Source organism: Hesperophylax consimilis, chromosome 6, assembly GCF_061612785.1.
Source record: "Hesperophylax consimilis isolate HC1 chromosome 6, BYU_Hcon_1.0, whole genome shotgun sequence".
Taxonomy (NCBI): Eukaryota; Metazoa; Arthropoda; class Insecta; order Trichoptera; family Limnephilidae; genus Hesperophylax; species Hesperophylax consimilis.
In genome coordinates, this window is record NC_142841.1 from 41,026,157 (window position 1) to 41,602,872 (window position 576,716).

General features: G+C 34.5%; 3 protein-coding genes across 6 annotated transcripts; 2 read left to right on the forward strand and 1 right to left on the reverse strand.

Annotated features, from left to right (window-relative positions):
- Positions 1-372: 372 nt before the first annotated feature.
- LOC149423379 (uncharacterized) lies at positions 373-7,409 on the forward strand. Its single transcript, XM_089632735.1, has 5 exons — positions 373-782; positions 2,280-2,688; positions 4,956-5,153; positions 5,789-5,950; positions 6,054-7,409. The coding sequence occupies exons 1-5, from the start codon at positions 373-375 to the stop codon at positions 7,020-7,022; spliced, it is 2,148 nt and encodes a 715-aa protein (XP_089488861.1). The 3' UTR covers positions 7,023-7,409.
- Positions 7,410-14,360: 6,951 nt separating this feature from the next.
- LOC149423380 (methionine aminopeptidase 1) lies at positions 14,361-37,844 on the reverse strand. 2 transcript variants are annotated; one of them, XM_089632988.1, is made up of 6 exons: positions 37,711-37,844; positions 25,873-26,143; positions 23,505-23,676; positions 20,142-20,314; positions 18,121-18,379; positions 14,361-16,049 (listed from the first exon to the last, which is right to left on the reverse strand). In XM_089632988.1, exons 1-6 carry the CDS (start codon positions 37,817-37,819, stop codon positions 15,951-15,953), a joined length of 1,083 nt encoding a protein of 360 aa, XP_089489114.1. In that variant the 5' UTR covers positions 37,820-37,844; the 3' UTR covers positions 14,361-15,950. The 2 variants fall into 2 exon arrangements, with proteins under 2 accessions (XP_089489114.1, XP_089489113.1); XM_089632987.1 differs by lacking the exon at positions 37,711-37,844 and adding an exon at positions 26,377-26,567.
- A 29,451-nt stretch (positions 37,845-67,295) lies between these two features.
- On the forward strand, positions 67,296-361,618 carry tok (tolloid-like protein 1 tolkin). Of its 3 annotated transcripts, none has more exons than XM_089632705.1 (20): positions 67,296-67,631; positions 162,687-163,114; positions 317,416-317,657; positions 318,305-318,894; positions 324,716-325,283; positions 328,152-328,369; positions 328,580-328,758; positions 345,308-345,553; positions 346,850-346,990; positions 347,580-347,786; positions 348,312-348,433; positions 349,190-349,329; positions 349,854-350,059; positions 350,669-350,841; positions 352,358-352,541; positions 353,531-353,702; positions 354,568-354,682; positions 355,800-355,980; positions 356,202-356,455; positions 358,920-361,618. In XM_089632705.1, the coding sequence occupies exons 2-20, from the start codon at positions 162,796-162,798 to the stop codon at positions 359,217-359,219; spliced, it is 4,557 nt and encodes a 1,518-aa protein (XP_089488831.1). In that variant the 5' UTR covers positions 67,296-67,631; positions 162,687-162,795; the 3' UTR covers positions 359,220-361,618. The 3 variants fall into 3 exon arrangements, with proteins under 3 accessions (XP_089488831.1, XP_089488828.1, XP_089488830.1); XM_089632702.1 differs by having other exon boundaries at positions 67,297-67,631; positions 328,149-328,369; XM_089632704.1 differs by having other exon boundaries at positions 67,297-67,627; positions 328,149-328,369.
- Positions 361,619-576,716: the final 215,098 nt, after the last annotated feature.

Below are 576,716 nucleotides of genomic sequence, written 5' to 3' on the forward strand. Positions count from 1 at the left end.
AAATCACAAATTATCCAAGAATCGTTAAGAATTATTTCCTTGTAAATACAATGTAGCAAACTACCACCTCTAATAATTATTTGCGCTTTTTTATTATAAAAAAATATTTTTATTATAAAAAAGCTAATGGGGAACGATTTGATGTTTCAAACCTAATATTTTTCTAAAAGCAATCCGAAGGCGTTTATTTTATCTTTCCAAACTATAACAAATTTATATTTTGATCGGTAAACTTGATTACTAAAAAATGTTAAAAAAAATGCATGATGCCCCCTATTTAAAATTCACTCTGCAGTAGGTAGCTAAATACAAACGAGAACGAATTTATGTTTTTCTTTGCAGTGGAAGACGTCAATGTTAATCCTGTGCTCCATGGCACACTACACCCTTCAAATCACATCACAACAAACGTATAGCCAACTGATGAATAAGCAGCAAATCTATGGGCAATTCACCGGTAAACAGCCACTGTTGGCACAATACAGCAATCACCTCCCAGTACTGGCACAGTATGGTAATCAACAACCATCGATATCGCAGTTCGGTCAAACCCCGTCAATCAATTCGTTCAGCAATCAGCAAGGATCAGTGGCACAGTTTAGCAATTTGCAGCCGACAGTAGCGCAGTTTAGCGGGCAAAAACAGATGCAACAACACAAACAACAACAGCAAATGATGCATTTGCAACAGCAGCAAATGTTAGGAGGCAGATTGAGGACAAGATGGGCGGGACCGTACAAACCTTACTATTCGCAAATCAAAGGACAGCCTCAACTATACAGGTGAGTTCAGAAATCATACTATAAAACCTATTTATTTCTAATGTTGGAACCATGACGACCCCGAATTATCTGGTGTTAATTTGTCAACTACAAATCTCAGCGAAAGAGAGATTCTGGGTATGTCGAATTACTTATCAATCCCACAATTAAACACTATCACTAATATAAATAGTCGTCTTCTTGATCTAGTGTTTTGCAGTGAGCCCACTGCTACCGTATGTAAATCCTTGGATGAACTATTGCCTGTAGACCTCTACCATCCTCCTCTTGATATAACTATTCCATTTATTAACAACACTTATCTTAAAAATGTTAAGTCGCATTATAATTTTTATAAAGCAAATTTTCCTAAAATTTCTGATTTCTTAAATTCAACAGACTGGTCTTTTCTGGAAAACACAGATATTAACAATAATGTCAATACATTTTATTCTATTCTTAATGATGACAGATTTAATAGTACTACATAAAATACTTCATTACAAAATTGACTGTCCTGAGTTACTCCAATTAATCAGCATCCACATACCCAAAAGATCTTGCCGAAATTTACTACCCTTTTATTTTTACAACACCAGGACACTGTCTTATCAAAATTCCCCAATTCCAAGACTTCACAGTCTTGGAAATAAATACTCTGATCTGGGAGATATATTTCATCTTAAAAATAATCAATATAAATATTGTTTATTTCAATTCTTTTATAGATCGAGACACAAATAGACATCTATAATTTCCGCAATATATATATTTTTATTTTTATTTTGAATATATATTTATGTGAGACTTCTTATCATTTTTACTAATGTATCTTATTTTATTATATGCTTTTGTTGTAACATTTAATGTTTTTTCTTTTTTCGTTGTATTATGTTTCCTTTATTGTTTTAATTTTGTAGAATCTATAATAACTGTGATACTCTACTATTAAACTTTGTAGTGTGTAAATGCCCATTAGGGCGTGTCATAATAATAATAAATAATGTCTGTCTAACACAAAAGATCAAGGTTGGGGTAGTTCAAACGTATCACATTTGATTGACGATCAGCGCTATTTGGAATTTTTATCGATTTTCAATGGTCCGCGTCGCTGATTTTCTTGCTTTTCAGATTTTAAACAAATCGTGATAAGCTTTCAAGTACAGGGGTCTGCTTGTCGGCTAATCTCAATTTGATTAAAACTCAACATGGCGATGCGAAAAAGTCTGAAAAATTCTGACTTAATTGTTTGCAATTGTCATGTTATTTAAAGTTATCCTAGAGAGAGGTCGTATATAGATATCATCCTATTCCTTCTTTTGTCTTGTATGAAACCTTCTTGACTGAAATACTCAGTATTGGGAGCTATAGGAAGTATTAAACCCTTGACTGTGTATAACACTCTATTATGAAACACACAACAAAAGTTTAAACCTGAAATTTTAAATTAATACCGGTATGCTTGTATACCTAGGTACTTATTTAATTTTTAATTAAATATAATTTTCTTATTTTCAGGCAACAAAAACCATACGTAACCGTACCCAATGCATACGGACCATCATACGCGTACAAGGCTCCCAAGATTCAAAACCCAAAGTTCCGTCCAACCGGAGTGAAGTCTTCAGAGCCATTAATGGCTAATCCAGCTGCCTACGCGTATTACGCCCCCAACTCACCAAAAGCAATCGCCCAAATGCAGCAGACTTCCAAGTTACAACCATCGCAGCCTTACAAGTTTGCGTCATCACCACAAATCAAGAGCATTGCAGTTTCGGCCGTTGCCCCGACAAACAGTTTTTTGAATATCCAACAGGCTCAAACTACTCTGACCAGCACTAATCCTCCTAAGATCTTGGCCAGTGCCGCTTTCCCCTTATCAAGCAATAATTACTTTGAACAGTACAAACAGAATTATGACGGTGAGGTGAAATCACAAAGCTATGAACAAGGGGGATCTGTTTCTCAGAACAATCAATATTTGTCTGCAGCACTGCCTGTCAGAACAACTGTGGTTTACCCAGTTAGAGGAGATAGCGATAGAGGTTCTTAAATATATAATCATTACAATATTCCTAAGGGAGCATTTACTATTTACCATCTCTGAGTAAAGTGTCTATTAGTGCTACTCGTCGAGTAGCGTATATTATTTTAATCACTACCAAGTAAATGCCTGTTTTTACTGCCATTTTTATCCTATGATTAAAGTTACTTGACGAGGAGTGAGTAACCAGTTTACTCAGATGTAATGAAATACCCCCTAAATGTACCTAACAGAACGTAAATATTTTTATCAATAACTATTTTTTTAATCATTTAAAAGTTAAAAGTATTTAAACAAATAAAAAAATACAGTGTGTGGCAAGCCTACACACGACGGAAGTGAAACTTTTAGTATTCTTCTCTCTCTCTTTTCATTTCATTCTCTCTTTTTTTCTGTCTATTGACATATTTATAAGTAGCATGTGATAAAAAAAATTAAAAATTTGAACCCGGGTCCTGCATAACGAGTGTCGAACGCTCTGCTTCTAGACCGCGAGGAGAGGTATCTCGCGCGACGAGAACCGCGTATACAAAGTGTACTCCTCAATTGACTTGACAAATTTTCGTTTTCAAACACGGCAAATGAATAATATCACATAACGTCTCGTTAACGCTTTATATATGGTTGAATCGAAGATATATCAGCAGTGTGAAGTCATATCTGTCATTTTTCAAAATATTTCCGTATATTTGTCCGTTTTGGAAAAGATCTATCATGTTTTAACAGTCTCATACCCGTATGGAGTCTGAATTTGAAAAACATTTCTAAATTTTGAAAAACTCACTTACGGCTGTGTTTTTTACTAAAAAAACTTGTCACGCACGTCTGCTAGGGTAATTAGTCGCGTTATCGGCCTTGATTAGTAATTTTAATGATTCAAAATAAAAATAAGTAATCAAAATACCGAGCGACTCTACCGGCTCGATTTGTAAGCTATATTTCGACCAAAATATCATATAGTCAAAATATCTAAAAGTCGCAGCACGAGAGCATTTTATCACTTTTCCTCGTATTAAAAAAATCACAAAAAGATAAAAAAAATTAGTTAAAGCGGGGATTGAACCTCGGTTCTTCACGACGATAGTCGGGCGCTCTGCCTCTAGACCGCGAAGCTGAGTTTGGAGAGTGACCTAAACTAGGTATATAATATTAGCTAAGCTCCTATAGAGAAATGATCACGGTTTTTCGTGACGGTCATGAGTCGGTTTTACTCCGGTCCTCGAAAATGCATAACGCGCGTAAAGAAGTTTCACTTCAATAATTCAGGTACCGGCAGGGCCGGTCCTATGCGGGGGCAATTGGAGCAGTCCGCTCCGAGCGCCGAATTGTTAAGGCGCCAAGGCGGTGATAATACCTAATACCTAACGGTACTAACACATCGCCTTTGATATTATAGTTCACAAAAACGGCGTTACGCAAATCATCCGAGTATTATTAATTACAGTGATCACCTGCCCAAGCGTCTACCAGTTTTGAAATGGAACCTCAAAATTTTACTTGCGCCAAGCGCCGTTTCGCTTAGGGCCGGCCCCGTGTACAAGAAAAATATGGTGGATTGCCGTAATTGCTCAGTGGTGGAGCAAAGAACCCGAGGATCGAATCCCGGTCGCGGAAAGAACTTATTTCTCATGTGTTATTTCATTGCATTATTTCTAAAATGGTTCAATGATTATTAAAATAAGATTTAAAAGAATATAAGCTAACATTGTCCTGTAAAATTAGAAGTAAAATTTTGTTTTACAATTTATTTGTTTGATATTAGAGGAAAACTTATTATTTTCAGGACCGATTCATACAATCCCAGCTCCTAACCTAAGTTTGGCAGATAAACCGATAGTTGTACCAGATGGAAATGGCTATGGGGAATCACAACAATCGTATTTCAACAATCAGGTAAAAGAATAGGCACCAAGATAAATATTATACTTACTCAATAATCAAAATGTTGTAATACATTAATGTTCATGATAGTACAGCTAGACTGCAAGCAAAAGAAGGTGCGCAGATGCACATCTCTTGCCAAGCGCAGAAAGGGCGTGATTTATTAGTAGTTCGCTAGCATTCGTTGGTGGCTCGCTTCATTCAGGACGACACTACGGATCAATCTTTTGTTTTCGGTGGTACTATAACAAGACGCTTTATTATTTCAGTACGCAAGAACACACACATATGAGGTGACAGAGGATACCAAAGACAAGGTTTATAAGAATCCATACAGCGGAGAAAGCAAGTTGTATGCTCCGGATCCTCAGACCTCCCTGCAAAACAAGCCATCGGCTTCAAACTACTTCACCAACGTCCTGAAGCAACCTTACCCTACGCCACAGGACACCGCTTTCAAAGTCCAGGTATAATGTAGCATCATTATTTGATTTTCCTGGTGTTTTCGACCGAGCTGTTTGCGTGACTAAATTAACAAGGTATATTAATTATCTAAACTCTGCAATAAATCTGAAAGGCTCAAGCTTGTATCTAAGAAAATCACGAACGGTGAGCTCCAGTGTCATGAAATTTGCACAGCCTTTTCTAAGTCAACACAACTATTTTGAGCTGTCAGCAATATTTCCATTGTGAACTGTGCTAGGTAGGTACATTGAAATAAAACATACTAACTTCAGTTGTCTGTATTGTGAGTTAAGTTACGAGTAGTCCTGAGCGAAAACTGGTTCAATGAACTCAAATTTCCTTTGAATTTAACTATCATTTTCAAAATTGGAACTGGTTGTTTGAAGAATTCAGATAGGCGATAAAGTACCTACCAAGAATTCAGACTATCCGTGGTTTTTCACACGTCTTCTCGCCAGTGCAATTGTAAGTGTAAAAAGATAAACCAATATGGTTAAGATAAATCTCGTATTTTAAAATTGTATGCATAAAAAAAAAGTATTTTATACTATATAAGGTACACATTAACTACTACAGAATAATATTGTTGTAGTAGATTCAAAAGTATATTTGAATAACACTTTATTTCCCTTTATAGTCTGTCACTCCATCACTGTCTTCCCAAGAGCTTTTCCGACTTCTAAATGGATCCCCATCCCAACAGCAGCTGGCTGATACTTACAACTTCCCTTTGCTTCAACAACCTCAACTTTCACAGCATTTCTTACAGCAAACTTTGGATTCAAGCGCTCCCCTTCAGGTAAGACGATAAAATGTTCAACACTGAAACATTTTGAGGTGTTCGCAAAACATCAGTTAGCGTATAGGATAACATTTTTACTTTAGCTTGATATTTGTTTCAGCCATTCAAAGCAATAGTCCAACCTACGCATGGTGATAACCCCAATGTACTTTTCAAACCGGATCCCAAATACGTACAAAAGATACAAGAGCAATACTACAAACAATCTTCAGACTTCCAACCCAATTACCACACATTCAACTACGAAGAATCAAATGCTTTAAAAGGAGTAGAAGCATTACAAAAAGAACTGATGAAAACAAATGTAGAAAAGATCATTGAAGAAGACACAGCGAATGGTCATCATACAAACTATATAAGAAACACACAGGAAGGTTCGGCTTCAAATAATAACAATGTTATAACAGACAGCAATAACAAGACAAAAAACAAAACAGAAAATGGCTCAGGAGGATTTTACAATCACCAACCTGGCACCAGTTTTATTCCGTCAATTTCACCAGGGTCAGAATCAAAGGAATTCTCAGAAAGCAACCCTTTAACAGCTTCGTACTTTACTCAAGTCAGCGATCCCAATAGTGGTTCGGTTTCAACCAATTATTACTCTTCTCTCTCAGATAGAAATGTTGCCAACACTTTGCTGGCGGTGCAGTCAGCTAATCATTTGATAAATGTTGGAAATTCTAATGCGGAGGCAAAAGAAAAATCAGGCAAAGACCATTCAGAAGAAAATCAATACTTCAATTCCAATGCGAGGAATGGAGAATATACCATTGAATCCATTGAATCTGACAGTAATTCAGGTTTTACTCCCATTAAGAGCTCTCCACTTACTGTCAGTCAAGAAGATAATAAAGCCTACGATCAAACGCCTATGAGAATCTATGTGTCTGATCAGTATGATGATATCGAAACACATCCTTCGCAGAATATTCACGTCTCGGCATCATTGAATGCCAATCAAAACGATTTTAGGATTTATAATGCAGATGATAGGTCCAATGATGGCAGTCAACAAGACTATGAGGATTATACACAGGTTAGTTCCTATTTAAAGATCCCACAGTAGGTATGTATGTTTTTAGAAATAATATGCCCAACAATAAAACATCTAAAGATTCAGAAGTTGCGGATTTTCACCAATGTATGTACTCCAGGGGTAAAACTATTTTTTGTTTCGCAAATGTATATGCAACATAACAGGTTTCAATGGATACTATTATTGCTTGTATTAATTTTTGAAGTAGAACTACTAATTTAAAGCGGTAAAAAAAGCAAGTTTCAGAAAGCTGGGAAAAAACCTTATTTCACCTTACTCCGCACATTTGGGGGAAGTACCACTTAAATGCGCCTGGCCTCTAGCTCAGGAAAACCCCCTATCAACATATTATCGGCGTCGATTTTTGTGTTTCGCACTGTGAACTTCTGTTCACTTTTTTAACTGCAATTTTGTAATTCCATGTAAATAAAATTTGTCCAAAGTTTTTCTGATAAACATTGTTTCATGTTACGAAACTTTCTAATTAGTTTATATCAAAATCAAATTGAGTTGTAAAGCAGTTATGCCCCTTGACCCTTCATTATGTATATCCTGTTGACTTACTCAGTGTAACCAATGACTAAAGAAAATGGTGTAACCAGCTCAGGCACGTCTCTTGAAACCAAAGTTAAGTTAGCCTCTCAGAAACTGGGGATACTGATAACAACAAGTGTTACAGCAAAAATCGCAATACGGAACTCCAGTCCTTTTTTACTATCAATAATGACCTCACTTAAATACCAGTATATTTTTATTAATTGTTATTTAAATTTATTTTAAGATTAAAAATGTTGGCGTCGAAATCGGTTCAAATTGCACCAAATCTGTCACAAAAAAGCCTATGTTTTATTTCAACAGGCACGGTATTTTGTATGGCGGCGTCGATAGTCGAGAAGTTTTTTTAACTATTTTTAGTTAAGTTTAACCGCTGTTATTATTCAAGAACAGTAGGTAAAATGTCAGCTTTTGTTCACCACTGTTATTTTATTCTACCAAAATGCAAAAATAAACCCATGACAACACCTAATAAACAATTTTTCAATGTTCGAGAACCTGCATTACTACATACAAAGAAAATGGTGTGACGCCATTAAACTAATCAATAAGAAAAATGCTCCTTTATCACTTAGGTTAAGGCGGCTTAACCAGCGGACGAGAATTCAAATTTCGTTAAAAGACGGTCTTATTGATTGGACGTTTTTTTAGACCGAGAGAGAAATACCGAATTCATTCCGCTGCGAGCCGTAGAAACGCGCGGCTGACGAAAACTACAGCATGGTTCCGATGAAATAACAATTATTGTTGAATTCTCGGTTGTAGCTTTCTTCCTAATAAGTAGTTACATACATATTTGTAAATTATACGTCGGAGTGCGTAAACATAAATAAATACAAATGCAGTTTGTTGACATGGTAGATATAAAATATGTAGGTATATGAATATACATTTAAAAAAAAATTTAATATTTGTTTAGTTGGTTTTTTTTAAAATATTTTACATGAGTTTTCCAAAGGTGAGTAAAAATCTTTTGTTTTACTTATTTACTCGTTAAGAATATATTTTTATAATATATTTTACTTATTAATCCGAAAGGTATTATCGGTAAGTTTTATTTCTAATACTTATCATTAAAGTATTACTTGATTTGATATGTATGACATTGAAAAGAGGGTTTATTCCTTACAACTGAAGTAGTATATACATTAAAACTAGGTTTTATTTCCAACTAATTTCTACGGTACCTACCTAAATATGTAGTTATGCGATTGCATAATATTGTATCGCTTTCATGTATTTGTTTTCATAGTTAATGGAGCGACCTTACCTGACGCGTCTAATTTTCGAAATGTTATTAAATTCACCAGGTAAATTTCGATTGAAAAATCATAGGTTAGTATGTCAAAAATAACCTCATCTTTTTTCCTAAAACAAGAAACTCAATTCACAATATGACATTATGAAACTGACAAAAAGTAACAGAAAAAATATTAAATAATATGTTGAATTATACCAATGTAATAGTGAATTGGACAATAAAATAGAAATTATGAACAATAAAATGATTTGAATCGCACATCACGAATCAAAATTCATTTGGTTCGTGGCACTTTTTGACCACCAATCACAAACAGTTTCACGTACTTTGGCATACGTTTTAACATTTATACATGAAACATCGATGACAGACATAAACTCCTGATAGTCCATAGTTGATTCTTTTCCCGGGAAATTAAACAACACAAAATTATCACCAAATTTTATAAAAAATATGTGCTTATTCTGACTGATTCTTTCGAACGACCCTGTAGCATTTAAATACGTACAATGTACACAGATAATTAAATATCACTAACTTTTGTTTTTTTGAAAATATATCTCCCACGTACGTTTTTGATGTCGTAATTTGTGTTTTCTAATAAAACTTTTGTTCCAAGGTTATTTTCCTCCCCATTTTGTGAGGAATTTCTTTAAAATGTTATTAACTAGACCGGTGTGGACTACACATCCGCATGCCGCCCGGTCGCGGCGGAGAATGACAATATTATGTCTTGTGCCGAGTTAATAAAAATGCACAAACGCGAATCGAAATTAATTACTACTAGCAGTTAAAAACCCGCTCCGCGGGTTTTTTTCTGCTAGGCCCTGCGGGCGGCTCTTGCTTGGGCTTCGCCCATTTTAAGTGATATTAACAACAGTTACATTTAATAGATAGATATTAGAACATTCACAGAGAGAGGGTGAGTATATATATTGTTAAAAAAGGGAACAGGAAGGAGTTAATTAATAATAACATTCTAAATTTACGCATAATAAGAATGACAGTTGTTTGAATAAATGAAATTTTACGTATTTGTGATGGATTATTTCAAATGAAACACTATTATTGACTACATGTCTACAACTGATATTAACTGTTATCGTACCTAATATAATTAGCTCATAGGAGACTTGCAGTGCTTGAATATGTGTTACAACCGTCAATGTCTATAAGTTGAATCAATATCGTTTAGTTTGTCACAATTAAAGATAGTTTTAACAAAGTTGACTTAAATAATAGATTATTACATATTGATTAATTGTACCCGTGTTCATGAATAAAAGGAGGGTAATTGTGCGATGACATTAGCAGTCGGTTTAATTAAAAGGTGTTAATTTTACTCCAACTGGTGGTAATTCTTTACCTACAACTGTTACTGTATCTAATAAAGTTTAAAGCTAGATTATATATACACCTTCATCAGAAGAGTAAAAATCTATATATAAAGGTAAATTATTACAATATAGCGCCCCTGAGGTGATATCTCACAAAAGCGGCGCTATGCAAATTGTCCAATAAATAAATAAATATAATGTTTACATTTTATTGTGTATACACCGAAGTCAAAAATTAAATATAGATTGCAATTGGGAAAGAAGAAGTGGAAGGAGGGGGGAGGAGTAAGAGTAGGCTGGGTTTATAATAATTAGGAATTACAATATCGTTAGACGGGAAAGACCAGTTGAGTGGGAAAATATTTAAAAGAGAGTTTATAAAAAAATTCTTGTTAATTATATCTGCTTTTATATTAATATGTTTCCTCATTTCTAAAATTTCAAAATTATTTATAGTGAAGTATTTTAAGACCTGAAAAAAACAAATAGCATATAAGCATAAAACAATATATTCATAAGACAAATAGCATTTAATAACGGTTATTCTAATAAATTGATAGTTGAAATACTAAATAAAAAAATTAAACACATTCTCTTCAAACGGTCTTTCTAAAGATAGAAATAAACAATGGCGTAGAATTCTGTTTGTGGATAACGATACTTCTAAAATTATATATATAAACAATCCTGGTACCATTCAACTGGCGTTTTACACTAATAACAATGAAGAAATATATTCTTAATAATAATGATAGCAAAATTCAAACAAAAAAAAACAGGAGTTTAAAAACTCAATTGAGATGATTGTAATTTCTTTTACAAAGGTAGAACCAATAGAAACTTTGAAGTCAGAACTAAAGAATATCGCAGGGCTATAAATGGAAATAGTGAATCTGAGTTTGCAAATAATCTTTTAAATAATGATCACACTTTCGATAAAAATTCAGGTCTTAAAATACTTCACTCAGGATATAAAGCATCGCAAATAAATAATTTTGAAATTTTAGAAATTAGAAAACATGCCAATATAAAATCAGATATAATTAATAAGAAAAAAAATATATAAAAAATAATGATAAATGCCATTACAAAGTGATAAGCTTCCAGAAGAAATCTTCTTATAAAACGCTCGTTAATGGTAAGTAGTCAAGTATTGTTAGCTGCATATTTAAATATTCGCGCCAGGCATTTGGTTCGTTTTTAAACCGCCAGAGGTGCGCTCTGTCGGCCATCTTGAAGAAACGCGTGAATTTTTATAAACGTCAAACATAATCACGTAACTGTGGAGAATTTTCATTGTAATGTAATTAATCCAATGGATTATGAACTTTCTAAAACATATTTTCTTCGATATTATCCAAAAATTATATGAGCAGAAACGATGCTTATGAAGAAATCTCGTATTATTATGAGGCGATCCTATTTTAGTATGGAATCGTGTCTTAATATTCAAGTTACCCGAAACAGACAATTTAAATTTGACCAATCAGAGGGCCTACACCGTCCAGACGCTGGGACAATAATACTATCAGATTATATACTTTAAGAATATATTTATTGATCTTAAATTATTTCTAATGTTTCAATAATGTCTTGGTAAATTATTTTTGTAAAAAAATCTAAACTATACCAATTTGTAAGACCATAAATAAATAGTCAAATTGAGGGATTTTCGTCACAAAACGCGTGTTCGGATTTATTTATTAGAAATTTTATTTGAAATAAAAACAAAATTCTTATACATACTTATGATAGATAATTTATTGATTGTTTATACTGTATTATTATATGATTTGAAATATTTGTTGAATAATACAAATTCATCTTTGAAAATGCAACAAATCTGCGCAACGTCCAACGGTAACACTCTATTATGATATGAAAATAATATTATTTTTCAAAATTTAACATCTTACTTTACTAGATAAAATAACGATCTTTCTAAATCAATTTGTGTTTTTTTCTAGAAAAGTGTCCATACGTCTTAAACTGGCCACAAAAATTCAGGTCAAGTCTACCTATTTCGCCTTAACTGCATTTTGTTGCAGGGTTCATTATGATGAAAATACAATAGTTTTATTTAGCTGATCTAATAAACGTTTGCTTCAAATTTAAGCTATATTGTATTCAAAGTTCGACGAGTCAAATGCAAATTTTCTTTTTAAATTACCTACAAAACAGTCTATAGAATTTTTCCTTTATGGTATTATTATAATAAACAATGATAATATCAAGTACATAAAATGTAATCAGATTACCATATAAATATTATTGTGTTACAATACCACTACACTACTTTGACACTAACCTCAAAATTGCGTTATAAAATAATACACCAATAACTACTATTAATTTCCTAAAATATAAATTCTTATAGGTGCCTAAATGAAGTATTAATTCCATCAACATTGTGAAACAACCATGAAATCTTAAATATGTACATTCAAATTCAAAATAGAAAACGAGGATGACATGTCATTCGTGACATCAGAATCAACAGATTCAGTCTTGCCAACCAAAGAGGAGATTTTAACGTGATAGTGTTTTATTCATTTTTAAATTCTACACATAATATATAATAAAACTTACATATTCAGAATCACATTTGTTGATTTTATGAATATATTTTTTCCAATTTTTCACATTCACTGGAGTTCCTTATTGTGCCCCATTGTTCAGTTTGGATGTTGTTCATTATTTGATGGAAAATCTTTGCAGTCTGGTGCATTTTACCGACATTTCAATAGAAAATATGCGGAGAAATCAACATTATTGACCCTCTCAGCCCTATTGCACTTGGGAAACACTCCAAATGCATGTTCAGCATTCCAAGACGGTTGATATTTACAGCAGGGGGTTTGTACAACTCGTTAGGTGCAATAACTTTTCTGTGGAACAATGTGCCAGCTTTGATGTTTGATTCTGCGTGCAACTATCTACAAGAATCACTTCTCCGTTCCTTTAAAAACACTTTCTGAACACCGTCACCAAATATGCATAGATCATACAAATTTTTATAAACTGTATAACAATTAATTTAAACTTACTGATGTTGCGAGAGCTATGGATAAATATACAATAAATTTAATGCTTACTCTTTTTGTTTCAATAGGGTTCATTTGATTTTCAGATACACAAAACTAGAAACAATGCCACAAGTTCGGAAACCGAGACAGTGGATTCAGATCATCTGATGGACTCCCAATCTAACTCCAATAACGATGTTGTAGTCACGTTACAGAAGAATGAAAGTAATCCCTCCCTTGATATATTAACTAAAGACTGGAAAACAAGCATCATCATCAAACCCACAGAGAAAAACACTTCAGCGGGACCCAATTTGATATCAGAATACGGGACCAGAACACGACCAAAGAGAGACTAATGAAAACAAATTAATTTATTAAAATATTAATAATATAGTACTTTATAGCTTCAAGTATTTTTTTAGCTGTAATAATTTTATACCTTTATTTTAGTCCATGTGTAATATACTTATAATTTTGTAAATATTTCGTGGTTGTATATTGACTGGCTTAAAATATATGATTTTAACTACTTTATTATTATGCATGCTTTGACTTAATTTTTTATTTATATAAACCTTATAAACCATTGAAGAGATAAAACAATAGAATTTTCATCGATACGGATTTGTAAACGAATTGGACCGTGTCAGCCGTGAACCAAATGGTTTCTTTCGAAAGAAAAACATAACACCTTCTCATATATTCTTTCTTTGTAACAGTGAGGGCCCAGTTTTCAAATGTTCACAGAAAGGGCCCAATCACAAATCAAGAAATAATCACAATGTTTTAGTAAATAAACAAAATTTTGTTGATAAAATCTTGAAGATGTCTCTAGCACAACGAAATAAAGAAATTTTGACTTTACCAACATTGAAATATAAGATTATCAGCAGTTGTGACAGGCCACATGATTTACTCGACAACGTAAAAAAAAAAAATATTTTACAGAAAAACAATTTTGAAAATGAAGATTATTATTAATGTATAAAATACACAAAAATAAATGGAATTCTCCCTTCATTTTCCTGCTTAAAAATGTGTGGCTTCACTATCAGGTAAAATTTATTTTTTTCACATTGGAGGTATTACGAGCCCAGTGACAATATGGTTTGGCATATGTCGTAACAACTGAAAAAGGTTAAAATAAAAATGGTTTGAGCACATGTAAATTAAATAATAATTGAAATAAAGTGGTAAATGTTAATTTATTACAAACTTTGTATTTTTGTTGTACAAAAATTCATTAAAGAAACATAACAACAACTCCACAACACAACGTATGGTTCAGTAGAAAGATGTGGGTAACAATAATTAGCGGTAATCATTCCATTGTTATGGAATCAAAATTCCCCTTTTTAAAAAAAATTGCATTTTTTGTAACATAAAAAAAGAATGATAAAATCACAGTTTGGTTTATTGAAATTACTCAAGACAATGTTGTATCAAAAATGTTGATATTTCTAAAGGCCAAAAAAAACTCATTAAAGTTTCACACATTAAAATAAAGTCTAATTTCCTTTACAAATAATGTACACATTATATTACATATTCTAAAAGATCAGTTGTAATATGAATTATGAAAAAATGCTTAGATAAAATATTGTTCAGCAAGGTACATAAACACTATGAGATTTGCACCTACATAGTTCATCAAGATATAATTTATTATCGTTCACACAAAACACTTTAACAGGTGTTGGTAAAAAAACAAAAACACATTCATTATCAAATATATATATTGCTAAGATTAGCAATGTGTTGTTGGGCTGAACCCTCAGACTGTGGGAAGTGACTTAATCTTATATATGCGGCCGTTGCATATATGATCCATCGGCGGCTATCCTCGTATATATGATCCATGAAGTTTAAACACACCCATTGTGTCAAAATGTGCAGCTTGATGAGATTGTGATAACGGCCAGCATTATAAAAGTTGTGTCAAGACGATGTGAGATATATATAAAAATAACAACAATGACATTTGTCCGCCATAAAACAGGGTTATCCCTAGCATAATGGGTGAAAAATACACCTATTAAAACATTTATTATATAACGTTAGTTAAAAATTGACACAGATCTGACCGGACGATCATTTCACGCTTGAAAAACTTAAGGATCACATCAAATGTTTTGAAATTTTATAACACATATTTAACATGATCTACCCAGCGGTCGCATTTATGACCCATTGACAGCTGTCTCCATAAGCGGATGTCCCATATACGATTCACAAAGTACATGCAGTAGATTAATGTTGAAAAGGTTAATTATTGCAGGCTGAGGATTAAGAGCAAATAAAAACAAAAATAATCGTGTTGTTTTACAATTTGTAACAAGTATACAATTCTAATGGCAGGTATTTTTTTAATTTAGAATATTATTTACGACAGTATTTAACTGTCCTGCAACCTAGCAGACAATACAGAAAGCTAGGAGTTATTATTATTTAAACATGTTTTTAAACACGATCGAGTAAAGCTACATTGTTCATATTTGGTTCAGATCCGATGTTAAAGGGAAAAATATATTTTTCTCAGATCAGATAACTATAAAACTAAACCTTGAAAAAATGTTAAAACCTTTACTAAATATAGCACAACTGTGTGAATAAAACATAATAACATCGGATCAATGAAGATTATTCGATAAAAAAATATTCAAACATATTAATTATTGGCCCTGGATTAAAATTGTACGGGTTGGATTGGGTGGCAGAGATTTAATAGGGTTTATAAAGGCAAAGTTGGGTCCTTCCGAGATAGGAGTTCCATCGACTACTTCATGTGGTCGAGGAAGTGCGGGGTTCCAGCATCGGTTCGACGGCGCGTCAGGATATCACAGCCGAGTTCAGTGACCAGCAGGGTTTGTTCAAACTGAAAAAAAATCATGGCGAATCTATAATGGCTCTTGTCGGAATGAGGTGGTCCAAACCCCATGAAGACAGGCTATTAACTAATTATGGATAAAATAAAGTCACTGAGGGAGTTGGTAGGACTATTAATAGGACTATTAACTACGACCTCAGGAAACACATGCAGCTGTTGGGAGTCAGAAGCACCAATAGTTATAAGAAATATAAAGAAGATAAACAATCCTTGATGTAAAGAAGGCTCAGATAAAGAATTATTAACGATTTTTACATTAACTGCATTTCCAGTTCGCTCAGATGACAGCAGAATTGGGCTTAAACTTAAAATTAATGTCTTTTTTGTTAACTGAGGTTTCATTTCTCTCGGATGACAGTGAAAAGTGGTTAATTTTAAGGTCAAGGTCAAGGACAATACTTTATCTTTTTTTTTTTTTATTTTTTTTTTTTTTTTTATTAAAAGTATACAATACAGAATATAGTATATTATATAAAGCATCGTACTCCCAGGAGTTAATAAACTCATTGCGGGAATGATACGCATTACATGAAACATATAGTTGTATGTATTAAATGGACATATGATGGGACATACACAACATTATTATTTCAGATAGTCATTAATAAGTTGAAGTTTGAGCATGTTAGTTTGGATCTTTTTACATTGACTTGCACATTTGATCTCGTTGGGTAGTTGATTATATTTTGTGTGAGCTATGTATTCTAGGGATCTTAGTCCATATTTTGTTGATTTGATTTTTGGTATATGAAGTTTGTTGTGATTTCTTGTGTTGTGTTGGTGTACGTCGCAATTGTAATAGAGTGTAGTGTTGGAATGTGCCGAGTGTTGAATTACTTGTAATATAGTTTTCGTTATTTCAAAAGTGGGAATGGTATTAAAAGGAAGTATTTGGGTGTACCCCTCCAGCGTTAGAGGGTCTATATTCATGCGGAAATTCTTAATTTTTTTGACATTAGAAAGAGAAATAATAATTCTTTCCAGTTTGCCTCGAATATTTATACTGGAATCCATTAATAAAATCCTAAATAGCCAAAACGAATAATTCATATTTCGCGCCGCTATCGTAATAATCGGTTCAACTTTAAAAATTATTTTTTATAATATGAACGAGATAAAAGTGAAGGTACAGTTTTCTTACAAATTTCAGTTAGCGTTTTTGAAGACATTTTTCCCATATGATATTAAAATTTTATTATTTGGAAATAGTAATGTTTATTTTAAATGCAAACACCGAAAAGATGTGTGTAGCGCATTTGAAATACACAGAAAACATTGCAAACTGTACAAAAGTGATGAAAGTACTGAAGGCTTAAGTAAAACCGGAATCGCTCCTCTGGAGACATCTCCAACACCCAATGATGACCCAGGGGAAACTTCATTATTTATAGGTGTGACCTACTGTTAAAGGAATAAACAATTAAACATTTGGAGAATAATAGAATAGTTACCTAAGTAGTAAATAAAATAGTACCACCCAATAATAAAAGTGAAATTATGGCATAAAGAGAAAGTTGCTGGACTGAAATGGATAATAACAATATAGATTGTCAATTGAAGATATGATTAAAGGCATCATGTTGATTAACTTTGTTAGAATTTAACAGGGTGACAGAATAAGACTCAACCCTTCGTGATATCCAGCTGAGAATGGTTGTTTCAAAACTGTTCACAGAAAACCACATTCAAATATTAAATACAAACAATGGCAACACGGTACCACGTCTAAACAAATAAACAAACTTCTCTGTACACTTATGCCATCTGCCCTAATGATTGCATAGCAAGGCTGTAAAAAAACTTCAGCTTAAGAAAGAGGAAGGTTAATCATGGCTTATTCCTAAAAATCAATAAACATATAGATAATAATATCGAGTGCTATTCCAGAGGGAGCATGTGCAGTGGGCCGCCCCAGATGCAGTTGTGAGAAACAACTACAGAGGCTGGGTCTGCTTTGGATGGAGGTTACTGAAGCAGCGCATGAAAGGACATCTGGAGGTGTCTCATCTTTGCGATGGGTCCGCGACTCTAATACGGACAGGGATGACAGAATATTTACCTGGGCAGACCACGATCCATCAGACGTCACCGCTGTCCACTTATCGGGCCACTGGTCGTCCCTCCACCCGCCGCTGTTGATCATAGGCTCGATGGTGAAGCAGTGCCCGGCCTGCATGACGCCCACGGCCTTGTTGCGCGCGTAGTGGGGCACGCTCGGGGCTGTGTGGAATAGGCGGTGGATGCCGTGGCCGCAGTAAGAACGGACCACACTGAGGCCGTTGGCCTGCGCGTGCTTTTGAATTATATTTCCTATCTCCCTGGAAAATTAAAACGAACAGTAAATTGTTGTAATTCTTGCCTTGATTGGTCTGGTAAAGCATTCACAAGTATGGAGTAGCGTATTTGTTATAGAAAAGCAACACTGCATAAAAATCCCAAAGCCATTGGGTGGCTATTGCATGGCATGGCATTCCCTAATGCAATATATTATGAGGCTAACAGGAATGAAGAGGGGAAGGAGATGGGGAAGAGAAGTATTGGGAAGTACCAAACATATCTAATGCCAGGAGGCCTTTCACCAGGGAGATACTAAAAATATCTACCACTTGAATAAAATAAAATTTTTGCTTTTGAATGAGTGGTGAAAGATATTTATAGAACAAAGGATTTAGATAAATTGACTAAGATATCAAATTGCAAAGCGCACTTAGGATGAAATATGGTTAAAAAAATTACGCTACAGAAATAAATATACAATGGAACCTCTCTTTTTGGAAAGCGAGAACAAGGTATGAGCGTGGCTGATCTAGGGAGCACATTCAATCGGTCTACATCAATGAATTGCACTATCCTCAAGAACAAGGATAAAATTAAGAAGATAGATGCAACACTATTCCATTACTCCAGCCTGCGGACCAGCAGGTTATTTCGAACTTTAAGAAACCACTTCCACTAAAACAAACTTCCAGCGTTGTTTTGAGGTGACTGAAGGGACAAGTCTCACTCTCAGAGAGTTTTGGAATGATCACTTTCACATCGTTACTTGCCTCAAGATAATTGACAAGCCGTTGGAAAGGGTTACCAAGAGAACCCTCACTTCTGCTAGGAAGAAGCTTTGGCCAAAGAGCGTTGTCGAATGTGATTTTAAGGGGTTTGAAACAGTACCCGTGGAGTCTACAGTCAACGAGATTGTGTCTGTGGCCAATACCATGGGGCTGGAGGAGAAATAACAACTATATTGATGGGCTTGTGGAAGAGCACAGTCAAGAACTGACCACCGAAGAGCTTATAGAGTTGCATTCTGTTTCACAGCAAGAAGTTATGGAGGACAGTTTGTTAGTGGATGAGGAGGAAGTAGCAAAGCAACACTCTTCTGGCGCAATAAGAGAAATGCTGAAAGCATGGTAAACTGTTGCATCGTACATTGAGAAGCATCACCCTAATAAGAGGTGGCTATGCGTTCTACAAATTTATTCAATTATAATGCTGTGTCACATTTTCACCAAATTTGGAAGCGTCGGCAAAAAAAAAATGTCTTTATAGTAAAAAAAATTATTAATTATTTGTCATAAATTCGTAAATAATAAACTAGTTTTTTCGATTATATTAAAATTTTTCAGCAAATCGAAATTGCATTCCAGGTTGTTATGCTCCTTAACAATTTATAAGTATGTAGTTTTATTGAATAAACATTTAAAAAAAATAAAAAAATATTGAGTATTTTTTTGGCATGGAACGCAATATAGTATTTTACATGGATTTATAAGGGAAAAATTGTTTCGCTTAGCGAGTGTTTCACATAACAAGTAAGATTCTGGAACAAATTAAACTCGTTATGAGAGGTTCCTCTGTATGTATTGTATTTTTGTTATAAAGAGTTTTTGCAGGTAGAATTTAATTCCTGTCGGGATATTTTCAAAAGAAAAAATAATCCCTTTTTAAGACACTATCATTAGGAAGCATTTTAAAATAATGTAGGTACATACTGCATTTGTCTGACAATTAAAAAATATTCAAGACAGAGATGCATAGAAAGGAAAGCAGCGAAATATTAGACGCGGAAGTTTTTAAATTAATTACCTGTATTTTTCACCGGGCTTCACAGCCTCAATTGCTTTAGAAAGGCACTCGTATGTCACCTTCACCAGTTTCTTGTGTTCCTCGGAAACGTTACCCACGAAAAAAGTCTCATTTAGGTCTCCGTGGAAGCCGCGGTGATACACGGTTACATCAACGTTACACAAATCTCCATCCTGCAAAAAAACACCACTAAATTAAACACAAACATACTAAATGTAACATGTAGTTATTTTACTGATTTTTTGGACTAAGATCATTTTGTGTGAATAAGATCATACACTTAAGGACAGGTTTCTCATTTAGAGGCAACCCCTTTAATATAACAGCCCTGATACATTAAAAAAGGCATTTTTAATAAAGTAAAAATAACACATTGAAAATAGATTATACAGAATCTAATTCAATAAGTTAAGACATTGCTATTTTCTAATTGAGCATGACACCATCATAAGATGGACTGGACATGTTGAAAGAATGCCAGATGACAGGACACCGTTTTGAGCAAGTACCCCTTGGTCTGGAAATGAAAATAATATGCTTAGTTCCTACCGGGATGTGATTTATCCAGTTCCTACCTCTCTGTAACCATCAACTTGCTGGAAAATTATTTGAATTATGGAACATAATCAATTGCAACAAAATAGTGCAAATTCGAATGCGATTGTTTTGAAAACAGAATGATTGGGATTATATTGCAAGTATTTAGTCGTTGGCAGGGGGTATAACTCTGATCAAAATTGGAACTGCATAAAAGGTCATATTGTTTCCTAACTAGGTATATCCACCAATGAAAAACTCTGAATGTCTGAAAACTGTTGACAGCTGAGTATTGTCTGAGTGGCACATCTATGGTTGTTTGATATTTTGATCTCAAACTACGCAGTTATTGTGTAGTTTTGGCGGATTTTAATATATTGTTTATCCAATATTAGCGAGATGTTCGTCCGTTCGTGGCTCTCATTTCTTAATCGGAAGCAAAAGGCCGAGTGATTCGTTATGAAATTACGCATTGCCATTAATCTTGGCATCTCAAACACAAAATAGAACACATGTTTGTAACCAAAAACCAGGTGAGAATCTTTCTTCATGTTCCTGATTTGCTAATTTGTAATAGCCTTAATTTAACTTCACCGCACAAATGAATCTATTTTCTTTTTCAGGCAGTATCCTTGTTCCTGCCAGGAATGTGCGTATTGTGAAGCCGTACTGGATCGTGATTATATCATGCTAGGTGGAATTCAATCGTTCTACCTTTTTCATTAAATTTAATAATTTATCATCTTGCTGAAAAAAAGATGCTAAACATGTAACTGAGTTTTTCATTTTCCTGTTGAGAGGTAATATTTCGACATTTCGAAAATTTTTATTTTAAAAATATTTTAGGCTAATAAGTATGCTCCGAATGACAATTATACTGTCTACGGTTGTGCCTTTTTTGAGTTTCCTCTATCCTTGTCGATGGTGTGGGACGTAGTATTGTCGCACACATAAATTTTGTCTAAATATTTATGGTTAGTTAGAGGTCCAGTTTGTTTCATACAAAAAGCCCCAAGATATCGATCTAGTAAGTGGATTATTAATGGTCGTTGGTGTTTTTCTTGTGAAATTCTCTCATTTTAAAAAGAAGCAGGATTCGAACTATTGTTGAAGCAAGTTTTTGGTGTACATCTTGTTGAAAAAGAAGGAAGTTATCTATCTTGGAAGTATGTAGATAACATCGTTTTAAGTAATCATTCATTTTGTTGTGGCGATAATTGCCTCGCGGTATTGGGGTGTAACTCACTATATTGTGATTGTGTTATATGCTCCTTCGTAGTGCTACAGTGATAAGTGATTGGTCATCCTATTTTCCTTCCATTCATTGTTCTTTCCTAGAAATACTATCACCCATATTCCAGCAAACCCCATTTCATTTAGTTTCGTAGTATTTACAGTTCATTTGAAGCGAATCTGAAGCTGTAATTAGTAATTCGAAGCGACTCAAAGGCAGACTGAGGAAGAGGTAGATAGACGAGTGGAAGAGGATTGGAGCAAGACAGGAAGGACAAAGTTGTATCTCGGTAACCAGCTTCAAGTCTCACAGGAGAGTTTTTGTTATAGCACTCCTAGAATATTAATAATAACTCCAACAAAATATTGGCAGTATTTACTTGAATTGGCTACAAACTCTGGCCGCTAGTCTAGCATGTTGCATTCCTTCCCGACAATGGCGGCAAATAATTGGCAGTATTTACTTGAATTGGCTACAAACTCTGGCCGCTAGTCTAGCATGTTGCATTCCTTCCCGACAATGGCGGCAAATAATTGGCAGTATTTACTTGAATCGGCTGCAAACTCTGGCCGCTAGTCTAGCATGTTGCATTCCTTCCCGACAATGGCGGCAAATAATTGGCAGTATTTACTTGAATTGGCTGCAAACTCTGGCCGCTAGTCTAGCATGTTGCATTCCTTCCCGACAATGGTGGCAAATAATTGGCAGTATTTACTTGAATTGGCTACAAACTCTGGCCGCTAGTCTAGCATGTTGCATTCCTTCCCGACAATGGCGGCAAATAATTGGCAGTATTTACTTGAATTGGCTGTAAACTCTGGCCGCTAGTCTAGCATGTTGCATTCCTTCCCGACAATGGCGGCAAATAATTGGCAGTATTTACTTGAATTGGCTACAAACTCTGGCCGCTAGTCTAGCATGTTGCATTCCTTCCCGACAATGGCGGCAAATAATTGGCAGTATTTACTTGAATTGGCTGTAAACTCTGGCCGCTAGTCTAGCATGTTGCATTCCTTCCCGACAATGGCGGCAAATAATTGGCAGTATTTACTTGAATTGGCTACAAACTCTGGCCGCTAGTCTAGCATGTTGCATTCCTTCCCGACAATGGCGGCAAATAATTGGCAGTATTTACTTGAATTGGCTGTAAACTCTGGCCGCTAGTCTAGCATGTTGCATTCCTTCCCGACAATGGCGGCAAATAATTGGCAGTATTTACTTGAATTGGCTACAAACTCTGGCCGCTAGTCTAGCATGTTGCATTCCTTCCCGACAATGGCGGCAAATAATTGAATTTATCTAGTACTTGGTGGCGGTGGTAGGCTTACAACTGTTAATACAACATTAATAGCATCTATAATATTTTTTTACGCATGAGCAAAAAAGCAGTAAGGTCGTATGTAGGTTACCTAATGTTTATTTTTTAAATTTTCCATTTGCATCATTTAATAACTTAAAATAAGGGAATAATTTAAAATAAAATCCATTTGAATATATGAAAGAAAACCAAGCTGCATAACTCGCGCAGCTAGGAGGCGGTAGTGTAGCAGACTGCCATCAGTTTTCAAAATAAAAATGGTGTTTTTGCTCACCTCCAAAGGCCTCTGATCAGGAATTCCATGGCAAATGACCTCGTTAACAGAAGTACAGCAAGAAGCTGGGAATTCATAATAGTTCAATGGACTGGGATAGCAGTCCCTCTCGATGCAAGCCTCATGAACTATCCTGTCTATCTCATCCGTTGTCACACCAACCCCGCAAACTCTATAATACAAATAGCAATATTTTAATACATATTTAGTAGCGGAACAGAATGTAAGAGGGAACAAGCATAAATCACCACATTGGAAGTGACAAATAGTGCTTCTTCGAGAGATCGACAGTGTTTGAATGTGTCACTCTCCTTTTCACACTTTATAAATAACTGCTTGTAGTACACGTTCGCCCAATGCATTATTCAGTATAACATATTCAGGATGACTTGGCGGTTGCATGTGTTGGCCGGTCAACCCGATTATTATCAGTTCACACATTGGCTCGGCCTTACTTATGCAATACGCATTCAGCGGAGACGGTCATGTCGTTTATTGCGTGAATGATCATTTACATTTACGAATTACAATGATTAATAACGTGCTGTACAAATAAATTGATGCGGCTGCGATAATTTCCACGTCCGTCTAGATTTGACAGCCTCCGTGATGGAAGGGTAAGGCTCTCGCCTAGCAATTTGAAGGTTGCAGGTTCAAATCACGGCATGCGCAAGTAAATTATATTTGATGAATTAGTATTTCACAATTCATTAATTTAAAGGCGGCGATACACATGCCTGTAAAATGGAACAGTAGCTTGCATGCATGTTAATGGCATGTACAAGTTACTGGCGCAATGAGAATACACATGCAAGTTAAACTTGCATGCAAGTTGCGTCCTTGCATGCCTGTATTTGCAAGACGTATACACATGCCAGTCACTAGACAGTACGTATCTCAAATCACTCTGAGACTGAGTAGTCTCAAGCTTTTTGGCAATGGAAAACATTCAAAGTGAATTAAATATCATCGTATTGCAATTGGCAGTACAATGTGTGGCTAATTTAATGAGAGACTGAGCTACTGGCATGCCCGTACCTGTCACGACGTTCACACATGCCGGTTTCATAGCCCCCCTCGTCCCCTCCCTCAACTTGCATGCCAGTAAATCAAATGTTGTGCAATCTACTTGCAAGGCAGGTACAGGCATGCAAGTTAGCGTATACACATGATAGTAGCTGGCATGTGCAAGGAGCTTGCATGCAAGTGTGCCAGCTACAGGCATGTGTATTCCCGGCTTATAGGTAACATATAGTATAGGTACTAGCGTCACGTTCTAGAGTGGAAAATACTCTCAGTATCGCCAGGGTATAAGACCACCATTCAGAATTGAAACGTTGCTTGAAATGGCTTTAGCCGTGTTTTGTGACAAGATGTAGCCAGGAACTCCCCCACCTTCCTCTTCCTAATCTCCTTCCCTTCTCCACTACCTTCAGCCTTACAACATACCCCAATTGGGGATGCTGTAGTCTTACTGGCTCCAGACAGTTGGGAGTCTTGTGCAGAATTCATATAAAAAAATATCAAATGGGCAAGGCAGAATAGGGTGTTTTCATTGTTTTTTTATTCCTGAAAAAAGTTATGATAAAGAAGGTATATTTAATTATTGAAGACAATATTAGCGATTTCTAAACCAAAATTTTTCTGAAACAGAAAAATCAGAAAAGGATACGGTCACATCTAGGACTCGAACCCAGCCGGGGCACCGCTCTACCACTGAGCTAATGGGACGCTAATATTGTCTTCAATAATTAAATATTACAATTTGAGGTATTACTCAATAAAGTTATTCCAAAATTTAAAAGGCATATTTAGTTTATTTTTCGTTGATTTTGTTGATGAATTTTCTATACCGATTTATAATGTGCCATTTTCGATTTGCCGCCTAAACGACATGACCATTTTTAACCGGCCAACGTCAGACAGCTGTCGCATATAAGCACAAATATAACATAATAAAGTGATTTTTTTTTTAATTTGCAGAAGAAATACAATATGTTTATATATTTATATAGAAACACAATATGTTTATATATTTATATAGAAATACAATATGTATATATATTTATATAGAAATACTAAATATATATATTTTTTTTTTTGGTCAAACAAGAAATGTTTACAAGTTTTAATGAAAATAGGAAAGTGTGTACTTGTTAAATCGGAAACTTTTACAGACATGTACATAGCAAGGGCGTGAAAACGTCTTTTGTGATTTTTTGTGAGTGAATTAGTTGTCTGACCCAAACGGTAGTTATGTGCACAAGGATATAACCAATTCGCACACAAACCATTTTAAAAACTGGTTGGTGCGTGAACAGACTTTATTATTGCCAGAGTTAAATTTAAAAAAATAAATAAAACCAACCTAGCAGCTTCATCCAAGACTTCTCTTCCCAGTTTGCAGGAAACTCTCATAGCTTCAATCTCTTCATCGTCCAAAACTTTAATTTGGGAAGTTCCTTTCAGAGCCTGTTCCGAGATCGGAAAACCGGATGGATGGTCAGCGTAATCTGGCCTTCCAATAGTCAAAGGAACTGTCCTTTTGGGGGTCTGAGGACAAGGCCTCAACTTCCCCGTGTACATATAGTTCGGCCATGGATCAAATCCATTTTTCTTACCTTCCGCGCCTTCACCCTCTAAAAAAAACAAGGTTAGTTTTATGCACCGAATACAGGTTATTAAAAGACAAAAAATCATGGCTATTTTTTAAGTTGCTGAGTTAAGACGTTGGCAAGGTCTAACCTCGCGCCCTTTTTCGAGTTTGCATTTTGACAAATTAGTCACAAATAATGAGATATGATAACAGTGATAATAATTAATCACGACAGGCGGGTAATCGGCTCGACATAACCTAAAAGTAAACACTTACTGGCCAGAGAGTGAATTATCTTATGTTCCTTCCAATATCCCTTGAAACATTCTTGAGAACAAAAAAAGGAGCCCTGAATGCCTAGTTTGACGCATGTGGGGCATTGTAATTTCGCCTTCTCGTTACAATCAGGAGTTTCACAAACTCCCAGAGCCGCCATTTTTTTCTTCTGTCATAGACTAAAATAAATGTGATAAAATTGCTACCAACATGGCACAGATCAATGAGAAAATTAACGCCAGTGGTGAGTGGTTTATTTATGCGCCAGTGTATACTACGGATTACGGGATGGGTGCTTTTCAGTTTCAATGGTATAATTTTTTTTTATTCTTGAAAAACAGCAACAACGGAATTTGACTTAGATGAATTAAAAGAAAATATAGGTTACTGATACAACGCGCGTGGTTTCACTAAGTTAGGTCCAGAGGACATATTTATGATTTAGTGCGTTTAATATCGCACATACGTTTCTTGGCCAGACAAGCCGTCACCAGCTGCCAGGAACACGTCGCTCTTTTTTGTAAAAAAATGCCTTCCTGTGCTTTTGCAAGAGGTGAAATGTGCACGTATCATTGTCGAGCAAAAACCAAATCTGATGGAGTTTCTTTCCATTCGTATGTGCCAAAAAATCACTTATTATTTCAATAAATATTACTTCAATAAACAATTATTCTCAGAATTTTGTTACATGCTCGCCCGTCAGTGGGACGCCGCATGCAGAAACGACGGGCGTTCATAATAATACAGCTGTTTAACACGTACACACATATTCTTTGAATGACTATCCCTTTCTAATGCGTTCTGTTGTATGCTAGGCAAGCTGTTATATGTAAATGTTTCATCTATCAACGCGTCGTTATTGGCTACCTTTTTCTTATGCGTTTCGTTATTTCGGTTTGCATCTAGAAACTGGAAGGTGCCATATTTTTTTCGATTAGTATGAATTATTGCCTCTTTGGATTTATGCATAATGTTATTCTATTTTCCTTATAATTAGTGTAACTCGCTCACCAAGCACAAGAACCAGTTTATTCATTGGTGAGATTGCGAATATAAATATATTTTGTAACCATATGTACTTATATAACATCACTGTACCCACTTATATATAAAAAAAATGTCAAAAAGAATTTGATTACTTCATGCTAACCAATAAATTTTAAAGGTGAATGTTACAAACACTACTTTGTAGTTGTCCCCAAATAAATACACCTTTATCTGCATGCAGTTGTTAATGTAGTTATGCAAACTGCTCAATAATACCAATAAATTAAAATTAGGTATTGCTAATAATGTGTTAAAAAATTATCGATAATACAAAATATTACGTCTTTTTATCTTCTTTTATGAGTAACGCAAATAATAAATAATAATGATACTCATAATAAAAATAATAATTTTCCCACTTGATCTCTGGTGAGTTGACGTGTTGTCTTGTATTGTTTTGTATTTATTTTGCTTATATAATGCACTTGCATAATGTTGATTGACTAGATGATCATTTGTGGAAAAGTGTGTAGAAGATTTTTCCCACGGGGAAGATTTAACCCGGACATAAAATCGGAAATTTTATATAGCGCCGTTTTCGTGAGAAAATCACCTCAAGGGCGCTTAACAACTTAATGTATGATCACTTAGACTTATAACTAATTACATTATAATTATATATATAACTGAGTTTTATAGATAGAGACTTATAGTGGCTTATAACTAAAATTAAGACTTTTAACTAATGACAATGACTTAAACTATACATATTTGCAACCAAAACATTCCGTAACGAAACAAGGTTTCTTTCATTACCCGTAATATTTATGGTAATTAACCAAAACATTGTTCAAAGTTGTAATAAAATCTGAGTGACACTGTCAATGTTACGTCAATGCCTAGTTTTTTATGTAAGATTATTTGCGCAGTAGATATTATAATATTATTATGCATGCTTACAAAATATTGATATTATACCCACCTAATAAAATTGTGCCGTGATTTCGATTTTCCAGAACAATAAGTTTGTAGTAAATAATCTTTTAACAGAAACAAAGATATTTCGTAAAACCAAGTTTAAAAAAAAAATTATCATCAATAATTTTACTGACATTTTTTTTACGATGAGCAAACGTTATTACTACCATTAACATTCCCGTAATATGTTATTCTTACACTCATTTCTTCGTTCCTTTCCAGGCAACAATTTAGGTACCTAAGTAATTCTATATTCATTTTGCAAGATATAAAAGCAAATTGCGGAGAGCCTGTTTATCAATATTCTGAAGATTACTACAAACAACAAACGTGTTCATACCTACTTGAAAAATAATGTAACCTACCCAAATCGAGGGGTGAACTACTCTATTTAGTCATGTTTAAAACCAAACTTAAAAATAAGGTACTAATTTTTTAAATATTAATAGGAACGACGGGGCTAAGGTAAATAGTTTTTAGTATCCAGTACTTAACGGTAACACCAAAACTAAACGCCGAAAACCACATTGATTTCACTATAATATTGTACTGAAATACCGGCACCATAAGGTTGGAACGCGCAATACGGTATTACTTCTACAAGCGTAAACACACGCTTCACCACGACCTACACATTTGCCCTGATAATGGACACTGTAAGGGTGTCCGAAATGATGGCTAAAGAAGAAGGAAGCGCAACACGGCATAGTAACTCAAAATCAATATTAAGGTGAAGCTTAATGCTAAATCACTATTTTGATTAATCTTTATAACGAATTTGTGTACATTATGAATTCCAAAAAATATGCTTCATATAAATTGAAGGTTTCCTATCGTTTCGCTTGAGTAAAATACAAATAAAATAACAAATTACTCAATAAAAAATATAAATGTGAACTACTAAAAAAAAACTTTTTTCAATAGAAATGTATGAACGTGTAAAGGAAACAACTTTTTAAAAATATATTATTACCTATAGCTAAGATTATCTCTGACAGTTTCACTTGATTAACTTTTTTGCTTTCTTATAAAATTATTTACAAAATAAATAAAAACCAGTTTGGTGCTTGAAATCGAACGAATCTAGACTCCGTTTGCCAAGCGGTTTTAATGCCTATTACCTACAATATAAGGTATACCAAGAATATACACATTTTTGGCTTGTAGCTTCCTCTTAGTAGTAGTTCTGCGAAAAGTAGACCTCGCGTCCAAAAAAGCATTCTAATTTTCATTAATAAATCAAAACCCAAACTTCCTCTAAAATCATACGATTTGTAAGTAGGTACTTATATACCTACGTACTTGATCATAAGCAATATACTTTATGTAAAAAAAAAAATTTTCAATTCCTGAATTATAATACAATTTGTTCAAAGGCGAAAAAACCGTCAATATCTCAATGCCGATTTTTTTCAAACTTTCTTTCAACAGGTAGGTACCATAATATCAAAGAACTGCGAATAAGAAAGTTTAAATAGGTATACCGATATTTAATTTTTTAAATTTGAACGGTTCCCGTCTTTGTGAACAGCCGACCGTTATGCTTGACGGCCGATAAAAAATTTATCAAAAGCTGAAACGGTCCAAGAATCCGCGTTTAACGGGAACAGTTCAAATGAAGAAAAAAAACAAAATAGCTCTGATCGTCAATCAAATGTGACAGAGCTTTAAACCTCCCAACCTGACCCGACCCAATTTCATAGATAATAAAAACCACTGAGATGGACCTTAAACTATTTTTAATGTGAAACCGCATGACCAAAAGTGTCGCCAACATCGTACAGCGGTGACCCGCCATTTCTACCTACATACCAAACGCATAACTTTCATTGGCTCCGTCGATAGTGGATAATCGGTTTAGCCCATTTACGCCCAAGACTAAAGTAATCGTAGAAAAAAGAATAAATAAATTTTATGTAGTAGGAAATAGAGTTTTTTAACAAAAAAAAAAAAAAAATTTAATTTTTTTTTATTTACTAGAAAAAAAAGTGCCGTGCTCAAATGGGGACACTGGGCACATTCAGTATGGTATTTCTCGAAGGATGGTTTTTCAATACACAAAGTTTTTTTGCATTTTTTGCACTCCTAACGTGCCTTACTATGGCAAATAGTGCATCGCAACTGTTTTGTCAACTTCTCCGGAAAGTGGCCAAAACCATCAAACTGTAAATTGAGCACTACAAAGGCTGATGGGTGAAATTGTAGCTGGTTCATCTTCACGTCGTTACTAAGTATGTGTAGATCGAACATGTATGTAAATAACACCCACCACCACTTCTTGCCTCGTATTGAAGTTCGATACGTTGAAATCGACTGATCGGCTTGATCGACACCGTCCATGCCTCTGTTGTAATTCATAGATACTTGAGGAATATTTTCATCGATTTTCTTCTTTTCGATTGAGCTCGGAAGAAAATTATCGTAGTTTGTTCCCATTGTACAAACGCTGTTATCCAGCCAGCGAACAAACAATATTTTATTGACCGTGTTGAACCGGTAGTCAAAGTCAGCACGACTTTTCTTTTTCATCTCCTTGACGGGTGTGAGAGGAAATTTGCAGGTCCTACCCTCACGTAAAGTTCCTGTAGCCAGATTCCCATAAATCCCGCAGCAATGCATAGCTAGTGAAAAAATTATCGAAGAACACAACATGGTCTCTAGGATCTGTGTTTAGCTTGTTCAACAGGTTTTTCACAACTCGTGTACTCAACGGCTCATTGGTGGGTATTTGTGACTTGCCGCAATAAATATCAAAATTGTAGCAGTAGCCATCAGCACTAGCGAGCATCCAATTTTTATAACCGAAGAGTACAGGCTTACCTCGAATAAATTGTTTCGATGGATGACGTCCAAAATATTTCACTATGGATTCATCTATTGACAGATTTGTGTGAAACACTCCCCATTGCATAAATTTCTTCATGAGAACCTCAGCAAGGGTTCGCATCTTGAACATTTTATCTGATGTTTCAGCAGCTATAGTATTATCACAAAAATGTTGGTACTTTTTGATATCTAAAAATCTGTTTCTCGTCATTGCCTTAGAAACAACAGGTACATTACAGTCCTCGTCTAAAGACCAAAATAGACGTTCGCGAGGAAAAATGTGATAACCAGATAGAGATAGAATGCCCAAAAATGTTTTCAACTCACCAACGGTAATATTGATATCATGTTTATTGTTTTGTGATGCATACAAATCAGAATATTGAAGAATCATATCGATTACTTCCTGATCAAAAATCTTCTCAAAAATTGAAACAGGATTTTTACCTTTGAGATCAGTAATTAGGTTTTTGCATCGTTGTTGTACATTATTCTCATCAAAAGGCATGTGATCGTAGCTAGGCTCGCATTTACGCCAACGGGGCCCAACATTGCATCGTTGCCTTCTAGCGGAATTCGACAAAGGCTCCTCATCAGAACTGTCCCAATCTTCTTCGTTTCTGTTTACAAAAACTTCAATATTTCCAAGAATATCTCTTGGCATGTCATTGGTAATAATATTGTCTTCATCGCCTTCTTCTTAGTCAGTGAGGATACTTGTTTCTGGGGGAAGAGCAACGATATCAAATTCAACATCTGAGTCCTCTTCTGCCATAATAGCATCAAGGGCCTCCTGGAGTCCATGATAGTTATCGCTTACTTCAAATTGCCGTTGTGACATATATAATATATATGTGCAGTCAAAACTCTGTAAAAAAAGGAATATTTTACTCTTTATGTGCCCACTGTCCCTATTTGGGGACACCAACAAAAAAAAGTAGTTCACAGTTCAGTAAATTATATATTTTACCTTATCAAATTTTTATTCCAAAGTAAACAAAGTTTTCAATAAGATTATGTAGAAAAATTAAAAATTTACGAACGTAAACATATAAAAAAAATACTTACATTTGGTAATCACCGCGACTCTGAGATTCACTTTATTTATGACACTAAAATACTTTTTATAAATGGTGTTATCCAAAATGTTTGATATAAAATGTAAGACACATCAATTAACTCGACAATAATGCACTGTTAGCAAAACTTACCACATTAATAACAAAATGGTGGGTAGATTTGAAGGCGTCCTCGTTTGGGCACGGCAGGCGTAAATGGGTTAGTTTGGTCGTAGTTCAGCGACAGTTGGCACTCTTAGATATCATCTCTCGCGTTGTTTCTATTATTCCTAATTTGATTGCCAGTACGCCTCTGATAAGAATTTCCGACGATCAAAAATAATTTTAGAATTTTTTGGCACTTGCAAGTGAATTTGGCATTCAACGTTGATTTCATTTCTGATATTACTGGAGAAGTGTTTTAAATTTAGACTCAGATCAACGCACCTACTTCGGGAAGGTTATTATGAAGCGTACCTGTTGTATGAAAATATCTAAAAGCTTATCTTTGTACGGTCGGGGGAGTCGCTACTGTAAATATTGTGGATAAAAAAAACTCGTTCATTAGTTAATATTTTGGAATCTTTTTTTAAATGTTTGGTTTTGCCCAAGAGTTCCAACTGCCAGAAGTCAATGGGACTATGGCATTCTTAATTATTAGAGTATGTTGTAAGGCCAAAGGAAGTGGTTTGGTGAAGGAGGTGAGGAAAAATAAGTAAGTCACTAAACACGACTAAAGTGACACCATTGAGAATTAAGCAACGCCAACGTTTCGATTCTTAATGCTGGTCTTTTGACAGGGCGATACTGAGAGTATCCACCACTGCATATTCCGTCAAACGTGTACCTTTCCTATCTACGTTAATATTACATAATGTTGAATCATTATTAATTTAATTTAAAAATGTATATTTTTTATGTTGATACAATAATAATATGTATTTTCATACATTATATGATAATGCGGGCCCCACCGGGTACTTAAGGCGATGCACTACGTAAAAAAGCAAAATCATGTGTTTTTGGTTTGAAAATCGTCTGGAAATATTTCAGATGCTTTAATTAAATACTGCGAGTAGAATACATCTTGGCCGTTGAAATAATCGAGTCTTTTTATAAGCCCAGAAAAAAATAATGTATAAGGCCTATGAAAACTGCTTTAAAGTTCAAAATCTCCTACTTACGAACCCATTTTCGGTTGTCATTTTATTGTATAATGTGGAAAATTAAGTTATTTATAAAATGATCGGAAAAAAATTAAATATTTATGCCTGAACATCCACAAAATAAAATAAAAGGCACTTTTTGGCCATGTTTTTTTCTTGCATAAATCAAAACAGGCGGAAGGTGTTAAGCGGGAATTTAAACCTTATCGCCATCTACGTAAGGGGTGTTATGGATAACGGCTCGATTTAAAATATTACACGACGTAGTGCATCTCCTTAACTCACGCTAAAGCCCCCATTTCACAAATTAATAAAAATATAACATGTTAAACTAACTAACTAAAAAAGTGTGGAGTGTGTGCCAAGACCGAGTTGTTTGGCGGTCCGTCCTCTCTGCCTACCCCTGCGGGGAAACGGCGTGATGGTTAGTTAGTTAGTTAGTTATAACATGTTAAAATAAAATAAAATGAAAAACAACAATAAAGGTAGCGACAATAAAAAAATGAATAGACAAAGCAATTCTTTTTTCAAAATATCTTCAGGCAGGAAGGTAAAGCGGAAAATACTTTCAGTTTCACCCTGGTGTAAGACCATAATTCAAATTGGTGTAAGCTTTGGTTGTGTTTGGTGACCAGATATGAGTAGCCAGGTATTTCCCCACCAACCCCATCCTTCCCCATCTCCTTCCCCTCGCCACTATCTGCATCCTCACAACACACCCAATTGGGGATGCCATAGTCTCACTGGCTCCATATGGTTGGAAGCAGTTGGAACTCTTGAACGGTTTTCCCTAAAAAAGGTACCATAGTATTGAAAAATGCGACTAATAAAGTCCAAATAACAGTACGACGATTTCCCAATTGAAAAAATATTTTTTACTGAACCATTATAACGGCCAGAATCTTGAACCGGAAACGGCACGTACAAACAAATTTCCATCAAGTAAAATAGACATTCTAGTATTTTTTTCCTACAGAATCAAAAATAACACTTTCGTACCTATATAGAACAATCCTAATTACATTATTCGCGCTTTCCTACAACTGTTATTTTTATTTAGATACCTTCCTGTTCCTACTACCACCTACTTAATAGTTAGTAGTTAGTTAGTTAATAGTGACTTATATTTATTTGTAATCAAATCAACTAATCTGCAATTAGACTCAAAAGTTTGTACCTATATTTATTTTAAACAAAAAACTGGCAAAAAGTCCAATATATTAAATGGCGCGAAATTGCCACCTGTGTTTTCCTCTCCGAAGCAATTCAATCTATTATAATAATAATTATTAAGAGATCCAAATAAATTTAAAACCCTAAGGGCGGGTTGTTTAAGAGAATTTGAACAATTCTTCAAATTTCAAAGTTAATTTTTAAGTTCTGTGAAGGAATTTTTCAAGTTCTTTTATTATTTCAATTTTGTCAAGGAACTAGCCTAACGTGATATTATTACAGAACTTGAACAGGACTTTTGCAGAAATCGAAAAAGAACGTTTAAATTTGATGAATTTTTCAAATTCTGTGAAAAAACCTATCCTAAGTGAAATCTGTTACGGGGAGGAATGTACAGAATACATCTGTTCCAAGGCATTCGATTAATTGGCTTCCAGTCTAGCTGGTTTTCCACAACTGCGCCACTCAGTATTCATCCGATGGCAGCCAAATAAATACCTATTTGCCCATCTGTAAAATGTGGGAGAAATTAATAATTAATTAGGTATTTGTAATAAATTTGTCTTACATTCAAGTGAATTAAGGCTGGGTTGTATCATCCACGATTAAACGACGACTCTTGGCTTGTTTCAGGGTTTGAACAATTTTCAATCAGTTGTCAAGCATAATAGTCGTTGGTCATGCTGTTTTGCTTGACGGTTGATAAAATATTTATATTACACTGAAATTGGTGTTTAACGGTATCCGTCCAAGTAATATATTTTTTTAAATGGTGCTGATCGTCGAATTGATCTTCAATTAAAAGAACGTGAGCCGAGCCACGAATTTTGGGAAAGGAACGAAGCAACCGCAAACGCAATCGCATCGGCGTTTCGCGCCGTTTACGGTTGCTTCGTTCCTTACCCATAATAAGTGGTCCGGCTCGCGATTCGGTTCGCAAATGTATACGCAGCATTACAATCTAGCCAGACGGCCTAACACCCACTTTTGTTTACTTTGTATCATAATATTCTAGTATCTATTAGTAGATTCAAGTGTTGATCAACCTATGAACTTTGATGTAAGAATACAAGAACCTAGCTTTGTACCGACCGCTTCCCTAGGCAAATTTGACAAAGGAAGTTGGTAGGTACATGCTCAATAATTGCAAATTCATTTAAATTAAATCAATTGAAACTTCCACAGTTCAATGGAAGGAAGTGTCAATTTCCCTCGAATAGTAATTAATTTGTTACAGATGTTCGAATAGTAACCTTTTGGCTTCGTTCTAATAACAGTACTAATTAGTTAATTAGTTAGAACATAATTAATTAGTATAGAATCATTTATATTCCTCCTATGAAAAACTGGCTTCGAGTTAAACATGGTTAACGTGCTTTCTAGGTAAACTTGAGAGGAAAGATAAGGTAGTAATGTGTCAATTCGTATATGAATCGTTTGAAATTCGAATTAATTAGATATAATTTAGCCTTCGCACTTACGATTCTTTTGTTTAAATTAATATTTTAAAAGTATTTTCATAAATATGAACTGTTTTTTTTTTTAATTAAAAAAAAAAATACTTCGTCGAGAGTGTTTAATTTCATACATTAAGTCCCCACATACCCAATTTTTACCGATTTATAGCATGTTTCTCTTTAAATCTTTAAGTTTCTAAATTCCTAAAAAAATTTTGTAGTTTTTGAAGCTAATATCTATAAAAAAATTAAACATTATGTTTTTTCATTAAGGTCCCGTAGTAAGCGTTCAAAGATGGTTTGAAAGGGAGATATGTAAATACGAATGTTAGAAAGAACGCGCTTATATTAAAAAAACGATAATAAATAAGCGAAAATGGAAAAATTTAATAAAACACGACTCGTTTGAAAAAGAGAAAAAAATCTCTCTATAAATGATTGAGTTTCATTTAAAGATACACTCTGAATTTTTTCATGCCTATAACATATTAACTAAAATAACCAAAAGTGTTTTTAATAATTTTCGGAGCATACTTTGCGATTTTTTTCTATCGAGGGAATTTCATATAGTTAACGTTTCGGTATAACAAATGTATAGATATTATCTTAAAAAAAATACATATTGTTTTTGGAACTTAAAGAGTTAACGAGAAACTTGTTATAAATCGATAGAAGTTGGGTATGTGGGGGCTTAATAAGTTTTGTTTTTTTATTCACCTAACTTTAAAAAAATATGTCAATAACGCTGGACACTTCAGCTAGTTTTAAATAAAATAAGAATATACTCGTAGTTTAAAAGTTGTCTGTGAAATAAATGAAATTATGTATTTTGTATATCCCGTACGCGTTTCTTTACAATTCATCCGATTGCAATGAAAATTTCAAAGTTTTTTTCTTATTAGTGCCAGGACTGTTTAGAGAGTGGTTTGAAGGATAAAAGAAGTCGGGGACGCTCGAGAAAGGCGAGGAAGACGTGGCACGATTTTTGTTACAATACAATCATATTATTTCCGTCTTAGCAAAGTACAAGATTTAGATAAACTAGAATTCACAACCTCAAAACTTTACTCCCGACCATGTATAAGTCGGGTGCACATCAGCTAGTATTAAAATAAATTTGACACAAAGATATTTCAAGGTCTATTTCATATTTGCGTATGCTGCATGGACGATTTTTTAAGGATAGGAAAGATGGAATGAAAGATGGAATGAGCAGAAGGTCTTGAGGAAACCCATCCATGTACTTATGAAAAAACATAAAAGCCGCTAAATCATTCACGTATTCAACCAGTTTAATGACGCACAAATTTTAGGCACTATATTGGTTGGGATCCCAATGAAGCTAGTTTATGAGATAATCTTATTATCAAACTTAATAATCCCGTCAGAAGGCGAAAACCTGTCACGCGTAATAATCATTACACAGCAGAACATGTTTATAAATACACTGTTTAAAAAAAAAATTAAAATAATATAATTGAATTTATAAAAGAAAAAAAAAGAGTTCTGCAATAAATAGAAAAATATTTTCAGTAAAGTGTCCCCAAGAGCTCAAAATAAATAATAGATTGAATGAAAATTATTCAGCCCATGTTGTTTTTAAATATTCATGAACAATGATAATTGTAACACGGTGTTGATATTCAGAAAAGTATAATGGAAACACCCCTACGCGTTCCAACAACTTACCTTTGAGAAGGAAATCTCTTCCACATTGGTTTCCGTAAACAGTTCTGAAAATCCAGTTGCGCGTTAAATACCAGCACGTATTTAATGTCTGCATAATTTCCTCGCCCATATTGCAACTCACGTCTCAAAACAACCATGACAAATAAAAGCGCACGTGCATTTGTTTTGTTTTTAAAAAATATCAAAATCAAAGCGCTTCCGATCGCACGAGAGGATCGGTCTTACTGGCGGCCATTTTCCCCGCTCCAGAAAATTGAGCCAATGAAAAACACTTGTAACATAAACGTTAAATTATTTGTGGAACGCCTGTTTTGAATTTGATTCACAAACGAGCAGGAGTGCGTAGGCATCAATGTACATCAATGAAATATTATTTTTATTGTAATCTATGGAGCAATCAGACTGATTGCTGGTGGATTTTGTAACCATGCTTTCTGAGGAACAAAAAGGTTTAGGAAGATGAATTTTACGAACGTAAAATGAAACGTTGTATTATTGAGATTCAGGAAATCTGAATTAAAAACAGGTAGGTACATTTAATTAGCGCTTTGGCAGGTCCTTTGATGAAACATTGAATTTGTGAATCGATTTGTAGAATTCGAAAAGGCGTTCGTTCCTAAAATCCCCAACGGAAAGTGTTCGCCTCATGTTTAATGATTATGATTCGGGTGTGCCTATATTGCTACTACTTACAAGTATATACGTACAATCTCACATTTAGTACGTCATGTTGTTAAAGTAAAAACACATGTTTTAATGTTATCTATTAGGTACTAATCAAAAGTGTGTATTCAAAAGGAAATTGAAGACATGAGGAAAAAAATCCCTCAGGGCCTATTTCATTTTTGGGGATGCTGTGTGGGGAGTATTTTTTAGGGAAAGGAAGGAGAGAAAGTTCTGGGAAGGAAAGAGGTATGGGGGGGTAGGAATCTGGGGAGTCAATCATCCCTCCCAATACGGTGGAAGGCGATGGATCGAGAGAGTCCGGCTGGAGAGGTCAAAAGGTCTCTCTCAAGCAGTTTCTCCGATCCCCCGCGCAGTAGGTGGATAAACACATCTGCCGCCAAGACCTAGACAAACCTCACCCCATGAACCCGGTACCCCTGTTAAGTCACCAAAGGTAGTGAAGTAATTGGGGTGACCTATGGTGGGGTGTTGGTAATCCAATAAATGGTTCGATGATATTGAAATACAGGAAAGAGGAAGAAGAAAGAGATAAAACGATTACAGGGGAAGGAAAGAGGAATAATAATACTAAATGCGAGAATAATCACTAAAATGTTTAATCCATTCCTCGATCACTGTCTACAAAATTATACAAATCTATATCGGCTCGTGCTACCATCGAAGAAAAATCTCCCGTAATTATAACAGTGTTGCTATCAGTATTAGTATTTTGGCTGATTAAATCCCATTTTCTTCCCATCCTCGGAGCCTGTGTTACCATTTCCCTAAAAGTGAATGAAAAGGTCCCACCACGACTGGAGTACTCCTGACAACAGTGATACAACCGTATCGTCACTACTAAAAAACATGCAAGAAAAATGTCAGGTCTCTGACGAAAGGTTGGTCATACTATCAACCTTGGCAAAGCTTAGTTAGTATGACAAATGTAAAGCGGTCGTAAACGTATGTATATAACATTCGCCCACCAGGTTTCACGCATTTTAACTGCCGTGCGAACGTCTATATACCCTATATTATAGGCTTAATACTAACTATTACGGCAAGAGTGAGCCCGCTACTTTATTTCATGTAAGCGAATATCTTACTGTAGGTAATAACTTTTATTCCTTTAATAAAAGACAGCGATAAGCGTGAAAGCTTGGAGTAACTGTTGGGAAAGCTCCGTGGGACTGCGTTGTTGAAACCGGCACTTTTTACCTTGTTATTACCTTATTATTTGCTGCTATCCTGGCGCCGAGAAAGCTTTCTCATTTCACGTGCCTATGATTCATTCATATAAACAGTCTTTCAGCGCGATACAAATTTCACAATACGGGTTTTGTACGGAAACTGAAGGAGCCTGCACACGGGAGTCCCCAAGATTGGCACTAAAAACTCTAGAGACTGTATTTAGCCACTGAAGTATGATCTGTAGCTACTGATTTGAAGGAAAACTTTTGTCGCCAATGTAAGTAAGACCTTTCAACTCCTAGGCACCGGATAGCCGATGAATTTGATTATCCGTTTTGGAAAGGACGAGAAATTGAGCTTATTTAGAGTTCACAGACACGCCCATAGTACACTTCAATCGGTGTATCTCTTCAGAGTTATGAAGGCCAAATTGAGAGTGCACTTGAATAGCGAACGGGTGCCGGCGGGTCTTACATTTTTTTTTAAATTTTACGTTAGAAGAAATATAAACATTTCACTTTCTTAACTTAAAAGTACACATTAAAAAACTTAAAACTTACGCATATTAAAAAAATTTAAAGGTACCTACACATTAACGCCGATTATTTCGCTCGCATCTGAAAAGGGCTTAAAGCGAAGCTTAGTGCTAAGTAACTATCTAAATTAATCTTTCCTACGAATAAGTTTACACAATAAATACCAAGAATGGGATTTGGATAAATTCAAGCTTTTCTTATCGTTATCATTTGAGTAGAATTAAAATAAAATAATTAATAACTCTAGAAAAATACAAGCGTAAACTACTAAAAACTGTACTGTTTCAATAGAGTAGTGGGTGCATGGAATGAACTTCCTCACACGTCATCGATATTACTAATATAAACCAATTTAAAGCTCGATTGGATTCTTATTTGGAGAGAAGAAATGATTAACATATTTTAAAGTTAAAAAAACTCTAAACTTATTGTGAAATGAGATATGAGGGCATATCCAGAATGCTGCCAGGTCATTTAATAATAATAATAATAGAAATTTATAAACGCAAATAAAAAATAACTTATCTGTGACAGTTTTCATTGATTAACTTTGATCTTTCTTATAAAATTATTCACAAAATAAATAAAAACCACATTTGCGCTTGAAATCAAGCGTCTCCGTTTGCCAAGGGATTTTTATGTCTCTTATGTATCTATATTTGTGGCGATATAAGGCACACTAAAAATATGCACATTTTTGGCGCCTTAACTCTTACTATGAAAATATAATAGTACAAATATATATTAGTACAAATTATATCTGCAATTAAATATCGTAAATATGGTCGTTTTTGTTCAGGTATTTAATTACACTCACTTTAATGTAGTTTTATGACTGTACCTGTATGTATTTGCAAACCTAATTCACCAAAATTATATTATTTATTCGTATTATTATTAATTGCAAGCGGTGCTTTTCCAAGAATCGTTGTCATTTAAAATGGACGTTTTGTAATCTCTAAGTTTTTTGAAATTCTCACTGTGTTTTTAATATAAATTTTTATTTTCTCAAAAGTTTGTTTATAATTCGCTAGCTTAAATCAGAGTAGGTAAAATTTTGCTGAAAACACTAGGAAAAAAAATGGTTGAAACCCACATAAATACCGATCATTTAAAAATGTGATAAATTCCTAAGCGGAAAACATAAAAATACTCTAGTACCCATAGTCTGTACATGTCTATGACAAATAGACAAAGTAGACAAAGTCACGTCGAGTGTGCAATATTTCACTGAGAAGAGTTGAAAAAAGGGGACTGAGGTGGTTTTTGAAATCTCACGTAGACAGTGACCTTTCTCTTGTTTTGAAGTATGCAACATTTCTGAAAAAATGTACATTTGTATAAACAAAGCCAAACCATCGACTATCCTCTCTATTTATATAAGAAGATTACAATAAACTTGAATGTTTTGTTTATGGAGGTTAAAGTTTGAATGAAGATCTGAATGTTTGCAAATTTGTTGGTGTTGATACGTTATGCAAGCAGCACTACTATTAATTTATGTTTAAAGACCGTTTGCATGAGATAATTCAATATGTTTCAAAATAATCAAGCTTGTAGAGTAAGTTTTTAGATTCTGGTAAGTTTTTAGATTCTCACGGCCAAAAGCATTTTTGTTGTTTGTTTTTGGGGTGTTATGCCGTGTTGCGCTAACTCCTTCTTTAACCGACGTTTCGGACAGCGTTGCAGTGTCCATCATCAGGGCAGATCCGGTAGATCCGAAGATGTGTAAATTTTAGTTGTCGAGTTTGTGCTTATTTGTTTGTGGCCTGGGCCTGTCCAAGTGCGAACAGCTTGTAGACATAAAATGATTACACATTTTATAGTTCATTCACACCCAATTAATATTACCTTCAATTAATTTCTCGTTTGATCGTCGTTTGAAATCGTTAATAATTAAAACGCTCTTAGGCCCGGTATATCAGTTGGTCCGTATCCTAGCTATGTACCACATTCCACACTCAAATTTAAGCGGACTAAATCGACCGCTTAAGCCTTGCTAAGATGCAGAATAGTTCCTATTTTAGACGACGATGTGCTGGCAGTAACAGATGTCAAATACGACGTTTACGTCATTAATTACGTACTTCAACCTCACCAAAATATACTTAAATTTCCTGATATTATCAGAATGAACTATTATATTCATCGAGCGGTGTAGAATGTTGATGTTATTAATTATTCCATCTAAAATAGACAAATAGTCTGGTAAGGTATTTTATAAGAGAGATTTTTCAACGACAGAACAGTGTTTTCGGAGGTTTGTTCGTCATAATTTCATAAATAGTTTTTTTGATTCCAGCAAAACAAAAACTATTTAAAACTCAGCACCATGCCGATTAAAGTGGGGAACTTTATAAAAAAATAAACTAGCAAATTAAACCCGCCTAAAACATTTAACATTTTGAAAACTCTCTATCTCTCAATGTCAGTAGTGAGCGGAGATATACTACTCGCGTAGACAGTAATTTGGTTTTGCATAGAAAAATGAAGCACATTTATCTATTAAAATCAAAGAAAATACGTGTTATATTACTGATATCTAGGCTTCCGACTTTTCTACGGATTATATTCCAAGCTGCGCTAAGCTCGACATTCCAACCGAGCCGAGCTTTAAAGCAACCGATATACCTGGCCTAAGGTTAGGTACCTACTTATTCCACACAGCAGAGGCGGCTAATGACGCCCGGTGAAAACTTTGCCGCTAAAAGGTTGTGAAAATTTAATTTCCACCCCTGGCTTTCGACTTTCTACCCCTTTCACCGAATGTTTTCATTTCGGGCGAACCTTTTATCAAAATAATTCCGCACTTATGTAGAAAAAAACTCAACGGTTCCGCTTATTGAGAAAATATTTTGCGGAATAATTAAGACCTTTTTGTACGCGAGTCACTGCAAGGAAAATAGAGGGAAAGCTTCTAACGTCTTACACCAAGTGTTAGATCTTTGACACTAATGATTTTACGAGGAGCAAGGTACGTTCTAGTTTTATTACATTTTAGGGTCATCAACGTCTCTCCTCGAAGTAGGACGAGACAGGCGCCTTCTTTTCTCATCACTCCTCACCAGTTGCCTTCTTTTCTCATCAATCCAAACCAGGCACCTTTTTACCTGCCCCGTGCATGAGAAAAGAAATTCATTACACCTAAAGGATTTATTGCGTTAAGCTGATGGTTTTAGCAAAGATTTGGTTAAACTTGTGTGTGGTTTTATTAAACCCTAGCTTATTAAAAGGCTTTCTCCTGATGGATGGAAGAACCTTTGTAAATATTATAAGAGCACCAAGTAGCAACCCATCTACCTGTATTAATGTGGGTAATGCACACACGTATAACGTAAGTACAGAAGTGTTGGTTCGTTTTAAAATAGGTGTGGGTACGATGTACATTGTTCGAAGCCTATTTTAAAGTCACGTTTCAATCGACGATCAATTGACGTAATTTCAGTTAACAATACTACTGTTGGCCACCCCTACAAATAAAAAAAATAATTTTGATTTTCTAAGACATTAATTGAAAAAATTATATTTAAACATCGGTTGGTCATGTGCCAAGTGGACCAATGCGACGGGTTCTCACCCTATCGTCGCGTCACTTCAATCCTACTCTTCATTGGACGCATAAGCAACGTTTTTCACTGATAATGTGATGGAATTGGAAGGAATTAAAATATTGTCAGATTTTATGAGACCCAGTAACGTGTAGAAGAAAGGATAATCCTTCAAACTCAAATATGCTTTGCGTCGTGAAATTTGCAATTTGCCTAACATTTCCGCGGAACTATTTTCAGTTCGTAACATAATTTTCAACAATTTTATTTATTTACTGATGTACCATGTCGAATTACAACACATTACATATTACACAAACTTAAAAAATATTATGCAAATCTTAATCTTTATAAAACTTAGCATTTTTCCCGTAGTTATGCAATAAATTTTCTAGAATATTTTCAACAAATCAATAAGATAAAATTGTTTTAATTTAAGAAAAAAAGTATAATGTTTGCTCCCTAAAAGTTACAAATTTGCATAATACTTTGCATGAGGTGACCCAATATATTATGCATAGTTAAAGGTTACAGTATGTTTGTTAAGTAGGGTTTGACCCAGGGTACAAATAATAATAATTGTATAAACTTTGTTCGGTAGAACGCGCCAATCTAGGTTAGAATTAATCATCTAGAATGTTTATACTCAATAATCTCAGGTGTGAAAGTTCGCAACCAAGGTCGCGTGTCAGCATCATGATAGTTTCTTTTGTTTTAGGATGGTATCTCAATGTACATAAATAAAAGGCGGTGCATGGATAGATATTACATGTATTAGAAACCTTTTGGACATTTTGCTGATGAGCCCTAGCTCAACAGGTTAACAAAATTATATAATTTTGACTTACCCCAAAGACCGACCAGTTTTCAGCTATCTGTATCTAAACTATGGGAGAAGCGACGGAACGTCCCGCACACCCATTCGGCGGCGGACGTAACTCCGTAGAAGCGTGATCCGTCTTCTGGAAAGGTGGATATACTCCTCCTGTCCACATCCATGAACTCCAGCTATCTATAAGCGCGTAGCCGTTCCTGGGGATGCTGCAACCCATACATAGGGCTCTTTCTCGGCCCGTCGAACACGTGCGATGTCGGGATTCAAACTCCAGAAATCAAAAAGAACGAAGTTCCCGATTGACAGCCATGCATGGCACAAAATATAAATCGCGTATAATCCAATCCTACACAGGATTGACCGTTACTTTACGGATTCCCGTTCAATCGTATACGGCGGTCGCGTGGTCCGTTCGTAACAACTTCCGTCCAGCGAGATCACTATTACCCACTTCGGGAATGGTTATTTTACGGTCACAAAAACGTTTACCGCCGTGCCCGTAAGCAAGATCGCACTCATCGGCGACAAAAAATAAGGAATTACATTCCGTACAATTAATTATTCAAAAACGAAAAGCACTGCGATCATCGTCTGTACAGTCCACGAACCCACGCGTTGACTGTCTAGCCAAGAAGTGTTTTGTTTTTCTGTTTCCGCCCGGTACAGATTTTAAATTTTAAATTATCATTCTAAATTTTACCAAAACCAATACCAGCGACAATCGCCCAGTTCCTAACTAGGTTAGAGAATCGGCGAGGATAAATGTGATGATGCAGAATAAATTAATGAATAAAATATTAAAACAAAAGGAGTCTAGCCCTGCATCATAACATTACCCCCCTCGCCACCAAATGTTTGCCCTCAAACATAAAAAATTGTCGAAATAACCTAACCCTATTCTTTCCAGGTCGGTCCAAGGGTCTACTACAACAGAAGAACAAAGTTAACAATAAATATCAACAGTAGATAATAATCATCAATAGGAAGTATTCAAAGAACAAAAATTAAACCAAAGTGAGAATAGCGAATGGGCGTGCCGCAACTCCGGTCGCACTTCATCGAACGTAAGGCAGGATGAACAGGTTTGCGGTGCAGCCATTCTTACTTAAATAACTATAATATTGTAGGAACTAAACTTAAAAACTTAATCTAAACATAACAACCAATGTTACGTGAACGGGATCCGCCAACACCCACAGCTTGAATATGCTGGGTGAAGACTAATTGACTTAGCGTCATGGACAACCGTTGACGTTACATTTATAACTAACTTAATACCTTAGTTTCTATCACATTCATTTTACACAACCAAATGCAAAAATGCATCACTGTCCCGAAATAGGGTTATAAGCCCGTCAGGCAACACTTTTTAGGGAGCATAGCAACCCTCACTTATCACTGACTCTACTTCTCCATAGGAGATAAGAAAACACTTTGTCGATGTTTCTACCTAATCTACCTAACTAGGTCGTATGGGGGTGCACACAAAAGAACAGAGCAGTTAATGAAAATACACAATCTTATTTCAACAAAGAGTGTTAAGCAGTCAACAACCATCGCATAAGAATGGAGCCAAAGTAATAGAGTATACAGCCATCAATATAGAAGGTGCAATCGTGTTAAGTGATATGCAACTATTATTAGTGCAGTGATCTAGGTATACGTCCAACAGTAACGAAGGCGTAATCGATATTGTTATGAAACAACTTATGGTTTTCTCTGTAAACCGTTGTTCAACAAAGTTGATAATAGTAATTCTCGCAGGACAATACCAACAAGTGTGTAATACAAACTTATAATATTCATAATATGAATTCTATAACAATAGGAAAGGAACATCCCAGGTTACTTACATGATAGCAAGATTTAATACAAAAAAAAACAAAAATTCATAAATTGAAACATTAATTGTAACAAGTAACACCAGTGTATTTACAGACATAACTGATGAGAAGTAAATGGATCAACAATAAATAAAATTAACGTTTATCGAGAAAAATTTGACTCAGAACATAAGGAAAGGTTTCAGTACATCTCCCCATGTTCTGGTCTTAAGGTTAAATATAAGAAAATATGATTCAAGGATCAACATATCAACGAAGTGGCTTAAAATGTGGAAGGATCGGTGGTGGGATATCGTTCCACATTATAAGTCAGAACCGTACTTATAAAGGAAAACAAGTAAGTTATGTCTCGTTTCATCAGCAATAAAGCGAACAGCTCCATTTTATCACTAGGAGATTAAATGTTCAGTGCACCGCTTGGTCTTTAATATATTTTCAGGACCCATCAAGACATTTACTGTAAAACAATGACAAAAATATCCGTTTACATATTAATGATGAAACGAGAACAATCAGTGTTCAAGCACGTAATTTGTAGACAATGCTTCTTTGTTTTCACCATCATGAAACGAAAGAGACAGTTGGAATGTAACTCCTTACATTTCAAGATGTTATATCCTAACACATACTACATGATAAGGTATATTAGCCAATTTCATTATACAAAATTCATAATATTTTTAAATGAGTGTTCATTTGTTCACTTGGAGTCTGTTGTGTACTTAAGTTTAAGTAAATAAATAAATACTGCATTAATTATTACTTATTCCAATAAGGTTTATTTCTAGTCCATTCAATTCGAGCATTCATACCGGAGTTGATGGTTAATTGTTTTAAGCAAGTAGCCTATAATTAACAATAACAGATATATAAAAAAAACGCCCTCGCGAGGTATTTAAACATTTCTTCTGAAATGAAATTATGACAGGACCAAAGTCTGTCAGATGGCATGGGAATTCTTCAACTCGGTTGATCAGGCCGGTGAAGTTTTCCGTGCTTAGAAATTCTAATAAGGAACCGAAGTTCTTAATTATTAATAATATCAATCCTCACGAAAGTTGGCCAGACCTTCGGAGGCACTGATGTTCGAAAAGAATTTATACCGGAACATTGTCCGTCTTGACGATATCCTTTACATGGAAATCGCCAGATACTTTTCCTGTAAGGTCTGCCAGGGTATACACTAAATCCGATTTCTTCTTTATTATAACATTTTGCACGAAGCGTGGGGACAATTTTTGAGAGAAGTAATTTAATGCGTTTGACTGAACAAAGTTTCGTCTCCACACGACGTCCCCTACTTGAAATGTGACGTTTCTTCTGCGTAAGTTATAACGATTCGCTCCCGTCTTGTAGGCTTTGAACAAAGCGTCTGAAACCTGTTTGTATATGTTTGCTAGACCCTGTAGCCTTTGAGCATAAGCGGAGGGCGAAGCTCCTCTTTCCGAGTTAATTTCCCCATTATCTATAGGTATACGGTGCAAATCTCCGTCGAGAATTTGCTCCCTGCCGTGCATAAGGAAGTAAGGTGTATAATTTGTCGCGCAATTAACAGTGTTGTTCATTGCGGACTGAACCTGTGGCAGAAATTTAGCCCAGTTACGGTGGTCTGATTCCACCAGGATTGACAACGCGGTTCCAAGAGTTTGGTTGTATCTTTCGACGACATTATTCTGAGGAGTATAATACGAGTTATAAAATGGGGGTGGAACATTATAACTCTTAAGGAGGTCCTTAAATTCTTTTGAGATGAATTGGGGCCCGTTGTCACAAATAATAGTTTTCGGTACACCGTGTACTAGGAAAATATTTTCCTCTAAATTCTTTACTATACTTCCCGCGGTACCTTTGTGCAGCGGAAATAACCACGTGAATTTAGAGAAAACATCAACGCAAGTTAAAATTACCGATGTCCTGAATAACTACGAGGCAAAGGTCCTACCAAATCTAAAGATAGCATCTGCATAGGCCTTGTTACTTTTTTCGGGTTAGAAGATAAACCGTTCGGTGGTGCCGTGCTGATTTTATGCGCTTTGCAAACAGCACAATGACTAATAAATTCTTTGACATCTTTGTACATGTTAGGCCAAAAATAGCGAAGTTGTAACTTTTTATATGTTTTAAAAACTCCTGGATGACATGAACGAGTCGACTCGTGGGAGTCTGAAATAATAGCTTTCCTATTTTCCTGAGGAATCACCTTCTTCCAAGCAGTGTCCTCCCGTAAGGCTAATTGAGTTTTCGTATGGCGATACAATTCGTTATCTTTAATTTGGAAGTTAGAAAATCTTTGAGGAAAATCCTGGCAACCTTGCCATGCATTTTGGTACCATTTGTCCGACGTAGGTTGAGAGTCAAGACCCGAAATTAGCGCGAGATCCATGCGAGAAAGTACGTCTGGTACAATATGCTGCGTACCTTTACGATGGATGACGTCAAAGGAAAACTGACAAAGACGAGTGCTCCAACGCGCCAGACGACCACTTGGGTTTGACAAGGATCCAAGCCATTTCAGGCTCGAATGGTCTGTAATTACCGTGAAATGAGCCCCTTCTATGTAGGGTCTAAAATGGGTGACAGAATCTAATACCGCTAAAAGCTCTCTTTCCGTGATGCCATAGTTACGTTCGTGGGTATTAAGACAACGTGAATAGTACGCGATCGGGTGTTCGGCACCGTCTATATTTTGAATTAGAACACCACCAATTCCAACGGAGCTTGCATCGCAATGAATCGCGAACGGTTCAGAAAAATTTGGGCAGCTTAGAACTGTAGCACTAATAAGAGCTTGTTTTAGATCATTAAACGCTTTATCAGCTTCTGGAGTCCACTTAAATTTACTAACTCCATTCTTTGATCCAGTAAGCTTTGTTAACGGAGCGGCTATACTGGAGAAGCCTTTGATAAAACGTCTAAAATACCCTGAAAGGCCAATAAAAGCTCGAATTCCTTTCGCGTTTTTTGGAATAGGGAAATCCTTAATGCTTTCAATTTTTACCGGGTCCGTGCGAAGCCCCTGTGAATCTACTATGTACCCCAAGTACTTAAGCTCCGATTTACAGAACTCTGATTTTTTTGATTTATTGTGAGACCCGCGTCTCTCAGTCTTTCGAAAACTTTATTAAGTAGTCTCATATGTGAATTAAAATCTTCCGAGATTAAAATTAGATCGTCCAGATAACAGAAAGCGTTATCATCAAATTCAGGTCCAAAAAGAGCGTCAGCCAGTCTTTGGAGTTCAGAGGGTGCATTTTTTAACCCAAACGGCATACGAGTAAACTCGAAGAGTCCCCGACCTGGGACGACGAATGCCGTTTTCTCGCAAGAGTCTTTATCCAGCGCTACCTGCCAAAAGGCCTTACTCAAGTCTATCGAAGACACATATCTTGCGCCACCAAGTTTGTCCAAGATACGTGCGATATGAGGTAGTGGATAACTATCTCTGACCGTGACATTATTAATCTTCCTGGAATCCAGGCAAAATCTCCCTGTCACATCCTTCTTCTGTACAATAACAACTGGGCTAGACCACGGTGAACGAGAGGGACGGATTACTCCCAAATTTAGCATTTCGTCCACTTCCGCGTCAAGTTGCCTTTGTCTTGCCGGAGACAGAGGATAGTAGCGCTGCTTAATCGGCGGACCATTGGTAACGATTTTATGTTTTACTAAATGAGTTAAACCCAGACCTTTCCTTTCGTAAGAAATAGATTCGAATTTATTAATCATTTTTGAAAGAGCTTTACTCTCAGAAACAGATAATGAAGAAGCCGGCCGTATTGCTCTTAATTCATTAAGGTGACCTTCATGGTCAGGTTCGTGAACTTCTGGAAACAGTTCCGGTGCGATTCGAAACTGCCTCCAAAAGTTGACTCCTAAGATAAAATCAGGTGATAATGATGGAATGACGTAAAAGACAACCTCCTTCGTGATTGTCCTGTACGTCACCGGCAAGGTTAAAGTACCCAGAACAGACTGACTCGAACCGTCAGCTGTTTTAACTTTAAAATCAACTTTTTCTAATTCTACGCCTAAATCTACAAATTGCTTAAAACTATCTCCCCCTAAACAAGAGACTGTTGCTCCACTGTCTAAGAGAGCAGAAAACTTATTATCTAATATATATATATTAACGAATGGACGATTATCTCCCACAACCTCCGGCTTCTGTGGTAGCGGGCCCACCACCCCAGAAGACGGTGTTGACAAAAACTGACGAACCAGTCGGAGCCAACTCTGCCACTCCCGTTCCCTTTGCGCACAGGGAGGGGCGTGTCCAGATTGACTCCAAGCTAGTTTTTTTGAGTGTGATTCTTGGTACCAGTATGTACGGTACCAACGTTAGCATTTTTAGAATTGGAGGCTTTCTTCCAGCATTCCGTTACCTTATGCCCACTTTTCTTACAAAAGTCACAAATAATCTTACTATTTTGAAGAGAAGACGTCTTACGCGTGAAAACATCATTCTTGTACGTATTCTGATGACTTTGTTGTTTTTGATGAAAAGTCGAAGTGTTGTGGCTATTATTGAAACTAGCCTTGTTATTGAAAGACGAATACTTTCTAAAGTTACTATATTTTTCTGGTAGTTCAACCACTTTTTGATTAGAAGAAGAAGACGTTGAAGCTTCAGTTAGTGATTCTAATTTTGTTGCTGCCTTAGAGAGATCTTCAAAAGAGATAAAATCTCTTGCTGCTAGTAAGTTTGCATATGATGGTAGCAGTGCCTTCATTGCTAATTGCAACAGTTCTGCCTCTGGCAGTTTGGCATCAAGTTTATTATTGAAGGCCTTCATTCTCAAAGTAAACTCAAAAACAGACATACCCTTAGGCTGTTTCAAATTAAAAAGTTCTGTTTTCAATTCAATCTGTTTACCCTCTCCCTCGAACTGGTTGATTAATAGCTTGGATAGGTCATCCCACTTTAAATCTGGGGTGTTAATAGACCTATACCACAGTAAGGCAAGACCATCTAGAATTTCATTAAAAGATTTCACTATTTCTTTGTGCGTAATGCCCCGTGATCTGCAACGTTCCTCTAACAAACTCAAAAAGTCCCGCACACAGGTTTTACCATCGAACTTGTAATCCCAGTTACCAAGCCCACGCGACGAAGATTCCTTATAAATTATTTTGGTTTCTTTAATTAGGGTAACCTTCCCCTTAACTTCAATATTTATTTCCCCGTCCGAATTATTACCCGTCGTTTCAACTTCGGAGTCACAATCTGAATCATTAATCTCTGAATCCGCATTAGAAATTTGTTTTTGTTTTTTATTAAAAGCGCGCGCTTGTGCGCGTAACGCTTGGAATGTATTATCTGGTTTGATTGACCGCGCCGTTAGTTCCTTTATTAGCTCCTCCTTGGAAGCGTTGTTCACATTCGGAATTGGAGTAGACATGATGACGTCAGAAGTTATACTTGATATAAAATAGAAAAAGAAGATGACCGTTAGTTTCTAAAATCCGAAAGAATTTGTCTATAACATATTATGACAATACTAGAAAGCAAAAACTCAAAAGAATTATATTAAGTAGAAACACATCAGTATAGTGCGTACCTTTTTCCAATTAAAAATTAATAAAAATAAATTTCGCAACCCTGAAAAATATTTGTGGCAACCTTGATAAATAAGGTAAAAAAAAAATTTTTGTGGCAACCTTGAAAAAATTTGTGGCAACCTTGATAAAATATATGTGGCAACCTTGATAAAATATTTATTTCTTTTGCCAGCCCTGGTTTTTCCGTACTATTATTATATTTATATTATTATATTTTTCCGTAGAATATTATTTATTCTCGTATTAAATCCACACGAGAATAAAAAAAAAAGAATCACTTTTCAAAATGAAAACAATTACCTAATTAGAATATACATTTTTTATTTGAAATTATTTGCGAAGACGCAACCCATGCTATGAACTAATGGCAATGAACCGACTCCCGTTACTTCGATATGCGTTGTTATTTGTGTATAATAATATTCAGTTGTCAACTGCATTAATAAATAAACATGTTTCAATTTATTATTTAACGGTACCATAAAGGAGGAATGATCCCTAACATTCACACAATACCTTAAAACAACGCACATAAGAAATTCATACAATCATGCGATAACAATTTCACTGCTGTCACTTTTACAGTTATCGGGTTAACATTTAACAAACAAGGTTAACATTTTAGGTTATGTATCAGAGCTCCAAGAGAACAAAATAACCCTAAACCATCAACAAAAAAAAACATAATCCTGACACACGACTTACGCCATTTTTTTATTAAAAACGCGGGCAGCCAATTGTTAAGTAGGGTTTGACCCAGGGTACAAATAATAATAATTGTATAAACTTTGTTCGGTAGAACGCGCCAATCTAGGTTAGAATTAATCATCTAGAATGTTTATACTCAATAATCTCAGGTGTGAAAGTTCGCAACCAAGGTCGCGTGTCAGCATCATGATAGTTTCTTTTGTTTTAGGATGGTATCTCAATGTACATAAATAAAAGGCGGTGCATGGATAGATATTACATGTATTAGAAACCTTTTGGACATTTTGCTGATGAGCCCTAGCTCAACAGGTTAACAAAATTATATAATTTTGACTTACCCCAAAGACCGACCAGTTTTTAGCTATCTGTATCTAAACTATGGGAGAAGCGACGGAACGTCCCGCACACCCATTCGGCGGCGGACGTAACTCCGTAGAAGCGTGATCCGTCTTCTGGAAAGGTGGATATACTCCTCCTGTCCACATCCATGAACTCCAGCTGTCTATAAGCGCGTAGCCGTTCCTAGGGATGCTGCAACCCATACATAGGGCTCTTTCTCGGCCCGTCGAACACGTGCGATGTCGGGATTCAAACTCCAGAAATCAAAAAGGACGAAGTTCCCGATTGACAGCCATGCATGGCACAAAATATAAATCGCGTATAATCCAATCCTACACAGGATTGACCGTTACTTTACGGATTCCCGTTCAATCGTATACGGCGGTCGCGTGGTCCGTTCGTAACAACTTCCGTCCAGCGAGATCACTATTACCCACTTCGGGAATGGTTATTTTACGGTCACAAAAACGTTTACCGCCGTGCCCGTAAGCAAGATCGCACTCATCGGCGACAAAAAATAAGGAATTACATTCCGTACAATTAATTATTCAAAAACGAAAAGCACTGCGACCATCGTCTGTACAGTCCACGAACCCACGCGTTGACTGTCTAGCCAAGAAGTGTTTTGTTTTTCTGTTTCCGCCCGGTACAGATTTTAAATTTTAAATTATCATTCTAAATTTTACCAAAACCAATACCAGCGACAATCGCCCAGTTCCTAACTAGGTTAGAGAATCGGCGAGGATAAATGTGATGATGCAGAATAAATTAATGAATAAAATATTAAAACAAAAGGAGTCTAGCCCTGCATCATAACATTTTCTCGAAGTAAATATACGTAAATAATACAAGATCATTATTCATCTGATGAATAAATGCTTACAGAAGTTGACAGTTGCAAGTATTCTAGATCTTGGGATCTGACAAGGGTCAGATAAGTCAAAAAGGTACCGGTACTCTTTTAACACGTTATTAGGATAGCATCATTATTATTTTGTAGCCATCTACCGTATACCTACAACAAAGATTTGCCCTATGCAAATATATCTGAAAACCCCATGTACGGGAATAGTACCTATATTGTACTCACCTGCATAAATGCTATTTTGCTGATGTAGGGGATATAAAAGGTGTTTGAGGATGTTTGCAGGTTTTTTAAAAGTAAACTGGGTATTGTAGAGAAGAAACAAAAAATCGACAGTTTATTCAACAGCCTAGCCGTTGTGAGCAAGAAAACCCGTTTACAACCCTCTACAATTAAATAGTCTACAAATAGGTACTAGAGACCTAAAATTGAAATAATGATATTAAAATAATTTATTCCAGAAGGTGTGCAGGATTAATGCAATGCAATACCTTCAATGAATTCACAGTGAAGAAAAACAATACGTAAAATAAAATCAGTAAAGAAGTGACGAAATAATATTATTATTCAGAAATTAAGTTAAAGTCATTTATGGACAAATAAAGATACAATACAACAATGTTTGTTTATGGAGGATATTTGACCGTCTTTTGTCAGGCTATCTGGGAAACTTTGTGATGATGGTATTCTTGAATTGGCTTAGTGTGCGCTATAAGCTTCCCATGCTGAGGAGAAGTGTGCAAGGAGTCTAGTTCCAGGATTCTTTTCTGTAGCGCTACAGTATTTTAGTAGGCGGATTAGTTAGCGATAGCATTATTGTAGAAGACTTTTATAATACATGCCATTGGGATGCAGCGTAATTTACCCACAGTTCTCACGTATACAGTGATATGCAAAATGGCATTGAAATTTTTTTATTGACATTTGTACTGCAAAAGTGTAAACGCCTTGACAGCATACCTGTTCTAACGGATAGCGCTCTTCTTCGTCTTTTCATATACTCGATGTCCTTCATCAATTCATCTGTAATAATACGACCAACATCTGTTTTCCTTCCGTCCAGCCAACTTGTAAAGGCATTACGCTGTCTATGATTCAGTAGAAGATCAATTCGAAGCTGTAGTAAATGGTAAAAAATAGGAAAATTTTCACTGCTGTCTAAATTACATTGTTCTATCGATTTACATACTAATTTCTAATTTTGTTTTTTAAATACTTACATGATGCCGTTAAAGTGTTTAATTTTCATGCAGAAAATGTCACACCTGTTTGTTGTACGCATAGTTTATTCATATGATTCATGGATGCTGAATGAACCAATGACGCAAAATAAATAAGACTGTTCTCTGAGACACCAAAAATAACTAATATTCAGTTTCAAGTGAGAGCGCGCTTTATGGGTGATTCCGCGTTTGTGTGGTGCAAAAAGTTTTAGTACATACATTGGCGGGCAGCTGGTACAAAGTTATGATCTGGTGGTAAACTTCAGAGATTCTTAAATAGATGGACTCAATGAAAACCCTAATCTTATAAATCCCACCGATCGCACTGCGCGTCGGTAGTAAAATAGCCATCTTAGTAAATATCACGGTAACTTTTTGTCTCTTATGTAAGTATTTGCGGAAAAAACAACCCGCAATACCAAAGTTACTCTGAATTTCAATTCTGTGGTCATATTATTGCCTACCGAATATCGAATATCCGAGCCACTGTTAAACAAGTTTGCAATAAAGGTTTTATGTTGCTTAAGTACAGGGAAGGTTTTGTAAGAAATTATAAATGGGTCACTTTCTTTTTAAAACAAACGATTCAGTTGCTGAAAAATTGAATATATATACGTTCATCCTAGATTATCTAATATATCTGAGATAATGTATCTGAAGTGGCTCCTAAAATATATTTTATAATGTTATTGTTTCTTAACAGAACCTTCTTATTTCGATAAAAATATTTATTTCATGTAGGTTAGGTACTTACTGTACTAATGTTCAAATTACACAAAATACATTTCCACAACGTGTAACCTTTACTTTCAACTAATGTGCCACCCTTTTCTAACCCACCGCTTTCCCACCAATTATTGTGCTGTGTTTTCCCGCCAATAATCTGCCTGTCACAACCAACTCTTTTGCTTTGGTTAGTAACCTTTTAAAAATGTAACACATTCAAATTCAAAAGGCAGATTTAAAGGACGATCCCAAAATCGAGCAAGTCTAAAGATAGATGTTAGTATCCCAGAAAAAAATTATGCTTGTCTACTTAATATAAAAAATAAATAATTTTTTTATACCTCATGCGAAGCAACACATAGATAGCTTTAACATTTGGATTTCATATTTTTAAAAGGAAAAATACAGACCATAAATAAACTGAAAATATTTGATCTGCTACCGTCATTGTATTGTGAAAATGTTGTATGTGCAATGAGGTAGGACTTAGAGCTAGAGGATTGAACCCGCAACACTTGGGTGGGAACCCGACGCTTTGCATCACTCGGCCACTAACACTAAGGACACCATGTTCGCTATGTAGAATGATTGTTATGTGACAAATAATCTACTGTAAATCTTCCTAACAATAAAGCAGAAGAAATATGAAGATTATTAAATTTTAGCATATTTTATTTTATTCTCTCTGGAAAATTTTAAGTCAACGCAACTATTTTTAGCTTTCAAATTTATTTAAGCTGTGAACGGTTTAGCTTTGAAATATCATTTTTTTGTGGAAAACATAAAGTCGTTGTATTATTTTCAAGATATTTCATTAATAATAGTTGAAACTATCAAGGATTCTAATTTAGCTTGTCGATCTTGTCTGTGAGTGACTGTAACTACGTTTCAGTGAACTCGTATTTGTTTTGAATTTTTCGAACTGATTGTGTCAAGAATTCAGACAAGCGCTAAATAACATACTCATAAAATTTTACTATTTAAACAGAAAATAATTTTATTTGTCATTTTCAAAATTGGAACTCGTGTGTCAAGAATCCAGACAAGCGATAATGTACCAACATATAATATAATATTTTTTTATCATAAAATTACTTAAATTCCATATTTGAAATTTTGTATTTCATACGATAAAATTTTCTTTCGTTCTTGACAAGTAAAGTCAGATTTGATTTCCAAGGGTGTGCGCTTTTTCATTTTCAAGAAAACGTTATTCACTAACTAAATAGACTACTAACATAATTGTTTGATAATGATTTAGTTTTGTCATTATTCTATATCTCAATGTCTTATTAAAATTGTCATTTCCTTTTGTTCCATTCCTAAAATGTTTACTTGGGAAGAAAACAAGAATTGAAAAAAGAAGACAGTGTTATTCGTTTGTTATTAACACCCACAAGTTATTTGTTTTATGGATTCGAATTTTCGTCGTAGTTGAGAGTGCATGTTATTTCGTTAATAAAGTTTAATATAGTCGTGTTGTGAAAATCCAAAATTAATGGTGATTGTAAAAAGCGTATACCCACAAATTATAAGTGATCCACGGAAACTTCAAAAAATCAGCAGGACTCCAACATTATCACCAGGTAAAGGCTTCATTTCCCCTCTCTTTTCGATAATAACACGATCAATTGATCTTCTCTTAATCCTTCAGTACTTTCATTATATTTGTTGTGTGTGTCGAATGTGCTGAAAATCTTATTTTAACAAATCTTAACAAATACTGTTTTAGAAACAAGATAAAATTATCTTTACGGTGTATACATTACTATTTCAAAATAATAAAATTTTAATATTAAACGTGAAAAATGTTGTCAAAAACGCTAACCACATTTTACTTCAATCATTGAAAAACTCGAAAGAATTTTTTTTAAATAACTCGATATTTCGAGAGCACGTTGGTTTTGTTTGGGGAATTTTTAAGAAAACTGTACCTTCACTTTTATCTCGTTCATATAATAAAAAAATTAAAGTTTAACCGATTGTTACGATGGCGGCGCAAAATATGAATTAGTCATATTGGTTATTTTTAGGATTTTACGAATGGATTCTTGTATTAATATTTGAGGCAAACAGAAAAAAAATATTATTTTTCTTTCTAACATCGAAAAAATTATGTATTTCCGCATGATAGAAAAAAAGGTAAAATGCTTTTATAAAATATGAACGCCCGGTCATATTTTATGGTAAAAATAATTCAAAAATTTAAATAATTGTCGTGAATTTCAGAATTTTCGAAGTTTGGTATTTTAAAAATAATCTATTTTCTTGACTAGCTACGTCTTATTTTTAGAAGGGTCTAGGATAAACTTTTATCTCCCACAACACAATGTGAGAGCTTGATAGGGATACAATCAAGTCGATTATTTCATAAAATTGTTACAGCCCTTGGGCCAGGGATGGGGAACCTTTTAGCCGTCGGGGGCCATTTTGATGTTTGTACTATTACCCGTGGGCCGCACTTTGATTTTGTTGGTGGGAGGGGGGGTGGGGGGGGAGTTCTGTTGGAATCCTCCACATATTATTATTACTTCATTTTACCAAGTACAAACTGATTTTATTTTATTTTAATAGTGACAATAGTTTTCCTCCGAATTTTGCGGCATATGTTGTAAAACTAAAATTTGAACCCCACTCAGTAAAAACGAACGAAAACTACAAAAATCACATGAAAATGGTTTACTCAGATTTTTGCAGCACGCAGACAGTTCTTACATTTTATAACTGCACTTAGACTACGATAATGTTTTCCATCAAAGTGCGTCAGCAGATGAACCCAAAACTGGATTTCTATCGTTGCATAACACAAACCTGGTTTTACAGTTTATCCTATAGTTAATAGTTTCTTCTGCAACGAGAATTTGAAAACCACCTTCAAGACGAGAATGGTTTCCTTTGAAATGCATCTATAAATGGATTCCCAACTGTAATTTTATTTTTACATTTTTCAACATGAAACCTGTTTTAATTTAAAAGTGAATCCTTGCGCAAGTCCCCAACTTAAATTAAAACTTTACTTAGTAAATGAAAATGGTTTGCTTAGATTTTTGCAGCACATAGTCTGCTACTAAAATTTTAAAAATGCACTTCAAACACGAATATAATTTTCTTCTTACAAGCTTCTGCAGATGAATCCACAACTGTAATTTTATCTGTAAGCAAGTCCACAGTTTAATTAGCAATACACTAATAATTTCTTATGATTAAAATAATACGAAATTTAAATTTAATTGAAACGAGGCCTAGGATCGCTTATATATTTAACAGGTTTCTAGAAATGTCGGTGATTAAGTAAATACCTGTCATCTATATTATACCTTTCTCTGGGCTATATAATAATGTCAAAAATATATCTGAAAAACCGTGAAAGAAAAACGAAAGTAATTTCTTTTCATAATTTTTTTTTTGTGGTCAGCAAGCCACAAATAAAGTGTTCGCACCAAAAAGCCTCGCGGGTCGCAGGTTCCCCACCACTGCCGTAAGCCATTTGACGTTGAGCCTTTTATGTTCTTTGCTATACATTTTATACCTTCGTTACGCCTATACTTATATATGGTTTTATCTATACCGGCACATGATCCTTACTTCATCCACAATTCTACACTTTTTTATGATATATTCTAGCATATTTTTCCGACCCCTCAGTTTTCAGAAAAACTTGATAGTGCCATGTCTTCCTGAAACATTTTCAGTTTCGTTGTTGATATAGGCGGTGTATAGATGTCTCAGAACATAAACAAAGAATTTCGTATGGATGTTTTTACAAAAAATGTCGTCAAAAATTTCATTTGACGTCGTTTTAGATTGAAAAATATTTTGAGAAAAGCCCTCGTGAACGCATTGAAACGCTGCTTAAAATGGATTAAGCTAAGTAATTTAATATTATTATTATGTTTTTTTATTAGGTGTTTTAAGAAACTAAGGATAAAGACAAGGAGGAAATGATTTGTTTCGGGATACGTGGCGGAGTAAGAGTATTCTTAATTAAGCTCAATTTGAATATCATTTTCTTGTTTAACAATAAGTAGGTATATGTTTTATTTTTTAAAATTTATAACAAATCAAAATGTCGATTCAATTTTAAGAGGCGTTGTAAATAATATTTTCATCGTTATAGTCAAATACTAAATAATTATTTTTAATGATTAACTAATGTTTAAGAGACAATGTTTTTTATGCATAGCACAAATAATAACGTATTATTTTTAAGCAATAATTATTAGCCTGAAACACTTAAATAAATTGTAAAAATCTTCCGAAAAAAATACATGACGCCGACAGGAATTAAACACGCAGCCTTCTGATTTCCACCTGATTTGTTCATTTTAAATAGGTGTTTCAGGCTGATAATTATTGCTTAAAAATAATACATTTTGGTGGAAGTAAACAAGGTAAATCACTTCTTTCGAAATTCCATTGTGTATTTTCTAATACAAAAATATTTTACAATAGAAGAATATTAGTTTTTCCATGCAAACATTTCAAGTGTTTCATTTTCTTTTTTATTTCGAAAGCAGTAATTTATGTTAGAAACTCGCATTATCACGTAGAATTACCTCCCGAAGTTTTTGCTCCCATGCGTTTGTGCGTGGCGTGCCGGAACGAGGGAGGCTGGTTTGGGGAGACCCTTTGATCTCCCCAACTGGTCTCTCTGGAACCATAGCCTTGGGAAGGACAGCTTATACGTCCGTCACTCCTGGACGCACAGATCCCTAGATTCCTACCCACCCCTCATACTTTTTTCCTTCCCAGAACTTCCTCTCCTTTTGTTCATAAAAAATACTCGCCACGCAGCATCCCCAAAGATGACATAGGTCCAGAGGGATTTTTTTTCCTCAGGACCTCCAGTGTGGATTTAATGTAAAAAAGAATTTAACCGTTTGGTGTCCAGCTCTGAATAGCCGTCTCCTTACCCTTTTCACTGCATCTCAACATACCCTTGTATGAATAGCCAGGTACTCCTCCAGCTTCCCTTCCCCAACTATTTCCCCACCCCAATACCTTCAGCCTCACAATGTACCCCAATTGGGGTTGCCATAGTCTCACTAGCTCCACAGAGGGTTATGAGCAGTAGGGACTCTTGTGCGGTACTCGCATAAAAAAATCCATGACAAAAATGTGTGGCAATCTATCCTCTCTACCAACGGCATAATGGTTAGAGAGTTAGCTAGTTTTACGCCTATGTTTTTATAGTAATTACTTACAATTCGGTAATAGTAATGTAGATATATTTATATAATTATTTGTTAATCATTTTGGAAAATATATTATGATCTCTAATGGAACTTGTGCAATGAAATAAAATGAAAAAGCTTCTATGATTTGGTCGTCTTGCGATCGGAAAGAGATAATTTAAGCCAGGGCGCGAGCAAAGCTTCGCACGTAAAATGGTTATCTCTGCAAAACAGGGGTATTATTTTACCGTCAATATACAAAAATAACCTCACCCTCAGGCAACAGGTTTATACTCGCATTTCAGCGAGGTATGAATTTCTATCAACAAAAAAATGTAATAAAATGTTAAAGTAAAATACGCCGCTGGGAAGTAATTGTTGGAAAATAATGAGAAAAACACTATAATATTATATTTTCTAAGAATACTATTGTTGAATTACTTTCAATCTTATTCAATCATTTTGTTACTATTTTTTGCTTATTTCATTATTTTATTTTGTCATTTCATTATATTTTCACAAATTATTCACCTAAGTAGGTTAAGCATTACATAATATTTATAAATTTAAACACAGTGATATTTTATGAGAGTATGTATATATTGTATATTGTTAAAGAGTAAGAGGTAAGAGTCATACTCTTGGTAAGAGTCATATCCCGTAAAAATACGGGATTTGACTCTTACCAAGATGAAAATTAAGACATTTCGGTTCTAAAGAAAAAAAAATAGTTACGAATTTTGATTTTTTAACAAAAATAATCGTAAAGTTATAATTTTATTGCAGGTACTATGAATTTAAATAACACAATTTTGAAAATGTTCCAGTCATACGTTACGTACAAATAAAGTATATTATATTGAAAATCACAGAAATGGCCATATAGCACAATCAAAGCACAAGATCAAACGTTTGGTCGCAAAGGTCGAAAATAATAAATTTACTTTGCCAGAGCTCACTGTTAGAGAGTTTCTGTTGCTTCAGAAAATGATATTGGTAAGTGAGTACATTTACTTAGCCAGAGCTCACTGTTAGAGAGTATCTGTTGCTTCAGAAAATGATATTGGTAAGTGAGTACATTTACTTAGCCAGAGCTCACTGTTAGAGAGTATCTGTTCCTTCAGAAAATTATATTGGTAAGTGAGTACATTTACTTAGCCAGAGCTCACTGTTAGAGAGTATCTGTTGCTTCAGAAAATGATATTGGTAAGTGAGTACATTTACTTTGCCAGAGCTCACTGTTAGAGAGTTTCTGTTGCTTCAGAAAATGATATTGGTAAGTGAGTACATTTACTTAGCCAGAGCTCACTGTTAGAGAGTATCTGTTGCTTCAGAAAATTATATTGGTAAGTGAGTACATTTACTTTGCCAGAGCTCACTGTTAGAGAGTTTCTGTTGCTTCAGAAAATGATATTGGTAAGTGAGTACATTTACTTAGCCAGAGCTCACTGTTAGAGAGTATCTGTTGCTTCAGAAAATTATATTGGTAAGTGAGTACATTTACTTTGCCAGAGCTCACTGTTAGAGAGTTTCTGTTGCTTCAGAAAATGATATTGGTAAGTGAGTACATTTACTTAGCCAGAGCTCACTGTTAGAGAGTATCTGTTGCTTCAGAAAATTATATTGGTAAGTGAGTACATTTACTTTGCCAGAGCTCACTGTTAGAGAGTTTCTGTTGCTTCAGAAAATGATATTGGTAAGTGAGTACATTTACTTAGCCAGAGCTCACTGTTAGAGAGTATCTGTTGCTTCAGAAAATTATATTGGTAAGTGAGTACATTTACTTTGCCAGAGCTCACTGTTAGAGAGTTTCTGTTGCTTCAGAAAATGATATTGGTAAGTGAGTACATTTACTTAGCCAGAGCTCACTGTTAGAGAGTATCTGTTGCTTCAGAAAATTATATTGGTAAGTGAGTACATTTACTTTGCCAGAGCTCACTGTTAGAGAGTTTCTGTTGCTTCAGAAAATGATATTGGTAAGTGAGTACATTTACTTAGCCAGAGCTCACTGTTAGAGAGTATCTGTTGCTTCAGAAAATTATATTGGTAAGTGAGTACATTTACTTTGCCAGAGCTCACTGTTAGAGAGTTTCTGTTGCTTCAGAAAATGATATTGGTAAGTGAGTACATTTACTTAGCCAGAGCTCACTGTTAGAGAGTATCTGTTGCTTCAGAAAATTATATTGGTAAGTGAGTACATTTACTTTGCCAGAGCTCACTGTTAGAGAGTTTCTGTTGCTTCAGAAAATGATATTGGTAAGTGAGTACATTTACTTAGCCAGAGCTCACTGTTAGAGAATTTTTGTTGCTTCAGAAAAAAAATGTTTTACCAAATTAGGTATAATAACAATAGAAATGAAAAATTAAATTATTTCTCGCGGTTCAATTTATCAACATCTTTTGGGTAATTTATGGCCCAGAATAACTGGCCTAAAATGATAAAAGTTTTTTAAATGCCCGTATTTTTAGCCACAGCACAAAAGAAAAACACGGAATTTGTTGGGAGTTTTTAAACCTTGATTAAAGGTTTATTTAGGGCGGAGGTTCCCAACATTTTTAGGCAAAGCTCCCATTTTACGTGTAGATATTTCTGCAGCGTCCCTCCACAAAACTCACTAGACCCAATAAATATTTTTCTTAATTTTACCGTTCTGAAAGTTAGAACTAAATATAATTTTTACTCTGACATCTTTTGGAATTTAACGATATTTTATTAGACCTTTCAATTGCTAAACTGTATCAAACGTAGGTATCAAAAAAGGGCTGAATTATCAACTGTGTTTAAATCTAATAAAATAAATGCACAAATCAAACAAACAGATTATATAAAATTGCCGTCCAAACCACTATAACTCTTGATCCTACACTAGCGGGCAATATAACCCATGTTGGAAATCACTGATTTACTTTCAAGGGTGTTTTTAGACATTAATTTATCACCCTATATTTCCAATTCAGTGCCTTTTATTTATTTGGTTCAGATTATCTGAAAGTCTTAGATTAATATTACAGATCTTATGTTTTTTCACAATATAGTTGTTATCATATTATATATCTCTTCGATTCCTAATACAAAAAATAATATTAATTAATAATTAATTAATCGCGATGTCCACTTCAAATCTGGTTGTATATTACAACAATCGAAACCTTTCATAATTAATTGAATGAAATTATTCTACCGGTTTATTTTATAACCGGATAATATTTTGTTTTAAAGGTTCAAAGACCGGCACTGTTTTGTTTGTTGTTTTCGTTTTCTGATTAATTACGGCACAAGGAGACGAAAACTTACGTAAATACATGACATCTTTCAAATCGGAATAGATCACACTAGTGGGGATTATCTATTCAGTGAGGTTAACCCCTCAAACCTCGGAAGGACATTACTAGCCGCAAACATCGTATTCCATTAGAGCTTCTGAACAGTTTACAGGACAGATCTGACCAGGGCCTGCATATATTTATCTTTTTATATAAAATGTGAGTACATGTGATTTATTCGTAATTGGAAAGGGAAATAATTATTCTTCCCAGTTTGTGTCAAATATCTATACTTGATTCCAACAATAAAATTATCAAAACGTATTATTATAAATTGGCGAAATTTTTTGTTAGAGAGTTAAAAGTAAAACATATATTTATTGTATAAACGGCATAAATAGTGATAATTACTTACTAATTCCCTACACAAAAGTTATATTTTTCTAAACATTAATTCTTTCAAAATTATGGATGTTTCGGTTAGTTTTTTGTTAACATTTTTATTGATATTAAAATATTATTATTGATTATTTTAAATACAAGCTTCTCAAAAATATTTTTTATAATTTCTTCAAAAATAAGAAATATGTAACACATTTAAAATACCCCGGAAACATTTCGAAATTTCATAAATTTTCCTGTGTTGTTGGGACTTGTAGGTAAAAATATTTTAAAGTCTGAAGGGTTCTACAGGAGATTTACAGAACCTAAGCCGTACTTGACGGTGGAATGTCACAAAATTGTAATTTTATTATTATTAAAAAAATGATGATTATATTACACCTCACTAGAGCACCTTACACCTCCTAAGACAGGGGAACAATATTGCCACCCGGTTGGGCAGGGTTGAAGCGGGTTAAGGTAGGAAGTAGGAAGGAATTTATTACTGTGGGTCTTCAAGAGGCCCAGATTATAATACAGAAGAAGAAAAACAGATACTCGTTCCACACAAATCGACTTAAAAAAAACATAATTTTTCATGAAATCAACATCAATAGTGAACGGGTGTTCCGTTGGTGTCCGTAATATTTCCTGAAAATTTTCATACAAAAATCCGAATTTTCATACAAAAATTCGAATTTTCAAAAAAAAGAAGGTGGGGGTAGGAGACTTTCAAATATTGTCACGTTATTCGTTATCTGAGAATATTTGTATTTCTTTTAAAAAAAGTATACAAAAACATATAAAATTAAGTGATTCCTTTGAAATTAGAAAAGGAACGAAATAACTGATTTATTTCGTTTTTATTCTGAAAAACTTAAAAATTTTTTAGAAAATCTTAACAAATCTCGGTTTTTACCAGAATTTATGTCAACCACCTTTGAAATACGATAAAAGTGACCTTTGGGGTCTGACTTTGCCTCAGCATGAGCTGACCTCTAGTGGCATTAAAAACATTTGGAATCTTTTGAGTTTGTCACGAAATGATATCAAGAAATTTATTTTCATTTCTAAAAACCTGACTGTGAATGGAACAGCAATAGTTATGAGGTACTTGCATTAAATCCCATATTTTCAATGAATTATGTTTTAATAATTTTCTCTGCTTACCTATACATGGTGAATATGAAATATGAAAACGATATAATAACAAAAAAGGCCTCCTTTTTAAATTTCATTACATAAAACCCTAAACTTCTTATTCAACGCTTTTCTTAATCGAACTCGAATCATTATACATGTCAAATACTAATGTACTTACTTCTTCTATTTGTTATTGCTAATACTAGGTTACAGACAGTTTTTGACAATTACTTATTTAAAGTACTTTATCTTTATGTATTCTACAACTGGAATTTCTGTAATATATTTCACTACAACTACTGTTTTATTGGGACCTGTATAAGCGCCTGACATGCAAAATAAATATTGTAATATTATATCAATTATTAAAAAATATCATTGTTAAAAATGGCAGTATGAAAAGTGGGTTCGGCAGCACAGCGGAATTAATTAGTTATTTTTTTACATTAACCCCTCTAGGAGGTCCTGAGAAAAATAATTTCCCTCCGGGCCTATGTCATCTTTAGGGGTGCTGTGTGGTATTTTTAAGGAAAGGAAGGAGAGGAAGTTCTGGGAAGGAAAGAGGTATGAGGAGTCGGTAGGAATGTAGAGATCAGTGTGTCCAGAAGTGACGGACGAATGGTCTAATCCTCCCGCTGGGTTGAAAGAGAGTCCGGTTGGAGAGGTTAAAAGGTCTCCCTCAACCAATATCTCCCGATCCGCCACAAAAGCCTAGACAAACCCGGACACCCCTGCTAAGTCACTAAACGTAGCGAACCACTTAGGGTGACCTATGGCATCTATCGTATGAGTAGGCACTTAAAAGTGTGAACGTAATCATATTTGTCTTGAATTTAAACGTTGCTTGAAATGGCTTCAACTATGTTCAGTGACCAGATATGAATAGGTTAGAAGCTATTTCCTCACCTTCCTCATCTAATCTCTTTCCTTTGTATTAAAAAAATATAAATGGTAGTATAGACAGCTCTGATTTACTTAACTGAGTATGAATCAAACACTCGTTTGTACCGAGTTTACACGAAGTTAGTAATAGATACGCAAAAGTGGCGGATCAATTTAAGTTCATGGAAGGTAGGTACAAGAAGGCTATACTACCATATATTTTCAATCAATATTAATTTAAGCTAAGTCCACTTATACGTTTGTTGTACTTGTTTAATTTTACATCCTTTAAGAGCTTCTACCAATTTTATACTTTATGTGATCGAACGCCACATTCAATTGTAATTTAAAAAAAATATGTGTTTAGTAGTCGGAACCCTTGTGCGGTACCTACTTACGAATGGAAAAAAAAACAAAGTTATTTATCTCCTTGCTGTTTTTATTATTGACAAATATGTTTCTTATCCGCCAATTATCACCACCGACGTCCGCATAAATAAAATAAATCAAACCTGTTGACGTATCGCGGAGTCCCTTCAGCCTTCATTCTCCTACTACTCCTATCTAGTACTGGTATAATATTATGATTATCATTCTAACGCAGTGATAAGTTCCAAGTCCCATATAATACGAAAGCACCTCGCGTACAATTTACTACATAGAATACACTGTACAGTGTACAGTAGGCAGTAGGCAGGCAGGCGTATCTACAGAGTGAAGAGAACGATTCCTCAGTAGCTACGCTCTACGTCCCGATAATGTCCATGTTTCCAGTCGGTATTCTCATTCGGTGACTCCGCGCGGGCCCGAACGGTCGTCTCATCGACTGTGACTGGCTATACGATACCATCCTTGCTGTTTACGATGCACTCGGCTCGAGTTGCGGAACTAAATATCGTCTTCCTTCCTCCCCTCAAAACTTTTCGGTTTTATTAATTTCTGTTTCCGCCCTACGCCGACTTCATGACCGTGCCGTAACTAATTTACAAAGTTTTGGATTTTCGGAAGTTGGGCCCCCGCAAGAAAAAACGTTGGTAAGTTTTCTTGATACTTGTTTTGAAATGTTATTAATATTTGTGGAATGATTTCCTTTTATGTATTAATTCGACATCGGTATGAAAATATGTAGATTTTACTTCTTTTAGTTAATTCAATACGCTTTTAATGTATATTATTCCCTAAATAACGATTCTATTAAAGTCATTGATTTTGTTGGTTTGGGAAAGATTTTGGATTACTTCTTTTAATTCGTACCATTCTTGTGCTAGTTGACTTTTTTATTTCTCGTTTGTGTACTTACCAACTTGTTTCAACTCATTTATTATATTTTTTGTGTGCTTATGGTACAAGCTACAATATATTTGATTAGCAAGTAGTTTTTCCGTCTTTAACATTATTATATTAGAGTGAAAAACAAGGCTAAGACGTATCGGAAAAGTCTAAGTAAAAAACAATTACATAATATTAGATCTTTAAAGTTTAAAGTAAATGAAATTTTATTATAGTATTATATCGCTGCAAGTATCTTAGTTTTTATTTGTGAAGGCTGTTTCGGCCTTCGAGGCTATTATCAAACGCCGAAACAGTTGAATGAAAAAATGCTCGCAGACCTTAATAATAACATTATTCAATTTAATTTATTTTTCCTACTTTTGATATAATATCTCAGGCGAAATTACGTAATGACATTTTATGGACATACGTAATAGGTACTACAACTATGTAATAACTAAAAAATTTCTAACTGTATCTTATTGTACTGTGTATGTCTTAACAAATAAATAAATAAATAAATAAATAAAAATAAAATTGAATTTCTGCGAACGAAACAATCAAAATAATAATGTTATTGTTTTGGGTAAACATTTCTATTGAAGTATCTAGGTAAATAACCACTCACGAACTTACCTAGATAACTCAATAACATTACACAGATATATCAGTATTTCTATTGAATTATCGAGGTAAGTATCGACTCGCGAACTTACCTAGATAATTCAATAATATTCCTCAGATATTTCGGTGTTTCTATTGAATTATCTAGGTAAGTATCAACTCACGAACTTACCTAGATAATTCAAAACATTCCACAGATATATCAGTATTTCTATTGAATTATCTAGGTAAGTATCAACTCACGAACTTACCTAGATGATTCAAAACATTCCACAGATATATCAGTATTTCTATTGAATTATCTATGTAAGTATCAACTCACGAACTTACCTAGATGATTCAAAACATTCCACAGATATATCAGTATTTCTATTGAATTATCTATGTAAGTATCAACTCACGAACTTACCTAGATGATTCAAAACATTCCACAGATATATCAGTATTTCTATTGAATTATCTAGGTAATTATCAACTCACGAACTTACCTAGATGATTCAAAACATTCCACAGTTATATCAGTATTTCTATTGAATTATCTAGGTAAGTATCGACTCACCTATCACAATAACTTGAACATTCCACAGATATATCAGTTTTCAGAATATTTAATTATCAGTACAATCTATTTCAATATTTTACTGGATAATTGTATGTAAGTAACTAACATACTCGTAATATAACATTAAAGCTAGATTGCTAGTTCATCCTTACAATAACACAAATAACTGCACTAATTTTATTTTAAACAACTAACATTCAATAATAATTCAAAAAAGTCTTAGTTGGTAATTTATTTAGTTATTTACACCCTAGGGCGCTTTTACATGAAATGATAGTGATTTGTATAATTAAGTCAACTATAAATCCACATACCTGGATCATAATAACTATTTTATATAAGAAACCAGTGTGTTTACAAACATATGTAACCAAACAATCTTAAGATACAATAAGAATACATTATCTAATAATATTATGTCATGGGTTTATAATCAATTTTGTCAGTTTCGTGATTTTAGAAATATTTTCAGTTATTCTAACATTTGTATAAACATTAAATATCTAAGTTTATTGAACTTTGTTAATCGTCAAACGTATTCCGTATTCGATTCCTGAGAATTACAGTCATTCTATGTTTAGTATACGTATGTTCTCTATTTCAAAAAATGCGTGGACTTAACGATAGATAATTATTTAGCATGCTTGTGGTTTCCCTTATCTACAAATACATTACATGCACACAGACATAAAACCCTTGGATAATGTATCCACGAAATGTGCTAAGCATTCTTCAGCAAGATGGTAATTTCGTGTTAACATATTAAAGAGATAAAACGTAGATTAAGAAGTTCGCTCTTGTTTGGTTTTAGGCCACACTCATCCATATCTCAGCCAAACTGCCCATTAAATGTACATTATAGGAACTGCAAGACATTGTCGTATATACCCTTTTGCTTGTAGCCATCAAACCAGATTGTCACTTTTATAAAAGGTGAAAAGAAAACCGAATTTTTGGAGAAATAAGTTTGTCAGTAATAGAAACCACTGTCAAAGTTTATAAAATGTTTGCAAATCCACGGGAACGGCATAACCGCTTTTATTACAGGGTCATTGCGATGTTGTGATGTAATTTATTTAAAAAAAAAAACTTAAATTATTGCATATAATCGTCGCCGCGAAGTTTCGCGGAATGAGTCTACTCCAGGTTTGAAGGAAATAATTAAAGATCAACAAGAAGATAGCAGCTTTGTTCGTCCCCCTCTTAATAATATGGTTAATTTCTAATAGGTTCCTACAAACCAAATGAAAGCGACATGATAACATCATTGCGATATCTTCTTCCTTTCATTGGCTCCTTCGCTCTTCTTCTCCTAACATTACTTTGACAGCCTTAATACGAAAGGAAAAGAAATATAGTGTCTTCCTGAAAAGAAAATACCTGCTTAGGTAAGCTGAATATAGATGTCTATTTTCAATAGCAACCAGTGGTTTCCTTATTTCCCTTTTTTTGCTGAAACAGAAGAAAAGATTACGTTTATTCCTGGAGCTCGTCGCAATTTCCGTTAAGCTTCCGTTGCCATTTGAAAACATCGAGTATTTACGGAGAAAATAATTTTTCAAATTTGAAAATCTGACGCCAGTTTGAAATATTCAGAGAGGAGAAAAAACATAGCGGAAGCTGACTTTTTTCTGGTTAGTCAACTTCAAACTACCTTAGAATTTGTAATCTAACTTACTTACGGGTACAGAATAAGTTTATTATTTATTTTACTCTACACGGCAGAAACGACTGAACTAGAAGTTACTACCTCATTGAGCTCGAGTTTTTATACTTTATGAAAACTTTTAACTTATTGAACAATTTAAAAGTATGGTATCTTATCTTATTTCCACGTAGTTTTAATAAGTTCTTTCATTTAAAAAATACGATAGTAAATTCATTTTGACGTGGTCGATTCGATGATGGTTAAAAGTTATATATAATACACATTTTAATGTTTTACAGCTGATACCTGAAATGTCACTGTGAATGTAAAATAGATGAGTCAAGCAGCATTATGAATTAATATAAATATAAAAATGATGAGGTTACTGATCACTTTATTTTTATTTTATTTTTTTTATAGTGAATGCCTCACAAGAGTCCCAACTGCTCCCGTCTGGAGCCAGTGAGACTATGGCATCCCCAATTGGGGGATGTTGTGAGGCGGAAGGTAAGTGGGGAAGGGAAAGAGGAAGGTGGGGAAGTACCTGGCTATTCAGATCTAGTCACTAAACACGGCTAAAGCCATTTGGAGCAACGTTTCAATTCTGAATGGTGGTCTTACACCAGGGCGATACTGGTAGTATCTTCCACTCTGGAACGTGCCGCAAATATACTATATATTATTTTAATTAATTAATTGTGAAATAACACAAATTAATCAAATAAAATTTATTTGCGCACGCCGGGTTCGAACCCGCGACCTTCGGAATGGCAGTACAATGCGTTACCACTGGACTATGCCGGCCGTCAAATTTTTTAAATTTTAGACTTTCTTCGATCACTGATCGAAGAAAGTCAACGGTGCTTCAGATAAAGAGTAATTTAAAATATTGTTTTATATTATTGAAGCAAGTATGTTATATTGTATCCAACATGTTCTATACAGCTTATATATATATTGTAAGCAGGCTGCTTGTGGCGATTCTACATTGACCGAGCTCCGATTACACAGCAAATCTTATAAAATTTTTGAATGATGTAAAATGTTAACGGTATAGTTATATAGTGAATTTAAATAACTTTCATAGGACACGTGAAGGTTAGGTTGATTTGGCTTTAAACCACAGCAAGTTGTTTCATATGTTTCCATATTAATATTTTGAGGAATAGCATTAATTAAATGATACGATAAATGCGGTAACCGGATCACAATCATCATAATGATAATTCATCACATCTTTAAAAAGTTATATAAAGTCATGGAAAGTGATGAAACAAAAACTTTTTTAACTATGTTATGTAGGTTAGATTAGGTTAGGTTAGGTTAGATTAAAAAAAAAAAAATTTCATCGTTTCTAATGACTTTATATCACTTTTTAAAAGTGTGTTGAATTGTCACTGTGTTGAGTTATCATGGAACCGATAAATGCATATATATTTCTCGACTGGTTAAAGAAAGAATTTCTTAATTTAGCACATTGATAGGTTACATTTTTTTCTTGAAAAAGACAAAAATTCCCGGGTTACGAATAACCTGACAATATTTCAAAATCTTCTACTACCAACACAGTAAGCGGACATTTTTGCTTGTGTCGTGATCGAGGACTTGACGAGCAGCCAGTCGAAGAATTGAATTCACGACGCTTGGGTGGGACCCAGACGCGATGCAAACTCAGCAATTGACCGGTCGTACCGTAATATAAAAACCAGATGCTTACGAACAAACATTAAGGCTTAAAATATAATTTTGCTACGTTTGCAAATTTCAAGCCCGGGACAGAACTCCATAAGTGGGGGATTCTCGCAGCTTTGTCTGACCAAGCCCCTCGAAGGTTTTGAGGACTAGCCACATAGCGGGAATGGGGCGGGTACCCTTATCTTTGTGCTTTAGTTGGTGCAGGGGCACCCAACCAAAATCATAAGCCTTTTCGTTTACTGCCGAGTATTATTATAAAGCAAGGATTAATCCCTTTGAGATACGAGTGAGTATTATGATACAAAATAAACGGTTAGTACATTTAAATTTATTGTGAAAAGCTATTGCTATTCCTCCAAATATTTATTGTGAAAAGTCCCAATTTTCAAAAGGGAGTGTGCTGCATTAGTTTTGCTTTAAATAGAATCAAAAGGTGAGAAGAATTAAAAAAAATATATATTAAAAAATATATAATTTTTATAAAGCACTGCTGTTCAGTTTTGACTTTTCACCGGATCCGGAACATAAATCGCAGAGACATCACTGCGTAATATTCACGGTTGAACATTATTCGCCGATCTTTGGAAGTGTTAACTTAGTTGGCATTTTTTTTTGTTTATCTTGTTACTATTAATGCAATAAAATCAGTCCTAAACACTTTTCAAATATTTTATCTTATCTACAGATATTCCCTTGGAACTTGTTAGTTTTCAACGCTTTGCAAGCGAAATAGTTTTGTTTCAAATTTACATGATAAAGCAATTTTATGTTAAATTAAAATTCTTTGGAAGAGAAGCGCTCTTAAATCAAAATAAAAACGTTAAAAAATAAGTTATGTAGTTTTTCCTGTGAAATACCAAACTGTCGAATTTGGAACTGGTAATGCAAGTTAACTGCCAAATTTGGAACTGGCGTTACTTCAACTTTATAATTTTTCTTTATTTTGTGTGATTTGCCTTTTTTCCAAAGAAATAGGCTTTTGTTTTGAGTGAATGAATTTTTAAATTATTGATGACGTTCATTAAATTTGAAACAGAAAAATCAGAAAATATATGGTCGAATCTAGGAATTGAACCAATTTCCTTAGGTCATATTTAACTGTTTCATACTTTGACTTAGAACTAACAACATTATCTTCATTTTCTTAACGCACATTTTTATTGGCTGCTGTCTTAATGTATAGTACCAAGATTATTCTCGAACTAAATGCAATCTAGATAGTTCCTTGGAAAAATATATTAGTTTTTTTAAATCTATTGTCTTTTCTACATGTCTAAGATGTATCTTTTTGTTAACTTTTGGAATAACTTAATTAGTAAAACCCCAAATTGTAATATTTAATCATTGACGACAGTATTAGCGATTCTCAAACGAAAATTTGGAACAGAATAATCGGGAAAAGAAATATCTTTTTATTGTTTCACATTTTCGTTTAAAAGTTGCTAATATGTCTTCCATAATTAAATATTACAACTTGAGATTTTACTTATAAGTTAACTATTCAAAATTTTAAATGTAAATATGTAGTTTTTTCATTTATTTTTTAATTTAATAATAATACAGTTTTAAAAATAAGGTTGCCCAACAATGTTCGATTTTATAATAATGTGAATTGAGATAACGCAAGTGATAATCGCAAAAGGCCTTTAATGGACTTTCTCCACATTTGCGAAGTGACGAAGGGAACCATAATATATGAGCTTTATCAAGAGGAAGACGGACAGCCAGGTGTTCACATACCGTTTCCGATTTGGGTCCAACAAGCAGTCCCTTCCGTTTCGCACTCATATCATTCGGCAATTAGTTTGTTAGACTGATTTTGTCTTTTTATGGAACCATTTGCACAAGTTCATGGACTATGTTAAACAAAACACTTTTCCATGACAACTATCACAGAAAAGAGCAGAACAAGATAAGATCGAAGATAAAAACAACAAAGCTAGCAAAACAATAGCAATGGATTAAAGCCCCGTAGTAAGCGTTCAAAAAGAAGAAGAAGATGCTTTGAAAGGGAGATGTGTAGTATGTTAGAGGGAGCGCGCTGATAAAAAAACGATTATTTGAGTGAAAATATTTAATAAAGCACGACTTATTCAATATAGAGCAAAAATCTCAACAACAAGAATTTTTTTTTCGTACCAATAACCTGTGAAATACCTGAACCAGATCTGTATTTTTATAATTTTCAAGATTTTGTTCAAATTGTACTAGTCTGAAGATGCCCGTCATGAGGTGAAACCGGTCCGGTCATCAATATAGCGTCTAAGAAAGTTATAGGTGTTCTGAATCATAAAATTTGACGGCCTCAGTGGTCGAGGGGTAAGGCTCTCAACTAGTAAGCTGGTTTTCGTAGGTTCAAATTCCGGCGTGCGCAAATAAATTTGATTTGATTAATATGTGTTATTTCACAAGTTACTCATTCAAAATAATAAATACTATATTTGCGGCACGTTCCAGAGTAGAAGATACTCTCAGTATCGCCTTGGTGTAAGACCACCTATTAGGATTGAAACGTTCCTTGAAATGTCTTTGGCCGTGTTTGATGACCGAATCTCAACGGCCATGTTTTTCATAACCTTTCTCTTTCCCATATTCTTACCCTCCCCACTGCCTTCAGCCTCACAACATACCCTAATTAAGGATTCCATATTCTTACTGGCTCTAGACGGTTGAGAGTAATTGGGACTCTTGTGCGGTTTCACAATAATAATAATAACAATAATAAAAAATAATTTAAAAAGTATTTAAATATAATTCCATCAACAAGGTTCCAAATTTAGAATAATATAAGTTATATAACAGAGGCGTGCATTCCGTTTAGACAGGCTGCGCGTGCGCTTTACCATATTATTATAATAAGTGTCAAAAGCAGGAACTAAGTATGCAATACTACGCACATGTCATATTCAAATGTTGAATATGTTCTACATAAAATGAACATATGTATATTCTACATAAAACAAGGGAACACTTATTTGTGCCTGTCTCGTAAAAGGCCGTGTATTTCGGTACAAATCGCAAATGTTAGCAATCAATGCCATCTGTTGATACTTCTATTAATTAGTATAACTTTACTAACGAAATTGTTACATATAACTAACTAAGGAAATTTTTAAATTTGATATATATCCAGAAATTATTGTATTATCTATGGATTTATTTGCATAATAGATGTGACTGTTATACCAACAAAGCCATTCTTAGCGAAAATCTACCAATTCTGTGGTAATTTTTGAAATATCAATTAGTTCCTCATTTTTTCTACTGCATACTGTAATTAAAAACTCATCAATGCACAGTGGGTGAAAATACCAGTTTCCATTGGCTCTGCTTCTGAATACGAGATCCTCTCAAATATTATGCTGCTTTTCTTGTACTGGTGTGTCTGTTCTCAATATAACAAAAATTTTCGACTGTTTTTTTTAACTCGAGTATATTTTCTTATTTTGTTGTGCTGCTATTTTAAAGCTGTTGTTATTGTATAACATTGTAGAATCAAGTTCCTGCTGACTCTTGAAGTTACTTGCAATCGTGTAGCAGATGTCACATCAATAATATTAATTGGATAAAGGGCAAGATAGTTGAGCTAATTGCCAGTATTTTAAAAAATGTAATAAAAAGATTTAAAAAAATGGATTTGGTCTGCAACAATGCTACTAAAAGCAAATATGATACTATTTAATTATTTTCATCAATACTTAGTTATTCGTAATAATTTGCAAGATTTTCATATTAAGCCTCCAACGTAGAAATTCAAGAAGTTTTCTCGGAATTAGGGTGGTAAAATAAAATCATTTAATATCTAATGAAAACGGAGTTAGGAAAAAGGAAAGAATTAAAACGTATTTCTTTTTTGGATATTTACACATACTCACGTACAATAAGTTGGACCATTTGAAAAAGAAAACATTTTAATGTTGGCATATTTGTTTTTCTTTCTGTCAATATATTCCTTTTTCTAGGAATTCCTTCCCGAACACGGAATGGTGGACACTTCATTTTCAATACTGAATTCCGCTGAAGATTCAGGAATATTTAATACGGAAAAAAATTGACGTACCAACTGTGGGTTTGAAATATATTTATGGTGTTAAATGCATTGCACTGTTATTTGCTGCAGACCAGAATGCATTAAACCGCACTACAATCATAAATATATACTTAAGTAGAAAAAAAATATTTTTCTACAGGCATATATTTTTTTCCTCTTTTAAATTTTATTATATATATTTAATATGAAACCGCATGAAAGTCCCAACTGCTCTCAACCGTCTGAAGCCAGTGAGACTATGACATCCCCAATTGGGGTTTGTTGTGTTGTGAGGCTGAATGTAGTGAGGAAGGAGAGGAGATGAGAAGGAGGAAGGTGGGGAAGAGGAAGGTGGGGAAGTACCTGGCTATTCAAATCTGGTCACCAAACACGGAAAAAGCCATTTCAAGCAACTAATTTTAACAACTTTCAATTCTGAATGATGGTGTAAGACCAGGGCGATATTGAGAGTATCTTTCACTCTGAAGTATACAGCAAAATTAAAAAAAAAAACAACAACAACAACACATTATAGGTATTTACACACAGAGCAAGTATTAAGGATACATTATATGTATAATATTTTCATCCTTGAAGTAAGATATTCATTATTCGTATAGGTGGGTTCCGTTTTATTATATTTGCAATACCAAATAAATTAGATTTATCTATATCGAAATAAGAACCATGCCACCATTTCTCTATTCATATTCTATCAACAAAAGGGCAAATACACGAAATAAATATCACTTCCCTTTTCACTTTATGCGCGCCTATATTGCCATTTACTTTTTACATGGCTCACCTTGATTCAATCAGGAGAAAAGGGTATTTTATTGCTTGCTTCATACATAAATGCACCAGCACATTACTCCGCCGTCAGACATTTCAGTCCTCTCTACGTACAAAAAAGATGTTTCTATTGTTCGTTCGTATCCAAGGGTCCAAAATAACCATCCATCTTCTGGACTTAGAACTGTCGCGAGATCACTCAGTGTCCCGAGGTTTGTTTCTGAAATATATTTACCTTTATTATAGTGTATTATTTGTCGCAAAATATTCAGAATTGCTCTGAATTTCGCCCTTTTACAACGGACGTTACATCTACGCACAAAAGCGTACAAACAAATGTTGGTAAAAGGAGCGTTTTATTGTGAAAATAAATGTGTTTTGAAATATGACGAATACGTGCGACTTCTAACTTCTAACTCAGCTTTATAAAGACGGTTGACTTGTGCGGGCTTTTGGAAGAAACGCATCCAACATGGTGTCAAAATTTAAAAAATATCTGCGTCCTTATGAATAGTCACATAGTTTTTTGAAGGAAGAATATTCTACCGTATTATAGATGTCCTGATAATAAACAGAATGCGGCAAAACAGACAGTATTGTATTATATTTTATTTTGTACCGTTTCATACCATTTTAAGCATCAAGTCCTGAAGATGAAATCAGAAATATGATGGCCCCCAGTAGCGATAAATTAATGAAGGCGATTTCTGAAGTTTTCGGCAGCATTTTGGCACATCTCGATGGGTATAGCGGCGATTTCCTCCCGAATTTGATCCTTGAGTTCTTCCAAGGTGTGAAGCCGATGTTTAAAAATATTTTTCTGCAGGTAGCCTCAGTGGAAGAGTCGCAAATTGCAGCTGGAAGGCCCGCAGGGTGGCGAGGAAATAATGGCCATTTTCAAGACACACGCGGACCGCAAAGCCGCGGTGTTGTCCGAACTGAATCACGTTGAATCTTTATTGGTCAAATTTAAAAAAAAAGGTGACTTAGGGTTGATATAATCTGTTTAATGTCTTTTAAAAGGCGCCAAATCGTTGACCCTTGACCAATTTTTTAAAAAACTTTTAGCTATCGAAAAAAGCAGCTGCAAAAAAATAAAAAATATATTTTGTATTGCTAAGATTTGCATCTCTGAAAATATTAAATTGTTTTGGAAAACCATTACGTTCAGCATACCTCTATACTAGATTTGAAAGCTTTAAACGTAATTCCAGGAAAGTAGAAAGTACCCTTGTAGCAATAAATTGACGGTACTAAAACAGTATCTCGCGCCGAGCAGTATTTAAAGTTTGTTTCATTGAACTGGAAACTGGGATTTCAGAGGGGTAATCTTGTCTCGGACGCTAAGAAAAACGACGGTTAACGGTAGCTCGCCGGGCTAGTGTTTGATTTTCTTCTTAACGGGTGTTTATTGCCACTTACGAATAGAAGTAGCTAAGTAGCTAACACGAAGTTGAAGATAAGATAAAATGAAAATTATACCAAAAGAATTAAAACATATTAGTGGCGATGGATTGTTGAAAACCTTATTCAGTTTCTACTGGAAACCGCTTATAGTGGAGGTCGGTAATCTTTAACCTGCGAGTAAATTTTGATATATTTTTAACGTAATCAAACACAAACTGCCGAAAATTTAATTACTTTTCTATGGGAAACACGAGAACGCCTATAGATTATGGAAATTTGATACTATGTTTGCGCCGATAAAGATGACAACTCGGTGAATTGCCTTTTGTTTTGATCAAGGATCGGGATTTTTGCTATGGCAATGAATTGTTCTTCGGTTCCAGTATTACCATTTTCTCTTTCAACCTTCAGATTGTAATCGGTCGAAGTGTAATGAAGTCTATGCAGTACCTATCCATAGAAACGCATATAATTACACCGTACCATTACAGAATTAATTATTATTTACGTAGTAAAATCTTAGTAAACAAGTGAAACAACACCGCAGGAAGATCCATCTAACCTTTACCTACCGTAAGCACCATCCTTACATTTATTGTCAGTATTATGACCGATCTCCGAGCGTAATTTGAAGCATTTTTTTGCCATATAAAAACCTCACCAAAACATACTCATTACAGATAAAACCATTTAACCCCTACAACAATCATAAAATCGATACTGACGCCTAATGGTGGTCCTGCCAAAAATTAAGTCAGTTCATTTTATGAACTACTAATGGGCCCAGGCAGACCTTGTCCTGCTACAGACCGCCTTCTATGTAGACCGCATTTTATATAGACCTCATTTTATGTAGACCGCCTTTTATCTGGTGGAGCTGTTGTCAGATATGTTATACATTTGACATACATAGAATACATTTGCAAATCACATGCATCGTATATATTGTTTTGACTTTTCATTTGAAATCAATCATTTCAGCAGATTGTGATTATTGTTAAGTACGATAGAAAATAAGTAAAAATGCGACCAGCACCGTTCTATACTCTTTAAATTGCCTTGAAGTATATGGCTTTGACAATGTGACAGATCCCCGTACGAATACTATCCATAGAAAACACTTACGGTATACACTTTTTATTTAATTTTTTATTCATCTCATATTCTAGTGTACTAAATAAAAATAAAATTCCTAAATGATAGTGGATAAAAATTAAATGTTATAAATGATGGAAATAAAGGTTGATTATTAAGTCTAAACAATTTTGTTGTTTTATATTATAGTAGGTAATGAATACCAATTTAATGTAGTGCGATTTGGTAAACAATATTATTTTATCAATCTATCTTTTGCCGATATGAATAGATATAGCTTACACCACTTAAAAATGAATTACGAGCCTTTTTTATTATTAAAAGTCCTGATCGTATTAAAAAATATTAAGGGTTCTAGAGAAGTTACATTTTTTGGTTGTATGTAATTTTGGATGATAAAGCTGAAAAAAATTGCAGTCGACAATGCCACCTATCGGGTCCAAAACTATCCTACGTTTCAAGCTGGAACCAACCATACATTCAAATATAATTTCATTAAAATGGGTTGGGCGGTTTTGTAGATTAGCGTTTACGAACACAGTGACACGTGCTTTTTATATATTAAGATTTAGAATGAAACGTACAATCGAAAAGATTTTCCATTAATTCTTTCACCTTTTACACCAAAAATATGTGTTAAATTTAGCGTTTTATTCGGCATGCAGTATTACTCGCGTGGAATTGTAAACGCACACTGCACACTGCACACGAGCATTCGGTGTAGAATCGGTATGGAATGCCCGAAGCATCGACTATGAAACGTTGCACAATGGAAAAATTATAATGAATACTGAAAAAACGCAACAAAGAGCCTTCGTTACGAACATATTCGTTAGTTCAAAAATGGGCGCAACATAGAGTCATAAAAATTCGTGACCGAAATACGGTTACCATGGATATGCAGGGCTGGATTTTTATACAGTTAGAGTAGAAAATAGAGTTTATGAAATTCAAGTGTAAAAGCTCATTTTTTTTAAAGTATACTTTATTCAGCTATAAAATTTCATTATTATTTTTTTAACAATTGTAACAATTGTTACCCTTTGTGCTATGCATAAAAAACCTTGTCTTAAAACATAAGTTTACCAAAAACAATTTGTCTCGACGCCATCTAGTGAGAGAGTTAGCACTTACAATGCCTTTCTCATATAAAATAAAGTTGGTTGTTTTCAGGTGAAAAATGTAACAAGCAGTAATTTGAATGAAACACTAGTATATATTGAATAATTTCGCAGGTAAGAGATAAGCCGCCATAGCTCAGTGGTCAGAGCTGTCGACCGGAAATCAAAGGGACACGGGTTCGAGTCCCGTTGGCGTCATGTATCTTTTATCAGGAGATTTTTCAATGTGGATGAGTGTTTCAGGCGAATAATTATTGCTTGTAAAATAATAAAATTTCATATTTAACATTTATTCTAAAACAACTATAATAAGCATTGTTTTGTTGTTTCCGATAAATTTGTCTCGGGAAATTGTTAAAGCTTCTAGTAGGATAGATAGCTAAGGAAACATTTTATTTTTTAACTTAATCAACAATAATAATTGGATAATTTGTAGAGCGCCGTTTTTGTGAAAAATCACCTCAAGGGCGCTGTATTATAGACAAGGTTGCCAAACACTCAAAATATTGAGTAAGCGTTGCGTTGTTTTTATCCTAGTATATCTGCTACAGCACAGAATAGACCTCATGCAGAATTATTTCCAATATTTTCCTTCATTACATTAATCACATTTGTTCAGTTCGCAATATTTTCTGTGCATTTCAAATGCGCTACATACATCTTATTTATTAATTTTCCGAAGAAACAAATACTGTTTTAGAAAATAGATAAAATTATTAAAAAACATTATAATATCAAACGTGAAAAATTTTGTCAAACACGCTTAACATAACATTTTTATTTAAGTTTCTTTACTCCGAGTTACTCCAAGCATAGAAACATTGAGAGAACTCGATATTTCCAAAAACACATTCGTTTTGTTTGGGGAATTTGTAAGAAAACTTTATAATAAAAAAAATATATTTTTGAAGTTAAACCGATTGTTACGATAGCGTCGCGAAATATGAATTATTGATTTTGACTATTTTTAGATTTTTATTAATGCTTTCCAGTATATATAGATTTGAGGCAAACTGGAAAGAATTATTATTTATCTTTCTGACGCAAAAATAATATGTATTTTCGCATGATATATACTAACCTAACCTATAATAACCCAACCTAACCTAACCTAATCTAGCACAACCCAACGTAACCTAACCTATCATATCCCAACATAACCTATCATAAACTAACATATCCTAATCTATAATAACCATCCCTTTTTTTAATTTTTCTTTATTTATAAAACATACCTTAATATCTAAATATTTTTGGAGTTTGGTCAAAATAGTATCTACCTAGTATTTGCATAGAGTAAATGGTTAAAATTCTAGCCACTCATATCAGGAATACCAACAAAAAAATGTCATCAATATAAGTCATTGCAGCTGTCATTCCATACAGTGAAAGTGAATTTTCGATTTACGTAATTAAAAATTAAAATGCTAAAATTAAAAATATCCCAAATGCTGTCAGATTACCTATACAGTAATTAAGGTAAATCAGAAGGTTTTATTATAAAATATTTCGTATATTCTGTGTCCAGCGATTCTGAATAATTACCAAAATAATTTTAATTGTTAAAATGTTATATTATAGTTAGGTACTTTATAGCTTGTCTGAATTATTCACTCAATCAGTTCGGATTTTGAAAATGATAATTCGTATTCAAGAGTCATTTAACCAGAGTTCACATGCGCAACCAAAATGACTATTGTTAAAGTGTAGAAAAAAGGTTATCATTCGTTTAATTAAATCATTCGAATGTTATTCCACCTCGAAATATTCTTCCTACGATGATAATTGTCTAATGTTTTAGAGAAACCATATGTTTTTTATGTGTAACCTTTATTTATAAAACTAATGCCTATAAGCTTAGACACTGGATGAATATCGAGAAAGAAAGTTATTTTTACAATGCGATCATTGATTTCCAGGAAGAATAATCGTTTCATAAACTTCCGTCGTTTTATATGGGTATTCACTGCAATCGTAACATTGTCAACTTCACAACACAACTGCTATACTAAGAATTTGTAATGTAATAATTAAGTTATCCGTGAAAATGGCCAGAATGACCATATAAAGATTGTTTAATATTCGAGGTATCACGTCATCGGAGTCATAAATAAACCACCCACACCACAGCGAACGACTGCCTTATTGAATTTATTTTCAATATTTTAAAAATAAAAACCTTTATGATAAAATTTAAGATTTTTCGAAACGAAAATAATTGTGCATGGGCACTTTATTGTTTTATGATTGAACGTTCCCAATGGCTAAACAAAGTTGACACCTATTACTATTTACCCTACCTAAACCTTTATACGAACACATTCACGGTTAATACAGAGTTATCTGTATGTACGTAAACATTATATTATTTATGCTAAAGTTGAAAGCATTTCCACCGCGTTCATTTCGGTACAATTCATAAATAATTTTCTTGTTTAATTTTATATTGGGTTTTAGAATCCCTCATACACAGTTTTGTGTTTACACGTGAAGCCAAAGGCCAAGGTATAATATAGACTCGGTTAGAAAATAAGACGGTACAAAAGTGTCTTGATTTATCTATATATCTATTTAAATATAAATCTCCGAAAGTTCCTCATTGATTGCTTTCAATTTTTGACACAACGTTGCATTCAAAAAATTCTGTGTTTTCATATCCCTAAAACAAGCAATTTTTGAAAACCGGCGCCATCTGTTGGACGTAAATGGAACACGCGCTATTATTTCTCTATCTGCTCAGACAGACCAAGCCACAGCAACGCGTGCGGGGTACAGCTAGTTTATTTATTTATTTATTAAACGCCATAAAAGGCTTTTACAGTAATGTGAAACATTGGATTATAAGTACACAGTTCAGGGCTGTCAGAGACTTGACAATTAGAAATAGCATTTTTCATTAAAATAATACATCCACAAGCAGTTTTTATTGATGCTATACATATACATTTCACATATATATATGTATATATGTGGAATGTATATGTATAGAACACCATATATATGTTACACATAAAGAAGAACACAACAGTCAGTATGATGCAGTACAAACAGACATTTAACATTTCACAAACATATCAGTTACATTCACAACCAAGTATTTTTGCCTTGATGCAAGACGGTGAGGTTTTGAAAATATCAAAAAGGTCTGTATACGTGTTGGCAGTGCGGTGAAAACGCGCCAACGGTGAATGATACAAATAGTTAGTGCTATGATTGTCACTGTGGAAAAGATGGTGGAGTCGAGTTGATTTAACAGGGACACGAAAATTTATAACACTTAACATTTGAGGGCAGTCTATGAGATTGTTCAGTAATTTAAAAAGTATAAGAATGTCATTAATAGTTCGCCGGGTAGAAAGAAGTGGTAGATTTAGACCAGACATTAATGTATTATAGCAGATATCAATTACAGGCTGTCTCAATTTGAATTGAACGTATCGAAGAAATTTTCTTTGTACTTTCTCCAAGCGGTGTAAGTTACAGGTATAAATCAGAGACCAAACAGGAGATGCATATTCTAGGTGCGATCTCACAAGAGAGCAGTAGAGTAATTTAATTGACTCAATGTTTTGAAAAGTCCTTGTGTTAAGCATTACAAAACCTAGAATTTGCATGGCCTTATTGGAAATTGTTTCACAGTGACGATCAAAGGTAAGTTTTCTGTCAAAAATAACACCAAGGTCTTTGATAAATGGTACTAATGCAATTTCATTATTGTTTATTGAATACGATATGGTTATTGGAGTCCGTGATAGTTTATATTATTTATATTATATTTATTTAGTTTATATATATATAATTCAAACTCTTCGGGTATTTTGAAAATTGCCGATAAGTCACTGTCAGATTCATGATTTATTTTAATCCCAGTTGACATTAATTTAAAAATAAATTCGCAGTGTTTGGTAGCATCCAACAATGAAGTACTGTTTGAAAACGGGTTTTACCATTAGAACAACTCAAATAAAAAATATTAAAATTTTGATTTAAAAAATGCAGTAATTTTTTAATTAAGATTAAGATTTTGCTTACCGATTGATTTTTTCTTGTAAACTGTAAAAATACCCCTTCGTACGAAACTAGAAAACATTTTTAATTACTTACATATTTTAAAAGTTATTTTTTCACAAATCTTTCTCAATTCTCAAACATGCAAATGATGGCAGTCGATAACTTTTTTCGAATATGTTACAAATATTTGGATGTGTCTGTTGTAAACTTTTAAATGCAAATACAAAGCCTCTTTCTAACACTGGTTAAATCAAGTATCGCACTTTCTCAGTTTGTGACTTGAGCTTGTTTACTGTGTACTGAAAGGCACTGAAATACCCGAGGGTTTTGTGGCTTACTGGTGGAATGTATCGTGCTGAAGCACCGCGTCGTGGGTTCAGTTGTTTCTAGCTAAGTGCTTAATGATTGCATAATACACAAGCAATATATTCTTCATAATAATGTCGACGGTAGTAGGAGTTTTTCATTATTGTCAAGATATTCGTGAATGTTTATCTTTCTTATTGCACAATAAAATCAATGAGTTATTTTAATGAAACATTTATTTGAATACAAAAATGGAAACTCAATCACCAATTCTCATATTACTACCGGATTAAAAAATAAAACCTCTAATGTCTAGGTAGTAAGTAATAATGTTTATATATGTGTCTCTCAAATATATGTTATTTTATTTTCATGTTTCTGGCTATCACTCTTGAAGGGTGTTCTAAGCCATCACTTCTAATTACGGAGACAGTGAAGATGAATTTAAACATTAATTTTTTTTAAATTGGAAAATTTCAAAATTGTGTGCAAGATTGGAGACTTAAAAGAGATGAGATGTTGGATGGAGGGGAAACAATTTTAGATAAGCCTTGATAGAAGAGAGGATATTTGTTTAGAGGGACCAAAAAATATGTGATATAAAGTTCCCATTTCTATACCATCGAAATGATGGAAAATAATCACCACCTACGAGTTTCTGCTTAAGTAAATTTGAGTAAAAAATTAACGCAAAACATACCAATTTTGGTTGTCTGTGATGTGTGTTAATTATTCTGGTATAAATCTGGTTCGATGAACTCAAATTTGCTTCAAAATTAAGTATCATTACAATTGGAACTGAAGTGTGAATAATTCAGGCAAGCGATAAAGCACCTATTAATATAATGTATTTCTTATTGCCATTTTCAAAATAAGAACTGCTTTGTCGGGAATTCAGACTAACCCGTGATTTTCACATGTATTTACTACTATTTCAATTTAAATTAGCTAATATAATGCAAGAACGCTTCATTGGTTTAAAAACAGTCGCTATTTTTTATTTGTGTAACGACCGACGAAAAATAGTGGGTGCCAAAATGTTCATAATTTTTCGAGCTTGACAGCTTTTGAATATACAGATTGAATTTAACGATCGGTTTTTCCATTTGATACCAGTTCCCCCCTGTCTATTTTATTAGTTTTATTCTCATTTCCCCCCCAGCCTTTGGGATTGGGGAACGTTGGGAACATCATATTTTTTATTCAACAGTGTTCCAAGCTAAAAGCAAAATAAATGCAGAGGATGCAGACTTACGATAAAAGTTAGCTGCAAAAAACAAAAGTTTTTTCTAGCGAGTATCTATGTTGTCGTCGAAAATTGTATGGGAATTAGCTTGTTGTGGACTGTTATCAATATTTTTAACGTTTCAGATTGACACAACTAACTGGAATAGCTGGTTAATAGTTAATTATAATTGGGAAGGAATTTTAATTTACTCCTGGTCTTCAGAAAAACTTGTCTCTTTGCGAATCGATATTCTGGCCCTGCTGGACTGAGTCACTGCACAAGTGACAGAAATAGATTCGATATTATACTATCTGAGAGAACATGTTTACGCATTTTCTTAACAGACTGATCTAGTGTAAATAAATTCTTGAAAATGTCATTGATGTAGGTATTCCACACTGTCACATAGGGACAGGTAATTGGGTAAAAGGTTAGGTGGGGGAATGCAGGAACACACTTTAGAGGGAGATGCATGTAGTTGCGTCAACATTATTTTCTATTCAAGTAATATTTATCTCTGTAATGTACTATGTAAGTATATTAAAACAAAACTCTATATTTCTTTGCTCAGCGCTCTCGCATCACACTTGCGCGGCCTAATTTGTGCGGAGGACTAGACATAAATTATTACAACGCTTTGCACGCGATCTCACCGTAAATATACGGGTAGCTACAGTCGTGGTCATTAGTGGCTGAACATTTGCTCAAATCCCCCAAAAATAAAAACTACTGGCGGTCTAGCGCATAAAAAGTAAAAATTAACTTAATTATTATTACTGGTCTCCCTAAATGACTAGGTTCTATTTTTTAAGCCCTTTAAGCATTGTAATGGATGTAAGATTAAATGCAATATCGCTGCACGAAGGTAATACATACCATTTTATTAAACGCATCTCATACATAACTGTAAGCAGATTCATTCGCCAAAATATCCAAATATATCTACACCATAAAGTTTTGTGATTTGAAACAATGACCAGTGAGCAACCACGTCATGAAATTTGTACACCGTTTTACATCACTGCATATATGGAGCTTTGTAATATGCATTTAATTCTCCAAAAAACACGACATGTCATTCGTTGTTCAAACTCTTAGTAAACAAACACGGGTGAAATGATCCCGAATAAAAGTAACCTCGTTAATATCAAAAGTACGTTTTTATATAATATTATATTCACTTATAAAATAATCAGTAATTTATGTACAGAGTAAGGTAAGTAACAAAAGGTGCAAAAAAGGTTCAAAACTAATTATGCTAAAAAAATGTTTAAAAAATTGGGTTATTAAAAAGTAAACACCTTTTTATGCGAATCCCGCACAAGAGCTACAAGCTGTCTGAAGACTGTGAGACTATGGCATCCCAATTAGCTGAAAGTAATGGGGAGGGGAAGGAGATCGGGTAGAGGAAGATAAGAAAATTCCTGGCTTATCAGATCTGGTTGTCCAATACGGCTAAAGCCAATGCAAGCAACGTTTCAAACCTGAATGGTGATCTTTCGTAAGGGCGATACTTGAAGTATCTTAGTATTGTAATGCGTCGCAAATATATTATTACGTAAATATATTATTTAATGAGTCCATAAAGTGTGAAAATTAAATAAAGTTAATTTATTACGCGAGCTCAGTTAATTAACACAGCTTAAATAATTGTTTAATAGTTTTTAAACAACATCTCTTTCGTTTTTATTTTAAATTTATTGAGAAGAATAAGTGATTTTTCACCCACTAGTTACCTATATCGCTTTATTATAATACAGTCTTATCCTCCACGAATTTTAAAGTTGGTAAAACTGTTCATTGCGGTTTTACGCTAAAAATAATATTTAGTATCTGTCTTTGTTAGTTTTTGTGGTTGTACAAAACTGTAAACGTTGTTTCACTGTGTGTGTCTAACTAAATTGATAATATAAATATATCATTTAACCAATTCACCAATTTATGTGAAACCATAGATGAGCATGACTTTAGTATTGTTTCGATAAAATACATTCTGTTGCTAGCAATTTCGCGTAAATGAAATGTATCTATGAGGCACATTTTTCTAATATTAAGCATACTCATATCTATCTGTAGTAAATGTAATGTATCGACGAAGCATTCTTTTCTAATCTTATCCATACTCATATCTATCTGTAGTAAATGTAATGTATCTACGAGGCACCTTTTTCTAATCTTATGCATACTCATATCTATCTCTAGTAAATATTAATTGTGGTTTATGATATATTTTCAATATATATATATCCCTTGAATGAAATATTAGTAATTTAATCGATGTTCAGCCATAAATATAAATGACTGTACCTACCCGGTCACAAGTGGTGCAAAGGGAGGCAAAATTTAAATAATTCTTGACCCAATTATAGAGTGAATTAATCACCTAATTAAATTTATCAAGTTCTTTACGTTTAGGTTTAAAATGGATAACGTTCGACCTTTTGACGCATATTTGAATAACTCGCAGAATTGCTGAAAATTCTTTATTTATTAGTGTTATCAAGAAAGACATTTTCGCAAAAGAAAGTGACAAATCATTTATATGGTAAACGTATCATACCCAGAAGGGGTGGAGATGTTGTGAGGTTGAAGAAGGTAGGGAGGGGATTGAGATAGGAAGAAGGAAGGTGTAGAATTACCTCGCTATTCAGATATGGTCAACAAACACACCTAAAACCATTTCAAAACTGAATAAGGTAATACTAAAGACGGGTTGTTTCAGGGATTTGAAAAATTCTTCAAATTTCAAAGATAGGTACTTTTCAAGTTCTGTAAAAGTTCTTTTCAATTTTTTGTTATTACTTGAGATTTGTCAAGTGATTGGCCTAGAATGATATAATACCAGAACTTCAATAGGACTTGAACTGAACCCAAAAATGAACGTTGAAATTTGATGAATAGTTCAAACTCTATGAAACAATCCATCCTAAGAAAGTCTTTCAATCCGAAACGTCTCAAATACAAATGCTATTCATAATTTTTAATTACATAATTATTGTGAATGTTCGCAAATTAACAAAATAAAATTTACTTGCGCATGCCGAGAGCCTTACCCCTCGACCCTGGATGCCGTCAGTATATTTTATTTTCTCATTAAAAATGTGGGAAAAAAGTAGTATAAATAAATATACTGACTATATAATAATGTTTTGAACTGCTTCAGACCCCTTTGTACTTGCTTTGATGCCATTTTGGAAAAGCAACTACTTGCTTATGTTCAGCAAATTCAGCGAAATGTTCATATCTAGGTCTTCCACTTCAATTCTTTTAAACTGCCTCGGGAATATAATACATACTTAAGAATCATATCAAGCACAGCCACGCCGCGCCGGTAAAAGTATATCCTCTCAGATAAATTATTATCATATTATTTTATAATGTAGATATAGTCTCTGGGTACAATTTGCTAAGCTTCTATCAAAATGATTTTAAAGAAGGTGGGCTTACGAAATAAATCTTCTTCCACGTTTCAATAAATATTTATGAATCAAAATTATACAGAAAATTAAGTATAACAGATAACCTAGTTTTCCTGTATGTGGTGCCTTCTTTTTAAAATGTATGCAAATTAGATACTTAGAGATGCTCTGAATTCATTGGCGGCTGATGACTTGCTTATATTGTTATAAGGAGGAAATATAGTGGAAAGCGGCTTTTTTAAATTGCGCTCTTTTCAATATAACCTCAAGGATGCGGGGCTGCGCAAGCATAGAAAGTTACTTCAATCTGAAACCGTATTGAAATAATAATAATACTAATCCAGTGGTTTTCAAAATTATGGATATTTCCGATAAGATTGTTAAAAAAGTTTATATTATCTGAAATTCCTAGGAATAAACTACTTTTCGAATGGTCGCCGTCACCCTAAGTCAAACCAAGGTTGCTGGACAACAAAAAGTGCTTAAACTGGCTTCAACTATGTTTGGTGACCAGTTTTGAATAGCCAGGTAGGTTCTTTCCAAATTCCCCCCCCCACTCTAAAGTTACTGACGGCGCGATCTCCAAAAGTAAAAAATGAAGTGGCTCACAGTTTGCAGAAAAAATGCCAGACTTAAAGTTGGATTTTTGTTATGGTGCGAGTATATGAATTATACATTCCCACTTAATATGATAACTATTTGCATGAAAATCCGAAGACGTCAAGAAAAAAGAAGAGGTGACAAAAGCAAAGAACATATCAATTAATGCCATTTCTGGTGTGTATTATTCAGAGGTAGGTATGTATTTAAGTTAAGTTAAAGTTTGCTCCGAGCGGTTCTGCAGCATTGTGTGAGTCAGAAGCCTCGAGCGGTTCTGCAGCATTGTGTGAGTCAGAAGCCTCGAGTGGTTTCTGCAGCATTATCTGAGTCAGAGGCCTCGATTGGTTCTGCAGCATTCAGTGTGAGTCCGAAGCCTCGAGAAATTGTGTGAATAAGAAGCCTCGACAGTAAAAATGATCAAAAAAAACATTATATTCCATTGCGCCGTTTTTTGGTCAGGCGTTTCATAGTGACAAGTGGTGGCTCAATTACAAATCTACCGTTCAGCAAAAATTACGTCTAGATACAAAGAGAACGGAAATTGTGATTTTAGGTTAAATTTTAACCTTTGCTTTATTAGCGAACAATTTTTATATATTTTTTATATAACATTAAATGATTGTCAGACCTTATAAGAGTTACAGCAATAAAACTTTTTAGCACCCTTGAGGTGATTTTACGAAAACGGCGCCATTCCATTTCTACTATTATTATTATTAGTATACAACGGTTCTAGAATCTTTCATAAGAGGCAATTAACATAAAAATGATATAGAGAAATGGATTTACGGGGAATATAAATGAATAGAGTTCGTATGAAAATCTGTTCGAAAACTTCAACACTTATTCTATTCCTCCAAAAATAACTTTCTGGGATTTAATTTGAGTTCCGCCCTGTGCCCAATTTTTAAAGTTAGTCTAATACAATAAGTATAAGACAACTTTTCAAATATTGGAGTTGTTAAAGATTCGAGAATCAAATTTAATAAGACCACTGTTTTTCTTTCCACAGAATGAAAATCTTTTATCAAAATATTGATACTTAAATTATGAACTAAGTTTTAATAAAATTTCACATTTTTCATCGCTTTTGCCAAAAGAATGTATTTTAAAGGATAATGATGAATTTTTTAGAAGTCTATTATTTCCTAGAGAGGTCAAAAGTAAAAAATACAAATTTTTATTATTGAATATACTATTAACAACTCTCCACTCAACAAAAAATTCGGTTTGATTCCTAGTAATTTCCTGATTTTTTTCTGATGTCATACTATAAAAAAATACTACCCATAACGAATTTTAAGTGGACTTATTTGAACTGAATTTAGCTAATAAATAATACCAGGTTAATAAATAGGAACTACAGATAAAAAATAAACATTTAACGATTTGCAATTTTTTGGAGGATTAATGTTTTAGTATTATTCAATTTTTTCATACTTGAGTATCCTATAAGAATATATGTACTTCACCTATTCAGGGATTTTCAGAAGGAATGGTAGATATTATGATGTCTGATTTCTTAAAAAAAGTAAATAAGCTTATTAGCGGAACGATTGTCAAAGGGTTCTGAGAAACTCGCTACTTGAAACTGGTGCTCAAAACAATTAAGTGAGTTACCATAAAGGTGCATAAAGGAAGACAAACTACCAAATACTACTAAAAACTTTTTAAACAATTCAGTTATAAGTATATATCGTTTTTAAGTTTTTTTGAGTTTTTCATTATAACGAAAAGGTCGAAGCCTATTTGTCACCCAAGAAATGTTTGTAGTTTCCATAAATAAATAACTTGTTAGTTGATTTAAAAATAGAAAAAATAAAATCAAAAACAAGAGGTTAATTTTTTGTAAATCTCAGAAAAAACACAATGAATTTATTTATTGTTACTAAGTTTAATTTGTAGAACTCCATTTTAATTTTTTTATATATTCAATAATATTGTTATTGGGTTTATAAAAACAGTTTATTTTTAAACAAGTTCTGCTGTGTAATTATTATTACGCGTGACAGCTGTTTCGCCCTCTGAAGGCATTATCAAACTGTCCGATAATGACCCTGTAACATTCCTCCAATTGGGGGTATCATAGTTCAACTGGAATCCAACAGATGAGATATTTATTAGTGCGGTGATAACTTGAAATTGAAAAAACTTACCAATATATTATAACCATTCAAAAACCACCTGAATACAACACAATCTATTTTTGGATCTGATCTGATAAAACATTATTTGAGCTGTATATAAATATATCTCCGAATCTAGAAACAATTTCTCCGCCAGAGCGCTATCCCATCTCATCGCTGAAAAACCATCTCAAAACTATGAAGGTATAAAATCACTTTTCTCGTGGATAGCAATATCATTTATGGACCGTTACCTTTTTATTTGTCAGTGGAAAGCACTCCACTTTAGTGGATAGTTTCTCTTCTCAGATGATTAACTATCTTACATCTACAAAATATCATTTTTCGGTGATCTTTAATGTATCATCATGGAAGCGGCAGTATATTTATTTAATGTAACTAGTAAAGTGATTGCATTATATTTGAATTTTAAAGTTCTTTAAACTGACCTCAAATTATTCGTAAATTAATTAACCGTAACCCTTCAAGGGTAAAAATTCGTCTTCTAGCTGCGCAACTGAATTTAATTTACATTGAAATTAAATATTTAAACGTTTACGTTCTTGCGGAGCGAATAATATGATGGTAATAATATTGAAATAATGTCACGCAAAAATTTGATCCAAAAGTGAACGGTAGAATAAAATGGGGACCCCAGGAAAGATATGGAAAGATCAATGGAATCTAATTCTATAATCGCGTCGTGGCTAGATTCAGAATGACTGAAGAGTTGTGTATGAGACGAGGCTCATTTGACGCGAAAGTGAACGGTAGAAGAAATCGGAGACGCCCGAAGAAGGCACGATCAAATTAAACAAAAACTTGAGTCGTGCGGCGTCAAGGATCAGAATAACAAAAGAGGATGTACGAGACGAAGTGTGCATCGAATGAAGAGATACCTAAGTGTGCGCCAAGGGAGAGTTGTACGGCGCACGGCCTACTATATTTTCTTACCCCTGCGGAGAAACGAATGGTTATTGGTTACTTTAAAAAAAAATGATAATTCTTTCTTCCCTTAAAATAATTAGTAAGGTCTTACCTTTTTATACTAAGTGCGATTTTTTTCAGTAAAACGTTTTTAGTCAATTATTTTTTCAAATCATTAAAAAAAAAAGTTCATGCATAATATACCCCGCTTTATGGTCAACCCTTAATAGGGAGCTCAATGGGAGCCACAATGGACCCACTCACCTAGAAGAGGGTTCGATTTAGTACTCTACTAATAATTAATCATACACATTAAAATTAAATGCTCATATGATTTGGGTTTCTATAGGGCCATTTACGAATATCAGCATCGATATTTTTGGGATCCCCTCATATTAGGAGTACCCATAATAAAGTTTTTCTTACGAATTAACGACAAACCCAATGAATAAATATATAAAAATTAATGTATTAGGTTAATTGAGTCGTAATAACATTCAAATATAAAATCACAAATCATAATCAAAACGCTGCTTTAAATAGTAATAAGCGAGTCTGATAACCAGATCTGAATAGCCAGGTACTTTCCCACCTCCGTCTCTCTCATCTCCTTCTCCTTCCCAACTTGCAGAGAAAACTTCCTGATAAAAAATATTTCTCATTTATTAAAAATCTCTTAAAATTTTTCGATTTCCTGTTAAAAACGTGACTGTAGGCCATTAAAAAATGAATTTATAGATGTCCTGATAAACTTTAAGCAAAACACCATTTTTTATCACGATGTCCGAACACGTATTCACAAGTAGCATAACTTTTTTGAAGGTGGATGAACACGTGTTCCAATATTACTATAAATTTTCTAACACTTTGTAAGGAAGTGGCTTGCAGTCCTGGTTTCAACAGGATTAATTAATAATTTGAAGAGATGTTTAATAGATCAGCATTATTCATTTTTCTCCGTGTACCATCAGCCTCACAATAAACCTCAATTGGGGATGCCTTGGTCCCACTGGCTCTAGACGGCTTGAGGCAGTTGGGACTCTTGTGCCGTGCAATGGCTAAAAAACACACGAAAAAAAAATTCAGCAAGCTTTTTTTCCACGTATTTTAATTTTATTTGTCTTTATGCCCAGCCGGGCTTTCACATGGATTTAAAGAACAGAATATTCCAGGTGAGCTATCGAAAATAATATTTTTAAAGCATGATATAACAGTAAACTGATAAACTTAATATGAAAAAATGCTAGTGATACATCTACAGTAGCATAAAATAATATAGAAAATTAAGTATTAAAATAACTGTATTTAAAATTTATTAAAATTAGATATTATAGTGTTTTTACGTAGTGTGTTTACGTGACAGGCGCTGTCTTTAGATGCTGCGCTTCCCTTTTAAATTCAAAAATATTGATTACATTTTATATATTCGAAATAAATTAAAAAAACTTTTTCTAGCCATTCGTAAACAACACTAATGTAATTTAATGACTCCGAACCACATTCTCATTCCTCAAATATCGTAAACACACGAATTGTAGCAATGTGGATTCTTATTTCCGAATCCATGGTGTACAAAAATATTTGACTTTCGCATATGCTTATTTAGTCCCGCCTGCCAGTCTTCGAATGTTGTAAACACATTTGTCGACAGCACAAAAAAAACGTCTGTAATACTTATCGGTATAATGCACAAAATAGCACATCTACACAGTATTATGAATCGACTGTTTTTTTAAGTTGGTACGATTAGGAATTTGTTTATTAGACTCTTTATTAGAAATATTGAATATTCATCGATTACCTATTGAATTAAATAAATTAAATATTGATATTGTGGAGGATTTATAGAGTTTATTTAACAATATTTTTGTTAATAATTACGTCTCGTTCGTGGGTTAGTACTCGCATATAGATTTGTATATTTTTAGCAGTAGTTATAAACTTATTATTCATCCCTTCTACAAATAGTCACCGGCCGCCAGTGTAAGGTACCTTTTTCGTTTTATTTGAAACCGCACAGCCAGGAGCCAGTAAGGCTATGGCATCCTCAATTGAGGCATGCTGTGAAGCTGGAGGTAGCGAAGAAGGGAAGGAGATGGGAAGAGGAAGGTGGGGAAGTAGCTAGCTATTCAGATCTGGTGATTTAACATGGCCAAATCCATTTAGGGCAATATTTCGATTCCGAATGGTTGTTTTACACCAGGGCGATACTTCTACTCTGGGACGTGCCTCAAATATAATATATATTATTTAAAATGAGTAAATTGTGAAATAACACAAATTGATCAAATAAACTTGACTTGCTCACGCCGGGATTAGAACCCGCGACCTCCAGCTTGCTTGAGAGCCTTACCCCTCGATCACAGAGACCGGTCAAACCTATCTAAATCGATACCATCCGCAATTAAGAAAACATGTTGACAACTGAAACACGAAAACGAATCAGTAATTTTAACGTCGTTTACTTAGTAAAATGTTTATAAAATGTCTTTCATCACTTTTATCAAAGACGAGACAATGTGCTTTCATGAAATCTGCCCGACATCGACAGTGGAACGTGACATTTCTTCCTTTCCAGAATTCACCCTTCCGTTCAATTCGTAAACTGTCAGTTTTCTGCTATCGATGTATTTAATACCTCTCAGCTAGCAAAATTTGAACACAGAAACTTTGATAACCATTCAAATTGACAGGGACAAGAAACGGCGTGATTGATTAACTCTGTTACTTGGGTTTTCCGGTTACGTTTTGACTTGTATCCGGGCTTTGAGGTGAGCGTTTACCCACAAAATATCTTTGTTAATTTATAGTCTATAAATAAACAACACGTGGGTCTGCAACAGCCTTTTCATAGTCTACTGTTTGTACTGCCCGGCTTTGCCTAATTTTCAACAAACTTTACTCGTAGAGTAAAACAGTCAATATGTATATAATAAAACTATTGTTTCTTTGTTTGTCCCGTAGGCGTTCCTATAACATTCATCCTCCGTGGACGAGGGGTAAGGCTCTCAGAGTTTTATTTGATTAATTTGTTTTATTTCACAATTTGTTCATTAAAAAATAATACGCAGTATATAGTACATACATACAGTATATGTTAAATGTTATGTTAAATTATTATTTACACGCGTTTTCTCCGCCTTTTCAACACGAGCATTTGCTCTAAAAAAGGTGTATCAAGATGTACTAAAAAGAAAACAAACTCAATGTAATGTAAAAAAAAAAAGTATATCGTTCCATAGTGGAAAATACACTAAGTATCGCCCTGGTGTAAGATCACCATTTAGAATTGAAATGTTGCTTCAAATGGCTTTAGCCGTATTTGATGACCTAATCTAAATAGCCAGGTACTCACCCACCTTCCTCTTCTTCATCACTTTCCCCTCGCCACTACCTTCAGCCTGCACAACATTCAGCGTACTTCCCCACCTTCCTCCTCCAATCTCCAAACCCACCTCTCTCCCTTCAACCTCACTGTACCTATACCCCAATTCGGGACGCCATAGTCTCACTGGCTCCAGACGTTTGGGAGCAGTTGAGACTCTTGTGCGGTTTTCACAAAAAAATCCGATTGTGATTAAAATTTCATAAAGTATTCTTATTAGTGCCAGGAGTGTTTGAAGAGTGGAGTTGAATGGTAGAAGAAGTCGGGGGCGCTCGAGAAAGACTTAACTTAACATAAAGTATTCTTATTAGTGCCAGGAGTGTTTGAAGAGTGGAGTTGAATGGTAGAAGAAGTCGGGGGCGCTCGAGAAAGACTTAACTTAACATAAAGTATTCTTATTAGTGCCAGGAGTGTTTGAAGAGTGGAGTTGAATGGTAGAAGAAGTCGGGGGCGCTCGAGAAAGACTTAACTTAACATAAAGTATTCTTATTAGTGCCAGGAGTGTTTGAAGAGTGGAGTTCAATGGTAGAAGAAGTCGGGGGCGCTCGAGAAAGACTTAACTTAACATAAAGTATTCTTATTAGTGCCAGGAGTGTTTGAAGAGTGGAGTTGAATGGTAGAAGAAGTCGGGGGCGCTCGAGAAAGACTTAACTTAACATAAAGTATTCTTATTAGTGCCAGGAGTGTTTGAAGAGTGGAGTTGAATGGTAGAAGAAGTCGGGGGCGCTCGAGAAAGACTTAACTTAACATAAAGTATTCTTATTAGTGCCAGGAGTGTTTGAAGAGTGGAGTTGAATGGTAGAAGAAGTCGGGGGCGCTCGAGAAAGACTTAACTTAACATAAAGTATTCTTATTAGTGCCAGGAGTGTTTGAAGAGTAGAGTTGAATGGTAGAAGAAGTCGGGGGCGCTCGAGAAAGACTTAACTTAACATAAAGTATTCTTATTAGTGCCAGGAGTGTTTGAAGAGTGGAGTTCAATGGTAGAAGAAGTCGGGGGCGCTCGAGAAAGACTTAACTTAACATAAAGTATTCTTATTAGTGCCAGGAGTGTTTGAAGAGTGGAGTTGAATGGTAGAAGAAGTCGGGGGCGCTCGAGAAAGACTTAACTTAACATAAAGTATTCTTATTAGTGCCAGGAGTGTTTGAAGAGTGGAGTTGAATGGTAGAAGAAGTCGGGGGCGCTCGAGAAAGACTTAACTTAACATAAAGTATTCTTATTAGTGCCAGGAGTGTTTGAAGAGTGGAGTTGAATGGTAGAAGAAGTCGGGGGCGCTCGAGAAAGACTTAACTTAACATAAAGTATTCTTATTAGTGCCAGGAGTGTTTGAAGAGTGGAGTTGAATGGTAGAAGAAGTCGGGGGCGCTCGAGAAAGACTTAACGCATTGCACTGGAATGAGATACGGAGTCGAATTAAAATCAACGTAATGTAGTTTTTTAACAGTAACAATTTAAATTTCTTGATACTGCATTAAGTACATGGTAAAAAAAGTCGGAGATGCCCGAGGAAGACACGAATGAAATAATTGTTTGTGGTTAAATGAGACGTAAGTGATGAGCGAAGAAAAAATATAAGGAGAATGTATGGCTTGGAAGTGATTAGTTGAAGAGATCGAGGACGCCCGAGAAAGACACGGCACGATCAAGTAAAACAAAAACTAATAACAATAAAATAATATTATTTCCACTTTAAAATTTTTCCGTGTCAGGTACTCACATTGAGAAGAGAATAATAATTTACAACCTCGAAAATTTACCACAAACCATTTAAAAGTCCCCGAGCAAAGCTGGGTATACGTCAGCTAGTTATTTACCACAAACTATTTATATGTCCCCGAGCAAAGTTGGGTAAACGTCAGCTAGTTATTTACCACAAACTATTTATATGTCCCCGTGCAAAGCTGGGTATATCTAAGCTAGTTATTTACCACAAACTATTTATATGTCCCCGAGCAAAGCTGGGTATACGTCAGCTAGTTATATACCACAAACTATTTATATGTCCCCGAGCAAAGCTAGGTATACGTCAGCTAGTTATTTACCACAAACTATTTATATGTCCCCGAGCAAAGCTAGGTATACGTCAGCTAGTTATTTACCACAAACTATTTATATGTCCCCGAGCGAAGCTAGGTATACGTCAGCTAGTTATTTACCACAAATTATTTATATGTCCCCGAGCGAAGCTAGGTATACGTCAGCTAGTTATTTACCACAAACTATTTATATGTCCCCGAGCAAAGCTAGGTATACGTCAGCTAGTTATTTACCACAAACTATTTATATGTCCCCGAGCAAAGCTAGGTATACGTCAGCTAGTTATTTACCACAAACTATTTATATGTCCCCGAGCAAAGCTAGGTATACGTCAGCTAGTTATTTACCACAAACTATTTATATGTCCCCGAGCAAAGCTGGGTATACGTCAGCTAGTTATTTACAACAAACTATTTATATGTTCCCGAGCAAAGCTGGGTAAACGTCAGCTAGTTATTTACCATAAACCATTTATATGTCCCCGAGCAAAGCTGGGTATACGTCAGCTAGTTATTTACCACAAACTATTTATATGTCCCCGAGCAAAGCTGGGTATACGTCAGCTAGTTATTTACAACAAACTATTTATATGTCCCCGAGCAAAGCTGGGTATACGTCAGCTAGTTATTTACAACAAACTATTTATATGTCCCCGAGCAAAGCTGGGTATACGTCAGCTAGTTATTTACCATAAACCATTTATATGTCCCCGAGCAAAGCTGGGTATACGTCAGCTAGTTATTTACAACAAACTATTTATATGTCCCCGAGCAAAGCTGGGTATACGTCAGCTAGTTATTTACCATAAACCATTTATATGTCCCCGAGCAAAGCTGGGTATACGTCAGCTAGTTATTTACAACAAACTATTTATATGTCCCCGAGCAAAGCTGGGTATACGTCAGCTAGTTATTTACCATAAACCATTTATATGTCCCCGAGCAAAGCTGGGTATACGTCAGCTAGTTATTTACAACAAACTATTTATATGTCCCCGAGCAAAGCTGGGTATACGACAGCTAGCTATTTACCATAAACCATTTATATGTCCCTACATTACAAATTAAGTTAAATATATGACGTATCAAGTTTAAATAAAAATGCACCATTAAATTAAATGAATTTTGAAAGCAGAACCTACACAGAGTGAACTTATTTGGAGTAACATAATTTTGATCTCCATCGATCTTCTGTATTTATTTACTTCATCTAAAAAAATTTGTATTGGACAGTTGGTGTTGGGGATGAGGGGGGACACGTTAAAGATTTTTTTATGAATTTAAATATTTTTAAAAAACCTTCACCAAAAAAAAAAATCACAAGTCGAAATGCCCTCCACATTTTCTACCCTTAGAAAAAATCAAAAATCGTTGGTTATAGTTCTTCGGGTATATTCTGGTACACCATGTAAAAGGTAACTATCCATTTTTTTGCGTTTATCATAGAAAATTCTCGTTTTAGGTTCAATCTTATATGATCACTTTGTATTTTGCTAATGACAGTTTCGGGGAGTTCGTCGTGGAATTGTGTTTCTCATTTTTTATTGTTAATAAAGCAGTCGATTAGTGGCACATAGTTGAGAATTTAGAGAATGTCTAGCGTAAAACAGATCCCGTAAAACACTATCGTCGCCTAACATAGAATTAGGTCGAAAGAAAGTATTTAAGGTATTCAGGAGTCATTTATGATGATATAGTATTCAATTCATTCATAAAAATTATCAATTATCAAACTAACTAACCATCACGCTGTAACGTCAAAGAATTGTGCAAGTTTGGATTGCCACGGTAGTGCCTGATTACTGTTTTGTTGAGAGTTTTTCGGGTGGCTGCCCTGCGATCGGTTTGACGGGCGAGCAAAAATTACGCGGGTAGGTAGATTGGGGAACAATACGCGGGAGGACGATTCCGCGGTGCGCGTGGCGTTAGGCGAGAAAAAAATGGAGATTGAAATTTTGAGAAAAAGATCGCGCGGATACCTTGAACTTATCCTTTGGAGACTTTCCGTTTAAATTTACAAAACACATAACCAACGTTTCGACTCCTGTGTGAGATCGGCCTGTGCTTGTTCGAGTGTTGTGGCTTGAAGAGATGAAAATATACAATCGGTTATTTGGATTAAAAAATGGTTTTATTTGTGAAGCGTAATTCCTTGGAGACTACACTGGATTACCAAGCATGCTGTCGAGGTGACACAAAGATGAATCATCATTGTTCCGTTAAACGTTCAATGGATGCTGTTTAATTGAGGATGGCCTCGCGCACTCCATCCGACGAATCTCTACCCGGCGCAACCTGCTCACCGCTGGCGGACTCTCAAAACACCTTCAGACGTGACAACATGATCAAGGTTCTTCAATGTTTTTACACATTATGTCTTCTTGCCTTAGCCCCATAACAGCCCTGGTGATTGACAAGGGTCCATGCTCATCAGACGCTCATCAGACGGGACGTCAGACGTGACAACGCCGCTTCCAGTAGGCAGAGGGAACGGATCGCCAAATTAAATAATGTTTTTAAAAAATGAAATAATGCATGTAGAAACATTGTCATTGTTAACAGGAATATAAAAGAGCAAAACAAAAACTATATTACATTCCGGTCATTGGCGCATCACTTATTTTATGGCTTTAGACTTTTTAGGTAAGCGGATTGTCATAATAATTGTAGTCCATTTTATATAATATTATAATTTGTAGATTTTAGATGTTTCTAAACATATAGAAAATAAAATGAAAGATATGACAGAATTCGTCTAAAGAGTCCAAAGCCATGAACATAAGTTTTGTCTCACCACCAAAACGTACCGCACAAAGATTAACTTACCATGCAGTATACCTACGTCCATCTTCGCATAAGATAATGATTGAATTTTTTATTTTTTATTATATTTTTATACACTTTACAAATATAAGGCAAAAAGTCCCGATAAACTGCTTTTTAGCTTCTAGCTTTTTGCTTTTAGCGATGATTGTGAGTTTATGCGGTCTAAATGAAAACACAAAGTTTTAAAAAGTTCAAGAGATAACCCTAGAGATAATAAATTGATATATTATTTTACATTTACCCTTTTAAATATGTCTTTCCTTGCGGCTAAGGAAATAAATGGAATATTTTATCTATTAAGTCGATACAATGCCATAAAATAAGTAAGTGAAGCAGTCATGCACAAAAAAGCGACGCGCGGCCCTGGCGCATTGGACAGACCTGCGGTTGAATTTGCCCTATGTAATCTCTAAAATAAAGTGGGTTTCTTAACGACATAAGTGATAAAGTCGTGTGAAAACACGACGTAATGGACGGACCTATGGTCGGCAGGCATAGAAAATCGATCTTTCCGTTTGGTTTATTTTATTTATTTCTGATGAACGTTTTACTAAAATGTGAAATTTGTATGTGAAGAGATCACTCGGGAAGTTACTAATTTATCGAATTTAAAAATATGGTGTTTACAGCTAATTTTATATTCAAACCGTTTAAAGGGCCTGTTTTTATCAATCTTAAATATAAATAACGTACATCCTTAGGGATCCCTCTAGAAACAATGATTTTAGTAATGCGTTCATCGCAAATAATTAAACTGTGGGCGTCGGGCAAACCCCCATTATTAGTCTTATGTCGCCTTAATTACAAAGATCCATCTTCCTTAACAAACACAAAAAGTATCACACTGTACGAGGGGAGGAAATGGAAGAGCTATTAAAAGTAGATACATCGATTATCAATTAACGATAAAACGTTGACATAATGGTAATACCGATATTTTGCTTTAGCGGATGGTTTTGACAACAGAATTGTCTTATAGATTAGTATACTGTATTGTTACTGATTGATGACAACCGTTCCAAAAGGGGTAAAAGTATTAACTCTTTATTTTAACGTGAATACCGTACAAGAGTCGCAACTGCTCCCAACCGTCTGGAGCCAGTGAGATTATAGCATCCCTAATTGGGGTATAGGTACAGTGAGGTTGAAGGGAGAGAGGTGGGTTTGGAGATTGGAGGAGGAAGGTGGGGAAGTACCTGGCTATTCAAATCGTCTTTCACCAGGGTGATACTTAAAGCATCTTCCGATCTGAAACGTGTCGTATATATAACATATATTATTTTCAATTCATTTAAGCGGAACAACACAAAGTAAACAAATAAAATTTGTTTGAGCACGCCGGGATTTGAACCAGTGACTTACGGATTCGTTGTCGAGAGACTTACCCCTCCACCACAAAGGCCGTCGAGACTCTATTCCCAACAGACTAAAGAGATGGATTTAAAAAGTGCCTATCTATCTAAAATGTCGGTCTGGAAATGATGATTATCATGTACGTAAAGCAAATACGGAAGCTTGCACAAAAACATTCTAATTTAAGAACTGGATTTAAGTATGCACACATTTTGAACAAATATTTTACTTATTTCTTCCTGACTGGTACGAGTGCAGAAACGTTACGATGCATGCGGCCGCAGCCTGATGTTAGTTAGCGTCTGATAGGAGAGATAGGAGAGACCACCTGAAGAAGAACCTTTCTTTTAGGAAACCCCCTTGGAATGATAGAATAAGTCTACTTCGTTAAAAATACTGTTCTTCGAATACGAAGATTCGTGGTGGACTTTTAGAAAGGAGCATCTTGTCGTGGGCCCAAATATTAAACTGTCAAGTTACGCTCGCTCCTTCCCTAACCAACATTTCGGACAGCGTCACACTGCCCATCATCAAGGTAGATGCGTAGATGCTCTTATCCTTTTAAGGCCGGAGTTTTCAGTATTATTCATTCAATTGTGATGCTTTCCGACATTTACTTTTGGTGTAGCCATAATGATTGTCAGGGTTACGTTTAACCCGGGATGCGTGAACTTTGTTCCACATCTGGCGCAGTCACAGCCGCTTTAGGTATTTGATGCACAAATGAGTTTTGCAATATGTTAATGTCAACAAGTGCAAATTACAAAATTAATTATCAAAGCATGTACACTGCACTAGTTTCTCGCGACACATCTGTGCTGCCCGATGCGATGCAAAATGCGATAACAGATTTTTGCTGAATATGTCAGACAGAAAAGCTGTACAAATTTCACGCTGCCAGACAAAACCAAGTGTTTGCATCTTTATTTGCATGAAAAATCTTAATCTCAATATAATATATAAAAAAAATCAGACTGCGTATGTTTGCGCTCGCAAAACTAGAAAAGTAGTCGACTGATATCGCTGAAAACTTCTAAGTTTGTTCTTATAAATACCAGAAGTGTTTAGAGAGTGGTTTGAATGGAATAATAAGTCGGAGACGCCCGAGGAATACTTAATACAATATTTCTGCACTAGTATGAGATACGGAGTCGAATAAAATACGGTGTAATGTAGTTTGTTAATAGTATCATTGTGGTAGTCATTAATAAACGGTGGAAGAAGCATTGCGGGGTTACTAGTGTGATATTGTGAGAAAACGACATTCAATAATTTTTGGTTGATTTTATACTCAAACTAAGTCGCTAGTCCCCAACTCACAAGGCCACGTTTATAGGTACCAACGTATTTAATGAGTTGCGATCGGCTTTTGACCATGCAGTGCTGATTTTATACTATAGCTAAGTCACTAGTCCCCAACTCACTAGGCCACGTTTATACCAACGTATTCAATGAGCTGCGATCGGCTTCTGACCATGCAGTGCTGATTTTATACTATAGCTAAGTCACTAGTCCCCAAATCACTAGGCCACGTTTATAGGTACCAACGTATTCAATGAGCTGCGATCGGCTTTTGACCATGCAGTGCTGATTTTATACTATAGCTAAGTCACTAGTCCACAAATCACTAGGCCACGTTTATACCAACGTATTCAATGAGCTGCGATCGGCTTCTGACCATGCAGTGCTGATTTTATACTATAGCTAAGTCACTAGTCCCCAACTCACTAGGCCACGTTTATACCAACGTATTCAATGAGCTGCGATCGGCTTCTGACCATGCAGTGCTGATTTTATACTATAGCTAAGTCACTAGTCCCCAAATCACTAGGCCACGTTTATACCAACGTATTCAATAAGCTGCGATCGGCTTCTGACCATGCAGTGCTGATTTTATACTAAAGCTAAGTCGCTAGTCCCCAACTCGCAAGGCCACGTTTATAGGTACCAACGTATTTAATGAGCTGCGATCGGCTTCTGACCATGCAGTGCTGATTTTATACTATAGCTAAGTCGCTAGTCCCCAACTCACTAGGCCACGTTTTTAGGTACTATCGTATTAATTAATTATATAATGGAAGTGGAAAAAACTATAAATCATGATGTAAAACATTTCTGGAAACACGTAAAGTCTATGAAAAAAAATGAAGTCGGGATCCCCGGAACTATGAATCATAAACAAAGGAGTTCTAGTAACATAAAAGAAATTGTTGACATGTTTGCCGATTTCTTTAAAGATGCGTTTGAACCTGACATTTCAGATGAACAAATTCCGGAATTTAATTCTGATATAAACTTGCAATTATCAAATATTAATATTAACATCACCGACATTACAAATTACCTTAAAACACTTGAACCAAAATTAAGTTCCGGGCCAGATCAAATTCCACCCATCTTGATTAAAAACTGTGCAGACAGCTTATCCATTCCGTTGTTCATATTATTTAATAAGTCTCTGTCAACGGGAATTTTCCCAAAACTTTGGAAAAAAAGTTACTTGACTCCAATATTTAAATGCGGAGATAAATCTGCAATTGAAAATTATCGTCCAATTTGTATCCAATCATCAATACCCAAGATTTTTGAAAAATTAATTCTTCTAGAGATAAACCCCAGCGTGAAATCCATCATTACAACTTGCCAACATGGTTTTGTTTCAAACAGATCAACCTTAAACAATCTATCCCCGTACGAAAATTATATAACAAATGCACTTGCTAATAGACAACAAGTCGATTCTATATATACTGATTTCAGCAAAGCGTTTGATAAGGTTTGCCATAAAATTCTTGTTAGCAAGCTGGCGAAAATTGGCATAACCGGTAACGTACTATCCTGGTTTAAGAATTATCTGTCTAATCGAGAGCTTACTGTCTGCATTAAAGGTCAACTGTCCTACACTTTTACAGCTACAAGCGGCGTGCCCCAGGGATCACATCTAGGACCCATTCTTTTCAACATATTTATAAATGACGTTACAAATGTATTTAAACATGTCTTTATTTTGATGTTCGCAGATGATATGAAAATTTACCGAATTATTGAAAATATTAATGACTGCTTATTATTACAATCAAATCTCATTAGCTTTTCTGATTGGTGTATCCTAAATAAATTAACCCTTAATTTAAAAAAGTGTCAAGTCATGAAATTTTATAGGAAGAAAAACCCATTGATTTTCACATACTGTATGAATAATCAAGTCTTAGTATCTGTACCCGAAATAAAAGACCTGGGGATAATATTTGACACCAAATTAACATTTATCTCCCACATTAACAATATAACCACTAAAGCGATGCAAATGTTGGGTTTCATATTAAGAACTTCAAAAGATTTCAAAAATTTAAAAACTTTAAAAATATTGTATTCATCCATTGTCAGAAGCCATTTAGAATTCAACTCAACCATTTGGAATCCATTTTACAATATTCATGAAAAATCCATGGAGCGAATCCAACATAAATTTTTACGAAACATAAATTAAAGATTAGGTATTCCTATTGAAAACATTAACTACACCTCACTGTTGAAAGTCATGGGCCTTGCCACATTAAAAGAAAGAAGAATATGTTCTGATCTCTTTTTTCTTTATAAAATTGTTAATAACATGTTTGACTCCCCTGAACTCCTTAGGTTGATCGACTTTCATGTGCCTAGTAGAACGGTTCGTCAGAAGGTACCTTACCATTGTAACATTGCAGGTACCAAAGCAGAAATAAATTCAGTAATGAACCGACTACACAGTGCTGGGAATAAATATTGCGTGAACACTAACGGTACTGAATGTCTATCAGCCTATAAACACATTATTATTAAATCTGTATGTCAAATATGAACTTGGCAAACATTAAATGGAGTATGTGCGAACTATTTCTACTACTCTGCAAACTATTTTTATACTTTCCTTTAATCATTATCATTGATTTGGAGGATTTTGGCAGATTCTCTATTTTTCATCTCAATTATTTGTGGCTATATTTTGTTAACTCGTATATTTTTTTTATATAACCTATATTTATCATATAAAATATAAGATCTGTATAATTTATTATCTGTAAAAGCCCTATGGGCGTTTAAATAAATAAATAAATTTAATGAGCTACGATCGGCTTTTGACCGTATATATACTGACTTCAGCAAGGCGTTCGATAAAGTTTGTCATAAAATATTGATAAATAAATTAAGGAGTATGGGTATAACCGGGAACTTTCTTAAATGGGTAGAGAGTTATTTAACAAATAGGCAACTGTTTGTAAAGTTAAATGATGTAATATCGGATGCCTTTTCTGCCACTAGTGGTGTGCCACAGGGCTCCCATTTAGGACCAATACTGTTTATTTTATTTATTAATGACATTGTAGAAATTTTTTCCGATGTTGATATCCTGTTATTTGCTGATGATTTAAAATTATATAAAAAAATTAAAATATTTCTGATTGCATAATTTTACAAAAAAATTTAAACAACTTGTTTAATTGGTGTATATGCATTAAACTGGCACTTAACATTAGTAAATGTCAAATAATAAGATTTTATAAAATAAAGAAACCGACAATTTATGAATACAATCTTGACAAAATTATATTAAACTTAGTAGAAACAATAAATGATCTAGGTTTTATTTTTAATTCAAAACTTACATTTATTAGCCATATAACTAATATTATTAATAGAGCAATGAAGATTTTAGGATTTATTAAAAGAATAACCAAACAATTTTGTAATATTGATACTATTCGCATTTTATACAAAACGCTAGTGAGAAGCATTTTGGAATATAACTCTACGATTTGGGCTCCACATTACAATATCCATTTTCAAGCGATTGAAAAAGTCCCGCATAGATTCCTTAGGTATATTAATTTTAAATTAGGTATTCCAAGAGAATCCGTGAACTATAATTTGTTATTAAACTTGGACTAATCTCGTAAACTTATGAGATCACAGAAAAATCTGTGATCTATTAATATTATATAAAATAATTCACTCAGTCCTGGATACCCCTGATTTAATAGAACTAATACGATTTCATTGCCCTGGTCGCGCTAACAATAGACTGACTCTACCGTTTTACTATAATAACACACACACATTATCACATTATTACTCACCAATCAGTCGATTACACATTTTGGGAAAAGAAATGCTAACATCGGTGACATTTATTTCTTAAAACTAGCGCAATATAAACATGCACTCAAAAATTATTTTTCCATAATGTAACTTTATATATGCAATATGGACATGTTGAAATGAAATGATGATATTTCTCATTGTTTTTTTTGTTGTTGTTAATTTTGGCTGTGATACACAAAATAATTGTATGTTATTTTAAAGTTTAAAACTACTATTATGTAATGATATTATTTTTCTTACTTTTATACTCTATTATATGTTTATTTATAAAAGGCAGTATAGCCGTTTATGTATTTAAAATAAAAAAATAAAATTAAAAAAATGCAGTGCTGATTTTATACTATAGCTAAGTCACTAGTCCCCAAATCACTAGGCCACGTTTATAGGTACCAACGTATTCAATGAGCTGCGATCGGTTTCTGACCATGCGGTGCTGATTTTATACTATAGCTAAGTCACTAGTCTCCAAATCACTAGACCACATTTATACCAACGTATTCAATGAGCTGCGATCGGCTTCTGACCATGCAGTGCTGATTTTATACTATAGCTAAGTCACTAGTCTCCATACACTAGGCCACGTTTATAGGTACCAACGTATTCAATGAGCTGCGATCGGCTTTTGACCATGCAGTGCTGATTTTATACTATAGCTAAGTCACTAGTCCCCAAATCACTAGGCCAAGTTTATACCAACGTATTCAATGAGCTGCGATCGGCTTCTGACCATGCAGTGCTGATTTTATACTATAGCTAAGTCACTAGTCCCCAAATCACTAGGCCACGTTTATACCAACGTATTCAATGAGCTGCGGTCGGCTTGGCTTCTGACCATGCGGTGCTGATTTGATACTATAGCTAAGTCACTAGTCCCCAAATCACTAGGCCACGTTTATAGGTACCAACGTATTCAATGAGCTGCGATCGGCTTCTGACCATGCAGTAATGATTTGATACTATAGCTAAGTCACTAGTCCCCAAATCACTAGGCCACGTTTATAGGTACCAACGTATTCAATGAGCTGCGATCGGCTTTTGACCATGCAGTGCTGATTTTATACTATAGATAAGTCACTAGTCCCCAAATCACTAGGCCACGTTTATAGGTACCAACGTATTCAATGAGCTGCGATCGGCTTTTGACCATGCAGTGCTGATTTTATACTATAGCTAAGTCACTAGTCCCCAAATCACTAGGCCACGTTTATACCAACGTATTCAATGAGCTGCGGTCGGCTTCTGACCATGCGGTGCTGATTTGATACTATAGCTAAGTCACTAGTCCCCAAATCACTAGGCCACGTTTATAGGTACCAACGTATTCAATGAGCTGCGATCGGCTTTTGACCATGCAGTGCTGATTTGATACTATAGCTAAATCACTAGTCCCCAATTCACTAGGCCACGTTTATAGGTACCAACGTATTCAATGAGCTGCGATCGGCTTTTGACCATGCAGTGCTGATTTTATACTATAGCTAAGTCACTAGTTCCCAAATCACTAGGCCACGTTTATACCAACGTATTCAATGAGCTGCGGTCGGCTTCTGACCATGCAGTGCTGATTTTATACTATAGCTAAGTCACTAGTCCCCAAATCACTAGGCCACGTTTATACCTACGTATTCAATGAGCTGCGGTCGGCTTCTGACCATGCAGTGCTGATTTTATACTATAGCTAAGTCATTAGTCCCCAAATCACTAGGCCACGTTTATACCAACGTATTCAATGAGCTGCGGTCGGCTTCTGACCATGCGGTGCTGATTTGATACTATAGCTAAGTCACTAGTCCCCAATTCACTAGGCCACGTTTATAGGTACCAACGTATTCAATGAGCTGCGATCGGCTTTTGACCATGCAGTGCTGATTTTATACTATAGCTAAGTCACTAGTTCCCAAATCACTAGGCCACGTTTATACCAACGTATTCAATGAGCTGCGGTCGGCTTCTGACCATGCAGTGCTGATTTTATACTATAGCTAAGTCACTAGTCCCCAAATCACTAGGCCACGTTTATACCTACGTATTCAATGAGCTGCGGTCGGCTTCTGACCATGCAGTGCTGATTTTATACTATAGCTAAGTCATTAGTCCCCAAATCACTAGGCCACGTTTATACCAACGTATTCAATGAGCTGCGGTCGGCTTCTGACCATGCGGTGCTGATTTGATACTATAGCTAAGTCACTAGTCCCCAAATCACTAGGCCACGTTTATAGGTATCAACGTATTCAATTATTATTTCTTCATGTGATTACCGCACAAGAGTCCCAACTAGTCTCACTTCTTTGGAGCCAATGAGACTATGGCATCCCCAATCGGGGTGTGCTATGAGGCTGAAGGTAGTGGGGAAAGAAAAGAGGTGGGAAAGTTCCTGGCTCGTCAGATCTGGTCACCAAATATGCCTTTCAAGTTACATTTCGAATCTAAATGGTGGTCTTTCACATTCAAATAATAGAAAAAAAAATTACTTGCGCATGCCGGAATTTTAGCTCGCGACCTCCGGATTCGTAACCAAGGATCGTAACCACTTAAAACCACGGAGGCGGTCGATAGTTTTATGAAGGATTCTTCTTGAAACAAAATTAGTCTACCAAATTGCGATGATGATTTGTCGGGAATGTATTTGCATTAAAAAATATATGTTTAAGACCATAAATTAGTTTTTTAGCTTGTGCGTTGTCCGATCCTATTAGAACGCTGATAAATCGCAGCATCCTTATATAACCAGAAACAACCCCCAACCGTGCTGAGAAGAATGACCGAAATAGAATATTAAAGTCCCATTAATCAAAAGCTTGTATCACCGATCGTAGTCTATGGAACTGAAACATTACAACGAACGCTCGAGAGTGACACCAGCTATTAAAGTCAAACCATGACCTGTATTATTATTATAAGTCTGTATCTATTGACAGCGCACACTATATACAGCTTATTAAGTATGAGTATTTCATTTTACAGGAAGGTAGTTACAATACGGTTTTCGAAAATCAACACAATTCTTTTTAAATACATCTACTTACTGGAATTTCACTTTTTTTTTCAATAATGGAATGATTGAAAATCTTGAACGCAGACATTAAATCACTTCCCGATATCCGATCGATCTGAAACTCGGCAGATGGAAAGAAAGATTCAATTCTGATTCAAACCGTGTTTTTTCAAGTTTTAAAAGACACATTAAATATATGAATCATAGCAAAAATACTTTTTTTACCGATTGATATTTATTTGATTGAATAAATAAAATCTATAATCATGTTTCAAAGGTCGTGGCTTGAAAATGTTTAGCGTGGAGTAATTTGTCAAAGATTTTTTGTCAAAACTTCTAAGAGTAATATTTATATTGTTACTCTAAGTTTAGCTCCAATCCGTAGACATACAGTTATTTATGTTTTATTTCTATTTGCTGTTACTCAGTCGTCTGTTTGTGCCGATAGAGAAACAATAGCGTGTTTGGATTTTAAGTCTAACGCGTTTGTCCAACAGATTACGCTGTTTTGTTTAAGTATGTTTTTACCTGTGACAGGTGACATCTATATAATATAGGTACATAAAACACACCCGTATTTGAATGCAAAGTTGTGTTAAAATTTCAAAGCAATCGTTGAAAATCTTTCAGAGATACAAGATTTTGAAAAAACGAACATTTACATTTTTATTTAAGTATATTTATTTATAAACAGGGTGCGGCAGAGAGGACGGACGTTTTTGAGATGGGTAGTACCCTCCCCCTCCGTCTACGAGAGAGGTGGGGAGGGTGCCTCTTGACTCGTTAGTTCCTAGCATTGTTTTACCAGTTGTCGTCATGGAGCCGTGGACGGTGGAGCACCGCGTTTTCGCCTATGATTGTTTCGTCCGAAATAATGAGTCAGTCACCGTCTTACAGCGTGAGTTTCGTCGCCACTTCAACATTCATCGGAATAGAGCTGTTCCCTCTCCAAACACCATCCTTCGTTGGGTTGAATCACAAGCCTTTCTTCGCAGTCCGACTCGATCTGCCCGGAAACATGCTGCTGCACTTCGCCTCAGCGATCGTTCGGTAAGGCGAATTTTGCATATGGATCTCCGTTTTCACCCCTATGATATAGAGCGATGTTGGAGAGAGTCTACGCGAACTTCCAAGAACGCCACCAGCACTGCATCAACGATTTCGGCCACCACATACCTGATGTGATTTTCCACACTTGATTGTCGCAAATGCTATTTCTTCGCAAACCTGATTCCATGAATAAATTTGTTTTTGAGTAAAAATTTACTATTTTATGTTTTTTTTTAAACCGTCCGTCCTCTCTGCCGCACCCTGTATATATGTACACAAAACATAAATTAAAAGCTTGAGAATATTGGTTTACCAAACATTCCCCTGCAAATAAACAGGATAACGTAACTATTATTTCAATTGGTTTTTACATTGGTTTTTACACGGTTTAGAAGAAAAACCAAATGATATTGTGTATTTTTTATGTTTTTTAAGCTCTTATGTAAAAACTTAATAAATAAAACATTCATTTAAACACGTTTTAAAATTCTCCATTTGTTGGTTTGCCTTTAATACGATTTATTTCCTCGTTAGGATTAGCGATTCCGATTTGTAAGCTTTAAAATATTAACCCTTAACCCCCTGATACTACCATAATATAAATGTACTGCTAAATAATAACCAACACGGTCGTGATTTTAATTTCGTCTGTGTTTATTCGCATTATAAATGGAAATCATTTACTTCGTAAAACATTGTGAGTTGGCTTTAAACGCGTTCATTTTACAATGACGAGACCTAGAAAGATTACATTTTTGGGGAAAAGACTAATACTGTAAATGTTATGATAAACAGACATTTTCAATACAAATTTCAATATTGCACCAAATAAGTACAATTTTGTAACTGACATACATAATTCAAGCGTTTATATAATTAACGATATTCGGAGACAAGAATTTTGGAATGAGCGCGGTCGAATCCAAAATCGAACTCCCGGATTTCTCTACCGTTTTTTTAATACAACTATTTTAATTTCACTTTTATTTTCGATAGTGAATAAATCCAAATCTTGGAAGTGGAAATTTACCTACTTCCCGACATCTGATCAAGCTGAAACTCGACCGATAGACTCGTTGTCAATGACAATGCATTATATCAACTTTTGTTGTCAATCACGTACACACACGCGGACATATACGCATTTCTCTGAAATCGGACGATATGACTGCAGTAAATATACGAAATAAATGTTGGTCCTACACGATCAGAATTTGGCAAGGTCGGTAGTGCGGTAGACTCTGAACCCTGAGAAGGCAAGAACAATCTTCAGACAAACCATGTTTTAAAAGACATTTTAACAAAGATGTATTATAGTTAAATAAATATTTTTCACGGATTGATTTTTAAAAAATACTATCGATCGAGTGGTTCATGACTTCTATGTCTACGCACAACTGGAACAAAATTAATTTACGATTTGTTAAATTATCTATCTAATCTGATCTTATTTTATTCCATTAATTTCAGAAAATTACTGGACGTAATAATTCAATATTACTTTAAACTAACTTAAAATGTTTTAATTAAGGCCAAAAGTTGGGCCCACCCTAAGCCCTAAGGCTTTAAGGATTATAACAAAACCAATCAATTTTTGAACCTTGGCTCAATCATGTTATACTGTGTCCCTTAATTTGTGTTTTTTGTTTATATTTAGAATATTTATTTTCTTGAAAGTTTATAAAAATAATGAACTGATCAAAAGAAATGGTTAAAGATTTTAATTTCCAAATAATTATTTTGGGCACCGTTTTTTGCATTGGAAAAACTAAAAGTATTATTTACATTTCACTGGTAGCAATCATTTTGGGTTGGACGTAATTGTAATTTTGATTTTAAATACTTTGTTTAAAACCACTTTATTGAGTACATTATAAACAAAGATAAAACACCAACCGGTTTCGGCTTTGCCTGAATCTTGTATGTATAGATATATGTTTGTACATTGATTTGAGGTTTTCACGGCCAAAAGTATTAGTGTGATTAATTTTTGAGGTATTACGCCATGTCGCGCTTCCTCCTTCTTTGGCTAACGTTTCGGACAGCGTCACAGTGTCCATTAACAGTAATGCAGGACTGGCTAAATAACGAGAAAGCGCTACATGTCAATAATATTCCCCAAAAATTAATCACGATAGAACTTTCTTAATACAGCACTGAAGAAAGTTCAGGCTGAACCGAAGCCGGTCGGCGTTTTATATTTATTTATGTACTCGAAAATGGTTTTAAAACAAAGATTTTCTTAAGGAAATTTAAACAAATTGTTAGTTTTCTAAGATCGTTTGATACCCATCGGGAATAGTACTGTCGGGAAGTTCGCGATATTCGCCGTTTCTCTGTCCATTTCAGTTTTAAGATCAAATTGTATCAATAAACAAGCAAAACAGTCACATTTTATGTTGTCCGCTGAGGAAATCAAGACCACTGTTTATTTTATACATCAATTTACCTACATTCATATGAATGCATCTGGTTTAGGCCATATGAATACCGAGATTACGTTTTTCCTCTTAGGACAAAACGATGCTAATAAATAATCATTCAAATTTTAGTAATTATTAATATCAATCAATTCATTTGACGATCATTGTCTACAAGTTCTTGGTAGAGCTCAGAATCACATTTGTTTATTGCCAGTAATAAACAGTCGAATCAGTTTTAGCGGGAACTGTTCATCATTGTGGAAATCATACCGCAACCATGAATGGAATTACACGCAACGGAATATACGAAATTGAAGAAAATATACCAATAAACTAGTTTCAACTTCTACGTATTATTATATACTAGCGTAAACCCGTGAAACATCACATGATTGGCGAATTCTTAAAAAATCGGTTAATGACATTTAAATTCAAAGAAAATTTTATTTCGTTGAACCAGAATTACTCACAGACGCACAGACAGCCGAAATTAATATTTTTGATAATGTATTACAATTATCATGGTTTTGACTATTTGCAAAGTGCATGAGAATAATACTTAATTAAATAATAGAGTTAAATTTAAAACTAAACAATATTAAATTGATATACAATTGGACCTTTGTAGTACCTTGAGTTACAATAAAGCGGCTGTTAACCTATTTGTAACCTGGAAATACTAAAAATTGCTACAGGGTAACCGGACACAATCTCTATAAAGTTATGAAGAGTAAACAAAAATAATGTTACATACTCGTAGGTTAGGTTTATATATTATTTTTTGATCACTTTTTATTACTTTATATCACTTTTTGAAGGTGTATTGTCATTGCGTTGAGTTATCGTGAAATCATACAATAGATATACCTATTACCTATGTTATTCTATACCTGTAGATATTTTTTCTTTCTTTCTTTTTTTCATTTTGTATCTTTCTTTCCTCCATAATTGGGTATGAAGGAAATAAGGTTATGTGAAACTTCTAGAATATCCAAACATGAAAATTCGTGCACATTTCCCGACGCCATTAGCTTGCTGCATTAGTGAAGGAGATTATTGCAAAAAATATATTTTCAACGTTTTTCTAATGCTAAATGGTTTTAAGTAATTACACCTCTCTTCTTTATTTTGTTATATCATCCGACGGTGTTCTTCTTTTTTCCAGTAAATTCCATCAATATATTTTCAATGGGAGGCCGTTAACAATGGGCCGTTAGCCGGTTAGTAGTTGGTCTATCATACAATATCAGGATACGTTTGATCATCAATTCTAGAGCAATTCAATCAACAGTAGTTAGCTCATACAGGCCTGTCCAATCCAATCCACATTATGTGATGACCTCTCAATCTTTTCATCTCATAAGGAATTAGAATTAAGATAAAATATTATTTTTAAGCAATAATTATTAGCCTGAAACACCTATGTAAATTGAAAAAATCTTCATACAATAAATACACAACCGCCGACGGGAATTGAACCAGCAGTTTATTAATTGCCGATTGAAACATTTGCTAAACATTATTTTATCATTAAAAATAAAAAAAAGTAGTTTATTATCTTTTATGTAACAAATGGATATAATGATATCCTCACTGGGATCTCCCGTGCTTAGGATTTCAGATATTTACAATACAATACATAGAATACAGATATTTTCTAATGTAATTATGATCTCTTTTAGATACGAAGATTTATGTTAATTAGGTGGACTTTTTCATGTAGTTTTTTGAGGGGCACGTACAATCACTTGCGTGGTCGAGGGGTAAGGCTCAACCAGCATTCCGAAAGTCGCGGTTTCAAATCCCGTAAGTAAACTTTAATTTGTGTTATTTCACTATTTATTTATTTAAAATAATATACCTATAGTATACTTGCGGCACTTTCCAGAGTGGAAGATAATATACCTTTAGTATACTTGCGGCACGTTCCAGAGTGGAAGATAATATACCTACAGTATACTTGCGGCACGTTCCAGAGTGGAAGATAATATACCTATAGTATACTTGCGGCATGTTCCAGAGTGGAAGATAATATACCTATAGTATACTTGCGGCACGTTCCAGAGTGGAAGATAATATATCTATAGTATACTTGCGGCACGTTCCAGAGTGGGAGATAATATACCTATAATATACTTGCGGCACGTTCCAGAGTGGTTAGAGTATTATATAATAGGAAGGTACCTACTTTACTGCTTGTCTAAATTATTCATCACAAAATCAGTTCCAATGTCAAAAATAACACTTATTACTAGAAAGATAATTATAATAAGCAACTGTCTTGTAGAATCGCATAATTTCCCTTTGAAAGCACAGCTTTAAGTATAACATAGTGGGACTACATTTGTACGGTACGCTTGGCAAAGCCCTTCGTCCGCACAATGTCCGGCTGAGGCCCTAACTCAATATCCGGATACAAATTATATCATTGCACTGCCAAGGGCGACAAGGAAGTACCTAACTGCCTTTCTACATACCCACGCCTTATCTACTTCCGGTCATCTCTTATTGTTATATCCTGGGATTTAGTGAAGGAACAAACAATTTACTCTAAATTCGAACCACTGCACTGATGAAATAAATCTAAAGAAGTGACTATTATGTTGATTTTATGGAAAACTGATTCTCATAAGACTCTCTGGACCCAGTCAGGCCAATGGAATTGATTATTTGTTCGAGAAAGAGATTCGATGTTTCAAAAGGTTTGATCAATTTCACCCAAAGTTTCAGTAAAAGTGACCTTACTTCTAGAGTGAACAGACTACATCAATACTTAAAATAATATATTATAACAATTAAAGTTTTTTTGTCTAACGAAAGGACAAACACCCAAGGTAGGGAATGGTATTTGAAAAAAATTATAAATCAAGAATACTAATATAAGCTGTGTATCTGTAACTCTGGTTCAACGATCTTTAGAACTTGAATTTGCTGGAAATATGTAGGATCTACGTATTATAAAAAAATTATTTTCATGGTCTTATTCAAAATTTGAATTATAATATCCCGTGATTTTTCACAGGTTTCCGCTAGGTATTAAATAAATAAAATAAGCATCAAAACCTGTCGACAGAAACAAAATTGAATTTTTCACGGGTCTCCGCTAGGTATTTTATAAATAAAAACATCAAAACCCGCAGACAGGAACAAAATAACAGGAGCACAGAAATGTCATAGGGTAATTAATGCTAATTTCCGCAGCGGCGCTAATGTAACAATTATAGATAAAAAATATTCGAAATATTATAAACGTCAAAACATAAACCTGTCGACAAGAATAAAAGACCTGGTGCAAATAAATGTGATTGAGTTTTTCCAGTTGGTTAGCTCTAAATAGTATAAAATATAGTCGCTATCCGCGTCTCTTCTTTGTGCGTTTTGTTATTCTAAACTACGCAACGGATTTTGATAGGGTTTTCACTATCATTTATGGAATTTCTCCCGGAAGGTTTATATTTATAGAAGATAGAGAAAAGTCGATGTTTTGTAATCAAGTCGTAAAAATTTTTTTTGAGCGCTTACATTGATAAGGCTGGCTAAACCTTATGAGATGAATCAAAATAACTAACTACAGAATTGTACAGCTTAAAAAGACGTATAGAATAATCCCCTCGGCGCTATTATGTCTATATTTATCATGAGGATATCTCCCAGAAATGCCGCGTACACGTCAGCCAGTTATTATTATAAAAATTGGTTTTTATGTGACAAATAGTTGTCAAAGATCACGTAACGAGGAAACCATTTATAGGAATTAATTACAATATGTAAAAAAAATAATTATTTAATCAGAATAGCAAAAGAGTAGGTACATTTAATATGAGAGTCACATCGATAAATCGTCCCATATTATATTCTCTTTTGTTCTTTTACGCACTTGATTTTCTTGTTAATGCCATTTCTCCTTTACTTCTGTAATTTCCATCAATAATATTGTGTGTCACGTCATATTCTCCTAATATTCATTTGTCCATTCATCTGCGGTTTTTAGATATTGATCCAACCTATAATATTATTTTGTAACAGATATTTTGTTAATAATAATTTTCTAGCGCCGTGATTCTCCAACACCTGAAGTGCCAAGGGCACTTGCTTTACAATGAACAAAATAACCAAAAAGAGAAAATAAACAATTTGTAGCGTCTCTCAAACGTACACACTTTATAAATCCTCATTTCGGTGTAAAACAACAAATCGTTGCGGTAAAGGGTTAAGCCCGCATCAAGTACTGAACATCAAAGGGCTCCATAAATTTCATTACGTCGATCAACAAAACGACGCGTTTCATGATTCGGTTTTTTTAGTACACTCCTTAATGACCCCGAATCTTAGTGAATATGCCATGAACAATTTAATTTTTAAGAATATAGTATTACCCTATCTCAGAAATTTTGACTTAGTCAATCCTGTAGAAGGCTGACATCACGGCACGAGCGAAGATAAAAAACTTACGCGAAGAGAATACTTTTATGTATTTAGGTACTTTTTTTAAACTACGCACTCTTTAAGTTTAATAAAACCTTGCTGTGAACCCAATTAAAATTGCCAGAGTTCTCTCTCCCTCGCAGACGTAAAACTTACTAAACTAAAAGTCAACATTTATCTACACTGTTCGTAATACAATTTAATTACTTGTACGTTTACTCTGAATTGTGATAAAAGTTTTCCATACATTTAAACCTATTTCACACCCTTCGACCATTGAAAGTAGGTCCTCTTTCCTCCTTGGTGGATACTGCTAACAGAGCGGAGATGTTTACACTGTAATAGGCGGAAGGTAAATGACGCCATCGGGATCAAATTTCATGACCGCATTCGTATCAATTCTAAGTACGCATGCACAGAAGGCAGTAAGACAACCTTGAAAGTGTGTTATGGCGAAAGTGTAGATACTTTTCGACTCGCCCTAACACATCTGGTACATCAATACATATGCACTTAAAGCATTATGAATAGTGTGAAGCTGGACATCTTCAAACTATGGAACACACCATAGTAGAATGACCCTTTCATCATATAACCGGAGGCACATCAGAGCTATGCTGAACTATGTTACTCCCGATTCATATTCCTTTCTCACAAATTTAAATAACTTATTCCATATTATGTTTTCTCAGTTAAAATCACAAGGAGGAAATCCATAATTGGTTTTATTTTACTATATAATACTTATGTACAAACGGATTAAATGTAAACTGTCAATTTCCCGAAAATGAATAAATAAATAAATGGATAGAGTCAGCTGGCTGGATCTGGATAACTCAGCATCCCGTTTTGAGCTCCATCAACTTTCCTCTACCATGCGAATGGAAGTTTTAAAAACATTCATAAAATCATTCGTAGATGGAATGTATTGCATCATTAATGTATGATTATTATATCTGTAGCCCAGAACAACTCTACAAATCTATACTCTTTGGAGGCAAGAATTTTTTACTCTGCCACGTCTTAGTCTATTTTTTACGTGTTTACGTTTTTACTATATTTTTTACACGTGTTCACGTGTTCCAGCGTGTGTTCACGTGTGTTCATGTGGTGTTCCAAACAAGAGTCCCAACTACTTGCAGCAAAGCTATGCTTTGATAATATATTATGTTAAACTGACCTGCTGACAAACTGCTTGAGCAGTTTAGCGGGTATAATTAATAAAAAAAAAATAAAATAAAAAATAAAAAAGGTCGATTATGATATCCCCAAATTGGGATTGTGAGACTCAAGAGAGTGGAGAGGGGAAGAAGATAAAAGAATAAGGTTGGGAAGTATCTGGCTATTCAGATTTGGTCACCAAACACGGCTATAGCCAATTTAAGTAACGTTTCAATTCTGAAAGGTGGTCTTTACAACGCCGATAATGAGAGTTTCTTCCGCTCATTGAATGTAGAATAAAAGATTGCCCCAAAGTACAGAGAGAGAAAAAAGTACTTATCAGCATCGCATAGTTGCACTTTTCTTGCCATCGCGCGTCCCTTGTTAGGCAGAGACTAGACTATTTACATTGCATACGTTATTTTTTAAAAACTACATTGTTTTCCAATCGTTTGTCCAGTATTAAGTGCGACGCCATTGTTGATAGTACAATTCTTTTGAACCGTCATATTAGTGGGCTGATTATAAAATATTAGCTTAAAAACAATGTTGCGTATTTTTTAACAAGAAAATAAGAATGGACAGTCGTGTTTATCACAAGGAAAACTAGGAGTGGGAAGGAGGCCTTTATCTTGTGAATGTTTTTGCTTCTATTGGAAGTTCTGATGTTGGTCTTATATGTTCTGTGGGTACTATAGTTTATAGATGTACATCTAATATTGTTTCACCATATAAACGGTTTTTTAATCTCTCTTCATAATATACAATATTTATTGTATGTATATGTATGATGATTGGAACTGATAATTTACACTGTTTTCCGATAATTATTACGAAGGGGCGTCAGATATTCAACGATATACAAAAACGTAAATAAAGTCAATTAAAACAAAAGACACTTGCCCTTTTGCTTTCTATTTTTTAAATTTTCTTGCTCTTTTTTCTTACCTTTAGGGAATTAAATTTAAAAAAAAACATCATATATAAAGTGTTTCAATAGTAAAAACAAAGTTTAGTAAATACAAATTTAAGATGACGCGTAATTGCTTAGTCTACGAGTGTGAAAGTGTTTCGAATAAAAAAAGGATAGAAAATCATTTTACTAGTAAGTGAAAGTTTAGGAAACCATCATTCAGATATGTTTTAGCGTACTATATTTAAGTACGTTGTTAGTTAATATTGTATTCATCTAGGAACTTATTATTTATGACAATAAGCCCGGCCAAATTTTATATTTCATCATTTAAGTTAATAGCGTTCTAACAAATATTAGTAAGGTACAATAAAACACAGAGGATCAGCTAAAATGCGGGGCGGTCCGGGACTAATATATTTTGGTTTCACAATAATTTATTTTTAATTATATCAACGATAATATTTATTATATCACCTTGATATTTATATTCATAAATATATTAACTAAGCACCATTCAATGATTTATCATATATCTGCAGGTATATGATAAATCATTTAATTTAAGACCGTTGTGGAAAACGTAAATTTTGAAAAAGAAAATTATTTTATTTCCTTTCTTACACAATAAGAATGGAATATTATTAGGAAATCACTAACCCAACTGTTGTTTAAAGCTCCTACCCAAGAAGCGTTACCATAATAAATTTATACCTTTTATTTTCATAGTTATATGCAGCGAAAAAATGGTGCTCCAAATCTATGAGTTCTGAGGGTTGAAAGTCAAACACGAATTCTTTCCATGTTCAAAACATGTTGAAGAACGTTTCGTCAACAGAAAATTGAATGTAATTCGACGGATGAAGCATTGCCCATAACATATTTATTTTTTTATTAGTTGCAATTACAAAGTTTTGTACATGATGTGGGTATAAAGTATAATATAAGTATAAAATAATATTTTTTTTCACAGTCCTCCTCAAGTGGGTTTCCTTTTTGATGCGGCCTGTAGTATTTAAACTTTTGTAATTAGTTTCAAGTTGTCTTTACATCGTCTTCATAACAACATTATATGTTTATTAGGTAAAGGAGTTGATAAATCAATAAAAATATTTGTTATTTGTTCAAATTTTGAAAATTGAATACTATTTCTACGATATTTACTACAGTTTCTAGACCTGCTTAAAGTCAGCATTGTAAGAATAAGAATATATTTTATTTATTTTTGACGCCAAATGTTAGTAAATAATAAAAGTGGAGACGGTCCAGCGTTGCCGCCATCTTGGCAGCCATTTTTGGACTAGTGTTTGGACAGAATGTTTTATTGGTATGCTAATTGCTCTCTTGGGTATTTTATTTAAGCATTGCTTCCACTCTGGATTATTGGGTAAACTTGTATATTTCATTACTTTACGACTTTTTGCCGACATTTTGGTGTTTTCTTCTTTTTAAAACTAGTAGGTAGGTACATAAAGAAACTCACGTTATTCATTTGTATTTGAATTTCCTACAAACTTGTAGATGGCATTAACAAGTTGCGAAAAAAATGAATACTTTAAATATGATGATAGATACTGGGAAGAAGAACATAATAATATTGCGTAGTATATTATTGCAAAAATCTAGTCCTAGAATACTAACTCTTAGATGGTTCGGTGACAAAATGTTCAAAGAGTACCTAATAAGAGATAGAAGATAACTACTACAAAAAGTAGCTATTAGTGAATTATCAACAGAGGAAACAAAAATAGAAAGACCAAACTGCTTTTTGATTCCTTTTTTAACTCACGTCGTTTTGTTAAACTAATGTAATTTACATTTGCCTTTCGTATTTATTCGGAAGAAATTCAATGAAAGCTAAGACCTTAAGAAGCTTATAATATTATTTGAATAATACCAAGGGATTATTTGCAGCAGCACGCTGCAGGGGATTGGGGCCGTTCGTTCGCAATTAATATTCTAGCCAAAACTATTTTGGTTTTTGGGAACTTTGTGATGAATCATTTTGAATTCAACCATTTCTTTGAACATCAATTTTAAGAAAAAAATGTTAAAAGATATAATTAATTTTATCTCATTTTTATTAATATATTTTTTCATGTGAATACCGACCAAGAGTCTCAACTGCTATGGCACCCCTAATGGGGGTATGTTGTAAGAGTGAATGTGGAGAGAAGGGGAAGGAGATGGGAAAGAGGAAAGTGGGTAAGTACTTGGCTATTCAGATCTAGCCACTAAACACGGCTAAAGCCAAGCAAAGTTTCAATTCTAAATGGTGGTCTTCCACAAGGGCGATACTAAGAGTATCTTCCAGGACAGGTACCGCCCCCGTTGGGTATGACTGTATATTTGTTTTCATATGATTTTTCATGGCATTTGATCATAATAAAGGATTTGATAAAAATATTTTTCAAATAATTCATTTTATTATAAAAGAACTTTAGGGCCAGTTGTCTGGCAGAATTTGATAAATTTCAAAATAAAATTTCTACTTCTGTGAAAGTTATTTCTGTTATTATTTAATAATGGGCCAGCTGTTTCATAGAACTCATATAATCATAGAACTTTCACAGAACCTGAATATTAACTTGAATTGTGAAAAAAACTGGCCTCTTATCTGATATTATTTGCTACGGCAAACCAAATAATGTATCTTTTAATAAAATATCTAAAATTAAAAATGGAACTTTTTTCAAGATTCGACATTTTTTGTGGCATTTAATATTGTGTTCCAACCTCCTACGCACTTAGATAATCCACCCGTTTCCAAAAATCCTCCATGTTATTTTCATTATGATCTGCAAACATTCGGAGAATATTTGACAAGGAGTTCAAAGGGTCTGTAAGAATAGGTTTATGCATCATATTAAATTCTCTTTCAAAAATATTCTTCAATAATACCACCCGAATTGAACCTCAGTTTTCAATAAGCCGAAAATTGGAAAAAGGAAAAATATAAGAATGAAATATTTTACTTTTTCCTGGTTTTCTTATTTTATTCCTTCCATATAAATATACAACTTTCAGCTGTGTTTCTGCGTATTATTTAATGCGTAGTGTTGGATATTTACCACACGGTGTTTAATTTATCCATAAACTAATGTTTCTTTCAATAAGTAGGTAGAAGAAAGCAAAACAATACATACTCACAATATCTTCACTATAGAACAGGAAAACTTTTTGCTGAAGGAGTAAAAAGTCTCGGACTGTGTATCCAGAAATATACAATGCTCTTGGAGTTTATTGGTAACGCTAAGATTTTTGGCTTTTTTGTCATTTTCATAATAACCTATGGAGCTGTCAAAAACATCATAAGACGATATATTGTTCGTTATAAATTCTTCAATGTTGCTTGGTACGGTAATAGATTTATGAATAAAAAAACTGTTAGAATCCACAACAATGATAACTAAATACTAATAATAAAATAATTCCTGACATACAATTTATTACATTAAATTCTCACATTGATTTTTGTATCAGTAGGTACCTACTAAATAATAGTTATATGTCATCGTGATTTAATTTTTATGAAGGGATTTAAAAATAACTACTATTTTTATCAACTGTTGATAAATACGCCGTTATTCGTTCACAAAGTGTAGGTACTTCCATACTACGATAAATATTCTCACTCCTCACGTGTACGTTTTAGAGAGTCTAGCTTAAGGTGGGCGAGATATTTTAATTCTTATCTCCGGGCAAATATATTAAACATGTTTAGGTTAATAATACGCACAATATGAAATAAAACACAGTAGTTGCCTGCTAGCATATTTGAAGTACGTTTGAGAGCGGTTTTCAAATTTTATGAATTAACTCCAAACAAGGAGGAGGAGGACCTGGGAAAATCAATTTCCCTCACCAACTTCACCCAGGACCTCAGCCTTGCCGGGGCTTTGCTTTACTCAGAGCAAAGCCTCGACAAGGCTTAGGTTCTGGGCTCAACTCCTTGATTCGACTCGATCTTTTTAAGATTTTTCTCTTTCACATTTTCGTTTGAGAGTTGTTAATGTTACTTCAATAGTTAGTTGTTACAATTGTTTGATGTTTTACTTAGAAAGTTATTGCAATGCAAATATATGGAATATAAATTTATTTATAAATGTGCCCTTGGCTAAAAAATATGACGATTACATAGTATAAAAAAACTCAAGTTTCTTCTGTAAAAACCAAGTGGATTCCCTTGAGAAGAAATGCTTTTTCGGTATATAATAATAATAAACATTGAAAGTCTTGTTGAGATAGAACCGATTTATAAACATTTTTCATCTCGCTGTGGAAAACGTGGCTCTCGATTGGAAAAAAAGCGATTTAAAATTTAGCGCTCTTCCAATCAGAGCGGGTATTTTCTTGACGTGGGGATATGATGGAACACCACACGTGGGAAATTAAACCTGCGCAGGGGAAGGGAGGTATGAGCCTACGTATACACGTGTGTTACTCCCTCTGCGAACCAATGCCATTGAAATATACAGAATAACAAAGCAATGTTTCTACCTTCAGCGGCTGCCTCGTTTTAAAAATCGTTTTGCTTTGTGATGGCTTTAGGTACTCTGGATGGAGGTACAGGGAGTAGCGTATAAATCAAGAAACACAATCTTCTGATTACATTCTTCATTTTACAGAAAACTGACATGATAAGTAATGTAAACTTATAGATATTTACTTACCGTAAATTTTTAAAACATTCTATGAGAAAATCTTCAGGTATGATGTGTGAGTTAGCTCAAGATGTTGATTTAAAGAAAATCTGTGATGAAAACTTTGGGTTTGATGTGCGAGTTAGCTCCTGTAACGGAAGTTGTTGGCCATATTTTTCCATTTTCAAAAAATATGTTAACTTTTATAAAATGAGCCAACTCCACGCCTTTGGCAAATTCCTCACTCACCGCCACTGCTCAGTCATAGCCCGTTTCAGCCAAAATTGCCCGAAATTTCTGACTCTGAAAAGTATCGATACCGCATCGCGTACTTACCTCGGCCGAGCGGTACGATGTTCAGTTTTTGAGTTAGCTTCCAATGTTGATTTAAAGAACATTATTGTTATTAATAGTTCCCGTGAGCAAGAAAGCCATGGGCTCATTGTGCTATCTTCCATTTCACCCATTACGTCAATGATTCTCCCAATTCTTTTAACGTTAACCTGATCCCTTTGACAAAGTTTACCAGGGTTGTTATTGAATATTCGGATATGTCTCCTTGATTTACCATGTGGATTCTTTATTTTAAGCCGAGAGGGCTTTTACATACATGGGAAGTATAATTTAACACGAGCAATAATTTTTACACAAAAATAAAAAAAATACATAGATACATTAAATAAAAAAAAAAAAATTAAAAAAAAGGTTTTAGAATACGGTTGGAATAGGTTTTTATTATGATCAACGAGTAAACATTAAAGTTAACATCAACTGAGTATTGATTTCATAGTGTAAAACCGCTGAATCAGGGAATGAGTAATCGTGTGGTTATTTGTGGGTATGTGTAGGTTTATAAGTTGCAGTAGTTCGGAAAAGTCTAATTTTGAGTGAGGTGTTTTTAAAATTAAATGATTTATTTGACCAATATCACCTAATGAATTGGAGTATTTAATAGGATAGATTTATTTACGTGTTCTAGCGGGATATTTAATTTAAAATGCATAAAATATTATTTTTTTCGTAATTGCTCAGTGATATCAATATGATTTTTGAAAGAAGGATTCCCAAAATACCGAGTTTTCAATTAATCTTTGTCTTTCCAAGTACCTGCTTATAATATGAGCCTTGTTCTTGTAATCAGGGTGAAACATTGGCACAATAGGTGAATAAAATTGGCGTACATTTGTCCTTTTCGTATTTCCTGCATATTTTGGTAATATTGGTATTTCCCACTCCCAACAGCTCCCAACAGTCTCCCGAGGTGGCGGTCTCCCGTCAGTAGTCCTACTCCTAGCAGTTTCCTCAGTGAGTTTCTGTCCATATTGGGTAGTTGCCCGGTTGGCCTAGGATTTGAGGTCTGGTCCGTTGATTAGAACTTTGGATTGCCTGCCCGCATGGCAGCAGAGCATTCTGGTGCCTTGCGGGCTCAATAGGTCGGAATTTTTGCAAACCCAGTTTGCCACCTCTTACCAGACCTGACGGCTCACTAGCAAACACCGCCACCGAAAAGGCTAACTTATTAGGGAAAATTTTTGCGGAAAACTCGACCCTCGATGACGGAGGTGCTGTTCCGCCGTCGGTTCCTCACTGCGGCTTCTATATGAAAAAACTGAGGATCCGGCATCGGGATGTACTCCACGTTATACGGAGGCTCGATGTTAACAAAGCTAGTGGACCTGATGGAATACCTGCCCTGGTATTGCAGAGTTGTGCTGCGGAAATAGTTCCAGTTTTGACAAAGCTCTTCAAAATGTCCCTGAAGTGTGGCACTGTGCCCTCTGGTTGGAAAAAAGCGGTCATTCACCCTATTCCCAAGAAAGGTGACCGCTCTAACCCGGCCAACTACCACCCCATAGCGATCACATCAGTTCTGTCCAAAGTGATGGAACGTGTGATCAACGACAAACTGCTCACATACCTCGAGAAGAACAAAATTATCAACGACCGGATACAGATTCCAGCGGAACCGCTCGTGCGGTGATCTTCTCGCGTATGTGTCGCATGTTTGGGGGCGGTGCCTGGAACGTCACGGTGAGACCCAAACGGTCGCACTAGACATATCCAAGGCCTTTGACCGGGTCTGGCACCGAGGACTTGTCAACAAATTGCCTTTTTACGGACTTCCCGCATCTTTGTGTACGTGGATTGCTGACTTTTTAAGGGATAGGTCGATTCAGGCAGTTGCTGACGGTTTCACCTCATCCTCACACTCTATAAATGCTGGCGTCCCACAGGGATCGGTTCTGTCTCTGACTTTGTTTTTGTTGCACATCAATGACCTTTTGACATGTGCACCGATTCATTGTTACGCGGATGACAGTACAGTTCATGAAAGCTTTTTGTTTGACAAGCCCACAAACTCCAACGGCTCGGAGGGCTTTGAAGCAGAGAATGGACGGTTATCTCGAGAGTATTTCCTACTGGGGTAAAAATAATCTCGTCGAATTTAATGTTTCCCAAATAAAGACCCAATCCTGTCTGATTACGTCTAAAAGGGATCTAAATGATAATCTAGTCTCCTTCAACGGAAGCAATCTTCCGAACAGGTCTTCCATTGATATGCTTGGCGTAACTATAAGTGACCAGCTCAGGTATGGGGGCTCCATCGAAGCCAGAGTAAAGCTGGCCTCTCAGAAGCTGGGCGTACTGTACAGGGCCCGCAGATACTTTAATAGTACACAACTGCTGACCCTGTACAAATCGCAAGTGCGCCCTACTGTCGAATTTGGCAGCCATCTCTAGTCCGGAGCCCCTAAATACCTGAAAAAAGCCCTTGACTCTGTGCAAAAACGGGCGGTCCGTTTGATAGATTCCCCAATCTTAACAAATGGACTGCAATCTTTAGAGCATAGGCGTCAGGTAGGTATGCTGTCCTTGTTCTATCGGTATTAGAATGGAAGATGCTCTGAGGAACTAGCGTCATTGATCCCTTTGGCACCGGTGCGTAGTCAGGATACACGCCAAACCCGCACCCAACATTTGTACACGGTTGACATTTGTCACATGAGAACGGGTCGCTTCTACGATTCGTTCTTAAGTTCAACAGCTCGGCTGTGGAACGAACTGCCGGCCTCTGTGTTTCCTCCCTCCTACAACATGGGATTCTTCAAGACCCATGTTCACTCCTTCCTCTCCACAAAAAGACCCTCCACACAGCATCCCCAAAGATGACATAGGCCCTGAGGGAAATTATTTTCTTCAGGGCCTCCTGTGTGGAGTTAATATAAAAAAAAATAAAAAAAATCCGGGTGCTTTCTCACTTTTCTTTCTTTGCTGGGAGAGTGCTTTAACTTTTTTTTCAAGTCATGAAGTTCATATTCAAAGTACAGTTTTTAGAGCATCATCCCGACAGTACGAAGGTCCTGCGCCCATATTTTTTTCTGTTTTTCTGTGTTAATTTTTTTTTTGAAAGTTTATATGTGGTCATTTGGGATATCTTATTCTGCTAATAAGCACTAAGACAATTTAATTCTATGTTTTTTTAATATATCAACTATCGGTTTGAAAAATATTACAGTCGAAATATCACCAATCACTCTGTAGCTGATCTTAAAAGTACCAGTTAAAGGCATTTCGATTTAGCGTACATTTTGCGAACACACATTCTCAGTCGTGCATATGCGAACGTTTCCAACTTAACGGGTGAACACATTCGAGACTCTGCAGCTCCACAGTAACCGCAGTACAAATCCCTGTGAGAAAAAACTCCTCTTATACCATTGAGGCATCGGCATATTAAATACCCGCTCACGGGCCAAAGAAAAAATAATTCATTTAATTTTGCGAATTCTTTGCGTAATCTCTCTTATATAGGATACGAATTATTTAAAGGGATTATTGTATTGTATTTTACGAGGAATTTAAAAACGTTTGAATAAAGTCAAGATAATTTATAATTTTTTTCCCATTTTCTGCGGCACCTGTGGCACCATTTATACAAGAAATCGCCCATATAAATATGAAAGAAACTACAGGACTTAAATAAATATAGCTTTTGGATAAAATAAGCGTAACGTAATAATAATAATAATGGGATAGTTTAAATAGCGCCGTTTTTGTGAAAAATCGCCTCAAAACAAACATACAAAAAATTTGCGATTTTCAAATGAAGATTTGAAATAGTAAAATCAGAAAAAGTTTCGGTCGCATCTAGGAATTGAGCACAAAAAATCAACCTTCCTAAGCATGACTCTACCACTGAGCTAATATGACCATATCCCGTTCGATCATATTTAACTGTATCATATTCGTCTAAGAACTACCAACATCATCTTCATTTTCTTTGGGGATATTTTTATTGGCTGATATCCTTATGTCCGATTGAAAGATTCGTTCCGAACTAAATACAATCTAGATAGTGTATTTTACAAATATATTCACTTTTATAGAAAATTCAATGGATGTCGCACTTTAAAATATTTTTTGTAACCACAATATCTATAGTAGCCACACACAGTTTACAGGGTTTGTAGATGTGTGTGATAAATGTTAATTATTTTAACTACTGAATACCGAATGCCGAATTTAGTAAAAAAATACTAAATTTAAAAAAATAAAAACTCTTTTAAAACGGTTTGCTCGAACACGTCTTTCCTTTGATTACAATAATGAATTTCAATCTTAAACGAAGCATGAATATATAATTTGAATGGTTAAGCAGCATATTTTAATTACATGAATTACGCTTACAACTTTTTCACACGTTTGAAATGCTTAGTTGAAAATGATCGCCCAAAATTTGAAGCCAGAAATGAATTTTAAAAACCCTTCTCAACTGCCAACTGCCATATGCGGGCAGGTACTCGCTTTCAAGAAAAGTGTTTAATTTTATAGCCACGAGTTTAGTATTTGCTATCCGTGAAGTTTATTATTCATTAGAGCTTTTGTCACTACTTAGAGCGTTTTCTTCATAAAATGACAAATTACGAGTATTTTCAACATATTTAAAAATATCAATTTGAATAAAAATTACTAACAAAATCAGAGCACAACCGCTTTGTATGAGGGCACGCTAACAAACAGCGTATAAAATCATCTGACATAGTTGACCTCCAAACGTTGCGCGCCGGCCATTTGGTCATTTGCTAACATTATCGCGTAAATAAGTGTTTTTTTGTAAATATGTCTATTTTCAGGTTTTTGACAAAAAAATAATTAAAAATTAATCAAATTTACCGCATTACGTTATTTATAGATAGCTAAAAAAACAATCTTGAAATGCTCCGTAACCTCTTGGTCGGATTAAGCCTCTCATGGTGCAAAAAATCATAGTTTTCATCTATTTTAAGGTGGCTATAGACATCGCCATGAAGCTAATAAGGTCAGCAAATATTGAATACCTATGAAATTTTTTATTAATTTTCTAATACCTGTTTCTTAAATCTTGTTATCATTACTTTAAAATTTATTTTTTTATCTGAAAGTTTGTTGCCTGTTTGACACTGAGGAAGCGGTGTTGATTTCTAACAGTATTGAAGATACTGCACTTTTGCACTGTTGTGAATTATAAATACTTGGAGCAGGTGTTCACAGAAGATTGGAAGGTTGATGATAGAAATTTTAAAGAAGGGTCGATGCAGGTAACTCCATAAATGAGGAACTGAACGCGCTAATAAAAGAGCAGTCCTCAATGGAGTGCTGGTACCGACCCTAATTTATGGCTCTGAGGCATAGAAATTATAGAGGAGGGATGAAAGTAGAATGAAGGCTGTAGAAATGAGAACCCTGAGACCTACGTGTGGTAAAACCATATATGATCGATTGAGTAATGTAAAGATCCGCAAATAATGAAAGGCTGATGTAAGCGCATGTTTGGGCAAATAGAGCGAATGCACGAAGAAAGGAGTGAAAGGAAAATGTGACGCAAACGTGAATGCCAGAAGAAATTGGGTATTCCCGAGGAAGATATAACTAGATTCTTGAATTGGGCCATGTCAAGAGTCGGAATAATAGAACAGTATGTATGAGACGATGTATGAATGTGAATGAGGCAAGAAGTGTGTGCATGGAAACGGCGTGATGGTTAGTTAGTTAGTTAAGATCTACAAGGCGAGGTTATGTTTACACGTAAAATAGTTATTACTCCCTTGATAAACTGCATAAACAAAAAGGTTTTTTGATTATTAAATTCATGATATCTAAACCTTTCATAAAGTAATCTAAAGAGGTTGCTCACTGCATTTTGTAAGTAACCACCAACCATGAAGTGAGAATAATGAGTTCGCACATTTGACATTAATGTCTAGACAATGTTGTGCACTTCTCGGAAATAACTTTTTGTCTGGAGCTATATCTGGAATCGGAGCTTTTAGATCTTTGGTTTAACCACATAACTCATACATCACGTTTTTCAATGATGGTCTCTCTTGTCAGGGCTCTTTCTTAAAATGAAGCTTTTCTGCGATTTTTAATTTGCGACTTAAGTTTTTACCCTTTTACACTTTTCACTAATGCGAGAATAAAAGTAGGTAATTTGAAACCAAAAATTGTCACATCACATAAAACGCTTTTGTTAATTTAATGTTGGTACTTAAAATATCTTTTTTTGTTTAAGTTTCTTTATTCATTGAATTGTTTGTTACATGCATTGAGGATTTTTCGACCACCATGCTAGGCACATGCCCGTGTTATGGTGGTCGATTTTTATAAGTACATTATTGGTAATCAACAAACAAGAACAATTAATATATTGGTAATAGAAAAACAAGAACCATACACATATTGAAAATGCAATAGTGTCCATGATAAGCAATACTACATAGGGATCTGTAAGTCAGGGTTGGATGAACTCCAAGTTAGTTCTGTAATTCAGTACAGTAGTTGTTCTATGAACAATAGACTTCATGTCCAAAAAAGTATGTTTCTAACATTCTTTTATATAATAAATCAAAACAAACATTTCATCTGACAGGATAAGATTTGTAAGTAGGTATTTAAATACCTACTTTTGAATTAAAAACAATGTAATATTTCTTTTAATTATTTTAAATAAAAAATATTTTTCAATTTGTCCAAAGAAACGTCACAATGCAATGTGGTAGGTAGGTAGGTACCATAATATCGAAAAGCTCAGTCAAAGTTAGCCATCTAGTCAAAGTGAGATGTGCTTCAATAATAATGTGGATGTAGCATGGGAAACGCATATCAGTCAATATCTGGTCAAAGTTAGTCAACTAGTCAAAGTAAGGCTTTCTTAAATAATAAAGTGTATGCAGGAGATTTTAGAAACCGGAAACGGCACGTAAAAAAATATGACATGCCAAACGGCCAAATCAAAACCGGACTTCGCTGCGCTAAAAACTTTTGTGAAGTATTTATATTTATGAAGTTAATATGTACCTACATAAATATTTAAAAAATATTTTGAATCCAAGTAAGATATAGAAAGTGTATTGTACCAACAAACAATTCACCTTTTTTTTTACAAAAGTAGGTAAATTAAAACCAAATATGTTTTTAACTATCTCCTTATTTTATTTTAAAAATTTGAAGAAAAATGTACAATAAATAAAATATGAATCAAACGACAGTTTAATAAATCGACCCTGACAACAGAATGCCTCGCACTGTGGAGTAGTTAACAAAAAAACTTAGTGGAACACATTCCAGACGAAGTGTCTTTGCTCCCTGCGCCCCGAGGGTGAAGGAAGGTTACTGGTATTTTAGGAAATCTTCCTTATCTCAAACATTGTCGAACATACTACAGAGGACACACTTCTTGCTTCATTCACATTCACAGATACCATTATATTATTATTACTCGATATTATTAGACATGATCTGACTCAATTTCTTGTATTAAACTTTAAAAAAAAAAATGGTTCAGTTGATTATTTTAACAAGTATTTTACACTTGTCTGATAAAAGTTATCATTGTTCGGTTGGATTGTAAGAAATCTCTCATTTTAACACATTTATTTGTTTACGTTATAGGTTTTATCGGTTATTTATGTTTCTAAATAAATACTTAACATTAAATTAAATTTTCAAGTTTCACATGTAGCAAACCACTTTGTGGGCAAACATAATTATAATTAGAATAAATATTTTTTATGGATGTAATGTAAAAAAAAACGACCAGTTTCAGTGCCACCTGAACTTTCCACAAGACTTCGTAAAAAAATACCGTGAATTTAATAAATACTCTCAGTTTTATGGAACCCCGAGGTATCAAGTAGAACTGAAAGCGATTGGTTCGTATATTAAATTATATCTCTAAATAGTATAAAACAAAGTCAATGTCCGCGTCTGTCTGTTTATGCTCTTAGTTCTTCTAAACTACGGAGCTGAGTTGGATGGGGTTTTCACTATAATTTAGAGAATTTCTTCCGGAAGGTTTATATATGTATAATATCTGGATATTATATTTAGTTAGGTAGAGAGAAGTCGAGCGACGCCTGGTACATGTCAGTTAGTAATCAATAAAATGGTATCCATTAGTTATTTAATTGTAATTATATGTTTTTTTTCGAGGTACGATTATATGTTTTTTTTTTAATAAATACCATGAAAATGCTGTACTTTGCGTATGTACGCAGTTCTCTGGAGTACGCCTCTCAAGTCTGGAATCCCACGTATAAGTCACACATAGAAAGGATTGAGAAAGTGCAATATCGTTTTCTACGATACGTTGATTTTCGGGCCTATCGTCCTCATCTGAGTCACGAGGAGTCAGCAGCGTTTTTCAGGATTTCGTCACCGGAAAGTCGTAGAAACTCCGCTGACGTACTATTTTTACAAAAAATTGCCACCTCTGTGATAGATTGCCCGGAATTACTAGAAAGAATTCAATTAAGAGTACCCATCAGAAAAACCAGACAAAATCACACATTAAACATCCCTTAATGTAACATGAACTCAAAACAAAATGCTTTTATTCACCGTGCTTCGTACAATTTTAATAATTCATACAGTGAATTAGACTTATTTAACTCAGCACCCCACAATTTCAAACCTAAAATCAATAAATTATGATATTATCATTATTATTTTTTATTAATACACATACGTACATGCTACACATTACACAGACTAGATCCATCCCATACCCCTCCCTTCCGCCATCCCATCCCTATAGGCTAATGTAACTTTTTTTCTTACATAATTATTATATATATTCACTAAATAATTAAAATACCTAAGTGAAAACCTATTATTGGTTAAATAATTAACACTTACTACAACATACCTTGTAATAATTATAACTGTTGGTTTTCAATAAAAATAAAAATAAAATAAAAAATATTGAAATTAGGTTTTATTTCTGACAATTATTTGTAACGGTATCTTGCTATGCATTTTGCTTAATATAAACACATAGGTATTTGTTTTCATGTTTTACGGGGGCATAATGACCTGATTTTTGTTTTTATTTTCGAAATAGAATTCTCTATTCTATGTTTTCAATTAACGCATTAAACATTTAATTAAACTTGATCGTGCGATGTCTTTATCGGGCCTCTACGACTCTTCTGATGAATTCGATTCTGAGAATCAGTGTGATAAAGAGATTTATAGGAAAGTGTTGCACACAGCCAAACATTTTAAAAGTCTCTTGGGGTAAACTGAAAGATAAGGCGAATGTTATCTCATTAGAATTAAGTAACCACCTTTTAATTTTGTATTGAGTATTTTCAATTTGCGTTACACTTTTCGATTTAAGAAAAAATGTTAAACTAAGCCACAGACTCGTAAATTTATTTCGTTGCTTTAATTTGTAATAAAAAACATAATACTTATTTGGATATACCAGAGAAAAGTAAAAAGCTTTTAAAAAATGCATTAGTGCTGAAATGCTTTAAAAATCTCAGCATTTTATGAAAGGTGGACACTTTGCTAGCCGCTCTGTTGTAGCATTTTATCTATACTCATACTTTAACATCAATTAACTTTTCGCGGTACTTTGCCGGTTAATAAACACAAAACAGTTTTGAATAACAATATAAAGTATTTCGACGGCCTCCGTGGTTGAGTGGCTTCGATCCTTGGCTACGAATCCGGAGGTTGGTGATTTTTTAAATAGTGTTAATAAACAATATTAAAAAAAATTGTACAGTAGATACATTTTTAGTTTCATTTCACCCGCCATTCTAGGGATGTTATGGCGAGAGAAGTTTACAAATTGAAAATCTTCATAATATGCTTATAATAATTATTTGTAAATTATTCAAGTCAGAATAAAAAATATATTTTTATATTTATAATAATTTCTACATTTAATTAAAATCAAAGATATTAGAAGAACGAGATATGCTATGTTGGCCGCCGGACCGTAGGCGGAGTACTACCTAATTAGGGTACTTTGAACGGTATCGGGACGTGTACGCACAGAAATCTGTTCTATGTATTAGTGCGGATACCTTAGCGATGCCTTAGCGTAAGCGAAGGTGTGCAGTAGTATTGGTGAACAAAACCGGCGACACTCGGCAAAACAATTCCACTCAGTACGAACTGCGCATAGCACATCTCGTTCTTTTAATATCTTTGGTGTAAATACATAATCTTTAACTAAACAATATTGTACTACCGACTTCAGAATAGGTGGGTACAGGCAAATTAATTACATACATTGGCGTTTTTATAATATTCATTAGCAATATGTATTACCATTTCATATTACATATAATTTTCGATTCTCCTTCCACTTCTGAACCCCTGGAGCCGCCTCTCGATGCCATAGTCTCACAGGCTTCAGACGTTTGGGAGCAGTTGGAACTTTTGTGTGGTATTCACATAAATATATCCGTTTTTTAAATTGGCTGTTTTGTGACACTAAATGAAAAATAAGATTTATAAAATTTATATGGCTTTAGAAAGATTGTAAGATCTTGAAAAGATGAAGATTAATTAACCATCGTGTTGTATCGCCTCAGGGGTAGGCAGATATTATAGACCGCCACAGCAACCAACCTGCAAACATCTCTTGCTACTTCCTTTCTGAGTTTCTGAACCATCAAATACCAACTTTCTTGATCTTGTTTGTTAGGATCGCATTATTTTTGGACGAGACCTCATTATAACTGCAGTCAGAATACTATCGTTCTTCATCTGCCAGTTCTATTCCTCGGCGTCACATAAAGGATGTTATCAGAACATCCTTTGACAACAGTTTCATATTAACTACGAGACTCGTAGTTCTTCATCAAATCGATTTCCTGCATTTACTCTTCCACGAACATTTTCAATGTGGATTTTACTCCAAAGACCAACACAAACGTCTTCGCGATAGGAAATTACTTCCCTAAGGCTATTACTGACCACTGGCCATTCTAGGAAGAATGATCTGTCCTATCTTAACTCTCAGTCCACTGACCAGGAATCCAGGTTACTATTAGCCTAATCATTTTCTCAACATCTGACATACGATTAGATCCCAAGAAATTGAACAATTTAAATTATTACTATTTTTTAGGTATAGGTAAGACGCGACGTATCGATATTTCAATAGAACTAAGAATGTACGTAAATCACTAAATATTATTTGCGTTTGCAATCTAGCTTTAAAAAAGCGAACCGTGCAAGATGCACGTTTCGAGGTGATCAAACTTAAATTAGGACAATATTTTCCTTACGGACACGTGTAGCTACTAATTAGGCCTAACTGGTAAGCCACCCAGTGAGGCCAACATTACTGGATTGTACTATGAATTGTAAAATATTGTACAAAAAAAAATTTAGCAAACAGATAATATATTATTGCTATTGGTTTTAAATTGCATTCTTAATTGATGGAATTTAAATTGCAACGAAAAATAGAACGAACGTTTTAAAAATCTACGGTGTTTTGTTTTGTTGCTAATTGCAAAGATAAATAGAACCAAAGTTTAAATAATTCACGGTGTTTTGTTTTGTTGCTGATTGCAACAGTAAATAGAAAGAATTTTTAAATAATCTTTTATGTTTTGTTGCTAATTGCAACTCTAAATAGAACGAAAGTTTAAATAATCTATTATGTTTTGTTGCTAATTACAACGATAAATAGAACGAACTTTTAAATAATCTATGGTGTTTTGTTTTGTTGCTAATTACAACGATAAATAGAACGAATGTTTAAAAAATCTATGGTGTTTTATTTTGTTGCTACTTGCAACGATAAATAGAACGAACGCCTAAAGTTTATGTAATCTATGATTAACCCTAAAAATTGATATATTATACATTTCCGTTGCCATTTTGAATACAGAATAAGCGATTCTAAGCAACTTCTAAAGTTTACACCCTTGTTATAATATGTTCCATCTGCACCTATACTTGTAGATTTGACGCTCAGAATATCATCCTACGAAAATTGATTCTAACTTCAAATTTATATTTAGACGTAGCTACATGTATGTACATCACTCATGATAGACATAAATCATCTGCAAAAAATACTATACGCCGGAACTTTAGATCTATTTAAGGTTATGCTATTGGGTAACAATTAATCTAGTTTAATTAATATTCCGTTCGCCTCTCTAAGCCCCCAACTGTCACGCTGCGACTCTGATAAATATGTTCGCAATAATTATCACAGAGACATTTCAGACATAATAACCTACGAGTACTGAGATATACAGGATGTCCTCAAAAAAATAATATATTATGTAACTCAGTGTGGCACCAATATCTGTGTTATTTAACTAACTCTGAATAACTACATAGAACTAACCCAAGCTTCCCTTATTCTTAAACTTTTCCTCTTCTACTTCACTCAGACTCATGATATTACATATATTGGACATAAATACGCATTTCAAAGTGTTAAAAGTGGTAAATAATTGATTAAAATTAAAAATTTCTTCGTTAATAAGAACCAATATTTGAATTATTTAATTCTCTACAAACGACCGGCTACGATTAGTACAAGCATAATAAAAGAACCAAAAACATAATGTTTCGATAGCTCTTGAAAAAACTTAAGCGTCTGTGTCGGGTGCAATTGATCGATATACGGGAACGGGAATAGGAAGTTGAGGATGCCACCAGAATTAAGAGAAAGTCCTACCTTGTACTGGTATCTCCTTACAGCTTCCGTGATAGCACCAATCTCACACAGTATTAATCTATTTCCGTCACTAGGTATCGACCACGAAAGAAATGTCCATTGAAATGTGACCCGAGACGCGTATCCGTAGGTGGTAGAAATTGTACTAGCGTGCGCCGGTCAGACAAATCCCTATATCCCGATGGCAAGGTGGGAACAATAGGATGTAGGTAATAACATAATTATAATTTCTTTGCGTTATGCCCGAACATATACCGCCCGCCAAAATTAACAATTTTTCAATACCCATCGAAACTGGTCGAACCCGAAAAAAAAAATAAAAACAAATAAGCTACATGAAAACAGTAGGTATATGAAAAGAAACTTAATCCTAACAGTTAGTCTATTACTTACAAACTAGATGCACGCGAAACTAAAAATACACGTACAAAATACAAAAAAAAGTATATACGAACGTTACTATTTAGTCTATGGGTAAAAGGCAAAGCTTTGTCACAGGCCGTAGATATACCCCGTCGTTGGTTTGAACTGAGGCTACTCTAACGACCCCGTCCGAACCCGGTTTCACCTCCTTTATCTTGCCGAGCGGCCATTTTAAAGGAGGACTCCTGGTATCCCTAATGACTACCAGGTCATTTACCTGGAGGTTACGTGTAGCCTTGTACCATTTAACGCGATTTTGTAACTCTTGTAAGTACTCGGTATTCCAGCGCTGCCAAAAATGTTGCGTGATTTTCTGCAAGTGTTCCCAGCGATTGAGTCGGTTGGTCTTAACCTCGGAATAATTATATTCGGGAATTGAAATTAGCGGTTCACCTATTAAGAAATGACCTGGAGTGAGAGCTTGAATGTCTTCAGGGTCTGATGATAAGGAACACAGCGGTCGCGAGTTTAGTATGGCCTCAATCTTGGTTAAAATAGTAGTAAACTCCTCGTACGTTAACGAACTATCTCCTAATACCCTCTTTAAATGATTCTTTACCACTCTTATGTTACCTTCCCATAGTCCCCCGAAGTGGGGACTGGAAGGAGGATTAAAATTCCATACTATTCCCCTTTCCGAACATGTGCGCATTATAAGTTCATCATCACGACATTTATTTAAGAATTTTTGTGCTCCAATCAAATGGCGTTTAGCCCCAACGAAATTTGTACCACAATCAGAATAAATGGCTTGAAAGATACCCCGTCTTGAAACGAATCTATTAAGTGTAGCGATAAAGGCCTCAGACGAAAGATCCGAGAGTACCTCGAGATGTATCGCCTTCGTTGACATGCAAACAAAAATCGCAAAGTAAGCCTTGTATGTTTTAGCACCTCTGCGTTTTCCTTCCTTTATGCTATATGGGCCCGCTAAATCCACCCCTACACAACTGAATACGCGACTCGGTGTGACACGAGCTTCTGGCAGACTGGCCATGAGAGGAGTTGCTGGTAAGGCTCGCAATCGTGCGCATCTCACACATTTTGAGACTAAATTCTTTATTTTATTGCGGGCAAATATAATCCAGTAATTTTGCTGAATCAGGAACTGCAAGGTTCGTGATCCGGCATGCAAATATATATTATGGTAATATAATATAAGAAGCTCAGTTATTTTATTATTCTTCGCAAGGATTATTGGAAACTTAGTATTGTACTTTAAACGAGAATTGCAGAGCCGCCCGCCAACGCGAAGTAAATTCTCGTTGTCAATGAAAACATTTAATTTTTGAAAAGCCACTGTGGTCACCCCATCTCCTTTGAGCTTTCGGAATTCAGCAGGAAAATGAAACTGCTGATCGCATTTTAACAAGACCATAGTCGCGTGGTTTATTTCTGAGCAGGTTAGAATTCCACGCTTACAACCGCTCTTGCTCTGTTGCCTAGCATTGTTTATGAATCTGAGGGACCAAGCAACCACATTCACGAGACGTGTCCAAGATGAAAACCGGAAAAATCCTAGGCCCTTAAAATAGTCATGCGGCTCATAAACCGTTGAGACGTGAGACTTTACCTCTGGCAATTGTTCAACCTTTAATGTTTCCGGTAAAGCTAACGGCCACTTCTGTAACGACTGAACTAGCCACGGAGGGCCTTGAAACCATAATTCATTATCTATTATTTGAGGCGGATATAAACCGCGAGAAGCTAAATCTGCTGGATTCTCCTTTGAAACAACGTGATACCACTTTGCGTCCTCGACTTGATCGAGTATTTTAATTACGCGGTTCGCGACAAATGTTTTTAAGGTATGAGGAGGTGCCTTAATCCATGATAAAACAATTGTAGAATCCGAAAATAATATTATATCTGTAATTGGTATAAGAGTTTCAATCGACGATTTCGTCATTTTTATCAGTTTCGAAAGCAGATGAGCTCCCAGGAGCTCAAGGCGCGGTATTGACAATGTCTTCAGTGGCGCAACTTTAGATTTACTAGTAAGCAATGTCACTTTAGGGTGTGCTTCCTTCGTAACCAAATATACACAAGCAGCATAACCCAACTCACTAGCATCTGAAAATCCTACTAAAATACAGTTTGACTGTTTAATTGTATTGCAATGTCTAGGTATTTGTAAAAAACGTAACGATGGTAATCCATTTAAGAAATTTTGCCACAAAATGACAATATTTTCAGGGAGCGAGTCATCCCAACCTATCTTGATTTTCCATATTTCTTGCAAAAGGCATTTTACTTTGAAAACCACAGGGGTTATTAATCCAATAGGATCGAATATGCGAGCAACACAGCTTAGTATTGCACGCTTTGAAAATACCGTTAATTTTTCTTCCACGGAGTATGAAAAGGTATCCTTTTCTGGATCCCAAATTAAGCCTAAAATTTTTAACGAACCAGATGTTTCATCATTAAATACAACCTGACCACTTGAGTGGATCCGATGTTCACTCGGGATGTCCTTTAATACCGGCAGCGAATTACTCATCCATTTTCTTAATTGAAAGCCTCCTTTCGCAAGTAGCTCTTTCAGCTCCCTCTGAAGCTGAAAGGCGCTGTCTGGCTCCCAATCACCAGTAACAATATCGTCTACGTATGTATCCGACAATAGTGCCTTGGAAGCTTTTGGGAATTGTGCACCCTCATCCTGCACTAGCTGATGTAAAGTTCTGATTGCCAAATAGGGCGAAGAAGTCACACCAAACGCGACTGTGCTAAGTGTGTATTGCCCTACCGGCTGCAAAGGAGAAAAACGCCAAAGAATTCTTTGATAGCTAGTGTCTTCTTCTCTTATTCGAATTTGCAAAAACATTTTTTGAATATCCGTAGTAAATACTACCGGGTATATACGAAACTTTAATAAAATTTGTCCTATCTCATTTTGTAATTTGGGACCTGAATATAAACAATCGTTTAAAGAAATTTGTCGGTCTGATTTACAGGAAGCGTCAAAAACCACTCGAATTTTAATATCATTACTAATTTTTTGCACGACCGGATGATGGGGAATGTAATTGGTATTCCGTATCTCAGTCGATTGGGTAACTCTTGACATGAAGCCTTGCTCTATAAAATCCTTCATATATTTACGATAATGTTCCGCTAAGGTTGGATTTAACGACAAACGTTTTTCCAAATTATATAATCTCTTAAGAGCGATATCATATGTACTTCCTAAATTTACTTCCGATTTATTTTTAAAAGGTAGCGCTACTACATATCTGCCACAAATATCCCGTTTAACCGTTGCCTTAAATATCTTTTCGCATTCACTATCATCTTTATTATGAATAATTTCGTTAGAAATCTCTTCGACTTCCCAGAAACGTCTTACCGCGTAATTTAAGTCGTTGTTTTCGACTGCAGTTAAAGCTGACGTCACAAAAGCCTGTGTGTCATCTTTCATTTGTGCTACACATGATCCCATGACTACGTATCCGAATATTGTATTCACGGCCAGCAAATTACATTTACGGCTTGAAATACATCCTGGTCTCCATATTTTTGATATCAAGTCAGTTCCCACTAAGAAGTCGATATCGCCTGGAAATTGAAAATCTGGATCCGCCAGCTTCAACTGTTTGAATTCTTCAAACGGTTCATGCATATTAACGGGCGGAAGCTTGGACGTAATATTTGAAATAACTATCGCTTGTCCTGACACAAAAGAATGATTCTGAATGGGATATATTTTACAAGTAACTAAACCTTGCACATTGTTGACTATTGCATTATTGACCCCAGTGACAGTACCTAACCATTTCTTCGATTTTAATCCCAAAGCATTATATAATTTTTCAGACATGAACGAAATTTCACTGCCCGAGTCAATTAATATCCTGGCGCGTTTTCTGCGTCCTGAAATGTCAAGGAATTCTGCCAGCGCGGTAGGTAAAATAGAGCGTTTTGTCACTGTGTACGCAGCATTACAGTTTGCTAAATTATTGTTTTCAGAATCGCGGTTCGGTGAAGGTGACCTTTCGTCACTATGTAAAAGGGTATTGTGTGACTTGTTACAACTTCGGCCTAGCGCGCACCACGATTATATTTTTTGCGACACGATTTTAAAATCGTGCTACAATAAATCGCAAAAATAATACTGCGCGCATCGCGATTTAAAATTGCGATAATTGTTCATTCTCAACATGGATTTCGAACAAATTGCTTGTATTGTTTTGCTTCTTCGGAAGAGGAGGAATAAAAGAAAACATAAATACTGGACTCATCCTTTTACAGCAGAAAGATATGTTAAAGGTTTCTTTTATCTGAAATACAATGATCTTCGACAGTATCCAAAAAAATTCTTTGGCTATTATAGAATGACGATTCAGACATTTGACAAACTATTAAGAATTGTTGGACCTCAAATTGCATACAATAATACTAGATGGCGGAATGCAATCTCAGCTGAAGAAAGGTTGTCAGGTAGCGATTTTAAATCGCAGTGCGCGCGTGTCCATATAACTTCAAATGCTATAATTTTATTTTGCGACAATCGCGTCGCGCGCTGTCGCGGAAAAATGTGACAAATCACAATTTTAAAATCGCAACTATTTATTTGTCGTATATGCGCGCACATACTTACTAACTCATACGTTGCATTTCTGCGACAAAATTATCGTGAGACAGAAAATCGTGGTGCGCGCAAGGCCTTCTACATCGAAATTTAGATCGGCAATTTTTAATTAGATGTGGATTTAAACAATTGAAACATAATCTTTCTCTTTTGACGAAGTCCCTCCTACTGTCTACTTGTAATCCAAGAAATATTTTACATTTTGTAATGTGGTGATCGGCTTTGCAATGATTGCAAATAATTTTCTTCGTGTAATCATTTTTAACAAATAGAACCCGTTTAGACTTACGATTTTCTTTTAAATCTGAAAGCATATTTACGCGGTTTTGCGTTGCCAAGAAATCAATTAATTTTTCGACATTCGGAATTTCATCCTTATCAATCCTAGATTCAAAGGATCGCCGCGTATTCAAATCTATTTTTTGTAAAACAAAATGGCAAATAAATTCCTCGAATAATTTGTGTCGTTTTAGTTCGTATAGACCGGAAAGATTTTCACGTAAACCATTTAATATCTCCACATTGCTAGTGAAATCGCAATTTAAAATAGAGTTTGCATAGTGTATAAATAATGCTCTCGACTCCGAAAATTGATTTAATAATGTTTCCCAGGCTAATTCATAGTTTTCTCGTATTATTGGAATTGTTTTAACCAGGGATAATGCTGTGCCCTTCAAAGAACTTAGTAGGTAGTGAAATTTTTCAATATTAGTGAGAACTGTATTTTCGTGAACGAGACTCCTAAATAAATTAAAAAACGGAGGCCAATCTCTAATGTGGCCACTGAACGATGGTATTTTTATTTCTGGTGCCAGAAAACTTCGACCCGGGCGCTGCAATTCCTCGCCTGATGAGTCATTATGACCATTCTTATTCGCCTCGAGAGTGTCACGCGCCGACGTGACCTCGAAGTACAATTCATCAAAAACACGGGAAACTTCCAAAATATCATTTTTTGACTCAAATTCGGGAAGTGAAACCAAGTCCGCCAGTTCGCATTGTATGCTTTGAAATTCCTCATATGTCGACTCGATTTTTTCCATTCTAGCCTTAAATTGACATAACTTTGCATTTATACTTAAATCTTTAATAAGATCATATGCGGCTTGTATACGCCCAAATAATCTTTGCCTTTTTAACTTTAAAGAAGCAATCTTAGTTTCATTCTTGTCCATTTTGAAAAATGTACTGAAATTACTACCCACCTATGAAATACAACCGCGGCGCGCGGTAAGAAATAATAACTACTTGAAATAATCTTTTAATCGTACGATTATTGAACCATTTACTATTTGAATACAATTTCTACGCATTTAGTATATCATAATAATCTTATCCGGCTGAAGACCAATGTTTCGATAGCTCTTAAAAAAAAACTTAAGCGTCTGTGTCGGGTGCAATTGATCGATATACGGGAACGGGAATAGGAAGTTGAGGATGCCACCAGAATTAAGAGAAAGTCCTACCTTGTACTGGTATCTCCTTACAGCTTCCGTGATAGCACCAATCTCACACAGTATTAATCTATTTCCGTCACTAGGTATCGACCACGAAAGAAATGTCCATTGAAATGTGACCCGAGACGCGTATCCGTAGGTGGTAGAAATTGTACTAGCGTGCGCCGGTCAGACAAATCCCTATATCCCGATGGCAAGGTGGGAACAATAGGATGTAGGTAATAACATAATTATAATTTCTTTGCGTTATGCCCGAACACATAATATATAAAACTTTTGCATTCATAACTAATTTATGAACTGCACTTTGTTGAGTGGGACTTACTCGACGACAAAGTTAGAAACCTAGTTTCTGAGAAAGCATTTAACAAACTTAATAAAATTATTTTGATAACTTCATATTTTGTGTTCCTTAAACATTATAATAATAACGAGATCCTTATCGGTGAACACATTTTTTGAGCATGTACAGAATCTGTCAACTGTACAATTTCTACCAGAGGAGGTGTCAGGTGACCCTATTATAAAGTGTTTAAAATATAACCTAAAATATACTGATAAAAACTTAAATGGTTTTATACCCTGAAGATGCTTATACTAAGCGAAACCAGTCGGTTATAGAGAATTAGAAATATAATAAACCGTGGTTATAAACAGAGAATTTTTTTCATCAATATTTCGGGATCTGGTAGTGATAAAATGAAAGATAGTGGTTATTGTGTGACAGCATTTCTTTAATTTCGTAGAGTTGCGCAGTTGTGAGACGTCTTCAGACCGATGACGACGATACCAAACGTAAGCGGCGACGACGGCGCGGCGATGGAGTGGTTAAGGCGGTAGTCAGAGTCAACACCGCATTGGTGGAGATCGGACTCGTGGATTTGTTCAGCAATGGTGAAGACGTGGAGTCTTCCGGGTACTCCAGTGCGAACAAGGTAGCCGATAGTGCGATGTACGTGGTCGGCAGATGCAGGCCGGCGACGATGCCGCGGGGCCGAGGCGCAGACTGGTGAAGGTGTCGCAGGGTCTAGGCGCGTAAGAAGCCCATGCCAGGGATGATAGCCGAGGCCAGGGCGCTGATGTGATCCCGAGGAGTCCATAATAATTTGTAATCCGTGCACAGCCAAGTGTAGGTAAATAAGGTCCTGTAGCGGCGAGGTGAAGCAACGGCGGGGCGCGACGCTGGGGAACCGGCAAGTCGGTGGCCGGCCGCTTCGGTAGGCAGCGAGCAGTCGTAGGGCTGGCAGGTTGCTCACTGGTAAAACTGCTAAATATCTCAAACCACAAAGTTACAGCTAAATACCGAAATAAATAAAATATAGTAGTTAATTATCGTGAGTAGTGTATTATTACAAATCGAGTGTAGTACCCACAATATAGCTGAGACAGCTATTGATAATGGCTTTGAAGGCCGAAACGGCAGTCTTGCAATGAGCATAACAACGATATGACACTCGGCGTTTATTGAAGTATTGTTATTACAATTTTATACATTAAAAACAAGAGGATAAATAGGGACATAACCCTTACTAATTTTAGGTATAACCTGTTCTGTGGTAGGTGACAGGAATGTAAAATAAAAATATTCCATTTGAATGTTATTGACAGAAAGGTAGTTTTAGACGAAATTTAATTTAATCAATTTTAAATTAGAATAATACATTTATAGTTTTTTGCTATTTTTTTAAAAGATACATTAATCCACTCAGTCATCAAAAAACTTAATTGCAACGATTGTCCGGCAATCTATATAGGTAAAACTGCGCCTAATGTAAATATTTGAATAAAAAGATACATCAGGTTTTTGACAAGCATGCGCTTTTCAGAATTTGCCGAATACTTAATAGATCCCAACCATATATTTAATAAAAATTCTGGAGTCGAAATAATTCATAAAAATAAAATAGGAATACGTCTTAATAATTTACAAGCATTAGATATATCTAAAACCGAATTCCTTGAAAACCATTCTTTTATAACGTTCCGGCACCTACCATGGCAATTGACCTTACCTTACCGGTTCATATTTAAAAGGTATAACCTTGAGAGAAAAAATTCACACTAAAATAATTTTCAAGGTCAAATATTATTTAACTGATTTTATTTTTGAAGTGAAACTTCTTTACGCGCGTCATGCAATTTCGAGGACCGGAGTAAAACCGACTCATGACCGAAACGAAAATGCGGGTACCCCCACCACCGATTAAAGTTCATTTGATCTAGTCAAAGTTTTGAAGTAACATATAAATGCTTCTTAGCTCATCCCGACAACTGGCGTTGGTGGTGTAATGGTCAGCATAGTTGCCTTCCAAGCAGTTGATCCGAGTTCGATTCTCGGCCATCGCACATTATTTTTTTGTTTTTAACGCCTTTTTCATTCAATATCTTATTTTTTAGTAGGTCAGAACATTTTTTAAAAGAAAATAATATTGCAAAATAATAAAAACACTTATCTCACTGTGATAAAACATTACTCCGCTAGAGCGCGCTTTGCGTTATTGTGTTGGATTAAAATTATTATCTAATCCGTATATTATGATAATTGTATTACATTTATTTAATTAATTTATTTATTTTGATAATATGTAATAATTTACAGAAAAAAAATTAAAACTATCTCCCTCTGATAAAATATCCGTTCGCTAGAGCGCACTACGCGATCTTGTGTGGGATTCTATTTCTGTACATTGTACATTATTTTTAAAAATATATTATATTTTGGGTGTGATGTAGGTAACATTATAAAACATAACAAGCTCTCATATTTTCAGAACCTACATAATATAATCAATTTATGCGGCTTTGCTTACAGTTGGTGCTCAGCGTGGTTGGCTTTCAATCAGTTAAGCGAGGTTCGATTCTCGGCTGTGGCATTTTTGAAGTGAAACCTTGTTGAGGTGGGGGAGCCGCTCACGAACGTTCTCTCTCTTCTCTTCTTTCCTCTCTCTCAGACACCAGCGAACTGCGCCACGCCAAGCATCAGCTGAAACTAGAAGTTTCACTTCTGTCTTGCGTAGGCTTGACACACCCACTTTTTTTTTTACATTACCTACCTCAAATTTATTTACATTATTTAAAAAAATATATGTGTAACGCCGTCGTGTCGTCTTAGGAGTGTAAACAAGTATTACTAACTTGGTAAAGGAAGGCATAATAAGTGAATACGTAATTATGAGCAGCCTGTAGCAAACGAAACACGTAACAAGATGTCTCAAACAATGGGAACCGTCACAAAGTATGCTCCGAAGCTGTCTCGGCGATGTCACAGGAACTAAGATCCCCGACAGGGAAACATCGAGCCTGAGTACATTCCGCACTCGTATATTCCAATACTGAGAGGCTGTGTTTCTCAATGAACAGCTGTTATTGAATCGAGGAAATGTTGCTACATGTAGAAAATTGTCGGGTTTGACGTTATACATAGATCATCGTAATATTCAGGTTGGATAGAAAATAAATTGCTTGGTGACGCACATCACATTAATTTGATCAAAGATTTGAATTGTTGACGTTATAACACTCAGCACATCGCTATATACGTATCTACGTCAGAACTGTGGATAGATTACACTGCAACCCAGAGGCATAAGCTAAAATCACCTACAATGATGCATATCATCAACTATTCCGCCTACCGAGATACTGCAGCGCTACAGAAATGCAGTCTTTCAGAGGACTTACTATACCAATTAAACAATAATAATATTTTTATGATTTGTTTAGCGCCGTTTTTGTGATCAATCGCCTCAAATAAAATATATATTTTTACAGCTCTTTATCTTATTACTAACTGTAGACTTGACCAGATTCTTATCAGATTGCACCCTCCGGTTCGAAGATCACTAATACAAAATTATATGTACAATGCATTTGGCCAATGGACGTGATGCTGCGTTAGAATGTACATACATTATTATTTATTTATATTCTGTACAGGCAGATAATATACACAACCATTCTTAATTGAGAGATAAGATCAGATTAACACTGTTTATTCTTTATTAAATAAATTTAGATACAGTTCGCTCGCAGAGGACATAATTGGAACACACGCAGTTGGAAATACCACCATCATTGCCATGGCTGCCTAGTTAAAGTTCACCTGATCGCCCTCTGTAGTCTGGTTTTAACGACTATTCGCGAAATTTATAATTAATATTTAACACTTATTTCCGTTTTTTTATTATGTGAATTATTATTTTGTTTAATTCTGAATTGTGGAATGTATTGCGTTGCACTAGCCACTCTAGAATACATAATAATAATTATAGCGATCCCCGTTACTGGCCGATTTTCGACCAGTTTGATCAATGTTGCCAGTCATCAACATAAAGCGCAAGATCCACCTCGAACAAAGCTAAGCTAGTACTAACTTAGTTGAGTCGTTTTCATACTTTAGTTTCCAAAAGTATACAAAAAGCTTGTTACGAAGCGAGCTAAGCTAAATTTAGTTAGTACTAGCTTAGCTTCGTTCGCAGTGGATACTGCACTTAAAGGTCGTGCCTTGAGTTAGACGGCTGATCAATATATTACGCCGTAGTAGGAGGGATATATTCATTTGTCCGTCACCCCTGGACATGCTGATCCCTAGATTCCTACCTAACCCTCATATACTTTACCTTCTCAGAACTTCCATTCCTTTATTTACTTAAACAAGACCCTCCACACAGCATCCCAAATGATGACATAGGCCCTGACTGAAATTATTTTCCTCAGGTCTTAATGTGAAAAAAATCTATTAAAATATATATTTACCAGATCGCTTTTTCCACTGATTTCTACTACGAGAGAGGTAGATAATAGATATATCCTTACTAATTGTTTGTGGTTAGTTCGTAGAACTCTATTTAATTTCAATTAGTATTGTTATTATTATCTCAGTGGTAGAGCAAAGCCCCGGCAAGGCTGGACTCTTGGGTTCAATTGCTACACGCGACCGAATCTTTTCTGTCTCAAGTTTTCGTTTAAGAGTCGCCAATATTGTCTTCAATTATTATTATTATTTTTAAATTTTATATTAAAAAAAGAATTTGTCCTTGTTACTATTTTGTTCTGGATTACTGCTGAATCCTTCCGTGCAAGGTGGAAAATAGAAATAAAAGAATATTTCAATAGCGTATCAAAAAAAACGAACAAAAATTAGTTTCATCAATGAAAGCAAATTTGTAAAATACCAGTTTTGATACCAAATTACATAATTTTATAAATTTTTAAAATAAAAAAGTGTGTTGATAGTAAATTACATATTATTATTTATTTATTTAATATCAACGGTATAAATATACCATAAACAATGATAACATGTCACAGTTAAATCGTAGAAATATTTTAAAAAAAAATTACAAATATATGTGGCATTTGATTGTGAAATGACATTGGAGAGTAAGTAAGTAAGTAAACAAGAGATACAAGTACATAAGTTTCTATAGTGCAAATAAGGTAGAGTTAGATTAAATTAATATTGATTGAAAAGATTTGATAGCATAGCCCTCTTGTACCTACCTTGCGTGCAGTTAAATAGATCTGCCACATCTGCGTATCTATTACTAACTTCATGCAACCTAGGTACAAGTGAGTGTTTGGAATACTCAGTCCTGATATTGTTGCATTTAAACAAAATTTTAGAACGAGTAGCTCTCGTGGGTATATGAAATTCAATGAGGTTAATTAAATGAGGACTGTCTATACTACCATTTACAATTTTGAACATAAATATTAAGTCGGATATAATTCTTCGATCTGAGAGTTTTAATGAATTAAAATATAAACTATAATTACCTTATTAATTTATTTTCTCATTAAAACCCGCTTAGATACCCGGTTAGGTCAAAAATTCCGAGACATTCTGATTTTTGTTGTTGTTTAGTTGGGATTTAAAAAAAAAGTGAATACCGAAGAGTCTCAACTGCTCTCAACCGTATGGAGCCAGTGAAACTATGGTATCTCTAATTAAGGCATGTTGTTCGCCAATTGAACAAATTGCGAAATAACACAAGTTTAGTGTATCAAATAAAATGTAATTGCGCACGCTGGTATTTGAACCCGCGATCTTCGGCTTGCTAGTCGAGAGCCTTGCCCCTCGACCACGGAGTTCATTGGCAATTTTTTGAAAATTCTTATTGATCATTATAATGTTCAACGTCATTTACATAAATATTTTACTTATTCCTAATATTTTACAATAAAATCAGCTTATTAATTAAAATTAAAATGAATAAAAAACCAGGGCGTTGGCAAGAGAAGATAGCCCAACACGGCGTAATACCCCAAAAATAAATCACTCTAATACCTTTGGCCGTGAAAACATTAAATCCCAACAAAAAGATAAGGTTTATCAACAATGTGAAACATGTAAACAAGTGAGAAAGTTCACATTTTTGTGAACTTTCTCACTTAACTCAAGGTTCCTTCAGTGAGTAGTTGCCTAGTTCGTCGAGGGTCTGGTCCGTTTAGGATTAAAATAAAATAGTTGACTAAATATTCAATTTTAAGCATCATTTGGCATAATTATAATAACTATTATTAATTACGTCAATGAATTTACGCAAAAAGATACAAACTTTTGTACGATTTCAATAAAGTTTCAGCTTGAACCCATTGCATTAATTATTAATTCATATTGATACCGAGGTGAAGTAGTTTAGACCCATATCCCGCAGAGCAAGTCCTTGGGGACGCTGTCAGGAGATTACTTCCCATTAGCATTTGAGGACAAGGAAGACAGGTGCATGAAGTTCTCAGATGTCGCTGTGATAATCCCATCCCCGGTACAGCGAAAGCGTAAATACGAGTTGGTATATACATGTAGGATAAAGTAGACGGGTTAGTAATGTCGTATTCGTAAAAAGCATTTATATTAATAAAAACCAATTTCGTTTGTCTATCTGTGATTGTAACCCTGGTTCAATGAACTCTGATTTGTTTTGAATTTAAGTGTTGGTGATGATCTGGTTTGTAAGATCGCACAGACCACCAGGAAAATTCAATTCCCTATATAAAAAGGTCGATTGAAAAATTCACTCTGTACAGGGGGTGTGAACAAATATTAATCCGAAAAAATCGACCAAAAAGTGGACTAGCAGTGCCACCTCTTGTCAAACAACATCATCCAAAATAAATCCTACTGCTTAAATGGATTTCATAAACACGTCCATGTAACAGAGTTGAATCATTTATCAACTATTTGTAATTTTTAATTTTAAATATTATTATACAAAAAATAAATAAATAAAATATCATCCTAACTACAAAAAGTCCACAGCGCTTCTCCGTGTGTCATTTTTAAAAATGGAACTTTCCTTTTAGGAATTCAGACAATCGATAAAGTACCTACAAATAATGTAATATATTATCACAAAATTATTTTAACTGTCATTTGGTTGTCATCATGAAATTGATTTTGTTTTTAAATGTGAATAAGATTCCCAAATGTTCCCAAACATTTGGAGTCAATGAGACCTTGGCATTCCCAATCAGGGTATGTTTTGAGGCTGAAGGTAATGGGGAGGGAAAGGAGATGGCAAAGAGGAAGGTGGGGAAGTACCTGACTATTCAAGTCTGTTCACTAAACACGGCTAAAACCATTTCAAGCAACGTTTTAATTCTTAAATTCAATTTGTCGTTCAAATCGTTTATATGGTGGTCTTACTAAGAATATGTGGCGATACTAAAAGTATTTTCCACATGGGACGTGCCGCAAGTATACCATATATTATTGTATATTAATAAATTCTGAAATAACACCAATGACCCCCCGACCCCCGACCCCCGACCCCCGACCTCCAGACCCCTCGACTACGGATGCGTCCACAATCCAGACTGTTGCATGACTTTTCACGTGTTTGCGATAGTTATAATAGAAGCACTTAAATTTTTTTAAGGCCGTGTTATTTGAACATATTGCTCTACCTGTTTCAGAAGTACCCTTTCTTCAAACGGACAGTATTTAAAGTGTTAGTTATTTAAATGTTTGTAGAGCAATGTGAAAATAAAGTAACAAATTTGTGTTTCAGTTCAGTTTTCAGTTTCAGTGCCGACAACCCGGGCGTTTATTTAATTTCATGGTTGTTTACATTGTTTTCTTTTCTTTTACCCGCCTCACTAGACAAAGTCTGTTCCGAGGCGGGTAAATCACATATTATATTTGTTCCAAAAGAATCAATGTTTGTATCGTCGTAATTTAATTATAGAACATCCAAATAAATAATATAAATGCACGTCACAATATCGTTTTTATAGACTGTTTCAGATGCAATCTGGCACTTAGATATATATATAAAAAAACATATTTTCCTTGTGACAAATAGTGGCGTATAAAAATATTGGTTTGTTATTTCAACAGTGATTGGCTCAAAAACAAGTGGAATTTTCAGAAATTGTTCACTCCATGGTGACCCCTTCCTATCCTCAAAAATACCCCTTGACACAGCATCCCAAAAGATAACAGAGGCCTTGAAAGAAATTATTTTTCTCAGAGCCTCCTAGTTTGAGTTAACGTGGAAAAAATACTAGTAAAATATATTTGAATACCAATGACAAGTACAAGAATGATATTTTTACTCTGTCACCTAGGGTTGCCAGATGTCCGGTTTTGTACGGGACAGTTAGTCCAGTCAAGTTAAACATGAAAAGGGGGTTGTGCTTGCAAAAGGTCCAGTCATTCTGAATTTTTTATATGTTGTTAGGACCTAAACCAGTATTAAAAAAAAAATTTGCAACTTCGAAAGTGCTGTGCGAGCGGCGGTGGACCTAAAAAACCAGGAAATTTTCGGATTTTTTTCAGTTTTTTCTCAATATCTCAGTAAAGGAAGGGTCTGACTGGTGTAGTTAGTATGAATACTCTTAAAGAAGACTAAATTTGCTACAATTTGAGACTAAAGCAAGCTATATAAATCCATTGGTTTTCAAGATACAGTTCTTCAAAAATAGGCAATTTTTTACAAAAAGTGAAATTTTTTCGAAATGGTCACTTATTTTGTAAAATAATTTCTAAAATACGCATCCCACGTCAAATATTATAGGAAATAAAGTTGTTGTAAATTTAATAAGCTTTCATTTGAAACTAGATTAATATCTGTAGACTTAACGGTTCTCTCAAAAATGGCAGATAACCAAAAACAGTCATAAGTGGATTTTGGGTGAAATGCAAATAAACTGTTCTCACGTCTTCTTATGGTTTTATTTATCAAACAGTTAACACATTTTTGATGAAAAAAAGAAAAGATATTACATCTATCGGGAATAACGTCATCTTCAAACATTCTTTTATATACCTACATACTAAAATGCTTGTACCAACATCATGGTACCTACTATAAGGACAAATTACATGTACACAAAAAATAAAACTAATATAAATCATGTGGGTATTGTGTCTTGGTTGCCAAATCATGTCTTTCTTTTTATCTTAGCTGGGAGAGGCGCCCAGTCTGTAGTCGGGTCATCTTCATCGTCCGAGCATTTCAGCTCCACTTCCGGGACGTTAATGCAAAATTTGCCACCACATGATTGACAGAGGACTGAGCAGTGGAGCCCAGCCTTTCTACACGAGCAGCTCCCAGAGCATCCTTTCTTGCATTTACATGAAATTTTTCGCAAAAGGGCAGGAGGTGCGGGATCCATCGTGGTGGGGATGGGGGTGAGTCCTTGAGAAGACAGCTTCCACCCCCATTCAGTGGGATTCAAGTTGAGGGCGAGGTTTATGTTTGTTGAAGTGACAAACGTCTTATACCTCAGAAAATCCAAAGTATCCCTCGCGATGTCACCCCCATATAGAGCCACGAAGCACTTGATGCCTGCTTCACTCACGGCTTGTGGGGTAGAGTCTGGCCGAAGGAAGACCTCCACTTGCTCAGCAAGTGGTTCACTCTTGCTCAGAAGTGTGCTGATTTTGGTCGTTCCTTGGCCAAACGGTGCTGCGGTGGTATCGCGCACGGCAAACGCGTGGGTAAATAGTATCGTTCCTGGTAATTGTCGGGAGTCCTGGTTGTTGTAGGAGGTCGTAGAGTAGTGACAGCAACCAGCTTCACCCTTCGTGCTCTTCTGAAGATAGAAGTTTGTCTCTTCAGCGCCTAAACCATTGAGAAGAACGAGCAGGTCGACATCTTCTCCCACTATGACGACCCGATCGGCATCTGCTCTTTTTGATAACGCCATCATGACGATCTCTCGATCAGCATCTTCTTCGGCAACAGCCACTTCTACTCCCTCCTTTTGAAAGGCGTCACAGAGAAGAGTTATAAGGCGTCTCTTATTGTTTCCATTGCCCAATACATGCTCTTGAGCAATTTGAATTACTGTGGATTCATCGAACGTCAATTCGTAGCTGGAATGAGCTGCGTAGCGCAGGAGTCGTTCCGCTGTTTTGATGTTTTTTTTGGTAGCATCTTAGGGGTAGCCGTCAAAAACGATGGAGACGTTCTTCCTAAAGTGGTTTCGGACGTAGGTGGTATAACACGCCAAAAGTGCTCGAACCGTGCTCTTCCGCTGCCACACGACCTTGTGCAAGAGGTAGCCACCATCCAAAATGACGTGAGTGCTGGCATCTATCGGCGTGTGGCTGGAAAGAGGAGTGAAGGCAGAGTACAGAGTAGATTTTGTGCCCTTGCGCATCCCTTGTTCATTGAACAGAGACATCGGGAACGGGGCCAACTCATACTTGAAGTGATCCTGTAAATCCTGTTCAGATTTTTTTGCAATACACACTCGCTGAAAAATTGTGAGCGGATCTACAGCCACTCTTCTGTTTTTGTCCGGCAGTTTAACGGTTGAGGTGATCGATGCCAGCGTGGTAACGTTATTTAACCGTTTTATTACTACCTTGTCGTTAATTTTCCCCACAATTTTCATCACTCCTTCCGTTACAACTCTCTGGGCTGTGTGGAAATTAATTTCAGAATCTGTCAGTAAACCACTACTGATAGAAATTAAACTGTCAGTTTTGGGAAATGGAGGGTGAAGAGCAAACCAGTTTTTTATTTTTTCCACATCACTATTATCTCGGATGATTCGAGAAGGTCTCATGTCTACATGCTGCTCTCCAGTAGGACATGATAAGCTGCAAAAACTTTCCAGTTCTTCACAAATGTTCAACATAAACAGCATTCCTGTTGTCCACCTTGCCAGAACACTTTCGGAGATTCCCCTTCCTTGGGTCAACCCACCGTAGGTTTTCATGGATCGCATCAGCTTCTGCTCAATTGTTAGGTCTGACCACAACCCAGACCAAAACTTGTCAGACCGGGGAATGGTGAAGGATCCTTTTGTGAACACGTCGTATTCACTTTTATCCATCCGATCTTGTAGAGCCATCATATCCTGAAGGTAGAGGTGCGCGCTCTTAGCATACAAAAAATGTCCAGCTGCGTGGAAAAAAGGGAGCATCTTGTGGACAGTGTACAAATGAAGGTTCCATCACCAGCACTCTCTGCCTGGATGAATAGTTTTATCAAAGTGGTCATACGAAAGTATTGGACCCACAGCTGTGATGTTGGACCATTTGCTTCAATTTTCTCCAAGGCACTTTTAAATTTTGCCTTTAGTATTTGGTAGGTATCAATTTCTTCTGCTGATATAGTGAGAGACCGTAAATAGTCGTAATTATATTATAACCCTAGAATAAACCCACGATGATTAATGGATTTACTTCACAGCACAATAAAACCATAAAAAGACGCGAGAACAGTTTATTTGCATTTCACCCAAAACCCACTTATGACTGTTTTTGGTTATCTACCTTTTTTGAGAGAACCGTTTAGTCTACAGATATCAATCTAGTCTCAAATAAAAGCATATTAAATTTACAACAACTTTATTGCCTATAATATTTGACGTGGGATGCGTATTTTAGAAATTATTTTACAAAATAAGTGACCATTTCGAAAAAAATTCACTTTTTGGAAAAAATTGCCTATTTTTGAAGAACTGTATCTTGAAAACCAATGGATTTATATAGCTTGCTTTGGTCTCAAATTATAGCAAATTTAGTTTACTTTAAAAGTACGCATACCAACTACACCAGTCAGATCCTTCCTTTACTGAGATATTGAGCAAAAACTGAAAAAAATCCTAAAATTTCCTGGTATTTTAGGTCCACCGCCGCTCGCACAGCACTTTCGAAGTTGCAAAATTTTTTTTTTAATACTGGTTTAGGTCCTAACAACATATAAAAAATTCAGAATGACTGGACCTTTTGCAAGCACGGATGTACATCTTGACTGGACTAAGTGCGGTTTTTGAACGGCTGTCCGGTCTAGAAAGTTTTGGAAAACCAAGACAATAGAATGTCCGTTTTTTTTTTTAAATACGCGACATATATACCTCACTCGCGAGATAATTTACAGATCCAAAGCCGTGAGCGATTCTGGTGGTAGCAATACTTGCCTAACTCGGTTTTGAAAATGGTACAATAAGTGTGCAGACGGGAATTGAATGCCTTCGTAGAAAGAGTTTTAGTGTAAAGGGTAATGTATGGACTGACGAAAGAAATCCACTAGGTGTGAATGCCGTTAAAAAGGGAATTATGTGTTTTCTTTAATTTAAATGTCAATTGCTCTGAATTTAAAGATACAGTTTCAGGCAATAAACGATTATTTAAAGCAGTAGCATCTACTGCCAAATATGTTAAAAAGTGATTTTTGGTAACTTTTTCTGTTTGTTTTGGCCAAAATCAAAGGGGTTTATGATTATCAAAGGACCATTTGATTTTGTACAAATTAAAAAATGATAAAAATTTCGTTTATTTATCTGAACCATGTGGCAACACTACTGTCACCCCAAGTGGTTCTCTACGTTTGGAGATTTAGCAGGGGCGCCCGAGTTCATCGGATGGGGTATGTTCAGCATGTGCCTGCCCACCAGCTGCGTGAGTGCCAGATCGGGGGAGGCTGGTTTGTGGAGACCCTCTGACCTCATCAACTGGTCTCACGATCCATCGCCTTGCGCTGCAGTGGGAAGGATATATTCATATGATCCCTAGATTCCTACCTAGCGCCCATACCCTTTACCTTCTCAGAACATCCTCTCCTTCCCTTTATTAAAAAAGACTTCCACACAGCATCCCAAAAGATGACATAGACCCTGAGGAAAATTATTTTCCTCAAAGCCTTCTGTGTGGGGTTAATGTAAAAAAAAAATAAAAAATTGACATATTTTAATAAACTCTTAATATACAGGGTGTATCGGCACGTACCCAACAAACTTTAACCAGCTATTCCTAAGCATATTTGGAGTAAAAAATCTTTTGTGCACTTTGCTGTCCAGTAACGTTTTTTTTTAATAAAAAATTTACTATTCATATTTTCACCACATGTCACCACTGTTTTATCCTTTGTCTAAGTTTGAAAACCCATCTGGCAAATATTTTATTCGAATTCCGTTGAATAATGCACGTGTGTACCTATATTGGCGCACTTTTACAATCACAACGAAATGGCACGGCACCATTCGTCTCATTTTTAACTATTATTATTTAGTGTGTGCGAAAGAGCGAAGACGCTTTTTGACATACATGCTTATAACAGCTGTTGAACACGAAACGCAATGCCAATGACAGTGATGTAGTGTGGAAATTTTAATTTTTTTTGTTTTTAATTGAAAAAAAAAATGCTACCGGACAGCAAAGTGAGCATAACATTTTTTACTCCAAATGTGCTAAGGAATAGCTGGTTAAAGTTTGTCGGGTTAGTGCCGATACACCCTGTATACATCTTAATATTAATAATGGACGACGATCTCTGTAAATACCATTTAGATATTTTTAAACTTAATGGTGTATGAAAAGTAAGTTTCTTATTTTTCTTACTGGATCAATAAACGTTTCTTGTAAAGTGAAATGATAACTTAATATGCTACGAATAAACTTTAATTAAATTTTGCCCGTTTGCTAGTTTAAGTTGAATTATTTCTTTATAGCGGATTCAGTAGTCGTATTTTGTTGATGATGGCATTATAATTAATTATACCCGTTTTAAGCAAATAAATACATATTACCTAAGTAGATTTATTACCAAAATGTTTTCTATTAATTGCCTCACTTGCGCGATGGCTGGAGCAACATTGTTCAAAATGAGTTTTTAATAAAGTAATTGCTCATTTTTTAATATCTTAATGGCTGGAATGATGGGATGTGATGCTGTGCTCTGCGGATAGTAATTTATCTCCCATTTCAGCGCAGAAAGCTCGCAGAGATGAATATGCAACTTTCGGGAATTAAAACTTGGCTAAGTTTTCCTGTAAAAAAACAGAAAAACGCAAAAATTTAAGAAGCTCTTGTTGGGACTTCGAAGATTACTAAATTACTTTATTAAAATACAAAAAAAGTTATTGAGTTTCTTGCGAAACACCGCAGGCCTTAGAGTTTATTATAAATATTATTTTTTTTTTTTTTTTTTTTTTTTTTTTTTTTTTTTTTTTTTTTTTTTTTTTTTTTTCGTAGGAAGCAATCACTTTGTGGTTAGACATATTATATTAAATCAAATAAAACACTTTGTTTATTAACCACGACTTTATTATTATTACATCATGATGTAATAATAATAAAGTCGTGGTTAATAAACAAAGTGTTTTATTTGATTTAATATAATATTATTTGGTTTCACCGTTGCCTGTTTAATCAATAATCATTCCGATGATATATTACAAAGTTTAAAATCAGAAAAAATATTAAATATAAATTTTGTCGTGGAGTTTTCTTAAACCACGGGTAAGAAAACTCCACGACAAATACTCGTGTGTTACAATAATAAATGTAATAACATAAAATAAATATTATATTTCTTTTGGAACATCTTTTGTTTAACTTTTGAAGGTTGAATGGTAGGTCTTTTTGATGGAGAATATAATACGAAAAAATCTAAACGACATGAAACATAACAAGACAATAGAAAATAAAAAGATAACTGTCACAACTAGGAATCGAACACAGGATCTCTTGTCTTACAGGGACAGCGTCTTTACCCATTCGACCATTGGGGCCTAATATATTTTATGTAAAATTATAATAAATTTTATGTAAAATTATAATAAATTTTATGTAAAATTATAATATATTTTTTGTAAACTTATAATAAATTTTATGTAAAATTATAGTGAATTTTATATACAAAGTACATAAGTTTTATTAAAATAGTGTTTTATAAAGATAATTAATGCCACAAAGTCAATTTAAAATAATGATTGAACAATCGTATGTAGGTATATGTTTTTATAACACGAACCTGTTGGTTGATAGATGAAATAAGAAGTAATAAATATTTATTTAACCTTAGTTACTTTTATAATGTATTGCAAATATATATTTTATAGTCAGATTGATTGAAGCCCATGAGTTAATTTAAATACGATTTGCAGTTTCGAATTTGAATATATCTACTAATTTTAAATATTAGTATTCTTTAATACGGTGAATTCTTGTACGTTTATAATAATATTAATGATTCAGTACTGTATATTATAAAGTAACTGAAGTGTATAATGCCTACGACACACTACTCCATACGCATCAACAATTTTTTGGGCGTCGTCTATACAGATTATAAGTTGAGGTATCACACTACGCTATCTTTCTCTCCCTGGGGGAGGAGAGGGGGTCACATCGATTGGGGAACTGCCGAGTAATATCATTTCTTTGTACGGTATCTGTCACATTGACAGCTGACAGCAGCGTGATCACGCCAGCTCCGTAAATTGATCTGACCCACGGCAGGATATGGAGTCGTATCATTTTCAAATGTCGCTTGGCTACCAGATCACAGTATATCATCATCGCCACGCCCATTTTTATAACACATCATCTGTCAGATGTGACAGGTCTGTATGGCAAGCGATGTGGTGTTATAAAAAATGCTTCTAATGTATCGCCACCCCGAGCGTCGTGATTTTAGGTCACGACGTATCGCTATGCACGAGAAATAAAGTATTAAGTAATTCGGTATTGCTGGCCAGGCTTAATACTATTTTTTTGTTAATAAAACCTTTTGATACACCTTAATTACTATATAAGGACACCATCTGCATTTGGAAAATCTTAAATTTTAGCATTCTAATTTTTAATTACGTAAAATAAACATTAGCTTTCATTTAAGGTAAGTTTTTAGATTCTCACGGCCAAAAGCATTTTTGTTGTTTGTTTTTGGGGTGTTATGCCGTGTTGCGCTAACTCCTTCTTTAGCCGACGTTTCGGACAGCGTTGCAGTGTCCATCATCAGGGCAGATCCGGTAGATCCGAAGATGAAGACGAAGAACATCTTCGGATCTACCGGATCTGCCCTGATGATGGACACTGCAACGCTGTCCGAAACGTCGGCTAAAGAAGGACTTAGCGCAACACGGCATAACACCCCAAAAACAAGCAACAAAAATTAGCTTTCATTATATGTGAAGACAGCCATTTAAAATAAGCTGTTAATGTAATGTAAATAAAAATGTTAAAAACACTTCTCTTAATACCCTTATTTAATTTCCAGTGCTACGCCAAAATAGTGCCTACCTAATATGCAAGAATTAAAGGGTAATAACGTTACCTCTAGCCTGCGTGAAGTGTCGGGAATACCAACATATGAAAATATCGTTGACAGAAATTATTGAAAATGGTTGTCATCCCATACAATTTTCATTTTAGGTAATTAAAAATTAGAATGTTTAAAACAAAAATTTCCCAAATGCAGATAGTTGCCTTTTATAGTAATTAAAGTGAATCCAAAAATTTTATTTAAAAAAAAATCATATTGAGCTTGGCCAGCGATCCCGAATATTTACCAATTATTGCGTATATTTTGTGCAAATCCTGTCAAGTATATCATTTAAAATATTGGTAAGGCCACCCACCTATTATTTTTAAATCAACAACATCATCTATGTAAAGATTCTTTTGATCTATATAAAATCTACAGATATCGTATTTTTTGTAAAGATTTTAACACTTTAATAAATTCCTAACTTTCTGGAATTCTTTTTGTAGCTTGCCCTTTAAAAATAATCAAATTTTATTAATGTACTAACTTTACTACCCGATATAAGGTTGGAAACATTTGAATTTAGGAAACATTGCTGAGTTGAAAGTTCTTGTTGGAAATGTTTTCGTTAGCTGAGTATGGTTGCAATTATTTAGATTAGGTAGATTCAGATTACTGATTTAACATAAATATACAATTAAACGTAAACCTACAATTTTAATTATAACTTGGTACTTATTCTACTTCAAATGAACGAGGTCGTAAGTGAATAGCGTAAATAATTTATGTTCGTGTATTCACTTACACGATCGACACTATCAGACTTAACCAATATCATTCTGGATATATACTATTGACTTTCAAAAATATTTATTCTGACCCGTAATCGAAGTTTGTATTGTGACCTCAAAGTTAAGTACCCTGAACTGTGGTGTTTATCTCAAAATTATTTTATTCTTATTTCAGTTCACTCAAGACGTCTGAACGGGGGACATGTACTGCCACTAATGTTCTCCTGATAAGTGTGAAGTAATATTCATGATTTACTTCTTCGGGTGGCCATTTTTAAATCGGAATGCCAGCTTACAGTGACGTGGTGATAAATAATAAGTACTTGTGGACGCATTCCAAAATGGTTTGTTTCAAAATCATCACTATTTTCGTATGCTTCGCGTGGGTGAGTGTCGTCAATTGTGTTGAAGATGGTGCGAGGATTGAAGTGGATGGAGATGTGAATGTGGATAAGGTGTTATCGCACAAGGAAGATGAAGATGGAGATACCAAGACGCTACCGAGATACGCGAGAACAACCAAATTTACGATCGAAGAGCTGCAGTCCACAAATTTTCCGTTGAAGTATTCGGGAGACCTGGACTTGGATCCTTGCAAAGCGGGTAAGTTTTTAAATCATCTTTTACTTCAGTTGCTCACGAAAAAATTATGCTTAAATTTTATATTATTTTTAAGTTAACGGTGATGAGTTGCAGTCCACAAATCATTCCTTGCGGTATTTCAGAGATCTCAACATGGATCTTTGTAAGGCTGGAAAGATTTTATTACAGGTTTTTCAGTTCCAATTTACTTTTCCAGAAATAATATTAGTTCGATTTCCTCTGGTGTTGTAAAGTTGGTGGTATGTATTTCTTTGTATGGCCACGTGATAAAATATGGAGACTTAATTGATTTTAGAACGAGAATTTTGTTGAATAATATTTTGTCTCACATTTTTGAATGTATAGATATATTCTGAATGAATAATTTTTTATTGGGAAATATATCAGTATCTTGATAGAAAAGCCGTTCTTATTTTTCTCCATGGAGGCTGAATGGAGTAGTGAAGGGAGCAGATTGCTAGGAAGAAGGTTGAAAGGTGCCTGGCTGTTCAGATCTGGTCACGAAAAACGGTTCAGCCACATCAATCAACTTATTTTGCCTATTTGTACAACTTTACAAAATATTACAAAACTGTTGTGTAATTTTATCTATGAAAAATCATTGTATTATTATGATTATTATTTTTACATCTCTTTTAAAATCAGATTAACGATAAAAAATAAATAATAACATATTATCAAGGTTCCCCGGTACGTATAATTGTTAACAATATACTACGATTTCAGGCTACAATTCTGTTATAAATAGATTACACGCCATTGGTAACTCTTATGCTATGTTAACTGATGTTTTTAATATGCCTCTATTGACGTATAAAACTGCACTAATTAAACATTTTAACAGTGCATATATTAACGAGGTCACTGCATAACAGGTTTTTGTTTCATATTCATTTCTTTCACTAACTTTGTGATAATGTATATTATTTTGTCTTGTTTACTTATACTATCTAATATTTTTTCTTTTCTTTTTTCTTTTAACATTGCACTATGAATATAAATAGCTATCATGTATGGAATTGGCACTTGTGCCGTTCATTCTAAATAAATATTATAACTGAATATAAAGCTAAACATGTACAAGTACTGATGTTATGTTCCCATGTATTACATGTACCAATTTGTTTATCTATCTGCATCCGGCACTAGGTAGTTATCCACGAGCAAACAAATTAATCATCTATTTACCGAACCTTTCTTAGAAGTGTTTACTATAGAAAACCCTAGCCGTTTTTAGATACATAAATTAATTTTACGTTATCGAAGTTTGAGTTAACTTTATAATAAATAATAATATCAATTCAATGAGATGTATGCTGATACCCTTTTACATTTTATTTCCTAATGGAAAAAGTTTATTATGTGAAAAAAATCTTATCGCCAGTTTGGCAGTTAGGTACGAATACGTAATCTATAGATCTTTCAAAGCTTTTTAGTTAAGACGAGAAAATACTCTAAAATAAAGCCACAATCTCAACGACGCACAGTGGGCTAAAAATCGCCTTTCATAGACATAGAGACATGAATGTTGTTTGTTTTTGGGGTGTTATGCCGTGTTGCGCTAACTCCTTCTTTAGCCTAAAGAAGGAGTTAGCGCAACACGGCATAACACCCCAAAAACAAACAACAAAAATGCTTTTGGCCGTGAGAATCTAAAAACTTACCATAGAGACATGAATTTTCAAGGGTATTTTTTTGGCTAGAAATGGATTCTGCTGATCATTAATATGCTATAAAATTTCGTACGAAGCAATTGCGTGTACAAATGAAGGAGTTATCATTTTTTTAAGAAAAATTTGTATGGCACTGACATTAAAAATGAGGCTATCTCTGGAATCATAAGATTGGCCGTTCTATCCTTACACACAGATATATTACTATTTATTTGTAATTTTTTGACATACTTCGTATTGTGGCGCAACTTGCGATTTTTTTTTTAAATCCTCAAAGTTGAAAAAAAAGCCTTTTTAATGTTGATGATTCATTTTAATGCTTAAATGCTTTTAGGCTTGCAGTGTAAATAAAATATTGTAAACAAGACAAAGCATACTCATATGCAAAGCATTTAAGCATTAAAATGAATCATAAACATAAAATGTTTTTTTTTCAACTTGAGGATTTAAAAAAAAAAAAATCACAAGTTGCGCCACAATACGAAGTATGTCAAAAAAATAAAAATAAATAGTAGTATAACTGTGTGTTAGGATATAATAGTCAACCTTATGATTCCAGAGATAGCTTCATTTTTAATGTCAGTTCCATACAAATTTTTCTTAAAAAAATGATGTCTCCTTCATTTGTACACGCAATTGCTTCATACAAAATTTTATAGCATATTTATGATCAGCAGAATACATTTCTAGCCAAAAAAAATACCCTTGAAAATTCAAGTCTCTATATCTATGAAAGTCGATTTTCAGCCCACTGTGCCCAGTGTTTTGGCTTGCAGTGTAAATAAAATATTGTAAACAAGACAAAGCATACTCATATGTAAAGAATTTAAGCATTAAAATGAATCATAAACATAAAAAAGTTTTTTTTTCAACTTGAGGATTTAAAAAAAAAAATCGCAAGTTGCGCCACAATACGAAGTATGTCAAAAAATTACAAATACATAGTAGTATATCTGTGTGTAACGATAGAACGGCCAACCTTATGATTCCAGAGATAGCCTCATTTTTAATGTCAGTGCCATAAAAATTTTTCTTAAAAAAATGATAACCCCTTCATTTGTACACGCAATTGCTTCGTACGAAATTTTATAGCATAGTAATGATCAGCAGAATCCATTTCTAGCCAAAAAAATACCCTTGAAAATTCAAGTCTCTATGTCTATGAAAGGCGATTTTAAGCCCATTGTGCGACGTAAGTGAAGCAGCCGTGCACAGAAATAAGCGACGCGCGGCCATGGTGTATTGGACAGACCTGCGGTTGAATTTTCCCTATCAAATCCCTTAAATAAAGTGGAAATCTTAACAACATAAGTGATAAATTTATGTTCAAATAATATTCTGGGCGCGGCCCGGCGTAATGGACGAACCTACGGTCTACTTTGCCCTAGCAGGCATAGAAAATCAATCTTTCCGTGGGGTTTATTTTAATTATTTCAGATGAACGTATTGATAAAATCTCAAATGTTTCTAGAGGCATACCTCGGAATGTTACTAATTCATCGCTTAGAAAAATAAAATATGGTACTTACTGTCTCTTTTGTGCATGAAAAACGTTTTATAAAATTTCAAATCAATTTAAAATATTTTTATGTTTAGGTCCTGTATTTATTAATCATAAATATAAATAGCTAACATCCGTAGGGATCCCTCTAGAAATATTTGAGTTTTTAGTAATACGTTATTAGAGTCTTATGTCGATGGGAAAGTCGTTGAACAGGAAATAAATTACTAATTTAGGATGTATCTGCTGTGCTTAACTACCGTGTAAAATGGTTCAATGAACTCAAATTTGATTCTCATTTAATAGTCATTTTCGAAATTTGAACGGTTTGTGGGAAGAATTCAGACAGGCGATAACGTAGGTACCTATCTATCAGACACTAATTTTGGTTGTGCTTCTGTCGGTAACTGCGGTTTGATGAACCTTACAACTTAATTCGAATTTGAGTGTCATATTCAAAATTGGAAATGTTTGTTTTTTAAGAATTTAGATAAGAGTTTAAGTTCCCACCATACATATTCAAATTTGTAGACTAGCCAATCAGGGAAAGCGGATAAAAACAGGTTGCGAGGAGCACGGGAGGTGGCGTGACCTTCTCCTTTTCTATGATTTGTCCAGAATTTAATTTTACAGTAAACGGGCAGTTGCCATTTTTAAAATTGAACTTTAACTGATTTGTCAGACTATCTGGGATTTTTCGCGTGTCTGAGCTAGTAATATAATATTTTTACAAATACATTTTTAAAAATGGCACTAATGTCAAGAATTCGGATCAATCCCGTGGTTTTTAGCAGGTCTGTGCTAGCATAATACAATGATAATATCTAACATTGCTTTTATTTTGGAACCACCGCCGTAAACTTTACGTAAGCAAAAAAAAAACGTCCGTCAATTTGACCCACTCTCAAATTATTCATAAAAAAATTTCCACATTATTTTGTAGCGCGTTTTAGAATGTGTCCCTAGACGCTAAAACATAATATCGTCCCGTTCTGATTATACTAACATGTAACACATTGCTTTTATTTAAACTGCTCGGAGAACAAACCAGTTTTCGCACACAACAAGAGTAATTGAGTGCTACCATCGTGAGATAGATGAGCTTTTTTGGTAGACGCCTCATGTTGTTTTTTCCAGAAAGCGTGAGCTTCTTTCGGAAAAAATTAAACAAAAAGGCTTTTTCTCGAGTCTTAGGCTGGGATATGAAAGATCTCCACAACAAACAGAAGCCTCATTGTCTTAGTTTGCGCCAGACTTTGATGTCTGCGGATTTTAATTACAAAGCACTACTGTTGCCTGTCGGTACAATGGGACTCATTTACCAGCTGGAGACGGAGCATGGTGGCATCTTGATGAAAGCTCCTTCGAAACTTTGATGCGTCAAGCTCTCTTAAAAACCTTTCGTTAACAGTGTCGGTTCGCGGCCTTTTAAATTGGGGTTCAGAACTTCAAGAGAATATATATTTATTCAAAATGTACTTACTATTGGAGTCACTGTATACTGGAGAAAGCTCAACACGATATTACATAACTAGCGACATAGACAATACGGCATATGCCGAAACTTTCATAAAAGTAGCTCAGGCATACTACGTCTTATCTAAAAGAGGGTTTATTTTTAAATACGAAAACGTAAGTATTGAATAATTAAAATCTGTTCATTTTACTAGTAGATTTACAGATGCCATTAAGCAAACAGTTGGAGAGATACAGGTACAAGAAAATAACGTTGAACAAAAAATTACTAACTACTATGGACTGCACTAACTATAGAATATACTAACTACTATAGAATGCTAAATGTGTACCAAAACATAACATAATAAATAAAATTTAACTTGCATCCTTATTGTGCGCAAAGACCGACCAGCCGCGCCATCCGCCAATCTCTGCAAGTCACGTGGTATCAAACATCATACTTCGCGGCGCCACAGTATAGTGTTCATTTGGCATAAGTTTGATATAACACCGTCAGGACGATTGTGATGTTTTGATTTTGTGTACGAAGCATTTTGTGCTGATTCTATAATGCAAAAATGGGAATACCTGGGTCACGTGAATTTCATAGGCGGAATTTAAATGGCGCACTGTTGTGCTGAAAAATGTGCTTAAATTATTATAATGTAATGTTTTTTGGAATCTCATCGCATACACGCAATTTAGAGAAAACCGCCACTGTTCCTTAATGTCTGTAGAAAGGATGTTCACGATGGGAGGATCGAATTGAATAATCGGGGGTAGTAACAATAACAATTGAAATCGAATTGTGGGAATTTAAGTCACTTTTGAACGGCCAACGTAATATATTATAATATCTTTTGATAATATTGATATTGTGTAAACCATTTCAATCTACATTTCAAAGTAAATATTTATTACAAAAACAATTACAACCAATAAAAACTCAACGAGGTGATTTAATCACTAAATGGCGCTATTTTGACAGCTCTGTGGTTGAGTGGTTGCGATCCTTGGCTAAAAATCCGGAAGTCGCGGATTCAAATTCTATTTGATTATATCTTATTTTATTTAGCTGATTTGTGATTTCTAACTTAAAATAATAAACGGTATATTTGCGACACGTCCCGAAGTGGTATATCGAAACGTTGCTTAAAATGGCTTCAGCCGTATTTGGTGACCAGATCGGAATAGCCAGATATTACCCCACCTTCCTCTTATCCATTTCGTTCTCTTCTGCACTACTTTAAGCCTCACAATATAGCCCATTGGGGATGCCGTAGTGTCAATGACAATCATTAGCTCCAGATAGATTCTGACATTATTTTTTTTTCACTTTTCCAAGTCATTCGGATAGGCAAGATTTTAGACCCTAAGGTTAGGGGTTCAAAAGCTTGACGGATTAAATTGATATGCCATTTTAACACATTCTAATTTAATTTTCGAGGAACTCGGGGTTTATAATATCTACTAGTTAAAAGAAATATTTTCTTATAAAGAATCGTTTTACGATTTCAATAAACTAAAGCCCTTTTAATCTACTTCACAGATATCAGATTTCCATTTCTCTCCGTCTCCAACGAAATTTCTTTGGAAGTAAGTTCTTTGGTTTAAGCCACTAAACCACAATCCCAAGAAAATCTATTAGCATCCTCCAACAAGGATATTTAAATGAACTCGAGTACCATTCATCCCACTGCACCATCCTTTAAATTTCTAGAGGGCGCAGACCAGTCATGAAACGGGTAAACTTAAACATTCAACGACTCTGATTCATTGAATTCTAGATTGTTATGAATTTAAGTGGCATAATTTTCAAAATTGGATATGTTTGATTTTAGATTTCAGACAAGCGATAAAGTTCCAACCTAAATAGTTTTTTAGAATTGCCTTTTCAAAATTGGAACATATTTGTCAAAAATTCACGGGATTGTAAAAAAATTGAAGAAAAATTGGTACAAAATAATCAATTTAATTTATTTTATTTGGTACAATATTTTTTACATTTTTGCAGAAATGTAGGCCTCACTGGGTGGCTTATTATATATATTACAAATCTACATATTTCTATCCGATTTTTTGTTACTTTGTTTTTTTGTTTCGTCTTCGCTGATTTCATTAATTTTTTTATTTATTTAATTTTATTATAATATATTTCTTATTTCCATTTTGTACTACTGACTCTCATCTCAAAAATGTACGTAAATAAATAAAAATATTTTTTATAAAGGAGAGTGTATGTGACCTATGGCGGCCGGGCGGCCTTATTCGAGGGAATAACGATTCAAACCGTAGATGACGGCTCTTGATCTCCATACTAAATCAATGCCGGGTGCAACAAGGATCTGTGCTGTCACCGAACCTATTTTTATTAAAGATTCTCAATGAATCGACTGTCCATGCACAACATAAAAAATATACCCATGGATTGCTTCTGAAAGGGCCAGTGTCAGCTTTTCTTATGTTTTATAAATTAATCACTTTTTCATTAACCCCACACAGGAGGCCATGAGGAAAATAATTGCTCTCAGGGCCTATGTCATCTTTTGGGGTGCAGTTAGGATGCTGTATGGAGGGTCTTTTTTAAGGAAAGGAAGGAAAGGAGGTTCTGCTAAGGTAAAGGGTAGGAGGGTTGGGTAGGAATCTAGGGATCAGTGTTTCCAGGAGTGACGGACATGTGCATATATCCCTCCCACTGCAGCGCAAGGCGATGGGGCGAGAGAGTGCAGTTGGAGAGGTAAAAAGATCTCCCTTATCTTGTCTCTCCAAACCCGTCCCACCACACGGTAGCGGGCAGACGCATCTGCCGCCAAGATCTAGACAATTCAGTCGAAAGATCAGTTGGTACCTAACCAGCATCTCCCGATCTGGCGCGCCATGCACCCAGAGTTATCTGCTGAATTTTAAAAGAACCTTTCATTTTTGAGAAAGATTTATTCATTTTTTGGGCCCAATGTTACACTAGAAATGGCTTTTCTTAAAATTAAAACATGATTAAAAGATTAAATTCTTAAAATTTGAAAAATTTGAAAAATTGACGTTTTGGCCCTTTTAGAAACAAGTCTCAGATATACTATGAGTGTTCCTCACCCAGAACTCCGTTCTTGAGGCTGGTTAAAAGAGAATTAGTTTAGTAGTTCGTTCATCATAGCATTTCCTAACGCAGTAAGTAGGTACTAGGTCTAGGTAGATGGTAGGTAGGTCCCACTGGCAGTCGTGTCCCGCCGCCCAGAGCACCGCTGGCTTGGGTGGATTTTCTTATCCGCTGCAGTATGCGGGAAGGCAGTAAATTTATCCATAGGCGGGGTTGGGGTTGACCGTACTACGGAACAGTCATTACTTAATTAAATTCCTTCGAATGCACCGTTTGGATGATTTTTTGCTTTTGACTAAATGTTTTATGATAATATTTAAATTTAATTTGACATTAATGTGCATTTATTTCTTTGCAAACTAACTGCTTTCAGAATGCATTTCGGTTTTTTGAAAGACGTAGTCCCCTTGATATTTTTTAAAATTTATGTTACTGTGTAGTTACAATTTAGTATTTACCTATAATTGGCATTAAAAATTCCATAGTTAAAAAAATATCACTGGAAATGAAGAAACTTGGAGAAAATGAAAGCACGTTAACACGCGTTCAATGAAATGTGATTATTTCAGATTCAGATCAGATCATCATCATCTAGGTTTCTATAATAAACAATAAACAGTGTTAATCTCAAGTAACCTACCAGGTATGTATGGTACTGTATATTATGTGCCTGTATAAAATGTAAATAAATAATAATAATAACATATGTACATTCTAGCATCGCGTTCAATCAATCAATCAAATGCATTGTACATATGACTTTGTATTGGTGATCGACAAGCTGGATGCAATCTGTTAGCCATAAATTGATAATAATTTGACTAGTCTTCATTAAGTAATAATATAGATAATTGTAAAAATGTATCATATATTTTTACAGCTCCTTTGACGTGAATTTGCATAAAAATGGCGCTATGCAAATATTATATTATTTCAAGCCCATCTCATCTATCTGTGGCCTATCATTTAACTCAAGAATCACATCCGAAGCTCGTATAATTTTTTTTAATGTTCACAATCTGACATCCCTGACACTTAGTCACCCCTAAAAGGTTAAGGTGCATAGTAGAGTTACATGAGGCTGTCGGGGTGACAATGCTGGCCCCTTGCCAACTCCCAGCAGCCTAGAACCTAGAAGCCAGGCACCCCCTCGCCTCCGGCGCTCGAGCTTCGCGGGGGGTCGGGGGTGATCTTTATCTTTGTTATCCGAATAATTGAATTGCCATCCACTAGTAATTTCAAATCACTACCCGTCAAGCTTGTCGATGGCAGGTACTTAGTGATGAACACATGCAATTGATGGATAATTGTGTAACTGGATAAATTAAAACAAAGATTCTTAAGTTACGTCTCCGCACGTTTTTAATAAATTTAAATCCCACGATACCGCTCATTGGATTAAAAAATAACTGATATTCGTTTTGTAGCAGATCTCCGCAAGCATATTAAGCCTAGCAGAATAATAGTAATACTAATTATTACATTATCTAACAGGAAGATTTTAGAGAAACACGGTGGGTACTAAAGTGTAATAGTTAGATCAGTTTCGTCCCGAGAGCGTTAGGTCCCTAGTCCAAGTCCCGGTCACGGCAACAAAAGTATTTTACTTGTCACTTCTTCTAACTCAGCAAACTTATTTTATTTGATCAAAAACCCTGAAGAAGTGAGCGTTGCTCATGAAACATGTTGGTAATAAACAATAAAAGTGGTTAAAACGAAGTATTTTATTAATTTTTAATTTTTATTTTACTTGTATTTAATTAATACCAACTCAAGATCTGATAATAATATACATCTCTTATAAAAGTGAATACTGAATAGGGATCCCAACTGCCTGGAATCAGTGTGACAATGACGTCCTCAAAAAGGATTTGTTTTGAAGCTGATGAGAGTGAGAGGGGGAAGGTAATAATGGGATGTGGAAGATTTGTATTGAAGGAAAATAAGGGTTTCAAATTTAGATGCAGGCAGTAGTTTTCCTCTTATATTTAAAACGTCATGTATGCAAAATTTCAACAACAAGTATCCACATTCGGCTTTAAGAGGTGGAAGAGAATAGGGGCAGTTAAAGAAAATTGGTTGGTTTTTCTAAATATCACGTAAACAGTAAAGGTCGAATTTGCAAAATTTCATCCATCTATGAAATGAAATTCGGAAGAGTCTGCAGAACTAGTATATAACTATATATAACTGCTGACTCTATAAAAATCACAAGTGTGCCACACTGTCGTATTTGGCAGCCACCTCTAGTCCGCAAGCCATAGACATGTGAAACTGGCCTGTATATACTTGAACATAAAATAAATGTTCGTCATGTTAAAATGGATAGATTCCTTCAACTTAATGACAAAAATCGAAATTGTACAGGCAGCAGGCCAAAACGATGTGAAATTTTACTAGTTGAATGTGCTTTAAAGAAATAATGCAAAATATCCATTGGTTAGGAGACACGTCAAATCCGTGCCCAACACAGGTAGGTACTCATTTTCCGTATAACAACGTTTTTTCAACACGCAGACACAAATGCTCCCCTCCCAAGGTATCAGGTTTCGAGGGAGTTTCCCGGGTTACCTTTTAATTAAAAACTATATTTTCAAACTCATTTTGTGATTCTACGTTCCAGACAAGAATTTATTTTACCCCTTATCTGCCCTCATAAAACTTCTGAAGTAAACAAAACAATAAATTATACTAATAATCGAATTTCAACTTTCAAGGACGGCTCTCAGGCTTTTAAAAAAGCTATTAATATTTCTTTATCCATTAATAATATTACTTTCAAAAGATTGTACGTCATTAAGGATTTTTAAATTCAAACAGTGATTAGATCTTAGAAAGTTACATAAATCTCGTAAATGCTATAACCTTTAAGACCTTAAAAGCACCATAGTACGATTAAAATAACGAAACTTAATTTTTTACTGTTAAATTGTTAGTTTGAAAGGAACCTAATTAAAAATCTAAATAAAAATATTTTTTCGCGATCACTTTCTTCGAAATTTTTTGCTATTTTTTTTTAAGTTTTTCTAAATTGTTTTTTAGAGGTGTCTTATGTTAGTTATTTAAATTGTCCGAATATAAATAATAAAATATGAAAAATTAAATTTCTAGAACAATTCTTCAAAAAACCATCGTCTTTTGACAAAATGGATAAAATTGGGTTAATAATGAAAAAAAAACAAACCGATCATATAGCTATGGAAGAGAACGGTAAAAATACGTTGTTTTCAATCAATGGAAACAAATACCCATTTATTGTGTAATGTTATTTTTGCCATCGATATGGGAAACTCACCATCACTATTAATAATAAATCCCAGTAAATATTTTTTTATAAAATAGGAATTTAATATTACTAAATATATGGGGATGATACTTATTGAGTTGAAATTAGCAAAAAATATTTGGTGGATTGTTTGAAAGTTGGTAACTGCGGGTAGGGGTGGGTAGTGGGTAGGTAGGTGGGTTGTGGGCGTACGAGCTACCCCTTGTGCAGTAACCGTCTGCTGATAAATGGCAGAGAAGTGTGGTCCCTCGCAATACTCCGGGAGGCTTAAACTTCCTCTTCTGCATTGAACTGCTAACCGTCTGCTTTTGAGAGGTTTATTCGCCCATTGCAGCACATTTTAATCCTCGGCACTTTTCAAAGTGGGGGTGAAAACTAGTGCACCCTCAAATGTGAAATTAAATTGTTATATTTTAGTTTTTAATATATGCTCTTGAGCATTTGAATAACAAACACTTATATTTTCATAATTCTAGGGGTTCGTCATGTTCATCATGTGAAGAAACCAGAAAGTATTAAAACACATCCTTAATTTGATTTTTATCTAATTTGCTCCACACAAGAGGCCATGACAAAAACAATTTCCCTCATGAACTGTGTTGTCTTAAGGGATGCTGGTGGAGGGTTCTTTTAAGGAAATGAAGGAGACAAAGTTCTGGAAAGGAAATAGGTATGAGGGGTGGGTTGGAAGTGTGGGTCAGTGTGTCCAGTGGTGGAAGTATGAATCCATCCCTCGGTTGATAGAATTCTGTTAGAGAGGTCAAAGAGTCTCCCTCAATCAGTATCTCGCGATCCTGCTTAAATGTAGTAGATAATCTGGCTATCCGCCGCCAGGACCTAAATAAACCTCACCCCATGAACCCGAGCACCCCCAACTTAGGAAACCACTTCGGGGGGTGACATATAGCAGAGGTTTTGATTATTCAATAAATGGTTTCAAAAAACGGGACGGTGTTACCCATGCCCGCCTTTCAAATAAAATGCTATGAATACTTATGTCAGCTGTTTTAAATTAATTAAGATGTGGCCCATAAGCCTTTTTCACGCTATACAATCTACATTCCACAATAATTCACAAAATCAACTCAGGCACTTTTAGGCCCATGTAATTAAGGGATAATATAATGTAATCAGTTGGTAACCCTCGAGGGTCAAATCAAAATATGTTCTTTTATACCAAAAAAAAACCCAGCACTAAGTATTCCAACATTTTGTGTATTCTCTGCGTTACATTTTTGTACTAAGTTAAGTAAATATATTAGATAAAATTACTTGGTGGATCATAAATTTTCTATAACTATAATTATAAAAGTCTTAATATACATGTTTAGTGGACTTTTTAGTCCGACCGAGTCATACAAGTAAATACGGTAAGAAAAAGTACAAATAAGAAAGTTCGAATATATTTTATTTCCTCCAAAGGCTTCCGTAAAGCTCTCGATTAGCAAAAAGAAAGTCGCGGGTTCGGAAAGGCGCAAGTCAATTTTATTTGATTAATATTTGTTTTTTCACAATTTACTCATATAAAATAATATAAATCCCATCTTTAACCGACGTAAAAGCTTGGCAACGCTTTAAGCTTTAGCAACGTGCTTCCTTATTTTATGTATTTTACATACTTTTGTCTACCATGCATTGTAGGCCAAAAAGAGTATTCAAATTTACTTTGTTGTATTTGATTTTAATTTGAATCTAAAACTTTAACATTTTCTAGAAAGAGATAATAGTTTATACTTTATAATCTAGCAGCCGTAAGAAAAAAACAATTTTTAACAAGATATTCCTGACCTGCTTACGAAGAAGTTTATAGAGTTCTACGAATATTATATTTTAGCCTGGTTACCGATTAAAAAAATAACTTCATATCCCTTCCCTATGATTCACTAAATCCTCTGCTTTGGAATTAGATACTTTTTGGAACTAATTAATGAAGTGTAAATAGATTTCAGTGAAGGATTATGTTCTGATTTACCGGTAGTAATTACCTATACTAAACTAACTAACTATTACGCCATTTCTGCAGGGGTAGGCAGAGAGGACGGACCGCCAAACAACTCGGTCTTGGCACACACTTCTTGCCTCATTCACATTTATACATCGTATACAAAAATTAGTATTAATTATACCAGTTACATCTCGCAACCCGGCATCACCAGAGATTGAACAATCTTTTTCAAATACATCTATTTAAATTAGACTTTTGTTTTTGGTAATAACTTAATCTTAATATTGGAAGTGGAAATTAGCGCACTTTATGACTTTTGATCGAGCAGAAACTGAAACTCGGTTGTCGATGATTTAGCATTCTATCAAGTTTTAGTGTCAATCACGTACACAAACGCATTTCTCTGAAATCGGATGGCATTACAACAGGTTAATATACGAAATAATTTTAGATCATGCCCGATCGGTATTTGGCGAGGTCGGTATAGTTGTCGACTGCAGTTTCTGTCAATACAATACATTTTTTTAAACTTTTAAAGACATTTTAAAATAGAAGTAGAATAGTAAATAAACTTGGTTTTTTAACTCTAGACTGGAGCATATAAAATTAAAATATTAGTTAAATCTAAAGTTCTATTAGCCCAAAGGATGCTGATTTTGTTTTTCATACATTTTTCGAAGAATTACTGTCAAAATCTCATCAGAAATCATTCTAAAAGGATAACATTAGAGTGCTCGCATATTCTACAGAAGCCCATCAGCGTTCTACTGGTTAAGGGTTGATTGTTTTCTTACTAAAAAATTTAAAAATGTAAAACCTGCAATCTGTCATATAATGTTTACGGTTTTAACATCTTTAAGATCAATAACTCCCGATGAAAATGGTATAATGAATTAAAAATAATTTGCGTGGGTTAAAAACCTCAGATTTTTATAATGAACTCTTGCGCTTTTGACGACAATAAATAACATTAATAAGTTGTCTTCATCTTTTGTCCTCCCTTGAACACTTTTGTTATTTTTACAGAGGTCTATATGTAATGAATTATTTTAAGCATTGAGGGGTTGTGATGGGTGCGGTAGTCAAGGAGTGATAATTTAGACACTAATGGCAACGAAGACGCCTTTAGCATCTAGATTTTCTACCATTTTTCTATTAAAAATTGAATGTATCTACTAATTTTCCGTGTTTTTGTGTTCATAGATATAAATTAAAATATGTAAATTTAAAATGAATATAACTTAAATTTATGAATATTTGTGTATTATTTTTGTTGTCAATTCATACGCAAGAGTAATGATTATACAAAAATATTAATAAAAAAAAATTATGGCACTACCACATACTCGACAGAAAATTAATTCGTGTTTTTCCTTCATTCCGTCCACTGTGCGGCGAACGCTCCCTTATTGAAAGATCTTAAATTTAACTCCCGCAAAAATCGGTACGTCTGGAAACGCTTGGAGTTGTAGGTGTGTAATAATAATATGTTCAATGTTCATATTGTTTTAAAACTACGAGCACAGAGCCTTTGAGGTGAATTTTTCTCAAATAATCCAGTTATTATTAATAATACAACGAATATTTTTTCTTCCTTTCTTCTATTTCAGCAAGCATGCGTGTAAACAACTTAAAATTCATTTAGTTCTTAAATATTGCATTTCAAAAAGTTGAGGTTGAGGAAACTAATCTTCAATTTCTCCCCGCTAATTAAATTCCTACATTCCTCGCTAGTTGGTTGGCCCGAGAATGCAATTTTAATTTATCATAACCATAAACGAGCGTGTTTTAATTGTAAAATTTGTAAAGCAGCTTAGGAAGTGGGTCACGTGTGATTAAAATTCTTTATGATGCAAACTAGAGGTAATAATGACTTTCAGTTGCAAATTTTCTGAAGTTTTGAAAGGTTTCTGGGGTTTACGGTTTAGTTACCATCATTTAAAGGGTTATTATTATTCCTATCAAAAGGCGCAAGTAAGCATTTATCTCGAATACTAAATTATTAATGATTATTCTGCATACTCGATAAATAAGTTCCAATTTTGAAAATGAAATCTTAAAAATAAATGTTTAAAATATTGTTTTATTGGTAGGTACTTAGCAGACAAACACGTCCAATTATTAAAATGCACCCGACTTACAGACAGACAAACAACCAAAAAATATGTTTTTGATTCTAAATTTCTTTTAAAAAGTATTTTTCATTTAAGTTGCAGTTGTAAAGTGTGCTCACTTGGGGGGGGGGGGGGATTCTACATGATTTTAGAAGTAAAAAAGACAACAATAAAAGATTTTATGGTAGTTTTTAGGTAAAAGTGATTAATTGTATAAATGTAGACAAAAGTTATTTATTTTTTTACTCCTACGATCATGTAAAATCACCTCCCAAAGCTAGCGCACTTTACCCCCGGACACTGTATGCATATTTTTTTTAATTTCAACACAAAATGTTTGTATGTACAATAGAATAATGCATAATGTCATCTACGCGGAGTTCATTTAAATGAATAATGTTATAAGTATAAACAATAAACATATTACAGCAATTTTAACAAATTCCAACAAAAATAAAATTCACGTTATGAAATAATGTGAAAAAAAACATATACAATTACAAGGATTTTAACCAGTGACACATATTAATATGTTTTTTGTATTCTGCAAGTGTACATGTTTTGAATTATGTAGGAAGAGATTTGTAAAACATAATGGTCTGGTATGTAGAGCGTTTTTGAGCATTGTGTGTTTTTCTATAAGGTGGGTATTTGTATTACATTCATTATGGTTATAATGTAAACTATTAGGTACCTATTACTTACGCTGTACTTCTGTAGGTATATTAATTTACCTACTGATACCCTTTCACTTAATCGACTGTCCTAAACAACTGAGCAATCGAGGCATCAATTATTAGACCCACAGAGTTTCCATACTCCAATTTACTAAATTTTCCAATAAACTGATGATAAAAATCAAACTTTTTCAATTGATGAAAATAAACAACTTTATATTTATAATAAAAAAAAACTAAAATAAATTTGTTTTCAACACCACTTTATTGTACATATTTTTAAAATACCAAAGCCACCCAGTTTCGGTTCACCTTGAATAATCATCGGGGTTATATAAAAACATATTGTAATAACAAAATTAATTAGTTCTGAAATCTTGGAATACGTGGCAATATATTAGCTTGGTTTGAAAGCTGTCTTCTGGAAGACAACAAATTGTTAAAATAAAATCATCCTTGTCGGAAAAAAATAATGTAGCAAGTGGAGTTCCACAGGATTCACACCTTGGCCCAATCTTATTTATCTTGTTTATAAATGATCTTATAAAAAAAATTCATGATGTATCTATCTTATTTTTTGCTGACGACCTCAAAATTTATAGAACTATTCAAAATATTTACCATTGCAAAATTCTTCAAGATAATATCAACAAATTATTAATTTTGGTGTAATGAAAATAGACTTAACTTAAATATCTCAAAATTTCAAATAGTTAGATTTTCTCGAATAAAAAATCTAGTGATTTTTGATTAGAACTTTGAAAACAATGCTTTTGACAACACAAATCAAAGACTTCAAATAAATTTTTAATCAAATCTTTCATTTGTTAACCACATAACAGAAATCTCTAATAATGGCTTAAAAATGTTGGGATTTATAACTAGGCTAAACAGAAATTTTAACAATATAAAATGTCTTAAATTGTTATATTTTGCCTACGTAAGTAATCAACTTGAGTACGATTCTCCTGTCTGGAACCCACATTATAATATGCATGTACAAGCTGTTGAAAGAATACAAAATAAATCCTTATGTTTTATAAATTAAAATGGGTATTCTAGCAATCATTTTGAACTACAACACTCTGTTAAATTATATGAACGTGCTCAAATTTGCAGACAGAAGAATTGTCACTGACTTGGTTTTTCTATATAAAATTCTAATTGATTTATTTGATAATCCAGTATTGCTAGAATTAAGAAGCTTCTAGATTCCACAACGTAATACTAGAAGTAAGGATTTATTTCAGTGTTGAAATTCTGGGACTGACTTCAATATGTATTCCTTTTTGCCCTTAATACAAATGGGGGGAAACAATATACCAAGTCAGTTGACGTCTTCAATTTATATTTAAACAAATATAAAATGTTGTTAATGAATAAATTCAGTTATGCACAATAAATAATGTATTTTTCTTAATATTCATATGTAGAAGCCAAGGAAAGGGGCTTTAATCAATAAAGAAATAACAATATGTTTTCCATTTCATGATGTATATGAATTTATAGTTTAAGCTTGATGATCTAATATTATAATAAATGTAATTACACCGTTTAAATATCATCACGTTATGTTATTCTATACATTACACAAACTTTTCCAAATACGTTTAATGTTTATGCACGAAAAATAAATGTAACCTAATTACGTTGCCACCAGCAGCATATATTTTTAACGTTTGAAGTTTTTTTCAATTAATATTGAAACAAATTTTCTTATAACTTTTGAAAGTTATACCCCATCAATACAATAAATAACTTAATAACTAGATATAATAATAATAATATAATATAAACAAATCTAAGCGAAACATGAAAAAGAACAAGACACGGAAAATACAAAGATGACCGTCTCAACCGGGAAACGAACTCAGGATCTCTGTCTTATCGGGACAATGTAATTATCCACTCGACTAATGTTTGTTAAAATTTGTTCCAATAAAAAATGAATACTCATTTAGACTTTTAGAAAAATTCAATAGGAATCCCAAAAATCTGTATCCGAAGCACTATCTAGTTAACAAACCAATTCGTTAGAACTTTGTGATCATTCAAAAAGATAGCTGCCAACAATATGGAAAAAAAATAATTCTGATTGTTAAATATGAAATTGACAAATATGATGTGTGATAATTAGGTCTCAATGGTTGAGTAGATAGAGACGTTGTCTCGGTAAGACAGGGATCCTGGATTCGATTCCCAGTTTAGACTGTTATCTTTTTTATTTTCTTTGTCTTGTTCATTTTCATGTTTCGTTTAGATTTGTTTATATTATATTATTATTTAAAGTTTCTGTTTTCAATTTTATTAAAAAAACTTAATTATTGAAGACAATTTTAGCGATTCTTAAACGAACATTTGAAACAGAAAAACTAGAAAAAGAAACGGTCGCGTCTAGGACTTGAACCCAGTACCCTCGCGTTGTCGGGGCGCAGTTTTACCAACTGAGCTAATGGGATCCTATATCCTTTGGTTATTTTAACTGAATCATAAGATGAATTAGAACCGCCAACATTATCTTCATTTTCTCACCGCACATTTTAATTGGCTGCTATCTTTATGTAATTCTTTTCTGTTTTAAATTATCGTTTAAGAATCGCTAACATTGTATTTAATAATTAAATATTACATTTTGAGTTTTATCAATATGTTGTTAAAAAAAAAACACTCTTTATAAAACCTTCAAAGTTAACTTGATCACACCTGAACCAACTTGACTAATAATTACTAAATAATTTCATAACACATTCTGCACGTTAAAGTTAGCAAGTCTGTCTTACAAGGCTACTACGTATAGACCGCGATGATGCTCTGGATAGTTAGTTCTCTCCGCAGGCCGCCCCATGCTATGATTGACTTCACTCCCTTATTCTCTGTCCAACCCTTAACGAGCGGTCAGAGTAACTTATGAAGAAGTGTGTACCTATGTTTGTATGCTTACTAAGGGTTGTTATAGGATCTGACCAACTACGTAGAAAACGTTTGAAACATAAACTATATTATTTCTTACGGTATACGGAAGGATTTAATTTTTTGAAAATAAGACTTGATGTGTTTTCATCAAGACATACATAAGTTAATCTGAATGTGAAAACAAAAATATTTCAAGTTAATTTGGATAAGAATGTAATTTGTAAGGATTTTTTTTTGAAAAAACACGCAACGAGTAATTCCTAATAACCTGTTAAAGTTGTCTTAATGTAATATTATAATGTGTTATTTCAGAACAAGTACAAAAGTTCGCCAAAATCCACAAACGTAACCATAATAATAGTGGTACTTTGGCTGTTTATTTAGAATAGTAAGAAATCTATGAAAGAAAATCTTTTCTTGTCTTTGCTCGAGTTTGGCGTGTTTTTTGTTTTAAAAAAATAAAAAAGTATTTTTCTTTTATATATTCAATAATATCAATTATAAGAAAACAGTTTGTTTATAAACAAGTTCGGCTGTTTTATGGACAGCTGGATAATTCCTTTAGAAAGTGAAACAACTGTCACGCATTATAATATTCCCAGCAAAACTCTTTTATAAATAAGTTATTTTTATAAATTGCATAGAAATATTGTTTATAATAATTTACTTCTACAAATAAGTTGATAAGAATAAATAAATTAAAAAGTAACTCACATTTGTTTACTGTCAAATGGGAATTTAAAAGCTCTTTCCAAAAACGTTTTGTAGACCTGTAATTCCCAGCGATAACAGCTAGGTACTCAAATTTCCTAACGCCAGAGCTTAGTGTTTGATTCCAATACTCTTAAAATACTTTGATTTATGGTAAGCTAAGATAGTAACACTCTAGTCTTAGTTCTACATACTCGTAAACCGAATACTGCAAGACCCTGCCCAGAAAATTTCAAAGATCATTGAATAACTTTTGGGGATTTTAGATTTTGAACAAACGATCTTTTACATTTTTTTATACTGATAGATATAGGATAATCAAAGTTTATTAGGCAAACATTACTGTAAAAACTATTATGCTCTTAGTTTATACGAACAACTATGCTCAAGACGTACATTAGACCGTCTTTAAGAGCTTTATGGACGCAAAATTGGCTTAAACTTGCTTTTCTAGATTTAGCAAATAAAGTGAGAAGTATAAGTAAGATATTAAAACGTCTTAATATTCTATGAAGGATATTTTTACGCTGTTCAAGGAGTAATAACCTTAACCCTTCTGGCCTCTGGCATATTGATCGATATATATATTGACGGCCGGCATAGTCCAGTGGTAACGCATTGGACTGCCATTCCGAAGGTCGCGGGTTCGAACCCGGCGTGCGCAAATAAATTTTATGTGATTAATTTGTGTTATTTCACAATTAATTAATTAAAATAATATATAGTATTTTTGTTGTTTGTTTTTGGGGTGTTATGCCGTGTTGCGCTAACTCCTTCTTTAGCCGAAGTTTCGGACAGCGTTGCAGTGTCCATCATCAGGGCAGATCCGGTAGATCCGAAGATCTTCACACATCTTCGGATCTACCGGATCTGCCCTGATGATGGACACTGCAACGCTGTCCGAAACGTCGGCTAAAGAAGGAGTTAGCGCAACACGGCATAACACCCCAAAAACAAACAACAAAAATGCTTTTGGCCGTGAGAATCTAAAAACTTACCCAATATATAGTATATTTGCGGCACGTTCCAGAGTGGAAGATACTACCAGTATCGCCCTGGTGTAAGACCACCATTCAGAATTGAAACGTTGCTCCAAATGGCTTTAGCCGTGTTTAGTGACTAGATCTGAATAGCCAGGTACTTCCCCACCTTCCTCTTTCCCTTCCCCACTAACCTTCAGCCTCACAACATCCCCCAATTGGAGATGCCATAGTCTCACTGGCTCCAGACGGGAGCAGTTGGGACTCTTGTGAGGTATTCACTAAAAAAATATATATATATATATATATATCCTAACGATGCTGTCAGAAAGTCGGAGAATTTGTGTGAAGGAGAAACAGATAACGTTGGCGCTATTTGCGAAGGGAACTATTTCGACAAAAAAGTTTCCAAGGTAGATGGGATATCTTGTGCGCGATATGACCAAATGGCTCCTTGAAACACGCACATCCATTACGGATATGCCTTTGCTTTAAGCATTAGTATGTTTTGCTTTGTGGAATATTACATGGGGGAAGAAGGTGGCATCTTAATTTTGTTATTTAATATATTTTGTATTTTTGTTTCACTACAATTTTTAATATTATTGTTTCCTCTTCTGGAAATAAAGTGTCTTTTTTCAATAAATGGTATTTTTTATTTGAGGTTAGAGCCATTAAAAGATCTCCAGTCACCGAGCTAAGCCTAAATTAGTTATCTCCCCCCGGCTTACCTCATTGAAGTTATTATGCTATTTATTTTAAATTCTTTCTCATTACAAAATACGTAAATATAAACGCACTGCCACACAACCTGAAGCAACCTTCGATATCAATTTCAGACCCTCGTTTGTTAGATTGAGAATATGAACTATAGTATTGTTATCGAAGCAAAATTTCTTTACTCAGAAAGGAAGGTGTTAAAAAAAGGATTGGAAATATTTTTCCCGCTCCCCCCCGCAAAGGGCGTATCGCTCGTAGGGCGATAAATCAAACACGTGTTACCTTCGCAAATAATATGGAATGACAGTCAAGATTCGCAGTAAGCAGGGCGTACCATTAGGAGATAAAAGGGTTCTTGTAGCAAAAATAGCGGGAATTTATTTATAATTCAGTGCAATCATCTGTTCTCGTTTCTATCTCCCACCCAAAGATACATCAGAGCCACGGGCGCTGTATTAGAAGGGCGTTAAAACAGGCAGAAATAATGGAATAGTTATTCCGTTATACGTACTTACTCTAGTTTTAACTTTTACTACAAGAATCTATAATGATAGCCAGTTAAAACATATTTTAAGGGCTTCGCGAGTTTTAACAATGAAACATGATTATGACCGTACAAAAAAACTGCTAGCAAAAAATTTGATTCCACATCTTCAAAATAATTATTTGTGACTAAAAATGATACCTTATATTTGTTAAAAAATATAATTCGGTATACATGGCTACCCCACAGGAAACTGAACATTTTAATATTCCAAAAAAAAAATTGTCGGGAACCCAAAATAATCTCTATTTTAATGGATTTTCAGTGAACTACCGACAGATGTTAAAGAAGCTAAAAGCATTGCTGCTTTTCGTGGGTTATGCCTAAATGCTACAAAGAATAAGTTTTAGATGAGGTGTGCCTAAATGTCATACACATAAGTTGTTAGTAGTTAGTAAAGGTTTATACTAGATATCAGCGACCTTGAGGTGATTTCTCGCGAAAATGGCGCTATATAAATTAGCCAAATATTATTATTATTAAATATTATCAAAATGTAATTAAACTAGATATAAAAATTCATTTTAATATCTAGTTTAAACCTTTACTATAGATAAATGTAATTTTTATATCGAGTATAAATCTAAACTAGAAATAAAAATGTATTTTTTATAACTAAATAAAAATTTACAAAAAAATAAATATATATGTGTGACATAATTTGAGATTTTCACTGCCAAAAGTATTATAGTGATTTGTTTTTGGGGTATTATGCCGTGTTGCGCTACCTCCTTTTTAGCCAACGTTTTGGACAGTATTGCAGTGTCCATCATCAGGGCAGATGTGTAAATTACACATATATGTAAAGAAAAATATAATTTTCTTCAATTCAAGGCAATGCCGAGCTTGTCTCGTCATTGTGGCTGTGTGTGTCGTGGACTGTCACTGGCTGGATGTGCGCCACAGTACCTACACAGTCAACTCGATATTTCGTAATCTATGGTTTAAGACAAAGTAAAAATAATCTATGGGTTGTGACAAGGCAGATTGATGGGAATAATATCAATAATTGGTAATTGCTATCGTGATTGTGATTCAGGAATTGACATAACAATTAATAACATTAAATGTCGTTTCTTTCCTTACAGGTAATGTTTTGTTACTGAATGCTTTTCTTTATGTAAATCTTTTGAGATTAACAAAATAAACCACTTCTTTCCTTACAGAGAAACTCAATTGTGTTTTAATTGACTGTGTCGTTCAAATCACAAGGAAAATATCATTATATATATAGAAATTTTAAAATTGTAGGTAGTAAAATCTCAGAGATGCCAAACAAAATGCGGTTCTCGAAAAAGCATTTGAATTTTTAAAACTTGAACAATTCATCAAATTTCGAAGTTAATTCTGTGAATGTTCTATTTAAGTTCTGCTATGTTTAAGTACCTACTGTGGAACAAGTGGCTCATAATGGAATAATAAATTGAACATTAAATTAGATGGAATTTTTCAAGATCTGTAAAACATTACATTTTTTTACGAAAGCATGATCAATAGTGATATGGTTATAATCTCATAATATGATTCTGACTTTCAAGGAAATTATATTTACTATCTGGGGTGTATATGTCATCTGCTATTTCATCTTTGTAGCATTTAGAATGACAATATAAGTGGTAGGTACCTACCGTATTTCTAAAAATAAACAAAAACGTATTGTAGTATTTTTGTCTAGACTTATTTTAATATGAATGCCTTTGAAAATGGGCACCAAAAGCGACAGAATACCTTTTCCGGCTCTGCTTCATCCACTACTTCTTAATAAAATATACTGCTTCGAAAGACCTCCCTTTTCTAAGAACACTTTATTTCAATTTGATTGTATGTTCACATTTACCGCACCCTTTTTTCCAGACAATTTAATGCGTCCTTTCTTTACTTATCAATTTGCACGGCTTTTCGGAATATGAATTCAGTATTCGGTGCAACAAGGTCCAATTGAATTTGGATATTGAGGAAATCAAATCCAACAAATCGGAGGCCATGAATGAACAATGAGGGTCGTCAAGATTATTCGCGGGAACAAATTGTTGCATAGTAGAATTATGCGTTTCCGTACCTTTGAGCAGATTGAAGAAGAAAAATCAATCAAGAATAAATCTAAAAGAACGTGAAATTGACCAAGACACAGAAAAATGAAAAGATAACGGTCTCAACTGGGAATCTAACCCAGGATCTCTGTCTTACCGCGACAAAATCTTTAATAACTCGACCATTGTGTCCTAATTATTATACTTCATATTCGATATCAGTTATATCAGAATTATAACGTTAAATAATAAAACATATATTTGTAATACACAACACTATTACAATACAAACATCATTGTATATATGTACAATAGTACCTCATAGAAGGTACTATAATCTATAATTACAGATTTATAAAATTATTTTGTAATTTATTTATTAAAAACGATTTTGTCGCCTTTATTATTGCATTTTGTAATTTTTCATCTCAGTATTATTTTATTTTATTTCAATTTATTATTTTTTATTATCTCTTTATTGAATATTATTTAAAATGGAGACCTCAGCACGGGTAAAGGGGTTATCAAATAATATTTTTAAACATATATTTATTTATTGTTTCTTTACATTGTATCTTTTTTTACGTTAGAATTTTTAACCTCACTAGGACAAGCCTGTGTTGAGGTTAATAATTTTAAAAAATAATAAAAATGAAAAATAGCACAAAGATTATATATTGAGAGTGAGTACATATTAATCTTAATCCAGCCAATTCATTACAGTATAAGGTGGTATACACGTAGGGTGACCATGATATACATTGATATATAATTGTAAGAAAAAATATGATAAACTATTATTTTAAAAAGGAGAAGAGAAAGACAGAGAAAAAAAATACATCTTAAAAAGAAAAGGATGAAAAAATATACATATACAAAATATTATGCCACAATTTAAAAGGACAAAGATGAAAGATTTTTGTATTAGATGTGCATTAAATACAAAAAAAACAGTAATAGTAAGTATCTGTCATCTTCAAAATGGTTGGGAACCCTTGATTTACGATATATACCTATCATTCTTACCCACACTCCCAAAATTTAAATACTAGGTTTTTTTTATGATGTTCGCATATAACAGTAAATTTCATAGAAATTAATTAATTAAATTGTTAGATTTATTTAAATTGTGGACATGGTGGACTGGACAGTAGGGTGTATCGATTTTTAACTTTTTTTTTGTTTTTAAATTCCAAGTTGAAAAAAAGTTGCTACTAGGTACCACAACTTACCACAAAAAGTTTTGGATTTTTTAAAAAATGTTTAGGTCTCCCGCACAAGGCCCAAAGTTTTAATTTTTTTCAAAAAAAAATCAAATTTTTTTTTAATTTAAAAAAATAAAATCGGAACTTTTGTGTTTATTCCAAGTTAAAAAATAGTAATATTAGGGAATAAAAATAAATCGGTAGTTTAAACTTTTAAAAAAACATGGTTTTTATATGTACACAAAATTACAAAATTTCATAAAAATTAACAAACTTTAGGGCTTGTGCGGGAGACCTAAAATCCATTTTTTTATAAAAAAATCGTTTCTTACTTATTTTTATGCCCTAATATTACTGTTTTTTAACTTGGAATAAACACAAAAGTTACGATTTTATTTTTTTAAATTAAAAAAAATTGATATTTTTTGAAAAAAATTAAAACTTTAGGCCTTGTGCGGGAGACCTAAACATTTTTTTAAAAATCGAAAACTTTTTGTGGTAAGTTGTGGTACCTAGTAGCAAATTTTTTTCAACTTGGAATTTGAAAACAAAGAAAAAGTTAAAAATCGATACACCCTACTGGACAGGGTATTACATCTACTGCTTTGACCTTTGTAAAATAGGACATACATTTTCTAAAGCTTGATAAATAAAAATTTATTGCCATAAACTTTCATGGATCAAAATATAATACCAAGACAGTAAAGTTTCTATTCATTTTTACTAAGGAAGAGAGGTGAGTTCGGAAGTTTCCAAAGTATAATGTCTGATTTACTTTTGACAAACGGTTCTCGCGTCTCATATTTTATCTTGGGGAAAAGTCGTATTTCTGATGTACATACGTAGGTGTCAATTTACCTGATCGGAAAATGGATGAACATTCCTTACGGTCTCCGTGGTCCAATAAATGCGATCCATAGTTATTACTGGATGTCGCGGGTTCAAATCAATAAGCAATTTAAATTCGATATATCTGTGTTATTTCACAATTTATTCATTTTAAATGCTGTAAAGTATGCTTTTTGCACGTTCGAGGGTTGTAGATACTTTCAGTATCTCCCTGGTAAAAGATCACCACTCAGAATCGATACGTCACTTGAAATATTTTTGTAGGTAGGTAATTAGGTATACAAGTATCTACATAATTTCAATTCTTTGAACTTTATGACCGCTAAACATTAGTTTCGCCATTATAAATCATTGGCTAGTAAAAGTAGGCCACAAGCAAACGCATCTAGACATTCAAATAAAAATGATGATCTGGAAAAATCTTTCTATTTTCTCATCTAATAGTATCGATCATCAACTATGTGGGTATTTCTGATGGTGCGAAAAACATAATTTTTGGGAGATAAAATTCAAGTGTTTTTGAGGTTGCCCTCTTTTTAACATGTAACGTTAATAAATCATTTTTTTACCCGTCATTGTTGACGAGTTCGTAACTTTGTACCATTATCATAGCTTTCTTTATAGTTCTTAACTGTGTACCAAAATTATATCTTGCTTTATAGTTATTGAAACTATAGACCATTATCACAGCTTGCTTTATAGATCTAAATTGTGTACCACTATCACAGCTTGTCTTACAGTTATTATCTGTGTACCATTATCACAGCTTTCTTTATAGTTCTTATTTATGTACCATAATTATAGCTTGCTTTATAGTTCTTAACTGTGTACCATTATCACAGCTTGCTTTATAGTTATTATCTGAGTACCATTATTACAGCTTATTTGATAATTTAAGTGTTCACCAGAAATTACGATAGTGTAAACCATGACTTAAAACCTACCTATCTTCAAAAAATCATCCTCCGCAAAAAAACTCTAAATGCGGGTAATACAATTTACACTTATAATGATTATTAAGAATTTATTTCACTAGTATGCCAAAAGTTAACATAATTAAATAGGTTTGTTTTATTTACGCAGTAATTTAAAAATAAAATAAAATAGTTCGTCTCATGCGTCTCACAGAGATAAAAACAAGGCCAAACAACTAAATCTCCGAGGGAACACACTATAACCAACAACATGTATAGCTTAAACTGAGTCTAATTGAACACAATATTATATGTTAATCATTTTCTTTACACTGCAGATAAACTCGCTATTATAGGTCATTTACACTACGTAGACTATCTTTATTTGGTTCACAGAATGCAATCACTTTCTTACAGTTAGAATTGTGCTCAAACAGTATTCATTCTCAGTAAATCAATCAAACAATGATGATAATATATTATTTATGTTTGTCTGTCTCCAAAATCCATTGAATCGTTAACTGTGGGCTCAATAATTTACGTAACGTTTTCTCTGTGGAGCTTCAAGGTTGATGTTACTGTTTCAAGCTCATTACTCAATTCTCATCAGGAGCTATTGAGCTCTGGATGATGGATGTCACTGACAAAAAATAAGACAAGGGATTATTTTTATGTTGCATTTTTGGGTGCTTTTAGGTTTGTTTTTCAGTGGTTAGTCGACTCTTGATCCCGCAGTTGATCTCCTGACAGTTGATCCCTCGACATCTGATCCCCGGACACATGATTCCAAAACGATTTTTTCTGTTCTATTTCCTTCCTTGTAACGTATGTAGAGACGACTGAGCATATAAGTCATATTTTGATGTTCGGCGGTATGTCATAGCTGTATTCTCCTTCGGGTACATGGTATAATTGTTAGAAAAAATATTATTTGTATGCTGGATTTATACGCAAGACGACTGCAGATAAAATGTATCGACTTTTATCATACGGCCGAATATATTCACGGCATAAGTTACCGGGGGTAATGTACAAGAGAAATAATCATTTGAAGATTAAGTGTCCGAGGGATCAAAAATTTGGGGATCAAATGTCCGAAAAATCAACTGTAAGGGGAACAATAGTCATAAAATTGTTTCAGCATGCAATCCGTTATTTCCGTCAATATAATCGATTTCAGTTCTTACTCATAGCTGTATGATTACTATTAAGTTGAAGTCTTTTGTTATTACGCTTGCTTCCTTATTGAAATTAAAGCTCCGATTTCATCTAATTTTCCACAACTATAGTTACACTTTAACAAATGTTTTCGGATTGAGACATGTGAACACCGAATTAAATGTGGTATTTTCCATATTAATTATTGCGATAAACCGATAAGGACGTGACCATTTTAATAAAATTGAAAGTAAGATAAGAATTCTGACCTGAATAAGTATTTTCATTATTTTTGTAGTGCAATAATTTCCGCGAAAATTCGTTTTGTGCTATTTAATAATTGAATATAATATTAACGACTCTCAAATGGAAGACGTGAAAAAGAAAAAGCCAGAAAAATTACTGAATATTTTTCTGGCTTTTCTGATTCCCATCTTTCCTTTGAGAGTCATTAAAATTGTCTTCAATAAATATGAAAAAAATTAAATAAGTAGTTAACTTCACTTTAATATAATTATTTTATAAACTGATGTAAACTAAGTTATGTGTCTACTGGGCTATGATAACCGGTTAGAAGAAACTTTCTTTGAAAAATTAAATATATTTTTTTATTATTATTTATAAGCTGAAGACATCACAAGCTTCATTGGAACTAATGGCATGCGTAACCAGGAAGAATGTACAACAGAAAGAATCCTTTGGGGATTAAGTATCCGAGGGATCAAGTGCCCGAAGACCATCCCCATTTGGGGTACGTTGTGATCCTGAAGTGGGAGTAGGAAGACAATGAGACGGGGGTGAGGGTGAGAAGTACCTCTCTATTCAGATCTGGTCACCAATATAAACAACGTTTCATTTCTTCCGGCCGCCTGCAAACGCAGCATTGTCAAGTTGTACTGTCGTGAAGCTATTAGTATTAGCTTCTTTGCTACTTCGTCACATAGAATGCTCACTTAAACTCATTGCCAGCGAATCGAGTCACTTCTAACAGCGAAGTTATGGCCCGGAAACAAACTCCTCTGCTTTGGGTATAAAACCGACAGACAATCTGTCGCGCACTTAAGTCGGCCGTTCATTCACGTTTCTAAGCCCAGTGTATCGTTTGTAGCTGACCTTTGTCTTTTAACCCTAATTATTATTTAGGCAAGATAAAATTAAAGTGTTACCATTTATTTTCATTTCGTTTAACAAAATAATCTTGTCCGTATTGGCTTATTAGAAAAATACGAGAAATTATTTACTTCATTGGTTTTACATCTTCCAAACCACCACAAGTCAACGATGTACAAAACTTTAACACACGGTGGCTTGCAAGAAGTAAACTATTATTACTTACTGTTTTGGGGTAATATTAAGAGGTTTTGTATTAGTTTTTAGGTAATATGAATTGGTTCTATATTAGTTTTTGGCAATTTTAAATGAAATATTATAGGAAAGAAGATATTGAATTATAACAACAACAAAAAAACAGTTTTTAATTTGTCCTTATCTAGATAATGTCTGAGATCTTTAAAAAATATATATAAAAGCCTCCTAAAATATTAACATTATATGGGCACTTTTAATTTAGTTCATTAAAGTGTATATTATTGGTTCTTTTGACCTCTGATCTCCAAGTATCAGAAGTTACCAATCGTTAACTTTATCCTTTGTATTACTACCTACCTACCTACTTATACTGGTGAGTGGGTTGGTTACTATAATAGTCTTATAAAAAACGGTGGCCGCCAATATGTTCACGATCATGCTATTAAGTTTTGGGTTTGCGAATGGGTGGTATGGGTTATTTGGAAAAACTCACAGAAACTAGCTTTATGTATGTGCCTGGAAAATTAATAATTTTTTCTTAATATTCTAGTGAATACCACCTTAGATAAATTGGGATTTATTTCAAAGCAACCTCATTGAAAACATATTTTTTTAACTTCACGATTAAAACCTCAAATTATAAATAATTTAAAAAAAATTATAATTTTATATTCAATATTTAAGCATACATTGAAAGTAAAATAATGATTTTGTAATCCCATTCAGTACTCATGTTCTTAAGAATTACTCCTACGGAGCTCATTACACAGATGATAAAATAAAATGACCGTATTTACGGTAAGTATGTTCAACGCAATAAGAAGATAACAAATTAGTAACAGAATAGGAAGATATTAAAAATAAAAATAAAATATGAAAATATATCTAGATTTGTTTATGTTCAGCAACAAGAAAATAAAGAACATATATTAAAAGTCGGTTTACGTTCAGCAATAGGAACATAAAGAAAATATATCAAGAGTGGGTTTATGTTCAGCAACAAGAACATAAAGGAAATACATCAAGAGTCGGTTTATGTTCAGCAACAAGAAAATAAAGAACATATATATATCTAAAGTCAGTTTATGTTCAGCAATAAGAACATAATAAAAATATATCAAGAGTCGTTTTATGTTCGGCAACAAGAACGTAAAGAAAATATTTGAAAAGTCGGTTTATGTTCAACAACAAGAACATTATGAAAAATATTTTTTCCAAACAAGAATATTTATTTTTCTATACTAATAAATCAACGTTTTTTTACCCGAAAAATACCTTAAAACGTTTGAAGTTTAAAAAATATTTTTTTTACTTGTACTATTATGTTGAATCACCTCCTAAAAATAGTTCACTTTACCCCGGACACCTTGTATATGAAAAGTACTACAAGGAAGAAGCCGAAACCAAACAATTACAAGAGACTTGTCAGATAAGATTATAAAATTATAAGATTATAAAATGAATAGAAGTTTAAATAACGATTATTATAATCATTTTCATTCTAAGATATGTTATCTAGGAAAACAAAAACACCACGGACATGTATGCAATAAAATGGTGGCTATTCTTCCAATCAAAACGACAAATCGAAGTTGTCGTTGAAATACCCATCTACACTCTTTTCACCTTTTTAAGAACGCCTACTATTGTAAATATGAGAGATAAGAGTATATACAAAAAAATAAAACCCAAAGGTTTGTACGAAGATGTACCTCCATTATTATACTATTAATTAGCTTGGAACCCTTGTAAAAGATACAGTTACTTTATTGTACCGTAGAGATAATAGAATTTAATCACATAACATGTAACATTACTCATAGAAGAAAAAACAAATGTAGGGTAGGCAAATTTGCCTGATAAAACTTAACAATACTTTCCAAAAGTGTGATGTGGCAGATAAAGCTAACAAATAAATGTTTTTTTTTCTTACATAAACTTTGAATTAAAATTCCGCTCAGCCACCGCTTTTATACAACAAAGGAGCGCTTTAATTGTGTATTTACGTCTAAATAGAAGATTACACAGAATTTAAAATCATTTAGGTATATGTATTTGCTTTTCTTTGCATTTAAAAAGAATTACAAATAAAGCGTTTGTTTAAAATTAGAGGCCCGTTTTAATCGCTTAAAAAAGTTTCGGGGGCATTACGCACCGCTTTCAGTTTTATTATTTGTCTTATCTTTATTCAGGTTTTCTCTTTTGAACACATCCATTGACTGTGTACATTGGAAGGTTGTCTCAAACATTTAATTCAATACTTAGTCTACTGCTGTAATGGAGATTACAAAGGCTCTTATACAATTCCAGCTTAATGTCGGTTTTCAGTCTTTATAATTATTTCCCTGTGAATAGGCAAACATTGATATATGTGGGTACAGTGTAGCACTTGAACACTGAAAAACATGTGAATGGTTCGAAATAGGAGGTATTTTCATTTAATTTCTTCAGTTCTAAAATCGGTCCTAAAATGAATGGTTAAAAAATACACTAGTTATAAAATGACTTACATACAATAAAGATACATAGTATAAAAGTAGGTAGTACAGTACAGCCGTATAATAGAACAGTTCTCCTCAGCACTGGGGATTCCTGTTCCGAGGCGGAGACGTAGAATGTAGTTTGGGTTAGAGTTACTTTATAATAATGCAATCGTCTTCCTCACTAGGGATTTCTGTTCCGAGGCGGAGACTTAGACTGTGGTTTGGGTAAGAGTTACTTTATAACAGTACAATCTTCCTCCTCACTAGGGATTCCCGTTCCGAGGCGGAGACGTAGAATGTAGTTTGGGTTAGAGTTACTTTATAATAATGCAATCGTCTTCCTCACTAGGGATTTCTGTTCCGAGGCGGAGACTTAGACTGTGGTTTGGGTAAGAGTTACTTTATAACAGTACAATCTTCCTCCTCACTAGGGATTCCCGTTCCGAGGCGGAGACGTAGAATGTAGTTTGGGTTAGAGTTACTTTATAATAATGCAATCGTCTTCCTCACTAGGGATTTCTGTTCCGAGGCGGAGACTTAGACTGTGGTTTGGGTAAGAGTTACTTTATAACAGTACAATCTTCCTCCTCACTAGGGATTCCCGTTCCGAGGCGGAGACGTAGAATGTAGTTTGGGTTAGAGTTACTTTATAATAATGCAATCGTCTTCCTCACTAGGGATTTCTGTTCCGAGGCGGAGACTTAGACTGTGGTTTGGGTAAGAGTTACTTTATAACAGTACAATCTTCCTCCTCACTAGGGATTCCCGTTCCGAGGCGGAGACGTAGAATGTAGTTTGGGTTAGAGTTACTTTATAATAATGCAATCGTCTTCCTCACTAGGGATTTCTGTTCCGAGGCGGAGACTTAGACTGTGGTTTGGGTAAGAGTTACTTTATAACAGTACAATCTTCCTCCTCACTAGGGATTCCCGTTCCGAGGCGGAGACGTAGAATGTAGTTTGGGTTAGAGTTACTTTATAATAATGCAATCGTCTTCCTCACTAGGGATTTCTGTTCCGAGGCGGAGACTTAGACTGTGGTTTGGGTAAGAGTTACTTTATAACAGTACAATCTTCCTCCTCACTAGGGATTCCCGTTCCGAGGCGGAGACGTAGAATGTAGTTTGGGTTAGAGTTACTTTATAATAATGCAATCGTCTTCCTCACTAGGGATTTCTGTTCCGAGGCGGAGACTTAGACTGTGGTTTGGGTAAGAGTTACTTTATAACAGTACAATCTTCCTCCTCACTAGGGATTCCCGTTCCGAGGCGGAGACGTAGAATGTAGTTTGGGTTAGAGTTACTTTATAATAATGCAATCGTCTTCCTCACTAGGGATTTCTGTTCCGAGGCGGAGACTTAGACTGTGGTTTGGGTAAGAGTTACTTTATAACAGTACAATCTTCCTCCTCACTAGGGATTCCCGTTCCGAGGCGGAGACGTAGAATGTAGTTTGGGTTAGAGTTACTTTATAATAATGCAATCGTCTTCCTCACTAGGGATTTCTGTTCCGAGGCGGAGACTTAGACTGTGGTTTGGGTAAGAGTTACTTTATAACAGTACAATCTTCCTCCTCACTAGGGATTCCCGTTCCGAGGCGGAGACGTAGAATGTAGTTTGGGTTAGAGTTACTTTATAATAATGCAATCGTCTTCCTCACTAGGGATTTCTGTTCCGAGGCGGAGACTTAGACTGTGGTTTGGGTAAGAGTTACTTTATAACAGTACAATCTTCCTCCTCACTAGGGATTCCCGTTCCGAGGCGGAGACGTAGAATGTAGTTTGGGTTAGAGTTACTTTATAATAATGCAATTGTCTTCCTCACTAGGGATTTCTGTTCCGAGGCGGAGACTTAGACTGTGGTTTGGGTAAGAGTTACTTTATAACAGTACAATCTTCCTCCTCACTAGGGATTCCCGTTCCGAGGCGGAGACGTAGAATGTAGTTTGGGTTAGAGTTACTTTATAATAATGCAATCGTCTTCCTCACTAGGGATTTCTGTTCCGAGGCGGAGACTTAGACTGTGGTTTGGGTAAGAGTTACTTTATAACAGTACAATCTTCCTCCTCACTAGGGATTCCGTTCCAAGGCGAAGACTTAGACTGTGTTTTGGGTTAGAGTTAATTTATAATAGTACAATCGTCCTCCTCACTAGGGATTCCGTTCCGAGGCGGATAGATAGACTGTAATTTTGGTTAGAGTTACTTTACAATTTTAATTATTTCCTCATCACCATGTATGTAGACTTCATCTTAATCAAAAATTCCGAAATCTTGAAATGTGGGATAATTAAACAAAATATTCAAAATCCGGAATAAATTTAAATGATCGCAAAAATTCCCGATTAAATAAGATGTAACGTTAACGTTAACAACTTAAAGTAATCCGATATATCCTAACAGTGTTGAAATGTAGAGTTATATCGAAACGTTTTCATAAATTTGATGATATTTTTGTTAGAAAACTAAAGCTTTAGAAGACAAGCATCAGTTTTTCTACAAATATTATATTCAATTCCACTAGAATGAAAATGTTTTGAGCAGTTTAAAAGCCTTTAGACGCTGAAAACTATACGAATAAAATAACAATAAAAAAGTATTACAATTCAATAACGATGTCTGATAAAATAAGTTTAGTATTTTTATATCCGAAACTGATTATATTGAACAAGTAGTTACAACCCAGCCATGCCCGAGCTAAATTTGTTTTTATCTTCCGAACCTTCATTTGCCTTCCCTTCCCCACTCGCTTACTCCTCATAGCATACTCCATTTGGGTGCCATTGTCTCACTGGCTCCGGACAGTTTAGGATTATGTCCGGTATTACACAAGAAAGGTTTATACCTCTGAACAATAATTAATACACGTGAATTAAACGAAATTTCGTCTCATTATTTTTAACAGAAATATCAACGCCTTAAGAATATCACATTGAAAGCTAAAAATGTACTAAATATCAAGACAATATTGTCTTATAGGTCATTTTTATATTATATTAGTATATTGCCAATCAAAATAAAACATGTATCAAAATAAAACATGTAATAAATATTATATATAATACGAACATCATTTTTAGTGGGATATTCAAACAGATATTTGACTCTAACGTCATATCGCGTCTTTAGGTCCTTTTTACTTACAAAAGTATTCGAATCTAACGTCATATCGCGTCAGTAGGTACTATGTACTAACAAAAGTATTTTTTTTTAAATTCGTTTAAATTAAATCGATCAATACAAAGTATCGAATGAATTCCATAGTTTAAAAAAAGTAATGGACCTTAAAGACAAGCTGTTTAGTACGAATCCAATTTCTTAATGGAAATTTTTTTGACTAACCCATTTGAAGTGCCAATAATTTTAAATGGTTTTGAATTGAACCAAAAAATATCACTCTCCTTCAACTGCAATTCAAATATTAACTTTTTTATGTTAATGAATATATTTTATAAATGATATTTTATTATATTCAAAAGCAACATGTCCAATAATTGTTTTTAAAACATAGTATTTCATAATTGACTGAGCACAGCGTCAGTGCTGTTTTATTTAAACCGTTTGGCATTTCGTTGTCTGTAAATTTGTTTGTCTGTTTAGTTTCTTACTTTGGATATGATTCGAGATTAGTGTTATGGTATATATACCTCCTTCTTTAGTCAACGTTTTGGACAGCATAACAATACACACTATCAGGGCAGATGTGTAAAACATTTTACAATGTTTATAAAACTCGTTGGGGTGAAAAAATTATTGATGAAATTTTGGTTTTGATTTTTCAAATATGTGAAAGTTAACAAAAAATCTCTTTGGACGCTAAGTCTACTGTTCACAAAACTACTAGTTACAAGATATTTAGACTTGCAGTATAAAATTACGAAATAATAAGTAAGTGCACTCACAATAAAGCAAACTATAAAATTGAAAGAAATACGAGATCAAATCAAGGAGGTTTTTTTTCGCCTGTTTTAAGTTAAATGGCAAATAAAAGTTTATTTTCACTTGCAACATGCAATTAGCAAACAGTCTTAAAGTTTCAAACTTTTAACAAGATTGCTTTTACGGGAACAAAGAGTCCGTGCAAAGTAGAAAATTCTTTAGTAACGATACGGCTAGCCACTCTAGCTACTAGCTACAGATAAAAGATAAAACAAATGAGTTATTGTAGAGATGTCGCCCGTTTTCTTACATACACACAGCAAACTTACCAGAGAGGAGACGACCCCAAAAGCTGTTGGCAAAGTGTACTTCACTGATTAAATTAAATCACCTATGTTAATTGTTTTTCTAATTTGAATTTTTGTAATTTTTGAATTATAAGTACGCAAGGTAGGAAGAAAGGTGATGCATGGTGGGATGATGAGATTAAAGCACTGGTCACAGAGAAGAAGAAAGCATGGTTATGTCTGATTGCGGCTTGCAGTGCTTCCAGCGAAGAGAAGGATCGAGCGAAAGAAGTATATAAGGAATGGAAGAAAAAAGTAAGAGTTGGAGTGAAAGAACGAAGCCATGAGAACCACTCCAATACTAGCCATGGGAGTGCTGCTGAACCTACCCCCACTAAACATAGAAATAGAGGAGGCGGCGATGGCGGCAGCCTACAGGTTACATTGCAATGGCCAATGGAGAGGAGAGTTGCCCAGAAACAGTCACACGGAGATAGGAATAAGACTGAGGGCAATTAGTCCGACGGCTGGGATGAAGCAGGACGGCAAACAAGCCGAATACTTCTTCGGACAGCTGTTTAAAGTGACGTACCCCACAAGGGAGGAATGGGACACGGTCCCAGGTCCAAACTCCAAACAGGAACTAATCTGGTTCACAGACGGGTCCAAGATGGAGGAAGGAACAGGGGCCGGGGTCTGTCTACAGGGATCTAAGAGGGAACTCAGTATACCTCTAGGAATGCACTGCACTGTGTTTCAAGCTGAGATGAAAGCCATCTTAGCCTGCGCACAGGAGAATATGAGTATCGGGTACAGAAATAAGAACATAAACATATGTTCGGATAGCCAGGCGGCCTTAATGGCACTGGAAAGTAACCGATGCGACTCCAGACTGGTGATGGAATGCAGGACTATCCTAATAGAACTGGCGACCATCAATAAAGTAACCCTGCTCTGGGTACCAGGACATAAAGGTATTGAGGGCAACGAGCGGGCTGACGAACTAGCAAGGAAAGGGGCGAAAGCACCACTTGTGGTATCTGAGCCGGCTGTAGGAGTAGCAGCTTGCCACACCAAACTACATATCAAGAGGTGGGTCAAATCCCAACACTGGAAGGAATGGAAGAAGGCACCCGGAATGAGGCAATCTAAAGTAGTCATAAACGGACCGGACCCTAACCGAACCAGGCAACTACTCGATATGGACAGAAACTCACTGAGGGAACTGGTAGGACTATTAACGGGACACTGCCATCTCAGGAGACACATGCAACTGTTGGGAGTGGAAAACACCAACATCTGTAGGAAATGTGAAGAGGAGGAAGAGACTCCAATTCACCTATGGTGCCAATGTCCCGCTCTGCTGGGAATAAGGCTCAGATACCTGGGAAGACACAGTGTGGAACCAGAAGACATCGCCACATATCCAATGACAGCCCTGGTGAACTTCATAAAAGGGACCGGGTTACTGGCAAGGGAATGAGGTAAAATGGGAGATAGTACAATGGGCCTATGGCCTAAGTGCTCGCGGGGAACGTAAGCAAACCGCCTCCGACTATAAAAAAAAAAAAAAAGAAAGAACGAAAGAAACGCCTGGAAGAGGAAGAAGGAATGAAAATGACAAACTATTTCCAAGAAAACATTAAGTTGTTTTGGAAGGAAGTCAAAAGGTCCCGGTGTGGCCCTGAAACCGGAAGCATGAAAGTGATAAAATCGAAAGATGGAAAAATGTTGACGAATGAGGAAAAAATAAAAGAGAGATGGATGGAGTATTTCGAGGAAGTCTTTGAGAGTGAAGTGAGTGACAGTGATTCTAGTGGCGAATCAGATATGAATGATGATGGACTGAATGTTACCGAAATTAGCATGGATGAGATAGAAAGATCAATTAAGTGTATGAAGAATGATAAGGCTGTCGGTTTCGACAATATTGCTGCTGAATATTTTAAAGGAGGTAGCCGTATAATTCTCACATGGTTGTGCAATCTTTTTAACCAATGTTTAAAGGAAGGTTACACGCCTTTAGATTGGAGAAGGGCAGTGATCATGCCATTATACAAAGGTAAAGGGTCACGTATGGAATGTGGGAATCATAGGGCTATTAGCCTGCTAAGTTCAGTTGATAAGCTGTATGGTAGAATTTTGATTGAAAGGGTAAGAAAGGAAACAAAGGATAAAATATGGGATGTGCAAGGTGCTTTTATGAGTAGAAGGGGGTGCATGGACCAGATCTTCTCATCGCGTATGCTCACCGAGAAGTTTCTGGCAAAAAACCAGAAACTTTTCTGTGCCTTTGTAGATCTACAAAAAGCATACGACCGAGTCGACAGGAAAAAGCTATGGAAGGTGTTGTCCAAGTATGGAGTGAATGCGAATCTGACTCAGGCAATTGCGTCTCTATATGAGGGAAGCGTTGCATGTGTTAGGGTGAACGGTGGTTTTACGGGGTGGTTTGATATCACAAAAGGTGTTAAACAAGGCTGCGTAATGTCACCGTGGTTATTCAATCTATACATGGATGCAAGAATTGAAAGAGGTGGGATTGGGCGCGAATTTCAGTAATCTGAAAGTATGTTGCCTGCTGTATGCTGATGATGCGGTGCTGATTGCTAATAGTATGGATGATCTGCAGTCTCTCGTGTCTAGGATGAACGAAGTATGCGTGAATAATGAGTTAATGATGAATGTAAGTCAGTCTAAAGTAATGGTGTTTGAAAGAGAAAGTACGAAAACAGTGTGCAATATAGCTGTGAATGAGGAATACTTGGAGCAGGTGGATGAATTTGTGTATTTAGGAAGCATGTTTACGAGAGATGGGAAGGCTGACAGAGATATTGAAAGAAGAGTAAATGCAGGTAACTCCATTAATAGAGGACTGAACGCAGTTGGCGCTAACAAAAAAAAGTTTGCAGTCCACAATGGAGTGCTGGTACCTACCCTGATGTATGGAAGTGAGGCATGGAACTGGCAAAGAAAGGATGAAAGTAGATTGAATGCTGTTGAAATGAGATCCCTGAGGCGTATGTGTGGTAAAAACATGTATGATCGTGTGAGGAATTTGGATATCCGCAAAGAGTGCAAGGCTGATGTAAGCGTAATGAGTAAGATCAAGAAAGGGACCCTTAGATGGTTTGGGCATGTAGAGCGAATGAGCGAAGATAGGAGTGTAAGGAGGACATATAATGCAAATGTGAATGGTAGCAGAAGTCGGGGACGCCCGAGGAAGACATGGCACGATCAAGTGAATCAGATACTAGAGTCGGGCCATGTCAAGAGTCAGAATAATAGAAGAGTATGTATGAGACGATGTATGAATGTGAATGAGGCAAGGAGTGTGTGCCAAGACCGAGTTGTTTGGCGGTCCGTCCTCTCTGCCTACCCCTGCTGGGAAACGGCGTGATGGTTAGTTAGTTAGTTAGTTAGTTAGTTCTAAACTTACATATGTTATTATTATAGTTAATAATGTAGCATCTGGAAGTTTTATTAACGCTTGTTTTAAGTGTTTAATTTTTTACTTTAAGTGCATTATATTTAATGATGTTATTATTAAGCCTTGAAAAATATTTTATTTTGTATTATTCTGACATTTGTTTCGGCGTTCATGGGCAGTATATATGTCACATTGAAACGACTTATTTATTTGATTTTATTCACGCCACCCCTATTTCTATTTGTATGACGTAAGAGATTTATTTATACTTTCGGTAAAAACCGATTTACTTGGAAAATCAGTAACTATGTAAGATAGGTATATACCGATAATTTTATTTTATTTATTATTTACAATGGTCTTAACGCCGAAACAGCAGTAACAATAATAAAAAAGTAGTTACTTGTCTTTTGCCATTTGTGGATTTTAGATATCGCAGCATTTATTTTTCTAAAAATTTGACAAAAATCGTTTGAATTATGCTAAGCCATAAACTCTCAGACCGACCAACCAAATTTATTTTCCATCGAGGAAAAATTTTCGATACATTTATTTCCACCAGAAGTAAGGAAAAAATTACCTTACTTCGGGCTCAAAGACATGTCCACAACATCTTTCTATTGGTTTTTCTCACCACTGAAATAAATTTATTATCACATAAAATTCAGACTTCAGGTCAAAGTCTTAATTCTCAGTAGTCAAATCAAGCTTTTAATTCGCAGTCTATAGTTAAAATAATTGAATTCAATCCATGGGCCAAATAATCGCGCCGTTTGAGTCGCACGACGCCGCGTGTGCGACTACTATTAGTCGCGCGGTGGTACGGGGATTTATTAGCGAATTAAACGACCTACCGCATGCAAATTGCAGAGGAAACGGTCCTCCGCTTGCTTTTCCCACTGATTAAAGAAGAGTGGAGATTTTAGTTAGGCTAATGAGAAAGATAAGACTTTGTCGTAATAGTTTATATGGTTTAGAAGAAGAATTTGACAGTCATTAAAATATAACATTGTTATTATTAATAGTTTATCAAACATATAAACTAGAAAAATGGTCCGTGAACCATTGACATTAACATACTACAGCAAAACGCATTCACGTAAAGCGACCGTCGGTTTCTACCTTTCATTGGCTTCGCCGCTTTAGTCCGTGTAGTTTTATATTTTTATAACTTTAAGAAAGACAAATATTAAAATGATTTGAATTATTATTTAAAAGACTCCTACTATCATGGAAGACTTCATCGAGGAATCGAACTCACGACGCACGACGATTGGGCGGGAACCCTAAGCACTTGCCAACTCAATCGCTGACGGGTTAGTTTGGTTGTGGATCGGCCACCGTCAGCACGCTTCCATGCCATATCTTGCGTTGTTTTGTTTCTGATTATATTTTAAGAAAATACCACTAGAAGTAACGGAGCAAGAAGAAAATACCACAGGATGTAACGGAGCAAGAAGAAATACCACAGGAAGTAACGGAAAATAAGAAAATACTACTGGAAGTAACGGAACAAGAAAAAACACCGTAGGAAGTAACGGAGCGAGAAGAAAATACCACATTAAGTAACGGAGCAAGAAGAAATGCCACAGGAAGTAATGGACAATAAGAAAATACTACTGGAAGTAACGGAACAAGAAAAAACACCACAAGAAGTAACGGAGCAAGACGAAAATACCACAGGAAGTAACGGAGCAAGAAGAAATACCACAGGAAATAACGGACAATTAGAAAATACTACTGGAAGTAACGGAACAAGAAAAAACACCACATGGAGTAACGGAGCAAGAAGAAATACCACAGGAAGTAACGGACATTAAGAAAATACTACTGGAAGTAACGGAACAAGAAAAAACACCACAGGAAGTAACGGAGCAAGAAAAAAATACCACAGGAAGTAACGGAGCAAGTAGAAAATACCACAGGAAGTGGTATTTTCTTTTAAGAAAATTTTTACAAAACTTTAAATACCTATAAAAGTAGAATTAAATTGTTGCAAACTTATTCGTACCATTGTTCTTATTTTTTAAAACGAATTGATTACAATTGACGGAAGTAGGCTCTCGACTATGAATCCGGAGGTTGCGGGCTCAAATCACGGGGTAAAATTACTATGTGATTAATGTGTTGTGTTTTAAAATTAATTTATAAAAAATATACGTATTTAATATGCACGTTTTTTTAAGTAAAGCAAACGGGTTATGAATAACCTAATAACAATTTGAAAATCTCCTACTACCACCATAGCAAGCGGAATATATTGCATGTGTTGTGATAGAGGACTTTGAACTCCAACAGCCAGCCGAGGAATTGAACTCACGGTACAGTACATACTGGTGAAAGACCACAATGCAGAATTGGAAGGTTTCTTCAAATGGTTTCAGCAGTGTTACTAGACCAGATCTGAATAGCCAGGTACTACCCCACCATCCTCTTTCCCGTCTTTTTCCCCTCCCCACTACCTTCAGCCTCACAACATACCCCGAATGGGATTCTATCATCTTTCTGGCTCTAGACGGGAGCAGTTGGGACTTTTATGCGTATTCATATAAAAAATAAAAGTACATACAAAACATACATATTTCTAATCCCATATATATATATATATATTGGATTAGAAAAGTATTTTATTTTTGCACTAAAGATTGTTAACAGTATGTGCTGACCTCTAACGTCAAAGTAAATTCCTATAGTATAAATTTTTGGTGATGGCTTTCTTTGTAAAAAAGGATGCAAGATTTTTTCTGCCACTTGATGACAATAAGCACGTAATTATGAAATATTTCTCCCCGGGAATTCAAAGCCTGACGCGTAGTTAGTTAGGGGCGTTTGAGGTAGAGCTATGAGGGATAAGGGCCGCAGCATCTCCTGTCTGTAGTGGCGACATATAAAGGGTAGATCTGAAAGCTGTTGTCAAGAGTCTTGTAAACACGATTGCCTGACCATAACAGGTGTAGTGGATAGACGAAGTACTTCCTACGGTAATGGGATATAACATATGAAACCCGATCAAAATATAATAATATATCATCTGAGATCTGAGAGGTATTGGTTATTGGCAGAAGTTGATAGGTACTCGATATTGCTGAAATATTGTATTGTGTTTTGCTTGATTCATTATTACCTTTGTAGAGTAATAATAATAAGTTCTGTATACTTTTGAACAATAAACACAGCATTGACAATATATACAACATAATATATTTATCGGGCGCCTCCGACTTCTTCCGCCATTCACTACTGGATACTACAATGTTACTGTTAAAAAACTAAAACACATCAATTTTAATTCGACTTCGTATCTCATTCTAATGCAGAGATATTGCGTTAAGTATTCCTCGGGCTTCCCCGTTTTCTTATACCATTTAAACCACTTTCTAAACACTCCTGGCACTAATAAGAACAAACTTCAAAATTTTCAGCAATATATGTATATTAAATAAAAATGTTGCAGAACCATTTTGGAAATAAAACCTAATGGAGAGACAAATGTTATTTTTGTAATTTTATTGATTAAGTCGTAATTTTTCAAGTTTACTAACATTCTTGGTAAACTTCTTCTTTTGAAAAGCAATACTTTCGGCTTCAACAATCATATTATCACGTTATTTTTGCTAGTGTGTAGGAAAATAATGAAATGTACAGATTGTAAATCTCCGTTGGCAAAAAATTACAAAAATGTTTTTGATCCAATTCTAAGAAACACTTTTTGCAAATAGAGTAGTGAAAGCGTGACAATAACTTCCACCAGATGTCAACGACGCTACAAATATAAATCAATTTTAAGCTCTATTAGATACTTATTTAGCGAGAAGAAAGGATTAACTTTTTTTTTAAATTAATCGATTCAATTATTTAAAAACCTATAGTGAAATGAGATATGTGCGCATCAGCAGAATGCTGCTTTCTCATTCAATAATAATATAATAAAACTGGAAAAAAGGAAAAAATGTTTCAAGATAGTAATTTATAACAAAGTTTTAATGTTTATACCGTTAATTAATTAATTCAACTCAGATTCGTAAATGAACTCAAGTAATACAAATATTTTCAATACGTACGCTGACTTAAAGTAGGTAATAATTTCACTGCCTTACAGTTTACGGAGAATACATTATTTGACGATACTTCTGAGATCTCAATAAAAAAATAATAATAACCGGCTCATTTTGTGCTTTTGCTCAACCCGCAACTTGCAAGCATTTCAAAAAACGCATTCTACAAAAAGAGAAAAATGCACGAAAATGGTATTAAATTTAATCGTTCGAGAAATTCTTTCTTTAAGAGAAATATTTTCCATGTTCAATTAAACGAATCTCCACGACTCGACGAGGAAATATTTTTTAAATAAACATTATTTATTATCTTTCCACTTGAAAGGATGTATTTTTTTGTGTAATGTGTCTAGTGAAAATATAAATATTTTTAAAATCAATAAGCAACCAATCATTATTTAGATACAATAATACTTCTTGTACAAATTGTTCGCACACATGTTTGTTTATCCTACGCTATTTCACGTCTTATGAGCAAGTTTCTAATATCAAAGAGTTTCGTAAAACCCATCTCCTTTGTTCCGATATATTACTGTTAATTAAATACTTAATCCCCGATCTCTGGATTCGGATCTACGATTTGAACAAGAATCGTAAAAAAACATCCATTAAATCGTTTACTTAATGTGAGTAGAATTATTTAGCAATTTTTAATGGCAAGAAGTTTTTTCATTGGCGAATCGAAAATGCCATTGCTTTCGATAAGTGAATATACTTATTATATTCTTTTTTTATGACAAGACAGGGTTTTTTATGCATAGCACAAAGGATAAAAAATTATTACAAGCAATAATTAGTCACCCGAAATATCCATACAAACAGAAAATATCTCTCGAGTAAAAATAAATGCCGCACCTTCTGATGTCCCGTCAGGTGCTCTGGAACACTATTTTTACATATACTTTACTACTGCTCAATATATTTTATTTCACCTGTAAAGAACTAACTTTATAATCCGACGTAGATAAAAATTCCTGATCCAAAAGAAAAGTTCAGTAATTCAGGGCCGTCACTTGAAAATTTGATTTTGATTTCAAAGAATATCAAAGTAAGAAGTGAGTTTTAACAATGTAAAAAAGAAAGAAAATGAGTAACTGACCAAAAGTTAAGACTGTCTTTAAAAAGGCCACAGCACTAACAGATGGCTGCACTTTTAGAGAAACAATTTTTTATGTGAATACCGTACAACAGTTCCAACTGCTCCCAACCGTACAAAGCCAGTGAGACTACAGCATCCCCAGTTTGTGTAGGTTATGAGACTGAAGGCAGTGGTAAAGGGAAATAGGTGGCGAGTAGGAGGAAGGAGAAGTACCTGGCTAATCGTATCTGGTTGCCAAACACGGCCAAAGCCATTTCAAGCAACGTTTCAATTAAAAAAGCGAACTAGAAGAGATTGTTCTTTCTGTTACATTACAGCACAGGTACAACCCATAAAAAATATTTTTTTTCTTCTAGAAGTGATGAATCATGGTCTTCGATGAAATCTGGAAGTAGTGTTTTTTTTCTAGAAATGCAATTATTTTTATTTATATCCTATTACTGAAATTTTTATTTAAAAAATAGAGGGCTCGAGCGAAACAAGACCAGATCATGTATGTAATTGAATGCATATTTGAATACTTGTAGACAGTCAAGAACATGCCTCTGTAATTCGTGAATCTTGGCCACGGTGGAGGGGTAATGATTTAATACACGTAAAGATTGCGGTGGAAGAAATAAGAAACAATATCTACCTAAACTTATTTAGTTTTAAATTAAAATTTCGTACGGCAGTCATCATTCAACCACAGTACAAGCTTTTATTTTTAAATAATTATTATGGAATTACTGCATTATCAATTTTTTTATTTATTTCGTAAAAAGCTGTGATATTCCTGCTGTATTTTATTGACGCCCCATCAATATTTTATTATATTATATGTCGTCATTCCAGGAAAATATATTTCCAAAGCCTCTACAATATAATATGCTTTTTAATTTTTTTTAATAAATAAGAAATTATGTAATGTGATTTTTTTATAAGAAAAGTACTTACCTATAATAGGGGATGGAAATTGTTAATGTTTTTAGAAGAAAGAGAAACCAACCACGTAAAAATGAATATGTTTACGCATTCTAAAAAAGTAATCAATTACGCATTGCTCTTAAGGAATTATATTTTGAGAGAAATTAAGTTTACACACTCGTTTCAAGAAAAACATTACTTAATTGGTCTAAATCTAGTTAGATACAGTAAAATGACACACTTGTCGAATAAGATAAAGATACTTTCTTGATTTCGACCTCGCAAACGACTTATCTTTATCTACATCGGGGTGACTCTAGTAATCTTGTGACCTTGCAAAATATCATTTTACTGGCAATGAAAATATATACAGGAACATTTATTTTATTTAATCGATCTATCGCAAAGCGATAAATGAACTCAATAAATTAAATTTTCGTAAACATTTTACCTTAACCCGAATAAGATTGATAGTATATTTATTTCTTTCAAGGGAAGGCTTACTTTTCAAAGGTTATCAAGTCATTTAGATATTTAATTTACCATGCTGTTACACTGACGATATCGTTTCAAATATTTACAGAATATTATTCGTTTTCTATGTATTATCAACGATCAAATATACATACCTTTTTGTATTAGAAAGGAAAACAGTCCAAAGATACGAACAATCTATTAATGTTTGAATTACTTCCATTAACATTATAATAAGTGAAAATTTTTGTTTGAGGATTGATATTGATATGCTACATTTTAAGATCTATTCTTAACTTAAAAACATTAAAATGTTTATATAAAAAATATTCAGAATTGGCTATTGGTAAAGGGAAGGAACTATTGCAATTATGTCTCGTGTCACAAAATTAAATTAACTACTCTTTTATTCCATTCTATTTATATGTTTTCTTCTTATTTTTATTTTATATCTTTATTTCTTCTCTCTCTTATTTATGTATATCCTAACATCTTAACATTGTAATCTAAAGAAATATGGCTACCATAATATGGGCATGTTCCTAGTATGGTGGCTGTAGAAACAAAAAAACTGTAATCATTAAATTTTTATGAATAAAGAAACACAAAAAAAAATACATATATATATATATATACCTATATTTTTTATTTATTTTATTTCTATACATACATTACAGTGTCTACCAAATATTTACATTTGTATATAATACATAAATTTAGAACTGTTGTTAATTTGGTGTTTTATGCTGGGTGTGAGGTAGGTTTGAGTAGGTGACACTGTGGTGGGTAATGTTATATGTTTCGTGAACACCTCACTAGGAGAACCTGTGCTGAGGTGTTTGCGTGGTTTTGATTTAATGGTACATGTATTTATGTGTATTGGTTAAATTTTCTTATATAAGTGTAAGTTGAGATTTTAAATTATTATTTTTTTTAAATGGTTATTGTACATTGTTATTTAAAGAAAAAAGGAAAAAAAATATATTTATACGCACATATATATATACACCCATGTATACATACATAAATATATATGCATGCATACACACATATAGTAAACACATGCATACATAGATAAATACAAATTCATCAATGATTATGTTTGGTTTGGTGTTATAATGTTTTGTATAAAATGGATATCTTGTTTTTTGATCCAGGCTGTGATAAGTTTTTTGTGAATGTTTGTGTATGTATTTCCCATTAGTAGTAGTTTCAGAGTGGTGGGCATACAATTAAAAAGTTTTGTAGCGTAATACTGGAAGTGTCTTTGTCCGTGTGTGGTGTATGTTATCGGTATGTTCAGGGTATTGTTTGTTGTCGACCTTGTTTTTATTGTTGTTTGAGTTGGCATTGGAATGTGTAGTTTCTGTTGTAGGAAATTTAGTAGTGCAGATTTGGCATAAAGTTGTCTTATTGACATGACGTCTAATGTTTTGAAAATTTCGCTTGAATTTGTGTAGAATGGTACTTGTAAGATGATTTTAATTATTGCCTTTTGAATTTTTTGTATTGGGTCGATTGCAGTGTTTGTAGCGCTTCCCCAAGCCAGAATGCCATATGTAACAATCGATTGACAAAGTGCGAAATATATAGATCTAAGTATTGAATGTGGGAAAATGTTTTTGATTGACTTTATTAGGTGCATGACTCTTTTTAGTTTATTAGTAATGAAAGTTATGTGGTCAGTCCAGCGTAAGTGTGAATCAATAATGACCCCTAGGTATTTTGTTTGGTTTACCCTTTCTATACGCTTGCACTGGCAATTGGGTGAAGTTTGTTCACAGTCATGTAGAAACAGGTCTATGTTAGGTGGAGGTTGACCTCTTTGTGTAATACTATGTGTGATGTATTTTGTTTTTATTGTATTAACGGTAAGAGTATTCAAGTTTAGCCATTTTTTGACAACTGATAGACTTTTTTCGGCAATTATAAATACATCTTTCCATGTGGCTGCTTGACAGAGAAGTACTGTGTCGTCAGCGAAGGTCACGATTTTACCTTCAATTTCTATGTCACATAGTTCGTTTATGTAGATGAGGAACAATAAAGGGCCGAGTACACTCCCTTGTGGGACTCCGTACGTGATCAAAAGTGGATGACTTGTCTTGCTGTCAATTTTTACTTGTTGCGTTCTGTCAGACATGAAGCTTTTAATTAGATCGAATTCTATTCCATTAATGCCCATGCTTTTTAGCTTTTTGAATAGTTTTTCGTGTGAAATTGTGTCGAAGGCTTTACAAAGATCTAAGTAAATAGATACAACTTTTTTCTTTGTGTCTAGATTTTTTGTAATGAAGTCCGTTACAGTAGCTATTGCATGTTCTGTGCTTATGTTTTTCCTGAAACCATGTTGGTTGATCGAGAGTATGTGATTTGATTCTAGATAGTGTTGAAGCTGTATTTTAATAGTTTTTTCAAGAATTTTCGAAATGGTATTTAGTAGCGTTATGGGTCTGTAGTTGTTTACATTATTTTTTGGTCCTAATTTGTAAATTGGAATAATAAGACCTTTTTTTAGTAAGCTAGGGAAGATTCCTTCTTTTAGACTAAGATTAATTAGGTATGTGAGTGGTTTTAGTAGTTGTTGACTTAGTGTTATGATAGTTTTAGAGTCAACACCATCCGGTCCTGTAGTTGTGTTATTCTTTAATGATTGAATTATTTTATTAGTATCTTCTAGCGTAACGTTATGTAATTTGAAATCTCTGTTGTAATTATCATTACTGATGTTTGTTGTATTGTTTTGAGGTTCCTGGATATCTCTGAGAGGAAACGTAGTTTTTATATTTTCAGCTAGGCTTACACCAATATTAGTGTAGTGTTTGTTTATAAAATTGAGGATACGTGTAGAATTCTCGTGGAAGTGGAGTTCTTCATCATCAATTAGTAATTTTTTTATGGTATCGTCTTTGTTATTCTGTGAATGCGTACTTTCCCTCAATATTGACCATACGGTTTTAGGGTCATAATTAGCTGTTATCAGTTTTTTTCGGTAGTATAATTCTTTGGCTTTACGTATTGTAAGGGAACAAATATTTCTGTACCTTTTATAGAAGAAATAAAGTGAGGTATCATAAGGATTCAGTTTGACTTGTTTGTGTAATTTGTCCCTTTTTTTAATGCTGTTTATGATGCTTTGAGTAATCCATTTTTTTAGTCTAACTTTGCGGTGTGGAATAGATGTGGATGTTTTTATGGTATTTTGTATAATGAGAGTTTGTAGATATGTTAAAAAATAATTCCAGGCTTCTTCAGTTGAGTTAATTTTTGTAAGATGTTCCCATGTCTGTATTTCTAAACATTGTTTTAGGTTTTCGTAGTTAATTATTTATATATATATATATATAGGTATTGGTGTATTTTAGTTTGTCAAATTTAACGTTTACATCTCTAGGTATACAAACAGTACCATTAATATGGCGTTTATTAAGGTAAATGTTGAGAAGTTGCACAGAAACCAAAATTCTTCTTAATTTACCAAACGATTCCAATATATGAGAGTAAGAAAAAAATGTTATCCAAGTAGGTTCCTCACATAATACTATCAAACTCGTGTGTCAAATAACTTACCCTTTCATGTCGCGAAAAAAATCCTCAATATTATTGGCTTTTTGAAATAATTTTTCCAGTCTTATAGTAGCAATGTGAATTCAGCAATCCCTAGAAGTTTATTAAGTTACCTGTTGGTAATATTGCAAACCAAAAATACAACTTGATCAATAATGTGTTATCCGTTTTCAAAGAAATCTTATATCATCTCTAGAACGGGCGTCTAAAGCGACATCAGATCTCTTTTGAAGAATTTCTCCTGAGGGATGTTTTTAAAGGATGTTCCTTCCCTTCAATTTATATGGAAGAGGGTTGGTGTCGTAACAATCCCCGTAAACATTCGCAACTAATGAAAACTGTCATTTGTATCGTTGGAATACAAGGTTTTCTCTTTCCTAGTGCTTGTCAGCTCTTTGCTTGGAAGTATTCCCCGAGCAGAAATACGGAACCCAAATTAATTTATTTCCTTGAACTGGTTCAAGGTTGACAAAAGATGGTGTGTTTATAGAATATTCACTAACTAAATTTACAGGTTGCAGGTACAATAAATACACAGGGTGCTAAGGGAAGTCCTTGACTTACTTTAATCAGTGATTCCTGACATTATTTGGAGTACCACTTGATCAATAATGTATTATTCGTCTAAGGCAAGCACGTTCATTTACACCGACGTGTAATATTATTTCTTCTAATTTTGAAACCTTTAAGTCGTGGTGAAATTCCATGTTAATAAGACTTTATGGATTAAAACACTTTTTTTACTTTCTTCCCCCTTTGTATTAATAGCCTGACCGGTTTTGCCATAATTACAACGGAATCTTACTGAAAAGGTATAATTTCGGAATATTGTTATGAAATATGGGGTTCACCTTTATTAAAGTCTAAACGAATGCATAACAGGAATTTATGGATGTGGGTATTAATTACAATAGAAAAACGAGTAGGAATGCTGAGGAGTGAAAAAAATAAGAGGTTATTTAAAAGGTAATGATAATAGAGTACATGAATTTATTCTTACTATAAATGGTACTCAATTGTATTTATTTCTTGCGCAAAATTTAATTTAATTAATATCGTGATCGTTTTTAAAATTCAGGTAAAGCGAATTAATGTATTTAATTAATATGTTGAAATTACGAAACAGCTGTCACGCGTAGTATAAATTACACAGCATAATTTATTCATAAATAAACTTTCATTAAATTTTAGTAATATTATCGAACACATAAAAGAAAAACGAAAAAGTGAATTCATTTCGCAAAGAGGGAAAATGTTTATTGTGTGTTTTCACTTATTGGTTGAATTATGAAAAAAATGTAAATCGAATTTTACGATATAGCGGGGTTGGTTATCCCTTAATCAAAAGCTCGAGACGACTCTTGAAGGACTGTAAAGGTAAAGGCATTGTAAAATGTCAAAAAGTTGGTTAATTTTATCAAGTGTTTGAAGTTGCAGAATCGTTATCGAGAGCTTTAATAAAATTGAAATTCCAGATGTGTCCCAACTTCGTCAAAATGCCTGATTTGAAATAGTTTAAATAAATGTTCATTTTTGAAATAATAATTTAAAGTATATATCGTAATTTAAAAATATATATATGATGTGCTTTTGTTTTATTGTTTTCCTTTGATAACTAAGCAGATGGATTTAAACATTTATTTCATTTAACTTTTCTCGTGGCGCTATAAATTAGAACACATTCTGAAGTGTAATAGTTTGTGGAATCTGTGTATATCTGTACCTATAGATAAATGTAGAAAGGAAATCACATTTACTGTTTTGCCCACTAAATAGATGGTTCGATTATCGTACGGTACTCTAACGAAGGCTTTGAACTCTACTATGCAAAGATGATGTAGACTTTTTGTTTTTCGTATTTTCAACATTGGCACTAATCTTCTCGATTCACGTCTTCATAAACTTGAAATTTTTAATTTCAAGAGTCAACCGGTTCACGCCTGTAATTATCCCACTGATTATCCTGTGTAAGAAGGAACAATCATTTCAGACCTGGGATTATACAGCCAAAAGAAACAGCAAAACAGTGAATCAACCTATTTAGAATATTTTTTTTTTTTATTATCATATTAAAACAATTTCATAATAAACAGACGATAGATATTGAACATTGACAATTCTTTTATTTCCAAGATGTTGACAAATTGCTTGATATGGGCGCTCAGACAAAAAGAAATTAATAATTACTCGTAGATAGATATTATTTTAACATTTCCCTGGAAATTAGATCAAGGTTATCGTTCTTTCCAAGTAAATATTAGTTTTGGATTCTGTTTGATTTCTGAAATCTTCGTCTTATGGTGGTAATTCGGTCCAGTGACCTCGATGACCGCTGAAGTGCGAAGATAATGCTTAGTAAAAACTTGGAGAATACGGACACAATCCCTGGCAATACCCAACTAAGTTTCTTCTGGGTATGCTCAGATTTCATACCTTGCAGCTCAGAAGAGAGAGTTTTGCCGCCAGCCGATTATTCTGCTTATGGCTGTTGCGAGGCTATATATCAAGAGCTATTTTGGAGCGCGTGAGTCTTTATGTTCTCCTGATGACTATTTCAGATAGCGTCATCATAGATTAGTCTATCTTCCCAACTGTGAGACCAACCAGCCAATTGATATATTTTTTGTCAGCGAAGATAGATTTAAAAGGAAATTCCTATTGATCCTTCAAATAATCTCTCCCCTCATTAACTCGATCTTCACCAATGCATAAAATGTTTTTGGAAATTTCTTATTTCTTTAATATTCGTGAAACCCATTTTTGTTTGTCGATACTATACTATTTAATTTCTTATCAGTATTAAATCTATAAATTGAAATGTAAAAAAAAAATAGTAAAATAAATGTTATTGTTGATATCAACTACGTGCAGAATCGAAATGTAAGAAATATGTTCGTAAGTGAGTATAAGCAGTTAAATAAGACCATATTCGTAGCAAGCTTGGCTTTTTGTCCGCTTTCCTACACCAATTCCTTAAACACAAAAATCATAATACAGAAATAATGAAAATCATCTAATGAACCAGTTTTACATAGGAAGCTAAATACATCAGGAATCACAAGTGTACCGGCATAACTCTCCATTACGCAATTGTAATTTATTTTAGCTCCAACAATACCTGCGAGTCACAGGCTGTGACTCTTGTAGAACTAATCAAAAACCCTTCTTTCATCACGGGAACAACCATCCTTATCATCAGCCATAAAAGCAGACATAACATTTATTTTTGACGCTTAAAGCTTTCCCACGAAGGGAACATAAAGTTAAGCGTACCCTGTAATTAAACACGCTTAGCTTTATTATATTTTTAACTTAGGTGAAAGCTCGTAAATAGATCTAATAATGAATCTACTTTCCCTAAATTAGATTTTGAAATTATACCGTTTCCGTCATCAAATTATTTAACGTCAGATATCAAATCTCTTAATTGAGGTAACTAATGAAAGAAAAGAAAAACATTTTTAAAGAAAAGACAAGTATTCTTTGGTTACGTACCTATAACCTAGCTAGTGACTTACGACTAATAACTTAGCTAAGGAAAAATTTAATCAATGACGCGACGCGACGGCGGGAATCCGACTCTGCTCACTCATTTTGGGTAGCCGGTTTAATTGAGTACCTTATCTATGTACCATTATTTGAAAATGATTTTTTTCAAAATTTTAAAATATTTGATATCTATAATATTATATTTTACTGCCGCAGTAAAAAAACACGGGATATTATGTTGATGAATCTGGTTCGTTAGTAAATAACATGTTACTGAAAATGTTAAAAAATTACACATTTCAAAAATTGAAATAAAATAATTTTCCGGCTTGTAAATAACTTAATCGCTCTCAGTTCCAATTTTTAAAATGACGACCAAAATATAAATATGTTAATTTTGGAAATATTTTTATAACCACTCACAGACAGACTCTCAACCGAAATTAGTATTTTGGTGATAAACCATTTTATCTTTAGAATGTTCAAAAATATTTTAGTTCCGTGAATTTGGCACTTTCCAAGTTATTCTAAATTTATCATTATGTGTTCGAAGTCCTCGACAAAAACATTTCAACTATTACTGAAAAGCTGATTGAATAAAAAGTTAAACTAACAACTCAATGTTTTCATTCATTTTTCACTTTGCAAAGTTTTTTCTCAGAGTCTAGAAGTTTACTGTCTTTAAATTGATTTAATAAATTCTCGGAGCTCCTCGAGTACTTTTTCAAAAGTCTTTCCAGACAATTATTTTTTGAAAGCACTTTTAATTCCCCGCAGAATTTTAATCTGGATTGCACAATGTCTGTCTTTGTCCAATAGCCGATTATTTAATTCAAAATATAAGGTTATGAGTTTTTTGAACATTTGTCGACTCAAACATTCTGTGACAAATTAACCGGAGGTTAATGAATATAAAAGTAATTTGGGGAAAGTGTTTTTAAAAAATTTCAATGTAATAAATTGAAAACATATTTTGAGTGAAAAATTAAACAAAATTACAAAAAGACCCACCACTTGGGTTTACTCAAAACTTAGACAGTCGTACTAAAATAAATATAAATAATATTTAACATAAATGCAACCTCTAGTTTTACTACCCAAGTTGCACTTGATTTGCATTATTGTGTAAATATATGATATAAAAATACACTGTATATATATATATATATAACCACCAACGTTGTCTTCATTTTTTCACCGCACATTTTTATTGTATGATACAGTTAAAAGTGACCGATGAGGATAGGGTCCCATTAGCGCAGTTGGTAGAGCACTGTCCCGGAAAGACAAGGGTCCTGGGTTCGAGTCCCAGATGTGACCGTTTCCTTTTCTGATTTTTCTGTTTCAGATTTGCGTTTAAGAATCACTAATATTGTCTTCAATATTTAAATATTTAAAAAACGTTTAGTAAAGGTAAAAGATAGCTTATTAGTTAATTCAGTAATATCCGTGAATATTCATGTCGTGTAATGGACTTTAAATGCAAATTGTGTCCCATAGACTAAATTGTAGGTGTAATAAATTAACAAAAGCTTTCATTAAGGACACGGGCCGCACATTTACGGCAATGAATATTTAAAATACGCACCCATATGCTGTGAGCTAATGTCTTAAGTACAGTGGCCGTAAAACGAAGGGGAAATTAATAGAAAACTCGTGTACCTTATTACGCCGGGGCAGGGATATAATAAGCCGGTTTTCTTGCCATTATGTTTTTTAAATATTTTAACATTGTGAGTACTAATATTTTGAGGATAATTTGCTTGGAGTGGAAAAAATTATCACCATTGTATGTTTTGGTTTCATACCAGATTATTTGTATTATGATTCGAGAATATGAGTCAGCCTAGAAGACATTTCACTATTAACCAACTAACTAACCATCACGACATTTCTCCGCAGGGGATGCGGACAGGAAGAACCCCCAAACAACTCGGTCTTGTCACACATTCCTTGCTTCATTCACATTCACACATCGTCTGATACATACCCTTATGTTAGGTATCTGTTTGATTTGATCGTGCCATATCTTCTTCGGGCGTCCCTTACTTCTTCGACCAAATCATATGTTGAACAGTAACTGTCGTAATTCGAGTCGGACGTGTCGGACTGTGCTCTGCATCGCAACTATCTGATATGGCGACCAGATCATCCCAAGCTTGGGAAACAATTACCACGGCCCTAAAGGACCTCGCGGAACAAATAGGAGGACTTAAAAGTCATATAAAGGAGCTCAACATCAAAATTGGTGAGCAATCCAATATTATTGTCACTCAAAATTCTACCTTCGCCCATCTATCGGCGAAGATAGTAGCACTAGAGGCGGCATACCGTACGGAGGGGCGCGCAACCAGCGATCCGGGTGCCCCACCCGCCCCGCCCGCCCTACCTGCGGACAATATCCCGACACCATCGAAAATTCCGGAGGTTGTCGAAATATTTCACAACGGTGAAGATAAACCTGAAGAAACGGAAAAACCGAAGAAAAACAGAAAACCGAGAAAGAGGAAAGTGGTGCCTGCTGCGCAACATCAAGAAGAACCAAACCGTCCTTCTCTCGACCCGGAAGACCAAGGAGACTGGAAAACACAAGCCCGCAAACCTCGGACACGCACGCGACCAATAACGGGTACTAGGAAAGACACCTCTTTACGCGCCGTCGAACGTAAATTCTACATTCACGCTTGGCGTTTTAGCCCGAACACCGAAATCGCGCATATAAATACCTTTCTTAGGTCTATAGAAGCAAACATAGATTTTGACATTGTCAAATTGAATGCGAAAGGGAACTACAGTTCCTTTAAAATTGGCGTTCCTCAAGACAAAGAAGACACATTCTTAAACGCAGCAAATTGGCCGGCAGGAATTTCAATTTCAAAATATAAATTCCTAGGAAAAAGCGTGCCGACTTAATGGCGATACTAGAATTAAAATATCAAAATGTTCGTGGCCTAAACACGAAAATAGATGAATTTTCAAGAAACGTTATCTCACAAAATTCAGAAGTAATTGCTTTGACAGAAACATGGTTGCAAACCTCTGTTTTTGACAAGGAACTGTTTACCGATCAGTATACAGTACATCGGCGGGATCGAGACGGGCAGCGAGGGGGAGGGGTACTTCTTGCTGTCCGCAAACCACTTGCATCGATGCGCTTAAAGGAACTAGAAACAGACGGCGAGCATCTATGGGTAAAGGTAGTTAAATCTAACTTTACCGTAGTCATATGTGTTACGTATTTTTATTGCTCAGACGATACTGAAATTAGACGCAACTTCTATGAGCATCTAGATACTAAATCCAATTTATTATTGAATAAAAATATTATTATACTGGGTGATTTTAACCTACATAATAAACCTGAGGACGTGTTAAACGACTTTAAATATTTTTGTGGTTCAAATGGATTAACTCAGCACAGTGAAGTATTAAACCGTTATGACAATATCCTGGACCTCGTCCTAAGTAACTTGTCCCTGTGTGAAGTGACTAGAAGCGAAGAGCCGCTAGTCAAGGAAGACCATCATCATCCAACACTGGCCGTCGCGGCGCGTCTAACGCGAGCCGCACCATCACATAGCAACGGCCACAAACATCACCGCGCCCGCACCCGCCCCGCCTCGTCTACACACAATATCAACTGCTACTCGCAATATAACTTTAAACGTGCTAATATAGAACTGTGTCAAAACATTCTGTCACATTTTGACTGGAAATTTCTTAAAAGTATACATTCTGTTGATGTTGCGGTAGAGTATTTTTATAATGTTTTAAAAAGTGTTTTTGATTTATGTGTTCCAATTAAGAAGTCAATAAATGTGAGTGCAACCTACCCGGTATGGTTCACAAAATCAATTATTGACAAAATAAAAATCAAGGAAGCGCATCGCAGAAAATATAGAGTACACAAAAAGCAATCAGACTACTTATTTTTGTTATTTGTTTTTGGGGTATTATGCCGTGTTGCGCTAACTCCTTCTTTAGCCAACGTTTCGGACAGCATTGCAGTGTCCATCATCAGGGCAGATGTCTTATTTGAGGTTGTGTTAAAATGTGAGCTTAAGTATGAGCTTCATACTTAAGCTCACATTTTAACACAACCTCAAATAAGACATCTGCCCTGATGATGGACACTGCAATGCTGTCCGAAACGTTGGCTAAAGAAGGAGTTAGCGCAACACGGCATAATACCCCAAAAACAAATAACAAAAATACTTTTGGCCGTGAAAATCTTAAATCATATTAGACTACTTATTGTTTTCTGCGATGCGATCCGAGCTCAAAAAAGATATTGTCATAACTAAACGACAATATTTAAACAGAATTCAGGACGGGATTAAAGACAATGTCAAATGCTTCTGGGATTTTATAAAATCACAGAAAGCTAACTCCAGGTCACATAACGGCCTGAATAGTGGAGACAAATTTATAACGGACTCAGAATCTATCTGTCAGAAATTTGCAGACTACTTTCAATCTGTGTATGATAGTGAAACCCCTAATCTTAGTACAGATTTTACGCGAACAGAGGTCCCATGGAACGTAGGTAACATTTCCCTAAGATTAACGAGCCCGACAGAGGTAGAAGCTTATATCCGTAAACTGAAGACTGACAAGGCTACAGGGCCGGATGGAATCCCTTCCAGTACTATCATTAGCATAGCGCCAATGATAAGTGAAGCTCTTTGTCATATATTTAATACCAGTATTTTGACTTCTACTTTCCCCCAGATATGGAAACTGACCCGAGTAAGTCCCATTTTCAAGGTGACAAGACAGACGTCAAAAACTACAGACCGGTAGCCGTATTATCAGTGCTACCAAAACTATTTGAAAAAATGATTTGTGACAAATTAAGTCTCCAGATTATGCCATTCATTGGAGAAAATCAACACGGTTTCCTTCCAAAGAAATCAACAGTCACAAATCTGCTTACTTTCTCGAGATTGGTAGCCACCGGTTTAGACTCAAGGCACCAAACAGATGTAGTTTACACCGACTTTGCCAAAGCATTTGACCGTGTTAACCATGATATCTTACTGAGGAAAATGTTTAAACTAGGCTTCGACCTACCAACACTAAACTTTTTCTCATCATATTTAAAATCCAGAAAACAATTTGTTTCGGTAAATGGACATAATTCAAAAAAATTCTCAGCGAAATCTGGAATTCCTCAAGGGTCTAACCTCGGACCGCTGTTGTTTCTAATACTAATAAATGACATCCAAAACTATGTTAAGAATAGTAAATGTCTACTGTTTGCAGATGACCTTAAAATTCTAATGGAAATAAGCTCCCAACAAGACTGTCTTAAAATGCAAGCTGATCTGGATGCACTATCTGAATGGTCGTTGATAAACAAATTAGATTTCAATACAAAAAAATGTGTCACTATGTCTTACACTCGCTCTTTAAACACTATACTTTACGATTATAAGATAAAGGGCGAAACACTATCACGTGTAAATTCCGTAAAGGATCTCGGTGTCGTCTTTGATCCCGAACTGAAATTCTCTGGCCATATATCGCAGCTCACTCAGTCTTGCTACAAACTTCTTGGGTTCGTCATTAGGACATGCAAGCAGTTCAATAACCAAGATTCTATGTTAGCATTGTTCGATGGCATACTGAGAAGCAAGCTGGAGTATGCGAGCGATGTTTGGGCACCGTATCACCAGAAGTACATTGAAATGATAGAGCAAATCCAGAAGAAATTCCTCAGGTATGTCTATATGCGGACGCATGGAACCTATCCCAGATTCATGCACCATATCGACTTACTTGAGGAAACCAATTCTGTGAGTCTTGAAACTAGGCGGAAAGCAAGCCTAGCCACTATATCTTTCAAAATTTGGAACAATTTTATTGATAGCCCATTCCTCTTGGGATGCTATGATTTATATGTACCAGACCACTACAGCCGAAGTCGATACCATGACTTATTTAGAGTACCAAAAGGCAAAACCGACGTCCTGGCAAAGCATAGCATGACGAGGGGAGTGGTGCTGTTGAACGAACTAGCAAAGAATTTGGATGTAAATGACTGTTCTTTAAACGACCTAAAACAATTATTGAAGAGTCACTTACCCAAATGCTGATATGATGTAAAATTATACTGTTTGTAAAATTGTACTGTAACTGGAACGAATGTTCTGTTGTACAATTTAAACAAAAAAAAAAAAAAAAAAAAAAAAATGTTCTTCTTACACTACTTTCTTCATTCATTCACTCTACATGCCCAAATTGCAGATTATTATTTATTACATTTACTATTAGGAATGCGATTTACTAACGACCAAATTCACTCTTAAATCTTTTGCGAAATCTATGATTCAATCATAGATCTACAATTAGAGGCGCTACTGTGTACTTATACATATCTATTCTAAACTTGTTCCACTATTAAAACGAGACTATTGATTCGGTTAGTTAGTGCGTTAGGAGAATGGGAGGTTATGTAGCTACAGAAAAAAAATACGTAAAGAGTGTCAACAAGATAACATACTTGTGACATACTATTAAGCTATTGAAAAATAGAGATGCCAAGTAAAATAGCAGAGAGCACGAGATTTGACGAGCCAACCTCGGAGAAATCAACCTTGGAGCATTTCATATGAAACTATCTTTTTTAAAAGCCCTGGGAAATGACATAGATTCGTGTGGAATCGAATATGTTTTTGCAGAAAGTAGTGTTTTAGCCGCGAGATGAGAAACACTGAAATATTTTTAAACGATTCAAGATTAAAAGTTGAAGAAATCGGTGAGCACTACTTTATACAACTTTATTAGTACAGATTTATACTATAATACACCGTGGTCGTGTTCGTATGTTGGTTAGCATCGAAAGGCTCGCCTGTCTGATCGGAACCCTCGGAACATAAGAAGGCAATATAAGATCTTAAAACTATAATTATAAAAGTCCTCCACAACACAGGTGAAGTCCTAGCGTGGAGGACAATATACTATACCTTTGTAATACAAATATATTTAAGAATAAATAAATAAAAAAAATAGTAACAAAATAATTCAAAAAGATAAATAAATAGAAAAATCGTACACAAAAAAACTCCCAAACTGCTGGTTGGCAGACCAAGATTTTCTTCAATGAAAGCTACACGTATATTGAACTGACGGGGTTCGGAAGTTTCTGCCGTGTATCGGTCTAACGCAGATCTTACGACTAAACAAAACTTACGACTAAACAAAACTTACGACTAAATAAACTATTAGGCGATCTTACGAGGACTATTATGATAATATATTTATATGATAATATAGGCACGCGATAGCGGTGAGGTGCACCGCGGCCGGGTTCGTAAGTAAGTTCGCGTCGATATTCTCGCCCGTATCTCGAATTATGATTTGCTTTTTTTTTATTTAGCAATCTATGTTTTAAAACTCGCGTTGAAATAAAGGTAATAATAAAGATAATGAAAATTAATAAAAAAAACAGGCTGCTGGTCGGCAGGTCAAAAAATTCTTCAGTGGGACGATCTAGACTACAGTTATTCGTTGGTTAAAATTAACAATTTTTTTCCAACTTCAAATCTGGCTGCTAGCGAATGCTCCAGGCTGCCGGTTGACAAACCTGTTTTTTCTCATCCACTAATCGATCCATATCTCAAGAAACCATTCCCGTTCATGTACCTTATGACGTTATTATTACGAAAAAATCGTTTACTATTTCCTTGACTGCGCGGAACCCTTCAAGATGCGCACCGGCAGGCCAACTTTCTAAGGCTTACTAAATGTCTATTATCATTATGTTTCATCTGTGTACTCGATGATGTAGGATCTGTTGCATCAGGATCGATCCCAGGCTTCTAGCAATTTTAAATACCAATTTAACTAATATCTGAATTCTGAATTCCAAAAGTTTACAATATTACCTACAATTATGCAGATACAACCAATGATAAGGAGTGAAAACACAAGACCTTTTCATTTGATTTTGAGCCCACCCCCTCCCCCCTGCTTAACTCGTGATGACAGGAGTATTAAGGAGGTTATTGAATATTAATATGTACATAATCTATTAATAATAGTTCGTGTATTTGCAGTGCTATTATTGATTTTGGCACTGAAATCCAATAATATAGAATGTTCAGTCTCGTGGAACTTTATCAGAAGCAGCATTAGTAAGATACGAATATGATAATTTAAAAAAAAAAAAATATATATATATATATGTGGGAAGCATAGAATGAGGACAGTTTTTCGAGCGCGCCCATACTTCGGGGACATTTGTATAGTTTGGGGACAGGCCCAAAGTATCTGTCCCCAAACTAACACTTTGCATTATATACGCAACGCATAGATTGAAGCCAATTTTAAAATTATGCAGAAGGCATGCTTTGAGCCATACATTACTAAAATATCCATAGATGCCACTATCGTATCGTTCTCAGATTTTTGAAATTTTCTATTGTGAATTTTCGAATTAGCAAAGGCTCGGTACCTATTTACCTAATTTATGTTTGTATTCTTTTTCGCTTGCTTTTGTCAGAGAATGTCGTATTTTTAAACCCGGTGTCCGCAAATATTTTTTTTATTTAATTGTTAGTATTATTTTTTCTTATTAGATAGTAATAAAATTAACATGCTTAAAATATATGCTCGTACATAATATGATGGTGTATTAAAAACTGATTTTAAAATAATCTAATAAAATAATTACACGTATAACGTTTGTGTAAACATTACAAAAAAATACTTTCATAATTTTTAATCATATTACAGATACATGTATTTTCAAAATAAATTTATTTTCATACTTTGACAATGTGGGCTTCACTACCCATACTGAGTTTTATACTTTTTATTTTTATGGTTTTTTTTCTTGTTACCTATTCAAAAGTATAAATGTATGTAAAATAATAATGAGAAGTACATACTTCCTACTCTCATGTAACGTGAATAATGCAATAATAATATAACTATAAAAAAAGAATTCAGAAATCGCGGGTTCAAATTACGGTGTGCAATTTGCATAATTTCACAATATTTATTTGTTTAAATAATACGTTAGTGCCTATATGGTATATTTGCGGCAAGTTCAAGAATGGTAGATAGGTACTTTCAGTATCGCCATGTTACGTGAATAATGCAATATTTTAAATAACTACAAAATAGTTGTTCATTGTTTCGCCGTTGAGATTGAGATTACGATCCTTGGCTACGAATTCGGAGGTCGCGGGTTCAAATTAGGGCGTGCGCAAGTAAATTTTATTTGATAAATTTCTATAATTTCACAATATTTATTAGTTTTGAATAATTCGTTAGTACCTACCTATATGGTATATTTGCGGCAAGTTCAAGAATGGTAGATAGGTACTTTCAGTATCGCCATGTTACGTGAAAAATGCAATATTTTAAATCACTTTTTTCGCCGCTGAGATTGAGATTACGATCCTTGACTACGAATTAGGAGGTCGCGGGTTCAAATTAGGGCGTGCGCAAGTAAATTTTATTAGATAAATTTCTATAATTTCACAATATTTATTAGTTTTAAATAATTCGTTAGTACCTATATGGTATATTTGCGGCACGTTCATGAATGGTAGATAGGTACTTTCAGTATCATAATGTTACGTGAATAATGCAATATTTTAAATAACTACAAAATAGTTGTTAATTTTTTCGCCGTTGAGATTGAGATTACGATCCTTGGCTACGAATTCGGAGGTCGCGGGTTCAAATTACTGCGTGCGCAAGTAAATTTTATTTGATAAATTTGTACAATTTCGCAATACTTATTAGTTTTAAATAATTCCTTCGTACCTATATGGTATATTTGTGGCAAGTTCAAGAATGGTAGATAGGTACTTTCAGTATCGCCATGTTACGTGAATAATGCAATATTTTAAAAAACTACAAAATAATTGTTCATTGTTTCGCCGTTGAGATTGAGATTACGATCCTTGGCTACGAATTCGGAGGTCGCGGGTTCAAATTACGGCGTGCGCAAGAAAAAAATATTTGGTAAATAGGTGTAATTAACAGTTTATTAAGTTGACTTAATACGTTGGTACATATACTATAGTATATTTCCGGCACTTTCACTTTGCACAGGCTCTTTCGGAACATTTGTAAATGTGTACTTTCAGTGTCGCCAGGCGGTTAGGAGCAGACTCTTGAGTGATTTTTTTGAATACCGCCTATCTTTCACAAAAACAGCGCAATATAAATAAAATGATCCATATTTTATTACTATGATGCGCTCCGCTCAGACTTGTTTTTAACATTAATATCACATAGGAGGCCCCGAGGAAAATATTTTCTCTCATGGTTTATGACATCTTTGGGGATACTGTATGAAGGGTCTTTTGGATGAGAGGAAGGATTGAACAAGGCACTGGAAGAGACCCATGTTGTAGGAGGGAGGAAACACAGAGGCCGGCAAATCGTCCCACAGCCGAGCTGTTGAACTCAAGAACCAGTCGTAGGTACCGAAGAGATCAATGATGCTGGTTCTTCAGAGCATCTTTCATTGTAATACCGGTAGATCAATAAGAGCACACATACTTCACGGCTGTTCTCTAAAGATAGTTTTCTGCACAGGGAAAAAGGTCTTTTCAATTATTTTAAGGCTCTTGGCTATTTGGCTAGCGATTTGTACAACAGTGGGGCCCACGTAATATTTTTTTAAACAGAGACAAACATACCCAGGTGACCAATAACCTGACAATCTTTAAATATATCCCACTACTATCACAGTAAGCGGAAAATGTTGCTTGTGTCATGATGGAGGACTTAGCCAGCCGAGGAATTGAATTCACTAAGCCTGGGTGGGACTCAGACCTAAAGGGTAATTATTACATATTATATAGATAGATCTATTTTAATAAGAAGCAGATACTTTGTGTTTTGACATTATAATTAAAAATATAATAGTGCTAGATCTGAATAGTCAGGTACTTCTTTACCTTCCTCTTTCTCATCCCCTTCCCCTCCCCGTACCAGGTACTAGTAAACGTTTGTAACATAACTACATTCCTACAAATTGTCGTAAAATATATAATCTAAATCATGAAACCATCGGACCATGAGATAATATGCACCTATCAATAGGCTATCAATACTTTGTGTTTTGACATTATAATTAAAAATATAATAGTGCTAGATCTGAATAGTCAGGTACTTCTTTACCTTCCTCTTTCTCATCCCCTTCCCCTCCCCGTACCAGGTACTAGTAAACGTTTGTAACATAACTACATTCCTACAAATTGTCGTAAAATATATAATCTAAATCATGAAACCATCGGACCATGAGATAATATGCACCTATGGTAATGTAATATAATATTATCATTTCTATAATTTGGTAAAAATGTCCGTTCCCGAATTTGTTTAGCATGAACTTGTAACTACATGTCTCAACCAAATATGAAGGTACATGTAGATAGGTACTTACAGCCAGCCGTAGCGATCACGCGCCGAAGACGTGATAATTTTTTTGTGAAACCAACTGACACGCAAAATACGCGTGATTATTTTTTGCTACAGAATGCGCTCACGGGCGCACAGTGATTTTATTTTGAAAATTACTGGCCTATACTTTCATGTCTTCATTTTTATGGTTAGTATTATTATTGTTAACACGCAAATAAAATAAAATAAAAATGATTTGACAGACAAGAAAATAATTTTTATCTCATTTTAAATAAATAAAAAATATCAAATTTTGTATAAGTAGGTTTACAAAGAGTAATTAATGAAAATATTTAAATAGGAAGCAGATACTTTGTGATGTGACATCATAATTCAAAATATAACACTACAAACTCATTATTTAGTGGTAATTTTTACAATTCGCCAGTGAATACAGAGCCGCTCTGTGATTCAATCACCTCAATGGCACTTACAGTATTATTTATTGGTAGCCTCTTCTAGTACTTTTATTATCTTTTTCAAACCAGATGGCTTCTGAACTTTCCAGAGTGGAAAATACTCTCAGTATCACCCTTGTGTAAGACCACCAGTCTTGAAACGTGGCTTGAAATGGCTTTAACTGTGTTTGGTTACCCTCCCCACTATTATCAGCTTCGCAACATACCCCAATTGGGGATTTCATAGTCTCACTGGCTACAGATGGTTTGGAGCAGTTGGGGCTCTTATGCGGGTTAATATTAACATAAATAAAAAATATTTTAAATGGCAGGTCATTTCAAGAATTTGAAAAACGTTAAAAATTAATGAAAAAATTATTTAAATTACACCAATAAAAAATGTTTCGATCTGCAGTTTACAGAAGTAAGTGGTAATTACTGCAAAAGATAAATTTAAAAAAATGCTTGGAAGCTAATGCTGCTGCAACAGAAATCAGTTTGTGTGGTAAAACCATGAATACTCGTGTGAGAAATGTGGAGATCCGCAAATAGTGTAAAGCTGATGTAAGTGTAATGAGTAAAATCAAGAAATGGACGCTTAGATGGTTTGGGCATTAGAGCGAATGAGCGAAGATAGGAGTGTAAGGAGAATATATGATACAAATGTGAATGGTAGCAGAAGTCGGGGACGCCGGAGGAAGATGTGGCACGATCGAGTGAATCAGATACTAGAGTCGGGCCATGTAAAGATTCAGAATAATAGAAGAGTATGTGTGAATGTGAATGAGGCAAGAAGTGTGTGCCAAGACCGAGTTGTTTTGCGGTCCGTCCTCTCTGCCTACCCCTGCGGTGAAACGGCGAGATGGTTGGTAAGTTAGTTTAGCAATAGAAAAGCAAAACATCAAAATATAAATACTAAACATTTTATACATTGCTTATATGTTTCCAAGCAAGGTGCTTTTCGGTTCTGGAAAGTATAGTTGATTCTTCAAAAAATTGCCTGGAATGGACGCTAAAAATATTTTCGTTCTTACCTCTTCCGTATTTTTTTGATATAGTGACATACGAGCTTCTGTTTCCATGCGTATGGTTTGTCTAGTCTGCGCGGGGCAAGTCATTTTAAAATAATGGAGTACTCATCTGCAATAAGTAAAAAGCGCCAGGCGGGATCTCCCGTCGAACACTAACTGAAACTAACTCTTTTTAATAGGTGGACTTTTTAACTACCGGTGGTTTTTGACAACTCGCGGTCGAGAACGCGTCTACTTTTAACTGCCGATAATTCTCCAACTTTAAGGATTACTGATTAATATTTTTTTTTTTATAAAATTAAATTTTTGTAATTTATTTTAATACGGAAAACCAACATTTATTATATTTTACAATGTATAGTAAAAGGGTGCGTATAAACAGGCAAAGTTTTATCGAGTCGAACCACGAATTAGGGAAAGGAACGAAAATACCGCAATTGGCATCAATCTTATAATAGCTCTTTTTTATCTTATCTTCGGATATATATTATGTTTTCTAAATTTTTGAAATAATCTCTTATCTTTTTGAACTATCCAACGGTTACAATTTTATTTATTTATGTTTAATTTAAAAGAAAGACGAACACCAAATACGAATAACCTGACAATGTTTTATATTCTCCCACTACCCCCGTAGTAAGCAACAATAATTCAAAATCAACCCGTAAAAAGTTCGTCTACTAAATATATGAAACATCTGTATTTATCAAAAGATGTATTTGAAAATATATTTTTTGGTTTGATTAAGGATTGAATCTTCCTCTCCAAGGACTGGAATCAACCGCGCCAACTAAATGAACTAAATCCCGATTTGGTATGACCGGCATTTATTTTTTATATTAACTGCTGTAATGTCATTCAATTTCAGAGAAATGCAAATATGTCCGCGTGTATTCACGTGATTGCCGCCAGTTCATTGTAATCAACAACGAGTCTATCTGCCAAATTTCAGCTTTATTGGATGTTGGAAAATGGGTGAATATCCACTTCATTCATACATTCATTTAAGAAAACGCATGTGAAATTCAAGAAGGCGTATTTAAAAGTATAAAAAAATAATATTTAAAAAAAACACACGAACATATCTTCACAGTTTGAGAACTAATAATAATTGTATACAAAAAATGTCAACAACGAAAAAAACAGTAAAAAAAACATCTGCACATCCGGTCGTCGCGCATCGGCCCATGTAGTGCCCAGCCAGCCTCATATACCTACTATCATATTATTATTCAAAAAGTAATATTTACAATAATTATCTAATTTGGGTTTCTTTTGCGGCAATTTTTTGAAACAAATGTCTATTATTAAAGCCCGAACGAAACAGAAAATACAAAAATGACTGTTACCAGTTTCTCCTTTGAGATTGAGATAACAATCCTTGGCTATGAATTCGGAGGTCGCGGGTTCAAATTACGGCGTGCGAATGTGAATTTTAATTGATAAATTTGTATAATTTCACAATATTTATTAGTTTAAAATAATACGTTAATAACTATATCGTATATTTGCGGCATGTTGAAGAATGAAAATAGGTACTTTCAGTATCGCCATGTTAAATTAATAATGCAATATTTTAAAAACTACAAAATAGTTGTTAATAGTATGAGGTTGAGATTACGATCCTTGGCTACGCATTTTGAGGTCGCGGATTCGAATTCCGGCGTGCGCAAGTAAATTTGATTTGATAAAATCGTTCCACAGCCGAGCTGTTGAACTCAAGAACCAGTGTTAAAAACGAAACGACAAGGTGCCGAAGGGATCAATGATGCTGGTTCCTCAGCGCATCTTTATAAGAAAGACAAAAAGTTAATTTTTGTCACAGATAATCTTAGCCATAATTCTGTGTGTTTTTAAGTACCTAGTTACTCATGTGCGTTCTTATGATAAAATACAGTTTTTAGTATTTTACAATTATATTTTAAAATTATACAATGATACAAAGTAATTGAACAAATATATGTTAATTCCACTCAAGCAAAAGGATGGGAAAAACTTTATCAAAAGCATATTTATTGGTGTTCACCTTGTAAACCGAGTCGAATAATAGAGATACTTACATAAATGATTCGTAGTAAAGATACATTTACAGATGGTCGCTATGGTAGAACGATGGTATAATAGTAATTTATGTGAATACATCACAAGAGTCCCGAGTGCTCCCAACCGCATGGAGCCAGTGAGATTGCAGTGAGGGCATCCCAAATAATTGGGGTATGTTTTTATATACATTTATGTAACACCTCACAAGAGCGTCCCTGCCTGTGCAGTGTACAGACAGGGGAACTATGTCACCACCCGGTTGGGCGGCGTTGTGAGGCGGAATAAGGTAGGGGCTGCAGGAAGGGATTTGTTATTGCGGGCCTTGAAGAGGCTCGGATTATAGGATGGAGGAAAAACAGATGCCGGTAGCTCGAAATTGCTTGTTGATAAGCTAAAAGTATTGGAGAGAGGAAGGAGATGTGGAAGAGAAAGGTGGGGAAGTACCTGGTCACCAAACACGGCTAAAACCATTTCAATCAAATTTTCAATTCTGAATAATGGTATTACACCAGGGCAATACTGAGAGTACCCTCCAATCTGGAACGTATCGCAAATATACCTTATATTATTTTTAAAGATAAATTGTGAAAAAATACAATGCCATATCTGCTTTGTTTTTTTTTTTTTTTTTTTTTATATTAACTCCACACAGGAGGCCCAGAAGAAAATAATTTCCCTCGGGGCCTATGTCATCTTTGGGGATGCTGTGTGGAGGGTCTTTTTTTGGAGAGGAAGGAGTGAACATGGGTCTTGAAGAGTCCCATGTTGTAGGAGGGAGGAAACACAGAGGCCGGCAGTTCGTTCCACAGCCGAGCTGTTGAACTTAAGAACGAATCGTAGAAGCGACCCGTTCTCATTACATTACATTACATGTTACTTTTATCTATGGGTAAAACCATCTAGGTGCCTACCTAACACAAAAGTTAAATTGTGTAACGGAACAAGGAAGATAGGCCATTAATCGTTGTTAGTTTGTGTGTAGTGTCGCCAACATCATATAACCTAACAATGCCCTGCATCTACACTCCTACATAGTCACCAAACGTACAACCCGTGCAGTATGGTCTAAGCTCGATGACAGTTGGCAAACTTCCATGCCATATCCGCTTTGTTTCTATTATCTATGGATAAAACCATCTAGGTGCCTACCTAACACAAAAGTTAAAATGTGTAACGGAACAAGGAAGATAGGCCATTGATTGTTGTTAGTTTGTGTGTAGTGTCGCCAACATCATATAACCTAACAATGCCCTGCATCTACACTCCTACATATTCACCAAACGTACAACCCGTGCAGTATGGTCTAAGCTCGATGACAGTTGGCAAACTTCCATGCCATACCCGCTTTGTTTCTATTATCTATGGATAAAACCATCTAGGTGCCTACCTAACACAAAAGTTAAAATGTGTAACGGAACAAGGAAGATAGGCCATTAATCGTTGTTAGTTTGTGTGTAGTGTCGCCAACATCATATAACCTGACAATGCCCTGCATCTACACTCCTACATAGTTACCAAACGTACAACCCGTGCAGTATGGTCTAAGCTCGATGAAAGTTGGCAAGCTTCCACGCCATATCTGCTTTGTTTCTATTATCTATGGATAAAACCATCTAGGTGCCTACCTAACACAAAAGTTAAAATGTGTAACGGAACAAGGAAGATAGGCCATTGATTGTTGTTAGTTTGTGTGTAGTGTCGCCAACATCATATAACCTAACAATGCCCTGCATCTACACTCCTACATATTCACCAAACGTACAACCCGTGCAGTATGGTCTAAGCTCGATGACAGTTGGCAAACTTCCATGCCATACCCGCTTTGTTTCTATTATCTATGGATAAAACCATCTAGGTGCCTACCTAACACAAAAGTTAAAATGTGTAACGGAACAAGGAAGATAGGCCATTAATCGTTGTTAGTTTGTGTGTAGTGTCGCCAACATCATATAACCTAACAATGCCCTGCATCTACACTCCTACATAGTCACCAAACGTACAACCCGTGCAGTATGGTCTAAGCTCGATGAAAGTTGGCAAGCTTCCATGCCATATCCGCTTTGTTTCTATTATCTATGGATAAAACCATCTAGGTGCCTACCTAACACAAAAGTTAAAATGTGTAACGGAACAAGGAAGATAGGCCATTAATCGTTGTTAGTTTGTGTGTAGTGTCGCCAACATCATATAACTTAACAATACCCTGCATCTAAACTCCTACATAGTCACCAAACGTACAACCCGTGCAGTATGGTCTAAGCTCGATGACAGTTGGCAAGCTTCCATGCCATATCTGCTTTGTTTCTATTATCTATGGGTAAAGCCATTTAGGTACCTACCTAACAGATAAGTCAAAATTTGTAACGGAACAGGGAAGATAGGCCATTAATCGTTGATAGTTTGTGTGTAGTGTCGCCAACATCATATAACTTAACAATACCCTGCATCTACACTCCTACATAGTCACCAAACGTACAACCCGTGCAGTATGGTCTAAGCTCGATGACAGTTGGCACGCTTCCATGCCATATTCGCTTTGTTTCTATTATCTATGGGTAAAAGTTTGTTGGTACCCATAAAAAAGCTAAAATTAACAATAAGTATTGAAAATTATTTTTTTCGAGATGGATGAAATTTTTCACTCTTTTATCTTTCGAAAAACTCAGCGAATAAGTTTCATAAAGGATTTGACTTGAAGACGAAACATTACTTTATCATAATGTACCAAATTCATAGCGCGTAAATATCTACATATTTGATATTATTATTTGTGCCATCTGGCGTCAAGAATATTAATAATTACACATTATTCCAATGGAAGTTTCCTACTTACCATAGGTCGAAAGTATGCTATATGTACACGAAACACCTCTCTGTGAAAAGCATTGTTTGAGACCACGACGGGAAATTATATATAACGCATACATTGAGGACTGTCTTCAAACTATCGTCTGTACAGAATAAAAATATGTCTTCAAAGTATGCTCTAGATGTATGTATCGATATATATTTTAAACGGTACATCATAGACGTATATAGCTGTGAGGGGGTAGTTTTTAAGGGTTGATTAAACAAAATGGCATTAAAAAAAGTGTATATAATGTGGCTCAAAGTATGCTTTATACAAATATATATATATATATATATATATATGTTTAAGAGATGTAATAAGATGGAGACAGTATATTTCGACTAAATTGTCGACCGGCTGGATAACCTAAGCATTCCAGAAACCCAAGAAAAGAAGAAGTTTGAAAAACGTGTCGTCGGAGTACCTACTGAGGTTTGGTAAAAATATGTAAATATTCCAAATTGGATAGAGGTAGTGCATGTAGGGTTTATTATTAATTTAACAGGCAACTCAGGGCAGGCATTGAAGAATTAAATGTATTAATTAATTTAATCTAATCTATTTTAATTTGTAGAACTTCTTTATTTCACGATATTATTATTTAATTTATAATAAAAATATATTTGCAAATAAGTTCGGCAGTGTAAAAATTTAGCAAACTTGTTTGAATAAAACGATTTTTATTAATTAGATAGCAATATTATTAAACCTAGCCAAAAAAGTGGTACAACTGTTTGTTTTTTTAAAATCGTCTAATCGTACTTTGTAGCAAATTAATAATTCATGAAAATTGATGATTTTTATGTAAAATATGGAAACTGTGAGATTCGTCGAGAAACTGGGTCCTGTTTACCAAAATACGGTCTTCCTCGAACGAATAATGATGTTTTGTCGAACTCATTATTTATAATATCAGTTTCCACCGAATTATTCCGCCACTTTGACGCGGCTTTTTTGAAAATTCTGCAAAAATAATACGTCCACTGCCTGGCTGAAGAAATTACTTTAAACTTAAGCATATCCTTAAATATTATTTATCAGAAATTAATATTTATAAGAAAGAAATTATATAATTTAGGTAACTACCTCCACTTAGTATAGTGCTTCTTGGAATCACTTCGTTGCACCATTTTAACATAAATACAAACTAAACACTTTTCTAACTTAATAAAATAAAATACTTTTTTGTTTTAAAACCACGATATTTATTAATTTAAGATATTATATTATTAATTTAAGATATTCTTAAATTAATAAATATCGTGGTTTTAAAACAAAAAAGTATTTTATTTTATTAAATATGTCAAACCACAAAGTGATTGCTTTCTACAATAATAACTTTTCTAACAGATACTTCCTTCCCCTCACCTCTCTCTCCTCCCCGATACTTTCAGCCTTGCAACATACCGCAATCGAGGATGCCATAGTCAAGATTTTTATCAAGTCATACACAAGATTTTTTTGTCCAAATGGACACAAATTTATAATCGAAACAAATATAATTTTATGCAAATTGGTATTAGTATCACTAAGTTTTACCTTTAATTGAAAAAACTACAATGTTTCACATTTTCAAATGATGATTACTATCTTTTGAAAATGTGATACCTCACTAAGTTTTTCCTTTAATTAACAATACTTTATTTTTTTCCATAATATTATTGTATATATACAGATGCGCCCATTATGAAGTTTGTTTTCTCCATATGTAATTTATTCATATGTAGCTTGTTCACAAATGCATCCTATTGTAACAAATTTTAATTTTTTTTTGTAATATTAATATTCTCTACTTACAATCCGATTTGCTGTCAAACTTGCTGTACAGCATATTGACATCCAATCAACAGACGGAATAACAATAAAATTATTGTTATTCCGTCTGCTCGACAGAGGAAATAATAATATTTCGGCTGGCGGTTGTCACTAACAATCCAATTTTAAAACCACAGTTTGCTGTGTAGCAAGCTATACAGCAAATCGGATCGTTAGTAGAGAGTATTACGCAACACCTTTAAAATTCAAAAGAATCGTCTAGTTCTGTTTACTACTACGATAAAGATTATAATGCAAATGATTTTTTTCAGAATTATTTCACCTTAAATACTGAACTAATTTTTCAATTGAAGCCTAGTAAATAAATCTTCTCTTAAACTCGTACATCATTTGTCATCTAATCTCACTCAGGCGACCTCGTAAAACATAGGTATATCTCATTTCTCATCTCAGTTATGGAAAGAGAAAGGTTGGGAAGTTTCTGGTTATTCAGCTCTATTCAGCAAGCCTCCCCAAAGCCATTTCTTTCACCAGGAAGATAAGAGTACTACTCAAGGTACTCGGAGAAAAATAAAATACATTGAATATTGATAATTTATTAAGAATTTTTAAAAATTATTTGTAATCTGATTTGAAACGCGATTGCAAGCTCTTAACGAATGTTTTGATAGATTTCCCAAAAAAAATTTAGTAAAGTGTGGATGTATTATTACGATGTCGGAACACATGTTCATAAAAATCCTAATATTTCCACATTTCGTCAATGTAATATACATACATCAAGCCAAATTAACAGGTGTTGTGAAGTTTTTTGAAATGGGAATTTTCTAAAAGTTTAAAAGGGGGGGGGGGTAATATATTTCTATATACTGATATATTCATTTAGGATAATATGACACGAAAAAAAAGCACAAGATGTAAAGCCAAAACCAATTAAAATATTTACTTTATAAGGGAGCTGTTCCGTGAAAAAGAAATTAATACAAGTATAATTTAAGTTCGGTTGAAAAAAACCTCTCCTGTCCTGAGCACAAAGTGAAGGTAGGTAAAAGTCCTCCAGTAAAAAAGCACATTAACAGCTTAATGCAATTTGCTGCCGACAGTTTTCAGTGGGTACCTAGTGTACCTACCTCCGTCGTTATAGCCGAGACATTAACCCGTTTATCCCACTTTCCCACCAGAAGTGGAAGATTTCAATTAAACAAAACAGAATTTAAAAAATTAATAATGAAACAACTTGTTTTTGTGTTTTTCTTTTTTTATTTCGACAGTAAAAAATAGCATCCACTTATTCCTTATTTAGATTGTAAACTTTCGCACAGTTGGTTAGTGGATTTATATAACAGCCTTAATGGAATTGTCTTCAACCCTTAAGCAATACAATTATAAACAGCATTTTTTCTCGACAGGGTTAGGCATATGATGGATCGCCACACAATGCTGTGTTAGTAGTCTAAGATACCTTAAAGAACGACCGTCACCGAGATGTTTATTTGATGAAACGTATTTTATATTTAATTTAATATGTCAATAAATATATTGCACATCGGTTGCCTAGCAAATTTTAGTCCAGGGTATGATTAATTAATAATTAAAAAGTCCAATGTTTAGGTCATCCTACTTTTGTCTTTTTGGAACCTAAATAGGAGTAGGTACTAAATATTATGTTATGGATTCTATTGTTTTGTAAGGAAATATCTAATTTAATTTATTTTTTAATTTATTTATTTGGGAAAATCAACAGATTATTTACATATATAAGAATAAACTAAATAATAAAGATAAAATCCAATAACAGATTTTCACTTAAAATTATAATAATAATAAAAAATATTAAAACAAGAAACTAAGGGTTCTGTACCCGTGGCCTGAGAAATTTACAAAAAATACAAAATTGTAAATAATAAATAAAAAAATAATAACAGATCTAGGAACACAAATAATATACTAATAACCAGCTAAATTTCAAAAATTTAAATTTAACTGATATACTAATAACCAACTAAAATTCAAAACAAAATGTATTGTAAAATTTCAACACAGCAGCAATCAATAACACTACACAATAGCAATAATAACAATATAATAAATGTATACCTACAACTAAATTGAACACATGAGTATAAATTGGAAGGTAAGTAACTGGAAAGGATTCAAAGCAATAACATGATAACTTCAAGTAGAATATTTAAAATTATTTAATGTTAGTTATTACATATCTTTTAAAGGTTCCTAAATTACTTGAGAATATGTCCATATCATTAAAATTCTTATTAAATATACTACAGGCTCTGAATATAAACGCATTTTGTCTTATATTAGTAGAACATTTATGGAGATGAAAAAGTGATTTTTCTCTAGTTCTAACGCTCGGAACTCTAAAATTAATTTCAGACAGAAGGGGAGAACAATCAATAAAGCCATTGATAATTTTATGGAGATATGTTATATCTGCGGAGTCTCTTCTAGTTTTTAATGGCTTAAGTCCATAAAGGTCCATCGAGCTGTTTACGTCAAGGTTTGAATTTAGTTTGAAATTTAAATGATGGACAAATTTTCTTTGGATGGCTTCAATGCGATTTATGTAAATATTATATTGAGGATTCCATATGGGAGAAGCGAATTCAAGATGACTGCGAACATAAGAAAAATACAATATTTTAAGTGTTATGATATTATTAAATTCTTTTCCAATACGGAATAAGAATCCTAGCATTCTAAGGGCTTTCTTAACAATCATATCAATATGAGCCTCAAATGTAAGTTTACTGTCAAGTATAACACCTAGATCACGAATTTGTGTAACTTTTTTGAGTAGTTGGCCAGCTATATGATAATTATGGTCAAACTTAATTTTATTTCTAGTGAAGGTAATTACATAACATTTAGAAGTGTTCATGTTGAGACGATTGCGGATACAATAATCATTAAGCCTATACAGATCTTCTTGTAGTTTAAAGCAGTCAATTATAGAATTAATAGGCAGGAATATTTTCATATCATCAGCGAAAAGTAGAAAATTTGCATAATTAAAGCATTTTATAATGTCGTTGATGAAAATTGTAAACAGTAACGGTCCCAGGTGAGATCCTTGGGGCACACCTGAGGGTATATTTACAATCTCAGAGATGAAGCCATTTATTGTTACTCCCTGAGTGCGCCCATTAAGATAGGAGACTAACCATCTATATAAATCCCCATGAATTCCCAAAGCTAGTAATTTGGACAAAAGAAGACTGTGGTCAATTTTATCAAACGCTTTTGAGAAGTCTGTATAGATTACGTCAACTTGGATTTGATCATCCATTGATTTAGTAATATTTTCAATGAAAATGGCAAGATTAGATACAACCGATCTTTTTTTCATAAAGCCATGTTGGTTCACGAGTATTACAGACTCGATGCAGTTATATAGTTGTTCATGAACAATTTTTTCAAAAATTTTACTAAAGATTGGTAATTTAGATATCGGTCGATAGTTCTGGACATCATTTTTAGCCCCAGACTTAAAAACAGGTGTGATGAGAGCACTCTTCCAACGATCAGCAAAGATACCTTCTTTCAATGAGGATTGAAAGAGCAATAATAGGGGCTTCGAGATTACCTTGCTACACATTTTGATAAAGAAAGCCGGAATTTTATCACTACCCGCACCCAGTGAGCTAGAAATAGTATCGATTATTTTTTCTATTTTTTGTTTTGAAACTGATACCGAGGAGATATTAACTTGATTGTCAAAATGATAGTTGGTAGAGTGTACATCGGAAATAGTGTTGTAATTAAAGGTGGAGACGAAATGCTGTGAGAACAGGTTACATATTGCGAAAGGATTTTCAGCAGTCACTTCGCCCAGTTTCATAACATGAGGCAAACCAGAATTATTTCTTTTTCCTTTAACATAAGACCAAAAGTTTTTAGGGTCACGAGATATATTAAGTTCAGCGTTTGTTATAAATTGTTTAAGACATTCTCTAGACAATTTCTTTTGCCTTGATCTAAGGATACAGAATTCATGGTAGTCTAAAGGATTGGACCACCTTTTCCACATTTTAAACACTTTATATTTTTCCTTAGTCAGTTTTATTAGGGCTGGACTAAACCAATAGGGATAAGAATTATTAATATGAACTTCCTTTGACGGGACGTTTAATCGAATGATTTCATATAAAATTGTATAAAAGCGGTCAATAGCAGTATTGGTTGATAGGTTTAAAAATTCTGCATCCCAATCAATACTACTAAGGACGTTATTTATTGTTTCATAGTTAGCTTTCCTAAAAAGATTGATTGTTCGTTTGTTGTCCACCATAGGAGTTTCCAGAGATATGTTAATGTCAACAAGAATGCTTTTATGATGTTTACATTCAGGGATGAGATACTGGTCAGTATTTGATACAATTACAGGGATCGAGCTAAAAACAAGGTCTAGGTATGTATGATTATTATTTGGAAAGGTGCAGTACTGTGATAGATCAGTAAATGAAAGGGTGTCAGATAGTTTGGAAATAATTTCAGATTTAGAGCCATTCGTAATTTGCATACTATTACCATTACTTAAAGACCAGTTAATTTGAGGTAAGTTGAAATCACCTGATATGACAAAATGATCATCGTGATGTAGTCCTCGAAGTTCACATAATTTATCCATGAATTCATTTATATTTTGTGAGTGATTGACTCCTGGAGGTATGTAAACACAGCATAAATGAATTTTTATGAAATTATTAATCGTAACAGTCACCCAGATGTCTTCAGCATTCGTGTTAAAATCCTTACGTTCATGAGCTATGAGGTGCTTCTTCAACGCAATCATTACTCCACCTCCTCTTTTTTGCTCATTGCGATCGCGCCTAAATACCAGGTAACGGTTGTCAAATAGCTCTTCACTAGCAATACTGTCTACAAGCCAAGTTTCAGTTATCATAATAATATCATAGTTGTTATTGGTAACATTAAAATAAAATCTATCAGTCTTAGAACGCAGTCCAGTCACATTTTGATAATATACATTCAACATTTTAGTACATTTAGTTGATAAAATATATAAAATATAAGATTGATAAAATAGTTGTAAGCATGTTCTAGTAAATTAAAAATATTAGAGTGGTGTTGTAGTAACGCAAGCAGAGTAATTGTAGGATAAATTGGATTAAAGTTGGTAGTATTAAAAGAGTTAGTTGTTAATATTATACAAATAAAGAAAAACCAGTACAAAGGATGATATTTTAAAGTAGGAAAAAAGATAAGGTAGATAGGAAAAATAAATTGATAATAGCTTATAGTCACACGAGACGATGCTAAATCTAAGAAGATTATCAGCAAAAAACCTGAGTCACGTCAGATTCCAATGTCACCTGAATAATGGGACTAGTTTCATTTTTGCGTATAAATATTTTTCCGTATTTGATCCATCTGAATTTAAAGTTTTTATCCTTGCTTAAGTCTCTCACTGTCTTGAAGAGCGCACGGGTTGCAGCAGTCAGATGCTCGTTGACATAAATTTTGGAGTCCCCGGGAAGCTTCAAATCACTTGAGTTGAGACTGCCTTTCTTCCTTATAGCAGCAAGAAAGTTATCTCTACTGCGGCTGGCTGTGAACTTTACTACAATTGGACGAGTAAATTTAGGATTTTCTCTGGGTAATTCCTTGACCCTTGTACGAGAGATTCCTTCAATATCATTTGGGAGAACATCAACACCTGCCTTGGCTCCTAGCAATTTTATGATATCTATTAAATTTTCATTTCTTTTTTCCGGTATGCCAATAATTTCCACGTTATTTTTTAATGAGGTTTGCTCAAGACGGTTTAATTTGGACAATACCAGATTATAATTAGTTTGAAGTTCATTGTTTTTGACTTCGAGGTTATTAATTTTGGAGTGACACTCTCTTAGCGCATCATTCATTGTTTTTAATTGCATAAACACTTTATTAATTTCTTCTTTAATTTCGTCCTTAAACAAAATTAGTAAATTACCAAAGTCTGGCTCTGAACCAGCCTCAGCGTAATATCGTTATTTACTTGACATGGCTATACACAATAAACATATTCATGTTAAGTTAGTTTTACAAATGACACAGCTTTTTATTTATTAATTAACAAAATAACATGATGTCAGTGAAAAGAGATGACTGCGAGAGAATAGCACATGATGTACACAGTGTTTTACGACCATTCAGCAAAACCTTAGGGTTGATTTATAAAAGTTGTTTTTCATTGGTTACACGGAGAAAATAAAAGTAATCCTGTTAATAACTGGATTGCAGACCATTTCCTTTTTTTAAACTTTTAGTAAATTCGTAATAATACCGAAACACGTGTTCATGCACCTGCGTTTGCGTTTATAATTCAAAAATGTTAGGATTTTTATGAACGCGTGTTCCCACATCATGACATATTGCTATTTTGGTAAAATTTTACCAGGAAACCTATCAATTCGTTCGTTAACGGTCTGCAATCCATTTATAATTACGAATAATTTGAAGAGATTTTTTATACAATAGCAATACTCATTTTTCTTTGTGTACCTAATAAAAAGTTCTTATATTTGTGTGGTTAAAAAAGCGTTTATATAACCACACCTTTATAATAATTATTTTTCTCACTCTACTTAATTTGAAATTTAGGGTAGTCATTTTGTCAAACGAACGCGTGCATTACTCACAAAGCAACGATCACACTAGACAATTATTAATTTTTTTAAATTAGAATAATAAATGCTTCGTTTAAAAAACTTCAACAGGATTTTTTCTTAGATTATCATAATTAACCACCCCCATTTAAACAATATAATTTCGTATATATATTATTTTGGGGATCAATGGTGAGGCACGAAATAATAGGCGGTGTCGTGAAAGTCACTGTGTTTTATTGATGAGTCAGTGTAGCCGTAACGAGAGTTGACGCTGAACAGATGTATTCACCGGATGCTGGCTGTGTTGGCAGGTCAAGCGCGGGTCAGTGAGTCGACGCCGGGCGCTGGTGACCGGGACTCGATGACTGTCAGGCACTGGCGATCTGGGGAATCAATACTCCTGTGCTGACGGGAAGACCAAAGGTGCGGCGGACCTTGTAGGCGGTTTAGCGGGAACTGCGTAGACCAGTGAGGATGCTGCGTGTCCTCGTGGTGGTCATGATGCGTGGATGAAGCGCTGGTCAGAGACGCTGGAACCAAGGCGCTATAATCCGTGTAGCGTTGGCCAGGGACGGCGATCTGGGCCAAAGCGCTATGATGATGTCCCGATGGAGTCCATGATTATATGGGCGAAGCCGGGTAAATTGTCCTTCGCACAAAGGTTCTCGAATTATCACCCGTGAGATTTATCCTCTGACGGCAGGTTGATGACTGACTGCCTGACTGGCTGCGTCGGGCTTATTTATACTGTTCGGCCGGTGACAACAGTAGGTAGATGAATGGAAACTAAATCGAAGCCACTCGCTCGGTCTGGGCCTTTCGCGAAGTTTCGGCGGCGCGGCAATTATGCCTAGGCGGTAGACTCAAACCTTCTGGCGAGTTCTCGTAATGTGCCAGACGGACTGCTACGTATTGTCGCTGGTAGATACTTGAAGCAGGTAGGTTGATTTGTTTTGATTCCGGCTGTAAATACGTACCTGCAAGTACGTACCTAAGTAGGGTCGAGCTGCTTATTATAAATGAATTACTCTGGATTCTTCTTGATGCTATATTATTATTAAGCGCCCCTGAGGTGATATCTCACAAAAGCGGCGCTATACAAATCATCCAATAAATAAAATAAATAATAATAATAATTATTATTATTGTGAATACTTAACATTCTAAAATTCAAGTACAAATAATTCTTATTTTCTGTTGTATTCTCAGTTGGACAAAACATTATCCAAATGAATTTAATTTTATATCTATTTATTCTTCTAGAAAGATAATGTTAATAAGATAATATTGATCTTTAAAATTCTCTATACTACAGGCAGTATTTCCCATGAGCTTTCTGCCTATACCTATAAACCGGATTGAATCACTGCTCCCGTAAAAATGGTTCCAGAAAGTGCTCCTGTAACCGTTACTGTTAACGTTGTTCAACCTTTTCATTACAGCAGTCACGGTTTACGGTTGCGGTAGTGATTGCGACTGTTAGGCTATTGTCTAACTGCGGGACTCGACCATATCGAGAAATCGAATTTAGAAAATGGATGGTACCTGTATTATTCTAACACGTAAGAAGGCACAAGCGGCGTAAACGCATAAACGTGTACGAGTTTTTTACTCATTAACATGTCGTAAATATGATATATTATAATTAAAACTTCGTATTCTTCTTTCTTATGGTAGGGGGGTCAGAGGAGAACATCTAGATCAGTGAGCCAGTCTAGAGCATCAGTGGATCTCATCAATCCCGCAGGTGAATGAATGCAGGGGGCATTCTTTGACCACATGTTCGGTAGTCTATACCGCACCGCATTCACACATCGCCGGTACTTTAAGGTCCCACCTGTGCGTAATATGGGTATAGCGGCTGTGGGAGGACCTTATCATACTAATGGCGGACCAGAGTTTACGAGACAGTTAGAATTCAGTGGGGTCGTGCACGAGATGAGCATTTCTCACGTCGGCCGATTGCCACTCAAGTTTCCACTGTGATTCTTGGTGAGATTTAGGGATTCGGGAGGAACATGCAACTACCAATCCTACAATTAAAATATATTGTGATTTTTTCAATCAGACTACGCTAGTAAATATACATTTTACACCACCACAAAGACATGTTTCGGGGAACACGAACAGCTTGAATAGTGAAAGTCGTTATGATGATATTGAATTTCCGAAAGGAGAGAATTTTTTTTGAAAACTTCATTTCAAAGCGGAATAATCTCTGTATAGACCGGTTGAGAGAACACCAATCAGAATCTTTAAGGGCTTTACCAATGGTTAATCAATCTGTCTCTGTATGAACAGGTACTTCACAACTTTACTCTTACACATCTAATTTCCTTCCTCCTTACTTAAAAAAGCAAAATCCACTTTCGCTTCACAACATTTTACGAATAGGGTCACCCTTCAGACACACTACGCGAACCGGATATTTACTTTTTCGAAATCACAATTTTATAATCGTAATAATATTTTTTTTGTATTCCATTCAAATAAAATAAATATTTTTATTCTTTAAATTTTAAATTGGGGTTTAGTTAAATTAACAAATTACGTCAATATTAAAATTCTAAAATGAATCGGTTTCGATTAAAACTACTAATAACTAGAAATGGGGTTAGAGGTAACTTAATTCACCTAAATAATTGAATTGCATATGGCGTATCACCATAGTACTTTTAAAATGGCCTAATGCCGAAACAGCTGCCACACGAAAGTAAAACTATAAGTTAACTGACAGCTTTTTAAAAATATGTTTGTTATTTTCATTCATTAATCCTTATAAAAATAACTCTTGCTGATAAGGGAATAAGTCGGTACCCACCACATAACGCATTCAACCATGGAGATATAATTAGAGGCGCTACTGCGTACTAATATCTCGTCAAAACTTGTTCCACTATTAGAAACCGGATTAAGTAGTTTTAGTTAGAGCGTTGAGACAGTTGGAGGTTAGTTGGAGGTAAAAAAAGTGGAACCTATTTTTTCGCTTCTGCCTCATCCAAATATAATACATCAATGCATCAACCCGCAAGAGCATATATTACTATGGCATGTGTTAGAGAAAAGTCTCTGCAAGAAGTTCGAAAGGTTTTTTTTTCTGCAGTTTGCCAGCAATACAGATATAAATAAACCACCCACAATACAGCTGATAGAGTTGCAATGGGTTGTGTATGAGTATTAATTTTGGCTTCCCTGGATATTGTTACCTTATTAGATGAAGTAGGTAGGCACTATATTCATGGTTTTGTTTGTATTAGCATTAGCCTTACCAGATATGTGCTTTATTTCAAATAAATCCATTTCAAATGGGAATGCAAAATGCAAAATGGGTATTTTCCATTTTGCATTTGAAATGCTTTTCTCAATGCATTTTCCATTTTAAATGCTTTTTTGCAACATTCTTCCTACTATCTCCACTCATCTTTTTTTCATAAGCCCCAAATGTCAGTCGGTCTTCAACCTTGCTATGAGACATAATTTACATTTGTCATGTTGTTCCCTGGTAGGAGCCCTGGCAATAAGTAAGTTGAGTCCATTTTTTAAATTTTTTTTTAACAATGTTCGCATTCAAACTTAAATACTGTTTTTTTTTTTAAAAGTTTTTTTTTCATAATTAAATTAATTCACAAAGTTTAAATTTTATTAAGCCCGCCAAAACGAGCGGAATCCGAGCGGTAAGAGGCGGGGTGTGGGTGTGACGTCATTCGAACTGTGAAAACCACGTCGCTTAAGCATTTTGTATGGAAAAAAATTTAATTCTTCAACAAGGAATTTCAGTAATTTTTTTACCAATGTTAACCGTCTATTAGAATTGATGTTATTAAAAAAAAGAAAATTGATTAAGATTTCATAGTTAAATTCATATTTTAAGTTAGAATATTTGCTTTTCCCGCCCGGTACGGTACTTGTACTGTATTGCCGTCGCTATTTGTTGACTTGCCCCCCCGCGAATTCAGGACCACCGCGCAGAAAAGTAAAGACCAAAAGTAAAATAACGGTTTACAGCCCAGTTCACTGTGAGACTTTTCTGGGCGGCCGGCGGCCTGAAGTGTATCACATGTTATGTGACATGTATAATAATAAAAACTTCTAAGTTATGCAATAAACAACATATTATTATAAAGCACTATACGAATATGTATCTTTAGAAATCCAATTCATATAATAATAACAACAAATACGTACATATATTTGACAAACACAAATAAACGTTTGGCCTATACACCTCTCTCATCTAAACCGACCATCTCTCATGTAATAGAAAGAGATGCACCATAGGTGATCCGTTGAACGTACAAGTCACGACACATGTGACGTCAGAATTCTTTCGACCAATCGTGGAGCGTATACAGTCTATTGCTATTGAATGCCTTTTCAAGAACGTTTAACTAATTCTAAGAATAATAATATAGAAATATATTTATATATTTAGAATCCATATTTTTTGATCTACATGAACATATTTTTTATAAGTCAAAATATTTTTCACTCAACTTCCTTATTGAGAGATACCATTACAAAAAATACTGATTCAAATACTGAACATGGGGCCATGACGCTGTAATACTAAATGTTTGATAGCAGTTTCTATGTTTTTTACGTTGGCAACATTAGTCCCGCGCAAAAATTTTGTGGTTTCATAATCTGTAGTCGTGGTGTTTTTGGATTTACCATCATGTAATATGTTTGTTCTACATTGATGTCCACTATTAAATGACAAAGTTGTTTTTACACAGTACATATCAGTATGTATGATTTGTTATTCCACAAGTTGCTTGTTCTACATTGATGTCCATTATTAAGTGAAAAGTGGGTTTTACACAGTACATATCAGTATGTATGATTTGTTATTCCACAAGTTGTTTGTTCTACATTGATGTCCATTATTAAATGACAAAATTGTTTAAAAATTCTATAATTATTTGAACTTTTTGACCTGAGAAACCATTTTACATTTTCAATGCATTTTGAAAATAGGTATTTTGCATTTTGCATTTGAAATGCTTTTCTAAAAACCATTTTGCATTTTGCATTTTCAAATGGAAAAGTTTTGACCCATTTCCATTTTGCATTTCAAATGGTTTTGGGTACCCATTTTGCACATCTCTGAGCCTTACACAATATGCACGAGATAGATACATTCGTCTATAAGAGTTTATATATATTTTATTAACATCTCTGCAATACGTCATATTTAAGCAAGTTTTATAAGTATTCTGCTTGTGTCTCAAAGAAAGTCTATCTATATTTATATACAAAAGAGTGTATTGGCGTGTGGTTATTTTATGCAAATACAAATCAATAGTTTTATTCCGATACTGGTGAAATTTCGCACCTTGATATTTTGCATTTGCATAAGATTTCTAAAAACGCCGGGAACTTTAGCTAACAAATAAATAAATACACCTTCTTCCGAAGAGGGGGAGGATTTGTTTAACCGTAGTGCAATCCACCACTTTAAAGCTGTACAAAATCCAGGCGATGTGTTGGAAGAGCGCAGATAAAGTATATACTATAAGCGTTTCATTCTTTTACTGTTCAAATAAAGGGCTTACGTTTACCCGCGCAGTGGAGGCGCTTAGTGTAAGCATAAGCGCTCTCGTCCGCAAACCGATAACGCCACCGGTTCCCGGAATGTCTAACCGTCAGTAAGTATTGTTTCTGGGAAGAATAACAGTAAAGTTGCCCTTGTACCAAGTTTAATTCGATAACTGGTTTTTGTTTATTTTAAGCAAGCTTAATTCGGGAACTCGATTGTTTTTAAAACTCAAGCTTTTAAATTTGTGTGGTTTCATTATAAGTACCTAAACTTGTATTAAAAATACATCTGTACGGTTTGGAAAGTCATGAAAAATGAGTTTTTTTTTTAAATCAATGGATTACTTTTTTTTTAATTTCCAAAAAATTATTTTCGTTTGATGTTTTGGTATTTCGAACAAAACCTACCTACTTTTTGTTCCAAAACCTCCCTACCCAGAGCTAATAGCCACGAGTTTTTTCAGTTTTATTTGTCGTCAATTGTATTAAAATAGTTTTAATACCAAATACGTATGGCTCTTCTGATAAAATTTTCACCTGTTCTGCTGCTAAATGATAACTACAGAACTGAAACAACCCCGGCGCTCAAACTTGCAACACAGATTAAATAAAAACAAATTCTACACGATGATTGCAATGAAAATCGTATTTTTCAAATTTAATAAAAGCGTCGAAGCATTTTTAGTATTTTACTATGGAGGTCAAATTAAAATTCATGCCCAGAATTCGTTCTCTGAAATTTGAAAGCGGTTGAAAGTGATTAAAGACCGCCATCTCTCGGTAGTGATATGCGTTGTTGTAAAAACCACCCCAACTGCTGTTGCTCCTTCTCCCTCTCCCTCACCTCCCAACATTTGTCGGTCAACATCTTCGAACCCCTTTATCAGCGGAACTTCAAATTTAATATTAAGTACAAAATTGTTGATATTTTACTACTAGCTGTGGATCATTAAGAAGAGACATGTTGTGTTAAATATGAATACAACAAGGATAAGGATAATATTTTAAACAAATCAGATACGTCATAGTGATTAACTTTGGGTTATTGTGCCGTGTTGCGCTTCCAAATTTTTTTAGCCAACGTTGCAGACAGCGTTACAGTGTCCATCATCAGGGCAGATGTGTAATCAATTACCTTGGGTGCTAGAAGAATTATTAAGATAACCCCTGACTTCCCTATTAATATTAATGATTTTTTTGTTAATTTCAATTGCCTACTTAATTAGGAGTGCTCGATGCGTTTTGGGTCTTTCTAGTACTTCAGGAACAAATCCAAAGTAATGGACGGTTTAAATTAAGTGCTCGGCAATTGCCGATTTGTCTGGATGGCCGAGTTTGCTCGCTCGAACGTGTTCTCGGATCGTTGATAGAGATAACGCTGTCCGAAATGTTCGCTAAAGTAAATTAAACGTAAAGAACGCAACATACAACTCACAATCAATAATTATTATCGAAAGCAACAATATATTAGTAATACGTCTTTCTGAATACATTTCGAACACGTGCTGTTCATCAAGCATACTTTTTGGTACTCGATGAGAAATGTGAAGTAATACTATGAACTGATCTTGAAAACCATTCTGAATTAAAATTTTGAATTTTATTATGAATTACTTGAGGCTACATAAAGCGAAGTGGGTAAATAAACCGTTTTGTTTCCCTTACGATGAAACTAGGGGCGGGGAAGTATTCTCCTTAGGTGTTTCCCTGTTGATTTAGCCATTTTATTTACGCCAATTTAAACAGCCCAGGCCTATTGATTTCAGTAAAGCAGTGACCTACCTAGTCATGGCAATCTTAACCAAAAATTTCATATTTTATGTAGATAAATGTGACAGTATTTATTCGTTCTCGCTAAAAAAATTAAAAAAAATTAGTAAACCGTTTGTTATAAGCTTAGTCAAAATCGTAATCTTATTTTCTGGAGACTTAAAAGTTTATATGATTTGAAAGTTTACACACAATAAGAATATAACTTCATAACGATCTGTGAACACTTGATAAGAGTTAAATGTGTCGACCGAGGTTAGTACTATCAATTGGAAGTTGTATGAGTTTATTTGAGGTTATAAAACTCACGTGGTGTGTCTAAAATTATTATTTGTTACGTAAATTGTTACTGATGCATTACCTAAACGGCTTTTAAATTCAAAATAACCTGTAAACGCACAAATTATTTTTTAATGTTTGGTAATCGTGAATGATAAACGATATTAATATTCAGCCGCGTACAGATATTAGCAACGCAATTTGCAATGCAACCATTGACAAAAATACAAAGACGCGTTATGTTCATACTAATAGAATAAAAAAATATCGCATGTTCCAGTTTCTAGACGCAAATCGAAGTAAAGAAACGCTTAGAAAAAGAATAGGCAATAACGATGCATGAATAGATGAACATAAACGCAACAGCCTGCCTAGCATGTAACGGAACGCATTAGAAAGGGATAGCAATTCAAATATTTATTGTGTACGGGTGAAACAGCTATATTATTATAAACGCCCGTCGTTTCTGTGTGCGGCAACAAAAACCCATAATAATAACTGTACTTATTAATTTAATTTTTTTTTTTTTTTAAAAGAAAGACAAACGTTCCCGAGTTACGAATAACCTGACAATATTTGAAAATCTCCGACTACCACCACAGTCAGCGGAAAATTTGCTTGTGTTGTGATGGAGGACGCTTTATTGAAATAGTAATTCAATGTTGAGCACATGCGAATGGATATAAATTCCTTCAGATTGGTTTTAGCTTGAGAATGATTTGGGCTCCTCTCTAAAGAAAAGGAAGGCATTGTTTTTACAAAAAAAGAGCCTTGAGCGTCGTGTTCGTGGCAGCTGACGGCTTAACTGACCAAAGAACTTATGCGCAAACTGGTTCAGTGAAATCATCTTCTCTTTTAATTTATCTAAGAATGCAACAAAGGTTGCAAAAAATTACCATAGGGTACGTCGCTGTGCGCACGAACTGCGCACCGAACGAACGATCCATCAATTGCCAAGTTTTCGACAAAAAATCGCACATTCGTATTGTGCGCGATGCAAAGCTCTTGGTCGATTGTTCATAGTGTTAGCGGGTTCAGACATTTCAATTTTAGTTGATATACTTTTATTGAACGTCAAGATTTCGAACTAAAAACTTGAACAACTTTGTTGAAAGAAGTTTCAGACTTGTCAACATGCTTTCAAGTGTCGAGTTGATCAACTTAAATTGAAATCTTTGAACCCGCTAATACGCAGTGAATATATATATCGCGGTGCGTACGGAATGTTCGCTGTAAACGCGTGTGAGACCACATACGCGATCGTTGTAAACTTTGTTGCATTTTGTTACTAATATCTGTACGCGGATAAAACAATGTATAATAGCATACATTGTTTTATCGCCATATTTTTAGTGTTTTTTTTTACCTGTGTTAAAGATTTAGGAATCTTATTACAATACTCATGAAATAATTTAAATAACTTAAACATAAATACTCGATATAGCGAGTAATTCATTAGCTAAATGGCCAAATTAATATGATTATTGCTTTCCAGCTGACGACGAAAAGAGAGAAAGAAGCAAAAATAAGGTTTTTTAGAGTATATTTTAGTTAGTTATAGAATTCCTATTTTATATCTAGTATTAAACCTACTGAATATATGTAAATATTATAAAATGTGTAGAATTCTAGATTTTAAAATGCCCGTATTGGATGAAACAATGCACTGCATGTCTCAGTTTATTACAAATACATTTGTTTTAATAGCACAACTAGTATTTTCATAGTTTGTGAAGAGTATTTAACTTAAGTGAAAATGAATAGAACAAAGTAGGATGTATACTTTGCAAATTGTCTGTTATAAATAAGCTGCAGCAAGATAAAGAGACACAACAAAAATTAAGCAAAATGTCGCAAACTTAATAAACACGACACAACCGTTGTTCCTGGAACTGTACTGAAAATTAATACATGAGTGAACCATTACTTCCATGAATTCACACATGTATGAACACAGAACAGAGAATCCCTAGAAGTGTGATCCACACCAATTTATTTAAGATTAATTTATACCAGTCTTCTTCACTTATGCTGTATTAGTATTTTTTATATTCCCACAGTAAAATAAATTTAATCGAGATCTACGTGTCTCTTTGCCAATCACTGTTAGAATACGGTATTATCGGATGAGGCAGTGCAAATACAAACATCCTTAAATCACTAATTAAAACCCAAAAAGCCATAATGAAAATTATTTTGAAAGTCCCTAAAATAACTAAAAATGACGAAATCTTCAACAATCTTGATATCATATCAATCAAAAAACGCTATTCTAAAAAACATTTATTTTTCTATTCGTACAAGAAATAATAACTAACACGTATATTAGAATCAGGGTCAAAAACATGTCCAACAAGTAATGACAAATACAAAATTTGGGCAAAAGCTTCCTATATTATGGTACTAAACTGAACAAAAAAATCCAACTCTCATTCAAAACTCACAACAATATTATAAAATTTAAATTTCAAATAAAAAGCTGAATACCAAACATAGGGAGGTGAGAAATAGAAAATATACTGACACCAAATATACCGACTGAAACCGAAACCACACAACTGCCCTAAAAACACCATTAACTCATACTTAGACTTTTGACAGGTCTTATACAAGCCTAGTATAAATTAGTTCAACTATTGTTACACTCGTATATATTTCTTTTGAATTATGCATTGTCTTACTGCATTGTTTTTGTACATATTAATTGTTCTTTAATTTATTGCTATTATTATTCTGTTTACCACTGTACGCTTGTGCGATTATCACTGTATTGTAAAAGCCATTTTATGGCGTTTGAATAAATTAAAAAATAATGTTATAAATATTTCACAAAAAGCACTACATAATATATTTAAAAGAGCTTCATATTATCCATACTAATAAATTTCAATAATATGTAAATTAAATCCTCACCACGGGAGATCCCAGTGATGATATCATTATCTGTATTTGCTGCAAACAAAGAAGATAGTACAAAAATATTATTTTAAAATAAATCTTCATGCTTACTTGGCCATACTTTGATACAAGTACAAATAGAGTAGGAATTTGTTTTTTATCTGAATACTCTTCACAGCGTCCGTAAGTGGTATAAACTGCTTCTAAACAACTCGCAAAACATTTAAATTAATAATCATTGCAATTTTTTGTTCCATTTCAGCTCCAAATTAACGACCACCCATATGAAACTGTAACTCCCTAAAAATGAAAATTATTTACGAAGATTGTGCCTAAAAAATAATCTTAAAGAATATTCCTATTAAGCAAATTGCCTTACGGGAATATGCTGAGCTACTTAAATACGCTCTCAAATAGCAACCTTAGTCGGGGCGGATTAAATTATCAATTTAACGTGCTAATGGACTATGCTCCGAGTAGATATAACATGGCCACTTTTGGCCAAGATTTACGAAATCTGATTGGGGCTCAGTTTGGGAAATCAACCAGAAGAAGTTAGTATTGTGGTTGTTTAGAGAAATATCTCTAATAGTACGAGATTCAGGAAGTATTTTAAACCAAAATTAAGGCTACCAAAAATGTTTTGTGTTGTGTGCATTGCAACCCTCTCACTACTAGTTAAGTGCTTTTCCTTATGTCAAATTACAAAACAAGTTTTATGTTTAGGTTGAGTAAGAAAAGTATTGCAGATCTGAGAGAAATCACAGATAACGTGAATTCTCGACAGTTCAGTTCCAATTCTAAAAGTGGCATTTGAAATACTTTGGTTTTAATAATATTATAATAATGGCCTCCGTGGTCGAGAGGTACGGTCCTCCACTAGCAAGCTAGGTCGACTAGGTCGCAAGGTACGGTCCTCCACTAGCAAGCTAGGTCGACTAGGTCGCGAGGTACGGTCCTCCACTAGCAAGCTAGGTCGACTAGGTCGCGAGGTACGGTCCTCCACTAGCAAGCTAGGTCGACTAGGTCGCGAGGTACGGTCCTCCACTAGCAAGCTAGGTCGACTAGGTCGCGAGGTACGGTCCTCCACTAGCAAGCTAGGTCGACTAGGTCGCGAGGTACGGTCCTCCACTAGCAAGCTAGGTCGACTAGGTCGCGAGGTACGGTCCTCCACTAGCAAGCTAGGCCGACTAGGTCGCAAGGTACGGTCCTCCACTAGCAAGCTAGGTCGACTAGGTTGCGGGCTCAAATCACGGCGGGAGGGTAAATTTAATTTGTTTTATTTCACAAATTACTTGTTTAAAAAATTAAAAATAATATATTGTATTTTTGCGGAAAGTTCCAGGGTGGAAGATACTCTCAGTATCGCCCTGATACTACCATTGACTACCATTCAGAATTAATACGCTGCTTGAAATGGCTTTGGCCGTGTTTGGTCTCCTGAATAGCCAGATACTTCCCCACCTTCCGCTTCCCCATCTCCTTCTCCTCCCCATTATCTTTAGCCTTACAATATATCTCACTGTCTTCAGATGGTTGAGAGCAGTCGGGACTCTTGTGCAGTTTCACACAAAAATACAAATAAATAAATACAGGTAGGTACTTTATTGCACGTCTGAATTCTCCAAACAAACAATTAAAAAAAATAATTACAATTAAAAAAGAGATAAAGTTCTGGACTTCATTGAACTCGAATTACAGACAGACATAACCAAAATTAGTATTTTTAATTAAAATAAATAAACAAAAGACTTGAAAAAAACAGTTCAACACAACGTATACTTCGATAAAGTTACCACATGTTCGTAAAGGGCATTCTGTCTCATCTTACTTTTTGACAAATGCGTCGTCTTACTTTTGAATTTTCAGTAATCCGAAATCTCATAAGTTGAACACCAAATAATAATACTTTTAATAATATTTTGTTGCGGCTGGAATTGAAACTCTAACCTTCCATCTGATTGATAAAATGATTGAACCGTAGGCTACTGATGTCATCTAAGTAATTATTGAAATCTAATATTTTCTATTATCTGCTGATTCACATTATCTAGACTAGCATCAAGATAAAATGCTGTTTAACTCTATGTACGTATTTATATGTATAGTCGGACACAGTTTGAAACTAAAATAGAAACAAACAACTTGGCATAATCCCTTTATTTTTTCTCCCACCCCTTCAAACATGAAATTATTATGAGGAACAGATTATTAAATCACAAAATTCAAAAATAAAACTGAGAAAAGATAATATTTACAAACGCTGGCAGCAGAAATCATGCACGAAAATAAATCTTTTTATTGACATGCAATTGCAATTAGTTGAAGTCGGATCATGAAAATCATATTTTCATTGTTGAACGATTGATTGTGTGCCCTTTTCCAAGTTTTCCTTCAAATCACTTACTTATTTTGCAAAACCAATACTTAAATCAAAACATTTTAAAATTCATTAAGAAAATTTACAAAAAATATATTTGGAATAATAATTATATATGACAAGTAAAAGATATAAAGTTAAACGACATATATCATCACTTTATGTGGAAAAGTAAAAGCTTTAAAGGACATTAACGACATATATAAACACATTGTGTGCACTTATCTTTAAAAGTTTGTAATAAGTCATTTATCACTCCTAGACACATTGAGCACCTACACACCCACCTTTCTCTTAATTCTTTCACTAAAAATCCCCTCCGCGTAGTATCCCCAAAGAAGACACGAGGGAATTTTTTCCCTCACCTCCTGTGTGGAGCTAATGTAAAATTTATTTTTTACAATAATAGAAATTATCTTATCTTAACGGTTACTCTAAATAAGAAGACATTATTCACTTATCTTAAGATAGAACAGTTTATTTAAAAAATAAATATATATAGTTTGTATATATAGTTTCATTACTATCAATCAACAGAAATGGTAATTTTTCTGTAATTTACCAAAGAGCTACAATTAGAGGCGCTGCTGCGTACCAATATCTCGTCGAAACTTGTTCCACTATTAGAATGCGATAAGCGGTGCGCGTAGACCGGATTTGGAAGTTTTAGTTAGAGCGTTGGGAGAGTTGGAAATCAGCTGGAGGTAAAAAAGCGAAATCTATTTTATCTCTTCATGTCTCATCTAAATATAATACACCAATGTTATTTACAACATCTTTGATATTAACTACTAGGTGGTTTATTTTTAAAATATTTAGGTATTATGTTACTTAGGTACGTTGCTTCCCGAATAATTTTTTTTATTGGTCACGTAATAATACAGCAAAATATTACTTTCGTGTGATTTGAAAAGAAAAGACAAAATTGGTAAAAAGCGCTACCCAAAACGTTACTAAGTAAATCTTCCTCGGACCGACCGATTCATCAATCTTCGGCCTCCTCAGGTGGTGGCATTTCATTAAAATTAACGATCTGACCCCCCATCCCTATCGCAGTACTTACACAATGTATTGTAAAGAATAGAACGACAAAAGACGGTCATCTATCTTGAATTAGCTAAAATTATAATGAAATAACTATTATTTTTAAACCAACAGCAGAATACTTTTATGAAAAAGAACACAAACGTAGCATTCGCTTGTTTCAAGATCTGGTACGATATCAAAAACGACATGATACACCCACGAAATAAAATTAACGATTTGTTACATCATTTGAACCTACATAAGCCCGCGGCAGTTTCTGCGCATCGTTTTAATGCTTTGAGTTATTAATAACAATTTGGTCCCAATGGCAGAGTCATTTCAGGCATTTCCCTGGTAAGACAAGCACTGACAGGCATTGTCAGACATTTGCCTGGTAAGACAAGCATTGACAGGCATTGTCAGACATTTGCCTGGTAAGACAAGCACTGACAGGCATTATCAGACATTTGCCTAGTAAGACAAGCACTGACAGGCATTATCAGACATTTCCCTGGTAAGACAAGCACTGACAGGCATTATCAGACATTTCCCTGGTAAGATAGTGTAGATTCTTTCAGTATCGCCCCGGTGGAAAACCACCTTTGAGAATCGAAACGTCACTTGAAATATATAATGTTATATGTTGTATATTTTTGTACTGTTTTAAAAACCTGGATTTCAAATGCTAGCATTGAGTATCATCTTCTTCTATTTTCCTTCATTCTCTTACTTCTTAACTGTATCTTTGAGTATACTTCATGTAGTATCCTCTTCTTCTCACGAAATTATGTCTATATAATACGCAACATGATGATGTAAAAACTATTAACCTATTATGTATACAAAACTGGCTGTATGGGTGGAACCACACGAGTAACTCAAAGACGATGGTGTGTTTTTACTTATGACGGCATGATAAGACTTTCCTAATACACTTTCAGCACAGGCTCTCCTAGTGAAGTGTTAAACTTGTGGAAACTGTATATAGAAATATATAACTAAAATAAAATAAAAATGGCTTCAACTGTTTTAAGTGACCAGATTTGAACAGCCAGGTACCTCTACACCTTCTTCTTACTCACCACTTTTCCATCCCTACCACCTTAAGCCTCACAACTTACTCCAATTGTGGATGTCATAGTTTCAGTAGCTGTGGTTGTGCGGTACTCACATAAAACAAAATTTCGTGTTTCATTTCTCTTACAGTGTTGGTTTATTCAACCCCCAAATATAGTTCTCTCATCAAAAACACCCTACTCATAACATACATGACTACCGCAACACGGGCATTAGCCTAGTGCGATCGTCAAAAGAAAATGTACTGCATCATCGTGTAAATATTAAAAAAAAGTTTTTCCTTAGGGCATCCTATGTAGAGTAAACAATAAAAAGTTAATGTTTATATTTATAAATGGAAAAAAAACTTCGACCAACAGTCAACATCATTAGCATATTGCTGAAATGGTAGGATTTGATACTATATTATAAAATAAATTCCTAAAATTATCTAATTTCGTTTCCGCCACGGTTTCATTCAATATCTAGTTTCCAATATGTGGAGAGAATCAATCGCCGTACAACCCTCCCCGGCGCCAACCTTAATTCAGTGAAATTATACCTATATGTATTAAGTTCTGAAAAACTGTATTGTTTTTTTTTAATATACTTGTATTGTCGATGTAACTTAAATAATAAACTTGAACAATATCTAACAGTGTAAAGTCGCTATAAGCGTCCGCACAACCACAGCTAATGAGACTATAACATCCACTATTGGAGTAAGTTGTGAGGCTTAAGGTGGTAGAGATGGAAAAGTGGTGAGTAAGAAGAAGGTGTAGAAGTACTTGGCTGTTCAAATCTGGTCACGCAAAACAGTTAAAACCATTTTTATTTTATTTTGTTATATATTTCTAAATACAGTTTACACAAGTTTTGTTAATATTTCACTAGGAGAACCTGTGCTGAAAGTATATTAGGAAAGTGTTATCATGCCGTCATAAGTAAAAACACACCATCGTCTTTGAGTTACTCGTGTGGTTCCACCCATATAGCCAGTTTTGTAAACATAATAGGTTAATAGTTTTTACATCATCATGTTGCGTATTATATAGACATAAGTTCGTGAGAAGAAGAGGATACTACATGAAGTATACTCAAAGATACAGTTAAGAAGTCAGAGAATAAAGGAAAATAGAAGAAGATGATACTCAATGCCAGTATTTGAAATGCAGGTTTTTAAAAAATTACCAAAACTATACAACAATAATCTTTTTAGTAAACATTATATATAACGAATTTTGATAGGGTTTGCACTATCATTTAGAAAATTTCTTCCGAAAGGTTTAAATATATGATATATGCATATTTTTGTATATTATATGAATATTTTTGAATCGACCCATAGTACAAGATATTCCAACAAATCCAATTATACTATTCCCCCAATAAAAACCTCAATGGCACAAAGACAATTTAACTTTCTTGCTCCAAAAATATTCAATAATTTAAAGTTAGAAATAAAATCAATAGCCAAATACGACAGTTTCAGGAATGCACTCGGGGATTTTTTGATGTGTGATTGTTATAGTGTTAATAGCCTATTCCAAGTACTCAGATAGAGATGTATATATTGTTTATATGCGTGAGGATGCGTCATATGGGTGTATGTATATATGTGTTGTTATATGTATATAGGTATGTCTGCTGCTATATACACATGTGTGCTTGCATGCACACATATTAAAAATTAAATAAATAATTATGTACATTTTTACAATCTTTTGCTAATTTACTTCTTTCTCCTTTCTAATTTCTATCTTCTACTTTTTATTACAATTTTTCCAAAATTTTAGCTTCATCTATAGTTACTAATTTCATATGTTTACACTAGATTTCATATTTCATACAAAGTAATTACACTCAATTGGTCACCATGAAACAGGCAGCCGCCTAGTATGGTGATTCATTATATCTACTTTATGTAAATTTCAAAATAATGTAACATGTATTAAATAACTAAATAAAAAAAAAATATTTACGAAAAGTATAGAAAAGACGATGTTTTTTGACCAAGTCGTAAAAATTTATATTTGGGCACTACATTACTAACGCTGGCTAAACCTTATGAGATACATCAAAATAATGTACAACGGAATTGTAAATCTTAAAAAGGCCTACATAAAAGTCTGCCATTGTATATTGTCTATATTGTCTATCTCCTAAGAATAACCCACAGCAACGTCAGGTACACGTCATGTATATTTTTTTAAATGTTGTTGTTGCTTAAACTAGTCAACTTCGCAAGTGAATTCATCATACTAGTCAATATTGTTTCTAAATTGGGGCTAACATACTTGCGCTATATAGCCTAATTAGCTAAGCCATTAGAATATAACGTGCGTGTGGTCCATCACAAACATAGTGAGCAGATATATTTTTCAATTTTACCGTCTAATGAACATTTCAAAGCCACCCGACATACGATGGAAAAAAATTAAAGACTTTGTAAGTAGTTGCATTCAACAAAAAATCCGAAAAGAAAACTATCTTCTTATATAACGCCAGTAAGTTAATTTAACGTCAGACAATTTCCTTGAAAAATCAAAGAAAAGCCGCAATTCTCTATCAATCAGTCCTTATTTTAAAGAGATTAAATAATTTCCTGTCAAAGATATTATACTATAGGCATTAAGGTAAATCAATTTCCTGTTGACGAATACGAACCTACAACTCTGGTCTTGATGAGTCCAATACAAACCCGTAATTCTGATCTTGAGGAGTCCGATATGAAGCCGCAAATCTGATGTTGATGAGTCTAATAAAATAATATCATCTGGTAGAAAATCTTACTAACTTAAATGTCTTTCAAAATGTCCGAAAGTGTCCTACGAAACAACACAGGGAAAACACCGCAAAGTAGATTTATATTGACAGTCTAATAAAATCTTCTTAAATTTATATGCGAAAACAATGGGTTAGAGTTGAGCACCCTTTCGGGGAAAAGTTTTAAGGGTTTGTCAACTAATGCGGTTGTGGGTTCGATTCCGCTTTCACCAAACTCCCATAGATTGTGGTTATAAACAGCCAATCGCCATTGTGCCCTATGATTTACTATTCTTGAAGTAGGCGCACAAACTATTCTGCTCCTACCACCCTTTGCTAGTAAATGACACGGGGTCGTTACACTTAAAGTTTGTAGGATTTTTGTGCATTAGCGTCAAGTAAATTGTTGGAATTCTTACCTCTTGGGACTTTTCTTGTTTATCATCATTTAGTATTTTACAGAAGCATAAAATAAACAAATATTTAACGATGCTTAAAATGACACAATGAATCAATAGTTAAAAATATTTGCATTGTAATATATTTTTAACTTTTATATGAATTCCGCACATAAGTTTACCACTGTCCCAAGCCAGTCGGAATATAGCGTCCTCTATTGGGGTAAATTGTAAGGTGGAAGGTAGTGAGAAGGGATATTCACATCTATTCACCAAACACAGATAAAGCCATTTCAATTACTTACTTTAAAATTTTTAGTTCATTTTACAATTTTTTTGCATTGGTCGGAATTCTTGGCTCTTCACTGCCCTGTATTTATTGTTGTATTGAGTTCTCGATTTCAACTTCTTTCAACAGAGAGTTCTTATAAAATGTATAATTTTGCGTAAATTTTAATCTTGCTTTTTAATATTATTTGAATATATTTATTTATGTTTTCTTCGAAATTCAAAGATTTATAAATGTTTTTTGTTTTTTAAAAATGGTTTTTAAAAAACAAACAACCGATAAGACCATATTGTAGATGAGTTTGGCCTAAGGCATAATACATTTTAATTAGTTGTTCTCTATCTAAAATGTTTTTAAAATATAGATTAGTTGGTAGTTTTTAAAAAAATTTGTTGCTTATATTTTTCAACTTGGGGATTTCAATTTAAGTTGTGATCAATTATTATTTCTAGGTACTTTATCATTTGTATTTCATTCTATTTTGGGCAGTTGCAAGGAACTTCTTGGTTCCATTTTAAATTTAATATATTTAGTTTTTGTGTCATTTAATGTAAGTGAATTTGAATCAAGAAATTGTTTACCATATTGATCCCTACTTAAGCTTTTTCGAATACAGTCTCCCACGACTTTCCATAGATTGAATTGTTTTATTCATATCTAGAATTATAATAACCCGTGATTTTTTGCTACTAGTTTATTATAAAATCAAAGTGATCTTCGAACTTGCTATACTACTATACCAAACATCCAAACAATGATCTGAAAATGGGACTCATAAAGCTCAGATGTCTGTGACTTCAATACTATAACATCTATAAAGAAAACTTTCACTTTCACAAAACATAATGATGATACATTCCCTTTTATAAACATATGATAATTCATACACAAAGAATGTGTCCTCAAACAGATTTAATATAAAGCCGCAGTTAAATTGTATTATATTCTTTAAACACCACATTTAACCCGAGTATATTATTTGAGAAAGAAGTCACGTTTCGATATTTCTTTTCACGTCAGGGACACTCAAAAACATTTTGTTGATGGATGAAGTCTCAAGTTTGTATTTTCTTTTGAAGTGACTGGTAAGGATGATTTTTAGATTTCTATTTGAATCGGGTTAAAAGCACAAAAAACATCTCTAATATTTTGCTAAAATAATGAGAAATTATACTGAATTTTTAGTTTTTTTTTCTTCTTTCTCTTCTCACGGGTTAGGTTTACACTTATTGTAAGACAGAAAAATATGTTTATCTGGAGAAGATGAAAAATCTCTGACAATAAGTTCTGGCATCACGAAATTCGTGAAACTTTTTCTTTATGAAATGTATTCATTGGCCAACATTTCAAGCTGGCAGTATAATTTCCATCGTGCACCAGGGTACTAAGAAATATTAATCTAAGTGTCCAAAAAAAGGCCAAGATTTAAAAAAAATCACATCATTGTTGTAACTGACACATTTTTTTAGATAAAATTCGTAGATTAATTCAGAATTTTTTTCTTAACCACTGGAGCGTTCTGCTATATAATCAACTTTAGCCCTGAACGCTCGGAAATTTTTAAGTGTTTGGTTTAGAAATTAACCGCCCTCTTTCAAAAAACTATACCTTGGCTTTATCCAAATCTAAATCTTTTTCAATGTGTAATGTGTATCATTTGTTATAATTTTTAATGAGTTTTCCAAATTCATTTAAGCGAGACATTTCAAAATTACAAAGATTTTTTTCCTTAGATGTAAATTTTATAAAAATCTGAAAACATAATTTCCTTTACGGTTAAACTGTCGCCGTTGTAAACATTTTCCTGAAAATTCAGCTTTCAGTCGCCAATGAATAGAAGCCGCATTGAATTCTGTCTTTTCTTTCTTCATTCACTGCAGTGATTTAACTGAAGCAGAGATTTCTTGCGTGGAAGAATTTATTATATTAAATTTAGAATATTTGGCTCAGAGAAGAAAAGAAGGGATAAATGAAAAGACTGTGAAGCGGGAGTAGAATTTTAGAAGAGATTATAATGCAGACTTATTTCATTTATTTAATCCGACTGGGTTTTGTGCTTGGCTTTCACCCTTCAAATGCGTTCTTGGAACCGATTCAAGGTCTAAGGGTTGAAAATGAGGTGAATTTAAATTTTGAAGGGTAGTAGTATAAGGAAACTAACTTAAATCCAACATTTTCTGACGGCCGGCCTTTGGGATGTATGTTTTTTTATGTGAACACCGCTGAAGAGCCTTAACAGCTTGAAGTCAGTCAGACTATAACATCTCCGTTCGAGGTAGGTTGCGTAGCTGCAGGGTGGGCTCGAGAAAGAGAAGATGTGGTAGAGGAAGGTTGAAGTCAAAACAAATACACGTAATGCGTTTGTAAGACTTTGAAAAGTGTCTGTAAGGGTCCTTTTGAGGAGAGGAAGGAGTAAACATGTTTGGAGAGAAGAAACATATACCGGCAAATCGTTTTACAGCCGAGCTGTCTAACACAAGAACGAGTCGTAGAAAGGACCCGTTCTCGTGAGACGAGTACAAATGTTGAGCAGGTATTTCCTGACTGTGCACAGGCGCCGAAGGGGTCTATGGCGCTGGTTTCTCTGAGCACCTTCCTTTGAAATACCGGTAGAATACTTACAGCATTCCCACCTGACGCCACTACTCTATGTAAAGATTGCAATCCGTTTGTTAAGGTGTTCTGCACAGAGTCATGTATTTTTATATCTCTAGGCCAGAGCTGCCGAATTAAACATTTTTGCGATTTGTACAAGGTCAGCAGTTGTAAACTATTAAAGTACCTGGCCCTATACAGTTTGCCTATCTTCGAAACAAGTCAAGTCTTGTTTCTGGCAAGTAAAAAAAGTTTCATAATTTTCGGCACGTCCTTTCGTTTGCGAACAGAAAGACATTAGTAGACACTTAACGTAACAAAGCGTGCTACTGCTAATACTACAAAAGCAGCTATTCAAGAGCTTTGTTGGGTTCATCTCCATATTCTCCTGCTTTTACTTCATTAGATTTTCGGTTCTTTCGCGTTGCCCGGCCTTTACGTAGAATTTGTCTAAATCTGATACTGACACTAATTTTTCTATTACTGTGAACGTCAAGTGTACTAAATTCTATTAAGAAGTGTCAAAATTTGCTTAAAGGAGTGGGAAAAGGGAGTGGTTGTGGTTGTGGTATAGTGATATATCTACTTTATAAGAATTAACTTACTAAAGCTTTATTGTGATATTAACTATCATAACTAGAAATTAATATCATCTTTTCTTAGATGCAGGATAAGGATTTTTTAACTTGTGGTTGGATAGAGCTTTGCTAACAAATATGTAAAAATATGATAAAATTTATAATATAGGTAAACGATTTAAAAAAAAATGACAGTATTTGAAACGTTACTTCGTTAGCTGAGTTGATAGATTCCCAGAGAGAGTAGAGGTAACTCGTTTGAGTCTCGTTCGCAATGTAATAATTTATTAGAGTATGTTATAATGTAAACTTTACTTTTTAATACTTTTTATCAAGTACTAGTCACCCCGTACACGGTTTGATTTGTTGCTCGCACTTGGCTGAATCTCCGCAAATATTAGACTATTGAGTTTGCACAGGACAAGCTTACTGAATCAAGGTTTTGTGGGAATCACGGATTTGACTTCCGAGTATTTTTACATTAACTTTAGATTTATTTTATTGATTCAATTGATCCTACTGTGTGCGAGACATGGTTTATTTCAGATTTCACAACTTCTAAGACGTAATTTAATGTTCATATAATAATTTTAAGATTGGATGGATGTCTTCGCAAAGGAATCTGACTTCTCGTTTCCGGCGATACTGCTTAGTCTCTCTCTTCTTGTCAGCTAATAATAATTTTTGTTTTCATCACCTTTTGCTAAATTAAGGGTCAGAGTTTATTTTCTTCTTTTTACTTGTTTATTTCAGATCTCGGGGAGGGTGGTACAATTCCATACAATTTAAAGTAAAAATAAAATATATACAGGGTTTTCCAATAAGAGGTGTTATTTTGATATTCAATCGTAAAAGATCAATGGTTTCGTTGCTTGTGCGGCACGTAGCGCCGTTTTGTTAAAAGTAAACGTTGTCCAGATCAATACCATCCAATTCCGGCCATAAAAAAATTTAATCATCTCTCGATAGCGCAATCCATTCACCGTAAAATGACAGCTTCAAAAGTAACATCTACCGAAATAGCGGGCTATTCAAAATAACACCTCTTATTGGAAAATCCTGTAGTATGATAGAAAAGAAAAATAATAAAATATTTACAAAATAATAACACTAAAGTTAATCTTTTAGACATCTGTGACATCAGGAATTGGCTCCATCGCTTGTAATTGGGACCCTGCCATAAGTCTAGTGCTGCTAGTCGCATTCTGTAGATGGTGATTCGTTATCTGATTAGGGCTTGGATTTGTTGTTGTATTGTAGTTGATCCACAGCTCCACGGTTTATAAACTGGTGCAGTATGTGTTGAAAAGTTGCCTTTTTGCTTCTGGACTGCCCTTGTTAAATCTTGGAGAAATCATATTTGCCCTAATGTACAGTGATCTTCTCTGTCGCTCAATATACGAATCATCACTGTGCTCCCCTGATGTCATGTTGGAGTTTTACATGTTATTTAAAAAATAAACAAAGATCATCTAAATGTATGCAATAACATAAAACTAAATACAATTCAAGACGGAAAAATAGTAGATACGGAATACAAGCAATAATTTAATGTTATACATTCATTATAAATAAATGAAACAATATTACTTTGTTTGAACAACTATTTTTTTATATACGCTGACTGGTTTTGGAACAACCGTTCCTTCCTCAGCGCAAAATATACTAACTTACATTACAAAACAATGATAAAGAAAGGAGTTCAATTTTATGTATTAATAATTTTTCAGCTGAATGTTGCAAAAATCTTCCTTCTAATATTAAACCAGCGTTTTATACAATATATAAAATCGGTAATTTTTTGAGGAACGCTAAAGATAAGGATCATAAATTGACTCATTCCAGTTAATATTAACTAAAATGAAATGACTGTTATTGTATATCTATGTATAATATATACAGACCGGTCGGTGGCAGAGTTGACATCGCGTTTGGGTCCTATCCAGGCGTAGTGTGTTCAATCCCTCGTCTGGATAAGTTCTCCATCACAACACAAGCAACATTTTCCGCTTACTGTGATGGTAGTAGGAGATTTTACATTTTTGTCAGGTTATTCGTAACACGGGGATAACTTGTATCGCCAGTCACGCCTCCACCCTCACTTCAACACAGTATCTATTATATTCACCCATTGTTGTGTGAGTGAGTATATTTTGCCCTGACAACTGGAACTGTTGTTAGGAAGCCGGTCAGCGTACATGAAAAAAATATAGTGGCTCATCGACATTTTGAAAATTTGAAAATACTTCTTTCACAGTTAATCTATTTGATTGGGATTGGGTCTGGGCCCGCAGCCGCCGAAAATTCACGTCTAAATAAATTGCGACTGAAGGACTCATGTCAGTAGAAAAACAGAAAATGACGATTATATTATTTGTCAAAAAAATAAACGGTCATCATAATATCCACGTGCTATTTTCCATAAAGAGATAATCACGTTTGCAATATTATCAGATTAATTTATCGGAAAAGGGCATCATCAAACACCTCTAAATCAAGAGTGACGGGGTAAAACACTGAAGAGCTAAAGGAAAAAAGTTTATATTGATTTCCTCAGATGTAGGTTAAGTGGACAGGGGCTGTTTTTCAAATAAAGGATTAATTAATCTTCAGAGAATACTTGCAAACTGCCCTCAGTGTACCTAATAATTCTTACTCATTCCCCAACAAGTGTAGTGGCCAACAAACTTAATTTCTCTTTTGGCCACCTGCAAAGTCAACTGTGACAAATTATCCGCACGTTTATCATAAATTATAATGTTTAATGTTGGGTGCATTCATAAAATAAAGAAAAAACAATAGAAATAATATGATGCGTAGTATCCAAAGGAAAGACCATTCTTTGCTTAAATTTCACATGCAGAATTGTATTCCATAATCGATATGAAATTTTAAACATTAAATGGGCTGAAACCAAAAGGTAGCTAGGTACTAGGTAAGTGGAAACATTATTTTCCATTTAAATCTACATAACCTTACTAGAGTGTATTATATATTCAATGGGCGCGTTGGAGTCAAATTATTATTTTGAATTATTTTTAAGAAAACTTTGAATATATGATCGTACAAAACAATTGTCTTTGCGATCAGCGTATTAGAATCCAGGTCCAGATTTGCAAGTCCGCTCTCCTGGAAATGTATACATAGTAATATAAACGTAAAGACACATCCCCATTGGCACAATTCCTTATAACGTACTAACACTAGGAGAAATAACTGGAGCAGGCAATAGACTAATATATTTATTACAGGTATTACACAGTAAGTCCCTTCCCATGAACCACCCCTATTACTATGACTAGTAACTACCCCCGTCGACAGCTTAAACTACGTGTTTTAGTCTAGGATTATAGAATTGTGATGCAACCGGCGGGACAAAAACTCCCACATTACATCAACAAACAAGATGTTGTCCTTAGTTAAATATAACATTTATGTATTTCTTATTAATATAATCATTATTCATTGTGTATTCATCGATGCGAAACACTTTGGAACTTATAATTCAAACCTGTATATTACTAGCACCCTCAATACATTTTGACATAAAGTGTCCACAGCGCGTTCTATCAGATTTGACGACTTTAGGTATGGTTGTTGTACCTATAAAGTCGAGTGAAAAATTTGAATTTGAAAAAAAAAAATTTGATTGAAAAACAATTTTTACAGCTCTTTCATTGTCTTCACTGCCGCCACACTGCAGTTCAGTGCTTCCCCATTGTCTTCACTGCCACCACACTGCAGTTCAGTGCTTCCCCATTGTCTTCACTGCCACCACACTGCAGTTCAGTGCTTCCCCATTGTCTTCACTGCCACCACACTGCAGTTCAGTGCTTCCCCATTGTCTTCACTGCCACCACACTGCAGTTCAGTGCTTCCCCATTGTCTTCACTGCCACCACACTGCAGTTCAGTGCTTCCCCATTGTCTTCACTGCCACCACACTGCAGTTCAGTGCTTCCCCTGTTGATACTTTTTAGATCCCTCCAGCGCTCAGCCCTCCCAAGGCTGATATGGCCAACATCGGGAATTACTGGAAAACAGCATTATATATTTGTTAAATGTATCCAATTGGTCCATGTATTATTTAATAACTCTTCCGTAAATGATTTTTTCTAACATTTCGATTAGTTTAATGCGCTAGTATTATAAAAAATTGTACAAAAACAAGACGTGTTCTCTATGGCCAATTCGGCTTTGTATCATGCCAACATTAGGTAATGCCAAATCGACGGAGATAATAAATAATAATCGATTAACTGTTGTTTGGGAGAAGCAAATCTCACTGAATTTGGGTTCACATTGCTTAGTTCTGTTCTGTGTTCAACTTCGTGTTGATCGTGTGCGAGTTCGTGTTGGTGCTCGCGCTAGTGTTCACGCTGGTGCTTACAGTGTTCAGTGCTGGCAAGTTTGTTGACGTTAGAGGATTAGGATTAAATTAAACTTACGATACTGACTAGGCGAGCTTCGGAATCATAATAGTTATTGTTCGGTTGTATTCCGTATTGTTCCGAAATGGTAATATTGCGTTGTGCTTCTCCGTCTTAATAGTCTAAACCAAAATAGGTTGCTGTGGTTACGAGTAGAATCGAAAATTGGGTAAATAGAAAGCTTATCCCGATATAAAATTTTTGGGTTTTCTTGGCTGCTTAAAGCTATTTTGGTAGGGTAAATTTCAAAATATTCTCAGACAACCTTTGAATAGTTATTTTTTTATTTTATTTTATCAGGCCTTCTCAAATATAGCGGATTTAGTATTTATTTAAAGATGGCATTCATCGAAAATATTGAGATGTATATGATAAACGACTGCGAAATATTAACTGCGTGTTTTTTGTTGTAGTTTTATTCGACAGTATATTTTACATAATATGCAAAACATTAAATATACTAAAGATATTATACATAGGGGTTTCACGTGAATCCAAGTTGCCATCATGCTTCAATTGTCACTACTAATTCTTAAGTAGACACATTCTTGCTGGATATTAAAATATATCTTATTTTTGATTTTTTCAAAACATTTATTGTCCATTGATTTCAGAAATTGTACATAGTGTGAGACCAGAAAAAAGTGAAAGTTAAAAAAAATTATTAATAAAAATAGAAAAAAGGAATTTTATCATGATTTTTGGCAGTTTTTCGGACTCTTTTCTTCCCATGCCATAAGGGCATTCGGTATTTTTTTGCCGATGAATAATAGATAATTTGCAGTTTATTATGAATTTCTTATGGCAGTTTCAAAAGATAACCGATCTAACAAATTTTTTGCTTGCGATTTTTCTAAATACGTATGATTTTTGTTCAAATCTTTTTTTTAATATCATAACTAAATGTATAAACGTATATATTAACTTAGTTTTTAATATCTCGTAGCTAATTCTCAGTAAGTATGTAGGTAGTTACTTACATGGCATGATCTAATTTCAGTAAAATTGAATTTAATTCCAAGATATACAATTTATTTTCCATCTCCTATTGGATGTTGGCTGTTATCAGGATAATCTAAACTATTTTTGAAAGTTTAATATTATTCCTTTTTCATGTTATGTTTTCATAAAATTATATAATTAATCAAGCTTGACGGACCCTGTTTAAAACAATATCTAGTCAGATAGTGACTCTCCGTGACCCGCGGGTCGCGCAGTATATCAGTCAGTATTAGTAATAATGGCGACAGTCGGCAGTCGGCAGTCGGCAGTCGGCAGTCGGCAGTCGGCAGTCGGCAGTCGGCAGTCGGCAGTCGGCAGTCGGCAGTCGGCAGTCGACAGTCGGCAGTCGCGCTCGTATCGTTATTATGCAGCTTATTACTAGGCGTTGATTTGAAGACGACACAATCGTGGAAGTCCGTGAAATGGCCTTAACCCAAAGGGATGGTTCCACGAGTTCCGGCGCAATATGATTACACTTGTATGCAATGGTCACGGTATGACTTAATTCAATATCTAAGTAAAATTATCGCTGCAAGTCCTCTGTGGCTTTGTAAACTTTAGGTACCAACGCTTCTGAGTTCAAGGAAGGTAACGGGGTGAATAGGTACGCGTCGCGCAAATATTATGCTTAACATAAAACAAGAATCATCTTATGAAATTTTGTGAACATAACATATAAATGGCATTACTAATTCTGAAGCTGAGCTGAGAATCGAATGTGCGGTTCTGCTTCCCCAACGGAAAAACATTTTTTCTAGCAATTTTCATGTTTAAATTTCTAATTTACGTTCGATTAGTATTTAAAAATCAAAAGGGTCCAATTTGAAGGGGCCAATGGATGCGGGAAAACAATGGATGTGAGTATATATAAAATGCAAGTTTCATTCAAATGTCGTGTCACTTGGGTGAGTTGCACAGTTATTAATATTTCGTTGTTTAACACCCATTACTGCGTTGAGGTACTTTTTTTTCGTAACATTTCACGGGTAAAGTGTTCATATTCTTAAAAAAAATTTCATAGGCTTCAGCAATTCGCCAATGTGTGAGGGGTTCACGTAATAAGTTCCATAACTGTTGACGCAAAACAACACGGATATCCTCTCTCTCGACCCTTTTCCACCATGGCAGGACCCGTCCCTAAATGCCAATGTGTGTGTTTAAGGCTGGCCGCATACATATATACGTTTTCCGTATTCGATTTCCGAATTCTTTTTCCGTATTCGGACATCCGAATGCACGGAATCAGTAGAAAATACATTAACTGCCGCACACGTTCGTTTTAGTTCCGAACGGAACAAATTTCTCACGCACGTTCCAAATGCGAGCCGGCGCGTTCGGAGAAACCGAATGGAAAAAACCTAATGACGTCATGTGGAACGCAGCTCTTGCATACACTTTGTTTGTGCCGACGCAAACGTTCGGAAATTTACGTTCAGTAATTCAGTGTTGCCAACGGATCTTGACCTAATATCGCCGTTTCTCATACATAAGGTAGCGTAAAGTAGCCGAATTTGCTGTTAGGTGGGACATGTTTAAAATTGATGTTTTTGAACTAGCTTAATTGGCGACCAGTCGCCTTTTAGATTTTTTCGGCGCCGATTCTCGCTCTGAGTAGCCTAAATGGCGATATATCACCCTTGTTGGCAACACTGGTTCTGACGTTTATACATTCCGAATGAAGAAAAACGAACGTTTGCGCTAGTCTCACGGAATTCCGAATACGGAAAACGAATTCGGAAATCGAGTACGGAAAACGTATGTATGCGGCCAGCCTTAGTCTTCGAAGATTTTCCCCCACTGTAAAAAGATCGCACGCACTAACTGCCGTGTTAGTTCTAATTCTAGTGTCAAAAATGTTGAATGTTTATGAGTACCGTTAATTAAAATCAATCATTTAGCTACGAAATATAGTTTTGGATGTTCACATTTTGAAAAACAATCGATGGAGTAAAATATCGAATACAACAATTGCGTGTTTTAAACGATGAATGCGGTAAAACGATACATAAAGGAACGATCGATGCAATCGATTTTTGTGAGTTTTTATGAAATTAATAAATAAATGACAAATGCGGAAAAACGATAATTTGGAGAATGATCGAGACAGAATTTACTGTAACATATTTTGGTTTGTTCTGCTAGGTAGCCGGTAAGTATTAATTATATATTATTTGATTTCGAGTATATTTTGAAATGAATACATTCATTAAAAATTTAATCAAATTAGGATGGCAGATCTGAATTATAGAACTTTGCAGATCACAGCTTTTTTATTCAATTGGAAAATGTTTGGTAAAACTTTTGCAAGAATTTGGTTATTAGTGCCGTTAGTATGTTTAATTTGTGTTTAGTTGATTATCTTCATATTTTGAAGTTGATTATAATGATTGATGAACCTACATAAATATAGCGTGTAAGATTATTATTTGAATATATCACAACAATAATTAAATAAGTACATTAATAATTTCACAAGTAACTATTTTACAAGAACTTGAGTTCGCGTTTAGAAAGTGACTAATGACAGGGATACATGTATTGCATTTTATCAAAGCAAATTTAATGCTGAAAAACAAGAATAATTTCGATATAATGTGCTGTGATAAAAAGTACGTACGCACCTACGATATGTTATTGAATTCTTATTTCAAAATTAAAATTGATTGACTTTTTTTAATTTTGAATCAGCACAAGAGTCCCAACTGCTTTCAGCCGTTTGGAGCCAGTGAGACTATGTCATCCCCAATTGGGGTATTTTTCAAAGGTATATAGGAGGGGAAGCAGATAGGGAAGAGGATGGTAGGGAAGTACCTGGTTCTTCAGATCTAATCACCAAGCACGACCAAGCAATTTCAAGAAAAGTTTCAATTCTGTATGGTGATCTTAGACCAGGGCGATACTGAAAGTATATTCCAATTTCTCACACTTTTGGACATTGGAGGGTGTAGTGTCGTTAAAAATATGTAGCTTCGTTATATAGATAGTAAAAAACGTGTCTTGACGTGTGCGGTGAAGGAGGAATCCATACGTTTCCTTATAACGCCGTTCGGAAAGTGGTGGGGTCCGGTCCAATGCGAGTATATACATTAAAAAGAAATATACTTTATACTATTTTATACGAGTAAATTGTGGAGTAACACAAATTTATCAAATAAAATTAACTTGCTCCCGCAGGGATTTGAACACTCTGATGAGCATATTTGATATGTATATCAGATAACGCTCTAAAGCACAAGTTGATACTGCTCAAATAATTTCAATAAGGTTTTTGTATGTTTAATACCGTACATATTCACATATATAATCTATAGATAAGTTTTCCTCACTTCTACTCACATAACTACTTAATATTTGCTTGCAGACATGTAAGAATTTATTCACGAACTTCCAGGTAAAATTATTACCGAGCGTTGAAGAAATTACTTGATTTAATTTACTTAGGCTGTAATACATGCTATTTAAAGCAATAAAACTTACGATAACAGCGTAGGAATAATAAATTGCTTATTTTATTTTTAACTTCACGAGATCATTAGACTATTGATTGCATACCTAATATATCACTTCATTACTCGCAGAATAGGCTCTTTCAATAGGGTCAATTATTAAGTCGAAGAGAACAATTTTTCAGGAGATCATGTAGAATGACCATAAATATTGTTGATAAAAACGTGAAGTTTTGATTTTGAAAATAACAATTTTTTTTACAGAAATCAACATAGCACATAGAATTAACAAATAAGGAAGTCTTTTTCATCAAATAAGTAATATGTTATTTTAATTTTAACACTCTTTCGCAAATTCCCTATAATGATCAATATTACTCATTTCAGTAGGTCTTTCTCTGTGTCTTTAACTTTGGTTCAATTAACTCGACAATTAAGATTTCCTATAATATTTAAAAATTGGAACTGATTGTGGTAACGATTCAGACAAGCGATAAGGTTGATACTAAAATTTGTTTTAATTAATTAATATTTATGTATTTTAAATGCGCATTCCTTTTGATACCTACGTTACGATACGTTTTGACGGATGTCAAAATTTTAAAGTTTAGTAACGGTGTTCATACGGTGAATTTCTGATGTCTTTTAAAAGGAAATGATCCTAATGCAAACATGTTTTTTTAAATACTTTCAGCTTCACAAATCCTACAATTATAATATCCCATGATATTTCACGAGTAAAATATTTATTTTGGCTGATGTTTAATAGTAGCTACCTTATTATATTTTGATGGACGAATGAATATAAAAGTAGCTACCTTATTATATTTTGATGGACGAATGAATATAAAAGTAGCTACCTTATTATATTTTGATGGACGAATGAATATCATAGTGGCTACCTTATTATATTTTGATGGACGAATGAATATCAAAGTAGCTACCTTATTATATTTTGATGGACGAATGAATATCAAAGTTGCAATAAAATTAGTTCGTCTTCCTGGATGATAATAAATTCGTTCGTGTCTCGCATTAAGAGTTTTTAATGAGGTAAGAGGGTTCGTGACAAAGTATCACTTCATCTCAGTTCAACGCAGGGCGGGGGAGGGAAGGGGAGGCTCACGAGGGTGGTACAATCAGATTTATATGGGCGCCGAGAGCTTTTGAGTTTTCAATCACTTTGTAAAAATTACCTCAAATCGTTACTACGTTCCAATTATTTACATGAAAAGGCGCAGTTAAGTCGATAAATTGGATATTAATGATCAAATACGTTAGATATTCTTCTAAATCTAAAGAAGCTTATGACCGCCTCCGTGGTCGAGGGGTAAGGCTCTCGAATAGCAAGCTGTAGTTCTATGGTTCAAATCCCGGGATGCGCAAGTAAATTTTATAAAGTTAATTTGTCTTTTTCGCAATTTACTCCTTTAAAATAACAAATAGTAATATTGCGGAACGTTACAGAGTTCAAGATACTGTCAGTATCGCCCTGGTGTAAGACCGCCATTCAGAAATTCTAACGTTGCTCGAAATGGTTTTGGCCGTCCTTGGTGAAACTGATCTGAATAGCCAGGTACTTTCCCACCTTCCTCTTTCACATCTCCTTCCCCTCCCCATTACCTTTATCCTCACAACATACCAAATAGGGGATGCCATAATCTCACTGGCTCCATACGGTTGGGAGCAGTTGGTACTCTTGTGCGGTTTCACATAATAAAATAAAAAATCCAGATTGCTTCAAACGCAAAACATTATGAAATATGTGAATACCGCACAGGACTCACCACTAATCCAGTGGTACTGTGGCATCCCCACTTGGGGTGTGTTGTGAGCAGAAGATCGGTTATCCATTACCATTGAAAAAACTCACATAGAATGTAGCTCAGGTACATAATATACTTGTATAATCAAACATTATGCTTTGGTATGTATAAAATAAAATATACAGATCGTTTATTTACTAAACTTAATAACACCAAATCAAACATCACACAATTATATTTATTCTATATATTCTTACCATACGTTATCTGCGTTTTTTTCTTTCTCGCAATATTTTATAATATACTAGCTGACGTTTACCCGGCGTTGCACGGAAAGTTTTCTCTACGTTCTATGAATATAATACATGTTTTATATATATAAACCTTTCGCAAGAAATTCTCTAAATGATAGTGACGCTAATAAACGCTATCAAAATGTAGAAGAATTGAGAATTAAGATAGCGACTTTGTTGTATACTATTTAGAGATTTTAACATAATAATACGATTAATTCACAATAACAATATTAAGATAGCGACTTTGTTATATACTATTTAGAGATTTTAACATAATAATACGATTAATTCACAATAACAATATTAAGATAGCGACTTTGTTATATACTATTTAGAGATTTTAACATAATAATACGATTAATTCACAATAACAATATTAAGATAGCGACTTTGTTATATACTATTTAGAGATTTTAACATAATAATACGATTAATTCACAATAACAATATGTTAAAAATACCTCAGCACAGGTTTTCCTAGCGAGGTGTTGAATCATTTTGTATACCGAGAAAAATTAGTATGGTTAACATATAAAGAAAATTCAAACAGATTACCAGTAAATTGAAGAGATTCTTAATAAATGAACAGTACTCATTTTTCTCCGTTTTTAATACGCATTCTTTTTATGAATATATATGATTCACACCTGTTCAACAAACATAGCTAGATTAATTTCAAGCAACATTTGGAATCTGAGTGGTGGTCTTTCACAAGGGCGATAATACTAAGAGTAGGTATCTACTACTCTGGATCGTTCCGCATATATATTCTGTAAATATGTTGATTATGTTGTAATAATTATCTGTCATTTAAGACATATTAATTACCTAAATAATATGCTGTGAGTACGCCGGGATTTGAATCCTCGACCTCTTCGTGGTCGAGGATCTAATCTGTTCGACAACGGAAACCGCCTACCTGTTGTGTTAATGTCTGATAGCGAGTGTTTTTATTTCTCTCAGAAATGTGCACAAGTTAAAAAAATAAGTTATACTGTTTGTCCGGGGGTATGCGCTAACTTCGGGAGGTGATTCTACATGATGGTAGAAGTAATAAAGATGGAAAACTTTTTAAGAAATTCTAAATTTTTCCCCATAAAATATATTTTTTAAAAGAAGAATATTTATTTTCCCAAACATACAATTAAACTCTTTTACCTAAAAATAATCTTAAAACGTTGGAATTTCTAAAAAAAGTTATCCATCTTTTTATCTTGTTCCATCATTTAGAATGACCTCCCTGAAGTTTACGCAATTTACCCTTAGACACCCTGTACAAAACACGATGAAGATAAAAGTTAACTAGAAATTGGACAATGGCGTAGACTCAAGGTAGTTGACGTCGTAAAATATGAATGTAATTTAGTCGAATAATAATTATTGCTGTTGAATTTCCCCCCTAGTGGAGCTTCACATAAAATTAAGCTCCTTTGCAAAAGACACGTAAAACTCACACGCTTAACATCATTATTTTAGCAACACCGAATGTATTAGCGTTATGCGAAGGGAAAATTTTGCCACTTGACAGACGCTCGAGTACACGAGATTCTCACTAAATGATATTTTTTATTCTGCTCGGAGCCAGTGGGACGATTGCATTCTTATTTTGGTAATGTTGTAAGGCTTAAAGATGTAGGGGGGGGAAGGGAATCTTCCCGATGAATAAAAGTAACAGTTCAATAGAGCCGTGGTACGGTTTAGCGGGAGTCGTACGAATACGGCTCATCCAAAAGAGCTAGCTTCACTGTGCTGCTCGCTCATGAACGACTCATCGCTATAAGAGACGACCATTCAAAATCGAAAAAACTAAGAAACTAATTTTTATTTTTAGGCTCCAGACTTTAAAGGTCTAAGGGCCCGTTCCCACTTCCGTTTTCAAATCGGAGGCGGGTCCCGTTTTAAAAACGGATGCCCTAGTGGCTGTAGTGGATGTATGGAGCTGTTCACACTAATGAGTAGTTGAAAATCAAAAGGTAATTAACCACCATTTTGACTTTTTTGAGATTTAAATGCCAACACGTTCTCCTGGATCATAGCCATGTTTGAAATGTTATTTCAGTGCCAAAACATGGTTAAATCCTTAGTTATAGCTTGTTAAAAATCGTCTTCAATTTCAAAACGTACTTAAATCCAAAATCGTTTGTTTTCAAAACGTACTCAAATCCAACAACCAATAAGGGCCATGGAATTGGCAGCCATATTGGTTTTTTAACCAATCAATGGGCTGCTTTCTGTGCAATGGACACCATAACAAGAAACACGTTTTTTGTGAGTGGTTTTGAAGTTGATTTGGTCGTGATTTTTTTGAGTTATTAACGGTAATTTTGAAAATTAAACAAAAATGAGTGAATTAATTTGTTCTCCAGCTGTACCAGTACGCACTGGAAAAGGCAGAAAGCGTTTAAGGCGACCGGAAGAGTAGACAATCAATAAACAAAAAGTTATAAGATGAGTTCCATCATGCTACTAAGACATCAGTGGTGTATTCAAAATTTTATGGTTTTTGTCAAAAAAAAAAATTGTTTATATAATAATTACCTATATTTCATACTTCAGTGGAGTATTTTCGTACTACCGAAGTAGGAATATTTCCTGTAGGAATATTTTCCGTGCCATATATATTTTCCTTCATTTGTGTCACTTGAAAGTACTAGTTTTTTTGGCGGTATTTTTATTATAAGCTTGAAAATCAGTAAATATGCTTATAATGATCCATTTATACCATAGTGTTATCATAATGTAAATACATTAGTGGATGTTTGATCATTACAAAAAAACAATTATCTATCCACAACACTTGAATTAGGATCTAATGTCAATGATTTATTTACTTATTTGAAATTTATGCAGAGTTTCCTTTCTCTTAGGATCATATATTGGATTCAAACAAATATTTTCTGTACACATATTTCTAAATAATATCCTTCTCTTATTTTTATATATTCTGCTACTGAGCCTCCTAGATATCCGTTACCCTGCAATCATCAGACAAAAGCACTCAACTGTCGCGCTTTGAGAATGGTGAATCTCAAGTAGAAGTATCAGGATTTAATGTATAAATCAATTTACAGTCATTTTGCATGCAAGGATTTCTGCATTGCATTGTTATTTTTTAAATTTCCATTTCATAGAATCTAAAATTTGTTTTTTTGTTTAATGTATACACGTTAACCTAACCTTTACAATATTATCATTTATTAAACCTATTTGCAAAAGTTTTTTTACCCACGTATTTAAGGTATTCGCTTGCAAGGATTTCTGCATTGCGTTTTTTTTTAATGTAGTGGTCTCCATTATATAGAATCTAAAAATTGGGATATTATCTTTTTCTATTTTCCTGTATCTTTTTCTCTTTCATATTTTCGTTTAGATTATTATTATTATCTTCTTCTTCAATGATAGACAAATTGGTCCATTTTTATTATCCGCAGGTAATACTGTATTTTAAAATAAATAATGTTTGGCTTTAAAAATACTTTTATTTTTTTGTTAATATGAATTATGTTTCATCTATGCATATACAAATGATGTAATTTCTTCACTACACCCCTGGCAGAGAAGTATTATCAAACACAGTTTATGAGTTTCAAAATGTGACTAAATCCAAAGACTTCACTTTCAAAATGTATCTAAATCCATAGTTCAATATCAAAATGTATCTTAGTCCATTTTTAAATATTAAATAACTAATTAATTATCTATCAGATTTTTATTTCAAAAACGCATTTAAAATGTTTTATTTTACCTTCATTTTTACAAAACATTTAATTTTACTTTATTATATGTACTTAAATGCTATGAAACAGTTTTCTTGCTTTTGCCAAAAATTTGGTTCGTGGAGATAAGTACGTTTTGATATTAGACTACTAGTCTTGTCCGACACGATTTGAAAACGGATCCGACATTTTTTGTCGGATGGCTCGCCTACGCAGCGCGTCCGTTTTCAAATCGTGTCGGAACACGCTCGCTCATAGTGTTGTATGGAGCTGTTCACACTTGTCGTCCAGTCGTTCCGGCAGAGTCCCCGCCAAACCCCGACCCCTCCCCGCCCGCTCCCTGTCGCAAGGAAGCAGGCACGCTGCATGCTTGTATTTGGTTATTTTGTTAAGTAAATAAATCAAAACTACAATAATGGATAAGGAAATAAATCCCGAAAATTTAATACCACTGGTCGAAGAAAGAGTATGGTAATATTTTATCTTTAACTAAATAAAAACAAAACACTTGGTGTACACAACTTTTGTACATAAAAATTTTTATTTTTATTTTTTTAAGTTTACTTTTTTTAAATTTTAAAGCTTTAATGAGATGCACGGAAGAGCGTATTAGTTAAATAAACACATAATAAAAAATATTTGAGTGTTTATTGTTTTCTTACTTTAAAATATCGATAGCCTTTCTTCAGGACAAATGCACTTTCTCAATTTTGTATTTTGATATGTTAAGCTCTCTGAAACTCATTCCAGTAGATGGTTAAAGGAAGTGATAGACATTCTCTTAAGCCATTAAGCGCCCTTGAGGTGATTTTTCATGGTGAAAACGGCGCTATATAAATAATCCAATCATTATTATTCTAAAATAATTAAAGAACTTTAGTTCCTCACTTCTCAACTCACCAATTAACACTTGGAAAATTCCTACAGAAAATCATTCGGCTATGATTGGGTGTACCCAAAATTTTCTTTTCACTTTTTTCCTTCTTTTTAATAAGTACCACATGACAACAAGAGCTTCATCGTCGTCCATTGCGCACCATTACTGAAGAATGAGCAAATAACATGTTTTTGTTGAATCGACAATTATTTTTTTTCGTAGAGTATGGTCCGTTTTCAAAACGGATCCGTTTTCAAAACGGAAGTGTGAACAGGGCCATTGGCCATCCGTTTTTAAAACGGGACCCGCCTCCGATTTGAAAACAGAAGTGGGAACGGGCCCTAAGAGGTGTATAGGGTAGGTGAGATGCTGCATAGTCCGCATGGGAGCAGAGCATTCTGGTCGCTTGCGGGCTCAATAGGTCGAAATTTTTGCATACCCAGTTTGCCACCTCTTACCAGACCTAACGGCTCACTAGCAAACACCGCCACCGAAAAGGCAAACCTATTAGGGAAAATGTTTGCGGAAAACTCGACCCTCGACGACGGAGGTGCTGTTCCGCCGTCGGTTCCTCACTGCGGCTTCTATATGAAAAAGCTGAGGATCCGGCATCGGGATGTACTCCACGTCATACGGGGGCTCGATGTTAACAAAGCTAGTGGACCTGATGGAATACCTGCCCTGGTATTGCAGAGGTGTGCTGCGGAAATAGTTCCAGTTTTGACAAAGCTCTTCAAAATGTCCCTGGAGTATGGCACTGTGCCCTCTGGTTGGAAAAAAGCGGTCATTCACCCTATTCCCAAGAAAGGTGACCGCTCCAACCCGGCCAACTACCGCCCCATAGCGATCACATCAGTTCTGTCCAAAGTGATGGAACGTGTGATCAACGACAAACTGCTCACATACCTCGAGAAGAACAAAATTATCAACGACCGTCAATACGGATTCCGGCGGAACCGCTCGTGCGGTGATCTTCTCGCGTATGTGACGCATGTTTGGGGGCGGTGCCTGGAACGTCACGGTGAGACCCAAACGGTCGCACTAGACATATCCAAGGCCTTTGACCGGGTCTGGCACCGAGGACTTGTCAACAAATTGCCTTCTTACGGACTTCCCGCTTCCCTGTGTACGTGGATTGCTGACTTTTTAAGGGATAGGTCGATTCAGGCGGTTGCTGACGGTTTCACCTCTTCCTCGCACTCCATAAATGCTGGCGTCCCACAGGGATCGGTTCTGTCTCCGACTTTGTTTTTGTTGCACATCAATGACCTTTTGACATGTGCACCGATTCATTGTTACGCGAATGACAGTACAGTTCATGATAGCTTTTTGTTTGAAAAACCCCCAAAGGGCACACAAACTCCAACGGCTCGGAGGGCTTTGAAGCAGAGAATGGACGGTTATCTCGAGAGTATTTCCTCCTGGGGTAAAAATAATCTCGTCGAATTTAATGTTTCAAAGACCCAATCCTGTATGATTACGTCTAAAAGGGATCCAAATGATAATCTAGTCTCCTTCAACGGAAGCAATCTTCCGAACAGGCCTTCCATTGACCTTTTGACATGTGCACCGATTCATTGTTACGCGGATGACAGTACAGTTCATGATAGCTTTTTGTTTGAAAACCCCCAAAGGGCACACAAACTCCAACGGCTCGGAGGGCTTTGAAGCAGATAATGGACGGTTATCTCGAGAGTATTTCTTCCTGGGGTAAAAATAATCTCGTCGAATTTAATGTTTCAAAGACCCAATCCTGTATGATTACGTCTAAAAGGGATCCAAATGATAATCTAGTCTCCTTCAACGGAAGCAATCTTCCGAACAGGCCTTCCATTGACCTTTTGACATGTGCACCGATTCATTGTTACGCGGATGACAGTACAGTTCATGATAGCTTTTTGTTTGAAAAGCCCCCAAAGGGCACACAAACTCCAACGGCTCGGAGGGCTTTGAAGCAGAGAATGGACGGTTATCTCGAGAGTATTTCCTCCTGGGGTAAAAATAATCTCGTCGAATTTAATGTTTCAAAGACACAATCCTGTATGATTACGTCTAAAAGGGATCCAAAGGATAATCTAGTCTCCTTCAACGGAAGCAATCTTCCGAACAGGCCTTCCATTGATATGCTTGGTATAACTATAAGTGACCAGCTCAGGTACGGGGGCTCCATCGAAGCCAGAGTAAAGTTGGTCTCTCAGAAGCTGGGCGTACTGTACAGGGCCCGCAGATACTTTAATAACACACAACTGCTGACCTTGTACAAATCGCAAGTGCGCCCTACTTTCGAATTTGGCAGCCATCTCTGGTCCGGAGCCCCTAAATACCTGAAAAAAACCCTTGACTCTGTGCAAAAACGGGCGGTCCGTTTGATAGATTCCCCAATCTTAACAAACGGACTGCAATCTTTAGAGCACAGGCGTCGGGTAGGTATGCTGTCCTTGTTCTATCGGTATTACAATGGAAGATGCTCTGAGGAACTAGCGTCATTGATCCCTTCGGCACCGGTGCGTAGTCGGGATACACGCCAAACGCGCGCTTAACATTTGTACACGGTTGACATTTGTCACATGAGAACGGGTCGCTTCTAAATTCGTTCTTAAGTTCAACAGCTCGGCTGTGGAACGAACTGCCGGCCTCTGTGTTTCCTCCCTCCTACAACATGGGACTCTTCAAGACCCATGTTCACTCCTTCCTCTCCACAAGAAGACCCTCCACACAGCATCCCCAAAGATGACATAGGCCCTGAGGGAAATTATTTTCTTCAGGACCTCCTGTGTGGAGTTAATATAAAAATAAAAAAAGTCCAATTTTTCATCGAGCGCATGAAATTGTTTAAACAACTGAAAAATTTTCAGGACCTCACGACTTCCAAACAGTCTTGTTTTATTATTTTAAATGGAAATTGACTTTCAAATTTAAATTTCCATATGTTTTGCTAATAATAGCCTCCTAAAAAAGCTTTGGTGATTTCCTGCAGGCAGGGGAAATATAATACATATAAGGACGTTTTGAAACAAATAAGTTGGGGAAACTGATCCTACACAATTAAAGGATCGGGACCTGCAACCGCCACATTTGCACGGTGTAGAGTGTATTATACCTTTCGCCATGTTATGGCATATTTTTTGTCCGCTTAAACCGAAGGGTTTATTGAAATACCCAATGGTTTCCGTATGAATATAATAAAATTTTAATCAGTGGTTCTTCATTTGCGCACATCAGGTGATTTTCTCACGAAAACGGCGCTACATTATTAGTGGTTTTTCCTAGCCTTTTAAATGATGTGAAAATGATGTAATGTAAGGGCTGTTTATTTTAAGAATATGTAAAACATTTAAATTAATTTTATATCAATATGTACATTGTGGTACATTCTGCGAATCGTCTTCTATAATGTTGAGTACAAACTTCCCGCTCACGGGAGAATATTTATATTTTTTTAGAAACAAGTGGTGTATGGTAAATAAGTTAAATTTTTAAAATAAAAACTAAATATTTTCGTTTCGTTTTTTAATACCGTTATTAAAAAAAAATATGTTTTTTTGAGTATTTACGTGAGTTACCTCCCTATTTAGTTTTTAACACTATGTAATGGTTTCCCGTCCCCCCTTATTCTCGTTAACGGATTAATGTTTTCGTCACGTTTGTTTTGCATCTTCTCGCGGTTTATCAACCCTTCAATCTTAACGAATTAATATGTCACGTTGTGTCAATTTTTTGTTTCGACAGGGATTAATTCATTGAAGGATCCTGTTAATTGGTTGTGGTAACTTTGGTTCTTTTTAGATGAGGCGTGTTACATTCTGTATGGTTTGAAAATAAGACAATGACCGACTACCCTGATTTTAACTACCTTTTCCTACCTTGTTTGCTCGCCCAAACGTTTCCGGTTGCTGCAGTTGATAATGTGCTAATATAATGAGACAATTAATTACAAATTAAGTACATAAAATTCACTATAGACAATTCAATTCAAGATGCACAAGATTCTAAGTTAATGATTTGACTATGGATTGTTAGTTTTGTGAGTTATTTCTATGAGTAGGTATTTTCGGGAATAGCTAGAGACAAAACATGTGTTGCTTTCGATTGGTCTCCGTCCAAATCCCACCCATCAACGTGACCAGCTCGAGAGCAGCCAAGTTGATGGTCCAATCCCAACACCTCCAGAAATGAATTGAATATCGCTCAGCGACAGATGAGATAATGACATGTTTTGCCTCCTGCCGGAGGGTGATGAAGGTGGAATGTGGGTCCTTGGTGGTAGCTGTTGATGTTGATGTTGATGATGAATGATGAAGATTCATCTTATACCGTTAGGTACAAGGAGCTGCTCTGGTCCGGTGGCATGATAGCCTGGTGTCAGGAACCATTTGGGTCACGTGGGTAGCGCGAGGTTTAGGTCGCGTCAACCTCCCCCAAATCGATGATGAGTTGAGCTTCGCCAGCATGCCGAAAATTAGGAGTCCACTCTACTAACCTCAAACATAAACATATACTGAAGTGGTTTGCATCAGCAACGTCAGGAGTTCGGGAGTCCCGTGAACACCCCTCTGGTTTACGCTCGTAAAGATAATGATGAATTCAGCTTCAGTTTGTTCGACTTCGCCTCTGCAGTCACGCTACTCCAAATAGCTCCTGGCTCCAGTCTATACAGCTTCCCGTTCCAGTAGAGGTAATGACACATATTTATCATATGTACAATACAGAACATACTTCAAGTCTTTCGTCCACACTCAAAATAGTCATGTCAATATTTAATTTGAACGGGGCGTCCATCCGACATAACGAATGTTTCCTAGACGGGAGATTTTACCCCACTTCAAAGTCATGGTCATTCGCTCTATCGTTTGTTACCCTCCGTTCGCTTCAAATATCAAAGAATGGTAGAAATTGATATCCTCGACTTCCGGCGCTAAGGATCAGGGATACTGGAATCATCAGGTCGTGAATCTGAAATCATCCGATCTCCGTCAGCTCAAACGGTTTCAGTCGGAGTCAATTTCCAACCTAATTCTGGATGACTTCTCCTCCTATAGTGGGGTAAGTACTTATTGGATTTGACAGGAAGGACGTCAGAAATCGCCGAGACAACTTCATATTCGTCACGATCCCTTCGTTCTGTCAGCGAGAAAATCCTCCTCACACGCCAGCCAAGAATAGCATAGCCCTTATCCGCTTTGTTCCTTCGTCTACCAGCTAACTCAAGTAGGAAAGCCCACTAGCAATTTTCGTTCCCTTTGATCTGAACTCAGTGAAAGCGTCCTCTCACCAGCTGAAAATACTCGAAACAGAGGTCTATTCCGGGTGACTATCTAAGGCTGGTCCGCCAACACCTTCGACAGAAACCGGTGCTTTTACGGGAATAACTCAACCACACCAATAGCAGGGGAAAAAGCCGGCGCTGCTATACTAAAATAAACGTTATATCGGTATCCAGGGTTATCGACTTTGCTAACACAAGAGTCCCTATTAGGCAAGCCAAATTACAAATTTCGTTCCCTTCGCTTTTGTCGCTTTGGTAAGATAGGACAGCCTACGGAAAATTCGTATACTTCGTCCCCGCCAAACTTATGAAAAATGAAAATCTCACTTCATAGAATAGGAATGCCAGACAGATGAATTCTCCCGGCGGCTAGCTGTAACCCGCTGCGTTATCCCGATTCAAAATGAATGAAAAGAGTGATGTTTGAATAAGTTATATTTAATTAAATATATTTTATGAATTCCGTATAGAATAAGTTGAATTCCCAAGGAGGATACGACAACTCATTTTCAAATAACAGGCATTGAAGCATTTAATTTACCGTTCTATCCGTTACTATAAAAACACTGCATAAATACAATGGTTTGTGTTCTATAAATTTTGGCGCTAAATATAACTACTGGAGAATTATTAAATCATTTTTAAATTGCATAAAATAGTCTAACTCATAAACAATGTCTATTGTTGGATGATCTAAAGCGGTTTCAGGGTAACCGTTCTTCGTCCCTTTTTTAATGGCCAAGACCCGGTCTCGTAATTTACGGCCTCCTTCGCTAACGGGTCCCTATAGTGCTCAAGTTGAATACCCTTACTTCAAAATACAATTGGATTATTTGGTTTACATTAAGGAAATAAGTGTTAATAATTAGATTATAATAGACTTACCGATACATCTTAGTGTCAACAATCCAAATAATTATAAAAAAACAAACACAGTCACATGCAGAAAACTCATGCTGTTAGAAAACCGCACCTTCTACACTAAATGATTTTAGCCGTGTTCGCGTCCCGACGATTAATTCTTGTTGACGCGCTTCCTAGTTTTTTACTAACTCGACTATCTTAAAACGCTGACCGATCCTGATTATTCCTGACCGTCTCCCAGACCTTGAAACTCTGACCCCCTTGACTTTATTTCCCGCCTCCCAACGTTTTCAAACTGACTATCTTGAACCGCTTTTTTCACCCTCGACTATCGACTTTCTTCTTCCGTTCTTCAACGCTGACTGTCTTGAACCGCTTTTTCTAACCACGACTATCGACTTCCTCCTTCCGATCTTCAACGCTAACTGTCTCGACCGTCTCCCCGCGCCTTCAAATCCAGACTATCAAAACTGACTACCCGCCCGCGCTCCTTAACCACGACTATCGACTTGCTTCTTCCGACCTTCAACGCTAACTGTCTTGACCGTCTCCCCGCGCTTTCAAATCCAGACTCCCCCTCCCCAAACCAACCCCCCAAATCACCATATGCGATTTCTAATTTATGTTCTTTTGAATTCTGAATGCTTTTTGTTTTCAAAAGACAGAAATGCACTAAAGGAACACATCAATTATGGCCCTAGAACCTGTCACATTAATTTTAAATCGTTTCAAAACCAATAAATTGTTACTTCTCCAGTAGAATGTCTAATTCTTCGTTCAAAGGATGAAACTTGACTACCCCCAGTCCAGTGGCGTGTTGGCCCACCAGCATTTTAGCTCGGCTTACTATTATTAACCACCATCACGGAGGTCTCTGACGATACAGTCATGTTCCTATTTTTTTTTTTTCTACCCTAATAAATCTAAACACTTGTTTCTAAAGCAGCTTTAAGGCCAACATCTGGTAAACTCCTACTTCGTGAAATCAACTGAAAAATTCTTTCTAACCATAATAAATCAACAATAACAAAAATTTATCCCAGGGCGAGTCCATCACAGCTCCCTTCTGGAAAAATAATAGTGGGAGTAGATACAGAGATAAGCTATTGTCAGCTATTATTGTTCCATCACCCTTAGCAGCAGAACACGTTTGAACTCGCCAATAATACATTTTTTTTCCCAACCTTCCTAGGTTTCACTCGCTCCCCACTGCCCTGTTCTTGTCGCTAAAATTGTTAAAACTCCTAATCCCTTTTACTTTTTATTTTATTTTTTTATATATATATTTTTTTTTCTACGAAAGATTTCCCAATCCGCCCCTGTCTCGCTCGACGTTCTTATTTTTTTTTTCCTTGGCCACACGCTATCAGTTAAACCTCTGGTAGGTCCGTTATGGGGCCCTCGCTACCTTTTTTGTGTTAGCGCCGTTGTTAATTGTTTTATGACTGAGCATACAGTAACCGAGATCTTGAGAGTTATTTCGCATTAATTATTTGCATTTTTAAGCGTTGGGTAATTTGTTTTGATGTTTTAATTCATGTGAATAGGACTCCTTCTATATGAACAATCTATTAGTGTACCTATATGTTTTGCGGTAATTCAGTTCCGTCTAATTAGAGTGGATAATCTCTTTACCAATTTAATTGATAAATTATTTCTCGTAAAACCGTGTGCCTTATTTCCTATTCCTCCTTACAGGACGCCTGATAATAATAATTATTATTATTGAATAATTTATATAGCGCCGTTTTCGTGAAAAGCTAACTCAAGGAACCTAATATTGTAGTAGCTACTAATATTTTGATAAGAGTTTTGTTGAACAACTATGTCGTATTATAGGAAAAAGAAGTGTGGAGGGGGAGGGGAAGGAAAAAGGGGTAAACTATACAAATGAAATCTCTTTCAAACTACGCTGTCTTACATTAGCCAAACAATAACGGTGAATGGTGATCAGAACTCAAACATTGACCTCAGCGTGTCTTAGGCTATACTCTAATAGCTGGCGACCCACTTCTCAAAGGTACCGTGACCTACCAGAACCCTCCACGCCTGAAGGAAAACGAATTGAGACTTCCCAACACTTCCAGATACTGTTCCAGCGTATTCACTTCTGTGAACCTACTTTACTGTCTCTAAATGGGGAAAGTAATTGCATCCCATATCACGATGCTGACGCGAAAATGTGTCATGTAAGTTTCGTCTGATGAAGCCCTCCTTCCACGTGCTGTCAGACCTACACTTCACCTCTTAGAATCTGTTGTAATTAAGCCAAGATTGCGTTGGCTTACATCAGGTTCCAGGTCGACGCCATTGGAGTATTTGATAGAACTTTAACGGGTTTATTCCTACGGAATATCGCGCGAACATCTCTTCCACATAACCTTGCAGGAACCTCGCAGGTTACCTTCAGCTAGACGCCTTCAACAGCGAATTACGCTCTTTTCATCCCAGAGTCACTCATGTCTTCTCACCCTGTCTGTCATTCCTTTTTACATTGCATAAAACCGCAAAAGAGTGAAACTTTCAGTATGCCGCGCTGATCCGCTCAGTTCACGCTGGCGTCTTCGTCCACGCGATAGCGCAGGAAAAAAAACCATTTCTGCTTGCTAATATTTGTGTGATATTATTACAGCGAAACTATCTAATTCTCCAATTATGAAGTTTAATCGTTGGTCGAAAATCGGGACAGGGAAAGGTTTAGTAATGTTGATGACACTACCGAGGTAATTAATGTTGATTCGATGGGGAGTCTGAAAATTATCAGGGAAACCCTAGGTATAAATATGTTTATATGTATACATATTTTTTTTTTTTCACGAACCCTTTATTCATAATACGCAACTTTTATTGTTCACTGAATTTTTTCTAACATTTCAAGATAATATAAATCTGTTCCGTCGACCCACTTATAAATGGTCAAGTTCATAATAAGTGACGTAATAAGCTATTATTTGGTTTTGTCCCCCCCGGGAAGAGGCTCCGGTCTAGTAGTACAATACATCTTTGTTTAGATTTTACAACCGCCTTAACTTTCTCACCGTACGTATTATTGACTTTAAAATGTTTTGTTTAAATTGCACTCTCCCTTCAAAGTTGAACTTCAAAAAAAAACTGTTATCATAAGTGATTTTTTTTTGTTGTCCCTGGTTTTCTACCCCCAAAGTAACACGGGTATGTGCCTAGCATGGTGGTCGAAAAAATACTAAATGCATTTAATAAATAATTTCAATGAATAAGGAAACATAAAAAAAGGTTTTATCTGTTAATTCAGTCCTTATCGGAGGTTGGACATCAGCCTCTAGAATGAACTGGGTTTGTGTCTACTACTTGAAGAAACTATTTTCTCCCTCCACAATGTAATACCTTTAATAACTATGTCTTATCGGAGGTTGGATGACAATACAAAATTTTGTTTTACAATTTTATTTAAAATTTAAATAATCTAATTTATTCCCTACTGATAAATTCACGGATATTTTTATTACGGATACAATTTTATTTAAAATTTAAATAAACTAATTTATTCTCTGCTTATAATTCACAGATATTTTTATTTCGGATAATTTGCATTTAAAGCAAATAAACTAATGCGCTGGTTTAGGTCTACTACTGAAGGAACTATTTTCTCCCTCCACAATGTAATACCTTTAATAACTATGTCTTATCGGAGGTTGGATGACAATACAAAATTTTGTTTTACAATTTTATTTAAAATTTAAATAATCTTATTTATTCCCGACTGATAAATTCACGGATATTTTTATTACGGATATTTAGCATTTAAAGCAAATAAACTAATGCGCTGGTGTTAGGTCTACTACTGAAGGGACTATTTTCTCCCTCCACAATGTAATACCTTTACTCACTGTGTCCTATCGGAGGTTGGATAACATCATAAAATTTCGTTCGTATATTTTTATTTGGAATTTAAATAAACTGATTTTTACCCTACTGATAAATTCACGTATAGCTCAACTATTATTGTAGAAATTCACTACCTTCCGCAGTTTTGTATTTATAACACTGAACTGTTAGCCCTGGCTTTTAATATATTTTTTCCATTGTCTTGAACCAAACAGAATGTAAAACATTTTAATACCCCACCTCCTGGTCCAACGGCATCACTGTAATGGTTTCCCGTCCCCCCTTATTCTCGTTAACGGATTAATGTTTTCGTCACGTTTGTTTTGCATCTTCTCGCGGTTTATCAACCCTTCAATCTTAACGAATTAATATGTCACGTTGTGTCAATTTTTTGTTTCGACAGGGATTAATTCATTGAAGGATCCTGTTAATTGGTTGTGGTAACTTTGGTTCTTTTTAGATGAGGCGTGTTACATTCTGTATGGTTTGAAAATAAGACAATGACCGACTACCCTGATTTTAACTACCTTTTCCTACCTTGTTTGCTCGCCCAAACGTTTCCGGTTGCTGCAGTTGATAATGTGCTAATATAATGAGACAATTAATTACAAATTAAGTACATAAAATTCACTATAGACAATTCAATTCAAGATGCACAAGATTCTAAGTTAATGATTTGACTATGGATTGTTAGTTTTGTGAGTTATTTCTATGAGTAGGTATTTTCGGGAATAGCTAGAGACAAAACATGTGTTGCTTTCGATTGGTCTCCGTCCAAATCCCACCCATCAACGTGACCAGCTCGAGAGCAGCCAAGTTGATGGTCCAATCCCAACACCTCCAGAAATGAATTGAATATCGCTCAGCGACAGATGAGATAATGACATGTTTTGCCTCCTGCCGGAGGGTGATGAAGGTGGAATGTGGGTCCTTGGTGGTAGCTGTTGATGTTGATGTTGATGATGAATGATGAAGATTCATCTTATACCGTTAGGTACAAGGAGCTGCTCTGGTCCGGTGGCATGATAGCCTGGTGTCAGGAACCATTTGGGTCACGTGGGTAGCGCGAGGTTTAGGTCGCGTCAACCTCCCCCAAATCGATGATGAGTTGAGCTTCGCCAGCATGCCGAAAATTAGGAGTCCACTCTACTAACCTCAAACATAAACATATACTGAAGTGGTTTGCATCAGCAACGTCAGGAGTTCGGGAGTCCCGTGAACACCCCTCTGGTTTACGCTCGTAAAGATAATGATGAATTCAGCTTCAGTTTGTTCGACTTCGCCTCTGCAGTCACGCTACTCCAAATAGCTCCTGGCTCCAGTCTATACAGCTTCCCGTTCCAGTAGAGGTAATGACACATATTTATCATATGTACAATACAGAACATACTTCAAGTCTTTCGTCCACACTCAAAATAGTCATGTCAATATTTAATTTGAACGGGGCGTCCATCCGACATAACGAATGTTTCCTAGACGGGAGATTTTACCCCACTTCAAAGTCATGGTCATTCGCTCTATCGTTTGTTACCCTCCGTTCGCTTCAAATATCAAAGAATGGTAGAAATTGATATCCTCGACTTCCGGCGCTAAGGATCAGGGATACTGGAATCATCAGGTCGTGAATCTGAAATCATCCGATCTCCGTCAGCTCAAACGATTTCAGTCGGAGTCAATTTCCAACCTAATTCTGGATGACTTCTCCTCCTATAGTGGGGTAAGTACTTATTGGATTTGACAGGAAGGACGTCAGAAATCGCCGAGACAACTTCATATTCGTCACGATCCCTTCGTTCTGTCAGCGAGAAAATCCTCCTCACACGCCAGCCAAGAATAGCATAGCCCTTATCCGCTTTGTTCCTTCGTCTACCAGCTAACTCAAGTAGGAAAGCCCACTAGCAATTTTCGTTCCCTTTGATCTGAACTCAGTGAAAGCGTCCTCTCACCAGCTGAAAATACTCGAAACAGAGGTCTATTCCGGGTGACTATCTAAGGCTGGTCCGCCAACACCTTCGACAGAAACCGGTGCTTTTACGGGAATAACTCAACCACACCAATAGCAGGGGAAAAAGCCGGCGCTGCTATACTAAAATAAACGTTATATCGGTATCCAGGGTTATCGACTTTGCTAACACAAGAGTCCCTATTAGGCAAGCCAAATTACAAATTTCGTTCCCTTCGCTTTTGTCGCTTTGGTAAGATAGGACAGCCTACGGAAAATTCGTATACTTCGTCCCCGCCAAACTTATGAAAAATGAAAATCTCACTTCATAGAATAGGAATGCCAGACAGATGAATTCTCCCGGCGGCTAGCTGTAACCCGCTGCGTTATCCCGATTCAAAATGAATGAAAAGAGTGATGTTTGAATAAGTTATATTTAATTAAATATATTTTATGAATTCCGTATAGAATAAGTTGAATTCCCAAGGAGGATACGACAACTCATTTTCAAATAACAGGCATTGAAGCATTTAATTTACCGTTCTATCCGTTACTATAAAAACACTGCATAAATACAATGGTTTGTGTTCTATAAATTTTGGCGCTAAATATAACTACTGGAGAATTATTAAATCATTTTTAAATTGCATAAAATAGTCTAACTCATAAACAATGTCTATTGTTGGATGATCTAAAGCGGTTTCAGGGTAACCGTTCTTCGTCCCTTTTTTAATGGCCAAGACCCGGTCTCGTAATTTACGGCCTCCTTCGCTAACGGGTCCCTATAGTGCTCAAGTTGAATACCCTTACTTCAAAATACAATTGGATTATTTGGTTTACATTAAGGAAATAAGTGTTAATAATTAGATTATAATAGACTTACCGATACATCTTAGTGTCAACAATCCAAATAATTATAAAAAAACAAACACAGTCACATGCAGAAAACTCATGCTGTTAGAAAACCGCACCTTCTACACTAAATGATTTTAGCCGTGTTCGCGTCCCGACGATTAATTCTTGTTGACGCGCTTCCTAGTTTTTTACTAACTCGACTATCTTAAAACGCTGACCGATCCTGATTATTCCTGACCGTCTCCCAGACCTTGAAACTCTGACCCCCTTGACTTTATTTCCCGCCTCCCAACGTTTTCAAACTGACTATCTTGAACCGCTTTTTTCACCCTCGACTATCGACTTTCTTCTTCCGTTCTTCAACGCTGACTGTCTTGAACCGCTTTTTCTAACCACGACTATCGACTTCCTCCTTCCGATCTTCAACGCTAACTGTCTCGACCGTCTCCCCGCGCCTTCAAATCCAGACTATCAAAACTGACTACCCGCCCGCGCTCCTTAACCACGACTATCGACTTGCTTCTTCCGACCTTCAACGCTAACTGTCTTGACCGTCTCCCCGCGCTTTCAAATCCAGACTCCCCCTCCCCAAACCAACCCCCCAAATCACCATATGCGATTTCTAATTTATGTTCTTTTGAATTCTGAATGCTTTTTGTTTTCAAAAGACAGAAATGCACTAAAGGAACACATCAATTATGGCCCTAGAACCTGTCACATTAATTTTAAATCGTTTCAAAACCAATAAATTGTTACTTCTCCAGTAGAATGTCTAATTCTTCGTTCAAAGGATGAAACTTGACTACCCCCAGTCCAGTGGCGTGTTGGCCCACCAGCATTTTAGCTCGGCTTACTATTATTAACCACCATCACGGAGGTCTCTGACGATACAGTCATGTTCCTATTTTTTTTTTTTCTACCCTAATAAATCTAAACACTTGTTTCTAAAGCAGCTTTAAGGCCAACATCTGGTAAACTCCTACTTCGTGAAATCAACTGAAAAATTCTTTCTAACCATAATAAATCAACAATAACAAAAATTTATCCCAGGGCGAGTCCATCACAGCTCCCTTCTGGAAAAATAATAGTGGGAGTAGATACAGAGATAAGCTATTGTCAGCTATTATTGTTCCATCACCCTTAGCAGCAGAACACGTTTGAACTCGCCAATAATACATTTTTTTTCCCAACCTTCCTAGGTTTCACTCGCTCCCCACTGCCCTGTTCTTGTCGCTAAAATTGTTAAAACTCCTAATCCCTTTTACTTTTTATTTTATTTTTTTATATATATATTTTTTTTTCTACGAAAGATTTCCCAATCCGCCCCTGTCTCGCTCGACGTTCTTATTTTTTTTTTCCTTGGCCACACGCTATCAGTTAAACCTCTGGTAGGTCCGTTATGGGGCCCTCGCTACCTTTTTTGTGTTAGCGCCGTTGTTAATTGTTTTATGACTGAGCATACAGTAACCGAGATCTTGAGAGTTATTTCGCATTAATTATTTGCATTTTTAAGCGTTGGGTAATTTGTTTTGATGTTTTAATTCATGTGAATAGGACTCCTTCTATATGAACAATCTATTAGTGTACCTATATGTTTTGCGGTAATTCAGTTCCGTCTAATTAGAGTGGATAATCTCTTTACCAATTTAATTGATAAATTATTTCTCGTAAAACCGTGTGCCTTATTTCCTATTCCTCCTTACAGGACGCCTGATAATAATAATTATTATTATTGAATAATTTATATAGCGCCGTTTTCGTGAAAAGCTAACTCAAGGAACCTAATATTGTAGTAGCTACTAATATTTTGATAAGAGTTTTGTTGAACAACTATGTCGTATTATAGGAAAAAGAAGTGTGGAGGGGGAGGGGAAGGAAAAAGGGGTAAACTATACAAATGAAATCTCTTTCAAACTACGCTGTCTTACATTAGCCAAACAATAACGGTGAATGGTGATCAGAACTCAAACATTGACCTCAGCGTGTCTTAGGCTATACTCTAATAGCTGGCGACCCACTTCTCAAAGGTACCGTGACCTACCAGAACCCTCCACGCCTGAAGGAAAACGAATTGAGACTTCCCAACACTTCCAGATACTGTTCCAGCGTATTCACTTCTGTGAACCTACTTTACTGTCTCTAAATGGGGAAAGTAATTGCATCCCATATCACGATGCTGACGCGAAAATGTGTCATGTAAGTTTCGTCTGATGAAGCCCTCCTTCCACGTGCTGTCAGACCTACACTTCACCTCTTAGAATCTGTTGTAATTAAGCCAAGATTGCGTTGGCTTACATCAGGTTCCAGGTCGACGCCATTGGAGTATTTGATAGAACTTTAACGGGTTTATTCCTACGGAATATCGCGCGAACATCTCTTCCACATAACCTTGCAGGAACCTCGCAGGTTACCTTCAGCTAGACGCCTTCAACAGCGAATTACGCTCTTTTCATCCCAGAGTCACTCATGTCTTCTCACCCTGTCTGTCATTCCTTTTTACATTGCATAAAACCGCAAAAGAGTGAAACTTTCAGTATGCCGCGCTGATCCGCTCAGTTCACGCTGGCGTCTTCGTCCACGCGATAGCGCAGGAAAAAAAACCATTTCTGCTTGCTAATATTTGTGTGATATTATTACAGCGAAACTATCTAATTCTCCAATTATGAAGTTTAATCGTTGGTCGAAAATCGGGACAGGGAAAGGTTTAGTAATGTTGATGACACTACCGAGGTAATTAATGTTGATTCGATGGGGAGTCTGAAAATTATCAGGGAAACCCTAGGTATAAATATGTTTATATGTATACATATTTTTTTTTTTTCACGAACCCTTTATTCATAATACGCAACTTTTATTGTTCACTGAATTTTTTCTAACATTTCAAGATAATATAAATCTGTTCCGTCGACCCACTTATAAATGGTCAAGTTCATAATAAGTGACGTAATAAGCTATTATTTGGTTTTGTCCCCCCCGGGAAGAGGCTCCGGTCTAGTAGTACAATACATCTTTGTTTAGATTTTACAACCGCCTTAACTTTCTCACCGTACGTATTATTGACTTTAAAATGTTTTGTTTAAATTGCACTCTCCCTTCAAAGTTGAACTTCAAAAAAAAACTGTTATCATAAGTGATTTTTTTTTGTTGTCCCTGGTTTTCTACCCCCAAAGTAACACGGGTATGTGCCTAGCATGGTGGTCGAAAAAATACTAAATGCATTTAATAAATAATTTCAATGAATAAGGAAACATAAAAAAAGGTTTTATCTGTTAATTCAGTCCTTATCGGAGGTTGGACATCAGCCTCTAGAATGAACTGGGTTTGTGTCTACTACTTGAAGAAACTATTTTCTCCCTCCACAATGTAATACCTTTAATAACTATGTCTTATCGGAGGTTGGATGACAATACAAAATTTTGTTTTACAATTTTATTTAAAATTTAAATAATCTAATTTATTCCCTACTGATAAATTCACGGATATTTTTATTACGGATACAATTTTATTTAAAATTTAAATAAACTAATTTATTCTCTGCTTATAATTCACAGATATTTTTATTTCGGATAATTTGCATTTAAAGCAAATAAACTAATGCGCTGGTTTAGGTCTACTACTGAAGGAACTATTTTCTCCCTCCACAATGTAATACCTTTAATAACTATGTCTTATCGGAGGTTGGATGACAATACAAAATTTTGTTTTACAATTTTATTTAAAATTTAAATAATCTTATTTATTCCCGACTGATAAATTCACGGATATTTTTATTACGGATATTTAGCATTTAAAGCAAATAAACTAATGCGCTGGTGTTAGGTCTACTACTGAAGGGACTATTTTCTCCCTCCACAATGTAATACCTTTACTCACTGTGTCCTATCGGAGGTTGGATAACATCATAAAATTTCGTTCGTATATTTTTATTTGGAATTTAAATAAACTGATTTTTACCCTACTGATAAATTCACGTATAGCTCAACTATTATTGTAGAAATTCACTACCTTCCGCAGTTTTGTATTTATAACACTGAACTGTTAGCCCTGGCTTTTAATATATTTTTTCCATTGTCTTGAACCAAACAGAATGTAAAACATTTTAATACCCCACCTCCTGGTCCAACGGCATCACTGTAATGGTTTCCCGTCCCCCCTTATTCTCGTTAACGGATTAATGTTTTCGTCACGTTTGTTTTGCATCTTCTCGCGGTTTATCAACCCTTCAATCTTAACGAATTAATATGTCACGTTGTGTCAATTTTTTGTTTCGACAGGGATTAATTCATTGAAGGATCCTGTTAATTGGTTGTGGTAACTTTGGTTCTTTTTAGATGAGGCGTGTTACATTCTGTATGGTTTGAAAATAAGACAATGACCGACTACCCTGATTTTAACTACCTTTTCCTACCTTGTTTGCTCGCCCAAACGTTTCCGGTTGCTGCAGTTGATAATGTGCTAATATAATGAGACAATTAATTACAAATTAAGTACATAAAATTCACTATAGACAATTCAATTCAAGATGCACAAGATTCTAAGTTAATGATTTGACTATGGATTGTTAGTTTTGTGAGTTATTTCTATGAGTAGGTATTTTCGGGAATAGCTAGAGACAAAACATGTGTTGCTTTCGATTGGTCTCCGTCCAAATCCCACCCATCAACGTGACCAGCTCGAGAGCAGCCAAGTTGATGGTCCAATCCCAACACCTCCAGAAATGAATTGAATATCGCTCAGCGACAGATGAGATAATGACATGTTTTGCCTCCTGCCGGAGGGTGATGAAGGTGGAATGTGGGTCCTTGGTGGTAGCTGTTGATGTTGATGTTGATGATGAATGATGAAGATTCATCTTATACCGTTAGGTACAAGGAGCTGCTCTGGTCCGGTGGCATGATAGCCTGGTGTCAGGAACCATTTGGGTCACGTGGGTAGCGCGAGGTTTAGGTCGCGTCAACCTCCCCCAAATCGATGATGAGTTGAGCTTCGCCAGCATGCCGAAAATTAGGAGTCCACTCTACTAACCTCAAACATAAACATATACTGAAGTGGTTTGCATCAGCAACGTCAGGAGTTCGGGAGTCCCGTGAACACCCCTCTGGTTTACGCTCGTAAAGATAATGATGAATTCAGCTTCAGTTTGTTCGACTTCGCCTCTGCAGTCACGCTACTCCAAATAGCTCCTGGCTCCAGTCTATACAGCTTCCCGTTCCAGTAGAGGTAATGACACATATTTATCATATGTACAATACAGAACATACTTCAAGTCTTTCGTCCACACTCAAAATAGTCATGTCAATATTTAATTTGAACGGGGCGTCCATCCGACATAACGAATGTTTCCTAGACGGGAGATTTTACCCCACTTCAAAGTCATGGTCATTCGCTCTATCGTTTGTTACCCTCCGTTCGCTTCAAATATCAAAGAATGGTAGAAATTGATATCCTCGACTTCCGGCGCTAAGGATCAGGGATACTGGAATCATCAGGTCGTGAATCTGAAATCATCCGATCTCCGTCAGCTCAAACGATTTCAGTCGGAGTCAATTTCCAACCTAATTCTGGATGACTTCTCCTCCTATAGTGGGGTAAGTACTTATTGGATTTGACAGGAAGGACGTCAGAAATCGCCGAGACAACTTCATATTCGTCACGATCCCTTCGTTCTGTCAGCGAGAAAATCCTCCTCACACGCCAGCCAAGAATAGCATAGCCCTTATCCGCTTTGTTCCTTCGTCTACCAGCTAACTCAAGTAGGAAAGCCCACTAGCAATTTTCGTTCCCTTTGATCTGAACTCAGTGAAAGCGTCCTCTCACCAGCTGAAAATACTCGAAACAGAGGTCTATTCCGGGTGACTATCTAAGGCTGGTCCGCCAACACCTTCGACAGAAACCGGTGCTTTTACGGGAATAACTCAACCACACCAATAGCAGGGGAAAAAGCCGGCGCTGCTATACTAAAATAAACGTTATATCGGTATCCAGGGTTATCGACTTTGCTAACACAAGAGTCCCTATTAGGCAAGCCAAATTACAAATTTCGTTCCCTTCGCTTTTGTCGCTTTGGTAAGATAGGACAGCCTACGGAAAATTCGTATACTTCGTCCCCGCCAAACTTATGAAAAATGAAAATCTCACTTCATAGAATAGGAATGCCAGACAGATGAATTCTCCCGGCGGCTAGCTGTAACCCGCTGCGTTATCCCGATTCAAAATGAATGAAAAGAGTGATGTTTGAATAAGTTATATTTAATTAAATATATTTTATGAATTCCGTATAGAATAAGTTGAATTCCCAAGGAGGATACGACAACTCATTTTCAAATAACAGGCATTGAAGCATTTAATTTACCGTTCTATCCGTTACTATAAAAACACTGCATAAATACAATGGTTTGTGTTCTATAAATTTTGGCGCTAAATATAACTACTGGAGAATTATTAAATCATTTTTAAATTGCATAAAATAGTCTAACTCATAAACAATGTCTATTGTTGGATGATCTAAAGCGGTTTCAGGGTAACCGTTCTTCGTCCCTTTTTTAATGGCCAAGACCCGGTCTCGTAATTTACGGCCTCCTTCGCTAACGGGTCCCTATAGTGCTCAAGTTGAATACCCTTACTTCAAAATACAATTGGATTATTTGGTTTACATTAAGGAAATAAGTGTTAATAATTAGATTATAATAGACTTACCGATACATCTTAGTGTCAACAATCCAAATAATTATAAAAAAACAAACACAGTCACATGCAGAAAACTCATGCTGTTAGAAAACCGCACCTTCTACACTAAATGATTTTAGCCGTGTTCGCGTCCCGACGATTAATTCTTGTTGACGCGCTTCCTAGTTTTTTACTAACTCGACTATCTTAAAACGCTGACCGATCCTGATTATTCCTGACCGTCTCCCAGACCTTGAAACTCTGACCCCCTTGACTTTATTTCCCGCCTCCCAACGTTTTCAAACTGACTATCTTGAACCGCTTTTTTCACCCTCGACTATCGACTTTCTTCTTCCGTTCTTCAACGCTGACTGTCTTGAACCGCTTTTTCTAACCACGACTATCGACTTCCTCCTTCCGATCTTCAACGCTAACTGTCTCGACCGTCTCCCCGCGCCTTCAAATCCAGACTATCAAAACTGACTACCCGCCCGCGCTCCTTAACCACGACTATCGACTTGCTTCTTCCGACCTTCAACGCTAACTGTCTTGACCGTCTCCCCGCGCTTTCAAATCCAGACTCCCCCTCCCCAAACCAACCCCCCAAATCACCATATGCGATTTCTAATTTATGTTCTTTTGAATTCTGAATGCTTTTTGTTTTCAAAAGACAGAAATGCACTAAAGGAACACATCAATTATGGCCCTAGAACCTGTCACATTAATTTTAAATCGTTTCAAAACCAATAAATTGTTACTTCTCCAGTAGAATGTCTAATTCTTCGTTCAAAGGATGAAACTTGACTACCCCCAGTCCAGTGGCGTGTTGGCCCACCAGCATTTTAGCTCGGCTTACTATTATTAACCACCATCACGGAGGTCTCTGACGATACAGTCATGTTCCTATTTTTTTTTTTTCTACCCTAATAAATCTAAACACTTGTTTCTAAAGCAGCTTTAAGGCCAACATCTGGTAAACTCCTACTTCGTGAAATCAACTGAAAAATTCTTTCTAACCATAATAAATCAACAATAACAAAAATTTATCCCAGGGCGAGTCCATCACAACTACTACGTTTATTTTAAATATTATTGCTTTAAATGTGTTAATGTTTGAATGTCCAACAAATTTCAAGCAAGTTCGTAAAATAAAAATCGAAAATTTCTGATTTTTTCCAGAAAACAAATACAAAAAACTTACAAACCTACTATTTGCCATAAATTTGAGAAGAGATGTATTATAGGTACTTATTTGGACAATATTGTAGGTACTTATTTGGACATTATTATAAAGCCAGCATAGTTTTACAAGTTAAACTTTTTTTTTTTATAAAAGATAGTCCAGTGAAAATGTTATGAATTTTCACAAATGAGCGTGAAATATTCTGTTTAAATCTGTTTGCCCTCTCTTTGAAGACGGTTTGTAATGACTAGGCTCACTATAAATAATACGAAGTTATTTTAATATTAACTGTAGGTAATGGCGCTGTTCCCAGTCGCATTTTCAGTTTTCAGAGCTCTTAAGCCAAAAATATCTTTCGTATGTAAATAATGTTCTACTTTAACTTTGCGAAAGTGTCCCAGCTAAGCGGGGCATTGTCCTATTAGCTATTAGGTATTGAAATATATCATTTACTTATTCTCCTGTGCAAGCGATTTATAGACCTCTATCCGGCATAATCATAACTAACTGATAGCGGCAAATATAATTAATTCTTGTTTATCTTGTCATTGTGGTCAAAGGCAGCGAAAGGCATAATGGCATATATTTTGGTTTTAATATTAATGCTTGTCGTGAATCTTTTTTACTTAATATGGAAACACTAATTGATTAAATTTTAGGTTTTACACAGAGTGTCCGGGGATAAAGTGCAAAAACTTCGGAAGGTGATTCTAAATGATGGTAGAAGTAAAAAAGGTTTTGTACAGAGTGTATGAAGGTAAAGTGCACAAACTTCGGGAAGTGATTCTGCATGATGGTAGAAGTAAAAATGGTTTTATACAGAGTGTATGAAGGTAAAGTGCACTAACTTTGGGAAGTGATTCTGCATGATGGTAGAAGTAAAAAAGGTTTTACACAGAGTGTATGAAGGTAAAGTGCACAAACTTCGGGAGGTGATTCTACATGATGGTAGAAGTAAAAAAGGTTTTGTACAGAGTGTATGAAGGTAAAGTGCACAAACTTCGGGAGGTGATTCTACATGATGGTAGAAGTAAAAAAGGTTTTATACAGTGTCTGAGGGTAAAAGTGCACAAACTTCGGGAGGTGTTTCTACATGATGCTAGAAGTAAAAAAGGTTTTATACAGTGTCTGGGGGTAAAGGGCACAAACTTTGGGAGGTGATTCTACATGATGGTAGAAGTAAAAAAGGTTTTATACAGTGTCTGAGGGTAAAAGTGCACAAACTTCGGGAGGTGTTTCTACATGATGCTAGAAGTAAAAAAGGTTTTATACAGTGTCTGGGGGTAAAGTGCAAAAACTTCGGGAGGTGATTCTACGTGATGGTAGAAGTAAAAAAGGTTTTATACAGTGTCTGGGGGTAAAGTGCAAAAACTTTGGGAGGTGATTCTACATGATGGTAGAAGTAAAAAAGGTTTTATACAGTGTCTGAGGGTAAAAGTGCACAAACTTCGGGAGGTGTTTCTACATGATGCTAGAAGTAAAAAAGGTTTTATACAGTGTCTGGGGGTAAAGTGCAAAAACTTCGGGAGGTGATTCTACGTGATGGTAGAAGTAAAAAAGGTTTTATACAGTGTCTGGGGGTAAAGTGCAAAAACTTTGGGAGGTGATTCTACATGATGGTAGAAGTAAAAAAGGTTTTATACAGTGTCTGAGGGTAAAAGTGCACAAACTTCGGGAGGTGTTTCTACATGATGCTAGAAGTAAAAAAGGTTTTATACAGTGTCTGGGGGTAAAGTGCACAAACTTCGGGAGATCATTCTACATGATGCTAGAAGTAAAAAAGGTCTTATACAGCGTTCGGGGGTAAAGTGCGAAAAATCGTGAGGTAATTCTACATAAAGGTAAGTACAGAAAAGAAATGACTTTTTTCGAAATTCCGTTATTTTTTTCCCATACAAAAATATTTTTCCATGGAGAATATTATATTTTCCATACAAACAATTCTACTTTTGTACTTGAAAACTACTTTAAAATATTGAAATGTTCTAAAAAAGGTTATGTTATCTTTTTTACGCGTAGTTTTTTCACATTGAATCACCTTCCCTAATATTTGCATTATGTGTCTGTTATATTCAATTTTTTTTTTACAATGGAATCTCAAAAAATTGCTACCATTTTCTACGATTTAAAAAAAAATAAATTAATGAATATTTAAAGCAAATCAAGAATTTATAAATTAATATGTAATGATTGTAACTTTTTCATACATAATTTTTAATATTAGAGTGAAGGAGCAACTCAGGTGTTTGAATGATAATGAAATAACTTACCTCCTATATAATATATATATTCGCTTTGATACCTACCTATGTTCATAAAAATTTTGTATTTTTATTATTATTCATACATTTTAGTTAATCCTTGAATATTTTTTTGTTTAATTATAAGTACATTATAGAGATTTAGTTTTCTATTTATAGAAAATTTTGTTAGTTTATAAAAAAATTCTATCAACACAATTGTGATAGTACTTTTGTTATTAAAATTTAAAAAATAATAAGTTTTAAAAAATATACATACACTTAAATGAATTATTATTTTTTAATTAAAATAACCAATAAATCACCTCTTATTATATTTTTCCATATATTATTATTTTTCTAAACTTGTCTATTTTTGATTAGGTTTAATTTCATAATTCTGACGAAGAAGCAATTGGTTTTGAAACATTTAGATTATTATGAATTAAAAGTGGGGTATACAAAGTATTTCATTTTCATAAAAAAAAATATATTAAATTACCATTTACCTTGCTCACAAAGGTATCGTCAGATTTTTTTTCAATGAAACCAAATAAATATTCCACCCACCATAAATATAACATCAACTGTGGATGTCAATAGTTTGTGGAAAACCGTTTATAATCAAATTGCAGACTCAGAAATACAATTTTCAGTTTAATCTGAATTGGTATATTTCACATTCGATGTCCCGCGAGTCCGATAGAAATAGTATGTTTCCCCTCCATTATGGTTTCATCGCATCGCAGTGAACATCATTTAACTAGAGGTAGCCAACACCAACACATCCAGAGGTGGTTCATTTTATTATTTATTTAATAAACTGATTTTAATTCCTACTAACTTATTTTAATTATTTCGTTGGTTGAATGGAATAAAATTCTAAATCTTTTTGTAATCATTGTTATGATATTATCTATTAGGGATCTTATTGTACCTATTCAAATTTTAGACTTTTGATTTACTACCCGGCTACGAAAGAGGTTGAAGTTACAAGTAAAAATATGGCGTCTTAAAATATCTGAGAAAATTATATGCTTTTAACATTTAAATTTTGAAATGTCATAATTCATCTTGGCCCCGTTTGGAGATGTTAACCAAAAGTGATTGTAGTAAGATGAGCTTTTGAACGAAACGTTTATTTTATTTATTATATTTGACTGTGTACTCTATGTATGTACATTCGGCTTTATGTCAGTAAAATATTGAGTAAATTCTTTTGATTTTAGTGCTTTTTAGTTGGTTGTTGTGAAGCAATTCTTTAATGGTCGCTATAGGTAGGAAGGTACTTTAAGTTAAAGGAATTACAAAAAATGTTACATATATTTTTTTTAAACTACTAACTGCATTAAACTAATGAGTTTATTTTGAATTGTCTTCAAATTTGACAACATCAAAACGATAAATAATTGTTGTTCAAAAGTTTAATTTGATAACAATAAACAATATTTTGAAATTACAAACTCTTAACTGAGAACTTAACTTAGATACTTTAATATTTACTAAAACTTATTTTTCACTTTGAACTTTAAGACATCTTTTATCTTGATACAAGATTATTTTATAAAAATATTTACCCCCTCCAGCCTTTTAAGGTCATATTTGACCGGGCGTCTATGTTTTGTAACAGTATTTTTAAGTTTATTTCTATCGTGCGGAAATATGTATTTTTTTTGAATTTTGAAATAAAATAATATTTTTTTCCAGTTTGCCTGAAACATGAATTATTTTTGCGCTGCTACATGTATGTACATTTGACTAAAGTTTCAGCTGCTTTTTACTAATCATTACTATGACTCTTTGTCAAACTGAAATTTAATGACTTCAAAATATTTCGCGCTTCGTTTTAATCTTCTACGTTCATACTTGAATTGCATAGTTGTTAAAAAAAACTGATTTTATTTTTGTTTTGTCATTTTCATAATATTGTTAATATTTACAATCACTCTGTAAACTGTCATCTCAACACAGGCGTTTCACACCCAGTGAGATGGGCAATACGTCATTATTGTAATTACATGTAATATTAAAAGAACGAAGTATTTTTAAAAGCAGAGTCGCTATTGTCGCATTTTATTTTATTTTAATTTGGCTTATATATTGTACGTTTAGAGGGTTTAATCATAAAAACTCAAATACATGAAACAAAATTACCAAATTAAATGTTGTTATTCTACCACGAAAAAATGTGTCTGTTCTGCGAATGAACGACAATTTAATTACAAATTTTGATTACCATTCAGCATTTCAAATGTAGTGCAGTAAACAGTTTATTAGATTTTTAATGCTAAGTTTTCTCAACCAAAAAAATCATTCAAGTTATCACATTGAAGGTTAACCGTTTTTAATTGAGGGTGTAATGTTTTCCCGTCTCCACTTATTCTCGTTAACGGATTAATGTTTTCGTCACGTTTGTTTTGCATCTTCTCGCGGTTTATCAACCCTTCAATCTTAACGAATTAATATGTCACGTTGTGTCAATTTTTTGTTTCGACAGGGATTAATTCATTGAAGGATCCTGTTAATTGGTTGTGGTAACTTTGGTCCTTTTTAGATGAGGCGTGTTACATTCTGTATGGTTTGAAAATAAGACAATGACCGACTACCCTGATTTTAACTACCTTTTCCTACCTTGTTTGCTCGCCCAAACGTTTCCGGTTGCTGCAGTTGATAATGTGCTAATATAATGAGACAATTAATTACAAATTAAGTACATAAAATTCACTATAGACAATTCAATTCAAGATGCACAAGATTCTAAGTTAATGATTTGACTATGGATTGTTAGTTTTGTGAGTTATTTCTATGAGTAGGTATTTTCGGGAATAGCTAGAGACAAAACATGTGTTGCTTTCGATTGGTCTCCGTCCAAATCCCACCCATCAACGTGACCAGCTCGAGAGCAGCCAAGTTGATGGTCCAATCCCAACACCTCCAGAAATGAATTGAATATCGCTCAGCGACAGATGAGATAATGACATGTTTTGCCTCCTGCCGGAGGGTGATGAAGGTGGAATGTGGGTCCTTGGTGGTAGCTGTTGATGTTGATGTTGATGTTGATGATGAATGATGAAGATTCATCTTATACCGTTAGGTACAAGGAGCTGCTCTGGTCCGGTGGCATGATAGCCTGGTGTCAGGAACCATTTGGGTCACGTGGGTAGCGCGAGGTTTAGGTCGCGTCAACCTCCCCCAAATCGATGATGAGTTGAGCTTCGCCAGCATGCCGAAAATTAGGAGTCCACTCTACTAACCTCAAACATAAACATATACTGAAGTGGTTTGCATCAGCAACGTCAGGAGTTCGGGAGTCCCGTGAACACCCCTCTGGTTTACGCTCGTAAGGATAATGATGAATTCAGCTTCAGTTTGTTCGACTTCGCCTCTGCAGTCACGCTACTCCAAATAGCTCCTGGCTCCAGTCTATACAGCTTCCCGTTCCAGTAGAGGTAATGACACATATTTATCATATGTACAATACAGAACATACTTCAAGTCTTTCGTCCACACTCAAAATAGTCATGTCAATATTTAATTTTGTCCATCCGACATAACGAATGTTTCCTAGACGGGAGGTTTTACCCCACTTCAAAGTCATGGTCATTCGCTCTATCGTTTGTTACCCTCCGTTCGCTTCAAATATCAAAGAATGGTAGAAATTGATATCCTCGACTTCCGGCGCTAAGGATCAGGGATACTGGAATCATCAGGTCGTGAATCTGAAATCATCCGATCTCCGTCAGCTCAAACGGTTTCAGTCGGAGTCAATTTCCAACCTAATTCTGGATGACTTCTCCTCCTATAGTGGGGTAAGTACTTATTGGATTTGACAGGAAGGACGTCAGAAATCGCCGAGACAACTTCATATTCGTCACGATCCCTTCGTTCTGTCAGCGAGAAAATCCTCCTCACACGCCAGCCAAGAATAGCATAGCCCTTATCCGCTTTGTTCCTTCGTCTACGAGCTAACTCAAGTAGGAAAGCCCACTAGCAATTTTCGTTCCCTTCGATCTGAACTCAGTGAAAGCGTCCTCTCACCAGCTGAAAATACTCGAAACAGAGGTCTATTCCGGGTGACTATCTAAGGCTGGTCCGCCAACACCTTCGACAGAAACCGGTGCTTTTACGGGAATAACTCAACCACACCAATAGCAGGGGAAAAAGCCGGCGCTGCTATACTAAAATAGACGTTATATCGGTATCCAGGGTTATCGACTTTGCTAACACAAAAGTCCCTATTAGGCAAGCCAAATTACAAATTTTGTTCCCTTCGCTTTTGTCGCTTTGGTAAGATAGGACAGCCTACGGAAAATTCGTATACTTCGTCCCCGTCAAACCTATGAAAAATTAAAATCTCGCTTGATAGAATAGGAATGCCAGACAGATGCACTCTCTCGGCGACTAGCCTCGATCCGCTGCGTTATTCCGATTCAAAAATGAATTAAAAGAGTGATGTTTGAATAAATTATATTTAATTAAACATATTTTATGAATTCCGTATAGAATAAGTTGAATTCCCAAGGAGGATACGACAACTCATTTTCAAATAACAGACATTGAAGCATTTAATTTACCGTTCTATCCGTTACTATAAAAACACTTCATTAATACAATGGTTTGTGTTCTATAAATTTTGGCGCTAAATATAACTACTAGAGAATTATTAAATCATTTTAAACTCATAAACAATGTCTATTGTTGGATGATCTAAAGCGGTTTCAGGGTAACCGTTCTTCGTCCCTTTTTTAATGGCCAGGTCTCGTAATTTATGACCTCCTTCGCTAACGGGTACCTATAGTGCTCAAGTTGAATACCCTTACTTCAAAATACAATTGGATTATTTGGTTTACATTAAGGAAATAAGTGTTAATAATTAGATTATTATAGACTTACCGATACATCTTAGTGTCAACAATCCAAATAATTATAAAAAAACAAACACAGTCACATGCAGAAAACTCATGCTGTTAGAAAACCGCACCTTCTACACTAAATGATTTTAGCCGTGTTCGCGTCCCGACGATTAATTCTTGTTGACGCGCTTCCTAGTTTTTTACTAACTCGACTATCTTAAAACGCTGACCGATCCTGATTATTCCTGACCGTCTCCCAGACCTTGAAACTCTGACCCCCTTGACTTTATTTCCCGCCTCCCAACGTTTTCAAAACCTGACTCTCTTGAACCGCTTTTTTTCACCCTCGACTATCGACTTTCTTCTTCCGTTCTTCAACGCTGACTGTCTTGAACCGCTTTTTCTAACCACGACTATCGACTTCCTCCTTCCGATCTTCAACGCTAACTGTCTTGAACCGCTTTTTCTAACCACGACTATCGACTTCCTCCTTCCGATCTTCAACGCTAACTGTCTTGAACCGCTTTTTCTAACCACGACTATCGACTTCCTCCTTCCGATCTTCAACGCTAACTGTCTTGAACCGCTTTTTCTAACCACGACTATCGACTTCCTCCTTCCGATCTTCAACGCTAACTGTCTATCCGCCCGTCTCCCCGCGCTTTCAAATCCAGACTCCCCCTCCCCAAACCAACCCCCAAATCACCATATGCGATTTCTAATTTATGTTCTTTTGAATTCTGAATGCTTTTTGTTTTCAAAAGACAGAAATGCACTAAAGGAACACATCAATTATGGCCCTAGAACCTGTCACATTAATTTTAAATCGTTTCAAAACCAATAAATTGTTACTCCTCCAGTAAAATGTCTAACTCTTTGTTCAAAGGATGAAACTTGACTACCCCCAGTCCAGTGGCGTGTTGGCCCACCAGCATTTTAGCTCGGCTTACTATTATCAACCACCATCACGGAGGTCTCTGCCGATACAGTGCATGTTCCTATTTTTTTTTCTCTACCCTAATAAATCTAAACACTTGTTTTAAAATCAGTTGTCCAACATCTGGTAATCTCCTATGTCGTGAGACCAACTGAAAATTTCTTTCCCACCATAATAAATCAACAATAAAAAAAATTTATCCCAGGGCGAGTCCATCACAAGGGACTAATCAACTTGCTACATTTAAAGGTACTGATTCGAAAACTTTGCTTTATGTTTTCAATCATCTCTTGGTATATGGTTATTTCATTTATTCAGCCTCAAACCAGAAAAATCTATGAGCCATCTGCTACGAGTCAAAAAATATAGTTAACAATATTTGGCTGTAACACGTAGCTATAAAGAGTCACAGCTTTTAATGAACAACGTAAAAATCGAGCGAGTAAGCAATTTAAATCACTGAACCATTCCGTAACGGCTAAATTGAATTTCCAGCACGTGGGGACCTGATCAATGGATATTATTCAGAGTATATATCCGTGTGTTAGTATATACCCGTGTGTTAGTATGTTCTACGCGTATGCATTGATTAAACCGGTGTTAATTTATTATCGACGCGGTATACGGAAACACCCCGTTCTCTCTTCCCTCTACTATTAAAATGCCAATGCAGAACCCGCCAGTACCTTTATTAATGTAGCCAACGGAATTTTTACATGCGAGCTTTCGAACGTGAACCATTTACCACTCGTGTTTAGTACATTTATTTTTTCGCGTGCTTTCAACAGAATTTAAAATTAATTCGCGAATATTTATTTTAAACGCTTTATCACGTCATAAAATGTTAAGAGCTTATGGCGCCTAAACAAGCAACATATTTAACAATTCCTGAAATAATTTTGTCATAAATTTAATTAATAGTGACCGACCGAAACAAAATTCTCAACCGAAATCGAATTTCGGCCCCTGATCTCATTTCAACAACCTTACAAATTAAAATGGAGTTCGACAAATTTAACGTGATGACAATAAAATATTGAGTAAATTCGATCACTTTTAGAGCTTTTTAGGTGGTTGTTGCGAAGCAATTGTTTAATATTCGTTATATGTAGGAAAGAACTTTAAGTTAAAGTTGGTTGTTGTGAATCAATTTATTTAATGTTCGTTATATGTAGGAAAGTACTTTAAGTTGAAGTTGGTTGTTCTGAAGCAGTTCTTCAATGTTCGTTATAGGTAGGAAGGTACTTTATGTTAAAGTTGGTTGTTGTGTAGCAATTCTTTAATGTGCGTTATACGTAGGAAAGTAATTTAAGTTAAAATTGGTTGTTCTGTAGCAATTATTTAATGTTCGCCATAGAAAGAAAGGTACTTTAAGTAAAAGTTGGTTGTTCTGAAGCAGTTTTTCAATGTTCGCTATAGGTAGGAAGGTACTTTAAGTTAAAAGAATTACAAAAATACAAAATATCTAAAAGCTATTAAATGTATTAAACAAATTAGTTTAGTTTTTAATATTCTTTAGATTTGGCAATATCAGTACGATGACTAATTCTTGTTTAAAAGTTTACTTTGATAAAAAATACAATATTTTAAAATTACAGAATCTTTACTATATATATTCACAAGCACCCGAGTAAAGCCGAACGTCATCTGAAACATTACGAATGGAGGTTTCGGCTAATTTTTGGCTGAAATTTAAACCGTTGAAAACCGGAATCGAAACCGAAAATTCGGTCGGTCACTATTATGTGATTAAAAATATTTTCGATAGAGAAACAAAAGCGCGTTCTGCTTTTACGTCCAACAAATGGCGCTTTTTATTTTCTAAAAGAAGTATGTTTTTACCTGTCACAAGTAACATCTATATAATATAGGTTAATAAAAACGTACGCATATTCGAATACAACTTTGTGTCAAAATTTCAAAGCAATCGATGAAGAACTTTCGGAGATTTAAGGTTTTGAACAAACGAACATTTTTGACATATATATATATATGTTATTCTACATATATATATATATATATATGTAGAATAATTTTCTCGGTTTTGTCGCGTAAAATAGTTCTTAAAATGGACAACGTAGTCCTGAAGATGGACAGTGAGATCTGTCCGAAACGTCAGGAGTAAAAAGTTCTTTGAAGGACTACGTTACGCGGAAAAACCGAGAAAATTATTCTACATCTTAAAACCCGTGAAAACCTTAACCATAACAAATAATATATAAGTGGCAGGGTACAGCTAGTATCGAATAAGCGAAATTGTGACTTTATCTAATGAAACCATCTTAGTGCCAGTTAAATTAACGCCCCGTTAGGCGCCTATAGTTTCCAGACGCAATAGTTGTTTATAATATGCTCGTCTGCCTAATGTTCATTTGAACAGACTGCAGGGGTGTTCAACACACCCGCCCGCATAATATATTATTAACTCCATCTATATGGAAACTTTTTTTTACACGCTCAATTATTTATTTTATTATTGTTATTTGTAAGAACCTTGTCTAATAAACATTAGTATATCAACAAATGTAGAAATAATATATCTCGACGCCATCTAGTGGGAAATTCAGCACTAACAAAGCCTTTCCTACAAAAATAAATTTGGTTGTTTACAGGTGAAAAATATGGTGAGCAGTAATTGTCGATTGAAGTACTTGTAGATATTGAATTATTTTGCGGGTTGGAAATAAGCCAACGTAGCTCAGTGGTCCAAAGCACCTGACCGGACATCAGAAGGTGCGGGTTCAATTCCCGTCGGTGGCATTAATTTTTTACTCGAGAGATATTTTCAATTTGTATGGATATTTCAGGAGAACTTTGTTAATTATTATTATTTATTTGTTTTTAAGTGTCATTTAAAAAATATTAATACTGATGAAAATTGTACCTGATTGTGTAGAATCATTTCAGACAAGCGATAAAGTAGGTATCTGTATAGAAATATATCATATTTTAATTGTCTTTTTCAAAATTGAAGCGATAAAGTTTATAAATGTTGAAGTGATTCTTTTTCTTAAATTTCTGAGGTCCGTTTTTTCCCGAAATTAAGTTTTAGAGTTTTACGAGAAAGTTGTCTTTCCCGAAATGAGTTTTATTAAATTTACTAGGAATATATATAGTATTCTTATTATTTTGTAATGTATCATCACAAAGTAAAGAAAATAAAAAATAAGGATGCCAGCCAATTTTTGCTATCGGAATTCAAACCAAATGATTCCTCTTATCTCTTAATGAGGAAGTCATGATCAATCATGCAAACGCTGCACTCATGTCTTGGAGTGAGACAAGTGCTAACTTACCTAACTCTACGGCAAGAGTTATTTCTGACAGCATACGAAGTAGTCCGGTTTATGTTGAGAGAAACCTTCTCTATGCAGATTGACGATTTGCGAATAATTCAAATGACTGGTTATTTGTGCAGCGACAAGATTTTTGATATGAAAGGCAAGTTTAAAACGGATCGGATCAATCTGACAGATAACAGAAAGACATATTACGTGATTTTACAAGGGTGAGCGCTTTTTTTCGTTTAAAGAAAGCGTTATTTACCAACGAATGAGTATTACTTTCATTCAAACATTTAGTTCGCAAATCCAACAATCAGTATATCCTGTGATGTTTCACGGGCAGCGCTAATTTTGTGCTTTGGTATGAAATAAAACAAACGAAAGCAAACCTAAATGTGTAAATCTTTTGTAAATTGGACAGTTTTCCTTCACGAATCTTTATATAAGATTTAGTTATATTATTTGTGGTGGACTCACTATATGAGATTTATTTATAAACGCCATCTGAAAAACGGTTATTTATGTAGATTTCATACCAAAAAGGTCCAAGTAATATTGTCAAATATGAGTAAATCATGAAATGTATATGATCCAATACACACTTTTAAAGGTCTTCTTAAAGAATGTACAACGGCAAAAGTCCAATTGTTTTGCTCCAATCTCAGAAGCCGACACGCCAACATGTCTAGGGTCTCAGATTATGAATAGACAAACAACGTATCTCTCTCTGAGACACAACGTCTGTTATGGACCAAGACGGAGATAAATCCTTAATATTATTAAAACAAAAGCCATTCTACGACCTGTTATATTATTTTACTTTTGTTTCGTAAGGGTGGAAACTTTATCTGTTCGTTTGTCGGTAGACCTTCTGTATATTATAAGTCTGGGGGGAGTTTCTCAGATAAAGGGATCATTTTCAATCCTTTCCTTTACCTACGTTACAATTTACTTCTTCTTATTATTATTATTTATGTTGATGTAATTTTCTATTTATATTTTGGCACGTAATTTGTCTAAATTTGTTGTGTTTTGTTTCTACATCTTTAGATCATGAAAATGTAGGTGAATTATTGAATTCATATTGACCATTATATCTCTAAAAGATGCTGTCAGAAAGACGTACAATTTATGTGTATTTTGGCTTTTCAATTAAATTCAGAACGTATCCGAAAACTAAAAACTCTTTTAGAAAGATGATAAAATACGCTTTAGAAGGAAATAAATATTTTTTTTTAAATATTAAAATTTTGAAATTAAACATAACAAGCCTTAAAAATGACTCACTTAAAATTACTGAAAAAAAATTAATAGAAAAATGTATTATAAACATTACGGCTACCTCACTTTTTGTCGTTTTATTAAAAATAATTAATTTAAAAAATCACCACCTTTCACATATGTTTCTTAAATTGCGGTTGGAACCTTTGGTTTCATAGAGAATAATTTTATTATTAAACAGCTAAGTGTTTTTTTTCATTCTAACAGTGTTTATGAAAACGTTTTCTATGAGAACATATTAGCTGTTCCGCAAAAAAACAAATTGACTTCACGGATAATAGCTGTAAGTTCCCAAAACCGGACAAATAAGCTTGAGGAGTTACGTACCGACTGCCTATAAACATTAGATGTTTTACAAATTCTGTACCTTGTAAACTTGTACCTTTCAAAAATATAATCTCACTCTCCGAGTGTGCGAATTATAAGAAATTCGCCAATTTATCTATTTAAAATTGTCGGAAAACTTTATCGCACTAACTGGCAGCTATGTTGCAGGAATTCTCTATAACACAATAATGATAATACGCAAATATAATAATTAATACGAGTATACCTACATCATGGTCAACAATATTATCTACTCTGTTAAATTAACAATGTTATGAATGATAGAAATTAAATACGAGTATACAGCATAGTCAACAATATTATCTACTCTGTTAAATTGACAATGTTATTAACCATAGAAATTAAATACGAGTATACATCAAAGTCAACAATATTATCTACTCTGTTAAATTGACAATGTTATGAACGATAGAAATTGTTATAAAGGCTCTTTTAAAACAAAGTCGTTAATTCCCTTTGGGAATTCATCAAACATTTTCTTACATTTAAAGAAGAAACTATTTCATCACTCCACTTTTTTACGATAAGTGAAGGTCGCTTGCGAATAGTTATTCTAAGAAAACACCAAAAAGAAGATCTTATCGGCAAAGTATTGGTATTCTTCAAGTCAATTTAACAGCAATCTCGATACAGTGGATATAACCCTACACAAACTTCATTTTTTACGGGTAATATAATTTACTGATTCTCGTTGAGAAGACAAAAACATAACCTTACCAACAACTTAGCAGTGACGAAAGAGTCGTAGAGGATATTATAATAATTATAACAGTGTAAGTTTGACAGAGTCGATATATACGAGTAAGTAACATTAATAGCTTGACACGGGTAACTATTTAATGCACTAAGGGTTATTCGGAAGTTTTTTTGAGTAATTTATAGTAAATTCTTAATTAATAATATTATTTATTTATTTATTTTTATATAAGTACATAAAACAGGCATGGTGCCCAAAAATTTACATACATGGATGTTTAAATACATAATAATAACAAAATGATGATAACAAAAATAGTAACAAAATAAATAAGCTAAATATGCAGAAGTGAATAACAAATAAGAATGGGTAAAAGGTGAATACAAATATGTTCATAAACGATTTGTTATTGTCACACCTGTACTGGTGAGACACTGATTAGGTAGGTACAATGGTGCTTCTCTTTAAATAAACGGTTTCATCACAATATCATTTTAATATGATTAAAGGTAATACATTTTTTTGAAGTGTTTAAATTGGTCCTTAAAAATGTCTATTTCATTATTAGAGCCATGTATAATGTTATAATTTCTTAATGTTCGCGGTACAAGGGAAAAATATCCTGTATTTGTGTGGTAGGCTTTAATATAGAAAATGTCTTTCATCCTCCTTGTTGATTTTCTTGATGGTATATTGATGTAGGATGAGCTGATGAAAATTAAAATTAAGTTATTGTTAATTCTGAATTTGAAACATGATATCGACCTATATGACGCTTAATAAATAGTTCCCAATGGTTTTAAGGAAAGACAAGAGATCGTGGGTTCAATTTCTATTTGCGACCGTTATCTTTTTAATTTACTGTGGCTTTTTCTATTTGATGTTTTGTTTTGATTTTTTTAGTATTATCTTCTTCTTCAATAAAAATAATTAATCGGCTTCACGGAAATAAGTATAAATATTACCAATGAAAAGAGTAAAATACTTTACTGCTTTCATTGGTAATTATTTTAGATAGTTTCTACTTCACGGAAATAAGTATAAATATTACCAATGAAAGCAGTAAAGTATTTAAGATAGTTTCTGTATTTTTAATCATTTTTTGTTTCAACCTTGATGGTGTGCAATTAATTAACTTATGCAGACATGCGTATCAAGCGGTAGACTAACGAAAATTTAAGTTTGAGACTGGGTGTGAATTAGATTAGACAAGGATTTTGAGCAAATACAGAGTTAAATAAAATTGAATCGATTATATGTATTACATTGCAACAAGTGCTTGGGCAGTTTGTGAAAGTCAGACGGTCAAACGAATCGACGTATGATCGACACAATTTTAATATAGGTATCTGAAATAAAAATCTAATTAATTACTCACTGGAGGCAAAGCATAAACAAATGACAGGGAAAGGTAAAAAGTTTTATTTGAGAATAATAAACATCACATGAAAACTTGTCCACCATTTTAACTTAAATAATTATATTATTGTGCACGCGAAAAAACACACACCAGTCTTCTTCCAATATTGTGCATTTTTGAAAAAAAAAACATACCAGTCCAACCAAATTATTGTGCATTTTTGAAAAAAAAACATACCAGTCTCTTAAATTATTGCGCATTTTTGAAAAAAAAACATACCAGTTTCTTAAATTATTGTGCATTTTTGAAAAAAAAATACCGGTCTCTTAAATTATTGTGCATTTTTGAAAAAAAAAAACACTCTTCTTTTATTACTGTGCATTCTTGAAAAAACATACCAGTCTCTTGTATTATTGTGCATTCTTGAAAAAAAACACACCCCGGTCTTCTTACATTATTGTGCATTCTTAAAAAACACTCCAGAATTCTTCTCTACGTATTCTTTAAAAAAAACACGCCAGTTCTCTTGCGTTACTGTTTTTACTTTTTATGTTTTTATTTGGTTTTACGCCCAGCTGGGCTTTTACATGGATTAGAAGAACATAATATACCTAGTGAGCTATTGAAAATTATACACAAAGTTTTTAAAGCGTGAAATAACATTAAACTGATTTAAAATAAAATAGAAACAAGAACAATACTACTTATGAGACAAATCACTAAATCTACTTTACCAACGCTCCTATAATTTGTAGGATTCAACCAAGCCTTGGTATAGATAACGCTTAGTTCAATAAATGATTTCAGTAAATATATCAGTAGTACCCACAAACTTTTTTCCCAGATCATGTGTCCAATTGGTTGGTGAGTGTTGTTGTTCTTGTATTGTGCATTCTCAAAAAGAAGCAATGTTCTTCCATTACTCTCCACTCTTTTGCTACATGTTCCACACTTATATAATAATCGAAGCTTTAGCCTTCAATTTTCTACTTATTGTTGTTTTATCTTTCAAATATAATGAGACATAAATGCGACACTTTTCCTGGCACCATTGGGCTTCGTTATTGTGTGCCAAAACAGGCCGTCATTAAAATGTATTAGTCCTGCGTAGTGCCTACCTGAACGAAATCTTTTTCGCTGTCACTTCGATTTATCATAAAAATATATCTAATGATCTGAAGAAACGTACAGGAAGATGTCTACAAGTAAACTATAGCTGTGATTGATTTATTTATGAGAAAACACTTAGTATAGTTATAGTTACGTTTTCCGAGGTATATTTGCGTCACCTTCCAGATTAAAAGATGATCCGAGTATCGCTCTGGTGAAGGACTACCATTCAGAAATGAAAAGTTACTTGAAACCGCATTTTGGTAGTTACTCACCTTCCTCTACCCAATCTCCTTCCATACCTCACTGTTTTCTGAATCACAAAATACTCCAATTGGTGATGCCATAGTCTCTCTGGATGGATGGTTGGGACAGTTGTGCGGTAGTTACACTAATCTCGTCGAATTTAATGTTTCAAAGACCCAATCCTGTCTGATTACGTCAAAAGGGGATCTAAATGATAATCTAGTCTCCTTCAACGGAAGCAATCTTCTGAACAGGCCTTCCATTGATATGCTTGGTGTAACTATAAGTGACCAGCTCAGGTATGGGGGCTCCATCGAAGCCAGAGTAAAGCTGGCCTCTCAGAAGCTGGGCGTACTGTACAGGGCCCGCAGATACTTTAATAGTACACAACTGCTGACCCTGTACAAATCGCAAGTGCGGCCTACTGTCGAATTTGGCAGCCATCTCTGGTCCGGAGCCCCTAAATACCTGAAAAACCCTTGACTCTGTGCAAAAACGGGCGGTCCGTTTGAAAGATTCCCCAATCTTAACAAACGGACTGCAATCTTTAGAGCACAGGCGTCAGGTAGGTATGCTGTCCTTGTTCTATCGGTATTACAATGGAAGATGCTCTGAGGAACTAGCGTCATTGATCCCTTCGGCACCGGTGCGTAGTCGGGATACACGCCAAACGCGCGCCCAACATTTGTACACGGTTGACATTTGTCACATGAGAACGGGTCGCTTCTACGATTCGTTCTTAAGTTCAACAGCTCAGCTGTGGAACGAACTGCCGGCCTCTGTGTTTCCTCCCTCCTACAACATGGGACTCTTCAAGATCCATGTTCACTCCTTCCTCTCCACAAAAAGACCCTCCACACAGCATCCCCAAAGATGACATAGGCCCTGAGGGAAATTATTTTCTTCAGGGCCTCCTGTGTGGAGTTAATATAAAAAATAAAAAAAAATACAGGGTGTCCGGGGGTAAAGTGCGCTAACTTCGAGGGGGGGGGGTGATTCTACACGATAGTACAAGTAAAAAAGACAAAAACTTGTTTCTAAAGTCAAAGGTTTTAAAGTAATTTTTGGGTTAAGATGTTTAATTGTTTGTATGGGAAAATAAAAATGGGAATTTCAAAAAAATTCATCCGTCTTTTTTCCTTGTACCATGAGGTAGAATCGCCTCCCAAAGTTATCGCACTTCTCCCACGGAAACTGTGTATAATTTTATTAAAAAGTAAAAAAATAAATAAGAGATTTATTGATAATAATACAAATCAGATGTTAATTTGTAATTTTTTGTTTTCTCCAGGAAGCTTCATGGGCGACATCGCCATCCCCAATGTGAACTACGACCAGACCTGGGACGCGGACCGTCTCAACAAGAGCCTGCAGCAGGAAGTGGAGAGACTGAAACAGGAGGTCCTGTTGGAGGGTCTGCAGGTCGAGGAGGAAGGACTCACGGACATCATCAGGAAGCGGACCAAGCAGCCACCACCGGAGACTGATGACTCCAAGTCGAACAACTACAACGATCCTTCGTTTGGTATAAAAGTACATATTGCTTTTCATATTTTCAATGGACATTACCCTGAATAAATATTTTTTAATGTAACTACAAAAAAAATATCTATCACACTAATTGGATATATTCAACACAATAATAACTCAATATGTAATATTTGCAAAATTGAAAGATTCACTAAAAATGTGTAATTATTCCAGCGAAAGCAATAATATAATATATTTCACAGATTTGTTTTGTTTGATGGCATATTTGAGTGTAACATAAAAAGTTTTTATAGTTATTGTGTGATGAACGACAAAACAAAACACAATAAAAAATAATACTCGCAAAACTATACTTTTTACATTCAGCGTAATAATGCATTGACCTTAATAGAACAGACGTTTAATATCCAGTTGGCACCAATGTCAATAGAACAGACGTTTAATATCCAGTTGGCACCAATGTCAATAGAACAGACGTTTAATATCCAACTGGCACCAATGTAAATTACTTCTCTTTTACCAATGTTTCAAGGAGGATCAAATAGTTATTGCAAATTAAATATGTAGGTACCAAAATGTTGATATAACAAATAATGAATGCACAAATGCGCAATTCTTTTTGGTGTAAATTAATCAGATATTTAGAAAAGGTGAAAATCATCTCTCAATCATGTTTTAATTATCCACAGGATTATATCGATCCCAAATCAATAACATTCACAATCGATAAAAGCAACCAAGAACTGAATAGACACTATGTTGTGAACGTCGATAACGCCAACGCCAACGCAGAGAGCAACAATGTAAACCTATCCAACGAGAGCACCAGCAGTACTAGCAGTACAACGCTACAGCCCACAACGACTGGTCAACAACCATCAACAACGACAACACCAGAACAACCCAAAATAATAGAAAGTCTAGAACAAGAAGGAATCCTCATAGTCAACATATCGACAAGCAACATCATTACTTCTGATACTATTTTCAGTATAACCAAGCCTCGCGTTGAAAAGACACAAGTCAAAGAGGTGGATCTAGAAGAAAAGAAAGGAAAGATACAAAGCAATAGTAGAGAAATCACAGGGGACGGAAACGGTAACATACATAAGGCAAAGGAGAATGGAGGCAGAACTGCGGAAGGTGAGAGAGGTAGTACGGAACGAAACACTCTCGGAGGAAGCTCGGCTGAAGCGGAACAAGTCCGGACGACTAAAGAAGCCTCTGAGGTCACAAGGAACAAACACAGACGGAGAAGACATGGAAACAGAAGAAGAAGGTATTTCACTGATTTCATTTTCAAGTGCAACATATTTTAAAGTACGTAAACTCCATCTAATGACAGAATTCATAAAATATATACTTTTCACTTTGCTCTCGCGCAAAACGCAGAAACTTTCAGAATTTATAAAAATGTGTTTCATCACGGAAATCACATAAATTTTATTTCTCGTTAAAAATATATACAGATACAATATAATCATTATAAAATATTAAGTGGTGAGCCAACTTGTATGCGAAATTATTATATTTTCTTGAATAAAATTTGTATTTTAAGAATAGTTCAGTAAAATGTATGAAAAATATCAATACAAAAATTAAAAACCTTCAATTATTTTTTTATATTTTTCAATATCATTTTATTTGGTATATTCACTGTATATCCATTATTCGATGGACAATTTTTGAATACCAAATATTTATAACCGTTTCTAACATTGATATCACAGTGCTTTTCGGATATTATATACGAAAGAAGTTAAAAAAAGTGTCAATCTAATATTTTACAAAATTAAAAATTCTTTTTTATTTTTAACTGCTTTCCAATATCACATATTTCTCGATCGTCGTAGGTCAGCAAAAAGAAATTTCAGCATCAGAGGGAGTCACAATTATAAAAAAGATAATTCGAATAGCGCCGGTTATTTGAAAATCATCACCATACAAACACAAGAATGGGAAAATTCGTAGTGAAATAAGATATCGCAAATTGACTGGTGTTCGAGGTAGTAGCGGGTATTGACTCAACTGCCGTTTGTTTTAGCAATACCCCTATTTTCATTTTATAACCGTGAAAGCTTTTCGGCAGTAATTTATGGCAGTAAAATAAAGATTAACTGTTCTAGAACGCGTGTAAATTTAATGGGTACATATGTCGTCAAAACCCTTTTATCTCTCTATGGCTTTAGATACGTAGGTACCTACTACTTGTATATTTTTTTATTCGTTTTATTGTAATATTACAATATGCAATAATTATTATAATAGAGATCCCTTGAATTGTTAAAAACCTACGATAAATAAATATTTAACGTATGGAAAGAATTGTGGAACTTTATTGAGTTTAGAGCTCATGGCTGGAAAGATTTAAGTCGGATAATTGACAATATTACCTGCTTTATTGTCATTGACCAAATAATGTTAGGTTGAAACTATGTTGCCTGTTGTATGCTGATGATGCGGTGCTGATAACTAATAGTATGGAAGATCTACAGTCTCTCGTGTCTAGGATGAACGAAGTATGTATGAAGAATGCGTTAATGAATAATGTAAGTAAGTCTAAAGTAGTGGTGTTTGAAAGAGAGAGTACGAAAACAGTGTGCAATATAGTTGTGAATGAGGAACACTTGGAGCAGGTGGATGAGTTTGTGTATCTATTTAGGAAGTATGTTTACGAGTGATGGGAAGGCTGACAGAGATATTTTAAGAAAGGTAAATGCAGGTAACTCTATTAATGGAGGACTCAAAGCAATTGGTGCTAACAAAAAAATTGTCCAAAGAAGCGAAGTTACCAGTCCACAATGGAGTGTTGGTACCTACCCTGATGAATGGAAGTGAGGCATAGAACTGGCAGAGAAAGGTGAAAGTCGATTGAATGCTATTGAAATGAGATAGTAAAGTGTGAGTGTGGTAAAACCATGTATGATCGTGTTAGAAATGTGAAGATCCGCAAAGAGTGCAAGGGTCATGTAAGAGTAATGAGTAAGATTAAGAAAGGGACGCTTATATGGTTTGGGCATGTAGAGCGAATGAACGAAGAAAGGAGTGTAAGGAGAATATAAGATAGGAGTGCGAATAGTAACAGAAGTCGGGGACGCCCGAGGAAGACATGTCAAAAATTAGAATAATAGAAAAGTATATATGAATGTGAATGCGGCAAGAAGTGTGTGCTAAAACCGAGTTGTTTGGCGGTCCATCCTCTCTACTTACCCCTGCGGAGAAACGGCGTGACGGTTAGTTAGTTATGGTGATGTAAAAACCTCTGGAATAAGTCAGACATTTTCAGTATTTGAAAATTTCTGATTAATTTCTCCACAAGAATACGAAGGCAAATAGGTGGGAAAACATTACACATCGGTTTATCTCTTCAGTGTATAGTTTTTCTTCCAAAGAGATGAATATCTGCATTGCTATTACAGCTATTATTATGTACCTACGTTTAAAACAAAGCACAATATTAGTTCAGTATTAGGTAGGAGAAAGTGATTTCAAAGTGATAAATATATTTTACATGTATTGCGCCGTAGATACGAATATAAAGCGGACAACAGGCCATAAACCACCTAGCAAAAGCCCAGTCAACTGCAGAAACACAAACTAAAGTTAATGCACAGAGCTTTGTTTCCTCGCAGACAAGTCAGTTACTGACTCGGCGGACAGAGAATCGTTTTCCTCTTTTATTGTCTCGTGGAACCGGGTTAGTTTGTCCGGTGGCTCTTTTGTCGTACATCTTTGCTTTGCACAAAGTAGCGGGGAAACCAAAGGTTACCAAAGGCCTACTGCTAACTTCCGATTGCCAAGCGTTAAAACTCGACTTAAGCCGAAACTAAACTCACTATGAAGTATTTTTAGCACTGTGAATTTTAGTCATTCTAATTTTGCATTGAATCTGAAAAAATATCTTTCAATGTAGTTATAGTAGTGCAATAAGTCCCCGCCCGCGCTAAACAGAAGTTGTAACTTTTGCAAATCAGAAGCTGTGGAGTATTCTGATAACCGAAAAAAAACTTTTGCTATTTTTGGAGGAGTTTCTCCCCATCCTAGGTTTGTTTGTCTTATACTTGTATGTAATCTCATATTGGGAGGAGGGTTTGGGTATCGCCGTCCCGGGAACCATTTATTGGATAACCAACACCTCTGCCATAGGTCACCGCAAGTGGTTCGCTAGCTCGTGTGATGATTAAGCAGAGGTCCCCGAGTTCATCGGGTTAGGTGTATTCAGGATTTGCCTGCCCACTAGCTGCGTGGCGTGCCAGATCGGGAGAGGCTGGTTTGGGAAGACCCTTTGACTTCTCTGACTGGTCTCTCGACCCATCGACTTGCGCCGCAATGGGAGGGATATGTTCATATGCCTGTCACTCTTGGACATACTGTTCCCTAGATTCCTACCCAACCCTCATACCTTTTGCCTTCCTAGAACTTTCTCTCCTTCATTTCCTTAGTAAATACCCTCCTAAGGGGTGCCACAATACATGCGCCTGGCGCCATTTAGCTCAGGGCCATCCCTGGGTAGGATTGTGATAAAATGTAATACGTACACTAAATGTGTAAATGACAAACTAACAATAACTGAGAGGGTGCTTGCAAAGTTAAGTTTAGACTTAGGGAATTCAATACTTCGTTTGTGTGAAAGCACTATGAAACAATACTTGATGATGTCAATGGCGTAATCCAGAGATGAAATCGGCAAGTGCGGTAGCACTGGCCTAGTCGCTCCAAACATATCCACAAATGTCTCTCATTTTACCCCCTCGTGAATGAGGCTAAGCCGACAGTTACTTCCAGAATGTTCTATGAACTGGCTTTCATTGAATATGTTGTGAATTAGACTTACATGGGGGGTAAAATATTATTTAACATAAGTACATAGCAACGGCGATATATCCATTCAATATTGCTATTTTCCCTTTTTTTGCTGTTTTGCAGACAGATATTTATAAGGAGAATCTTTAGTAGCCGTCAGTTTTAATTTTATTTAAGTGAATACCTCGCAAGAGTCCCAACTACCCGGATTCAGTGGGATCGTGGCATTCCCAATTTGAGATGGAAATGAGAAAGTACTTGGCTCTTTAGATCTCGTCACAAAACACGGCTAAAACCATTTCAATAGACTTATCGATTCTAAATGGTGATATTTCAAGCGGGCGATACAGAGAATATCTACCACTAGAACTAGAACTTAATGTCGAATTTGCGATTTTTTGCATTTAATAAAAATAACTTGTAGGTATTTAAGTTTAAAAATATATATTTTTTGCAGGGGTTCTAACTTAGGAGGTTTAAACCGTCCCTTTTACAGAGTGCTAAATCTATCCAATAAATAAATCTTCATGTGTTTTTTATGAATGCACTTGAAGACCTAATGAATCGGATATAAAACTCTGTCGTAATTCTACCGAATGAACATTCTGAATGTGGCTGACTAAAGGAATCATAAAACTAGCTTTGAAGCTCCCTGGCATTTATTAACAGTCCTCTGTGTCAAAGTTGTGTAATAAATAATGTTTTGATTTTAACATAGCAAATTTTTTTTTACGAAAGAAGTTCTATGTTAAAATCCAAAATGTTGTGATTTTAACTTTATCACGTCTTTTGTAAGAAAAACTTGCTAAAACTTTGTTTACACCCCTATTAACATAATAAATAATTGACCCCCTTTTATTATAATATTTTTGTCTATAGGTACCTACTGATCTGTCTATACTGATTAGTCTATTCTTACATATCTTTATTTTCAGTAAACTTGTCTTACACTCTGATTGTTAATAGCCAAAGTGGAAATGAGGTGACAGTACTAAAAATTGATTGTATAAATATGGAAAGGGTAGCAGTATTAAATTTTTGGTTCATTTAATAAATTCAAATTTTAAAAATACAGAATATACAGCTAAGACAAATTCTAGAAAAGTTCGTATCCAAAAACAATCAGAAACAACATAGATCTCAAGACAAAACGCCTTCTTTACAATCCTATTGTTACTCCGCGTAATCACTAATATTAATTACTATATTATTCACAATGACGTTATGATGAAAAATAACACACATGATAGTAAATATATTGTATTATACTAATGTAACAGTGAATTGGTCATTCGAATAGGAATTATTTAAAAAAAAAACATGATTTTAATCTCAAATGTCAAATCAACACATTCGCGGGGAAAATGTCGTTCAAGGCGCCCATGCCTCAGAGTAGCGCATGTGCATACGTCTGTAAAATGCAAAGTTGCGACACATTTTTTATTAGTAATAAATCCAAATAAAAAGTGTAGGTACATTATTTCTACAATGTGTAACAAAAACACCGTTTAATTTTTGTGAAGTGATTTTTTATTAGTAAGAACGTTAGTGTTTTATTCTTATGTGACGAAGCCCAAAATAATAAATAAACAGGTTATACAAAATGAAGAGATTAGGGTGATTTAATATTTGACAATATTTTCACTAGACCTAATCATCATATAATACGTTCAAAATGATCTACAAGCTTAACAATAACATGCCTCCTAATGCAAAACTAATAAAGTACGATGACAATGTTCACAATCATCCTACGAGAAGAAGCTGAGTTTTAGGCTTCCCGAAACGAAACTTAAAACATCGTATTTTGTAAATGAATAAAACTTTATAATCTAACAGAAGCCTTAAATAAATCCACGACTTTTGACACTTTTGTATGATACATGACATATACGTGAAAAAAATGTAAAAATATGTATCTGCATTATTTTACTTACTTTTATACCAATTTATCTGTATTTTTATTTAGTGTTTTTTTCTACTAGATATACATTAGGTATTAACAAAATCGCGTATATCTATATAAGAATTTAAAAAATATACTTTTTATCCCGATGAAGAAACGTATTTTTCTGAAACATATTGATAGTTTTTAATAGAGTGGTGTAAACAAAGTATTTTTTTCTGTTAATCAAAATGATGCCACAAAGTTAATTTGCAATGACTGAAGAAGAAAATAAAATAATATTCAATTAATTCTTATTTGAAATCTGAATCATGCCATAGTTTTAGAACATCACTAAGAAAAATATATTGATTCATCTTTTTAAAATTATTAATCAATAAAAATATTTCAGACCAAGTCACGAGGACAACAGTGATTCTTCAACTTCCCATTCCTCAAAAGAAAAACAGTATGACGAAGATATTCCCAAATCGATGAGACATAGTCTCAGACATGGGAGTCGCGTTAGCCCCTATTATTCGAGGCTTTTGAAACTCCAAGCTGAGCTGAACATGGAAGATGATGCAGACCAACAAAAGAAACCCGTAAGTAAAATGATGACCTATAATGGAAGTATAGCCCTTGAAAAGAAGAGCAAAAATGCATTCAGAGACGATATAGAAGAAGAAAAATGGGAGCCAACGTTCAAGAAATTGGACATTCCCATTCACGAGTTTGAAGAAAGGTTTGAACCCGCACCAGATGAGAAAATGCAGGAGAAGAAGTTGAAAGAATATATCAGAACAACAAATATAAATGAAACCATTAGCTCAACAGTTCTGCCTCCCATTTCAACTACAAAGGAAACAGAACAAAATCAAACTGCAGTGAACAACCTTTTAGACAGCTATGGAAACTTTAGCTGGGGGGAAAACTGGAATTCAACGCAAGAACCGAAAATTCACGACCACGATCACGAGGTAAGCTATCGAATTACATTTTCTATAATACGTTTATTTGATTGTTTGGGTAATTCTACGTGAGTGTCCCAACTGCCCGGAGCCAGCGTAACTCTGGCATTCTCAGTTTGTGTTTAAAAGTATTTGTTGGTTGATAATTTCATCTATTCAAATCTGGGCAATATTTTGATTCTAAATCGTCTCTCCACACTGAAATTTTATCATCCACTCAATAAGTTGAGTGGCCGAGTGGAGGCGTGTTTGTGTACCGCCGCCCCGGTAACCATTTGTCGGATAACCAACACTTCTGCCATAGATCACCCCAAGTGGTTCGCTACGTTTGGTGATTTAGCAGGGGTGGGGGGGTTCATCGGGTGAGGTGTGTTCAGGATACGCCTGCCCACCAGCTGCGTGACGTGTCGAGAGAGGCTTGTATGGGGAGACCTTTGACCTCTCCATCTGGCTCTCGACTCATCGCCTTGCGCCGCAGAGGGAGGAATATATTCATATGTCCGTCACTCCTGGACTCACGAATCCCTAGATTCCTATCCAACCCTCATAATTTGTACCTTTCCAGAACTACGTTTTCTTAAAAAAGACTCTACAAACAGCATTCTAAAAGGTAACATAGTTACCTTAACTCTTTACCTTAACTCCTGTGTGGGGTTAATGAAATCACAAAAAGAAAAAACGCAGAAGTCGCGGGTTCAGAACTTTGCTTTTAAAAATGTTCAAGAAGATAGGGTCTAATTTCCAGAAGAAATGGGTGTGAATTTTCATTAAAAAGGGAACGGTTTAGTTAAATTAGCGAAGACGTACCGGTTATGTATTAACACTTCAACTTAAATTAACGAAGCTAAGTTCTCACGACGTATCATGTGCACCAGGTAGGTACTTGTAGATGGGGGACAACCGCCGTAGTGTCACACCCCACAACTTGACACATTTCTCCCCTATGTGCGACAAAGGGTAACTGGCACAAGGAGGAGAGGAGGTATCACTGTTCAGTGTTCACCTCGTTCTATATGACAGTGATTGTGTTATTAAAGCGAAAGAAAGATCAAATTACGATAAATGGGATTTCTTTACCCATGTGAGACATAAAACGTATATTTTTTATATAGGTAATGAAAATATGATGACGTTTTGAAGTTAAGCACATAATATATATAATTATAAAGTAATTTCTAGTGTTTTTCTTTACTCTACGGGTTTACACAATTCGAAAGCTTTAGAATATACGAGGTTTCAAAACTTTTAAAGAGTTGTCTCAAATCTTTTGGTTTAATTATAATTGAAATAAGGAAAATAGCTTTACTATAAATCAACTCCATTGTTGGAAAATAATTTGATATTAATAACAGCTACATTGAATAGCTTTAAAAGCAATTATTTTTAAAAAACAAATTAATTTTACTCTACTTATTCCTCTATCAACAATTAATAGATAATCTCAAGAAGTCTAATCCAAATCGTATGTATAGAAACCGATGTCGCAAAATACATAATATTTTTCGACTCCTAGGCCCCGTATAGGCCAATGGAATTGTTAATCGATGCTTAAAAATGTTCGATCAATTTTACCAGAAGTAAATACACATAGACACAAGCATGTATGACTTTTTCAAATACATTTATTTGAATTTCACTTTTGTTTTCGGTAATGAATGAATGAAAATCTTTAAAGCAGAAATTAATCCACTTTCCGGCATCCGATCGAGTTGAAACTCGACCGATAGACTCGTTGTCGGTTACAAAGCATTCTGCCAACCTTTGGTGGCAATCACGTACACACGCGGACATTGAAATAGATGTATTGTAGTTGTCTTTTACGGGTTGATTTTTTTTTATTAAAACACCTTTCATAATTTCCCAGGAGGCAATAGACACCCACCCGAGGAGATATTCAAATGGAAAAAATAATATAGCCGTTTTGCCAACAATAAAACAAAATAAGTGTCAAATGTATAACATTGTACTGAGGCAGTACCTCTCCTAACACAGATGCTATCACCATAGATATAGTTCAAACTGTACCAGTCTGAAGATGCTCGTTATAAGGTGTAACCGGTCCGGTCAGAAGTAAATAAATTGAAGAAAGTTATAAAAGGTGTTCTAATACACTTAGAAAATAACTTTAAAATGTAATTCCACAGTGAATTTATTAAGATGTGTTAAAATTAGAAATACATAAGCATAATAAAAAAATATTACAGAAACAGTTTCAATTTTAAAGTTCTTCTTAGTATTTTATTTTAAGGGTCTCGACTAGCAATCCGGAGCTCGCGGATTCAATTTCCCTGAAAGTAAATTGGTAAATTATTGGTAAATTTGTGTTATTCCACAAATTTATTTATTTTAAATAATATATACTTAGTGTACTTGCAGCAAGTTCCAGAGTGGAAGATACATATCAGTATAGACCTGATGTAAGATCACCATTCAGAAGTTTCTTGAAATGGCTTTATCCGTGTTTAGTGATCAGATCTAAATACCCACCTTCTCCATCTCCTTCCTCTCCCCACTACCTTCGGCCTCGTAACATAACTCTATTGGGGATGCCATAGTCTCACTGTCTCCAGACTATTGGGAGCAGTTGGGATTCTAGCCTATAAATGAACAGGGTTTTACCATCGTGATTTTTAAGGCACTATACCGTGTTGTGCTTCCTTTTTCGTTAGCTAACTTTTCAGACAGCTCTGTAGTGTTCATCATCAGAACATCCACCACTTCTGCCAAGCTTTCTGAAACGTTTGCTACAGACGGATAAAACGCAAGATGGCATAATACCCCAAACATAAATAACGATAGTACTTTTGGCCGTGAAAATCTCAAATCATATCAGGGTTCATAGTAGGAACTAAAACATTAAGTTTTTGTTCTCAGCAGGAGCACCACCGCGTGAGCAGGGCTGCTACCGGCCGAAAAGAACGCATCTGGGAGCACGGCGTAATCCCGTACGAGATAGACGGCAACTTCAGCGGCGCGCACAAGGCGCTCTTCAAGCAGGCCATGCGCCACTGGGAGAACTTCACTTGCGTCAAGTTCGTGGAGAGGCAGCCCGAGGATCACGTTAACTATATCGTCTTCACTGAGAGGCAGTGCGGGTAAGATACACTATTAATAACATTAAGTAAACATAAGACAAATAACTAAAAACAACACACCTAACCTAATCTAACCAATCCTAACCTTACTAACCTGACCAACAGTCGTTGGGTTCATCCTGTGGTTAGGTGGCAAAATCCATTTCTAATGTCAATAAATTATAGACAATATTTTTTTTTTTTTTTACTTGTATTTTCGTATTTTCTTAGGTGCTGTTCCTTCGTTGGTAAACGCGGCAATGGCGCACAAGCAATATCTATTGGTAAAAACTGCGATAAGTTTGGCATCGTTGTGCACGAACTGGGTCACGTGGTTGGCTTCTGGCACGAGCATACCAGGCCAGATAGGGATGGACACGTTCAGATCATCAGGGACAACATCATGGCAGGTATGTGACATCAGCGTCATTTTATGGTTACTTTCTTCCAATGTTCCAAATCGGGTTACCACAAGGCTCCTCCAGAGGCATTGTTCTGTGTTAGTGGCGTCAGTCCATTAGAAGGAAAAAGGTAGGAAGGGTGAGTAGGAATCGGGGGGTCAATGTGTCCAGAAGTGACGGACGTATGAATCCATCCGTCCCACTGCGGTGCAAGGTGATGTTCTGGAAGAGTCCTGTTGGAGACTGCCACGCGGTTGGTGGATAGACGCATCCGCCGCCAAGACCCGGATAAACCTATAAACAGACCTATGAACAGACTCTGCATCTGAATTTCCTAACTTTTTCAGGGGTGGAAAACTGAACGTCTTCCCCCTGCTGGGAGTGCCGACAGGAATTTATGTGGAAAAATAATAATACTTTTTATTCTACGTTTGAGGGTTGGTTGATGAGAACCATGTTGTATTTATTATGGTCTACACAATGAAGGTAAACATCTTATTTTAGTTCGTCATTTTCCCAATCATTGTTCAATTTTACAAAATTCTCATTCAACGTTTTCAGTGTTATGAGAAGACAATATTTTTAATTTCTATGGCCATTAGTACTTTTTCTTCTTTCGATTGCGGCTGTTTTCGGTGTATCTTTCTATTTTTTTTTTAAAATTTATTGTCCCATTCATAACACTTCGAATGATCTCCTAATGGTTCCTATTTTAACAGTCGTTATCTTGATTTTGCTTATCTTTCAATCTCCAAGCTTTAAGAGTGGTGTGTTTATCTGGATTTTTTGACATTTTATGTATTAATTGTTAAGATTATTATTAATTTGAATTATTTAAGTTATTTTATACTTTAAATTACAAATTACTTCAATTAATTTCCTTACATAGAGAAAGAGTTGTATTTGATACCAAATGGAAAAATTCGCATTTCTTCATACGTAATGTTCCGCAACTGGCCTACATGTACATAATGTCGTGTTTTATGACCTTGACTTTGAGTTGGGTGGTTACCTGGTTTATTTCCTACGAATAATAAAGAAATATTTAACATTAGTGATTCATTGTTGGGTTATTACGCCGTGTTGTACTTCCTTTTTCTTCATCCAAAAAAATAATCGTGATGATACTTTTGGCGGTGAAAATCTCAAATCCCACCTAATATTGAGTTGTTTTCAAAATAAAATTGATATTACAAGATATCAACAATTTTCACATTGAAAATGGGTACCTACCGCCATTTAAAATATTTACTATTCATTCAAATATAGTTCAGTAATAGAATGCGTAATTAAAATTGCCCAAATTCACATACATAATAAAGCAGAAAATGCACTTCCCAACTTATTATAAATCATAATGCCATTTTTTTTTACTTACACTAAATGCACGGGCGTAGTAAATGCAAACCAAAAATATGAAACAATTATTCACATAGTCGTAGTTCTTCGGTTGGTGGATAATATCATAATTAAACATTTGACAATTAGACAAAAAATAATTACGTAATCCCAGTGGATATCAAATCATATTAGGTAATACATAACATGATGTACCACGGGAATAATATCTCGTATGTCAAGCAATCCGAGGTATTTTCGACATATCTCGGATTTGGGAATCGATTTGATATTGATGCATTCTGACCAATGACGGCTGTGGGTTTGAATGATTTTTGACAGAATCGATTCCTTGTTCGATGATGTTTCAAAATCATTGAACATCATAGACGTCACGTGATTGATCAGAATTCATCGATATCAAATCGATTCCCAAATCCGAGATAAGAAGTAGGTACTAAACAAATATTTGGATTATCAAATAATTTTCATATATTTTTCAATACGTTCTAGTGAGTAATGAATCATATGGTAATCCGACTCCAGCATTGCATTCCAAATTTTTATGGATTATTGTTAAAGCTTCTGTCATTAAATGTGAAACCCACGAGCCCGAGTATGGAGGTGGCGTATAAGAAAATCAACATTCTTTCGATAGTAAATTAACCAGATTTAAAATTCATATCACTTTTCCAACAAATCACATTTTGGTCCGGCGATGATAACTTACATATACAACTACATGTACAAATATTATCTTCATTTTCTTAAGAAGAATTACAAGCCAATTATGTGTACATTTTTAGTGTGGCTTATATCACCACGAACATATGTTAAAGACATACACATTACTTGGCAGACTAGAAAAGATGCTTTTTTTAAATTAGTTTTGCGAATAATTTAATAAGAAAGAAAAAAAGTCATTCAAGGAAAACTGTCATAAAAAGTGACCAAATTTCTTATGTGTATTTATTCATGTACATACAAAAGTTGTTAGGTACTTATGTAACTTAAGAAACATATAGAATGTGCATTTATACATGTAGATGTACATACAAAAGTTGTATCTTATGTGCATTTATACATGTACATGCACATACAAAAAATGTATTTATGATATTTTTTTACAAAGTATTCTACGTCGATTTTCGGTGGTGATTTGTGAATCGGATCACAGAGTGTAATATATTTAACGGATTTTGACATTAATTGAAATTGCCATAACGAGGAACATAAAACCGTGCACTCGTTATGAGGATTACGTGACCTACATTCACAAAAAATATTGATAAAACAAGGGGTCCAGAAAATCGTAAATTGTTTGGTATTCAAAGTTGGGTCTAAAATTCCGTATTTATAAAGCATTATATTTTAAACAAATACCCCTATATTTCATTACATAATGGAAAATATATTTTCACATGGAACTAAGAGCTTTTACTACTCGTACATTAAGTTCCTAAAGAGTGGTGTGTACAAAATAAAATCTTCGAGCCAATATCGAACGGGAACTTTGTAAAGCATGGATTCAATTATTGTAGGTCGCACAATACTAGAGTTGATACAAATAATACATATTTAGGATTGTGTGTATTGGCTCATCCTGACAGTCATGTTCTTGCCAAACATCACGGAGAAACTTCGTTTTGCTTACACCTATTTATCGTTATTAGCGAGAAAGGGACAAGTGTACACGACCATCGGATTTGAATATATTATATTCGAAAAGTTATTAAAGCTTTCGAAAAGCCCTTTCTTTTCATTCATATTAAATTAACTTTTTTCTTGCTGGAATTTGTTGCATTCGAAAAACATATTTGAAATACGCTAGCAAAGTGGCAAGAATATTATATTTTGTTATACTCCCAGCCGGGTTTTTAGATGGATTTTAAGAACAGAATATGCCTAGTGAGCTATCGAAAATTATGCAGAAAATTTTTACAGTATGATATAACAGTAAACTGAGTAACCAAATGTTGATAATATAGAAACTAGAACAATACTACGTATAAGACAAATCGCAAAAACTGCATTACCAACGCTACTATAGTTAATTTGTAGGAATTTATTATTTTATGGCGCGAATATATTTTTGCACGTTTCGGCTCGCAGATGTATACTCATAAGACCCTGAAAGTCTTTCTAGATGCATTATATGTTTTTATGTGAATACCGCACAAGATTCTTCTTTGTTCTTCGAGTTCTTATCAACTGCTTCCAATCGTCTGTAGCCAGTGAGAATATGGCATCCCCAATTGGGGTATGTTGTGAGGCTGAAGATAGTGGAGAGAGGAAGGAGATGGGGGAGAGGAAGGTGGGGGAGTACCCGTCTCTTCAGATCTGGTCACCAAACACGGTTAAAGCCATTTCTAGCAACGTTTCAACTCTGAATAATGGTATTACACTAGGGCGATACTGAGAGTATCTTCCATTCTGGAAAAGAAAACCACATGAAATCACAAAATAATGTTTTAGTGTAGGTACATGAAATTAACATACATGAAATTAAAACTTCTGTTAACTTGTTACTAATCTATGTTAGTGGACACAAAATAGTTTTTCTGTATTCTTTTGAAATATTATTTGATATACTTGGAGTTTGGCGTTCCCAAGGGTAAACGCGTTTTCCACAACCTTTGTGTTTTTTTAAGCGAGTTCTGATCGCTCAAGTCAACCGGAATAATTCAATTACGGCCAACATTTTCCTAGTTGAATGTGTATGGGGAAAGATGCTGGCACGGTTGATTGCATCCTTATTTAGTGGATAGTGATGTTTGATTGTTATTATTTTCGTTTCGGAAGGATACCAGTATAATTATTTCCCTTTCAATTTGGTGGATATTATTATTGTATGTATGAATGAGTTTGTATTATTTGTATCGCTTGGGTGGTTTTGGGGTTAGAAGTTTCTGAACGGTGGATTATTTAATGTTTTAACGCGATAAACAAAAATAACTTGACAATTCATGCGAATTGTTTTTACATAATTAAATGTATTATGCGAATAACACGTCACAACCGACTGGAGCCAGTGGGATTATGTTAAGCCCTACATTGGATCGGAGTAGGTAGTTAAGGGCCATTCAAGTATTATGTAAGCACTATAGGGGGGCAGGGGGTGTCTTTGCTTTGCTTATTTTTGATGACATGGGGGGGTGGGGGGGTCGAGATTTATTAGGGTCGGGAGTCTATGTTTGAAAACCGAATACATATTCGGGAATTCCCACAAATAATTAATACGTTTAGGTACTCGCTTAAAAAACAGAATACATTAACAGAAAAATGCATATAGGTACCAATTTTTACATAAGCATGGGAGGGGGGGGGGTAAGAGCTTTGCTTACTTTTGGTGATAAGGGGGAAGAGGGGGTAAATAATTGTAATAAATCTGCTTACATAATACTTGAACGGTCCCTTACCCTCAGTACCAATTTAGTAATAGACCACTATTATTTCATGATTAACCTAATTACCCTGTATTTGGTTTTTAATAATGGAAATGAGAACATACTACCACTCCATAACTATCACTTTGCTGGAAAAGTATTTGAAATTTGGAATAATGCCAAGAAAATAGTGCATTTGTTTTGAAGATGGATTGGGAATACCTTGGAAGAAAATTGTTTGTTGTTTTTCTGTATACATAATCTAGTTGAAAAGTAAAAAGAAGGAAGTACTCATCCATTTTGTTGTGACGGTAATTACCTTGAGGTATCGCGGTGAAAGTCATTATATTGTAATTGTGTTGTATACCCATTAGAGATACAGCAGAAAGTGAAGGTAATTACCTTGAGGTATCGCGGTGAAAGTCATTATATTGTAATTGTGTTGTATACCCATTAGAGATACAGCAGAAAGTGACGGTAATTACCTTGAGGTATCGCGGTGAAAGTCATTATATTGTAATTGTGTTGTATACCCATTAGAGATACAGCAGAAAGTGAAGGTAATTACCTTAAGGTATCGCGGTGAAAGTCATTATATTGTAATTGTGTTGTATACCCATTAGAGATACAGCAGAAAGTGACGGTAATTACCTTGAGGTATCGCGGTGAAAGTCATTATATTGTAATTGTGTTGTATACCCATTAGAGATACAGCAGAAAGTGACGGTAATTACCTTGAGGTATCGCGGTGAAAGTCATTATATTGTAATTGTGTTGTATACCCATTAGAGATACAGCAGAAAGTGAAGGTAATTACCTTGAGGTATCGCGGTGAAAGTCATTATATTGTAATTGTGTTGTATACCCATTAGAGATACAGCAGAAAGTGACGGTAATTACCTTGAGGTATCGCGGTGAAAGTCATTATATTGTAATTGTGTTGTATACCCATTAGAGATACAGCAGAAAGTGATTGGTCTTCCTGTTTTCCTTCTTTCCATACCTTGTTCATTCCTACACATAATATCATCCATTCTTTCATCTGAAGCTGTAATTCATAAGCAGTTTCGGATACAACATCCTTAATTATTTATAAATTTTCTGTGTAGGTCTGATATCAATAGTATTCCTAAAATTTTCCACATTCAGTACGCCTACATTGAGTCAACGCAATCTGATGGGATTACGTAAAATTATTACCGAATTATTCCTCAAATTAATAATGATTTATGATTATTTCAGTGCATCGTTAATCTCACTAATCCGAACGATTCCGAATATTGCAAACGCGGATTTGCAAATGGGCGTGCGTCGCTACGATTCAACGTTTTCAAATCCGCTTTACTGCGAGGTAACGTGCCATTTTGCATTTTAGAGAATTATTGAAAGTCACATCGATTTAGAATTTGACGCGGCAGCGCTCGCGGGCCGTGATTTGAATACCCTGAACTCGATGGCTCGGTAGAGCAAATTTTCAAGCGCTTTCTTTGAGTTCAGTATGCCAAAGTATATTAAATTTAAGTTCTCTCATTTTTATGCCGATGAATTCAATTATGGCTATACTTAAATATTAAAACCTTTTCATCAATGTTCAAGAATTTATTAACCTATTTGCTAGTTAATAAATAACCATCACGTGCGTTATGCGATGTTACTGAATGACGCTAATGCTATTGCGACTGAGCGTGAGTTCAGCGCCAGTACGAATAGACACATTCAAATGATGGAAAAATAAACCATAAGACGATACAGAACCCTACAATAACATCGGAATCCTAACGGCGCCGTAAGGAAAGAAGGCGTCCACAAAAACATGAGACTTGTGACCCCGGTGTATTACACGTAATTTGCCCAAGTAGGTATGCCTAGAAATTTGATCTTTCTCCGAGGTTTATTTTATTAACCCTTTAGTACTTTCAACACATTTTTTCAGTTTGCTATGTTTTCTATGTAAAAAATGCGCTAAATATATCTATTTTTTTAATTTTCTAAATAATAAATTTTTTATATTAAACGTGAAAAATGTTGTCAAGAACGCTAACCACAGTAATAATAATAACCTTATTTTGTATTTAATTTTTTACTCCAATCGTAGAAAAAAATGAGAAAACTCGATATTTCGAAAATACATTCGATTTGTTTGGGAAATTTGTAAGAAAACTGTAACTTCACTTTTATGTCGTTCATATAATAAAAAAAAAACAATTTTTAAAGTTAAACCGATTGTTACGATAGCGGCGCGAAATTTGAATTAATCATTTGGCCATTTTTAGGATTTTATTAATGAAATTCAGTATAAATATTATTTCCAGGCAAACTGGAAAAAAATATTATTTCTCTTTCCAACGTCAAAAAAATACATATTTCCGCATGATAGAAAAAAAATTACTTCTATAAAATATGGACGGCCGTTCATATATAACCCTAAAACGATGGAGGGGTTGATTCTGATAAACTTTTTAATAAAATATCAGATGTTTCAAAATAAATACATCGGGAAGTTACTATTGCGAGAGCACCTATTTTATTTTTTAAGAAAAACAAAATCTGGTGCTCATGGCTAATTTTATAGTATACAAACGTTTTTAAAATGTTCAATCCCTTTTACGTAAAATATTTCAATGGCAAGGTACTGTTTTTATTGATTTTGAATATATAAATAGCTTACATCCGTGGAAATCGACCCGGAAAAAGGTATTATGTTTACGAATTCGTCGGAATTAATTAAAATACGAACCGTTATTAGACGCTTGTCTAGCTTTAATGTTAATAAGAGAGTACATAAAATTAATGGTTTGTAAAAAGTAGGTAGATATTTAAGTACCTGTCAACAAATCTTATGATTTTAGAAGATATTTTGGTTTTTTATGTATTATGTAGAAGGGAAATAGAATCATACTTTTTGATCCTGTGGTATTCACTCTTCACAGAACTCTTAGTATTTCAAATGCTGCTGGCAATAACACTAGATTAAGTAATAGCGTGACGGCTTACCATTCCGTTCCTAGCTTTTCAGGACAAACCGTACACGTAAATAAAATAATATCGACTTGGGCCATTTCTGCGTAGTTTCTCTCCACGTAGTACACATTTCGTCGTGTGATGTATCGCCTATAAATATTCATCCCCTACTTATTTGTGAAAGACTTGCAGCTATTTGGCTTATTGAAAATACGTACCTAAAGCCATATATATAAAACCGATTCTTTTCTCATTTTATTGCTTTTACAAACATAGATGGAACATTTAATTTTATTTATTTTACTGTACTACAGATCAATCATCCAGTTCAAGTACAAAATTTCGAATTTTAACATTCTTAACATTTGGGAAGATAAGTATGCAAATAAGTTTTATGGTTATTTAAAAAGTTTCATGTATGCAATGTCTAAAACAAGTCCTGGTGACGACTACGTCTTGTAAACACAGATGACAAATGGACATTTTTAGCTACATCAATTAATGAAATTTTACATCTTATATACCGTAGTGACGCCACTCCCCAACTCAAACACGAGAAATAATTTCTCAATTGAGTTGGGCAGTTTCGTTAAAAAATATATCATTTTTTGCCATCAGCCTTGAATTATCTACATTTGTGAATTATTGTAATGTGTTTGTATATTTAATAAAAAAATGTTTAGTTTAGATTTATTAGTATTATTTTCTTCTTCAATGCTATATTATTTATGTGTACAACTTTCAAAATAAATAAAGAAAAAAGTTGAGTATTTATATATATTTTTCAATTTATCAACGCTCTTTTTAGTGGCATTTACAAATGGATAGTAAAAAATATGTATAACATAATATTTACTATACATAACTTAACTGCCTCAGTAATAACCTTAATGGTGTCCATTGACTTGGTTTAAGAGGAAGCTACAAGCCAAAAATGTGTATTTTCTTGGTATACTTTATATTGTAGGTAATAGGCATTAAAATCGCTTGACAGACGAGAAGACGAAACGTTGGATTTCAAGCCCAAAACTGGTTTTATTTATTTTGTAAATAATTTTATAAGAAATCAAAAAAGTTAATCAAGTGAAACAGATAATCTTAGCAATAGTAATGTATTTTTTTAAGTTGTTTCCTTTATGCGTACATACATTTCTATTGAAAAATATATATTTTAGTAGTTTACATTTATACTTTTTATTTAGTAATTTATTTTTTTATTTGTATTCTACTCAAGCGAAACGATAGGAAAACCTTCAATTTATCTAAAGCATATTCATAATGTACATCAATTCGTTATAGTAACGATTTGGCTTGTTTCCGTCCATAAATATTCCGGGCAATGAGGTATTACATAATATGGTGGTTAGTTCCACAATTTCTGCCCTGAAATAAAACCCGACTTCTAGTATTACATATTGGAATCCGAAAGCTTATCATTTCATTTAACAGTGTTGTAGTTCATCAAAATTACTGGAATACCCATTTTAAATCTTAAAATCGTAAGACTTTATTATGTATTATTACAATTGCTTGTACATGAATATTGTAATATGTGTTTCAGACAAATGTGACGTGTATTTGTAATAAGTTCCGATTATCTCTAGTTAAATAATGGATCAGTAGGTACCTACCTACTAAATGACATTTCCATGAACGCGCATTAAAAAGAACTCATAAAGCGAATTATTTTTTCAGTTACCTTTCCAACGCTTGTCCTTTGTTAACTTTTCACTGTCCCTCGCATAACTCGTGGAGGGATATTGAAGTGCACATCTCAGAATAAGCGTCAACGGAGTGTTTTCTTAGGAACTTTGTAAGAAAAGCATCCCTACGTATTCATCCCCCATTTATAACCTAAGCGAAAAGCCTTGTAATGGTGCTACCTTCATAACGCGCAGCTTTTCTCTTGTCAACCAAATTTCATATAATATTACGTAGATTTTACATCAAATTCACTGAGGGAAGATCTGCCCATTCTTGGCAACGGACACTTTACTTTTAGTGTTTTAGTGGACGTGATCAAAATATGTATTTTTATTTTTTATTTCTCCCCGCTAGAATAGGTTATCGAGCACGGATTATTATAGCTCTTCATCCTAAGGGTTAGTTCTGTGAGTCCTCAGATCAGAAGACACCGGTTACACTCCTGGTTTATCGCAATAAGTATATTAAATTTGAAATGTTCACGTATTCACGTCCAATAAAATAAAGTACCTAATTATCAAGTTCTAAATGGCGTGTGAGTTATTATGATATTTACGATTGTAATAACTCAATGATAATATTCAAATAGATTTAAATAAATTCTCAATGAGGAAAAACATTATTTTATAATAACTATATACCTACTACGATTTTGAGGATAAAACTATTTTACTAATTAACTTCAAAATACTTGACGAACCTAAATAGTATTTATCTATATTTATTTATTTTATTTATTATTCATTAACGCCCTATCGGGCTTTTACATAGTAAATTGACAGTATATGTATGTAAGTGTAACATAATACATGGATAAAATAGCTAAATATTTATTTATTTATATATATACGCCTAAAAAGGCTTTTACATAGAAGTGATACATGATGCAGTACAATAAGAGAATATGTATTATACAGGAGATATTGACAGTAAATAGATGTAATCCATTTTAAAGAAGGTAAAAAATACACACTTGTAAAATTGTGATTACAAGTATAATGAGAAAATATTTAAAAAATATGAAGCAATATTAGTAAAACGTAAGAGTAATATAAAGTAAAAAAGAAATTACAACAACACTACATATTAGACAAATCATTAAAACTAATTTACCAACGCTACTCTAATTTGTAGGAATCAACAAAGTGTTTGTGTAGATTATGCTTAATTCTATATATGGAGTCAATAAATAAATCAATAGCACCCCCATACTTGTTGCCCAGATCATGCATCCTATTGGTCAGTGAGTGTGTCTGATAGTTGGTAGAGTATGTATTACAGAAGAATGTTATATTTTGTCTTGTATTCCTAGTCGGCACATGTAGTTTAATAGTGGCAAGGATGGCAGGACTATCAATTAAGTTGTTAATGACTCTGTTAGAGCTCTGTCAGACAGTGTTATTAGATGCAATTGATTCATCAAACTGACATAATTAATGTAATCAATAGGAATTCCGAGCTTAAAATTTACGTACTTAAGAAATTTGTGCTGAACTCTTTCTATATTATTGGAGTGAACTTTATATAAAGGGGACCAAATAGGTGAATTATACTCAATTGACTTCTGACTAATGAAATATAGAGGGTTCTCATACAATCTATGGACTTAAAATCAGTTAAAGTTCTGCAAAGGAAGCCAAGCATCTTTAAAGCCTTATTAGTTATATAGTTGATGTGTTCAATGAATGATAAGTTTTCATCGAATATTACACCCAAGTCACGAATACGTGATACTGGTATTAATTTAATATTATTTAATGTATATTCATGTAATATATTATAACGAGTTTTGGAAAATCGTATTACTTGACATTTCTGAATGTTCAAAAATAAAGCATTTTGTTCACACCATTGATGAAGTTGTTCTAAATTACTCTGTAAAATTTGACAATCGTATACATTTCGTATTATTTTATATATTTTTAAGTCGTCAGCAAAAAACAGAACTTCTACATCATTAAATTGGTCAACAATGTCATTGATGAATAATAAGAAAAATATTGGGCCGAGGTGGGACCCTTGAGGAACCCCACTTGTGGCCTCGAATATATAAGATTGTACAGAATTAATCTTTACACTAAGCACCCTATGGCTAAGATAACTAACAATTCAACTCAATAATTTACCTTTGATGTCCAACAATCGAAATTTATAAATAAGTATGTGATGTCGAACCTTATCAAAAGCTTTACTAAAGTCAGTGTATATACTGACCACTTGTTGTTTGAGACCCAGAGATTCAGATATGTAATTTTCATAAATCATTAAATTACTTAAGGTAGAGCGACATGTGATGAAGCCATGTTGGTTAGGAACAATAATGTTGTTGATAGGTTTTACAATGATATCTAGGACTAATTTCTCAAGAACTTTCGGTAAAGCAGACATTATACAAATTGGTCTATAGTTTGATATATTGCTTTTATCTCCTTTTTTATGAATAGGGGTTAAATAACTCTTTTTCCACTGAGCTGGAAAAGAACCAGAACTTAAAGAATTGTTAAAGAGTTTATAAAGAGGATATATCAGACTACTAACACAGGTTTTGAAAAATATTGGAGGAATACCATCCGGTCCAGCAGATTTATTGCTATCTAATTCTTTTATGACTTTTTCTATAGATTCTTTTTTGATAAAAAATTGGCTTAGATTTAATACCTCTTCCACTGAAATATCGGGAATCGTATTGACACGAATATCTGTGTCGTAAACACTTTTAAATGAATCAGCAAATAGATTAACTATACCTTCGATACTGTCGGCACATTTTTCTTTTAAGTACATGTTATTGGGAAATCCACAATCATTTTTTTGTTGACTTTTAGAAAAACTCCATAATTTTTTAACATTTTGGTGTACCTCTTTTTCTATTAGGCTTACATAATCACTATAGCATTTTATTGATAATTCTTTACATTGCTTACGTAATTTAGTAAAAGTTATATAATCTTTAGGATTTCTGGTATGTTTATATATTCTATGGATATGTTTTTTATAATTAATATTTTTTTTTAATTCCCTCGTACACCATTTGGGATAGTTAGATGGTGTGAAGTTGACCCTAGGAACAAAGCGCTCTATCGAGGTATTTAAAATTGAGTAAAATTGTTCTAATTGATTATTTAAATTATTTTCGCTGTCTAAAAATGACCAATCTACCGAGGTAAGGTACTCAATAATATTATGGTATTCGGCTTTGGAGAAATTATACGATGTGGTAGTTAGGTTTGGAGATCTTCCAGACATATTTGTTATGATAATATCTAATGGTGGATGGTGTTTATCTAGAGGCAATAATAATTCGTCAGATTTCTCAACCACTGTTTTTGAATCACTTGAAAACACTAAATCTAACATTCGATTATTAGAATTAGACACATTGTTTGATTGAGTTAATCCTAGGAATATGGACATATCACGAGTTTCACTGGATTTAGCGCACTGTAATTCAACTTCGTTTGTGGCAGATCCGATGTCATCTTGGCTGGTCCAGTTCGGCAGATTATAATCACCAGCAATTATGAATTTTGCTTTCGGATATTTGAATTTCAGCATTTCTATGTCCTCATTGTGGTTTTTATATATTTGCAAATCCGATGCAGGTGGGATGTAGACACAACCTATAATAATTTTACTATAAGGTATGTTGAGCATTACAAAAATGTGTTCAACATTTGTGTGCTTGACCGGTAGTCTACAGGATGAGATATTTTTAGACACACATAACATCACGCCTCCTCAGTTAGACTTTTTGCTCGAATTAGGACTTCGATCAAGGCGATAGATAGTATATTGATTTAAGCCTAATTCTGACGAGCCGATATCTGCATTTAACCATGTTCCAGTTAATAATAAAATGTCATATGAGAAGGTGGGTGAATTCCTTTTAAGTTGTTGCAATTTCGTACGGATTCCTCGAACATTTTGATAATATCCACTGATTCTTAAAAGTGTGTTATGTTTGTTTATCAGTTTTTTGCGTGGCTTTTGATAATTTTAGGAATTCCATTAAAATGTTTGATTCGCAAATCAATTTCACCCTTTTCTTTTCTCTCCTCCATTTCCTTCCAGAGGTCAGTCAAATGTTCTATTTGTTGGAGGGTCCTATCCGGTTTCATTTTTATTCCACTAGGCAAAGTATTTTTATTAAAAAGAATAAGTTTTGCCAGCTTAGGGTCTTCAAATTCGACTTTAATGGGCCTGATTTTGTTTGAAATTTTACTACCAAGCCTGTAAATTTTAACTTCTTCCGGTTTGAACTCGCTATTTATTTCACTAACGATAGTTAAAACTTTTTTTATCTTCCAAGATATTCTGTATGCTTGAGTTGGAACTAGACTCGGGAACGTTAAGTAAAATCACGTTCTTGGTGCGGATCTTGCGTTCCTCTATCTCAGCGAGCAAGTCACAAATTGGTGTTGTTTCTTGGGGAAATACTTTCTTTTCGATGATTTTTTCAAATGTCATAACTTTCCCCTCCAGGACTCCTACATTTACTCCTAGGTCCTGCATGGTACCAGAGAGGTTAGATAGTTTGGTGAGTATTTTTGCCATTTGATCTTTAGTGATTTTTAAAGAGGGATCGGTAATGACACTATGGATGCCAGTAATCTCTTCCTTGGCTTTATTTAGAAGAGAAAGTGCTTCATTCATATTCATTTTGAAAGCGATATTCGGCGGAGTTTGGCAATATAATTATTAAGAAGAAACAGATTCACTGCACACAGAAGTTTAAATAATAGTTTTAATTGTTGGCTTGTTTGCAAACACTATTTATTTGTTAGTATATATTTTTATTTATTTGGTTTTATCGATTTTGATATATTTTAGCTCAATACTTGTTAAAAAAACATTAATTATTGAGAGCAAAACAAAAACTCGACAACTGTCATTAACATGTTATTGTTACTATATAATTTACTCGTAAGGTAATTAGAAAATAAATTTATGTAATATATTGATATATTATTGATATATTATATATATATTGATATGTATTATAAAACAATATTTTAAAAAAAGAAGAAAAATAAACTAATAAGTAATGGCAAAATACCAACGCCGTAATTAATATTGAATTTAAATAATAGTACTTCCAATGGTAAAATAAATCAAAGTATAATATACATATCAAGTATGACCGTACATGCATACAGTAATTAATATGTGGCCAAAAAAATAAATAACAAATAAACTAAGAAGTATGTCAGTTAAGCGTTGTAAGGTATAGAGACAAGACTTTTTTAAAAGCTAATAAATAATACAAGTTAATAACTAGCAAATAGGTCTGAAATTAGTTGCCTTTTAAAACTCACAAAGTTATTAACACCAAATATATCAATAAGTTCACAATATTTGTTTGCGAGGTGATGAATTCTTGGAATTGATGAATACATAGAGTAGTTAGTATTGAGGTTATTGTTACATTTAAAAGTGTCTTTGCTTCGAGTTTGTCTGGCAGGTACATTCATATAAATTAATTGAAATAATTCAGGGCTGTCAATGAGAGATTTGATAATTTTGAATAAAAATAATATATCAGGTAGAACTCTTCTATCTGATAGTTTGAGAAGTCTGGTTTCGGTACGTAAGTTATTATAATTTATAAATTCGATGGAAATATTCATTTTAAAATTGATGTACCGAAGAAATTTATTTTGTACCTTTTCTAAGGCTTGAGAATGGACTTTATAGAACGGTGAATATGTTATTAAGGCTTGAGAATGGACTTTATAGAACGGTGAATATGTTATTAAGGCTTGAGAATGGACTTTATAGAACGGTGAATATGTTATTAAGGCTTGAGAATGGACTTTATAGAACGGTATATATGTTATTAAGGCTTGAGAATGGACTTTATAGAACGGTGAATATGTTATTTAGGCTTGAGAATGGACTGTACAGAAGGTTAATATGTTATTAAGACTCGATAGTTTAATAAAATCTGTCGTTATTCAGATCGATCAATTTTGAGTCGCGTTTTCCATATCTGTCACTGCTCTAGAACCGAATTTGTGAAATCTATTGAAGGCCTATTTTTCAAAACGAAAAAGGGCTACAAGCACGTGACTTTACAAACGTGGTTTACGCTATATAATTTTGAGCAAATTTTTTGACTTATGAATTATGCGGTTGAGGCAACATTTAATGAAACATGAAAAACGTTGAATTAAGGTGTATTTGTATGAACATGAATCCGGAAAAAATATACTATAGTTTTTGAGAAATGTGCCTTTCTAATTGAACCATTTTAAAAAAGGACATTAAGGGGTTACACCCCCTTTCCGGGTATTTTTTTCTTTGAAAACGTTGAATAAACAACATGATATCTTGAAAAAATTGAATAAACAACATGACATCTTGAAAAAATTGAATAAACAAACATTACATCTTGAGTAATTTTTCAACTAAACTTCAGTTGACCGAACGGCACTAACAATGTGCGTATTTGAATTACATGTATCATCGAAATACCTAATGCCAAAAAGACTACATTATACACGGTGTCCGGAAACTCGTAGTACAAGCGGGAAACTGGAGAATCTACACCACATGGGGAACCCAAAAAAACATAAAGTTTTTTGATTTGAGCATTTTCAAAAAAAAAAAAAAAAAAACCAAAAAAAAATATTTTTTGGCTATTTTAGGGTTAAAGTTTTTTCTGGTGTTTAGGGTTGAATAACAGATGTTTTAACCCTGCAGAGCAGAAATATTTTATGATTACACCGGGTTAAATGAAGGGTGATTTCAAAATAATGCTTCAAATCCGAGTTTCTTCATTTGTTTTACTTTCAAATAGTTTTAATTAGTTGGGTACTTTGATCTTCAGTAATAATTTATAAGAATTTGATTAAAAAAAAAAAAAAAAAAAAAAATCAACTTCAAACTCGATTTACTCGATAGCGAAAGCTCAAATAAAAAAAAAATATACTACAAAATCGACTCCAAATGTGATGTAGATTCACCAGTTTCCCGCTTGTACTACGAGTTTCCGGACACCCTGTATACAACATGTTAATGCAATGTTTAACCTTGTTATCAATCCCACGGTAAGAAATGAAAAATCTGAAATCCGAAAGTCCCGTATCCAAGTGTTTTCAAATTCCTAGTTGCAAATTAATTGTTGTAATTTTTTATTTTCTTATATAGGTATTTTTTTAATATTTCAGGTCAAGAATATAACTTCAACAAACTAACCGAGGAAGAGGTGAATTCTCTCGGACAAGGGTATGATTATGACAGCATAATGCACTACGCAAGGAATACATTTTCCAAAGGAACCTACCTGGACACCATTTTACCGATAATGGACAGAACGGGACGAAGAAAGGATGAAAAGAGACCGGAGATAGGACAACGCGTGAGACTGAGTGACAGCGATATAGCTCAGACCAATTTGTTGTACAAGTGTCACAGTAAGTCAAAAACCTTCCACAGTAAATTTTATTTGATTAATTTGTGTTATTTATTAATTTATTATAACAGTGTCTAAGTTTGTAGCTCGTTCCAGAGTTGTAGATTCTTTCAGTGTTGTCCTGGTGAAAGATCATCATTCAGAATGGAAATTTTGCCTGAAATGATCTGGCACTTCCCCACCTTCCTCTCCCTAATATCTTCTTTAATACCGGAAAGTCCAATTATGTCCAATTTTCCAATTATGTCCTGTGCATTCGAACCGTATCTAGATTTCTCAAATGACCTATCAGGTAAGTATGGTCCTGTATATTATCAGCATGTATAAAATGTAAATAATAATAATAATAACATATGTACCTATGTAAATTCTATCACGTTCATCGAGCAGATGCATTGTACATATGGATTTGTATTGGTGATCGACCAACCGTGGATGCAATCTGTTATAAATTGATAATAGTTTGACTAGTCTATAGTTAGTAAAAAGATAAATAATTGTAGAAATGTGTCATATATCTGTACCGCGCCCTTTAGGTGATTTTGCACAAAAACGGCGCTATACAAATCATCCAAATACTATATGATTATTATTATTTCCTATGATGGGGGGGTCAGAGGTGAACATCTAGGTTAGTGAGCCAGTCTAAGTCCTCAGGAATCGCCCTCTGGGCCTCATAAATCCCGCCGGGGAACAAATTCAGCGGGCATTCTTCGACCACGTGTTTGGTGGTCTGCACCGCACCGCATTCACACGTCATCGACTCTCTAAGGCCCCACCTGTTTACTATACGGGCTGTGGGAGGACCTTATCTTATTGATGGCTGACCAGAGTTTACGAGGCAGTGAAAGACCCCACCGAGAGATGGGGATCTCCAATCCCTTCTATCTCCATAGCCTTCTTGTATTCCCTCAGTGTTGCAATCTCTTGCCTGATATTTAACTACGGGAGCCAATCTCGGGGACGTATCCTACTAAATCCCTGAGTTAGTGGGATATATCATTTCACATTGTTTAAAGTCGATAGGATAACACAACTTAAAAATTAAAATGTCCAGGGCAGGTCACGTAGCTACGAAAGTATTTGTTGGTGAAACACCCCAAAATGGACTGTAGACTTAGGCAGCCCTGACCATGAGCAAACTGATTTTGTTTTTACGTTTCTGTATCTAAATAATAAATTTGCTCTAATTAACGTATTTGCAATTTAATTCCTTGACGAAAGTAATATTTAGTTTGTCGGTATGTATTTAATATTTATCGACGGTATGATTCAGACTATTTATAATTATTTACAGAATGCGGCAGGACTTTGCAAGAAAACTCTGGGAGCTTTAGCTCTCCTTCTTACAACACGCAAGGTCTATCCGTCGAGGGTGAAAAGTGCGAATGGAGGATCACAGCAACTCACGGAGAAAGAATCATTCTCAACATAACAGGTTAATTATCACCATTCTTATACAATTAATGCATTTATAATATGATCTGTATGCGAGCACCTGTACACTGGTCGTTCTGGGCTGCAGCCTAAAGAATGAAGATTGAACAGAAGAGCCGATTGGAGAGGGTACCAGAAGAAAAACAGAGCCCTTACCAAAAAATGCATTAACTATTGACTCTCTCTTTGAATGACAACTTACCAACATCACATTGGTATGTAATATCCGAGCTTAATTTTTGACATTAGATAGAGGACAGCTTATTTTCAGATATCATTATTTTAGATTCACACTGCTAGTACATACAGAATAATTACCACAGTACCCACTATTCTAAAAATGATCTTGTTTGGTTTTGAGGTACATACGAGCACCTCTCTAACCATTGTGCGCTTCCGCCTCTTCCCTAAACTTACGCTTCTAACGGTGACCGGATAACTTATAACTCATCAAAATGACAATTTAACACACCTATAAAAAGTGATATAAAGTTAGGAAATTATAAACTATATAGTCAAATAAATATTTGATTCACTCGATTGTGCCATGCCATCCGATGTATGTGTCTTTTTTAATATTTATTTTTTAGATCTGGACATCTACAAGTCCGACAATTGCCAGACCGATTTCCTGGAAGTGCGGGACGGCTATTGGCAGAGGTCCCCGGTCTTAGGAAGATTCTGTGGCGCCGGAAAGGCTGTTCCGGCCGTGCTATCTTCCGGGCCCAGGCTGCTGCTTCACTACGTTTCCACCGTCAGGACACACCCACATAAAGGGTTCACGGCCTATTATGAAGGTAATCTTTATGTCTTACTATAATCTTTTCCACTGTAAACTGTAAAGTCGAAAATCTGTTTGTCTAAAGCCCATGCAAAGAAAACCTTTCGAACAATTAGTTTTGGCGACATAAAGCTTGTAATGATTTTTCATCTGGATTTGCAGGGTCAACGCTATTATTTTCAGCTCGCAAATTACCTATAATACGACATGCGCTAAAACAGTCGTCTATTGAAGTCTATGCATTCGATTCAGAGTCAGTGCCAAAATACGTAGGTTCTTACACATACACATTGTTGCCATGTAACTAATAGTATGATCTGTGTAAGTGTGTGAATTAGATGATGGCTTTATAAATTCAATGGCTGCATTAAGTTTGACCTGAATTTGCTCTCGGAAGGACCAGAGTAGGTGCCACTTTAAAAAATATATAAAAGAAATCGCTTCTTTTCAATGATAACTCACTGATAATGATAGGCTCCAATAATAACAAAATAATGATTAAAACGGATGGAAAATAAAATAATTTTGTCTAATTTTTCAGCCGTCTGCGGCGGAGAGTTGGAGCTGGATGCAGGAGGCCACCTCGAGTCTCCCAACTACCCTGATGATTATCAACCTAACAAGGAGTGTGTTTGGAAACTAACGGTTCCTCAAGACTACCAAGTTAGTACCGTACATCGAATTCATAAAATAAAATAAATAGAAACATGATTATAAAAATTAAGTGCTATTATATATCAAACATATGAGTTATCACTTCATTATTCACTATGTTTATATTTTGCATCAAAAAATTTACGTTAAAAAAATTTGAAACGAACAAATTCGACGACCCTGTATTACAGATTCAGATGCACTTCTAAATGGACATGTAGAAAAAATTTATGTAATTATGACTGTAATGAAAAATGATGACTGAAAGAAAATGACTGTAATGAAATGGTCCATAATTCCTGGACACTCTGAACCCCAGATTCCTTCCCACCCCTATACCTTTTTTATCCAGAATTTCCTCTCCTTTTTTTCTATCAAAGACCATCTACACATCATCCCCTATGATGACAGAGGCTCTGATGGAATATATTTTCCTCAGGGCCTCCTGTGTGGAGTAAATGTAAAAAATAACTATGTCGTTTGATATCTTGAAGGTTTTAAGAGACGTGTAAATAATGTATCTTAATTTATGTCACACTTTTTATGTATTAAGCAAAAATTTCCCACTTGTTAGCATGAATGTTGAAACATATGAAACATGTGTATAGTAAATGGACATAGTCTGTAACACATCTTATAAAATAAAAATAAATGCAATTCAAGATCAACAAGTCACCCATATTAGGTTTTTGTGATTTGCTAATGTGTCATAGATGGTTTTTATTGAATAAAGGAGGTATTAACCAAGTGTTTTTTTCTTTTTAGGTAGCTTTGAAGTTTCAGTCCTTCGAAGTGGAGAACCACGACAACTGTGTGTATGACTTTGTAGAGGTGCGTGATGGGCATAATGCTGACAGCCCATTGGTCGGAGTGTTCTGTGGGTACAAGACGCCGCCAGATATAAGGTAGAAAAATATTAAATCACAAAATGAAACACTAGAAATATATTTTTTTAAAGAAATGCAAACATTTCCCCGTAACGAATAACCTGAATATATTAGATTCCTCCCTACACCCATCACAACATGCAATTTTTTTTTTCAATTGCAATGATGGAGGAACTAGATTGGAAAGGATTGAACCTACAATGCCTCGGGATGAATCTGCCACTTTGACCCACCCAACTAAAAATCGGTCAAAATGTCTTTATTCAGTATTCTTCGCCTCAAAAAAGATGGCACAGATATATCCGTAGACCATAATGTGAACACAAGAAATAGACACAATATTTAATGAAATTACACACTGATCAAAAAAACATAATTTTTCTTCAAGTGTTGCCGAAAAATGTGAAAATGTGAAACTATGTGAAAACACTGTGTAAAGTGACATCTATTGGATAACATACATTTTACACACTCTTAGCATAGATTCAAACCATTTGTAAAGTCCTTTTCTTTTCTGAGTAAATACTTGTATTGTTCAACAGGTCAACATCCAACAAACTCCTGGTGAAGTTTGTATCGGACGGTTCAGTGCAGAAGGCAGGTTTTTCCGCAACATTCATGAAGGAGTATGACGAGTGTGCTTTGCTGCAGCACGGCTGCCAACACGACTGCATTAATAACCTCGGGGGGTACGAGTGCTCCTGTAATATTGGCTACGAACTCCATTCTGACGGCAAAAGCTGTGAAGGTAATACCTATTATTATTTTCCATACAAAACGTTGATTCTCTCAGTATCGCCCTGATAAAAGACCATCATCCAGTTTCGAAATACAATTGCATGAAATTGATTATAAGGTAAACTTTAAAAAAAATCATCATCTGCTCTTTCGAAGATGGCGCTAATTTAATTTTTTTAATGAAATACAATTTTCTTAATTTATGCTTAAAAATTTTAAGAGAAATTATTTGTTTGCGCCCGTACATACATATTATGAATATGAATAAATAATTTTGTCCGAATACAACTCAATTATTTCAAGAAGGGCATGCAAATCAAGTATTGGATTGAATCATCGATACAATATTGTATTTGTTTGCCTTTTTTGAAAGATTTTAGTTTTTATACGGACAAACTATTTATTCATATTCATAATACGTCTAAACGGGTGCAAAAAAATAATTCAACTTAAAATTTTAATGCCTAAATTGAAAAAATTGTATATTATTTAAAAAAAAAAAATTTAACTCCATAGTGCCTAGTGTGGTCGTTGGAAAATTAAAAACAAACTGTTATAAATTCTCTAATATATGTACATACTGAACAAAGAATAATAAAATAAATAATAATTTTTCCAGACGCCTGCGGCGGAACTTTCGATGACACCAACGGAACCATCACCAGTCCCTCCTTTCCGGATCTGTACCCGGCCGGCAAGAGCTGCCTGTGGGAGATCATCGCCCCCCCCCAGTACCGCATCATGCTGAACTTCACGCATTTTGACCTCGAGGGAAACAACGTCTACCAACAGGTAAGGTACGACTGATTTGGATACTTCACTAAGATTGCTGCGATCTGATAGAAGTTTCAATTGTTTTGGAGGGGTCTAGGATAGATAATGTTTACCAATTACATGACAAACTGTGATTGTAAGACGGAGGAAACATAATACATAGTTTACAAATCATTCCACAGCCGAGCTGTTGAGGTGATGAGAACAGATTACAGTAAGAAGTCAGGTGGGAATGCCGGCCTTTTCTACGAGTATTTCATCAGACTTTAAGGGTATACTTAAAATATATTTAGAAACTTTGCACCGCTGGTGGCTGAGTTGGCATCGCATTTGGGTCCCACCCAGGCGTAGTATGTTCAATTCCTCGGCTGGCTAAGTCGTCCATCACAACACAAGCAACATTTTCCGCTTAATGTGGTGGTAGTAGGAGATTTTACAAATATTTTAAGGTTATTAGTAACCCGGGAATGTTTGTCAATCTTTTAAAAATATATAATAATTATATTTTATCAGAATCACAAATCATTTCACATAATCTATTAACCCTTTGGCTACAAACATATTTAACTACTTTAACATAATAGAATGTGCCAAAAGTGTGCTCTAAGAATGTACATATATTTGGACCGCTTATAAACTAGTAAATCTCATTCTAATAACAGTACGAATAAGCCGGGAGTATATTGCAGTGGGCCTATTTCGTATTTCACCATGCGTGTCAATAACACCTATATAAATTGAATGAAAAATAATTACTTTTTCCAATGTAATTACTTGATATTTATAAGTGGTATGAAATGAAATAGGTATTTGCGCAAATCTTATTTGTTGTGTTATTTTTCAGTACCATAAAATAATAAAATAATTTCTATTGTTTTCAAGGGGGGCATTCAAACGAAGTATGAGAATTGTTGCTTCCATTTCGCCTTATATGTACATTCGGCACAGATACACAGAGGGAAAAACCCACCAAACATTCGCCCTACTACATTATTTGCACTTGGTTTTAATTTTAAACAGGATAATCAATTATTTCTACGACTTGAGCTCGGCTATGGAATGATTTGCAAACCTCTGTATTTCCTTCCACCAACAACATGATATATTCCTCTGTATTTCCTTCCACCTACAACATGATATATTCCTCTGTATTTCCTTCCACCTACAACATGATATATTCCTCTGTATTTCCTTCCACCTACAACATGATATATTCCCATGTATTTCCTTCCACCTACAACATGATATATTCCTCTGTATTTCCTTCCACCAACAACATGATTATATTCCTCTGTATTTCCTTCCACCAACAACATGATATATTCCTCTGTATTTCCTTCCACCAGCAACATGATATATTCCTTCATTTCCAAGATCCTCCACACAGTATCCTCAAATAGAATTCATTAGCAGAAATATTCACCAATCTATCGGAAGTCTGACATCAGTATTAAGTACCTAAGCTATATTTATGTTATCTTAAGACAGTTATTTTCCTCAACTCTTTCTATTCATTCCTCAAACTTTCCCCCAGGAGTGTGAATACGACAGTCTCACGGTACACAGCAAGTTGGGAGCGGGAGCCTCCAGAAGACACGGAGTGTACTGCGGCTCCAGGATACCGCCACCTGTCATTAGCGAGGGAAATGCTCTGAGGCTCATGTTCACCTCCGACAATAGTGTGCAGAAGTCCGGTTTCTCTGCTATCTACCTTACAGGTAAAGATCTTTATACATATTATTATACTTTCAAACAGTGTAATTAGTGGTACTAAAATAGATTCGAATTAGTTAATGTATGTAATAAGTGCATTTTTTCCTAACTTGTAACTGGACAATTTTTTTACATTGACGTCACACAGAAGGCCTTTTGGAAAATAATTTCCCTTGGGGCCTATGTCATCTTTAGGAATAAGCTCAAGTTGTAGAAACGACCCATTCTCACATGACAAATGTCAACCATGTACAAATGTTGGGCGCGTGTTTGGCGTGTTTCCTTACTATGCACCAGTGTCGAAGGGATCTATGCTGCTAGTTCCTCAGAGTATCTTCCATTGAAATACCGATACAATTATCACAAGAATTTTCGCCAACCACTATTTATTTTTGGTTGCTTAATTTATCACCAGTAAACGTTAAAAGTTTTTGTCTTGGTTAACTATCTTAGTATTTATTCATCGTATTCATTTATCTGGGTGCCTACCAATTTTATTCATAGCTTTCTAGGTACACCTACCTCATTCTATGTATAAAAATACCAATTTGTACATTTCGGGCCTTCTGCCCGTCCAATGTACAAAACTATATTGAATAATAATATAAGTGAGGTGTTCTTGAGAGCTAAAATCTCTCAAGACTTCATATAAAATGTGGCTAAATAAGAAAAAAGCAAAACACCACATGATACACAAAAAATAAATTTAAAAAAAGAAGATTATTAAGGACATTACCCGCTACGATAGACTTAGCAGATGATGCACTTCATGGCCTCCATTAAGGGACTAATGAATAACTATATCAACATGTGACTAGTACGAGTGCAATTCTCCAAAGATGTTTGGGGCTGCATCCGGCAGTTTGAAGATTATCCTGATGATATTCAACCTCTGTTAGGTTAGGTTAAGTTAGGTAGATAGTTAATCTGCATTAGGAGAGGGCAACAGAAGAAGAAGAATTATTATTCTGAGTGATATTAACATATTTGACAGATAAGGACGAATGTGCGGAGAGCAATGGAGGATGTCAGCATGAATGCCGCAACACCATTGGGTCCTACGTGTGCTCTTGCCACAATGGGTTCATGCTGGATGAAAACAAGCTGGACTGCAAGGAAGGTGGCTGCAAACATGAAGTGACGGAATCACAAGGCGTTATCAACAGGTATCTTTTAAATTTTTTTTTGTATATACTCCACACGGGAGGCCATGAGGGAAATAATTTACCTCAGGGCCGATGTCATATCTGGGAGAGAGGAAGGAGTGAACATGGGTATTGAAGAGACCCATATTGTAGGAGGGAGGAAATACAGAGGCTGGCAAGTCGTTCCACAGCCGAGCTGTTGAAACAAGTCGTACAAGCGACCCGTTCTCACAGGACAAATTTCAACCATGTGCATGTGTTGGGCAAGCATTTGGCGTGTTTCTCGATTATACACCGGTGTCAAAGGGATCAATAAAGCTAGTTCCTTGGAGCATCTTCCATTTTAATACCGACTGGTGTCTGTGCTCTAAGCATTGCACTCCATTTGTTAAGATAGGGGAATCTATCAAACGGACCGCTCGTTTCTGAAGGACTTTGACAAAAAGATTTATAGTACAGACTTCTTCATCAAGCGTAACTTGTATTGAAAAGGGCATAAGTCAGTTATTGGCTATGAGTATCAACCTTAGCCCGTCTGAGTGCCTGTAAAGTGTCCCACCCACTGGGCTATCAACTACCGAAAACCTAAAAACCATTCTCCTGCAGGCATAGACATAGAAGATGGAATGCCACACAATGCTATCTTGGCGTACACTTGAGCATTATTTATTTTATAGTTATGTGTTATGTGAGAAATTAATTCTTCCCTTATGTCTTAAGATGACCCTATTTAAATATCTGACTCACTCAATCATGCCATGTCTTTCTTCAGCATCCCCGGTATCTTTTGTCACTTGCAATTTTTAGATTCTTCTGTCACTGCTTTGGTTGTATGACTTTCATTATCAATAACTATTATGAAATACCATTGCAATTTCATTTTCAGTCCAAATTATCCAGACCAATATCCGTCAAGAAAAGACTGCGTATGGCACTTCACCACAACTCCAGGACACCGGATTAAACTTCTCTTCACAGTTTTTGAAATGGAGCACCATCAGGTATGAAATATCAATCATCGAATGATTATATTATTATTTAGGCGATGCATCTCCATATGTAACATTTCGAATTGTGGGAAATCACACACTCCTTACGCTGATGGCGGATAAGGTTAGAATTCCCGCTTACCACCAGCTGGCTGTTTTTTTTATAAGTTTTGACATAAATTAAAAAAATATTTTTCGATAGCAATCGAAAGAAATTACTTGCCAAATTATGCAATAAAACCATACCCGAAAAGAACTTTTTATCTACAATATTTTGCACTTCAAAGTATTTTTTGCCTGACACTTTATTTTTTTGCTATTTATAGCAAAATTCAAGATGTGCTCTACTCAAAGTATTTAATTAAAGCATTTATAATATTTATAAGTAAGTGAAAAAAATTTCAAACCAAAAGTAAATGATTTTACATTACAGTGTGGCGATGGAATTTTTTGTAATATTTATTTATTTATTTTATTATTATTATTTTTTTATTGAAAAACTAATGTTTATAAGACAAGGTTTTATGCATAGCATAAAGGATAACAAATAATTATAAGCAATAATTAGTCACCTGAAATATCACTACAAATTGAAAATATCTCCCGAGTAAAAATAAATGCCGCCAACTGGAATTGAACCCGCGCCTTCTGATGTCATTTACAGGTGGAAAAAATATAATAAGCAGTTATTGTTGACTGAGGTACTATTTCATATTGAAGCATTTGGCGGGTTGGAAATAAGCCGACATAGCTCAGTGGTTTCAGAGCACCTGACCGGACATCAGAAGGCACGGGTTTAATTCCAGTTGGCGGCATTTATTTTTACTCGGGAGATATTTTCAATTTGTATTGATATTTCAGGCGACTAATTATTGCTTATAATTATTTCAATTCCTTGTAAATCAGAAATCTAATAATCATTTCCATCCAAGCTTACACATCCACATTATTTGTTTTTCTTAATACAAACAGTTTTTACAGATACAAAACATTCATCAGGTAACTGTCATCACACCACGTTTGTGCAATGCAACAGTTTGTGAAACTTGAATTTACCAATAAGAAGATCAATGGAACAAAATGATTAAATGCTATTGTAAGTTGTGCTTATTATTTTTTGCATTTCCAGGAATGTGCCTACGACCACATAGCCGTCTACGACGGAGACAGTCCAGACGCCAGCACCCTGGGCCGGTTCTGCGGTAGCAAGATCCCCCACCCCATCATCTCCAACTCCAACCAGATGTTCATGGTGTTCAAGAGTGACGCCAGTGTTCAGAGGAAGGGATTCTTGGCCACTCACACTACCGGTAAGACAAAAATAATTTTTTGTATGAACCGTTAGCCGTCAAGCAGCAAAAAAACAATGACTTATATGCACCTGTTTAGCCAAGACATCTCAAAACGTATGTAGATGTAACTTGATGCAAAAGGGGAGTAATCCCCAATACTACAGGAAAAAGTGGGTCCGAATAGCATAATGATTAATACATTCACCTTCAACCTGAAATGATTGAAACATTTCTTACAGCTTGCGGAGGTCGCCTAATTGCAACATCCCGGGTGAAACATCTGTACTCGCATGCCAGGTACGGCGTAGATAACTACGATTCACGTGCCGACTGTGACTGGACCATAGAGGCGGCGCCCGGACGCAACGTGCAGCTAACCTTCCTCACCTTCAACCTGGAGGACGAGAAACTATGCCGCTATGACTACGTGGAGGTCTTCAATGGACCTGATGCATCCAGAGAACCCAGTTACGGCAGATTCTGCGGAAATTCGGTGAGAATGTTATAATGCCCTGATTTACTCAGCTTCATTACTTTCCATACACCAACTACAGCTACTAAATCCAAAAATATTTTTAATTGCCACATTAACATCACATTCTGTCATTTAGATACTCATTTGTATCTAGATTTCATGCAGTTGGCAATACTTTTCTAGAAATAGTAGGTATGTTCAACTGCATGGAATATAGTTGGAGGAAGGCAATAATAACATACTTCAATAATAACTATTGTTAGCGTTAAATTCTTCTCCATGGGTTCTATATACGCCATCCTCGACGTCCTCTGTGATCTAGGGGTAAGGCTCTCGACTAGCAAGCTGGACGTTGCGGGTTCAAATCCTGGCGTGCGCAAGTAAATTTTATCTAATTAATTTGTGTTGTTTCAAAAATTATTCATTTAAAATAATATTATATACCTACAAGATACTCTCAGAATTGCCCTGGTGTTAGACCACCATTCAGAATTGAAACGTTGCTTGAAATGGCTTTGGCCATGTTTGGTGACCAGATCTGAATAGCCAGGTACTTCCCTACCTTCCTCTTCCCATCTCCTTCCCCTCCCCGTCACCTTCAGCCTCACAACGTACCCCTATTGGGGATGCCATAGTATCACTGTCTTCAGACGGTTGGGAGCAGTTTTGAGGTTTCTTATAAAAAAATATGCGTAACTTCCATACAGAATTATACTAATGATTACTGTTCCACTAAATTATTATGTATATCCATAGAAAACCTCATCCAAAGGCAGGTTTGATAAAGCCCTTAGGTTTCTCTAAATTATATAAAACAAAGTCGCTATCTGCGTCTGTCTGTTTGTGCGCGTAGTTCTTCTATACTACGCAACGGATTTTGATAGGGTTTTCACTATCATTTATATAATTGCTTCCCGAAGGTTTATATATATTATAACATGCATATTATATTTATAGAAAGTAGAGAAAAGCCAATATTTTGTAAATTAGATTTGCCAATGCTGGTTAAGCCTTATGAGATACATCAAAAGAATGTATTACGGAATAGTATATCTCAAAAAGGCTCACAGAAAAGTCTGAATTGGCATTTGTCTATCTCCTATAGATAACTCCTAGTAACGCCTGGTACATGTCAGCTAGTATACTATAAGTAAATAAAGAAGTCTATGGTGTATTAGAGAACTCACTGAGGGAGCTAATACGTCTATTTATTAAAGGGACTCTGCCACCTCAGAAGATACACGCTGCAGTTGGTAGGAGTGGAAAACACCATTAGAAAGTGATTAAAAATATCCAAATCACTTCTTGTACCAATGTTACATCTTAATTGAGAAAAGGCATTGTGGGGATACCCGCCTAAAACACACCAGAGAAAACTCATTGTGTTCTATGATTGCCATCACAAACTTTATTAAATGTAAGGGAATGTTATCATGGGAGGTAGCACAATGGGCCCATGTACATGGTGTTTTTAAAAGCTATGCGGACCGTTTCCTTCAATAATAAAATTAGGCAACCTAAAATTCTCATACTAGATAACTAATTAATAATCACGCCACTGTCTGTAGTAATTGTTTGGTTTCGTTTGCATCCTTATTGTATCTTTTTAAATGTCTGCTCATAAGATTCTCATTTTATATTATGTTTTAGTTTTAATGTTCTTGTTTTGTCTTGCCCTGCTGATATTGTTATTTTTTGTTTTGTCATCGCTTTGCATAAACTTTATATTTAGTGTTATATTATTAGATATTAGACACACTGTAGGAATAATTTTAAGAACATGACCACTAATACTAAATTACCGTTTTTAAGTTTGTTACAGTAAAGCGCACTTGAAGTAAATGACACTAAACTGCGCTATATAAATGCTATGTGATTATTATTATTATTAGGCAGAGAAAATGGAATGCCACACATCTTTATACTTGCACTGCATTTACACTTTTATGAGGTGAATTTTTGTCCTCTCCTTTAAAAATCAACAGATAATTTGGTAAACACAAAAGAATTCATAATGTGCTATTTCATAGATGGCGCCAGTTTAATTATTTCACTTAAGTACACGTTTTGGAAGTTATTGGTCTGCGCCCGTACATAAACAATATGAATATGAATACATAAATAGTTTTGTCAATATAAAAACTCATTTCTTTCAAGAGAGCCATACAAACACCATATTGTATCGGTGATTGAATCCAATATTGTATTTGTATACCTCTCATGAAAGAATTGAGATTTTATACACACATAACTATTTATTCATATTCATATTGTGTGTGTATGGCGCAACAAATAATTTGTCTTAAAATTCGATAGCATAATTTGCAAAAGTGTATTTTAATAAAATAACTAAATTAACGCCACCTATGAACACATAGATTATAAGGCAAGTCATAAAATTTAACCTTAAAATAATAATTTTTCTGACTAAATATACAACCATCACAACACTTGACCATTCAACAATATGATAACTCAACAGATTCCCGCCGAGATCATATCCAGCGACAGTGAAACCCTGCTGATTCGCTTCCGCTCCGACGAGTCCCTGGTCTTCAAGGGTTTCTCCGCTTCGTACTATGCGGTGGACCAAGATCCCATAGATTCTGAGGAGATGGCGGTGAGCCGCGCGGTCATAAACACCCACAGCAGTCGCCAGCAGAACGGCAAGTGGAATAAACCACGATCTTCCCGGTTCCACGAACCCTTTACGCAGCGACACCTGAAGCCAACGGATCACTACAGTCAACACCAACGAGGCCACAAACACTTAACGTATTGATTTATGACTTAATTTTAATGTTAAGGCTAAAGTCGTACAATTATTGCAAAAATCAAGATAAATAATATTTGAGTTTGTATAAACTTTGGGGTAGGATGCAAAAATAATTTAAATCAAAATGAACAACAATAACTAAAATGAATATCAGTAGTTGTAGAGGAATTTTTAAATATATTTTTTATTTTGGGCCTCTCCGTAAATACAAATAGGAATAAAATAACCTACACACTACTGAATATTTTTGTGTAAACCAATTGGAGAGAATGTGCTTCTATAAATAAACACTCGGTCTGTTCAGTTATGTATAGGAATACTTGTCCATTTTCACAATAAAAGGACTGAAATTTTATTTCATAGTGTCCTATATTGATGGTTCTAAAATATATTCATATTTCACAATGTTCCATTAGTAATTTTATGATTTTCACTTTGAATCTCTATGAAATATTTTGAAGAAATAAAAAGGAAATTGTTTTATAATTTCACTAGTGATACTACAATATACATAAGAATAACGGTTCCTTTAGAAAACTGAACACAAAGTCTTGTAAGTATATCAAATATCAACCAGAAAACATATTATTGTTTATCTCTTTTTTTCGTGTTTGACTTTACTTTGAACTTACAAATAAGTTTGTATCAATGATTGATTATATTATACAATTTTTGACCTAACATTAGACATTAGGAAAAAATAATGACTGTAAGGTAAATAAAAATAGATGACAATACTCTTTAAATTTTTCATTAGTTTTAGGAAATTGTATACTCTTCGATTATAATTAATAATTACCTAACAGATTACTGACATCTGTTTCTGCTAAGTTCTCTTATATAAAACCAAATATTGTATTAAATAGATTTTTGTATGATAATTATGCAGTCAGTTTATATAAAATATGTCATTACATCTAAGAAATGTGAGATATTTCCAGCATTCCATCCTAACAAGAATTCGCCAAAAGGTGCAGTCTTTGAATTCACCCGGTTTTGGTAAGGTAGCCTTATCTAAGCGACGCGTCTGGAGAATGAGTGAGACGTTACCCTTTAAAATTAGTTCATATCATGATGTCTTTGGTGATAAAAATGTCAAGTATAAAATGTAAATAGTATAAAATAATAAAGAGTGTAGTGCTGTAGACGTTTTTATAAACTAAACTTAAAGATTCTTCTTTATTATTATTTCTTTTTTAAATATCTATTTTTAAACAGTGTTCTGATTGGGACGACATTACAGTAAACAAAATAGAAGTCATTCTGTAAACAGAGATGTCTCTTTCATATAGTTTTTAACTCAAACAATAGAGTGTACACATTTGTTTTGTTCTTTATCATTTTTGTTTTTAAAATTAGTAAAATTGTCACTCTGATTAGTTTTTAGGTTTTTGGATGAGTTGGTTGAAAAGCTTTCAAGGGACTAATTTTTTTTATCGAGTTTTTAAGTTTTGAGTGTTTAGATGTGCCATTATAAACTAATCAATATTAGCATAACGATCGCCAACAAGTCGGATTAATTATAATAATAAGGCTTAGTTAATAATACCAATATGCCAAAAAATCATTCATAAAAAGGTTTAACTTTCATTAAAATTAAATTAAAATTATAAACATTAAATAATCACAGGGAAAAAATCTTTTCCTTTTAACTAAAATCTGTTATACAATACCTACTATATAAAATCTATTCCTTTCAACCAAAATCTGTTTCATTATACAATACCTAATGTCTAAAAACTATTCCCTTTTTACAAAAATCTGTTCCATTATACAATATCTACTATACAAAACTTATTCATTTTTACCAAAATCTGTTCCTTTAACCAATACCTACTACATAAAATCTATTCATTTTAACCAAAATCTGTTACATTATACAATACCCACATTTAAAATCTTTTCTTTTTAACAAAAATCTGTTCCGTTAAAGAATACCTGCTATATAAAATTTATTCCTTTTTACCAAAATCTGTTCCATTATACGACACCCACATATAAAATCTATTCCTTTTAACCAAAATCTGTTTCATTATACAATACCTTGTATAAAACAAAATAAATATTGAAAAATAATATTAAAATATTGATGAAAAATAAATAAGTCATTTAAAGTTGTAGGTACTTGGTAGTTTTTTTTTTTTTAAGTTGTAATCTTTGATAACAAATTGTATAGAATGACTACATTAAAACGTAATGGATCCTTGGTATGAAATTGTCTGTTAGAAATTAGTGAGAATTAAAATGTAACTTTTAGAATGTACTGTAGTCATCCACAAAAGACCAAAAACTCCCTGTATTTTTTATAAATTGGAAGCACATTGGTTCGTACTTTTTGGTGAAGACGTAAGAGATTTTTTGTATTAGGAATTAATTATTTATTAAAGACATTAAGTAAAAAGTAAGATTTCATTTTACAAATCTGTTTACATATTTCCTAATACTCCTACCTACCCCTACCGTTATTTCGATGCACTTTCGATGCTACGTATAAACAAGACAAAATTTCCACAAGCCAAATTTTAAATTACGATTTCCCGTAATTTGTGGCTTAGCTCGCGTATACTTTGTCCTGTTTATACATTTACATTTACACCGAGTCTATGGCTATAAATACTTTTGGAGCCGGCACTACGTTTTAACGCATTTTAAAATACATTAAACATCTGATAATATTAACCACTAGTGACCGATTATTTCAAGTTTGACGGACTCGATTTTCTCGAAAAAGAAAGCTCAAATCATTAAAAGCTATTCCACAAAATCGACTTGAAATGTGATGTATTTTATAACTTACTGTACGAGTTTCTGGACACCGTGTATACGCTGTGTTCTACACTTATACCACGAAATTTGGGGCGTGATTATTCATAATTTTATTAGTGCCCAGTGCAACTTATTGGAGAGTAGAGGTGATCGCATTTAGAAAAGACAGTGGGCGAGTCAGTTCATTTAGATTTATTTTTTCGGTTACGGATAATTCTAAGTACCTACTTAGAATTATCGTTTTGTTTAAAAAACTTCAATAAGATTTTTATCTAAGATTATCATCATGAATGAATCATCATGAATAATCACCACAAATTCTCGCGGTGTGAGCGTGGTATATTATATAGGAAAAATATGAATAATCACTACATTAATCCAGATGGTAACTACCACCGATCCTGCTGATAACTCGGCATTTTTTTGCTGTGTTCAAAATTTAACACCCAGTGTGAAGGGCAGAAGATTTTTATGATCACATTGTTTTCAGAGCTTGTAAAGATTCAATTTTCGGAATCCACAATCCTGCGACCTGTATATTTTGTCCAACCTTATCATCAAGCGAGAAGACAACCGAATATAAATGACGATATCCCAGAATTCTCAACCCACTATACACACATTAGTGTTTCTTCCTTTAAAATTCCATACATTACCCAAATACAAAACACTAAAACTTATAAACGAACTAAAAAACACAAACTCTCAGGGTAGCGACAAAATATCACCGATGACACTAAAAATAATAAATCGGTCCATTAAAGAAGGAGTGTTCCCAACCATTTTGAAAACGGGCAAAGTAATTCCAATCCACAAAAAAGGAAACAAGGAAGAAATTAATAATTACAGACCAATTACAATTCTAAACACGCTTTCAAAAATTCTCGAGAAACATATCAAAAACCACCTTTTAATTTTTCTTAACAAAAACAATATACTATAACCAAATCAATTTGGATTCAGGGAAAATATGAGTACCTCACATGCCATAGCCTCAGTAACAGACTTCCTCAAAACAAATATAGTTCAGGGTAAAAAATGCCTTGGAATATTCCTACACCTGGCAAAAGCGTTTGACACAATTCACCACCAAAACCTGTTCAATAAACTTAAATATTTCGGAATCACGGGAACAGAACTCAAATTAATTGAAAGCTACATGGAAAATCGCACCAAATATACTTCAATAGAAAACACATGTAGTGACAAGGAACAAGTATCCTACGGAGTACCACAAGGCAGCGTACTTGGCCCAATCCTATTTCTTATTTATATTATCGATCTATGTCGCCTCCAAATAGACGGGGAAATTATAAGCTTTGCTGATGACACTGTGTTACTTTTTAAGGCCACTGACTGGAACACACTAATCACAAAAGCTGAAATTGGCCTAAATATTACAAAAAAATGGCTTGACTCTAACTTATTAACTTTAAATATAGATTAGACTAAATTCATAACCTTTATCATAAACTCGAGAGGCCAACCCTCCAAAAACATCTACCTTAAAATACATTCCTGTCACTCAGCGAGCACCCCATGCAATTGTCCTCCAATCACACAAACCGAAAATATCAAATATCTTGGTATATACTTCGACCGTTATTTAAAATGGGACAGACATATTGAATCGGTTAAAGGAAAGATAAACAAGTTGATTTACTTTTTCAAAAACTTGAGAAATATACTAAACATATTTGATATTAAGAATATATACCTCGCAATAGCACAATCTATAATGGAATACGGCATTATTGCCTGGGGCTATGCCAGTAAAAAATACTTAGACACACTATATAAAGCTCAGAAAACCTTAATAAAAGTAATACTTAAAGTACCAATACTAACACCCACTTCAACCATATTTAAACAATTCCCAGTGTTGAAGATTCAAAAACTATATTCAAAACAAATACTTACTTTCCTTTACAAGAACCTAAACACATTTAAAACTTCACAAACTTCTCGCAATACCAGAACAAGACATGCACACCAACTACTAATACCAAAAACCAACACATCCTTTGGAAAAAAAACACTACAGATTCCAGGCTATAAAACTATTCAATTAACTTCCAACACAACATAAAACATCTAATCTTACAGAATAAAAAAAACACATATGGAACTGGCTACAATCCTTTTAATATTTCACTTTTTTTGGAATATCTATGGAAAAACTACTGTTATAACTATGGAAAAATCGATTTATATTTTAATTTTTAATGTTTCTCTGTGTAACCAACTCCACTGTATTCTTTTAGAATTATATAACTTTACAATTGAAAAAGTCCTCCACAACACAGGTGAACTCCTAGCGTGGAGGACAATATACTATACCATTGTATAGCAAATATATTAAAGAATAAATAAAAAATAAATACATATATATATATATTTATATATTTATATCGTATGTATCACAGTTGCCAGCTGATATTATATTTGATGTTTAAATATTACAACAATGAAATAAGCAAGAAAACAAGTATTGATCGTTGTCTTTTTTGAAATCGAATTTTCAAATGTATGAATCTGTTCAAGGTTATACGGCATGAATGAAGAAGCTCCAAAAGCAGTTTACTGTGCAAAGGAAATCATTTCCTCGATAAGTGTGACCAACTTTTAAATTTAGAACCGGCTGACAGATTCAATATCGATTTAAGTAAAAAGAAGGAATAGTATATAATATCGATTTAAGTACTCCTATTAAATACCTTGTTTTTTTCCAACAAATATCACCTAATTCCATTAAAGTAAACACCATTTCATTTTCGTTTGGTTTAGGTTATAGTATATTATAAGTGCAAGATGCAACAGCTATAATTTTTATTTATTTTATATTATAGAAACAAACAGTACATTGGTTACAGCGATGAAACAATAAACAGATTATTTGACATTCTCCTGCGATACCAAGCGTTACATTTATTTTTTATTTTTAACTGTTTCGCTGATCTCAGTGTCAATTTGTTTTTTCTTGTAATGTGATCATTAACAAACCTTTATTACCTCCTGCAACACCTAAGATGGTAATAATAATATGTAGTATGTGTAATAGGATATTTCAATAGAAAGCTTCACACTGACGACGATAGGAAGACAAGCTAATTTAATGATGACAGGGTAATTTAATTGGTTTAGTTACGTAGGTACTCGTAGGTTGCCCCGTTGGCCGATGTCCTGATATTTTTTCGGCAGCAAATTTAATGTGAATTTTTTATCCGCACAGTTCTTTCATTTTTGTATGTAGGTAATGGGCTTTTAAAATTTACTCTCTTACTTTTAAGATCAAAGCTGAATAAATAATACGAGCTTGTTTATACGCCTACTGTACATCACTTTAACAATCCAATTATTTTATATTTCAATCGCTTTACTTTAATAGGTAGAATGTAAAAGACATATATCAGCAAACGGAGAATATAAAATATTCCCCTGAAAGTTCTGTGCACTCGCTGAAATAATACGATCGGTAGGGGAGATGGTTTCTGAAATGCTGATTATTTAATGGCTGGGTTGAAGCGCAACGATCCCGACATTTTAGGATTTTATTTTTTATTTTTACAAGATACGCTCTCCGCTGAATCAGTGGAGCGTGAATGTGGGATATATTGTAGGTGGAATGTAATAGAAAAGAGAAGGAGGAAGAATAATGTTGGGAAATAGCTATTCAGATCTAGTAACTACAAACAACTAAGACCATTTCAAGCAGCGTTTCTTGTTCTTTAACGATGCAGAGAGAAACTACCACTCTATAACGAAAACAAATTATGATCGAAGTTATGAATTTTGTATTAAACGCGTGATTAATACAAAATTCAGAATTATAATATATTTTTTAATTATTCCCCGGAGTTTAATGCCAAAATTGTAGAAAACACAACAAATGATATTACCACTCTTTCGAAAAATGACGATGAGTATTATTACGGAAATCGTCGGAAATAACTACTTTTGACTGAAATCTCTATAAAAAGTAACAAAAATTCGCACAAATGAAAATAAATATTGTTTCACGAAATTTCCTTACAAAGTATAAAACCTGAATTTTTTCTCTAAACTTCTTTCATCGTCGATCAAAACCTATTCCGACATTCCTGGAAAAGGGGTTGATATTTTTCATCTTGGTATTTGTTCAGATACTATTATTATGTTTGAATATATTCTAAATTGAAGTTGTTATCAAAAAATAATATAATAATTGATTGAATTATTATTTTCTGTCCCTGAGTTTGATATATGAGACAGACTTGCTTTGAAAAAATACCTAAATAAGGCGGCTCACTTAACTTAGTATCTACGTCTTGTAAATAAATACAAATATGAATTCGGTTTATTGCGTGAGATTTCTGAGATCAGGATTTTTTAATGTAATGGAACCTCCTAAGAATAGAATTTGTAATTTTCACAACAAACTTCAACTGACTGTAAAATTAATAACTATACAATACATAGAATAAACTAACTAAATAACTAATCATCACGCCGTTTCCCCACAGGGGTAAAACTCGGTATTGGCACACACTTCTTGCCTCATTCACATTCAGACATCGTCGTACATACTCTTCTATTATTCTGACTCTTGACATGGTCCAACTCAAGTATCTGATTCACTTGATCATATATATTCTTTTTACACTCATTTCTTCGCTCATTAGCTCTACATGCCCAAAATATCTAAGCGTCCCTTTCTTAATCTTGCACTATTTGCGGATCTTCACATTTCTCAAACGGAGGTTTTAAGGTTTTACCACAAATACGCCTCAGGGATCTCATTTCAACAGCATTCAGTCTACTTTCATTCTTTATTTTCCAGTTCTATGCCTCAATTCCATACATCAGGATAGGTACCAGCACTGCATTGTGGATTACTAACTTCGCTTCTTTGGGGAATTTTTTTGTTAGCGCCAATTGCGTTCAGTCCTCCTTTAATAGAGTTACCTGCATTTACCCTTCTTTCATTATCTCTGTCAGCCTTCCCATATCTCGTAAACATAATTCCTAAATACAAAAACTCATCCACTTGCTCCAAGTATTCTTAATTCACAACTATATTGCACACTGTTTTGGTACTCTCTTTTTCAAACACCATTACTTAAGACTTACTTACATTCATTATTTACTCATTCTTCATACATAACTTCGTTCATCCTAGACACGATAGACTGTAGATCTTCCATACTGTTAACAATCAGCAACGCATCATCAGCATACAACAGGCAACATACTTTCAAATTACTCAAATTCGCGCCCAATCCCACCTCTTTCAATTCTTGCATACAATTATCCATGTATAGATTGACTAACCACGATGATATTACGCAGCCTTGTTTAATACATTTTGTGATACCAAACCACCCCGTAAAATCACCATTCACCATAACACATCAACGCTGCATCCCTCATACAGAGACGAAATCGCCTCAGTGATTAGTGTTGAGTATTCAATCCATACTTAGACAACGCCTTAAATAGCTTTTTCCTGTAGACTCGGTCGAATGATTTTTGTATATCGATGAAGATGTAGATAGATTTTGCCAGAAACTTCTCAGTGAGCATACGCAATGGGAAGATCTGGTCAGTGCACCCTCTTCCACTCATAAAAGCACCGTGCACATGCCATATTTTATCTTTTGTTTCCTTTCTTACCCTTTCAATCAAAATTCTACCCTACAGCTTGCCAACTGAGCTTAACAGGTTAATAGCCATATGATTCCCACATTCCATACGTGACCCTTTACCTTTGTATAACGGCATGATCACAACCCTTCTCCAATCTAATGGCATGTAACCCTCCTTTAAACATTAGTTAAAAAGATTGCACAAACATGTGAGAATTATAAATTATACGATATTTTAAAGGAGATATAATTAGAATCATGTCTCCTTTGAAATATTCAGCAGCAATATTGTCGAAACCGACAATCTTTCCTTTCTTACATTGAATCGATCTTTTTATCTCATCCATGCTAATTTCTCATTTTTTATCTCATCCATGCTAACCCCATCATCATTCATATCTGATTTAACGCTGGAATCATTGTCACTCAGGTCGCTTTCGAAGACTTCCTCGAAATACTTATCTCTATCCATATCTCTTTTATTTCTTCCTCATTTGTCAACATTTTTCTATCTTTCGATTTTATCACTTTCATGCTTCCGTTTTCTGGACCACTCCGTACACTCTACATAGTATAGTAGTCTTTTAATAGTCTTCCTCACTAGGGATACCTGCTTCGAGGCGGACTGTAGGTAGTTGTGTTGGCGTTACATAAGGGTTTCCTCATCTCCGTGTTCATTGTTTTTGTATGTATACATTACTATTTGTATAAAGGCAGACTTCATTTTTGTGATGGTTTGAACACTTACATAATATAAACAAGACGCACGTACTCCTAATTTTTTTTTGTTTAGATAAACAACATAAAATGCGACAGGCGTGCCCTTCAAACAGAGTTATGAATTCTTTACCACGGAATTGTAGACCTTTGCAGCGTGATTGAAACTCTTTTAGACGTGAGTTTGGATAATTGATTGAAGTGTTTTTAAAATAAACACGTTCCCACGGGAAGGGAGAAAGAGAGGATATTGCGAGGACGAAGGTCGTCGATGTTTAAACTTCAATAAGGAGAGAGCTCGGAGAAATGAATTAAAATCAGTGGTGATTGAAAAAGTATGTGAAATTACTCTTAGTTAGTGAATTCAGATGGTGTTAAAAATTATTGTTAAATATTAAATTAGTGTGAAATATTATTGAACCGGTGTTTATGTGAAGTGAAAATGGTTGGACTCAGTGAGAAGACGATTAAATGTTGTGCGATAGCGATTATATTATAAAATGTGTTAATTTGTGGAAATTGTGTTAATTTAAACGTGATTTCGTAAACAGTTCAAACTAAATTACTTATCTAAAAAACAAAGAAATAATAATTATAATAATAATTGCGTCTTAAAACAAAGTGAACGTATTTAGCAGCAGGAAGTGTTTACCATATCGGTTAATCGAGCTAGGGAGGAATTAATAATTAACGAGATGGCGTCCTATCCACAGAGACCGTAAACCAAAGAATCAAACAAATCATAAAATAAGAGGTTATGTAGCTCTGGGATAAATCATAAGACTGCGGGTTCGAATCCTGACAGAGGTTTTAGGGAGGTACAATTTTATTTACAGAATTATTTAATTACTCTTCTATAGACATAGAGAGGAGACCATAAAACTGAGCAAATTGCAAGGACTTCGCTAAAAAGAGGAAGGAATGCCGAGAGAGAAGTTAAACTAAACTGAATTAGCTATGTAGGGTAGAACCAAGTAAGCTTCATACTGGGATTGGGAAATGGCTGACAGGGTGAGTTTCTTTATATTATTTATTAAATTCCAGAGGACCCTTTAAAGGACGGATGCAACCGAGGAACAGGAACAAAGTTTATAATACCTGCCATACCAATAATGTATTACTACAGGAGTCCAGTCACAGTGTTCAATACCAGGTTTACAACACCTGCCATCCAAATAATGTTTTCATTATAGGAATACGCCAGACAGGATTATCTATCAGCTGTAAGAAGGAGACGGGCCAATGACCTTTTCATATGTGGGCCGATAACATTTGATTTAGGAGAATGCTTCGGTCCGGGGGTCATATTAAAAAAATGACCTACCTGCCGATTTGTTATTATTTTAAAACATTACGAATCAAATCATGACGTTGTCCCTGCGATAGGTATTGAATCGCCGACGAAACATTAAATACCTTTTACAAATTAGGCCAACCAATATAAATTCGCAGTATAAAAATACCTATCTACAGAGTACCTACCACCAGCCGGGACAAGAGGCGTTTAGTACAGTCAGTCAAATGGGAGGGAGTTTTGCTAGCGTATGACCGCCCGAATAGAAAGCGATCGGATGCAACCAAACAAAACAAAAACGAATACTTATCATCTGTTATTTGACTTTCTAATTTACAAATTGGGATACACAAGAACAAATCTAGAGTCAAAAAGGGGAGATAGTAATCTCCGAAATAAAACTACCAACCGAACAACTTTTCTCAACAGGTCCCTTTTTGTGAGGTAGGCAGCCTCATAAAATTAAATGCCAAAATCAAACCAATTATCCGTTTATACCTACCTGAGATGATAGGTATTCAATAGAAGATATCCATACCTAATACACGAGGGAACTAGTAACCTCATAAAATAATTACTGGAACTAAGTATTAAAATACAGACAGTTCTCATCCTAAATTTGACATCTCGAGTAAACCTTACATATATCTCACATGATAATTGGCTGAATGGGTAAGCACTCAACTTATCCATAGAAGCAGACATAATGTCGACAAGATCGTCGTGTGTTATCTGTGTTATTGACCTAGAAAGGGATGTAAGTTCCCGACGACGTGGAATTTACAGCGTTTTCTGGAGGTGGCATGTAACTTGAAACCTTACGCGTCACATTTTCGCACAAGCGATGTCATGGTTTTCCCCTTCTACATTCAGTAAAGTAAATTTCCCTGGAAGTATAATGAGGTTGGGGCATTTTTGAAATCGGTATGAAGACCTGATTTTCTTTATTCTGGCGTGAAAGTTGCCAGTCGGAACAAGGGGAGACCCCGCGAAAGCCCATCAGACCCGACCGATTTGAATATCCAGACGCGTAGATATCGATTGCCTTGTTCTAATTATCATCCATCAGATTTGTTTGGTAAGCGGAGGAGCCAACTCTAGTTTGAACAAATTCATTTTCGTTTCTCCTTCCCTTTCCAAAATATACATATGGATGGCGCCGACAACTAACACCATAAATTTATCGTATGTATATCACATGTATATAAAATCTAAAACTTTATCATACTCACATTACCCTACGACAGGTAAAATCACGTAGCTAGTTGGGGAGCAGGCGAGACAGAAAATAAGGTTTTATGAAATGGCTTTAAAACACAGCGGTAAGAGATTCAACTCACTCTATCTCAAAAGAACCGAGGGATACCACATATATAGATAATCAGGTTTCTATACCGAGAAACAAAAAAAACAACACAACGTTCGGTGAGACTTTTTTATACTGAACCGTCACGTGAAATAATTACGTTTAAGGTCGTAAAACACGTAGACAAACTAGGGTGCACACACTTGAGGGGGTGTGAAGTCAAGAGAGGGAAGCAAAGGCTTGTACAGACGGCTGTAAGGATATTCCTACCCCGGATATATACATAATCAAAGCCTTATAGAAAAGTTACCTATGGAACTTAAATAAAATTCATTGCAGAAAGAAAAGTTTGAAAAGTGCAGATCACTACATTTTTTAAACTTCATAATATGATCAGATGCGATCAAGAGACATTTTATCATTCGGATTTATCGTTCCGTTTGAAATGGGATACACGCTACAAAAATTTATCTGTAGCCGTCAACACCTTTGATGTTTTCCCACACAAATAAAAAAAACCACAGCAACAAATCTGAAAGGTTTCATGTTCCAACAAATAATGCACGATTGCGGTTGCTTCGTTTCTTTCTCGTATTTCAAGACAAGGTTCGTGCTTTTGTTCTCATGTTTATACGCAGAATTGTGGGTGAACGATGTTGGCGATACGTTTGTGCGCGCTGTTTTATACTAACTAGAAGTTCTGTGAACAGTTATTAGACCTCGCGTCAGAAAACTATATTTCTAATTTTATCCTCTATAAATAAAAGGCAATGTTCATAAGTGTGTGCCCTATAGACTCAAAATTACTGGACCAATTTCACTGGAAATTTCAAAGTTTGTTCCTATTAGTACCAGGAGTGTTAAAATGGTAGACAAAGTCGGAGACGCCAGAGGAAGTCTTATAGCATTACCTGTACTGGAATGAGAAACAGGATCGAAGAAAAGTAGATTTAATGTAGTTCTTTAATAGTAAAAATGTGGTATACAGTAATGAATGGTAGAAAAAGTTGGGGGCACCCGATGTAAACTTAACGAATTATTATTATACATTACAAGAGCTTTATCTCTTAGTGGGGAAGAAAAGCATTTTTCTTTATCACAATGTGTTATATAATAATTTGTAGATTTATTAAAAAAAACAAATAACAAATTACAAATAAACAAACGAATACAAATCTTAGCACTGAAATGAGATACGCAGTCGAATTGAAGTAGATGTAATGTAGTTTTTATCAATATTGAATATAGTTATGAATTTTTACATAAAGAAAACATGAATTATTTTTACATAAAGAAAGTTGCAAATTGCTCAATTCTTCGTGATATTTTTCTTTAAGGGAAAAGTTCCTTCTTTACTTTCATTTTTTATTTTATTTTTATTTTTCATTTCCTTGTTTTATCTATTAATATTTCTTTAGTTTATTATATCAGCTAAACAATAGTAAAAAAAAAAATGCCGTGGTATAACTGAAAGTATACTAGATTATGAATATACATTTGTATTACTTTACCAACAGAATTTCTTCAATTCAGTTTCATTTTCAAATTCATTTTCTTGTTTTTATCTATTAATATTTCTTTAGTTTATTATGTCAGCTAAACAATAGTAAAATATGTCGTGGTATAACTGAAAGTATTCTAGAATATGAATATACATATGTATTATTTTAACAACAGAATAGTCAACACTATAATTTACTATAATTTACATGTAAAAACATTATCATATTGGAATGTCCTAAAACGGGCAATCGCCTAGTTGGACATTTTAAGTTCATTAATTGTATTATGTAATATTTACAAACAAACAATAAATAAATAAATAAGAATAGAAGAAAAAGTCGGGGACGCCCGAAGAAGACATGACAATTTCCAGCAACCTCAAAACGTTACTCCAAACCACCATTCATAACCCTGGGCAACGCCGGGAACACATTAGCTAGTATTTAATAAATCATAACCAACACCAAAATTACAAAACAATAATATTTTATGTACCATTTTTAAAATTTCAAATGAGGAATTTATGCCTCTTATCATATAAAGTGAATGCAGCAGATTTATTAAAACAGAAATTAACGTACATACACATACAGATGAAATGCCAAACGGTCGAGATAAAATAGGACGTAGCTATCTTCAGTTAAAAAATTGTTCATTGCCTATCTCCATTGTATATTGTATTTATGGTTAGGTCTAAAGTTGAAGGTCGCCCCGTCACCGTGGCGATGGACACGAACCATTTTCAGCCCTAAATCTAGTTAATACTTCGACCTGACGCTTTGTCACGATTTGGCGAAAACTTGGGGTTCTAGCTGTGTGCATTTTGTGCGCTGACATTAAATATATCAGACCTGATGGTATCGCTCCCGAGCTGTGTTCCCTCATAAAGCGTCGCGCTGGGACACTGGGGACAGAGGCTATCTCTGAGGGTAAAAAGCTTGCCACTTACGGAGGCATTAAAAAGCTCCTTGGCCGTGCTTTATGGCGTTATGTGGAATCCTTGAATATTTTCTACACTGTTATTAGTCGTAGATCGTTAAAAATATTTAAAACAGATAATTTTTACAATAAACATCTTAAGACAATTAAAGCACCGTATTGTTGATGTTTATTTTTTACATTTAACAATTTAAATTTTTACCAATCTATTTGTAATTGGAGGCGATACGTTGCTCATAAACTTATTCCATTTTATCGTAATTATTTTTTGGGTTGTTATGCCGTGTTTCGCTCCCTCCATCTATAGCTAAAGTTTCGGACAGTTTTACAGGTGTCGATCATCAGGGCAGATTCCCTGATGGCACTGATGGCAGATGACAACTGTCCTTATAATTGACACTGTAATGCTGTCAGAAACATTGGTTAAAGAAGAAAGAAGCGCAGCACGTCATAATAACCCAAAAATGAATCACGATAATACTTTTAGTCGCGAAAAATCTCAAATCATCTTATTACGTCTTACTTATTAGATTACTATGCGCCGATTCAGTGTTTTAGTTCAGTTAAAATGGGCATTGGTCATAATAATATTTAGGTATATCAGCCATTTGGAAGATATTCTCAGTATCACCTTGGTGTAAGACCACCATTCAGAATTTATATATTTATATTTTAAATGCATATTTACAAAATAAAAAATTCCAATAACAAAGATACATTATACAAATACACAATTATAATTGCCTAATTAGCGATTTAAATTTATTAATGCTCAGGTGGAAAATGTCGATGTCAGAGGCTAGTGAGTTTAGAAGGACTATCATTCTTCAATTAGAATTGAAACTTTGCTTCAAATAGCTTCAGCCGTATTTGGTGACCAGAACCGAATAGCCAGGTACTCTTCCACCTTCCTCTTCCCCGTCTCTTTCTCCTCCCCAGTAGGAAATTTCATGTTCATCTTTTGCAATAATTAACATGTTGATCAATATTTTCTTTTTATTTGTTGTAACTTGAATACAAGGTTGATTCGTTTTGTTCCTATCATATTAAAGAAATATTTTATTGTTTGCAATAGTGCCGATATAGATTGCACATCCCATTCATGTGGTCGGAAGTAAAATATCATTATTTTCAATCATGTTATTATTTGAATGCTCTGATGTAATTATTTAGACTTATTTTATGTAAAAGCCCTAAAAGCGTAAATAAATAAATACACTGCACAGCTTTTAACCCTTTCACACCCGCATTATTGTTTCCACACATATAAAATATGTAATGCTTGATAATACCTCAGAAAATTATTTGAAAATTTTTGGCATTTAATTTTTTTTTTTTTTTGAAATTTTTCTATGTTAATTTGGATTAACATTGGGCGTCAGAGGGTATTTTTTACATAGTAACGTAAAATAAACATAACACAAAAGTAATACAAATAACTGTTTCATATCAAAAATGCACATTGACAATGTAGTGATAATCACTAAGGTACAAATAAATAACATTCTAACTAAAATTCATTCATAAATAAATAAATAATCTAGGATAATAAATCTTTAAAAATTCGCCATACTAGTCGAAAACATGTCCCTCACTACCAGTGTTAATTTGAATGAACATTGAGATTCATTTACAATATTCTGGGAAATGACTGTGATCAGTGAATTGAACTGATGTTATTATTATAGAACACACATTTATGAGTGAAAATATTTGTAATTCGAGTAGAAAATATTGATATCTCACCTTAAATTAAGTAATCAATGACGGCAGAAATTCGATGAAACTTACAATCAGCAGATGTCAAAATATTGATCGTTGTTGTGGCGGAAATAAGGATTTCAACGGAGCGGAAAAAATAGACGCCACAGAAAAGACTACAAACTATAAGAAAACGAAAACATTACTTTTCTAAATCGCTACAGTTACGGTAAAAAAATTCACAAAGTTCATGTTAATTTGAATTAACACTGGGGCTGAAAGGGTTAAAAATGAATGTACCTTTGTTTTTCATTTCTCCCACGTCGTATTAGCGAGGTGAAATGTTTAGAGAAGTCGACGGTGTTCTAGAACTTACAAATAAGAAAAGTTCTTAAACGTTTTCATATTTGCAGCAGGGTTTCAAAACTTTACACCTCATAATATGCTTCTACCCGCGCGTCTTCATAAAGTTGGAGAAAATAAATTCTTATTATGTAGGTCATTATATATTAGGGTGGAGTGACGTTGTATGAGACTTTTTTTTTTAAAGATGCCAGTACTGTAATAGCAAAAAAAGTTGCCTTTATATAACACCTCTTTCGTCTAAAAAAATCAACTCGATCGATACATTCCTTTATTCAACAACCAGCACATTTATATTTAGAAAAAAATTGTATGAAAAAAGTCGCTGAAAACTCTGCCAAGCATTATAAACAAGCGATATTCATAGCAAAAATACAATTTTATTAAGGGTTTTATAGCTAATAAGGTGCATAACACATGTGAAAATAAAAATAAAATTACCATAGTTTCAAGGCGGGGTCTATTTTTGGTTTTTTGAAGAGGAATATTGATTTTTTATTGTTTTTTTCGTGTTTTTGAGAAACATGTTTTTTTATTAAATAAAATACTTTAACAAAGAGAATTTTTTTAAACATCATCGAAGTTTTATAATATTTATCGTGTTTTGAAATAAGATTTAGTGTGAAATTCGGGCATTATATGCCTAGATTTTATTGTCGCCCGAATGAATCCATCTCTTGCTTCAGGCCCAACTGTAGACAACGATGCCTGGGTAACTAATTTGATGCATTTCTCGACTGCTTGAGTGTGGCAGGGAAATCTGGAAAATTCAATACTGTCCTTCTCTTCACCGAAATTATTTATAATTTTGACTAGGTCGTCATTACTGATTTCGGATAGTATCGGTGGCGGTGTAACTTCGCATTCCTGCCAGTTGATAATATCGTAATATTTACTTGCTGAAAAGTTTATTGTTGGAATAATAAAGTCTCTAACAGATGGACTCGGACACCTATCTCGCGCCTTTAATATTCGTCTCAAACCCAATTCTCTTACAATAAGGTTGTCATCCATTATCATGGATAGTAGCAGATTTTCCGGGTGGCAAAAATAGGCGTTTCTTTGAATTACTGGATTAATTATATCTCGTAGATCGGTGCTCAAATATCGGGTGAGTTTTATTATAGTAAAAACATGTAATGCCCCATCTTTACACGACGGGTGCCTCTTTATCTCAAACCATGTCGGAGCATATGCTTTAACAACATATTCAGCAAGAATTTTTAGGTTCGCTGAAGGGTTAGTTGTTCTTATATATAATCGAAGTATTGAGTTTGCTGTCGTCAACCAGCGTGAGTGACAAATACTACCTGGATGACGGTTTGCTAAATTTGGTGGGTAGTGACCTGTTGTAACTGCAAAACATATTTCGTACAAGTATTTTTGGTCCGTGCTCAAATTTTTCTCAAATTTTCTTTGTGCATCTCAAAGTGTATTGGTGAATAATTTATAACGGTGTTTTTAGAGCTGCTTGAAAGAAGTTTTCCAATAGGTCCTGAAAGCCCTTTAGGTCCTGTTGTAGCACCATCTAAGTGTTGAAACAAGTGGCGAAGGGGAAGTTCGTTTGCATGCAGCTGACAGATAAACCATTGTAACGGATGACCTAATTCCAATTCCATGAATCTAATAGTTCCATTTTTTGCCTGTATTGACAGCAGTCCCATCACATCCAATCGCTGATAAATCATTCAAATTAAAACCGTTCATTTTTCAATGGTGTAACATGCGCTTTGCGATGTTTTTGCCAGTTCCTGATGATGGTGTAACATGTCCATCATATTGAGACCCCGGCTCAGATAAAATGGAATAATGTTCTTCTGAAATCGTTCTCCGATGATATCTATCCCCTATTTTTTCCTGAGACAGTGTTTTATCCTTCCTTCCATCGAAATATAGACCACGAATTTTTGTTGACTCCGACGACATCTGCCATGTTTTTATCAAAGAAGTGCGACACGTTTGTCTAGCTCGTCTGAGTTTGCTCCTATCAATCACCATTTTAGAGTCGTCTTCGGTTACTATGCCAAAATCTTGTAATGTAGCACTTGCAACAGCTGATGCCGACCTGTCTGACAAACCATACTGATCGCAGATTCTGGCCAAAGTGGGGTGTTTTAACATCATACGGGAATTTTCTGGAGGTTGCGAAGAATGTGAAGAAAATGATTGGTTTTCATCAAAAAAGGGTTGACGTGGTTTTGTCGCTGATGCTGTAGATGAGCTGACCTTCGAAGCAAGTTCAGATAAACGAGCTTGCATCCTCATTTTCCTATGTAATTTTTTTGTTGTGTCGGTGTCTATTGCTCCCAGCATCATTTTTCGCGAGGATCTTTGGTCTTGAAGGAATGCTTGTTCTTTGGTGGGTACCTTGCGCGTCTTTTCGCAGGAACACATATTCAGATTGTTACATTTGCATGAAGCAATATCGAAAAGTTTATTCATTTTGATTTTATAAGAATTTAACTTAACATAATAATGCAAACTTTTTTTTGGCCAATTTTTAAGTTTTAAGTATTCGTTATAATGATCTTGGATCAGTTTCATCACTCGATTGTGTGAAACAATGGGAATAGAAGCGCGCTTCCAAATTCCTTCAACAATTGCAGATATAACACTTTTTATTTCGAATACTGACGGTTTTTTTGTAGAGTTAAGATTACGCTCACATCGTAAGAACAAATAATATTTAATCACTTCTGAGACAGTAGGTAACACTTGAGAGTTCATTTCAGTTGGTGTCCCGAATATTGGACATCAAATTTTGCTTCTCGTGTAATTTGCATTCATTTTCACAACAATTATATGTGTTAAAATTTAATCGGACAAGGATTCTAACACGTCTACGGTCAGCGGTAGCCGAAACCATGCCGAAACGAAACTAGATGCAAGTCGCATCTAGTTTCTGCGACGAAACAATAGGAGCGAAATTATCCCCCCCACCTCCACAGCGCTCACAAACTCACTAGTTTAACAGCAATTTATGCAGTGTTTTTTTTTTATAAAACATGTAATGTTCAATAAGGTAAATGCAATTGAAAGTAATGAATATTATTTTATATTTTTGAGACTGTACTCAGATTTTGGGAAAAAAAGGCTAAATTTACGTTTTTTACGTTACGAAATCGCTAGGTTGTTGAATGAAGACATAAGTTTAGATTTTTTTAAGTATTTTTACGAGAATATGAATGACATGAAGCATCTTTTGGCAGCTATTACAATACCGAGATTTGATTTTTGCAATGTCGCTCCATGCTATTATATATGATTTTAGAATTTCACGGCCATATTAGTGTATTTATTTTGGATGTATTGTCCCATATTGCGCTACCTCTTTTAGCCAACGTTAGCCATCTATATAAAACTAAGTTGTAGATATTTTTTAGAATATAGAATTTTTCTTTTTTTGTTATTTGTTTTTGGGGAGTTATGCCGTGTTGCGGATGTGTTATTTAAATAACACATCTGCCCTGATGATGGACACTGCAATGCTGTCCGAAACGTTGGCTAAAGAAGGAGTTAGCGCAACACGGCATAACACCCCAAAAACAAATAACAAAAATACTTTTGGCCGTGAAAATCTCAAATAGAATTGTTCTTTTTGTTTAAATTTGTTAGTCTACAGTACAGTATCTCGGGAAGCTGGTACGGCTAGTAACATTTTTTTTTTCTAAAAATGGCACAAGCTAGCAAAAAGGCTAATTTTTAGGCATAAAAATTATTGAAAAATAATTTATAAGAACAAGAATTAACAGCTTTACGTAAAATCTGTCCATGTTTCAGATAACCTAATTCATAACAATGATAGTTAACAGCGATACGTTAAATTAGTCCGTGCTTCAGATAACCTAATTCATAAAAAAATAAATAATTAAAAAATGTTTTTTTTTTTTTTTTATGCTTCCGATTTTGTTGTCCGGGTTAAATCTTCCCCATAGGAAAAACTAAACCCTTCCACTCACTTTTCCACAAATGATCAGCTAGTCAATCAACACTATGCAAGTGAATTATATAAGTAAAATAAATACAAAACAATACAAGAACAACAACACGTCAACTCACCAGAGATCAAATGGGAAAAAAAATTCACCGACTCCACATATTTTCATATCAGAGGGTTCGGCTCGGTAGAACTTCTAACAGGGCCTATAAATCCTACTGATCCCTCAACATAAATATTTAAAAAATCTTTCGTTATCCTACATGTATTCAAAATGACCGACTTTTGCATCTTATATCATAAATTTTTTGATATATCTAATACGCCTAAATTTTTAATGAGAGAGCTAGGTATAATGCCAGTAGCCGAAATAACGAATGGTAATATTTTTATAGTCTGAGAATGCCAAATTCTTTTTATTTCGTTTTCTAAATTTGTGTATTTTCTTATTTTTTCATTAACAGATTTTTGAATGTTACAGGAATTTAGAATAGCGACATCAATGATATAAGTTATTTTTTTAATTTTGTCATGTAAAACTATATTGGGTCTATAATGACTAATCGTTCGGTCCGTTAGTATAGTTTTATCTATGGAACATATATTTTATAAAATTCGGAGACTCATTGAGTCCTCTTTGGTTTTGTTTAGCATTGAATCCTCTATCTAAAATGTTAATTAAAAGCAAGTTTGGAATAAAAGTTAAGGGTAATACAAGGGAGAGTAGTACAATTTCGCATTTATTATATATGGATGACATAAAATTATTTTCGAATTCTGAAAAAAATTTAGAGAAAATGATCGAGGTAGTTAAAAACTTTTCAGATGATATCAAAATGACTTTTGGTTTAGATTAATGTCGAACGATCCATATAGAGAAAGGCCATCAATTGTAGATGGTGACGAGAGTACATTTAGAAATTTCCAAACTATTAGTATGAAAAGGGATGAGGTTTATAACTATTTAGGATACCCACAATTAAATAGATTAGACCATACTTGTATTAAAAATGATATTATAAATTTCAAACTAGGATCAGGAAAATTTTAAAATGCAATCTATCTGCTAAAAATTTAGTAAAAGCAATAAATACTTGGGCAATACCTCTATTAACGTACTCATTTGGCATAATTAAATGGTCTAATACAGATTTAGATAACTTAGAAAGATTAATTAGAACTACGCTATCAAAGTTTAATTGTCATCATCCAAATTCAGCTATAGAAAGAGTTAATTTACCTAGAAATTTAGGAGGTAGAGATATAGTCAAAATAACTTCTTTGAAACATAATCAGGTAGAAATGCTAAGAACTTTTTTTCCATAGGAAAACTCATAGCTCAAAAATGCACAAAATAATTTGCAAGGCAGATAGAAATATTACAATTTTAAATTTATACGATGAGAGTGCCAACATTTTTATAAATCCCAACCAGGAATTATTAGATTCCTGGTCAAATAAAATTTTACACGCAAAACACTTCAATTATCTCAACCAAACGTATGTTGACGAATTTTCGTCAAACAAATGGTTGAGTATTGGAAAGTTGAGCGCAGAAATAGAAGGATTTATGCTTGCCATTCAGGATAGAGTCATTCATACTAAAAATTATAGAAAGCATATAAACAAAGATACAAATCAAATAGATGATTTGTGTAGAAAATATTTGGCTTTTCCGGAAACTATAGAACATTATTATATCGGGATGTTCTATATTAGCACCGTCCGAGTATACATTTAGGCACAATCAAGTTTTAAAAATAATTCACCAAAATTTGGTAATTAAACATAACTTGATTGACTGCCGTAATATAGTACCATATTATGAATACGAACCAAATTCATTTTTAGAAAACGAATTTTATAAAATATATTATGATAAAACTATACTAACAGACCGAACGATTAGTCATAATAGACCCGATATAGTTTTACATGACAAAATTTTAAAAAATAACTTATATCATTGATGTCGCTATTCCAAATTACTGTAACATTCAAAAATCTGTTAATGAAAAAATGAGAAAATACACAGATTTAGGAAACGAAATAAAAAGAATTTGGCATTCTCAGACTATAAAAATATTACCATTCGTTTTTTTTTTTTTTTTAACATTATTTCTGGCTTTCACCCTTCAAGGGTGTTCTTGGCCATCATTTAAAATTATTGAGAAATGAAAGGTGAATTTAAATATTAATTTTATTTAAATGGGCAAATTTCAAAATTATAATGAAAATTGGAGTCGAGTTCAGACTTAGAAGAGATGAGATGTTGGATGGAGGGGAGGCAATTTTAGATAAGACTTGATAGAAGAGAGAATATTTGTTTAGAGAGGGACAACCAAAAAATATGAGATCTAAAGTTCCCACTTCTAGACCACAGAATGTACAATCTGGGGAGTCAACAACGTGAATTTTAAAAAGATGGGAAGGAACGGAACAATGTCCGATTCTCATTCGAATGAGTGAAGAAATTTCTTTTTTGGAAAAATGAGGGAATTGCTGAAACCACGGTTTTGATGGAATAGTTCTTTGTATTGAGGCATAGCAGGCTCCCTTGGATTGACTAGCAATGTGCCAATACTCTGCCTAAACATTGCGGAATCTATCTTTGATGATGGAAAAAATGTCAGATAGGGGAATGTGGTTTACGAGGGTAACAACAGGGTTGGACGCTCCTTGTTTTGCCAAGGCATCCGCAATATCATTACCCATGATACCAACATGTCCAGGAATCCAAATCAGAGTTACAGTTTTACCAGAGCTTTGAATGGAGGCTATCATCTCTCGAATAAGGCATACAAAGTGATCATCAGGATGAAGAAGAGGACTGGATTTAAGTTTTTGGAGGGAACTGAGAGAGTCAGAGAGAACGAGGGAATGTTCGAAATTATTTTTGATTATATATTTGAGAGATTCTATTATTGCAATGCACTCGGCTGAAAATATTGAAAATTGATTTGAAATTGAATGAAATATTCTGTCATTAGAATTATTGTGGTAAACGTTAATACCTATACCACAGTTAGGAGAGTCGGGAGATTTGGATCCATCAGTAAATAAAAGAGAAAAGTTGGGCCATTTAGATGAAATAATGTCATTGAAAATATTATTGACAGTTCGGGCCGGGAGATCGGAATGACTTTTAAGGATTCCGATCCCTTCAAATATTGTTGGGGATAGGGTGACGTGACTATATTTTAATTTGTATAAGGGAAGTAGATCATTTTGGATGATGTGAAGCTCTGAGAGAGACTTAAAATTTTTACAGATGTCAGGAAGAGGTTTAGTTGAAGCTCTGATTGTAGATGAATGGGTTGAGTCAATGAACAACGAGACGCTGGGGATAACCTGATGACATTTAGAATTTAAACATTTAAGAACAAATTTGTCAGCAAATAGTTGACGCCTTCAATAAAGAGGAGGATCAGAACATTCTACTTGAAGGGAATTGATGGGTGACAATTGCATCGCTCCAGTTATAATTCGCAAAGATTTAGATTGAATTTTGTCTAATTTATCAAGTACATTTTTTGAGGCAGTACTAAAAAGTGGGCAGGCATAATCGAGATGGTTTCGAATAAGTGCGTTGTAAAGCAACTTAATGCAAGTAGGGTGAGCTCCCCACCAAACGCCAGATAAGGATCTGATGATATTTAAATTTTTTTCGCATTTAGTAACTAAATTATTAATATGGGAAGACCATTTAAGTTTCCTATCAAATGTTACTCCCAAAAATTTTACTTCAGAAGCCTTGGGGATTGGAGAATTTTTAAATAAAATTTGAACGGGGGGGTTTTTATGGCGGTTTGAGAAGGTGACACACTGAGTCTTTTGGATTGAAATTCAAAACCATTTAAGGTGAGCCATGTGCAAAGGGCATTCATGGCTTCGTTAAAATATTTGACGGCGAGAGGGATGATTTTGGATGATAAGAAGAAAGCTATGTCATCTGCGAACTCAATAACTTTTACTTGTGGGGGAATAGTGACATGCATATCATATGTGTATATATTATACAGTAAGGGGGACAATACATCGCCTTGTGGTAAACCCTTTCAAACAGACCTACTTTGAGGAGAAATATCTGGAAGTTCAATGAAAATTTTTCTATCTAGAAATAGATTAATAATAGATTGGACAAACATGGGGGGAAGGCCAAGGCCTAGAAGTTTTTTTTTCAGGATTGGGATGGAAACATTGTCAAAGGCGCCTTCTATATCTATAAAGACGGCAAGACAAACTTCCTGTTTAGAAATTGATAAATTAATATCAGTGCTGATGATGGCAAGGTTATCTTGAGTGGATTTTTTTTTCCTAAATCCAAATTGAGATGGAGGGAGAAGTTGTTTACTCTCGAAAAAAAATTCTAATCGGTTTTTAATTAATTTTTCATAAAGTTTACTGAGGGTGGATGAAAGAGCGATCGCCTGTAGTTGGATCCAGAATTTGGTGATTTGTTTGTTTTTAAAATAAGGATGATTATTTGACAACTCCAGTCATCAGGTATTATACCAGTCTGGAAGATTTTGTTTAAGATGCTTAAGAAGTGGTTTAGAACATTATCATTACTATTTTTGATTATGCTGTAAGGTATACCATCTCTGCCTGGAGATGAGTCCTTGACTATTGATAAACAATTTTTTAGCTCAATTAAGGTGAATGGAGAGTCTAGCCAATGATTAGACATAGGAGTTTTATAGATAGGCGTTATTTCATCTAAGTGAGGTACAGAAGGGGGGGCAATTTTGTCCAAGAATTCATCTATCCATTTAGAATGAGACGCACGAGGAGATGGTGAACTGAAGGAGGATCGAAATCTTCGGATCATAGACCAAACTTCCGAAATTGGAGTGTTTGGAGATACTGAACTGCAAAAGTTGTACCACCCGGATCTTTTTTTTGACCTCAATACCCTTTTAAGATAAGTAATGGTGATCGGGAAATGATCACTGGAGCAAGGGTCGGGGGACACCACCCAAGAGGAGAGAGAACCCAGACTAGTAGAACATATCGAGAGATCCACTGCACTGAGGTTTGTGCTGGGGCGAGAGATCCTAGTAGGAGATCCGTCATTCAAAAGGAAAAGGTTGGATTGATCTAGGAAATCCATCACACTTCGACCATCTCGGTCGGAGAAAGCAGAACCCCAGACGGGGGAATGGGCATTAAAATCGCCTAATATAAAGAAAGGAGGGCTTAGTTGACCTACAATTTGCAACCAAATTTGTTTATTGAAGTGGGCTGTTGGGGGAAGATAGACTGAAATAAAGGATGTGTCCTTTATTTTAGCTGCAACCATTTGGAAGTCAGCATTGGGGGGTTTGATATTATTTATTGGGGAAAATGATATGGATTTCTTAATAAAAAGGGCAGCACCGCCGCCCGAACCTTCCGGGCGGTCGTCGCGGAGACAGGAATACCCTCCCACATTAAAGTGGGTGGATGGAGTAAACCAAGTCTCCGAGATAGCAGCCAAAGAAATAAAGTTGGAATTTAATAGGTTAAGGAGATCAGATTTGTTAGAAATAGCACTTCGGCTATTCCACTGAAGTATTTTGAAATCTTGAAGAGTCATTTTGAATAAATGATTTTAATGTGGAAATAATAGTAGCAGCGTTGGACGGTAGATTAGTTTGAGAAGAAATAAGGTCAATTAGAAGCATAATGAGAGTTTGGATAAATGAAAAATTGTCTTGGGAGAGTTTTTCAGAAAGTTTAAGAGAGTTCATTGAGGACGGATTATAATTATTTGCACACCCATTTGTGGCATTTGAAAGAGGTGAACCATTGGGATTTAAGAGCAGTGAGTTGTGTTGTTGCTGATCGTATCCAGGAGCCGGTTTAGAGATAGCGTTTTTGTATGTGAATTTAGTTGAACGAGAAGAAGTTGTTGTAGTGGAGGGAAGAGGGTTGGATGAGGAGTTGCTGGATAAAGCCTCAGCAAATGATTTTTTGACAGGCGGGAATAGTTTAAAAGCCTGCAGAAAAGACAAGTTCTGAGAGGCCATAGAAATTTTTATATTTTTTTGGCGAGATTGTTCTGGGCAAGAAGTGTTGATAGCTGTATGTGAGCCTGAGCAGTTAAAACATTTGGGTGAGGAGGAAGAAGGACATTGGTCGGCTGCGTGGTTTTCTCCACATTTAAAACATCTGGGTTGAGATCTGCATGCAGCTTTGGTATGACCAAAACGGCAGCAATTGAAACATTGAGTGGTGGGATAAGTATACATTTCAACTAGTAATGAGTTGAAGAATAAATATATATGGGAGGGAAGAGATTGACCTTAAAAGGTGATAACTACAGATTGGGAGGGCTTCCAGGAAATTATACTCTCAGAGGAGTCCTTGTAATTTAGCCTCCTGGCTTTTATGGGATTGCCAATGTGTTGGGGGGTTGAAAGTGAAGACAGAATTTCTTCGATGGACAGATCGGTCGAGATACCTCTGACCAGGCCCATGCGAGTGACATTGAAAGTAGGGATATATGCCTTGAACTTTGAATTAGATGAAATGAAGATATTTTTGATGAAACTGTTGGCAGCTGACCCTGAGAGGAATTCGACGGAGACTCGGCTTTTACACCTCCAGGCTTGATTGAAAGGTTCTTGCTATTTGATAGGAATTCGCCAAATTCAAGAGGGTGGATGGTTTTTCCTTGCTCAGTTTTTTGGGCGTATACTATGAATGGGCCACGGGAATGAGGAGAATAAAAGTTTGTTGGAGGAAGTTGAGAAAGTGCTGGTGGGGACTGTGAAGTCGAAGGCGAGTCAAGTTTTATTGGGGAAGAAGGACTAAATTTACTTTTTTTGGTAGAAGTCAAAATGACAGAATCACTGTCAGAAATTTCTACATTTTCCCCGTCTGGGGGGTCCGGAGAGGGATCTGGGGGCTTTGTAAGGGGTCCAGGAGGGAAATCTTCCTCCATTATTCACAACAGTAAACAACTACAATAATAGTATGAAAAATGACAGAAGTAAAAAAGTTTATAAATGTCTGGAAATCAGCAGCGAAAAGTGACTCCTGGAAGATCAGGAGGGAGAAGAAACCTCAAGGCACAACACAGTACACTTTTTTTTTTGCAAGAAAACAAAAAAGAATGGTAAAAAAATAATTTTAGATAGAGCAAAACAAAACAACTGATGACAGCCAAATGTTATTGTTGCAATCATCATTACCATTCGTTATTTTATAAAAATTTAGGCGTATTAGATCTATCAAAAAATTATATATAAAGATGCAAAAGTCGGTCATTTTGAATACATGTAGGATAACGAAAGATTTTTTAAATATTTATGTTGAGGGATCAGTAGGATTTATAGGCGCTGTTAGAAGTTCTACCGAGCCGAACCCTCTGATATGAAAATATCTGGAGTCGGTGAATTTTTTTTTCCCATTTGATCTCTGATGAGTTGACGTGTTGTTGTTCTTGTATTGTTTTGTAATTATTTTACTTATATAATGCACTTGCATAGTGTTGATTGACTAGCTGATCATTTGTGGAAAAGTAAGTGGAAGGGTTTAGTTTTTCCTATGTAGAAGATATAACCCGGACAACAAAATCGGAAGCATAAAAAAACAATAACAATAACAGTTCACAGCGAAACGTTAAATCCGTCCGTGCTTCAGATAACCTAATTCATAACAATAATAGTTAACAGCGATACGTTAAATCCGTCCGTTCTTCAGATAACCTAATTTAAAAGCTATAATAAAATGGTCATGGAATTAATTTATATCTGTAGAAGTTTTCTTCCAGACCAGTTTGAAAATTTTTGTTTTGAGATAGGCTGTTGGATAAGTGTATGTTTTCCATTCCTTCTGGTTTTCTGGCTGATTTTAAGGAAAGTTTAGCTTTTTGCAGCATCATGACAGTCGGAGATCGGTCCTAAAGCGAAATGGCTCCATCTAGACATTGATTGTAATCTCGTTCACAGAATAATTTCCTTGTAAAACTAATTCTATGTTCCTTAATAATAATAATAATGATTGGATTATTTATATAGCGCCGTTTTCGTGAGAAAATCACCTCAAGGGCGAATCACCTTACTTCTAAATCTAAAGCACAAATATATGTGTAGGTAAATACTTAATGCCGACCGGGTTTCGCTACAACCGTAACTTCATCAGGGCTGTATAATACTGCTGTATAATACAGGGCTGTATAGTTATTGTTTAATTTTAAATTATAATGTCACATCACAAAGTAACCGCTTCATATGAAGAAACAAATATATATATTTATTTTTCCGACAGTCTACAGCGACATTACCCTTCAGTCTCAAGATCATGTCGCATTTTAACTTACATACTTAGGCAGCAGACGAGAGACTTTAGTTTCGTTGCGACAGTTGTGGGCATACAAATCCATCACGGTACACTGTGGTGCACACACGAGCGACGCAACACCAGGGAGACTGTTATTGAATTTGTATACATCCACCACGGTATGTGGTGCGCACACGAGTGACGCAATACCGGGGAGACTGTTATTGAATTTGTATAAATCCATCACGGTACATTGAGGTGTGCACACGAGCGACGCAACACCAGGGAGACTGTTATTGAATTTGTATACATCCACCACGGTATGTGGTGCGCACACGAGTGACGCAATACCAAGGAGACTGTTATTGAATTTGTATAAATCCATCACGGCACATTGAGGTGCGCACACGAGCGACGCGACACCAGGGAGACTTTTATTGAATTTGTATAAATTTTGGAATATTTTTCAAGTGCCGCTGTTAAACTTACTTAAGTCTCTCGTCTGCGGGCGGCCTTAAATATATTTTCCTTAGAATATTACGTTACCAACCATTAAAATACGCATTTCTAGCAAGTTTTTTTATGATATCTCTTAACAACGGGTTTCCTTAGTTTATTTAATTTAAAAAAATATATTTAGAAGTCCATACACAACAAGACATCCAACGTCTGGCTCACCATGGTAGGTACCACGCAATCAGGTTCAAGAATATCCAATACATATTCATCTAACTAGCCAGTAGCGTTATCTACACCAAAATGACGTTGTAGTCAGTTCGAACCATTTAGAAATGTGCGGGTTTAAATCGTTTTTAAAAATCAACTTGAAATCTTACACGCATTCTTAACATAGATGAAAATACCCTATTTCACACCTTGAAAGTAAAACGTTAGATCAATTAAGACAAAATAAAATCCACATTACGAAACAGAGTAATGTTATTTTGTTCGAGCATTACTTTGCTATAAAATAGTTCCAACGCCAATCAACGGTTAGATACATTTATTGATCATTAACATTTTCCTTTCGCACACCGAAATGTCTACTTTTCCCCGTTTGTAAATTACGTATCATGTTCTCCGCTGGTATAATAATTTGAAAGCCACAAACATTTCACAATAATAATATGATGAGAAGGTTTTTCGTAATTTAGATTTAAAATAAAATTAGGCTTCAGTGCTAAAGCCTCAAAAATATCTCAAGGGAGAAGTATGATACGTTTAATCAAAAGTTTCTTTAATTAGAGTAAACAGGGGTAAACGGACGTTAAGGTAAACGTACACCCCTTTAACCACTGAAGAGAAATACCCGGTAGAAGTGCGTTGTAGAGGCATAATCAGGATTGTGTGTATTGGTGTATCTATGTACGCTTTGACAGCGATATCCGAGAGAAGTGTTTCCGTTTGTTCAGCACCCATTTGATTTTTCACGAAAACTGGCCCAATACAAATGAATAAATCTTTATTATTATTGTTACTGGCGAAATAAGCGCAGCAAGGGTAAACAGTAAATGACGTACTTTCAATACTATCCATATTCAAAATTTGACTTGAAAGTTAGCACTACTGTGACAGATGGCTAACTGACATCTTTAAGACAAAGAGTTCACATAGCCCATTACCATTTTAACTTAACTAGGATTTTTTATCTAAATACCGCACATATAATCATTCTCGACTGTTTCTAACCGTCTGCGTCTGGAGCCAGTGAGACTATGGTATCCCCAATTGGGGCATGTTTTAAGGCTGAAAGCAGTGGAAAGGAGAAGGAGATGAAATTAATCCAAAATGTCTGATTATTTGAATTTGGCTTAATTAGCTTAATCCAAATGTCTGATGTTCTGGGAATTATTATTATTGTATGAACGAGATAAAAGGTGAAGTTACAATTTTCCACAAAATACTTTATATAATGGGACTGGGTATTTTGAAGTTTGAATTCTGTGAAATTTTTCGACGTTTTGATAAAAAATGTTTGTGATTAGCCTTTTTTTAAAATTTTTCATGTTTGAAATTTAAATATATCACTCTTTAAATAAGAAATCATATTTCAAATATAAAAGGTGATTTTATACAGTTTATAAAATGGTTCAACACAGGCTTATCCTAGTGAGGTTAAAAATTCTAACGTAAAAAAAGATACAAAGTAAAGAAACAATAAATAAATAGAACATTTACAATACGTTGGAAAAATTCCGATATTCGAAAGTTATTATATTTCAAGATATTTCAATAGTTACAACCCCTTTTACTGGATAATCAAAGTAAATATCTTCTTTATCTTTTACTGGATAATCAATGTATATATCTTGTGTATCTTTTACTGAATAATCAATGTATATATATATATTGTGTATCTTTTACTGAATAATCAATGTATATATATTGTGTATCTTTTACTGAATAATCAATGTATATATCTTGTGTATCTTTTACTGAATAATCAATGTATATATATTGTGTATTTTTTACTGGATAATCAATGTAGGTATTAGTACGGGGCGCAATCGTGGCAGCCGGCAGCGTTTTACAATCGCTCCTCGTTTATTTTTAAAATATTGAGAAATTCTCAATTTTTTCAGTGTAAATATACCATTAAATAATCATTATAATTTTTAGGTTAAGTGAATAAACTCGAAATAATTTTAAAGTTACCAGTGTGGACGTAATTCGGAATTTCAGAATAATGTTTGTTACGATTTAAAAATCAATCTAACAGTGTTTCTAAATACAGTGCCATAGACCGAATAATTTGTGCCCTGACCATTGACCATTGACCACATGTTTTGTCCCTTCGGGTGCCGGGTCTCATCTCACTAACACCTTGTTTTGTTTTTTTGTGTTACTGAAAATATGTACCCGATAATATAAATGTGCAAGCCGGTTAGTTTATGGCATCAGTATGGTGATTGTGTACGATAGAGAAGAACTAATTGGTTTAAAAAACACTCATGTGGCATTAAAACCTTTAGCGGCTGCAAAAATTAACTTTTACAATCTAAATCGCAACCCTGCTAAGAAAATAAGATTTAGAGGTTGTCGGGAAGGACGAAATCGCAAAATAAATCAATAAAAATTAGTGCAGTAACCCACAATCCTGAACATGAGAAGACAGATGAAATAAAAACTTCAATAAGAGGCGTATCCATACAGCGCCATGCAAATTTACAAACCCGGCGACTCGCAGTGGCAAATTGGAATGCACGCTCAGTGAACAACAAGGTGGATGATGTTCATGATATTATTAGCCAGAAGAAACTGAACATCCTATCGATTACTGAGACGTGGCATGAAAACTATGACTCCACCTCCATAAAAAAGTTGCGAGCTCTTGGCTATACGGTCGTAGAAGACGAAAATCGCCGGACGACCCCAGAAACAATAAAATCTCATTTGTGAATCATGGAGGGGTGTCGATCATCGGTCGTCAAGGACTGCGTATATCCAAAATCAATATTGGAGATTACCAAACTTTTGAATCTCTGGGATGTTGTATTTCTTCAATGGGGGCGTCTTTCACACTAATCACTATCTACCGACCGGGGTCGAGGATCATCACTGCGGATTTTTATAACGAATTTGCGCAACTTTTAGGGCGGGTAAATGCCCTACCTGGTGCCCTCATTATAACCGGGGACTTTAATATCAGAATAGATAGGAAAACTGACATTAACACAACAAAATTTTTTGATGTCTTAGAGTGCTACGGATATAGGCAATGGGTAGATATTCCGACTCATGTCGCAGGCGGAATACTTGATATTTTTGTATCTAGGAATACTGACCCACCGCTAATAACCGAAGTAATAGACGTGGGTCTCTCAGATCACAGGCTTGTACGTACCGAGATAGACTTTAATCCTTTCAAACCTGTCTACAAAACGAAGACGACCAGAGCGTGGCGAAAGTTTGACTTTGCCCTCTTTGAGGAAGAACTGAAGACTTCCATCCTTGCAAAATACGACATAAATAGTAATGTAAATTCGACATCTGGCCTAGTAGAAGTCTATAATGATATTTTAACTACACTAATAAACAAACATGCCCCCTTTTCGACCAAAACCTGTGCTGTTCGCATGTCTGATTCCTGGTTTGACGCAAAATGCCGGGAAAAGAAGAGGGCTATTCGCCGACTTGAGAGGACATACAGGAGCGGAAAACTAGCCAGCCAAAGGGAAGCGTGGGTTAGTGTGCAAACTGAATATAGGGAAACAATTCGGAGAAAAGGAGCCGATTACTGGATTACGAAGATTGAGAGTGAAGATTTGGACCCCCAGCGACTTTGAAATTCGCTTAAAACTGTCAGAGGTGAGTCTGAAAACTCAACCACGGCAGCGCTCAGTCCGACAATATTCGGGCCACAACAGCATCTGCACCTCCACCTACGTTCACCACCTACAACGGCGAATCCTTTACTAAGTTCACACACACTACATCGGAAGAAGTCACCAAAATTGTGTCCAGTTCACTAAACAAACAATGTGCTTTAGACCCAATCCCAACGTGGCTTCTGAAAAAGTGTCTGAAATATATAGTACCATTCCTAGTTTACTTATATAACAAAACGTTTGACTTAGGAGAGGTACCACAACTGCTTAAGAAGGCCCTTGTCTCACCAATTCTAAAGAAACTCCAACTAGATTCTGAGGATTTAAGTAATTATCGTCCTGTGTCAAATCTACCGTTCATCTCAAAAATCCTAGAAAAAATTGTGATCAGGCAGATAACCGCCCATCTGGAGAAAAATGAACTGCTGTCAAAGTACCAATCAGCTTATAGGAGGTACCATTCTACAGAGACTGGATTACTGCGCGTGTTTTCAGATTTGATCCTTGCAAATGAGTCAGGTAAGCTAGCTTTACTATCACTATTAGATCTGAGTGCAGCATTTGACACCATCGACCACAATTTCCTGATCGACAGACTGGAAAAAACTTTTGGACTGGGTGGTGAAATTATTAAGTGGATAAAATCATACCTCTGTGGCCGAACCCAATCTGTACAAGCGGGCGTTAAAAACTCTCCCTACGTGACCCTGACTTCTGGAGTCCCCCAGGGTTCAGTCTCGGGGCCCCTACTTTTCATTCTGTTCATCAAAGATGTTGCCAAAATTATAGATTCATTCGGACTTCTTTCCCATTGCTATGCTGACGATCAGCAAATCTATTTCTACTGTGCACCGAATGAGAAAGACAAATTAAAAGATATTACTGTTAAATGCATTGGTGCCATAACAGAGTGGATGTCTTCGAACAAACTTAGACTAAATCCATCCAAAACAGAATTTCTCTGGACAGCAACAAAAAAGCGCATGTCAATGTTAGACAAAACTCCTCTCATTACTTCTGGCTGCAACATCATCCCTAAAAATGGCATTAAACTCCTAGGTGTTCATCTAGATGAAGATCTCTCACTCAAATCCTAAATTAACAAAACAATAAGCGCAGGTTTCTTTCACCTGCGTCAAATCAAATCTATAAAAAGAAATATTCCGGCTAGCGCCACAAAGATGTTAGTAAACTCCTACGTTGTATCACGACTCGACTATTGCAATGGCATATACGCAAGTCTCCCTAAAATATACACTGACAGACTTCAGTCAGTTTTCAATGCTGCAGCAAGGCTGATAACTGGTGTTCCCAAATATTCCCACATCTCACAACATTTGCGGAACCTTCATTGGCTTAAGTGCCCTGAGAGAATCCAATTCAAACTCTGCTGGATGGTTTTTAAAGCCGTACATGATATGGCGCCACCCTACTTGTCGGAACTCTGCATTCCAAACAATGTTAACGTTAGGCAAGCAACGCTTCGATCAGCATCTTCAACAGCCATAGGTAGACTTTCAGTACCTATGCGCAATAACAATACCAATTTTGGAGACCGAGCTTTTGCAGTAGCAAGCCCAACAGCTTGGAACAAACTCCCTTCATATTTGCGAAAGATCGACAGCTCATCTGAGTTCAAAAACTAAAGACTCACCTTTTCAACTTGTCGTATCCGGAATGATGACCTTTTTTATTGTTTTATTCATCAGTAATATTTCATTGCTCAGTCCAGGGGATTTTCTATTTGACTTTTTTTTTCACCGTTATTAACCGTTTATTACGCGTAAACAATTTTTTTAAAATATTTTATAACTGACACCACGCTCAGAAATCATAACAACCGGTATTTGTAAATATAAATTAAATATATATGTTAGTCGTAAATATCTAGTTTAAGCCGTAGTTGTAAGTCGTTTTGTAGCGGTATTGTGTAAAAATGCCCACTTGGTCATAAAAATATGTATAGCTTAAGTCATTAGTTAAAAGTCTTAGTTGTAAATCACTCGACATTAGTCTTAGTTATAAGTCTCTCTGTATCTATGAAACTTAGTTATAAACCCAAAGTAATTAAGCCTAAGTGATCAATGCATAAATTAAGTTGTTAAGCGCCCTTGAGGTGATTTTCTCACGAAAACGACGCTATATAAATAATCCAATCATTATATCTTGTGTATCTTTTACTTAATAATCAATGTATATATCTTGTGTACCTTATAATTAACTATGTTATCTCAGTTTCCGTTTAAAATTAAATCAAATTGCTAAAATTACTAACCCTCTAACCCCGAAGTGTGTAAGATTTTAACTCATTTTCATTATGTTGTTATAATCTTTATCTTTGAATATTATTTTATAATGTATATATTGTTGTTATAGTTATTTATCTTTGATTATTATTTTATAATGTATATATTGTTGTTATAGTTATTTATCTTTGAATATTATTTTATAATGTAAGTACCCATTTTTTTTTCAAATTGGTACTTATTTTTTTATATAAAAATAAATAAATAAAAATAAATAAATATACTTTTATAATCTCTGGTTGCTTTAGGACTTTTTAAATTTTTTTTTGTAAAATATCTGGTTTATGCGACATTGTAATATGTAACTATTTCAATAAAATAATATGTACAACTACTGTTTACCTAATAAACCATAATAATAAAACACTTGGTTATCAAAAATTGAATTTGATGGGAATGTTAGTTAGCCACTGTTGTTGCACTTCGGATGTATATTTTTTTCTATGTTTCGATAATAATAATAAAGTAGGAGCGAGCAAAACGAAAATTAGTTTCTCAGTCTCTTTTCGCTAGTGTATGTATATGCCACTGTTCTGGTAAACCCTGATTGTGCAACCTACACATGCCATTGTTCTGGTAAACCCTAATAGCGCGACCTATTTATGCCACTGTTCGGGTAAACCCTAATTGCGCGACCTATATATACCATTGTTCTGGTAAACCCTAATAGCGCGACCTATTTATGCCACTGTTCGGGTAAACCCTAATTGCGCGACCTATATATGCCATTGTTCTGGTAAACCCTAATTGCGCGACCTATACGAGCCATCGTTCTGGTAAACCCTTATTGGGGGACTTATAAATAAATAATATGTAGATATAGATGTATTGGACATGAGTTAATTTAAATAAACATAACAAATTTCCACGGAAATTATATAATGTGGTAAGTGTACAATCAGAAAGTTGTCATTGAATACGAACCAGGATTAGTTGCTTGCGTGAAAACAAATTATTGTAAATAAATATATTTGAACCTCTGTAAACTGACTAATTGATTAAAAAAAATAATGAATACTATTATTATATTTATATAACTCCATCGCAACGTAACGTGTACCAGTTCACAAAAGTTACTTATATTGATAACGTTCCGAAACTAAAAAACTGATCTGTATGTATTGTGTATTTATTTAAACGCCCTGATGGGCTTTTACATGGTACATATTTTACACAATTTACTGCATAGTGACAACAGAAGGATTTTATTTTTAAAACATCACCACAAAAATAACAATTTTTTTATGAATTTTTTATAGATAAGTTCACAACATATCTATTGTGGTTTAAAAAGTTGTCTATGTAACTACCGTATACCATGATATTCATCTTCTGTAAATGAAGATTAATGCTGATCTTTTACTTTATGAATTATAAAAAAGATCGTGTTATAGCTTCAAATTGAGCGATACGTCTTTCTTTTGGTACCTCGGTCCCTGTAGCCTTTGTCTCAAAACAAAGAGAGTCGGTCGCTCTGTACACGTTAGTCTAACGGACCGTATATACTGGAGAATGTTTCGCCCATCCGTAGAGAGAATGCAAGGTAAACCCTTCGGTAGAAAATTGACGTAATTAAAAGACGCAATTTGCTTTTCTACCTATTAAAGAGTAACTGTGAATACTGCTGACAAAGATTTAAATTTCGCCCGCCACTACACAGAGACACCTTCAGCATGGCAGGTAATACGCAAATATAATAAACCCAAAATAATTCAAAAATATATATATTTTTAAATATTGGCCATGTGCCTACTACTATCTGACGAGATGGATCATAAAAAGCCATTTTATTGAGTTTTGCTAGTTTCCAACATTTACTTTTTAAAAATAGTTTTGTAATTTCTAACGACTATTTAAGTATGTACCTTTAATATGTGTTATATTAATATTTTACAATTATATAGCTATACAATTTGACATCTTATATCTAGTGTATAAATATAATAAGCGTGGCATAATAGTCGTGATTTATATTCACAGTCCTGTAGGGATTCCTGTTTCGAGGCGGTATTGGTGTTATATTTTTGTTTTTATATTAACTTTGCTGTATTTTGATGTTATTTAACTTGCATATCTCCATGGTATTTTGAAATTTATTTGGAATGGTATTATGTATTTTTGTGGCTATTAATATTTTTTCTGGAAAAAAGAAATAGTGTATTTAATTTTGTAATGTTAGGCAGATTTCAGTTTTTTGTTTGCTTTGCCTGTTTTGATAAATACATATTTTTATTCCATATTTCGATGCATGACGCTCTTCTTAGCAAAAACTAAGCACAGAGTCGTAAAGCGGACTTCACAATCTCAGTTAATTTAATTCTCGAAGAAGTGTGATGTGGGTGTGTCTGTATACCCGGAGGTCCATTTCATCTTGCTTCACGAGAGATAAAATACATTTTCAAATATCAAATTATCAATCTATCTGAGGCGTAACAGTTAAAAGTCTCATATAAGCGACAATTTTTTAAATCAGTATACTCGTAAGTGTTAGGTGCACTAGAATTCGTTGTTCAGTGTAACTGATATTTCTAAACTATTTTGCCATTTATATAAAAAAAATAAACATTTTGAAATATCTGGCACAAACAATGTGATGATTCGATATTTGGTCATCTATACATACAACTTATCATTAAGATTTATATATGTAGATAATCCCAGTGACAAAACACAGTAATTATCCGAACTTTAGAACTGTAATCAAGGGTGAACTTTGAGGTTATATTCCTTCTCTAACCAAGCCCATCAGGGACGAATAAAACCCAGTTCATTAATTTGTTTTGATATCTGCTCATATTATTTCAAAATAACGTAATTAAATACGCTGGGTCGAAAGTTTTTGACATTTGTCTTAGATTTCTACGAAAAAGCCGGTATTATTGAATTGGTCTCTAATTTCCAGAGTTATTCCCACAATTTTGATCAAACCATTGATATCAAAAAACAATCATATCTCCAATTGAAGTCGGTATTGTTCTTGGAATACTTAAACTTTGATCTGCAACCAATAAATCTAATGAAATATTCAATAAAATTTATTAATTTTGTGCGATCTTCGCATACAGATATTACTGTAGAAAAATGGGGCGTGGCACAAAAACCTTCCCTTCCTGAATGGTCATTTAAGAGTGTCATATTAAGATTTTTTGTTAGTGTGTGACTTTCCATTTGCTATCATGGTTTGAATAGAGCTACACCGTACGTTTAGAAATTAAGCGTTTAAAAAAACTGTTTTTTTATCGCTTCTCACAGAATATAATTTTTAACGCAACCCAATCTTTCGAATATTAATCAACCTCATTAGAACTAATAGCCTGTTTCTAGGTTAACAAGTAACGCCATGTTTCTGTAATGGCGCCAGAAAGAACTTTTCGATTAAGAACGAAAAAATGTGTCAAAGTAATTCAAAGACCGACAAAGAGTGACAATGAGCCGAAAGCTGCTATACGCTATGAAAATGTGTCAAAGTAATTCAAAGACCGACAAAGAGTGACAATGAGCCGAAAGCTGCTATACGCTATGAAAATGTGTCAAAGTAATTCAAAGACCGACAAAGAGTGACAATGAGCCGAAAGCTGCTATACGCTATGAAAATGTGTCAAAGTAATTCAAAGACCGACAAAGAGTGGCAATGAGCCGAAAGCTGCTATACGCTATGAAAATGTGTCAAAGTAATTCAAAGACCGACAAAGAGTGACAATGAGCCGAAAGCTGCTATACGCTATGAAAATGTGTCAAAGTAATTCAAAGACCGACAAAGAGTGACAATGAGCCGAAAGCTGCTATACGCTATGAAAATGATTCGCTGACTGATGTTATACACCAGCTATCCAATATATTTTAAGTGCGTGGCGAATGACACAATATTAATTTATTTATTTCAATATTTAAGAAAAAAAAATTTTATGTAGCACCTATTTTATTATTAGCCTTTCAAATGAATATGAACCTCATACAAATAAGGGCCGAATATATTGTGATCTAGTTGGTTTAGATCACAAAAGTCTCTCAGTGGAGGTTCTACTTTTCTTAATTTATTCGTAGTTAAAAATGGTTCACAACAAATTTGTGGTTTAATATCATAATTAACATTTTTTCTGAAAAACCCTACCACCTTACCGTACCTGCGTAAAAGGTAAATTGTATTTTTTTTATTACAAACACTCACTCTCTCGTATAATATATCAAAAGTATCATTCACACGTTTGTATAAACGAATAATAATATTTAGATGTATTCGTATTATGATGGACCATTTTTGTGAAAAATCTCCCCAAGGGCGCTGTGAATATAACCATTTGTATATTTAATCGTTTTTAAACAAGATACAGGCCAAATATTACTCTTTTTTTATTTTAGAATAACTTGATGAGTAAAACCTCAATTTGTTATATTTAATTTTTCAAGACAATATTGGCGATTCTAAACAAATATTTAAAACCCAGGACCTTCGTCTTACGAGGGCGCTGCTGAGCTAATCTTTTCTGTTTTTAGTTTCAATTTCGTTTAATTTTAACTTCTATTATCCGGGTTAAATCTTCCCCATAGGAAAAACTAAACTCTTCCACTCACTTTTCCACAAATGATCAGCTAGTCAATCAACACTATGCAAGTGCATTATATAAACAAAATAAATACAAAACAATACAAGAACAACACGTCAACTCACCAGAGATCAAATGGGAAAATAATTCACCGACTCCAGATATTTTCATATCAGAGGGTTCGGCTCGCTAGAACTTCTAACAGGGCCTATAAATCCTATTGATCCCTCAACATAAATATTTAAAAAATCTTTCGTTATCCTACATGTATTCAAAATGACCGACTCTTGCATCTTATATCATACATTTTTTGATATATCTAATACGCCTAAATTTTTAATGCGAGAGCTAGGTATAATGCCAGTAGCCGAAATAACGAATGGTAATATTTTTATAGTCTGAGAATGCCAAATTCTTTTTATTTCATTTCTTAAATCTGTGTATTTTCTTATTTTTTCATTAACAGATTTTTGAATGTTACAGGAATTTGGAATAGCGACATCAATGATATAAGTTATTTTTTTAATTTTGTCATGTAAAACTATATCGGGTCTATTATGACTAATCGTTCGGTCTGTTAGTATAGTTTTATCATAATATATTTTATAAAATTCGTTTTCTAAAAATGAATTTGGTTCGTATTCATAATATGGTACTATATTACGGCAGTCAATCAAGTTATGTTTAATTACCAAATTTTGGTGAATTATTTTTAAAACTTGATTGTGCCTAAATGTATACTCGGACGGTGCTAATATAGAACATCCCGATATAATATGTTCTATAGTTTCCGGAAAAGCCAAACATTTTCTACACAAATCATCTATTTGATTTGTATCTTTGTTTATATGCTTTCTATAATTTTTAATATTAATGACTCTATCCTGAATGGCAAGCATAAATCCTTCTATTTTCACTAACATTACTATTATAATGTATGTAGCGTACCGATGTTTGGTAATTACAATGGACAGTAATTTTAGCGAGAAAGAAAGAATCAAGCGATCATTTATGTTTATCACAAGGAAAATTAGGAGTGAGGAAAGAAGGCCTTTATGTTGTGAATGATGTTTTGTTTCATCAGGAAGTTCTGGTGGTTTCTGGAAGGTTCCGTGGGTAATATGATGGACATCTAATAAACACCATTGTTTCCACAACACGAATTGTTTCCGTACAGGACACTATTTAAAGTATTTAACTTTTGGATAATAATTTACACTCTCTCTTTTATTGATATTAATTATTATGAGGGGCGAAATAATATGCAATTTTCAACGACGACAAATATTCTTGCTCTCCTTTTTTAAAATTTTCCCTCTAGCTTTCTTCCAAGGTAAGATCTTTAGGAATGAAATAAAAACAAGGGGAAGGCAATTTAGGTAGGAACTGGAATGTAGAATAATAATAAAACTGTTTCAATATGAAACAGTTTTCTTTAATAAAATATAACGTTTTGAGGTTTTACTCATTGAGTTATTACAATAATTAAAAAAAATATATTCACCCTAAGCTTCCAGAAAAGCGAAAATTAAAACAAAAAAATAGGATATATTTATACAATATAGGTACTATCTATATTGCATTTAGTTCGAGATGAATCTTTCGATCGTACATAAAGAAACTACTTGACACGGAGCGGAGATGAGAATGGCTTCATTCTTTACTTTAGTTTGATAAAATTGACAACGAATTATGCGATTTTTTCATCAAATCTCTAACACACATTTTATGATGGCTTCCGTGGTCGAGAGGGAAGGATCTTAGTTTGTTTTTTTCACACACTAATGAAAATAATAAATTTTAGTATTTTCTGCACGTTCCCGACTGGAAGTATTATTTTTGAAGATAATATCTCAATATCGCCCTGGTAAAAGACCCTCGACTGAAACGTTTCTTGAAATGGTGACTAGATCTCATTAGCCAGGCACTTTATATTTACTATCTGCATCTCCTCTCAACCATTTGCCTCACAACATACCGCTATTGCGGATGCCTTAGTCTCATTGGCTCCAGATGGTTGGGAGCACTTGGGACTTTTGTGCGGTATTCACCTAATTTTTTGTTAAACATGACGTAATTGGCATCACCGATTAGTCACTAGGTATACCTAGCCATCTCTCGAGAAATTTCGGAGTTTGTTGTTTTCTCTTTGCCAAAAAATACGTTCAAATGAGAACAGTGAGAAACAGCATTTCGGTAAATATTATTTTTTTTAATAACGTTTCATAAAGATAATAACGTTTTTACCCGTAAAATTAACGATAAAAAAGATATTATCAAAACTCATTTCGACGTCTTCTTTATAGGATGACGCAAAACGGGGGAGAAAGTTTAACACTTTCATTACAAACAAAAATAAGGCGATAAATACAATTTATTTTATTTGGGCTTTCCATTAATTATTTCTGAATATTCTTTTTATTCTGACTTGTTGACACGACGTTAATTGGGTGTTAGTTAAATATTTTATATTATAAACCTTCATTTTAATTTGCTACATGGGTAAGTACTTGCACTCAAACTTAGATTCATATAATACAACTCGTGGAAGTTTGTTATTCCAATAACATCACAATGTGCTCTTTCTAAATCAGTAATAGCAGAGATATTGGATCAGTATAATGTCTGCACCAGCACATAAGTTTCCTGTATTTATATAAAGTATTTTCATAAAGTACTAAGGGGTAAGTGCGGATAATGATGTTGACTATATGTAAATCATGGGTTTAGTAAAGCATCAACCATTCGTGCCAAAATAAGTGTTTCCATTAAAATGATGTTCGGGGTAGTTGTGCATAGTTTTTTTTAGGAAATTTTTTTCTTTAGTTTTGCAAATAAAATTACTCTGTTCAAATGAATCAGATATTTGGTGATGTGACATTTAAAATTCGTCACTATTTGTACAGTTATTAGAATATGTAAATGGTGATAAACAGTAAAAAAAACTCAACTGGTCATCTCCCTCGGAGTGGCCGTACCCTATTTTTTCCCTTCTTTACTTAATTTTTTAACGTCAAGTTCCCGGTCGTGTGGATTACACATATCGGAAAATTCTGTGCATTTTTCATGCAACCATTTAAATTAAATCACCACTTTCACGGTATCCAGTCTTCGGTCTTTTCAGTTTTTTTCAGTTCTCTCCGTATGTATTGCACATCGTAATTGCTCCTCCGTCCAGTTGCTATGAAGACCCATGCTCATGCGTTCGTATCTGTTAGGCATCGGAAAAAAGAAAAAACCAACTTTCAGTAATTGTAAAAAGGACGGAATACATTTGGCCATCACAACCTTTGAAATTTGGCATACTCATCCGATTGTAAGGGTTAGATGGCCACCCCAATAATCTGACTCAAACATAATATGGCTCAACACAAATAACGCTTCACAAATAAGTAATCAAAACACACTTTCTTAGAAAAATATATAGTAAATAAGATTCCAAACAATTAACTTGAATAAAAAATGATGAAAAGCAAAATAAAACTTTTTTTTACTTTTTTTTTCGTATTTTCTGTCGATGAAACATGCAAACGTTCGACTTTGTTACGAGTATCACGGCGAGTTGCACCAACGTGCATGCGTCGTCATCAGATCTGTGATTAGGATTTGGAATAACGGCTTCGGACCATCTTTCCCGTATGGCCAACTCCCCGGACAGGTTTTTAGATAATAAAACTAAAATAAAATTGTGTAACTATAAACGTGTTGAGGTATTTTGCACTGCTGTAAAGGCTGTGATGACATGATAACATGTTTTATGTATCCCTCTTTTTTAATTTGATGGGCGGGTATGGAACTGCCACCCGGAATCATTCATTAGATAAAGTATAACAAACACCTCTACTAAAGGTCACCCCAAGTGATTCGCTGCTTTTGGTGACTTAGCAGGGGTGCCCGGGATCATGGGTGAGGTTATGGAGGCGGGCCTCTCCGGTTGAGACCGGCTGAGGGAGATCCTTTGACCTCTCCAAGCGGACACAACGCCTCGTACCGCAGTGGGAAGGATGGCTTCATACGGATACTCTTTCCCCCAGATTCCTACCCAACCGCTGTACCTTTTCCTTCCCAAAAATTCTAATCCTTCCGTTACTTAAAAATACTATCAACACAGCATCCCCAAAGATGACATGGACCCGAGGGAAATTATTTACCTCGTGGCCTCCTGTATGAATGAGAGGGTCTGAAACTTGGCAAATTTGATTATAAACAGGATCTATAGAGACTATAATTTAAAAAAAAAAAATAAGCGTTTCATCGCAGAAATGGGCAGAGATGATGGACCACCAAACAACTCGGTATCGACACACACATTTATAAAATTAACTTCATTTTAATATTTCCTTATATTAATGCAGAATTAATTTGTAGTCTTTCTTTTCATTGGATACAGCTTGTACATTCGTAATCATGTTATATCAATCACATCCAGTTATATATTAATCACAGAAAGTTCACCCTTTAGAAAGTACTTTCATAATATATTTCTGTTTTAACTTGTCCGCATCAAACGGCGAATAAAAAACCACAGAAAACGAGGTGCTAATATAAATGATGTTTTTTGGCAATCTATGAAATCCTTAAAAAATAAAATAAGAATTGCTTCATACAATGAAAGTTGTTCGACAGTAAAGTAATATAATAATATAATTTTAACTTATCCAATAAGCGAAAAGTTAAAATGAATTTATTAGAAATTAAAATTAATCATTGTAAGCGAAGAGAAAGATCGTTGAGCTGTCTTCAATGTGCCCTATAATCGAAATTCTCTTCTATCAAAACTTTACTAATTGGTGATAAAATTTTCCAATGGTTTTGTTGATATTACCATTAATAATATAAGCAGTTTTTCTACAAACATTCTTCAGAAGTCTAGACAAAAGGCTTCAAGTTACACAGGCTATATCAAAATATCCATCCCATCGAATAATAATGTATTTATTTAGTTAGTGAATGAGTGTTGTTAATTAATTGGTAATTCCTTTCAATTACTTAGTTTTCCAGATTTAGTCAGTCTATATTGAGAACTATTTAATGAACCAATTAAACAGATATATACCGCGAGAATAACACAATTATTAACGATCGTCAATACGGATTCCGGCGTAAGTGTTCATGTGTTTTTTTTGTATGTGACATATGTTTGGGCGAGGTGCCTTCAACGTTACAGTGAGGGTTTGGCACAGAGGAATTGTCAATAAACTGCCTTCTTACTGACTTCCCGCATCTTCGTGCAATTTGATTGCCGACTTTTTGATGGAATGGTTGATTTAGACGGTTTCTTATGGTTTCACTTCTCCTCACATCCAATAAATGCTGTCGTCCCACAGGGATCGGTTCTGTTTCCGACTTTGTTTATGTTGCACATCAATGACCCTTTCATTTTTACGCGGATGATAGTCAGTCATTGATAGCTTTTTGTTTGACAGGCCCCCGAAGAATACACAAACTCAGACAGGTCCGAGTGCTTCAAAACAGAGAAGGGACAGTTACCTCGAGATGGTTTCCTCCTGGGGTTAGAATTACCTAGTCGAATTTAATGTTTCTAACACTCCCAATCTCATCTGATTAGGTAAAAAAAGGATCGAAATGACAATCTAGTCTCTTTCAACGGAAGTAATATTCCCAACATGCCTTCAATTGATATGTTTGATGTAACTCTAAGTGACAGCTCAGGCACGGCGGCTCCATCAAAGACAGAGACAAGTTAGCTTCTTTGAAGCTGGGCGTACTGTACAGAGTGTACAGGGCCCAGACTCCAATAGTACATATCTGCTGACCCTGTATAAATCGCAAGTGCGCCCTACTGTTGAATTTGGTAGCCACCTCTAGTCTGGAGCCTCAACATACCTGAAAAAACCATTTGATAGATTCCTCTATTTTAACAAACGGATTGCTATCAAGGCGTCATGTAGCAGTGTAGTCCTTGTTCTAGTTCAATGGAAGATGCTCCGAGGCTAAACTAACTAACTAACTAACCATCACGCCGTTTCCCCGCAGGGGTAGGCAGAGAGGACGGATCGCCAAACAACTCGGTCTTGACACACACTCCTTGCCTCATTCACATTCATACATACTCTTCTATTGACCGTCAGTGGTTGAGTGGGCATAGCGCTTGGGTCTCACCCGAGCGTCGCGTGTTCGATTCCTCGGCTGGCTAAGTCCTCCATCACAACACAAGCAACATTTTCGGCTTTCTGTGGTGGTAGTAGGAGATTTTCAAACATTGTTGGGTTATTCGTAACCTGGGAATGTTTGTCTTTCTTTTTAAAAAAAAAATAAAAAAATTGTTCTGACTCTTGACATGGCCCGACTCAAGTATCTGATTCACTTGGTCGTGCCATGTCTTCCTCGGGCGTCTCCGACTTCTGCTACCATTCACATTTGCATCGTATATTCTCCTTACACTCCTTTCTTTGCTCATTCACTCTACATGCCCAAACCATCTAAGCGTCCCTTTCTTTTTTTTTTTTTTTTTTTTTTTTTATTAACAAAATTTTTGATACATATACAATTCAGGTACATACATAGTAATATAGAATGAAAGAGTAACAAAAAAATCCCACAAAGGCGAAGCCTGAGCGTGGGTATTATAGTGTAAGGATAAAACAGTGGTGTTTAAAATATAGTTTTTTTTAAACTTGTTAAATGTATCTATAGAGATCAATGTGATTGGTTTTTTTTTTTAGAGAAGTTTCTATTTTTTCTTTTTTTTTTTTTTTAAATTTACAAACATATACACACACACACACACACACACACACACACACACACACACATCCACACACAGATACACGCACAAACAGATCTTGATCTTACACATTACGCTTACATCAGCCTTGCACTCTTTGCGGATCTACACATTCCTCACACGATCATACATGGTTTTACCACACATACGCCTCAGGGATCTGATTTCAACAGCATTCAATCTACTTTCATCCTTTCTTTGCCAGTTCCATGCCTCACTTCCATACATCAGGGTAGGTACCAGCACTCCATTGTGGACTGCTAACTTCACTTCTTTGGACAATTTTTTGTTAGCGCCAACTGCGTTCAGTCCTCCATTAATGGAGTTACCTGCATTTACTATTCTTTCAATATCTCTCTCAGCCTTCCCATCTCTCGTAAACATGCTTCCTAAATACACAAACTCATCCACCTGCTCCAAATATTCCTCATTCACAGCTATATTGCACACTGTTTTCGTACTCTTTCTTTCAAACACCATTACTTTAGACTTACTTACACTCATCATTAACTCATTCTTCATGCATACTTTGTTCATCCTAGACACAAGAGCCTGCAGATCATCCATACTATTAGCAATCAGCACCTCATCATCAGCATACAAGAGGCAACATACTTTTAAATTACTCAAATTTGCGCCCAACCCCACCTCTTTCAATTCTTGCATACAATTATCCATGTATAGATTGAATAACCATGGTGACATTACGCAGCCTTGTTTAACACCTTTTGTGATATCAAACCACCCCGTAAAACCACCGTTCACCCTTCCACATGCATGCAACGCTTCCCTCATACAGAGACGCAATCTGAGTCAGATTCGTATTCACTTCATACTTGGACAACACCTTCCATAGCTTTTTCCTGTCGACTCGGTCGTATGCTTTTTGTAGATCTACAAAGGCACAGAAAAGTTTCTGTTTTTTTGCAAGAAACTTCTCGGTGAGAAGATCTGGTCCATGCACCCCCTTCCACTCATAAAAGCACCTTGCACATCCCATATTTTATCATTTGTTTCCTTTCTTACCCTTTCAATCAAAATTCTACCATACAGCTTGCCAACTGAACTAAGAAGGCTAATAGCCCTATGATTCCCACATTCCATACGCGACCCTTTGCCTTTGTATAATGGCATGATCACTGCCCTTCTCCAATCTAAAGGCGTGTAAGCCTCCTTTAAACATTGGTTAAAAAGATTGCACAATCATGTGAGAATTAAACGGCTACCTCTTTTAAAATATTCAGCAGCAATATTGTCGAAACCGACAGCCTTACCATTCTTCATACACTTAATTCATCTTTCTATCTTATCCATGCTAATTTCGGTAACATTCACTCCATTATCATTCATATCTGATTCGCCGCTGGAATCACTGTCACTGACTTCGCTTTCGAAGACTTCCTCGGAATACTTCATCCATCTTTCTTTTATTTTTTCCTCATTCTGACACATTTTTCCATCATTCGATTTTATCACTTTCATGCTTCCGTTTTCTGGGCCACACCGGGACCTTTTGAATTCCTTCCAAAACAACTTAATGTTTTCTTGGAAATGGTTTGTCATTTTCATTCTTTCTTCCTCTTCCAGGCGTTTTTTTCGTTCTTTCACTCCAACACTTACTTTTTTCTTACATTCCTTATATACTTCTTTCGTTCGATCCTTCTCTTCACTGGAAGCACTTCCAGCCGCAATCAGGCATAACCATGCTTTCTTCTTCTCTGAGACCAGTGCTTTAATCTCATCATCTCACCATGCATCACCTTTCTTCTTACCTTGCGTACTTATACCACAAACCTCTCTAGCAGATTCACAAAGACTCACTTTTATGAGGTTCCATGTTTCGTCTATGCTTAGACCGTCCATTTTCTTCTTATTCAATCTCATCTCTGCACAATTCACATACTTACTTCTCACATTATTGTTTTGCAGTTCTTCTATTTTGACTATTGTTGGAGTTAGTACCGTTTTCACTTTAAAGCGCCAACCGCGAAAGAGGTTTACTCTTGACACTACAAGAAAGTGGTCAGTTTCGACCTCAGCCCCTCTGAAAACTCTTGTGTCCTCGGTAATGGCTCTCAACCTAGAGTCAATTACTACAAAATCGATAATCGACCTCTCATTTCCTCTTTCCCAAGTATATTGATGGATACATTTATGATCGAAAAAAGTATTGGTCACGAACAGGTTCCACTCTAAACATACTTCAAGTATTCTGTTCAACATACCTAAGGCCGATTCAAATCCGTTATTAATCTCTTTGGCACCGGTGAATAGTCCAACAAGCAAGAAGCAAGCCAAACTACACGGTATGTACGAATATGTACACGGTTAACATTTGTCACATGAAGACGGATCGCTTCTACGCTCGTTCTTGATTTCAACAGCTCGGCAGAGGAACGATTTGCTGGCATGTATATTTCCCCCCTCCTACAAAATGGGACTCTTCTCTTCAAGACCCACCTCAAAAAGACCCTCTACACAGCATTTACAAAGATGAAATTGGATCTGAGGGAAATTATTTTCTTCAGGACCTCGTGTAAAAAACAATGAAGTAATAGGTATTATATTTTTTGTACACCTGACCCACATCAGTTTATTTTCTTGTACCACCTTGTCTTTTCGGAAGATTTTACTTAATTTGTTACGTACCTAATTACAAAGACATTAATAATATAAATAAAATAATACTAATTTGGATTCAAGGTATATTTTTCATAGTAACTCATGTTTATTGTCAATATATTATGCATGTACCTGCACATTCAAAAATTTAAAAACTAACAAAATTAATAATGCTATGACATATGCTTTAAAAAAACATGATGTTTCTTATCAATCTCCAGTATATAAAACAAGTATACTTACTATTAAATATATCTAAAACCATCATAACATTAAGCCAACAACTACTTAAACCACTCACATACTTAATTAATCGTAGTCTTAAAGAAGGAATTTTCCCTAGATTACTAAAAAAAGGTCTTGTTATTCCAATTTTTAAATCAGGACAAAAAAATAACGTAAACAACTACAGACCTATTACGCTACTAAATACCATTTCGAAAATTCTTGAAAAAACTATAAAAAAACAACTTCAACACTATCTGGAAACAAAACAAATACTATCGATGAACCAACATGGCTTTAGGAAAAACAGGAGTACAGAACATGCAATAGCTGATGTAACGGACTTTATAACACATAATCTTGATGCTAAGAAAAAAGTTATTTCTATTTACTTAGATCTATCTAAGGCCTTCGACACAATTTCACACGAAAAACTTTTTAAGAAATTACAAAACATTGGCATTGATGGTGTAGAATTCGACTTAATTAAAAGCTTTATGTCTGACAGAACGCAACAAGTTAAAATTGACAATAAGACAAGTGAACCACTTTTAATTACATACGGAGTCCCACAGGGGAGTGTACTTGGCCCTTTATTATTCCTCATCTACATAAATGAACTGTGTGACATTAAAATTGAAGGTAAAATCGTGACCTTCGCTGACGATACAGTTCTTCTGTGTCAAGCAGCCACATGGAAAGATGTATTTATAATAGCCAAAAAAATTTTATCAATTGTCAAAAAATGGCTAAACAGTAATACTCTTACCATTAATACAATTAAAACAAAATACATCACACACAGTATAACACAAAGAGGCCAACCTCCAACTAACATAGACTTATTACTACATGACTGTGAACAAACTTCATTTAATTGCCAATGCGAACGTTTAGAAAGGGTAAAACAAATAAAATACCTAGGGGTTATTATTGATACACACTTACGCTGGACTGATCACATTACTTTCATCACTAACAAACTAAAACGAGTAACGTACCTAATGAAGACCATTAAAAACATTTTCCCTCTAACAATACTCAGATCCATATATTTTGCACTGTGCCAATCCATTGCCTCATATGGAATACTAGCTTGGGGAAGTGCTACAAGAATGACAATTGACCCAATCCAAAAAATTCAAAAGGCGATAATTAAAATAATCCTTAAAGTACCATTCGTCACAGAATCAAGCGAAATTTACAAAACATTAGAAGTCTTGTCAATAAGACAACTTTATGCCAAATCTGCATTACTACACCTCCTCCAACACAAACTCCATATTCCAATTCAACCAAAAACTTCGTTAAAAACCAGATCCTTAACAAATAAAACACTAAACATACCGATAACACACACCACACACGGACAAAGACACTTTCAATACTACGCTACTAAACTGTTTAATTGTATGCCCATTACTCTGAAGCAACTACTAACTGCAAATACATCCGCAAACATTCACAAAAAACATATCACAGCCTGGATCAAAAACCAAGATATTTTATTTTTTCAAAACATAATAACTCCAAACCAAACATAACTAAACCATAAAAAGTATATAATAAATAAACACGTTTTTCGAGATTTTACCAACTATAACTCACACTTACAATACAAATATATGCACTTACATAATATGTTAATATATATTAACATATATTTTTTTTTACACATTTATTATGAATATTCTTTTTACACAAACCTTAAAAATTAAAACTAAAACTTATAAATAATAAAAACTTTCTCCTTCAACACATAAATACTTGTCACACCTATACATAACCACGTAAACACCTCAGCACAGGTTCTCCTAGTGAGGTGTTCACGAAACATACAATATTACTCACATACAGTATCACATTCTCAAACCTACCTTACACACAACATAGTTTAGTTATAAGTTTGAAATATACCAAATACAAATATAAATAATTATGTGAAACTGTAAATTATATATAGAAATAAATAAATAAATAAATATTAAAACTGAAAATTCTAAGTAATATTCAAAAATGATACTAACAATTAAAAAAAAATGTCCACAATCAACTAACTGTCAATATTACAAAAAAATACTTGCTCTTACGCAACAAAAATTGGAATATTGTTATAAATTTTAAAGATGTCTACAAAAATATCTTATGTCTATTCTCAATGTCTCACAAATACGCATGTATTTTTGAATATCCACAAGATATAAAAAATAATAATTCTACAGTCTATACATTAAAAAACCGACAAATCTTTCATCATTCTACATACTTTAAAGTCAGGATATATGTATTTAAAACCAAAAAATTTAAATCATTCTCTATAATGAAGATAAAAAACCTAAATATTTTCTTCATGATAACCCATCTCTACATACTACACTTTTATGTTTATTTTTACAATACATTACATCTACGTTCTACATTTGTATATTCCTACCAGAAAATAGATAATACAACAACAATCCACAACTACGTTTATCGAAGGCTAGTAAATTATAGAATACTAAAGTCTAATTAAAGATATATTAATTTGTCAAAATTATTATTATGTACATTACTAACCCATATATTATTATCATGCTGCCAATATTCTATATGCAATAAATCTCTACACTATATGTTCACTTGTACTATTGATATATTCTTACACAAGCTATTTTTTATTGTAATTATTATAAAAAGAAGAACGAATCAAATTAATTTTTGCTGTCAATTAAACAAACACTCACTATGTCTCCGAGTATTATCTAAACATAAAATAAAGCTTATAGAAAAAATCAAAACCTACCATTTTAGATATGAACTGAAATCGAGCAAGAATAGTGTTACACTATTTATGAGCATTATTACTTATTCATTTCCTCGTAGAATTATATATACATATTTTATCACACCTAAATAAATGCAATGGAAAATTTTAACTTAAGCGAAATTGATAAAAATCTAAATATAGAAGAATACGTATGTGAAGCAGCCAGTGAATGCGATAAGATCTATGACAATATAATAAATAGACTAACAATCTTGCACCTAAACATTAGAAGTATAAATAAAAAATGGATGAACTTCTGGTATCCCTAAATAAATTATGTTCACAGCCAGATTTCATAATACTATCCGAGGCGCACATACATGCAAACATAAATATACCAATCATCCCAAACTACAAAAATTACAATACAAATTATCAGATTAATAAAAATAGTGGAATTGTAGTATACGCTAAAGAAAAATTTACTGATATCAATATTACCGAAATACACATATGCAAAGCAAACTGTTTGTCATTTAATTTTGTTTTAAATAATATGCCATTCAATATAATCGCAATATATCGAACACAAAGCTCTGATGTATCTTTATTTATAGAAGAATTTAAATAAATACTATGTAACAAAAACCATCTAAATTGTATCGTAATAGGTGATTTAAATATTAATATTGGTCCAAATAACCACTGTAAACATAAAATAGATTATATAAATGCTATGAGTGAAATGAACTTTATATCATGTGTAAATAATTACACAAGAGAATTTGAAAACCAATCGCCATCATGCCTGGACCACATATGGAGCAATATTAAACACACAGAAAAAATTAAATCTATTATATGGAAAAATGATATAACAGATCACCATACAAATATTTTTATTTATGATTTAAATAAAAACTTAGGATTAAATGACTCTAGAAAAAATATTAACATAATTTCCAAATTGAACAATGTAAAATTAAATAATAAATTAAGTAACTTATCTTGGTCCTCAATACTAAATTGCCAAAACCCAGACATGTGCGCAAACTTCTTTGAAGAAACTTTAAATGCTCATATCGCACACTGTACAACCTTTATAAATAATCAACCTAGTTCTAAATTTAGGAAAATCAAACCATGGATTACGCAAGGATTACTCATTTCTATCCGGAAAAAAGAAAAACTTTTCATAGATACAAAAAAAAACCCTACCAATAGCCAAGTAAAAAACGATTACAAAATATTCCGGAACAAACTCATTAAAATTATCAAAGACACAAAAGAAAAATATTACAGGGAGAAAATAATCCTCACAAAGGAAAACCCTAAAAAAACATGGAACACTATAAATGAAATAATGAATAAAAATAATAAAAATAAGTCTACAACAAATGTCATAAACAATAATGGAACTAAAATAAATGCTATCCGTGAACCAAAAATGTGCGCAAATATTTTCAACAAATTTTTCGCTACCGTCGGTCAAAAACTTGCATATAAAATTGACCAAAATTATCAACCTGATGACATACATGAAGATAAAATAACAAAAAGCAATCTTTCAATTTTTAAACCGACTACAGAAAAAAATATTGAAAACATAATACAATCACTTAAAAATGGTAGTGCGCCAGGATACGACGGTATAACTACAGAAATCTTGAAAAAATACTGCAATTTTCTAACCAAACCGATTACGCATATAATTAATGTAAGTACTAAATACGGAATATTCCCGTCTAACTAAAAAAAAACAATTATAATCCCAGTATATAAATCCGGAGATTCAAAAGAAGTAAACAATTACCGCCCAATATCCTTATTATCCAACATTGCAAAAATACACGAAAAAGTAATAAAAAAACAAATTACTGATTATACAGATAACCAAAAATGTATTAACCCTAGTCAATACGGTTTCAGAGATAAACTTAGCACACAAGACGCAATTGCAGAATTAACTAAGCTTATTTACAAAACATTAGATAGAGGCAATATTGCTTAAGTATGTTCATTGACCTCCGTAAAGCTTTTGATAGTGTCTCACATTCAAAATTAATTAATAAACTAAATAATATAGGAATTAATGGCAAAGCTAAAACATTGTTAAAAGTTATGTCTATCAAAGAACTCAACAGGTTAAAGTAAACAACGAATTAAGTGAAATAGAAAATATAGATTTTGGAATTCCACAAGGAACTGTTTTGGGACCTTTACTATTTATATTATATGTAAAAGAACTTTTTGAACTCCCAATCATTGGAAACATTATATCTTACGCAGATGATACAGTGATAACTATTGAAGGAAATTCTTGGAATGAGGTCGAAGTATCAGCTAATAATGCCATAAATATCGTTAAACTATGGTTTGACGAAAACTTATTGACACTGAATGTCGAAAAAACCCATTTTATACCTTATAGCTTAACAGGGAATATCTCAAATGTAAATCTAAACATAAAAATTCACGAAAGAAATTGCCTCCTTAGAATCGCACCCTGTAACTTGTAACTGTATAAACATTAGTAGTAAAGAAGAAATAAAATATCTTGGAATAATTATTGATAATATCATCAAATGGAAAAGTCAAATAAATTCCACAGTAGACAGAATGAGAAAACTGATCTATATATTTTTTAGACTAAGAAATATTGTATCATTAAAAATACTAAAAGATATTTGTTATGCACTTGCGCACTCTGTACTACAATATGGAATCGTGGCTTGGGGGGTGCATATAAATCATCCCTACTCCCATTGGAAACTATTAAAAAAATATTAATAAAAATCATCTTAAAAAAGCCATATTACTACCAAACTATAAATGTTTTTCAAGATTTCCCGGTTCCCCCACTTACAAAAATTTATGACAAAATTGCACTTCTACAAATACGTAAAGATTTTTTTAGTAAAAATAATTTACCACAATTGAATATTAGCAAAAGAATAATATCTGTTGGAGGACTAACCGTGCCACTAGCACGAACCACAACAGCACAGCATCACTATATATTCAAGGGTGTAAAATTATTTAATAAATTACCCCTTGATATACGATCGGAAGAAAACTACGTAAAATATAAAAAAATTAATAAATTAAAATACTCTTGTACCACCTCATAACTTTACTTATTGTTTAGAAATATGTTTTTGCCTTTTCAATTCTTTGAATCATCTATTAACAAACCAATATTTTTACTACTTTTATTGTTATTTTTTGTTAAATTACAAATATTTTTAGTTTAATTTAAACAAATGTAAAAATATTTTGTTGTCCTCTCCTTAACACAAGCAGCTGCTTTATTAGGAGAATTATTGAAATATTTGTGTTTATATTGTCATAAAATTGTAACCTTGTTTATATGTTTCAATAAAAAATTTTTTTTTAAAAAAATTTAAAAAAAAATTATTTGTGGGTGATTCCCATCCCAAACCAAGTATTTTGTCTTTGAAGAATAAGATGATGCCAATGTGTCTTACCGGGACAACGTCTCAACCAACTCGACCATTGGAAATTGGAACCTAATTTATTTATTTTATTTTATTGATACATGATTTAGAAAGTACATGTGGTTTTTTGTAATATTTCACCTTCCATGCTAGGGATGACCCTGTGTTATGGCGGGTGAATTTTACAGTTTGCGGACATGGAATCTATACATTACCATAATATAAAAAAGAAAAATAATAAAAATGATGTATAGATAGTTTGGGTTGCAAGAAGAGGATCGAGAAGTTAGAGAATTATAAGAAGATGAAAAATTTGAGAAATTATTGGAAAATAGATCACACTTATTAATTATGTTCATACTATACGCTAGGTTAGGGAATAAGGATTTATTATGTTATTATTAATTATCTATGGTCATCTCGTCGATTTCTAAGTTCTGACGAATTAAATGGTTACCTTATTTTTTTGTGTCTTTTTGGTTTCATATTTAGTTTAGATTTAGAAGAAAACAGGAAAACCGCACAAGAGTCGCAATTGCTGCCAACCATTTTTTAAATTAAACTGTTTAATAATATAGGTAATAAAAGTTTAAAACCGAATCCCCCAACGAATTGTCAGTACAATAATTAGAAATATTAAATTTTGTTGTTATAGATCTTCTTCAAAGATATACCACGTTTACGGTTATAACTTTCAAAAGTTGTTCCGATAAAATGAAGTATTTCGTTTTTACAATATTATTATTAAGTACTGTAACACCATTCGATATCGGAGCATTGTCGATGAAAAGCTTTATCTATATATGGATCTGAATAGTTAAGTGCTCCTCCCTTTTTACATCTTCCTTTCTGGCATCTCCTTTCCTTCCCACTCTCTTCAGCTTCACAGCGTACCCCAATTAGGGCTCCCTAATTCTACTGGCCCTAAGCAGTTGGGTCTTAAAAAACCTCGGATGTTTCTTTTTCTTTTCTATCTATTGTTAAATCATGAAGCTCATGGCTTTCCTTACTCTGCGCCATTGCCAACAATGGCCCTCTTTTCCGCAAATTAAAAAATCGTATTAAAAATTTTGCAGTCGCAGACTTCATGATTATTTTATTTATTTATTATTAAAACACCCCAAGCTAGGCAAAAAACCTCGGTGTTAAAATAAAAACTAAGTAAATGAGCTCTTAGTCAATTTGTACCGCGTGAAGTATGTGAATATATATTTTCTTTCACAAAACCTTAACACTTTCAGAAGGGGTTCCCAAAAGAGAATGCCGGTAGAACCCTGTGATACTTCAATGGCGCGTAATATTTTGCTCAGGTACGCCGAAAATTCAGAATTATTATTGCTTTGGGTTGCTTCCCACCAGAATTTAATATGTTTGCAGGTATTAGAGCAACATAGGGGAAGGGAGGGCAAGATGGAAGGCTTAACTTTAAGATGTAAAAAAAATATAACAAAATAATATCAATCCTTTATTTTAATAAGTCTTCAGAGAGATCTTACATGCTTATAAAATTGAGTTATTAAAAATAATTAAAATTGAATATAAAATCTGTTAGGACTCGTAAAAGAAAAACAGGAAAAATTCCATCTTGCCCTAACCCTGAGGGCAAGATGGAACGAATAGGATATCCTTACATTTTACAGTTGACACATAAAAGACAACCGTTTTCTATGTCTGAACATAGTTCATGTATCCAACCACAACACTGTGAACACTGTACCCAGTCCTCTGTGGGCGGTTCTACATATGCTTCTCCACGTAATACACACAACACATCGTCTTGTGTTGACTGCTCCGGATGTTGTAGTATGTTCTCATCTTTTTCTGTCCTTTTCTCCTTTCTTTTACCCTTTCCTTTGCCCTTTCCTTTGTTTTATGTGCCATTGATGACCGGATTAAGGAATAATTTTGGTTTCGCTTCCAGCTCTTTATTTTTTGTAATAGTTTCTTGGAATGAAGAACTAGTTAGGATTTATGATTTTTTATTTCTCAATTTTCGCTTCTTTATTGTAGGAGTAACTTTTGGTGATGGAAGTATTTTCATTTGAAAAATTTAGTACGAGGTGGATGGTTGTTCCAAACTCTTATCAATAACACCTGAACTTGTTTTAAATATACTGTCTTCTGACATCGTATTCTGTGTTTTATCAAAATTAAGTTGCACTTCTTTATCCTGCTTTTTTTTATAACCATCATGGATAGTAGATGTTTCATTGGTAATATTGTCTACAATATTGACGAATAATCATTTATGTCGGTATTTTTGTCTCCCTCATCAGTCTCAATGAAATTTTGTTCGCCTTCAATTACTGGAGCGTTTTCATAAAAAGTGGCCGGTGCAAAGTCTAAATCTGTAAACAAATGTATATATATATGGGAAAATGCCAGCCTTTCTAAACCCACTAGTGGCATTTTGCACAGTAGCATTTTTGTTCATAGGCGATGCATACTAGCCTATCTATATCAAACTGATTTACTCTTCTTCCAGGATGATTCTTTTAAAAAGTGTCTAGGGCTTGCTCAAAAACCACTTTGAATGAACGGTAAACCGAGACGTCCAATGGTTGCAGCTTTTGGCTTGTGTGGGGAGGAATACTGACCATGATTATATGTTTTTCTCGAGCTTAATTTAAAGCTTATAGATTTTGATGAGTAACATCATTTTCTGGAATTAATTAAACAGGTTTATCTACTGTTGGTCTTGTTTTCTCAATAAATATTTGTAACCAGTTGTTAAAGGTGTCGTTAGTTATCCAGCCCGAATCAGTTACACCAAGCTTGAGAGCCATTAGGAGCTCCAACCAAAAGACGTTCATTCATTCTCTTCCTGTTTCCAAATATCCAAAAGGTGGAATGAAGCGATCAGTTGCACTGCAAGCACAAATCACTGTGGTAAATTGCCCCTTTTCTGCTATTGCTACAACGACTACTTGTGTTTTGCCTTTTGTAGAAATTACTCAAGGAGGTTTAGAGGCACTAGTCTTGACACCAGTCTCATCTATGTTATAGATGTCGTCGGGTCGTGACACAAAGTTATTTTGAGAAATAACCATTCATAGGTTATTATAGAACCGATACACCTGCGTGCGATTAAAAGCAGAACAACGAGCTAAAGCTGTAGGTTCCTGTGTCCTGTAAGTTAGTTGGTGATGCCTTTTCATAAATCCGTTAAGCCATGCTCTCCCAGCCTTCTCACATGTAAATGGATGCGGTATTTTGTTTTGTACCACCACCTCATAAGCAAATTGCTGAAGACTTTCTTTTGTTAAGCCATAAAAAGGGTGTCCAGTTCAATGGCAAGGTCACAAATTTTTCTCTCAAGTTCTTTCGAAAAAACAGTTTGAAATTTACCTAGGTTTTTGGACGCGGTACCTTTTTTGATATAGCGGTGTGAGGTTCCGATCGCAATTCCGTATTTCAATGAAGCTGCGCGTATTGTAGTAGTTACAGCTTCATCCATCACTATCTGCCTTGTTTCTTCAGTTCGAGATCCTATGTTTCTCTTTGTAATATACTTGAACACCATCTATAAAGAGAATCATTCTCAATTAGCTGAAAAAAATAAACAGAAATCAAAATAATTGCACGCGGGCAAAATGGAAACTATTCCATCTTGCCCTAAAATGCAATTTTGCATCTTGCCCACAAGCTAACTGCCAATAATAATATCATTTTCTTAGAAAATCCTTTAATTTTTTTCCTCTTTGAATATCAATTCATACAATCTATTCCTTATAGTTAGTGTTTATAAAAACAAAATGGTATTATTACTTACTTTGTATGAGTAATCACACTTTTAAAGTCCACTGATTTTGTAATAATTCGTCGCGAAAATACAAAACACGCGTGCAAGTCGCTTGGTGGCGCGAACGGAACCGAGTCACCGGACATAAATACAACATGGCCGCTTATATCTGTGTGCGTAGAGACACGGGCACTTTGTCGCGCGGTTGGTGATAGTAGTTTACATCTTGCCCGCTCCTTCCATCTTGCCCTCCCTTCCCCTAATCAGTATTTCAAGGGTTTTAATTGAGTTTGATGCATGCAGTTGTACTGCAGCACTGTATTTTTACATAAAGAAAGTTCGAAAATTGTTCAATTCTTCGTGATATTTTTCCTTAAAGGAAAAGTTCCTTATTTACTTTCATTTTTATTTTTTGTTATTTTTCATTTCCTTGTTTTATATATTAATATTTCTTTAGTTTAATATATCAGCTAAACAATAGTAAAAAAAAATGAATATACATTTGTATTACTTTACCAACAGAATTTCTTCAATTCAGTTTCATTTTCAAATTCATTTTCTTGTTTTTATCTATTAATTCAGCTTATGTTATGTTAATTCAGTTATTATGTCAGCTAAATAATAGTAAAATATGTCGTGATATAACTGGAAGTATTCTAGAATTTGAATATACATATGTATTATTTTTTTTTATTAACAACAGAATAGTCAACACTATAATGTACCATAATTTACAGGTAAAAACATTATCATATTGGAATGTCCTAAAACGGGCAATCGCCTAGTTGGACATTTTAAGTTCATTAATTGTATTATGTAATATTTACAAACAAACAATAAATAAATAAATAAATAAATAAAGTTAATTGAGTTTTCAAAACGTCATGCAGGTTATGGGTCACACGTAAACAAAGCTCTGAAGCTCACTGGCTGTGAAGGTTCAGTGGATCTCTAACCAAACTTCTTGAGGTGATTTTGCACAAAAACGGCGCTATACAAGTCATCCAATTATTATTATTTTTTTTTTATGCTTCCGATTTTGTTGTCCGGGTTAAATCTTCCCCATAGGAAAAACTAAACCCTTCCACTCACTTTTCCACAAATGATCAGCTAGTCAATCAACACTATGTATGTGCATTATATAAGTAAAATAAATACAAAACAATACAAGAACAACAACACGTCAACTCACCAGATATCAAATGGGAAAAAAATTCACCGTCTCCAGATATTTTCATATCAGAGGGTTCGGCTCGGTAGAACTTCTAACAGGGCCTATAAATCCTACTGATCCCTCAACAGAAATATTTAAAAAATCTTTTGTTATCCTACATGTATTCAAAATGACCGACTTTTGCATCTTTATATATAAATTTTTTGATAGATCTAATACGCCTAAATTTTTAATTAGAAAGCTAGGTATAATGCCAGTAGCCGAAATAACGAATGGTAATATTTTTATAGTCTGAGAATGCCAAATTCTTTTTATTTCATTTCCTAAATCTGTGTATTTTCTTATTTTTTCATTAACAGATTTTTGAATGTTACAGGAATTTGGAATAGCGACATCAATGATATAAGTTTTTTTTTTTTAATTTTGTCATGTAAAACTATATCGGGTCTATTATGACTAAATGCTCGGTCTGTTAGTATAGTTTTATCATAATATATTTTATAAAATTCGTTTTCTAAAAATGAATTTGGTTCGTATTCATAATATGGTACTACATTACGGCAGTCAATCAAGTTATGTTTAATTACCAAATTTTGGTGAATTATTTTTAAAACTTGATTGTGCCTAAATGTATATTCGGACGGTGCTAATATAGAACATCCCGATATAATATGTTCTATAGTTTCCGGAAAAGCCAAAAATTTTCTACACAAATCATCAATTTGATTTGTATCTTTGATTATATGCTTTCTATAATTTTTAGTATTAATGACTCTATCCTGAGTGGCAAGCATAAATCCTTCTATTTCTGCGCTCAACTCTCCAATACTCAACAATTTGTTTGACGAAATTTTGTCAACATACGTTTGGTTGAGATAATTGAAGTGTTTTACGTGTAAAATTTTATTTGACCAGGAATCTAATAATTCCTGGTTGGGATTTATAAAAATGGTGGCATTCTCATCATATAAATTTAAAGGTGTAATACTTATATCTGCCTTGCAAATTATTTTGTGCATTTCTGAGCTGTGAGCTTTCCTATGGAAAAAATTTCTTGGCATTTCTACCTGATTATGTTTCAAAGAAGTTATTTTGACTATACCTCTACCTCCTAAATTTCTAGGTAAATTAACTCGTTCTATAGCTGAATTTGGATGATGGCAATTAAACTTTGTTAGCGTAGTTCTAATTAATATTTCTAAGTTATCTAAATCTGTATTAGACCATTTAATTATGCCAAATGAGTACGTTAATAGAGGTATTGCCCAAGTATTTATTGCTTTTACTAAATTTTTAGCAGATCGATTGCATTTTAAAATTTTCCTGATCCTACATAGTTTGAAATTTAATCCTAATATCATTTTTAATACTAATATGGTCTAATCTATTAAATTTGATTGTGGGTATCCTAAATACTTATAAACCTCATCCCTTTTCATACTAGTAATTTGGAAATTTCTAAATATACTCTCGTCCCCATCTACAATTTTGCCTTTCTCTATATGGATCGTTCTACATTTATCTAAACCAAAAGTCATTTTGATATCATCTGAAAAGTTTTTAACTACCTCGATCATTTTCTCTAAATTTTGTTCAGAATTCGAAAATAATTTTATGTCATCCATATATAATAAATGCGAAATTGTACTACTCTCCCTTGTATTACCCTTAACTTTTATTCCAAACTTGCTTTTAATTAACATTTTAGATAGAGGATTCAATGCTAAACAAAACCAAAGAGGACTCAATGAGTCTCCTTGAAAAATTCCTCTTTTAATTGAAATGCCCGGTATTACTATTTTCTTACCTTTTAAATTGATAAGTAAATTGGTATTCCAAAAGGACATAATATTTTCCAAAAAGCTAATAATAATGGGGTTAATTTTATATATATTTAATACTTTGATCAGCCACGAGTGCGGGACACTATCGAAAGCCTTTTGGTAGTCTATATAGCAAGTATGTAAATTACGTTTTCGAGTTTGAATCTGTTTTAGAATTACAGAATCAATAACTAATTGTTCTTTACATCCCATATGTTTTCTGCGACAACCTTTTTGTTGTTCAGATAAAATATTTTTTTCATCTAAATGAGTATATATTAAATCTGTCAAGCAAGAGGTTAATATTTTGTATATTGTCGGTAAACATGTAATGGGTCTGTACTGAGAGGGATTATTAACATTTTCGCTTTTCGGCAACATATAAGTAATGCCCTTAGTTAGAAAATTTGGAAAATTTTGTGGTTGACTGACAAATTTTGAAAGATTTTTTGCCAAAAGAGGATGTAAAGTAGTTAGACGTTTGTACCAAAAATTATGTATCGAATCGCAACCCGTGGCTTTCCAATTATGAGTATTTTTAATAATTTTGGTTAACAATTCAACCGATATATTAGAAAAACTCATTTGTTCAATGCCTGAAAAATTGAGTTCTTCATTTTCTATCCAGGGACTTGACTCGTTATGTTTTATATCTTTACTCCAAATTTTAGTCCAAAAATCGCGCATATCTGATTCAGATGGCAACGGAATATTATTATTCGAAATAATATTTTGTTTATCGTCAAGTTTGGAATAAAATATTTTTTCATTTTTATGGAATAATCTGTTACTATTTTTTTTATTTTACGTATAATTATATCTTTTTAATCTACTAGCTTTTACGCCTAATTTTTGTTTTAATAAATCCAATAAATCATTGATTATATTTTCATTATTATGACTATCTATATTATAACCAAATTTTCTCCCAATTTCATCTACATGTCTCAAAATTTTCCTACTTCTATTCCCATTTTTATATTCTATTACTCTAGCTATGTTACTTCTTAAAAATACTACATTATTTTCTAATCTCATCTGCCATTCTAGTTTATTATGACCATATCATCTATCATCATTATTATTATTATTACTGAATATATTAATCTGCAATGCTTTTTCACTATTAATTAAATACACCCAACCCTTAAAAATAAACACAATATTAATTTATTCACGCCTTGAAGGCTTTCAGATTTACATTATAATAAATGTATAGTACATAATTCATAAAGCTCTTTTGAACAATATGAGCAGGCTTTTTACATAAAACAATAATAATTATTTAATAAGATTACACAGTGCATTCAAAACGACATAATAAAATCAATAATTATATTTTTATTCCCAGCTGCAGGAATAGGATTTACAATTATATTTAATTAATTTATATATTTAATTTGGCAGTAAGTAGAACATCAATAGAATATATAAAGATAGGAATAAAATGAATCAACGTTATACACATAAGTACAAAAACACAAAAAGAGAGAAAAAAAGGAATTGAAACCTGCCAAGAGTAAATAACAAAAATCAACATTAAACGAAAAAGAAAATTATATAGTAAATATTTACACGAAAATTAAGTTACAGATTACATAATAGAATAATGTTAGCAAAACTAAATTTATAGAATAAATGATAATATCGACGGAACTGAATTTATTTCCTAGCCTTCGAACTGGGAAATTAATAACAAGTTTACAAAATTAGTACTTAAGGAACTATGAAAGTAGTTACATAGTAATATGTAGTAACTTCGTTGATATTAATAAAAATAAACACGAATAGTTTTTTGTAAAGCATGTTTGTATTTACCAAACCTGTATTACGCCAGATTGAGTATTTAAAGAAAATAACTAGATTAATACAGCGATAAAGGTGCACATGAAGAAGTATAAAACAGAAAATGTTAGAAGGTTGTACAGTGGAGTCTGATAATAATTGTATATAGCGTATTTAGTAAGTTTGCAACATAATATATTTGTTTAGATTCAGATTAACACGATCAGTTTGTCGTAAAGCACGTCGGGAATTAACAAACATTTATTACGTCCGATTGGGTGTTTGGCAGAACACAGACACAGGAATGTAAAGATAATATGTGGACACACATGTGGAAAAAAACTGTGAATCTGTTACCCCTATTCTAATGGACTAAATTTCAGTTTGGACACTGAAAGGTGAACACACGCGGATATTATGTGATGTTGGACTACGTGCTTGAATGTATATGAATGATTAAGTGGTTATTTGGTTTTCCCAACCAACTGATCAATTCAAAATACATTCATCCGACGTCCAATCAAATACCGAATCCAGTTTACGTAATATGTGTTAGTCAACATTTGTCCTATTTGGCGGTTGTACGCAGTAGCGTGCATTACTCTATGGCCACAGATAGACTTGTGTGTAGTTTTTCAAGTATCTATGGCTAAGAATATTTAAATATTTGTATTTTCTACGACAATTTTACATATTTGAAAACTGTGTTTCATAATCTGAGCATCACTTGATGCTTTACCCGATCTAAGGAAACCATTTTACAATTTTATGAAGTAAATAAAATAAAATTCAATGAAATAAGAATAAGAAAGGCAAAAGTGAAAATAAGGCAATAAATATATTATTAGGTGAATATTTGAAAATGACCATTTTTACTATAATATTTCGCTGATTGTTGTGGCCAACAGAATAAATGAGCATACACGATACTTACCTATTTAATTAAAATGTTATTTTTTAAACTATATTAATTTTGTGGTTTGTTTGTCTTCGGGTAAACAGCACCCTTGAAAACGAATTACCCAAGTAGTATCCGAATTTCATAGATTTTTTTATGAACACTGTTAAAAGATCTGTAAAACGGTTTTGAAATTGCCAAATTGTAAAATCTGTAATTTAAATTCGGCGTGTGAGGTTGCCAAATCGCATATTTAATACTAAAATATATTAGTGTATAGAATATTACATTATATTTATGTAAATGTAATAATAAAATTTTTATGTTTTATTTTACCTTCCTAATCCGTATTATGAAAAATTTAATTTAAAAGCCTTGAACCATGATGAAAATGAAGTACACTTCAGAATGTAGATAAAAGATAATCCGAATGAGATCTTAAAGGTAATTTAATTAATAAAATCCATTATTGACATGATTGCCTATCCCTCTTTTACCATACAAGAGTCCCAACTGCTCCCAACCGTCTGGAGCCAGTGAGACTATGGCATCTCCAATTGGGGTCTGTTGTGAGGCTGAAGGTACCGGAATGTGGAGGAATATTCAGATCTGGTCACCAAACACGACTAAAGCCATTTTAAGCAATGTTTTAATTCTGAATGTTGGTCTTACACCAGGGAGATACTGAGATTGTCTTCCACTCTGGAACGTGCCGCAAGTATACTTTATATTATTTTTAATTATTAAATTGTTAAATAACACAATCAAATAAAATTTACTTGCGCACGCCGCGTTTGGATAGGGGTTTGAATCCGACATTCGGATTGCTAATCACGTAGGCCGAGAACTAACTAATTTATTCCCAAATATAGAAGTCCAATTCAAAGCTCGTATGTACATCATCATGAAGCATTCCAATGGGACGTGCGTCATATCTTACTATGTATAATATTGATATTATTATATTAATATTGATGTGTGACAATTCTTCTGTAATTAACAGGACCTTTACGATAGGATATTTACTTAAAACGTTGTACTAATAATTTACCTACATCGACGACTAAGGAAAATACTATTTTATTTGTATTCACACATTAATAATAAATTGTAAAAAAATATAAAATCACTTAATGATAGATTCAAATAATTCAAAACACAATTAAAAAAATATACTGAGAACTGAGAACTCAAAAAAAAAAAAACTAAACAAATAATACCTCATCCCATACACACAAGCAATTGATTATTATGGGAGAACATTAAAAAAAAAAAATGAGTAACCACCCAGTTGGAATCGAGAATAATTCTTCACTAACCGGGAATTGTAATTAGTTAATAAAGATTGTAATGTATTATTTTATTATACTGTATCTTCAATTATTAAAAAATAATGTAAAATCAAAATAAAAATGCGACTAAAAGAATTTTATTTTTAATTTAGGCACCTTCATATTTAATTGTTCGGTCGAAAATATTTGACGCAAGAAATAATTCATTATTATAAATAGGTAGGTATATGAAAACACATAAATTTATCCAAATAATATTGTTTTTCATGCGCATACCGCATGAGATTTCTAACTGCTCCCAAACGTAAGGAGCAAGTGAGGCTATTAGGATATCTTGTGAGGCTGAAGGTAGAGGAGAGAGGAAGGAGATGGGAAAAAGGAAGATGGGGAAGACCCGGCTATTCGGATCTTGTCACCAAGCACGGTTAATGCCATTTCAAGCAAAGTTTAAATTTTTAGTGGTTGTCTTACACCAGGGCGATACTGAAAGAATCTTCCACTCTGAAATCTTAGTTGCATTTTTCAAATAATAAAAAATTATTCATAAAATAACATTTTTACGATATTACGATTTTACGATACTTGAATTACTATATTAATTTTATTTCAAGTACCTTTACCTCATAGGTGTTGTGTGGTATTGTGTGGTAAATGAAAGGGGCTCTATTATATGTTGTTGTCATCAAATGACACGAATGCATTCAGTGTTACAAGTCTAGAAGTCCAAAGAGGGAATTCTGGGAAGGTAAAAGGCATGAAGTTTGGGTTAGGTTAGGTTAGGTACATATAAATAAATCCCTCCCGTTGCGGAGCAAGGGGATGAGTTGAGAGATCAGTTGGAGAGGTCAAAGGTCTCAACCAGTGTGTCTGTTTTATTGATTAAAGCAATACCATAAAATTTCAACAATTCAAAATAAACACATTTCCGCGAAACTTCCACGGGGACGTGATTCGACCTTCCAGTATCTTCTATCTTTTTCTTTTTAAGGGTGAGAAGTAAGATTTATGCTTGCAATAAATTGTCAAAAGTGGATATTAAAAAATTGCATAATAAGTAATCTAAAAATAATGTTTATTATGTAAACAACTTTTTCCTAAAGGAGAAATATACAGTTGTGATTGGACGGTTGGTTTGGAGACAAATCTTTGAAAGTAAGGAACAATGTGGAAACAGCGGTAGACCAATATGAGTGGTGGCCTGCCCTCTATTATATAAGCGATCAAGATTCTCACAAGGTTGTAGAATTTAGAAGCAGTTTTGATGTCCACACATAACTGATTTGCAGAACTGAAATGACCAGATTTCAAAGATAACTTTCAAGTTCTGTGAAATTATTATTTAATCGTGGGCCAGTTGTTTCACAGTTCAATATTAATTTCAGATGTCCATTAAAAACTAATCGACCTCCGGATACATTTTATATTCCTTAGAACTATACTAATTATCTTGAAAATGTATTTATAAAAAGAAGCTGTAGCACGTTTAATGGATTTTGCACGGACATCAATTTTTTTAACACAAACCTCACTAAATTAATAACATTTGATGGAATATTTCAGAAAAATTATCATTTTATAGAATTTTTTTCTTCAAATTTCGTTTAATTTTTCGTGTGTTGTTTTCAGTTTGAATTGAATAGAAATAAGTTTGTATGTGTAACAGAATAATAGCGTAATTGAGTAACGGCAGTTTAAATTGAATAACAACACTTTCTCTCATTACTATTATTGACACCCATTCCATGTTTTAATTTAAACCTAGAAAATCGTAGAAAATATTTCTAATTTCTTTTGTACCTTTAAGTAGTGGCACTTTATCAAAACTGCTAATATTATATAGTTATGAATTTTTCTTTTTCTAATTTGGTATTTTTAATAATTTTTAATGTCGTTATTTTATCTGTCAATGATGTTAAAATTCCTGACACTGTAAAATAATAATGGGTAAAGACTATAACATAGATAAAAAATAATAATATAAATTGTAATTGTGAAATGTTGGAATTTCACAAAACTTGAATATTGACATTGCTTTTGTTGATAAATTTAATGAATTGTTTAAATTCAGTGAAAAAACTCGTCCTAAGTTTTAATATAGTGTAACTATATTGATAGCACAATTACTCTTGGAATGCTATGGCTAAAAGCGCCCTGTAGACGTTCAAGCAATCTGAAAAATTTTAATTCACTTCAAACAGGATACAATAATAATAATAAGACATGAAATAATGTTTTCCATTGTTAATTTAGTTTGAACGTCTTCGGTCTTGTTTGTCAAATCCGTCACGACCAAACGTAAAATTTGAAAACTAAATTTGAACGTTTAAAAACGTTGGTAAAAACTTCAGTCATAGCCGTGACCACGATATGTTAAAGATATCACACGGTAGAAGAGATGTTCTAGCACAGTGTAGCATGACAGGAGTAATGGTGCTACCTAATAAAAACTTCAGTCATAGCCGTGACCACAATATGTTAAAGATATCACACGGTAGAAGAGATGTTCTAGCACAGTTTAGCATGACAGGAGGAATGGTGCTACCTAATAAAAACTTCAGTCATAGCCGTGACCACGATATGTTAAAGATATCACACGGTAGAAGAGATGTTCTAGCACAGTTTAGCATGACAGGAGAAATGGTGCTACCTAATAAAAACTTCAGTCATAGCCGTGACCACGATATGTTAAAGATATCACACGGTAGAAGAGATGTTCTAGCACAGTTTAGCATGACAGGAGGAATGGTGCTACCTAATAAAAACTTCAGTCATAGCCGTGACCACGATATGTTAAAGATATCACACGGTAGAAGAGATGTTCTAGCACAGTGTAGCATGACAGGAGTAATGGTGCTACCTAATAAAAACTTCAATCATAGCCGTGACCACAATATGTTAAAGATATCACACGGTAGAAGAGATGTTCTAGCACAGTTTAGCATGACAGGAGGAATGGTGCTACCTAATAAAAACTTCAGTCATAGCCGTGACCACGATATGTTAAAGATATCACACGGTAGAAGAGATGTTCTAGCACAGTTTAGCATGACAGGAGAAATGGTGCTACCTAATAAAAACTTCAGTCATAGCCGTGACCACGATATGTTAAAGATATCACACGGTAGAAGAGATGTTATAGCACAGTTTAGCATGACAGGAGGAATGGTGCTACCTAATAAAAACTTCAGTCATAGCCGTGACCACGATATGTTAAAGATATCACACGGTAGAAGAGATGTTCTAGCACAGTTTAGCATGACAGGAGGAATGGTGCTACCTAATAAAAACTTCAGTCATAGCCGTGACCACGATATGTTAAAGATATCACACGGTAGAAGAGATGTTCTAGCACAGTTTAGCATGACAGGAGGAATGGTGCTACCTAATAAAAACTTCAGTCATAGCCGTGACCACGATATGTTAAAGATATCACACGGTAGAAGAGATGTTATAGCACAGTTTAGCATGACAGGAGGAATGGTGCTACCTAATAAAAACTTCAGTCATAGCCGTGACCACGATATGTTAAAGATATCACACGGTAGAAGAGATGTTCTAGCACAGTTTAGCATGACAGGAGGAATGGTGCTACCTAATAAAAACTTCAGTCATAGCCGTGACCACGATATGTTAAAGATATCACACGGTAGAAGAGATGTTCTAGCACAGTGTACAGTTTTGACAGGAGGAATGGTGCTACCTAAAAAAATTTATAAAACAGTGGATATTTTAATTACTCAAATAACCTTCAAACTTGCGTTACCTATCTATGTATTTTCCCAAATGTTAAGAATTTTATTATACGAATTCGTGTTCTGTAAATGGATGATTAATCTGTCGTACAATAATTTTAATAAGATATAAATTATTAAACACAATAATGTATTAAAAAATAACAAATACTTCGTTTAACCACTTAAAAATACCAATCATAAATAATAATAAACACTTATTTTTAAGTGATCCCTCAAAAGGGGAGCATTGCTCACGAAACATGTTGGTATTATCTAAACAATAAAAAGTGGATGAACGAAGTGTTTGTTATTTTTTAATTAAATGTCGTAACAAAATAAGTTTACTGTGTTTGAAGAAATAATTATGTACCTGTGATACAAATACAAAAATCCAATCTAATTTTCAAATGAAAGCATAAAAACCCGACGGTTGCACAATAGAGTATTATAACCTCACCAAAAGACATTGGTAAAGTAGGGTAAGTGGTGAGGGGTCCTCTAGTCGGAGTCTCTCAACCCAACGCCTTCCACCGCAATGGGACATTCGTCACTCTTATACTTATACTTATACTTATACTTATACTTATACTTATACTTATACTTATACTTATACTTATACTTATACTTATACTTATACTTATACTTATACTTATACTTATACTTATACTTATACTTATACTTATACTTATACTTATACTTATACTTATACTTATACTTATACTTATACTTATACTTATACTTATACTTATACTTATACTTATACTTATACTTATACTTATACTTATACTTATACTTATACTTATACTTATACTTATACTTATACTTATACTTATACTTATACTTATACTTATACTTATACTTATACTTATACTTATACTTATACGTCATTCGGACAAACTGACCCCCAGATTCCTACCTAAATCCACCTCTAATTATTTTTTCCTTATCAAAACTTATTTCCCTTCCTTTCCGTTTTTAAACCCTCCACACAGCATCCCAAAAGATGACATGCGTGACGAGATAAATTATTTTTACCAAGACCTTCTGTGTGGAGTATGCAAAAAAAAATGTTTTTAAAAATTTTGAAAATCCAATTAATCATTTGTAAAAATGGAAACAGCAACACAGTATATTTTTTTGACAAGCTACTGCTTTATAGCTCTTGAGGTAAATTATGTTGCGATGCGATATTATAGTAAATCATTTGTATGAATTGCTTCACATGAAAGGACTGTTATTATGCCCACATACCCCAAAATTATAAATAATCGGTACGAAAAGATATAATAAACTTTTACATACAAAATAGTAATTGCTGTTATATGACGCTATTTTTATTGTGAGGCTTTTTTTTTCTTTGAAATCTTAACATTAACATCTGAGATTTTCAGAGAAAAGAGAAAAAAAGAAAATTTAATGGCCGAGATAAGGCGCCAAAATTTATAACTATCCTTTTTTGAGTTTATAATGCCCACTTTTCTCTTTTATGACTTATAAGTAGATACTACCCGGCTTTGTTAAAGATTTAAAGCTTTTTTTACTTAATGGCAAAAATGCAGAACAAACAATGTGACGTCCTGTCTTATATTTTATAAAGTTAAGATGATATTTTCAACTCTCTACACTTTACTGTATAATTAACCTGGTTTTAAAATCGCCTTATTTAATTATGCAGAAATTCCAGATAAATGTTCTCTTATATTGCTCCCAAAATATTCAACTCAGTGATCGATGGTACAAAGAAAACTGAAGATCTTTATACCATAAGTATTCAGAATTGGATATTTATAAAGGGATGGGAACTATTTTAAAGTATGCCTGACATTATTTAAATAAGTTTATTTGCTTTATAATTCATTTTTTTACTAGTGTTTTCAAATTAAAAAAAAAACTTTTTCTAATATAAGCTATATTTCCTTTCTTTCAACAATAAAGTGATATATTTTGATTTAAGCGGGAACCATTTATTGGATAACCAAAACCTCTGCCAAAGGTCACCCCAAGTGGTTCGCCACGTTCGGTGACTTAGCAGAGGTGCCCGGGTTCATGAGGCAAGGTTTATCCGGGTATTCGTGACGGATGCCCCCAGATTCCTACCCACTCCTCATGCCTTTTTCCTTCCCAGAACTTCTCATTCCTTCCCGAAAAACACCCCCACACAGCATCCCCAAAGATGACATAGGCCCTGAGTAAAATTATTTTTCTTATGGCCTCCTGTGTTGAGCTAATGAAAACAATTAATACATACGATTTATAATAAGGTTGGTTTATAAAGAGAGACCAATAATACCAATACATTGTATTTAAGAAAACAGTATATTAAAAATAAGTGACACTATATGTAATAATTTACCATTATCTTCGACTACCATAATACGAACATGTGCCTAGCGTGGTAGTAGAAAAGCTTGTAAAAAACTATTTCACTATGAAATGAATAAAATAAAAACGTTGTGTAATTTTATTCATCACTCGAGCTCACCTTTCAGTTTTAACACGGCCAAAGCCATTTCAAGTAACGTTATGATCCAAAATGGTTGTCTACCATCAAAGCAATAAAGCGAGTATTTTAAACTCTATACAAGTACCTATACCATAATAGTTTTTTTAATAAGTGAATCGTGAAATAAAACAAATCATTCAAATAAAATTTACTTGCGCGCCCCGGCGTTTAAACCCTCTCACTTCCGAACGAACTTATCACCATGACCACTCAACCACAGAGACCGTCAAAGCTAAAGGAGTTCCGCACGAACCACGTACTGACTGTAAGCACTTACTTCGGCTGTGCACTAGCGTGTATATCGATGATGCCATGTTTCGAACGGTTCCAGCAGTATGAAATAACTGCAGGATCTCGTTTCTGAGAATAACAAAGGAGGAATGCAAGTAAGCACAAATTGATGAACCTGTGATCAGTGAACCCAAAAGTTGTTGAGGTTATGTACCAAGGAAGTACGTTTGTGCTAGGAGGAAATCTAATAATATACGAGGCGTATCCAGAAAGTAAGTGTACTGAATTTTTGTAGGTTACAAATCTTTTTATTGAAACAAAAAAATTACATGATTACCGTAGTACATATGTAAGCTATTTTTAGACATAGTCGCCATTCCTCTCAATGCAGGTGGTGAAGCGGGGTATCAATTTTTGATGCCTTCCTCGAAGAAGTTTCAGGCAACCCCTTCGTCCACTTCTCCACCTCCTCCTTTACCTCCTCGTCGGTTGAAAACCTTTTTCCACCCATGTACAGCTTCAGGGAGGTAAAGAAATAATAATCTGAAGGTGCTAGGTTAAAGGAATGCGCGGGGTGGTTCAGGATATCCCATTTAAACGAAGCAAGCAGTTCCTTCGTGGCGTTGGCCGTGTGTGGTCCGGCATTGTCGTGCAGCAGGCTGACTTCCTTTGTCAGCATGCCTCTCCTCTTGTTATGAATCGCCTTCCGCAATTTTTTTAGGGTCTCACAGTATCTTGCAGAGATGATGGTCTCCACTTGAGGCAGATATTCAATCAAAATTATGCCTTGACAGTCCCAAAACACGGATGCCACGATTTTCTTGGCTGAAATTGTGGTTTTGAACTTTTTGGTGGAGGGTGAAGAGGTGAGAACCGTTTTTAAACTCGCGATACCACTTGTACACACTCGTACAATTCATAGTTTTATCACCATATGTAGTTTTAACCTCATTATAAACCTCAAACGGAGGTTTTTCCTTCCAAACGAGATAACGGATGACGCCGCGTATTTCGCATTTGGCGGGAGATTGGATTGACATTTTTCACGAAACGTGTTGTCGCGTTGACACTTCTCAACGTACTGACCTTGAACAGGTCTCGTTGCGGAGGGGAAGAGTCAGGCTAATTAATAGATGCAACATATTTGAATTGTTTTTTTTCATCATTACTGAAACTGTTGGACAGTTAATTGGTGATGTATCGCAAAATAGTGTCACGTGTTTTCGGTTTGACAATTCGATCGTTTTTTTTTTTTTTTAATTTTTCCAAATATTTGAAGATATAACTTTACATATTATATAAAAAAACATTAATTGATAGTGTGGGCCCCACCGGGTGCTTTACCCGTGCTGAGGCCCCCATTTTACAATTTAATAATATTAATTATTAATAAGATATTAAATAATAAATTGAATTAGAAAAAAATAAAATTGAGAATTAAGTAATAACATAAAATATAATAACAAAGGGGGTAATGAAAAAATATTATAAGTAACGGTTTTATATATTAATCTGTGTTTTGTGATCGCATTGTGTATTAAAACATATTATGTAATTTGTTTTATATATTGATATGTTTATTGTGATGGCATTCTGTATTAAACAGCATATTATATAAAGGGATGAAATACTATAACGCGCTGCCGGAAAACCTAAAGTCTGCCCCAATTGAAAAGTTCAAGGTGTTGTGTAGAAGCCACATAAAGCAAGAAAAAACATAGAATATTAATATGTAACAAATTGATTAGTCATTTGTAAACTTAAATGTACAAATTACTCAAATAAAATGAATAAATAAAAAATAAATAAAAAACATAACAAGTCATTTGTTTTATATATTGATCTGTGTATCGTTATGGCATTGTGTATTAAAACATAATATGTCATTTGTTTTATATATTGATCTGTGTATTGTTATGGCATTGTGTATTAAAACATAATTTGTAGTTTGTTTTATATATTGATCTGTGTATTGTGATGGCATTGTGTATTAAAACATAATTTGTTTTATATATTGATCTGTGTATTGTGATGGCATTGGGTATTAAAACATAATATATAATTTGTTTTATACAAGGTGTGACAAAAGTAATCACCCCATTAGAAAACGCTATAACTTTTACAAATGGCGCCAAATGACAATTTGGTTTTAACATTTGTGAAGTAAACAGACGCAGAATACAATTCGACAAGTCATAAATCGGTGTTTGGCCACTCGCCTTGAAGAGACTGGGACATTACGAGATGTTCCAAAGGCGAGCCGCCCCCAGAGCAGCCGTTCTGCTGAGAATATCGCTGCTGTTGCCCAAGAGGTCGAAGATGTACCGGAACATCGACCAGACGACGTGCCACGCAATTGGGCAATAGCCGGCAGTCCCTACGCAGAATTTTGGTGAAAGATTTGAAAATTTTCCCTTACAAAGTTTGACGGCCGGCATAGTCCAGTGGTAACGCATTGGACTGCCATTCCGAAGGTCGCGGGTTCGAACCCGGCGTGCGCAAATAAATTTTATTTGATTAATTTGTGTTATTTCACAATTTATTAATTAAAATAATATATATTATATTTGCGGCACGTTCCAGAGTGGAAGATACTACCAGTATCGCCCTGGTGTAAGACCACCATTCAGAATTGAAACGTTGCTCCAAATGGCTTTAGCCGTGTTTAGTGAGTAGATCTGAATAGCCAGGTACTTCCCCACCTTCCTCTTTCCCTTCCCCACTTACCTTCAGCCTCACAACATCCCCCAATTGGGGATGCCATAGTCTCACTGGCTCCAGACGGGAGCAGTTGGGACTCTTGTGAGGTATTCACTATAAAAAAAAAATATAAAAAAAAGACAGTGCATCAGCTGTTAGTTGTTGATAACCTACGCTCAAGCCATCCTGAATCTCAACAAAAATATCCTGACTCGAAAATTGTTATTCTTGGGGATTATAACTTACCAAACTTAATATGGAAAGCAAATAACTGTGGTCTCATCATAAACGAAAGTGAAAACGATCGTGCACGTGAAATTTTGGACATGGTAAACTTTCTAAACTTTCATCAACATAATTTTATATATAACAGTAACAATCGCTTATTAGACTTAGCTTTATCAAACTATCCTAAAATGTCTGTTGAACTCTCAAATGATCCACTTCTACCTATAGATAATCATCATCCTCCCCTATACATTAAATTAAATATGATATGTGATAATGAAAGGAAACCTTCACAAAGCGTCCTAAACTTTAAACGAGCCGACTTCGACTCAATTAACTCCCATTTCTCAAATACAGACTGGTCTTTTTTATCCGATGAAAGCGTTGATGAATCGTTAGATAAACTTTATTTATATTTTTCTAATACTATTGAATCCTATGTACCTTTTTACACACCAAGAAGCTATACCTACCCGGTTTGGTTTTCATCAGAGCTTACAGCCTCTCTTCAGCAAAAAAAGAGTCAACACAAAAAATTCAAACAAAGTAAATCCATAAATGATTATATAATCTTTAGCGAAACTAGGAAAAAATGTAAAGATCTTTCCAAACAATGTTACAAAATGTACATAACCTCTGTCGAGGACACTGTCTTTAAATCCAAAAACCTTTGGAAATTTCTTAAAAAAATGAACAATGAAAACACAGACTACCCGCCAATAATGCATATGAATGGAATCAGTGCAAACAACACACAGGATATTGTAAACCTTTTTTCGGACTTCTTCAAAAATGTATATGATGAAGACACTCCAGATGATAAAATACCCGAATACAAATTTAATATGACCACAAACTTAACAAACTGCCAAATCAGACAAAAGTGTTGCGAACAAAAATTACTTTCCTTAGACACTGACAAATCCGCTGGCCCAGACAACATTCCACCAATATTCCTCAAAACATGCTCTAATACATTATCTAAACCACTTACATTACTATTTAACCGTCTCTTGTCCCTTGGACATTTTCCAGACCGCTGGAAATCTAGCTTCATTACACCGATCTACAAAAAAGGAGACGATACTGACATAGCTAATTATCGCCCCATTTGTATACAGTCAGTACTGCCAAAGCTTTTTGAATCATTGGTCCTTGATGAAATCTATCCCAAATTAATAAAATTAATTAATCAAAAACAGCACGGTTTTATCAAAGGAAGATCCACCGCAACTAACTTAACGGTATTTCAAAACTTCATTATACAATCATTTGCAGAAAATAAACAAGTCGACTGTATATATACAGACTTTTCGAAGGCATTCGACAAAGTATCCCATAAACTACTAATCCAAAAACTATTTGCTCTAGGAATAAGGGATAACATGCTAAAATGGTTTAGTAGCTATTTGTCAAATCGTAAACTGTTCGTTAAAATAAAATCTTGGATGTCGAAAGCTTTCCGGGCTACCAGTGGCCTACCGCAAGGTAGTCACCTTGGCCCGGTTTTGTTCCTCATTTTCATCAATGATATAACCAATTGCTTCAACGATGTCGAGGTATTGCTCTTTGCAGATGACGTCAAACTATACAAGAAAATAACTGATATAAATCATTGCCATATACTACAGTCAAATATTAGTAAGTTTAGAGATTGGTGCGTTCAAAATAATTTATTTTTAAATGTAGTAAAGTGCAAAACCTTGACTTTCTTCAGAAACAAAAATCCTGTTTTATTCGAATATTCCATCAATAACATAGCTTTAGAAAGAGTCACGGAAATGAGAGATCTTGGAATTATTTTGGATGAAAAACTAAGTTTCACCAATCATATCCATCAAATTGTGAACAAAGGTATGAAAACACTAGGCTTCGTATTAAGAACAACTAAAAACTTTAATTCTTTGCAAGCCATTAAACTATTATACGTATCTCTAGTAAGAAGTCTAATTGAATATAACTCAGTAGTTTGGTCTCCATCTTATAAAATTCACATTAACAACATTGAGCGAATACAAAAAAAATTTCTTCGTTTTATAAATTTTAAATTAAATATCCCTGTCGAAGACTTAAAATACAATTTCTTACTAAATACTCTAAAAATACATACATTAGAAGATAGACGTAAAATAAACGATTTAACGTTCTTATTCAAAATACTTAACTCAAAATTCGACTGCTGTGAACTCCTGCAACTTATAAACATACATACACCCACAGTAACAACACGACAAAATACAATATTCTACAGCAGCACACATAAGCGTAACTACATTGCCCACTCTCCGATACAACGACTTCACACCATGGGAAATCATTACTTGGGTGATGTTGACATATTCAATACCAACTTGGCAAGTTTTGTGGATCATTTAAAACATTTATTTCAACAATACTCCTAAACACATCATGTAAACCAACAAATAGCTGTAATTTTCTGTTTTTGTTTCTTGTGTTTGTATGACTTGTTGCATAGCTTTTATCAAATGTAATTTTATTCTTATTTTTTATGTTTGAAAGTATTTGTCAAATTAAAATTATACTACCAACAATGTAAAAGCCCTCTGGGCGTTAAATAAATAAATAAATAAAAATAAATAAAGAGGTGGGCGATTTTTCATCGAAAATTATCATCAGCGATGAAGCTCATTTCCATCTTAGCGGTTACGTGAATAAACAAAATAATCATTTCTGGGGCACCGAAAATCCGTGTATCACCCACCAAGAGCCATTACACCGGCTCAAAGTTACTGCGTGATGTGTTGTTTACGCTCATGGAACTAGGATCAATGGAAGCGGCATAATTTGTCGAGATGTATTAAATAATACGCAAAACCAATGAAGCTCCCATGATTGTCAACGCCCTTGTGGGAGGGGATAGAGACGGGGAAGAGCGGTAAGCGAGCGCGGAGGGGGTCATGGGTCAGAGATAAGGGCCGAACTGTGAACGGGCTGCACATTATTTTATTTATTTTTTATTAAAAAAACATCCTTATTTTTTTATCACATTTTGGGCATACAGCGCATTACGCATTATTTGCCAAACAAAGAATGGTGGTAAAAATATAAAATTAACTAGTGCGGAAAGGGAAGTTACAAAAGACATACATATTGTTTATTTATTTATTTTACCATACATGTTATTGTACCATACATGTTATTGTAAATTACCTAAATCTGATTTCACGTAACTTTTTTTTGCCAAATCAAGATTATGATCGAATCGTGTAGTGCGCGTCCAAATAAATCGGTATCAATCTTCAGGAAATGTATAGCAAGTGCACTTTGGTGAAAAACTAATGTTATGAACTTGCTGAAACTCGCAGCGCCATTCCTTGGTGCTAACATTGCGCAATTCATCAGTTTGAATAGATTTTTTTTGTATTAGGTAGAATTATTTTAAACAATCAACAGATTTGCAGAGTACAATTTTGTGCATTATTATATTCTTTCCTAATGTAAACTGGTGCTTGACTTTTAGGAAAGGAGTTGTCGTTAATAATATAAGAAAAAACTTAAAACTTATCCATCACACTAGATGAATCAAAAAGACAGAAAACATTGCAAGTTATAAACCCATATTGCGATGAAGAAACTTAATTTATTTTGTAACAAAAATTGACAACATCCTTCCTCCAGATAAAAAAAAATATTGGAAAAGTTTCATGAATACAAATCAAAAATAAAAATCTGGCTGAAAGAGTTCGATGAAAAAACTCTAATAAAAACACTAAAAACGATATAAAAGTCAAATTAAATAACTTTACAGTTTTACAGTATATCAACTATATATATATATATATATATATATTTATCCCCTCTCGTACTATGTTGATCTCGCGCGACGGTACGCCAGGTATATGTTGATCCGTTTGCATTTGTTGATCCACCCCGGATATGTTGATCCACTACCCAAGCTGGCATACATATGTAAATCCCTACAGATCAACTTGTGTCATCGAGATTTTGCTGTAAGCCACGCCCATTTTTCGGTCGCATATACATTTTACACGATTTATTTTGTTGATCTATATATTTCTGACAAACTTGACCGCTTGCATGTGTTGTAACTTGTAACCGCCAATTTCGCGCGCGTTGTGGTACTTTTTAGATTCCGTTAGAACATCCATATTCTATGAAAATGACTCTGTACTTAAAGAGGATAGACTGCCTCACGCGTATTTATATTGAAATGGAACTTTCAAAAACGTCAAATCCATGCTTAAAAAATCTTTTGAACTTGATTAAACAAAAATGTAATTTTAATGCATCATTTACTACGTTTCGTGACTTAGCAGGGGTGCCCGGGTTCATGGGGTGAGATTTGTCTAAGTCATTTTATAAGAGAAATTTTGAACATTGATTGAATAAAATTTTATTTTAATGTATCTTTTACCATCTCTCCCGACGTAAGTTTCTTGTAATGATTAAGTTGAAACAAAGCGTAATATCCATAATATGTGCCTATTAAAATTGCGGTGATTAGATTGGTGAGAATTTAATTTTTCAAATTTTCGATTGAAATTGCTGAAAAATTTATTCCAATTTGTTTTTTACTAAACATGGCTAAAGTCATTTCAAGCACCGATTCCAACCAACGATGTTTTAGTATATGTTCGTCAATCAACAGGAGCCATAATGTCTGTACATCAGAGCCCTCGAGAATTATTACAATTATGTGTACCGCCTCCCCGGGAGCCATTTATTAGATAACCAATACACCTACCATTAGTCACCGCCAACGATTTAGCGAGATAGTTGTTTATTTTTTGTATTTTTTTACATCGTCTCCACACAGGAGGCCCTAAGGAAAATCGTAACCCTCAAGGCCTATGTCATCTTTGTGAATGCTGTGTTGGGGGTATTTTGAAAGAAAGGAAGGTCAGTGAGTTCTGGGAAGGAAATAGGTATGGATGGGTGGGTAGTATTCTGGGGGTCAGTGTGTTCGAGTGATAAACATAAGATTCCAACTCTCCTACTGCGTTGCAAGGCGATGCGTTGAAAGAGGATTAATCGATCCGGCCCACCACGCATTTGGTAGGCAAGCGCATCCGCCGCCAAGAACCGAACAAACCTCACCCCATAAACCCGGGCACTCCTGCTAAGTCACCAAACATATCAAACTACTTGAGGTGGCTCTCGACTAGCAATCCGTAGGTCGCGGGTCCCAATAAATTTTATTAAAATTAATTTGCACTATTTTACAATTAGTGTTTGGTTATATCTGAATAGCCAGGTACTCTCCCACCTTCCTCCTCGTCATCTCCTTTGAGGTCTCCTTTGAGGATGCCATAGTCTCACTGGCTCCAGACGGAAGTTTTTGTAAGTCTCCATATTCAAATTCGGCGGTATGATTTTTTTATGTGACACCTCTCACTAGAGCGCCCCTGTCTTTACACGTTAAATACATAGAAACTATGTCGCCAACCGGTTGGGCAGCGTTATGAGGCGGGTTAAGGTAGGGGCTGTAGGAATGAATTTACTTATGCGGGTCCTAAAGAGGCCCGGATTATATTGATAGCTCGTTCCACATGCGAGCCGACTTACGATAAAACGAGTCGGAGAAACGACCCGTTCATATATGTATAGATAACATCAACTTAACTGTGAACGTGTATTCCGCTCGGTCCGTCGAGTATCAAGCACGTGCACGGTGCACCGGGGATCAATGCTGCTAGCTCCTTTTAACAGGCTCTAGTAAAATATCTGTAGAATAGACACAGCATACGCACATTTTGTCATACATGATTTTACCGTACATATGCTTCAGGGATCTCATTTCTACAGTATTCAGTCTACTTTCAGCCTTCTTCTGCCAATTCCATGTCTCACTTCCGTATATTAGGGTAGGTACCAGCACTCCATTGTGGACTGCTAGCTTCGCTTCTTTGGACAGTTTTTTGTTAGCTCCAACCTCGTCCAATCATCCATTAATTACCCATTTTAACCAAGAACCCGGCCACCCCTACTAAGTTGTAGCGGTAGGAACTGTCATCTCAGGAACGCTCACTTAACAAGATTTCTAGACACGCGTTGTCATTGAATTTCTAGCCGCCACTCGTTGATTTCAAGAGCCGAGCGGAATTCCACAGAAGCCGCAGTTGGTTTTCGTGGCTGGTGGTGGAAGGTCATCGTGAACGGGCTGCTTGACTGTCGGAGATTAATACGCACACGTGAGACAAATTTGATTAATCCACATGAATTAGACACATCTCTTAGATATCACCATGAATATAAATTTGTTTAGATAAGCTGTCTAGACTGGCGCTCAGTGGTGATGTTTTATTTTAGATGCATAGTTAATTTAATCATACGAGTTAAACCATCGAGGCCGAATTCAATTTACGTTGGCTGTCAAGTAGTCAACCACCCCTGATGATTTAAATAGAAGTATTGCTCTTGTATTCAAGTTAAATCTCAAATATACCCTTTGTTGTTTATCACAATTAATAAGCTGTATTCATTTCATTCCCCATATTGCTGCAAGTTAAGTAGAGCAAATATCTGGTGATACGGTAAGTTTATCTATACGTGATAATACACGTTACAAAATGGCGCACAACGGCTAATCGAACCGTAATTTGAATTTTTTGGCCAGCGATGTTTTTTTTCCGATTTGTACGAATTTTACCATTTTATGTGTCGTTTCGTGGTGGATTGTTTTCATGTGCGTTTAATCTGCAAGCAGCCCGTTCTCATTGTGCTTACCACTGAGTAGTTTATAGAATTATACAGTTTTGTGCCCGAAACCAACTCATTGATCAGCGCATTCGGCGTTTTTTAATGTTCCCCAGTGAGCTGGAGACATTTTAGTTTTAATATTTTTAATTCCTACCTGTTTAAACAGCACGGTAGTATTCATGTACAATTGTTGTATGTTACATATGTCTACACGTTGCATTGTTGTTGCATGTTCTAATAATTTTTTTATTTTTTCCTACCCTGCATGAGCTAGGTTATGAAGTATAGTATTATCACAAGAAGCAAGTCTGAATCACATCTCAATATGCCGAAATTAGCAGAAACATCGTCGACAGCTGCCTCTGTTCCTTCGCCAGCATCAGTACCGGTTTACAAATGGGACATTTCTTACGATGGTTCATCCGATGTTCGCAATTTCATAGAAAGAGTTGAAGAGTTAGCTCTCGCTAGAAACGTGAGTAGAGTTTCACTTTTTTCTTCAGCTGTTGAATTATTTACAGGAAATGCACTCCTATGGTTCAGAGTTAATCGTACTTCTTTCACCTCTTGGGAGGAGATCGTCGTAGGACTGAAAGATGAGTTCGAACTTCTAGATCAGGAAAGACGATTATTGGCAGAGCTAAGATCTACAGTTCAGCTGCAAAAGGAAAATTTAAGTTCTTTTATAACACGGATCATGATTTTGAATAATCGCTTATCCTCTAAACTTCCTGAGTCAGAATTATTGGAGATTTTGCGCTGCAATATGTTGCCCAGGTATATACAGAAGCTGGCGCTTTCAACTATTCCAGACATTTCTTCTCTTAAGAGACTTGGTAAATTGATAGAATTGGCGGACAGCCGTTCAAACGACAGATCTCCTCAGGTTGTGTCTCATTCCCTGAATTCGAATTCTGGGGGTAATAATAATATTCCGAATAGGGATAAGAATAGGAATTCTGGTAACTTGAATACTACTTTCAGAAACAAACAACGTAATGTCAACGATGGAAATTTTAATCCCAATTTAAGGAATAATCAGCGTAATGCAAACTATGATAATCTTAGCCCGTCTAATAATGTTTCCAGGAACGTTCATTGCTTCCGTTGCGGTAGGCCGGGGGTCAAGTCTCCAGCTTGCGGTTGCCGTCGTCCAAAAAACTAGTTGCCCGGGAGTTCCCGAAAGCGAGCGCCAAGACGTCAGCGTTCGCCAAGGTCGCTTCCGGTGAATGGGTTTCCTGGCTGGCAGTAGTAAGAAAATTTTATGAAGATTTGCGTGCTTCGGGCGAGGCGAGAGCGGCCAACAGGGACGGTCGACCTCACGTCTCGTTCCAAGTAGGTAATTCTTTTTACTCTGGTTTATTAGACTCTGGTTCACACGTTTCTATTCTAGGTAACAATTTTCATAGTAAGTTTTTAGATGAAGGCTTCAAGCTATCCAAATTAGACTCTAGTTTTTCATTAGTATCTGCTACGGGGCATTCTGTGTTATGTTCTTATAAAATTACGGTTCCGGTCCGTTTAGATAAGGTAGAAAAATCTTTCAGTTTTGTAGTTATGCCTCAAATTAAAGCTAACATTATTCTAGGCTGTGATTTTTGGAAGGTTTTCAATATTTGTCCGAAAATTTCGAAAATGATGTCCTCAAGTGAGCTAGACAATACGAAATGCAAAACTGAGGTTATAGGTTTAGACAGTGCAGCAAATTTAAACACTGCTCAGCGCTCTGCTTTAGATAGCGTAATTCGCGAATATGTTTCCTATTCGGGTAATCGATTAGGTAGGACATCATTAGAAAAACATGTCATAAACACAGGTAACACTTCTCCCATAAAACAACGAGTTTATCCTATCTCGCCACATTTACTTCCGAAAGTTCATGCAGAATTGGACAGACTATTAGAGCTTGGGGTAGTGGAACCTAGTAATAGCTCTTGGAATAACCCTATAGTTTTGGTACCCAAGAAGAATGGCACTTACAGATTATGTCTTGACAGTAGAGTCCTAAATGCAAACTCTAAGCGTGACGCATACGCGACACCGTTCATTTCTGATATATTAAATAGTCTGGGGGGTGCACGCTATTTAACCACTTTAGACCTGAATGACGCATTCTTTCAAATACCTCTAGACGAGAACTCAAAAGAAAAAACCGCGTTCACAATTCCTAAAAGAGGATTGTTTCATTTTGTGACAATGCCATTCGGTTTACATGGTGCTAGCTCGCGAATGTCTAGGTTAATGGACAAGATACTTGGCCAAGAGTTCGACGGCAAAGTGTTCTGTTATCTTGATGACATCATAATCATTAGCACTTCCTTTGAAGAACATTTACATCTTTTGAGACAGGTTAAACAGAAATTACAGGCCGCGGGCCTTACGATAAACGTAGATAAATCGGTTTTCTGCAGAGATTCTCTGAAATATTTGGGTTTTGTCATTGACAACAAAGGGCTTCGCACCGATCCAGATAAGGTAAAAGCAATTGTTGACTTTCCAACGCCTACATCTCAAAAGAGCCTACGTAGATTTATAGGAGTTCTTTCCTGGTATAAAAGGTTCGTTATTAATTTTTCTATTATTGCTGCTCCTCTACATAACTTGACAAAGAAAGAATTCGCGGGGAAAAAATTTGCGTGGAACGAGAAAGCTCAGGCGGCTTTTGAGAAATTGAAATCCTGTTTGGTAAATGCTCCTGTTCTCGCTTGTCCTAACTTTAATAAGCCTTTCACAATTAGCTGCGACGCATCAAGTGTTGGCCTCGGTGCGGTTCTTAGCCAACATGATGATAACCAAATAGAACACCCCATTTCCTTCATATCGAGATCATTATCGGCTCAAGAAAGAAATCACTCCACTACAGAAAGGGAATTAAATGCCATGATTTTCGCGTTAGAAAAATTTAGGGGCTATATCGAAGGCTCACCAATTCCGGTAAAAATAATTACGGACCACTATAGTCTCAAATGGCTTACTAGCCTAAAATCACCTTCGGGAAGGTTGGCGCGTTGGGCAGTAAGGCTTCAACAATTTAATTTTGAAATTATTCACCGTAAAGGGAAGGACAACATAATTCCAGATGCATTATCGCGCGACCCCTTACAAGTTAACATCATTGCTCAAACCTTTGACACATCTGATAAATGGTACATTAAATTAAGAGAAAAAATTATTGCCAGGCCTGACAAATTTTCGGCGTGGAAAGTGGTGAATAATAAGATTTACAAACACATTCAAAGTATGGAAGCCCTTCATAGGTCGTATGATTGGAAGGAGGTTCTTCCTAAAGAAGCTAGAAAGAATGTTATTGTAGAACACCACGTTCCTCCGGTCTGTGCTCATTTTGGTATAATGAAAACGTTAAATAGAATAAGGCATAAATATTATTGGCCCAAGATGGCAGCAGATGTGAAACAATTTATTAACAAATGTCAAATTTGCCTAGGTTATAAAAGCACTAATTTGCTTCCACCAGGGCTTATGGGAAATCCCAAATTAGTCCAACGCCCATGGCAGATGATTGCAACGGATTTACTAGGTCCTTATCCGAGTTCATACAAGAAAGGGTACACTTATTTATTGGTTATTTCCGATTTCTTCTCTAAATATACCAAACTTTTCCCTCTGAGAAAAGCTACTGGGAATAACATTACTAGAATTCTTGAAGATGAAATTTTTTATAAGTTTGGGGTACCGGACACCATCGTCTTGGATAATGGGCCACAGTACATTTCACGGGACATGAAGGCTTTAGTTAAAAAATTCAACATTAGGCATTTGTTTTACAACTGTAGGTATCACCCGCAGAATAATCCGGTGGAACGCGTCAATAAGGTTCTAGTTTCAGCTCTTGCTTCTTATGTTGGTTCAGACCACAGAACTTGGGCGAACCATTTAGCGGAAATTGAATTAGCAATAAATACTGCAGTGCATGAGGTCACAGGTTACACGCCGTTTTTTCTTAATTATGGTAGGGAGATTGTCATCTCAGGTAAGGAATATGCAGATGCTGATTTCAATGCTGAGGATATTACATTTTCAGAACGTGACACCTGGGCTGCTGATCTGCAGGAATTAAATGATATCTTTTCACAGGTGCGCACATCGTTAAGACAGTCTTATGAACGCAATAAGCGCCAGTATAACCTGCGTCGCAGGGATATTCAGTACAAAGTGGGAGATATCATCTGGCGAAGATCGTTCATTCTTTCAGATGCGAGCAAACATTTTTCTGCTAAACTTGCACCAAAATTCATCAAAAGCAAGGTGGTAGGGAAAATTTCCCCGGTTGCGTATCAATTAGCTGACATGAATGGGAAGGCACTGGGTACCTTTCATGTGAAAGATATGCTAAAAGTAGAACAAGTTGATGGTTCTGTGTCATAATAATCTTTTTCTAGCAAAACTTTGTTCTCTTGGTGAGATTTTATTTCGGTCTGTAATACCGCTATTTTTGTGTGGCATACATAAACCGACATTATGTTTGCAAACTTACATTCATCGTGAGAACACGATTGCGCTTTGTGTCCTTACGTTGAATGTTTGTGGTGATTGTGTTTTGTATTTGTTGGGTATTGTAATTGTGTTGTCATTATTATATTTTTATCTTTCTTTAGTGTTGTCAGAGTGTGGGAGTGACTGGCCATCACGACCATACTTTGATTAGATATAGTTGAGAAATATCAGACATGTTGGATTTGTATTTGACATTGTTGTTTTTTTTTATAATTACAAAAGGAAAGGAACGGTAATGTCTTTTGCATAACAACGTGGTTGTTAGAAGTGTTCATTCTGATCCCTGGAATGTATACTTCTCACAAGTATGATGATCCTAATCTTGTGTGGATTATTTAGTCTTAACATGTGTGTAGTGTTTGTCTTAGAATATTAAGTTTTTTTTTTTTTGAGTTATTTTTGCTCTCCAGAGGAGGTTTAACTTTCCTCACCAGATAAATATGTACATTGAAAATGATAGCTACAGAAGCTCATAATATCTATTTTCCAGAGTTTTAGGAAATTCTGTTGCATGTTTAAAAGCTATCACATTTGTGATATAGAATTTAATATTATTTTAATTATGAGGAATACTATTTTATTTAGAATTTTAACAAACTTATTCAACAGAAGTTTTAATTAGTTCTAATGATCATTATCATGGGGTGAATCTCAGATGTTTACAGTTAATTTTTGTTGTTTTTCTTTAAAAAAAAAGAAAATAATAATAATAATAATAATTTTCAATGATAAATCTTTCGAGGTTTGGTTCTTGGATATTGCTTTTCTAGGGTTCTATAGGTGGCAGTATACTATTATTTAATATTTCAATTCAATATTTATATATTTTCAGCAGTAACTACATAAGGTGGAGATCAATTGATAATTTAAAATAGAGTTTTTCTCTTATACTTTCAAATTTTGTTTATCATGGTTAATATTGTATTTCTTATTTCCTTTTTTCAAAACATAGATCTTTCAAAACATGGTGATTTTCTTGTAAGTTTTAGTATATCCATCAGTAGGTCTCACGTGTTATTAGGAATTCTTTCTGGATCTCAACATCAGTCATCGGTTACAACCATCTCTAACCTACAATATAGAAATCTTTCTTCAATTGGAACTTCTTCAAGAATGGCTTCAGTCGTCTCTGGTCGGCAACAGTCTTCTGGTAATTTTGAAGCTAAATCGCACTGAGTATGCAGAAACATTTCTTCAATTGGAACTTCTTCAAGCAAGGCTCTTCAATTTTCTCGGGACGTCTACAGTATGCTGGTAATTTTGAAGCTAAGTGGCATTGAGTATGCAGAAGTCTCTCTTCAATTGGAACCGCTTTTACGGATGGCACCACTTTTACTTCAGTATACCTCACCAGTCTGACATTCAAACCGTCTTCAAGTAACATGGAGGGTACTGAAATTTTTTCTTCTGTGGGAATGGCTCCTTGGACGTCTTCATGTTGGTCTTCTAGGATGGCTTCAAGATACTTTTGGAAGCTGCAACACTCTTCTGTCATGCGACTTCAGACGCCAGGTGGCGTAGTGGAATTTCTTGCAGAAATTCTGTTGGCCAAGGGGGTAATGTAGCGGTAGGAACTGTCATCTCAGGAACGCTCACTTAACAAGATTTCTAGACACGCGTTGTCATTGAATTTCTAGCCGCCACTCGTTGATTTCAAGAGCCGAGCGGAATTCCACAGAAGCCGCAGTTGGTTTTCGTGGCTGGTGGTGGAAGGTCATCGTGAACGGGCTGCTTGACTGTCGGAGATTAATACGCACACGTGAGACAAATTTGATTAATCCACATGAATTAGACACATCTCTTAGATATCACCATGAATATAAATTTGTTTAGATAAGCTGTCTAGACTGGCGCTCAGTGGTGATGTTTTATTTTAGATGCATAGTTAATTTAATCATACGAGTTAAACCATCGAGGCCGAATTCAATTTACGTTGGCTGTCAAGTAGTCAACCACCCCTGATGATTTAAATAGAAGTATTGCTCTTGTATTCAAGTTAAATCTCAAATATACCCTTTGTTGTTTATCACAATTAATAAGCTGTATTCATTTCATTCCCCATATTGCTGCAAGTTAAGTAGAGCAAATATCTGGTGATACGGTAAGTTTATCTATACGTGATAATACACGTTACAAAGTCACGAAGCGTAATCAGGAGAGATGGTAATAGATGCAAGTTCAAAATTTCCCATATAACATTATGACTTTTGCTGCCATTTTGGATTTTGATGGTCAAAGGTATCCCTCAACCAGTCTCTTTCGATCCGGCCCGCCACGCAGTAGGTATTTTTTATGGATTTTAATTTTTGCGAAAGTTACGTTTCAATCTAAATACGCATACATTTCTTATAAACAATTCAAGCAACACAAGTCATTTTGATTTGAAACGGTACCATTTCACAGTCATTTCATGCGATATTCGACTCTAGAGACTAATACTTTGAGTTCAATATCACAAAAGATTACGGAATCACATAAAACCTTGTGATGAACAGACCACCGATTGCCCCTTGATTGGTTCATTTAGTAAAACCATATATAGGGACACAGATCAACTTTGTCTAATAACTTCTTACCTGGATCAACATACTACGGGAATAGATCAATATATATGAGATCAACATACATAAGTATGCCAATTTGGGTAGATCAACATACTACGGGAATAGATCAATATATATGAGATCAACATAAGTATGCCAATTTGGGTAGATCAACATAAATTATGCATCCGATTTCCATACAAATTTTGAAAATTTTACTAACAGTATATCAAATGGTTTTTCTGGCAAACTGGCAACATTGATAATTATTGTACCACTATTGTCAATTCATTCAGATGTATTCCATAATAGCCAAGTTATATGGTGTTAAAGGTGGATCAACTTAGTCTAACAACTTCTTACTGGATCAACATAATACGGGAAGAGGACAATATATATATATATATATATATATATATATATATATATATATATATTGACCTCTTCCCGTAGTATGTTGATCCAGTAAGAAGTTGTTAGACTATGTTGATCCACCTTTAACACCATATAACTTGGCTATTGTGGAATACATCTGAATGAATTGACAACAGTGGTACAATAATTATCAATGTTGCCAGTTTGCCAGAAAAACCATTTGATATACTGTTCATAAAATTTTCTAAATTTGTATGGAAATCGGATGCATAATTTATGTTGATCTACCTAAATTGGCATACTTATGTTGATCTCATATATATTGATCTATTCCCGTAGTATGTTGATCCAGGTAAGAAGTTATTGGACAAAGTTGATCTGTGTCCCTATATATGGTTTTACTAAATGAACCAATCAAGAGCAATCGGTGGACTGTTCATCACAAGGTTTTATCTGATTCCGTAATCTTTTGTGATATTGAACCCAAAGTATTAGTCTCTAGAGTCGAATATCGCATGAAATGACTGTGAGATGGTACCGTTTCAAATCAAAATGACGTGTTCATTCGACTGTTTATTGCTTGAATTGTTTATAAGAAATGTATGCGTATTTAGATTGAAACGAAACTTTCGCAAAAATCAAATCCATTAAAAAAATACCTACTGCGTGGCGGGCCGGATCGAAAGAGACTGGTTGAGGGATACCTTTTGACCATCAAAATCCAAAATGGCGGCAAAAGGCATAATGTTATATGGGAAATATTGAACTTGCATCTATTACCATCTCTCCTGATTACGCTTCGTGACTTAGTAGGGGTGGCCGGGTTCTTGGTTATAATGGGTAATTAATGGATGATTGGACGAGGTTGGAGCTAAGAAAAAACTGTCCAAAGAAGCGAAGCTAGCAGTCCACAATGGAGTGCTGGTACCTACCCTAATATATGGAAGTGAGGCATGGAACTGGCAGAAGAAGGCTGAAAGTAGACTGAATACTGTAGAAATGAGATCCCTGAGGCATATGTACGGTAAAATCATGTATGACGAAATGTGCGTATGCTGTGTCTATTCTACAGATATTTTATTAGAGCCTGTTAAAAGGAGCTAGCAGCATTGATCCCCAGTGCACCGTGCACGTGCTTGATACTCGACAACTGCTTGATACTCGACAACTCGACGGACACGAGCGGATTGATGTTATCGATACATATATGAACGGGTCGTTTCTCCGACTCGTTTTATCGTAAGTCGGCTCGTATGTGGAACGAGCTATCGGCATCTGTTTTTCTTCCTCAATATAATCCGGGCCTCTTTAAGACCCGCATTAATAAGTTCATTCCTACAGACCCTATCTTAATCCGCCCCATAACGCTGCCCAACTGGGTGGAGACATAGTTTCTATGTATTTAACGTATAAAGACAAGGGCACTCTTGTGAGAGGTGTCACATAAAAAAGTCATACCTCCGAATTTGAATATAGAGACATACAAAATGATCTATATTATAAGCAATGAATCCACCCATCTTTTATCGATTATCACATTATTTTAGAATTTAAAAAAACTCGTAAGCTTAATAATCGCAGAACTCAACTCAACTTCAATAATTAATATTCTGTATAAACGATTGTTACATCTTACCGGAGATGACCAGATAAATCATCAAAATGATAATTCATCACATCTTTAAAAAGTTATGTAAAGTCATGGAAAGTGATGAAACAAAAACATTATTAACTGGGTTAAGTAGGTTAGGTTCGGTTAGGTTTAAATTTTTTATTCATCGTTTCTAATGACTTTACATCACTTTTTAAAGGTGTGTTGAATTGTCACTGTGTTGAGTTATCATGGAACCCTTACCGGAAATGTTTATATTTTAAAGTTCTCTAAATAAAATGAAATGCTCTTAAAAGAAACATCTCATATTTAATATTATACAACAATATGACCGGAAGTCGGCATCTTTCTTTGAAATAAATAAATCATAAACTAAAAAACAGCTACAAGGTGGTTACAAATGCAATTATATTTAATCAATTTGTTCGATTATATTTTATATGAAGTTTTTTTTACAGTGGGCCAAATGAATTCTATATGTGGCCAATTGAACCAATTCAACCAAAGTTGTCCAATTTTAATAACTTCGACGAGGAAAAGAAGTTTTTTAATTAGTTGAATAATAATTTTTCAAAATTTCAATTATGTTTAACGTAATACACTATCTGGCATCAAGAAAATCAGTCTAGTCACGAACCGTAACTATTTAGTGTAATAAAATAAAAAAATAAAATTATGTTTATATCATAGTTTGCTTTAATCTCAATAAAAAAGAAGGAAAAAAGTTTTTTTTTTATGAATGAGATAAAACTTTCCCCCAAACAACGTGTATATTTAACTAACTAACTAATTAACGATCACGCCGTTTCCCCGCAGGGGTAGACAGAGAGGACGGACCGCCAAACAACTCGGTCTTGGCACACACTTCTTGCCTCATTCACATTCATACATCGTCTCATAATACTCTTCTATTATTCTGACTCTTGACATGACCTGACTCGAGTATCTGATTCACTTGATCGTGCCATGTCTTCCTCGGGCTTCCCCGACTTCTGCTACCATTCACATTTGCATCATATATCCTCTTTACACACTCCTATCTTCGCTCATTCGCTCTACATGCCCAAACCATCTAAGCGTCCCTTTCTTAATCTTAACCACACATACGCCTCAGGGATCTCATTTATGAATTAAAATTAAAATAGCAACTTCACATTAGGAACGAACAAATAAGTACATTGACTAAGTGTTACGGACGGACATGCACTTGAGCAAGACTTGGGAGCTGTATTCACAGAAACTTTAAAAAAATAACTGACGTTTAGTTGTAGTACTGGGTCAATTGTACTGGTATCCCCCGAAAACATAAAAACATAAACAATATAAACTAATTTTTGAAAAGAAAGACAAACATTCCCGGGTTAAGAATAACCTGGCAATATTTGAAAATCTCCTACTACCACCACAGTCAGCTGAAAATGTTGCTTGTGTTGTGATGGGGGACTTAGCCAGCCCAGGAATTGAACACACTATGCCTGGGTGGGACCCAAACGCGATGTCAACTCGGCCACCGACCGGTCTAAAATATGGCAGAAATCGCTCCAGTGGATAAATAATAAAATGTAGTTTATAGGCACTTTATAAAAAAAAATCGTCTAAAGAAACAGAAAATTTTTTAAAACAGTAATAAATAAAATACATTCTGGAATCGTTAATAAGTCGTTATGAAATATTTAGCCGTGTTAAGTAATCAATAGTATCGCGGTGGCAAAACGTGGAATTCCATAGCCGTTTTTAATTTATTAAAAATATTTATGATATCAAAGACAAAACAATTAAATGTATTCTAATCAGGGTGTCGTTATATCCCGGCCGGCGGCTAGAGACGGACGCTTCGAGTCCTTTGACTCGGGCGCATTTACCGACAACAATCGGAAGTCGGGCGACGCGAAGCGAAGATGCCCGAAGCGAAGCGAAGTTCGTGCCCACACTATCGTATTAGGTCAACTTCGATCAATTGTTTATAAGAAATGTATGCGTATTTAGATTGAAACGAAAATTTCGCAAAAACAAAATCCATAAAAAAATCATAACTTAGCAGGGGTACACGGGTTCATAGGGTGAGGTTTGTCTAGGTCCTGGCGGCGGATGCGTTTGCCCATCTACTGCGTGGCGGGCCGGATCGAAAGAAACTGGTTGAGGGATACCTTTCGACCATAAAAATCCGAAATGGCGGCAAAAGGAATAATGTTATGTAGGAAATTTTGAACCTGTATCTTTTACCATCTCCCCTGATTACGCTTCGTGACTTAGTAGGGGAGGCCGGGTTCTTGATTATAATGGGTAATTAATGGATGATTGGACGCGGATGGAGCTAACTAAAAACTGTCCAAAGAAGCGAAGCTAGCAGTCCACAATGTAGTGCTGGTACATACCCTAATATATGGAAATGAGGCATGGAATTGGCAGAAGAAGGCTGAAAGTAGACAGAATACTGTAGAAATGAAATCCCTGAGGCATATGTGCAGTAAAATCATGTATGACGAAATGTGCGTATGCTGTGTCTATTCTACAGATATTTTATTAGAGCCTGTTAAAAGGAGCTAGCAGCATTGATCCCCGTTGCACTGTGCACGTGCTTGATACTCGACGGTCCGAGCGGAATACACGTTCACAGTAAAGTTGATGTTATCTATACATATATGAACGGGTCGTTTCTCCGACTCGTTTTACCGTAAGTCGGCTCGCATGTGGAACGAGCTATCAGCATCTGTTTTTCCTCCTCCATATAATTCGCGCCTATTTAAGACCAGCATTAATAAATTCATTCCTACAGCCCCTACCTTAACCCGCCTCATAACGCTGCCCAACCGGTTGGCGACATAGTTTCTCTGTATTTAACGTGTAAAGATAGGGGCGCTCTATCGAGAGGTGTCACATAAAAAAATCATACCGCCGAATTTGAATATGGAATAATTTCCTTTTGCCGCCATTTTAGATTTTTATGGCCAAAAGGTATCCCTCAACCAGTCTCTTTCGATCCGGCCCGCCACGTAGTAGCTGAGCAAACGCAACAGTGTACCCCTGCTAAGTTATGATTTTTTTATGGATTTGATTTTTGCGAATGTTTCGAATAGCTCTAAAGATGATTCTTTTAAAATCATCCCATATTTAATATTATAAAACAATATGACCGGAAATCAGCTGAACTAAAAAAACAGCTACAAGGTGGTTACAAATACTATTATATTAAATCAATTTTGTCATTTAATTCCCAAACAATGTGTATATATATATTCCTTTAAATTAAAATAGCAACTTCACATTAGAAAAGAGAGGACAACGAACAAATAAGTACATTGACTAAGTGTTACGGACGGACATGCACTTGAGTTTATAAAACTTGGGAGCTGTACTCACAGAAACTGGAGTTTAGTTGTAATACGGGGTCAATTGTACCGGTATAATCATCCCCCAAAAACATTAACACAGAAACCATATAAACTACTAAATGCGGTTTAAAGCTAACGAATCCACCTAGATTTAATCAATAATCCCATATTTCTAGATTCCATAAGTACCCACTCTATTGTGTACCTAGAGGTAAAACTAAGATATTGCACAATATTGGCAAAATATGGCAGAAATCGCTCCAGTGGATAAGTAATAAAACGAAGTTTATAGGCACTTTATAAAAAAAAATGTCTAAAGAAACAGATAAATTTTTAAAACAATTATGAATAAAGTACATTCTGGAATCGTTAATAAGTCATTTTGAAATATTTCGCCGTGTTTAGTAATCAATAGTATCGGGAAACGCGGTGGCAAGACGTAGAATTCCATAGCCGTTGATTATCAAAGACAAAACAATTAAATATATGAAATTCTCTGTATGAAATTAGTTTTCATACAGAGAATATCCAAATAACCCTTTTTTGTGTATAAAAACATATCGGCTTTTTGGTTAAGATGTGGTGTGATATGATTTGTATTTTTTTATGAATCACTAATATGAGGCATGAAGGAATTACAAAATTTAAATAAAATATATTGAAGTGCTTTTAGTTGGTATTACTATAAACTGCACGTGTTAGTTCATCTTCTGCCATGTTTGTGCTAAAAATACTTTATTCAACTTCTCGAAGCAAGCTGTAGCTTTTTGTAGGAAATATGATATCTGATTATAATATTGTCAATATTTCTTTTTTCATTTTTTACAAATAAAAACTTGTGTGAATACCGCACCAGAGTCATACAGTCCTAACCGCTCCCGTCTGGAGCCAGTGAGACTATGGCATCCTCAAAGGAGACCTCAAAGGAGATGACGAGGAGGAAGGTGGGAGAGTACCTAGCTATTCAGATATAACCAAACACTAATTGTAAAATAGTGCAAATTAATTTTAGTAAAATTTATTTGAACCCGCGACCTTCGGATTGCTAGTCGAGAGCCACCTCAAGTAGTTTGATATGTTTGGTGACTTAGCAGGAGTGCCCGGGTTTATGGGGTGAGGTTTGTACGGTTCTTGGCGGCGGATGCGCTTGCCTACCAAATGCGTGGTGGGCCGGATCGATTAATCCTCTTTCAACGCATCGCCTTGCAACGCAGTAGGAGACTTGGATTCTTATGTTTATCACTCGAACACACTGACCCCCAGATTACTACCCACCCATCATACCTATTTCCTTCCCAGAACTCACTCTCATTCCTTTCTTTCAAAATACCCCCAACACAGCATTCACAAAGATGACATAGGCCTTGAGGGTTACGATTTTCCTTAGGGCCTCCTGTGTGGAGACGATGTAAAAAAATACAAAAAATAAACAACTTTCTCGCTAAATCGTTGGCGGTGACTAATGGTAGGGGTATTGGTTATCTAATAAATGGTTCCCGGGGCGGCGGTACACATAATTGTAATAGTTCTCGAGGGCTCTGATGTACAGACATTATGGCTCCTGTTGATTGACGAACATATACTAAAACATCGTTGGTTGGAATCGGTGCTTGAAATGACTTTAGCCATGTTTAGTAAAAAACAAATTGGAATTAATTTTTCAGCAATTTCAATTTAAAATTTGAAAGATTAAATTCTCACCAATCTAATCGCCGCAATTTTAATAGGCACATATTATGGATATTACGCTTTGTTTCAACTTAAGGCGAAATAGGTAGACTTGACCTGAAATTCGGCATTTTTGAGGCCAGTTTTAGACGTATGGACACTTTTCTAGAGAAAAACAAAAATTGATTCCGAAAGATCGTTATTTTATCTAGTAAAGTAAGATGTTAAATTTTGAAAAATAATATTATTTTCATACCATAATATAGTGTTACCGTTGGACGATGCGCAGATTTGTTGCATTTTCAAAGGCGAAGTTGTATTATACAACAAATATTTCAAATCATATAATAATACAGTATAAACAATCAATAAATTATCTTTCATATGTATGTATAAGAATTTTGTTTTTATTTCAAATAAAATTACTAATAAATAAATCCGAGGACGCGTTTTGTGACGAAAATCCCTCAATTTGACTATTTATTTATGACCTTACAAATTGGTATAGTTGAGATTTTTTTACAAAAATAATTTACCATGATATTATTGAAACATTAAAAATAATTTACGACCAAGAAATATATTCTTAAAGTATATAATAGTAATTAATTTCGATTCGCGTTTGTTGTTTGTTCGTCGTTACTGATTACCTCGGCGCAAGCCGAAATTTTATCATTCCCCGCTGCGACATGGCGGCGAGCGGACGTCTATTCCACGCCAGTCTACTTGATAACATTTTAACGAAATTCCTCGTTTAAAAATGGAGAGAAAAATACTATCGGACAAAAGTTTTATAAGAAAACAAAAATTTCGTCATCAAAAACGTACATGGGAGAAATATTTGCAGAAAAAAAAGGGTTAGTCATATTTAATTATCCTTGTACATTGTACGTACTTAGTATGCTACAGGGTCGTTCAAACGAATCAGTCAGAATACGCATATATTTTTTATAACATTTAGCGATAATTTAATAAATAACCATTAAATAATAACCATTTCTATTGTTTTCTTTTATGTATTTTGTATTTATATTTTTTTTATCTATGTATATTCTGTATTTATAATAAGTAAAAAAAAATGTTATTCTTTTGTAAAAGCCGCTATAATCGGCGTTAATAAATAAATAAATAAATAATTTTGACGGCCGGCATAGTCCAGTGGTAACGCATTGGACTGCCATTCCGAAGGTCGCGGGTTCGAACCCGGCGTGCGCAAATAAATTTTATTTGATTAATTTGTGTTATTTCACAATTAATTAATTAAAATAATATATAGTATATTTGCGGCACGTTCCAGAGTGGAAGATACTACCAGTATCGCCCTGGTGTAAGACCACCATTCAGAATTGAAACGTTGCTCCAAATGGCTTTAGCCGTGTTTAGTGACTAGATCTGAATAGCCAGGTACTTCCCCACCTTCCTCTTTCCCTTCCCCACTTACCTTCAGCCTCACAACATCCCCCAATTGGGGATGCCATAGTCTCACTGGCTCCAGACGGGAGCAGTTGGGACTCTTGTGAGGTATTCACTATAAAAAAATAAAAAAAAAAAAACTACCCGGCGTTGCGCGAGCAACACGTATGCAACAGTACCTTGTACACACGGTGTCGGGTAACTCGTGGTAAAATGTTTCCAGTCATGGATTCAACGTTGGGATAAGTATATCTCTGGTCAAGCACAGTACTTCGAAGGAGATTAATTCCATTTCCATGTAAACTTATTTGTAATAAAATTTTTCCGTATATGAGTGAAGATTTCACCAAAGAAAAATAAATAATTTTCAGTTTTTCAACATTGAGCACTTATTTTAGTCAAAATGTGTATGTAAGATATCTTAATTTACAGACGGTATTATTAATTTGTTTTGTATCAATAATAATACCTAAATATTTGATCTTTTCAACTTTTCCGAGATCAAAGCAAGATGAGCATATTTTTTGATTACAGTTAACATTATGTATTCTAATTTTAAGGTTATTGGGGGGTTTATTTTTACTATTTTTTCGAAAAGGTTAGGTAAAATGTTTTATTATAGTTTTATTTTTTTACATGGTTTGATGCTGCTGCCCCATCCTATTACTCCATATGTATTTTTTTAAAGGTAATGATCCTTTTTATGTTAAGAACGGATAAGTTAATCCAAATCATTATTTTTTAAATATAAAACTCTTTACACACTGGATAGAAGTCACTTACAGCCTTACTATTAAAAAAATACTTTCCAACCGTTAACTAGTATTTTACTTTGCGTATATGATTCCCGTCAAAATAACGGTTTTGATTCGTGATGTGCGATTCAAATCATGTTTTTGTTAATAATTTCTATTCTATTGTCCAATTCCCTATTACATTGGTATAATTCAACATATTTTATATTTTTAGTGTTACTTTTTGTCAGTTTTATAATGTCACATTGTGAATTGAGCTTCTTGTTTTAGGAGAAAAAAAACGAGGTTATTTTGACATACTTATTTAAAGTATTAGAAATAAAAATTACTGGTAATACCTATCGTACAAACGGATAAATATGTAAAACGAGAGATTTTTTACAATCAAACTTAATGATAATCACTTTTGTAAAACCTATGTAAAATAAAATTTAAAAAAAAACAAGCGAATAAAAATATTTGAAAAATTAAAAAAAAATGTTTATTCAAATACCTACCTATTTTGTACCTGCTATGTCAACGCACTGCATTTGTATTTATTTATGTTTACGCACTCCGACGTATATTTTACAAATATGTATGTAACTACTTATTAGGAAGAAAGCTACAACCGAAAATTCAAACACAATAATTGTTATTTCATCGGAACCATGCTGTAGGTTTCGACCGCCGCGCGGAGTGGACAGCTGGCAGTGGAATGAATATGGTATTTCTGTCTCGTTCTAAAAAAACCTCCGATCACGAGACCGTCTTTTAACCAAATTCGAATTCTCGGTCGCTGGTTAATACGCCTTAATCATTACAAGAAACTTACGTCGGGAGAGATGGTAAAAGATACATTATAATAAAATTTGATTCAATCAATGTTCAAAACTTCTCTTATAAAATGACTTACACAAATCTCACCCCATGAACCCGGGCACCCCTGCTAAGTCACGAAACGTAGTAAATGATGCATTAAAGTTACATTTTTGTTTAATCAAGTTCAAAAGGTTTTTTATGCATGGATTTGACGTTTGCGAAAGTTCCATTTCAATATAAATACGCGTGAGGCAGTCTATCCTCTTTAAGTACAGAGTCATTTTCATAGAATATGGATGTTCTAACGGAATCTAAAAAGTACCACAACGCGCGCGAAATTGGCGGTTACAAGTTACAACACATACAAGCGGTCAAGTTTGTCTGAAATATATAGATCAACAAAATAAATCGTGTAAAATGTATATGCGACCGAAAAATGGGCGTGGCTTACAGCTAAATCTCGATGACACAAGTTGATCTGTAGGGATTTACATATGTATGCCAGCTTGGGTAATGGATCAACATATCCGGGGTGGATCAACAAATGCAAACGGATCAACATATACCTGGCGTACCGTCGCGCGAGATCAACATAGTACGAGAGGGGATAAATATATATATATATATATATATATATATATATGCAAGCGGTCAAGTTTGTCAGAAATATATAGATCAACAAAATGCAAGAAAAATCAGAAATATATAGATCAACAATGCAACACATGCAAGCGGTCAAGTTTGTCAGAAATATATAGATCAACAAAATAAATCGTGTAAAATGTATATGCGACCGAAAAATGGGCGTGGCTTACAGCAAAATCTCGATGACACAAGTTGATCTGTAGGGATATATATATATATATATATATATATATATATATATATATATATATATATTGACCTCTTCCCGTAGTATGTTGATCCAGTAAGAAGTTGTTAGACTAAGTTGATCCACCTTTAACACCATATAACTTGGCAATTTTGGAATACATCTGAATGAATTGACAACAGTGGTACAATAATTATCAATGTTGCCAGTTTGCCAGAAAAACCATTTGATGTACTGTTCATAAAATTTTCAAAATTTGTATGGAAATCGGATGCATAATTTATGTTGATCTACCCAAATTGGCATTCTTATGTTGATCTCATATATATTGATCTATTCCCGTAGTATGTTGATCCAGGTAAGAAGTTATTAGACAAAGTTGATCTGTGTCCCTATATATGGTTTTACTAAATGAACCAATCAAGGGGGCAATCGGTGGACTGTTCATCACAAGGTTTTATGTGATTCCGTTATCTTTTGTGATATTGAACTCAAAGTATTAGTCTCTAGAGTCGAATATCGCATGAAATGACTGTGAGATGGTACCGTTTCAAATCAAAATGACGTGTGTTGCTTGAATTGTTTATAAGAAATGTATGCGTATTTAGATTGAAACGAAATTTTCTCAAAAATCAAATCCATAAAAAAATACCTACTGCGTGGCGGGCCGGATCGAAAGAGACTGGTTGAGGGATACCTTTTGACCATCAAAATCCAAAATGGCGGCAAAAGGCATAATGTTATATGGGAAATTTTGAACTTGCATCTATTACCATCTCTCCTGATTACGCTTCGTGACTTAGTAGGGGTGGCCGGGTTCTTTGTTATAATGGGTAATTAACGGATGATTGGACGAGGTTGGAGCTAACAAAAAAACTGTCCAAAGAAGCGAAGCTAGCAGTCCACAATGGAGTGCTGGTACCTACCCTAATATATGGAAGTGAGGCATGGAACTGGCAGAAGAAGGCTGAAAGTAGACTGAATACTGTAGAAATGAGATCCCTGAGGCATTTGTACGGTAAAATCATGTATGACGAAATGTGCGTATGCTGTGTCTATTCTACAGATATTTTATTAGAGCCAGTTAAAAGGAGCTAGCAGCATTGATCCCCGGTGCACCGTGCACGTGCTTGATACTCGACGGACCGAGCGGAATACACGTTCACAGTTAAGTTGATGTTATCTATACATATATGAACGGGTCGTTTCTCCGACTCGTTTTATCGTTAGTCGGCTCGCATGTGGAACGAGCTGCGAATATCTGATTATAATATTGAACCAATATTTCTATTTTCATTTAAAAAAAAAAATGAATATCGCACCAGAGTCCCAACTGCTACGGTCTGGAGCCAGTGAGACTATGGCATCCCCAATTGGGGTTGTTGTGACTGTTGTGAGACTGAAGATATTGTGAACCTCGAAGGAGATGACGAGGAGGAAGTTGGTAGAGTACCTGGCTATTCAGATCTGGTTGCCAAACACTAATTGTAAAATAGTAACAATTTATTTTAGTAAAATTTATTTGAGACCGCGACCTTCGGATTGCTAGTCGATAGCCATACCCCTCGATAACGGAGGCCGTCATTTAGGTACATTTTAAATTATGTTTTACATTTGAAAGTAGAAGTTTATCACAATTTGGGAGGAGGGTATGTGTACCGCCGCCCCGGGAACCATTTATTGGATAACCCACACTTCTGCCATAGGTCTCCCCAAGTTGTTTGATATGTTTGGTGACTTATCAGGAGTGCCCGGGTTTATAGGGTGAGGTTTGTTCGGTTCTTGGAGGCGGATGCGCTTGCCTACCAAATGCGTGGTGGGCCGGATCGATTAGTCCTCTTCCAACGCATCGCCTTGCAACGCAGTAGGAGAGTTAGATTTTTTATTTTTATTTTTTTTTATAGTGAATACCTCACAAGAGTCCCAACTGCTCCCGTCTGGAGCCAGTGAGACTATGGCATCCCCAATTGGGGGATGTTGTGAGGCTGAAGGTAAGTGGGGAAGGGAAAGAGGAAGGTGGGAAATATCTGGCTATTCAGATCTAGTCACTAAACACGGCTAAAGCCATTTGGAGCAACGTTTCAATTCTGAATGGTGGTCTTACACCAGGGCGATACTGGTAGTATCTTCCACTCTGGAACGTGCCGCAAACATACTATATATTATTTTAATTAATTAATTTTGAAATAACACAAATTAATCAAATAAAATTTATTTGCGCACGCCGGGTTCGAACCCGCGACCTTCGGAATGGCAGTCCAATGCGTTACCACTGGACTATGCCGGCATACATTATTATGTATATCACTCGAACACACTGAACCCCAGATTACTACCCACCCATCAAACCTATTTACTTCCCAGAACTCACCCTCCTTCCTTTCCTTCAAAATTCCCCCAACACAGCATTCACAAAGATGACATAGGCCCTGAGGGTTACGATTTTCCTCAGGGCCTCCTGTGTGGATATGATGTAAAAAATATAAGAAATAAACAACAATCTCGCTAAACGTTGGCGGTGACCTATGGTAGGGGTGTTGGTTATCTAATAAATGGTTCCCGGGGCGGCGGTACACATAATTGTAATAGTTCTCGAGGGCTCTGATGTACAGACATTATGGCTCATGTTGATTGACGAACATATTCTAAAACATCGTTGGTTGGAATCGTAGCTTGAAATGACTTTAGCCATGTTTAGTAATTAACAAATTAGAATAAATTTTTTAGCAATCATAATTTAAAATTTGAAAAATTTAATTCTCACCAATCTATTCGCCGCAATTTTAATAGGCACATATTATGGATATTACGTTTTGTTTCAACTTAATCATTACAAGAAACTTACGTCGGGAGAGATGGTAAAAGATACATTAAAATAAAATTTTATTCAATCAATGTTCAAAATTTCTCTTATAAAATGACTTAGACAAATCTCACCCCATGAACCCGGGCACCCCTGCTAAGTCACGAAACGTAGTAAATGATGCATTAAAGTTTCATTTTTGGATAATCAAGTTCAAAAGATTTTGTTGATCTCATATATATTGATCTTTTCCCGTAGTATGTTGATCCAGGTAAGAAGTTATTAGACAAAGTTGATCTGTGTCCCTATATATGGTTTCACTAAATGAACCAATCAAGGGGGCAATCGGTGGACTGTTCATCACAAGGTTTTATGTGATTCCGTAATCTTTTGTGATATTGAACTCAAAGTATTAGTCTCTAGAGTCGAATATCGCATGAAATGACTGTGAGATGGTACCGTTTCAAATCAAAATGACGTGTGTTGCTTGAATTGTTTATAAGAAATGTATGCGTGTTTAGATTGAAACGAAAATTTCGCAAAAACAAATCCATAAAAAAATCATAACTTAGCAGGGGTACACAGGTTCATAGGGTGAGGTTTGTCTAGGTCCTGGCGGCGGATGCGTTTGCCCATCTACTGCGTGGCGGGCCGGATCGAAAGAAACTGGTTGAGGGATACCTTTCGACCATAAAAATCCAAAATGGCGGCAAAAGGAATAATGTTATGTAGGAAATTTTGAACCTGTATCTTTTACCATCTCTCCTGATTACGCTTCGTGACTTAGTAGGGGAGGCCGGGTTCTTGATTATAATGGGTAATTAATGGATGATACTACAGTATTCTGTCTACTTTCAGCCTTCTTCTGCCAATTCCATGCCTCATTTCCATATATTAGGGTAGGTACCAGTAATCTATTGTGGAGTTTCGCTTCTTTGGACAGTTTTTTGTTATCTCCAACCGCGTTCAATCATCCATTGATTACTAATTTTAAATAATTACCCATTATAATCAAGAACCCGGCCACCCCTACTAAGTCACGAAGCGTAATCAGGAGAGGTGGTAAGAAGTTCAAAATATACCATATAACATTATTCCTTTTGCCGCCATTTTAGATTTTTATGGCCAAAAGGTATCCCTCAACCAGTCTCTTTCGATCCGGCCCGCCACGTAGTAGCTGAGCAAACGCAACAGTGTACCCCTGCTAAGTTATGATTTTTTTATGGATTTGATTTTTGCGAATGTTTCGAATAGCTCTAAAGATGATTCTTTTAAAATCATCTCATATTTAATATTATTAAACAATATGACCGGAAATCGGCTGAAGTAAAAAAACAACTACAAGGTGGTTACAAATACTATTATATTAAATCAATTTTGTCATTTAATTCCCAAACAATGTGTATTTATATTCATTTAAATTAAAATAGCAACTTCACATTAGAAAAGAGAGGACAACGAACAAATAAGTACATTGACTAAGTGTTACGGACGGACATGCACTTGAGCTTATAAAACTTGGGAGCTGTACTCACAGAAACTGGAGTTTAGTTGTAATACGGGGTCAATTGTACCGGTATAATCATCCCCCAAAATCATTAAAATAGAAACCATATAAACTACTAAATGCGGTTTAAAGCTAACGAATCCACCTAGATTTAATCAACAATCCCATATTTTTAGATTCCATAAGTACCCACTCTATTGTGTACCTAGAGATAAAACTAAGATATTGCCTAATATTGGCAAAATATGGCAGAAATGGCTCCAGTGGATAAGTAATAAAACGTATTTTATAAGAACTTTTAAAAAAAAATTGTCTAAAGAAACAGATAAATTTTTAAAACAATTATGAATAAAGTACATTCTGGAATTGTTAATAAGTCGTTTTGAAATATTTCGTCGTGTTTAGTAATCAATAGTATCGCGGTGGCAAGACGCAGAATTCCATAGCCGTTGATTATCAAAGACAAAACAAATAAAATTATAATTATTATATGGGTTAAATGTATTATAATCAGGGTGTTGTCAACTCAGAGTAATAATATACTAGAGACCGCACTAATATTTGTACAAATCGTTGACATACTCGCAAAATAAAGCTCTCCCTTTCAGCTCGGTTCCATCAACGTACAAAAAACAGAGACAAACAATTTCTGTTAAAAACATCTTGAGTAATAATATTACTCTAAGCCCGGCAGTCTGCAGCTGCATTGTTTTAACAACGAAGTTTTGGTCTGATCACATTTTCAATACAGTATTATTTTTTAACAAAAATATTTTTCATACAGAGAATATACAAATAAACCTTTTTTGTGTATAAAAACATATCTGCTTTTAAGTTAAGATGTAGTGTGATATGATTTGTATTTTTTTATTAAACACTAATATGAAACATGAAGGAATTATCAAAATTTAAATAAAATATATTGAAGTGTTTTATCTTATCTTTTAGTTGGTATTACTATAAACTGCACGTGTTAGTTTTACTTCTGCCATTTGTGTGCTAAAAATACTTTATTCAACTTCTCGAAGCTAGCAGCTGTGACTTTTTGTAGGAAATATGATATCTGATTATAATATTTCTGTTTTCATTTTTTACAAATAAAAATAAATTCTTGTGTGAATACCGCACCAGAGTCATACAGTCCTAACCGCTCCAGTCTGGAGCCAGTGAGACTATGTCATCCTCAAAGGAGACCTCGAAGGAGATGACGAGGAGGAAGGTGGGAGAGTAATAATAATAATAATAACATGGAATTTATATAACGCAGTTTAGTGTCATTTCACTTCAAGTGCGCTTAACTACTCGTATAACAAACTCGTATAACAAACCTGGCTATTCTGATATGGTCACCAAACACTAATTGTAAAATAGTGCAAATTAATTTTAATAAAATTTATTTGAACCCGCGACCTTCGGATTGCTAGTCGAGAGCCACCTCAAGTAGTTTGATATGTTTGGTGACTTAGCAGGAGTGCCCGGGTTTATAGGGTGAGGTTTGTTCGGTTCTTGGCGGCGGATGCGCTTGCCTACCAAATGCGTGGTGGGCCGGATCGATTAATCCTCTTTCAACGCATCGCCTTGCAACGCAGTAGGAGAGTTGGATTCCAGATTACTACCCACCCATCATACCTTTTTCATTCCCAGAACTCACTGTCCTTCCTTTCTTTCAAAATACCCCCAACACAGCATTCACAAAGATGAAATTGGCCTTGAGAGTTACGATTTTCCTAAGGGCCTCCTGTGTGGAGACGATGTAAAAAAATACAAAAAATGCAAAAAATAAACAACTATCTCGCTAAATCGTTGGCGGTGACTAATGGTAGGCGTATTGGTTATCTTATAAATGGTTCCCGGGGTAGCGGTACACATAATTGTAATAATTCTCGAGGGCTCTGATGAACAGACATTATGGCTCCTGTTGATTGAAGAACATATACTAAAACATCGTTGGTTGGAATCGGTGCTTGAAATGACTTTAGCTATGTTTAATAAAAAACAAATTGGAATAAATTTATAGCAATTTTAATTTAAAATTTGAAAAATTAAATTCTCACCAATCTAATCGCCGCAATTTTAATAGGCACATATTATGGATATTACGCTTTGTTTCAACTTAATCATTACAAGAAACTTACGTCGGGAGAGTAAAAGATACATTAAAATAAAATTTGATTCAATCAATGTTCAAAATTTCTCTTTTAAAATGACTCAATGAACCTCACCCCATGAACCCGGGCACCCCTGCTTAGTCACGAAACGTAGTAAATGATGCATTAAAGTTACATTTTTGTTTAATAAAGTTCAAAAGATTTTTTAAGCATGGATTTGACGTTTGCGAAAGTTCCATTTCAATATAAATACGCGTGAGGCAGTCTATCCTCTTTAAGTACAAAGTCATTTTCATAGAATATGGATGTTCTAACAGAATCTAAAAAGTACCACAACGCGCGCGACATACAAGTTACAACGCATGCAATCTCGTACTATGTTGATCTCGCGCGACGGTACGCCAGGTATATGTTGATCCGTTTGCATTTGTTGATCCACCCCGGATATGTTGATCCACTACCCAAGCTGGCATACATATGTAAATTCCTACAGATCAACTTGTGTCATCGAGATTTTGCTGTAAGCCACGCCCATTTTTCGGTCGCATATACATTTTACACGATTTATTTTGTTGATCTATATATTTCTGACAAACTTGACCGCTTGCATGTGTTGTAACTTGTAACCGCCAATTTCGCGCGCGTTGTGGTACTTTTTAGATTCCGTTAGAACATCCATATTCTATGAAAATGACTCTGTACTTAAAGAGGATAGACTGCCTCACGCGTATTTATATTGAAATGGAACTTTCAAAAACGTCAAATCCATGCTTAAAAAATCTTTTGAACTTTATTAAACAAAAATGTAATTTTAATGCATCATTTACTACGTTTCGTGACTTAGCAGGGGTGCCCGGGTTCATGGGGTGAGATTTGTCTAAGTCATTTTATAAGAGAAATTTTGAACATTGATTGAATAAAATTTTATTTTAATGTATCTTTTACCATCTCTCCCGACGTAAGTTTCTTGTAATGATTAAGTTGAAACAAAGCGTAATATCCATAATATGTGCCTATTAAAATTGCGGTGATTAGATTGGTGAGAATTTAATTTTTCAAATTATAAATTGAAATTGCTGAAAAATTTATTCCAATTTGTTTTTTACTAAACATGGCTAAAGTCATTTCAAGCACCGATTCCAACCAACGATGTTTTAGTATATGTTCGTCAATCAACAGGAGCCATAATGTCTGTACATCAGAGCCCTCGAGAATTATTACAATTATGTGTACCGCCGCCCCGGGAGCCATTTATTAGATAACCAATACACCTACCATTAGTCACCGCCAACGATTTAGTGAGATAGTTGTTTATTTTTTGTATTTTTTTACATCGTCTCCACACAGGAGGCCCTAAGGAAAATCGTAACTCTCAAGGCCTATGTCATCTTTGTGAATGCTGTGTTGGGGGTATTTTGAAAGAAAGGAAGGTCAGTGAGTTCTGGGAAGGAAATAGGTATGGATGGGTGGGTAGTATTCTGGAGGTCAGTGTGTTCGAGTGATAAACATAAGATTCCAACTCTCCTACTGCGTTGCAAGGCGATGCGTTGAAAGAGGATTAATCGATCCGGCCCACCACGCATTTGGTAGGCAAGCGCATCCGCCGCCAAGAACCGAACAAACTTCACCCCATAAATCCGGGCACTCCTGCTAAGTCACCAAACATATCAAACTACTTGAGGTGGCTCTCGACTAGCAATCCGTAGGTCGCGGGTTCAAATAAATTTTATTAAAATTAATTTGCACTATTTTACAATTAGTGTTTGGTTATATCTGAATAGCCAGGTACTCTCCCACCTTCCTCCTCGTCATCTCCTTTGAGGTCACCTTTGAAATTGAGGTCAAAAATTCCCAGATTACGAATAACTTGATAATATAGAGTTAGGTAGTATTATTTTATTTAATCAACAGATTTGCATAGTACAATTTTGTGCATTATTATATTATTTCCCTATGGAAGCTGGTGCTTGGCTTTAAGGAAAGGATTGGTCGTAAACTCAACACATAAATACGCTACAAGACTCACAGAAAACTTACTAATACCAAAAGCAAACAAAACAATATTCCAAAAAGGACCATACTACATGGCCATTAAAGTATATAACAACCTTCCACATAACATTAAACAAATACAAGATACACACAAATTCAAATCGTTACTAAACACTTTCCTTGTTAATAAATGTCACTACACGTTGAGTGAATACCTCACGTAAATGAAACGCCTATTTTTATTGGTATATATATTTGTATTTTTTTTATTTTTTTATTGGTATATTGTTATTTTATCTGTATAAACATTGTAATTAAATAAATGTGGTTAGCTGGAAGAAATGGGGTCTACCCATAAGCTATACCTTTTGTAATTTTAATTTTACAATAAATAAATTTTGATTTGATTTGATTTGATTTGAGGATGCCATAGTCTCACTGGCTCCAGACGGAAGTTTTTGTAAGTCTCCATATTCAAATTCGGCGGTATGATTTATTTATGTGACACCTCTCACTAGAGCGCCCCTGTCTTTACACGTTAAATACATAGAAACTATGTCGCCAACCGGTTAGGCAGCGTTATGAGGCGGGTTAAGGTAGGGGCTGTAGGAATGAATTTATTAATGCGGGTCTTAAAAGGCCCGGATTATATTGATAGCTCGTTCCACATGCGAGCCGACTTACGATAAAACGAGTCGGAGAAACGACCCGTTCATATATGTATAGATAACATCAACTTAACTGTGAACGTGTATTCCGCTCGGTCCGTCGAGTATCAAGCACGTGCACGGTGCACCGGGGATCAATGCTGCTAGCTCCTTTTAACAGGCTCTAATAAAATATCTGTAGAATAGACACAGCATACGCACATTTCGTCATACATGATTTTATCGCACATATGCCTCAGGGATCTCATTTCTACAGTATTCTGTCTACTTTCAGCCTTCTTCTGCCAATTCCATGCCTCATTTCCATATATTAGGGTAGGTACCAGCACTCCATTGTGGACTGCTAGCTTCGCTTCTTTGGACAGTTTTTAGTTAGCTCCAACCGCGTCCAATCATCCATTAATTACCCATTATAACCAAGAACCCGGCCTCCCCTACTAAGTCACGAAGCGTAATCAGGAGAGATGGTAAAAGATACAGGTTCAAAATTTCCTACATAACATTATTCCTTTTGCCGCCATTTTGGATTTTTATGGTCGAAAGGTATCCCTCAACCAGTTTATTTCGATCCGGCCCGCCACGCAGTAGATGGGAAAACGCATCCGCCGCCAGGACCTAGACAAACCTCACCCTATGAACCCGTGTACCCCTGCTAAGTTATGATTTTTTTATGGATTTGTTTTTGCGAAATTTTCGTTTCGATCTAAATACGCATACATTTCTTATAAACAATTCAAGCAACACACGTCATTTTGATTTGAAACAGTACCATTTCACAGTCATTTCATGCGATATTCGACTCTAGAGACTAATACTTTGAGTTCAATATCACAAAAGATTACGGAATCACATAAAACCTTGTGATGAACAGTCCACCGATTGCCCCTTGATTGGTTCATTTAGTAAAACCATATATAGGGACACAGATCAACTTTGTCTAATAACTTCTTACCTGGATCAACATACTACGGGAATAGATCAATATATATGAGATCAACATAAGTATGCCAATTTGGGTAGATCAACATAAATTATGCATCCGATTCCCATACAAATTTTGAAAATTTTAATAAAACAGTATATCAAATGGTTTTTCTGGCAAACTGGCAACATTGATAAGTATTGTACCACTGTTGTCAATTCATTCAGATTTATTCCATAATAGCCAAGTTATATGGTGTTTAAGGTGGATCAACTTAGTCTAACAACTTCTTACTGGATCAACATAATACGGGAAGAGGACAATATATATATATATATATATATATATACTAGCTGACCCGGTAACGTTGTTCTGCCATATAAATTATTTTTAGATAGGGACACCTATTGGTAAGAAATATACTTTACGACCTATTCTCATACCTAAAAAATATACATACAAAATTTAATAAAAATCGGTCGAGCCGTTTCGGAAGAGTGCGACCACAAACACCATGACACGAGATTTCTTATATATACAGATATAAAGATTTATTTTCAAAGAAAGACAAAAATTCCCAGATTACGAATAACTTGATAATATAGAGTTAGGTAGTATTATTTTATTTAATCAACAGATTTGCATAGTACAATTTTGTGCATTATTATATTATTTCCCTATGGAAGCTGGTGCTTGGCTTTAAGGAAAGGATTGGTCGTAAATAATATAAGAAAAAAACTCTACAGTTGTACAGTGAAAACAAAAAAAAGAAGAAAAAAAATCAAATTAAAGATAAGTACAGGAGACATGAATAACAATTTTAAATAATTAATAAAATATTATGTTATAAACACAATTTATAGGCATGATACAAAATGAATAAATATAAACATCAAGCCATGGTTCCAAAAATATGATAAAAAAACACGGAATATCTTAGAATATTTATCTACACCGGAAAAAAATAAAATGTGATACAAGTGAACTTTTAAGAGTTATTTATCGAAAACCTAAAATAGTGACACACATCTCGTCGTACCGACGCGCGCACATGCGCGATTGTTCACAAAACTAGGATTTAAAGTACGACCTAGGTATATATATATATACGACGGTTCCCTGATAAATCAACACATCGACAATTCAACACACATTTTAAAAGGACATTATAAAGTCATTAAAAACGAAGGAAAAAAAACCTAACCTAACCTACTTAACCCAGTTAATAAAGTTTTTGTTTCATCACTTTCCATGACTTTATACCACTTTTAAAATTCGTGTTGAATCGTCGATATGTTGATTTATCAGGTCACCATACAAGACAAATCATTATAAACGTGTGTTATAATTAATAAAAAATAAAGGTTTGTTGGTAATTTTTAATTATTATAAAATAAGTTGACTGATTCGGCCCATTAACATTCGTAAGCCGCGTGATTCCGAGATGGCGTGCTGGCGTGATGGCGGTTGAAATGAACTCGTCAAAAAATTAACTATAAAATGTCTATTTGAGCGGTGTTTAAATACTTTCATGTGAAAGGTAAGACCGTCTTTCTTCTTAATTTTCTTCACAGAATTGCTTTTACACCATTTAACGGCGCAGTTGACCATTTTTCTATGTTTTATCAACGTTTTACTAGGAGCTCAATACGCGACCGAGGTGTAAAAGCTAATGTCAGCCGTCTCCGTAAAATTCCACAAAATTCACACTTGGAGCGCGCGGGCACACTTCACATGCTGTCTCTCTAGTATCCATACTTTGAAGGTACACCCACCCTGTCCCACCCCGGTATAGGTGACTTATGGTCACCCCTTCGGAGCTCTCGCATGAATCTAATTTTTTTTGAATAAACGGCTCTACACTTTATATAAATGAAGCTAGGCCTTCAAAGTCCCCGCATACGGTGTTATGAAGCGGTATGCAAGCGCTTACAAGTACTAAACTAAGGACAACACAGAAAAATAAACAACAAAACAATCAAGTTCAAGTGTCAGGCAGATAGTTGGTGGAGGGGACCCACACTCCAGTACCTGTAAACACATAAAAGTAAAGTAAACAATAGAGTGACGGGGGAGTTTCGCCGAGCCACGACTGGCAGTCCTGTTGAGAAATTGGTGGTGGTTGGGGCGACTGGTGCAGGTCAGGACTTCCACTTTCTAGTATCCATACTCTTTGTTTACGCTGGAGGAGTCATCGGGCCTTTTTTTTAGAACGCCGCGGGCCAAACGACGACTGTGGACGGCGCGCGCTACAAAGCCATGATTAACGATTTTTTTCTTCCTCAATTGGATGAATTGGGACTGGAAAATATGTGGTTCTAACAGGACGGTACAACAGCGCACACTGATCGAGCCACAATCGATATTCTGAAGGAAGCATTTCCGGGTCGCTTAATCTCTCGTTTTTGTGATTTGCACTGGCCGGCCAGATCACCCGATTTAACCGCTACAGACTTCTTTTTATGGGGTTTTTTGAAGTCGCGGATTTACGTCAACAAACTTCAGACTCTTGAAGCCCTTAAAGAGAATATTCGCCAGGAATGCAAGAACCTGTCGCCCGAAACTCTGGCAAGAGTGATGGAAAAAGCCATAAAACGGGCCCGTATGGTCATTAACTCTGGCGGCGGCCACTTGGCCGATATCATTTTCTCGACTTGATGGAATAAATTCTAATGCATTAAATAAATAAATTTTACAAGCAGTACGAAAGTTTATCATAAAAAAAAATTACATAAAAAGAACATCGGGTGATTACTTTTACCCCATCCTGTATTGTGATGGCATTCTGTATTAATTTTTACGATTGTCTAACTGGTGTGTTAATGATATTTTGTGTTTGTTTTAAATTCTGCGAACAGAAAAAAAATTGGCCTTTACCAATCGTTTTTTTAAGGATTTTTTTATAAGCCCGGAAAAAAGTTCCAGGCCGTAAAAAATACTATTAATTTTTTCAAATTTAATTTAATTTTCTGCTAACCTAAATTTTTTTCGGATTTGTTTCATTGCATTATGTGTCCAGAAAAAAGGATTTATTGATAAATCTTGGGTTTCTGAATCTGTGCAAGTATGTATATAGGGATGTGTTGATTGAATTCAGTATTAGCTTTGTCTTTTTTTCTATTGGTCTATTATTTATTTGCCAAAAAGTGCACGTTCCGACTCGACACAAGCAATGGCTTCATATTATACTACAACATACTGCATGTCCAAAAGTTAGATGTAATTGGACAAATTACTTTTTTCTGGCTTGCTGAAAAAAAATGCTCCATATTTGTGATTTTTTCACTTGATATGTTGCATGATAAAATTATACTGTATTTATTTGCCCAATAGTTCACCACAATCGCTAAAAATATGAAAGATCTACAGTCTCTCGTATTTAGAATGAACGTAGTACGTAAGAAGAATGAGTTAGCGATTTATTTATTTATACGCCCATTGGGCTTTTACATACATAGTTCATAAAAAAATATTCTTAAGATTGTAAGTTCATAATAGTAACAGTAATAATACATATATACATATTGACCGGTCGGTGGCCGAGTTGACATCGCGTTTTGGTCCCACCCAGGCGTAGTGTGTTCAATTCCTCGGCTGGCTAAGTCCTCCATCACAACACAAGCAACATTTTCAGCTTACTGTGGTGGTAGTAGGAGATTTTCAAATATTGTCAGGTTATTCGTTACCCGGGAGTGTTTGTCTTTCTTTAAAAAAAAAATATATATATACAGGGTGTATCGGCACTAACCCGACAAACTTTAACCAGCTATTCCTTAGCACATTTGGAGTAAAAAATATTATGGGCACTTTGCTGTCCGGTAGCATTTTTTTTTCAATTAAAAACAAAAAAATTTAAAATTTCCACACTACATCACTGTCATTGGCATTGCGCTTCGTGTTAAACAGCTGTTATAAGCAAGTGTGTCAAAAAGCGTCTTCGCTCTTTCGCACACACTAAATAATAATAGTTAAAAATGAGACGAATGGTGCCGTGCTATTTCGTTGTGACTGTAAACGTGCGCCAATATAGGTACACACGTGCATTATTCAACGGAATTCGAATAAAATATTTGCCAGATGGGTTTTCAAACTTTATCAAAGGATAAAACAGTGGTGACATGTGGTGAAAATATGAATAATAAATTTTTTATTAAAAAAAACGTTACCGGACAGCAAAGTGCACATAAGATTTTTTACTCCAAATATGCTAAGGAATAGCTGGTTAAAGTTTGTCGGGTACGTGCCGATACACCCTGTATATAACCATATCCATTTGACATATTATAACGGCAAATAAATATTAAATGCATACAATAATTATTTGTAGGTATAAACCTGTTGTACAAAGATAAGAATATGCCTAGTCCTAAGGTATACAAACGTAAATTAGTTAAAAAGAAATGTAAAGTTTATATGCACATACCTACTAGGTACTTAATTTGTAGTGGCAGCAGTAACATGATATCATACGACACACAGTGTACGAGGCCTTTGAATAAGAAAGATTATTGGCGGTATTGTTAACAAAATATAGAGCATTTGACTGGTTATCGTGGCCTGTTAAATCGAAAGCTTTCGGTCTTCCAATTTAAATACATATTTTTCAAAGTTAATATAAAATTTTTTGTGAAGATTATAAGTATAGAATAGTAAAAGCAATAATATAACCTTCACCATTTGACATATTAGAGCAAGCAAAAAGCAAATGGAAACATGATAGTTTGTAGGTATAAGCCTGTTGTAAGAAAATAAGAATATGCCTACTTCTAAGGTATAAAGACGAAGATTGTTTATAAAAATGTTAATTTTATATGTACATACTAGGTAGTAGTTGCATTAAAATAATATCTATGCGACACATAAAAGCTAGTGTATATATTTATTCATTCATTCAATTATCTATACACGAACTAGCGGGCTCCATAAGCCAGCCAGTTCGTAAATTGATAAATAAATAAAAATAAAATAAAATTTTTACTAAATGATCACAGTAAGAGTAGATCAGTAATTACATGTGAAATAATAATGCAGTTGTAGTAATTACAAGAAGACTTAACCTATTATTGTGTCAATCTTGAGAAAACTATTCGATAAGAGGTGCAATAGCTAGATGTTTATTGTTTTATTATAGTTCTAATATATTGGTTTTTTGTTCATTTGGAAACCGATTGGAAATGATAGACATCGATTGAACTATATTTGTTTCCAAGTGTATGAAGCCTTTGCATTGGAGAGTTTACGAAGTAATTATTGACAGATTTTGTAACAAAATATAGAGCATTTAAACGGGTATCGCGGGTAGGTATACGCAAATTAATTAAGCTCGTTAAATCGAGGGCGTCCAGGCTGCCATTTGATATATTGAAAAGGAGAACTAAATCACTAACTGTGCGTCTTGTAGTTAAATCGCTTAGGTTAAATAATTCCACTAGACATGTATAATTAAGTTCTTCGATTGGTATTCCAAGTTTGTAATTAATTATTACTACTCTTATTACTCTTTCGATTTTTTGCTGATGAGTCTTATAAAATGGAGCCCAGATTGTTGAGTTGTACTCCAAATTACTTCTTACCAACCCAGTGTAAAGCAATTTGAAGGAAATAATTGTTTTAAATTCTTTTATCGTGCTCAGAATGTACCGCAGGCATTTCATGGCCTTATTGGTTATTTCGTTTACACGAGGAACAAAAGTTAATTTACTTTCAAATATTATACCAAGGTCCTTAATTTGTATTACTCTTTTTAGGAAATTGTTGTTGATGCTATATTGATATTAAATGGGATTTTTGATTCGGGCAAAAGTTATTGATTGACATTTTTTAATGTTGAGAAACAGTTCATTAAGGGTGCACCACTCTTGTAGCCTCACTGTGAATTGATTTTTAGTGATATTTTTCTTTTGTGAAGGTAGCTTTTGAACCACCTTAAAATATGCCCAGTTATACCTAGGGATCTTAGTTAGTTTATAAGAATTTTAAGTGAGACTTTGTCGAAAGCCTTACTATACTTGTCTGTATACACTACCTCTGTTTGAAGACGATTGTTCATGGAATTAGTTATATATTCCTGATATATCATTAAGTTTGTTAGAGTAGATCTTTTTGCTATGAAGCCGTGTTGTCGGCGAATGGAGGCGAGAGTTTAGAGAGCAGGGCAGATTCAAGTAGATAATTTTCATAACTGCAGCGATATCACTGTTTATTGATTCAGTCTGGGATAATGATGTATTCTCCGGAATGTTGTGATAATTAGATTTTTGTCTCTGTAGCTTTGTTCTTTAATTTCAGCGAGGATTTCGCACACGGTTTGGGTTTGGGCTTGTGGGGAGCACACATTTGGAATTGAACTTTTTAGAACCGTTAACTCGCCCTCAAGGTTTATCATTTTTACTGCCATTTGAGCGATGGTTCCTGATATATCGTTAGTTGTAGGTATTATTTTTGCGATCTTCTCTTTTGTAAATTTATTGTTAGGCTCCATTATCATATTAGTCAATAAGTTGACTGCGTCCTTCGCCAGTGAAATATAAGCCTGAGCATCCATATTATTTAAAAAATTGTAAATGAATGATAGCGAGTAGGTACCTCTGGCCAATACACTGCAATACAATATGCACTGTTTATTCGGAGAGCGAGTGGTACCCGCTACCCACACAGTTCGCGTAGAATAATGTCGCAAATATATTTAGGGCACTTGACTTTTTTGTATTAATCGTTTCGAGTTATTATGTGATGGTTAATCGTAAACAAAGTAAAGCGTTATAGTGACTTTAATGCTTAAGCATTTCAAGGAATGGAATTTTTACTATTACCTTCGGTAGAACTCTTTAAATTTTGTTTTATTTGCGGGACAGAATATTATGCGTGTGAACTGTACAATTATTGTTGTTGTAATTATTGATGAATGTAAGTAAGTCTGAAGTAATAGTATTTGAAAGAGAGAGTACTAAAACAGCGTGCAATACACTTGTGAATGGGGAATATTTTGAGCAGGTGGATGAGTTTGTGTATTTGAGAAAAATGTTTACGAGAGGTAGAAATGCTGATAGAGATTTAGAAAGAAGGGTAAATGCAGGAAACTACATTAGTGGAGAACGCAGTTGGCGCAAACAAAAAAAGTAAAAAAGCGAAGCTAGCAGTGCACAGTGGAGTGCTGGCACCTACCCTGATGTATGGAAGTGAGGTATGGAACTGGTGGAGGAATGATGAAAGTATATTGAATGCTGTAGAAATGAGATCTCCGAGGCGTATGGCGTATATTGGCGTATATATAAACCATTAAATGTGGAGATCCGCTAAGAATGCAAGGCTGATGTAAGGGGACGCTTCGGTTTGGGCATATAGAACGAATGAGCGGAGAAAGGAGTGTAAGAAGAATAGAAGAAATCGGGGACGCCCGAGGAAGACATGGACATCAGATACTTTAGTCGAGCCATGTGAAGAGTCAGAATAATAGAAGAGTATGTAAGAGATGATGTATGGATGTGAATGAGGCAAGGAGTGTGTGCCAAGACCGAGTTGGTTGGCAGTCCGTCCTCTCTGCCCATCCCTGCGGAGAAATGGCGTGATGGTTAGTTAGTTCGGTGCCTGTTAGTTAAGTTAATTCACCACAAGTTATCGCCCTATTTTCAACATTTATCATTTTTCAATATTTGTCGTTGTGAACAAATGAAAAGCATTATGAATGTGGCGTCCTGTCATACTTTTTTTAATCAGTAATGTATAAATTGAACGTTTAAAATGATAAAAATAATAATAATTTGGATGATTTGTATAACGCCGTTTTTGCGCAAAATCACCTCAAGGGCGCTATGTTGCAAGCTAAAAGATAACCTAAACACTCTGAAGCAAAAAGCTGCGCAAATTTCATAATGCTTGAGTTCAATTTTAGCTTCATAACGTCAAAACGTTTGACGAACATAAAACATAGATACTATTAAATTAAATCTAATTATCATTGAAGAACAAAATGCAGAAAAATGTCACAGATAATCGAGAACTGATCTGGAAAAATTATTCAAAAAAATCCTCTAGAAAAGCAACGCCATCTGATTTGATTAGACACGTATCAGTGACGTTATCCTCCGTTTTATTACAGTCGCATATTACCACCTCCACAGGGTTAGACAAACATGATGTATGATTGTATGCTTTAACCATGCTCTACCCATTAGCGAGTAGGTGCACTTCCGGTTTTTCCAATGTATCCTGTTTCTGGTCTGGGAGTGCCATTTTAGCCTCCACGCCATTTTACATCATGGACATCTATCTATACCTAGCAATTTTAATAGGTTCTTTATTATTTTGTACACGTACCTGAACTGTTTTATTGAAAACTTTTCTATCCGGCCTGGAGAGAGAAAGACAGTTCGGTTGCGAAAAAAAAATTGCCCGTAGTTTGAAAAATCCACAAATGCGCGCGCATCTCACTGGAATATCTCCTCCAAAATAATCAACCAGTTGGAAATTGTGTTCACTCTAGAAATTACATAGACATGTAATTTTTGATAGCGAATCCGAAAATCAATAGTCAGAAAAGTGCTCTTTAGTTTATTAGACTTTTCCATATTTTTGTTGTATTTTCAAAACAGTTTTTATTTATGTTGCTCCAACATGAGAACTGCAAGATATAAAAGTTTTCACTTTATTATATATAATTACATAACTGAAGTATTAATTGTATATTTTAAATGTTTATTTATTATGTGTTGCTAATTTATTAATTATCAAACTATACTGTTCTGATCCCACAGAAGTTCTCAATCCTATGAATACGATGCATGTTCGAATGTATGTGTAGTTTTTTTTAATAAGAAAAATGTTATCATATTCATAATCAGGAATAACTAATAAGGAATACTTAACTCGGTGGTAACTTCAGAAATGTAATTTCTAAACCTATAACATTCTAGCAAGCTTTATAGCTAGTTTGATCCAGTTCTGGAACATTTTCCTGTTTTTTTCTAGTATTGTTCGACCTTCAAACCATGTTGTATTCTTAAATGTGACATAATATATTAATTATGTACTGTACACACCGCTCTCAACAGACTGGAGCACTTTGTGGAATAGTTATTAAAAATAAATAAATATATGTGTATTAAAATGCTCAGTAAGTAAGGGAAATCAAAGATTTTACATCATATGTTTGTTAAAATTTTTAGTATATTTTAAACTGTTATCTTATTAAACTGCAACTAAGCTGTTTGTCAACAGAATGTTTAGTAATAATCGCAATAAAATGATACACATCGTTGGCATTCCTTCATCTTGTAAACCTCGTTAAGTTCACCAAAGGTTAAAAATGATGTTTTGACATTATCTATTAGAAATATTTATTTTCATTAAAAAAAAATAATAAAACTGTTTAAACTGTCTTCTGAATAATTTTCAATTTTTAATTTATTTAGGACGGTTACACGATAGGCTGACTATATTATAAAGCATGCAGAAGAATTAAAACCGACGTGAGCACAGCAAGCGTAAAATAATGAGATTTTATTAAAATAATTTTTTATTTAATATTTTTATAAATTTTTTTAAATAGTTCAATTGAAGTAACAATTTCTCTATTAAGCGTTAAAGCTGTTTCACCTTCCGAAGGCATTATCAAACTATGGCGAAGCCACATTCAGACAATCTGTTCATATTATTTCTACGTAAGTATTACTATTTATTTAGTCTGCTTAGCAAACAGTTTTCATATGGTAACTGAAAGACCAAACGTAAAAGTTATTTGACTCAACTAGTTTAGAACGTGGATTTAATATCCTTCACATAAACAATTTTTCCCAACCCTTTTATAAAACCAAAATGTTAGTTCAAAGCTCTTTAATGTAACCACTTCACAGAGTCATAGGAAAATTTGAAATGTGACCTTTCACAGATGAACTTAAAACACTTAAAAACCTATAAATTTCTCGATTTTCTCAGAAGATTTGCAAGCGGGAGCCGTATGGTAGCACCACCCCATTCGACGCTAACGGGTGTTTTGGAACGTTATTAACTTCAACAGACGAGTTAATTTAAAGGGTTTGACTATGAGTTATGTTACGAGGTTTTGGGTTTGTCAACCCTTTTTTGAAACAAGAAAATAAATACTTTTAGCCTTTTTGTTTTTCTTTCGCGTACTAATTTAATATGGAATCATTATTTTTCACGTAACGCTTTTTTATCTTTTCTTTATTTTAATGGAAATTTTATATTTGATTTATAGTAATATTCGGTGAACTGAAAAGAAAAAGGCAAGGGAAGTTTTCATTACTTAGACATTCAAGTTTTAACATGGAACAATAAAATGTAAAGCATTTTTATTTATTTCATAACGGACTACTAATGTCCAATTATATTTCAATACGTACAGACAAGAATTGAACAATGGAAATTACAGAAAACGAATAGTTCATAAAACAATAAATTAATGGTCTTCCTCGAGAGGTAAGGCTCTCAACTAGAAATCCAGAAGTCGAGGCGTGCACGTTTCAGGGTTCAAGATACCCTCAGTATCGCTCTGTTGTAAGACCACCGTTCAGAATTGAAACATTGCTTTAAATGGCGCATGTCGTGTTTGGTGACCAAATTTGGTTCCTCCACCTTTCCCTTCCCCATCTCTTTCCTCTACCCACTACCTTCAGCTTCACAGAATACCATAATAATTGGGGATAACATAGTCTCACTGACTGGCTGACTGTATGATGTATGCAAGGTTGCCGTTTAGACAAAAGTCACCAACCCACAGTCGGTTCACTGTACACTGTAGTTTTGAGATACCTGATTTTGAATATTACAGACATGTACTAGGTATGATTTGAGATTTCTACGGCCAGACGTATTTCGGACAATAGACGTATGATATCCAACATTTCGGACAGCATTGCAGTGTCCATCATCAGGGCAAATGTGTAATCTAAGGTTGTGCTGAAATGTGTGGTAATGTATGAAGATGCGATACCATGTTACCAGCTCCAACCTTCTAAGAGCTGACATTTACGTATAATTAGTTATAATAATAATAATTATTAGTTAGTATAAGTAATTTTCTGCGTCTATTATATTATCTGTTTTGTAAGGTAACCGTTACGCTCTAGTGCTAACTCTCTATCTTGTAATGTTTTCGCCTTTTCACCATTTTCTTTTTTTTTGTTTAAAACAATATAAAATTTTCTTCTCTCTTGGCTATGACCGATATTTAATTTTTTTCTCTAAGGCTTTGCATATGTGTTCGCAGGGATGGAAAATTCCTCCCCTACAACACATAAGCCTCCATGAAAATTGGACCCTTTTCTTTGATATCTACAGAAAGCTACTTAAAGCTCTCTTGTACTATATATCTTTAGAGACATATGTACTTAACTAATTAATACGTTATTTACGATCTTGAACGCAAATATACCCGTATTTATATTGTAATTAAATTCCATCAAACGTTGTGTAATTTTTTTGATTTATGATATAGGATTTTAATTACTTTCATTTTTTTGTGGTAACCCTCTTGGTTCTGATCGAGGTGTTGAGTTCAAAGTTGAATTAGTCTTTCTATTGCAAACCTAGACTTAAATGAATTTTCTGAATGAGCTAACTTTCCTATTGTAATTATTCTGATTCCCTGCACCCTAACAAAATCGTAGTTAAACGCTGATAAAAGATATTATACATGTTTATTTGGACAGGTAATTTAATATAACTCAAATGGTTAATTGTTAGTAAATTTGATTTTGGTAAACTCTTGGGTCTGTTTGGCGCCCTCCTTTTTGATTCTGCTGCTATAAGGTACATGTAAAGATTGATTTAGTAGGTTAATGTAATTAGTTAATTGCATATTTGACGAACTCGGAATAGCCCATTTGCTGGCATAATTTGGCTCCAATCCTCCATCAAGTAAACGAGATGATCGGGAGTGGACTAGAAATTTGCACAATCCTTTGACACGGCTCCTTGATTGATACCTAAGTTATCGTGTCCCAAGAAGCCTTCCACGTCATCATGTACTGCATTCAAGTTTCCCCCCGGGTCCCGATACCCCCAAATTCCGACACCTCCTTGGACTACAATTTACTTAGGGCGAACCGGTTTCGTCCTACATACAATCATATACTCACGGTTTGTGTGGACTTACGGGTCGTGAATCCTCATTCCACGTCTAAGAGAAGATGCGAGAGTGGTCTACCGACCTAAATGCAAGCTGTATGCAGGTCCGCATCCTCCAATAGACAGTACATACGAATAAATATATGTATACATACAGTTTGGGAAAGGTTTATAACTTGCAATACAAGGCTATTTACCTCGCATCCCAAGCTCGGATCTCGCACAAAGAATTCTGCACAATTCTTAGCTTGGTAACCGAATATATACGTACTAATAAGGTGATACTAATAAATACTAGTAGAATAAGAAATTATTTGATAGTTTGTTTTGGAGAGCTATCGAACTCCAGGCTTTTGTTTGTTTGGTTTTGACGTTTTTATTTAAGAGAATCGCCATCTCTATTGGATTTGGTTAATGGTCTTGTTATAGGAGCGACCACTGCCTCCTATTGATGAACTGTATTTGTTTTAAATTTTATCTCCAGGGTTCAACATTAATTTTTGTTCATCCTATCCCGTGATTTTCCAATTGTTTCAAGTGGTTGATTGCCACATTAGAGAGTACTCGACCCTCAAATATCTCAGGCAACTGATGGGGTTCTGTATGAGCACCCAAACAATAAAATTCAAATGTTTCGTATAATTATTCGATATAATCCTGGCTAACCCGTGATTTTTCAATTGTCGATTGTGAATGATAAGTATTTGTAAGCACGCAGCTTCCAGCTGTTTCAGGTAACTAATAAAAACTGTGCGATTATCTAATCAATGATATTTAAATGTTTCATGTAATTTTTTGATATAAATCTGGCTAACCCGTGATTTTTCAATTGTCGTTTGTGATTGATAAGTATTTGAGAACACGCATCTTCCAGCTGTTTCGGGTAATTAATAAAATCCTTTGTGACTAACTAATTATGGCCAAGGTCGTTTTCAAACTATGCGGTTGACCCAATTCTCCAGTGATCCTTTGTTTTGTAAACAAATAATATAAACATCTCCCGACACACTAACCTAAATGTGAGATCTGTTTATTTTAAAATTCCTTAGAAGTCATTTGTGCCTCTTTACTTTTATTGCGCACTATTTATTAAAATATTTTTTAAATCCTTTATTGAAGTTAAACTATTTATTTCATTTTCCGAATTTAGTAAATTTACTAGAAGTTAGGTGAAAATAATATAAATATATATATATGTACACATATCTCGATTGTCAAAATACGTTAAATAAGATTACATATATTAATAAATAAATATAAGGTATATGATTCTACATGGTCTTGAATACTAATAAATACATATTTTCTTTTTCAATAATATAGATATGTCCTCGGGTAGGTATTAAAAATCGCTACCATTTCGATGTTTCGATTAATAAATAAAATACATATATATAATTACATTACTCATATATATATTCTTTATATACAATATTTTATTTTATATTTATAAATATATATACAAATATACAATATACATATATTAATGTGTAATTCTTTGTTTTGTTGTTTTAATTTAATATTCAATTGATATACTTCCACTTCACAGCCCTTCTGTGTCCCCTGGGACCTGAAAATTATTTATAAAAGGAAAACTCACCCACGTCAAGGTATTTCCGGTCGGGTAGTACACAACAACCTTGATGAAGAAATCCTACCTAATTAATTGTATTTTTCAACTAATTTCAAAATAAATCTTTTCGACTATTTATTCCTATTTAATATTTTATTCTCGCTTGAATCGTATAAATTAGCTGATATTTAATTTTTCTTCCGAACGAAATCCTAATTCAGAAAACCCGTTGATTTAATAACACTTTTCTAGTTTAGGCTTTTGAATGATAGCTGTTTCAAATTCTTTTTCGAAATGATAGACTGATGATTAAAATTCCGGTTAAAACGACAAACACTTTTAACACTGTCGCTATACGCACGATGGATTTTAATTGAACAATTTATTAATTCTAAATTTCTTTTTATATAAATTGATAAGAAAATTTATTCCGAATTGTGCAAACTTTTAATTAACTTCTTAATAAATTAAATTTTTTTCCTCTTACTATTAATTTTAGAACAAAGGTTTAAACGTTTATTATTATCGAATCCTTTTTTTTTGTTTTTGTGTTTCTTTTAACCTAAGATGAAGTATTTATTACTATTATTATTATTTTTTAACCAAATTGACGTTAAATTATAATCTATTTTTAAATATCAATACGCGATCACGTTCACTTTAGATTAACGATAACAAACTCTTAAATTTAATTTGAATGTTTTCACTTTGAATGAAATAATTATTTTTAAATTTTTAATTAATTCACAATTCACTTTTTGCACTTCACTTAACACTTTTAAGCACTGAGTTTAAATTATATTTATTTTCACTGTTTAACCAAATTAAACTGATTTAACAAAACTTCACTGGTGGGGTTTTCAGAATTTAGAAACTGAATTTAAGACTTTTTACAAAACTTTCTAAGTCCAGGTACTTGTTCAGAATTTAACACTTAGATTATTTCACTAGAATTTTACCAATAGACGTAGTACTGCCATGTAACAACTTTTCAAACCCTCGGCGCGACTGCCCCAAAACTGGTGTGTACCGTCACTTTATACCCCTCTCAGGTTCCAAAAGACGTATCTGAATTTCTCTTGATGCTTAATTCTATCTCCTATCAACTCGTAAATCCAAACACCCCTTCCATCAATATTGATCGTTCCTACATACGATCTTCTGTTTTCCGGCTCTGGGCGGTAGTTAGTTTTTATCTCACAAATCTAAGTCGATAGGGTCCGAATCGGGTAAGTCTGCGTTAATCGCCCAAGCTCCCTTTGTCCTCTGTTCATACAAAAATGTAGTTAAAATCTCATGATTTTGCGTTCCTTTTTTTTCTCAATTCGCGATAGGTCCGTCCTCAATAACATATATATAGATCTCAATTTTATGCATCTCGTGCGAAATTGTTTAAATCCATGCTGAAATCTTTACTACGCATTTTTGAATTTCGATTCGTCTGAATTCTACTCAATTTTATTGTCCCTTATATGGGCTTTTCCATTTTCACCAGTACTTTCTCTCTTAATGCCGCAGATTTGAATTTTTCCTTATCTTTTGGATTTTCTTTTATCCGCGACGTTTTCTTGCACAATTTTCTTCTTTATTTTTTTGTTATTTCTCATAACTCTATAACTAATTATTTTCCAAGTCGTATTTATTTATTTCACGGGTAAATTCGAATTGTATCGCTTTTCTCCACTTGGATTATTCTTTATCTCCGTTCTTTACCCTTCCTTTTATCTTTTCTCCACTTTTCCCGATGTGTGTGGTCTCCAGGAAAATTTCATACTTCATTTATTATTAATTAATATATAGTTTTCCACACTTCTATGGGAGATATACCTAATTTGACTCTGGGATATCTGTCACTTTTATTGCCTGATCCAATCTCCGCCCCATCCTCCATCCCTCACTTACAAGATTTCACATAAATTATATGTCTGGACACCTGTTTACGTTTAAAATTTTGGTACCAGACTCGTAAATTTAGTTTAATTTCAAACCTATTAATTTTTATCTCTTTTGACTAATCTAAATACTTCCATAAGGTCCACGTTAAAGTTAATCGCTTTTCTAATCGTTTATTACCTTAACGTAAATAAAAATCATGTTCGGATTTCGATTGTTTACCCTTCAAAATATACATGAGACCGCCAACCTTTTGTCTTGTTTCGATCCCTCCGTAATATTGGGTAACTCTAATATATATCTAACCTAATAATTATGTAAAATGTCTACTTTTCCTAAATCTAATCTATCGCTATTATGTTTAGTTTTACTGTCTTCTTCTGCTACTCGATTTTCACGTCCCTAGGACCTTCGTAGCAGTCCAAAATATCTGTATTAACCTTCCATTCGATCGCCGCACTTTTCTAAAATGTGTATTTTTTTTTGCGAGATTTTCATTCAAGATTGATTTACCAATATGTCCGTTTCATCTTAAATTGATAACGATTAATTTCCATTGTTTCCAACACTCACTCCTCTCTTTAGTACGATTTTTATCGAACATGACACCCTCCTTCTATCATAAATAATTGTACTACAGTTGAAAATTCTGCCAGTGATTTTCCTTCGCTTTTCCCGTCCTTTTTTATACTATCACGTTTATAGTTTTTCCATTGCATTTTCGTGTGTGTGTTTTTCAATTTGTAAAATCTTCAAAGCACTCGATTTCAATGGTTCGCCATCACCTAAATGTCTCGGTTATTGTAAACATTTCCTAGAGTTTGTCGCCTTGAACGTCAGTGTTTATACCATAGTGCGTTCACCTCTAATTTTTGTGGGAACGGAAATGCAATTAATTATCTTTTTTAATGTCGGGTCCAAGGTTCAATCCTTTGTCTTTCGTAGACACACCCCCCTTCGTTCACTGATTGGTTACTCAAAAATTTTATAGCTCTTTGTTCAGATCTATTGGTTGACAAAATTCAATATTTATTTATAGGCCTAGGAAAAGGGGAAGTACCAGTCGTCCTAGACGATTTTACGACATCTCTGCTCTCGTCCCGGAACCTTGATTTAATTTCAACTATTACAGGAGTCTACTGCAAGCAAGCTGGATCAATTCTTTCTCCGCCAGATGTCGTTAGCATGTCCGTTTTCATAAATAATTTGCATATTTTCTTGCAGCTATGGTTTATCTGTTTTTTCTTTCACTGTGATTTAAAGCCTTTCATCACAATCTTTATAAGTTCTGATCCGATTTTTGGCTCTTCACATATTTTTGTTGCTCGGGTCACCAACGTGTGAATAATTCCTCTCTTCTGTGCTGGGTGGTGATGCAATTCTGCGTGTAGATACTGGTTTGTATGAGTTGGTTTTTTATACACGGTGTGCCCGAAGCTACCTAAAAAAGGAAGGATTTTATTTTGGTTTTCCAGCTCCATTGTGAACTTAATTTTGCTGTAGAGTGAATAAGGATGGTCCAGGAATTCGTTCAGTTTCTCCGTTCCATGAGGCCAAATGGCGAAAACCTCATCGACGTAGCGCCATAATACTTGATAAATAGCTGAAGCTGTGTCGAGTGCCACTTCTTCAAACTTATCCATAAAAAAGTTGGCTAGTACTGGCGATAACGGACTTCCCATCGCAACTCCCTCCACTTGTTCAAAGAGTTCACCCTAGAATGCAATGTATCCAGGGTTGCCACCTTTCAAAAACAGTAGACCCGGAGATTTTAGAAATATAGTTTTTTTATTAAAATAAAACTTTTTTGGTATGAATTATTTAATTAAAACAAAATGTCATGGTAATTTTTTTTAATTTTTTTTTTTTTTTAATTTTTTTTTTTTATTTATTTATTTTTTATATATTCAATAATATTGTTATTGGGTTTATAAAAACAGTTTATTTTTAAACAAGTTCTGCTGTGTAATTATTATTACGCGTGACAGCTGTTTCGCCCTCTGAAGGCATTATCAAACTGTCTACATTGACATTGTCTACTTGACAGTTTGATAATGCCTTCAGAGGGCGAAACAGCTGTCACGCGTAATAATAATTACACAGCAGAACTTGTTTAAAAATAAACTGTTTTTATAAACCCAATAACAATATTATTGAATATATAAAAAATAAAAATTAAAATGGAGTTCTACAAATTAAACTTAATAACAATAAATTTCATGGTAAATTACCATTAGTAATGTTTTTTTAAAAATATAAATGACCTAGCTAGTGCTTAGCTGACTTGGACCAGTTTGACACTTAAAACTATATTTTTCATTCTGAAGGGATTGTAAGCATCTTTTCTTGCTCAGATTTCTTCGAAAACTTCAAATATTCTTATCAATTTATATTGTAATTAATCTTCACAATTTACTCTGCCTTCACCATGTCCACTAACAAGCAGTTTCGATCGTGTGTCCACAAATTTCTCATTAAAGAAAATACGCTTTCAACAAAAGCATTGCTTATAGGGATTGAAAAAAATTTCAAATTATTTTCGGCAGTTCGGTGAAGGTTGCGGTGACTTTAAATAACTGAACCCATCGTAAATCAACAGGCAATGTTGAATCACTAGATTGCACGAATTGATGAAATACTTGGTTTAATTTTCGGGTCTCGTCATAAAGTTTATATAAATCGACATTTTTCAAACCCAGTGATTCGACATCTTCCACAGTATCTTCGTAACTTACTGCACTTGTTAGATCGAATTTGGAAAAGATTTTGAATACAGAAACCTCAAAATCATAATATTTCTGTATGTATTCAAGAGTTCTCCTGTAAATCTAATTGGCTTCTTTTTTTCTTCTTTATATATCTAACTGAGCATTGTCATGGAGTCTTCTAGTGGCACATTAGTAAATAGAGATACTACGTCAAAACTGACAAGAATATCTCCTTCCTTAGTCTTAAACTTCTGAAGTTTACTGATCAGATCGGTGGAATCCTTAATCTGATTCAGTTTTTTTCTGTTTGCACTGCAGTAATCTCGAGAGGTATTGTGACAGTTTGTACGTCGGCGCACCAATAGCGCTGACAATAAGTCTCATTGGGACCTCCTTTTATGGAGTTTTGAAAGCTTTTAAAAAATCTTAGATCGTTCCTCTTTCCTAATGCTCGAAGCTTTGACCAGTTTCCTTGTCTTTAGATCAATATTGTTGGTAGGATTGTTCTTAATCTACTTATAGGTGTTAGTGTCGCACAAGAGGTCTTATTCCTTTTTAATATAATCTTCCATATTAATCACGACAGTGGAATTTCCTTTGTCGGCTGGTAGAAGCAAGATTTCCTCATTGGCGCGCAATTTTTTTAGAGCCGTCAACTCTCCTTTTGTGGTGTAGGGTTGGGGTATTACGACCCTTTTCAAAATATGGCAAGTCTCTTGTCGTATGTCCTCTGCTTGCGTCGCTGACATTTTATGAACTTTCATCATTGTATGTAGGGCTGTCTCTACCCCAGATACGATTGATTCCACGGGTACTTTGTAACATTTAATCTTACCTGTATTGAATACTTCTCACAAAGGAACTCAAGATATATGTGGGTAGATTAAATGCTTGCACCAGTAATAAAACTCTTATAACAAATATAAGATTTATTTTATAAAATGCGGTTTCTAAACACATAGCTCTAGGAAATAATAAAAGAGACAAGAGACTCATTATAAAGGTTATATCTCAAATCGTGTCGAGACAGAAATGCTCGATAGTTAAAATGCAAGTCATGTCAGTTGAAGATTTTACAAAGAATAACTGATGCTTTAAGAAATAAATGGGCGCCAGCTCAGAATTAGATAATTCTGAACAAATTTATAAATTATCAGTGTAATCCCTAATAAACTAAAAATATGTCAATCTCAATTTAAAGGGCCTCTTACGTAAATTCAGGGTTCGCCAAGGTCAGCAAGTATTTCAGAACGTCTCGTGCCTTCGGGACTCGAGCCAACACTGACGAACCAAATCCAAACGATGCGCACTTCAGACTCGAACGCCAAACAAGATGGCAACTTGAGAATCTGAATGTCAGTCCGGTAGGTACTTTAACGGGCGAGACTGCTACAACCTTTGTGGGGCCACCGCGTAGTTCATTTTTTTAGCAAGAACAGAAGTCGCGTGTTTAATGACAATAACATCATAGGCTCTAATGTTTATGACAACTATGTTTTGATCAAGTTGTTTTCGATCACCTTTTTTGTCTTAGTTGAGACTCTCGAACTTTTGCTTGTGTCTTGAATCTGTTGTGAGGACTGTTTAAATTTTTGGGCTTGTTGGTAAGTGATTTTGTCGACTTTCTCCTAATCTTCTTCGATTAGGGTTGCACTCAAGTGCAGGTGTAGATTAAAAAGATCTCAAGATATTCCATCGCCGCGCACGTTGTGAATTCTTTCCCTCAGTAGCGCTGCCTCTGGTCTTTAAAATACACTGTCGGCTTTCCGGGATGTGATGTGTCTTTTGATTCATGTGTGTACTGGTACGATCGATTCCTCCTTGCATCTTTTGAGGACAGCCAGGCTGCTCAATAGACGGTTCCTTTTCTTCCTCAGATTCTCCAATTGTCGTACCATTGTGTGAACTTCCTCCTCATAGAGGTTCGTCAGGTATGATTTGAGATTTTGACGGCCAAACGTATTATAGTGATTTGTTTTGGGGGTATTATGACATTGGGTATTTTATTATGCTATTGAGCAGCCAATATACAATGCAATGCTATCCGAAAAGTTGGTTTAAGAAGGAGATAGCGCAATAACCCAAAAAGTATTATATTGAATAGAATACTATTGTGCCTTTTAGTTTTGAGATGAACGCTGTGAAATGATTTCATCAAATTGCTCTATTTTGATAAAGTGTTGATAAATCAGAGTAGAGAATATTGTCAGTATTGCCGTGGCTTTAGCCGTGTTTGGTGACCTAAATAGCTCGGTACTTCCCCACATTCCTAGTATACATCTCCTACAACTTTCAACATCACTACAAACCAGATTGAGGATGCCATAATTCCAACAGCCCCGGATGGTTGCGAGCAGTTAAACCTATTTTCTTTGTTGTGATCCTAGAAATCTACGATATTGATGAATTGTAAAATAATATCAATTTACAATTTCAGTAAAAACTTAAGAAATGAATCTCTACTGTACATGATCTGTAAGTGGCTGAGACTTCATCGCACCTGGTTCCCACCCATCTGTGAGCTCATCGTGAGTCGTGAGATAGTAGGAGATGATGGTAGTGGTGGTAGGAGATTTAAAAATATTGTAAGGTTATTTGTAACCCGGGATTGTTCGTTTTTCTTATGTTATAGAAAAATAGCCGAACTACCCCACGTAGAGCTTCTACCGTCATAGAGCTCGGGCTTTATGAAAGTTTTTTTCGAAATCAGGATGTATACAGTATTTATCGACTTTTCTGAACTTTACCAAAAAGTATCAAAATGATGATGGGAAAAGGAGACAGTGAACTACATCTTTCTTTGAATGTTAAGGGTGCAAAATTTCATCAACCTCAGAATGAATTTGTAGATTTGTATACAAATCAAAATCACGCCGGGATTCTTCTTTAGAACACATTTCTGCCGGGTATTTTTTTGCGAAAATTCGTTGAATAGCTGAAAAATTCTGCTTTAGGGGGTAGGAAAAGGTGATGAAAAGGAAAGAAATCTCATGTAGACGGTGCCATGCCTCTTCTCTTGTTTTGTAGGTCAAGTGTACAAAGTTTTAATTAGCCTCGGAACAAAACTGTAGATTTATATACAAATCAAATCCACGCCACTCGCTCGGCCGCCGGCAACCCGCCCGCCGCCCGGCCGCTGGCCACCCGCCCGCTGACCGGCCGCTGGCCACCCGCTAGAAGGCTTTTAAATAATAATTTAAAACGTATTTGCATCAATGTAAGTATTTTGTAAAATAAAACAATAAATACAATGTAAAAATAATAAAAAAGTAAGTTGCAACAAAAACATAAAATAAAATACATTGGTAATAATTTTAACTGATAAATGGAATGATTTAAATGGACAATTTGTAATGCATTATTCTATTTATTTATTCAAACGCCATATAATGGCTTTTACAATATAGTGATAATCGAATTACAAGCCTACAGTGGTAAACATGAAACTAATAACAATAAATTAAAGAACAATTATGTGTAAACAAAAACACTATTGCAAGTAGTGCAGTTAATTATATAAGTTCAGTAAGACAATGCATAATTCAAAAGAAATATAAACCAGTGTAATAATAATTGAACTACCTTATACTAGGTTTGTATAATTACCTGTCATAATGTCGAAGTATGAAGTGAGGTGATGTGAGTTATTGTTACCCACAAAATAAATAGTACTTGGAATAGCTGAGTAGGCGTCACAACTTGGCATTAACAATTCAGGGCTGTCAGCGATTCAATGATACATATAAAGAAGAAATAATTATTTTTAATAAAATAATACATATGTTAGTTCACACTATAAGATATTAAGGAGCCATGCAGAAGAATATTATCATTCCTTACATGTATTATGTAATATTATAAAATCTCTCTCTATTCTTCTTTCCGAAAGTTTCAATAGAGATATCCATGAGGTAGTTGCAATCAATATGTTGTACATGAATATGCATTTTCAAAGTTTATATACCTGAGAACTTACGTTGAATCTTTTTAATGTTGTCTGAATGAATATTAATAAATTGTTATTAATTATGTAGGAGTCAGACTATGGTCGTGTTTACATACTTTGCTGAACGTCAGCAGTCGCCTGGCTAGCGCAGCAGCCGCCTGGCTAGCGCAGCAGCCGCCTGGCTAGCGCAGCAGCCGCCTGGCTAGCGCAGCAGCCGCCTGGCTAGCGCAGCAGCCGCCTGGCTAGCGCAGCAGCCTGGCTAGCGCAGCAGCCGCCTGGCTAGCGCATCAGCCCTATTGACCACCGCTCACGAGTTTTCACATAAGTTTTATTTATTTATATTTTTATTTTATTTATTCGAGACACAAACAGGATATTTATAAAAACATTAATTATGGATTACAAAAAAAAAAAATACAATTATAAATATCCCTAGACTAATGTGTCTGCAGCAATCACATTTGCACATTCTCATAAGCAAACATGTAAAACAATGACAGTATTTATATACAAAACTTAAAACTTAATTACAAAGATTTTTATGTACAGAAATCGTGGAGATATTTCTTGAAACAAGTTATATTATTTGCAAAAATATCTATGACAGTGTGTGTTTTAGCAAGATCATTGTATGATCGAGACATTCTAGACATAGGATTAAAATATCCAGTGTTATTGGCAAAAATTTCGGTCCAAAATATGTTCATATTTCTAGTTTATTTGGGCCTGGCGTAAAAATTGATTTGATTGACTAAGTTACTATTTACACGATTATTCACAATTAGCGATTTTCTGGAAGAGTTACAGACCTCTCTCTTATGTACACCCAATGTTTGGGAAACAAAGACCCCTACCGAACTTGTCAAGACATATGATAAAATACTTTCATGTCTGTTAAATAAATATGCCCCGACATCATCAAAAACACGGAAAGTTCGAAAGTCTGACGGCTGGTTTGACGATGAATGTCGAAACCAGAAGAGACTTATGCGGAAATTTGAGAGAACCTATAGGAAAAACTCTTCTGTAACTACAAGAGACGAGTGGATCCTTGCTCAAAAACAGTATACGTGTAAAATTAATTCCAAAAGATCAGACTATTGGAAAGAAAAGATTAACTCTGAGCGAACCGACCCGCGACGTCTTTGGAACTCAATAAAGACAGTAATTTCGGAAGTCACTGTTCCAACGAAAATATATATTACCCCGGAAGCTTTCTCAATTTTTTTTCGGGAAACAATTGAATCCATTCGTGCTTCCGCATCTCACGCCCCTCCGCCAATATTCACTTTCAATTCTAAAGGAATTTTGTCTTCCTTCAAACCCACAACGCTGGAAGAAGTAATAAAAATTATTTCAAGCTCGCCTAATAAACAGTGCAGTCTTGATCCCATACCGACATGGTTATTAAAACAATGTTCTACTGTTTTAGCTCCATTCCTAGTTCACGTTTTTAATAAATCACTTAGCACGGGTGACTTTCCTGAACCACTCAAGTCAGCTGTAGTTACATCAATCCTGAAAAATTCACATCTAGACGCCGATAACTTAGGTAATTATCGGCCCGTTTCAAACTTACTATTTATTTCAAAAATCCTGGAGAAAATTGCTGCCGCATAAATAACCAGTCACTTGAATTCAAATAAATTATTCGTAAAACGTCAATCTGCGTACAGAAAGTTCCACTCAACTGAAACCGGACTACTTCGTATGCTATCAGACATAACTCTGGCTGTAGAGTCAGGTAAGTTATCACTTATCTCACTCCTAGACATGAGTGCAGCGTTTGACACGATTGATCATGAATTCCTCATTAGGAGATTAGAGGAAACATTTGGTTTGAATTCCGACATAAAAAATTGGCTGGTATCCTATTTATCCAATCGCTTACAAGCCGTGAGGGTTGGAAATAAATTGTCCAACTTCGCAACACTTTCTTCAGGGGTACCCCAGGGATCCGTTTTGGGTCCACTCCTCTTCATCCTTTTTACAAATGATGTCGCCAAAATAATCGAGTCATTTGATCTCTTGTCTCACTGCTACGCTGACGATCAGCAAATTTATTTTTACTGCGCTCCAAATGAAATCAATAGTCTCAAGATCCGTATAACTGAATGTCTAGAAGCAATAACTCGTTGGATATCTTCAAACAAGCTGAAGCTCAATCCATCTAAGACTGAGTTTCTCTGGGTAGCCACAAACAAACGTCAACATTTCATAGACAATTCACTTATTACTATTTCCGGCAGCGATATCATCCCAAAAACAACAGTCAAACATCTCGGTGTCAATTTAGATTCAGACTTTTCGTTTAAGAGTCAAATAAATAGGACTGTAAGCACCGGTTTTTTTCACCTAAGACAACTCAAGTCTGTCCGAAAAAACCTTCCTTCAGAAGCAACAAAACTAATTATCAACTCTTACGTAGTCTCACGTCTCGATTACTGCAACGGCATTTATGCCAGCCTTCCAAAATATCAAATTGACAAACTTCAATCAGTGTTTAATGCAGCAGCACGGCTCATAACCGGGGTTTCAAAATATTCGCACATTTCAGAACACCTTTGTAATCTTTACTGGCTCAAGTGTCCTGAAAGAATCCAGTACGAACTGTGCTGGATGGTGTTAAAATCCATCAATGAAATGGCCCCACCCTACATCTCTGAACTATGCTTCCCGGAAAACACTAGTCTGAGGCAGTCAACGCTTAGATCAGCAACATCAGCAGCTGTAGGCAGACTGATAGAACCTATGCGCAAGCCAAATACTAAGTTTGGTGATCGCGCCTTCGGAGTATCTGGGCCGAAGGCTTGGAATAAACTCCCTCCGGACCTAAGATCCATAACAAGTCCAACAGAATTCAGGTCTAAAGTAAAAACTTACCTTTTTAAGCTGTCGTACCCTTAAATTAAATATACCAATCCTAAGAGAAAGTCGAGTTATATTCAATTTTTTAATTAAGTCCTAAATCTTGTATCTAAATTTCGCCAATAAACAATTAGATAATGTTAATTTAGTGTTATTCTCAAGTGACCTACCAGGTAAGTATTGTACTGTATATTTTCTCCATAAATAAATAAGTAATAACACTGTAGAAATGTATTATAAGTTTGTACAGCGCCCTTGAGGTGTTTTTGCACAAAAACGGCGCTATAAAAGTCATCCAGGTATTATTATTATTATTTTATGTCTATGTGGGTGACCATCTCACTAGCATAAACAAACAGCTATTTTACCGCGCAAGGCTTCTCGCGAAACAAAAGGGTTTTCAGTTTGTATGGACAAAAAACTGCATAATTCACTCTCGACGAAATACGTCATCAGCGCCCATCATAATCTCAAAGGAGGCAGACCTGAAGAAGATGGACCGCGAGCCTCTGGCCACAGGACCCAACCGAGGAGATGCAGCAGGCCCTCAGCCGAGCCAAGCCTCAAGATAAGACCATATAAATTGATCGTATTTCATACTAACTTCATTTTAACTATTCTTAATGATTTATATTACTTTAAATGTACCCTTCCCTCCCTCATCCCCATCACCTACCCTAAGGATCTATTCACACTAACACACTTTTCGTTCTTTAAACATTTCGCAAAAATATTTGGGAATTATATAAAAATAAAAACAAACTTAATTATCGATTTTTCTCAGTCCAATGACTCTAAATAAATTAAATATATATTACCAAAACGTAAGAGGGCTACGCACTAAGACTGACACATTGCTGATGGCAGTTCGATCCAACGAGTATGACGTTATCGCTCTGACCGAATCGTGGCTTGTTGATGGCATCCGTAATGAAGAGTTATTTGATGATCGCTACGATGTACACCGCCCAGATCGGGACTACGCTTGCACAGGGCAGCGCTTGGGCGGGGGTATCTTAGTTGCTGTTCGTCGTGAACTGGTAGCTCACGAGCGCCCAGGATGACATTCGCGAGCTGAGGACATCTGGATATCATTAGAATCTAAGGGATCCAAACACACAAATCTTCACATATGCTGTGCTTACCTCCCTAAAGGACCAACATATCGTGAAAATATGGAAAGCTTTCTCACCCAAATTTCAGCACTTACGTTGCAATTTCCCTCAGACAAATTCATTATCCTAGGCGACTTCAACCTCTCTGACATTTCATGGAATGAGTCTCCCAATAACACGTCCCTTATACCCAGTGATCGCTTATCGCCTGTTAGCACATTATTTATAGACTGCATGCATTTTTCTGGATTGCACCAATATAATGGAATTCCAAATACCAACGGTCACTTTCTTGATCTCGTCCTATGTAATGACTTCGTCACGGTCTCTGCATGTGATGAACCATTAATTTCAAAAGACTCTCATCACACCTCACTAATCATAGAAGTTTCATTTTCGGAACCCGATCCACTAGTGGAGGAACTAAGAAGCGGTTACGTATTTAGGCGCGGTGATTACGAACAAATTAATACATGTCTCAACCAGGTCAACTGGCATGAGCTCCTTTCAATTGGTGATGTAAACACGGCATTAAAAAAATTCTATTCACAATTAAATAATCTTATAGACGCCTACATTCCCAAAAAACTATGTAGGAATTCTAAATACCCGCCATGGTATAATTCAGCCCTCATTAAATTGACATCAGAAAAATACAAATACTTTAAAAAGTTTAAGATATACAAAAATCCATCTGACTACGCCACTTTCTCTTTACTAAGATCACGCCACAAAAAACTTAATTGGGAATTCCACAATATTTACTTATTAAAAATCGAACATGATATATCCTCCGACCCAAAAAAAGTTTGGAATTACATAGAATCCAACTCCAAATCCCACAGTGTTCCGAACACTATGACATTTAAAGACGAAAAAGCTGAAAATGGGTCTGCCATCTGTAACTTGTTCTCTAAATATTTCATGTCTGTCTACAACAATAATGCTCGAAACATCCAGATCCTACCGGACAACCCCAAAGAACTCTGTGTTGCTAGCATTAATAATATTGAAGTCGATCAGCATCATATACAGAAACACCTTGAAGATTTAGATCTCAAAAAAGGCGCAGGCCCAGATAAAATTCCCCCTTTCTTCATAAAAAAATGTGCCCGCAGCCTATCTAAACCGCTATCCATAATTTTTAGTCGCTCCCTTAAAGAGGAAATAGTCCCAAACACCTGGAAAACGGCATTTGTAACTCCCATCTTCAAAAATGGCCAAAAATCTAACGCCGAAAATTATAGGCCAATTTCAAAGCTCTCCATCTTTAGTAAGGTTTTCGAAAAAATTGTGTATGACCAGATGTTTTCGGCCTTGAGATCGTCACTCAATAATAACCAACATGGATTTATGAGGGGGAAATCTACAACCACTAACTTAACGGCATTCACCGAATTCTTACAAGATAACATGGATCAGCGTATACAGGTAGATGCAATATATACAGATTAAAGTAAAGCTTTTGATTTAGTTATTCATGATATCTTGCTGAGAAAACTTTTACAAATCGGTGTACACGGAGACCTCCTCAGATGGCTCTCGTCCTATATTGCAAACCGTAGCCAAGCAGTAGTCGTCGGTGGCTATAAATCGAACTGGGAAACCGTGCCGTCTGGAGTACCCCAGGGGTCATTATTGGGACCATAACTCCTTAATATATACATTAATGACATTGGGAAATGTTTTCACCACTCCAGAACTTTATTATACGCAGATGACATGAAAATATTCTCCCCTGTCACGTGTATAAATGAGTGTACCCGCGTGCAAGAAGATCTAAATCGCCTAAATATTTATTGTGCAGAACACAACCTGCAAATAAATGTAAAAAAATGTGGTACCATCAGCTTCACCCGAAATAAAAATCCCATTTCTTTTAATTACTCCCTTAACGGCACAATACTGAGCAAAATGACAGAGGCTAAGGATCTGGGAGTAGTGTTAGATCCGAAATTACTTTTTGAGCGCCATATCGAATCCACGGTTGCAAAAGCTTCCAAGGTACTTGGCTTTGTACTCAGAACCTGCAAAAATTTTAAAAAAGTAAATACCATGAAAATGCTGTACTTTGCTTATGTACGCAGTTCTCTGGAGTACGCCTCTCAAGTATGGAATCCCATGTATAAGTCACACATAGAAAGGATTGAGAAAGTGCAATATCGTTTTCTACGATACCTTGATTTTCGGGCCTATCGTCCTCATCTGAGTCACGAGGAGTCAGCAGCGTTTTTCAGGATTTCGTCACTGGAAAGTCGTAGAAACTCCGCAGACGTACTTTTTTTACAAAAAATTGCCACCGCTGTGATAGATTGCCCGGAATTACTTGAAAGAATTCAATTAAGAGTACCCATCAGACAAACCAGACAAAATCACACATTAAACATCCCTCAATGTAACACGAACTCAAAACAAAATGCTTTTATTCACCGTGCTTCATACAATTTTAATACTTCATACAGTAAATTAGACTTATTTAACTCAGCACCCCACAATTTCAAACCTAAAATCAATAAATAATTATATTATCATTTTTATTTTTTATTACGTACATGCTACACATTACACAGACTAGATCCATCCCATACCCCTCCCTTCCCCATCCCATCCCTATAGACTAATGTTACTTTTTTATTACACAAATATTATATATTCACTAAATAATTAAAATACTTAAGTGAAAACCTATTATTGGTTAAATAATTAACAATTAATACACCTTACTTTGTAATTATTATAACTGTTGGTTTTCCAAATAAAAAAAATAAAAAAAATTATTATTATTATTATTATTTGTAAAGCATAAAGAGGTCATTTATATTTCGTCTTTTAACTAAACTCTCTAGTTTGAGATATGTAAGTCTTTGTTCATACCCATTTAGAAGATGTAAGTCTTTGTTCATACCCATTTAAGTTCAAATCCAATATTGAGTCGCTGAATCTAGTCCGAACTCCATCGCCCTCTGTTGAACTCGATCGCTTCGTCGGTGATCTTGGCAATTTTATCCATCCAGATGATTGATAGCTGCCGGTTGTCACCCAGTGAATTCTATAAATCAACTTATTAGTGGACATTGGTTTATTCAGTTCGGTGATTTCGGTACAGCTCTTTATAAATGTAGCAATAGTGCATGTTAACCTACTCCGTTTATTGACCTCCTTAAGCATTTTGCTGGTAATAATTTTACTCTCGGCGTATCCGTATTTTATAAAAAGCTGAGTTCCCAAATGATTTCGTTTTAATTACGATGAAACGTTTATGGGAATATCTAGAATTATAATTTATTTTAAAGTGAATATCCTTGCAGTTCATGGCCAGTGGAACTATTGGTGTACGTTATGAGGCTGATGAAAGGGCGGAAAGAAATGGGATGTGAAAGATCATGATCAAGATGGTAGTCAAACACAACTAAAGCCTTCTTAAAAGTAAAATTTCGATTCTGACTTATGATCATTACTCATCATCAGGGTAACTTATTACGTATATTATCTAAAACTCTTTAGTTTGCATATACAGTACACTATACTATTCAACACTGTACTCCACATTGAATGCAATTTGAAATAAAAATTAAATTATTTCGCCTCGCGCTTCTAGCAGATGTGAGTGGACTCTTCTATGCCCGACATGACTAACTTTGTGGTACCGCTGCTCTGGACTCCAGTTCCTGTAAATTTAGTACCTGCCACCAAGCTTGTAAAGAAGGAGTTAACATATAGAAAATGGTATAGATTTCAGTTTAGTTTTAAATGATTACAGCATTCCAATGGTTAAATAATATTACATGCTAATGTTCTTACATTTATTTTTCGCACTACATTTTTAATATCGCGAAAATCAACAATTTATACAAATCGGAAAAATTGTATATTTTGGCCGATTTATTAAATTTGCTTTAAAGATATACTTATAATTGTGTTATGATACGATAACATTAAACCAACTAACTAAATATAACAAAATCAAATAAATACATTTAGTAGGTACCCCTCACCAAGCAAAAAAGCCGGTCTCTTTTTGGTGAGATACAGCGATAAACTGCGAAACTTATTTTATAGTCCCTTTAACCTCCATTCTCTGTTCTCACAAAAGAGTATATAAATATTATTGAGAAAATAATTTATTTATTAAAAAAAATATCATAAAAAATCGACACAAAGCGATTGTATTTTAAATGCTAAAATTTCATAACAAAATTTGAAAACATCAAAAAAATAGTAAACAATTTCGTACATCCTTCACAAGTCACAAGCCCTTTCATCTTAAAAATTGTCTTTATTTAAATATTTCAAATTTCAAATGTCTCCTTTCCAAAAACATTCTCGTGAAATTCGGCGAAATTTCATAAAAATAAATCAGTAAACAAACGCGACGTTATTATTTCATTTTTGCAAAAAAAAGTTTAAATACACTTTTTGCTCAATTTAATACTCTTTGTATAAAAAATCTATTCACCAGATTTTTTCTAAGCCAATGAACATGTTTAATCGTGACTTATTCAGTCTTCATCACGGACGCATGCCCAGCCCATTGCCCGGCCACTTGTAGAGGGAAGTAGCTACGAAGCTACGAGCCGAGCGACTCTGTTGCTGGCTACGGCGAAAACTTCGCGTTAGTATTGCTAACGAAAGCTCCGAGCGCTCACGCAGATTCCGGTCTCTCTACGCTGCGAAAACTTTACGAGAGTTCGGTGAAAGTTTGTCGACGACATTTGCTTTATTCATTATTGAACCTATTTTTTGCACCTGTGATTATTTAAATTTGATAAGCCAGATTTATTTTGGTGACTTGTGAAATGAATAATATTATGGTTTGAACAGAAGGTGATCTTGGTGAGTAAAATCATTTAATTTACACAAGTTGGTGTTTTTCAAAACCTGTTTTAAATTATTTATTGTTTTAAACTGTATTTGGAAGGTTTTTGGTAAGTCTATATTTGATGGATTTTCTTTGATACAGTCAAAAAGTTATCTTACGTATATATATATATATATAAATTACGTTTCCGCTGTGATTGCAATTTGATGCGGGTTCATGTTCATAGTAAATATTTCAGTATCAGTATAAAGTTTATTATATTTATATATTTAGGATTTTTTATTTAATCCGAAAAAAAATATTTTTATTTTCTGAGATCTTCGGTTCAGAAATTATTACCTTTCTTGGGAGTCGCGTTTTAAGAGTAAACCATCTTGTATGAATACAATTTCCGCTGAACACTATAGTATTGCTTATGAACAACCATAAAAAATTGATCTACGAAAATAGTCTTGTTAAGTGATAAACACAATTCAACAGTATTTTTTTTCTTTAGTTTGCAATTTTTATTTTAGGCGATGAATTTACTACGTAATAAACTGAATTTACTGTTTTGTCTAAGGAACATAACAATTGCAAAAATCCTAAAGTCAAATGGGTTAAATGATGAAAAAAAGGTATAAATGTAGCATAGCTAGTAAGGAAAGCACTTTATTTGTAGCCTTCGGTAGTAAATAGGGGTTGAATGATGATAATAAAGGGTGTACTAAAAGATAGACTTTTTTGTGGGTAAGGTGGAAGCTTTAGAACGATAATGGAAATTGGCATTAAATACATTGGCACTAAATGTTACAGATTTATTTGAAAAGAGAAAAATTCATTCGCACCATAAACACGTGGAAGATCTATTAGGGTTCCCGCTAAAAAATATGGAAAATTGAGTTCAGACGTTTTGAAATTTTATATTTACCTTTTTCTATATTATTAAATATTACTAGATATTAATCTAGGCCAAAGAAACTATTTTAAATACCAAAATCATTTCCATCGTGAGCTATAAAGCTATGTAATATAGGTACATTAGCCTATTGAAAGACGAACTAATTTAATAATACTAAATATTATGTTTGTTGCACAAAATTTTAATTTTAAATGAAAAGTTTAAGAAGACACTCGGGTCAACTACTTTAAATACTAGTAAAGTATTAAAATCATATTAAGTACATATTCACATGATTTTTTCTATGACGTTGAACAATGTTTTATCGTGACTTATTTGGTATTCAATATGTAATACAGTTTGAATTTATTACCAAGAAGGGGACATTATGATAACTATGCCAATGAACAATGACTTATTCGGTATGCAATATGTATAAAAGTTTAAATTTTCTCGTATTATCAAGAATTTTAATTATGATAACTACGCCAATGAACAATGATTTCTCGTGACTTGTTTGGTATGCAATATGTATTAAAGATTCAATGTATTATTAAGAACTGGTCGGTGGGACCGAACTACAAGGTCTACAAGCTGATCGCAAATAACGTTATCAACTCAGTAACCAACGTGTAGAATTAAATACTACATAACTCGCACCACTTGCTTGATTCACACTCATACGTAAACCCATGTCAAGCTCACATTATTATGTTTTCTGACATGACCCAACTCACGTTTTTATTTGCTTGATCGTTCCATGTATTCCCGGGGTATCTTATATAGTATACAAAAAAACAATTATCTCTAGTGGTGTCTTCAAAAACAGTTACTGCTTTTAGTAGTACAATAGTGCTTTTACACAATGTTGAGGTAATGCGATTTTTTATACTGCCTTTGTTGAATTATTGTATTGTAGTGCTGTGATTGCCCGAAAAAAGCATGCAACGAAGAACATCTACATTGTTAAACCAATTCCAGACATCCAAAAATCTATTTTTTATATTTTTTTGTTTTTAGTATATTTTACACACTTTATAATATATGCAAAAAAGTCCCAATAAACTACTTTTTAGAAGTTTGTCTAACGGGTTATTTACATTATAAATCATATCATAATGAGTTGACAGTTACATTTTTACATTTATATGTATAAAACAAAAAAAATTATAAATCTTTAGAATAGAATATCATTGTAAGCTAATACAAATAAATTATTTCAGTAAGCAAAGTCTTAAGTAAGTTCACCAATTGTTTGTTTTGGGCACAGTTTTTAATTTCAGCAGGTAACATATTAAAACAACTGGAAATCATATAGTTTAACGTTCTTTGTCCATATTTATTTGTGTGCTTATGTACAATAAGTCCTTCATATAAGTTAAAACGAGTATTATTATTTTGTTCTAGCCTGTTTATGTATAAGGGGTTATTTATGTGCTGAAATACAATTTTGTACCACAGAATTGATCTCACTGAAAGAATTTTGGGACTCTGATAGAATTATGGAATGTGATGCTTTTCGTTGTATGAAGTTTTTTCAGCTTATAATTTAACCAATGATTGAACATGGTCGATATTAGTTTTACAAGAAAATTCCCAAGCTGTTATTCCATACCTTATAAAAGATTCAGCTAGAGATAAATAAATTATTCAAAGTGTTCAGATTGGAATTTTTTTTTTAGTTTATACAATCTAGCTTACAATTGATCTTAGTCGTGCACAAACTTTGTTTATTTGTATATCCCACTTGAAAAAGCATCCTGAATCACGGAAGACTCGTTGTGAATGACAATGCACTTTATCAACTAACCAAAGGTTAAGTAGGTCTTATATAATGAGGATTTTGCTCGGTTTGTAGAGTTTTTGACTCTAGTTCCTTGGGCGGAAGGTTTTTCTTCATCATTCATGCAATTTTTTTTAAGTTTTAAAAGACATTTGAAAACTGAAGTATTAAAACATAAAACTAACTTTGTTTTCTTACTAGTTGAATTTTTCAATCTGCTCTTAACCGTCTGGAGCGAGCGAGACTGTGGCATTTACAATAGATTAATGTTGTGAAGATGAAGGTAGTGGCCATTCAGATATGGTCGCCAAACACGGCTAAAGTCATTTCAAGCAACGTTTCAACTCTGAATGGTGGTCTCACACAAGGGCGATACTGAAAGTGTCTCCCACTCTCGAACGTCGTGCAAAAATACTATAAAGTATTTGAAATTAATGAATTACGAAATAACTCAAACTAATCAAATGCAATTTAATTGCACACGCCGGTATAGCTTCGGATCGCTTGTCGACAGCCCTTACCTATAACTCCTCGACCACGGAGATTATCAAGAGGCAGTTCTTTTTGTCTTAGTTTTACAATAAAGTGAAGAAAATGTAAATGAAATTCACCTGGTAAAGTGAATTTAGATATTTGTTGATTATTGTACGCCAAATTTATTAGTTTCAGAGTTTAAGTTTTATCAGCTGAAGAAAGCAAAGCCGGAATTCATTTTTATCAAAATCACCCACAGCAGCAAAAAACCTATCAAAGTTTTACAGCTTCGATAAAATTCAGAGGTTTATGAGAAAATAGAAGAAAATATGGAGGTTTACATATTTTTCTATTATAAAATATTCGCTTGGTGAGCGACTCTTTTTAGCCAAAATCTTCAGAAGATTCAAAGAAAAGCTTCCTTTGCGCTTCCAGAAATTCCACTGGATTTACAGTCCGATTATCAGCGTTTTTACTTTCGACAGCCGCCGAATAACAGGATTGAAAAAATAATTCGTAAAAAGAATTCATGTCTTTACACAGTTGTTTAAACAGACGCAAATTAAGAGCTACAAATCAAATTAAATACACAATTTGAATCAGCGAATCAATAACTTTACTCTTCAAGAGGAGCTTTTCGGAAGAGCGAGATGATCGAGAGTTTAGAGTTCAGATGTTTCTTGTTCGGGTTACAAATAACCTGATAATATTATCTACTACTACCACCACGGTAAGCGAAAAGTGTTGTTTGTGTGGTGATGGTGGGCTTAGCCAGCCGAAAAATTGTTATATTACAATATTTTCAAGTCCCCGCATTTTGAATTTCTACCGACCTACAACATACTTCTCTTAGGCACTTATTTAATTTTGAAGAAAATCGCTACTCAGATTCCGAGTTAAAAAGGTAATTAAATGAAATTCCCTCGCTAGATAAAAATCGTTAAGTGTTTTCCGAAAATTATGAAGAAACATTGGGTTCTGTTATGTAACATGTTATTTCTCACAGTGTTTCTTTAAATACCAGATGTTGAGAGTTTTTTGTTCTATTTAAAATAAATTGTGTTTTACTACACGTTTTCACAACAGTCACTTACGCCTATTAATTAAAATATTTTTTTTAATGAGCGCGCTTCCTCAATCATTTACATATCTTCCTTTCAAACCATTATCAGGAATATTCTTCTCCTTTTTTAAAGCTTGTAATGATGCACTATTAGTGCAGACTCTTTGCCTTTATATATATTTTGATATATCTTCTAACATGACCGATGTACGGCTGCTGAAAAGGTTATTGGACGATATTTGTTTGACAAATTTCTATATATGACTTCATTATGACGCTAGCTCTGATGCCACGATTCCTAGCTGAAAACTCTTTCGTTTGCTACTAGCTTCATACCGACCTAAGAACTCCAAATACCTTTTGAATGTATTTTCAATACGTTAATGTATCAAGTGAATGAAGTTATGTATGAGTTTTGAAGGCTTCGGGGACCCAGGACTGAAAACAACTTTGTACTAAATGTTTTGCGGTTTCTTTATTTCTGTCTATATATTGCTCGCCAAGTAAATACAACCACACCTCTAATCATTTTAACATTTTAAAATGAATCATTTGTTAAACACAGAGAATAGTAGCAGGTTCCGTACTTAAATAAAATTAAAAAAAAATAATATGAATACAACTCAAGGGTCCCAACTGCTCCCGACTGTCTGGAGCGAATAAGCCTATGGAATCCTCAATAATAGAGTTATGCTGTGTGACTGAAAGGAAAGGGGAAGGATCAGAGATTGGTAGAAATAACGAACTCTTCAGTTCTGGTCATTAAATAATACGGCTAAAACCATTCCAACCAAAATTTCGATTCTGAATAGTAGCCACTAACTTGCCGTCATTTTGACAAAAACGGTCAGGATTTCCCCGGAACAAACGGGAAACTACGCGACGCATTACAAAGTATTTTCCATTTCCATATTACAATGTAAGTTTATAAAGATAATATTTGTTTTTCATAGAAAGCGAACAAAAAACGAACAACATGAACTAAAAAAATATTAATTTTTATAGATATCAGTTTTTTTAATGTTTTAAATACATAAATGGCTTGGGTTTAAACGTCATGCAAGATATAAGAACTATTATTTTTTTTATTGGATTAATGCTTCTTCTTTCGGTTCATACCAAAAGAATGAAAGTCTTAAAAAACCGGCGTATTTCACGAAATGACAATGTAAAGGTGCGCTGACATTTTGCTTGTGGGATTTTTATAAAGGTAAATGATATATGCACGTTTTGAATAAAATAGAAATATAAGTCGCTTTAATTAGACAGGTTATTTGAGAATAATATTTCGTTAAACATTTGCAGAAATGTGAAAAAAATACTTATGAACTGCTCACACAATGTATTCTGTCGTGACTGAGAGGGCACAAATAATTACAATCGAAAGTTGTAATTTTCTCCAGTGTGACCTTAAAAGTGAATCGATTCTTACGTTTCGTCCAAAAAGTAGACTATTCTGATTTGAGGGTTTTCCGCGTAGATCCACTTTTGTGGTACGGGGCAAGCTAGTGGGTAGTCTTTCACCAAGGCAATATAGGGAATATATCCTAAACTTAGATTTATTTATTGTTTATTGCCATTTTCAGACTATTAACATGAAAAAGTCATTAGATAAGCGCTGCAAAAAGCTTAGATGTCAACAGTCCACTTAAAAATGTTAACATCATGCACAGTTTAAGTATCATTTTACACTATGTATTATCAAATAGATATCAAAAACAAAACATACAGATCAATATACATATGATCTGCAAAATGCAAGTACACATTCTTAACAATTTTATTTGCAACATAATCAACATGGCAGAATTTTTTTTATTGATGTTAAACCCTCTTGAGGTTTGGTATAACGATTATTATGGTTCTATAAGTTATAACTGATTCCACCATCTCTAAAAAGTGGATTGCTTGATTGAAAATTCGCCAGTGTATGAGTACAGTTACGAGTAGTTGGGGATAAGAGAGATGCGGTCGTTAATATTGAATTCTGTACCGTAAAGTTACATAGAACGTGTCGTGTTATTTAGCAGGAATTCAATGAATTCCCGAACGTAACAACTCGTGTTATAGTTCATGCGGGGTAATGGATTGATAGGGATTGATGAGCCTTGTGACATTATCACCTACAAGATGAATCAGACCATCAGGTGGGATTGATGTCACGTCTACTGTTAAGTCAAAATGGTGTTAAATTTGAATGATTGAAATCCTAGGGGTGTGAAATGATACATCTACTTATTATTAAAACATGTAAAGTTTTATAAATAAATAAATTCTGTGTTGATATTAACTGGAGGAGCGAGGTGGGACTGAGAGTTACCGCAATAGCTCAGTGATAGAATCAAGCGAACAAATACCTTTTTATAGTGTGTATGTATTTTTATGTTTATTTATTTAAGCGATAAAAGATTATAAGATTATAACAATATCATTTATAGTATATTATTCCAAATGCGATTGATTAAACTCATTTCTTCATTATATCACTTCAGAGGCATCTTCTTCTGTAGCTGGCTATAATGCTCGAAAATTTATTTATTTTCTTTTTTATTTATTTTTATTTAAGTACATAAAACAGGCCTGGTGCCCAAAAATTTACATACATGGATGTTTAAATACATAATAACAACAAAATGATAATAACAAAAATAGTAACAAAAGGAAAATGTAACTAATATTAATATCTATTATAATAATAGAAAAAATCTATTATAATAATATGTAAGCTAAATATGCAAGTAAATAACAAATAAGAATGGGTAAAAGGTAAATACAAATATGTTCATAAACGATTTGTTATTGTCACACCTGTACTGGTGAACACTGATTAGGTAGGTACAATGTTGCTTCTCTTTAAATAAAGGGCTTTATCACAATATCAGCTTAATATGATTAAAGGTAATACTTTTTTTTTGAAGTGTTTAAATTGGTCATTAAAAATGTCTATTTCATTATTAGAGTCATGTATAATGTTATAATTTCTTAATGTTCGCGGTAAAAAGGAAAAATATCCTGTATTTGTGTGGTAGGCTTTAATATAGAAAATTTCTTTCATCCTCCTTGTTGATTTTCTTGATGGTATATTGATGTTTTAATTTGGGATAAAATGTTTGGTGTATCAACTGATGCATGTATAATTTTGTGTAGGAGCAGTACGTCAGAAAGTTTACGTCTGACCGTCAGTGAGTGTAGTTTATAGTGCAAAATTCGGTCATTATATGTTCCAAATTGACCAGATAAACCTTCACGATAAGCAATTACACGGGTTAGTTTCCTTTGTATGGATTCAATCCTATAATTATGAATCTCATAATTGGGTGACCAAATTGTTGATGCGTATTCGAGAATACTTCGCACAATTGATTTATATAATGTTAAAGTTAATTCTGTACTTTTAAAACAATTCGTGATTCTTAGCGTTAATCCTAATACTTGTGATGCACTTTTTGAAATTGTATCTACATGTTTATTGAAGCTAAGTGACGAGTCAAATGTCACGCCTTAGTCTTTGATTGAAGTTGTGTTTTGTAAAGGGATATTGTTAATGTGATATGTGTTTGAGAATTTATTAATGTTTTTTGTGAATGAAATTACGGCACATTTGTTTTCATTAAAATATAAATCATTTAGTGTGCACCATTCATGAAGTGATGATAAGTCTTTTTGCAAATCGGTGCAATCTTCTAATGATGTAATTTTTTTGTACAACTTAAGGTCATCGGCAAACAGGAGATATTTTGATGTTTTTATTCTTAAAATTATGTCGTTGATAAAGATTAATAATAATATTATATTTGCGCAAAACTACATTCTATAAATATAATGCCAAATTCGAATTCTAGTAATATCTGTCTTTATTCAGAAAATGTTGGTGTACGTTATTAATAATAATAATATTTGGATGATTTATATAGCGCCGTTTTTTTACAAAATTACCTCAAGGGCGCTAGAACAATATGTTGATTTTATCCAGAAAACGTTTATTTTTTCCCTTTTTTAACAAATAAATCACGTGCATTTAAATTTTTTGTGCTCTTTGTAAGGCAGTTGTTAATTTATTTATTTTTTCCCTCTATGGAGAGCGACACACGATATTATACAATAAACATGTAGCGAACATGTAGATTTCTGGGGCTTATCATCCATATATATTTAGTGCATCCGAGGGAGAACCGGCATTGGAATTATGTATGTAAATACCGCATAAGAGTCCCAACTACTTCAACCGTGTGGTGCCAATGAGACTATGACATCCCCAACAAGGGTATGCTGAGAGGCTGAAGAGTAGTGGGGAGGGGAAGGAGATGGGGAATAGGAATGTGGGGGAGTACCTGGCTATTCAAGTCTGGTCAACAAACACAGCTGAAGCCATTTCAATCAACGTTTCAATTCTGAATGGTGAATGGCGATACTGAGAGTGTCTTTCACAAGTATACTGTATATTATTTTTAATTAATAAATTCTGAAAATACACAAATTAATCAAATAAAATTTACTTGCGCACGCCGGGATTCGAACTCGCGAATTTCAGCATGCTAGTCGAAGGCTTTACCCCTCGACCACGGAGGTGACGACCTCCGTGGTCGAGGTGACGACCTCCGTGGTCGAGAGGTAAAGTTCATAACGACGTTGCTGAATATGAACTGTACATTCGGATGTGGGTAAAATGCAAGCTTCAGTCAGGAGAAAGCCAAACTATTAGAAACCATTCCATGGAAATGCTTGACATTCGCCTAATTTAGGGGGATTACGTCAAATGTCACAACCAAAGATATTATCTTCTAATATCTTTGGTCACAACTGATAGGAATAAGGCAGGATGTTATCTTTTTGGATTGCCGGGATAAAAGACAGCTGTCTTTACAAATGTATCTACATAATATATATTTTTTTTATAATTCTCACTATACACACATTTTTCACATAGCTTTATAATCAAATCAAATTGATTACTCAATGGAAATTTGCTGCTTTTTTGAAGTTATTAAAATTGTTATGCATTTGGAGATTACATAAATTTTGTGTAACTGAAACTGAGTTAATTCAAAATTAAATTTTATAAAATGAAATTTGTAATTTGTTAGATACTCTCAGCAACGTTTTGGTTAATCCATGTTCACCAGATCTGAAGATAAAGATTGTTATCAACTTTCCTATTCCTAATTTACCTTTCATTCCCTTCAGCCACACATCACGCTAAATATCATAGATAAATAAGAATGGCCTTGGAGAATGGCACTTGGTTGAACATTGTGCTGGAAAACTATTAAAACCTCGCCATCTTAAGCCATGAATCTTTTTAAAAAAATACTAAAGTTGTAAACCTCAGCCACTAGATGAAAGGTAGGTAAGCTAAAGTTGTGGGTAATTTGAGGCTAAGCTAAAGTTGTAATTCGCAGAAAAACTCAACTTGTAATAAGAATTTTTTCTTTAATGCATTGAAAATTTGAAAACATTTGTTTCACTTTGAAGATGGTATTTAAAACGATAATATCTCAAAGCCAAAACTAAATAAATGTTTGAATTCTAAGCCATTAAAATGATAAATTTTTCGAATAATAAAAATATTTGATATAATGATGAAATGTGAAAAAATTGCGTATCACAAAAACGCGTTAAGCGGATTGATCAAGCTACTTTTCAGGATAATATTTACAATCTATTATGTTATCTACTTACATACTCCCCAAGTTTCTTTACCTACGGAATTAAACAAAATTCTATTGATATTACTGTGTTTTAATGAGACGGTGTTTTACTAATTATCAAAGGAAGATTTGAAAAATTTTTCATTTAATAATAACATTTTTATTCAGAATCAGCGGGTGATCTACAAGAATACATACATATTTTTAGGCCATTATTTATATTTATTTTCACGGCCAAAAGTATTATTGTTATTTGTTTTTGGGGTGTTATGCCACACATCTGCCCTGATGATGGACACTGTAACGTTGTCCGAAACGTTGGCTAAAGAAGGAGTTAGCGCAACACGGCATAACACCCCATAAACAAATAACAAAAATTATATTTTTCAATTGATTTCCTCATTATTAATAAAATTAAACCATTATTTTCTTTAAAACCACGATTTTTTATTAATTTATTGATCGACCGGTTTCGTTTAACTCTAGCATAATCCTTATTATTAAGTTATTCGGGGTCCAAACTCAGCAACAAACATGATAGGTATTGTGTAAATCTGCAACATAGTGTGTTCGTAGCGACTCATCCTTAATAGGTACCTTGTAGTTTTAGAGTAGTTATTATTTATTTGTTGTAAATATTATTGAGCAACAAAACAGCTCCAACTCAATTATAAAAGGAGATTTGAATGTAGATCCGAGCTACTTGCACATTTCTGTACAGAGAATAACTATATATACACAGATATCGTGTATTTCAGCTCTGAAACATTCATTTATGTAAGTGATGCCCACAGAAGCACCAGATGGCTTGATCACTGCATTATGACACAGGGTCTGATTAGTGCAGTCACATCCAATGCGACATGGTCAGATTATCTCCCACTAAATGGACCGTATCTCCACTATATCCAACAGACTAAATGGACCGTATCCCCACTATATCCAACAGACTAAATGGACCGTATCCCCACTATATCCAACAGACTAAATGGACCGTATCCCCACTATATCCAACAGACTAAATGGACCGTATCCCCACTATATCCAACAGACTAAATGGACCGTATCCCCACTATATCCAACAGACTAAATGGACCGTATCCCCACTATATCCAACAGACTAAATGGACCGTATCCCCACTATATCCAACAGACTAAATGGACCGTATCCCCACTATATCCAGCAGACTAAATGGACCGTATCCCCACTATATCCAACAGACTAAATGGACCGTATCCCCACTATATCCAACAGACTAAATGGACCATATCTCCACTATATCCAACAGACTAAATCATCCAAAAGATTTTGGAAAATGAGCGGCGAAGTCGAATCCATTATTGTCAATAAAAAAACTTCCAGATGAAATAAAATTGAAACTACAAACTAAAGACTAATATGAAGTAAATTCACGAGCATCCCCCCCCCCCCCGCCACCCCTTCAACACCAACACCTCCCTTAGTGACGATACTACCATTTAATTTACCACGTAATATACCTGTTATGAGTAATTATGACGTAATTTACAAACAAGATGATAATGTTTCAATCAGTGTTTCTCAATCTTATTTGTGATTTGATTTAAATGAGAGTTCACTCACGTGTACTCCCATTTAAATGTCGTAAACCACGATTTATTTTTTCAGTGACATGGACCCCCAGTAAGTTGAAGCAAACCTCCTAGATCTAGGAGGTTCATGTTGAAGTCGACCCCTGTCTATATGGATATTGACTACTTTGGGAACCTCTGATGTGGAAATATCTTTATGTTCCTAATTGTGAAAATACAACAACATCATTATAATCGTCGTAACTGTATTTTAACATCACTTATTGGGAAGTTCTGTGAGTCTCCTGTTACTCTCTGCAGTTTCTTAGATAAAAAGAACAATTCTCCCACCGCGCTCTGTCCAGACGTCTATGTTTGTTCTTCGTCTTGTTGGCTTATTTTAGAGAAATCTCTTTGATGGTCGACTATTATAATGGCACAATGAATTAATGCTATTCTCTCTTTGTCAATTAAAGGGCCTTCCAAACTTACCTTTGTGTATCAGACTCAGTATACAGCAGGTCTCTATTACCCATGGCATCTTCACAATCCGCAAAGCCATCAAAACTTTGAGTTTGTTTTAAGAACTGTCTTATATTATTACAACTTAAATCCATTTATCATTGTATACACCTGCCTTGTCAGGTGCCAAACAAATGTTGTTATTTTGCAAATTGATCTCCTTTTATGAAATTTTCTGTAACATAAAAGAAAATATACGGCATTTTTTTTTTTTTTTTTTAAAGTAAATACCTCACAAGAGTCCCAACTGCTCCCGTCTGGAGCCAGTGAGACTATGGCATCCCCGATTGGGGGATGTTGTGAGGCTGAAGGTAAGTGGGGAAGGGAAAGAGGAAGGTGGGGAAGTACCTGGCTATTCAGATCTAGTCACTAAACACGGCTAAAGCCATTTGGAGCAACGTTTCAATTCTGAATGGTGGTCTTACACCAGGGCGATACTGGTAGTATCTTCCACTCTGAAAATTCCTTGGAGCATTTGAAAGATGCAAACAAAATTTTGTCTAAATGTCTAGATTGTCTATATTTGTTCATGTAATACTGTCAAAAAAATAATTTAGTAATATGTTCTATAAGAAAAAAAAGCTTTGGAACAATGATAAAGCTGGATATTAAAACTGCGAATTATGTTTTCCTTTAATTTCTAATTTAATCTGACTTTCACATTTTATTTCGGTCTTTTCTTTTCTTTTATTTTTTGAATGTTCGACATTTCTTAAGTTATTTCGTATATATATATCTCGGGTTACGAATAACCTGATAATATTTGAAAAAGTCCTACTACCATCAGAGTAAGCGGAAAATGTTGCTTGTGTTTGTGATGGAGGACTTAGCAAGCCGAGGAATCGAACACACTACGCCTAGGTACTACACCGATATTCAATTCCAAAAGCCCATAAGAGCTTAAATTAAACCTAACCTACTTTCTACCGAAAAGTCAAATGATTTCATTACATTGAAACTGTGTGGTTTGTCGCAAAATAAGAGAAAATGAAAAAAAAACTAATTTTATGTTGAAATCAGGGCAATCCTCCTATGATTGAAAAGTTTCGGAAATTGGAGTAGTGATTGTGTCGAGTTTTTCCCACACAAAACATCGTGAGTATTTCAGAACGACAGAAGATTGTAAATATCGAATGTACCAAAGTTGCGTTGGGAGGCTGCCTCCTACTTTCTTATTTGTATTTGAAACTTTCGGGTAGAACTTCGCACTATTATTATAGAGAGAGTACTATTTTATTATACGCCGTAAAACACGTTACTTAAGGAGTGTAGTGTTTGTAGGGATAGTGTCTACCTACTCTGGCAATTCTATATTGCAGAACGGTTTTGCAATAATACCTTCACTATTAATGACTATTAGGTAATAACGGCTGAAGATAGCGTAATATTTATTTTATTTTGTTTCGTAGAAATAAAATAAGTGCATCCATCAATGATATAATATTATCCACATTAATTTTTGTTTAACTGACCGTGTTTTGATTCTACGCCTAAATAAATTTATTTGTTTGTACACTAGGGAGTAGCACTACCGCTGGCCGCCCGTTTCAATTTTTTGCAAAAAAAAAATTGCCAAAAAGGATGTTAAATTTTATTTACGTTCGCATATTTTTTTATTTTTCCGAAAAATGATGTTTAAGCAGAAAAGTAGGTCAAAGCAATAATGTGCAACCATGATACGTTATGTTTATAGAGATTTAAAATAATATTGAAAACGCTGGAAAATACAATATCAAAATGTATTCGAAAAGCAGTATTTAGTTAGAGCATTTCGGAATAATTTGAAGCGATAAAATTATCACGCCATAACACATTATTTTCATAATTTTTGATCTTGAACAAACACATTCATCGCCACAGCAAAAATCAGTTCAAAAGGGGAACCAACGAAAGAAACAAATCTTTCTCGAATTCAAATATTTTCTGTTTTGATCATATTTGCGATTAAAATACCAACAAAATTTAAGCGGAGTTAGTGGTAATTACGTTATATCTGGCAATTAATGTTGAAATAGAGGGAAATTAAGCATGAAAATTTCATTAAATGCTATTTTGAATCGGAGTTCTCATAACCAGGAACATTCAATCAAGAGTATTAAGTATCTAGAAACGTGGTGGAGGCCATATCAAGAGTTGGAAAAATATACGTTAACGTTCGCAAAAAAACATTTATAAATTTAATTGAAGTTACGAGTGAATTTCAGAATAGAATTGTAAGGCATTTCTCTCTCCCTACTTCAGCGCCGTAATGGCGTGATGAGCTAATTAAGATTAACCTGTTTTAAAGAAAAAAATAATGAAATTAAATAATTTGGTATAATTTGACATGTAGGTATTTTAATATCACTTTTAAAAATTTTATTACTATTTTCTTTAAATATAATTTAAAAAATTAGTTTTATACGTATTTTTATTTATAATTTGACTTCCATAATAATATGCATTGTTGATTTACCATAACAATTTCATTTTCCCTTATGTTTTATTATTGTTTTTTATTTAATTTATTTTTTTTCTTACATAAATCATGAACGACTACCATAATACGGGCGTGAGCCTAGTATAGTCGTTGATAAAAAATTGTAATCTTTTAAAACTTACAAAATAAATTTAAAAAATAATGATAATTAGTGTCATTGGTCCCTACAGCAACAGTGCAAATCTGGAAGACATGCCAAACGTGGACCGATAATTTGTAACCCGGCTTCATTCCTTCCTCTCACACAGCATCCCTAAAGGTGACGTAGACCTGGAAGAAAACCTCCCACGGGTTCCCTGTGCTCATTTTTTAGTTTTTTTTGACATCGTTTAGAAAACATGCGAAAGAATTTCATCTTTGTGGAAAAACAAAATAATTTAAAATGAAATCACTTTGTAAGTAATCTACATAGGCATGGAAAACTTACCAACATAATAATATCATCAATTGTAAAGTAATGGAACTTTACTTTGAGTGGTTGAAGTATTGCTAACTTTGAAATAAAATCTCTTCGAAAAACTTACAATAACTTTAGTGCCGTAAATAAAAACTATAGAATAATTTTGTCTCGTTTAAAAATGTATTTCTCGTTTTTAGGGTGATTGTGTTTGAAAAAATTACTATCACTGCTTTGCATGTAAGCGTGTTTCCATCAATCATCAAAATAAATCTTTAAACCCCATTCTCTCACCATATTACTTCATACTTCTGGAGATTTTCTTGTATACAACTTGAAGAAGTTTGGAAAATGTTAAAAAGTAAATATCTAAGGTGAATAAATATGTTTATAGGTAAACCATTACCTAGGGAATCACCGGTGATGAAATAGGCAAAGTAAATTCCTGCAGCGAATAATATCTAAGGTGAATAAACATGCTACCTAGAGAATCGCCACTGATGAGAACCGTTTATTCATGAACTTTAAAATAATGTGCGCTGGCTGAAAATAATGACTAACTTTTAAGCTCGGTTTGCAGAGATACTCAATATTAATGCCATTTTTAGCGAAATTTATTTATGGTCCCTTTAGTATAAAAAACCGTAATGGTTTTCAAAGCATCCCAGAGAACATTTGAGGCCTGAACTTTAATATTGACTTGTGCTGTAGGTACTTAGGATTATTATAAATACAATTGCAATTGTTTTAATTAGGCTCCACTGAGGGTGAGGAAAATTACAGCTGCCCCTTTTACCCCTCGTTTGTATACAAGTGTATCGAACGTGAAAACATGATTTTGCTGCATTTAATTTTGATTGCGACTAAGGTTGAACACCTGCAAGTTTGATGACCCCTTTTCCAAATCATTATGTTTACCAGTTGAAAAATCTAAAAATCTTGTTACCAGGCAGCAAGAAGACTGGATCTTACCTGAGACGGTTCGATGACCCTATTTTCTGAAACGAAATCAAAGTGTTGACGAGCAGTCGCTGGGCAAGATTGTTTTTTGGCACTAAAAATACCTGACTTTTGAAAAACGTAAACATAGTTTTGCAATCTGATGTCACACAAACGCTGGCTAGAGAAATTATAAATAGCTAAAAACACCACAATATTCGACAGTCAAATTTCAAAAATTAACATGAGTGGACGGAACACCTCCAGTTAAAACGCAATCTGTTAATTATAATTTTAAATTCCTGAGTGTCAACTGAAATCTTTAGTCGCTTCTGTTCCTCCATCATGGCACAATCATTTTAAAGATTACAACTATTTCTAACGAGCTATTTACGGCCGGCACTCTATCAGCTGAGCCAGACGCATCTGTCATCATTACAATAATGGGGCGTCTCCGTGTGCCAGCTCTTATAATCAAATGACCATGCTGCCGCTGATCACCTAGAGGCTGGCCAATCCCTGCTGCATTGATGCTGACAACCTAGAGGCTGATCAATTCTTCCTGGCTACCGACTAAATTAGCCATTGATGCTGAAAACCTAGAGGCTTGCCAATTCTTCCTGGCTACCGAAAGAATTAGCCATTGATGCTGAAAACCTAGAAGCCGGCCAATTCTTCCTGGCTACCAACTGAATTAGCCATTGATGCTGAAAACCTAGAAGCCGGCCAATTCTTCCTGGCTACCGACTGAATTAGCCATTGATGCTGAAAACCTAGAAGCCGGCCAATTCTTCCTGGCTACCAACTGAATTAGCCATTGATGCTGAAAACCTAGAGGCTGGCCAATTCTTCCTGGCTACTGACTGAATTAGCCATTGATGCTGACAACCTAGAGGCCGGCCAATTCTCCCTGGTTACCGATTGAATTAGCCATTGATGCTGAAGCCTAGAGGCTGGCCGATTCCTACTGGCTACCAATTTAACTGACCACTGCTCCAGTCCACCACTGCTGCCTACGCCATTTGCTGTATCGTATGGCACGATGATGCACTATGTGCTCCAATCTGAAATTATCGCTAAAAGGATTCCGATTGTATCAGTTTTCTATCTGGTTTTAAATCCCAGTTGTATTTAAATACATATAACTATTTCTTGTGAATTGGGTTAGCTTTTAAAAATAGAAAGTACCTTACTGCAACGTTACTGCAAACGCAAAGTTACTGCAAAAAAGTTACTGCAACGGCATTTATGCCAGCCTTCCAAAATATCAAATTGACAAACTTCAATCAGTGTTTAATGCAGCAGCACGGCTCATAACCGGGGTTTCAAAATATTCGCACATTTTAGAACACCTTCGAAACCTTCACTGGCTCAAGCGCCCTGAAAGAATCCAGTACAAACTGTGCTGGATGGTGTTTAAATCCATCAATGAAATGGCCCCACCCTACATATCTGAACTATGCGTCCCGGAAAACACTGGTCTGAGGCAGTCAACTCTTAGATCAGCATCATCATCAGCTGTAGGCAGACTGATAGAACCTGAGCGCAAGCCAAATACTAAGTTTGGTGATCGCGCTTTCAGAGTAACTGGCTTGGAATAAACTCCCTCCGGAACTAAGATCCATAACAAGTCAAACAGAATTCAGGTCTAAACTAAAAACTTACCTTTTTAAGTTGTCTTACCCTTAAATTAAATATACCATTCCTAAGAGAAAGTCCAGTTATATTCAAATTTTCAATTAAGTCCTAAATCCTGTATCTAAATTTCGCCAATAAACTTCTCCATAAATTGTTAAGTAATAAGTAATAACATAGATCACTGTAGAATGTATTGTAAGTTTGTACAGTGCCCATGAGGTGTTTTTGCACGAAAACGGCGCTATACAATTCATCCAAGTATTATTATTATTATTATTATTATAAGCTACACTCCTTTGTTCGTTCTGTATACCAGTACAATACTTATAATTAAAATGTGAATTTTAAATTGGATCGTCTTTCTTTAATGATGGTTTGGATAGAACACCTCACGGTGTTGTACTTAAATCATTACCCAGGTTCAGGACTGATGTGTGCCGGTGCTTATCATTTACAGTCTTTTCTTGTGCAGGCAAACACGTCCCGTACAACAAGCACACAAAATTACACTACCTAGATGTGTTACCTACCTACAAAACCTCAATACTGACGTTGTGTTAATGAAGTATCACTCCCTTGAGCTGCGTTACCACGTTGATAACATTTCTTCGAAACCGATATCTGCAAGAATCGCTGTAGCATTACCGTCAAAAACCCTCGATAGTGCGAATAGTACGACTATCGAGACATGATTGGAAAATTAACGACAAGAAGGAATTTCAATCTTGATGGAATAGACGATCACTTCCCTTGTAAGAGCGGGTGAGTATGTGGAATTTTAATTCACAGGTTCTATTTAACCAGTCGACTGCGGATGAGACATCGGTGTCCTCTATAGAAAAATCATCAAGACTTTTCGGTTGCCATTTTTTCTCAAGGTCACGGACGTCATTAAAGTCAACATTGTCAACAAGCTACCTTCATTTCTTGGACAAATGAATTTTTATGACGACAAAGAAAATGCTTTGATAACAGTTAATCATTTATATTAGTATCTGAAAGAAATATAACTCCGTGGCGGGTTTTTGTAGTGTGAAATTTTAAATATACATATTTTTAATAACTTATTGAGTAAAACCTCAAATTGTAATACTTAATTATAGAAGACAATATAAGCGATTCTTTAGTTCTTATTCGAAGTACACAGTTAAATATGACATGGAGATATGTCCCATGAGCTCAGTTAGCAAGGATGGCGAATTTTGTGCCAAATAGTCATCTATAAATATCAAAATATCTTGTTTTTTTATTTATTTCAAATAAATAATTATACAATTTGTCTAAAATAACGTCTCTATTCCAATGACAATTCTTTATTCAAACTTTTGTCTAGTAGGTAGGTACCATTGAGTTAACAAAAATTGCGAGTAAGAATGTAAAAATAAACATCACGATTTCACATTTGGAAAAATGATCTTTTTTGCCCCATTAAAACGGCCACCATCTTGTCCATCTTAGTCCAGTCTGATGCAGTCTATTGCCACCTAACCTAACCTAACCTAAACAACCTAATCTAACCATTAAACCGTTTCCCAGCAGTTAGGCAGGTAGGAAGGACCGCAATTGTTCCGACTGGTTCCTACCTTTACCCGGTTTGAACATTAATTTTAATATGTGGCGTTTCATTTTTTACAAACACAAAAAAAAATCATGTTCGAGTCATATCATTATTTAATTTAATTCAAATAATTTCTATGGGTTACCTTTAAGGCTCAAGCCATTAGCAAATTTTGTTTGGAAGTAATAAATCACTTTATCAGTTGCCTTCAGATGGGCCGCACAACGCACTTGAGCCGCTCGCAACCATAAAATAAATTGACAGTAAATACTTGAACACCCATGGAAAAGCCCAAATACGCCGCTATAGTCACTATTCATTTCATTCTCTAAAGTGTTAAAGTGACCTCTCGATTGATTTTTTGAACTATTAAATGATTTAGACAAACAAACCACGCAAGGGAAAACTTCCTATCCACTACCTTGTATTCATTACATCTATGTTGCAAATGATACAATGATAAAATAATAATAACGTGATTTCAATGTACTATATGTATCGACCTAGACCATTTACGATTGATGTTTTTTACGAAAATCACAGCTGCAGTGACCGACGCTGCTTTTTATATTTTGAATTTTAGTGTCTCTTTTTATAAAACATGTATTAATGTCGGTCGCGCAAAAAATTAAAACAGGGTCTGCAGGCAAAAAACGACCGCTATGCCCCTTATTTTTAACCGACCGCGAGATTCATATTCGGTCGCAAGGTACCGTGCCGGAGATGAATGAAAAATAGTATGGAAAATTTAGCCAATATTCTGTATTCATTTGCTTCGACGAGTTCTAGGTGGTTCGCAAAGTCGACTTCCGTCGCCCGTATTTAAGACAACCTCAGAGTGCACTTTCGCCAGCCCGACCGCGAGAAAGTTACGTCGTTTCGCTTCCGAGCCACGAGCTCCGCGAGCTCAACAGCGGTTCACGTGGTGTGATATGATTGTTTTTTGTTTTCAAATCTCCATCGTTCACTTGGTGATGAAATCCTGTCCGAAACGCGGACTCTGCGGATAATTTTTTTTGGAAAAGTTCGTTGTCCGAAGGTTTAGAAACGTTAATCAGCCGTCGTAAATATAGTTATTCGTAAAAAATGTCGCATAATACCAGGAAAAAGTTTTGACGCTTAAGAAATCAACTAAAAAATGCCATTTAAGGAAAATATTCAGTTTGGATACATTTCTGTAGTAGACATCTAGCGGCGGGGAACGGAAATATGCATAATTCGCGAAGGAAAATCTCAAATGCTTCAAGTGGTAACCGAATAAATCATCACAATGGTAATTCATCACATCTTTAAAAAGTTATGGAAAGTGGTGAAATAAAAACCTTATTAACTGGGTTATGTAGGTAAGGTTAGGTTAGGTTAGGTTAAATACAAAAAAAATCATCGTTTCTAATGACTTTATATTACTTTTTAAAAGTGTGTTGAATTGTCACTGTGTTGAGTTATCATGGAACCGCTTCAAGTATAGCCGTAGTTCTAAATCAATCCGTTCAAATTGTCGCTGATGTACCGACTTCATTTTGCCGTTTCAGTTTCACAATTTATAATTCCTAACCGGGTAAAAATAATAATAATTTTTTTGGTATAACTAAATATTTTTTTCCGAAAATCACCTCGGTCGGTTTCGGCAAACGTTTAAACTCTTATGAAATATTTTTCAAATTACGAAGCGTAGAATATTTGTGTTTTTCAATACATTTATCGTTATTACAAAAATAGTATCGGCGTTCGTGAATTCAAAAAATGGACACATAATTGATGTCCTTTTATTCAGTACAACAATTTTCAAAGGAAAAGTAATTAAATAACTTATAATTCAATTTATCAGCAAGATACAAAATTATATTAAAATTCCAAATTTTAATACCAAACACATTCAAAAAACCTATCTAGGTATAACTTACTTTAACAACCTTCCCTTAAATCCAAAAAATATAAAAATATTCATGAATTTCAACTAAAATTGAAAAATTATCTTAGACTACCATTAAAGTCCACATTTCTGTTATTACTCTTAAAAAAACTTAAATCTTTCTTTTACAATATTGTTTTAATTACATATATGATCTTTTTATAATTGAGCTGGAATTCCCTCACCAAAAACTAGGGCCTTGTCTTTTTATGGTGAGGAAAGGCTATTTTTGGTTGCGTATTTATTGTAAAAAAGCAGAATAAAAAGTATATTTAACAATATTTATGTACCGAAACATTATGTACAACTGATATAATTTGAGATATTCACGATCAAAGCATTATCGTGATTTAATTTTGGGGTATCATGACGTGTTACGCTACCTCATTCATTCTTTAGCCAACGTTTAGGACGGCGCGGCGTTAAAGTGAGTTACCCTTCCTGAGGGTAGATGTGTAATCGTAATCGCTAATTATTACACATCTGCCCTGATGATGGACACTGTAATGCTTTCCGAAATATTGACTAAAGAAAGAGGTAGCGCAATACGGAATAATACCCCAAAAATAAATCACAATACTTCATACGTTTGTTCACAAATACAAAATTGACAAATCTCGGTTTGTTATCAACATACCGTGGCTTTCTTTTGTCTCAACAAAATAAACCTCTTTACTTTGACGGCCAGTAAGACTTTAAGAAGAGCTGTTTAATATTAATATAATTCACAATTACATGAATACTACCATGAAACTGTTTGTTTGTTGATTAAACTGTGCAGGGTAAGGGCGGCGAGAATTGAAATGATATAGTTCCTGCACTGCACTGCTCTGAAGTACTCACTCGTCGATTTTGGGAGATATATTTACCATTCCCAATGACAGAATACTTAACTTCATCTTTCTGACGATCTGACAAAACTTAACTCTTTCTGACAGAATTCCAGAGTATCCATCCTATGTCATGTAAGTAAGACCGATACATAAATCATCGTTTTAATATTAGAATTATTGTTGTTGAATGTATTTTATGTTTCGAAGATCAAACATTCATCTTATTCTAAATTCATTTGAAGGGTTGGACACTTAAGTCCTTTGAAGGGTTAGACGTATTTTTTTCATATTGCAAGAAAATGTTTTATTCAGTTGTACAAACTAGGAGGAAGGTCGAATAAGACAAGATGTCTCGTCTAAGGAGCAAGTGATTGATGTCCGCATCAAGAGTGTTGTACAAAACGCGCATAATAAATAGGATGGCGCTGTCGTGAAGAAGAGGGTTGAAGTTCTGATATCGAAATGTAATAAATTAATTCTATCTTTAAAAATTTCGGGTCATGTTTTACTATATAGATGATAGTTTAGCTGTCCTATTTGTTAAGTGAACCAAAAAGAAAACTTTGTTTGTGAAAGTGATAACGAAGAAGTTTGATGGCAACAATTATTTTACAAGCAATAATTGTTCGCCTGAAACACTCATCCACATTGAAAAATCTCCTTATAAAAGATACATGACGCCAACGGGACTCGAACCCGTGTCCCTTCGATTTCCGGTCGACAGCTCTGACCACTGAGCTATGGCGGATTATCTCTTACCCGCGAAATTATTCAATATATACTAGTGCTTCATTCAACAATTACTGCTTGTTACATTTTTCACTTGAAAACAACCAACTTTATTTTATATGAGAAAGGCATTGTGGCAAGTGCTAACTCTCTCACTAGATGGCGTCGAGACAAATTGTCTACATTTTTAGGTGAAATACTTGAACTTGTCAAATATTAATCATGTATCTTTTATCAGGAGATTTTTCAATGTGGATGAGTGTTTCAGGCGAACAATTATTGCTTGTAAAATAATTGTTACCCTTTGTGCTATGCATAAAAATCTTGGCTTAAAAACATTAGTTTACCAAAAAAATAATAATTAAGTTTGATGGCAGGATTATGTAATTATACCACTAAAGCAATGTGGCATGCCAGATCGGGGGAGGCTGGTTTCGTGGATCCAACTGGTCTCTCGACCCATCTCCTTGCGCCGCAGTGGAAGGGTTATATTCATATATCTGTCACTCCTAGATACACTGATCCCTTGATTCCTACCAAACCCTCATACCCTATACCTTTACAGAACTTCCTTTCCTTAAACAAGTACCTTACACACAGCATCCCAAAAATACCATTATTTTCCTCAGGGCCTCCGGTGTGGGGTTAATGTAATACCATGGAAAGTAGAACTAAAACATAAAAAACTTCTGCAGGTAATGCTATTGAAGGCATCCTGCATATTGTAGGCATCCTGCAGCCTAACCAATATGCAGAGATATTGGGGGTCTAGATTATTTTTGTAATAAATGAGTCGTTTAACCAAAAAAAAAATGAATTCCTTGTGAGAGCCCTGAAGGAGTAACCATTTGTTACTCATACCAGGGCGAGTAAGCGGTGGATAACCTCAAGTGCAGGTAATGCTGATTTCAGTCGATATGGTTGCTCTATAATATTATTATTATTTTTTAACATGAATATCTTAAAAGGGTTAAAAGTTTAATTCCATTGTTATAGAACTTTTCAAGTTTTGCCATTCTTTCATGTTAGTTAGGAGGTGGTTTTTTAACAATAGAAAGAGAGGGTCATTTGCATCCATCTAATAAAAGATTTTTTTGTTTTTTAAATAGGACTACGATGGGTCATCTTGATTACAAATAACCTCTTCTATCGCATGGAGAAAAATGAGTATGATTGATTTATTGAAATCCTGTTAAGAATGTGATGGCTATCCATTTCTCGATAAAAAATGAGTCCATTAAGAATATATCAGAACACATGTTCATGCAGGTGTTCTTTTCTTGTTCTTTTATTAGTATTTTTTTATGAACACGTGTTCCTCCATCCTCATAACACACATGCGTTTTACTGATACTTTGCTAGGAAATCTGTCAATTCATTTGTCAAAGGCCTCATTAGCAATATTTCATACTAGTAAGTTTTCTTCATTTTATTCGTAGCTTACGGGACATGACTGTATTATTCATTACTATATTAATTCAGATCTGGTCACCATATATACGAGTAGCTTACGGGACATGAAAGTACGATACATAGCTTACGGGACATGATTGTACGATTTCTAGCTTACGGGACATGACAGTATAATTTATTGCTTACGGGACACGACTGTATGATTCATAGCTTACGGGACATGTCTATATTTATTTATTAATATAAATACACATAAAAGGATTTTTACATTAAAGTGATACATGATGCAGTGTACATAGGAGAATATCTGTATTATACAGGAGATACTGACAGTAAATAGATGTTATCCATTGTAAAGTAAATAAAAAAAAAACACAATTGTAAAATTGTGATTACAAGTATAGTAAGAAAATATTAACAAATAATAAAAATAAACTAAATATGAAGCAATATTAGTAAAACGTGAGGGTAAAATAAAGTAAAAAAGAAATTACAACAACACTACATGTAAGACTACATTAAAACTAATTTACCAACGCTACTCTGATTTGTAAAATTCGACAAAGTGGTATAGATTATGCTTAGTTCTATAAATGAAGTCAATAAATAAATCAATAGCACCTCCATATTTGTTGCCCAGATCATGCATCCTACAGTGAGTGTGTCTGATAGTTGGTCGTGTATGTATTGCAGAAGAATGTTATATTTTGTATTGTATTCCTAGTTGGCACATGGAATTTAATAGTGGCAAAGATCGCAGGACTATCAATTATGTTGTTAATGACTCTGTGTAACACAACCAGGTCTGAAATAATTTTCCTGTCGGACAGTGTGTTTAGATGGAATTGATTCATCAAACTAATTGACATAATTAATGTAATCAATAGGAATTCTGAGCTCAAAATTTACGTACTTAAGAAATTTGTGCTGAACTCTTTCTATATTAAAGGAGACCAAATAGGTGAATTACTCGTATACTCCAATTGACTTGTGACTAATGAAATATAGAGGGTTCTGACACAATATTTGGATTTAAAATCAGTTAAAGTTCTGCAAAGGAAGCCAAGCATCTTTAAAACCTTATTAGTTATATAGTTGATGTGTGCAATGAATGACAAGTTATCATCGATTTTTTTTATATTAACTCCACACAGGAGGCCCTGAAGAAAATAATTTCCCTCAGGACATATGTCATCTTTGGGTATGCTGTGAGGAGGGTCTTTTTGTGGAGAGAAAGGAGTGAACATGGGTCTTGAAGAGTCCCATGTTGTAGGAGGGAGGAAACACAGAGGCCGGCAGTTCGTTCCATAGCCGAGCTGTTGAACTTAAGAACGAATCGTAGAAGCAACCCGTTCTCATGTGACAAATGTCAACCGTGTACAAATGTTGGACGCGCGTTTGGCGTGTATCCCGACTACGCCCCGGTGCTGAAGGGATCGATGACGCTAGTTCCTCAGAGCATCTTCCATTGTAATACCGATAGAACAAGGACAGCATACCTACCTGACGCCTGTGCTCTAAAGATTGCAGTCCGTTTGTTAAGATTGGGGAATCTATCAAACGGACCGCCCGTTTTACACCCAAGTCACGAATTTGTGACACTGGTTTTAATTTAATATTATTTTATGTATATTCATGTAAAATATTATGATGAGTTTTGGACAATCGTATTACTTGACATTTCTGAATTTTCAAAAATAGAACATTTTGTTCACACCATTGATGAAGCTGTTCTAAGTTAGTCTGTAAAAATTTACAATCGTATACATTTTGTATTCTTTTATATATTTTTAAGTCGTCAGCAAATAGCAGAACTTCTACATCATTAAATTGGTCAACAATTTCATTGATGAATAATAAGAACAATATTGGGCGGAGGTGAGACCCTTGAGGAACCCCATTTGTGGCCTCGAATATATAAGATTGTACAGAATAAATCTTTACACTGAGCACCCTATGGCTAAGATAACTAACAATCCAACTCAATAATTTACCTTTGATGCCCAACAGTCGGAGTTTATATATAAGTATGTGATGTCGAACCTTATAAAAAGCTTTAATAAAGTCAGAGTATATACTGTCCACTTGTTGTTTGAGACCCAAAGATTCAGATATGTAATTTTCATAAATCATTAAATTACTTAGGTGGTTAGGAACAATAATGTTTGTTGATAGGTTTTACAATGATATCTAGGACTAATTTCTCAAAAACTTTCGGTAAAGCAGACATTATACAAATTGGTCTATAGTTTGATATATCGCTTTTATCTCCTTTTTTATGAATAGGGGTTCAATAACTCTCTTTCCACTGAGCTGGAAAAGACCCAGAACATAAAGAATTGTTAAAGAGTTTATAAAGAGGATATATCAAACTACTAACACAGGTTTTGAAAAATATTGGAGGAATACTATCCGTTCCAGAAGATTTATTGCTATATAATTCTTTTATGACTTTTTCTATAAATTCTTTTTTGATGAATCATTGGCTAAGATTTAATAACTCTTCCACTGAAATATCGGGAATCGTATTGACACGAATTTCTGTATCGTAAACACTTTTAAATGAATCAGCAAAGAGATTAACTATACCTTCGATACTGTCGGCACATTTTTCTTTTAAGTACATATTATTGGGAAATCCACAATCATTTTTTTATTGTCTTTTAGAAAAACCCCATAATTTTTTAACATTTTTGTGTACCTCTTTTTCTATTAGACTTACATGATCACTATAACATTTTATTGATAATTCTTTACACTGCTTTTGTAATTTAGTAATTTTCTACGGATATGACTGTATGATTCATAAATTACGGCACATGACTGTACGATTCCTAGCTAACGGGACATGACTGTACGATTTCTAGCTTACGGGACATGAATGTACGATTCATAGCTTACGGGACAAGAATGTATGATTCACAGCTTACGGCACATGCATGTATTTATAGCTTACGGGACATGACTGAATGATTCATAGCTTACGGAACATGACTGTACGATTCAGAGTTTTTGGGACATGACTGTATGATTCATAGCTTACGGGATATGACTGCATGATTTATAGCTTAGGGAAGTGACTGTATGATTCATAGCTTACAGGACGTGACTGTATGATTCATAGCTTACGGGACATGACCGTATGATTTATAGCTTACGGGACATGACTGTTTGATTCATAGCTTACGGGACATGCCTGTATGTCGAAAAATTCCAATATAGAAAATACAGACAGAAGAATTTTACTTACCCATAAGTACTTATAGACAATAATACATGAATCAAATAATTACAATAAGAAAATAGGAATAGACATACATAAACATAAATATGATAAATTGCCTTTTACGATAAATGCATGAATTTTCATCATTTGTGTAAAATTTTAAAATGGTTTATATTGGTAAGGCTCACAGTAAAAATTTATTCCACAAAATTCAAAAAAATTCAAAGAGTTTTAGTGTGATGATTGTTGTCAAAAATTATTTAAATAGTTTTTTTTTATATTTTAAAAATCTCCCGGTCTTACGTAAGTTTTTATAATAAGATTTTAATAAATTAGACGTGTACCATTTTCATGATTTTTTTCAATTAGGTAAGAGTACCACTTTTTATTTTATTTCCAACGTATACTCCGGATATTAAATATTGTTCCATTTACTAGAATTTTACAATCGAGTTGTTTATGACGTATTTACATTGGGAAGTTTTGTTATAATTAGTTACTGTGATAATTATTCTCTCGAACGAATTAAACTTTTGTTTGCTTTTATGGAAATAAACAGAAATTTGTATTATAAAATAATTACGATCGAGAAATTAATAACACTGAAATTATAATCTACAGCAGACTGATAAAAATGCGTCAGAATTTTTAACTGGAAATTCAAACCATTGCATCACAAGATACCCTTAATACAGGTATTATCTTATTTTCATTACCTTATAATAACCATTTATAATATCAAGATAAAACTTTGTCTAAGTTAGGCTGACTGATTTAGTAATATGAATAAAATAAAATTTACTTAGATTTTTTTTTAAATATTTTTTCAAGAATATGTATATTTATTTATATATATGTATAATAGATTTTGATTATATTCGCAGTCCTCCCCACTAGGAGATCCTGTGTTGAGTGGGACTAGGTTTTGGAAGTTTTCAGCGACTTCTATGATTCGAATTCATGTTTTGGGTAAGGATTTCCATAAACTTCTACTACGATGTTTTAAGTATGCTAATAAATTCTTTATCCGGTAGTTCTTTAAGCCAAGATTTAATGACCTTAATTTGGTTATTTTTGTTTTGAATTATTTAATACTAAGTGGGAGCTTGTTATATACCTTTACTGATAAAAACTCAGAGCTTCTTTGTCCAAAGGTAGAGTTACACTTTGATATATTTAGTATATATTTTTGACGGCCGGCATAGTCCAGTGGTAACGCATTGGACTGCCATTTCGAAGGTCGCGGGTTCGAACCCGGCGTGCGCAAATAAATTTTATTTGATTAATTTGTATTATTTCACAATTAATTAATTAAAATAATATATAGTATATTTGCGGCACGTTCCAGAGTAAAAGATACTACCAGTATCGCCCTGGTGTAAGACCACCATTCAGAATTGAAACGTTACTCCAAATGGCTTTAGCCGTGTTTAGTGACTAGATCTGAATAGCCAGGTACTTCCCCACCTTCCTCTTTCCCTTCCCCACTTACCTTCAGCCTCACAACATCCCCCAATTGGGGATGCCATAGTCTCACTGGCTCCAGACGGGAGCAGTTGGGACTCTTGTGAGGTATTTACTATAAAAAAAAAAGTATCCCTGTTTGTTTGGCTCTGGTTTTATGAGGATGTAAAGTGTTCGCCTGTAAATCATTTTTGAGGTGATGTACCAGAATGTTTTTGACATAGATTTTTTGGCTTTTAGCCAGTTTTGAAGAACAGCTAGGCCATGTTCAGCCTCCTTATAGGTTCTTGTCCAATCTTGTTCGTGGAAGATAAAAACAGTGTTATCTTCAAAGCTCATTATGTTTCCTTTAATAGGAAGATTCATAAGGTCATTTATATAAATAAGAAATATTATAGGTCTTAATACGCTTCCCTGTGGGACAACGTACATAATTGGTAGAGTTTTGCTTCTTCTTTTACCAATTTGTACAAATTATTCTCTTCCAGTTAAGTAACTTCTAAGTAGGTTTATAGTTGTTTCGGTTATTCCATTTTTTTAGTATTAAATACAGTATTTCATGGTCCACTGTATCGAAAGATTTTTGAAGAAAACTGCTAAACATTTTTTGCCTTCATCTATTTTTCTAATGATTGTATTTGTTACATTAGCTATAGCGTCACCAGTACTCAGGTTTTCTTTAAAACCATACTGCATACATGATAATATTTTATTAGAATCCAAAAATGTAAGCACTTGTTTTTCTATTACTTTTTCCAATATTAGTAAAAGACTAATTGGCCGATAGTTTGATATATCATTTTTAGGACCGTATGATTGTAGCAATTTTAAGACAAGCGGGAAGTATACTTTTTGATATTGACAGATTTATAAGGTACGTAAGTGGGCGGATTATTTCATTTTGTAGATATTTAATTGATTTGCTTGATATTAGTTCATTTCCCGATGACGTATTTATATTAAGGCAGGCTATAATACTTCTTATTTTATCACTTTTTATATTGAATAAATTTAGGCTGTTTTATTGATTTACATCGTCAATCCTCAAGGTTTGTTCAACAGCAATTGAATTTTGTTGAATTTTATTTGCTAATTTAGAGCCAATGTTGAACAAATAGTTGTTTATAAAGTCAAAAAACTTGCCCAGATGTTCTGTAAAAGATGTGTGAATCTCACAAATGTTTAACTCTTTAATGCTTTTGTCGTTATGCAAAGCTTTAGCATTTCATTTATGATCTGCCAGAGTTTGAGGGAATCATTATTACATTCATCAATTTTGTTTTTATATAATGTTTCTTTAGCATAGCGTATTACATTTTTACATGTATTACGATATCTTTTGTAGAATCGAAGTGTATGGACATCATAAGGGTTGTTTTTTTACTTTTCTGTGCAGTTCGTCTCTTTTTCTGATTGAGTTTATAATATTCTGAATAATCCAAGGTTTAAGGTGAACGTTTTTATTGGATACCCTTTTATCTATGGTTTTGGTGTTTGATAGAATAATGTGCTGTATAATTTCTAGAAAATGACTTCAAGCAGTATCAATATCATCTTTTTCTAGAAGGCTTGTCCAGTCATTCATTTTTAACTCCAATTTGACGTTTTCCAAATTTGTTTCAGTCTTCGTTATGAGTGATTTCTTTTTTGTTTACATATGCATTTTTTTGTAATAGATAGAATTATTGTATAATGGTCTGTCAGTGTGGTAGTACAAATAATGGGTTGAGTTTTTTATTAGTTTTACTAAAGATATGATCAATGCAAGTTTTGCTTTCGTTGTATACACGTGTAGGTTCATCAATTAGGCTTTTATATCCATGGTATGCTAGTTTCTGCATATCATCATATTTTTTTGGATGGCCATTTTCAAGAATATCAATATTTATATCACCGATAATAAATGGATCCTTAGTGCTTACTTTTTTAAGTAAACTTAGTTGAAAAGATAAGGAGTTTAGAAATGACACCAGATTTTTTGTAGAAAGAGATCTATAAATTGCGAGTATTGTTGTATCATTGCCGATTGATATCCTTAGACAATTTGCATTATTGATGCAGATCTCTCTGACATCAGCTTCTATATCTTCTTTAATATATACAATGAAACCATAATTTTTTGTATTGTTCAATATTGTAGAGTAAGGGATATATTTAACAATTTTTAGGGGGTAGTATTTATCAGTTAACCAACATTCAGAAAGAAAAATAATATCTCAGTTTAAATTTAAACTTTTTATCAATATTTGTAGTTCGTCAAAGTTTTTGTTGATCCTTCTAATATTTTGGTGCATTATGTTAAAATTATTACTCATGGATGATATGTTTGGTATGTTTGTTGTTTTGTGCTATCCATTTTCGCAATCTAAATTATTAAGTGGATTTACTATTGTTTTTTTTTTCTGTTTAGTAAATTATTTTCACCGTATCATCAAGGTGCTTAATGTAGATAATTGTATCATCTTCTTTTTTACGTACCATAACTTTACCTTGTTTGTACCACACATATTGGTAATTTTTTTCTTTGGCTAATTGTTTCGTTTCCCAAAGAATTTTTTTATGATACGGGCTTAACTCTTCCCCGATGAAGATTGGAGATATCGTCAGAAATGGATTTATAACATTTTAAAAAGTTACTATCGGTAAAAAATAGTTCATACCAATCAGTTTTTTAAAATAGTGCATATGCAACATTTATAAACAAGAAGGTACAAAAGAAAGGCAAATTTAAACACGTTTCTATGGCAGCAAACAACACGAAAATAGCCTTAGCGTCTGGCGTACCGCATGCAGTTTCGACGAGAGACAGTGAACTCTTCACACCGGCCCCGGCAGCACAGTGGCCAGACGTGACCCCTATGAAGCCGGGGGATATTGAAGAAGAGACTTCTGAAGAACCCTGGGATTAAGTAACTCACTTCAGCCAGCAGGACCACAAGAGTTAAGGCTCAAAGGAAACCTTCCCTCTCACTACTATCACTACCTTAGGGGTGACGCAGTGAACAGTGTAGGAAACTAAACGCTTAAAGAGTACTGTGCCAGGCACTAGGCAGGGTGTTGCATCTGAACTACTTCCTAATTACAGCGTCAGATGAATATGGATAGTGGACTGTAATAATGAATTTAAAATGAATACGAAATGAATTATGTTTGTTTGAATTGGGAATATGTATAGAAAACAAGGTATGAAATAAGAAAAAATGGAGACCAATCACTTATTAAACACTTTCAAGACTTCCTTCTTTCCAAAGATTATGTACACGATAGCCACAAACAACTTGCTTCGATTAATTCAAAACTTCTTCTGTCTTTTTCAATTAAATGCACTCGAAATTTGCAACGTGTTCTTGTAATTATTAAAAATTTCAAACTTTTTAAAAGGATGGTGATTGTTGGAGAAAGGTAGGAACTGGATAAATCACATTCCGGTAAAAACCATGCATATTATCATTTCAAAACCACACACAGGGACGATGAGCTATTCCACCCTCTTATGGGAAGGATGTAACAGTACAGACGATAAAGCAGTACTTAGCTACTATAGTAAAATTTAAAAAGATTCCAGTATTAACTTTACTTTTTTAATATGAATAGCGTATTCCGTTAACCTCTGATAAAACTGTTTCCTCCCTTCCCCCTCTCTTCCTACCCATCCTGTAATCAGTCTACATCCTTTCTCGTTCTAGCACTAATAAGGTGTCTGCTCTTTTATTTCTATCTCTTTCACCCGTGTATTTTATTTCTATATCTTTCACTCATTGTTTTATTTTCTTCTATATATATGTGTCTGTATGAAAATAACTTTAGTTGATATAATAAGCCCTGATGAAGCTTGAGCTATGCGAAACCTGGTTGGTTGTTAGTTTTAATTCAAAATAAAAGTGGTGTTTTACAAAGCGTATTTTTTCATTTAATATATAATGTCACATCACAAAGTGTTTGCTTCCTTCGATAAAACAATTCAATTTTTTTTCAATTTCAGTGCCGGCAACCCGGGCGTTTATTTATTATTAGTTATGTACATACATGATTTTTCTCCTTACCCTCCTCACTAGACAAAGTCTGTTCTGAGGCTGGTAACTAAAAATTTCTAATTACATAAAAACAAATAAGTGGTAAAAAAAAAGGAAATATATATATTATAGTAAAAATAATAATAATAAAATAAGAGGAAAATCAGAATTTAAAAACAGAGTAGAAAAAAGAAAATATATAATTTTAGATATTAAGAATATTACTTATCTCTCTTCTTTCTTTGACATTCAACCAGTTTAAAAATCTTTTGAATACCCAATTCAAATTATTAGATGCGACGTAGGTCTTTGTTTGGGCTACAAACTTATTGAATATATGTGGTGCCAAGTAAGATTCATGTTTTTTTGCAAAATTTGATTTGATATATGGTACTTGTAATTGATTGTGTGTGTTTGCTCTTGTGTTTTGCGAGTGAGTTATGAAGTGTGGTGATATTTTTATGCAGTTTTTGTAGATGATCTTCTTTATGAATAGTTTATTTATGTCTAATAGGTTATTGTTGATCATTAGCTGTTCTGTCGGATGTTGATAAGGCTTTCTAAACAACCTTTTTTATTTGTTTTAGAAAATTCTCACGGCAAACTGTAATTTCCTGAAAATCTTCATAGAAAATGCCATGCCATTTTTGTAATATTAGCACTCTATTACACCCCAGAGTCACAAGCCGCCACTGTTCCTGAGCTATATGAATTGCCTGCGCCTTTGTAGCCAAGGATTTATCTAACGTGGATCACGTCAAAAGCCGTACGAAACTCAATCACGAGTGGTACCCGTGGTCAGCGTCTTCTTTGAAAATACATTTCCGCTGAACCTCCTGAACGGCTGATAAAATGTGACAGCAAATAAAATGCGCGGCTGTTAAGCTGTTAACCTAATATAAATTAGTCATTTATTTGAAAATTGGTTTACATTCAAAGTTTTCTACGGTCATAAATTGGTTCAATTTATAACCAGAACTAATTTCTCGGTAGTAATAAATCCATTGAATCCTCAATACAAAGACGCTATGAATTAGGTAGGTTATTAATAGAAGTACGTAATTCTACATTGCTTTCAGAGACGTGGTTCTCGAACAAAGGGTTCTGTTTAGGAACCCGTAGAGCACAGATCGAATCTGGCCTGTGTGAACAGTAATAGTATTTATTATTGCTGCTAAATCGCCAATAGCTTCTATCACATGTTAAGGGTTGAGTGTTAGGTGCTATTATCGTGTACATTGTGCATAATAGATTATGTCCGGAGAGTATTGGCCCTAATCATATTCGAAACATGCTTAGCTTGGATCAAACATGTGATAATTATTATCAGAATATTGCTAATGTACTAACATTTAAAATCATCTGAAAGTCTAAGATTCAATATAAGATTAAAGCAATAGTAATCATCTGAAAGTCTAAGATTCAATATAAGATTAAAACATTAAATAGTAATCATCTGAAAGTCTAAGATTCAATATAAGATTAAAGCAATAGTAATCATCTGAGAGTCTAAGATTCAATATAAGATTAAAGCATTAGATAGTAATCATGTGAAAGTCTAATATTCAATAAAAGATTAAAGATTTAAATAGTAATCATGTGCAAGTCTAAAATTAAATGTAAGATTGAAACTTTAAATAGTAATCATGTGAAAACCTATTTTTAAATTAAATTTTTTTTTAATTTTTTTAATTTTTTTTAAAGAAAGAAAAACATTCCCAGGTTACGAATAACCCAACAATGTTTGAAAATCTCCTACTACCACCACAGAAAGCCGAAAATGTTGCTTGTGTTGTGATGGAGGACTTAGCCAGCCGAGGAATCGAACACGCGACGCTCGGGTGAGACCCAAGCGCTATGCCCACTCAACCACTGACCGGTCAATATAAGATTAAACAAGCTTTAAATAGTAATCTAAAATGCAGCTCTGTTATCAGAACAAAAATGCCCATCCAAAATAATTTTTCATGTTCCATAAATAACTTATAATTATAATTACGTCTTAGCTCAGTAAAAACTATAAATCCGAATGACCAATGCGCCGTAGGAAAAAACTGATAAAGTTGATACCGGATAAGAGACTTAACCTAACCTAACCGTCCGGAGCCAGTGAGACCATTATGGCATCCCCAACTGGGGTCTGATGTTAGGCTGGAGGTAGTTGGGTGGGAGAGGAGATGGGAAAGTAGAAAGGCGGGAAGAATCTGCCTGACAGATTTAGGCACCAAGTACGGCTAAAACCATTTCAAGAAACGTTTTAATAATGCTGAACAGTGGTCTTTCACCAGAGCAATAAAGTTCCACGAATACCATATGTATTTTGGGAATAACTTAGTGAATGAAACCTTGTTTTTTATATTTAAAATTTATATCTGTTATTGAAGATAATACTAGCTATTCTTTAAACGAAAATTTGAAACAGAAAAAAGATACGGTCGCATATGGTACTTGTCCCAGGTCCTTCGCTGGAATATATAATATAATAAATTATAATATAATATAATACGATTTTAAAAATTCAGCCTATGTATGTTTGTTTGAGCTCACAAAATTCGAAAAGTAGTCGCTGAAAATTTGAAAGTTTGTTCGTTTTAGCGCCAGAAGTATTTTTTTTATTGGTTTGAGTCGAATTAAGATATATTTTATAACTCTAATATTATATATATGTTTCGATAGCTCTTGAAAAACTTTAGCGTCTTGTCGGGTGCAAATTGATCGATATACGGGAACGGGAATAGGAAGTTCGAGGATGCCACCAGAATTAAAGGAAAGTCCTACCTTGTACTGGTATCTCCTTACAGCTTCCGTGATAGCACCAAACTCACACAGTATTATTCTATTTCCGTCACTAGATATCGACCACGAAAGAAATGTCTATTGCAATGTATGACCCGAGACGCGTATCCGTAGGTGGTAGAAATTGTACTAGCGAGCGCCGGTCAGACCAAATCCCTATATCCCGATGGCCAGGTGGGAACAACAGGATGTAGGTAATAAATAATTATAATTTCTTCGCGTTATGCCCGAACATATACCGCCCGCCAAAATTAACAATTTTTCAATACCCATCGAAACTGGTCGAACCCGAAAAAAAAAAATAAAAACAAATAAGCTACAAAAAACAGTAGGTATGTGAAAAGAACTTAATCCTAACAGTTAGTCTATTACTTACAAACTAGATGCACGCGAAACTAAAATTACACGTGCAAAATACAAAAAAAATATATATATACGAACGTTACTATTTATTCTATGGGTAATAGGCAAAGCTTTGTCACAGGCCGTAGATATATCCCGTCGTTAGTTTGAACTGAGGCTACTCTAACGACCCCGTCCGAACCTGGTTTCACCTCCCTTATCCTGCCGAGCGGCCATTTTAAAGGAGGACTCCTGGTATCCTTAATGACTACCAGGTCATTTACTTGGAGGTTACGTGTAGCCTTGTACCATTTAACGCGATTTTGTAACTCTTGTAAGTACTCGGTATTCCAGCGCTGCCAAAAATGTTGCGTGATTTTCTGCAAGTGTTCCCAGCGATTGAGTCGGTTGGTCTTAACCTCGGAATAATTATATTCGGGAATTGAAATTAGCGGTTCACCTATTAAGAAATGACCTGGAGTGAGAGCTTGAATGTCTTCAGGGTCTGATGATAAGGTCACAGCGGTCGCGAGTTTAGTATGGCCTCAATCTTGGTTAAAATAGTAGTAAACTCCTCGTACGTTAACGAACTATCTCCTAATACCCTCTTTAAATGATTCTTTACCACTCTTATGTTACCTTCCCATAGTCCCCCGAAGTGGGGACTGGAAGGAGGATTAAAATTCCATATTATTCCCCTTTCCGAACATGTGCGCATTATAAGTTCATCATCACGACATTTATTTAAGAATTTTTGTGCTCCAATCAAATGGCGTTTAGCCCCAACGAAATTTGTACCACAATCAGAATAAATGGCTTGACAGATACCCCGTCTTGAAACGAAACTATTAAGTGTAGCGATAAAGGCCTCAGACGAAAGATCCGAGAGTACCTCGAGATGTATCGCCTTCGTTGACATGCAAACAAAAATCGCAAAGTAAGCCTTGTATGTTTTAGCCCCTCTGCGTTTTCCTTCCTTTATGCTATATGGGCCCGCTAAATCCACCCCTACACAACTGAATACGCGACTCGGTGTGACACGAGCTTCTGGCAGGCTGGCCATGAGAGGAGTTGTTGGTAAGGCTCGCAATCGTGCGCATCTCACACATTTTGAGACTAAAATCTTTATTTTATTGCGGGCAAATATAATCCAGTAATTTTGCTGAATCAGGAACTGCAAGGTTCGTGATCCGGCATGCAAATATATATTATGGTAATATAATATAAGAAGCTCAGCTATTTTACTATTCTTCGCAAGGATTATTGGAAACTTAGTATTGTAATTTAAACGAGAATTGCAGAGCCGCCCGCCAACGCGAAGTAAATTCTCGTTGTCAATGAAAACATTTAATTTTTGAAAAACCACTGTGGTCACTCCATCTCCTTTGAGCTTTCGGAATTCAGCAGGAAAATGAAACTGCTGATCGCATTTTAACAAGACCATAGTCGCGTGATTTATTTCTGAGCAGGTTAGAATTCCACGCTTACAACCGCTCTTGCTCTGTTGCCTAGCATTGTTTATGAATCTGAGGGACCAAGCAACCACATTCACGAGACGTGTCCACGATGAAAACCGGAAAAATCCTAGACCCTTAAAATAGTCATGCGGCTCATGAACCGTTGAGACGTGAGACTTTACCTCTGGCAATTGTTCAACCCTTAATGTTTCCGGTAAAGCTAACGGCCACTTCTGTAACGACTGAACTAGCCACGGAGGGCCTTGAAACCATAATTCATTATCTATTATTTGAGGCGGATATAAACCGCGAGAAGCTAAATCTGCTGGATTCTCCTTTGAAACAACGTGATACCACCTTGCGTCCTCGACTTGATCGAGTATTTTAATTACGCGGTTCGCGACAAATGTTTTTAAGGTATGAGGAGGTGCCTTAATCCATGATAAAACAATTGTAGAATCCGAAAATAATATTATATCTGTAATTGGTATAAGAGTTTCAATCGACGATTTCGTCATTTTTATCAGTTTCGAAAGCAGATGAGCTCCCAGGAGCTCAAGGCGCGGTATTGACAATGTCTTCAGTGGCGCAACTTTAGATTTACTAGTAAGCAATGTCACTTTAGGGTGTGCTTCCTTCGTAACCAAATATACACAAGCAGCATAACCCAACTCACTAGCATCCGAAAATCCTACTAAAATACAGTTTGACTGTTTAATTGTATTGCAATGTCTAGGTATTTGTAAAAAACGTAACGATGGTAATCCATTTAAGAAATTTTGCCACAAAATGACAATATTTTCAGGGAGCGAGTCATCCCAACCTATCTTGATTTTCCATATTTCTTGCAAAAGGCATTTTACTTTGAAAACCACAGGGGTTATTAATCCAATAGGATCGAATATGCGAGCAACACAGCTTAGTATTGCACGCTTTGAAAATACCGTTAACTTTTCTTCCACGGAGTATGAAAAGGTATCCTTTTCTGGATCCCAAATTAAGCCTAAAATTTTTAACGAACCAGATGTTTCATCATTAAATACAACCTGACCACTTGAGTGGATCCGATGTTCACTCGGGATGTCCTTTAATACCGGCAGCGAATTACTCATCCATTTTCTTAATTGAAAGCCTCCTTTCGCAAGTAGCTCTTTCAGCTCCCTCTGAAGCTGAAAAGCGCTGTCTGGCTCCCAATCACCAGTAACAATATCGTCCACGTATGTATCCGACAACAGTGCCTTGGAAGCCTTTGGGAATTGTGCACCCTCATCCTGCACTAGCTGATGTAAAGTTCTGATTGCCAAATAGGGCGAAGAAGTCACACCAAACGTGACTGTGCTAAGTGTGTATTGCCCTACCGGCTGCAAAGGAGAAAAACGCCAAAGAATCCTTTGATAGCTAGTGTCTTCTTCTCTTATTCGAATTTGCAAAAACATTTTTTGAATATCCGTAGTAAATACTACCGGGTATATACGAAACTTTAGTAAAATTTTTCCTATCTCATTTTGTAATTTGGGACCTGAATATAAACAATCGTTTAAAGAAATTTGTCGGTCTGATTTACAGGAAGCGTCAAAAACCACTCGAATTTTAATATCATTACTAATTTTTTGCACGACCGGATGATGGGGAATGTAATTGGTATTCCGTATCTCAGTCGATTGGGTAACTCTTGACATGAAGCCTTGCTCTATAAAATCCTTCATATATTTACGATAATGTTCCGCTAAGGTAGGATTTAACGACAAACGTTTTTCCAAATTATATAATCTCTTAAGAGCGATATCATATGTACTTCCTAAATTTACTTCCGATTTATTTTTAAAAGGTAGCGCTACTACATATCTGCCACAAATATCCCGTTTAACCGTTGCCTTAAATATCTTTTCGCATTCACTATCATCTTTATTATGAATAATTTCGTTAGAAATCTCTTCGACTTCCCAGAAACGTCTTACCGCGTAATTTAAGTCGTTGTTTTCGACTGCAGTTAAAGCTGACGTCACAAAAGCCTGTGTGTCATCTTTCATTTGTGCTACACATGATCCCATGACTACGTATCCGAATATTGTATTCACGGCCAGCAAATTACATTTACGGCTTGAAATACATCCTGGTCTCCATATTTTTGATATCAAGTCAGTTCCCACTAAGAAGTCGATATCGCCTGGAAATTGAAAATCTGGATCCGCCAGCTTCAACTGTTTGAATTCTTCAAACGGTTCATGCATATTAACGGGCGGAAGCTTGGACGTAATATTTGAAATAACTATCGCTTGTCCTGACACAAAAGAATGATTCTGAATGGGATATATTTTACAAGTAACTAAACCTTGCACATTGTTGACTATTACATTATTGACCCCAGTGACAGTACCTAACCATTTTTTCGATTTTAATCCCAAAGCATTATATAATTTTTCAGACATGAACGAAATTTCACTGCCCGAGTCAATTAATATCCTGGCGCGTTTTCTGCGTCCTGAAATGTCAAGGAATTCTGCCAGCGCGGTAGGTAAAATAGAGCGTTTTGTCACTGTGTACGCAGCATTACAGTTTGCTAAATTATCGTTTTCAGAATCGCGGTTCGGTGAAGGTGACCTTTCGTCACTATGTAAAAGGGTATTGTGTGACTTGTTACAACTTTTACATCGAAATTTAGATCGGCAATTTTTAATTAGATGTGGATTTAAACAATTGAAACATAATCTTTCTCTTTTGACGAAGTCCCTCCTACTGTCTACTTGTAATCCAAGAAATATTTTACATTTTGTAATGTGGTGATCGGCTTTGCAATGATTGCAAATAATTTTCTTCGTGTAATCGTTTTTAACAAATAAAACCCGTTTAGACTTACGATTTTCTTTTAAATCTGAAAGCATATTTACGCGGTTTTGCGTTGCCAAGAAATCAATTAATTTTTCGACATTCGGAATTTCATCCTTATCAATCCTAGATTCAAAGGACCGCCGCGTATTCAAATCTATTTTTTGTAAAACAAAATGGCAAATAAATTCCTCGAATAATTTGTGTCGTTTTAGTTCGTATAGACCGGAAAGATTTTCACGTAAACCATTTAATATCTCCACATTGCTAGTGAAATCGCAATTTAAAATAGAGTTTGCATAGTGTATAAATAATGCTCTCGACTCCGAAAATTGATTTAATAATGTTTCCCAGGCTAATTCATAGTTTTCTCGTATTATTGGAATTGTTTTAACCAGGGATAATGCTGTGCCCTTCAAAGAACTTAGTAGGTAGTGAAATTTTTCAATATTAGTGAGAACTGTATTTTCGTGAACGAGACTCCTAAATAAATTAAAAAACGGAGGCCAATCTCTAATGTGGCCACTGAACGATGGTATTTTTATTTCTGGTGCCAGAAAACTTCGACCCGGGCGCTGCAATTCCTCGCCTGATGAGTCATTATGACCATTCTTATTCGCCTCGAAAGTGTCACGCGCCGACGTGACCTCGAAGTACAGTTCATCAAAAACACGGGAAACTTCCAAAATATCATTTTTTGACTCAAATTCGGGAAGTGAAACCAGGTCCGACAGTTCGCATTGTATGCTTTGAAATTCCTCATATGTCGACTCGATTTTATCCATCCTAGCCTTAAATTGACATAACTTTGAACTTATACTTAAATCTTTAATAAGATCATATGCGGCTTGTATACGCCCAAATAATCTTTGCCTTTTTAACTTTAAAGAAGCAATCTTAGTTTCATTCTTGTCCATTTTGAAAAATGTACTGAAATTACTACCCACCTATGAAATGCAACCGCGGCGCGCGGTAAGAAATAATAACTAGGTACTTGAAATAATCTTTTAATCGTTTGATTATTGAACCATTTAAACTATTTGAATACAATTTCTACGCATTTAGTATATCATAATAATCTTATCCGGCTGAAGACCAATGTTTCGATAGCTCTTGAAAAACTTTAGCGTCTTGTCGGGTGCAAATTGATCGATATACGGGAACGGGAATAGGAAGTTCGAGGATGCCACCAGAATTAAAGGAAAGTCCTACCTTGTACTGGTATCTCCTTACAGCTTCCGTGATAGCACCAAACTCACACAGTATTATTCTATTTCCGTCACTAGATATCGACCACGAAAGAAATGTCTATTGCAATGTATGACCCGAGACGCGTATCCGTAGGTGGTAGAAATTGTACTAGCGAGCGCCGGTCAGACCAAATCCCTATATCCCGATGGCCAGGTGGGAACAACAGGATGTAGGTAATAAATAATTATAATTTCTTCGCGTTATGCCCGAACAATATATATATTATACACAGTAGTAAGTGGTGAAAAAAGTCGAAAACGCCCAAAAAAACATAAACAATCGCATATTATTGAGGGCCAAGCCCCAAACACACAAAATAAGACGTACATAACTGTTAACCGGGCAACGCCGGGATCAGCCATAAATTTCATTAATAGTAGGAAGAAGAGTCTCGGCGTGGCTTTGTTTTTTATACAAATCTACAGATTATTTCGAAATCGATGAAATTTTCCACACTTGACCTTCAAACCAAGATGAAAGTCATCATGTACTTGAAACAAACCCCATCCCCTTTACTCACCCCTTTAAGCATAATTTTGATAAAACTCGATACATTTTTGAACATTTAACGTTCTAAATTAGAGGAAATTTCGATGAACTCGATTCAACTTGATCTCGAAAAACTCTACATAGCTCTCTGGGAAGTTCAGCTATCTATATTTGTAAGAGTCGTCTGGTGCTTTTTACGCAAATCTACAGTTTTTTCTGCGATTGATGAAACTTTGCACACTTGACATACAAAATGAGAGGAAAGTCACTGTTTACATAAGCTTTTTAAAAACCACCAGCATCCCCTTTTACCACTGCTTATTTTAACATATGATGAAATTTTGCACATTTTGCACTTGAAATGGCACTGTCTCCGTCTAAAATTTTCTCTCATGAAGAAAAACTTAAAGACCAGGCTACGCCGGAGACATAAAACTTTCTTCGACTTTCTTGACAAACCTAAAGACCAAAAGCACTAAATTCAATAAAACTGTAATCTCAAAGCTCAAAGCTTAAAGCCCAAAGCTCAAGACAAAAGCCTAAAACTCGAGGTTCAAAGCTCAAAGTTCGAAGATCAATGATCAAAGATCGAAATCAAATCTCAAAACTAAAAAAGGAAAAGTTCAAAGCTCAAAGCTTGAAACTTAAAGATCAAAGCTCTTAGCTCATAGTTCGAAGTTTAAAGCATGAAGCTCAAAGCCCAAAAAAATTTATCAACAAATGTAATCAACCTGAAGGACGATCCGTCAATATTCCAAAATGTTTTTTTTTCTTATTCTCTTATTGTAATAGAAAATAATAAATGTTCACAAAGTGAAACATCTATATAAAAGTGAAATAAATAGGTCGATATATAATGTGAATGATCCATTATTATTTTATTTCAATGTATCTGAATATAAAAATAATACATTACTGTAAAAATTAAGGAAAAAAATTCTTATTCCCTTTTTTATACCTAGCTTTTTAATACTAATGCATTTTTGTGGACTTATCGACGATAGGTATCAAAAATTTTTTTTTGTTGAATTCAAACATAAATTTTGTTATATGAAAATAAAATATCTCGTATTTTGAATTATTGAAGAAATAAATTTGGTTCCTATAAAACTTAAAGATTTTATTGTAGAACTAAAATATACTCACGTTTCGCTTAGTGAAACCATTTTTTTAACAAATACGCGGAAATTTTCTTTTGAACAAATTCGTATTTTTCAATTTCTTTTTAAATAATGATGTGTTTCTACAAATGAATTGAGATTTCTGCACATTAATAATATCTAACAGTTAGGTGAATTCGCATTCAAAGTTTATCATAAAATATTAACCCGAATGATTTATTCACTTAAAACCCAAGAAAAAAAAAGTTTCTCGGATATTCCTCTTGAAAATGCTCATGAATTTTTAATTCAATTAGTTTCCTATTTTGATATAATCTCGCAGAACCTGTTATTGTTCATGAAATGTAACTGTACATAATTTGTCTCGTGTAATATGACGGTTTGAGATTGCACCGTTTGTTTATTTGATAAGGATATTGAATTACTAAGTGGAAGTTCATGGTAGAAAAAACCCTGTACGCCCGAGGAAAATATGGCATCAAATGAATTAAATAATTATGTGTTGTAAAATTAGGCGTATGAGAGTAACTAAGAAACTTGTGTAAGCGGAGTGGCGGAAGAAGTCGAGGTCATTTGAGGAAGACATGAAACAAATAGGTATTTTGGAAAAGCTATTCGTATGTATTTATAAGGCTGATGAAAGAAAAATAGAAAAGATTAAAAAAGAGATGCTTAGATTATTTGTGTATAGAGAGCAGATGAACGAAGAAAAGAAGGGTTGCGACGTGGAAGTGAATGGTAGAAGAAGGCAAAGACGCCAGAAGAAGACATGGTACGATCAAGTGAATCGAATTCAGACTTTGTCTAGTGAGGAGGGTAATTGGAAAAAATAAAATCTGTTCAGAACCAACCTTAAATAAACGCCCGGGTTGCCGGCACTGAAATTGAACTGAAATACCTACCAAATGTCCCTTTCAATTTTTTTTTTGAAAATCCACTTTGGAACAAAACCTTGTTTTATAGAATTCAAAACCCCAAAACTTTAATAAACCCGTTGCCATTGTCATTGACAATTGCGGCAGTTAGAAAATGTATTCACCCAATTGTTTTATCGTATTCGAGATACAAAATTTACCCAAATGATATTATGAGGATTAACAAAACACATAAAAATGGATTTGTGCTTGAATTTTAGATAACTATCTACAAAATTTACCCAAATGATAATCCAGGGGAGGAATATTGGAAACATGATCGCTACAATCGGAGGAAGTGATCAGTGCATTATGGTTAGACATTGCCGTGTAATTACATTTCTAAATTCTAGCAACATCAATATTTTATATTAAAAAAAAAACAAACAAAAGATAAACGACCAGAAATGTCACAAGTCCAAGACAATCGTCCTGTCGATAAAGGGAAAGGGTTCTGCAGAGCTATCAGTGAAACACTAATACAATATCCTGGTCTTTTCACGCATTAGATCCATTGGCCTTAAAACGCGAAAATCGAAAAATACTCCAATAAAACGCCATTCCCGTCGATTCGCTATCGAAGTAGGAATTCTGGTAAAAGATGATTGGGTTTTTTTTATTTTATTACCGATAAGTAAACCCGACATGAGTGAGTCCGAACAACCATAATAGTATGTGTGACGACTTATCGACTTCTAATGACGTCTAATCTTTCATCATTGTTAAGCAAAGTTTCACATTTAATTTTATTTTGTTTATTTACATTTTTTCAAAATTTGTCGTCCATTTAGTCACAAATAATAATTTTCAAAATTGCCTCTAAAACCATGAAAAAATCGGCGTCTTTTTTGTCCCATTTTTCATAGAGTTTCAACTTAATTGAATGTGAGAAAGTATGTTAATTTTCGCTTCCAAGATTTGCATCCATTCATTTATTCACGAAAACAAAAGTCTAATTCAAATAGATTTGTTTAAAGTGGGTCTTTGATTGGAGGTGCAGTTAAAATGTAATTTTTTTATTACTTTATGAACGGCTTTTTTGGGACTTTTAGATATGAATAGTAAAAATTATTTATTTAATATCAACGGTATAAATATAACATACGAAATACTCACGTGTATATAACCAAAATTCACCAGCACCAGTAATAGTAATAATTTAAACAAAAATAACCATTATCTTTGGCATTTGATCATAAAATTACGACAGAAAGTATAAAATTCATACAAGCTCTAGAAGAAGCCACAAGTAAATTTAAAAATAATAAATGAGTATAAGTAGACTTAGGTTAAATTAATAATGATTTAAAAGATTTGATAGTATGGACGTTTTGTATCTTGCTTCCGTGCAGTTAAACAGATCCGCTATTGATGCTAACCTATCATCTGCGTAACTTTATATAATATAATGTCACTCACAGACAATTCAGTAACTATCTTATAACACATGTGACAAAATAGTGAAACTGCCTGTGTAAACCTTTTAATTTGTAATCTTCTCCATGACATATTGGTGTATAACCGTTTCATGGAGAACATGATAAAATAAATAAATAAATAAATAATCTAGGTTCAAGCGAGTGTTTGAAATGCTCCATCCTGGAATTGTTATATATAAATAGTACATTAGAACGAGTAGTTCTTGTAGGTACATTAAATTCAATGAGCTTAATTAAATCAAGGCTGTCTACAATACCATTTGCAATTTTAAACATAAATATTAAGTCGGATGTAATTCTTCGATCTGAGAGTTTTGTTTTTTTTTGAGTTTTTTTTAGATGTTTTTTCATTAAGTAATTATAGTTTAGAGTTTCAATGGGAATACCGAGTTTAAAAAATGTATCTGAGGAATTTGTGTTGAATTTTTTCGATTGAATCTGATGTATTTTAAAATGGGGGGACCAGATCGAGGAGTTATAATCGATTTGAATTCGAACTAAAGATGTTTTTTAAGGTTAAAATATTCCTGAAGCCAGACATTTTCATTTTATTTTTATTAATTGCGTTTATGTGGGACATAAAAATTAACTTAGAGTCGAAGATGATGCCCAGATCATTCATTTTTCGACAGAGGTAAGGGTTGCGTTATTGAGCTCTTGTAAAAATAATTGGCTGACTTATTTTGTAAAATCTTATTGAATGACACTTATTTATGTAAAGATAAAAATTATTCACTGTACACCAATTAATTATACATTTTTTAACCGTCTGCAAATGAATACAACACTTTAGTATACATATTGTTTTTACATAACTGAACCGTCTCAGTAGCAATATATGTGTTTGTTAAGTGAAAATTAAAAATTTCCACTGACTGGGTATCTATAATATTATTACGCTAGCTTCTGGACAGTCTAGGCCCTCTAATAGGTCGAATTCAAATCGTATGTTTGTATAGGGGGTCTGCACGCAAAAAAGTCCACCCTGTCCCTCAATTTTAACCAATTCGGTTCATTTCGGTTTGCAGGCGACCGGATCCAAAAAAATAAGACTTTATAATAAAGACCCGATTTCATACTAAAATAGGATCGCCACATATGATACGAGATTTCTTCAAAAACATCGTTTCTGCACATATAATTTTTAAATAATATCGAAGAAAATATGTTTTAGAAAGTTCATAATCTATTGAATTAATTAGATTACAATGAAAATTATCCGCAATTACGTGATTATGTTTGACTTTTGTAATGGCCGATACGCACGGCGGCTATAGATGGCCGACAGAGCGCACCTCGAACCAAATGACTGGCGCGAATATTTAAATATGCAGCTAAAAATTCACATAGTTAAGCAAAATTACTTGACCATTAATAAGCGTTTAATAAGAAGATTTCTTCTGGAAGCTTTGTGAAGGCATTATTTATTTTATTAAAACACAAATAACTTTGTTTACATCACTTTATTATATACAACCTCTATATGTTTCATGAACGAAGTTCACCTCATCAGGAATATACACTGAAGTCAAAAATTAAATATAGATTACAATTGGAAAGAAGAAATGGAAGGAGGGGGGAGGGGTAAGAGTGAGTTGAGTTTATAGGAATTACAATATCGTTAGACGGGAAAGACCAGTTGAGTGGGAGAATATTTAAAATAGGGTTTATAATTTTTTTGCTTATTAATTATATCTGATTTTATATTCCCATGTTTTCTAATTTATAAAAATTCAAAATTATTTATTGGCGATGCTTTGTATTCTCAGTGAAGTGTTTTAAGATCCGAATTTTTATCAAAAGTGTGATCATTCTTTCTTCATTTTGTTATTAGTGTAAAACGCCGGTTGAATAGTACCAGGAATGTTTTTATTTATAATTTTAGAAGTATCGTTATCCACAAATAGAATTCTACGCCATTGTTTATTTCTATCTTTAGAAATAGGGTAAATATACCGTTTGAAGAGAATGTGTTTAATTTTTTGATTTAGTATTACCGTTAGAATGACCGTTATTAAATGCTTTTTGTTTTATGAATATATAGTTTTATGGTTATATGCTATTTGTTTTTTTCATGTCTTAAAATACACATAGGATATAAAGCATCGCAAATAAATAATTTTGAAATTTTAAAAATTATAAAGCATGTTAATATAAAAGCAGATATAATTAACAAGAATTATTTTTTTTTATAAACTATCATTAAAATATTTTCCCATTGAACTGGTCTTTTCCGTTTTACGATATTGTAATTCCTAATTCTTATAAACCCCGCCTACTCTTACCTCTCACCTCCTTCCACTTCTTCTTTCAAATTGTAATCTATATTAAATTTTGGACTTCGGTGTATACTTACTCCTGATGAGGTGAACTTCGTTCATGAAACATGTATTGGTTGTTTATAACAAAGTGATGTAAACAAAGTTATTTGGTTTTTAATAAAATAAAGTTTAAAAAGATTACATTATTTTATCTATTTCTGTTGTATATCAATGCATATGTTGTAAGGCGCCATTGTAAGGAGGGGCAGTTTTACTAACGTGGGAGACAGCGTGAAAAGGTGCCTTTTTACGGAGACTTACCAGTGTACATTTCGGTTTTAGCTCAGGTAGTAGAGAATTGAGTTCCGTATCTTCAGGTGTTAGGTCAGCCAATGGGCTTTTACACTGGGACAAATGCCGATTCGACCACTGCATATTCGTCAAAAGAAACACAAAATGGGAGTATGAGAGTATATTCACAAAGCACAGTTACATTACAGATACACAGATGAAAAGGGTTATTAACATCCTAAATATTTCTAGCTGTTTGTTAGGAACAATCTCTCTCTGTATTTAAGGTTCTGGCTGGCAAGCCTGAATGTTAACACGATTCAAATCATAAAAAGCACATAAGGAGAAATGGTTATTAATCAGCTTACATAAATTTGCAGGAGGAACAACCGTGCATGTTGAATCACTAATATGGCGGGATATCTTCTGTACTGCACTGAATTAGATATTGGTTATTTAAAGTATTAGCACAAAAATAGCCGTTAATTTAGGCGCGCTACAGGGAGCGTCTTTGTTAATTGCAAGGCACACATGTTGTCAAAGCCGAGGTTGAATTGAGAGTGGCCGTTGATTTTGTCAGCCAGCGTGCGCGTGCATTGTGCAGTGCCAACATAGCCCTGCGCAATGCGACGCATGCGTACAGCGAACAAAGGTGACAACTGATAGCTAGGTAATTGAATTCGCGGGAGTTTTGAACGTGTCGATTTGTTACGTGACAAGGTACACAATAAAATGTAAACATTTTATTTATTGGACAATTTTTTAAGCGCCGCTTTTGTAAGATATCTCCTCAGGGGCGCTATATTGTAATATAAATACTAAATGAAATCTAACTTTAAACTTTATTAGATACAGAAATAGTTTTAGGTAAAGAATTACCGTCAGTTGGAGTAAAATTAAAACCTTTTAATTAAACCGACTGCTAATCTCATCGCATAATTACCCTCCTTTATTCATAAACAAGGGCACAATTAATCAATATGTAATAATTTATTATTTCAGTCAACTTTGTTAAAACTATCTTTAATTGTTGTGACAAACTATACGATATTGATTCAACTTATAGACATTGACGGTTGTAACACATATTTAAGCACTGCAAGTCTCCTATGAGCAAATTATATTAGAAACGATAACAGTTAATATTTAATATCAGTTGTAGACATGTAGTCAATAATAGTGTTTCATTTGAAATAATCCATCACAAATACGTAAAATTTAATTTATTCAAACAACTGTCATTCTTATTATGCCTAAATTGAGCATGTTTCTTTTCATTAACTCCTTCCTGTTCCGTGTTTTAACAATACATACTCACCCTCTTTCTGCGAATATCCTATCTACCTATCAAATGTAACTATTGTTATTATCACTTAAACTGGGCAAAGCCCAAACAAGTGCCGCCCGCAGGGCCTAACCGACTAACATTTTAGTAACTAACCTTTTTAAATGCTAGTAATTATTTATTTCCATAAGTATTCTGGGCAATAAGTAATACATATGGTAGTTAGTACCAGAATTTCTGCACTGAAATAATCCAGACTTGTGGTATTACGTAGTGGAATCCGAAAGGTTATAAAGCAATAGGCATATTTATATTTATCAATAGCACAAATGTGTCGATCTGGTTCTTTATTTTCATAATAAATTGATTGATCATACATTACGATACTAATAGCGGTTTGCAGGACGTTTGAATTATTTATTCGTTTGGTTCCAATCCCATTTGTAGTAAAATGTTTTTAATTCTACCTAAAGTTTTATCGATTTTCTGGATTTTTAAGCTTTCTGTTTAGAAAGTAATTTTGAGCCATGTGGTTATTGGTCTCTTAAAATAAAAAGTATGCTTGAACAGACTTTCAACCAGTGTCGAAGTTATTCAAAGAGGTTATTCGTTCTCTATCCAATAGGCAGTTTGTTCGACTTCAAGTTTCCCTTCAAATTGCAGTGTTTTTAATTCAATCGTCTTAAATCTGTTTAAAACTGAGATCCATTCTAAATGAATATACAACTTTTGTTGTTCAAGTACCAAAGTTTAAAACGATACATTTTTGCTGTAAAACTTTCTTGAGGATTAAGCATTTCCTTGTTGACAAGCATATTATGATACATATTTTTTATACTCTTTACAAGAGCGCCCCTATTTGCACATTGGAAAGGGAACTATATCACCATCTAGTTGGGCAGCGTTGTGAGGCAGGTTGAGGTCTGGGCTGTAGGAATGGATTTATTATTGCGAGTTTTGGAGAGACCCGGCTTACATTAAGGATGAAAAACGGTTGCCGGTAGTTCGTTCCACAAAAACGAGTCGAAAAAATGACCCATTCCAACATCAACAACGTTTTTCGTACAGGATATTTATGTTGCTAGCTCTTTCGAGCAGGTTCCCTTAAATTAACTGTAGAATAGACTCAGCACCTACATTGCGTCTGTCGTATTGAATAATATTTTAATTATTGAAGACAATATTAGCGATTTCTAAACGAAAATCTGAAACAGAAAAGGATACGGGCACATCTAGGACTTTTAAGCATTATCCTAGTCCTAGATGTGACCGTATCCTTTTCTGATTTTTCTGTTTCAGATTTTCGTTTAAAAATCGCTAATATTGTCTTCAATAATTAAATATAACAATTTGAGGTTTTACTTAATAAAGTTATTCCGAAAAATAAATGAATAATATTTTATTTGTAATTTGCAATCCATTTTCTGTAAACGATTTTGTTATTTTTATGACACATTAAAACAATAATGTGACGAGGAAACGACGCCTTAAAACAATAACGTCACGTGGAAATGAAGCCTTAAAAGAATGATGGCTTTTAGAACGAGACGCAAGAAATCATAATTATTATTTATTCAGAGTGCCAATTAATATACATTAATACATATTCCTACCAAATAGTAAATAGTTCCTATATGCTCTCAATCCCATCCTGAAATAATAATCTTTTGTAGTCCAAAGGAAAACATTTTATTAATTTTGTGAAAAAATTCAATCAAAAGATTTAATTACACAGCGGCTCACTTGAAACAAAGCTTCAAACCTCTCGATGAACTTCAGATTACTAAAAAAAGTTAAAAAATATTCTTTCAAATATTAAAAGCTTTTCATTAAAATTCCCGAATCAAGTTTCGAAGTTGAAATCAGTGACTACATCACTGAATACACCCTAGAATGTACAAACTCGTCTGTCGTTTTAATGAAATCGTATTTTGGGTGAAATTCACGACGACTCTTTACAAACGATGGATAATTAGATCTATTCAAGTGAAAAATGTAGAATGTTGTGTGAAAAGAGAAGAAAATGTTGAGTATTAACGACCTACCATTACTATTATAATAACGTACCTCCTATTTTGAACAAGAACGTGAGAACTTTCAGCTGTTTCCACTAAAGGCACAATGACTCTGAAGTAGGAGAGAAGATTTTTACAGCACCATCCTAAAAATTAGTAAGTATTCGTGTTTAGAAGAGGGATGCCAAACTCAAAAACTTCCTTCTGATCCCGAAAAAATGCGCCAGTGTTACCATGATATTTGAGTTATTTATACGTTTCCCGTGGAAAAAGTTTTTTTGATATTGCATTAATTTTGTAAATTTAAATATAGTTAGAAATTTGACTTTGCCTTCTTAGAATTAGAACCAGTCACATTGTTCTCAGCTTCCAGATAAAAACAAAATTCTTACTTTACAAAGATGCTGTGGAAAATGGCGCGAGGCTTTTGGAGAAATATGCCGATAAGGTTTCCTGGTTTTGTGCCTTAAGAGATATTAATTCTCAGTCAGTGTACCTAATCATGTTTACTCATTTTCAGTGATATCTCTGGTAGGTACTTACATAAACCAAATAAGAATCAATCGCAATCAAATAAGTAAAAATCTGTGTCATTTTACATTAATCGTGTTGTCTACACTCTTAAAAACTGTATTATTAGGTTTTATTTTAAAAAATGCAAATATATTTCTTTAATTCTGTGGTAAGAAGGAAGACATTTCGCATAGGGGTTATCGTAGGAAGCGGATTTTGTAACGACGTTATTGAACACGTCTGATGTTGGCGGTGTGTGGAGTAGCAACAACTAGGCTGTAAAATAACTTTTCTCCCACTTACAAGAAAAGTGTTTTCAAGAGTCACGTACACGCCCACCTTTCTTTCATAAGTTCCACGACACAAAATAACAAAGATGACACAAAACCCGAGGGAAATCTCAAGGTGTGTTTAGTTTCAATAAAAATACATTCAATTAGTTGATTTCTTATTTGAACTGCATTCAATACATTTTTTAAACTGTGGCAATACATTTTTTAAACTATATAAAGTATGGATATTTTTTAATTGTGTATATTTGAGGCCCCTATAAAGAAAAGTGAAAGTGTCCACTTTCTTTAATTGTTGGTGAACTAAAAAAACGTTTTTTATGTTCGCTATTCATTAATGTTAAGGTAAGTTTTAAAATGATGTAATTAAACCGGTTCAAGATTAATATTTTAAATCATTAATTTATAAGAATGCCCCAGTTTCTTTAAAAAATGCGTTTTTTTATGGACACTTTCTCTTGTTTCTTACCTTTGGACATTTGTTGTTTTGTTTCACAAACAGTTGAACACTGCCAGTTTTGATTTAAATGACAATTTGAAGATGTTGCAGTCAATTTAAGAAAACAATAATAAACGAAGAATTTTTTTTTACAATTATTTTTTAATTACATTGAAATGACGTAAATAGCTAATAAGTTCACTTTATAAATTTATATTTTTCACAAATTTTCATAGATGCCAAGAAACAGTATTTTTTTAAATAGTAAAACTACATACACAATATGTTAAATGGTAAAATTACATATAAAATAATAGAAAAGTGGACTAAATCATTAAAGAGTCTGACACGGTTTCTGCTGATTCTCCAGTACATTCTCCACCGATAGAAACATCTTCTTTGTATTAAGATTTAATTTGGAGAAGAAATGCAGGTCAGATATATTTCTTCAGTAGTCGTCAAAGTGAATATTTAGCAGTTTCGCAACATCAAGGATTAACTGAAATTTGACCAGCTTTAAACAAACTAGGATGTATCTGTGAATAAGTACTATTATTTTATAGCTCTCATGTTTAGTGATTAATAATAACGGGTTCAGACCTTGCAATTTTAGTTATTTATTAACTTTATTAAACAAAAAATATATTATTATTGTTAACTTTTGTCGAACGACAAGATTTCTAACAAAAAAATGATTAATTTTGTTGAAAGAAGGTTCACACTATTGTCAATATTATGCTCATAAACGTTTGAACCCACTATAATGCTAAGCGAAAAAATCAACATTTAAAACATAATATGTTTCTCACACCAAAAATAAAAAGTCGGTAATATTTTACAGTAATAATAAATTTATTTTTAAAGATTAAGTAATATTATCGTGTTGTAATTTAAAAAAAATATATCTTTATAAAAAGTGTTACTATAATATAGTTAACATTCATTAAGTGAAATGTTTATTATTGAAAAAATAACTTTCATGAAATATATTTCTACCAAATTAATTTTAAAATAATAAAAATATTATTAATATTAAATAAAATAAAATTTATTTGGGCCCAGATGTGAAAATAGCTAGCCCAACCGACTCGACCTTAGGAACATTACAAAAATTTTTTTGTGAACAAATTCAAATAAATCTACAAATGGCATATTTTGAAATTTGCTTATAACTTATTATAATAATAGTGTTTTACCCCTTTTTCTTACCAATCCGTTCGTTAGCCTCCGTTTTGTGGTTATTTTACACGTTTCTTTGATGATTCTGGTGACAAAATATCGTGGAAAGTTTCTATTCTTCGAATACGTACATACATCAAAATTTTGGGGATCAGGTAGCGGAGACACAATGAAGGTTGACACAAGACACAATAAAAGAGGTTGTTGAAGGTGTTACAGTGCTTTTTTGAATCAGAAAGCATGGGAGACTTTGGGACCGATGGCGATGACACCGGATGCAGGAGGTGAAGTGGTCTAGGCGGTAGTTGGCAACGGCGCGATGAGACCAGACTCGTGGATGTGTCAGGAACTGGTGAAGACCATGGGTCTTCCGGGTGCTTCAGTGCTGAACAAGGTAGTCAAAGATACGAAGGAACTTATTCAAAAAACCTTCTTTGGAAAACGAAACAAAAAGCTAAAGAAGCTAAGTTTCAATTTGTATGGTTTCATAACAATAAAATTTGTGTGAAAAAGAACCCGGAACAATCCTTAAGAGTTCTAATCATTAAACACGCGGATGACTTGAATCAATTGTCTTAATCATCACTCAGAGACTGTCATTTTTATCTAAAAAAATAAATTAAATGGATGATATTTACAACATAATTGATTTGGCTGACAATAATGAACCTAACATAACATTAGAAGATTCACTTTCTTGCAAAAATTTTTTGAGGGATTCAAAATTTTCTTTATTGTGCATGAATATTAGAAGTTTAAGCAAAAAATTTGATGAAACTGTTACTATGCTTGATTGCATTAATCATCGTCTAGAAGTACTAGTCTTCACAGAAACTTGGCTGGGCAGTTTGATAAATATGCCTATCATTCCTGAGTATGTAGTCTACAAAACAAAGATGAACAATTTGCAAAATGATGGAGTAGCTATCTATATAAAGCAAAACATTCAGGTAACTGTTGAGGAAATTTCTCTCCCTAACGCCAACTGCTTAAAAATGCAATTTTCCAATACAATATGTTTAATAGCTATATATCGGTCTCCATCTCAATATAGATAACTTTCTCGATTCATTGGATGAATTGCTTGACTCTGTATCATTGCAATATAAAGAGATTATATTATGTGGGGACTAAAATATTGATACTCTAGATTTGAAGAACATAAAAACACAAAAAATATCTATCACTTCTAGCATTTCATGGTATTAAGCCCATAATAAACTCACCAACAAGAGTAACTCCTAACAAATCAAGTTGCATTGATCATATTATGGCGAAATCAAAATTAAAACCACAGGGAGCAGCTTTTACTACTAGCATAACGGACCATTTTGCAATTTTGATGAAGTTTATGAGCTTAACTCTTAAAAATATTTCAAATAGTAATGGAAAACCGAAACTTATTGTTGACAACAACCTTTTGAAGACCAAATTAAAGGAGGAATCCTGGGATACAGTACTATCAACGAAAGACGTCAATCTGGCAACAGATAATTTCATTAAATGTTTGAAAACTCATGTGCAAAGTTGTACGTCAGTACAAATTGAGAAACATTACAGAAAATATCTAAAACCATGGATAAATGTTGGAATAATCAAATGCCTCAGAACACGTGATAAATTGCACAATAAATGTAGAAGAGAAATCTATAACAAAGAACTGTTGGAATACTATAAAAGATATCGGAATTGGTGTACAAAGATAATACGAACAACAAAACAAGCATACTACAGAAGAAAATTGGATGAAGTCAATGGTAACATTAAACAACAGTGGAAGATTATAAAGGAGGCTATCAACCTACAAAAGGAACAAACTACCATAAAAAAATTGAAAATTAATAATATTATTACTTCAATGGAAGAGAGTCCAAATACAATTACTAATCATATAAATAACTTCTTCAGTGACATTGGTCCAAGCTTCGCTAATAATCTGTGCAGTGCTAATAAAACTAGTGAGATGTGTCTTGTGAATGATTTTAAATCTGAACATCACGTTACAGGGGACAATTTTTATTTTAAACCAACTAGCATTTCTGAAGTCACAAATGTGATAAATGATTTAAAAATGTCTTTCTCGTGCGGTATTGATTCTTTAAGTGTTATGGTGTATAAAATGCATGTATCCGAATTAGCTGGTCCCATATCTCACCTTGTAAATATTAGCTTCGAGAGTGGGTTGTTCCCTTCTCATTGTAAGAAAGCTAATGTAATTCCCCTTTTTAAAGGTGGAGATCGTCTAGATGTCAATAATTACAGACCTATATCCTTACTCAATACTCTTTCAAAAGTAATAGAGAGATTGGCTAAGTCGAGATTGGTATCATTCTTAGAAACATATAATATACTCTCTAGCAATCAGTTTGGTTTCAGAGAGAATATAGGAACAAGTGATGCAGTGTTGAGGGTATTGTCCAGTCATTAGTGCGTTAGACTATGGAAACAAAGCTTTGGCTGTGTTCTTAGATCTATCAAAGGCATTTGATACGGTGTCCCATGGATTACTTCTCAAAAAATGATCTTCTCTTGGCATTCATAGTACAGCACTAGGCTGGTTCACATCCTATCTAAGTGATAGAACGCAACAAGTAGAGATAAATAATCATTTAAGCAATAGCAAACCAATCTCTTTTGGGGTTCCGCAAGGTAGTGTGCTTGGACCAATATTGTTTTTAATCTACATTAATGATTTGTGTAATTTAGATATTCCAGGTAACATTGTTAGTTTTGCAGACGATACTGCTTTAATATTTGAGGGTAAAACCTGGAGAGATGCTTTTAACAAATGTGACTTAGGATTAAGAGCAGTAAAGAGTTGGCTGAATAATAACATCTTAACTTTGAATACAATAAAAACTAAATATGTGACATTTAGTATATCATCAAAAAGTCAGCCTTCTGGCACTCATAATCTAATTATACATAATTGTCTGCTAAATTGTAATTGCCAACCCTTGGAAAGTGTAGATTGTATCATGTATCTAGGTGTAAAGATTGATAAATTTTTAAGATGGAATGACCATATCGATATGTTAACAAAAAATATCAGGAGACTTACATTTATTTTTAAAGAACTGCGACACATATTGGACAAAGAGAAATTAAAAACTGTCTATTTTGCCTTAGTCCAATCTCGACTTTCTTATAACATAGTATGCTGGGGATCATGTCTAAAGTCCAATGTTGAACCACTAAATATTACTCAAAAATTGATCCTTAAAGTAATGTACAAAAAAAAATTCTGTTATCCATCCAACCTACTTTATAAGGAATGTAATGTTATGTGTATAAAACAGCTATATATCACTCAAATACTTTGTCGATTTTTTATCAATATTAAATTTGCTGAAAGAACACAACAAATGCGGACAACTAGAATTAGCTCAACATTGAACTTTGTGGCTGTGCATACTAAAACTTCTTTTGGTCAAAGAAATTATTTACATCAGGCACCAATTATGTTTAATATTCTTCCAAATCATATTAAGTCTACCAATTCCTTAGTTAAATTTAAAAAATTAATTAAGATTTTTGTATTGACAGACAATTGTCTTAATATTTTTTCATCCTTGTCCTTTCTTAAATAATAAGAGTTTATATAAGTCCCATTTACTAAAAACTGAATGTCACCCTATCTGTCTTTATTATCTACTTTGCTTCTTCTTTTGAATAATGATTAGTTATGGTTCAAATATTGTTACAATATACTGTCAAATTACCCATCTGGTAACACATCTAATACTTATTTTTTTCTTTAATTTTGAAATATTTTGTGTTTCTATGTAGAATTAATTTATGTTTGTGATTACTCTTATGTTTGCTTCACTATAATGTAAATTGTTAACCTCGATACAGGCTCAGTCCTAGTGAGGTTGATTTTTATGCGAAAAAAAAGTGTTTTATGGATAGTGAGATGCAATAAATAAATAAATAAACTGGTCGGCGGTTGAGCGGGATATGCAGGCCAGCGAAGATGTCGCGGGCCGATGCGCGGACCGGCGAGAATGCCACAAAGTCTAGGCGCGTTCGATGTAGCGCTGGCCAGGGATGGTGAAGCCAGGGTGCTGTGATGATCCCGTAGGAGTCCATGGATGAACCGTGCAGAGCCGGGTGTATGTAGATGGTCCTATGGGCGGCGGAGGCACGCAGGTTGGTCACTAGCGAGACTGCAAATTGTTGACTGACTAATGACTGACTGACTGACTGCGTCGGGCGTATTTATAAAACCAAGCCGACGGCGGAAGTAGCTTTGCGGGACCGCTGGTAAACTTTTGGTTACTTGCTGAATCTTGATGTTTTGATGGCGCCGAAATTATGCAGAGGCAGTTGCCTAGAACCTTCTGGCGGATGCGCGTAATGTACCTACTCAAATTCGCAATTGTATTGACGTGGGTAGGTAGTTCGTTCGGAAATCGCAGCGGCAAGTAGGTGCTTGTAGGTATTAGGTAGTAGGTATTATTCTAAGAGCGTCGATTGCTACAAAATAAATGATATTTTAACACAAAAAATCACTAATTAATTAACGATTTGCACGACACTGCCGCACATCTGCCGCACTAGTTATATGAAGAAAAGTATGGCGGTAGAGCGTCATATTGGTTACTTGAAAAACTGCCTCCTTTTTTTCGGAAGGAGGTGGACACTACCGTTTTTATTACAACAGCAAACATACTCAAAAGTAATAAGTCAAAATACTGTGTATTAATTATATTTATGTTACAAACATACACTAGATTGTACAGAAATGATCAACTTTTCTCTATAAAACTTCATATTCAATTAATTTTTAACTGGAGGTGGAAGCTTCTGCCTTTAGTATTATGGACCTGATTTGTTCAGTGAGAATCGTTCAGTTATAAATAACTCATAAATGGCCACATTCAACAATATTATCCGTCAACTATAAGAAAACAAAACGACTAAAATTCTGTCATTTTACTTAAAACAAAAAAATCTCAATGTCCGCAAATTTCAGCCGTTTATTTTAAACTAGCTGTACCCTGCCGCGGATTGCTGTGGCTCAGTCTATCTGTGCAAACAGAGAAAAAATAGTACGTGTTGCTATTACGTCCAGCAGATGGCGCTGTTTTCAAAAAGCATTGTTTTTACCTCTAACAACTTTATGAAAAGGTATATAAAATATGAATGCAACGTTTGAACATTTATATTTTATTTATATATACTAGATTAAAAGTTTATATTATCTAAATGAGTGGTTCTTAACCTTTTTTTAAGGTACTGACCCCCACCAGTTGCATATGCGCATTCACCGAACCCTTTTTAATTGGAAATTCAAAACATAGGTATATATTTATACATTGGTGCACAAAATGAACAAAACCATTAAGGACAAAGATCAATACCGTTAAAACGTGATTTTCACACAAAAAAAAATAATGAATATTTATTGCAAATCAGTGTGACTTCTGCAGTTGCCTTTCAGAGACCAGTATGAAAATGCGAAGCCTTACTTTGGCAAGTGCCACTAAATTAATTCAAACCTTTGATTCATTATTTTCTAAACACTACGTAATATACGACTGAGATAAAGTTAATTTTATTTTATTTGGGATACCAACAGTTTACATCAATAACAGCATAATAATAATTTAGTCGCAGTAAATAAACCATTTACAGGTTTCCACATAGGTATTATATACAAGTGTAGTGATTCCGAGATATTTACTAATGAAAATTACATTTCAAGAAACAAGTTATTTAGGGGGAATAGGGAGGGGGTAGGATGAGGAGGGATCGGTTAGGTTGAGGTGTGTATAAAGGAAGTTAATAAAGTGGTGGTTGTATTAGATGGTATCTGTAGTTATTGTTATTATAAGGTATCGAGAGAGTGTCTGTGGGATTTTAAGGAGTGTGGTGCAGAGTTAAATATGTCAAATTGTGAATAGTGTGTGTTAAAAGTGTTGGACGCACGATAGATGAAAGAATTCTGCTTAGAACTAGTGTTGCATCGAGGGAGGCTAAAAATCATGTTTGATCTGGTTCGTCTGTCAGGAACTCGTATCTGTATTCGTTCTAGGAGTTCTGGACAATCAACAACGGACCTGGCTATTTTTTGAAGAAAAAGTACATCGGCCGAGCTTCTTCGAACTTCTAATGATGGTATATTGAAGTACGCTGCTGAATCTTGGTGACTTAGATGTGGGCGTTAGCTGCGAAAATCCAAGTATCGTAGAAAACGATTTTGAACACGTTCTAGAATTTCCACATACGATATGTATTGCGGGTTCCAGACTTGTGACGCGTATTCTAGTAAGCTGCGGACATAAGCAAAATATAGGATTTTCATTGTTCTAAGGTTATTGAGTTTTTTACATGTCCTAAGAATTAATCCTAACATTTTAGAGGCTTTTGATGTTACTGAGTCTATTTGAATATAAAAAATAAGCTTAGAGTCCAATGTCACTCCCAAATCTTTGATTTCTGTTTTGTTGATTAATATTGAGCCATTCAGATTATATTCATTGATAACGATATTTTTATTTCGTGTGAAATTTGTGATGGTTTGAACACTCACATAAATAAACGAGACAAACGTACTCCAAAAAATTTTTTGTTTAGACTAACAACATAAAATACATTACAGGCAGGCCTTAAATCAACACGTTCCCACGGGAAGGAATGCCGTCAGAGAAGATGGCAGGACGAGGGCAGTCGTTTTTTGAACTTGGATATGTGGACAACTCCGAGAAATCAATTGAAATCAGTGGTGATGTGTGAAATAACAGTTAGTTAGTGAATTTAGATGGTGTTAAAAAGTATTGTTAAATATTGAATTAAAGTGAAATATTATTGAACCGGTGTTTGTGTGAAGTGAAAGTGGTTGGACTCAGTGAGGATAGAAATAATAATAATAACAATAATAATGATTGGATAATTTGTAGAGCGCCGTTTTGTGAAGAATCACCTCAAGGGCGCTAAGAGTTGTGCGATCGCGATTATATTATAAAATGTGTTAGGTTAAGCGTGATTTCGTAAATAGTTCAAACTAAATTACTTTTCTTAAAAACATGGAAATAATAGTGATAATAATAATAATGATTGCGTTAAAAAAGTAAATTGAACGTATTTGGCAGCAAGAGGTGTTTGCTATATCGGTTAATCGAGCTAGGGAGGAATTAATAGTTAACCAGATGGCGTGCTATCCACAGAGACCGTATACCAAAGGATCGAACAAATTATTAAATAAGAGTTTACGTAACTCTGAGATAAATCATAAGATTGCGGGTTCGAATCCTGACAGAGGTATTAGGGAGGTACAATTTTATTTACAGAAGTATTTAATCACCCTTCTATAGATGTAGGGAGGAGACCGTAAAACTAAACTGATTTAGCTATGTAGGGTGGATCCAAGTCAGTTTCATACTGAGATTGGGAGGTGACTAACAGCTAACAGGGTGAGTTTCTTTTATATTATTTATTAAATTCCAGGAAATCCTTTAAAAGACAGATGCAACCGAAGTACAGGAACCAAGTTTACAACACCTGCCGCCGAAATAATGTTTGGTATTGGGAACGTCAGACAGATTATCTATCAGCTGTCAAAGGGAGACGGGCCAATGACCTTTTCATATGTAGGCCGAGGCGCGGAGTATAGTCAGTCAAAAGGGAAGTTTTGCTAGCGTATGACCGCCCGAATAGAAAGCGATCGGATGCAACCAAACAGAACAAAAATGAATACTTTTCATCTGTTATTTGGGATACACAAGAACAAATCTAGAGTCAAAAGGGGGAGATGGTTATCTCCGAAATAAAACTACCAACCGAACAACTTTTCTCAACAGGTTCCCTTTCGAGAGGTAGGCAGCCTCATAAAATTAAATGCCAAAATCAAACCATTTATCCGTTTATACCTACCTGAGAGCATAGGTATTCAATAGAATATACCCATACCTAATACACGAGGGTGCTAGTAACCTCATAAAATAATTACTGGAACGAAATATTAAAATACAGACAGTCCTCTTCCTAAATTTGTTATTTCGAGTAAACCTTGCATATATCTCACATGATAATTTGCTGAATGGGTAAACACACAACTTATCGATAGAAGCAGACTAAATGTCGACAAGATCGTCGTGTGTTATCTGTGTTATTGACCTAGAAAGGGATGTAGGTTCCTGACGACGTGGAATTTATAACGTTTTCTGGAGGTGACATGTAACTTGAGACCTTACGTGTCACATTTTCGCGACTAGATTCATGACAAGGGATATCATGGTTTTCCCCTTCTACATTCAGTAAAGTAGATTTTCCTGGAGGTGCAATGAGGTTGGGGCATTTCTGAAATTGGTAAGGAGACCTGGTTTTCTTTATTCTGGCGTGAAGGTTGCCAATTTGGAACAAGGGGAGGCCAAGCGAAAGCCCGTCAGATTCGGCCGGTTCAGATATCTAGACACGCAGATATCGATTGCCTTGTTCAAATTATCATCCATCAGATTTGTTTGGTAAAGAGGAGGAGCCAACTTAGCTTGAACAAATTCATTTCCGTTCCTCTCCTTTCCCTCCCAAAATATATACATGGATGGCGCCGACAACTGACACCATAAATTTATCGTATGTATATCACATATATAAAATCTAACACTTTATCATACTCACATTACCCTACGACAGGTAGAATCACGTACCTAGTTGTAGAGCAGGCGAGACAGAAAATAAGGTTTATGAAATGGCTTTAAAACACAGCGGTAATGGATTCAACTCTCTCTATCTCAAAAGAACCGAGGGATACCACACACATACATAGATAACTAGGTTTCTATACCGAGAAACAAAAAACCAACACAATGTTCGGTGAGACCTTTTTATACTGAACCGTCACGTGAAATAATAACGATCAAGGTCGTCAAACACGTAGACGAACTAGGATGCGCATACTTGAAGGGATGTGTAATAAAGAGAGGAGCAAAAGCTTGTACAGACGGCAGGGAGGATATTCCTACCCCGGATATATACACAATCAAAGCCTTATGGAAAAGTTACCTATGGAACTTAAAGAAAATTCATCGAAGAAAAAAAAGTTTGAAAAATGCAGATCATTACAAATTCACAACGAAACACTTTTTAACATTTATTTTAAGGGTATGCTGTGTACAGTAAATATTAAGACGGTTTAGGTCCTCTTGCATTTTTTGACAGTCAGCAGTACCTCTAATAGGATAAAAAACCTTCATATCATCTGCGTAAAGTAATGTTTTGGAGTATTTGAAGCATTGGCCTATATCATTGATGTAAATGTTAAATAGTTACGGTCCCAATAGGCACAATCCTTGAGGCACACCTGATGGGACGGTTACCTAGTCCGATTTAAAGCCACCCACAACTACGAATTGACTACGGTTTGATACATAAAATGAGAGCCATCTGAAAAGATCACCGTGGACTCCGATTTGCATAAGCTTGCCTAATAATATGCCGTGATTCACTAGGTCAAAAACTTTGCTATAATCCGTGTATATTGCGTCTACTTGTACACGTTGATCCATATAATCTTGCAAGAATTCCGTGAATGCTATAAGATTGGTTGTTGTTGATTTTCCACTCATAAACCCATGTTGGTTAACATTGAGTGAGGATTTCAAAGCGGGAAACATCTGATCATATATTATTTTTTCAAACACCTTGCTTAAGACACACAATTTTGAAATAGGACGATAGTTTTCAATGTCAGATTTTTTCTCAGTTTTGAAAATGGGTGTTATGAAGGCAGTTTTCCAAGTATTAGGTACCACACCCTCTTTTAAGGAACGATTGAATATAATGGATAAAGGCTTAGAGAGACTGCTTGCGCATTTCAGAATGAAGAAGGGGGGAATTTGATCTGGGCCTGCGCCTTTATTGAGTTTTAAATTTTCCAGATATGTCTGCACCAGATGTTCGTCAACTTCAATACAATGAATAGTGGAAGAATTATGAATGTTGTAGTTGTCTGGCATATTTTGAGAAGTTTGAACATCGTCAACAGAACCGAAATATTTGGAGAATAAGTTAACAATCTCAGATCCGTTCTCAGCTTTTTCATCCCTTAGGAATACAGTGTTTGGCACACCCTGTGATTTGGAGTTTAATTTAACATAATTCCAAAGATTTTTTGGATCAGAAGATATTTTGAGTTCAACATTAATTAGGTATTGATTGTGAAATTCTCATTTTAGTTTTTTATGGCGTGATCTTAAGAGAGAGAAAATGGAGTAGTCAGATTGATTTTTGTAAATTTTTAACTTTTTGAAATAGTTGTATTTTTCCTTCGTTAACTTTATAAGAGCTGAGTTATACCATGGAGGATATTTTGAATTTTTACTCGATTTTTGCGGAATGTGAGCATCTATAAGTTGGTTTATTTGTGAGAAAAAATTTAGTAAAGCTGAATTTATATCACCAACTGAGAGAAACTCGTGCGGGTTTACTTTATTAAGAAGAAAATTTATAAGTTCGTAATTACCACGTTTAAAAAAATTTCCTCCCTCTATGCAACGGGTTCTGAGAATGCTACATCTATCGTTATGGAGGCATGGTGAATATTTCCGACGATGAGTGAGTCATTACAGGCTGATACCTTAACGCAATCGTTACAGAAGACGAGGTCTAGAAAATGGCCGTTGGAGTTTGAAATCCCATTATATTGACAGAGACCCAAAAAATGCAGGCAATCAACAAATGCAGAGCTGAGAGGAAAAAATCGATTGGTAGGTGTGTACGAAGTGTTGTTTGGATTTTTGTTCCACAGAATGTCAGTGAGGTTGAAATCGCCTAAAATAAGAAATTTTTCACAAGGACATTGTAAGGTTAATCTTGAAATTTCGCTGAAAAAGCTTTCCATGTTTTCATTATACGCTGGACCTTTGGGAAGGTAAACACAACATATGTTTAAAGTATTGCACAACGAACTCTTAATTTGTAAGGATAACCATAAGTCTTCCGCTTTTGAGTGCCACTCTAGACGCCCGCGGGCTACCAGTTCGCGTCGAACAGCGAGCAAGACACCTTCGCCCAAGCGTTGACCAGTTGCACAGTAATTTCGATCTCGGCGGAACACGTCATAACGATCGTCGAACAGTTCTTCGTTACGGATGCCATCAGTTAGCCACGATTCAGTTAAGGCGATAATATCGTATTCGTTGGATCTGACAGCATTTATCAGTGTATGAGTGTCTTTGTGCGTAAGCCTCCTTCGTTTTGATAATATATTGTGGAGTCAAGAACTGTCAACCAACCTAAATGATATTTTTGCATACGGAAACACTGATTTGGGGATAGCAACCCGAAAGCAGAGCTCGCTGCTAATTCGTTACCGACCAACATTCCTGTTTCTCCGGTCTACCCTGGCAGTCGACATTTCTTGATTCCGACTAAATCCTTCTGATATTAATTTCGTGTTATAGTGTAACGTGTTTTCATTAAACTTAAATTATCAAACTACATCTTTTTACTTTATCACAACCTACACTATACACATTAATTGGCCAGCTATAAAGGTAAGTATATAGCGCCAAAATATATTTAATGTCATTTTATGGGTGGTGTTTATCTGTATTTAGGTGTAAGATAGTTAGCTAGTTGTATGCCTGATTTCATATGGGAGGTCAAATTGATTTTAAAGTAATTTGTAATACTCATACTCTTATTTTTAACAGTGTAGTGCAGTAAGGTAGTAGTGTGTACATAACATGTAATGAGAGGGAGGAGTAGGAGGTGAGGAAAGGTTGAGGGAGAGATGCATAGTAGGTGCGGAGGACACATGGGAGAAAAATAATTTGAAGTAGAATATTCAAAAGAAACATATCCAAAAGAAAAATAGTTAAAAGAAAAATATATTAAAAAAAATATATCAACGAAAAATATTTCATAAAAAAATATTTGAATGAAAAATATTTTAATAAAAAATATATGAAAGTAAAGAAAAAAAGAGAGAATAGTTTTCGCTTAGGTCTCGCTGATTTTATGGTTGGCTGGGACGAGGGTCTCCAGCGTTGGATCCATTAAGAAACTAGTTCTTCAGGCTTCGATTAGAGAGTTTTAAAATAATAGGCTTTACCATATCAGGGCGGTTTCCTTTTGTAGCTACACGAGTCACAAATTCCACATCACTTTTGCCAATGTTAATGTTGTTTACGTTTGATATTTTTTTAACTATATTCATCAGGTTTTCATCATTTCGGTGAGGTATTCCCTTGATTTCCAGGTTTTGTAACCTTGCCTATTGGTCGCGTTTATTTAATTCGTCTGCAAAAGCGCGCACTTCCTTTCGTAGATGTGTGACCTCCGTTTCCAGATTCTCAACTTTTTCTAAACGTTTTTCGAGTGGGTTTATTCTCTTCCCGAATGCTGCTACGTCCATGTGACAGCTCTCTACTGAATTTTGAACTCCTTGTACTTCTTCGCGTAGGACTTTTATCTCTTCGTGTAGAGTCTTGAAGGATGATAAGTCGCTCTGGATTCTTCTGATATCTGCCATAATAGTACTGATATCCTGTTGACCGACAACAATGTTTGAGGATTTGCAGGAACTGCACCGCCAGGCAGATCTCAGTTCTAACTTCAGTTTTTTAAAGTTTTCTTCCGAAATACCTCCACATTTGTAGTGGAAGTATTTTTTACACGATGAGCATTGAGGACCATGTGAGCTTGTAGATTTGCAAACTCCGCAGTTATTCATGATCAATTAGTGATGTTTATTGTTTAAATTTATTAGGTTAATTCGCACCAGCGCCTGATTGCCGCAATCCGTTGAGCACAAACGGGCAATGATGACACTTTTCACCAATGGTAGCACTAGGTGATGACACTTTCAGCCAATGATAGTTCAAATGTTTGGGTCTGCGCGTTATTGATTGTTATTGATTTCAGATAAATTTTTAATAAATAATTGTGATTTTAAATTCACAATACCGTACAGCACTCACTTTTATGCAGAAATCTAACTGACTTAAAATGTTAAGCACGAGATGATTTATACTGAATGACACTTTCTGTTGTATTTGCTTGCAAACCGACCTCGTTTATGTAAATTAAATACGGAACGTATTTCACTATTATACACTGTGTTGCGTTGACAATTTGTTTTTTGTTTAATGTTTGTTATTTAATTTTTGTTTAACTTTTGTTATTTAATCTGATACAAACGAAAATTCTATTAAAAATAATGAAATTATTCGGCACGCGATGAAATCAAATAGAAGAAGTAATTAAATAGGTAAGTACTTACCTAAAATCAAGTAAAGCCTTGTCAATAAAATAAAATTAACTAAAAGTAGTGCTTGTTTTCAAATAAATAAAAGTCCTATAAAAAAACGACTTAACAGCAATGTCTCCGCCCGTAAAAAGAAGGTATTACTCTTCCACGTGGTCTACAGTAGCAACCTTTATTTCGTTTAACTGCATTGACCTTATAAAGCTTGGTTCAAAGTTTATTGGCGGTCGCCTAGGTTTAAAATGGGAACGTAAATTACAAAAGTATGTAAAAAGATTTACTCTAATAAATTAGGTGTTATTTACATTAAAATCTTTAGTGAACAATACTGAAAAACCAACTCACATGCGAAATAAAAGGTAAACGGTGCCAGAAGGATAAAAATTGAAACAGAGTTTTTTTTTAAATACGAGGATATAAGGGATTTTCACAGTTGGTCTGATGGTTGATGCGATAACTCAGTGATAAGAGCAGATTTAAGGGAAAACAAAGTTCCAAATTCAAATCCCGGTCGTGGTATTAACTTTTTCTTAGTCTATTAAGTAGTATTCATGAAATGTATCAATATTCATTATAATCCATGTAGTGAACTTTTAAAATATTAACCCAAGAGATAATTACTACATATTTTTTTAAAAGTAACCTTTCTTTTGAATTTTTCTAACTGCGATTATAACCGTAAGGGAATTGAGCAGTTTGCGTAACCAGCGGCGGTGTTTATCGCCTGGTTTAAGTGTTAAAATATTTTTTTTGATATATTAAGTTAAAAGAAATTTTACATTTCACTTTCTTAACTTAAATAAGTACATACAAGTAATTTTCTAATTTTGTTCTGATAACTAAATTTTTTTTTTTACATACATTTATACTCTCCGTTTTAAGGTTATCTGGAAGGAGATTGTATATTTGTTCACCCTCGTGGCCAATGCCTCTTTTGGCCACTTTCAGTACTTACAGTATTTGTGTACAATTTGTTATGTTGCCTAGTATAATGTTCGTGTACTTGTGACGTTTGTTTAAATGTTGTGTTTGTGTGTATAAGTCCATTTTAGATTTTGTAGATTACGAGGAATATGTTGTATTCGTACAATTTTCTTATTTTCAAGAGTTTCATTTCCTGATATAGTTTTTTTTTGTGAGAGTGTCCGGGTTATAATTGAAGAAAATTTTAATAACTTTGTTCTGTATTGTTTGTAAATCATTTAGGTATGTAATGGATTTTTTTCCTCATATTTTTATTAAATAATTTAGGTGGGACTGGATTAAACTAAAGTATAAGCCCCTCTTTTCCTCTGTTGGTAGGAGATGGGCAATTCTACCACATACACCAATTAGTGGGATGATTTTTGCTTTTAATTTTTCTAGGTGTTGTTTAAATGTCAGATGTTTATCAATATGTAAGCCAAGGTATTTTTCGCTGTCTAGAATAAGCAGGTCCTTTTCTTCTATTTGTAAAGGTTTATGCGGCGGTATTATTATTTTAGGTGAGCATAGGATCACGTAGTCGGTTTTATTAATATTTTTTGTTGATATATTTTTTATTAGTCAACTGTTTAGTATTTTAAGATCCTTTTGAGGTTGTTCTAATAGAGTTTCTAAGTTTTTTCCGAAATAAAATATTGCGGTGTCATCTGCAATATTTTATGAAAATATGTTATACCAGACCATAAAACTTTTTCGATGTGCTATAGTCTAGAGATAAGTTCCAAGGCATGTGATGGAGAGCAGTGTGATACAAGTGAATTATGAAGAAAAAAATCGACATTCGCTCGCGATGAACGAATGTGGGACGAGGGTCGGTAACTGTACACCAGATGTTTTCAATGGAATTCTACGGAGCTAGGCCCGAGCAAGTGTATCGCTACATCCAGGGTAATTTACTATTCCGACCGTCGCTTTTTATTGCGGGCACAATGCACCGCTTCTACAATCACTAGGAACAGATTATATGGAGATGAATGATGGATTTGGCAAACATCACAGCGGTGCTGTCAAGGTCTGTTATCTATGTGAGGATGTTGTTTTGGCGCTATATTAGCAGCAAACATATACCTGGACGGATGAAAAACCTCATGCTGGCACTGTTGGTGGACGCGGTGAACTCTCTTGCTGCAGCAGCTGAATCAGTTTCTTCACCACCTAGGATTCTTGCTGCAGAGTCTCCATCTTCGATCTTCGTGTCACCTATTCTTTTACTACATTTTACTTAACTTAACTTCACTTTCTTTTTGTAATATTTATATTAAAATATTAGTAGTACCTGCATCAGCTATAAAGCGTCCCTGAGGTGTGTCTCACAAAAGCGGCGCTATACAAATTATCCAAGAAATAAATAGTTCTTAATGTGCTAGAAGCAGGGGTTCCCAACCCCGTGCCCGCGGGCACCATGGCACTCGCGGAACGATTCGTATGTGCCCGCCACTATTCGACAGTGAAAGAATTTTTTCAAAAACATTAATTAAAAATGGGTTAGAGTTTTAATTTTTTTGAGTGCATAGGTTTAATAAATACGTTCGTATGTTTGCAATATTGTGTGTATGAGTGGTTCCTTTGCTTACAGTACTTGTCAAAACTTGTCTAGCGTCGAGCCAGACTGCATTTTTCACGCTAGCCTGGAATGGGGAGTTCTATTTGCACATCACTCCTTGTACACGCAGACAACTCGAAGTGACCGAACGCCACAAAGGCGCCAACACACATGGCACATGACTCTGGTAGCTCTGTTTGTCAGTGAAAGCAATAAACATGGTCCCGAAAGCCAAACTGAGAGTAGTCACGTGCTCGTACCGTCCCAATTGCTTCGGCGAAAATCATAAATTGAGTGATATTCAAATAGCATTCCCCGCCTGCAACCGCGTTGTTGTCGTTGTGATTGCAATTGCTGCCCCGTTTCGGTCGCGACAGTTAGCTAGGAGACGTCTTTGTCTGACGAAACACATATTAGGAGTTTTGATATTCCTTCTGAATAATTTTAACGGGCTTAAAGCGAGGTGCTTAATCTATTATAATTATTATATTAATATGCGATAATCTTTTATGATTTTGGGGATAGTTATAGTTCTTGTTATAATACATTTATGCATAAAATGACAGACGTGCGCTATAACATTGATATTATATTGAAGTTCAACTACTATTTTTTTTTTTTTTTTTTGTCCTAAAATGAGTGGACCGAGTAACAGACAACGAACCTTCAATTATAAAACTGACTAGGAGGAATCATATTGTTTCGTTAATTTGAAAAATAAATACGTTTGTTTGTTGTGTGGTAGTAGTATTACAGTGCCGAAAAACATAATGTTGAACGACACTTTCAAACAATTCATGCCGCTTTTGATGTGAATTATCCACTTAAATCTGAAGTAAGAAAAAAAAAATATGTCAACTAAAATCAAGTCTAACTGCATAAAAGACTGGATATGTATTTATTTATCTATATTACATATTTTCACTAGATATGTGGAAAATTCTAAAAAGGCCACCATTGCTTCTTTCAAAATTTCTCACATGCTCGCAAAAAAGAAAAAACATTTCATTGATGGCGAGTTGTTAAAAGAACTATTTTTGACTGGTGCCAATTGTTTGTTTAGTAGATTTTCTAACAAACCTGATATTGTCTCAGCAATACAAGACTTACAGTTGTCAAATAACACCGTCACAAGAAGAATACATGCAACAGAAATACAAACTTAGTTTAAGACTGACTTGGAAATATGTGACTGGTTCTCGATTCAATTTGACGAGTCAACAGATATATTAGACACCGTACAGTTAGTAGTTATTGTGAGAATGGTACTTAGTAGCTTCACAGTAAAAGAGGATTTGTTGCAAAATATTATTTATGAAAGGACAGACAAGGGGTGAGGATATTTATAATACATTCAGAACGTACAATAAATATGCCTTCTTTGCACAAGCTGTCTGCGATAACCACCGATGGGACACCAGCAATGGTAGGTAAAAACAAAGGATTTATCCTTCTGCAAGAAGGATGAATCGTTTCTAAACTTTATTTCCTACCACTGTATTATCCACCAGAAAGATCTGTGTTGTAAAATATTGCCATTTGAACACGTTATTTATTTGTTTATGTATAAATTCACGCCCGGCTGGGCTTTTACATGTTATTTTTTTACAAAGAAAATCTAAATGAAATGAAACACAACAAAATAATAAAATAAAAAAAAAACAAAATCAAAAAGAAAATAGAAGTCGTAATAAAACACAACCTCTTAAACAAAAACAATGTCAAAACGAAATAAAGTTTAAACTAGTCATTCCACCATGCAAGATGGAAAAATTTAATTCTATCAAAATTACAAAACTTTGGTAAGATAAACAGAGCTTCGTAGTTTCTATATTTAAATTATATTATATTTGATATGAAAATAGTTACAAAAATAATCAATTCTATTCCAGCAGCTCCTTTGCAACACCGACTTTTCAAAGCCCTGTTAGAAGATACTTAAGATAAAGAACATGATCTTATTCTGCATACTGAAGTACGTTGGCTCAGTAAAGGAAAGGTTCTCACTAGATTTGTGAGTTTAATTGAAGAAATAAAAAACATTTATAAACGATAAAAAGGAAAATTATGATGAACTAGCTGACTTTCGCTGGCTGATTGATTAAGGATTTATCACAGACATCGTGGAAAATTGAATTCTTTAAATTTGGAGTTTCAGAGGAATTACAAAAACATAGCTCAAATGATAAGCTCTGTAAAGTCATTTAAAGCTAAATTGGATTTGTTGATATCACATCTGCAGATCAATTCTTTCGTACATTTCCACATATGAAGAAAATGCTAGTTAACAATGAATTAAACGGGTCATTATTTATTAAGCATCTTCAAGTGTTAAAAAAACAGTTTGAAGATAGATTTTTGCAGTTTACACATATCGGGCCAATTGTTTCCTTTTGTATCAATCCTTTTACTTGCCAAATAAATGTAATGGAAATGGTCGCATGTATTGTAGATTTTGTTCAAGGTAAGACAGAAGAACTAAAGTTAGAAATTTTGGACTTTAAGAATGATATTTTGCTAAAATTCTTAATATCAGAGGATTTTTGGAGTACAGTGGACAGAGAAAAGTTCACATTTTTTAAAAAAGCGGCATAAAAAATTAAATCATTTTTCGGTTCGAAATATTTATGCGAATCATTTTTTTTCAAACATGAAATTAATAAAATCAAGATATAGATCTCCACTCACCGATGAGCATCTGATTATCGTCATACTGTAATAATTATGAAGCACTGGCCAATGATATGCAATGCCAAAGATCACATTGACATATTATATTTTTGTAAAAAATGTTTTCTTTGTATTTGTGTTTTTTGTTTACTTTGTTTACGTATTTTATTATTTTGAAACATTTGTGTTTATTTTTGTTGTTTGTTTTTGGAGTGTAATGCCGTGTTGCGCTAACTCCTTCTTTAGCCAACGTTTCGGACAGCGTTGCAGTGTCCATCATCAGGGCAGATCCGGTAGATCCGAAGATGTGTAAATTTTGGTTGTCGAGTTTGTGCTTATTTGTTTGTGGCCTGGGCCCGTCCAAGTGCGAAATTCCAACGGAAGTGGCGACATCTTGTGGCGAATTCTGAAAGCACAGTATTTATGTTAGCCTGGGGCCCGTCCAAGTGCGAAATGCCAACGGAAGTGGCGACATCTTGTGGCGAATGTGTGTGAATGTGGCGAACAAGATGTCGCCACTTCCGTTGGCATTTCGCACTTGGACGGGCCCCAGGCTCACATAAATACTGTGCTTTCAGAATTTGCCACAAGATGTCGCCACTTCCGTTGGCATTTCGCACTTGGACGGGCCCAGGCCACAAACAAATAAGCACAAACTCGACAACCAAAATTTACACATCTTCGGATCTACCGGATCTGCCCTGATGATGGACACTGCAACGCTGTCCGAAACGTCGGCTAAAGAAGGAGTTAGCGCAACACGGCATAACACCCCAAAAACAAACAACAAAAATGCTTTTGGCCGTGAGAATCTAAAAACTTACCATTTGTGTTTATTATTTATTAATGAATTATGAATATAAGAAAACAAATTATGGGAAAATGAGAAGTTATGGAAGGAGTTAGTCGATTAGGTGGTGCCCGCCACCCTACCAATATTTTAGAATGTGCTCTAGAGTACAAAAAGGTTGGGAACCCCTGTGCTAGAGTCTAGAGATAAGTTCCAAGGTAGTTATTTGTGCTAGAGTCTAGAGAGATAAGTTCCATATTAATATTCGATAACTAAAGATTTCCACCTCATTAGGAACGGAAATTCATTATGATGGATCGATTATTGCCGTCACCGTATCGTCTGGAATCAAACCTTTACATTATATTAAATAATATTAAATTAGTACCAGCGTCACAAATTTGTGACTCGGGTGTAATATTCGATGAAAACTTGACATTCATTGCACATTCAACTGTATAACTAATAAGGGTTTTGAGATGCTTGACTTCCTTTGCAGAACTTTAACTAATCTTAAGTCCTAAGATTACATGAGAACCCTGTATATTTCACTAGTCAGAAGTCATGTCGAATATAATCCATCTATTTGGTCCCCTTTATCTAAAGTTCACTCTAACAATATGGAAATAGTTAAGCACAAAATACTTAGGTACGTAATTTTTAAGCTCAGAATTTCAATTTATTACACTAATTATGTCAGTTTGATGAATCAATTGCATTTAATAACACCGTCTGACAGGAGAATTATGCCAGACCTGGTTGTGTTACGCAGAGTCATTAACAACATAATTGACTGTCCTGCCATCGTTGCCACTATTAAATTCCATGTGCTGACTAACAATACAAGACAACATATAACATTCTTCAGCAATACATACACAACCAACTATCAGACACACTCACTGACCAATAGGATGCATGATCTGAGTAACAAGTATGGGACTACTATTGATATATTTATAGAACTTTATTTTAATTCCATTTATAGAACTAAGCGTAATCTATACCAGCACTTTATTGAATCCTACAAAATAGAGAATCGTTGGTAATGTAGTTTTAGTGATTTGTCTTATATTGATCTAGTTTCTATAATATTTTATGTTATTTTTACATGTTTTACTAATATTATTTTTTATTCGTCAGTTTCAATTTTTTTTGTGGTTTTTCGATAGCTTACTAGATATATTCTGTTTAAAAATGCATGTAAAAGCCCAGCTAAGCGTAAAACCAAATAAAATTATGATTGATCGATTATTGGCGACATCGTATCGTCTGGAACCAAACCATTAGATTATGAGCAATTGATCATTGAGGAAATCGTATTTTCTGGAACAACAACTTTTCATTATGATCGATCGATTATTGGCAACACTGTATCGTTGGGAACCAAATCTTTACAAAAATTATTTATCGACCAGCAATAAAAACACCGATGCTGTTGATCTTCAAAAGTATTTATTTTTCCATTGATGTCCAGATATCTAAAATGATTTTCTAAAATCGAAATATTTATTGATTTATGTATCGCGATTTAAAAAAAAAAATTCAACGGTCGTGTGAACGGCGTTTTCGGAATGGGTTATTTGTGAAAAATAAATCTATCCCCAAATTAAAGTAAAATCCCTTCAAGTCATCAAATCTAGATTATTTATGTGCAAATTTCGTAAGGAAACTTATCTTATTATATGACAATAATGTGTCACTATGTTCGTACAAGCTAATCTCTAAAACCGACCAACCGAATTCAATGAAATTTCTTGAATGTGTATGCTTTGTTCCAGCGTGAAACAAAGAATAGTTTTGGACCCGATAAGTAGCGCTGTTATCAAAATGTAAATAATAATTTTAAATTGTTCAACTTTATCATCCAAAATACATACAACCACAAATTTCAACTTCTATATACCCCCCCCCCTCAATATTTCTTAGTGCGATTCTAATGATTTTTTAAAGAAAAAAACGTTCGTTATTATTTTTTAAGTGATTGAAAGCTTTATGTATTTATATCGGCAATAGACAGATTGACAAAAAAAATATTGTTCACCAAAATGCACTGCATTAAATAAAAATTCATTGCTATAATTTAATGCAACAATATTGTTTAGACTTAAGAAGCAATCTTTATTTACCTCATTTAAAACATCCAATTTTATTCATTATCAATCAAGAATAATATTTTATTTATCACACTCAAATATGAGATAAATAAAATATTTAATTAAAAATGTTTAAAAAAGTGTTTTTTATGGATCGTATTCGTATGGCGATCTGTCGAACTGTGAAAGACTTACTTCAAGGCAGGTTTTAGAGTACAGAAAGGTACCGGTCACATCTTTACTTATTTTCTATCTTACTGAACAATAATCACAATCTGCTGAAACGATCGATACCAAATGAAACGTCAGAACAATAGCTACGAAGGATTTGACTTGAGCATGTATTTTATTTATGTCAAATGGATTACATAAAAGGCGGTCTGTGGCAGGACAACGTCTGCCCAGGCCCACTAGTATGCTTTATATAAATCAGTTATGATATCTTCAATAGTGCTAAAAGTCGATTTGTGTTGGTAACTTACTTGAAATATTATTTATGTGTGAAATAAATATTGTTAGATACAGGTAAATCATTTTAAAGAGACCCTTGCTTTTGTAGTTGTGTACTGAAAGGATAAAAAAATATATAATATATTTTTTTTTCTTTGGAAGTTGAAAAATGAAACAAAAAAGAACATTATCGAATTAAATGGCCAGTCCAAATTTCAACAGATTTGAAAAACGTTGTACGCAGCCAATTTTTGTGGTCATTTTTGGGGCCATTTTTGGGGCAAGAGACTCTCGGGATAAGTAACTTTTTTAGGAGTAAGTAACTTTTTTGAGACTTTCGATACTATTGCTGTGCACAAATACATTCACACTTTTTATTGATTTATTATTTTGGGGTACTATGCCGTGTTGTGCCACCTCCTTCTTTATCCAACGTGTTGGACACTATAATGCTATCCAAAACGTTGTTTAAAAAAGGTGGAAGTATCAAAAAGTGAGGAAGTGTGAAATATCACATTCAAACATGTCCTCTTTATGATTTGCCTGTGAAGCCTTTAGATTTTGTTTTATATTAGTACAGAACTTTACCGAGATTATCGATGTTTACTTTAAAATAAGTTTTAATATCACAAACAATTTACATTTCAGAAAAGGTAGCAGGTGAAACCCATATTTCTTCCCACACTGTAATAATTTTTTCACGGTTAAAATGTAAATAAAATTTTTAAATACCGTCGCGGAAAGGGGAGTTGGAAATTTAACAAATTTCACGTTTTGTTCAGATAATTTCAAGTTTGGAAATTATAGTCAAAAAGCATGAAAATAAGGATTTGCTTACTTTATAATATGTAATTCGTATAAAATATTATACTGTACTTACGAGTATTTCCTTATGCATTAATTAGATTCAAGGTGGTAACTCCAAAAACGTTTTACGAGTATTTTGGTTGTAAATTGAACCACGTATTTATGGCAGTTTTACCCTGAAAAGAAAAATATTTATATTCTGCCATGAATTGCTAATTTTTCAGTAAGCTGGATTATGGGGGATACAAAAGGTGAATAAATTAAATTCCAGATTTTCTACTTTTTACCAAAGTTCCCGCGAGAGAGGATTGAGGATTGGGCACACGTATTTCTAAATTATTAACTAACTGAACTTTAAGGTCAAATTTATGGAAAATAGAATGTTTACCTGCTTTAAATTACCATGTAATTATTATTGGTGTATTTAAAATTTCATTTTTACTTCTAAGGTATGCATGATGTATTATGGTCATTAA

What these genes read in the sequence shown, in the direction of transcription:
- LOC149423379 (XM_089632735.1), top strand. Translation starts at nt 373, where the DNA reads ATGGCACACTACACCCTTCAAATCACATCACAACAAACGTATAGCCAA. An exon ending in AACAGAATTATGACGGTGAG is followed by an intron (nt 2,689 to 4,955) that starts GTGAAATCACAA and finishes TTATTATTTCAG; the next exon opens with TACGCAAGAACACACACATA. An exon ending in ACACCGCTTTCAAAGTCCAG is followed by an intron (nt 5,154 to 5,788) that starts GTATAATGTAGC and finishes TTCCCTTTATAG; the next exon opens with TCTGTCACTCCATCACTGTC.
- LOC149423380 (XM_089632987.1), bottom strand. Translation starts at nt 26,536, where the DNA reads ATGGCGGCTCTGGGAGTTTGTGAAACTCCTGATTGTAACGAGAAGGCG. An exon ending in GATAATTCACTCTCTGGCCA is followed by an intron (nt 26,144 to 26,376) that starts GTAAGTGTTTAC and finishes TGTTTTTTTTAG; the next exon opens with AGGGTGAAGGCGCGGAAGGT. An exon ending in CTGATCAGAGGCCTTTGGAG is followed by an intron (nt 20,315 to 23,504) that starts GTGAGCAAAAAC and finishes GTTTTTTTGCAG; the next exon opens with GATGGAGATTTGTGTAACGT.
- tok (XM_089632702.1), top strand. Translation starts at nt 162,796, where the DNA reads ATGCCAGCTTACAGTGACGTGGTGATAAATAATAAGTACTTGTGGACG. An exon ending in ATCCTTCGTTTGGTATAAAA is followed by an intron (nt 317,658 to 318,304) that starts GTACATATTGCT and finishes AATTATCCACAG; the next exon opens with GATTATATCGATCCCAAATC. An exon ending in TTCACGACCACGATCACGAG is followed by an intron (nt 325,284 to 328,148) that starts GTAAGCTATCGA and finishes TTTTGTTCTCAG; the next exon opens with CAGGAGCACCACCGCGTGAG.